The sequence below is a fragment of the Bombyx mandarina genome, chromosome 16, assembly GCF_030267445.1.
Source record: "Bombyx mandarina strain Sakado chromosome 16, ASM3026744v2".
NCBI classification, from domain to species: domain Eukaryota; kingdom Metazoa; phylum Arthropoda; class Insecta; order Lepidoptera; family Bombycidae; genus Bombyx; species Bombyx mandarina.
Window position 1 is genome coordinate 2,237,321 of NC_143222.1, and position 523,673 is coordinate 2,760,993.

The 523,673-nt window shown below is 40.2% G+C and overlaps 23 protein-coding genes, 1 long non-coding RNA gene, 1 other non-coding gene and 1 pseudogene across 44 annotated transcripts; 13 read left to right on the forward strand and 13 right to left on the reverse strand.

The window, feature by feature from the left end:
• Positions 1 to 17,926: 17,926 nt before the first annotated feature.
• Positions 17,927 to 18,093, reverse strand: LOC149501208 (U1 spliceosomal RNA). Its single transcript, XR_016324419.1, has one exon. It is a non-coding gene; the product is annotated as a U1 spliceosomal RNA (small nuclear RNA).
• Positions 18,094 to 81,373: 63,280 nt separating this feature from the next.
• On the forward strand, positions 81,374 to 90,208 carry LOC149501209 (uncharacterized). The gene is given in 8 exon segments (XM_089733933.1): positions 81,374 to 81,461; positions 86,262 to 86,301; positions 86,303 to 86,361; positions 86,364 to 86,404; positions 87,295 to 87,486; positions 88,598 to 88,777; positions 89,817 to 89,970; positions 89,973 to 90,208. Coding segments are annotated over 8 exon segments (825 nt in total). The 3' UTR covers positions 90,044 to 90,208.
• Positions 90,209 to 97,601: 7,393 nt separating this feature from the next.
• rho-4 (rhomboid-4) lies at positions 97,602 to 143,316 on the reverse strand. 4 transcript variants are annotated; one of them, XM_089733949.1, is made up of 7 exons: positions 142,976 to 143,316; positions 119,320 to 119,578; positions 118,074 to 118,115; positions 103,325 to 103,529; positions 102,407 to 102,620; positions 100,247 to 100,397; positions 97,602 to 99,729 (listed from the first exon to the last, which is right to left on the reverse strand). In XM_089733949.1, exons 1-7 carry the CDS (start codon positions 143,060 to 143,062, stop codon positions 99,581 to 99,583), a joined length of 1,107 nt encoding a protein of 368 aa, XP_089590075.1. In that variant the 5' UTR covers positions 143,063 to 143,316; the 3' UTR covers positions 97,602 to 99,580. The 4 variants fall into 4 exon arrangements, with proteins under 4 accessions (XP_089590075.1, XP_089590074.1, XP_089590077.1 ...); XM_089733948.1 differs by having other exon boundaries at positions 103,325 to 103,565; XM_089733951.1 differs by lacking the exon at positions 118,074 to 118,115.
• A 5,229-nt stretch (positions 143,317 to 148,545) lies between these two features.
• Positions 148,546 to 161,737, forward strand: LOC149501211 (tectonic-like complex member MKS1). 2 transcript variants are annotated; one of them, XM_089734012.1, is made up of 7 exons: positions 148,546 to 148,738; positions 154,038 to 154,520; positions 155,961 to 156,171; positions 157,161 to 157,316; positions 158,003 to 158,138; positions 160,083 to 160,318; positions 160,918 to 161,737. In XM_089734012.1, the coding sequence occupies exons 1-7, from the start codon at positions 148,662 to 148,664 to the stop codon at positions 161,233 to 161,235; spliced, it is 1,617 nt and encodes a 538-aa protein (XP_089590138.1). In that variant the 5' UTR covers positions 148,546 to 148,661; the 3' UTR covers positions 161,236 to 161,737. The 2 variants fall into 2 exon arrangements, with proteins under 2 accessions (XP_089590138.1, XP_089590139.1); XM_089734013.1 differs by lacking the exon at positions 148,546 to 148,738 and adding an exon at positions 151,948 to 152,130.
• Positions 161,738 to 165,221: 3,484 nt separating this feature from the next.
• Positions 165,222 to 196,495, forward strand: svr (Carboxypeptidase D svr). The gene is given in 23 exon segments (XM_089733859.1): positions 165,222 to 165,921; positions 168,211 to 168,452; positions 170,774 to 170,955; positions 171,358 to 171,554; positions 172,388 to 172,500; positions 173,808 to 173,911; positions 179,437 to 179,598; positions 180,713 to 180,907; positions 181,963 to 182,048; positions 182,635 to 182,835; positions 183,360 to 183,445; positions 184,265 to 184,421; positions 185,504 to 185,670; positions 186,407 to 186,517; positions 188,078 to 188,234; positions 188,835 to 189,501; positions 190,119 to 190,291; positions 190,956 to 191,094; positions 191,727 to 191,861; positions 191,864 to 191,928; positions 192,582 to 192,681; positions 192,953 to 193,084; positions 194,016 to 196,495. Coding segments are annotated over 23 exon segments (4,119 nt in total). The 5' UTR covers positions 165,222 to 165,474; the 3' UTR covers positions 194,117 to 196,495.
• Positions 196,496 to 199,965: 3,470 nt separating this feature from the next.
• LOC149501213 (uncharacterized protein KIAA2013 homolog) lies at positions 199,966 to 204,542 on the forward strand. Its single transcript, XM_089733705.1, has one exon. It carries the CDS (start codon positions 200,108 to 200,110, stop codon positions 201,980 to 201,982), a length of 1,875 nt encoding a protein of 624 aa, XP_089589831.1. The 5' UTR covers positions 199,966 to 200,107; the 3' UTR covers positions 201,983 to 204,542.
• Positions 204,543 to 210,826: 6,284 nt separating this feature from the next.
• Mer (ezrin/radixin/moesin family protein merlin) lies at positions 210,827 to 228,344 on the reverse strand. Of its 4 annotated transcripts, none has more exons than XM_089733709.1 (13): positions 228,025 to 228,335; positions 224,330 to 224,459; positions 223,981 to 224,186; positions 222,954 to 223,078; positions 222,412 to 222,514; positions 221,482 to 221,688; positions 220,622 to 220,726; positions 219,229 to 219,360; positions 217,987 to 218,133; positions 217,258 to 217,446; positions 216,482 to 216,675; positions 215,126 to 215,339; positions 210,827 to 210,914 (listed from the first exon to the last, which is right to left on the reverse strand). In XM_089733709.1, the coding sequence occupies exons 1-12, from the start codon at positions 228,109 to 228,111 to the stop codon at positions 215,129 to 215,131; spliced, it is 1,836 nt and encodes a 611-aa protein (XP_089589835.1). In that variant the 5' UTR covers positions 228,112 to 228,335; the 3' UTR covers positions 210,827 to 210,914; positions 215,126 to 215,128. The 4 variants fall into 4 exon arrangements, with proteins under 4 accessions (XP_089589835.1, XP_089589833.1, XP_089589836.1 ...); XM_089733707.1 differs by having other exon boundaries at positions 222,954 to 223,093; XM_089733710.1 differs by lacking the exon at positions 210,827 to 210,914 and adding an exon at positions 214,431 to 214,461 and having other exon boundaries at positions 228,025 to 228,344.
• Positions 228,345 to 228,782: 438 nt separating this feature from the next.
• LOC149501215 (RRP12-like protein) lies at positions 228,783 to 254,690 on the forward strand. The gene is made up of 21 exons (XM_089733661.1): positions 228,783 to 229,005; positions 229,214 to 229,466; positions 230,164 to 230,290; positions 230,672 to 230,971; positions 231,081 to 231,164; positions 232,548 to 232,700; positions 233,213 to 233,448; positions 234,350 to 234,464; positions 235,104 to 235,268; positions 236,242 to 236,680; positions 238,495 to 238,706; positions 240,326 to 240,599; positions 241,756 to 241,951; positions 243,697 to 243,869; positions 244,193 to 244,404; positions 246,316 to 246,572; positions 247,380 to 247,597; positions 249,055 to 249,228; positions 249,790 to 249,952; positions 252,543 to 252,683; positions 254,393 to 254,690. Exons 1-21 carry the CDS (start codon positions 228,870 to 228,872, stop codon positions 254,478 to 254,480), a joined length of 4,116 nt encoding a protein of 1,371 aa, XP_089589787.1. The 5' UTR covers positions 228,783 to 228,869; the 3' UTR covers positions 254,481 to 254,690.
• Positions 254,691 to 258,764: 4,074 nt separating this feature from the next.
• Positions 258,765 to 261,797, reverse strand: LOC149501216 (uncharacterized). The gene has a single exon (XM_089733663.1). The coding sequence runs from the start codon at positions 261,252 to 261,254 to the stop codon at positions 259,242 to 259,244; it is 2,013 nt and encodes a 670-aa protein (XP_089589789.1). The 5' UTR covers positions 261,255 to 261,797; the 3' UTR covers positions 258,765 to 259,241.
• A 2,074-nt stretch (positions 261,798 to 263,871) lies between these two features.
• On the forward strand, positions 263,872 to 264,603 carry LOC149501217 (mitochondrial inner membrane protease subunit 2). Its single transcript, XM_089733987.1, has one exon. It carries the CDS (start codon positions 263,997 to 263,999, stop codon positions 264,489 to 264,491), a length of 495 nt encoding a protein of 164 aa, XP_089590113.1. The 5' UTR covers positions 263,872 to 263,996; the 3' UTR covers positions 264,492 to 264,603.
• Positions 264,604 to 264,793: 190 nt separating this feature from the next.
• Tcs1 (Threonyl-carbamoyl synthesis 1) lies at positions 264,794 to 265,680 on the reverse strand. The gene has a single exon (XM_089733986.1). It carries the CDS (start codon positions 265,678 to 265,680, stop codon positions 264,856 to 264,858), a length of 825 nt encoding a protein of 274 aa, XP_089590112.1. The 3' UTR covers positions 264,794 to 264,855.
• On the reverse strand, positions 264,794 to 266,252 carry LOC149501219 (DNA-directed RNA polymerase III subunit RPC10-like). Its single transcript, XM_089733988.1, has 2 exons — positions 265,910 to 266,252; positions 264,794 to 265,841 (listed from the first exon to the last, which is right to left on the reverse strand). Exons 1-2 carry the CDS (start codon positions 266,048 to 266,050, stop codon positions 265,656 to 265,658), a joined length of 327 nt encoding a protein of 108 aa, XP_089590114.1. The 5' UTR covers positions 266,051 to 266,252; the 3' UTR covers positions 264,794 to 265,655.
• Positions 266,253 to 267,019: 767 nt separating this feature from the next.
• Positions 267,020 to 301,213, forward strand: LOC149501220 (ceramide synthase 6). Of its 3 annotated transcripts, XM_089733873.1 has the most exons (8): positions 267,020 to 267,399; positions 267,977 to 268,097; positions 272,994 to 273,014; positions 295,958 to 296,179; positions 297,685 to 298,025; positions 298,793 to 298,937; positions 299,501 to 299,592; positions 300,221 to 301,213. In XM_089733873.1, the coding sequence occupies exons 1-8, from the start codon at positions 267,215 to 267,217 to the stop codon at positions 300,228 to 300,230; spliced, it is 1,137 nt and encodes a 378-aa protein (XP_089589999.1). In that variant the 5' UTR covers positions 267,020 to 267,214; the 3' UTR covers positions 300,231 to 301,213. The 3 variants fall into 3 exon arrangements, with proteins under 3 accessions (XP_089589999.1, XP_089590000.1, XP_089590001.1); XM_089733874.1 differs by lacking the exon at positions 272,994 to 273,014 and having other exon boundaries at positions 267,025 to 267,399; XM_089733875.1 differs by lacking the exons at positions 272,994 to 273,014; positions 300,221 to 301,213 and having other exon boundaries at positions 267,025 to 267,399; positions 299,501 to 300,214.
• A 5,711-nt stretch (positions 301,214 to 306,924) lies between these two features.
• Positions 306,925 to 309,455, reverse strand: LOC149501221 (uncharacterized). The gene is made up of 2 exons (XR_016324390.1): positions 307,482 to 309,455; positions 306,925 to 307,372 (listed from the first exon to the last, which is right to left on the reverse strand). It is a non-coding gene; the product is annotated as an uncharacterized LOC149501221 (long non-coding RNA).
• A 6,527-nt stretch (positions 309,456 to 315,982) lies between these two features.
• LOC149501222 (ceramide synthase 5) lies at positions 315,983 to 332,718 on the forward strand. Its single transcript, XM_089733590.1, has 8 exons — positions 315,983 to 316,283; positions 325,793 to 325,907; positions 327,119 to 327,340; positions 328,053 to 328,274; positions 329,434 to 329,552; positions 330,502 to 330,646; positions 331,575 to 331,666; positions 332,295 to 332,718. The coding sequence occupies exons 1-8, from the start codon at positions 316,105 to 316,107 to the stop codon at positions 332,302 to 332,304; spliced, it is 1,104 nt and encodes a 367-aa protein (XP_089589716.1). The 5' UTR covers positions 315,983 to 316,104; the 3' UTR covers positions 332,305 to 332,718.
• Positions 332,719 to 338,939: 6,221 nt separating this feature from the next.
• On the reverse strand, positions 338,940 to 364,229 carry LOC149501223 (uncharacterized). Its single transcript, XM_089733579.1, has 3 exons — positions 363,889 to 364,229; positions 360,504 to 360,664; positions 338,940 to 341,980 (listed from the first exon to the last, which is right to left on the reverse strand). Exons 2-3 carry the CDS (start codon positions 360,644 to 360,646, stop codon positions 339,184 to 339,186), a joined length of 2,940 nt encoding a protein of 979 aa, XP_089589705.1. The 5' UTR covers positions 360,647 to 360,664; positions 363,889 to 364,229; the 3' UTR covers positions 338,940 to 339,183.
• Positions 364,230 to 365,534: 1,305 nt separating this feature from the next.
• On the forward strand, positions 365,535 to 390,763 carry Sxl (sex-lethal). Of its 4 annotated transcripts, none has more exons than XM_089733593.1 (8): positions 365,535 to 365,690; positions 366,151 to 366,338; positions 371,459 to 371,674; positions 372,059 to 372,166; positions 374,029 to 374,210; positions 375,278 to 375,365; positions 380,927 to 380,999; positions 381,244 to 381,668. In XM_089733593.1, exons 2-8 carry the CDS (start codon positions 366,258 to 366,260, stop codon positions 381,405 to 381,407), a joined length of 912 nt encoding a protein of 303 aa, XP_089589719.1. In that variant the 5' UTR covers positions 365,535 to 365,690; positions 366,151 to 366,257; the 3' UTR covers positions 381,408 to 381,668. The 4 variants fall into 4 exon arrangements, with proteins under 4 accessions (XP_089589719.1, XP_089589717.1, XP_089589720.1 ...); XM_089733591.1 differs by lacking the exon at positions 381,244 to 381,668 and adding an exon at positions 388,190 to 390,763 and having other exon boundaries at positions 365,536 to 365,690; XM_089733592.1 differs by lacking the exon at positions 381,244 to 381,668 and adding an exon at positions 388,190 to 390,763 and having other exon boundaries at positions 365,543 to 365,690; positions 366,252 to 366,338.
• A 1,627-nt stretch (positions 390,764 to 392,390) lies between these two features.
• On the reverse strand, positions 392,391 to 416,095 carry LOC149501225 (serine protease 45). The gene is made up of 9 exons (XM_089733588.1): positions 415,937 to 416,095; positions 414,201 to 414,413; positions 412,312 to 412,661; positions 397,929 to 398,022; positions 397,136 to 397,249; positions 395,810 to 395,983; positions 394,745 to 394,903; positions 393,907 to 394,063; positions 392,391 to 392,619 (listed from the first exon to the last, which is right to left on the reverse strand). The coding sequence occupies exons 1-9, from the start codon at positions 415,940 to 415,942 to the stop codon at positions 392,429 to 392,431; spliced, it is 1,458 nt and encodes a 485-aa protein (XP_089589714.1). The 5' UTR covers positions 415,943 to 416,095; the 3' UTR covers positions 392,391 to 392,428.
• Positions 404,219 to 407,233, forward strand: LOC149501226 (uncharacterized; annotated as a pseudogene). The gene has a single exon (XR_016324332.1). The product of XR_016324332.1 is annotated as an uncharacterized LOC149501226 (transcript).
• Positions 416,096 to 417,962: 1,867 nt separating the features above from the next.
• On the reverse strand, positions 417,963 to 420,807 carry LOC114252190 (uncharacterized). The gene is made up of 3 exons (XM_089733490.1): positions 420,628 to 420,807; positions 419,129 to 419,335; positions 417,963 to 418,379 (listed from the first exon to the last, which is right to left on the reverse strand). The coding sequence occupies exons 1-3, from the start codon at positions 420,643 to 420,645 to the stop codon at positions 418,047 to 418,049; spliced, it is 558 nt and encodes a 185-aa protein (XP_089589616.1). The 5' UTR covers positions 420,646 to 420,807; the 3' UTR covers positions 417,963 to 418,046.
• A 10,550-nt stretch (positions 420,808 to 431,357) lies between these two features.
• Positions 431,358 to 437,297, reverse strand: LOC149501227 (uncharacterized). Of its 2 annotated transcripts, XM_089733487.1 has the most exons (4): positions 437,176 to 437,286; positions 436,597 to 436,641; positions 433,720 to 433,926; positions 431,358 to 431,776 (listed from the first exon to the last, which is right to left on the reverse strand). In XM_089733487.1, exons 1-4 carry the CDS (start codon positions 437,203 to 437,205, stop codon positions 431,444 to 431,446), a joined length of 615 nt encoding a protein of 204 aa, XP_089589613.1. In that variant the 5' UTR covers positions 437,206 to 437,286; the 3' UTR covers positions 431,358 to 431,443. The 2 variants fall into 2 exon arrangements, with proteins under 2 accessions (XP_089589613.1, XP_089589615.1); XM_089733489.1 differs by lacking the exon at positions 436,597 to 436,641 and having other exon boundaries at positions 437,176 to 437,297.
• A 449-nt stretch (positions 437,298 to 437,746) lies between these two features.
• Positions 437,747 to 449,422, forward strand: LOC149501228 (CLIP domain-containing serine protease B4-like). Of its 2 annotated transcripts, none has more exons than XM_089733580.1 (9): positions 437,747 to 437,872; positions 441,520 to 441,735; positions 443,012 to 443,367; positions 443,723 to 443,813; positions 445,296 to 445,412; positions 447,107 to 447,277; positions 448,191 to 448,361; positions 448,607 to 448,763; positions 449,138 to 449,422. In XM_089733580.1, exons 1-9 carry the CDS (start codon positions 437,843 to 437,845, stop codon positions 449,326 to 449,328), a joined length of 1,500 nt encoding a protein of 499 aa, XP_089589706.1. In that variant the 5' UTR covers positions 437,747 to 437,842; the 3' UTR covers positions 449,329 to 449,422. The 2 variants fall into 2 exon arrangements, with proteins under 2 accessions (XP_089589706.1, XP_089589707.1); XM_089733581.1 differs by having other exon boundaries at positions 443,732 to 443,813.
• Positions 449,320 to 467,536, reverse strand: LOC114252795 (odorant receptor 70a-like). Its single transcript, XM_089733589.1, has 10 exons — positions 467,457 to 467,536; positions 466,923 to 467,091; positions 463,479 to 463,695; positions 462,525 to 462,635; positions 459,771 to 459,825; positions 457,445 to 457,588; positions 457,190 to 457,369; positions 455,805 to 455,912; positions 455,572 to 455,727; positions 449,320 to 451,520 (listed from the first exon to the last, which is right to left on the reverse strand). Exons 2-10 carry the CDS (start codon positions 467,071 to 467,073, stop codon positions 451,467 to 451,469), a joined length of 1,176 nt encoding a protein of 391 aa, XP_089589715.1. The 5' UTR covers positions 467,074 to 467,091; positions 467,457 to 467,536; the 3' UTR covers positions 449,320 to 451,466.
• A 14,922-nt stretch (positions 467,537 to 482,458) lies between these two features.
• Positions 482,459 to 496,648, reverse strand: LOC149501229 (chymotrypsin B-like). 4 transcript variants are annotated; one of them, XM_089733584.1, is made up of 9 exons: positions 496,528 to 496,648; positions 494,441 to 494,653; positions 490,828 to 491,180; positions 490,309 to 490,399; positions 487,352 to 487,468; positions 484,826 to 484,996; positions 483,985 to 484,155; positions 483,595 to 483,751; positions 482,459 to 482,681 (listed from the first exon to the last, which is right to left on the reverse strand). In XM_089733584.1, exons 1-9 carry the CDS (start codon positions 496,555 to 496,557, stop codon positions 482,491 to 482,493), a joined length of 1,494 nt encoding a protein of 497 aa, XP_089589710.1. In that variant the 5' UTR covers positions 496,558 to 496,648; the 3' UTR covers positions 482,459 to 482,490. The 4 variants fall into 4 exon arrangements, with proteins under 4 accessions (XP_089589710.1, XP_089589713.1, XP_089589711.1 ...); XM_089733587.1 differs by lacking the exon at positions 496,528 to 496,648 and adding an exon at positions 493,638 to 493,809 and having other exon boundaries at positions 494,441 to 494,581; XM_089733585.1 differs by lacking the exon at positions 487,352 to 487,468.
• A 1,343-nt stretch (positions 496,649 to 497,991) lies between these two features.
• LOC114252192 (CLIP domain-containing serine protease B4-like) lies at positions 497,992 to 519,764 on the forward strand. 2 transcript variants are annotated; one of them, XM_089733582.1, is made up of 9 exons: positions 497,992 to 498,131; positions 507,385 to 507,597; positions 509,139 to 509,494; positions 513,544 to 513,634; positions 515,768 to 515,884; positions 516,328 to 516,498; positions 517,761 to 517,931; positions 518,616 to 518,772; positions 519,540 to 519,764. In XM_089733582.1, the coding sequence occupies exons 1-9, from the start codon at positions 498,102 to 498,104 to the stop codon at positions 519,728 to 519,730; spliced, it is 1,497 nt and encodes a 498-aa protein (XP_089589708.1). In that variant the 5' UTR covers positions 497,992 to 498,101; the 3' UTR covers positions 519,731 to 519,764. The 2 variants fall into 2 exon arrangements, with proteins under 2 accessions (XP_089589708.1, XP_089589709.1); XM_089733583.1 differs by lacking the exons at positions 497,992 to 498,131; positions 507,385 to 507,597 and adding an exon at positions 507,652 to 507,964.
• On the forward strand, positions 498,771 to 503,545 carry LOC114244212 (uncharacterized). Its single transcript, XM_089733578.1, has one exon. It carries the CDS (start codon positions 499,391 to 499,393, stop codon positions 503,543 to 503,545), a length of 4,155 nt encoding a protein of 1,384 aa, XP_089589704.1. The 5' UTR covers positions 498,771 to 499,390.
• Positions 519,765 to 523,673: the final 3,909 nt, after the last annotated feature.

Here is a 523,673-nt window from a genome sequence, read left to right on the forward strand (position 1 = left end):
GCCCTCGCTTCGCTTCGGAAACATTAAAACACACATAAAACCAAAAAAAAAAAAAAAAAAGTAGCCTATGTTCATCAGGGACAATGTCGGCTTCTAATGGAAAAAGAATTTTTCAAATCGGTCCAGTAGTTTCGGAGCCTATTCGAAACAAACAAACAAACAAATCTTTCCTCTTTATAATATTATATATATATATTAGTATAGACTATCTAGACATTAATGGCATTAAGTCGATTTTAACTTTAAACACATGCAACTTTACAACAATGTATAATCTATATATTAATACGTGAAGCAAAAACTTTGTAACGCTTTTTACGAAAATGCGCGGACGGAGGAGTATGAAATTTTCCACACTTATAGAGAATATAGAGAAGAAGAGCACAATGCTAATATTTTTTTAAATAATGCATAAAAGGTACATTAAATCAATAAAGAAAACATTACACACACTACATACCATGTATTTGACGCACACACGCATGCATACTATTTATTGTCAAACTTTTGTTCTTGACGTCTGTTGTCAAATTGAGATTATATATTGTTTGTCTTTGTTAATATTTTATTTGTGATTATAGAAGTATAAAATACAATCATAATAGTGTACAAACTTACAATTCCAATTAATTATAGTCGAATTTCGACTACTGCTAGTTTAGATAAAAATTGTAATTTTCTTTATATTCAGTACAATAAGTTTGTTCATATTTTAGACATGAGTTACACAGCAATTGCTTTTAAATAACATTTTAGGTTGAGCCGATAAGAAGAACAATTCTGTAGACGAATTCTCACAAACGCCATATTTGCCAAAAGAAGATTTCTTTTTTTGATCTTTGACGATGGTGTGCTATGTTATTCATCAGAAGACGTATCTTGAAGAGGCTAGCTTATTTGACGCTTTGACTTTCGACCTCAAAAACGTTCTAAGAATGTTGTGAGGGCGATCATGTGAGACGACGAAATTATATGTCCGGTTTTTAAACGCGTCTATGTCAATAACAATGTTCCGAGCCGTAAATTAAAATACTGTAGACATTATCACTTTTAAAAAAAAAACTCGACTGCTCCAAACCCGTGGTCTGTTAGTCACGTCTACTGCTCGTCACTTTAAATTAGGGCTGCCCTGGGTCGATGTGTTAATGGCTCAGAAAAGAATATTACGGTCAGAAATGGCGGGAAAAATGACAGATATTTTTTTCAATTAAAAACTGAACTTTGTATCAGTCGTATTTGGCTTTTTGGCCGGAACGCGATGAGCGAAGTAGTGTGATTTGTTTTATTTTGTCTATTTAGTGTTTCTTCGGGTTTAAATGTGTAATAACGGTGATTTATTAACTGTTTAGTATCTGTGAAAGTGCACAAATGTGGGAAAATGAAACGAAGCCGCTGAAGCTAGCTTCTCGGGATCCACCAAAAAATCCACTGAAAAAGTCTCAGTTAATGACCACCATTATACTGAGATTATATTTCATCCCATATCATCTCATCTCATTTCATTTAATTTCATGACAATTGATTAACTTTCCTTCGTTTTTTGTTATTCATAAACTGTAAATAATTAAAACGGCGAATTAATAAATAAAAATGTTATTACTTGACAGGTGGGCGAGCAAAGGCTCAGCCAGGAGGGGTGGGATTTGCTAACAGTTGCCCGAGCGCCTCCGAAGGAGACCTAACAACTCAAGAGCAGCTGCTTCGCGAATGAATCTACTACCGGATCGGAATCGCGACCCACCGACAAGACCCGGCGAGAAAACTCAGCGGGCTGATGCATGGGTTAAGTTGTACGTCGAACTCTTTGTCGAGTTCGACGAGTACGGTTACCGGAGTCCCTACTCCTAGCGTTAGAGCTAAAGGTGTCTAATGCATGGGTTATTGGATCTGATGGATCCGATACGTCCTTAACGTATCTAGGGCATTGATGTGTTAAAAAACCTTTTTAAATATCAATGAGGGCGTCGACGGTGATCAGGATTCGGAGAGTAGTCAGCGGCGGCAACGATAAGATCTTAGAGCGATCTTAGAGCGAGACTCTAGATGGGCCGTGAGCTCGTCCACTCAACAAAGCAATAAAAAAAGGCATTTTCCAAACATTCAAACATGATTATTTGTTTTTATTGCGACACGTTTTCTTTTTTAATGGATCCGCGCCCCGTAAAATTTGTCGATGGTATTACAGCCCTATTTTAAATAAACAGCTGGACCGGGAGAATAATTACTAATTGTAGTCGATTAAACCCAATTAAATCTATCTGTTTTTGACTCGGTTACTCATGACGGGAACGCGAACATAATATTCGATGTTTCCACATATTTTATATCGGAACAGTTTGGTAATTTAAACTATTATAGTTAACGCCTAGTTCTGTTTACCGTGAGTTCGCAACGATAGATGCAACAATTTTGCCTATTTCTGCCGCGCAGGATGGTAGGTGCAAATCTTTTGCCTATTTCTGCCGCGCGAGATGCAAAAGTACAAATACAAAAACTTAAGGACGTGCAATTAAAATGAAAATTAACCCGCATTGTCAATTCATATTGATATCTTTTCTAAGCTTTAAACTTTAATTAAAGTTCCAGGAAAGTTTCAAAAAGTCGTTTAAGCCAAATAACCTTTCACTTCACAATATAATGACAAAAATATACGCGAGATCAAACCGTAAAAGCAGATTTAATAACAATAACCAGGCTTAAAAAGACAAGAGTCAAACTTAAGATTAAAAAAAAATCTTTTGACACAGTCTCCCGACATTAGAATAAAGTATCGTCATGGTTGTTAGTAGTATTGAGCAAAATATCAAGTTATCCGAATTAATTGAAATTTTCCTCATCGACTTACTTTCGTAATATCGGAAGCGCTGGCTTATCGCTTTTAGATAAAATAATACCAAAGTTTTTTTTTTATGAAGGACGGTTTACTGGTGGCCCGGGGTCCTTTCCAGTTTCACCAGGACAGGTGGACGAGCAAAGACTCCGCCAGGAGGGATCAAAGCTGAAGGCTATACGCAATACAACTTGAAACCGAAAAGCGGAAGAGGAATTGTTTGAGATGATACCATCATCTCTTTTTTACCATCGCACCGCCCACCACCAGAGTAGAGTTCATCCATACTACCTAGAGCCACTGCGTTCATCCACAGTGCGCTTCTAGAGATCTTTTTTGCCACGTCCATCCGGCTTTGGAATGAGCTCCCCTCCACGATGTTTCCCGAGCGCTATGACATATCCTTCTTCAAAAGAGGCTTGTGGAGAGTACTTAACGGTAAGCAGCGGCTGGGCTCTGCCCCTAGCATTGCTGAAGTCCATGGGACACGGTAACCACTCACCACCAGGTGGGCTATATGCTCGTCTGCCTACACGGGCAATAAAAAAATTAAAAAAACGCGGAATCTCTTTGCGATATACCCTACTCGTGTGACCTCAAAAGAATGTCACCGAAAATCATCCAGAATGTTCTTGGCTTCAAATCGTTTACCCGAACCTAGCAACGTTCTTCTGAGACACGTGCTCTTCGAAAACGATCAATAAACACTTTCCGGTGCATTATAAATAAAGTAGATATAAATTTAGTCATTTTACGACGTGCCCTTAAATATTAACGTTATTTTACGATACCCGATAACTTTAAAAGGATTGTTGGTTAATTAAAATATTATTACGTTCTATAGACACGGTGTAGGTGGAAGATTTTAATAATAGAAACATGTTTGTATTATCTCAAAAGAACCTCTCTTACCGTGGTCAACGCTAATTACATATACGATCCAGACGACGCGGCGACGGGGCAACGCAAAGCCGCCGCCGCCTGTAACACACACACACACAACACAAGACTGTCGGACCCCCGGATTCGCTCTCGGTGCTTTTAGGTTTCTCAAGCACCGACCGATCACTGTCCACCTCTTTATTAATAAGAAAACGCAATGTGTTTCATTCTTTATTTATTTTTTCTTACCCTTCCTATTCGCTGGTCAACCTGAGAACATTTATTTTGTTAACACTAGCCCCAGAAAGAGCAGTGCTTCGCAAAATTTATTTGCGAACGGATCGGGATCGCCACCCAATGAAAAGATCCGGCGAGAAACCCAGTGGGTTGTCTTAGTTGTCTATGGGTTATCATACCCGATCCTGTAGATCGAATGGTAAACAGTCGACGTCGCCCAAAACACGTCATTACGAATCCTCCCGATCCATTAACGGTGCTTTTAGGCACTCAAGCACCGGTCGCCGTCCTCGTCGACGAGCGAACTAGCCCATAGACACAGCCCACTGAGTTTCTCGCCGGATCTTCTCAATGGGTCGCGTTTCCGATCCGGTGGTAAATTCCACGAAGCTCTACCCTTGCTAGGGCTAGTATTAGCAAATTCTCTCAGGTTGAGCCCGTGAGCTCACCTACCCGTCCGGCCGTAGATGGAATAGCCTCTTAGGCTACCAGTGAATAAGTAGAAAAAGAAATTAAAATTTTAATTTCACTCATACTACTAAGTTAAGAATAAATCAAACAATTTTCTGAGCTTTTTATAATCATCATATATTAATACGTGAAGCAAAAACTTTGTACCACTTTTTACGAAAATTACGCCGTCGGGGGAGTTTTTTTTTTTTTTGGTCAGGAGGAAATCGCCGGACTTCCGCCCTCCCCTGGGGATGGAAGGCGGGGCATGTCGGAGTCGAACTGACTAAAACCTCCTGTCGCTCAACAACCCGCGTCCGAACCTCGCATGAGACAGAACCCATGAAAAGGCAAAGGGGGGAAAGTGAAGCGTTTAGTGCGGAGCACATCTCTCCCATCACCCTCCCCCTCGGGACGCCGGACCGGCGGTCGTCGGCGCCACGACCACCAGCCCTCTCGGTCGGCAGGCTATCCGGAGCCCGCCTAGATGGCGCCGGTTAGAATGGTCTATCCTACGGAATACCCCGCTGGGTCAGAACCAGCGTGGGTCGAGGATAGCCGGCCTTCCATCACCCGGATGCTCTTGCGTAAAACACGTGCAGAGCAGCTTGCACGTCGTCTTCTTAGGCCCCCTTCGCCTGTCCCCAGACCGAAATATGAAGGGGACCCGAAACACTTAGAGGGCCAGGGCTTGGGCGAGATCCGCCTCAGTGGCCCCCGCTCGACGGCGGCGGGCTTGCGTGTCTCTCACGCGCCCCGCCGCCTCCTTCTGCGAGATGGTGCACTCGCAGAAGTCGAGCATCGCCTTCCACGACTCGTCGTCGCCGAGCATCGATGCCACAACACTCGGCAACGACAAGTCGTTTCCTATTTTTGCGACGAGGACACGGCGCCACCCCTCCCATGCGGGGCAGGCGACGAGCGTGTGCTCCGCCGTGTCCAAGTCGCAACCACAATGGTGGCACTCTGCCGTCGGCTCGGCTCCGATACGGTGCAGGAACTCACCGAAGCAACCATGTCCAGTGAGCACCTGCGTGAGCCGGAAAGTGAGGCGTCCTCTGTCACGATTCACCCAATTCACAAGAACCGGGCGAATCGCGTCGACGGTCCTACGACCAGCCGAAGGATCGGCCAGCCGTCTGGACCATGCTTCCAGCACGGACCGCCGAGATTGGGCCCTCCGCGCTCTGACCACACTGGGGCTGGGACGTGCCACGCCCCGGATACGAAGGTCAGCCCGCCACTGATAGTCAGCAGCGAGCGCCTCCGCCTCCAGGACCCAAGGCGGCGTCCCAGCCAGTACACACGCCGCCTCGAAAGAGATGGTGCGATAACCACGGATGACCCTGACCGCGATGGTGCGTTGCGGCCGTTGCAGCAGCTTCGCTACCCCCACGGCCAGGGACTGGCCCCACACGGGCGCCCCGTATAGGGCCATTGATCGCACCACCCCTGTATAGAGACGGCGCGTCACCTGGTCAGGCCCCCCGACATTGGGAAGGAGCCGGCTTAACGCGCCGGCCACCCCCAACAAACGAGGGACCAGATTCTGAAAGTGAGCACGGAAGGTCCAACGACTGTCCAGAATGAGGCCGAGGTACTTCAACTGCACCCCGACCCCGATACGGACGCCTCCAACCACGATATGGGCATCGACAGGTGGCACTCTCCGGGGCCTGTGGAACCACATGGCCTCGGATTTACTGAGCGCCACGTCGAGGCCCAATCTCCTGATTTTGCCGACGACATGCGCCACCCCAGCCGTAGCAAGACGGGCAAACTCAGCAAAACTCCCCCCCCGGGCCACGACCAACGTGTCGTCTGCGTAACATATTACACTCAGGCCCGGGAGGAGGGCACCCCTCAGCACCCAGTCATACCCGATATTCCACAAAAGAGGGCCGAGCACCGACCCCTGTGGAACACCGCGCACGACCGGGAACCTGTGAACGATCCCACCGTGTCCGGTACACGTGACCGATCTGTCTTCCAAGTAGGAACCCACCAGCCGGCGAAGGTAGGGGGGCACTCCGTGTCGTTCCAGCGCCCCCCCTATCACGGACCAGGGCAGGGTGTTGAACGCATTGGCGATATCGAGTGACACCGCCAAAGCCACCCCACCCTCGGTGACGGCCTCATCCGAGAGGGCCCGCACGCGAAGGATCGCGTCTACCGTTGAGCGGCCCTCTCGGAAGCCATACTGCTCCGCCGACAGATCGGGTCCCACCATGACCAGATGCTGGATGATGCGGGCTGCCAGAATGCGTTCCAGCAGCTTGCCCACCTCATCCAGCAACACGATGGGACGGTACCCAGCGGCAGTGTCCGCCGGGCGCCCCTCCTTTCTCAACAGCACGAGTCTGCCCGTCCTCCACGATGAAGGAAACCGTCCCGACTCGAGGCAGGAGTTGTAAAGCCTCAAGAGTCGGTCCCCCAGGGCACCAAGAGCCAAGGCCCAAACCCGGCCATGGACGCCGTCCGGGCCGGGTGCAGTGTCCTTCGCGCACATTTTACGCACGGCCACATGGAGCTCCGCCCCCGTTATATGGGGCACCTCAGCAGGGACGTCGCCGTCGTATTCTGACGGGGGGTCCATAGCGGGAGCGACAAATCCCTCCCGCTCCTGCGGAAACAGCGCCGAGACGATTTCCCGCAGCTGCTGAGGCTGGAGACGCTCCGTGATTGGGGGGGGCCATGGGCGCATTTTATTGCGCACCATATGATAGGGTCGCCCCCACGGATCCCCATCGAGCGTCTCCAAGAGACCCTCCATGTGTTGATCCTTGGCTCTTCTGATGGCCAGCTGCAAAGCCCTCTGCGCGACGCGAAATGCGCCGTACAGCCGGGCCTCTACCAGCGCGAACGCAACCGGATCGTTGCGACGCGGCAGGCGACGGCGGCGATGCCTAGCGCACTCGCGCCTCGCCCGAACGCACTCCACGCGGAGTTGCGCGATTTCGGGCGACCACCAGTACGCCTGGCGATTGGGAGACCGAGGGCTGATCCGGGGCATCGATACGTCGCAGATGCGACGCATCGTGTCCCGGAACCACCCCGCTTCGCCCTCGACCTCAACCGGATGTGGACGCATGGGCGCCCACGCCGCCACCGTAGAGGCTTCCATCAGTAGCGCCTTATTCAGGCGCTTCAGTGCCCACCTGGGGAATGACCGGGGCGCACCACGTGGGTAATCCCCGTGGGCGTCCGCGACTGCGGAGCGGGCGGAGAGATCAAACCGAATATATCGGTGATCGGACAGTGTCTCCGCCCCCTCCAAAACCCTCCAGTCGCGGATACGGCGCGCGATGGCCGGGCTCGCGAACGTAACATCCACAATAGACTCGCCTTGCCACCGCACGCACGTCGCAACCGACCCTCTATTCAAAAAACAGAGGCTGGCCGCGTTCGCCCACCTCTCCAGTAGCCTACCACGAGCGTCCGAGCGGGGGGAGCCCCATGCGACAGATTTCGCATTTAGGTCCCCCGCGAGAATCACTGGACGAGGAGCGAGGCGGCGAGCAATCGCCCCGATCCCGCCCAGGAAATGCCCGAACTCGACGGTAGGCCTGTTCGGAGAGAAGTATGCCCCGATCACGACGGTCCCTTCCAGCTTCACCGCGACGAACCCTTGGCCCCTGGTCACCATCGCCAGGGGGGGGATCGCCGCGTCCCTTCTTATGACTATGGCCGCCAGGCCGCCGTCGTCCCCAAACCAGCAATCATTTGCCGGGGGAACGAAGTACGGCTCGGCGACCACAGCCACATCTATGGACCACTCCGCCATGCTCTGAGACAGCATGTCCTGAGCTCTGGCGGAGTGGTTCAGGTTTCCTTGGAGGAAGCGATAGGTGCGGTCCATTACTGTTGAACCACATCCATCGCCCCCTCCCTTTCACTGCTGCCCCCGCCCTCCGGCACCGGCGCCGCAACGGGGATTACAGCGTTGGCCAGTGCTCCTCTGGCCAACCTTCTCTTTTGCCGGCGCTTTGATATCCGGCGCCGGTTTCGTTCGGTGTTGTTACCGGACGGGAAACACGCCTTGCCTCCCGCCCGGTGGTTTGCCCTGCGCCCGGCCGCAGCGCACAGAGCGCAGTGCGGGGTGGCCGTGCAGGACGCTGGTTTGTGGCCCGGCTGGCCGCAACGGAAACAAAGACCGCTGCGGTCAACCGAGCTGGTGCACCTAGCGAGGCCGTGCCCCGTGCTAAAGCATCGGAGGCATCGCCAGGCACGTGGTTCTTGGAGACGCACGTGGGCCGCTATCCAGCCCACGCGCAGTCTCCCCGGATCCCCCGTCGATCTTCCCGGTGGAGGGGTGGCCAAGGAAGTGGCCGCCTCCACAGGGCAGCGCGCCCACGCCGATCTGGCCCCGGAGTACCCTGAGCGAAGTTCGCCCACGGTCACGCTCTCCGGAGCACATCCCCCCTAGGCGGCTATCGCGGCTGCCACCTCTTCCTTGGTGGCGCAGTCGTCCAGGCCGGTGATCCTAATCTCGGCCATCCTCACCGGCCTGTGCACGCGCACCTCTTCCTCCGGCAATGCCACGCGGAGCGTCGCCACTAGTTTGTCCGCGATGCCAGAACTATCGGCACCGGGACACTCCAGCATTTTCGCCCCATTGGCGGTCTGCCGGAAGCGTAGACCTTCCTCTGCCCCGATTTCGGTCAAGTTTACAGCTGCACGCGCCCGGGCCATCACCTCATTATAGGTGAGGCCCTTTTCGGCAGCGGCCGGCAGCAAAGTCACAACCACGGCAGCCGACCCCGCTGCGCGCGGCTTCTTCCTTTTGTTTTTCTTTTTGCCAGCGGCCGGTGCTCGACCCTCGCGGGGAGCAGTCACGGCCGCCAGCGCTGTGTTTCGGGATGTAGCGGTCGGCGCTCGACCCCCTCGGGGAGCTGCCAGAGCTGCTATCTGTCGCCGTGCTGTGGTGCCCCGCTTCACCACTTCTGTCCAGCCCTCGTCCATGCTTAACGGGGGCGGAGGAAGGGGGCGAGGCTGTGGTTGGGATCGCGGGCCGGGATTCTGGGCACAAGCATTCATTCACAGCATCTGATATTCCGGCCTCCACGTCGTGCCACCCTTGCGGATGGGGCAGGAGTGGAAGTCGGCTGGGCGGCCTGATCCCGTAAAGCGGTCGCGGCTGTTGGTGCCGGGACGCCATCTCCGGAACCAATCGAGGAGCGGAGCATCTCCTCGAGGCCGGCAAAGTGTTTGCGGACCTCAACCGCCACCGCCCGCGAGATGCAGGCCGCCATTTCCTCTCTGCTTGGCGGCTCTGCAGGCCTGGGCCGCGGCAGCGCCGGCCACTCGTCTATCATCCTCGCCAGTGGCGAACGGATGTCTTCAGCCTGCGCTGGCGCAGGCCTTAACCTTCCTCTTTGTACGGATGCAGGGGTGGCCGATATTTGGGGAACGCCGTCGGGGGAGTATGAAATTTCCCACACTTACAAGAGGAGTGCACAATGCAATTTTTTTTTAATTATGTCTAAAATATACATTAAATCAATAAAAAAAACCACACTACACTACCATGTATTTGACACACACACACGCATGCATACTATTTGTGTATTGTCCAAGTTTTCTTATTGCTTAAAGTCTGTGGTCAAATTGAGAATAGATTAATTATGGTTTGTCTTAAACATTATTTGTCTATAGTGTAGCCTTCGCGAAATCTGTTATTATAGAAGTATAGTATTTGACAATAGAACAATATTATGTTAAAATGTATAATTTCAATTGACTATAGTCAAATTTCGGCTACCGGTGGACCAATAGTACATCATTCTTTTTTTGTCAACGTTAATAAATCCATAGATCGATATGTACTATTGTATATTTTGGGCAGTTAAGATCATTGGATAAGAGATCGTAAGATTATGAAACTTAATTAATTTATTAAAAGTACTTTTATTTATTATTGAAAAAATATCTTGAAATGTGCGTTCCTCTGCGCCTGTGAAACTCTTCCGCCCCATGCTTCATATTGGACCAACCGCGACTGCCTGCGAGTAATAGAACAAGACAAGCAACGACGCGTAATAAATTAATATTGATGCCCGATCGGGAATCGAATCCGCTACATACTGAACGCATATCAATTGATTATTGGCTAATAATAATATTCATTATTATTAGTCTTCCGTGCGATTTGCGTTAAGCTTTGGTAGGCAGCGGGCCGTGTGCTCGTCTGCCTACAAGGGCAATGAAAACATAAAGCTAGCAGGTTTCTCTTGTCTATATAATTACATATGTAACGAGAACTGTTTTGTTCGTGTCATATAAAATTAGTATTTTTTTTTAATAATATTTTAAATAATACTAGAGGGCATGCAGTAGGCGAAATTCGACTATAAGTAATTGGAATTGTAAGTTTGTACACTGTTATGATTGTATTTTATACGTCTATAATCACAAATTTACAAATGAGTCGTCTATTATCAAAGCCGGCAATCTGACTTTTGGACAATTATTGGTAAATCAGAAAAACGAATTATTGACTTTGTATTCCATTGGCAGTCACAAAACTCTTCGGAACGACATCTTAGATAAATAACAGGTTAACTATTAACCTTTATTTAATGCAGGTTTTGAACCGTATTCTTTGAAGGAGACGATTATATTCAAATCAATCTGTATTGACATAGCAATAACATTTTTTTGTCCAAATGCACAGATTGCCACCTTTGATAATAGACGACTCAAATATACAAATACAAATATTAATGCTAAATTCACAGCAAAAAATTTATAAATGTTATTTATTAACTTATTAAAAACGCTATACGTGCGCACACCAAGACACGTCCGTACAGGTTGATGCCTAATACTTATTATAATCAAATTGCGCAAATAGTCGGTATTCCGACGCTCCGCACTTTGTATGCATTAATAGCGAGTCGATCTATCGACGGATCGCGTTCAAAAGGTTAAAACTACTTTTAGCGTTTAATCCCGCTTTTTTTACTGTCTTCATATTAATTCCGAACAATATAATCATACTAGTGATGTTTACAAACTATTGTTCAAAGAATCGATTGCTCACCCTATATTGAAACTGATGACGGCGCCCGCATCCCAAAGACACTCATAAAAACTATTGATCGATACTTTTTTTTAATTAAAATGAGGGGTTTGGTTAATTCAACCAAGTTTGGGAAACGATTTCTTACGAAAATATAATGTTTTAAGTTAAATCATCTATCGAATTATTTGATATAACGATTTTTTATTTGTTCCTTTCCGATTTGTTATTTTTTTTTTATTGCCCTTGTAGGCAGACGAGCATACGGCCCACCTGATGCTGAGTGGTTACCGTCGCCCATGGACTTCAGCAATGCCAGGGGCAGAGCCAAGCCGCTACCTACCGCTTAATACTCTCTACAAGCCTCGTTTGAAGAAAGGCATGTCATAGCGCTCGGGAAACACCGTGGAGGGGAAGCTCATTCCATATCCGGATGGTACGTAGAAAAAAATATTTCTGGAAACGCACTGTGGATGAACGCAGTAACTCCAGGTAGTATGGATGAACTCTACTCCGGTGGCGGGCGGTGCCATGGTAAAACGAGATGCCGGTATCATCTCGAACAATTCCTCAGAGCACTCCCCATGGAACATACGGTACAAAATACAGAGGGAACCGAAGTCCCTCCGCAGACCCAGAGGTTCCAAACGATCCGTGAGAATGGGATTAAAATCTTGTTATATCTAAGTTGCACTGTATCATTAGAAAAGTGTCCTATGGAGGGACTATTTCGATTTACTTATTTTGAAGTTTCTTTTACTGTATCCGTTTTTGGCTCTATGATTGGCATTTTATTTTAATAAAAAATTACTAAAAATTTAGATTTTGAAAAAACAATTTTTTTTAAATATATTTTTCGTTTTCCTGGTCTTTTTATTGCGTAGAGGGGTGAATGAGCTCACAGCTCTCGGGAAACAAAAACTAAATTATACTTATTAATCAGACTTGCGCACCGAAGTTTTCAGTGTTCCGTTATCTTTACCTTTCAGTTGGTTGACTAGTACATTAGACTAATAAATTCAGCACTTACCTGAAACAAAATTAGAATAAATTAGGATAAACAATATTGACGTAAATATTCACATTTCATCCACACTACAAGTGCATTACAGAAATCATTTGAAGTCGTCGTGGCCTAAAGGATAATACGTCCGGTGCATTCGTGTTGAGCGATGCACCGGTTTTCGAATCTCAGGCGGGTACCAGTTTTTCTAATGAAATACGTACTCAACAAATGTTCACGATTGACTTGCATGGTGAAGGAATAGCATCGTGTAATAAAAAATCAAACCCGCAAAATTATAATTTGCGTAATTACTGGTGGTAGAACCTCTTGCGAGTCCGCGCGGGTAGGTACCACCACCCTGTCTATTGCTGCCGTGAAGCAGTAATGCGTTTCGGTTTGAAGGGTGGGACAGCCGTTGTAATTAACTTAAGACCTTGGAACTTATATCTCAAGGTGGGTGGCGAATTTACGTTGTAGATGTCTATGAGCTCTAGTAACCACTTAACACCAGGTGGGTTGTGAATTCGTCCACCCATCTAAGAAAAATAATAATAATTTCTTTACACACAATTTAAATTGGGAAAACACAGCCATGGTAACACTCAATGCGGACCAGCGATTTGGAGGTGATAGGTATACGAGTAACCACTCACCATCAAGTGGGCCGTATGTAGGTCTGATTACAAAAACAATACGCGAATGAAAAAAAAAATTGAATTACAAATAGGTATGCGATTTAGATTGAAACACCAATAATAATAATTATTAAATTTGTTACAAAACAACATAATATCTAAGTGTTTTCGAACTCCCACGAAAATAACGTGTTCCATATAATAATAATATATTTCATAGTATAATCGATTAAACTATAAATAAAATTATCTTTCCCGGCGCGTGGATTTATGGTTTTTACCGCCATATGGGAAACAAACATGGCGCGCCCGGGATGTGGTCATTTCGGATATCCTTTTGAGATGAAACAAGATCAGCTTACGAGAATAGCGGTAACGTATAATATTTAGATATTATAGTTGTTAATATATTTTTTTCTCACGACAAATCTTCTAATCATGAATTATGCAAACCAGCTAATATTTTTTTATGTCAACAGTATTATTATTTTTATTACAAGTACGGTTAAAAACAAGGTAAAATATTAACATCATAATAATAACATTCTCAGCAAGAGTTCATACATTAAAGTGTGGTTTGTTGAAATCAAAGCGGAGTTTTACATTACAGCGCCATCTAACGGCATTTCTATGTACGAAATTTGTTTTAAGCAGATCTTAGATGCGTAAGTAACTGTAGCGTCCGCGTAAAACGCAACACATTCTACTAAAGTTTCGATAGATGTCGTTAGTATATTATAAATAAAATCTCATTTTAATACGAATTAATTTATTTTTTGTGTGTCAGTAGCAAAGTAAAAAAACACTACTAAACTATATATTACATCACGAATCAATGACATTTCTTAATACCAAATTAAGAATTAGTAGAATAAAGTATTGATGCCAACACAAAACCGGCTTTCACTCATCAACGACCTCAAAATGTAAATTTCGAAATATAAATCATTGACCTTTCTAGGTCACAGAATCAGCTGCATATTAAATTGAGGATAAAGTTATCGTATCGTTTTAATCGATTTGGAAAATCGATTTTATTCGGACGAGAATTGCTCAATAGTTTTAGTTTTGTTTGAATTAGTTTTTTTGTTTTGCTTTGTTTGAATTATCTGAGAAGTAGGTAAGTACATCGTTGTTATTCTTTTAGTTGCACACGATGATTTCGCGATTACCGGTGTGCTTAGTGCGAGTTTTGTCGTCAGGTTTGAGCCCAGTGAGCTCACCTACAAATTCAGCGAATCTAGAATAACCCCTCGAGGTTACTAGAGTAGAAAGAAAGCGAGGTTTTTAATACTACGTTTGCCGTTAAAGGCGCTGTTCCAACTCCACATACAAATTTGAGTTAACTTTAACGAGCTCGAGAAGTTAAAAAACTCGCACTAAGCACACTAATGACTGTCGCCTCTGATAGGTTACAGAAGGTAGAAGACGACGCAACTTGAATGTCGCTATTCATCTTGAAAAAAGATTGAAAGAAGTTCCACTTACGCATGCATTAAAACTGAAATCACATAATAATATCATTAGATGAGCCGTGAGCTCGTCCACCCATCTTTTTTTTTCTTTTTTTTCCTACCTATGCTGATAGCCTTGAGAGGCTATTTCAGCTTCACCCTAACGTTTGCAGGTGAGCTCACGGGGCTCAAATCGGAGTGTTGCTAACACTGACCCTAGCAAGAGCAGTGCTTAGCAGAATCTACCACCGGATCGGAAACGCGACCCATTGAGAAGATCCGGTGAGAAACTCAGTGGGCTAATCACCCATCTAAGCAAAATAAAAAAAAGTCAAAATTATCAAGTATCTTACAATACATTCTAATATCGAAATTTATTTCTATTTTTACTGCAACACAATAAGCGTTTCCCTTTAATGGGACAGCTGTACGTGGGACACTACTGAGACCGCGACCTCATGTCTCAAAGTGAATGACAGCATTCTCGTTTTTTTTTATAAATAAAACATTACTGGTGTCCCGGAGATCTTTCCAGTTTCACCGGGACATGTTGGCGAGCACAGACTCAGCCAGGAGGGATGGGATTTGCTAACAGCTGCGCGAGCGCCTCCGAAGAAGACCTAACAAGTCAAGGGCAGCTGCTTCGCGAATTAATCTACTATCGGATCGGAATCGTGACCCGCTGAGAAGATCCGGCGAGAAACTCAGCAGACTGGCTGGCATTCACGTTGCGATATCCCCGGTAACCCATTGTTACAAAACGAACAAAATTAACAAAGAAAATTATTTTTAATTTGTTTGACATGCATGACACATGTATGTCTACGGACCACATATCGTATGACATAATTGATATTTTCTGTTCCGGATCACAAAATGTGTGTGTTTTAATCAATTTAACGTAACATATAAAAGATTAAAGTATATTCCACTTTCATTAATTAAAACTAATTTTACGGGTTAATCTCGCTTTAGAATTAACTTTCATTCAGTATGTTGCCTAACTCTGCCAAAAGAACTTTCGTTATATAACATTATTAAGGCAATAAATTATATTCGATTTATGTACGAGTATGAATGGGGACGAATTATTTAGTCTATTTATTTATTTTTCCTAGTTATTCGCTGGTAGTCTAAGGAGCTATTCCAGCTTCACACGGACGGATAGGTGAGCTCACGGGCTCAGCCTGAGGAGAATATTTGCTAAGACTAGCCCTAGCAAGAGCAGTGCTTTTTTTCCTACCTATGCTGATAGCCTTGAGAGGCTATTTCAGCTTCTCCTTGACGTGTAGGGGAGCTCACGGGGCTCAAGCCGAGAGTGTTGCTAACACGAACCCTAGCAAGAGCAGTGCTTCGTAGAATCTACGGAATCGGAAACGCGACCCACTGAGAAGATCCAGTGAGAAACTCAGTGGGCTGTGTCTATAGGTAAATTCACTCGTCGAGCCCCTTTGTCGCAAGCGATGAGTTCGATGTGGACGGTGATTGGTGCTTGTGGTACCTAAAAGCATCTTTAATGGATCGGGAGGATCCGTAATGACGTGTTTAGGGTGACGTCGACTGTTTACCATTCGGTCTACAGGATCGGGTATGTAGTAGTGCTTCGCTGAATCTACTACAGTATCGGAATCGCAACCCGCTCAGAAGATCCGGCGAGAAACATAATGGGCATATTCAGTCTACTTTCGATGCGTTCACGTATTAAACAAAACAAAAAAATATAGACCCATATTCAATGAGCGAGGTTTTAATACGCGTTTAGATAAACCAACCAGTCGAAAGAATTAGAGGGAACGAAACAAAAATTCCACAATTTTATATGATACTAGCTGACCCGGCAGACTTCGTAGTGCCTCAATCGATAGATAAAAGACCGACGGGGGACACATTAAAGGAAGAAACAAAAAAATATTTAATTCCGAACATTTTACATACTTATTTACCTTTTAAACCTTCTCTGGACTTCCACAAATAATTTAAGACCAAAATTAGCCAAATCGGTCCAGCCGTTATCGAGTTTTAGCGAGACTAACGAACAGCTATTCATTTTTATATATATAGAAGATTCAATAGGCTTGAAGTAAAACGATGATGTACGACTGTCTACAAGCCTAAGGTTAAGAAGCCTCCTCGAAATATTACGGGTTAAAGTATGAAATTGCCAATTTGTACTGAAAAATTGAAATGCGTTTTTTTTTTCATTACACATATTTATTTAATCAAAATGAAATATGTAACGTAAATGCAGCCATCCATCTTTAGATATGAGTTCTAAGATCTCGGTATAGTTACAACGGCTGCCCCGCCCTTCAAACCGAAACGCATTACTGCTTCACAGCTGAAATAGGCAGGGTATCTTAACAATAATCAGCACGGTTTTGCGTATCGAGCTAGATATACAAATACATGGTGATGGATATTTTAAGGAATCCGTCTCGAAAAAAACAGAAATCCTCGTAAGTTCATCCCGCCGCCGGACCGTTCGTTGTCCCAGCTATTTTACTCGCAAACTATTGGCCCGGCATTAATAAATGAGTTAGGCAGGGGTGGTGTTAGGGGTATCAAGTAGTGGGGCCATTCAGGATAAAATAAACAATCAGTTGTTGTTTCTTAATTTTTTATACTTTTATTAGCTTCAGACGTATGTATCTGTGTTTGTAACGGAATCTTTGAACATGATTTTGAGCCCCTTCAAAACGTCGGATTAGCTCGAAATTTGGTATACTTATTAAGGACCGATGACAATACGAAATTTAAAAAAAATATTGAAAAAAAAGTTGTAAGAATTGAAATTCAACTAAAAAATGAAAAATAAATAATAGTTTAAAAAAACTAACAAAATACGCTTTTATAGAAAATCCAACTGAAAATAGAAAATAAATTTTAATAAATTTGAATTAAAAATAATGTAAGAAAAAATGATTTTATTGTAAAAAAGCGTGGGGTGCATGGTATCAGTAGTTATTCATGAGTAGTTATATTTTATGAACAGATATGAGTAGAAGGATTATTTTGATAATATCTTGAAAAGCACCCCACGCTATTTTTAATTAAAATTTATTAAAATTTATTTTCTATTTCTAGTTTGATTTTCTATAAAAGCGTATTTTGTTAGTTTTTTTAAACTATCATTTATTCCTGGTCGGTATTAAGTTCCTTATCTTATTTAAGACGGAGCAGTGTGCTTAGTGTGATTTTTTTAACGTTTTCGATAGCGTAAAAGTTAACTCAAATTGTCTGATCAAATGTCAATAAATGTCAAATTGTATTGTATCAAATACATGGTAGTGTTTTTTTTGAATTGATTTAAAGTATTTTTTATGCATCATATAATAAAAAAAGATGTGTGGTGTCGTGGGACACCGGATGAGAATGAAATTCCTATAAAAATATTAATTTTAAGTTCTATTCGAAATATAAAGAGAATAATTATTCGGGTATACATTTTTTATTTTGATTTTTTTATTGATAAAAATAAAAATAATCGCAAGGGTCAATCACTCCGCAGTGCAATGGAGCAGCCTCGCCCTGGGGGAACCGCCTGCATGATCACGGTATCCCCTACACCAGGTAAGTATGATTTAATAGGAGAAATACGAGAACGTCCATCAACTTTGTAACGTCTCCGTCACTGCGATTCAGGAATTGTTGAATTTACGTGCAGCGACATCTGTTTATAGCAAATTAAATTGAAAAAATCTTACGTTACGGACTTTTTTTCCCGGTTAGAATACCCCTCCGCATCGTCCTATAAGGAACTTCTTTCAAAAAAAAAACATTCTACAGTATTTATCCATCTATATTCTGTATAAATGTGAGACATTTCATACTTCTCCGTGCGCGCAATTTTCGTAAAAAGGGGTACAAAGTTTTTGCTTCACTTATTATTATATAGATAGCCCCCATCTCAAGTCCGCCTAAATGAGGACCTGAGCTGGACGTTTATAAGTAGACGTGCCAGCATTCCTCGTGGCTCCGTCGCGAATCGAGTTTGGTACGACGCCAAACTGTCTGCCCCACTTAACCGTTGTATTTCTGTTTGGTTCGAAACTCATTTGGAAATGAACATTTCTTTTTTTCAAATTCGCCGAATTCTCCGATACAAGCTCTACTGAAATGAAGAATAAACGACTCTTATATTGTCTAATATCCACGATAATATCTAAACGCAACAGGATATTTTTTTGAACACGAAAATCAACAAAGTTAACCTTTGTCTGCATGCCAATTTTCCTATTTTAACCCTTCGAGCGCGATCCGTCGATAGATCGACTCTATTAATGTGTATAAAGTGCGGAGCGTCGGAATATCGACTATTTGCGCAGTTTGATTATAGGTATTAGGGTACCGACCTGTATACAGACGTATCTTAGCGCGCATGTATAATGTTTATAAGTTAATGACTTTTATAAATAACCATTTAAAATTAATTTGCTGTGAATATAGCATTTTTTATTTTATTTTAAGCTTTATTTATTATAATGTACTTTTTTTTAAATCCTATAGCGATTTCTGCAAAGTATGTGAATATAAGTTCAGCACAAAAAGTGTTAATAATAAAATATCTTTTTTTCATTTCATACTAAACAATTTGTTCGTAATATTTCATTGTGACAGATATTACAACAGATTTAAGTTTAAGTGTATCTGACGATACAATTAGATCCCGTTTTGTTGTTTACGAGACCAATTTATATTTGTACAATAATTTGTTTAGAGAAGAAGTAAAGAAGCGGGAATGTTTCCCTCGCAAATTTTTGAAGCGACAGATTATGTTAAAACCACAGAGTAGTTAGCTCAAATGGATTAGTTTAGTATAGATTATACACGACACACAGAAACGGCAAAGGCGTTAACGGTTAGTTAAAATAACCACATCCATACGTGGATATAATTTCGCAGAGTATGTCTGGGCGTGGGCGGTACTACAAAGCGGTTATAATGTCAATAACGGTTTATAGATGCGCCCAGGCGCCCATTACTGGTGCGTCAGATCGAAACGCGACCGTTGAAGGAGAATCCAGCACGGCAGTGACAATCTTCAGGACTAAATCTGCCGCGAAGCCTGACACCGCTATGATTCTTTTTTTATGAATAAAGGGTTACTGGTAAAAAAATATAATTTCGGATATTGTTCTACAATACTCTTTCCTTCACTGCTTTGATCCCCGTTTAGTACGTCTACAATATGGCCGTAGATTATTTTTCTGTTACAAACAGAAGAGCTTTTATTATATCTATCAAAATCCAGGTACACAAACTTTGATTATAGTTTCAAATTTACATGTAATATTTATTTTTTCATTGTGACAGTATTTATGGACAAATAGTGTATTTAAAGAAAACTAGCGCCCCCATAATTGCTTTTTATTTATTTTATGTTTGAGAGATTACTGGTGGCCCGGAGGCCTTCCCAGCTTCACCAGGACAGGTGGGCGAGCAAAGGTTCAGCCAGGAGATGTTGAATATTATTTTTTTGATTTGATTTGAATGAATCTACTACCGGATCGGAATCGCGACCCGGTGAGAAGATCCGGCGAGAAACTCAGCGGGCTGATGCATGGGTTAGGTTACACGTTGATCTCTTTGCCGAGTTCGACGAGTACGGTTACCGGGGTCTCCAAGCCCGCTCCTAGTGTTAGAGCTGAAGGCGTCTAATGCATGCAATGTAGTGGTGGTAAAGGGTCATGTTTGCCCTCACGGGTATTTATAACCATTCTGCCGTGAACTTGCTGCAGTGCGTTCTGTCCTGAAGGGTGGAGCAGCCGTTATAATAAGGTACAATATGTGTAGAGCGCTGACGTCACTATTACAGGACGAATCTTGAATTTTCATAATTATTTATGTCCGTGGCAAAGGGTTCTGGCGCCAGCGAGAGAAGTGTTGGCAGGGTCATCGAAGCGTCATTAGCCGGAACGAATGACCGGTCATTAGAACGCCGAAATATATAATACATGCGTAATCACCATCGTAAAACACTTTAAATCCGTACTACCTATTTCATTACGCAGTGATTACAGTAACGCGCTATTGTTCGGTGATAGTCGGTCGTTACTTCGAATCCAGGCTAATGTTTACTTGTAATATGCGTTGGGCAATCGTCAAAATCTCTGGTTTGTTAATGATTTTTTTGTGGGTAGTTGTTTTTTTTTGTCCACCAATGCGCTTTTCGATACATCGTACCTGTGTGCTTAGTGCGAGTTTTCTAACGTTCTCGATAGCGTAAAAGTTAACTCAAATATGTATGCAGTTGCAATAGCGCACCTAGCGGCAAGCATGGGCAAACGTTGTACTTACTAATTGAAGTACTTACGCATTTGTTTATTATAATACAACGGCTGCCTAACCCTTCAAACCGAAACGCATCACTGCTTCACGGCAGAAATAGGCAGGGCGGTGGTACCTACCCGTGCGGACTCACTACACGTCCTACCACCGGTCCTTACTTACGCAAATTATAATTTTGCGGGTTTGATTTTTATTACACGATGTTATTCCTTCACCATGAAAGTCAATCCTAGATCCGTCCCTAGATAAGTCCTTACGGATCCATCAGGTCCAAAAACCCTTGAATTAGACGCCTTCAGCTCTAACACTAGGGCTTAGGGACCCCGGTAACCGTACTCGTCAAACGATTAAAATGTCCCACTCCTCTTGGCTGAGACTTTGCTCGCCCACCTGATGTTATGAAACTGGAACAGTCTACGGGCCACCATTAATCCCTTAAAAAATAAATTATTATAAAAAGTTTATAATTAAAATAACTTTTTTTTTTATTGCTTCACGATTCACGCCCCAACAAATATATTTTTTTTTTTATTGCTTTGATGGGTGGACGAGCTCACAGTCCACCTGGTGTTAAGTGGTTACTGGAGCCCATAGACATCTACAACGTAAATGCGCCACCCACCTCGAGATATAAGTTATAAGGTCTCTAGTTACAACGGCTGCCCCACCCTTCGAACCGAAACGCATTACCGCTTCACGGCAGAAATGGGCAGGGTGGTGGTACCCACCCGCACGGACTCACAAGAGGTTCCACCACCAGTACTTTTACGTAAAAAAATTATATACGACTCCCGTAATCTAAGGAAAACACAAAATTGTGTCTTCTGTTTGTAGAACACGGCATGTGTTTGTAGGCTATTTATTTTAGATTCGTCACTAAAGTTGAGCAGATGCACTGACGGCGTGAGGTTACAAGACTAAATTGGATTGTATTATTAGTTAAACAGACGTCACACTCTTCAAATAGAACTGTTTGGTGGCAGAAATATTCATAAGAGCGAAAGAAGCCCTAGAACTTCATTTGTAATTAATTTGTCAACACTCAGAATCTATTTTAAAATGACGCATCATTTCGTCTGAGTGGAATATAATGAGCTTCAGGAATATAAAACAGGAATGGGAAGGCCTCCGGGAGTTTATTCATCAGCCTCCACAACTCTGGGAGGCGGGACGATCAGTGTTGCTAGAGGTGAAATTTGGTTTGCCTAATTTTCTTTACGTTGTTTTTTTACTTTATGTGGACACAGAAGTTAAAGGCTCATTTGTTGTTACGTCGTCACCGAAGCTCATGGAGATCACAAGATGACGCAATCTCATAACAGTAACAAAATAGAGTGCATGATTGCTTTGCGATAGATATAAGCAAAGTGATCCTACCTAATGCGAGTTCATATTACGCACTAGCGCTGCATACTAGATTTAAGAATTCCACAAATAGAAATCAAATAGAAGTGTAAATCTAAAAAAAAATATGTAAAATAATCCTAAATAATAATAAATAACCTTAAATAATAATAAATTATGTAATATCACAATATCAAAATAAAAATCTGTGCATCAAATCTATTGGGAACGTGGCAACACTAGTTACAAGGTCTTCATAGGTGGAGGTTTATGGAGGGTGCGAGGGTGAAGCTCCAATATACCAATCTTGTTAGAATTAACCCTGACCTTTAGAGATCTGGCTGGAATAACATTTCATAAGAACAGCAATCCGTGTTGGAGGTTTAACGTCAGGGAATGTTGAAATATATAGACTGTAGTGTTGTCTCTTTATTATTTAAAAATTTTTTTCCAGTGCCTCTTCAATCCTGAAGGTTGGCCGTTAGCTTCCTGTATTCATTTCTGTCAGCAGCCAGCCGAAACAGCTGTTCGACGGAGGAAATACCGGTCCACTCCCGGATATTCCGGAACCATGACTTTTTTCTTCGCCCAGCACGTCTCTTTCCGTCCACTTTGCCCATCATTATCAGCTGCAGCAGCATGTATCAATCGTATTAATTAGTATATTCTATCTTGCGCCTTGATAGAAGGCAACATTTTCCGGGAAATATGAACGCGCTGAAGCACGGTTTCGTTCCTGATAATTTTAATTATACAGACGTTCAAATTGTTGAAACGATGATAATTAGTGATTTAGATCCAATGAGTTTGTGTACGACCACCATGTGCGTCCGGTGTCAACAAGATAATGTCTTGACGTTCGCCCCCCATGACAAACGCAATTCCATTCGGTGTTACCCGATCTTAATTAAAATTAGCATTCAATCGAATATAAAATCGTTAACCTTTATCGAAATAACAGATATTTATCAACGATTATATAAATAAAAAATAAATATAATACAACTGCCAAAATCTTCATTAACTAACTAGCTATACCCGACCGCTTCGCTGGGCATTTAAAATTAACATTATTATTTCTCACCCCCACAAAGATTCTCATTATTAACGCCCCCGCAGCTGGTGTAGGGAGTCCAACACTCAAATAAATATTAGCCTATCCATTAAGTACATGTATTTTCTTCACGGATACCAAGTTTCAAGTCAATCGGATGCACGGTTCAGTAGTTATAACGGAACATCCGTAAAAACCACTGTAGATTTATACATTAGTATAGCTAATGTATCCTCGTTAATTTTCAGGGTTACGTCACTCAGCTCGACAATACCTTTAATAATTATTTTAATATTATCCAATACCAAGAGGTGTAAAAAAAATACTTAGTATGATTTGCGTTAAATCTATATTTCTCAAAATTTTAACGTCTTAAAAGGTACATTGCCCTACTTATGCAATTGTTAGCATTTTGTAAGCGTTTCGCTAATTAGTACGTTAATGTACCAAACGGTAACAAGGTCAATGCACGCGCACAAGCTCAAGTCTCGTTGAGAGCGATTAGCGTTTTAATATACAGGTTTTTAAGGGATTAAACTAACGTGGTAACTGAGACCTTTAAGGTCAAGTCTTATTTTAATTTTAATGATACCTTTTTTTATATGAAATATGATACTATGAAATGAAATGAAGTTGATTATTATATACAACATGGCATGAAATGAAATGATATGGGATGAAGTATAATCTCAGTAAAATGGTGGTCAGTAAAATGAGACTTTTTCAATGGGCTTTTTCGAAGATCCCGAGAAGTTACGTTCAGCAACGTTTATTTCATTTTCCCGCATTTGTGCACTTTCACAGATATTAAACGGTTAATAAACCATCGTTATTACACATTTAAACCTGAAGAAACACTAATTAGACAAAATAAAACAAAATCACACAACTTCACTTCTCGCGTTCCCGCCAAAAAGTCCTTAATATACAGGTGGCGTTTTTCTTCGTATTAACCTCATTTATTTTTGTAACGTACAAGACAGACAAGCTGTACTTCAGGTTTTTTTAATAGTTAATTGATTGCTTATAATATAATTAATGATTTAATTAATAAATTTGAAGTTATCGTGGCCTACAGATTAAGACGCCCGGTGCATTTGTATCGAGCAATGAGAATGAGTCGGTGTTCGAATCCCGCGGGCAGGTAGCAGTTTTTCTGATGAAATACGCACTTAATAAATGGCCACGAAAGACTTCTACAGTGAAAGAATAACATCGTGTTTAAATATCAAAACCCCAAAGATTATAGTTTGCGTAATTACTGGTTACCACCACTTACCCACCACTCTGCCTATTTCTGCCGTGAACCAGTAATGCGTTTCGGTTTGAAGGGTGGGACATGCGTTGTACTGTAAAAACTAAGACCTTAGGACTCTTGTCTCTAGGTGAGTAGCGATGGTGATTGAAGTTTATGGGCCCCGGAGGCCACTCAACGCCAAATAGGCCACGAGCTTTTTCACCCAATCACGTAATAAAACGGCAATAAAAACATTATTTTGCAAATAGTCTATTGATATTCTCCCGTTTGTAAATACGTGATATTACCGCATATAAATTGTTTTTATCTATTATATTTCGAATTCAGTCACGTTTATAATCAGATTCGTTGATTAATACTGATGCTGCGTGTATTTATTATATTGGATGTAAAATTCTAAACTGTTAGATGTTACGATGTTTTTTTTTTTTTAGCTCACAGCGAATGTTTTTTGTGAAAAAGGCGATTGCGAAATGTGAATTCGGTCACCGGTCATTCATTCGGTCAACACTTTAGAACACTGTCAATTTTTCAGTAAATAAATAAATTTTAGTAATTAAATAAATAATATATATAAATATATGAAATGACTTCAGAATTGAGTCCTACCCCGCATTCATAAAGCATGCATAACACAGACACGTGCGTATTTACCTAACACATCACGCAATAAAATCTAATTAAGATACTTTTCGAAACCTTACGCGTATAGGATTCTACTGCTGTTAATTATTTACACAACAGTATCATAACGCGACTGCGAACTAGGCAAATGTCAGGAGAATCGACGCGATCGATATCTCGGCAGCCTTAATCGGAACGATTTGGTCGAGTATGACCTTTATGATTGGTAGGTTAAGGACTAGTTTGATTATTTTTTTTTTGCCCTTGTAGGCAGACGAGCATACGGCCCACCTGATGGTGAGTGGTTACCGTCGCCCATGGACTTCAGCAATGCCAGGGGCAGAGCCAAGCCGCTGCCTACCGCTTAATACTCTCCACAAGCCTCGTTTGAAGAAGGACATGTCATAGCGCTCGGGAAATACCGTGGCTCATTCCATAGCCGGATGGTACGTGGCAAAAAAGATCTCTGGAAACGCACTGTGGATGACCGCAGTGGCTCCAGGTAGTATGGATGAACTCTACTCCGGACTAGTTTGAATTCAGCTGTGTGGCACGAAAACTGACGTGGAATCTACAGAGGTTCATATTTGTTTGATATAGTTCTCCTTAGAATGCGATTCCAACAATACATGTTTTTTTGGATTATAATACCTAACACAATGGTGGAATCGCTGTATCGTGTTCATTTTGTCTATGTATGTATGTGGGATCGTTCATAAGTAAAAGTGGGATGAAGATAGCGAAATTCTTCATTTTACTTCACAATCACTTCGTACACGTCTTTCTAAAACTATTCCATTTTTGAACTTCCCTCTCTAACCTTAAACTACTATCTTTTTCTGAACCTAATAGAATGTTGCCATTGCAACAGGCACAAAATAAATATTAAAAAAAAAAAAGACTAACTGAAAAAACGTAATAAAAATAACACTCCCCACATGTATGTGTGAGCTATTTTGAATTCTAAAACATTGGTTGGTGGATCTAGTCTGAGAAGATAAGCTACGACAGATCCACTGCAAGCTATGTCATTGGCATTATTAACACTATTACGAAACTATTGTTTTCGTTTTTCAATTGATAGTAATTTCTTAAAACGTGCCTAGAGGAGCTTTCGTTAAATCTTTTGGGCCCGCTTAGTAGTTCCTACTACGCACTCCACCAAGTTACAGATCGGGATCGATGGAGCGGTAGGCAGCGGCTTGGCTTTGCCCCTGGCACTGCTGAAGTTCATGGGCGACGGTAACCACTCACCATCAGGTAGGCCGTATGCTCGTCTGCCTACAAGGGCAATAAAAAAAAAGACAACTAGCTAACGGAATCAAACGGAGTCACGATCCTCAGCAATGTCGGACCGATTGAAGAGAGAGTAGTTCCTAAATTCAAAAAGTGAGGTGACAATTAAGAAAACTGTGGGTAATAGGTAAGATATGCCGAGAAAGGTACAGAAGCAAGAATCCAATGCGCTAGTTTGACGAGATACACTCTACTTTCAACACCTCAGTCCACGATGCCATCCGCGCAGCCGAGGATAGTCCAGGAGAAAATTATTAAGGGAGGCCACAACCTCCCAGTATTGAGGATTATCGAAGCAAGGAGAAGTAGAACAAAAAGCTGAATAGAGGGGAACCGAAACACTTCAAAGACCAGGGTCTGGGCGAACTCCTTACTCCGGAAATATGTTACATTGCTATGAATATGCAATATTTCAATTTATATTTCGATAATACAGGAATCACCACCTATGATTTGGGCAACAGTTCTGTTACAGCTTGTCTACAATATTGGTGGCGAAGAGAAACAAGCTGTCGGGTAAGGAGTGACTCGCAAAAAGTCAATACAATTGCATCAGCTAAGCAGCAAAGCATCATCAGCGGCTTGCATAAGCGAATGGGAATGCTTGCTGATAATACTACCAATCTAAGTTGCAGTCTGTTACAGAGGCAGTGGTATCAAATGAACGTCAATATAAAAATATCAAACTCAAATGACTAGAATCCGTAATGTACATTGAACTCGACTCGTTTACAAAAACCACAAGAAACTAATTGAAAACCTAAGAATGTTATAAAAACAACAAAGGCAAAAATACCCGCTTACAGAAACACCGCTGCTCAAACCCAAAAAACCATGTCATTGATAAGTGAAGAAAGCTACCAGTAAACTCAATATAAAGTTCACACTTTCTTACTTTGATGAAGGTACTTACTTACTTTAGAAAATTTATATTAATAGAAATATTGTTAAGCTGGCTCTATGAGTCGCTTCGTAATAAACGAAATTGGGGAATTCAAGAAAGACCTTACCTATACCTCCTCCTAACGTCGTATTCCTCACTGCTGAGGGTCGTAACCGACCTTTTGTATCATCATTTTCGACGCACGAACTTTCTTCATCTATTTTTGTCAGTGGCGGTGTGGAGGGCGTTGTGAAATGTGGAATCAAGTTGTGCGGATCTGGTCGAGCCAACGTATTTGGCTTTTCCCATATACCCGAGACCTTTTCCCATCCAATTTACCGGTCACGAGCCTCTCAAAATTATTACCGTTGTGACCGAAATATTCAAGGACCTACGTTTGGAACCTCTGGGTCTGCGGAGGGACTTCGGTTCCCTCGGTATTTTGTACCATATGTTCTAGGGGGAGTGCTCTGAGGAATTGTTCGAGATGATACCGGCATCTCGTTTTTACCATCGCACCGCCCGCCACCGGAGTAGAGTTCATCCATACTACCTGGAGCCACTGCGGTCATCCACAGTGCGTTTCCAGAGATCTTTTTTGCGACGTACCATCCGGCTATGGAATGAGCTCCCCTCCACGATGTTTCCCGAGCACTATGACATGTCCTTCTTCAAACGAGGCTTGTGGAGAGTATTAAGCGGTAGGCAGCGGCTTGGCTCTGCCCCTGGCATTGCTGAAGTCCATGGGCGACGGTAACCACTCACCATCAGGTGTGCCGTATGCCCGTCTGCCTACAAAGGCAATAAAAATATATATATATACCAATAAGGGTTACTTTTATTGAAGAATTGGCTTGCTGAAGCCAACTGATTAGTAGACGAAGATCAGAGTTCATCTGGTTTAAACCACCGGATACACGTGCATTATCTTGAGACATGAGGTCCGTCGAGTGTATTTTATAATTATGGCATCCATCCAATCGAAATCCGCCTGTGATGCGCCGCAGAAATAGGCCAGATAATCCCTAACACTGTTGCCTATTCTCTGGTGAATTCCTTAGTCCTCGTTTACGAGACCCACAAGATAGCGATATGAAGCTATTCTAGACCGCCGATACCGAACCGAAATATGTTCGCGTGCTATTCAGTGCCATAACCGCTTCGAAGATAGCATGTTATATTACTAAATAGCGTGTCGTATTGCGAAGTTAATTAATGATTTCAAACCTTGATCGTAATAACTGTTGTTTACTTGTAAAACTGTTGTATAATCTTAAATCAATGTTATTGTAGATGAGAGTTACGTCGATCTAAGCTTCGTCTTGCACTTTATAGTATATTTTCTTCGATTTTCTCTAACAGCGCCATTGGTTTCCCTATCATTTCTACTTCTCCGTCGTTTAACTATTGAAAGAGTGGTCATGATCTGACGATGTCCTACCATCTCTCCCTTCTTGAGGCCATTCTATTGCACTCATTTAAGAAGCCTCCCACTGTAGGCCTAATTTGATTGATTTGGTGGATCAATTTAGTCAAATTGGAGACTTCCCGCGCGATCTTGTGCCGTCCACCCTTGCACGACGAGTCCTCCAGGTGTCTATAGCCATCACCCGATAGCTTTCTTCGGGCTAGTTTCTAGACGATACTGTAGCCGCTAGGAAGCTGTACATGTCGTGTCGTGACTCGTGAACCATGAACCCGCCCTTCAAAAGCGTTAATGCATGATGGCTCATACAGAAATATATAAAACAAATGAAGTACATATACTTTCCTCTCCTAAAAATATAATTTTGACAATCATTGATTCCATTTAATATTAATATTATGTTTATTTGTAGGAAGATTTTATTGGTATTTTAAGGCAGACCATTGTCGGAACGCCAGTAAATCCGGAATTATCAATTGCATCGCATACCAAAAGTCTCGTTCTTCAAACCGAAATATCCAATTCCTACATGGCACAAATAAGCAAAATCACCTAAGCAATAAAAGAAAATGGACATATACTTTTTAATAGATAAGCGGACTCAATAATACGCCCTACGGCCAGTAATTGGAGATTATTCTAGAAAAGTAAAAGTACTTAAAAACGCTGCTACTCATTCTCTATCAGTCTTCTACAACACGCACGGGAAAAGTTAGTGATATTATTCTACGTATCACACAGTTATAGTCCTCCTGCCTTTTGAGAGACACGCGTATTTCCAATGAGGTGGTGAGCCGCATCTAGTACAGTATATTTAAATGTGTGTGTACGCTATAATATCAGGTGAACGTTTGGCCTCGGTGTTCAGAACAAATTGTATAATGTTACTTCGTATGAGGAAATTCTACTCTATTGTGTTCATTAACTTAGATATCTACTAAAATTATTTTATTACGTAAAAGCAGAAACATATGAGGTTTTTTTCTACGTTGCCATTAAGTTTCTACTTGCAATATTTTTAGGAAAAGGAGAATTTACGTACAGTCTATATTGGAGTGGTTCTCGTAGCGATAATAATGTACTATTACCCTAGTTTATTTATATTAATACTATATAGTTCCAATAAAGATTAACAATAATTGCTGTTTATGTTCGTTCGTATTTTGTCAACGAAATATTTCTTCTGCGGCGTCTTTTAAGATCATCGGCTTCGGTGTTATTTGATTTTTGTTTCTGATACATTGCGTGGAATTCAGTAAATATTAGTGTTATATGCTAAGGAATCAGCAGCACTACCACCTTACTCTGTTTTAAGGAACGATTAGGTTGTTTGATATCATTAACATTTCGGTTTCTTTTACCCGAGTTTTTTTGTTGCTATTGCTAGTAGCCTCAAGGGACTATTGTGATTTCACGATGACTTGTAGGCGAGCTCACGGGGCTCAGCTTGGCGTATTTGCTAACATTTACCCTAGCAAGGGCAGTGCTTCGCTGAATCTACCACCGGATAGGGAACGCGACCCACTGAGAAGATTCGACGACAAACCAATTGGATTGTGTCTATGGGCTAGTTCTCTCGTCAAACTTTTGCGTCAACGTCGCGTTTGACGAGTTCGACGTGAACGGTGACCGGTGCTTGGAATGCCTAAAGTCACCTACAGTGGATCGGGAGGATCTGAAATGACGTGACGAGTTTGTGAGGATGAATGTTTGTTTGCGTGTCGCTTTGACGCAAATTTTACCGGACCGATTTTGATCGGAATCTTCACCATAATTTAAAAACATAGAATATAATAGCGCATAGATTATATAGGAAGGTCAGTTTGGAGTAATTGATAATTTTCATACAATTAGCGATAGATTAGCATCGCCGAGCTCGACCGGGTTTACTAGTATAAGTTTATATGTATATACGAGTAACAGTACTACAGGGTTATCCAAGTTATAGAAACTGAGTGCTGTGGATAGGTATCTATTATTTTTGGGTAGTCATCCAAGGGACGGGCTGTTAAACTAGCACAAACAAAAAAGTTTAACCTTTTTTTTCTATTTTACTGCTTTTTTTTTAATTATACTTCCTATAATTTCATTTCAAAAAAGGAGATGATTATAAATTCGTCAGTGTATTTTTTCTAGGTAATCAGTTTTTTAAAGCTGGTGCTTCTTATGTGGTCACATTTAATCCGACTATTATTTTTTTATTATCCTTCATAATGCATAATTTGACTGCCTTCAACTACATTGCTGATATTCGCATTTTATCTTGTCGTAGTCGGATTTCTGTTATTGCTAAAATTTTGTGTTATTGTTTAATCATTAGAGATGTAACGATAGTTTATTTATAACGTAGGTTAACTAACGGTTAAACACAACATTTAATGGATGCTTTGATTAGACGAAAACATTCATGAAAAATAAATATTAATTTAAAACGATTGTCAAATCGATGTGACCATGCCTCTGCACGGATTAACGCAATCATGTGTATACCGGCTGTTAAGCTAAAATATGACTTATCAAAAGGTTATAGGGTCGCGACGAGCCAGGAAGTGGGGCACAGCAGGATGCAGACAATTGTACCGATTTGCCCTTGCAAGATCATCCTGTGTCGGTCGCTTTGTTTAGTTTACGACGCTTGAATCAGTAAACAAGTTTTTAACGAAACTAGAGGTCCCGCAGTAGTCGAAATTCGACTATAATTAATTGGAATTGTAAGTTTGTACACTATTAAGATTGCATTTTATACTCCTATAATCACAAATTTCACCAAGACTACACTATAAAAAATATTAACAAAGACAAACAATATTTAATCTATTCTCAATTTGACAACAGACGCCAAGAACAAAAGTTTAAAACAATAAATAGTATGCATGCGTGTGTGCGTCAAATACATGGTATGTAGTGTGTGTAATGTTTTCTTTATTGGTTTAATGTATCTTTAATGCATTATTTTTAAAAAATATTAGCATTGTGCACTTCTTCTCTATATTCTCTATAAGTGTGGAAAATTTCATACTCCTCCGTCCGCGCAATTTTCGTAAAAAGGGATACAAAGTTTTTGCTTCACGTATTAATATATAGATAACAATCGCTAACAGCTATTCTATTGGTAAGAAGGTATCGCTTGTTCAATAAAATCATTTAGGCACTATAATATACCATCCCTGTGCCTTCTATTCAACTGTAATTCGATGATAGATTATAAAATATATAAACACAATTGAATCTTTCTGGCGCGAAGCGAGTGCTTATTCTGCGCCATCTATTTATTTACAAAAGCAACATTTCCGTACACGGCGTGAATAACTTGACAAGTCGACTAATATCAAATTTTAAGTTATAGCAGAAATGTCGTCCAGATTACTTGTTTTATATGGGGAATAAATGAGTAACTGGATTCTCTCACGTATTTTTGGGATATCGCACTTGTGAATTACTAAACAACTCTGTTTCCAACGAGAACATAATGACATTTAGATATGCCTAAACATATTAGTGTTATTTATTTAATTAACTCAACACGTTAAGTTATTTACGTCACATAATTAAATGAACTAACAGAATACCTTTAGATGATCAATTATTCACATAGCCCATAATTGTGTTCGCGACTATACATATCCGGTTGTCAAGTTATTATCGGCATGAAGAAGCATAATAATATTCAGAAAAAAGAAAGGATAAAGATGAAGCAAAGTGCAACTCATCCAGTCGAACATATACATATGATCTTCAGCAGTGCTTACCCACCCCCTATCTTAAAACTTCTGTTTCTTTTTATAAACGACCGCTATGGTCCTACAATCTCACAATCCATGATTTAGCAACTAATAAGGCTACATGTTACATGTAGGACGAAACCATCGGTGCTCGTCAAATCGCGTCGTGCCTGTGGCATTTTCTTCAGAATTTGCCTTCAAAAGATAAACAGGTCACATTTTATTCAGATTTTTTTTTTTTTTTTTTTTTTATTGCTTAGATGGGTGGACGAGCTCACAGCCCACCTGATGTTAAGTGGTTACTGGAGCCCATAGACATCCACAACGTAAATGCGCCACCCACCTTGAGATACAAGTTCTAAGGTCTCAATTATAGTAACGACGGCTGCCCCACCCTTCAAACCGAAACGCATTACTGCTTCACGGCAGAAATAGGCAGGGTGGTGGTACCCACCCGCGCGGACTCACAAGAGGTCCTACCACCAGTAATTACGCAAATTATAATTTTGCGGGTTTCATTTTTATTACACGATGTTATTCCTTCACCGTGGAAGTCAATCGTGAACATTTGTTGAGTACGTATTTCATTTGAAAAATTGGTACCCGCCGGCGGGATTCGAACACCGGTGCATCGCTCAACACGAATGCACCGGACGTCTTATCCGTTAGGCCACGACGACTACATATACATGTGGAGGCCAAAACAAAAATAATACGGGTGCAATGATGTTCATGTATTTACTTCATGTGTATCCAACGCTAGAAACCATTAATCGCAAGTTTCTTGGATTGTGATTCACATGATGTGTGATTCGGATAATGCCTTGATTGAGAGAACCAAACAGAAAAGGCGACTTAAAATTAACTATCTATTTTAATGACTGGGTGCAACTAATAAGATCTTGTAAGATTAATAACGCATATGCCGTTGTACCAATTGAGTGCGAAAATTTCCTAAATTAAGTTCGAAAAAGAGCCATTCACGATTTAAAAAAGACAGTTCTGAAGATAAATTCTTGCGGCAAACTGTAAAATGGCTGCAATACAAAAAAGCTATTGGAGAAATACGTTTCAAGATAGATTTGACAGTGAAAGCTCTTTTAAGGTAATCAACTTTCAGAAACAAGCGGACGGAGCAAATATAATATAGACGTAACGTATATAACGTCCAGATAGAAGTTGTCTCCAAAGACATCTTGCCAATAAGTACAGAAAAGAGAAGAATTTGGTGGATTTATTACCTTTAATAGACACAGCATTTCACGATTTTTATAAAAACATAAAGACTGACAACCCACCAAAAAATGCCACGACTTAGATACTGAAGACCCTGATTTAGAGGGAAACGGAGAAGAACAGTAAAGAATAATATAATAGTAATTCCAGAAGCAGAATAATTTCAGTTTCTTTTAATTAATAAAAAATAAAATTAAGTACAAGTTTTGGGTTTTAGTTTGAGATTGATCAATTCAAATTACTTATTATTACATCATTATTCTCCTGCCCTTCTCCCAGTCACCTGGGGTCGGCGCGACTTGTTTTCTCCTTCCATACTCCTCTATCATATAGCATTTCTTCGCTCACTCTTACACATATTGTCTTTCACGCAATCCATCCACTTCATCTTAGGTCTACCTCTTCCTCTATATCCTTCCACATTTATAGTTAACACTCTCTTACCAACCTCATTATCATTTCGTCTCAGCACATTTTTTTTATTGCGTAGATGGGTGGACGAGCTCACAGCCCACCTGGTGTTAAGTGGTTACTGGAGCCCATAGACATCTACATCGTAAATGCGCCACCCACCTTGAGATATAAGTTCTAAGGTCTCACATGTCCATACCATCCCATCACATCTCATCCCATCTCACCATCCAACCACCATCAAATGGCTATTACGTATTTATGTATTTTTTTTAAATCTCTTATGTTAACAATCTTATTACTTTTCTCGGATTAATTAATGCAGTAGTGCAACGAATTACCTAATGTGTTACAATAAATAATGATTTCGTCCTAAACAAGATTATTTCGCGCAAGTCAAATTGTCTTTTAATTCGGTACTGGGTTATTCTGTGATCCAGAAAATGGCGTCCCGATGAAGAATCAGCCGTCAAATACTGCTTATAACATCGAAGGGTGGAAGGTTATTTAAAAAATAATATTATTATAATATAAAATATGGCTAATATAAAACCTAGACATTTCATTACAAAAATTGGTACACGCCTGCCGGATTCCAACACCGAAATAGCCGCATCGCTCGATACGGACGTCTTATCTTTTAGGCCACGACGACTTCAGAAGTTTTAATGTGATTGAATATTTTTCAAGAATCTCAGTGACAATAGCCGCACCTGATACATTCCCTGCGGTTTCAGCTCTGTATAAGTCGTATATTATATTGCACAGCCGCAAAGATGCGATCAGAATACATCGGGTTGCACTGTGCGCACGAAATAGTTTGGTCGCTCTGATCACAAGCACACCAGACGACCCTGTGTCTGTCTAAACGCGAAAAGAATAAAATTACATTATTATAGTATTATACTAGCAACCCGCCCTCGCTTCGCTTCGAAAACTGTAATTTATTATTGATTTCTCCACTATTTAATGGATGTTATTATACATATAAACCTTCCTCTTCAATCACTCTATCTATTAAAAAAAACCGCATCAAATTCCGTCAGAGAAAGCGACTTTGTTTTATACTATGTAGTGATATTGAGGTACACATCGAACCAACGCATCTATCTGTATTTGCTAAGCTCACAATCAAACAAGGCCTTCCAGCATCTGTCTTAAGTGAATCCACGAATACATCAGATGCATTGCCAGACAGGGAGAAGGACATAGACAATCATGAAGAACTGGTTGTTACTGGTAAAAGCGAAGGCAAAGATCGAGGATTCGCAGCCTAATGCGATACTTTGACCAGATCCGCACCACACTTGATTCCAGTATCCACTCACAAGCACTCCGAATAGACGAAGACATGTTTGCGATGACACAATACTGGACAAAAGGCATGGATGAAAATGATCACGACCCTCATACATGACGATCATGACTTAAGAAAGAGGCGTTATTGTAGCTCCTTACGGATATGTAGTTAGCAATTGGTTTACTGGTGGTAGAGTTGATGAGCCCGCTCGGGTAGGTACCACCACCCAGCTTAGTTCTACCGTGAAGCAGTAATTTGTGAAAGATAAACAGCAGTCCTTGTAGTGTAAAACTGAGACTTAGAACTCAGCTTTCCAGCAGCATTAACGTTGTTGATGTTTTTTTTTTTATTGCCCTTTTAGGCAGACGAGCATACGGCCCACCTGATGGTGAGTGGTTACTGTCGCCCATGGACTTCAGCAATGCCAGGGGCAGAGCCAAGCCGCTGCCTACCGCTTAATACTCTCCACAAGCCTCGTTTGAAGAAGGACATGTCATAGCGCTCGGGAAACACCGTGGAGGGGAGCTCATTCCATAGCCGGATGGTACGTGGCAAAAAAGATCTCTGGAAACGCACTGTGGATGACCGCAGTGGCTCCAGGTATTATGGATGAATTCTACTCCGGTGGCGGGCGGTGCGATGGTAAAAACGAGATGCCGGTATCATCTCGAACAATTCCTCAGAGCTTTCCCCATGGAACGCACGGTACAAAATACAGAGGGTTCCGAAGTCCCTCCGCAGACCCATGTGTAAGCTTAAACGGTAGACAGCGGCTTGGCTCTGCCCCTGACATTGCTGAAGTCCATGGGCGACGATAACCACTCACCATCAGGTAGGCCGTACGCTCGTCTGCCTTAGTAGTTGCCCTAGTGGGCAATAACAAAAAATGCTTGTAAACTTATCTAAGCTTCTAAGCACAAAAACCGATTAGTTTAAATGAGTCGACTATTATCAAAGCCGGCAATGTGACTGTTGGACAATTATTGGTAAATCAGAAAAACGAATTATTTACTTTGTATTCCATTGGCAGTCACAAAACTCTTCTGATTGACATCTTAGATAAATAACATGTTAAGTATTAACCTTTATTTAATGCAGGTTTTGAACCGTATTCTTTGAAGGAGACGATTACATTCAAATCAATCTGTATTGACATATCAATAACATTTTTTTGTCCAAATGCACAGATTGCCACCTTTGATAATAGACGACTCAAATATCAGATGTACCATACTGATGTTCGTGCAGCAGTAAAATCTTAATAAAAATAATAAAAAGTATAAATAAAAAGAAAGTGAAATCACAATAATGATAACAATAAAAAATCAAATAAGGAAACAATAACATATCTACTATGTGATATCACACGTGATACGTGCCGGCGACTGTTACATCACGCATGCAAGTCCATTAAATGCTCTTACGTAAAAACTAGGTACCTATGCGGATTTTGTAAAAAAATATATATAGGTATATATCGACGCTTGAAAGGCAAACGTGACTAAGCGACAATAGCTGCTTTGTATATAAATGATAGACAATAACCATGTTCGATGCGCAAAAAAAAATATTTCTAGGTCTATTAAAATCATTTCAATTCTGCAGCTAGATTCGTTAAAATAGATTTATTTTTTTATTTTTTATTGCCCTTGTAGGCAGACGAGCATAAGGCCCACCTGATGGTGAGTGGTTACCGTTGCCCATGGACTTCAGCAATGCCAGGGGCAGAGCCAAGCTGCTGCCTACCGCTTAATACTCTCTACAAGCCTCATTTGAAGAAGGACATGTCATAGCGCTCGGGAAACACCGTGGAGGGGAGCTCATTCCATAGCCGGATGGTACGTGGCAAAAAAGATCTCTGGAAACGCACTGTGGATGACCGCAGTGGCTCCAGGTAGTATGGATGAACTCTACTCCGGTGGCGGGCGGTGCGATGGTAAAAACGAGATGCCGGTATCATCTCGAACAATTCCTCAGAGCACATTTTTTTCAGGTATTTCAACTTTAAATTAGTCTACTGTAAAGTTCACGCATTGTCCCTTAGTCACGTTTGCCTTTCAAGCGTCTATATATTCATGGGGCTCAAACCAAGAGCGTTGAGTCCAAGTCTAGCAAGAGCAGTGCTTCGCAGAATCTACCACCGGATCGGAAACGCGACCCACTGAGAAGAGCCGGATTTAAAATCGTGTTGTGGTATTGCCAGCGGCGACGACGCGACGCAACCCTGTCCGTCGACAGCCACGACTACGCTACCAAGAGTATTCCACAAAGAAGAAGATGAATATATGCTGCTTATAAATGATTTTACTAGCCTACATTAACAGAACAAGCGATACCAATCTAAAATTCAAGTTTTCCGAATTTTTCATCAGACAACGAATCAATTTATTATTACGGTAAGAGGCTATTAGCCTTCGGTACGCATAGATAAATACACAACTTCTGATCAAACAGAGTCTAGACACAACTGCAGGGAACGAAACGGCAATGAATAAAATCAACGACAAACCGTTATTTGAGAATAAGTACTACTACACTTATCGTTTTTTTAGGTAATTTGGATTTTCTGTAGCATTCACTGTGTTATCTATATATCTATATATTAAAACGTGAAGCGAAAACTTTGTATCCCCTTTTACGAAAATTGCGCGGACGGAGGAGTATGAAATTTTGCACACTTATAGAGAATATAGAGAAGAAGTGCAAAATGCTAATATTTTCTTTAAATAATGCATAAAAGATACATTAAATCAATAAAGAAAACATTACACACACTACATACCATGTATTTGACGCACACACGCATGCATACTATTTATTGTCAAACTTTTGTTCTTGGCGTCTGTTGTCAAATTGAGAATAGATTAAATATGTTTGTTAATATTGGAACGAAGTTCCTTATCGCGCGTTGTGAAAGGGGGCTAGACGGAAAAAATTCTTACGAAAAGTTGTCACGACACTTTTTGCTATAAATTCTTACGAAAAGTTGTCACGACACTTTTTGCTATAGTAAGCTATTGTAAGCTGTGCGGCGTCGCATGTTTCTCTGTCTGTCTCTCTCTCTGTCTCTCTCTCTCTCTCTTTCTTCATACCTCGAATAGAACTTTAAATTAATATTTTTATAATTGGGAACTTCGTTCCTATCCGGTGTCCCACGACACCACACATCTTTTTATTTTTTTTTATAGTGTACTCTTGGCAAAATTTGTGATTATAGAAGTATAAAATACAATCATAATAGTGTACAAACTTTCAATTAATTATAGTCGAATTTCGACTACTGCGGGACCTCTAGTGCGTACTAAAACTCAAGAGCTGGCCTGTACGAGCGCCTATGTTAACAATTCTCATGTTACGAAACGATCGTACTAATGGTACCTCTGAGAACTCTAGTACAATAATACGCGCTATGAAAAGAATCCGTATTGTTCGACTCGCGATTACAGTTAAATGAGACAGAATTAAGAGTTACGTGTTTCGTGGTAAGTATAATATAAAGACAAATGAGGCCACGAAGCAACTGGAGTCCAGTAGTTACTTTGTGAGAGCACAATATAAAACCACATTGAGAAGATCTTCAATGGAGCGGTTGAAATTGGTAGACCGACGGTCCGAAATTCCGAATGCTGTTGTTTTGAATTTATATACATAGGCAAACTTATCTTAAAAATTTCGTGAGCGAGATTCAGGCATCTGTCAAATATCTAGTGTTCGATGATAACTACCCGCTAAACCATCACAGAACTTCCGATCCAAGTTCTGCATTGATACAACGACTATCCAAAAGGGGGCTTACAATTTCCGATCAGAAAGCCAAAAATGTGAATTTTATATATTTTTTATTGCTTAGATGGGTGGACGAGCTCACAGACCACCTGATGTTAAGTAGTTACTGGAGCCCAAAGACATCTACAACGTAAATGCGCCACCCACCTTTAGATATAAGTTTCCCTTCAAACCGAAACGCACTACTGCTTCACCGCAGAACAAGGCATGCTAAATACGAATGCACCGGACGTCTTATCCTTTAAGCCACGACGACTTTTAAATATGGATAAAATTTTATATTTATTTATGGATAAAACGAGATTTCTCTTTTGTTGGCTGTAGAAGAGCACGAGAATGCCTATATTACAGTTTTAGCAACACATACGAGAAGACGTATAATACTACTTACTCTAAACCCACTGAGTTTCTGGCCGGTTCTTCTCAGTGGGTCGCGAATCCAGTGGTAGATTCTACGAAGCTCTGCTCTTGCTAGGGTAGATATTAGGAAAATCTCTCAGATTAAGGCCTTTGAGCTCGACTACCAGACAGAATGAAGCCAGAATAGCCTCTCGAGACTATAGGCAGATAGAAGAAAAAGCTACTCCAGACCCTACAAAAATGGTAATCGTAGGTGTAAACCGAAGACTCCTCACTGTTCTCTACACAACAGTGACATCAGCAGTCGTAATGTGCATCCTTTTTTTTTAAGAGATTTTATGACCTGGTAACTAAGACCTTTAAGTCATGTCTTATTTTAATTTATGTTCTTATTTTTTAGAAAAATGATAATATTGAGTGAAATGAAATGAAACGAAGACAATTAATTATTATTTGTGACATTAATCAACTGGGATGAAATTAAATGAAATGAGATGATATAGAATGAAATATAATCTTAGTAAAATGGTGGTCATTTACTAAGATGTTTTCAGTGGACTTTTTGGAGGATCCCGAGAAGTTACGTCCAGCGGCTTTGTTTCATTTTCCCACATTTGTGCACTTTCACAGATATTAAACAGTTAATAAACCACCGTTATTACACATTTAAACCTGAAGAAACACTAAATAGACAAAATAAAACAAATCACAAAACTTCACTCCTCGCCTTCCCGCCAAAAAGTCCATGTGCATCCTTATTTGTTATTTGACAACTACCTACGCCGACTCTTATTATAGTTTCTAATTAGTCATTTTATAACGGACTTATGTTCTTATTATTTGGTCGACAACAGAAACGAAATGTCGTATTTCCATTATTTCGAATTTACAAATTGACTCTTATGTGTTTAGTGATAACGGTGCGACCTTCTCCGGGATAAGATTTAGTAGTACATCTAAAACATTACAGCCGCGAGAAACCATGGAAGTGATCGGTACAAAAACGTCTTTTTTGCAACTATGAAGAATCGGAATTTATGAGTGTGGTACATATTAAGTAAGCTACATATTTGTTTTTCATTATTTTCAGTCATCAGACGTCAAAATAGAATATTATTTATCTGTATATTAATACGTGAAGCAAAAATTTTGTATCCCTTTTTACGAAAATTGCGCGGACGGAGGAGTATGAAATTTTACACACTTATAGAGAATATAGAGAAGAAGTGCACAACGTAAATTTTTTTTTAAATAATGCATAAAAGATACATTAAATCAATAAAGAAAACATTACACACACTACACACTATTTGACGCACACACGCATGCATACTATTAATTGTCAAACTTTTGTTCTTGACGTCTGTTGTCAAATTGAGAATACATTAAATATTGGTTGTCTTTATTAATATTTTTATAGTGTAGCCTAGGCGAAATTTGTGATTATAGAAGTATAAAATATAATCATAATAGTGTACAAACCTATTATACAATTCCAATTAATTATAGTCGAATTTCGACTACTGCGGGACCTCTAGTAGATATTAAACTCCCGGCTATTGCTCTTCTGACATCAACAACAATAAGAAAACATATAAATTTTAAAACTACGCTTCAAGTTATGATCAAGAATCTTCAGTTAATCTTTGGATAACCTCACATTATTAATCTTTATGTACCGAATGGCGTAAGTGTTGAACTCGCTTAGTCGAAGCAAGATAAAATACGGTTCATTTTGTGAGTTCAAATGTTACTAGTTTACTGGTTACGGTTAACGGCCGTCTGGTGTAGTGGTAAGTGACATGGTCACTACACAAGGAGGTCGCGGGTTCGAATCCCGCCAAGGGAAGATATTTGTATGATAAATATAAAAAAAAATGTCTTTTCCAGGGTTATGGATGTATATTAAAATATATGTATGTGTATAATAAAAATCTTACATTTATTTCCGTTATCTGGTACCTGTAACACAAGTTCTTGACGAACTTAGCACGGGACCAGTTATCGTGGCGTGATTGTTAGTAAATATTTATTTATTTATTATTTACTGGTATCCCATGGCTTCACACATTCATTTGGACTTAAATTCTTGGAGCATGATGACTAGCTATTGGCTCCGGTTTCCGTGGGTCGCAGACACGATCAAAACTACCTTCACTGTTTATCTTGCTGTTTTTATTGTCATTTTATCGACGGTTGAAACGTTATTTGGTTTAAGCGTCATTTTTTGCAATTTTACAGGACAGCCATTTACAGTTTAAATTTGGAAAAAACAAAAAATCATAAAAAAAACTTCTTCGCCTATTTGAATGGAGTAAACTTAATTGAAGTTCAATTAAAAACATCGAACTGTTGATGTTAGTACCAAAATAAACGGACCTTTAATTAAAAAGACCAATGTCGCGTATGAAGCGAAATGTTCCTTAAACCAAATATCCTTTCACTCCTCGATATTATTTCCGAACACCAAACATTGAAATCGGACATAAAATTTTCTGGTACCTATTTCGGCCATACGAAAAATTCACTGGAAAATAACCCTAATAGAATCCGAATCCTCAGTTTTACCGTCAACATACAGATGAGCTAGCTACCCTCGAGATATTACTGGTGGTAGGAACTCTTGTGAGTCCGCGAGGGTGGGTACCACCACCCTGCCTATTTCTGCCGTGAAGCAGTAATGCGTTTCGGTTTGAAGGGTGGGGCAGCCGTTGTAACTATACTGAGACCTTAGAACTCATATCTCAAGGTGGGTGGCGCATTTACGTTGTGGATGTCTATGGGCTTCAGTAACCACTTAACACCAGGTGGGCTGTGAGCTCGTCCACCCATCAAAGCAATAAAAAAATATATATATTAGTATGTAATATGTATAAAATTATCCTTCGATAAATGGACGTGTTTTTTTCTTAAAGCATAATTTGAATTTTTCATTAAATATTAATCAACGGTATTAATATACCATCCTATACCAATATCCTACCTAAATTTATTACATGGAATTGCATAACAATATTATTGGAAGCCGCGAACACGCGATTTAAACAATGTCCCTGATTCATATACTACACTTTTCTTGAACAAGTTTTATTGATTGGCCCAACTACATACATACACTAGTTAGAACTCATGTGTGGGTTAAGACACATTACGAGTACTACTTGTGACGGCTTACTGTGATAAGGTCAAGAATTTATCATTGGCTTGTATCAAGTCCGCTATTTAATTACTACAACTGTATTACATTAAGATTGAACTAAAAATTTCTCTTTTCACATGGCGAACAATAGCATAGCATAACGAGCGTGAATTGAAGTTAAGGTGGGTGGCGACATTCATGTCTATGCGCTGTGGTAAGCACATAACATCAGGTGGCTCGTGAGCTCGTCCACACATCGCACATCATTTCGGATCCTCCCGATCCACTATCGGTGCTTTGAAGTACTTCAAGCACCAGTCATTGTTCTCGTCGAACCCGTCGCTTGGGACAAAGGGCTCGACGAGTAAATTAACCCACAGACACAGCCTACTGAGTTTCTCGCCGGATCTTCTCAGTGGGTCGCGTTTCCGATCCGGTGGTAGAATCTGCGAAGCACGGCTCTTGCTAGGGCCAGTGTTAGCAACGTCGTCAGATTTGAGCACAGCCAGCTACACTACTAGTTAAGGTTACGCTGAAATAGCCTCAAGGCTATCAGCATAGGAAGGAACAAAAAAAAGACGCCCGATGCATTCGTATCGAGCGATGACAAGGCTAGCGGCGAGAAACGCAACAGGCTGATGCATGGGTGGGGACAATGAAACGTGCATAGCAGAATACGTCGAGCATCTATTTCAGAGCAATGTTCCTCCTCAAAGTTTTCCCTGGTTTTTATCAAAGACGTCCATTCCAAAGACGCGTTTCATGTCTCATTAATATTGATATTAAATTAATATCCATATTAATGACACATTAAACAGTTATGGGTCAAACTACTTATTGCAATTATAAATTAGATAAAGCACGCTAATTAATCAATGTTTACCCAATTGTAAAGATTTACAATATCCGCGTATTACGACGCTGTCAACTTCTAAATGCATACTTGTTTATGGAATAGTTCCAAGTCATTTCTTTTGAATCTGAACTCACTGAAAATCATAACTAGACTGTTTTATTTTCCAAACATAATCACAAGAAACCTTCGTTTCAAATCAAAATAAGTGAACTAATACAATAAAGATAAATAATACGCTAAAACACAACGATATATTAAATCATAATTTTATGATTGATTGGATTGATGTAACAAAAAAAAATATTAATAAATTTTGTTGGGTAATTAAAATATAGTATTGGCTTAATTCTCTAATCTTTGGACGAAGCCTTTACCCAATACGGAGTCTCTACATAAAAACTACCCAAGTGTATTAAATTAATTAAATGATACTTATTAATAACTGTTAAAGTATTTAGTATTTAGTAGGAAATAAAAGGCTTATTTTTGGCTTAATCAAAATTACTAGTGACTGCACTATTAAAAAAAAGTCTTTTTAGTATCGTTTTATTTAAATCAACTTCCTTTATTTAACTGGTTTGTGAATTGTACTGTTGTTGGTGTCCGGATGACCTAAAGCAGAGCTTCCCAACCTTTTTTGGGGATTAAGGGGTGAATTAAACTTTTCATTTACGAGTACCCCGCCACTAAAAACTCCATCCCTATTCCTAAAACGCATCTCGTTTCTCTGAAGGTTTATCGGTCGGACGATTTCTATTACATGACTTATGAAATTATAAGGTTCATTTTATAATTATATATTGTTGACAACACGTTATAATGATGTTTATGTAAGTTAAGTGCAGCTGTACACTCGTACCACAGTTTGGGAATCGCTGGCCTAATGTAACCGACACTAGACCATACTCAGAGTTACGTATCACAACTTTCTCATATAACGCCTCAGTCGACGGTCATTTTACTCGATTTTAATTACTCAATGTTAACGATTATGATTGGACGATTAAATGCGTGATGTGTTAATTTATTATTATATATTTTTACACTTTTAAATGAACACACTGTTTTATACAAAACGGAGTCACGAACAATGTTATTGCCCCAGACTACCTTCAGGACATTATGGCAAAGATTATATATGCACGTTTTTTTTTATATATCCATCTACGGTGACATCTATGGGCCATCAAAGGAAGCGTTTTTTTTTTTATTGCTTTGATGGGTGGACGAGCTCACAGCCCACCAGGTGTTAAGTGGTTACTGGAGCCCATAGACATCCACAACGTAAATGCGCCACCCACCTTGAGATATAAGTTCTAAGGTCTCAAGTATAGTTACAACGGCTGCCCCACCCTTCAAACCGAAACGCATTACTGCTTCACGGCAGAAATAGGCAGGGTGGTGGTACCCACCCACGCGGACTCACAAGAGGTCCTACCACCAGTAAAAAAGCGTTTCAGCAATTTTGTATTTAAAACACTCTATTTGCAAGAAACATCAAGGCGTCTCATTTCTTGAAATGACTTAGCCCCCACCTTTGAAATCAAAACACATGACCCCAAAAATATGTCGATAATTCGATACGTTTTGAATACCATTTTCCGGAATATAATTTCTAATTATTTCCGTAAAACAATCAAATATTGTACCAGAGAAACGAGAATAAAGTGGTTAGTTTACACCATGACTTGTTTACGGACGTCGGTGAGTGTGAACGGACCATACTTTAACCACCAGCCCACTGAGTTTCTCGCCGGATCTTCTCAGTGGGTCGCACTTCCAATCAAGTGGTAGATTCTGCGAAGCACTGCTCTTGCTAGGACCAGTGTTAGCAACACTCCGGTTTGAGCCCCGTGAGCTCACCTACACATGTTAGGGCGAAGCTGCTATAGCCTCTCAAGGCTATCAGCATAGGTAGAAAAAAAAAGGGCGCAAAAATATGTCGATAATTCAATACGTTTTGAATACCATTTTCTAGAATATAATTTGCAATTATTTCCGTAAAACAATCAAACCATTTAAAAAAGAAACGAGAATAAAGTGGTTTGTTTACACCATGACTTGTTTACGAACGTCGGTGATTGTGAACGGACCGGTGCATCACCACAGCGCTAGTAAAGTCAGTAACATAATATCACCGGGAGGGCTCAAATCCTGTTTTTAGCTCTTGTACAACTCTTAGAACCACGGAAAAACGGGAAGTCTATCGGATTACACAATTATATTCTTCATGTTTGCCGTTTCCTGAACAATTCCATGCACACGCGTAAATAATTGGTTTTTGACATGTATTTTACCAGAAAAAAACTCCATCAACATGTAACCAAAAATTTTATGGACTAGCGCCTAAATTATACCCGGACAGACTGTCTTACTTTGACAAAAAAACTATTAAAAATGAACATTAAGATTGAACATTAACAGTTAAATCGGAATATCGTAACAGATCCAAGATCTATTGAACACGTTTACAGTGGGTATGTTTTAATATATATTCATCTCTTTCCTACACTTAATCAAAATAAAGTTAACGCCTCGGCACGATAGTCTAGCTCCTTCTTAGCCTAACGCAAGGAAGATACGGATGAGGTATATTATTAAACCTTATTTCGCACTTAACATGAAAAGCCGCAAAGCAATTACAATAAAAATTTTGAAATGAAGAAAAGTTTGAGTACCTGCGGACATTTTCTAAAATAGTTTTTTTTTTCGCAAATCTAGGGGCGCCTATGACATTTGTGACCACGGGCGGTTACCACTAAGCATCAGTGTGCTTAGTGCGAGTTTTTTAACGTTCTCGATAGCGTAAAAGTTAGCTCATATTTGTATGGAATGGGATCGTTTGCGAACGTTTGCCGCTAGGGGCGCTGTTCCAACTGCATACAAAACTTTGACGTTGTTGAGAACGTTAAAAAACTCACACTAAGCATACAGGGCTTAGTATGCCTCCGATGTCAACAAGTAAAATACTTATAACTCACGGACACAGGCATCTGATCTGTGGTAGCGTTTCAGGTGAACGCACGGGTGTCAGGGAACCGTGTCGGCACCGGTTTGTTTGCCGGTCACCACATCCGCAGTTTTATTTATCGTTATTTTCTCAAATACGATATACATAATAGGAATTGTTTGAGATGATTTTCGTTTTTATCATCGCACCGCCCGCCACCGGAGTAGAGTTCATCCATACTACCCAGAGCTACTGCGTTTCCAGAAATCTTTTTTGCTACGTACCATCCGGCTTTGGAATGAGTTCCCCCCACGGTGTTTCCCGAGCTCTATGACTTCTTAATGTCATTTCCTATACGTAATATTTCCAAACATAGAAAAGCGCATTTTAAATTCGTTTTCAACAAAATGAAAGACTTTTTCTAGTTTAGGAAATGACCAACCTTCTTGTCGTGTTAGTAACAAATTTTTTTTTCTTCGGACAAATAAGCAATACCCGCGGTTTTTGCAGATTTTTAACTTGAACATTTTTTTATTTAATATCTCGTAATTCTAAAAATCTATGTACGCGATGTGGTGGGGTAACGACTTTATCGTCTGCACGGGTTTTAAGATAATTATACCGTTTTATAAAAAATGAAAATGCATTCATTACGACTATCACGTAACAATTGCGTTGCAACGGATCGCGCTGGATCTATCGTTGAGCAATAGTAGAAACCCCAAAGCCTTGCCACGGTCTAAAGATTAAAACTTGGTCACTCTGGTATATATGTCAGTTATTTTAGAATGGAAAGATAACTGGTGGCCCGATCGCTTTTCGAGCTTAGCCAAAACATGACCAAAGAGTCAGCACAATCTTCTTGTCAGCCTTAGGTCTAAATTAATCGGTTATGGTTCATTTAGATATAAAATCTCTTTCTAAGTTCACAGATATATAACAATAAATTACGTACAATTAAAATAGAAACGTTATTATGATCATTTAAATCCGAATAATCGAGGACACGTAAATAATCTAAGTAGTCCCAACAAATCAAACGATTTTGGAAATTAGCTTTGACACATAATATACATTTTCAGTCTTCGTCAGAAAAATACCTAATCGAAATAAATGTTATTAAAATGTATGCCTAAATGTGAAGCATCAAACAATCAAATCGTAAGGTCGACATTGCCGCGACCTCAATATTGTATTTCTGGTTTCTACCGTTTCCTTTCACGCAGTTCATTCGATGCAGTTAAATCTTGTTATAAAATTACGAGTTATACAATAAAAATTGACAAAAACTAGCACCTAACTCAATTTGTTTTGGGTGTAAAATAACATTAGCAAGTACCATTCACAATAATTGAACTTTCTTTCGCGTTTACTTTCTTTGAGTAATTAACGTGCATACTAATAACTTTTTTACACGAAACTTTTTCACCGCGTTTCCATGACAGAAGAATTTTATTAATGACACTTCCTTTCAAATCAATTTCCAATGCGTCAATTCGGTTATTCCGGGCAAGAACGCTAACAACTTCAATTACGGTAAATTCTAGTATAACATGAACACCATAATTTCAGACCGTGCGTTGAAGCGAACATACCTGTGAAAATCTATCTTCTTCAGCACTGAGAAGGTCACCGACGGATGATGCCTTCGCCTGGCTGGCGAGGTGCCTCCTATTCAGCACATAAGACAACTCATCCAGGTACCGCAACGTCAGATTCGCCATTTTAGCACAGCACAATCACTCGGAAACTATCATTTATTGTCACAAATACAATGGTTTGGCAACAATGAATAGGAAATTATTCACGTAAACACTAACGCAGCGGCGCGTCGAAAAAGACGACGTTCGATACGTTCCATAGTCTGTGACGAACTGAATGGCAGACAGCAGTAATGGCGTCAAATTCGAACCGCAGTTGCGCGAGGTTCAAAGATTAGTGATGTTGGAAAGTTAATAGAACGCTATCTGTTATCGTAGGCGATTAATATGAGGTCAGACTAAGGTGACACTATTAATTACATTAAAACTAGTTGGGTCTGCGAGACGGGGATCAAGGTATAATGTAATTTCCTTCGTTGTAATAGTAGTATCCTCAGCCATTGTTCCTAGACTTGCTCACAATCCCTCAAATTTGTCTTGATTTCGTTAACACAATACGCCGGGAAAGCGTTTATTTGTAACTTTAACATTCAAGTTTGCCTTATGATGATGTAGAATACATTTGAAAGATTCGTTTTTGCCGTGTCGGAATTATATAAATTTAATTTATTTCTAATATTACTCTAGTTTATCTGTAAAACAGACCAAAATGTCCATGACCTAATAGTTATTCATGATGCTAATATGCAGGAATTTAAACTCAATACTATAGTAGGGACTTCTTTATTTGTCTCAGACTCGTAGATACCGTTGGTATTAGAATATTGTAACTCCATATGAGCGATATAAACATCATACCTGTTTATAAAAACGTGTAGCTATGGTGCGTACCGGTACGCGATAATTTTGATTAGTAAGAACTTTAATTACTACTTAAAACAGGAATGGCATGGCCAATCTCAAAAAAAAAAACAATTTTGATATAATAATATATTCCCTATAATAGGAAGTATTACGGAAGACGCGCTCTTATTTTTATCGAGTCGGTCGTATTTTTGTCTTACGTCATTAGTCACTATTCGAAGAACCTTTAAAGGTTTTGCTATCTATCTACTAATCTATCTACTAATTTGACATTACTTTCGAAATTTTAAAGTTATTTTGGCGGTGAATCATCATACAAATATTTTGTTAAATTATTTGGCGCGTCTACGAAAATCTATGGCGGTCTTGCATCCGTCTCGGAAACATTTGTGGCAGGCAGCATCGGTTTCAGCTGTGACGCGTTGCGAGGTAAATCCAGGGATCCATTTCTGATTCAAGCATTACGTAAACGCAATACAAGGACGACCCGAATTATAAATACGAAGATACTAAAATTTTATTCACTTGAAAACGTGAAGTTTTTATGTTATATTTGATCATATAAATAGAGAATCACACAGAGGACAGCCAAATTTCATGTGTTGAATTAGTACGTACTTGATACCAAGATTTTAGTACGAGTTTAGGGTGAAAGAGCATATAGCTCTCCTAATGTTAAGTGTTTATCCTATAGACATCAAGTCGAAGTTTCAATTGTGTATGGTTCAACGGTTTTCTAATTCTTAGGACTCGAACGCATGAATGCTCCTCATCAGAAATAGGCAGGATAGTGGTAACCACACGTGCGGGCTTACATTACGTCTTACTACCAGCTATTACGCAAAATTTAATTTTTTTTGCGTCTGTACATTTTAGTGCGTTATTTTTCCTTAGAAAAATTGCCTGGCTGGGGCATTTAATACTGGCATATAGCCCACTGAGTTTCTCAGTGGGTCGCATTTCCAATCCGGTGGTAGATTCTGCAGAGCACGGCTCTTGCTAGGGTTCGTGTTAGCAACGTCGTCAGGATTGTGCCCCGTGAGCTCACCTACAAGCTCGGCGAATCTAGAATAATCCCTCGACGTTACTAGAATAGGTGTAAAAAAAAACTGGTATACTCGAGTAGCTCAACACGAGTACATTAAGTGTCTTATACATTAAGCCCTGATGGATTCGAAATACGCATACTCCGTAATGACATGCTTGATTAAATTGGAAGTTTTAAAATGTCCTAGGTCCTACGCTTTCTTTCTCTCTAGAATAGACGTAATATAGTTGTAATATATATTATGTAAGATATATTTCGGACGCTCAATGTCTATCTCATGGCTCATAGATCTCTCCATACCAATTCAGAAGTAGGAGCTATTTTTACATCTCACTTTTTCTATGCGATTGCTCCTTTTGCTATAAATCGCAGATAAGTTTGAAATATAAAATAGAAGCAATAAACAATTTTATCAGCTGCAGCTTAAATGTTTTGTACTTTAATTATTACGACTCTTAACATTCATACTTTGATATGTGTTACACACACAATGCCAAATCGATTAAGAAAGTTATATAATAGAATCGATTTTGTTTTAAGCACGTTATCATTTCATAACACTGCTACCACATCCGTATTATGTTAATTTTTTTATTGTTGCAACACTGACATATAAGAAATTAATTTAACATTGAAATTCAAAGCACAATAAAAATGAATAGTGTGATTCCCTCGACTTTCACTACATTTATAATATTATATCGTACATTAACACTTCCATATTGTGCTCGGTTGATCAAATGTAATAGAAAAAAAAACAAATAAACAAACAGCAATTTGCACTAAATAATATACAAAAGAAACATAAATTAAGTGATAAGTAACGTTAATCTTATAAAAATACTCAAATATTGTTGAATAGTTGGCCATTTTTTTTTTTAATATACCGACAACACTTAAAAACGCTACTCAGAGCTAGATCTAAAAGCTGTATGCAGAATTAATGCGTTATGTAGTGCAATGTCAAAAATTGCAAATGAGCTAGCTCTCCTTAAAACAACATGCGATAATAATAATATGAGCCGGAGTTACTATTGAGATTCTGACAATAACATTAAAACTTTACGGCTTAATCTTGCCCTTTTTATTATCATTATAAAATATAGCAGACGTTGCCGATACCTTACAGTTTTCGGTTTGAATTTTTTCTAAGTATCGTCTTTTTTATGTATGTTTTTTGTCTATCTTGACTACGTTACAAAATAGTCTTAATAACGTCTTAATAATATGATTAATGTGTTTATACGACACGGGAAAACCGTATATAATTATTGCAACATCATAAATTATTATTAGTTTATGGATTCGTTGGTCGCCTCGTTAAAGTGTCTTCTCGTTGGGGGATCTCAAAATAGGAAGTGACCGGATTAAAATGGCGACAAAAAAACCGGTCTTTATAAATGCGATGTCGGTGTTACTGCGAATGTCGGACTAAAACACCTACAGCACTGAGTTCGTTGCCCGGGTCGATGCATTTTGTCGGAACGTTTTGTTGGATTTGTTTGTTTCGCGTTTTTATTATCTTGGTATGTATATATATATATGTGTGTGTGTGTAAAGAAAAACCTTTAGTATTTAAAGCCTTTAAAACTATTTAGTTTTAATAATTGTAAATAGAAATGCTTTAACAGAAACCCACTTCAAATAGAAAAAAAAAGATATTCCAAAACAAATTAATATACATTAAAAACAATAATCATCGAAATCGGTTGGCGTGATATTGAGTTATTCATCTATTTGTCGCGCTTGTACTTAATGAAAATTTAAGACTTATATGGTTTTCTCGTGAACACCATTATCAGAACTGGACTAAATTGAAAATGATATGGCTCAAAGAATCGCTCGCATATAACTACAACAAAAAAGGGGTTTAAGAGATATATTTCTTGTACCAATTTTCTGTTTTACACAAGTGAACCGGATAAATGGTCTAGTTAGTAATGAAACAGTGTTTCACCGTTATTTTTCATGTAATGTTCTATTATCGATTATCGATCATTCGGCCACTCGAATGTTTTGTTACAAAATCAGTTTTATGATTGCAACAAAAAACGTAACGTCTCTAGATCTTGGAATTGGAACCGTTCGTTTTGCAATTACTTGGCGGTTTTGTTTACTTTGTTTAGCCGTCGATAAGCGAGAGGGAGAAAGAGAGAGAGTATGCTTTATTGTACACAAAATAAATATAAATGCAAAACATTAAATACAAAGTTAAGTAGTCGGTAAAATGACAACACCAAATAAACTTAGGCTGGGTGCAATGTGAATGAGCTCGATGCAGTGGTAGCTATCATAGAACACAAGATAATTGACGGATTCCTGAATCGCGCTAACGACATTCTCAACGATAAGTTTAGATATGTAGAAGTCTAAGATTATTTTGCGACAAAGGGCTCGACGAATAAATTAATCCATAGACACAGCCCACTGAGTTTATCGCGGGATCTTCTCAGTGGGTCGCGTTTCCGATCCGGTGGTAGATTCTGGGAAGCATTGCTCTTGCTAGGGCCAGTGTTAGCAACACTCCCGGTTTGAGCCCCGTTAGCTCACCTACCAGTTCGGTGAATCTAGAATAACCCCCGAGCTTACTAGAATAGGTAGGAATGAAAAAAAAAATAATAATTGAAATACATATAATATGCATTAACATTTGATATTAAGCTGATGCCTTACTAGGACTAAATATATTTTCACGATTATTTTACTTTTATAAAGTTCCGTACACATTTGGACCAGCTATCCACCGAGCAATTTTACCAACTCGATGGGAGATCTTCCCTTTATCGACTCCTTTCAAACGGATATTGGTTTTTCATGGCCGTGGGTATGACTTCCCGACAGCGTGGCAATAAGTTTGCCTACGACGGTAAATAAATCACATATTCGAATATTATCCTGTCCCTCACAGATAGGTATGATACGAAGCTCGATGAGCGAACTAACCCATAGACATAGATCACTGAGTTTCTCGCCGGATCCTCTCATTGGGTGGCGATGCCGATACGGTCGTAGATTCTGCGAAGCACTGCTCTTTCTGGAGCTAAGTAGTGTTAACAAATTTTCTCAGGTTGACCAGCGAATAGGAAGGGTAAGAAAAAAAAAGAAAGAATGAGACACATTTCTTATTGATAAAGAGATGCTTGTATCACTCACTCTCTGCTCCATAAAGCACATAAAGCACCTAAAGTCCTATAAAAATGGTTACCTTGTTAATTACGATTAATAGTTCTTAGAAGATTTATAAGGCTTTTAGTTCTTAGAAGGTTTTTAGTGAGCGTTTTTAGTACCGCAAAAGTAGTATTGGAAGGATTGTTTCGGAGATCTCGTGATGAGTAAGAGGTATTTCGTTTTAAAAATTGAAGGTGTTATAGATTGAAAGTCACTGGGCTTTAAAGCTAGAAGTGTTTATTAAAACAATACGCACATATCTCTCTGTGAAGTGAAATAAACAGAGTCTGCATGCACTCGTGATTTGTGCATACGAATTGGTCAAATTTCGACCAAAAGGAATTATTATTGTAGAACTAATCTGTCATTGGAATAACGGTTTTTGTTTTTTTTTTTTCTCTAGTCAGTAGGAAGTCCATTTTATGTGCCGTTACAAACAATTTAAAGTTGAGTCGACGAGTGAACGATTTTTTTTCCGACTTCTAATCTTCTTTTAAATAACCTAGTTTAATGCTGTTTCGTGTTTTCGTATTACAATGAAGATTTTTTTTTATTGCTTAGATGAGTGGACGAGCTCACAGCCCACCTGGTGTTAAGTTGTTACTGGAGCCCATAGACATCTACAACGTAAATGCGCCACCCACCTTGAGATATAAGTTCTAAGGTCTCAAGTATAGTTACAACGGCTGCCTCACCCTTCAAGCCGTAACGCATTACTGCTTCACGGCAGAAATAGGCAGGGTGGTGGTACCTACCCGCGCGGACTCTCAAGAGGTCCTACCACCAGTAATTACGCAAATTATAATTTTGCGGGTTTGATTTTTATTACACGATGTTATTCCTTCACCGTGGAAATCAATCGTGAACACTTGTTGAGTACGTATTTCATTAGAAAATTTGGTACCCGCCTGAGATTCGAACACCGGTGCATCGCTCAACATGAATGCACTGGACGTCTTATCCGTTAGGCCACGGCGACTTCAAATATTATCTAAGGGTTAAGTGTAAATAATTATGCTGTTGTTTAAGTCCTTTTCTTGAGGTGATCATTATCATACAAGTACCCAGAGTCTTTTATAGATTAGAGTCGGCTTAGCAAACGAATGGTTGGGTTTTAAATAAATGTTGATTGATGTTATAGTGACTGAGCTCACGGTTCACTGTTATAGCTCATAGATGTTCATTTGATACTCGAATCGGGTTTCGATTCAATGAAAGTTTTTAGAATTGTGAGTACGCACAGGCGGGTAGGGGTATCTTGCTTATTTTCGCCGAGACACTTAATTATACAATGTCTAATTGAGACATTTATCTCTTCTCTAAAGGTGGGTTTCAAGGCGAATGTTGAAATGTAATGAGCAAGCCCTGAGTTGCATGCCGATTACTCTGTAATTGTTTTTTTTAACCATCAGTCATTAAGTAGCCTGGACTATTCTGGCTTCACGCTAATTGGTAATTAACCTTACCGGACTTAGCCTAAAGGAGTTATCTGCCCTAGCAAGCACATTGCTTCGCTGAATCTTCAAAATCCTGCGAAAAGCTCATTGGGTTGTGTCTATGGGACTTTGGGTCATGACTGTTTGAAAGTTCATGTGAAGGTTTACTTAAATAAATAGACTTGTTCATCTGAACGTAGACAGTAACGTTCACGATGTGCTTGATGTCTATGGGCTCCGATGCCCTTAGCTACCTTCAGATTGACGTTAAGCTGGTCTTAATTGATATAATATAATTTTTAATTAAGGATAAAACGTCCGGTGCATTCGTATCGAGCGATGCACCGGTGTTCGAATCTCGCTGGCGGGTACCAATTTTTCTAATGAAATACGTACTCAACAAATGTTCACGATTGACTTCCACGGTGAAGGAATAACATCGTGCAGTAAAAATCAAACCCGCAAAATTATAATTTGCGTAATTACTGGTGGTAGGACCTCTTGTGAGTCCGCACGGGTAGGTACCACCGCCCCGCCTATTTCTGCCGTGAAGCAGTAATGCGTTTCGGTTTGAAGGGTGGGGCAGCCGTTGTGACTATACTGAGACCTTAGAACTATATCTCAAGGTGTGTGGCGCATTTACGTTGTAGATGTATATGGGCTCCAGTAACCACTTAACACCAGGTGGGCTGTGAGCTCGTCCACACATCTAAGCAATAAAAAAAAAAAAAAAAAAAAAAAAATTAATTACCTTTTTACTATGTAAATAGTATTAGACAAATAGAGAGAGATGGAGAAGTCTCTCAAAAGCCGCAACCCAGCAATAAGACATACGTAACCACGACCACTCCGTCAGGAGTGTACGACTGAGAAGAAAAACCTTTTTACTCTGGTTTCGAAATAACACCCTTTTGGCACTCAACAGAGTTGTAAATACAAAATTTGTATTCGTGTCATGTTTGACAGCTCGCTACCAACTGACCCACTGGTTGAGATAGATGACACATTGGTGACCGAATGGCGGATTTAATTAATAGACGTCCGAATATCTAATTTAAGAAAATATTCTAATTTGTTCCTCAGAAGTACTAAGTAACTACTGCTAGCTCTTTAGTTCAATGACCTGCCTTTTGCGATTCAAAGTGGAGCTCGCGAGGGTAGATATCAGTCGTATCCTTCCTTCGTATAGTTTCTAAACGAATGTAGTTAAAGGTTATAACTAAGAAGAAGAAAGAAGAAAGAAATCATTTATTCGCCAAGCATAGTGAAAATGAGTTATTACATAAATTAAAAGCAGCGTGTATGCTTTGTCATTATTTGACATGCGAATTTTAGTGCAGTGCATAGTTATAATATTATATAATTTACCATTCATTCATCCATAATTCAACTAATAATTAAAAATCCATTTATTTTCAATGTCATCCCCAAGAAAATCATTCACGTGATAATAATTTTCACTAATAAGATTACCTTTTAGGTTTTTTTTTAAATTAAAATCATCTAAGTCTCTTAATTTCTTCGGTAGTTTATTAAATATCCTAACGCTCATACCTAGTATACTATTATTCTTTAATGTAGTTTTGGTTTTTGGAAAACATAGCTTATCGTCGCGTCGATTTCTGTTTGCCACATTAGACATCTTAGTGAATCTATTGGGACAAGTTTTAACAAAAGATGCAATTTCGTATATATATAGACAAGGAAGGCTAAAAAGTTTATGCTTTGCAAAATATGGCTTGCAGCTGTCGGCTATTGCCAATCCAAACATAGACCTTAAACACCTTTTTTGTGCCTTAAAAACTTGATCTTTTTGCGTTGAGTTTCCCCAGAAAATTATTCCATATCTAAGACAGGATTCAACTACACCACGATATGCAGTTAGTAAGGCGTCTGTGTTTAAAATAGAGGATAATTTAAAGAGTGCATAGGCCGAGGAGCTGACACGTTTACACAGTCCGTCTGTATGAGATTTCCAATCTAATTTGTTGTCAATTTTTACACCGAGGAAATCTACATTTTCTGTTTCATATATATGATTGTTATTATTATAAATGGTCAAATTTATATATTTATTTCTTTGATAAAATTGCATAAATTTTGTTTTTTCTAAATTAATTATTAAATTATTTTTATCAAGCCAAGATATTATTGAATGAAGAGTACTATTAATATCGTGTTCATATAAAATGTCATTTCTACACCTAATAGTTATGGTGCTGTCGTCTGCAAAAAGGGTCATAGGGTGGTCAATTGAATTTGGAAAATCATTAATGTAAATTATAAATAAGAGAGGCCCAAGTACGCTTCCTTGCGGAACACCGTATGTGATCTTACGTTTGTTAGACTTAAATTTAAGTTCTGTTTTTTTTACAAAATCTATGTTACTAATTTCAGTGTATTGTATTCGATCTTTTAAATAAGACTCCAGTAAGTTTAATATATTTCCTCGCATCCCGCAGTATTCTAATTTACTTAACAGTATGTTAAAATCGACATGATCGAAAGCTTGAGTCATATCGCAGAAAAGAGCAGTGATGTAGTTACCCTTGTCCATATCACATGTAATAACGTTCAAAAAGTCGAAAATTGCCATATTTATATTTTTATTTTGACGAAATCCTTTTTGGTTTTCAAGCAGAACGTTATATTTTTCAAGAAAATCATATATTTCTTTGTACAAAAATTTTTCAACTATCTTAGAGAAAACAGGTAGCAAAGCCACTGGTCTATAAAACTCCATTAGCTCTCTATTTTCTTTTTTAAAAAGTGGTTTCACGACAGCCGTTTTAAGTTTTGTAGGAAATATGCCTGTACTGATACATAGGTTAGTTATATAACAGATGTGGGGACTTATCAGTTCAGCCACTGATTTTATAACTTTTGTGCTTATTTCGTCATACCCAACACTACTAGAATTTTTAAAATTTTTGATTATTATTTTAATATCTAATGGCGTACTAGGTGATATAAATATTGAGTTATTTAACTTTGGAACAAACTGTAACACATTATTTCCTAAATTCGTAGATGGTACTACTTTATCAACAAAATAATTGTTAAAATAGTTTGCTATGGCTTGTGGATTCGTCACAAGTTTGTTATTTACTTTAATCGTGCTGATAAAGTTTTTTGGCTTATAATTTTTAGACTGGTTTATTATTTGCCAAGTGGTTTTTGATTTATTAAAAGAGTTATTTATATTAAATGAATTTTGTGCTTTTTGTGTAAGTTTTATGATTTTCTTTAATCTTTTAGAGTATTGCTTTAGATAATTTTTATTTATTAAAGAAGGGTTATGCCTATACAACCAAACAAGTTTTCTTTTCTTTTTTACACATTGTTTTATACCACGTGATATCCACTTAGCCTTTTTGTGTAATCGAATAAATATTTGTTTTTCCGGAAAACAAAGGTCATAAAAGAGTTTGAAAATCTCAAGAAAATTATCATAGGCCTTATTTGGATCATCAGTACTATACATTTCAGTAAAAGAGTAGTTGATTAAGCAATCACGGAATTTTCCTAAATTTTCTTTACAGTAGTCTCTTCGTTTTATTTTCCAGCCGTTAATAATAGAAAATTGTTTAGTTGGAAACTTAATCAACTGTGCCGTGTGATCAGACATTGCGAATTCAATTATATCTGTAGTACATGAGGAAGTTGAATTATGAATGAAATTGTCAATACAAGTTAAACTACGAAGTCTAGTTGGTTGTCTTACTGCTAAGGTCATGTTAAAATTTAATAGCATACATTCAAAATTTATAGTATCGTTATTCAATTCCAAAATGTTAATATTGAAGTCACCGGCTATCAGAATACGCTTTTTTGATTTCTTTGTAATCATACAAATCAAACCTTCAAATTTATTAAAAAATACATGTATATTTTGTGGATTAGGTACTCGATATACACATATAATTATTGTATCAGAATGTGTCAAGTATACCCCGCAACACTCAAAAAGGCCTGGTATTGACATCTCAGCTATGCCTGGCATATCTTTCCATTGGTGACAATTCTTTATAAGTATGCAAACTCCCCCTCGTTTAATATTATTTCTACTAAAACAAGAAGCTAAATTGTAATTAGGTAGAACAAGATGTTTTTCATATCCCCTCATCATAAAGTGTTCCGTGATGCATAGTACGTCTACGGATACGTGTTTTCATTCAGTTCATTTAGACACACTGAAAGAATATCGGTCTTGCTAAGAAGGCTCGCTATGTTTTGGTGCATGACGTATATGTGTCTGTTATAAAAAACTCTTTATTTTGGATTTCGCAACTATCTTCTAAAGTGCTGTCTGAGGTATTAGAAGAGTTAATATACATTACCAAAGAGCAAATATCTCTCAAAATAACTTTGAAGCCAAAATTATTAACGGAACCCATTTTCTTATAAAACATACGATAGTCATAACTTAAGTTTAAATTGGAATCCACCAAATATGCATATTCGTTAGCTAGGATGTCAATGTACAATAAATGATTAAATAATTCAATTCTTCTATTAAATACATTATAGAGATATCCAATTTTAAAAGTTGGTAAACATACAATAATATTAGTGTGTTGTATTGCCATTAATTTTACTCTTAAAAAAGAAATCAAAATAGAATAATCTTGCGTATATTTAAAATCATCATCCCCAACTTGAATTACACAGTAGTCATTTAACGTGTAGGAACTTAGTTTTGCCTCAATTCCATGAAGCAGTTGAATAACACCGCGAGATGGCATTAAGTAGTGAATTACGTTGTAGTATTTTTTATCAAATACATTTTCTGAGATAGAAGATACTTTGTTGGTTTTGTTGCTACTTATTATGCAAATATTGTGCTTTGACGAAACAATGCTATCATTATTTTGTACCGTGAATACACGAGTATGTGCACTGTGATTAGAGAGTTGCATTTGTTGAGAGGTGAGGGTGGGTGTGAAATTTTTTTCCTTGCGTATTTGACCACTGCTGTTATTCACTTTAATTTGAGGGCAGTTGCTCTCGGTCTGCACTGAGCTGTTTTTAAATGTTTTTTCAGAAGACAAGTTAAAATCTGTCTGTGTTTCTTTGTTATTTGTAGCTGTTAAAATATTGGTTTGAGTTGTTTTACGTTTATGTTTACTTCTGAGTGTTACGTTTAGTTGCGATGTGGATTTTATAGGAGACTTCTCAGCTACTGGGCTCAATGATATTGTTTTTAACAGCTCATTTTTCTTCCTAAGTTCGTCATTAATACGTTTAAGTGTGGAATTTTCTTGTAATAATGTCTCTATTTCACAATTTGCACTGCTTAATTCTGTAGTAAGCCTTTGAATCTGGTCATTGGTTGTTAACGATTGATTTTCGTCATCAGAAAGTTCCGGCATACTTGAGCTTGTTAAATCTAATGTTCGATTCATAGTAGACGAATCATTTCTGTTAGTGTCTGAGTGAGCGGGGTTTCGTCGAAATGTGATGTTATCTAGGAAGTTCATTGTAACTCAGTATAAATCCGCAGTGAGATTCCCGTATCGAATTCACTTTAAACAAATGTTGCACTTTGTTTGAATTTCACTTTGAAAACACTACTGCAGCATATTTACACAATGATAAAGCACAAATTGAAGAATTTAAGACACTCAACGTAATAAGATTATTTTAACTAAATAAATTTTGTAAGATGCCAACGTACAATGCAATCGCTCGACTCCTCCTAACTAAACCTAAACATGCGTTATTGTCAATCAAGATTGATTCTAGTAATCATAAACGACAAAAGAAATTAAAACAGGAGCTGTGTTGTGTTAATATTTTATTGATTAGCATGCAATGTAAGATATATGAAAATTAACTAACGCGGACAATCTACGACGGAACGCGGGATATGACAACCTTACTAAAGTTACAGATAATAGTGACTTTTTTTCCTACCTAATCGCCGGTAGCCCTGGGGTATTCCGGCTTCGCCTAACTGGTGGGCGAGCTCACGGGGCTCAGCTTGAGAGACTTTGCCAACATGTGCCCTAGCGAGATCTAGGAATTCCTAAAAGAACCTTAAGTGGATAGGATACGAAACATGGATTCCTTTGTTGAAAAAAGGCAAGGGTATTTTCACGCGCGAAACTCGCTCCGCTTATGTTTCTCGTTCTCCTCTAAACGCACGAGTTTGGTGTAGGCACGTGCGCCCTCGTGTCCGGGAAGCACGTGTGCTTTGAATGTACCACGCGCGTTGTTAATCGTGGAACGAGAACTTGAGTTTTCGAATTTTATTGGCTTCAAAAGTTTTATTGGTAAGCACAACTTTGAGACTTACAAACGATATTATGTACGTATACTTTGGTCTCTGTCTTTGCAAAGGAAATAATCCACCGTTGCAAATGCTTACGTGGTCGTATGGACGACTAAGGCCTTATTCTTTTATGGTGAATATTGAGTTGTCATAGGTCAAGTTACGTGACAGATAATAAGTAAAGGCTACGTCATTAATATGAAGGATAATTAACTATTAATAAGAATAGAACGGGAAGGGTAATATATCTTCAGCAATGTGTTAAGGCTATTAGAATTTTCTACAAACGTGAAAATGTTGTGGTCCCATTTCGCCAAACTAAAGCATTTTCGAATCGTCATGAAGCATCTTCTACGTCAATGGTTGTTAAATTTGTGGAAAATCTTGAGGTGTTGGGACAATTTAGTGATGTTGTGAATCGAACCCGTGTATTTTGTTTGAGACCAACCGAGAATATAGTTTGATATTCACGTTTTATTTTCAACGAACCACTAAACGGCAGAGGGTAGAAATGTTTTTTTTCCTATCTAATCGTTGGTAGCCTAGGGGAGTCTTCTAACTTTGTTTAGATAGGTAGACCAGTTCAGGGGCGCAACAATTTTTTTTTTTTCGGGTAGAGGCCCGAACCTCCTACGAGGTCCCCGCGCAAAAGGGGCGCGCGGGGTATGTGAGACTCAACGATCTGCACGGTGTTGTGAGCAGACCGCAGGCCCAAAGATTTTAGGGCTCAGGGGCGCAACCATAGATTAAACTTCTTTTTTGATTTCAATTCGAATACAAGCGCGGCTTGGCTAAGCTCAGAGGACATTTTGACGTGTGGCAACATTTTGCTTTCCATTATTTTTACTTTTTAGCAGCAATCAAGCTGAAAGTACTTAAACTTGCATAATGCAGTCCGACACAAAACAACTGCTGCTGATTTCCAGTGGCCATTTTGAAATGAACATTTTAAACCCTCGTAACCGCTTAAACTTCGAGATAGTTTAAACTCTGGAGGTGAACTAAACTAAGATTGAAATTACGAGTTGATCGTCAGTGACCGCTTAAGCTTTCGATTCTAGTTTAAGCCTAATTTAAGCTAGTTTAAGTTATGGTAGGCAGCGGCTTGGCTCTGCCCCTGGCATTGCTGACGTCCATGAGCGACGGTGACCACTTACCATCAGGTGGGTCGTATGTTCGTCTGCCTACAAAGGCAATAAAAAAAAGCCTTTCTGGTTTTCTGGTGGTTTCTAGTTTTCTGGTGGTAGGACCTCTTGTGAGTCCGCACGGGCAGGCACCAACACCCTGCCTATTTCTGCCGTGAAGCAGCAATGCGTTCGGTTTGAAGGGTGGGGTAGCCGTTGTAACTATATTGAGACCTTAGAACTTATATCTCAAGGTGGGTGGTGCATTTACGGTGTAGATGTCTATGGACTCCAGTGACCACATTGGGCTTTGAGATCGTCCACCCAACTAAGCAATAAAAAAAATTACTATCGATATTACGGGCCTAATAGTCTTAGGTCGGTTTTAGGCTGGTACTTCAAAAAGCATTCAAATTACATACACGCCTCACTGTAATAATATTGTTATAAGTGTATTGTGGGTTATAGAATCGCGTTTCGGATCGACTCCGCGTCCGTGACTCGTTCGCACGATTCATTGTCGGCTTTTACTTTCACGTCGTCGCCTTCAAGGCAGGGCCGTTCTCTGAGATACACGAGGGGGGCATATTGTGAATTGATTGTCAAATAATCCTGATTTGAAAGTCATTGTATTGCATACTAATCTCTTACTGGATATGGTACTTTGAATATAAATATACTATTTGCATTAATCGATTAATGTTTAATTTGATTTTTAATTTTTATTATTATTATAAATAATAACAAATCTATTCAAACTAGTAATTTTAGATAGGTCAAACATCCATGAATAGAGGAAATAAAAAATAATACTATATACTTTTTTTTTATTGCCCGTGTAGGCAGAATAGCATACGGCCCACCTGATGGTGAGTAGTTACCGTCGTCCATGGACTTCAGCAATGCCAGGGGCAGAGCCAAGCCGCTACCTACCGTTAAGTACTCTCCACAAGCCTCGTTTGAAGAAGGATATGTCATAGCGATCGGGAAACACTGCAGAGGGGAGCTCATTCCAAAGCCGGATGGTACGTGGCAAAAAAGATCTCTGGAAGCGCACTGTGGATGAACGCAGAGGCTTCAGGTAGTATGGATGACCTCTACTCCGGTGGCGGGCGGTGCGATGGTAAAAACGAGATGATGGTATCATCTCAAACAATTCCTCAGAGCACTCCCCATGGAACATACGGTACAAAATACAGAGGGAATCGAAGTCCCTCCGCAGACCCAGAGGTTCCAAACGATCCATGAGAACGGAATGAGAAATATTTTCTATACCACACTTCTGTAAATAGTTGTTGAGAGGATGTCGGACAAGAAATTGGTGCATGTTAATTTTGATTTGATTCTCAGGTTTTTCGTTCGTTCGGGGGGCTGATACCACCCAATCGTTGTGAAAGTTTGTCTCTGTGCGTCTCGTGTCGTCGGTCGATTGCGTATTATGATATCTAATGACCAAGCGATTAATTCGTGTGACAAGAAATGCTATATGAATACGTGATCAATTAGGAAACATTTCTGGGCAACGCAGAGTTGAATTGAATCACGTTTGTGGCTGGGAGGTAGCTATAAATATATACATATATAGATAATAAACAACTAGATAAAGAACAAACAAACTTGTTCATTACCCGAATGTTTCCCCGACGTGGAAATCGAATCCACCAACCTCGCCGCAATAGTCAGGGGTTCTAACTTCTTCACCACCGAGTCAGTCAATAAGCTACGAAGCTTAACATTTATAACTTAAGACTGCTCTTATGGTTTCATTTCGCGTTTGATATTACATGTTCCCGACCTTTACAAGATTTTACGGTTGTCCAAATTGTATAGTGTTCGAGAAGTAGTATCTGAGTATCTTCTTTTCACTCTTGGTGTAGTGGCCGTGGTCGTCATTTCGGGTGGTGGTGCGCTTTTTTTTTATTGCTTAGATGGGTGGTCGAGCTCACAGCCCACCTGGTGTTAAGTGGTTACTGGAGCCCATAGACATCTACAACGTAGATGCGCCATCCACCTCGAGATATAAGTTCTAAGGTCTCAAGTATAGCGCTTCACAAGACGTCGCCATTCCTCACGTCACGCTGCCTTTCTTGTGCATTCGTGGATGGAACCACTTAGAGCTAGCTGCCTTTATTCTCTCGGTCCATCGTAACGGTGATCTGCTGCTCTGTCTCTCTCTTGACGGCAGAGTATCTTTTATTTATTTATTGCTTAGATGGGTTAACGAGCTTACAGCCCACCTGGTGTTAAGTGGTTACTGAAGCCTATAGACATCACGCAAATGCGCCACCCACCTTGAGATATAAGCTCTAAGGTCTCAAGTACAGTTACAACGGCTGCCCCACCCTTCAAACCGAAATGCATTACTGCTTCACGGCAGAAATAGGCAGGGCGGTGGTACTCACCCACGCGGACTCACAAGAGGTCCTACCACCAGTAAAGTCTGAAGTCTTCATGATCTAAAGGACAAGACGTCCAGTGCATTCGTATGTAGCGATGCACCAGTGTTCGAATCCCGCAGGCGGGTACCAATTTTTCTAATCAAATACGTACTTAAAAAACGTTCACAATTGACTTCCACGGTGAAGGAATAACATGGTGTAATAAAAATCAAACTCGCAAAATTATAATTTGAGTCCGCACGGGTAGGTACCACCGCTCGGCCTATTTCTTTTGCAGTATTGCATTTCGGTTTCAAGGGTGGGGCAGCCGTTGTAACTATATTGAGACCTTAGAACTCATATTTCAAGATGGGTGGTGGCATTTACGTTGTAGATGTCTATGGGCTCAGGTAACCACTTAACACCAGGTGGGCTGTGAGCTCGTCCTTCTATGTAAGCAATAAAAAAAATAAAAAATCTTGTACGACTCGTGAAAACCGAAGAAAATAATTTATAAGTTACTTTGTATTTTTTTACATCGATCGAATATTATTGTAGCGTATTTTTCGCATCTGAATACATCCCTGTACAGTATATTAAGCGTAAAGAGTCTAACAAGTCTCTGTGACACAACCAGTTGATGCATTAGACAATAGCTCATAATTGTGACTGAACGGATTCTAACCAGTCCTAATAAAATATAATGATAATTTTCAGTTAAAAAGGCTGTATGTTTATTTACCTATTTAGGCTATCGAGTCGACGTGGTCTATAACAAAAGCGTTCGCGGTAATCGGATCTAGCGACGTGACTATGCCGGTTTTAAAATCTTGCAGGAAGTCATTAATTTCTAATATTTCGCATATGCTCACGTATAACTTCCATGATGAAGTAATAATCTATATATCTATATATATATAAATGAATTGCTGTTCGTTAGTCTCGCTAAAACTCGAGAACGGCTGGACCGATTTGGCTAATTTTGGTCTTGAATTATTTGTGGAAGTCCAGAGAAGGTTTAAAAGGTAGATAATTAAGAAAATGCTCGGAATTATATAAAAATAACAATTTTGTTTTCCCTTTGATGTGGCCCCCGTCGGACGGATTCCTTTTGTTTGTTTTAAGTTTATTTTATACGAAAGCTTAGGTCTTTTATTTATCGATTGAAGCACTACGAAGTCTGCCGGGTCAGCGAGTATCTTTATATATATACTAGCTGTACCAATCTGCTTGGCTGGGCAATTTAAAATTATCATTATTATTTCTCACCCCCACAAAGATTCTCATCATTAACGCCCCCGCAACTGGTGTAGGGAGTGTAACACTCATATAAATATTAGCCTATCCATTAAGTACATGTATTTTCTACATGGATACCAAGTTTCAAGTCAATCGGATGCACAGTTCAGTAGTTATAACGGAACATCCGTAAATCCACTGTAGATTTATATGTATATTAGTATAGAGTATAGATTCTGTGCGTGTTTTTGTCACTGAACTCCTCCAAAACGGCTGGACCGATTTGAATGATTTTTTTGTATGCGTTTGGGTGGTACTCTGGATGGTTTAGATTTACAAATCAACCCGGCAGATGGTGCTGCAGTCGGTATCTAGGCTATTTATCTATACTACAACTAAACGGCTGGATCGACTTGAATGAATTTTTACAGGACAACGTCTGTCGGATCAAACCGCTTCCGTTTTGAATGATTGCGATAAGTATTACGACTCAACATCTTGCAGACCGTTGAGACCCACATACCCCGCGCGCCCCCTAGGCGCGTGGACCTCGTAGGAGGATGGGCACCCGGCCCGAAAAAAAAAAAGTATTACGACCATGCAATTGAGATTAACAACTTTATCACTCAAGGCGTCTCGAGGATGGGGCATTTGCATTATGGGTTCCGTTAGTCGTTTAATAACACCACAGAACGTGGACTTGGTTAATGTATGTCTTAGAATACGAAATAAATACGACGTAGTGTGCGTTAGAACAAATGATACATTTGAGGTTTTCAAGAAATAAGTGAAAAGCGATTTAGCGTGTTCATCTTGCATAAAAAAACCGGTCACCGTCTTCGTCGACGAGCGAATTAACCCACAGACACAGCTCACTGAGTTTCTCGCCGGATCTTCTCAGTGGGTCGCGTTTCCGATTCGGTGGTAGATACTGCGAAGCACTGCTCTTGCTAGGGTCAGTGTTAGCAACTCTCCGGTTTGAGCCCCGTGAGCTCACGTACAAACGTTAGGGCGTCTACTAACAACTCTCAAGGCTATCAGCATAGGTAGGAAAACAAAAATATATTCTCGATCCTTTCGTTGGCAGCCTAAGGGATTATTCCAGCTTCTCGCGGACGGGTAGGTGAGTAGGTGAGCTCACGGGCTCAACCTAAGAGTTACTGGCCCTAGCAAGAACCGTGCTTCGTAGAATCTACCACCGAATCGGAATCGCCACCTACTGAGAAGTCCTGGTGAGAAACTCACTGTGAAAAGTCAGCGAAACAAAGAAAACTGAAGGGTCTTCTTTCCACGTCACTAGCGAACGTTGACCCCGCGCAGCAATCTTCAACCGTTTTGATTTGCGCAGTGAAATATTAGTTCAAATATTCAATTACAGTATGTTTCCAGCCAAGATTGGCCGACGACATTGATATATGTTTGAACGAGCAAGCCTTGAGTTCTTTTTTTTCTATCTATTCCAGTAACCTCGAAGGGCTATTCTAGATTCACCCAACTAGTAGGTGAGCTCACGGGGCTCAAACCGGGAGTGTTGCTAACACTAGCCCTAGCAGTGCTTCGCAGAATCTACCACCGGATCGGAAACACGACCCACTGAGAAGATCCGGCGAGAAACTCAGTGGGCTGTGTCTGTGGGTTAATTTACTCGTCGAGCCCTTCGTCGCAAGCGACGGGTTCGGCGAGGACGGTGACCGATGCTTGTGGTACCTAAAAGCACCGTTAATGGATCGGAAGGATCCGAAATGACGTGTTTAAGGCGACGTCGACCGTTTACCATTCGGTCCGCCGGATCGGGTATGTGAGTTTGTTGCCATTTCTTCTCAGCGCTGGTATTGCGTTTAGAATTTGTATAAAATCATGGCGATTGAAATGCACTTGTAAAAGACCTATTACAAATGTATAAAAACCACCGTAGCACCAGTATGTAAGATATATGGGTTTATGATAATCACGGATTTAAACATTATAGGGTTAGATAATAGATGAAAGCGTACGGATTACAGAGCAATAAATACATTGCCTCGAGGTAACATATCCATATCATCATAATCATCTGACTGTTGAGATCTTGTTATCTTGTTACTACCAGGTGATTTCACTTTTTTGAACGGGTCCTCCTTCTTCTTTTCTGTCCGTTATGTCCTCTTATCGTGCTATATAGCAATTCGGCACGAGGTTTACAAACAGCCGCCTACCAGACATTACAACCCTCCTTGGATTATATCTTCAGTAGCATGTCGTGCCCTATTTATTAAACATAATACTAACAATTCTATATTTTTTTTATTGCTAGATGGGTGGACGACCTTACAGCTCTCCTGGTGTTAAATGGTTACTGGAGCCCATAGACATCTACAACGTAAACGCGCCATCCACCTCGAGATATAAGTTCTAAGGTCTCAGTATAGTTACAACGGCTACCCCACCCTTCGAACCGAACGCATTACTGCTTCACGGCGGAAATAGGCGGGGTGGTGGTACCTACCCGTGCGGACTCCCAAGAGGTCCTACCACCAGTGATTACGCAAATTATGATTTATGTCCTCTTATCGTGGTATATAGAAATTATGTATGAGTTTTACGAACAGCCGCCTACCAGACATATCAACCCTCCTTGGGTTATATCTTCAGTAGCATGTCGTGCCCTATTTATTAAACATAATACTAAAAATTCTAGTTACATTTATAAAAGCATTTCACACGCGACTTAAACTTCAGAAATCATCAGTAACAAATTAAATACCGAATACACATCTTATCGATCATTTTATGAGTCGGATCATGTATTTTTTCAATTTAGAACTATAACTACCGAAATAGCTATGCGCTTGTTTGAAGACAACAAAAAGTCGTTTTCAAATCATTGACAGATAACTTGAGTGATGTGACATCAAGCTGCAATCGATAAACATTGAAAACGTGATCATCACGCCTATTGAGTTTTAAAGTGAACTGTTTTTTTTTTGGTTGATATAAAATGGATGGCCACGACAGGCTTAGCTAGGACATTAATTCGAATGTTTTTTAATTAGTTTCACAATCTTAAGTACTTAGGTGTTCTTAATGTAGTATTTATCACAACGTAATTTTTTCGACGTCGCCCAAAACACGTCATTACGGATCCTCCTAATCCATTAACTGTGCTTTTAGGTACCACAAGCACCGGTCACACCGGTCTCGTCGAACCCGTCGCTTGCGACGAAGGGCTCGACGACCGAATTAACCTACAGACACAGCCCACAGAGCTTCTCGCCGGATCTTCTCAGTGGGTCGCGTTTCCGATCCGGTGGTAGATTCTGCGAAGCACTGCTCTTGCTAGGGTCAGTGTTAGCACCACTCCGGTTTGAGCCCCGTGAGCTCACCTACATGTTAGGGTGAAGCTGAAAGCTATCAGCATAGGTAGGAAAAAAAGAAAGTATTTTTTACTAGTAGGACGGTAGGACGGTAGGACGTCTTGTGAGTCCGCACGGGTAGGTACCCTGCTTATTTCTGCCGTAAAGCAGTAATGCGTTTCGGTTTGAAAGGCGGGGCAGCCGTTGTAACTATACTGAAACCTTAGAACTTATGTCTCAAGGTGGGTGGCGGCATTTACGTTGTAGTTGTCTATGGGCTCCGGTAACCACTTAACACCAGGTAGGCTGTGAGCTCGTCCACACATCGAAGCAAAAATAAATAAAAAACGTGGTTACAGACATTTAGGGATTGGATATACAGGGTGGCCCATAAGTCCTTTGAAAAGTAAAATTTGAATAAAACGAACAGGGCACGCGTGAGCGGTGCAGGGGAAGCGTGGGGAGTAACTTCGGTTTCTGGGAATTTAGTCGCGATGGAGCGTTTTACCGGAGCGGACCGTGCGTTTTGTGTGCGCGAGTTTTATAAAAACGACAATTCGGCAACCGTTGCGCGGCGTAAATTTCGAGAACACAAAGGTTTACACAACTTTGACGACACTCCAACTCTTCAAACGATTAAGAACTGGGTTGCTAAGTTCGAGGAGACCGGTTCGACGTTAGATAAACCGCGGTTGGGTCGCCCAAGGACGTCACGTACGGAACAAAACATAGACACAGTGACACAGTCTATTCGCGAAAATCCGACACAGTCAACTCGTAAGCGATATGTGGCTATGATCGAAGAGTTTTTCATACCAGAATTGCAAAACTTTTCAGGCTTTAATGCCAGGACGTGGTTTCAACAGGATGGGGCCACTTCTCACACCTCTAACACTGCTATGCCCGTTATCCGTCAACTTTTTCCTGGCAAAGTTATCTCTAAGAGAGAAGACATTTCCTGGCCTCCACGTAGTCCAGATCTGACCCCGATGGATTTTTTTTGTGGGGCTACCTTAAGGCTAAAGTATACGACACAAACCCGCGGTCAATTGAGGCCCTAAAAGAAAACATCCGCAGAGAAATGACAAGCATTTCAGCAGTGACGTGCCGCGCAGTCATCGACAATTTTAGACGTCGTTTGCAAGAGTGCCGTGATCGCAACGGATTACATTTAGGAGATGTTATTTTCAAAAAATAATTCCCGTTTTTTAAGCTTTTTATGTAAATAAAAATTTAATTCATAATGTAATTAGTTTTATTTTAATAATTTTTTTTCATATCAAAGGACTTATGGGCCACCCGTTATATAGAGCACTGTAACAATAAGTAAAAAAAGCGTGCTTTGGGTGCACATTGTGATTTCATCGCTACTGTTTGAGTAATAAATAATAGTTTAAAAAAACTAATAAAATACGCTTTTATAGAAAATCCAACTAAAAAATAGAAAATAAATTTTAATAAATTTGAATTAAAAATAGTGTAATAAGAAATGTTTTTATTGTAAAAAAAGCGTGGGGTGCTTTTCAGGATATTATCAAAATAACCCTTCTACTGATACCTATCTGTTCATAAAATATTCATAACTACTGATACCATGCACTATAAAATTAACTTTCTATTTTTAGTTGGATTTTCTATGAAAGCGTATTTATTATGTTAGTTTTTTTAAACTATTATTTCTTTTTCATTTTTTAGTTGAATTTCAATTTTTTCAAATTTTTTTTATGTCATCGGTCCTCAATAACTTATACCAAATTTCGAGTTAATCCGACGTTTTGAAGGGGGTCAAAATCATGTTCATGTTCAAAGATTCCGTTACAAACATACGTACATACAGTCTGAAGCTAATAAAAGCGTATTAAAATACTTTGATAGTCTAATTTTTTTATTGTGAACGAAAACACGAAACAAAAATCTGTGTTTGGTCTTCTAACACAAATAATACTGTGGAATCTTAGTCGGTCCGCTGTACATACCCGGAGGTCACAAGATCAAACGATTGACATTTCATGCACTTGGTTGCGACATTTCCTATTCTTGTTTATGTACTATACGCTGTATCTAATATATTAATACGTGAAGCAAAAACTTTGTATCCCTTTTTACGAAAATTGCGCGGACGGAGGAGTATGAAATTTTCCACACTTATAGAGAATATAGAGAAGAACTGCACAATGTTAATATTTTTTTTAAATAATGCATAAAAGATACATTAAATCAATAAAGAAAACATTACACACACTACATACCACGTATTTGACGCACACACGCATGCATACTATTTATTGTCAAACTTTTGTTCTTGACGTCTGTTGTCAAATTGAGATTAAATATTGTTTGTCTTTGTTAATATTTTATTATTATATTTTTTATAGTGTAGTATTGGCGAAATTTGTGATTATAGAAGTATAAAATACAATCATAATAGTGTACAAACTTACAATTCCAATTAATTATAGTCGAATTTCGACTACTGCGGGACCTCTAGTAGGTATAATTCCACGACCGCGCCCACAAATAGAACTGTAGCGTTGTTGTTTTTTTATTTTTATTGGACAAATGTGTTTGTTTCGTTGTAGACTAAGAATTTATAACGAACAGCCAAACTGTGAGAGTAACGTGTAATAAAATCGATTCTGCAAAAGTTAAATTTCCGTTATTACCTTTTTTTATTATCTAGGGTGGATGGGTGGACGAACTCAGTCTACCTGATGCTAAATATTCACCTGTGATCATAGGTGCATCAACAAGATCAATGCCGGCACCCACTCAGAGACATGAGTTCCAAGTGTCAGTTTTTGAGTATAGCGGCCCTTCAAGGCAGAATGGTGGTACTTACCTGTGCTGTCTCATAAGACGCCACCTGCTAGAAATAATTCGGCTATGAAAGTTTTCAGATTTAATTTTTGGGTGGGCTTTCCATTTTTATTACGAATGTCATCATTGCACGGCCGACAAAACCAAAGATAATAAATAGATGCAGCTTTGTAAGATTATATTTAGTAAGTCTAAACCAAGAGTCGTAGGGTTGGGATACGATTGCACGAAAGTATAACATTTTGTCCACGCTCGGGACAAATAATAAGTCGGTTTTGTGGAAGTAATATATACAGTAAGATATAACGTAATATAACATATATATATACATATATTTAGCCCGACAATAACACTTAGATAAAATATTGAATTTTTTTTTTAAAAAAGGCGCCAAACTCGTAATTGAGTGAAAAATGCACAGATAATATAAAAAATGATGACGCCATCCAATATTTCGGTTCAATTATTACTGTACTATATAATTCCTTCGTCGTGGAAGAAGCACGTGGAATTGTGCCAAATACGCAATAGCTTTGAAAACGTGGTCTGCGGGATTCGAACACCGTCATTATCGCGTTGCTTGACACGAATGCACCGGGCTTCTTATCATTTAGGCCACGGCGGCAAAAATTATAAGTTAACCAAGAGGATATTTAAAGTATTATACACTGCGTAAAGTTATTTTTAATGACTGGGAACAAATCACGCACGTTCATCCGACCCCAATTTAGGAACCTCTGTGTTATGGGTGTAATATTATTATAAGTTTAATTTAACTGATAAATAAACATATGAGTTTAAATATTCACATACATAGGTATTGTAGGCAGCGGTCTGCCTCTGCCCCTGGCATTGCTGAAGTCCATGGGCGACGGTAACCACTCACCATGGGCCGCACGCTTCGTCTGCCTAGAAGGGCAATAAAAAAAAACATAGATAATAAACTAATAAACACCCAGACGAAGAGCAAACAAACCTGTTCAGGGAATGTTTGCCTGATGTGGGAATCGAACCCACGACCTGTCGGCACAGCATTCAGGGCCGCTCCAGCGAGTCAGGCAGCCATTAAAGTAGGAGTTTTTTTTTCTTTTTAGTTTGCGGGAGCTTTATTTTCTTTTTTTACCTACCAATGCTGACAGCCTTGAGAGGCTATATTAGCGTTACCCTAGCGTGTATGTGAGCTCTCCGGGCTCAAACCAGGAGGTGTTGCTAACACTGGCCCCAGTAAGAGCACGGCTTCGCAGAACCTAACACCGGATCGGAAACGCGACCCACAGAAGATCCGGCGAGAAACTCAGTGGGCTGGTGGTTAAAGTATGGTCCGTTCACACTCACCGACGTCGGTAAACAAGTCATGGTGTAAACAAACCACTTTATTCTCGTTTCTCTGGTACATTATTTGATTGTTTTACGGATTTGATTTACCGGATTCCGAGAGCTCTATTCGTTGATAAATCTACTATACAGTTAAGTAGAAGTCTTAACATGCGACCACCTCAGCTCTTAAATTTGTAAACACAGTTTGGTATTTGGGTTGGGCGTTATCTCTTTATCGCGAAGCGTTCGATGAAATTTTTTATCAAGGCTGCTAGTGAATGAATACCTCTATATATTGCACCTGTATTAAATACAAAATCAAAAAGAGATTAATACAAGACATGTAACGAAATTAATAATAGATGTTTTCATAAGAGGCGAAATAAAAAGTTAGCATATATTTTTTTAATATTTGGAATAAACAATTACAATGTGTAGACAAAGCGAAGCTTCAATTTGTTTAATACAGCTACGCCGGTAAGAGTAACGCCATCTATCGCCGAATAGTTGAACGAATATCGAAGGATCCAGTAGCATCTAGAACGCTCGAGAAGTACAACGCCATCTATTGTCAGATAGCGAAAACACACAAAAGTCTAGTAACTTTTGTGGAATATTCTCGACGATTCTCGGGATTTCGTCTCGACTATAAAAGCGTTGCAGAGATGGCACGCAGTCAGAATCGAGCCAGTACACGGTAGCAGTCTTTCTCGACATGGAGAAGGCCTTCGACCGTATGTGGCACGAGGGGCTGGTTCACAAGGTCCTCCGTGCGTTCAATATCGGCTGGGGTTCCGGAGGGTAGTGTCCTGTCTCCTATTCTGTATGCCCTCTATACGAACGATATTCCCACGCTGAAGGATAACCTTCGAGCGTGGGAGGAGGACGTGATGTTGGCATTGTTCGCTGACGAGTCTCCCTACTTCGCGTCCTCCCCTTTCCCCTCTGCAGCCATATAGAGGATTCAGAGGCTTTTGAACTTACTGCCCCATTGGCTGGTCCGTTGGAGAGTCGCGGTCAACGTGGGTGAGAATGCGGCGCTCCTCCACGGTCCGGTCCGTATCCGAGTCGTCCCCAAGAAACTCAGTCTCTGAGGTGTGAATATCGAGTTTAAGCCAAAGGTCCGGTATCTGCTGGATGTGGGCTGCGTAGGAGCACTGAACCATATCTTAGCTCATGTAAGGTTTATGATTATTTATATTAACATGATTATATAAAGTCCTGTAGATATTAAGAATCATTATTAAATATGAGGTTTGTATTGCAAAACATTTCAATATTATTGTTTATTAGTTGCTCAATTGACTGCTTTTAAAGTTACGTGACTAAGCCACGTGACCAGTCAAGAGGGGATAGCCGGCTTAGACATATTTAAAAGAGAATGCAGGCGGTCAGAAGACATTAGTTGAATAAGACGCATCAATGTGAAATTGGCAGATTAAATCAGAGTGTGAATAAAGTTAGTCTGTTTAATTTAAATGTCTGACACCCAAAACTCATCTTGAATAAAAGTCGGGTCCCTCTCTCAATTTTAGACTTCTACTATGCTAATTCGGTTAAACAATGTTCTTTTAACTTTTAACAAACTTCAGAATGATCCCTTCTTGTTAGTAAATATTTTGGAGTATCGTTTCGCTCTTTCCGAATACTTATGAACGATTATCGACAGTCATCGATTATCCGTACATCACTAATTCTCGGAGAGTGAAAGGCGACGCGTTCTGCACTGAATAGCGTGCACTCTGCGTGCTGTTTCGCTTTTACTACCCGCGCTTTTGTGTCTAATGCTGCTACCTACATGTGAGTTGAAGGGACGAAACTTAATTATCAACGGTTCTATTACAGCCACGCCTGGGAAGCTAAAAGATTGCTTAGACTCACAGCCCACCTGGTGTTAAGTGGTTACTGGAGCCCATAGACATCTACAACTTAAATGCGCCACCCACCTTGAGATATCTATCCTTAATATTATACTTATTACTTATATTATTACTTATTAATATTATAAAGCTGAAGAGTTTGTTTGTTTGAACGCGCTACTGGAACTACTGGTCCGATTTGAAAAATTCTTTCAGTGTTAGATAGCCCATTTATTGAGGAAGGCTATTTAATTTTATCATATCTTTGCTGGGCTGGCTTTATAATATCACGCTAAGACTAGTATACAAGCGGAGCACTAATAAAGAATGTTTCAAATCGGGGTTTTTCCCTTTTGAAAGCTTCCGCTACGTGCGCTGCAGAAACTGTTAAAGTTTCGCTAAAATAATGTATGACAGAATTGTTCCCCTTTAAAAGATCTAAAAAAAAGTGCACGATAGCATATGTCTATATGTTAAGGTGGGCTCACTATAACTTTTTTATGCTAACCAAATTTGTTCTAAAATAAAGCATTATTTGTGAACTATTCAACGCGGACGAAGTCGCGGACAAAAGCTAGTAAGTTCTAAGGTCTAAACTCTAAAGTATTGTGACAACGGCTGTTCCACCCTTCAAACCGAAACGCATTACTGCTTTACGGCAGAAATAGGCAGGGTGTTGGTACCCACCCGCGCGGACTCACAAGAGGTCCTACCACCAGTGTTTGGTAGTGTAACGACAAAGGGAATATCTCCTACCGAGCGGGTGAAATTGCTCGGTTGACTGATACTCCGAACCTTAGCGTTCGTAACTTGTATACGAGTATATTATGTTGTAGGATTATCATGAAAATGTCACTAGCGAGATTCAGGTATCTGTCAAATGAAGACATGAATGGATGAAGGGGTCAATTACCAATTTTAATTTTTTTGTGTTTTACATTGAATGAAGGTGCTATGTGCCTATAAACCATATTAGACCTAAAAACTTCGGGTTTAAAGGCTATTTTTAGAAATCGTATGTGACGAAGGAGTACGAAGAAAAAGTACAAGTAACAAAAATTTGTTGCCCGTTTTTTCAAAATTAACAAAGTGTATCATATCCCCTTCGTCCACTCACGTCTTCAAATATCTGTGTGTTGTCTGACAGCTGCCCGCCACAAGTGTATCAGAGTCGTTGAAGACTTAGAAGGCGGTATTTTAAGCAATCCAAGAAGTTAGTGCCACAAACGGGGGATCTTTAGTCAATTCGAACTTAGCATGACAGCACTGCGGAGTGATGAAACGAAATCTAAGAAATAATAAGGAAAGTGCTTTTAATGTCAAAAATAACTTGGTATGCTTAGAACATGTCAGCAATGCTGAAACGTAGTCACCTGACCTCTGACCAGCTTGGCTCACGTGGTCGCTCGCTGGCTAATTTTTACTGCGTTCATGGTACTAAATATGTAATAAGACAGGTCAAATTCCGGTCAAAGTTGACCTGCTATAAGACTATAGTACAGCCGCTGGTAAATCGCATTAGTTCTGAAACAGGCTGATGGCGAACAATTGGCAAACATTTAGAAATCATATCCAAACACTAATTGCTGGCGTAGCCGACTTGCGAAACGAGGTGATTAGTGGAAAAGTGTCAATTGCAGTGAGCACCGCATTAAATGGGTCGTGACAATACTGAGCGAGCACGGTAAGCGATGGCCTGCTATGTGGAGTAGAAAATATGACATCGATGTCTCCTCATCGACATGGGTTAAATAGCCACGGTAAACTGTTTTACTGAATAAACAGCGTATAAGCAGTCGCACGCTAACATGGTGATTTCGCAACGTGAATAAAAGCCGTATCAATTGAGTTAGGCATAGTTGTCGTTTTAGTAAAATAGTTGGCGAGCCCGTAATGAAAAGCGTACCACTAACAGTGCTTTTAGGTACCTCAAGCACCGGTCATCGTTGCAGGCGACGGGTCCGACGAGTAAATTAACCCTCAGACACAGCCCACTGAGTTTCTCATCGGATCTTCTCAGTGGGTCGCGTTTCCGATCCGGTGGTAGATTCTGCAAAGCACGGCTCTTGCTAAGGTTCGCAACGTCGTCAGGCTTGAGCCCCGTGAGCTCACCTACTAGTTAAGGTTACGCTGTAATAGCCTCTCAAGGCTCTCAGCTTAGGTAGGGAAAAAAAGAAGGTAGGGGTCGCATCTTGCTTTTCCTTTGATCAGTAGTACCTGCCAATCTTCTAAGCTAATTCTTAATAAATTTTCACATTTGCAATCATGCGTCTAAAACGTTAATAAGTATATACATAGATACGTGCCCGCTGAGTTTCTCGCCGGTTCTTCTCAGCGGGTCGCGATTCCGATCCGGTAGTATATTGATTCGCAAAGCAGCTACTTTTGAGTCGTTAGGTCTCCTTTGGAGGCGCTAGGCGAGGTAGCTGTTAGCAAATCCCACCCCTCCTGGCCGAGCCCTTGGTCGCCCACCTGCCCTGGTAAAACTAAAAAGGCCTCCGGCCACCAGTAATCTCTCAAACATAAACAAAAAATATCGATACGTACTGTTGTATATTTTGAGCGATTTAAGTCAATGGATTAGAGATTATAAGATTATTGGAATTAATTAACTTTTTTAAAGTACTTTTATTCAAATATTTACACTTATTCTATAATTTTGTAAACATTAAATAAATACTATATTGAAAATCTGCACGTTCACTAATCGCGGAATTAACCAACAAAAACATGATTAAAAATATTTATTGAAAATTACATTACATTGCACATCGATAACGCAAGTTCCAATCGGAATGAAAAGCGTGTATGTTTTTGTTTGTCACCGCGTACGACTTAAGGAAAACTATATTTCTAAAATCATAATTTACTTTTTACCTTTTTACCCACTTTTAACACAAACTTTTAACACTTTTTTTACTGGTGTTAGGACCTCTTGTGAGTCCGCACGGGTAAGTACCACCACCCCACCTATTTCTGACGTGAGGCAGTAATGCGTTTCGGTTTGAAGGGTTTTTTTTTTTTTTGGTCAGGAGGAAATCGCCGGACTTCCGCCCTCCACTGGGGACGGCGGGTGGAGCATGTCGGAGTCGAACCGACTAAAACCTGCTGTCGCTCAACAACCAACGTCCAAACCTCACATGAGACAGAACTCATGAAAAGGCAAAGGGGGGAAAGTGAAGTGTTTAGTGCGGAGCACATCTCTCCCATCACCCTCCCCCTCGGACGCCGGACTGGCGGTCTTCGGCGCCACGACCACCAGCCCTCTCGGTCGGTTTGAAGGGTAGGGTAGCCGTTGTAACTATACTGAGACCTTAGAACTTGTATCTCAAGGTGGGTGGCGCATTTACGTTGTTGATGACTATGGGCTCCAGTAACCACTTAACACTTAACACAGGTGGGCTGTGAGCTCGTTCACCCATCTAAGCAATAAATCTAAGCAATAAAAAAAATATCCATAAGTGATATTTCGTATTTCGCGGTTCCTCAATGTAAAGCTTACAAATGTTTGGGGGTCAACAACCTGTGATTACGTGGCAACTGGCCCGTGTCTGACCCTCGATACGCGTTTGTATTATTATAGACCAAGTTTTTTTCGGACCTGGTAAAACCCCCCGAGGTCCCGCCGGACCCAGTGGCTGAAACACTGCAGACTCCAGCTGATTTCAATTTTCTCCTCGCCTTATGTCATTTCATCTTCTCGCATTAAAACTGTATAACCTCAAAACTTACGAAATTTACAAGAGAGTGTTTAAAGGTTTAACATGTGATATTTTTAATATTAATCATCTTTGCAACATTTGTTTTTATTTTTACCAGATACATTATCTGTCTTTTAAAATATGATAAAATTATGTATTACTGTACTAAAAACAATAAAACTAAAACTAAACTACGCTCTTTGACCGTATTATGAGAAAAATACTGGTGATACCAAATGATCTGCATATTAACTCAATTTCGAATATTTTTGGAAATTGTACACTTTCATGCCAAAAGATGATTTATTGATGAAGGTTGACAGTGTCTATTTTAAAAGATTTATTAGAGCTTATAACAGCTTATAGGTAATGTGGCAATACGTTATTTTAGGACTTCGTTCACGGTCTAGCAAGCACTAAGTCGTGGTCTAATCCCTTAACATTTCCACGTGATATTCGAAATGTTTTCAGCATGAATAATAGTTACTTGAAATTCAGAACGAAAGAACATTGATTATACTAATCACCCATAGTATAAAAAAAATTCGCTTTCTCTGTCCCTATATCTGTCTGTCCCTATGTATGCTTAAATCTTTAAAACTACGCAACGGATTTTGATGCGGTTTTTTAAATAGATAGAGTGATTGAAGAGGAAGGTTTATATGTATAATAACATCCATTAAATATTCCGAAGCGAAGCGAGGGCGGGTCGCTAGTATTATTATATTTGGTAATAATAATAATAAACAAATATTATTGATATTATTAATTGAACATGATTATACAAATATTATTTAGTAATAATTGGTTCTATCTCGGTTCAGCGTTTCACTGAACTTATCGTATGCGAGGAAGAGCTCGACGTGCAACCTAACCCGTGAAAACAACGTTTTTTATAAGTTTCGATATGTAGAAGTCTAAGATTAATTTTGCGACGAAGAGCTCGACGAGTAAATTAACCACAGATACAGCCCACTGAGTCTCTCGCTGGATATTTTCAGTGGATTGCGATTCCGATCCGGTGGTAGATTCAGCGAAGCACGGCTCTTGTTAAGACTAGTGTTAGCAAGTTCTCACAGGACGAACCTTGTGAGATCGCTTATTAAACCGGTGAAGCTGGCATACCCGAGTCTACTAGCGATCGAACAGGTAAAACAGTCCAGGCTCGTTTTTGAAATGTTTGTAATGTCAAGGTAACGTAAACATAATAGCCTACTGAGTTTCTCGCCGGATCTTCTCAGTGGGTCGCGTTTCCGATCCGGTGGTAGATTCTGCGTAGCACTGCTCTTGCTAGGGTCAGTGTTAGCAACACTCCGGTTTGAGCCCCGTGAGCTCACCTACACACGTTAGGGTGAAACTGAAATAGCCTCTCAAGGCTATCAGCATAGGTAGGGAAAAAAAAGTAAACATATGAAAACTGTACACATACTTGCCTTAGTCAGTTTATAAAACATTATTATCGTTGTAAACTTTGATAACACCCGACACACGAGTCTGTTTAACGTCGAAGTACTCAGGCGTTCTTTTGAAAATGTATAAAATACCACACGCTGTTGCAACCAACAACGGTTACACATCCATTGTTACGTTGAAATAGCTTTCAGTTGTTTTTTTAATTTATTTAAATGCATAGTTGGATGATATGTCTTAAGTGCGCTGCACCCTGATTGAGAAGCGCACGTAACGCGGAGGCATCAGTGCGTGAAGAATGTAAAACCTTCGGTATAACGTGCCAGTAATGTTACAAGCTAAGTACTCACATATTTCGTGGAGCTCATCCGTCTGACGCGATTGATTACCTTCTTCTGTCCTCTCCTATATTTATTAGCCTCATTTAGTCTGGTACCTTCGCTAGCCCTGTTAGCTTCAGCCGTCTTGTCCTCCAAAACGAACCAATCAGTAACTGAGCCCCGCCGATTCGTTCTCTCACCGGGCACGACACTACTTCTATCACTTAAAACTTTAGACAACTCGTTCTTAAAATCCTCACTGATTTCACTCACTTTGTTCACTTGCAAGATCCTGGGAGACGGGAGAGTGGTGAACGAGGAACTCTTTCTCTTCTCCTGTATAGTCATTTTATTCGTTTAGTGTACGGTTCACTGTCACTGAGATAAGTCTCACTGAATAGTTCCACGGCCTTGTTGAATTCGTCCAGCAGATCTGCCACCGACTCTCGTTTGAATATGGTCTCCACATACGCGCTGGATCCGGATGTCGCGGTGGATATGCTCGAATTGTTGTTCGAAGACTCGGACGGAAACTCTCTGATACTCTTCAAGAAGACTCCATCTTCGTTATCGTAGTATACGTTGGAAATGTATTCCAGGCTCTCGTTGGAAGTCCAAGCGTCTCCCATAGTGTCGCTGCTACCGAATACATACGAATTACTGTTCTTCAAGACAGACTTTTCTTTTGATTCTGATTGACTTGTCTTCTATAGCTCTGGGTAGAAATTCGAAGCTCTTACTCCTCTGATAAATAGGTGAGTCAGTTGCCTTTTTATCCATTTCCTTGTTCCTGAAGAACCAGAAACGTTTATTCGATTTAAGGTCATTATCCGTTTTTCTCTCCTCAACTCTGGTGGATCTTCCTTTGGTCTCTCATCTAAATTCCTTTCGTCTTCAACGATCGTTTCCATTTCGGTTTTTCTTTGTCTTTCCCGAAGAAACTGATTCCCGAGAGTTTGTCGCGGAAACTGAAGGACTTTTTCAATGGCGATACGCTTTCCTCGTCTGATGGCGTCAATATTTCGGGTGAATCGGCAATGACAGGGAGGCAAGCCGACAGCAGCGTCGAAGGTCTGGCGACTAGTTCATTGGAATGTCCTCGCACCGGAACTATGGGAGGTTTCAGTTTGTCCGGCAGCTCACCAAGCAAACCCTCTCGATCAAATACAGGCTCTCGTGTTTAATTTCTTCAAAACATCCGCCTTCCTAATGATTTTGGGCTTATCTTTGTCCATGGCGGCGTTCGCCATCGCCCGACGTATGATGTCGACTGCCTCTTATCGGTCCGCACATATCTTTGATAACTGCGTACCAAGAGATAAACGATAAGGTTCTCTTGTTTTGCCAGATATAGCTATTTACTAAATGTGTTCTGTAAATGACGTTTGCAAGCAATGTAACGTTACGGTAGTTTTGAATGATTATCTGAATTGAATTTCTGGTAAAAGAACTGGATGATGATTTAAGATTTAATCCAAAATACATTTAACACATGCGAGCAATCTTCTGTAAAATCGGTCTTTTCAATGGCTTACAAAGATCTCTCCGCATACTTTCTAAGTTGCATAATGTAGAGTTATATTAAAGATATTTGTCACCTTAACATAATTTTGATTCGTTTGCCCCTAGCCATTGTTGGTGAACAGATCGGATTTGTCACAAGCATTTATGTGTATATCTATACTCTATAGTCACAAGACCCCTACTGATTCCCGCTAAATAGCGATAACCTTTTGCAATTTGCAATTTTTTCAATGTTTATTACAATTTTATCTAAAGAAGCAAGAATTTAAGACTTAATTAATAATAGTCAGTAGTTAATAACGATATTTATTTCACAACACACAACGTTATTACAAGAATAATTAGAACGCCATATTCTTAGTATTCGCGTGTGTTCGGTGTATGAGATAAGATTTTTATCGGTCTTGTCAAAGTATGTTTAAATATATTGGAGGTTTCGTAACGTTAGGGCGACCTCTGTGAGGCAAAGGAAGAACTAATCTGACGTTTCCTAAAACGCAATGTTGACGTTTATAATCTAGAACTCTTGAGTAGGGGTCATCAAACTCTTTTTTAATACGCTTTTATTAGCTTCAGACATATATTATGTTAGTATGTAACGGAATCTTTGAACATGATTTGACCCCCTTCAAAACGTCGGATTAGTTCGAAATTTGGTATACTTAGTATGGAATTGAAAAAATTTAAATTCAACTAAAAAATGAAAATTAATAATAGTTTAAAAAAACTAACAAAATACGCTTTTATAAAAATCCAACTAAAAAATAGAAAATAAATTTTAATAAATTTGAATAGTGTAAGAAAAAATTATATTATCGTAAAAAAGTGTGGGGTGCATGGTATCAGTATTATAAATATTTATGAACAGATATGAGTAGAAGGGTTATTTTTATAATATCCTAAAAAGCACTCCACGCTTTATTTACAATAAAATCATTTTTTACACTCGTTTTAATTCAAATTTATTTCTATTTTTTAGTTGGATTTTCTATAAAAGCGTTTTTGTTAGTTTTTAAAACTACTATTATTCTATACAAACGAATACAGGTGATAGTGCCGGATATTTTACACGACACGCAATGCAAGACAAAATGACGATTGAGGCCGCAATGAATGTTAATTACGTTCAACGCTCTGTCAACTTATACCTACGGCTCTACAACCTGGAACGTGAGGCAATAATCCAGTTAACATCGCGGCCAGAATAAGCCATTGCGACCTTCATACGTTTCGGATTCTGTGGTTACGTGAAACGAACTAACTATAATAAAAAATATAAGGCTTTTCTTAAATAAATTAATAGAATTCTCCAGTTTAGGTGGGCAGATGAACATACGCTCATCCATAGTGTTACTTTTACGCTATCGAGAACGTAAAAAAACTCGCATTTAGCACACAGAGCACTCCAAGATGACGACGATATCTATATTCCGTAATGTATATATGAGTCGTCTATTATCAAAGCGGCCAATCTGTACATTTGGACAAAAAAATTTTATTGATATGTCAATACAGATTTATTTGAATATAACGTCTCCTTCAAAGAATACGGTTCAAAACCTGCATTAAATAAAGGTTAATACTTAACCTGTTATTTATCTAAGATGTCGTTCCGAAGAGTTTTGTGACTGCCAATGGAATACAAAGTCAATAATTCGTTTTTTCTGATTACCAATCATTGTCCAAAAGTCAGATTGCCGCCTTTGATAATAGTCGACTCATATGTACTTAATAAACAAAAACCCAACAGTTAGTTTAAACGGTATTAAATCGATAGTTTCGTTTCCATGACAACCAGTTTTTTCATCACGACGCTGTATCAGTTTTATCCTAAACGTACAGTCGTTATAATATAATTACTGTCGTCTTATAGATTGTTTAATTCTTATTTATTATGTCCTAAAAGGATTCGGCACATACGTCAAACCTATCTTATATATCCTATTAATATAGGCCGAACGTAATGTTTTCAGTTCACTTTTTCAAATGCATTTTTATTTGTAGACGTGTGTTACTTAAAATTTAGTGTTTTTTGTTTTTATTTATTCAATGTTAGTACAGCATGTTCTTGAAGTGTGATTGAGTCTATAGAAACGTGGACATTGCGTTGAAATTAGTAATTTTGTTTATACAGTATTTTGTCAGTTATTGTATTAATTTAACAGACCGTTCGGATATTTTAATTGTGCACGGAAATATAAAGAGTAATAATTTTATTTTAAATAAAAGTAACATATTATATTATTTAGTTTAAAAAAAAAAAAAAAAAAGAAATGCTTTATTAACAACCGAACTAAAATTTAAACTAATCATTCTTATATCCGAATTGGAATATTAGATCCATGTAATACTAATTTATGTGATAATTACGTTCAAAGATTCGTTACATAACATTTAGATAGGGATCAAGCTAATGAAAATACATAGACTAGAGTTGAAGATCAGCATACGGCTCACCCGATGGCGAGTGGTCACGCATATAAGATCATTGATTATGAAGTTTTTAGATCGAAAAAGACCAAATAGCAATAGCGATAATTTTAAGTTAAAAATGTAATATATCGTGGCTAATCGACATAGATTATTAGAGATCACTCTCAATAGAACTGGAAACTGAAACGCATGCTTGTTATGCCATCACTAATGTTGATTAATCTAGACTAACACGGAAGTGAAGTAAAGAGTATTATTTTGCAGCACAGACAAGCAGAAGAGAATAAACTCTTAACAAAACAATTAGTTACCGAACTTTCGAGGAACACTCGCTAACGTAACACATCGTGATTATAAAGTTCACACGCCAATTCAATTGTAACGGGTTTAATATAATGGTTTTTGTTATAAAATAATAACTGAGACGCCAAGACGGATTGGCCCTCGCCGAGAAGAGTTCTCCGGTTCGGAGAAAAATGGTGCGTTTATTCACTATTTTTATTTTTATTGCTTCAATGGTGGACGAGCTCATAGCCCAACTGGTTATAAGTGGTACTGGAGCCCATAGACATCTACAACGTAAATGCGCCACCCACTTGAGATATAAGTCTAAGGTCTCGAGTATAGTACAACGGCTGCCCTATCCTTCAAACCGAAACGCATTACTGCTTCACGGCAGAAATAGGTCCTACCACCAGTAAGAACTGACTGTACTATTTACATTTGTGTGAATGACGATATGTAAGAAAGGGGAGTGGTTATTGAGATGACGGCTGATAGAAGAGAATGGAATAGAAAAATTCGCTGTGCCGACCCATCTAGTGGATAAGGTGGAGACAAAGAAGAAGAACACAGACGTATCGTAATCTAGATAATCGCGCCGTGTCATTTCTAAAATATGATATTTTTCAGTACAAAAATAACCTACCGCACGTTATCTTCTCAAGTGCAGAATTTTTCTCAGCAAAAGATCGCGGCATTAAAAATAAAACCAATAAAACGCACTTTTACAGTTAAAGCAATGTATGTATTGTTAAATTTAAACTATGTTTTCTAATACCTAAACAATAGAAAATACCTCATTATAAAAAATTCGCCTTTATGTTTAACCTCACGGTATCATTATATCCGCTGTAGTTTCAATTCAATCGAAAAAATACACATTCACACAAACGAAATGAACAAACTGACATTTTTTTTTTATATGAAAATATACAAAGACGAGATTCGTGAATGCCTTCAAACTTTTGGGAGGCGATTTCTCCATTAGCATTTGACTGTTTCCGGGTTTCGTCGAGCATTCAAGGAAAGAAAAATAAAGTAAATAAGTCAAAGAGATTTACTATCTATACATATAAATTAAATTGGAGTGTCTGTTTGTAATATGAAATAACCGCTTTTACTACATGCATATGAATATATATACGTACATACATCAAATAACATTTTACAATTTTGTCTGTCTGTCGTTTGTTCCGGCTAATCTCTGGAACGGCTGGACCGATTTTGACGAGGCTTTGATTTGATATAAGGAGTAACTAGGCTACTTTTTTAGACTAGCTTCGTCCCGAGGCGTCACCCGCGGTACGAAAATAACCGCGAGTAACATAGCGGACTCAGCTATCAACAATAAAATTTAATGTTTCCGAAGCGAAGCGAGGGCTCGCTAGTCTTTCATATTATTATATACAAAGTCAGATCACATAACCTAACGTCTATTATCATCGTCATTTTTTTTATGCACAGGATACACGATATTTTTAAAGTCGCCAATATACCTTGCAAATGCCTATATACCAGTTTGAAAAACGATTTTTTTCCTTTCGGCTGTTACCGGACAAAGATAATTGTTAGATGTTTTATAATGTTCGCATTAATAATTTGCCTTGATACGTATTAAACGTAAGTAAACGAACAATACTACAAATAGTTTCAGCTCCTAATTTGTCGCAAGTCCTGGGCCTGTAGACTACGATAGCAGCATCTTGGACTCAATCCCGGAGAGGGAATGCTGGCTCACTGGCGAAGAAGCGAGAAGAAAACGACGAAAGAGAACGTCTTGCCGACCAGTCAGGAAGATGTGGCAGAAAGAAAAGGAAGAAAGAGAAATGGTATTTTTTTATTCGCCCTATTCTTCACGGATCGCTTGGAACTTCTGGGTCTGCGGAGGACTTCATTCCCTCTGTACTTTGTACTGTATGTTCTATGGAGAGTGCTTTAGAATGAATGATGATGATGATGAGTGAGGGTAGCCGTTGTACTATACTGAGATCTTAGAACTTATATCTCAAGGTGGGCATTTACGTTGTGGATGTCTATGGGCTCCACCACACAGGAGGCTGAGAGCTCGTCCACCCATGTAAGCAATAAAAAAAATAAAAAATATACCGTCATCTCGTTTTACCATCGCACCGCCCACCACCTAGAGTCTATCCACTACCTGGACTACTATCGCGCTTCCAGAGATCTTTTTGCCCACGTACCATCTGGCTTTGGAATGATTCCCCTCACGGTGTTTCTCGAGCGCTATGACATGTCCTTCTTCAAACGAGGCTTGAAGAGTACTTAACGGTAGGCAGCGGTTTGGCTCTGCCCCTGACATTACTGACGTCATTGCAAGAGAAAACGTTACAAAATTATTAAATTAAAAACGGAACCTGCAACTAAAAACTAAGTTTTGACTCCAATAACAATCCGGACTCAGTACAGTGCTGTCAGTACAGACAGCCGCTGCTTCAGTCGGCATCGCGAACGCGCCGCTTGGACACTGGATGCAAACAAACAACAAATAATCGAGTGTTTTCATTTTTTTATAGCTCGATGTTCGATCACGGCCTATCTGGTGTTAAGTGTTTACCGGAGCCAGCATAATGTAGGCATAACGCAGACCGTTCGGATTCACAAGTCGTTTCGCCACCAGTAAATTGCATTTATTATAATTTTATTATACTTGTTATAATTGTATTGTCCTTATTTTGTTAACCATTCAAGAATGCGACAGGTAGAAGCGGAAACATCTGAACAATACAAACGTTACATTCACGCAAAAAGACAGCACGAGCGCTCTCGGCTGGACTACTCGAGGTTCCAGAGGAGCTTGGAGCAACAGCTGAAGAGAGGACAGCTTGTAAGCTGCATCAAATTTAAGGAACGTCGTAGCGCCGACCTGCTGGCCTGGCATGATGATAAGAAGGTGACGTATTTGATCAGTTATCAGGACTATAACTTAAGTTTTGACGTAATACTGACAGACCTTAACACAAATCAAATCAATATAAAATCAAATAAAAAAATTATATACTTGTTGAACGTCAAAAAGAACTACCGCCAATTCACAAAACTAGCCTCCGTCCTAAGAAGAACTGGCAAAAAATCAGCGGGCCTGTTTTTTTTTTTTTTACAACTTATGCTTATTGAGTTACTCGCCGGGTCTTTTCAGTGGGTCACAATTCCGATCCGGTTTTAGATTCTGCGAAACACTGCTCATGCTATAGTAACTGTTAGCAAATTAGTCAGGATTGCGGCGTTGAAGTGGCAGTGGTCAGGGCACAGGGCAAATGATTTCATTAAGACCGCCTATTGTACAAACGTATCTGCTTGTTGACTGTTTTCTGATGTTAATTGCGTTCTGGTGTGCAATAATGTTCTCTCACACACACACACACACACACACACACACACACACCACGCACGCACGCACGCACGCACGCACGCACGCACGCACGCACGCACGCACGCACGCACGCACGCACGCACGCACGCAAGCACGCACGCACGCACGCACGCACGCACGCACGCACGCACGCACCCACACACACACACGTACACACACGCACACACGTACACACACACACACACACACACACACACACACACACACACACACACACACTCACCACACACACTCACACACACACACACACACACACACACACACACAAACACACACACACACACACACACACATTGCTCGTACAACGGATGGGGCCGAAAAGATCTTGAGTGGCGATCGCGTACTGGAAAACGTAGCGTGGGTAGTCCTCGCACCAGATGAACCGACGACCTATTGAGGTTCGCGGGGATCCGCTGGATGCAAACAGCGCAAGGCCGATCTTTGTGGCGAGGCTTAGGGGAGACCTATGTCCAGCAGTGGACGTCTATGGTCTGATAGAATAGAGCCCCGTGCGCACGCCTACACGTTAGGCCTTCCAGGTTACCAGCATAGGTAGAAAAATAAAACCACTCATTTTGATTTGAATGCCAAACGATTCACTATGTGCTCAGATGTTATTTATGTCTTCTAGGCTACGGAGACAATGGGCAAAGCGTTGGAAGATGAAGCGAGGGCTATTTTAGCTGCCGATAGACGGTCGCGTTATGTAGAAGCCGAACAGTGGAAGAAACAAGTCGAACTTTTGGACGTGAAGAGACGTGTCCATGATGCCAGCAAACGTAGGGAGGAGATGTTGAGAGACGCATCACAGGTAGCTATTTGACTTTTGAGTCACACAGTATGGCCCTTTTTATTTCGGGCTGGTGGCCGAGCCTCATGACAGTTTGCCCCAGGATAGTGGTCGGCAACCCGCGGCTCTATGGCTCCTCGGCTAAGACTCTTCCGCGAAATTTTTACACGCTTTAGGTTATTAGCTTCACTAGTATGTTTGTAAATGACTCCTTTAGACGCGATTGACCCACTTTAAATGACCAGATTTCATTCAAACTTTGTAGATTTATCGAGGTCCGATGACAAATCAAAATTAAAAAAAAATATTAAAAAATTGAAATTCAACTAACAAATGAAAAATAAATAATAGTTTAAAAAAACTAAAAAATACGCTTTATATAAAATTTCGGGCTTTTTTTACAATACAATATATATTTGTTTACACTATTTTTAATTTATTAAAATTTATTTTCTATTTTTTAGTTGAATTTTATATAAAGCGTGTTTTTTTGTTTTTTTAAACAATTATTTATTAGTTCAGGCACGGAATGTTATCTTGCCTTGTAAGAAACGAATAAATGTTTTTGACACGTAAGGCTATAAAAGTATAATATTTAAAAAAAAAAAGAATGGCTCTATGAATAAATTTCAATTGTGTGTTATCTATATTTGGCTCTGTTTGTTGACAAGGTTGACCGACCACTGATCTAGGACAACCATCTGCTCATGATAATCTCAAGAATCTTACATTTCTATGAAGAAAAACAGCTGCAGCTACCTTCAGTCTGTGGAACATGCGTCCTTTAATTTTACTACCTTCAATTTCAATTTTTTGTATAAAATTGGTGCACGATATTTGTAATCCGATTTTTTCGCAAAATTATTGAAACATTTTTTTTTATTGCCCTTGTAGGCAGACGAGCGTACGGCCCACCTGATGGTGAGTGGTTACCGTCGCCCATGTACTTCAGCAATGCCATGGGCAGAGCCAAGCCGCTGCCTACCGCTTAATACTCTCCACAAGCCTTTAATAAACATGAGCTTTCAATAAACAAATCTGTAATACTTATATACTTCAGCGTCTGGCGATTACGAACGCTCTTAGCATGTGGGAATCTTCGCTGCTGCGTCAGGAAATATCTGCAATGGAGACGGCCCGCAGGGCGGAGCATGCTGCGAGAGCGGCCCTTACTGATGCGAGGAGCTCCCGACTGGCCAAGGACAGGGGAGGACACTCCGGAGAGCAAGGAAGATGGCAGCCCTCACTGCCAGGATGAGGGAAGCCATTATAACGGGGAGGTCTTGAGAATTAAGCAGTCTCTTTCTTTAAATTCATTTTATTGTGTTTTTAAGTGGAAATTTAACTAATTTTTTTGTAACAATAAATGATTTGTATTCATTTAACAAATGTATTTGAAAATAGATTTGTTAAGCCACACTTATTAACAATGTATAACCCAGAAAAGAAAATATCTTTTTTTAATCAATCTGATTAAAAAAAGCATTGAAGAAATAAAGAAGATTAATAATATTGGTACCAGAATTGCAACTATTCCTGTCACAAAGCAGCGACGTATCCAGTTCGGAAGCTGGGTCAGCTGTTACACAATATAGTTGAGACTCCGACCTCATGTCTCAAGGTGGACAGCGGCGTTCATGTGTTAGGGGGTTGATGCTTCCCGCTTCCGTAGGTTTAACCCGCGATTCCCTACAAGTAACCCCTGGGTGGTGCTAAACGGGAGCCGACAACCAATCGGTGGTAGGACCTAGTCGACTGGCTGGCGACCACCTCAACTAGGTCTGCCGCCAAATGCCTAGTGTGTTCGCATGTGGGTTGGAAGCCAGTTCTATTCCTTTCTTCCTCTCCTTGTTGGGGGTGAGTCTTGTGATACTTGAACATGCGGAGCAACGTGCGCGCAGTCCGCGGGGCGTGGTTGCTGACGGGGTATAGGGAACCGTGAACGGTGCCTGCCGCCGCCGCCGGTCAGTAGGGGGATGACCTGGGTGTCACAACAAAACTCCGCCCAGAAGCTGTCCCGCCAACCGGTGCAAAATCCTGTCTGCGGGTCGTCGTGCCGGAGTCGGAGACCGGAGTGGGTCCGGCGATCGTATGCAGGGTGGACTGGGGGCCTTCCATGCCTGCGTCAGCTTCTCGCGCAACCCGGATCGAGTGTTCATTGTGCCCTGCGCTTTATTCAGGTATTGCCTTGATCTCACCTCTAGCATCCTATCCTCCAATCCTTACTCTCCAACTAAATTATCATGAAAGTCGACAAAAGAAAAAGAGTTTTTCGGCGGATCCCCATTCCACGTTTAATGTGGATTTCAGCAATGTCAGGGGCCTACACAGTAACCTTGACGCCGTACATCACCACCTTGAGACGGCGCAGCCTGCCCTCTTTTTCCTGACTGAGACGCAGATATCTGCCCCGGACGATACGTCGTACCTCGGATACCCCGGCTACGCATTGGAGCACACCTTCCTGCGTAAAGCCGGGGTGTGCGTGTTTATCCGGGAGGATGTCTGCTGTCGTCGGCTTCGGGGCCTCGAGCAACGGGACCTGTCCCTCTTGTGGCTACGCGTGACTATGGGGGCTGTACCAGAGTCTACGCTTGCCTGTACAGGTCTCACAGCAGTGATGCGGGTCAGCTCTGTTTGAGCATGTACAAGAGGGGACTGACCGCGTGCTTGAGCAGTACCCATCTGCGGAGGTGGTGGTCCTTGGTGACTTTAACGCTCATCACCAGGAGTGGTTGGGGTCCAGAACCACTGACCTCCCGGGTCGGGCTGCCTACGATTTCGCCTTGTCCTACGGCCTCTCACAACTGGTGACACAGCCCACCCGTGTCCCAGACATTGAGGGGCACGAGCCTTCTTTGTTGGACCTTCTGCTGACCACTCACCCAGCTGGATACAGTGTGGTGGTCGACGCTCCACTTGGATCGTCTGATCACTGCCTTATCCGTGCTGCCATACCACTCTCTCGTCCTAGTCGTCGAACGACGACCGGGTTCGAAGAGTTTGGCGGTACAGGTCAGCAGACTGGGATGGATTGCGTGAATTTTACGCATCCTACCCATGGGGGCGGCTCTGCTTTTCCTCCGATGATCCTGACGTCTGTGCGGACCGACTTAAAGACGTGGTGCTTCAGGGAATGGAATTATTCATTCCTCTTCTGAGGTGCCCGTTGGGGGTCGCAGCAACCCTGGTATAATAAAGCCAGTAGGGATGCTGCACGCCTCAAGCGGTCTGCATACGTCGCATTTAATGCTAGGAGATGCCGGGATCCTGATATCTCGGAGAAAAGGCGGAAATTTAACGCCGCCTCTAGGTCCTATAAGAGGGCTATTGCCAAGGCGAAGTCGGAGCACGTTGCCAGAATTGGCGAGCGACTGAATAGCTATCCCTCTGGGAGCCGTGCTTTCTGGTCGCTAGCTAAGGCTGCAGAAGGTAACTTCTGCAGGTCTAGCCTTCCACCACTGCGTAAGTCCAATGACAGTCTGGCTCATAGTGCGAAGAGAAGGCTGACCTTCTGGTCAAGCTCTTTGCCTCATGCTCGACTTTGGATGACGGAGGAGCCACGCCGCCCAACATCTCCCGGTGTGACAGCTCCATGCCTGAGATTCGCATCACACAGCGTGCGGTCAGGCAGGAGCTTCGGCTTCTTGATGTTCATAAGTCGAGTGGGCCAGATTGCATCCCCGCAGTGGTTCTAAAAACATGCGCCCCTGAATGACACCCGCGCTAACGCGTCTATATCGCCTCTCGTACAATACCAACAGGGTTCCGTCTTCATGGAAGACTGCTCATGTCCACCCTATCCCCAAGAAGGGTGACCGGTCGGACCCTCGAATTACAGACCTATCGCGATAACTTCCTTGCTTTCCAAGGTGATGGAGCGAATCATTAACATCCAACTTCTTAGTATCTTGAGGATCGCCAGCTGATCAGTGACCGACAGTACGGTTTCCGTCAGGTCGCTCAGCTGGCGATCTTCTTGTATACCTCACACATAAATGGGCTGAAGCCTTGGAAAGCAAGGGCGAGGCTCTCGCTGTGAGCCTTGACATCGCGAAGGCCTTCGACAGGGTCTGGCATAGGGCACTTCTATCGAAGCTTCCAGCATACGGATCCCTGAGGGACTCTGCAAGTGGATCGCTAGCTTTTTGGATGGGCGGAGCATCGCAGTTGTCGTCGACGGCTGCTGCTCCGATACCATGACCATCAACGCTGGTGTTCCACAAGGTTCGGTGCTCTCCCCCACGCTTTTCATACCTGCATATCAATGACATGCTATCTATTGATGGCATGCATTGCTATGCGGATGACAGCACGGGGGATGCGCGATATATCGGCCATCAGAGTCTCTCTCGAGCGTTGTACATGAGAGGCGATTAAAACTTGTGTCTGAAGTGGAGAACTCTCTGGGGCGGTCTCCAAGTGGGGTGAACTGAATTCAGTTCAGTTCAACCCATTGAAGACACAGGTTTGCGCGTTCACTGCGAAGAAGGACCCTTTGTCATGGCGCCGGAATTTCAAGGAGTATCCCTGCAGCTTTCCGCGAGTATCGGGATTCTGGGGGTCGATATTTCGAGCGATGTCCAGTTTCGGAGTCATTTGGAAGGTAAAGCCAAATTGGCCTCTAAAATGTGGGAGTTCTCAACAGAGCGAAGCGGTATTTCACGCCTGGACAGAGACTTGCGCTTTATAAAGCGCAGGTCCGACCTCGCGTGGAGTACTGCTCTCACCTCTGGGCCGGGGCTCCCAAATACCAGCTACTTCCATTTGACTCCATACAGAAACGGGCCGTTCGGATGTCGATAGTCCTGCTCTCGCGGATCGCTTGGAACCTCTGGGTCTACGGAGGGACTTCGGTTCTCTCTGTGTTTTTACCGCATGGTCCATGGGAATGCTTGAGGAATATTCGAGATGATTCCCTCATCTCCTTTTATCATCGCACCTCCCGCCATCGGAGCAAAGTTCATCCATATTATCTGGAACCGCTGCGTTCATCGACAGTGCGTTTCCAAAGATTTTTTTGCCACGTACCATCCGGCTTTGGAATGAACTCCCCTCCACGGTGTTTCCGAGCGCTATGACATGTCCTTCTTCAAACGAGGCTTGCGGAGAGTCTTTATGGTAGGCAGCGGCTTGGCTCTGCCCTGGATGCTGACGTCCATGAGCGACGGTGACCATCACCATCAGGTGGGCCGTATGCTCGTCTGCCTACAAAGGCAATAAAAAAAAAAAAAAAAAAAAATTATATCTGATCAACACCAGGAATTAGTTAGTTCCCGAAGGCATCCAGCACAGATAAAAATAAAGCACCAAATTTCCCGGAAATGAGAAAAATATCAAATCTGGCACTTCGGAAACAGACCCTCAAAGTCAAAAAAATAAACCCTACTCGACCAGTTATTTGATAAAATAAAAGACAAGAACGTGTAATAAAATGTATTTATTCAATTGAATTTAAATGAAATATTTTCACAACACAATCACTGTACGTTTACATTTTAATTATTAAATATTAAACAGGAACTAAACATTAACAGTAGGTAGTTGCCAGAGCGCACAACGGGTTGCCATTAATGAATTATTATTTTCCAACTTTAACATTAATCAATTGAAATACAGAGCAACAGTAGATTTCTTTTGTTCTTCGCTATTGATCCTTAAATTGGTCCCTTAATGATTTGAGGAATTCAAAATATCTAAGGTTCTAATAAGACGAGTATAAACATTTTGTTTATTTAATGACTAATTTAAGGCCATAATGTTTACTAGTTTGATAGATTAGATACATACGTTAATAATAAATGTTGTTATTTAACCCATGACTGTCACTTGAGTAATTAAGTCGATTTCTGTTACAAGCTCTGGATTGTCCACTTTCTTACTTTCATTTTAATTATGACTAGCTGACCCGGCAGACTTCGCAGTGCCTCAATCGATAAATAAAAGACCTAAACTTTTGTATAAATAAACATAAACAACAAAGGAATCCGTCCGACACATCAAAGGAAAACAAAATTGTTATTTTTAGAGCATTTTCATATTTATCTACCTTTTAAACCTTCTCTGGACTTTCACAAACAATCAAGACCAAAATTAGCCAAATCGGTCCAGCCGTTCTAGAGTTTTAGCGAGACTAACGAACAGCAATTAATTTTTATAATATATAGATAGATTAGTCTTTTAGATCTCTTACAAATAGATAATACTCGGTATCTCGGATTCGTCTTGCCAGAGTCTACTAGATATTCCGGCGTCTTAATAACAGTGACCTACATAGCAGTCAAAGGATTAAATAATCCATTTATATTCTCGTTCATATTCAAGTTAATCTGTGGTCCACTCGCACACACACTCCACTGTTATTGTCACTCAATGTACGACAATTTTTAAATAACAATAAATCAATAACGTAGAACATCATACATGCTCAAATTAGACAACGAAGACCCATTTCTTTATTCCGTATAAAATAATTATCACTTATCTTTAAATATTGAACACATTTATTTACAGAGTAAACTTTGAACAATTTCACACACAGGTAGAAGAGGTACTTAAATAATGAATTGTAAATTTATTTATCCTGCATTCCTTAAGAGCACACATCGTTAATGTTCAATTGATAAATAATAATTATAATATAAGTAACCAAAGGTAATTAGCTGTTTGAATAAAACATTAAAATAATTTAAAATAAAAATACTGATAATTATAATTCACAACTTATATCAGTAGCGTTTTTTTTCAACTACCTTCATTTTTAGAGTACATTCACTATTGAAAGTTCTAATTGTGGTGATTTCTTCGAAACTGCTCGGTGCAACTAAGTATTCACACAGTACAAATGATTATTGAAATCTATACTAATATATAAGAGGAAAGATTTGTTTTGTTTGTATTGAATAGGCTCCGAAACTACTGAACCGATTTGAAAATTATTGACTGTTTGGAAACTACACTATCTCCGAGTGATATAGGCTATATTCTTTTTTTTTTTTAATTTGGAATCCTTACTAAAACTTCAATAATGTAACCAAAGGTGTAAAAAAATTACCTAAAATATTCTTTCCATCACGTGCGCTGCGAAAAATATTGTTGATAGAATAAATAAAATTACCTAAAATATCTTTCCATCACGTGCGCTGCGAAAAATATTGTTGATAGAATAAAATAATGTACTATAGAACACATTATTAGTTACAAAAGCCGGAGCGGGCCGCTAGTTATTAAATAAATATACGTATTTGAGTGACACGCCATCTATGACGAAATATACTCAAGGTGGAAATATACAGGCAGCCCCGCAGCAGGCCCCTGAAACTGCTATACTTTAAGACAAATTTTTCTTCTGTTGATGCTAATCATTACATAGTATAAACAAAGTCGCTTTCTCTGTCCCTATATCCCTATATATGTTTAAATCTTTAAAACTACGCAACGGATTTTGATGCGGTTTTTTTTAATAGATAGAATGATTGAAGAGGAAGGTTATATGTATAATAGCATCCATTAAATAGTGGAGAAATCAATAATAATTACAGTTTCCGAAGCGAAGCGAGGGTGGGTCGCTAGTACCAATGCTCCCAAACTATAGCTAAACGAAAAATACACCGGTTTGTAAAAACGTCTTCTGACGTGTTCTATGACAACAATCTTCTCTAAACCTACTCACAATACTTTACGCCAATAAGGCGCAGACGACAACAGACGTAAACAAACACACATTCGTTTTTTATATTCACTCCAACATATTATCTCAAACTACCAACTTACATTTCAAAATATAATTTACATACATAAATATAAATTACACAGATTAAAAACATCTCATCCTATCACAGAGCTACAGCTGAAAGATATGGTCTGGTTTGTGTTTAATCCTATAAATGTGGAAGACTGTTCACGGTCCGAACGATGATAAGTCACCAGAATTTAAAAGTAGCCCTAACTATCATCCATCTAGCATCACTCGAAATTTTCTATAGTCAAGAAGCTACGACAAACTCATCTGTGTATACACGGAGACTTCAGTTGATTCGAATATTCACCTACGTTTACAAAGAGAGTATTATTCTATTGGAAGGTTTTTTTTTGTTTTAATTTTTTTATTATTATTTCACAACGATGTTCAGAGTAAGTAACCAATGATATTAATTTTATTGATTTTCATGTTTGTAGTCGAGGCTAAGGAATTCTCGAGGTGAGATCTTAAAATAAGTGAACTATCCGTACTTAAAATGATAGCGTCTTACATTTGTGCGTGATGATATATTTTAATCACTAATTGCAGCGATGTTTTTTTTTATTGCATAGATGGGTGTAAGAGCTCACAGCCACCTGGTGTGATGTGGTTATTGGAGGCCATAGACATCTACAACGTAAATGCCGCCACCATCTTGGGATATAAGGTATCAGTATAGTTACAACGGCTGCCCCACCCTTCAAACGCATTATTGCTTCTCGGCAGATATAGGCAGGATGGTGGTACGGACTCACAAGAAGTCCTACCACCAGTAAGACGTGTGAAAGTGTCTAACTGGTATTAAATAGTTCCCGTAGCTGTGCGGTCACCTACCTTGAGACGTGAGGTGGAATTATCGATCGTGTAACAACTACCAAACCCTTCAAACCGAAACGCATTACTGCTTCACGGTAGAAATACGCAAGGTGGTGGTACCCACCCGTGCAGACTTACAAGACGCCTTACCGCCAGTGTTTCAACAATTATAAATTACACATTAAATTAATCGTGTAAATGCATAAAAAATACTGTAATAAGGCACGAAGATACCCCAGATAAGGCACTTTATATTACTGGATACGAGAACGAGCTAAAATCTACTTAGGCATTGCGAAAATCGCATATAAAAATTTGCGGGTAGTTTTGTTTTTTTATCTCTCCTCTACATTTTTTTCCTTTTTGTAACTTTCGAAATCTTTCACTAAAATTGAACACAACTTTTGTCGTATTCTTGGGTATTTTGAAAAAATTAGGGCCTTAGTCGAAAATTTGGGTTACTTCAAATTCACCCACTATGGTACTTTAACTCAAATACTCACATACTCTTAATAAAAACGAATCAAATCCCCAATCAACACCGTCCCAGTGAGCGATTAAGATCTTGATCCCTTCTCTTACATTCCCAAGATCTCCCCACGACTCTATTACCATCCGTGACATTGGACATATCCAAATTGTGCAATTGAATATGCTATTATCCCAAACAAACTTTTAACTCACTTCATCGCTATTAAGGCACTCTTTGATCTCAAAAACATTAATACTCCATTTCAACTAACATCAAATTTGAATATGGTAATCTTTAAAACATTTTTCTATCTGGCAATACTGAATACAAACGCGAACATCGTAAGGGCACTTTCTAAATTCGAAGTTCAATATAAGAATTCATAGTTTAAATTAAAATTGCACATAAATGCGTGTGCCTTAGAAATAAAAATTATAGTACATTTCACTTATGTAATAATAATAATTATATAATACATTTTTAAAGGTTTATGGCAACAACAAAAATACCGGATTACGGCATTTTTTCATTAATATACTAGTAAATAGAAAATTAACACTGAAAATTCTAACAATAACATTATTATTATGCTCAAATAAATATTTACAAGTACATTGGTATTGTGATAAAGCTAAAATTTACAAAAAAAAAAAAAAAACTGCTACTCTATTAAAATTGTATAGTTTTTGTTAATTTTTCCTTAGGCTGACTACGGACGCAATACGCTTCTTTGTTTCAAAACAATGATTGAAACTTCTCAATACATTAAATCTCATTTAGGCTGATTTTTGAACATCAGATAAAAATCATCATTAAGTGCATATCGACGCTTGAAAGGCAAACGTGATTAAGCGACAATAACTGCTTGTACATAAATGATAGGCAATAACCATATTCGATGCGCAAAAAAAAAAAATCTAGATTTACTAAAATCATTTCAATCCTACAGCTAGATTCGTTAAAATAGTTTTTTTTTCAGGTATTTCAACTTAAAATTAGTCTACTGTAAAGTTCACGCACTATCGCTTAGTCACGTTTGCCTTTCAAGCGTCGATATGTTCTATTGAATTTCGAAGATAGGACGCACTCACGACCCAGTCGGTGATAATCGGTCACCGAAGTCCATAGATATCAACAATGTAAATTCCACTGCCCCTTTCAGATATACGATCCAATTTTCAGTTTGAACAGCCCAACGGCTGCCCATTATTTACACCGAAGCATACTGACGACAGAAATAGAGGGGTGGTGGTACCTACCCGTGCGGACTCACAAGATGTCCTAGCACCAGTATATTATACTATTCTTGTTTTATTGCAATACAACTTTGTCTTTATTTGGTATAGTTCGCTCAATCATTTTTTCCCCCGATAATTCAAAAATCAGCATCAATCAATCGTTTTGTTGGTACAGTCCGCGACAATAGCGGTGTAACTTCGGCTGCATTTTCCCCACAAGTACTCACATCGCTATGCGAGCGTTCGGTACAATCGTTGCTCTTAGTATTAACACGAGCGCAGTTAAAGACTACCCACACTTTCATAAAATAGGTGTTATATATAATGCCGAAGAAAAGTAAAACAAGAAAGTCCACTGGAAGATACCTTCGCCGCGAGCCGTGCACCGAACCAAAACCGACCTTAATTTTAAAAGGCACATGATCGAAAATCTCTTAAACGATCTCGCATTTCTCGCGCGAAACTAACATACTCAAAATTATAAAAACGAGAACATGTAACAACTATTAACATTACAAAATCGTCCTTATCGTTGTTGAATTAAAGCTTGTATTGTCTTATATCACGAACCTCTCCGTCCAGAATATGTTGGCGAGTACCCCAGCGATCATTAGCGTGAAGTACAGGAGTATGGCCGCCCACCACAGGCGCCTCTCCCACTTCCTCTTCTCCAGATTCCTTAATACACCAATGCCAACCAGCAGACCTGAAATTGTTTTATATCTCTTCAAACGTGGATTCCTTAGTCTAAGAGTCCTTACTCTTAACGAAGCCATGTTGAAATCAATGAAAAACTCAATTGAAATATCAGCGCGCAATGTACTTTGCTGATTTGTATAGGTTAGACCGGTGTTTCCCAACCTTGTCTCTATGATGGACTCTAGGTCCAGGTCGTCATGAAGGTCCAAGTTCCTCTCGTACCACGGAGTTCCGACGGCTATCTTGCAAAAACGGGATTGTATGCCAACAACTATCGATGACGCTAACTAAGCTTTTTTTTAAATGCTTAGTTGGGTGGACGAGCTCACAGCCCACCTGGTGTTAAGTGGTTACTGGAGCCCATAGACATCTACAACGTAAATGCGCCACCCATCTTGAGATAAGTTCTAAGGTCTCAGTATAGTTACAACGGCTGTCCCACCCTTCAAACCGAAACGCATTACTGCTTCACGACAGAAATAGGCAGGGTGGTACCTACCCGTGCGGACTAAGCCATGAGTTACCTGCTATAGCGCCGGCCAGATGCGCCACGTAACCGATGTTCTGGGCCACGTGCCGCCAATACCGGTCGTACACCGCGGTGCCGATGTCCACAGCCGCCAGCAGCAGAAATACCAAGAGCTGGATGATCGCGAACTCCATCTCTGACCAGTTCTGTAATGGCAGACGAAACTCAGAAATCTGTATGAGGAGATCATATTTGGTCGCGGCCCGCCGGATCTTCTCAGTGGGCCGCGTTTGCGATCCGACGGTAGATTCAGCAAAGCGAATGTTAGCAAAAGTTCCAAGGTTGAGCCCCGTGAGCACGGCTACACATCCACTGAAGCTGGCCCCTCGAAGTTAACAGCAATAAGTAGACAAATAAAATAAGCAATGCACACATTCAACCCAATGAAGCATGCCTAAGTCATTAATAATATTACGAATTGGGACTAGATATATAAAAGCTCTCCACCAAAACCCTCAATTAAATTATTGCATTAATTAAAGCTAGACTTCATTATCACATTTCATCGCTTCCCTTTAAATATAAATCTTGTCTATACCATGCTTTTTTTGCAACTTTTCGACTGTATGTACAATGTTTCAGACCATTAAAAATGTGCCCCAGTTTTTCCTATTTGACAACAGATAGCATTACTACTGATTCTTAGGCCGAAAAATATTAGCAACCTAATGTTCACTGACATAGGTTTCTTTTTGAATGTGTCAAACCTGATATACAGGGTGTTAGAAAGAAACGAGTGAGAACTATAAGGTTTAATGGGCTAATCTAATAGATTGCCGCTTGTTCCCTCTAATGGCAGTTCGGTATTTTTTAATACGCTTTTATTAGCTTCAGACGTATGTATGTTAGTGCGTAACGGAATCTGTGAACATGATTTTGACCCCATTCAAAACGTCAGATTAACTGGAAATTTTGTATACATCCTAAGAACCGATGACAATTCAATAACAAAAAAAAAAAAATTCAACAAAAAAATTAAAAATACATAATAGTTTAAAAAAAACTAACAAAATACGCTTTTATAGAAAATCTAACTAAAAAATAGAAAATAAATTTTAATAAATTTGAATTAAAAAGTTTTATTACTTTTCATAGCTTCAGACGTATGTATAGGTATGTTAGTATGTAACGGAATCTGTGAACATGATTTTGACCCCATTCAAAACGTCAGATTAACTGGTAATTTGGTATAATCATTTTTAAATTAGATTAGCGGTTTTCATTTGTCAAAGGTGTGGTATGACGTATGCATCTCGTTTTTGACGTGGTATTTATTTACGTTTGAGGACCATATTCTTTTTTGTTTATAACGTTGACGCCGTGGCGGCTATCATAGCAGCTGTTATAAAAGAATTGAGGGATACCTGAACAGGTTTTTTTTTGGTCAGGAGGAAATCGCCGGACTTCCACCCTCCACTGTGGATGGAGGGCGGGGCATTTTTTTTTTATTGCTTAGATGGGTGGACGAGCTCACAGCCCACCTGGTGTTAAGTGGTTACTGGAGCCCATAGACATCCACAACGTAAATGCGCCACCCACCTTGAGATACAAGTTCTAAGGTCTCAAGTATAGTTACAACGGCTGCCCCACTCTTCAAACCGAAACGCATTACTGCTTCACGGCAGAAATAGGCAGGGTGGTGGTACTCACCCGCGTGGCCTCCAAAAGGTCCTACCACCAGTAATTACGCAAATTATAATTTTGCGGGTTTCATTTTTATTACACGATGTTATTCCTTCACCGTGGAAGTCAATCGTGAACATTTGTTGAGTACGTATTTCATTAGAAAAATTGGTACCCGCCTGCGGGATTCGAACACCGGTGCATCGCTTCAACACGAATGCACCGGACCTCTTATCCGTTAGGCCACGACGACTACCATGTTGGAGTTGAATCCAAACCTCGCTTGAGACAGAACTCATGAAAAGGCAAAGGGGGGAAAATGAAGCGTTTAGTGCCTAGCACATCTCTCCCATCACCCTCCCCCTCAACCTGAACAGGCTAAGGACTTTTTCAATATAACTTTGCATGTATACAAGTTTCGATGTCATTCGCTCGATCGAAGATCATCCCTTGTCAAAACATCAGCACTGTGGTCTCCATAACAGTCGAGCACTAGGTAACATTTTCGAGAAAACTAAAAAATACAACAAACCATTATGATCGTGGCGATGTGAGCTGCAATCAAAGCGTAGACGCCTCCGGAAGCACCGGCCAGATAGACTTTAGGATCCGTGAGGCTCGTGGCCAGAGAGCCGGCCGCCACGCCGGCCAGGTACACCAGGACCACGCGCCACCATCGATGCACCATCTCTAGAGGAACACCGAGGAACAGCTGCACCAGGAGATTTACTAGCAGATGGACTACGCTGAAATTAAACAAATTCATTTGCTAGATACTTGGTTTGGGGGTTATTTTATGATGTTGTTGGTGGCTTGGAGGTTGTTGGTGAGGACAAGTTTTATTATATGATAAAAACAATTATGATGTTGTTAAATTGGTTCCCAGTCACTGCAATGGCCGAAAATATTAATGACCCAACGGACAAGCCTTTTTAGCGGGTAGGTATCGCCACCCAGCCTATTTTTGCCATGGAGCGGTTATCTGTACTAATATTATAAAGAGAAAAGATTTGTTTGTTTGTTTGTATTGAATAGGCTCCGAAATTACTGAACCGATATGAAAAATCTTTCACTGTTTGGAAGCTACACTATTCCCGAGTGACATAGGGTATAACCTTTTTTGAAAAAAATTTGGGATGCCCTGCGAAAATGCCCTGCGATGATAGAATAAAATAATGTACTAAGACTTTGTAGAACACGTTATTATTTATAAAAAGTGTCGCGACAGCTATGTCTTACTATTGTAGTTATGCCGCAAAAAAGTTCTTTTATTTAAAAAAATAAAACAACGTCAAACATCGTTGAAATTTTTGTTAAAGATCCGAGCTGAGCCGGAGCTGGCCGCTAGTGCTTTACAAAACAAGATTCAAAACGTAGGAGATTTTTAAATATCATAGTCACGTGAAATTAAACCGATAATGTACTTTAAGAAAATATATTATGAACTTACCCAACGTGTACCAACATATACGTCAGGAAACGCCACGCTTCCTGTCTCTTGTGAGGATTGTAGATGAATATCTGGGCGATGGGCCCGTTGGCCTGCGTGTTCCCGTGCACGGCATCGTAAACAAAGAAGATGATCTCCACCAGAGATATGAAGATCATGCAGATGGCTGGAGGCCAGCAGCTGTACTCCTCCTCGTATGTCCCGTCTGAATACGTGAAGTAAGATTTGCTACGGGTTTGGGCTGAACGAAACACAAATAGGAATCTCGAGGACAGGATTTTCGGGGTTTGTGTGGTCATGATTTATTTGTTATACGTCATCACAAGTTTATTACAGCGGCCATTTTTAATTGGACCATTAACGACGTTATGCAATACGGGACAATTTATTTAATTTTATTTTATTTTATCAAACATTCATCGTTTTCGAACAGCATTATGCAATGAATAACAAATGATTGAGTCCCGCATATGGCAAGTTTGAGAGTACAATGAGATTAACACGTGTGCGGTGCACGCGTCGTTAGTGTGACAGACGAAGTTCACAGGACGCATTAATCGATCCAATGGTTCAGATGAAAAGGCAAATTGACGTTAATTTTCACGACACAACAAGAGGAGCGAGGGATCAAAAAACAAACAAAAAAAACACAAAAAAAAGCTTGTTAGTAGTTATTTTGGCGCTTACACTAATAAATAAAAATAATGGCAATTGTCTAGTATGTTTAATGGCTATCGTTGTATAGCAGCGGTCGGGGAACCGGGGTAAATTACCCCCAAATGGGATAAAATGAAATTTTGGGGGGTAAAAATGAAACTTTTGTAAGTAAAAAATATATGTTGAAGTGAAATTTCTTTAGAATCGTTAAATTTTATTATTGTATGTTATGTTATTGTTTTCTTTTCAAAATAATCTGGGGGGCTATAATATGAAAGATGCTAAAAAGAAGCGATTTCGTTTTTTTTTTCTTCGCCATGGGGTAATATCAACTTACACAAAAATATTTTGAGGTGATAATCAAAAAAGTTTCCCGACCGCTGTTGTATAGGAATCTAGATGTACTTTGAACGGTAAATTAATTATGGTGGAATTATCTTTAGGGAAGAGTTTATTTACAATTAAACCGTTCGTGAAAGTTGCCTTCCAATACAGAACAGTGTTTCCTAGAATCTAGATTAGATATTTTAGTTCCTCTAAGTTCAATATAAATTAGGAGACCTAAACCATAAATTATTGTACATTAGGAAAATTAAAAATAAATACCAACACCATAGTGATATTCTTAAGAACTAATGGCGATAAGCAAATTTCAGCAGTTTCCAAAAAGCCATAAAGAGTACTTTTGACAATGGATAAATGAAAAATGTGGGTGGCATTAAAAAAGCGTGATTGTAATGAGCGTATGCTTCATCCGTAACGTTAATACACAATTTACAATTATAAGTATGTGTGCTTTTCTTTAATACGACACTCAAATATAATTTTTGAATATTTACAATATACGTAACTGTGGCGGGTAGCCATCATACGACGCAAGATAATTGATAGATGCCTGAATCTCGCTTACGACATTTTCAAGATAAAGCGTATATATACAAGTTCCGAATAAAACATTCGGACCGTCGGTCTACCGAGCAATATCACCGCTCGGTGGAAGATCTTCCCTTTGTCGTAAGCCCCAAATAACCTTTTATCGAACTGAATAATTGAAAAATGTGTGGAACGAAAGACGTTGCTTTAGCATAAGGCCGAATTTACATTACGAAATTAGTGGCATGAAATTAATTTCGTGACATTAGTTTTACCAACAGTTTTACGTGTAATTTAACATTTTCGTAATGCATGCATTAATTTCATGAATGCAAATAAGTTTCGTGTCCTGCGCGATTTTTTGGTGAAATTAGTGTCATGCATCTAATTTCTAGCCCACTGAGTTTCTCAGTGGGTCGCGTTTCCGATCCGGTGGTAGATTCTGCGAAGCACTGCTCTTGCTAGGGTCAGTGTTAGCATCATTCCGGTTTGAGCCCCGTGAGCTCACCTACACACGTTAGGGTGAAGCTGAAATAGCCTTTCAAGGCTATCAGCATAGGTAGGAAAAAAAAAACTAATTTCATAGTGTAGACGCGACGTGAGTCTTAAGGTGAGCTCTGGTATACAATATGTGGTGTTTACGGGCTTCACCGACCAACTGACCAGGGTCACGATGGACTTATCTCTCAGTCTACGCTGGCAATCACTTAAAAAAATCTAGATATCGGGTGCGAAAGGCTTTTAAGCGACATTTCGCTTAATACGGGGCATTTATCTTTGTAATTAAATATGCGTTTTATATGATACTAGCTGACCCAGCAGACTTCGTAGTGCCCTAATCGATAAATAAAAGACCTAATTTTTTTATAAAATAATCTTAAAAGAAACAAAAGAAATCCGTCCGACGGGGGCACATCAAAGGAAAAACAAAATTGTTATTTTTATTTAATTCCGAGTATTTTCATATTTATATACCTTTTAAACCTTCTCTGGACTCTCCTTCTCTGGTGAGACCGCCTATTGTACAAATGTATCTGCTTGTTCACTGTTTTTGAATGTAAATTGTGTTTTGGTGTACAATAAAGTGTATTCTCTCTCTCCCTCTCTCTCTTATTACCTTTATCTTCCTAGTTTAAACACACATCTAAAAGATTAGTACGAAGACAATCATGTAAATGAATGTATGTATGAGTTAATTCGTTTAAGGCGGCCACACTTCTCGTAGGACACAATAGCACACTATTATTTAACAGTAATTTGTCAACTATGAACTGGGTAATTCACCATACGTTTTGCTATTGGCCCAAATGGACGGGAAAGATGCCCACTTGATTTTTAGCTATTAAAGGTTCAAGGACGTCACAATGTACCTAAACGCCTTGCCGACTTTGTGGCGTGTTTGAGGTCTTAGCAAAACTGTCTATATATTTTTATTTATTGCATAGATGGGTGGACGAGCTCACACCTGGTGTTAAGTGGTTACTGGAGCCCATAGACATCTACGACGTAAATGCGCCACCCACCTTGAAATATCAGTTCTAAGGTATTGTTACAACGGCTGCCCCGCCCTTCAAACCGAAACGCATTACTGCTTCACGGCATAAATAGGCGGGGTGGTGGTACCTACCCGTGCGGGCTCACAAGAGGCCCTACGAACTACCACGGACATTACAATGTAAACTCAACTTTACAACGTGTTTGAAGTCTTAGTAAAACTGTTTATATATAATGATTGCTTAGTGCAGAGATTTTATCTAACGGGGTTCATAGGTACCTTGCGTTGTGAGTTTGGCGCAGTCTTATGTACCAGTATACGTTCATTAGAATCTAACTGTACTTTAACGAAGAAAGCTCGTTAAGCGCCCACCAACTAAAAGCATGCACTTTCTAATTACGTACGCGACACAAACAAACCAAAAAAAAAACACATACCAAAATACTCTTTAATTTTTTCAATCAGATCCAATATGTTCATAGACAACCACTTAAAGAATTTAACGCGTCTACTTTCATCTCTCACTTTGCATTTTAAATTTATATATTTACACATTCCACACGCACTAAAACGAACTGATCGAAAATCGTCAGTAAATACAATATAAAATTACATATCAGATTTTTTCGTAACCAAATTAGCTAGATCCGTTTGATTTGCGTTCTCAAGTCGCGTCGTTTCACGGACTACCTTCGTTCGGGTTCGTTTATCGCTGGTTGCGTTTGGTCGTGTCTCTATGCAGCGTGCAGTCAGAACGATTGCACGGTAACGTGTGTGTGTTGTAAGCTGTTAGCCAACTCGCCGTCAAATGGACTGGTCGGTGTGACGTCACCGCGAAATGATAGTGCTCCTTTGTGCCCGCATGTCGGGGTACGACCAGAATTAGACATATTTTTTTATTAATTGCCTTGAAGTATGGCTTTCGGGTACCTTGTGGTCTCTTAAACCATAGTTTAGATAGAAGCATTACAAAGAAAAAAATAACGGATTTTTTTAAACTCAGAATTTAGGAGGGTTTAAAGTTTCCGATACAAATTTCTCTCTCTCTCTCAAGTTTCTGTTGTTCTTTCAAATGTCAATTTGTTATTGATAAAAGAAATATCTCAGTGCATCAAATGACTCGTAGTCTTGGATTACGGTATCTTGATTGGTCCAACACTGACATAATAAATGAACGTCCAAACAACTGTTATAGTAATCGGCAAACTTCGTGAGCAAATGACCTTGACTGCGCAGAACCGAATTTTAGATCACTTTGGTGGTGAGGGTGAGGCGCGACGGCAGGGGAAATCGTATCGAGCGCGTTATTGGTAGATCAGTCGAACCCTGCGTCCCGCACTGCGCCCTCATTCCGCTTGCTCCCAAAAGTACGCTTGCGTACAGTGGAAAGTCTATCGTTATTAATCGTTAAGTTATTTGTTATAATTGCTTGTGGACTTTGTTGCCATTGCTATTTGTTGAGTGTTTGTTGATTTTTTATAAAACATACACTATGCCGTGACAAACTGGTGTAGTACTTAAAAGAAAGGGTAGAAAATTTGTGTACGACGTATATTGCTTCTTTATAAAACATGGGAAGAATGATATGGAAAAATTAAAACAGACTTCGGAAGCAACAAAAACATCAGTGAGTACTGTTAGGTGCATTATTAACGAAGCTAAAGGCTCTGGCTTGCTCGCCGTGTTTCGGACTCCGGGTAAGAAAAGATCAGGGAAGAAGAAAGTTACCGGAATGGATAGTTTCGTTCAATCTGTAATAAAAAGATGTAATCATAATAACTACATAACAAGCAGCGAAACTCCATACCGTAGAAAGGCTTCGAAAAATTTAAAGAAGATATAAATTTTAATGGCTCGGAATTAAGCTTACGACGGATTATGAAAGAGCTAGGCTTCAGATGGAAAAAAAGAACAGAAAATAATCGGAAGCTGGTAAATGAAAAAAGTAACATTCGATTACTACGAATCGAATATCTTCAAAAAATAATTAATTATAGACAAAAAAGAAGACCGAATCGACCGAGTTGTAAACTACGCCGATGAGCCCTATGTCGACTCATCACGATGATAGCGACTCGGGTGATGAAAACAGTGATGATGATGATGGTCAAGATTATGATAACGAAAAAAAAATTACAAATACCAGCTTCGCTTCAACTGAACCAAGACCTGGCAACAGCTCTAGTTTTGACTTAATAGAAGGAATATCTATTTTACCCCAAGATTAAATTATTACAATTATTAACCTATATGTTTTGTTGATGTTCTAATAAATATATAAATAAATACATATGTTGATTTTAATAATTTAATAGCATTATGACGCAGAGTAAGTAATGTTTTTGCACGTGAGTGTACCATGCGCAAACTTACCCCCACTACGTCGACAAATGCTCAAGAAGTTTGCCGGTTATTATACAACGGTTGTACTGTTAAAACAGAGTCCTTAGAACTCATGTCTCAAGGTGGGTGGCGGCATTTAGGTTGTAGATGTTTATGGGCCCCGGTAACCGCTTAAAACCAGGTGGGCCATGAGCTCATCCACCCATTCAAGCCATAAAAAAAAAACTTATGTTCACGAGCGACTTCCGCTGAAACTTTTTTTTTTATTGCTTAGATGGGTTAATGAGCTCACAGCCCACCTGGTGTTAACTAGTTACTGGAGCCCATAGACATCTACAACGTACATGCGCCACCCACCTTGAGATATAAGTTCTAAGATCTCAGTATAGTTACAACGGCTGTCCCACTCTTCAAACCGAAACTCATTACTGCTTCACGGCAGAAATAGGCAAGGCGGTGGAACCTACCCGCGCGGACTCACAAGAGGTCCTACCACCAGTATGACTCGCAAATGATAAACTCGCACAAACTCGCAAAAAACATACAATTGAGGCAGACCTCAAGTTTCACGGTAACGACATTCACGTCACGATACCTATGAGCTCCCGTACCGACTTAACACCATGTGGGCCATAAGCTGGTCCACCCATCTACACAATAAATTAAAAGTTAGCTGACAGTCGTTCTCCGCGTTTCATCGAGGTGGTTTAACTTTGATAATCAAAGTTTTCCTGCCCCCAAACCGAAACGCATTGCTTCTTAAGTAAATCAGGTATAACGTATGGTATCATGTACATTCATTTTCATTGATGTAATCATCATAATTCATCTTGTGTTTTCTTTAACTTCCTCAAGCAGGCATACTTAAAACACATAGCAGCAAAAACTATCGAATTATCTATATATTAATACGTGAAGCAAAAACTTTATATCCCTTTTTACGAAAATTGCGCGAACGGAGGACTATGAAATTTTCCACACTTATAGAGAATATAGAGAAGAAGCGCACAAAGCTAATATTTTTTTAAAATAATGCATAAAAGATACATTAAATCAATAAAGAAAACATTACACACACTACGTACCATGTATTTGACGCACACACGCATGCATACTATTTATTGTCAAACTTTTGTTCTTGACGTCTGTGGTCAAATTGAGAATAGATTAAATATTGTTTGTCTTTATTAATATTTTGTATAGTGTAGTCTTGGCGAAATTTGTGATTAAAGAAGTATAAAATACAATCATAATTGTGTACAAACTTACAATTCCAATTAATTATAGTTGAATTTCGACTACTGCGGGACCTCTAGTAAAAACAAATTCATGAATAACTCTTGCTCACGACTAAGCATAAAACCATCCGCTTTGTTTGTTTTCTGGTTGACAATCAAATGAATGAAGCAATTAGATATAATTAATAAAACGTTTTCCTTGACATTACTATATTAAACATTTGCCTGGAATAGATCGGAGTTTAATGACCTACAGTACACAAAAGTTACAGAAGCCTGATTATAATTTGCGTAATTACTGGTCGTAGGACCTTTTGTGAGTCCGCACGGGTAGATACCAAAACCTCTTCTCTTTCTGCCCTCAGACAGTAATGTGTTTCAGTTTGAAAGGTGGAGCAGCCGTTGTAACTATACTGAGACCTTAGAACTCATATCTCAAGGCGGGTGGCGGCATTTACGTTCTAGATGTCTATGAGCTCCGTTAATCACTTAACTCCAGGTGGGCTGTGAGCTTGTCCACATATCTAAGCTATCTAAAAAAAAAAAAATTGTAACTGAAACATTGAACTACAGATATACCCGAAATCAGATTGATAACAAACGGTTGCCACAGAACCTTGAATATTACAACGTGCCCACAAGATGGCATATAGGCAGTAAGGCAATTGCCTCAGAACATTAATCATTTTCATTTTAAGCCAGAAAACCAATTCCCTTTTTGAGACACCCATTTTTTAATCTACCAATTTGCTAGTGGTCTAAGTGTGCTATTCTAACTACACTGTGACTGGATAGTCAGATCACGGACTCAACCCGAGAGAATGTTTTTTTTTTTTCCTACCTATGCTAATAGCCTTGAGAGGCTATATTAGCGTTACCCTAGCGTGTAGGTGAGCTCTCGGGGCTCAAACTGGAGGTGTTGCTAACACTGACCCTAGCAAGAGTAGTGCTTCGCAGAATCTACAACCGGATCGGGAGGGAACCACCGAGAAACTCAGCGGGCTGTGTCTGTGGGTTAATTTACTCGCGCAGCCCTTCGTCGCAAGCGACGGGTTCGGGTGATCGGTGCTCGAGTTAAAAGCACCATTAATGATTCGAGAGGATCCGTAATGAACAACATTTGCCCTAGTAAGAGCAGTGCTTTGAAACTCTACCACAATTTTAAAATCGCGACCGGCTATAAAAATCCGACGACAAATTCAGTAGGTTAGACTCATCCAGGCAACTACTGTTAACCTCACTAGACGCGACAGATATGATAGCTTTCTGTGATAATTCGACTTCCACGAGCAGTAGTTACTAGTTGCACTGCCTAGTTTTTCCGCTAAAGAAATAAATTATCACTACATAGTACAAAACAAAGTCGCTTTCTCTGTCCTTATGTATGCTTAAATCTTTAAAACTACGCAACGGATTTTGATGCGGTTTTTTGAAGTAGTTATACTTCTTTAGGTGCGTTATGAAAAATTGATGAGAGTGAAATTTTACGATGCGCGCGCACCGTGACACAAAATTAACAGAGTGAAGTTGCCCACTAAATCGCTCATTACAATACGACCGACGTAACTTGGTGAGTCTGAATATAGCCGCAGGTGAACTTACGCGCATGTACACTCTTAAAAAAAAGTGTTATTAGCATTAATTTTTTAGTAATATAAGTGACAAAATTATTATTTAATATAATTCATACTAAATATTATTAAATTATTAACGTTAAATATTTATTACTAATTATTTCAAAAAAAAAATTAATAAAAATAAAGTATAACTTCTTACGCGCGTACATAAGTACACGCACCCTTTTTTAATAGATAGTGATTGAAGTGGAAGGTTTATATGTATAATAACATCCATTAAACAGTGGAGAAATCAATAATAAATTACAGTTTCCGAAGCGAAGCGAGGGCGGGTCGCTAGTACATTATAAATGAGACTTCAAATTCATATCTCAAGTTGGACGGCGACATTCATTGTCAGCGGAGAACACAAGTTTAATAACTGGAATACATTTGCACTGTGTGCGCCAAATCTAAATACTGTATTACGATATGCGGCTTGTACCAACGCAAATGTGGTTTCATAAAAAATACATGAAAACCTAATAATAAATTTCATAGTTGATTAGCAAATTCTGTGGTGGGATTTATTTTATTTATTTATTAGTGTGTCTGTACTGTGTTCGCGTTCCTACAGTCAAATAGGTAATTAATACAAGTTCTTTTTTCATTACCTTTGTAGGCATACGAGCATACTGCCCACCTGATCGTTAGGGGTCACCGCCGCCCATGGACGTCAGCAATGCCAAGCCACTGCCTACCGTTAAGTACCCTCTACAAGCCTCGTTTGAAGAAGGAAATGTCATAGCGCTCGCGAAACACCGTAGAAGTTAAGTTAGATATAAAACTAGGATATACTTTACTGGTGGTAGGACCTCTTGTGAGTCCGCGCGTGTAGGTACCACCACCCTGCCTATTTCTGTGAAGCAGTAATGCGTTTCGGTTTGAAGGGTGGGACAGCCGTTGTACTGTAAAAACTGAGATCTTAGAACTCAAGGTATGTGGCGGCATTTACTTTGTAGATGCCTATGAGCTCCAGAAACCACTTAACATTAACTTAACATCAGGTGGGCCGTGAGCTCGTCCACCTATCTAAGCAATAAAAAATAAATAAATAAAACTTCAAAGTGATTTGAGCAAAATTTTGAAATGACAAAATCGTAAATCAAGCTAATCTTACAAACAACGATTCAATTTTCTTAGTTTAATGAGACATATTATTTTAAAGAAACTGTATGTACCTTCACTGTTTGGTTAGAAATCGGTCATCGACCTCGCTTACGTAGAATCATGCGTGTAAACTATTTTATTTTTTCAATTTAAAGTTATACCGTCGTATCCTGCCTACATCAGATTGTGGTCTTGATAACGATATTCAAACGAGTCATTGCTCATTCACATTTAAATCTAGATTAGTTGGCAATACGCTATCAGGATTTACCGGTGACGATACGTATTAATTATCAGGTCCTTAAATATCTTTAACATTGGAACACGCGACATTATAATATTTAGATTATCGGAATTCAGATGCCAATGTGATGAAAATTCATTAATTGATGTTCGAATTATGTTTGATTTGTGTTCACGTTTGTTTTTTTATAACAAACGCTTCAAATCGGCTTAAGGCACATACTGATAATGAGTTTTTATTGTTTGTAATTTTTTTTATTGCTTAGTTGGGTAGTGTGTGTGGTTACTGGAGCCCATAGACATCTACAACGTAAATGCGCCACCAACCTTGAGATATAAGTTCTAAGGTCTCAGTATAGTTACAACGGCTGCCCTGCCCTTCAAACCGAAACGCATTACTGCTTCACGGCAGAAATAGGCAGGGTGGTGGTACCTACCCGCGCGGACTCACAAGAGGTCCTACCACCAGTAAATGTTATGATGCGCGCTGCGATACGCGGGGATTTGTTTTGTTGTCCGATATACTAGAGTGTGCGATGCTACTGAGTTTTTTAAGTTAAATTTTGATAGCGCTCCTGACATACGCACTCACAATACGTACAACAACCATATTTGTTTATCACGAATCGATGTTTCGAAAAAAAAAAGATAACCTAAAAAAGAGGCTATCAGACAACGTCGGAAATTTCTGCAACCGAATCTCCCCGATCGGCGACCCAGAGGAAGAGCCAAGACAAGGTGGAAAGTTGTAGTGCTAAAGAACAGGAGGGAATACAATGTTACTGACCAGGATGTCGAAGATAGGGCGAAATGATGGAGAAAAATAAGGAAAGCCGAACCCACCACCATGCGGGAGCTAGGACGAGAAAGAGAGAGGGAGAATTTATATTTAAATATTTCGCGGGTTTCACTTCATCAAACGCTATTATATTTTGCTCTTGAGAATTCAGCGTAATTACGCCTCATATTCACGACCAATTTTATTTTTAATAGTTACCAGAGCCTATAAACGTAAAAAGTGAATGTTATCACCCAGCTTGAGACGCGAAGCTCAAATTTCAATTGGATTGCATAATAGCTATATCCCACCCCACTACCACGTGACTACTTCACGGCGAAATAGTGGTTTTATTTTTATTTTTTATGATTGCATGTTTAGATACTGGTGGCCCGGAGGCCTTTCCAGTTTCACCAGGACAGGTGGGAGAAATAGTGGTACCAATGCGATGCCTTACCACCAATCATTAAAATTAATACTTTACTAGCATATACCGAAGACAAAAAATAAATTATAAGTAAAACAAGAGTTTTTCAATCCAAAAACCCTCACAATCAGATACTTTCAGTTGCTGTGCCGACAATAAGTATCGCCGCGCGAAATCTATAGTACAACGGAACTTTGTGTGTGTTTGTGTCAATATCAATGTTTTTTTTTTATCGTTTATCAAATAAAATACGATATAATATAAGCGGTTATGTGTTTATTATATCGTATCAAGGTTATTCGATTGATATTTTTCGTCAGTAGGTGTGGCATACTAATAAAAGAAATGCTAGGACTGCTGCGATATATTTGGTTAGAACGTGTCGTCGAATTTATTTGATAAGGTTTTGAAGTGAAAACTTCTTTAGAATCGTTGTGATTTCAAACCGGATGCAACGGAAAAAACGACAGGTAAGAGACACAAATACAAAGAATGAGACAGAAATATACATACTATTTAATACAGCGCCATCTGTGAGATTTTTTAATACTAACGTGTGTATGAAAGCTCTTGTAGTGAATTTTAATTTAGGATTATACGTGAAATTAAAATATCAATTCCCAGAGGGCGCTACCTTACAATAATTTACTAATGACAAAATTTTACATATACTTTTAAGACGTTTAGGATAATTGTATTTTAATTTTGGAAGGTTTCACTTCTACCACGTGTGAATTGCACACATTTTGTTTTTTTTATAGAGACACCGTTGCTAAGCTTCCCAGTTCGAAGGAAAATACACCTATTTGGCATTTCCGTTCGATTCACGTCCCAAGTCTGTATTGATATTATAACTTGAATGTTTGCACGTTTGGGTATCCTGTTGATTAATCGCGAAAAAATGACTTAACGAATTTGGATGTAATTTAACACAACGATTTTTATATGATAGTTTGGTACAAGGGGACATTTTTTGTCGTGGCAATATAAGGGTAATTCCAAGGATAATTGCGGGATTTTCTGGTATATAATAAAATAAACCAGTGTTTTCTATGCTTCATGAGTTCACGTACTGAAGGGTCTAGAAATCGACTGGCTATTAATCGACAAGCACCTCTTATGCCGGGTTACTTCTGATTATATCCGGGTTATTTTCCGGTTATTTCTGAATTCAAAATTTACCAACTGACCCGAACTAATATTATGTACTGTTCTCTGCAGACAAGTCTCTAATCAGGTTTCCAATGATTTTTCATACTTAATTACAAATGCACTTGACTTCCACAATTAACGAATAGCAAGCATCGAGTCATACAAATCAAACTCGCAATATTTTTTTCTCAAGATGAGTGGCCACATTCACGTTGAGATGACAATGGGCTGGTAAGGTCACAGCCCACCTGGTGTTAAGTGGTTACTGGAGCCCATAGACATCTACAACGTAAATGCGCCATCCACCTCGAGATATAAGTTCTCAGGTTTCAGTATAGTTACAACGGCTGCCGCACCCTTCGAACCGAAACGCATTGCTGCTTCACAGCGGAAATAGGCAGGGCGGTGGTACCTACCCGTGCGGACTCACAAGAGGTCCTACCACCAGTGATTACGCAAATCATAATTTACATCCATCTTCAAGAATAATTATACCGGAGTCAAAGGATTTAATAAATACGAGAAATGAACTACCCTACTACGAGGTAAAATAATGTTAACAAGCAAATATAATAATAGCTTATGCAACAGTTGGCCGTTTAAAAACATATAAAAAAAAAACATTTTGAAACTTCCAAATGTCGCATAAAAACATTATTATCTACAGTAGGTACTCATCATTATTTTAAGAAGGTCGCCACGTAATATTACAGTAACAATAAACTTTAACGATCCCATTTTATTTTTTACCTAACAAGCAGTCATTTTTGTTCGAGAAGGTAAATTTGGATGACCTAAATTTGAGGGTATGAGAATGAAAACACGAATGCACCGGACTTCTTATCCTTTTAGGCCACTTTTTAGGTGACATTTACGATGAGAACATGTCCATGTCGTCAGGGGGAGATAGAGAAATATAGATATAAAGATAGAGAAAGAGATAGAGATATCTATTATCGCATACCACCGCGTAACACGAGACGGGCAGTGAGCTCTTTCAGCTGTATATACACAATTAAAAAGAAAATTCAGGACAGGAGGTCATTTGATGTAAGCGCAAACATTCCACGCCAAGTTTCCGAAGAAACTAAAAACAATAATAAACAAATTGTACAGAGTAGGACCGCTAAGCGAAACACCTAACGGACCACGATGAAGCGAAACCATGTTAGGATGTTATTGAGGTCAAACTTTAGATTCAGTGGGTCTAGAAGTCATGTTGCCACCGTAGCGACGTATTATACAGTAGTGGTCCGGTTTAAATAAACAAAACAAAATGTGTGCAATTCACACGTGGTAGAAGTGAAACCTTCCAAAATTAAAATACAATTATCCTAAACGTCTTAAGTATATGTAAAAATTTTTCATTAGTAAATAATTGTAAGGTAGCGCCCTCTGTGAATTGATATTTTAATTTCACGTATAATCCTAAATTAAAATTCACTACAAGAGCTTTCATACACACGTTAGTATTAAAAAATCTCATAGATGGCGCTGTATTAAATAGTATGTATATTTCTGTCTCATTCTTTGTATTTGTGTCTCTTACCTGTCGTTTTTTCCGTTGCATCCGGTTTGAAATCACAACGATTCTAAAGAAGTTTTCACTTCAAAAAAATAATCTTGAAATAGTTTACATTACTTAGTCTCGTCATAAATATTGTTAAAGCATCGTTTCTTTTTTCTACTCAACTAAATATTTAATCGTACACGTTAGTTTATACATCAATACAATCATATTTTAAAAAACAGGGAAATACAAAATGTTTTTCGCCGGCTTTAATTACCTACCATCTTAAAAAGTGCTGTGGTTAGTTTTCGATTGAAATACGCATTTCGCTATGGGCGAAATTCGGCGCTGTCAATATATTGTAGAATGCTTTAAAGACATAAATTTGTCTTGGCGTTTATAAGGATTGGCGCGAAAAAGAGAAAAATTACGTATGTAACAATTTCCAAATTCAAATTATTTTCTTTTTTATTGCCACAGAATTTATGGCCAGTTTTTCGTGTTTACCGTCCACATGAAGGTTCATTAGTGCAGACAGCCAATTATCGTATTCAGATATTGTCCAGATTATAAAATCGCTCATATTATTATATAAATGCACGTGCAGCGTGCAACACTGGCACACCAAGTCGCATTCGGGAGTCATCGGCCGCGATCGGAATTCTCGAAGGCGCAGGTGTCACCTGACGTTAGTCAATAAGATTCGCGCGCGCATTTTAATTGAACATAAATCGGAATATTAATAAAATTAGTATCGTCTAGTGCAGCCTTTCCCAAAGTGGCCGATAACGCTCTCTTGTGGGCGCTGCAGGCCTAAAGGGGGGCGGTAAGAGATCCAAGAAAAAAGGGGGGCGTTGTGTAGAGGCTTGGGAGGCGATTTGTAATTTCATCTAGGAGGACTCTTCATCGACTGAGCTCTCACTATTGTGATTTTTAAGTAGGGGCGCTAACAAATAATTTATTCTCAAAGTGGGCAGTAGACAAAATTAGTTTGGGAGCCCCTGGTCTAGTGCCTAGCGTCGTTTTCTCCTTTTTTGTTGTTGTTGTTAATATTATAATTTTGTAAGCATCGAAAACATTATAAGTACTTATGAAATAGTGTATTTGACTTACGTACTTATTCTGAGTGAGAGTTTCTCGCTAGTCCGAGAAGTAACGAACCACACACGGACAAACAGATTCGGCAACAACTTTGATAGTTTCGATGGAAAATAAGCATGACTTCCGCGTTTTAGACGAAACGAATGATGAATGAATGACGTATGTATGCACATGATAAATTTAAAAAAAAATAAACAAATATATACCGCTATCCGCAGTAGAAACTGGCCGGAAGCCTGTCCGTGTTCCTATAGAAACAAAACAATCATTTTATTTACATGCCTACGTGTTTTACGTCATCGTGTGTGAATTTTTTAACGTTCTCGATAGCGTAAAAGTTAACTCAAATTTGTACGGAGTTGGAACGTTTGCCTACGTTTGCCGCTAGGGGCGCTGTTCCAACTGCATACAAATTTGAGTTAACTTTTACGCTATCGAGAACGTTAAAAAGCTCGCACTTAGCACACAGATCGCCTGCAGTTAACGCTGCTTAGAAGCTACCTGGAAAATACATAAAGTAAACAAAAAAAAATACATTTATTCACCGTTGACACTTGCTTTGTGAACCAATTGACATATACATTTCTGGGTAAGCAATTTTTTTATATAATTTTTTTTATATTAAACACCCAGACAAAGGGAAAACAGATCTGTTCATCACACAATATTTTCCCGACGTGGGAATCGAACCAACGACCCTAGACGCAACAGTAGGGGCGCGCTAACTACCCCACCACCGAGTCAGTCATTACTTCCATATTTTACTGACATAGATGAACGGTACCAGAGGATATAGCACACGGACAGTCTTCAATAACATTATCCTACCGAAATTAATTGAGTGTCTTTAAAACCACCTAAGTAAAATAGTTTGTGCGGTCTAATTTTCTTATTATTATTGCCTTTTTAATACTACTTATATATTATATATATCTATTTACATCAATGTACAGTTAAATGTATTTTTATGATACGTACATCCAAGGCAGATTAGATTAACTTGTTGCTGCTCATGTTAGAGAATAGCTAATTTTGTACATCCGTTAAACACTCAACATTGCTATTACATTGCGGCATGCAAGAGCAAATAACTCACATATTATACACATATCTATATTAGAAATACCAATTTATATTAGATTAATCTAATTTCACGGATATTTTCCCACAAATTATAAAGTTAATACAGTTCTGATCGAAACAATGAAGGAATTGATGCCTGGTCAGAAACACGCGAAACTTGCGTCAATGCATAGCTCAAAGATTGGATCTAGAGAAACTAAAATCATTTTAACAGCTTTTTCAGTATCGACTAAAGAACTTTTAAGTGTTATTCTTGTCAAAAGTATTTTTATATTTTGCTTTACAAAAATTCTTGCTTCTACCTACTGTTAAATTATCTATAGATGCAAAAGAGGAGTCATGCTAATTAGTTAACAAATCATCACATACCTGTCGTATCGACGGGGCCACGGTTAGGGATAATCGAATGGATATATCTCGCAACGAAATGCCCAAAAACCGCCTTCAAATCGGGATTGTGCATCATCGCAACGAACTCTTGGAAGTCGAGGTATCCTGAGTTATCGCTGTCCGCCAACGACATGATCTTATCCACCACGTTATCGGGTAAATCATGGTCGTATTCCCGAGATTCTATTATGTTCTTTAATTCGACGTAGGATATGCGTCCATCGTTGTCTTTGTCATACTGAAAGGACAAGAAATATTGAAATTAGTCTGTGGGCGAGATATCTGTGACTTGTTCAGAATCAGAATCACGATTGCTCAATGACTATAGCCTCAGCGAAATAAATTTCTGAATGAATGAATTTAAATGTCTATAACAAAATAAAGAATTAAGTGAAACAGAATTAATTTGACCAAAATCTGGTTTTTGTTAACAATAAATAATTCAATTTGGCCACATTTATTAGTATTTTCTTCGAACTGCCAGGACATTCCTATAAAAAAAACGTATCTATAGTTCCCAACTGACATGAGGATTACGGATAACAAATGGTAGGTAAAATATGTGTGGACAATTCAAATTGTAATCCTTTCTTGCCACAAATGGATGACTTACAGACCGGTTATCTTTGTTGAGCAGACCGGTAACTATTCAGATTTCCATATTTTTTTCTATCATTAAAACTAAAAAAAAAACGAAGGAAAGGCCCATTGAATATCCAAACATATTTCTATTCATAATACTACCGAAACGTGAATTTTGTTTACTTTAAGCATACATTTATATCAGTTCGTTTACAAGTTCATGATTCACACAAGTGTGTTAAAATAACCTCATTTTTAGGCGCGCAACACCAGCTAGTTCACGGTTATTTACATTTTTACTATAATATTTTGAGGTATTTCGTTTTTATTGTAATTATTTCGAATGGAATGAAGTTTGTAGGAAGCGGCTTGCTTGGCTCTGCTCCTGGCATTGCTGAAGTCCATGGGCGACGGTAACCACTCACCATCAGGTGGGCTGTACGCTCGTATGCCTACAAGGGCAATAAAAAAAAAAAGTTTTCTGCAATGGTGAAAAACACCGCCCGACACATTTCATTGAAAACTAAACCTATATTTCGGTTTGAAGGTTTCATTAGGGATATGACCGTTCTTTCAATAAATTAACAATTTTGGGGACTAAAATCGAGTGATATATTTCTTGGGCTAATAAGCTGAGGTCAATATACCTTTTATCGCATGAGAACATAATACATTAATTACACTTTTACTGGTGGTAGGACCTCTTGGGAGTCCGCACGGGTAGGTACCACCACCCCGCCTATTTCCGCCGTGAAGCAGTAATGCGTTTCGGTTCGAAGGGTGGGGTAGCCGTTGTAACTATACTGAGAACTTAGAACTTATATCTCATGGTGGGTGGCGCATTTACGTTGTAGATGTTTATGGGCTCCAGTAACCACCTAACACCAGGTGGGCTGTGAGCTCGTCCACCCATCTAAGCAATAAAAAAAAAAAAAAAAACATCTAGAACATTAATAATTTATCTCGATGACGATTACCAAAATAACCGGTATCGTAAAACGTGTAATTAAAAATGTCGACCTAGACTTGTTTTTTTTGTACAAATCCCGTTTCGTTCTGATCGTTCTCCAAGGTCTTCAATATTTTATAATCTAATCTATCAAACAATGTACGTTTGTTTTATCGTGTTAGCGGCATCAAGTCACAATACAAACACGGATGACTTGTTAAGCCACGTACACAATAGCCCAATATTTACTTTCAATTTATGAACGTATCGATCGACCGTACGCATCTATATACTAATACGTGAAGCAAAAACTTTGTATCCCTTTTTACGAAAATTGCGCGGACGGAGGAGTATGAAATTTTTCACACTTATAGAGAATATAGAGAAGAAGTGCACAATGCTAATTTTTTTTTTTAAATAATGCATAAAATATACATTAAGTCAATAAAGAAAACATTACACACACTACATACCATGTATTTGACGCACACACGCATGCATACTATTTATTATCAAACTTTTGTTCTTGACGTCTGTGGTCAAATTGAGAATAGATTAAATATTGTTTGTCTTTATTAATATTTTTTATAGTGTAGTCTTGGCGAAATTTGTGATTATAGAAGTATAAAATACAATCATAATAGTGTACAAGCTTACAATTCCAATTAATTATAGTCGAATTTCGACTACTGCGGGACCTCTAGTATATACTTAAGTAATTTAGACGTGAAATCGCGAATTTCAGAGGCTAACGCACTTACACATACGAGCAGTTATTATTGTATTCTAGCAACATATTTTAAATTGGTTAAGAATAGAGAAGTATTGTGTGTTTGTGTTCCCGAAGTTCCAGGTTACGTGAAAAATTATTCTGGATTAAAACTATGGAGTGTATCTTACAAACGCGAAACGGCAGAGTTATCCGAGCGGTACTTGAACAGTTAATCCACGCTTCAAGCAGATACACAGATACAAATGTTTAACGCAATGCCTCCAATGAAAACTACTTTAACTCCAAATTCGTAGGTTTACAGGAGGAGAGTTTAAACGAAAAAAGTTGATAAATATGTCTGCAATAATAAAGATTTTATGGTTTTTTCTTGTGTAACTAGCTGATTTACTCTTGCTTCGAACCCCATTAATAATGAATTTGTAATACTTTTGAAATAGTGAAGTGATTTGCGTGAAAAACGAAAATTTCAAAATTTTGAGTTAGAGTAGGTGTTCATTGGAGGCATCGAAAGAATAATAAGAGACCAAAGGAGAGATTTAACAAAAATATATACATTTGTACACGATTACGCACGCAAAAATGATGTGAATGTGTTATTTGCGTAATGCAGATCGAGAAAACTTAAAGGTTAAATAAATGGTTCAAAACTGGCGTCTGGTTAAGTTCTTGTTTTATTTTATAATAGCTTTTGCCCGCGACTCCGTCCGCGTGGACTTTGGCATAACGCTAAATTTTCCCCATTCTTCATTTACGTAGAAAGTGAAAATATTTTTGAGTTATAAAATGTTAAGGAGCTATTGAAACCCCTATTTTGAAACATTCTTTATTGGTGCTCCACCTGCATTGGTCTTAGGGTGATGTTATATAGCCGATAGCCTACCTCAATAAACGGGCTATCTAACACTGAAAGAATTTTTCAAATCGGACCAGTAGTTCCTGAGATTAGCGCGTTCAAACAAACAAACTCTTCTGCTTTATAATATTAAGTATAGATTATTAGCTTAAACAGCCAGGCGAAGTCCGTCTACTTAGCTCTTAGAGAGCGCGTTGTGACCACAATATAAATATAACTGACTTTGAAACGAAATTTGCTGCTACAATTACAAAAATATCTATATTTTGTTTACAATAAATTTTCTGGTGTACTCATAGTAGGGCATCTTGTGAGCCCACACTGGTAGGTATCACCCTGTCTATTTTCTATCGCTAAACAGTATAAGCGTTCCGGTTTGGAGGGTGTGGCAGCCGTTTTCCTATAGATCTCAGACTTATAAATCCACGTCTCAAAGAGGAATACGGCACTTATGTTGTTGCTCCAATGATCGTTTTCACCCGTCTAATCCTAATAATCTCTAATCCAAATAAAAAATCATGGGATCCGAGCTCATGCTAGAAAAAGAACTCCAAAATAGTCATACTTCATCCGAATTACTAATCATATGAGAATGTGAAAACAAGCGTTCTTGAACTGATTAGATGAACTGTGTCGCCTTTGTTTAATGTTTATGTCATTCCTCTAAAATGTGATCTCATTATTTTTTTCTATGATTACACTAATTTAGAAAACTAACTAGCCTATAGACAATGATGGGTTCTGTACATTTTAATCTTTCATTGCTTGGTTATTTGTCGGAAAAGCGGGAAATTCTATCCGTCAAACTAAACTACAACAAGATACAGTCGCCTAAAATACCGATAAAAATTATAGCATTAAAGTTATGATGATAAGAGATAATGCCCCAAATACAAGCTGAGAAAGAACTTGGAAGATAAAAGAGATTGTCATTGATGAAGGTGGACCAAAATTGCGGTAGAATATAAAATGGAACATATCAAACAAACAATTCTCCGACAGCAGCGGAATAAGTAAAAAAGATTCCTACCTTTCTAGTGAAAGATATCAGCCATTTTTTAGCAAGCAGAATTATTAATAGCTAACAAATGACCAGTTTTATTAGGGACTAATCTTGAAAGTGCCTTGTGAACTTACCCCATCAACGGACTTTATTGATAAACTTCATATAAACTGCAGTTTATTGTAGAGCATTAACAATATTCGCTGGAGACATAACCAGAATTCGTTGCACTCCTGATTATGAGCGAGTGTATGTGTCGTGAAACTTTTGATTATGTGTCACGACACTCATGGTGTACCTTAAGTTAGTTTATTGTTCCGGTGCAATAAAAACAACATATGGGCGACTAAGAATACTCCCAACCCAAAATTAGCTCATGGATGTCGTAGAAGGCGACTAAGAACCAAAGCCTGACCAAAGCCAATACAACCTAGGCCCAATGTCAACAAAAGCATTCCCAAAAAGGGTTGACTTCAGGCAGGCGGCCGGTCATAAAAAAATTGTCGGCTTGGCTCCGCCCCTGGCATTGCTGAAGTCCATGGGCGACGGTAACCACTCACCATCAGGTGGGCCGTATGCTCGTCTGCCTACAAGGGCAGTAAAAAAAAAATTGTCAAAACAAATGAGCAACATGAGAACGGGAGTATGGAAAGAGAAAACATGTTGCGCCGACCCCAGGTGACTGGGAGAAGGGCAGGAGAATGATGCTGATGGGAGGTATAGGACAAAGTCACTGATTTATTGTTATGTGTTAGCACTGTTAGCTGATGTTTTTACAATGGACCATCTTCCACCGAGCGGGTGGAATTGCTCGGTAGACCGACGGTCCAGGTTATGTTATTGTTTGGAACTTTTGTTTATATGTAAGCTTATCTTGAAAATATCGTTAACGAGATTCACACATCTCTCAAATATCTTGTATTGGATGATTAGTGGCATGCTGCTGCAGGTCTTTCAAATTACATGCCACTGAACTTAAAGGACCTTTTGTCATCGAATTTTTTTTCAGGCATTATCTAAATACTCTTTGTCTTAAGCAATCTCACTTTAATCAAGGACAAAGATGATCGAATGCTAATGATGATCAAAAACATGATGAAACTGAAAGGAGATTCAGTGTATGTTTAACATGTAACTTGTAAATCAATTCTCGATTAGTTTTCTATTCAATCTGCGTACTGCTTTAATAAAATTAACACCAGACGAATGATCAACCAAGGTTGTTCTCATTCCGTGAACGATCATTCGCTTCGTCGCATAAGTATATTTTTTCACTTCTGCGAATGGAGGGTAATAAATTTTACTTGTGTTCTAGGACGATTCAATTTATTTATTTGTTCATCTGTTTCGTCCATATTTGGAGTTACATTAAATTTATCACATAATAATGACTGATACCCTCATGTCAGTTTCGGATGTTTAAATCTTTAGTTTGTTAATACTAAATGTTTGCTTATTGATTTAGTAATAAGCCACTGAAAACCAGCTCTTTGAAAATCAATACCAAATCGTCGACATAAATCTACATTGTTAAAGTAAAAAAGAAACTTACAAAATTAAGCTTGGCTATCCTCATCAACTTCGTTCCTATTACCGAACTCCGAAATTTGACGGTACTTGAAGATACATTTACATTTAATCAAGGTTTATTCGGTCGCAAACATATTTATTACAATACATAATTCTGACCAACATTATTACTTACTACATAATATAAATTATGGAAGAATATGAAGATCAGACGACCCGACCAAGTTCGGTCAACTTTCAAAACAAGCTACATGACATCGAAGAGAAAAAGTAATCTTTCATCGTGGAATCACAACCCTCAGTAAGAAAATGCGATCAAAACAAATACTTAATAGCATTGTCATTGATATAACAAACGTTATGTAGATTTTGTAATCTCTAAAACATATTTTACACACACAAGCTTGTTGGATAATCCAAATAAAGTTTTAAAATCTATTACTAGCGCCAGACTTAACCGATTTCGTTGTGTATACTCATTCATTCATTTTATTCATCTCCGATTAAATATGTTTGGGGTAAATGATCAATCTTATTCTCTTTATAATCCTATACTGTATTCACATAATATTCTGGGTTTAAATTAACTATTTCACACTTTTACGGTACATACGAATTTTAGTGAACTCGTTTAGTCATTTTCCATAAATTCTTCATGCGTTTATTTATATCGTGTATTGAGACTTCCTCAAATAATACCAATAATGAATGACACATCATACGTATCTTTACGCTTAGTTCCTTGAATTCGTCAAACCTTATTTATGCGTCCGAATTTATTGTAGAGTACCGACATTTTTGAGATTTGGTACTGAGAGGTACCTTCAGATACTGAGTTTCTCGACGGATTTTCTGTGGGTCGCGTTTCCGATCCGGTAGTAGGTCCTGCGAAGCACTCCTTTGGCTAGGGCTAGTGTTAGCAAATTCGCTAGGTTAGAGCCCTGTGAGCTCACATAATCGTTCGTGAATCTAACATGACAACTCGAGGTCACTAGAATAGGTAGCAAAAAAAAAGAGATTTGGTGTACAGCTCATTTAATTCATGTTACTTCTTTTTTACCAATGGTTTTACTGGTGGTTGTACCCCTTGTGAGTCCGCACGGGTAGGTACCACCACCCTGCCTATTTCTGCCGTGAAACAGTAATGCGTTTCGGTTTGAAGGGTGGGGCAGTCGTTGTAACTATACTGAGACCATAGAATTTATATCTCAAGGTGGGTGACGCATTTACGTTGTAGATGTCTATGGGCTCCAGTAACCAAACTAGGTGGGCTGTGAGCTCGTCCACCCATCAAAGTAATAAAAAATAATAATACTAATATGCTATCGGCGATTTTCACAGAATATCCGACTGCATGGTAAAACGAAAACCGTTTAGAATTACGTACGTAATCCGCTACGTATAATTTCAATACGGATTCGTCGAACTGACTCACTGTCTCACTGTCAATTCTAACAATTGGTAGTGATTATTTTAGATTATATTAACTTTTATAGAGACACGTATGACATATGACTCAGGTTTTTTTTGTCAACGTATCGCGCCATGTGCAAGGAAGAAACACACACTACTATTAAAGGATCCTCAGGGTGACGACGACAATTGAGACACTACATCCACACGAAATAATATTTCTCTTTAGTACACGTTACGGCGGGTAGAATACGAATGATGACCTATTTTAATACAAACTTAGTAGGTCATATTAAACATTGTTTATCTATATATTAATACGTGAAGCAAAAACTTTGTATCCTTTTTTACGAAAATTGCGCGGACGGAGGAGTATGAAATTCTCCACGCTTATAGAGAATACAGAAAAGAAGTGCACAATGCTAATATTTTTTTAAAATAATGCATAAAAGATACATTAAATCAATAAAGAAAACATTACACACACTACATACCATGTATTTGACGCACACACGCATGCATTTATTGTCAAACTTTTTTTCTTGACGTCTGTTGTCAAATTGAGAATAGATTAAATATTGTTTTTCTTTGTTAATATTTTTTATAGTGTAGTCTTGGCGAAATTTGTGATTATAGAAGTATAAAATACAATCATAATAGTGTACAAACTTACAAATTACAATTCCAATTAATTATAGTCGAATTTCGACTACTGCGGGACCTCTAGTCTTAATTATTCTGCTGATTGTTTACGTACAATTATTATTTAATAATATCGAATTATGTTACATAAATAACATTAAGATTTATCGCGCCGGAAGCTGTCAAGCGGAAGGCGCCAGTAAAATATTATAAGTATAAAGAAATATGAATGAACTATTTACTTGATTATGAAATTACTAATTATATTATAAGACAATAATAAATTCTATATATTCCCTAATCCTATATTTCGTAGAGTGTACCTTAACTAGTTCGTTAATAATTTATTATGTGAGGCCGGAAGTGTTACTAGATAATACTACAGAAACAAGCGCCAACCTCTATGTAACTAAGGAATCGCCTTCAGTATTCATTGGGCACAATGATTTTCTTTAGAGGTATTTTGACCAAGACCAAAATGGACCGACGACCTGGTCAAAATAGTTGGTAGGGACTGTATGTGAAAGACAAAAGACGAAAAGAATAGAATGCATATAACAATAATAAGCCAATTTTCTTACAAAAAAAAGTTGAAACACCTTATTAAATAAAAGTTACAAATATGTTATTGGAACCCCATTCGGGTATAGGCCTCCTCCAGCTTACTCCACTCTTCCCTATTCTTGGCTTTATTTCTCCATTCTTTTCCAGTTGTATGGAATGGAATGCACATAAAGAAACCTATACCTCAGCATTGGGTGGACCCGGGTTGAACAAGAAGGTACATACATATAAATGCAACTGTAGACTTGACATGACCCGATAAACATTCCTCATTACACAGCTTAAAAGCTTGTCTTCGAAAGATCGTCCGAAATTGAAAAAGAAACCGACTGATATTTTTTTTTGTGATGAACACATTCCGTTAGAGATCACGTTTTAGTCTAGTCGACAAGTTAAAAATGGTGTTAATTCGACATACTACTGCTAAAATTATGTGGTTTAGCTCATTCGATTCGGAATAATGTCTAGACCATTGTGCTAAAAAATTGAATTAGCACATAAAAAATTCCAAAAGTTATTAACAATTAAACACCTTCAAAAAATAGCGTTTCGTTTATTGCTTATTGTCCGTAAACTATAAATATTTTCGAAATTTGAAAAAAAGATCCTTAAAGAGGAGGAAATTTAGTAAAAAAAAGTTCCAACTCCCGGAACTGTAGCTCCATTATTTAAAATTTTAATTTAACGCTGAAAATAGCCCGCCGCGCGCCATTGTTAGGTTGCGCGCACGGCTTCGAAAGCGAGTACGTCACTTAAAAAAATTTTTTTCAAGTACTTAAAGTTAATTGAAAAATCTAAAAAAATTATTGCATAATCTAAACACTAAAAAATTTATTCCCGTTGGAATTTTTTATGAAAACATATTTTTCAATATTCTAGACGATTGTTAATTAAGAAAAAAATTTCCAATTTCCATCATCCTTCTTAACTAAAAAAAATGTTTAAATAATTACCTTAAAATTATTTCGCTTCGTGGACCTCTTCTTATAAATATATTAAACAAGATTGCGTCGTCTAACTTATGAAATTGTTAATATTTTGTTAATAATAATTTTTTTAAGTTAACAAAAAAGAAAAGCACAATTATGTTGTAAAGAATTTTTTTTTCGTTATTTATTATTATATTTTCGTTTTTATGTCAATAAAAGACATCTTTTAATTGAAAAAAATAATTTTTTTCTAAAAATCATAATTGACAGTTCTCTATAAAATTGTAAAAAAAAATTTTTCAAAAATATATAAATAGTCCATTTGTTAACAAAATGTTTATAAACAAATGGATAAAAAAATTATTTTTTTCAATTAAAAGATGTCTTTTATTGACATAAAAACGAAAATATAATAATAAATAACGAAAAAAAAATTCTTTACAACATAATTGTGCTTTTTCTTTTTTGTTAACTTAAAAAAATTATTATTAACAAAATATTAACAATTTCATAACTTAGACGACGCAATCTTGTTTAATATATTTATAAGAAGAGGTCCACGAAGCGAAATAATTTTAAGGTAATTATTTAAACATTTTTTTTAGTTTAGAAGGATGATGGAAATTGGAAAAAATTTTCTTAATTAACAATCGTCTAGAATATTGAAAAATATGTTTTTATAAAAAATTCCAACGGGAATAAATTTTTTAAAGTGTTTAGATTATGCAATAATTTTTTTAGATTTTTCAATTAACTTTAAGTACTTGAAAAAATTTTTTGTAAGTGACGTACTCGCTTTCGAGGCCGTGCGCGCAACCTAATAATGGCGCGCGGCGGGCTATTTTCAGCGTTAAATTAAAATTATAAATAATGGAGCTACAGTTCCGGGAGTTGGAACTTTTTTTTAATAAATTTCCTGCTCTTTAAGGATCTTTTTTTCAAATTTCGAAAATATTTATAGTTTACGGACTATAAGCAATAAACGAAACGCTATTTTTTGAAGGTGTTTAATTGTTAATAACTTTTGGAATTTTTTATGTGCTAATTCAATTTTTTAGCACAATGGTCTAGACATTATTCCGAATCGAATGAGCTAAACCACATAATTTTAGCAGTAGTATGTCGAATTAACACCATTTTTAACTTGTCGACTAGACTAGTTTAAACAAATTATATTATAGAAGAATTCTCTTACTTTAATAAAATTGTTATTATATGAACTATCAAGTACCATCCTATGTCTGCCGCGATTCAACCATGCGTTCTGTTCGAAAGGGTTAGACATCGATGTCTCAATACAGTTGAGACCTCAATCTGGTGTCTCAAGGTAACGTCATTCAGGTTGTGGTATTCACGTGCCCGGTTGTTCTGCCGTGTCATGTCGTGTCATCAATCTGACATAGATAAAAAAAACCAAGGAAAATAAAACTAGTCATAAACTGGATATCGCTAAATATATTTTCGAATCTTGCGCTAAAAAAACCCATCATCACTGCGCGTGATTTAAATATTTATGTATGACCAACAAGAGAATGGTCGTTAGGATTATCCTTTGAATAAAATTATCATTCCGACAAATTTTTTTAATTTTTTATTTATTGCTTAGATGGGTGAACGAGCTCACAACCAAAGTGGTGGTGTCAAGTGGTTACTGGAGCCCACAGGCATCTACAACGTAAACGCGCTACCCACCTTGAGATATAAGTTCTAAGGTCTCAGTATAGTTACAACGGCTGCCCCACCCTTCAAACCGAAACGCATTACTGCTTCACGGCAGAAATAGGCAGGGTGGTGATACCTACCCGTGCGGACTCACAAGAGGTCCTACCAGTAAAAGATAACAGATACCTACAAATATTCCCCCATCGATAACAGATGGCTTAGTAAACATTATTTTTGTGCGTATTGTTTTTTTGCCTGCTCAAATTAAAATTAATAAAAACTTAAGCCTCATTGCTCCATAATCACTATGGTAAGCTTTTTTTTTTTTTTTTCCACAGGAGAAAATCGCCGGATCCCCACCCGCGCGGCAGGTGGGGTATGTGGGAGTTGAACCTCACTAAAAACTCCTGCCGCTCACAACCGGCGCCCTACCTCGGACCGGGCCGGAGCCCAGTCGGGGCTATTGAAACGGCGGGACAGGGTTGACGCAGAGCACATTACATCCATCCCACCGTCCCACGGACGCCGGACCGGTGGCCGCCAGCGACACGACCACCGGTTCCCTCGTTCAGCGGGCCGAGAGCCCGCTTTGATGGCGCCGCGTTACACCTTCCCCCAGAGCGGTCGGGGGAACGCGGTCTACCATCACCCGGCTTCCTATTGCGGGTGAGCGTGCAGAGCACGCCACCCCACGTCTGGGTCCCTCCCCGCACAAAACGGGTGGGACCCCTAGCTCTTAGGGGGCCAGGTCACGGATACGACCCCGGTCCCGACCCCCTGCTCGGCGGCGGCGGGTTTCGGCGTAGTGAGGAGAGCTTTCCCTCACTCGCCCCGCCGCCTCCTTCTGCGAGATGGTGCACTCGCAGAAGTCGAGCATAGCCTTCCATGACTCATCGCTGCCAAGCATCGACGCCACGACGCCAGGCAGCGACAAGTCAGGTCCTATCTTTGCGACCAGGACACGGCGCTGCACCTCCCAAGCGGGGCAGACAGCGAGCGTATGCTCCGCCGTGTCCAGGTCGTGTCCACAATGGTGACACCTCGTCGTCGGCTCAGCCCCTATCCGGCGCAGGTACTTCCCGAAGCATCCGTGCCCGGTCAGCACCTGCACCAAACGAAAGGTGAGACGTCCTTCGCCACGATTCACCCAGTCATCAAAGACCGGGTAAACCGCCTCGACGGTCCGTAGCCCCCACGTGGGGTTGGCCAATCGCCTCGACCACGACTCGAGCACGGACCGCCGAGAATGGGCCTTCCGCGCCCGCAGCTCACTTTCGGGGAGACGAACGAGCACGAAGCTCGCTGCGCCACCGATAGTCGGCAGCGAGCGACTCCGCCTCCAGCTCCCATGGCGGCGTCCCCGCCAAAACACACGCCGCCTCGAAGGAGACGGTGCGATATCCGCGAATGACCCTGATGGCAACGGTGCGCTGCGGCCGGCGCAGGAACCGAGCCATAGTGGCCCGGTTGCGCGGCTCAGCCCACACAGGTGCACCGTACAGGGCCATCGATCGCACCACCCCCGCGTAGAGGCGGCGCACAACCTGATCCGGTCCCCCAACATTCGGGAGCAGCCGGCTCAAAGAACCGGCCGTCCCCATCAATCGGGGGACCAGCTCCGCAAAGTGAGCACGAAAAGCCCACCGGCTGTCCAATACGAGGCCGAGGTACTTCAACTGCACCCCGACCCCTATCCGGACGCCTCCAACCACGATGTGGGTGTCAACTGGTGGCGCCCTCCGCGGCCCGTGAAACCACAGAGCCTCGGATTTACTGAGCGCCACGTCGAGACCCAGCCTCCTTATCCTTCCGACGACGAGGGCCACTCCCGCTGTGGCGAGACGGGCAGACTCCCTAAAATCATCCCCCGGGCCACGACCAACGTGTCGTCCGCGTAACAAATAACGCGGAGGCCCGGGAGGAGGGCGCCCCTCAGCACCCAGTCGTACCCGATATTCCACAAGAGGGGGCCGAGAACCGACCCCTGCGGAACACCACGCACGACCGGAAAACGATGAAGGGTCCCACCGTACCCGGTACATACGACCGACCTGGCCCCCAAATAGGACCCAACCAGCCGGCGGAGGTAGAGGGGCACTCCATGCCTCTCCAGTGCCCCCCCTATCACGGTCCAGGGCAGAGTGTTAAATGCGTTGGCGATGTCAAGAGACACCGCCAGCGCCACCCCACCCCGAGAAACGGCCTCGTCCGAGAGGGACCGCACGCGAAGAATTGCATCCACGGTCGAACGGCCCTCCCGGAAGCCGTACTGCTCCGCCGACAGGTCAGGCCCCACCCCGACCAGGTGCCGAACGATGCGGGCAGCCAGAATACGTTCCAGCAATTTTCCCGCCTCGTCCAGCAGCACGATAGGACGATACCCGGCGGCTGTATCCACCGGGCGCCCCTCCTTCCTCAGCAACACAAGTCTACCCGTCCGCCAGAGCGACGGAAACCGTCCCGACTCCAAGCAGCCATTATATAGCTCAAGGAGCCGGTCCCCCAGGGCACCGAGGGCCAAGGCCAATACCCGGCCGTGGACTCCGTCCGGGCCGGGGGCCGTGTCTTTCGCAGTCATCTTGACAACGGCCACCCGGAGCTCTGCCTCGGTAATACGGGGCACCTCAGCAGGAGCTTGGCCGTCGACGGTGTCAGACAGCCCGCTCATAGCGGGAGGGACAAAACCCTCCCGCTCCTGCGGGAACAACGCCGAAACGATGTCCCGCAGCTGCTGGGGCTGGAGACGCTCAGTCATAGAGGGGGCCCACGGGCGCAACTTGCCGCGTACCAATTTGTATGGGCTCCCCCACGGATCCGCTTCGAGCGCCTCCAAGAGTCTCTCCATGTTCTGCTCCTTGGCCCGCCTGATGGCCAGCCGCAGGGCGTCCTTCGCAGCGCGATATTCGCGGTGCAGCCGAGCTTCCTCCTCCGCGAACGCGACGGGCTCGTCGCGCCGCAGGCGGCGGCGACGGCGTTGTCTAGTGCACCGGCGGCTCGCCCGAATGGAGACCGCACGCAGTCTTGCAATTTCGGGCGACCACCAGGGCGACTGTCGCCGTCCAGAGTGCCGAGAGCCGACCCGGGGCATCGAGGCATCACATATGCGGTGCATCGCGCCCCGGAACCATTCGGCCTCGGTTTCCACATCGACAGGTTGTGGGCGCTTGGGCGCCCACGCCGCCACCATAGAGGCCTCCACCAGGAGCTCCCTGTTCAGGAGCTTCAGTGCCCACCTAGGGAATGACCGGGATGCACTCTGCGGGGGGTCAACCCCGCGGGCACCTGCAGCCGGCGTCGGCGCAGGGGCAGAAAGATCGTACCGGATATACCGGTGATCGGACAACGATTCCGCCCCCACCACCACTCTCCAGCCGAGGATGCGCCGTGCGACGGGCGAGCTCGCGAACGTCAAGTCCACGATAGACTCGCCCGTCCACCGCACGCAAGTCGCGATCGAGCCCCTATTAACGATACAGAGACCGACCGCGACCGCCCACTCCTCCAGCAACCTACCACGAGCGTCCGTGAATGGGGAACCCCAAGCGACAGACTTCGCATTGAAGTCCCCCGCCAGTATCACTGAACGGGGAGCGAGGTGACGAGCGATCACCTCTAGCCCGTCCAGGAACCGCTCGAACTCGACGGTAGGCCGATTCGGAGAAAAGTACACCCCGATCACGACGATATTTTCTAACTGTACCGCGACGATCCCGGGGCCCCTGGTCACCATCGCCAGGGGGGGACCATCGCGGTTCTTCTGATATGTATGGCCGCCAAGCCATCAACGTCCCCAAACCAACAGTCATCCGCTGGGGGAACGAAGTATGGCTCGGCGACCACAGCCACGTCAATTGACCACTCCGCCATGGTCTGGAGCAACATGTCCTGAGCCCCAGCGGAGTGGTTCAAGTTTCCCTGCAGGAAGCGATAGGTGTGATCCATTAAGGCTGAACCACATCCATCGCTCCCTCCCCTACTCCATTGCCCCCGCTATCGGGCACGAACGCCTCAGCGGGGGACAAAGTGCCGGCCGGTGCTCCCCCGGCCAACCGCTTCTTTTGACGCCACTTAGCTTGGCGGCGCCGATTTCGTTCTGCATTCTTGCTGGCCGGAGGGCAGGCCTTGCCCCCGGCCCGGTGGTCAGCCTTGCGCCCGGCCGCCGCACATAATAAGCAATGCGGCGCAGCCGAGCACACGGCCGCCTTGTGTCCCGGCTGACCACAGCGAAAGCACAATCCGCTGCGGTCAACCGCACTCGCGCATTTAGCGAGGCAGTGCCCAGTGCTGAAGCATCTGAGGCACCGCCAGGCGCGTGGTTCGAGAAGGCGCACGCGGGCCGCTATCCAGCCCACGCGCAACCTGCCCGGTTCCCCCGACGGTCTCCCGGGCGGAGGAGCAGCCAAGGAGGTGGCCGCCTCTACCGGGCAACGCACCCAAACAGAGCCAGCCCCGGTATAACCGAGGCGCAGCTCGCCTACAGTTATATTCTCCAGGGCGCAGTTGCCCCGGGCGGCAATAGCCGCCGCCACCTCATCCTTAGTGGTGCAGTCGTCCAGGCCGGTCACTCTCAATTCAGCCATTTTGACCGGCCTGTGCACTCGAACCTCCTCCTCAGGCAGAACCGTACGGAGCTTCGCCGCCAGACGCTCCGCGATGCCGGAACTATCGGCACCGGGACACTCTAGTAGCTTGGCCCCATTGGCCGTCAGCCTACAGCGGAGGCCCTCCCCCGCCCCGATCTCGTCTAGATCAATAGCCGCGCGCGCCCGGGAGACTACATCTCCGTATGACACGCCCTTGGCCTCGGCGGCCGGCAGCAGCGTTAAGACCACTGCCGCCGACCGCGGCGCGCGCGACGACTTCTTCTTCGTCTTCTTTTTCTTGGCGGCCACAGGCGCTCGACCCTGTTGGGGAGCAGCCTGAGACGCCGCAGTGGCCGGTGCTCCACCCACTTGGGGAGCTGTCGGTACGGCCCTCTTGGCACCCCGCCGGGCCACCACATTCCACCCTTCGTCCATGTTAGACGGGGGCGGGGGCAGCGGACGGGGTTGAGGCGCTTGCGATGTGCACTTCGCGTTAGCGCCGCCCCCCCGCTTGGCTCTGTCTCGCCCCGGGCCCGCCCTAGTGGCTGGAGCCTGTACGGGGGTGGAGCGGGTCACTGCAGCACCCGACACCGCGGCATGTGTAGACGCAGGCCGTTCAGCGTTACTAGCGACAATACGTTTCGCTTCGAGAGCCGCCAGCCCGCCACCCAGCCTTTCCATTACAGCCTGGACGGTGCGATCGATAATCTCGTCCAGGCTGTAGCAATTCGGTTCCGGCAGGCCCACGATCCGTGGCCCCGCGGATCCCTGCTGCCGCTCGACGGCCGTCGCCTCCCTAGACCGCGGCGACGGGAGACGCGAACGCCGCTGTACCGCGCGCGATGGTGGCAGCACGGGCCACGGGTCGCCAGCCGCCGCTGAGGGACAGGGACCCCGAGGGACCCCGGAGACCAGCGGCGACACCGCCGGCACAGATGCCGGAGGAGTCCGCGACCCAGCGGCACGCGGCAACGCGGGCGACGACCTCGTGGCGGCTACCCGCTTGGCAGCAGCAACCCTGCCATCGGGCCGCTGCTGCGCCTGTAGCTGTGCTCGGAGCCTCGAATTCTCCGCCATCAGCTGCACCACCTGGTCATTGGCGGAAGCAACCGAAGGCAGAACCTTCGAGACTCGCGATACGACTTCCCGCAGCCTGCGGCCAGCAGCTTTGGTTTTGGCACTGGTCGCCGCATACGACTTGACGGTCTTCATGGCCCTGCCTATGACCAAGGCAGGGTCCCGAAGACCGCCCTCCTCCTCTTCTGTCGTCCGCCCGTCCAGCGAGGCGACAGACATCGACGCCGATGACGGCGCCGGTGACGGTGCGCCCTTCCCCCGAGCGGGTCTCCCTTTAGGGGGCGGCATCTTCTCCGCGGCAGAGGCCGAATCGGAGACTACCACCACTTTCTCCGGTGGGGCATCCGTGTCAGAGGACGACGTTTGCCCCTCCCCTTCGCGGGAAGAAACTCCCCTCGACTTTCTCTTCCGCCTAACTTTCCCTTTCGGGCCAGCCGCCTCACAGTCGCTGACGAGCGCAGAGCGCGTCGAGCCAGCGCTGGCACACCTCGGTTCGACGGGTTTTCCGCTGCCCGTCGCACAGCCCCCTTCATCGTGGCATGCTTTGCCCCCCCCAGAATACGTGGGGCAGCATGCTCCCACCGAGGTGGAAGCACGGAGGGATTCTCCACCTAGAGTGGTACCCTCCTGGGGTAATTTTTTCGTTAAATCTGCCATCATTTATTTATTCCTTTATTATTTAACCAGGGGTCGGTCCCCTGGGACGGCCCTCACGACTGGACACCCTCCAGCCACTCATCCCATCACCGGGCACGTCACAGGCTTAGGATTAGGGCATTTTTTATAGAGGTTTGCATCCTCGCGGCCCCTACTAGGCAGCGGCCCCCGCCCCCCACCAAGTGGGGATTACGGTATGGGACAACCCTTGGGACTAGACTCCCTCCAGCCATTCATCCCATCGTCAGGTGTCAAAAACTTGGGATTGGGGCATTTTTTATAGAGGTTCGCATCCTCACGGCTCCTGCTAGGCAGCAGCCCCCGTCCCCTACTCGGTAGGGATTGCGGTGTGCTTCTTCGAAGCCACGCCGGTAAACCGGTACCCCCCTTTGGGGGGCCTTCCCCTGTAGCCGCCAAGAGGCAGCCGGGGACATGGCAACCAGCGACCGGAAGGGAGTGCCCTCCGGTTCACTTCTCATCCACGTGGGGTCTACCATTACCGACAGACCCACACGTCTGACCACGGTGTGGCCACGCCGGCGTACCGGTACCCTCCTCTGGAGGGCCTTCCCCTTTAGCAGCCAAAGAGCTGCCGGGGACATGGCCTAGCATCCAAGAGGGCTCCAGAAGGGAGCCCTCTCCCGCTTCACGCACCCTTTGTCCAGCAAAGGTGGGAAACGGGAACACGGTGTGCAGTCTTCTTTGTTCACGGCACCCCTGTGCAGACAACGCTGCTCCACGGTATCGGGGTGCACGCTTAAGCCCCACCGCCGCGACAAGGCGAGACCACGTTCGGTGGGGACTATGGTAAGCTTAGGCCGCTTTTGCGCTGACGGCCTCATATACACTCTAGTACACACGTTCCCTCCTCCTTCAATATTTTTATTTTGAACCGATTTTAGTCTTCGCTTTAGCGAAGTTTGGCTGTTATATCTGGCGCAGACTTGAAAAGAAGCGATTTATAATTAAGAAAAAGCGAATACGGATTTTTGTATTAATTTCCAAACCAAAATTATTTACTTTACTTTTATGAATTTTCTTAATATCACCAGTAACTCCGCACGGACGAATCAAGGCTTTGAGCGTGACTATCAAAATACTTATCAGCTTCGTCAGCCATACAAGGATAGGGATGACACTCCGAAATTTGTTGTAAATTTACCTAAATCTATACTAACATATAAATCTACAGTGGTTTTTACGGATGTTGTTCCGTTATAACTATAACTACTGAGCCATGCATCCGATTGACTTGAAACTTGGTGTCCATGTAGAAAACACATTTACTTAATGGACAGGCTAATATTTATATGAGTGTTGGACTCCCTACACCAGTTGCGGGGAGGGGAGGGGGGGGGGGTTAATGATAAGAATCTTTGTGGGAGTGACAAATAATAATGTTAGTTTTAAATGCACAGCGAAGCGGACGGCTACAGCTAGTCGTTTATATTTTTTGTTTGCAAACATAACAGGTTCCTAGGTACATTTTCAATTACGTGCTTTGAAACTATGCCAAATATCAATATTATGTTACGAAGCTCACGCTGCTCACACGCTAATCGGATTCCTCTAAATAGATTCATGCAATCCATTTTACATGTGAATCATGAATGTGATAAGACGATTTATATTATTTTCTTCGACCTTGTGCTTTTGTCTGAGATCAATTTTAAATAAGCCCCATCAACATGATAAATTCTGAAGATTATATGACAGACTATTTAATAATAAATCTGCTATATATAAAAGTTAAACGTTTCTTACGCATCACGAGATGCCCGTAAATATACTCCTCCGTTTTATCTTCAGCCCTTTCAAGCTCACTGCCGGGCATAGCTCTTTTCTTTTTATGTTATTATGTTCGATCGCCCATCATTCTCATCTACATCTGCTTCGCCATCCTAACTATGTCATCAGTCCAGTTTTTTTTTTTTTTTTTGTTTTTTTTTCTACCTATGCTGATAGCCTTGAGAGGCCTTGAGAGGCATCAGCTTCGCCCTAACATGTGGGTGAGCTCACGGGGCTCAAACCGGAGTGTTGCTAACACTGACCCTAGCAAGAGCAGTGCTTCGCAGAATCTATCACCGGATCGGAGACGCGACCCACTGAGCAGATCCGGAGAGAAACTCAGTGGGCTGTGTCTATGGGTATCCACCGTGCCATAGGTCTTTGGCACGTCTACGACCAAATCTCGGCCACCATTCGATCACTGTCCTACACCATTTATCATCATTTCGCCTTGCTAACTGTCCAACCCAGTTCCATTTCATATCTGCTACTGTCTTACCAATATCTGTAACTATTTGGCGTCTAATCTGGGTATAACAGACCCTATCTATCAGATTGATGCCCAGCATATACCGTTTCATCGCTCATTGTACAACGCCCATTCTGTATATTTTCTCACAAGAAAGGGTCCATGTTTCTGCACAGGAAAATACATTGATCGTAGTCTTGTCTTGAGAAAATGTGAGATGTGTTTTGGTTTGAAGATATATTCCATTTCAGTCCTTATACTACCAAATTACTTTAGTCGTCTTCAACTTCAAAGATGTCAAGGCAGAAAAATGTATGATACTTTGCAATAGAACGGATGTTTCCTTGAATAATATAGGACAGAACTGAATTAGTATTATCTATACATATAAATAAAATTGGAGTGTCTGTTTGTAATATTGAAATAACCGCTTTTTACTACATGCATATGAATATATAAACGGTACATACACCAAAATAACATTTTTTACAATTTTTGTCTGTCTGTCAGTCTGTCTGTCTGTTTGTTCCGGCTAATCTCTGGAACGGCTGGACCGATTTTGACGAGACTTTCACTGATAGGTAGCTGATGATATAAGGAGTAACTTAGGCTACTTGTTTTAGACTAGCTTCGCCCCGCGGCGTCACCCGCGGCAAAACAATAATCGGGACTCAGCTATCAATAATACAATCTTATGTTTCCGAAGCGAAGCAAGGGCGGGTCGCTAGTACGATATAAACGAAACGAATTCACAAGATGGTACACAAGATGTTTGACTTTATTTAAGGCACGTATCGCACGTACATTTCACATTAAGATGCCAACTGATTTTTAACAACAATTTAGGATTTCATAAGTACAGCGTGTACGTTATAAATGATCGTGAAATATTTATTACCAGAGAAAAAAATAGGATTCGCATAAATACGAGTAGGTTATTTCTCGTTTCTTTCAGTTAGTTATTTTTGTATGTTCCATGGGGAGCGCTCTGAGGAACTGTTTGAGATGATACCATCATCTCGTTTTTACCATCGCCTGCGAACGGAGTAGAGTTCATTCATACTACCTGGAGCCACTGCGTTCATCCACGGTGCGTTTCCAGAGATCTTTTTTGCCACGTACCATCCGGCTTTGGAATGAGGTCCCGTCCGCGGTGTTTCTCGAACGCTACGACATATTCTTCTTAAACGAAGCTTGTGGAGAGTATTCAACGGTAGGCAACGACTTGGCTCTGCCCCTGGCATTGCTGAAGTCCATGGGCGACGGTAACCACTCAAAACCAGGTGGTTAGGCCTTACACTCGTCTGTCTACTAGAGCAGTAAAAAAAAGGATGCGCGTACATAAGTACATAAGTACAAGTTACGTCGGTCGTATTGTAATGAGCGATTTAGTGGGCAACTTCATTCTGTTAATTTTGTGTCACGGTGCGCGCGCATCGTAAAATTTCACTCTCATCAATTTTTCATAACGCGCCTAAAGAAGTATAACTTAAAAAAAACAATAAAGTCTGTGCAGGAAAAGGATTTTGGACAGCGCCTGTGTATTGTGTTGAAAATAATATAGACAATATATCACGGCATGTGACGAACAGGTCTTAGTCTGCGGCCAGACGTACACTCACAATGTAAATTTTTTTTTAAGAGATTTTATGACCGGGTAACTAAGACCTTTAAGTCATGTCTTATTTTACTTTATGTTCTTAATTTTATGAAAAATGATAATATGGAGTGAAATGAAATGAAGATGATTAATTTAAGACATTAATCAACTAGGATGACATTTAATGAAATGAGATGATATGGGATGAAATATAATCGCAGTAAAATGGTGGTCATTTACTGAGATTTTTTCAGTGGACTTTTTGGAGGAACCCGAGAAGTTACGTCCAGCAGCTTTGTTTCATTTTCCCACATTTGTGCACTTTCACAGATATTAAACAGTTAATAAACCACCGTTATTACACATTTAAACCTGAAGAAACACTAAATAGACAAAATAAAACAAATCACACAACTTCACTGCTCGCGTTCCCGCCAAAAAGTCCCAATGTTAATAGTTTTATAATAAACATCTACCCTCCGAAAAATACTAATGCGGCGGTATTAAAAAAAAACTATTGAGTTTATTTCGACAATTCCTTTCAAGGCTGCCTGGCTTTTTTTTACAAATATATGTAGTATGTTTTGACATTTAGCAAGTACATTTTTTAATGTGCCCTTACGTGTAGGTACCATCGCCCTGCCTATTTCGGCCGAGAAACAGTAATGCGTTACGGTTTGAAAGGTGGGGCAGCCGTTGTACCACAAAAACGGAGACTTGAGTGTCAGACTATATCAAGGTGAGTGGCGGCATTTGCGTTGTTGATGTCTATGGACTACGGAAACCAGTTAGCATTAAAAAATTAAAAAAAAGTTTTTATAACATGTAAGCCAAAAGTGATTTGAGTGTTAGGATTTCTACAATTGCGACTTGTAAGTTTGAAGGATTACTGGTGGCCCGAAGGCCTTTCCAGTTTCACCAGGACAGGTGGGCGAGCAAAGGCTCAGCCAGGAGGGGTGGAATTTGCTTACAGCTGCCCGAGCGCCTCCGAAGGAGACCTAACAACTCAAGAGCAGCTGCTTCGCGAATGAATCTACTACCGGATCGGAATCGCGACCCGCCGAGAAGATCCGGCGAGAAACTCAGCGGGCTGATGCATGGGTTAGGTTGCACGTCGAACTCTTTGTCGAGTTCGACGAGTACGGTTACCGGGGTCCCTAAGCCTGCTCCTAGTGTTAGAGCTGAAGGCGTCTAATGCAAAGGTTATTGGATCTGATGGATCCGTAAGGACGTGATTATATTGCGACTACCTCACGACATAAACAGATAGGATCGCGGGTAACCAGGTGGATTGCATCGGAGTAGTTTTACATGCGCCCATCACATATAATTACGTAAAATTATAAATTCTCCAAATCTCATTTTTGTTACATAATGTGATAATGGTACATAATGTGTCCCTCCATTGTGAAAGTCATTCGTGAACATGTTATGTAAGGATATGTTTTGAAAAATTGGTATCTGCCAGCAGGATTTGGACACCCGCATAATAGCATCGGTCGATACATATACGCAGAATGTCTTATCTTTTATTTAGGGCATGACTGTTTCAATATTATCATCATCCATCACATATACTCATGGACCTATTCATAGCTTTTTTCTCTATAAATAAACAAAAGGTATACGTTATATTTAAACAGAGTCTTAGAGTTTTCAATTAATATTTCATTAATGGAAATGTAGGTTTACATTTGTTTTTGTTAAATTTTATCCTGAAAACATTTTTAGATGTATCAAGATATGATGTAGAAAGTACATTAAAGTACTTGCATATATATTAATATATTCATAATGTTTTCCTATAAAAAAAGCAGCTTTATAATTAACAGATGAATTTCTCATGTAAAATTTCAGCCTCTATTGTTTATAAACACTGATAGATTATAGACATATACATTTGTTTCTAAATGCTAATATGTATTTAAATTTTGGTAGTTCTTACTCTAAAAATTACAGATTCCCATACAAACATCCATCTCTTATTTTGCATCCTCAGAGATAGGTTTACGAAAATCCTTTCTTGGTGGGTGCTTATAACATAAGAGGCATCAAATTCAAAAATTTTAAGTCTGCAACCTAAGCGATTTGGACTTTCGTTTTAATGAATTGGCCAGTCAGAATAGCTAATTTGTGTACATTAAAATACAGGGATAGTAATCAGTCATGAAGGGTTTTGTAGTGGGCAATACCTCTCAATTTCATGTACTATGAACCTGTTTTTTTTATCATATTACACCTAGTCCAGTGATACATCTGAATCTTATTAATAAATTAGTGCAGTCTCTTAAGACTAAGAAATAAGGTCGTAAGCCCTGTTTCTGCCTAAGTCATTTGGGCCTAGGATTCCTCTGTACCTCTTCGCGAATAAAACTTACAAGGAATTTTATTATGAGCTGACAATGCTTCTGTCAGCACTCCTTGATAACACACATCGCTTTTAACAGCGTTTTTGGCCCGTATTCCTACTTTGAAAACTGTAACGAATATACGAAATACAGTTGTCACTGATAATTGATTAGTGTAGGTATATAGCAGGGTTTTTCATTCTCTAAGGAATGGATCGCGAACGCATCTCGAATTTTGAAATAAATAACTTACCTTATTAAAAATCCTACGCCAATACAAGTCCGATCGTGTAGGCGTCAAAGGAATAGAAACCGCTGTATCACGTTGTCCCGAAGGCATTTTCACCGAAATTAAATATATTGTTCAAAAAATTAAACTTGTAAACAGCTTACTTTCTCATTTACACAAAAATGCTATGAAAACGTTGCTGCGATTGCACATGATCGATAGATCCACAATAATCTAAGATAAGATAATATGGGATGGTAAAGTTCGATATTTTTGTTATAACTTTTAAAAACTTTGTTTACTGAGAGCACTTCATGCAAAATACTTCCTCACAGCAGGAGTGTCGGCAACTGACTAACCCATAGATTATACACTTAATACCCATAGATTATAGTCACATATTACACTTAATATAAAGAGACTAACCATGAGCAAAGTGCTCTTTGCTCATGCAAAGTGTTTTGTTACTTTTGTCCCGACGGCAGGCAAAGGAACATTATCTGTTGCGCTATTTACTTAATGGTTAAGTGGACTTTTTGGCGGGAACGCGAAGAGTGATGTTGTGTGATTTGTTCTATTTTGTATATTTATGATATAATTTAAAGTTCTTGGTAGCACAGAGTCCAATCTTCAAATCGCAGAGTGCAGGCAGTTACGAAATAATATACCTACTAACACACTTTTATATATTAGTATTAGTTACGTCGATGTTTTAGAATATATTATCGAAATCACAGTTTTCTTATTTTTTATTGTACTTCACGAAGTGTCAGACATTTCTTCACTTCTTCTTATTATGACAACTCTTGTCACTTCTTTCTATGTATATGTTTTTGATAAGGAGTTTCTATATCCATTAACTCCAACACTTTCCCTAAACATTTACATAGTACACAGTCCTAGTGCCTGGCGTAGAACTGCATATGACGTACGAGGTAGTGATTTGGTAAGGATGTCTGCGACTTGATCCTTTGTTCCGATCCGTACAACGTTGCAGATACCCTCAGTTACCAATTCTCTGACGTAGAAATGTCTGAGCCGGATATGCTTCGTTCTCTTGTGAAACTCGGGGTTGTGAGCAAGACGAACAGCAGCTTCATTGTCCACATGCAGAACCGGTACGTCCGCAATTGTAGTCAATGCCTGGTATAGTCTAGCAAGCCACATTAGTTCTCTGCCAGCTTCACTAGCTGCCACAATTTCGGCTTCTGTAGTGGAGATAGCGACCGATGTTTGTCGCTGACTGATCCATGAAACTGTGCCTCCAGAATAGCGACAGATCACTCCTGTTGTAGAACGTCCGGTTTCTGGATCACCTCCGTGGTCGGCGTCGCTAAATCCTTCTAGGATTCCAGGTTTGAGACCAGCTTTATATGAGATCCCATGCGAAAAGGTACCTTTGATGTAGCGCAAGATACGTTTTACCTTGAGCCAATCTGTCTTTACAGGTTTCTCCAACTTTCTTGAGACAACTCCGATGGCATAAGCAATGTCAGAGCGAGTACCAACCATTAAGTATGCCAGAGCACCGACAGCTTCTCTATATGGGAAACAGGAAGCTTCCGTTTCTTCTTTCCCTTCTTGAATAGTCTCTCTCTCAATCGGTGTGGAAACGGGATTACAGTCACTCATTTGAAAGCGGTCTAATACCTTTTTCGCGTATGCCTCTTGGTTGACGAAGATGGAGCCATCCTTTCCTCGATGGATTTGAAGACCAAGATAATATGTCGCTGGTTTCGTCGTTATGCGCAGTCTCTTCTTCAAATCTTCTAAGAAGGCGTTAGCCGTGTCTTCATCAGTGGCAGCTACTAATCCGTCATCGACGTACAACGTGATCAGTAGTTTCTTCTCGTTAACTTCTCTTGAATATAAGCAGCAATCAGCTTCGGACTGTTTGAAGTTCATATCCAATAGGATCTCTTGAAAGCAAGAGTTCCAGCACCTTGGTGCTTGTTTAAGTCCGTACAGGCTACGGTTAAGCTTGAAAACGGTAGATGTTCCTTCCGTGAGGTTGCACCCTTCTGGCGGTTGAACGTATATTTCTTCCTCGAGCTTTCCGTTCAGAAAAGCTGTGCAAACGTCGAATTGGACCAGATGTAAGTTTTCATGCGCGCTAACACTGAGTAGTGCTCGTACAGTAGTCAGGCATGCGACAGGACTGAAGGTCTGGTCATAGTCTACTCCTTTCCTTTGTCTGTACCCTTTTACGACAAGTCGAGCCTTGTATTTGTCGATCGTCGCCATCGCCATCTGGATTTCGTTTGATCCGTAAAACCCATTTGCAGGGAAGTGCTTTTCGTCCTTTTGGCAATGCACATGGCGTCCAAACGTGCAGGTCTTCGAAGGATTTCAATTCGCTATCCATTGCCCTTTGCCATTCTTCGCGATCGTCCCTTTTCATAGCGTCTGCAAAATTATTTGGGAATGTTTCAGTGATACAGACGTAATCTCTTAGTCTCTCAGGACGTCGAATCAGTGAGCGATCTCTAAGATTATAGCCGGTTGGCGGTGGTTCAGCATCATAAAATAATTCTTCTGGAACTGTCGTTTCGTCTTCCTGGTCATGGTCTTCGTAGAGGACTTGATCCGATTCTTCTCCCTCGAGAACATGATCATGGTCGTTGGAGTTTGTTTCGGTAGTTGTATCTCCCTCGTGAACGTGTGTTTGCTCTGGAATTGCAACTTCTCTTTCTGAGTTCGTGTTTGGCGTTATGGTAATCGGATATTCTCTTGTCTCAACTTCTGTTTTAGGAATTTCACTATTACAGATGGGAAGAGGTTTCTCATCGAAGATTACGTCACGAGAGCGGACGAGCGTCGAGTGTTTTCCGTCTGTGACCCAGATACGGTAGCAATCTTCGTCGTACCCGATAAGTCGACCTTTTATCGCCTTTTTGTCGAGTTTTCTACGCTTCTGCTTTGGAATATGGACATATGCGATTGAGCCTATTATTCGGAGATGTTTAATAATAGGTTTCTTTCCATACCAAAGTTCATGCGGAGATTTATCTGAACTTGTGGGACCTGTTCTGTTCAGTATGTATGCGGCGGTATTAATGAGCTCTGCCCATAGCACTTGCGGTAATGGCTCATGAGCGTACATCATTGATCTTGCTGTCTCAACTAGGGTTCTGTTCTCCCTTTCGCTTACTCCGTTTTGTTCAGGTGTATACGGGGTGACGAGTCGCTGTGCTATTCCATGTGTGTCTAAAACATTTTTTATGGACGCGTTGTCAAATTCACCGCCGTTGTCACTTAGAAGGCATTTTATGGTGTGTCCGACTGTTTTAGTTTGAGCGATCATCAAAACTAACTTGTCTTTGACCTCGGACTTCTTGCGTATGAAGTACACCATACGGTAGCCAGTAAAGTCGTCTTTGAACAGAACGTAGTACTTATAGTTTGAGAAGCTAGGTTGAAACGGTCCGCAAACGTCGGTGTGTACGATTTCTCCGGGCGCGGTAGCTCGGGTTCTTGTACCGAATTTGAGTCGATGCGCCTTTCCAAAGATGCAGCCTTCACAGGTCTCTTTATCCATCGGCAGGATTAGACCTAGTTCCCGTTGGATCGTCGCTCTTACGTGTCTTTTATTTTGGTGAGCGAGTCTCTCGTGGTACAGTTGCATCGTTGCTGTAGTTGCAAAGACTTCGGGTGGTTTTTCTGGTAGTACGGGTTTTACTTCCAGTCGATATAAGCCACCTTGTTTTTGTCTCTTCCCTATTAAGCATACTTTCCCGTTGACAATGACGTTGCATTCAGTTGTCCTGGATGAAAAGGTGCTATTCGGGACTCGATCGTGAAGTGCGAGTACGGAGAAGAGGTTCTTGCTTATGGCCGGAACGTACCAGACGTCTTGCAGGCTGATGTCGATTTGTTTCCCGTTAACATATCCTCTGAGCTGTACTGTTCCTTTGCCTTTGGCACGGACTTCATTACCAGCGGCCGTTGTAACAGTGTAGTTCTCATTGAAATGTTCGTAGGTTTGGAAAATATCAGCTCTGTTGGTGACGTGGCTTGTTGCACCATTATCTATGTACCAGTTCTCGTTGTCCCGTGAAACTGTGAAGATTTCGTTATCTTCTAAAGACATGAGTAACAAATTAGCGGTCTTTGAAGTAGAAGGCGTTGCTGTCTGGGTCGGATTTAGGCTCTTAGGAGGTCTACCGTCACGGATCCATTTTTGACAGTTGCGTACTCTGTGGCCAATACCTAGGCAGTAGTTGAATTTAAGCTTCTTGTCCTTCTTCTTTTCCGTATTCGAAACCAGGGCTTCCGAATGATGCGAAGGTACGTTGTTACCTTGCAGTGCCCTTTCAAATGCGCAGAGATGACTAGTTAGGTTTTCTACAGTACGGTTGGATTTGGGCAGTAGGAGCCAACTACTTCTGAAGCTGAAGTATGAATCATCAAGCGTGTCCAGTATCTTACAAACAAGTAGCAGTTCGGGTAGCTCTTGGTTACTGTCCTTCTTGAGTTCTTGATTCAGTTCAGTCCAGATGTTCTTTAATTTTGACATGTGAGTGGCTATGTCGTCTGCTTGATCCCTCTTAAAGCTGAAGAAACTCATACACAGGTTGTAGGTTTTGTCCGCATTTGTTCCGTCGAACAGCCTGTGGAGCTCTAACCAGACATCACGTACTTTAGTGAACCGCATAACTTTTCGAAGTGTGTCTTCTTGCATATTGGTGGTAAGTATTAGGATAGCGCTGGCATCAGCTTTATCAAAATTATCTTTTTGTTGTTGATAAGCCGCCAATTCAGCATCGCCGCATCCGGTAGGTGGACGAGTAGGCTCCTGGAACGATCCTTCAACTACTTCTAGGGCCGACGGTACGGTGCGTAGTAAGCATAAGGCTTTGTATTTCCAGGTGTCCCAATTTTTTCCATCTAGGAGGCCGATCTGAAGCTTTCCTGTGATACCTTCCATTTTCGTAGTGCGGGTCCGTAACCTGATATAATTTAAAGTTCTTGGTAGCACAGAGTCCAATCTTCAAATCGCAGAGTGCAGGCAGTTACGAAATAATATACCTACTAACACACTTTTATATATTAGTATTAGTTACGTCGATGTTTTAGAATATATTATCGAAATCACAGTTTTCTTATTTTTTATTGTACTTCACGAAGTGTCAGACATTTCTTCACTTCTTCTTATTATGACAACTCTTGTCACTTCTTTCTATGTATATGTTTTTGATAAGGAGTTTCTATATCCATTAACTCCAACAATTTAGTGTTTCTTCGGGTTTAAATGTGTAATACTGGTGGTTTATTAACTGTTTAATATCTGTGAAAGTGCACTACAGTGGGAAAATGAAACAAAGCCGCTGGACGTAACTTCTTGGGATCTTCCAAAAAGTTCACTGCAAAGATCTCAGTAAATGACTACCATAATGAGATTAACATCCCATATCATCTCATTTCATTTCATTTCTTTTAATTTCATTTTCATTTCTTTTCATGCCATGTTTCATAATACTCAACTTTATTTCATTTCATAATATCATTTTTCATTTAAATAGTTATTATTAAAATTAAAATAAGACTTGACCCAAAGGTCTTAGTTACCACGTCATAAAATCACTTAAAAAAAGCTGTTTGTTTGGGTCCTGTTGCATTTCTTTTCCTTGGTAAACTACTGCGCTGTTTTATTATAAGCCAGTTTCATTTTGATTTTGAGTACCTTCATACTTTTGAGTAATTAAAAAAGATGAGTAGTCTTCATCGCGAAGATGTAACAACTGGAGTACATTGGTTAAGACACCCTGTTGAAAGCATTAAAATTAAGTAAGAAGATCAATGTTTCCTATTCGATTTAATGGATGTGATTTTTTTTTATTTGTAGATGTCATTTCTACATATTGAGTTTTTAGGAACCTCGTAATATTTGAAAGCTGTAGGCTTGGCTGCTCATCCAGAGCAATAATAATATATCTTATATATTTAGGGCTAGCCAAACAGAAGTCCAACGCCTCGACGCGTGCTATACTTTCTTTCTTTTATCTACATTGATCTCTAAACTTCAAGAGACTAGGCACTAGGATTTGGATACCCATTGCCAAAGGTTTTGACCTTGTCCTCACTAAGGTGTCATGCCCACAAAGTATGTGATGCATAGTCAAAGATACTTCTTCCAAATAGAGTCAACAGGTTGTCAGTCAGATCCACTTTACAGAGCTAGAGAAGTTCCGAGGTCAGATTACGATGAAGCCTTTTTGGCTTTTTCTATTCTTTTTCACACTTAGAAACTTCGATCTATAGAAATCCCCAGGATTTATTACTCCATTTATATATTTAGGTATTTATAAAACTAAATATAGGTTTATTGCACAAACTCATATAAAAGTTGCCATAAGGGATTCTCTACCGTTTAGTACTGGGTTGTAATGTTGAAATATGTAGGGCTATGCAGATAGGAGCCCAAGGTTAGATGAGAAAATAGAAAAAACAAAAATTCTAATATGAAATTAAATGAATGTAATATTCACTTATCTTCTGTATAATTCCTATGGTTTAGATTTTATGAGCGGCTTGCTGAACATTATATATATAAATTAGATTGTGATTATAATAGTCTACATACTATCATCACATTTTATGAGTTCCCGATAATTCAATATTGTTTCAAGTACATACCATGATCATAGACTGAAGATAAAATGTTAGGACCAAATTGTCCTCCTTTAATCTCTCTAGCCCTTTCTGGTCTATTTTTGGATGTGTCTTCAATCTATCCATGATTGTGGCTCTTACAAAAGTATTAAAATATAAGGCATATATTAGAGGGAACTTATTCTCCTTTTTATAAAAATAATAAGTGTGGGTATCTAAAATCAGAACTGACATGTTACTCGACATGCTTAAGCTTAGTTAATTAAGCTCTTCAGCTAACTTCAGGTATTTAAATAATGAAACAATAGTGGTGACAGACTAAAATATTGTTTTGAAGCGAACAAAAAGTGCTTAAAAAAGGCTAATTTATTTTTTATTTACTATTCCTGGTGTTGAAGTATTTGAAAGGTTTCTCTAATTAGTTACACCAAAAAAGCTACAATTTAAATTTAGATGAAATTAAAAAAGTTCTAAGGAAAAATTACAGCCTGAAACCAAATGAAATTTTAATGTTGTACAAATTCTACAAATGAGATCAGGCACCAAATGCTTTGTGAGATACAATTTCATTGATTTAGAACAAATGGTTTGTGATAGACTAGTGTGTGACATGAGCGACAACAAGCGCCAACTCCACAAGTTTGAATTATTAAAGAAAAAACAACATCAGTAGGTAAATGAAGTACATTGTCATGCTATATTATCATAGAAGAGCATGGGAAAGATTAAGGAAATAAACAAGAGAAAGTATTAATGATGCAGATGATGAATTTCAAGCACAATTAAATGGTATTTACAACATTGATGCAAGAAGTTGGCACATACCAGTTCTCGAAGTAAAAGTGCTACTAGGATGGTGTACCAGTAATTGACTCGTGGCGTCGAATACGCTCCCGGATGTCCTAAAAGCCCTTTACAAATAAGTTACATCTTTGAAAAAGTCTCCAATCATAGTAGATGCTCAAGCCATATGCTATTAAAATATGAAGACTTTCAGTGTGCTCTGAAGGTTATTGTCGCTCAAAGTTGTTACGACGTAATTGGTCTGAAGTTTTGGGAAATGTTAATATTTGTGGAATGTATACGACAAAGGCAGGATCTTCCACCGAGCGGGTGAAATTGCTCGGTAGACTGACGGTCCGAGGGTTGTTTTTTTTTTTTTCCTACCTATGCTGATAGCCTTGAGAGGCTATTTCAGCTTCGCCCTAACGTTTGTAGGTGAGCTCGCGGGGCTCAACCGGAGAGTTGCTAACACTGACCCTAGCAAGAGCAGTGCTTCGCAGAATCTACCACCGGATCGGAAACGCGACCCACTGAGAAGATCCGGCGAGAAACTCAGTGGGCTGTGTCTATGGGTTAGTTCGCTCGTCGAGCCCTTCGTCGCAAGCGACGGGTTCGACGAGGACGGTGACCGGGGTCCGAGGGTTGATGTTCGGAACTATTATATATGCAAGCTTATCTTGAAAATGTCGTAAGCGAGATTCAGGCATCTGTCAAATATCTTGTGTTGTATGATGGCTACCCACCGCATACTACTAAATAATTTGATACGACTAACGTAATTTTAAATAAACAATACGAAGGTCTCAGAATAGATCTCGATAAGTACAGTAGAGATCTTCTGAATATGAATCTACAACCAGGCGCAGTTCCAAGATTTAAAGCATGCCTTGTACCGTTTTCTGACAAAGAAAAAGTCGAAAAGGAAATCGGTCGGAAGCTGAAGTGTTCTGCTCCGTATTTTTTCTGAGTGGGCTACTCCAATTACTTCCATAGTAAAAAAGAATGGAGATATACGCCTCTACGGAGATTATCGCAGTACAGTTAATCAGGCTAAAGACTATCCAATGCTCACTGCAAGGAAGAATTCCGCCACCTGAAGATCGTTTTTTACGTTAGATCTTTATGGTGCTTATACTCAGGTTGTTGTCACTCATGATATGACACATTTTCGTCAACCTTAAACACTTTTAAAGGTTCATCTCACGGTTAACCGGCTAGCTTTTGACGTCAAAATTTCACCCGGATTCTTCCAACGGCTAATGACGACAATGTTGACTGGCATAAATCCGATGTCGCAGTGTTATTCGATGACGTCATTATTACTGGTAGAACAGTGCAGAAGATTACACAACTCAATAAAGACAACTGTGAGTTTTGAAGGGAACGAGTAGAATTTTTCGGATTCATTTGATGCTGCGGGTAAACGCCCTGTACCGAGTGAAGTAGAATCAATATTGAATACACCAGAGTTTAAGATTATACAAGAGCTTTAAGCTTTTTTGGCCTTTATAATTTTTATGAGAGATTCATTCCTTGCTTGACCAGTCACCGGACTAGAACCTTACCTTGTTGCTAGACAAAGTACACAATTGGCAGCGGTCAGAACGGGAACAGAAAATGGCAAAACGTTTCTTGTCTTCGGAGTTAACCTTAGATCGTTACGATCTTGAAAACCTTGGATAATTACTTGTGATAGTTGAGAGTATGGAGGCAGCTTAGAACGAGTGACCAATTGGAATGACCTATTTCTGTGGATTCCAGGACACTTCACATTCACGAACGAGGTTATTCGCAATTTCATTAAGTTCACTATTCTATTCTAATCACTATTGTAACTGATTACAAACATTTGTTGGGTTACATTTGATCTAATAGAAACTATTCGTCATAAAATATGTTGTCACCAAGTCTTACAATAATAGAATTAGAACTTCACACAATTATGACTTATTTTAAAACTGAAAAATGCATACAGTCGTACAGATTGTTTGAGTCGTTAGCCACAACCTGTATCAGAACTACCTGAAGTATAGCTTCAGGTTATATTACTATTGACTGAAGCCCCTCGGCGAATTTCCAATAGATTTAGTCAATGGTAATTGCTACCAAACCACACTCAGTATTATCTTGTGTATGACATCATGTACTTTGGACGGTCAACCGGATGAGTCTCTACGTTCATACCAGCTTCATTAAAATGAATTTTCTTTCAACGAAAAACTGCATTTTTATAGGTAATCGTGTAATAATACCATCATTACGCCGTCAGTTTTAGATTTCTTGCAAAAAACCCATAGTTCAAACTAAAATGATAGCTCAGAGCTAAGTATAACTAATTACTAAGAACTAACTAAGCTAAGTCCAGAAATATTTGTGAAACGTTGGCAAAGAACCGTAAGCGATGTTTGGAAAATCTTCATATACCCCTTATAACGACTTATGAATGGATAAGTCCAACCCAACCTCGGCCTTGTATTTTTCTGGACCAATCTAAAATATTTCTGATTATGGTTTACGGGCTTACTAGCGATGACCAGAATTTGTTTATTGTTAAAATTAAGACTTCGCCGACTACTGTTAGAGACCCTTTATACAATTTAAGCGATATAGAGACTGTGTGAGAAGTAATGGTGTCTGAAAATTTCATACCTTTTGAATCGGGAGAAACGAAACAATTTCTACAGTCCAATATAGTTAGACACATTAGGTGCCAGACTATTCGCTTATTAATGGACAGGCATAAATAATGGCTCATACAGTCGACAAATTACGGAAGATGGGCGGTATGTCAACATAATGCTCTGAGGAATTGTTCGAGATGATACCATCATCTCGTTTTTACCATCGCACTGCCCACCACCGAAGTAGAGTTCATCCATACTACCTGGAGCCACTGGGGTCATTCACAGTGCGTTTCCAGAGATCTTCTTTGCCACGTGCCATCCGGCTTTGGAATGAGATCCCCTCCGCGGTTTTGCCCGAGCGCTATGACATGTCCTTCTTTAAACGAGACTTATGAAGAGTATTATTATTATTATTATTTTTTTATTGCTTCGATGCGTGGACGAGCTCACAGCCCACCTGGTGTTAAGTGGTTACTGGAGCCCATAGACATCTACAACGTAAATGCGCCACCCACCTTGAGATATAAGTTCTAAGGTCTCAGTATAGTTACAACGGCTACCCCACCCTTCGAACCGAAACGCATTACTGCTTCACGGCGGAAATAGGCGGGGTGGTGGTACCTACCCGTGCGGACTCCCAAGAGGTCCTACCACCAGTGGTTACGCAAATTACGCAAATTATATTAAGCGGTAGGCAGCGGCTTGGCTCTGCCCCTGGCATTATTGATTACGTCCATGGGCGACTGTAAGGATGGTGAATGGACGGCTCACCTGAGCTTAAGTAGTTACAGGAGCTCATAGACATCTACAAAGTACATCTTGCCAATCACTTCGAGTTATTAGTTCTAGGGTCTCCAATTTTACAGTACAACGGCTGCCCCACCCTTTAAATCGAAACGCATTACTGCTTCACGGCAGTAATAGGCAGGACGGTGTTATCTACCCGTGCGGTCTCACAAGACGTCCTATCACCACTAACAGTGAAAACTGAAATGCATCTGTATTACTTAAATGAATACGTTCTAGTTACGGGCATCATGAGTTATTGCGTATTTTATTAATTACAGGGTAAAATTAAAACCGACAACTATAATAACATCATTACCGAATTATAATCCGGACGATTCGAGTTTCATAAAAAAGCATCAAATTATTGAGGAATACGTCTTTAAATGGCAAGGGAAGAGCTGGGACGTATACGTTTGTAGAGAACAACCCGAAGCCGACACAAGTCTAAGGACGAAACCGGCGAAAGTGTACTGCGAAATCCTGCAGGAAGGTGTTACACCGATCAGCAGATTGTTTGCTTACAACCATGATGATCAGCACTTGGTGTTGCCATTGAGTTGTGTAAAAAAATTTACTGAGCAGATAGCCAATTTGAATTTAGGAGGTAGATGCACGAAATCGAACAATCCCATTAGGAGTCTCATAAATCGTAAACAATCTAAATCCCAGCAGAGGTTGTTTGACAGCGACGACAGCATTGACTCGTTGAGTGAGAAGTACACGACCATGCATATTATGTTTGATAACAACGATTATTTACAGTGAGTGTTTATGTATGGATCTGGATGGCTGGTTCTGCACACATGTTGTAATGTAGAAATGAAAGCACTTAGTTTGGCTTAGGTGTGTATTTAATTGGCTGTATTTAAAAAATATTTTTAAATTTTTTACCTAAATATTTTCGCTTTCAAAATGGCGTAATTATTTTCACAATCACATTGCATTAGTTAAATTTGTGTAGATAGATAGAACGATAACTTTTTTTGAAATAAGTATGCATGTATATGTGTATAAGCTTATTTATCAATTCATTAAATTAATTACAGCTTTGAGTTTCACATAATATCTTCTATAAAATCTATCTGAGTAATTCAATCATTACCTATTATTAGCTTATTATTAATTTATTGTAAAATTCTATACTATAAGATACAATATATTTTACTATTGTATTGATGTTAAGAAAAAAAATCTTATTTCTACTCTAAAAGAAGGCTTATCTATTTTCCTACCCAATCATTTCTTAGAAAGGTTTTTTTTAAATTTCGAAAAGAAAAACTTGTTTGTTTTGTCAGTTCTAATCGATGGTAAGCCGGATATTTCATTATTTGGCTTATTATCTGGCTTATTAATGTGTTGAACTTCGATCAATACTATTATTGCTCGAAGGTTCTGAAGCAAACGTGTATTCTAATTTGAACAGTACCTACACAGCTAACATTGTTTTATTAAGGTAAGGTACATGTCGACGCTTGAAAGGTAAATGTGACTAAGCGACAATAACTGCTTTGTTCATAAATGATAGGCACTAACAATATTCGATGCGCAAAAAAATATATATTTCTAGGTCTATTAAAATGTTTTCAATCCTGCAGCTAGATCCGTTAAAATAGATTTATTTATTTTATTTATTTATTTTAATTGAAAAGTATTTTAACTTTAAATTAGTCTACTGTAAAGTTCACGCATTGTCGCTTAGTCACGTTTGCCTTTCAAGCGTCGATGTGGAACCGTTCATATTTTGTTGTATCTATTGACTCTCGTGATCAGTTAATACCAGCTATAACTATCACATTTTATGACATCTGTACTTCGTGCGAGTTTTTTAACGTTCCCGATAGCGTAAAAGCTAACTCAAAGTATGTAGTTGGAACAGCGCCCCTAGCGGCAAACGTAGGCAAACCAGAACGTTAAAAACTCTCACTAAGCACACTGAACGTCTTTATAGTCGCACGTCTTATCCTTTCAGCCACGACAACTTTATTTAAAACAGTACATACATAGTCTTATTAATTTTCAAATTATGAATACAATTAAACTATCCATGTTCGATGACTGTTCGATTGCTTGCTACAGCCTTCTGGAACCTCATAGAACATTTAATTTAGTTTATCAAACGGATATGTCTAAATCTTTCTAAATCTCTAAACAGCGGTAGACATGTCTAAATCTTTCTAAATCTACAAAATAATGATTTCAAGGGATACCTATGACATCAAGGCAAGGAAGCATACTTGTCTAGTATGCCTTTGCTACAGCAAGAAGCACAAGTATTTGACGGTAACTCCGGAGATTAACGATTTGGCATTGAATCCGTACGAAGTGGCAACTGTTGAGGGGGAGCACTGGGGCTATCAGTACAGCATTAACATTGACTTTGACGATGACTGTGCTGATGGACTAGCGATTTTGGTATGTTCTAGTCTTGATTGATTTAATGCGATATTTAAGAGTTAAGTTACTTTTTTATAAAGGATAATGTCAATTTAAGTAGCAACGGTTAGATGAATATATAACCCAAGGAGGGTTGACATCAGCATACAGCTTGATAAGAGAAGTTGCGCCGGCCACACATAAGGAATTAGGACAAGAAGAATCAGAGAGTTTTCTTTTGTTATCTATGCTGATAGGCTTGAGAGGCTATATCAGCGTAACCGGGCGAGTAGGTGAGGCCACGGGGCTCAAACCGGGAGTAGGTATTGCTAACACTGGCCCTAGCAAGAGCAGTGCTTCGCAGAATCTACCACCGGATCGGAAACGCGCTCACGAGAAGATCCGGCGAGAAACTCTAATCTTAATCTAAATCTTAGTTTTGCTAACTTGTTAATTTAATTGCCTTTTTAAATTTGATTATTTCTCGTCTTACATATCAAAGTATTTGACATTTAGCTTTTATATTCAATACAATTACCCATAGTTTATACATACACATGTAGTAAATACTCAAAAATTTTCAAAATATATATATGTATTATCTTAATGTCACCCGTCCTTATTGGAAACACTCGATCCAAAAAAAATGCATCTGGAATTCAGAAAATGAAAATTTAAGCAACAAAAATTTATTATCCAAATTCTTTGATATGATTATAATGATATGATATGATATTTAATAAATATTTACTAACAATCACGCCACGTTAAGTGGTCCCGTACTAAGTTCGTAAAGAACTTGTGTTACAGGTAGGTACCAGATAACGGAAATAAATGTAAGATTTTTATTATACACATACATATATCCATATATCCATAACCCTGGAAAAGACATTTTATAATAATTATCATACAAATATCTTTCATGGGCGGGATTCGAACCCGCGACTCCCTTGTGTAGTGACCATGTCACTTACCACTACACCAGAGGGCCGTTAATCTTCCGTCTTTATTCAAAAAAATTTCAGTTGACGAGACTGCAGAAACGATGGAATAAACGTAACAAGAACCTCATCTACTTCTCCGGGCCCCCCGTTGACTTCAGAAACATCTATTTGTCTTTTGAGATTATATCTGTCGAGGACTTCCAGCTGCAATATTTGTATATTCAATATAATGTGAAGGTAAACCGAAAACTGGAAGGGAATAAACAAATTTCTTTAGTTTTTTAATTACAAAATCCGACGAAAGTTTTTTTTTTACTAGCCGTAAATGGCTTGGGTTCTTGTCCTTTAGCCAAATCTACTTTAATCCTTTTTTTATTGCTTAGAGGGTGGACGAGCTGCCCACTTGGTGTTAAGTGGTTGCTAGAGCCCATAGACATCTACAACGTAAATTCGCTACTCATCTTAAGATATAAGTTCTAAGGTCTCAGTATAGTTACAACGGCTGCCCCACCCTTCAAACCGAAACGCATTACTGCTTCACCGCAGAAATAGACGGAGTTGTGGTACCTACTCGTGCGGACTCACAAGAGGTCCTACCACCAGTAAGTTCCTAATCTATCTATCTATCTAGGTATATATATACAAATGAATTGATGTTCGTTAGTCTCGCTAAAACTCGAGAACGGCTGATCCGATTTGGCAAATTTTCGTCTTGAATTATTTGTGGAAGTCCAGAGAAGGTTTAAAAGGTAGATTTAAATATGAAAATGCGCGGAATTAAAAATAAAACTAACAATTTTGTTTTTTGTTTGATGTGTCCCCCGTCGGTCTTTTATTTATCGGTTGAGGCACTACGAAGTCTGTCGGGTCAGCTAGTTTCATTTAAAAGCATTATGAAAGGTAAGATAAAAATTTTGTTCAAGTTGGGGCAGGTGTACCAGTGCGACCGCGGCTCCTTCGGACGCACGCACAAGAAGTTCCCGGACGATAGTAAAGCGAATCATTATTGCAAAGTCGGACACGCCGTCGACTTGAAGCTGTCCTGCCTCGCTAGCATTGGTACGTTTACTCGTCATTACTTATCTTAGTGTTTGCTCACGCAGACAACCTCCAATCCCGCTTTTTCAGGTTAGCCGTCGGAGCTCCGTGGTTCGTGAGGAACGTCGACTTACACGACGACCTGGGTCACGAATCAATCCAGAAATACATGGAGCTAAATCGTGAAGTAGCTGCTCTTGAGTTGCTAGGTCTCCTTCGGAGGCGCTCGGGCAGCTGTTAGCAAATCCTACAGCGCTGTGTGCTTATTTACCTAGTCAGGTCATAAGTATTGTCACACAGTAAAAACTTTTCTTTTAGAATGCTGGCCACAAAAAAGTTTATTGAATTCGAATTTCGAATTGTTCATGAAAATAAAAATAGTATACATTTAGAATTTTACTCATTTTTAAATATGGAGTGGACGCTTAAAGAAGACCGTGTTGCAGTTATTGCGTTGCATCGTTGCGGTTACGCGCCAATTCAAATTTTTAACATACTGAAAATTTTGAATATAACCAAAAGATTCGTTTATCGTACCATCAAACGATACAATGAAGACTCTAGTGTAGATGACAGGTCAAGAAGTGGTCGCCCTCGGTCTGTTAGGACTCCAGCAGTGATAAAAGCTGTGAAGGCGCGAATTCAAAGAAATCCCAAACGTAAGCAGAAACTGTTGGCCCTTCAGATGGGGTTAAGCAGAACCACGGTGAAAAGGGTGTTAAATGAAGACTTAGGGCTTCGGGCATATCGAAGAAAAACAGGACATCGTTTGAATGCTCGTCTAATGGACCTGAGACTGAAGAGATGCCGCGCTTTGTTGAAGCGGTACGCGGGAAAAAAATATCGGGAAATTATTTTTTCGGATGAAAAAATTTTTACCGTAGAAGAGAGCTACAACAAACAAAATGATAAGGTGTACGTACACAGTAGTGAAGAAGCGAGCAACCGTATTCCGCGTGTCCAACGAGGTCATTTTCCATCCTCGCTCATGGTATGGTTGGGAGTTTCTTATTGGGGCTTAACTGAGGTACATTTTTGTGAGAAAGGTGTATAAACGAATGCAGTTGTGTATCAAAATACAGTCCTGACGAACCTTGTGGTACCTGTTTCTCATACCATGTTCAATAACAGGCACTGGGTATTCCAACAAGATTCGGCGCCAGCTCATAGAGCGAAGAGCACACAAAATTGGCTGGCGGCGCGTGAAATCGACTTCATCCGGTACGAAGACTTGCCCTCCTCCAGTCCAGATTTGAATCCGTTAGATTACAAGATATGGCAACACTTAGAGGAAAAGGCGTGCTCAAAGCCTCATCCCAATTTGGAGTCACTCAAGACATCCTTGATTAAGGCAGCCGCCGATATTGACATGGACCTCGTTCGTGCTGCGATAGACGACTGGCCGCGCAGATTGAAGGCCTGTATTCAAAATCACGGAGGTCATTTTGAATAAACTTTAGTGTCATAAGAATCTATGTTTTGTTAAGTTAATTTTGGTATATGAATGGTTACATAATGAATAAACTTGTTTCAATTATTTTACATTAAACATGTGACAGAATTTATGACCTGACTATGTATAATCATCGATAGAAGGTTCTAAGTTCGCATCATCATCCCGCCAAAAGCCTTTTTTTATTGCATAGACGAGTGGACGAGCTCAAAAACCACCTGGTGTTAAGTGGCTACCTGAGCCTATAGACATCTATAAGGTAAATGCCGCCGCCCACCTTGAGATGTGAGTTCTAAGCGCTCAGTATAGTAACAACGGCTGCCCCACCCTTCAAACCGAAACACATTATCTACCATGGTGGTACCTACCTGTGCGGACTCACAAGACGTCCTACCACCAGTAAAGCATTTTTATTAGCTATAAGAAATTGTACATATCAAACAAGGACATTTTAACGCCAAGTACATAGATTCTTGCGTGTTTAGCTGATTGGCTCACCGTCTCGCCCCCAGAGCCACCGCCGATCCAGATAGTCTTCGAGGTGCAGTCCGCGGAGTACCCAGTGATCTTTCGCACGGAGGGCTACGGCACCCTGACCGTGCCGGTGACCGCGGGGCAGTTCACCGCGACCCTCACCACCTTGATGCCGGAAGACGTGAACTACGCGGAGGGCGCCACTCGACGTTTCTTCATCGGAGGGCGTCACTTGATCAAGGACCCAGTTCTACTGGACCACTCACAGTCCACGGTGAATATTTTGTATGTTCCTTAGGGAGTGCTCTGAGGAATTGTTCGAGATGATACCATCATCTCGTATGTACCATCGCACCACCCGCCACCGGAGTAGAGTTCATCCATACTACCTGGAGCCACTGCGTTCATCCACAGTGCCTTTCCAGAGATCTTCTTTGTCACGTGCCATCTGGCTTTGGAATGAACTCCCCTCCCACGGTGTTTCCTCAGCGCTATGACATATCTTTCTTCAAACGAGACTTATGGAGAGTATTAAGCGGTAGGCAGCGGCTTGGCTGTACCCTTGGATTGCTCGCGTTTATGAGTGACAGTAAAAACTCACCATCAAATGGGCTGTAAGCTCATGTACTTACACGAATAAACAAATTAGAAATAATTATATATTATAGTGCTTACAAAAAATTCTCTATGTCAAATATAACGTCTATGAGCCGGATTGTTACAGATATTTCATGATGAATGAACAGAATTTCACTTTGATTTTATCTATAGATAAGGTATTTTTATTACCCACGTATTATATAATATTCAGTAAATCAGTACTAGTTTCTAGTATCTTCAGTATCTAGTTTTTTTTTTTTATAATTCTTTCAGGATTCTGAGTACAGCAATCAGGAGGCCGGTACAGTTCACCTTCGCTGGAGTATAAGGACGGAGGTCGGCCCTGGGCTCAGGACTGTTCCAGTGCCGGCAGTCGGGACTGCTTCCTCTGCTGTGTTACATGGGGCCGAGGTTGCTGTGATGAGATATAGACTGGCCAAAGCCAAACTTCAAGCGGCCACAAAGGAAGAAGAGCCCGCGGAGGGAAATGATTCAGCCAATAAAGAGTCTACAGAAAGCAACAACTCTGCTATAAAAAAGTCCACACAGGAAGATAATACTACTGGAAAAGAAAAAAAGAAAGAAACATAAATATTCTGGTATGTGATATGGAAATCAAACTTATCAGTATTATTCAAAGTATATTATAAACGCAATGGGATCGTTTGCCTACGTTTGCCGCTAGGGGCGCTGTTCCAACTGTATACAAATTTGGGTTAACTTTTACGCTATCGAGAACGTTAAGAAACTCGCACTAAGCGTACTGTTATAAACGTAATTGTAGTTGTAGGTAGATAGTTGAAAGAAGAATAAGTTATATGTTTTCTAGTCGTATTTATAAAATATTAATTAAGACTTTAAATGTTAAAAATAATTCATTAAGTATTCGAAATGTATTTACGAATTTTAACACGACTGACCTGGGATACGGACGTATCTTAGCCTTAACGTATGATGAAGGCCAAGCTACGTTATTTGACGGAAAATGAGGGTAGAAAGTTATTTTCGTAAACATTTAAAATGCTTATAAAATTGTCTATATATTGGTGTATTTCAAAGTGTTTAATAAATATAGTCTTCTTGACGTGTTCAATGTTTGTTTTAATTTGCTTCTATTGTGTGTTGTCGAATATATATTTTTAAGTTATTGCATAGCTTACGAATCAAGAAAAGCGAACGAATCAAGAAATTCCGTAACGAAAATAAAACCTAACACCCCTCCGCCTACCATGTAGCTCGAGTACAAGATATCCACACGTTGCGCTTGTGTAGTGTTTGTGAATAAGCGCGCGCCGTGACGTCACACTACAAGCGCATCATGAAAAGTATGCCCATGTCTCTCTCGCGCGGTCTAGCTTATGAGTGTGAAGGGGACAGCTATTGTTTTGCTTTTGTTAATGTTTATAAATATAGCGTGGTCTTATTTTATTATTATTGTTTTAATATTAAATTATTATTATCTAATTATACTTGCATAAGTTGATAAAAAATGCTATGCAATAACTTTACCGCGGCAGTCCCTGAGTGCCACACGTCTTTTTTAATTTATAAAACTAATTTCTTTTGGAATCAGAGTATATGAATAGATTTGAATTATGGTCACGTACATAATTATATTTCGATGTTTAGAACAAGTCCAAAAGAGGTAAAATACCATTCCATCCGAAGTATGTTTGTTGTGACAACATCAACATCTTTTGGTTTTCAATGTACAGACAGAATGTACAGATTCATTAAAACCGATTGTACCTATATATCTTAAATTCGCCTTCTTTAGAATTTTCTAGAAAAAAATATTGGTTGTGTGTAAAGTCGATTTACGGACAAGAGTTTTACGTGATAACATCAGCAGCAGAACTATTCGAACTGCTAGCTCTGACGTCACGCGAGAAGAGAGATAAATATGTCACAAGCCAACGCTTGAGCCGATCATGCCTCTCTATCGTTTGTTCCGCGCTCTCGCTTACACCCTCAAGCTCAGACGGAACGTGACACTTATTCGTGCTTGCATCCGGTATTTATATAAGTCGTCATCACGGTAATTATATGGTAGCACTAGATATATATGTGAACGAATAACCCCTTAGTACAGTTTTAAAAGGCAGTTGAGAAACAGCTTTGATGTCGGACGAAACTGTCTCCCATATCATTTCCAAATACAGGCGTAGTCATACAACATACACCATCAGTCGAAATTGTGCGAGGGTAGTAAAAAAATAAAAATAAAATAAATGAAATTAATACGCAAAATTTAAAACAAGTACCTGTGTACCTAATAACATATCCATGTGTTTTAATGTCAGATATCTACTCGACACCTAATTTCTTATGTTTTCTGATTTCAATTATTAAACTTAATTGTGCATTCAAACCCGGATGAACATTTTTATTATAAAAGTTCAGAGAAAACTATAAACATGGCCGTGATAAAAAAATTACCTTACTGTGAAAATTATTTCTCTAAAATATTGTTACCAACAAATGAGCGAAAATTCTACCTGAAACGGATATTATATTATTAATAATTAATAATGCAATTATTGCATTATTAATTTGGCTGTTTCAATGTTGAAGTTTGTTTAAATTCTACTGAAAAGTGATGTAGACGATCTTATTAGGTAATAATAAATTATAGAAATAAACTTTTTTGTATTTTGCTGTTGAAACGCCATTTTAATGAACGGAAATAACAATTCTCACAAAACTTTCTCGAAATGTACACGATTGCGTGCGTTATCAGCGTTTTACGCAAACTAAGCGCGATCAGGGGCCGCGATTCACGCCTTCAGTCTACGTTTTCCGTTGGTACGTTTAAATTTGTTTCTTAATGTGAAGAGTGGAAAGTTATTCCCATAGTTTGTGACAGTAAAAACTGTAAAGTATTTGAAACGTCGGTAATATTAAACGAAAATAGTAAAACCCGACAATAAACCAAGAAAGTTATTTTTATTCTGTCTATGACTCGTGACAACATATGAAAATGGTATTCGGACTCCTGTTTGTCAATGTTTATCGTTGGGTTCTTCCAAATAGACCCTTAAACTCTCGATAAATTACCTCCATTTTATTGAGGGACTATTTCATTTCATTCTATGCTATCTGCCCTCACCTCATATAATCCTATTCTTTAATCGATTTCTTCCCTATAATCTTTTATGGTTCCGAAGGAATGGATACTAAGGGCATCAGACAGAAAATGGATCGACGCTTTGGAGATGTGGTGCTGGCGTGTAGTCGACGTAATGACGTTTCCATTTGAAAACAACCCGGAATTGATAATGACCAACCCCTCTCTGCAATATGCCTCTGCCCTCTACAGGGTATTTCAGTACTTCGGTCACATAGAGCGTCGGAGTACAGATAATCTGAAAAAATGCATAATTACGGGCAATGTAGACGGTAAAAGATCTCTGGGAAAAGCATTGGTTAGACCCCAAGTACACAAGTACAGCCGAAGTACTAAAATTGCCAGTGCCTCAGACTTTCATCAGGCCGAATATCGTAGCGAATGGAATTTGCTGAAGCGTTTCCGTCGAAGCCGCGATTTTCAGCATCATGCTTCATCCTTTATTAATTTTATTATATAAGATTTGGCTGTATGAGCTAATGAATAAAAAAAAACAATTGTGCTTATTGTCATTTGCAGCCTATGTAGCAAGCTAGCGCGTCAAAACTAGCTTTTTAGTGTTGTCAGGGATAGAAATTTAAAATATGTTACATTTTTTCAGTCTTTGCAATCTTGTTGCAATTTAATTAATATGTTCAAGGAACGAATTATACCAGAAAGAGTGGTTAAGTAAAATATATATAGTAACACAATTACTTGAAAATACCTCGATTCGGATTTTTAATATTAAAATTGCTTAAGTCTCTGAATTCATTCAGTGATGACAATTTTGGAATCATTCTGTAGAACTTCATTTCACGCACCGCAACTCAACCAAACTGGTGTACTCATATGATAAGCCACTCAACGAGAAGTTTTTATCAATTCGTTTCCAGCAAACACTGTTGGGTTAGTAGTAACTTGATAGATCGACATACTTTGCACAGTTGTCAAAAATACTACGACTGAACCTGAACCAGTGTTTACTATGCAGCGAATCTGGTAGCACTGAAAATCTAGATTTTTGCAGGACTTTTTGGCGGGAACGCGAGGAGTGAGTTGTGTGACTTGTTTTATTTTGTCTATTTAGTGTTTCTTCAGGTTTAATTGTGTAATAATGGTGGTTTATTAACTGTTTAATATCTGTGAAAGTGCACAAATGTGGGAAAATGAAATAAAGCCGCTGGACGTAACTTCTCGGGATCCTCCAAAAAGTCCACTGAAAAAATCTTAGTAAATGACCACCATTTTACTGAGATTATATTTCATCCCATATCATCTCATTTCATTTCATTTAATTTCATCCCAGCTGATTAATGTCTCAAATTAATCATCTTCATTTCATTTCACTCCATAATATCATTTTTCATAAAAATATGAATATAAATTAAAATAAGACATGACTTAAAGGTCTCAGATACCAGGTCATAAAATCTCTTAAAAAAAAAAAAGATTTTTGCATACGTCAGTCAGTCACTGTCAGTCTGTCTACAGGTTTTGGGTAGGTAGGTGAAGTGTATAATCTATGGGTAGGTGTCTAGATGCAAGTTAGTCATCGTCATTGTTTATTTAATTAATAAAGTGCAATTGGACATCAGTTCTTTGTAATTTCGCTTTTACGATATGTAAAACAATCATAACATTTGCTTATGAATCGTTTACGAAGATAGTGCAAATGCAATACAGTGATCTCTGATTTCGAAAGCCCCGTTCATACGACAAAGATGTATCGCTGGATTCGCATGTTGATACTGCTGTTTTCTCTAACAATCGCCAAAGCACAAGTTTCAGCAGTCACAAATGAGGACGAATCCTTTCTAAAGACATCAAATTATACGAAATACGACCAACTTGGTATTCTATTTGACAAACTCGAAAGCACCTATCCGGATCTGGCGAAGTTATATTCGATTGGGAATTCCGTCGAAGGTAGGAAGTTGCTGGTACTACAAATAACGCAGGACGTGCAGAATGAACACCCGGAACGTCCAGCGTTTAAATACGTGGCAAATATGCACGGCGATGAATCGATTGGAAGACAAATAGTGATATATTTGGCTCAGTACTTGTTATTGAACTATGGTAAAAATGAAAGGGTCACGAAGCTGGTGAACAGCACAGATATACACTTGATGCCATCTCTGAACCCGGATGGGTTTGAGGCTAGTGAGGTGAGTACTTTTCAAACAACTTTTTCATTTAAATGAAATTTTATGAAATAAGGTTTGAGCAAGGAACTCGTATATTGGCTTTATCAAAAAACTTTAAAGGATATTTGTTCATGTTAGCAATTGTATATTCAGACTTGTCTGTATATTCATATTTTTCCTTAATTGCTTTTGTGTTACTAAAATTTTACAATATTTCAATTGAATTAAAAGTTTCTACACTAAGTGAGAAGTCAAACAATGTTTCATTTTGAACAGTCTAGCTGTTATCTGTGACTTCACCTGCTTATTCAAGGAAAATTGTTAATGCAGTTTTTAGTAGGATTGAGATATTTTTTTTGTGATAAAATGTAATCTCTCACAATCCTCACCTGTACTGTCACTTTAAAGGAACCATCTCATTATTTTGCTTTGTTTCATTATGGAATAAGGGACAAATAAACCCAGGAACACAATTTCAGATTTATAAAGTAAAGTATGGATGTTGTTTAATGTCTTTTGAGTTATGTTATGCTGTTAATTTTTTTTTAAGGAGAATCATAAAGTAATTTATCAGCTACTAGCGACCCGCCCTCGCTTCGCTTCGGAAACATTAAAACACACATGAAACCAAAAAAATAAAATAAAAAAAAGTAGCCTATGTTCATCAGGGACAATGTCAGCTTCTAATGGAAAAAGAATTTTTCAAATCGGTCCAGTAGTTTCGGAGCCTATTCGAAACAAACAAATAAACAAACAAATCTTTCCTCTTTATAATATTAGTATAGATAAATAAGTTGAAAAATCAATCTAGAATGAACAATTTGCTTAATACTTGTAGCATATAAGTTTATTAAAACTGTCATTGCAACGACAGACTTATGTGAGAATGTTATAAATATTACATATGACATAGACATGGCTTAAAGTAAAACCACCCAATTTTCTGTGGGCATAATAATAGGTGACTGGGATTTATATATCAGTGATCCATGAACAATAGTGAGTTTCTTTAAACTTGAACCCTATCTCGGTAGTTTTATTGAGCCTGGATAGTATTATTTTTCAAGTTTACCCATAGATCATTTTAGTAAAAGTAATCATAAGAATATATTTAAAATATTGCTTAATCAAATTACCAGAAATGATTATTAAAATAACCATTTTATCTTAACGTAATTGAGTTCTAAATTGCATTCTTCTGTAAATAACATACTGCTATTATTAAGATCTTTTGGCAAATTACTAAATTTCATTCATATGGATTTTACTGAAACTTAATTCAATATTCGATTATCTAAAAGTGTTCTAATCATAACTATAACTCAGAAAGACCTTAAGAGATATGAAATTGCACTGTATAAGCTATTAATCGTGTGCTTGTTCAGTGCATTGACCTGTTCTGGTGACTGCAACATTAAGGTCATTTTGCGATAAGATATAAACTGTTTTATTGCAAACCCCTTAACTATTTATACACAACAAGTCCTTTCAAGTTATTATTCTGAACATTATGGAGTTATTTTATGTCTAGTAGTTGAAATATTACCAAGATATGGACAATTAAATATTAAAGATCCTTTTTTTGTACCAGATAATTCTAAAAACTACCCGGTACAAAAATATTATATTAGTATGATGTTGATAAACATTTTTTACTACCATAGTTTTGGAGTATTTATTGTGGAGACTTCTATGCAATGGAAAAGAGAAATATACAATTTTTTATCTAAATACTTAATTACTAATTATTTCTTCATGGCTTACTGCTATTGTGGTGAACCAATTAACACTAGACTGTAAGCTCATATTATCAATGACATGAAAAAAATGAAAACAATAACAAGATTCATGAGGGTCAAGATCATTGATATGACGGGGATTTACTAAGATGATTTATTTATCTGACCGAAAAACATTTGAATAATGTTGAGCAATTAAATTACTTGGGAACATTCATGTCCTGCTTTCGGGCACTCTGTGCGGATGTCCCCAGTGAGGCCGACATAGTCCCGCTTTTGCAAACAGACCAAACGATAAATTTAGTTTTCAATTCAATATAGACATAGAAGTGTTTAAATGGGCTTATTTAACAAAAGTGCCTACATGGGAAGAGGTACAGAAAGTGCTTTAAAGTACCTCAAATATCTCACTTTGTTAAAATAAGGTCACGTTATGTATACTGTTTGGATAAAATAGTAAGGGGCCCATTTTTTATTTATTAACTGTAGACTGTTAGTTCTTACTGTAGATCTTATCGGCTAGAGGGTTTTAAAGCGTGATTAATTCACGAACCTGTATCAACCATTTCAGGAAGGAAACTGCGAATCGTTAAGAGGCTACGTCGGTCGTAGTAATGCAAACGGCGTGGACTTGAACCGCGATTTTCCCGACCAGTTCGACAAGAATCGTGCAAACGATGACGAATATTTATACAGCGGACGTCAACCGGAGACCGTGGCCCTCATTCGGTGGGTTCTGAACAAACAGTTCGTGCTGTCGGCTAACCTTCATGGAGGGGCTATTGTGGCGAGCTATCCATACGACGACGTAGGGTAAGTGTATTACTGGTGGTTGGACCTGTTGTGAGTCCGCGCGGGTAGGTACCACCGTCCTATTATTTCAGCCGTGAAGCAGTAATGTGTTTCGGTTTGAAGGGTGGGGCAGCTGTTGTAACTATACTTGAGACCTTAGAACTTATATCTCAAGGTGGGAGGCGCATTTACATCGTAGATGTCTATGGGCTCCAGTAACCACTTAACACCAGGTGGGCTGTAAGCTCGTCCACCCATCTAAGCAATAAAAAAAAAGTGTTCAAATTATTGACCATTTTATGTGACGTGTTTACAAGTACTAGGTTTTGAATACTTTCAACTCACACCCACACCAGGGCCCTGAAACTGCGAGACTTTAATTGTATGGAAACTAGCGACATCTTGTAGCGGATGCCCCTAAACTTATATGGTGTTAAAGTTATGGCATTTAGTTATTGTTTAAGTAAACACAGAAAATAAAAAAAATATATAAATCATACAAATCTTTATTTGTTATAGAAAAATTGACTAAATTTTACCAATTTGTGGTTTCTGAAAATTCACATAATCCTTCTTTAAAAATAGAATATAGAATAGGTGATATGTTACTGCCATCTACATGAGCAATGAGAAACTAATCAAAGCCACCTAGTGGCCGACGCCCGTAAACATTTTTGTTGAGTGCTTGAGTTGCTTATCTATAACTGTAAAATTATGTGTATTATCTATGACCCACACTGCGTACGTGCTGGTACCGTGTTCATGGACGTCAGCAATTGCAGGGGTAGAGTCAAGTCGCTGCCTACCGCTCAGTATCCTCTGATAAACCTCAGTTGAAGAAAGACATGTCATGTTCCTCGTTCAAAAGATAATGGTTTGACTGTACCCCTGTGTGCTTAGTGCGAGTTTTTTAACGTTCTCGATAGCGTTAAAGTTAACTCAGATTTGTATGAAGTTGGAATGTATTCCTACGTTTGCCGCTAGGGGCGCTGTTCAAACTGCATACAAGTTAGCACACTGATATTACTTGTTTTGACAAGCGCCTGACCATTCGCCGTAAGCTGTACCTATGTATGTTTTAAGTGAAATTAATTTATTAATGCTACTACATGTGGTTTACCTTTACACGAGGAATGTTCGTTACGGAAGAAAGATCGAACTGAATGACAATGACGCATTTGTTACAATTAACCTGTTTTAGTCACCGGTGAACGCTGTCTATGACCTCGGCTAATCAGACACTAGACGATTTAAATCAAGCTTAAAAAAAAACAAATATAAAAACTTATAACTTCGTTTTTATGTTTTTTTTGTACATTCACTAACAACATATAAATGAATGCCCAAAATAGTTTTTTTATTTTTTTTTATTGCTTAGATGGTTGGTCGATTTCACAGCCCGTCTATTGTTAAGTGGTTACTGAAGCCCATAGACATCTACAACTTAAATGCACCACCCACCTTGAGATATAAGTTCTAAGATCTCAGTATAGTTACTAAGGCCGTCCCACCCTTCAAACCGAAACGCATTACTGCTCCACGGCAGAAATAGGCAGGGTGGTGGTACCCGTGCGGACTCACAAGAGGTCCTACTACCAGTTATTACCGTAATACTGCCGGTTGTGCTTTTTGTGTGTAATGTTTCGCCATTGTTTTGATTTTATATTATGTCGACGATTTGCGGAAACGGTAAAAGAAAATACTAAAGTATTTACTGGCGTATAAACATGAGGACACAGTATTTGATTGGCTTTGGCTTATCGGTCAGTCCAATCTAGTATCAACCTTGAGAACAAATCCAAAGACTTTGCTTGTGCATTCACGCGTATAAATGTATATTTGTCGCTAAGTGCACTAATGTAGCACGACCACTCAGCGCCCCATAGTTGAAGTACCCTTTGCAGAAAAAAATTTAAAGTCGTCGTGACCTAAAGGATAAGACGTCCGGTGCATTCGTACGTAGCGATGCACCGGTGTTCGAATCCCGCAGGCGGGTACCAATTTTTCTAATGTAATACGTACTTAACAAATGTTCACGATTGACTTCCACGGTGAAGGAATAACATCAAACCCGCGAAGTTATAATTTGCGTAATTACTGGTGGTAGGAAGTCTTGTGGGTCCGCTCGGGTAGGTACCACCGCCGTACCTATTTCTGCCGTGAAGCAGTAATGCGCTTCGGTTTGAAAGGTGGGGCAGCCGCTGTAACTATTCTGAGATCTTAGTTATAGGTGTCTATGGGCTCCAGTAACTTCTTAACACCGGGTGGCTCACAGCTCGTCCATCCATCTAAGCCATAAACAAAAAAGCATAAATCTCAGTGAATGTTTTCGGCGAAGACAGGCACGGAAAGAACAACGGGAAGGATTGCTGCGAAGAGAGCAGGTCGCCCGACGATGCCGTGTTCAGACACCTGGCCAATTCGTACGCATCTAGGAACGCGGACATGAGGGCCGGGGACCGATGTAAGCCGGAGAACTTCACTAATGGCATCACCAATGGCGCTAACTGGTATTTCGTGCAGGGTCAGTATCGTTAGTTTTTATTGTATATCAAAAGGCTGATGGTGGTACTGTGGTCTTACTGGTGGTACGGGTTGTGAGTCCGCACGGGTAGGTACCACCACCGTGCCTATTCGCTAAAGACGCAAGAAACTGTACGTTGCGTTAAAATGTCCTTGTTTGATATGTATAATTTGTTATAGCTAATAAAAATGCTTTACTGGTGGTAGGACCTCTTGTGAGTCCGCACGGGTAGGTACCACCACCCCGCCTATTTCTGCCGTGAAGCAGTAATACGTTTCGGTTTGAGTGGTGGGGCGGCCGTGAAAGCTATACGGAGACCTTAGAACTCATGCCTCAAGCGAGGGTCTTCATTCGTATTGTGACATGAAAGGTTTCCTAGTAAAATTTCGCCTCACATCTTAGGTGGGATGCAAGACTTTAATTACATCCACTCGAACTGCTTCGAGGTGACCTTCGAGCTCTCCTGTTGCAAGTACCCGCGCGCCGAGGAACTGCCCTCGTACTGGCACATGAACAAGGAGGCGATGATCGCGTTCGTCGAGCAGGCTCACATCGGCATCAGCGGCGTGGTGCTGGACGAGGACGGTGCACCTGTGAAGGTGAGGAGACGTGATCAAATGAATATATCGAGGGGCGAAAGGCTGTTTGGTTTAAGCGAATTTTTTTAAATTTTACAATTTTAAACTTGCAAGTTTAAAATTCGAAAAAAATATCATAACAGAAAACTTCTTCAGCTGCTTGAATGGAGTATGCCTATTTCTGCCGTGAAGCAGCAATGCGTTTCGGTTTGAAGGGTGGGGCAGCCGTTGTAACTATACTGAGACCTTAGAACTTGTATCTCAAGGTGGGTGGCGCATTTACGTTGTGGATGTCTATGGGTTCCAGTAACCACTTAACACCAGGTGGGCTGTGAGCTCGTCCACCCATCTAAGCAAAAAAAAAAAAAAGTAAACATAGTTAAAGTTAAATTAAAAACATCGAATTGTTGATGCTAATACCAAATAAAACTGACCTTTAAATACAAAGATAAATGTCGCGTATTAGGCGAAACCTCGTTTAAAACAAACAGCCTTTCACCCTTCGGTATATACATAGTAGAAAAAAAAAAAAACCTTTATAAACAAGCTGAAGTAAAAAGTTGTCACAAAAATAGGTCAGAATATAATAAAATTATTTTAGGGTCATCGCTTTAAGATCATCGGACGTTAATTAGCTGATGAAAGTAATGTTAAAATTAAATGATACATAGATATATAGATATAAGTAAGGGTAATAAAAGCTTTTTAAAAATGAACGAATCTGTTGAAAAGCGGCCGCTGAATCGTTTACTTGTGTTATCAGATCCTTCAGCCATTCTCGATGTGAATAAAACAAAGGTATTTTTAGCAGTAGACTCTCGGAGTTAATAGTGACCATTGAATTCCTGCATCAGGACGCGCATATCTTAGTGGACGGCATCAACCACCCGGTCAGCACCACGCAGCACGGCCGCTACTGGCGACTCCTCACTCCCGGACAGTACAATGTCACTGTCAAAGCTTCAGGGTATGTCATTTGCATGTTTAGTTAGTTACTAGTAAATTCCGGCGACGCTATTCGTAAAATATTTGTCGAAGCGACTCCGCCGCCATCTGTCTTTGGTTGGCGGTACTAAATCGGAAACTTTTCTAGAAGTAACGACTGCACCAAGCTCCAATTAAATCTTAGACAAGACTGAACACAAACTAACATACAAACATATGTAAATATTCAATATATGTAATTGTGACAAACAGTACAAATCATTAGGCAGCAGTTTGGCTGGATTGGTGATATCCCTGGGTGACAGTGACTATCTTCCACTAGATTAGTCATATGCTGATTCGCTTAGAAGGCAATAAGTAATGTAGACGATACTCTGTATTTATTAGATAATGAGCAATAATACGATTCCTACAAAGTTTGTTCAGAAAAAAATCCTCCATGCAAAAACACTTTTGTGACGGTATTTTAAATTTTGTTTTATTGCTTAGTAGGGTGGACGAGCTCACAGCCCTTCTAGTGTTAAGTGTCTGACGGAGCCCATAGACATCCACAACGTAAATGCCGCCAGCCACCTTGAGATATGAGTTCTAGACATGAATGCTAAGGTCGTATAGTTAGAATGGCTGCCCCACACTTCAAACCGAAACTCATTACTGCTTCACGGCAGAAATAGGCGGGGCGGTGGTACCCACCCGCGCGGACTCACAAAACGTCCTACCACCAGTCATTACGCAAATTATGATTTTGCAAGTTTGGTATTTATTACACGATGTTATTTCTTCACTGTGGAAGTCAATCGTGAACATTTGGTGAGTACGTATTTCATTAGAAAAATTGGTACCCGCCGGCGGGATTCGAACACCGTTGCATCGCTAGATACGAATGCACCGGACGTCTTATCCTTTAGGCCACGACCACTTCATGTGCAAATATTCTACGGAAACAGTGCAGCATACACTGATGCCCAAAGACACTTCCGTTGCTGATGATCCAGGACTGGAGCTGTGAATAATTTAGAACTTTATTTTCCTACCTATTCTAGTTTTTTTTATTGCCCTTGTAGGCAGACGAGCATACGGCTCACCTGATAGTGAGTGGTTACTGTCGCTCATGGACCTCAGCAATGCCAGGGGCAGAGCTGCCTACCGCTTAATAATCTCCACAAGCCTCTTTTAAAGAAGGACATGTCATAGCGCTCAGGAAACACCGTGGAGGGGAGCTCATTCCATGGGGACCTCTAGTAACCTCGAGGGGTTATTCTAGATTCGTCGAACTAGAATTTTCAGCTAACATCCCGTAAAACAACTGTATTTCTCTTTGTTCCAAAGGTTCGTTTCCCCACCGCCCACAACGGTGACCGTCCCAGAAAACCAGACCGCCGCCGTCCCGCTCAATCTGACCGTCCACCGTCGGCCGCGTTCGATAGTCGACGGTAAGTCCCTAGAGGCATTAAGGCAGACCGCTTCACCGACCTTAGTGAACTACATCATAATGCTGTCTAACATATTGCTCATTCTGGTGATGGTCGCCTGAGGACAGACTTCAGGTCTAGCTCTGGTCCAGGCCTGTTGCTTGGGATACTTGTGGGTACTCTCGCGCATCTAATACACTTTCTGACTCTTCAATGTCTAATGTTGCCAGTAACAAAAAAAATAGATTTCTGGATATATAGATATTCAAACGCGGCCTCGCCATCAAATATTTTTAGTAAGCATCATATTACGGTGATCCGTCAAATGGCTTGCATTCAGCATCGTTTCTTATATAGTCTATATTTAAATTTCCTATAAAACACACACAAAAAATATGCAAAAAAAGAAATTCTTACAATATGAATCCGGTGTAAACACCACGGAAATTGTCATAATTATTTTATTTGTTTGAACGTCAAAGGGCTAAGTCGGGCATGCAGTGTACAGTTTTGATTACAACATTAATTCAAAATTTGGTTAGTAATAAAAACTGGTAAATCTGAAACAGCCAATGTCAGTTGGATCAAACGTTTGTCATAGAAAATTGACCAGATCAAGTAGGCATTATTAATGTAGTTGGTAATACACGACGTATATTCTAAAGTACGTACGATTGGTAAAGCACATAGTTAATATGTCATTTGAATTTCATTTTTATTCAGATGACACTAACGACGAATTTCTCTAAAGCACTCAGGTTAGTGAAAGTTTCTTTGATGTGTTCTGCTAATAGTGTTGTCAGTATATTGCAATAAAAACGGTACTATGTATATTAGTTCTAAACAATAATAGTCGATATGTGTAGGTGTATGATTAGTTATAGTTTTTCACATATTCAAATATGATTTAGCTCAAAGTAATTTAATTTATAATATTATTATTTGTTGATATAATGGTGGAAATTATTTATCCTCAGTGAAATGAATTTGGATTTAGTTTTAATGTAAGTTTTATAAATTATATAGGCTTAGAAATAAAGCAAAGTGCTACTTATTATAGACTTTGATATTAGTTTGATATTTTAGTTTTAGAAAAATAGAAAAGATTTACAGAAATTATTACTGATTAGAAATCAAATCGAAAGTGTTGCTGTAAACATTGCGAATGTAACTTAAAGTAATGATGATATATAATAAGTGTGATATATACATAAGAAGTATATACGTAAGTGGAATTTGGAATAGCCAATTAGCAATCCCGGCTATGAATTGTAGGCCTACTAACATTTTAAAGTGGCAGAAGATAAATTGATCAGTTTCAAGTAAAAAATATATGAGAGGACATTAATAAATAACAGAGAAAAGAACAGCTAATTATGTGTACTCTGTAATGTCTATTATTGAAATTTGTTGCCAAGTTTAATCTTAGTAAAAGCGCCAAATATATGCCAAAGCTTCTACTAAAATGTTCCAATCAAACTTCCAATCTGTCCGTCTTCCAGTGATAGTAATATAAATTATTCCTAAACGATTTTAGATTATAAAGATCTCAATAATCATTATTTCTAAAATCAATGTGATAATATTTTATTTAATGAATAATATTTAGAAAAATTAATACGTTTTCGTATAGTTGTAGTGCGCAATATTTATGTATTTATTATTGAAAAATTATAAATTTAATTTTATTAAGCAAACGACTTATTTACTTTGACAGCCAGATAAATTGTAATGCATATTGTAATTTTAATGAAATAATAATACTGCAGATTGATTTCGCCAAAAAAATTTAATACCTTAATGGAAATAATTTCAGCAAAAACTTAGAAATTTCCTATGGCAACACATATAGTCTCCATTTTTTTATCATCTGGCAATACATATAAGACTGGGTAAATTGTGTTGAGAGTCATATTATTGAAAATCATATCAAATTGTGATTCGTAATCTAAATGATCTCTATATTGTGATTAGAATTTATTTTATTAAATTTTCATTCCAAAGGCTGATCGTGCGTAAATCAAATCATCAGTTTATATATGAACTAAACTGTAATGTTTTGAATCATTTTAATTACTTTAAATCAAAATTAAGAAAATTACTAAATGCGTTGTAAATTTTTTTTACTAAATTTTTACTTTTATATTTATTATTGAATTTTGTTATCGATGATACCATCTGTTCAACGTTTGCAAATATTTTACGGTACGTAATGTACAGTCTCTTAATGATTTTGTAACGTCCATTACAAAAGTAGAATGTAACGAGGAATGTGTTAAAATTAAAAAGGGTTAAGAAATTAACGGATTTTTATTATAACCTTGTACGTTACGTGTGGTAGACGTAATATGGCGCACAAAAGTAATAACATAGGCGGTTGTGTCTCTTAAAAATAAATTGTGCTTATTAATAGTCATTTAGGAATAACTTTTCATTGATGCACTCGATGACGATACTAATAGTGATAAAGTTCAGTTTAGAACAGAATCCGGGAGGAATAAAACTTGAAAAGAAGCTTACTTTCGAAGGGTCTTGAAAGCACTCATTAATTTATGTGAGAACAGACTTGAGAGAGCTTAGGGTTCGCTCCGAAAATCAACCGTAATCACTAATAGCTCAAGGTTTAGATTCATTGTATGTTTGTTTGTGTGTTATGGAATTTTTGAGTATTATTTTCATCGACGTTAAAACCTCGGATTAAACTGAAAATTTGCACACACGTCAAGGACCGATGATAGTACATTAACTTTGCAACTTCGCTCTAAAATCCTGACCAGCGTTAACAGTGTTAAAAAAGATCAAAACAATTGTTAGTTGGTTTGCTATTTAAGCGTATTTTTGTTGTTGTTTTAAACTACTAATTTATTATTTTATGTCTATATATATATATATGTATATATATGTGGTGTCTATTATTTTATTGTTGACAATTTTGGTTGTAAAATCGAAAAAACACTGAATGTATTTTTTTAATTAAAAACACTAAAGATATTTAGGTATTTAAATATATTTATATCTAACAAAAAATAGAAGAAAATCGGTCGACAAACAGGAAAAATGGGGCTTAATTGTTGTTGTCTTAAATAAATAGACAGGTAGGAATTGGAAAAACTTAAACTTAAAAAAGTAGCACCAAATCGGTGTTGACAGTTTTTTTTTTTTCGTACACCGAACCCAAAATGTCTGCAAACAGTCCTGACAAAAAATAGCTATTCGGAGCCAACAAACAAAATGGTGTGAAGTGATCCTGATGACTCACTGATCTATAATTAAAAAAAAAAAAAACAAATAGCCAATTTTTTTATTTTTACTCTACTGTCTAAGCAAATTAATACAATCGAATTATTTTGAGAAAAGTTGGATGCCCACACGTTTGGCGTACGATTGCGGGGGTGCACGCAATTCAAAATGAATAAAACAATAACTTATTCACGTATAAATATTATTTTATATTTAGCATAGTCTTTTATTCCGGTTTCCGCTTTGGAAACGAACAAGCTTCTTAAACCGTGTATAGACATGTATAAGGATTTTTTATATAAAAAAATCCTGAATTTGCTGGCGAACGTCTGTTTAAAAACATACACAGTATACTGAGTGCTAGGAGACCGCTTCCGAAAACGAAGACAGACGATAGTACTAATTATACCTTTGTTTGTTTATTTTTTATTGCTTAGATGAGGGAACGAGCTCACAGCCCACCTGGTGCTAAGTGGTTACTGGAGCCCGTAGACATCTACAACGTAGACTCGCCACCCACCTTGAGATACAAGTCCTAAAGTCTCAGTATAGTTACAACGGCTGCCCCACCCTTCGAACCGAAACGCATTACTGCTTCACGGCAGAAATGGGCGGGGCGGTTGGTTACCTATCCGCGCGGACTCACAAGTGGTCCTACCACCAGTAATTACGCAAATTATAATTTTGCGGGTTTGATTTTTATTACACGATGTTATTCCTTCGCCGTGGAAGTCAATCGTGAACATTTGTTGAATACGTATTTCATTAGAAATTGAGTTATTTAGACAAATGTTGTAAATAAGTATTTGAGTGATCGCGCGAGTCTGCGCCGCGACGCGCCCGGGCGTTCGTTGATCCGAGCATCAGCTGTTTTTGATTTAGTGTCTCATTGCTGATTTTTTTTCTTACTTATGCTGATAGCCTTGAGAGGCTATTTCAGCTTCACCCTAACGTGTGTAGGTGAGCTCACGGGGCTCAAATCGGAGTGTTGCTACCACTGACCCTAGCAAGAGCAGTGCTTCGCAGAATTTTACTGGTGATAGGGCCTCTTATGAGTTCGCGCGGGTAGGTACCACCGCCCTGCCTATTTCTGCCGTGAAGCAGTAATGCGTTTCGGTTTGAAGGGTGGGGCAGCCGTTGTAACTATACTGAGATCTTAGAACTTATATCTCAAGGTGGGTGGCGCATTTACGTTGTAGATGTCCATGGGCTCCAGTAACCACTTAACACCAGGTGGGCTGTGAGCTCGTCCACCCATCTAAGCAATAAAAAAAAAAACTACCCCCGGATCGGAAACGCGGCCCACTGAGAAGATCCGGCGAGAAACTCAGTAGGTTGTGTCTATGGGCTAATTCGCTCGTCGAGCCCTTCGTTGCAAGCGACGGGTTCGACGAGGACGGTGACCGGATTTTTTAGTAATGTATTTTTTATGAAACTATCGTTTCATTTGGCTGCACTAACATGATGGAGCGTAAATAATGCTAATAAAACATTTAAAAAATTAGATTTTTTTCTTAATCAGGATCGTTTTTTTTTTTTCCATCCCATCATCAAATGTGTCATTAGTACAATCGTCTATCTTCGTTTTCGGGAACGGTCTCCTAGGACCTAGGATATTAAAAAAGTAACACATTTATTTCAAAGTTTTTCCGTAATATGGTAAGTGCGTTTTATTTAAAATGAGCGTGTATGTGTTTTGACTTATTGCCTCTTGCTTTTATTTTTTATTTTATTTTTGCGAATGCAAACCAGTCAACGGCTCGCCGATTCGTGTTTTTGTTGTGTGTTTTTTTCTGAATACTTTATTTTGGTGTTGTATATATTAGAGAGCCTCTTATTTTGGTGTTGGCTAATTTTCCGTTACTCCTGCTATGGTCGAACGATTTGCCCATTATAATTTAGATTACGCTTCTTCACTTGTAGTTCACGCGTTTTCACAAATAGTCTCGTGTTAATAGAAAGATTTTGTGTTTAACACGATGCAAAACGTTAATTATGAATGGCTGCATGTAATTATTTTATGGATAAACGAATTTAAAAAGTTCGTATCTTTGCGAATGCAATATCTATATTGCCACACCGCTAACAAAATTCGCACGTAACACGCATTGATAAAGTAGAAAATTAATCAAAAGACGTATGATTATCTAAATGACTTGTGAAATAAAAACGATCAATATATTGTGTCTAGCAATGACACTCAAAGACTATAGATTTAACACAAAAGATAAAAACAGTGCATCCGGGCAAATCTCCAGTCCATAGCAGGACGACGCGTCGTCACAATATCGACGGGCTTTCCGCAGAGGATTTTGTCCATCACAATTACGAGAAGATGGAGTCTTACCTCAAGGACCTCAACGCGATGTACTCCAATATCACGAAGCTGACCAGCATCGGGAAATCGGTGCAAGGAAGAGAGCTATACGTACTGGAGGTTACCAGAGATCCAGGCGTACATATTCCCGGTAAGAACATATATTAAAATTATCTAGTTGTTTAAATCTACACGAAGCTATTTATTCTTTAATGCTTCACGTTCGACGATAATTGTAGATAAGTAAACATCTCTATCTAGCCTCTCTAGTTACCGCCGCTAACCCAGTGATGTTCGATAGAACCTTCGCTAGATTAATATACGTTCCTGAGCTTATACTGAAAAAAAAAATGCTGATGAAAAATTTGATGCTCATTCGTAGGCTAAATACATTTAGAAGTCAAAAAATCTTGGTAAAGCGACACTTAGAACCCTCTTACGCGAGATCCATCCCAAAAAATCTTAATGAGGCGGCACTTAGAACCCTCCAACGCGTGATCCATCCCAAAAAATCTTGGTGAAGTGAGACTTAGAACCCTCCAACGCGTGATCCATCCCAAAATCTCCCAAATCTAGCACGGCATCGTAAACGATACCGCAGTTTTATTTTATCTAGTAAATTCACTTCGGTGTGTCCAAAGACTGGTCATAGGATTTAACTTTGTTTGGTATTTTGTATTAGAGCAAATGAATATACAAAATTATATAAAACATTGTGCTCTTGTGTTTGTCTTTGATGCGTTCGGGCACAGTTCGTCTGATAGAGTTGATAATTTCGTGTCTGATACTACTACAGTACTGCGCTGCGCTATGACCTCGAAGTGGGTCTTAGGCTCCGACAATAAACGTCACTATTCATCCCGGCGCCGCGCAACACCTTGCCAATCCGACATTTGGAGCTCACGTAAATTTCCTTCGACAGCGCTAGACCTGCGATACTTGGGCCTCCCTACGAGGCGGCTTCTCTCCTGTACACGGATGTACCGGAGTGTTTCTTACCTATTAACTTTATATATAGTTCTTGAGTGGTGATCTCATACTGGAAGACGTAGTAGGCCTCCCACAAGATGGACCGACGACCTATTGAGGTTCGCGGGGATCTGCTGGATGCAGGCAGCGTAAGACCGATTGGCGAGGTTTGGGGAGACCTATGTCCAGCAGTGGACGTCTTTGGGCTGATACAATAGAATAAACGTATAGTATCGAGTGTTAATTTAAACCATATAAACTTACAATGCCTCACACGAATCAACATTCGAACACAGGGAAACCGGAATTCAAGTACGTAGCCAATATGCATGGGAACGAAGCGGTCGGACGTGAACTTCTGCTGTTGTTGGCGAAGTACTTGTGTCAGCAGTACGTCGCCGGCGATGAACGAATACAAAACATGCTGAACAACACGAGGATCCACTTGCTGCCGAGCATGAACCCTGACGGCTACGAGACCGCCAGACCTGGTGAGCGTTACTGTTGTCTCGGCGGTTTGAGAACATTGTAACTGGTTTTAGTAGGAACATTGATGGGCAGCACTTTGGCAGTGTCCCTGGTATTGCTGACGTCAATGAGTGACGTTAACCAATCACAATCAGCTAGGCTGTGTGCTCATCTGCCTACAGTGGCAACAAAAACAAAAATAGATAAGAAAAAAAGAGGTGTTTTCTTCGCCCACTTCTAAGTACACAAATATGCTCGGTTGGCAATTATACTTGGTGTTGTTGGAATGTTTAGTCATGATTAACCTCTATGGTTAAGCGACCGTTCTGACAGACGTATTGCTGTCCACGTTGGTAATTTCTGGAGCCCGAATTGCATTAACATAAAGTCTCTAATCCGACAGCTATTCATTTACTGATTAGTTCTTATTAATTTCCGCATACACTCCTGGTGCTAAGTGATAACCAGAACTAGAACCAAAATAATCGATGAAGCAGATTTAGATTATGTACTAATACATTTCAAGATCTCGCCACATATGACGTCATACTCATATTTCCCTGAAATAGATTCAATTAAGACCACTCAAAGTTACTATTTTGATTGTTTTGTAATTTTACATATTGATAATTAGTATTTTTAAAGAGGAGAGTATGATTAAAGGAGGACTAAAGTATGATACCATTATCTCGTTTTTACCATGGCACCGCCCGCCACCGGAGTAGAGTTCATCCATACTACCTGGAGCCACTGCGTTCATCCACAGTGCGCTTCCAGAGATCTTTTCTGCCACGTACCATCCGGCTTTGGAATGAGCTCCCCTCCGCGCTGTTTCCCGAGCGCTATGACTTGTCCTTCTTCAAACGAGGCTGGTGGAGAGTACTTAACGGTAGGCAGCGGATTAGCTCTGCCTCTGGCATTGCTGAAGTCCATGGTCCATGGCGACGGTAACCACTCACCATCAGGTGGACCGTATGATCGTCCGCCTACAAGGGCAATAAAAAAAAAGAAAGAAATTTCATTCGCAGTACAGTGCCGTAAAAAATAATTCGCCCACTTAATTTACTAATTGTTCCAGGTGATTTCGATGGTTTGAAGGGTCGCACTAATGCACACAATGTTGACTTGAACAGGAATTTCCCCGATCAGTTTGGAAGTACCGAGGTACGTTTGCGAGAAACGAATTGTTAGCATTGTATGACGGTTTGTACTTACTGTTACTGGTGGTAGGACCTTTTGTGAGTCCGCACGGGTAGGTACCACCACCACCCTGCCTATTTCTGCCGCGAAGCAGTAATGCGTTTCGGTTTGAAGGGCGGGGCAGCCGTTGTAACTATACGAGACCTTAGAACTCATATCTCAAGGTGGGTGGCGCATTTACGTCGTAGATGTCTATGGGCTCCAGTAACCACTTAAGACCAGGTGGGCTGTAAGCTCGTCCACCTATATAAGCTATAAAAAAAATTACCTTGAAGATCGATTTTTGTTCTCACTTCGGTATAGAGTCTGTCAAAGTGGAAATAATTTGTACTTTGGAACTTAGGGTCTGCATACACTGGAATATTGCTTAGATGGGTGGACGAGCTTACAGCCCACCTGGTGTTAAGTGGTTACTGGAGCCCATAGACATTATGACGTAAATGCGCCACCCACCTTGAGATATCAGTTCTAAGGTCTCAGTAGAGTTATACAATTTAATATTAAACTACAAATACAAATTTTTTTTTAATTAATATGTATTTTTTATCAGGAAAATGAAGTCCAAGAGCCGGAGACGTCGGCGGTGATGAAGTGGTCGCAGTCGATCCCGTTCGTGCTGTCTGCCAACCTGCACGGCGGCGCGCTGGTCGCCAACTACCCCTACGACGACAACCCTAGCATGCGCAGCGGGAAGGAGTTCCTGTCGCCCGACAACCCTGTCTTCGTCCATCTCGCTCATGTTTACTCGGACGTAAGTAGACGCGAACGAGAGAAGAGACAGTTTCGTTCCACATACCGACAGACCGACTGACTGAGGGACGGACCGTCCGATACGGACTGAATGACTGTCTGACACGGAATGCCACGACTCTGTCCACGTACCGCCATTTTATACTGTGGCGTTACGGAGTCTACCCTACATTTTGTGATATTTATCAAAACAACATTTCACCATTTAAAATAATAGTCAAAGCAACTTCTTAATATTACTAAAAGTTGTTAACCAAGACATATATATTTTATATACAAGAGTTGCTCGTTTAAATATATAAGATTCAATATGTAAAAAAAGAATATCGAAAATAGTGAATATTCATTTAAAAAAAGAGTCCTCATATATTATGTGGCTAGTTAAAATAGTATTTAATATATAATTCTTCACTATTTTCGATGACCACGATCATTAATTCACAATTTTAAGTTATATATAAAATGTAATATTATTTAAAGAGAAAAACAACATTTGTAATGGCATGATTGTCTTGATTCAAACAGGCGCACCTCAAGATGCACTTAGGGAAGCCCTGCAAGAACTACTCCAGGGAAATGTTCCCGGACGGCACCACCAACGGAGCTAAGTGGTGAGTAGGAACGCATTACTGCTTCAGGGCAGAAACAGGCAGGGCAGTGGTACCTACCCGCGCGGACTCACAAGACGTCCTACCACCAGTAATTACGTAAATTATAACTTTGCGGGTTTGATTTTTATTAAATGACCAGCGGCCCGCTCCGGCTTTAACAAAAAATAAACACGATATATGACGTTTTTTTTTTTATAAATGAATCCTTATTGTGGCTTAATTATAATAGTCAGAGATATGCTGTCATAACACTTTTTGTAAATAATAATGTGTTCTACAAAGTCGTAGTACATTATTTTATTCTATCATCAATAGTTTCGTAGCGCACGTGATGGAAAGAATATTTTAGGTAATTTTTTTACACCTTGGGTTACATTATTGGAGTTTTAGTAAGGATCACGAATTTTTTCAAAAAAAGTTATACCCTATGTCACTCGGAAATAGTGTAGTTTCTAAACAGTGAAAAATTTTTTCAAATCGGTTCAGTAGTTTCGGAGCCTATTCAATATAAACAAACAAATCTTTCCTCTTCATAATATTAGTATAGATGTTATTCCTTCACCGTGGAAGTCAATCGTGAACATTTGTTGAGTACGTATTTCATTAGAAAAATTGGTACCCGCCTGCGGGATTCGAACACCGGTGCATCGCTAGATACGAATGCACCGGATGTCTTATCCTTTAGGCCACGACGACTTCGACGTGCGTTCATGACGTCATTATCGACGTTTTGACATTACTGGACACGTCACACACTTGTCCAGTAACGTCTGGATCTGAGAACTACTCAGTACCGGGGGGGACGCTGTCTGTCTTCAGGTACGTGCTCGCGGGCGGCATGCAAGATTGGAACTACCTGCACACAGACGACATGGAGCTCACGCTAGAGCTGGGCTGCTACAAGTTCCCTCCTGCCGCGGACCTTCCCACCTACTGGCAGGACAACAGGGAAGCTCTCTTGCAGTACATAGAACAGGTAACTCTCACTACTCCTTTTTTTTCTCTCGATAATATACCATAAACCAGGGCCATCCATACAATGGCCCGCATGCTTTAATCAGAAAATAGTTTGGATGATAGAATTCTTTGTCTGATTCTTGATTCTGTGATTGATTCTGTTACTTTTTTTATACTTTATTACGTTACTTATACTATTATTTACTATTATATTTGCAAAATTTTTTTTTTCTCCTACCTACGCCGAAAGTTCGGTTTTCGTCCCGCTGTACAGGGAAGAAAGTGTAACTTTTCCTACCTGGGCACAAGTGCGCATGCGCGTTAGTGTCCACGTCTGCTCTCACGCACCTAAAGCTCTCCGCCATCGTTGTGCTCGGGTAATTTGCAATATTGTGTTTAATGTAAAAGTGAAATAAACAACAGGCAATAAAATTTAATAGTGAAGTATTCAACAAAGATGAGTTCATCAGACAGTTCTTATTCAATTAGTAGTAATTTATGTAAAAATAAAAAAACAGTTAAATTGTTTTTTTATGAGTATGGGGGGCTCCGCCCCCCCCCCCCCACACCTGCGCCCCGCGCCACGCCTTCGCCTCTGGACCCCGGCTTGGTACTCCACGAACTTTCGGCCTGGTCGGAGAAACAATAGTATGTGCACCGCGGGAAAAAAGTTGGACATTTCCTCCCACGTGTTTGCAATTTTACAAGCGGGAAGAAATGTCCAACTTTTCTCCCTTGGTGCACAATGTACTATTTTTGCGGTCCTCAAGTTTTTCAAGTACATTTAATTAGCCCGCAAACGTATGTAGGTTGGATATCCTTGTCGTAAACCATTCTCTGAAGACTTTGAAAATATCTAAGAACAGTAATTGGTACAATGAAGAAGGCAAAAGATCTGATCTAATCTCGATCTAATGAAAGCTTTTTTTTTATTGCCCTTGTAGACAGACGAGCATACGGTCCACCTGATGGTGAGTGGTTACCGTCGCCCATGGACCTCAGCAATGCTAAGGGCACAACCAGGTCGCTGCCTACCGCAAAGCATCTGTACTCGAGTCGCCAGACTCCGACAACTGCCTAACTAAATTAATTTCCCTCCAGGTCCACACCGGAGTCCACGGCTTCGTCTATAGCCACATAGGTCACGGCTTGTCCAACGCCACGATAACTGTGTCCGGGATCAAACACGCGGTCCACACGGCCAGGGCCGGCGACTACTGGCGGCTGCTGAGGCCGGGCGTGTACAACGTCACCGCCAGCAGACAGGGGTGGGTCGCCGTCGCCTCTACTGGTGGACTACATACTGCTGCAGCTCGCGTCCTAAGGGGCCATCCATAAATTACGTCACATTAACCCTCAGACACAGCCCACTGAGTTTCGCCGGATTTTCTCAGTGGGCCGCGTTTCCGATCCGGTGGTAGATACTGCCAAGCACTGCTCTTGCTAGGGTTCGTGTTAGCAACGTCGTCAGGTTTGAGCCCCCTTTGCTCACCTACTAGTTAAGGTTACGCTGACAAAGCCTATCATGCTGTCAGATTAGGCAGGAAGATTTTTTTTTTTTATTGCTTAGTTGGGTGGACGAGCTCATAGCCCTCCGGATGTTAAGCAGTTACTGTAGCCCATAGACATCTACAACGTAAATGCGCCAACCACCTTGAGATATAAGTTCTAAGGCCTCAATACAGTTGCAAGAGTTGCGGTTCAAACCGAAACGCATTACTGCTTCACGGCAGAAACAGGCAGGGTGGTGGTACCTACCCGCGCGGACTCACAAGAGCTCCTCCCACCAGTAATAACATAAGCAACATACTATAGTGAAATATATATACATATATACACACATACTACACATACTCGTACATATACACATACATACATATATACGCAAATACACATACAATTTATACACAATGTAATATAATAATTATTATTAAAAATTACACATTTACTACCAAATACGCTAATTATATAGGATTTGAGATTAAAAAACATTCGTTATTTCAGTTATGAGAGTGTGACGGAGGAGGTGACGGTCCCTCCCGCCGGCGCGGTCAGCCTCAACTTCACGCTGATGGCGGACGACTCGCAGCACTGGTCCTCCGCCTACGACTTCCGGTGAGTCCGTGAGGGTTGTTGGCCAGATCACTCACTATGTTATGCTGAAGTAAGCTACGATATAATTAGCTCCATTTGATCAACGTACAGGATGTTTTTTTTTTTCGAAAACAAACAGGCACTGTAATTGAGAGCACAATTTGAATGAAAAGACTATTTAATTAATGTACAGGGTGTTGTTTTTTCCAAAAACAAACTGACACAGTAATTGAGAGCACCATTTAAATCATACGGACCATTTGATTAATGTACAGGGTGTTGGTTTTTTGAAAACAAGCTAGTACGGTAACTAGCTGAGAATAATGGAATCTAGATAATTATGGTGCTTTTTGAAGTGAAATTTCTTTAGGCGCGTTGATAGTAAAATTTAACTCGCGACAGATTCGTTACGGCTAGAGAGAAAAGATACAATCTAGGAAGAGCGAGAGTGAGAAAATAGACAGAGCGTCTCGCGAACCACTTGACCGTGGAGAGAGGGAGAGAACAAATCCTGCTAGGTCGTTTCACTTATACACAGCATTCCCTATTACAAGAGAAATTTTCTTTAAGGATGAAAAATGAAGTAAACCATAATACTACACACCGCAAAAGAAGTTTCATTTCTTTCACGTGCACAATGTTGCACAAATTTTGCTGTTACTGGATTGGCAATGGCAATGGCTATGGCTACCCTCGCTCGCTCGAGAAACTCATTCTGAACCTAAATTCGGTTTCTCTTTCAATGTTCGCGAAAGCTTCTAAAGCTATACAAGAAAGCATTTTTAATAATTATTGTTATATTATAATACTTTGTATTAATGGTATGTATATTTACGGAGATATGTATGTATATGTATGTGTACATATATGTATATGTATTTCACTGGAATGGTACACCGCGCGTAGTTCGTTTCCAGATGATTCTTTTTTTTTTTTATTGCCTTTGTAGGCAGACGGGCATACGGCCCACCTGATGGTGAGTGGTTACCGTCGCCCATGGACTTCAGCAATGCCAGGGGCAGAGCCAAGCCGCTGCCTACCGCTAAATCTTGTCCACCTGATGGTTGTCTGGAAGAGATCTCTCTTAGCGATAAGACCGCCTATTGTACTTTTTTGTTTTTAATGTATCGCACTGTTTATTTGTTTTGTGGTGTACAATAAAGAATACTTTCTCTCTCTCTCTCTCTCTCTCTCTCATATTTTGTCCGATAAATAAAACAATTTTTTCCTCTGCAGAATCTAGATTTGAATTGTTTTTTTTTTCACTCACTGTACCCTAATTAATAAGGTGAGTGGCGCATTTACGTTGTGGATGTCTATGGGCTCCAGTAACCACTTAACATTAGTTGGGCTGTGAGCTCGTCCACCCATCTAAGCAATAAAAAAAAAGTAATTTAGTGTAATAATCATTAGTGTAAAAATCAAGATACTTAAGTTTAAGACAACATGAAACATGAACTTTAAAAATGAAGACAACATGAAACTTTACAAACATTACGAAACTTTAGCTCCTAAAGTTTCTAAGTTAGTTTCTAAAGTTTCACAATGACAATGCCCTGAATATATCATATGTGTTTCCAGTATATTGGATAACGTTTTGAACACGATGTACCACACCCCTCTGCAAATGTACGCGGCCCTATCTGAATTGGAGAACAAGTACCCGAGCATAGCGGAGTTCCGGGCCGGGGACAGCCTGGTCACCTCCAAGTTCCATCAGCTCAAGATGACTTCGAATGTAAGTCGTTTCTTCCTTCTTCTACATCCTTCTTCGTACTGTTATGATTATTTGGTAGGCAGCGGCTTGGCTCTGCCCCTGACATTGCTGAAGTCCGCGGGCGACGGTAACCACTCACCATCAGGTGGCCGTATGCTCGTCTGCCTACAAGGGCAATAAAAAAAACCCTCTGGTTCCTAGCTTTGCTTTCATCATCACCTTTCCCGAATAGCATCAGCACTTATGATCCTTTATTAGAGAACAACTCACTTCCCTAATTAGTCAGTCCTATTCCTAATTCCACACGGCACGGTTGCCGTCACTGTCACACAAGTGGTTACTGGAGCCCGTAGACATCTACGACGTAAATGCGCCACCCACCTTGATTTATAAGTTCTAAAGTCTCAATATAGTTCCAACAGCTGACCCACCCTTCAAACCGAAACGCATTACTGCTTCACGGCAGAAATAGGCATGGTGGTGGTACCTACTCGTGCGGACCAGTGTCTTCTCGAATTCCTCCAAAAAGTCCACTGAAGTCTCGATAATTCCCCAGTAAACCAGCATTTACTACCACCTCGCACAGTCACCATCAATTCACGCTGATATCTTGCTGTTCAGGTCGGCTCTCCAGAGGAGACCAAATTCCACATTGCGATAATGAGCAGCCTGTACGCGACGCAGCCTCTGGGCCGGGAGATGCTGCTGAACTTTGCACGTCACATCGCCACCGCCTACACCATCGGCGAACCGAAACACCAACGCCTACTGAACAACACCGTCCTCCACTTCATACCGAACATCGACCCGCTCAACTCGAAGATAATCAAGCAATACGACGGCACCGACAAGTGCGACCTCACCGCCCTCGAGGAAGAGTTCGGCGATAGCCTGTACAACTACCTGACGAAGACCAACATGAACCCACTCTCGAATTACACCAGCGAAACGGCCTTCATCGAAATGCTCAAATCGGAAAAGTACGATTTGATTCTAGAACTCTCTTCCGGCACAGAAGACGTGTCTTACCCTGAAGCTTCGAAGGAACTGTACGAGAAGTACGCCCGGACGTACCAGGACCACAGGAACCCGAGCGATAAGTACGAGTGTCGGTCGATGGACAGCAGCGTCCACGGCCGGCTCGTGGACCTGCTGTGCGAGAAGCTCGACGCGCCCGTGGTGTCCGTGGGGCTGAGCTGCTGCAGGATGCCCGTCGCCGACCAGATCGGCTGGGTCTGGAGGGACAACCTGCGCGGGATCATGAAGTTTGTCGAGCAAGCCAACACCGGTGAGTTTCTCGCCGGATCTTCTCAGTTTGGTTTGAGCCCCGTGAGCTCACTTACACGTTTGGGTAACACTGTATATAGCCTCACAAGGCTATCAGCATATGTGATGAAAAAAAAAAAGCTGTAGCTCCTCCTGGATGGTGAAGGGTCGTCGTTACTCACGAACATCAGCATTCAAATGAGCATCAGTATTGAATCGGAAATCTGTCAACGGTACTTGTGTGTGAGGAACTTTGAAATATATCTCGAAGTCTTCATTGCGATACTTTACTCTACTGGTGGTAGAACTGCTTGTGAGTCCGCACGGGTAGGTACCACCGCCCTGCCTATTTCTGCCGTGAAGCAGTAATGCGTTTCGGTTTGAAGGGTGGGGCGGCCGTTGTAACTATACTGAGACCTCAGAACTTATATCTCAAGGTGGGTGACGCATTTACGTCGTAGATGTCTATGGGCTCCAGTAACCACTTAACACCAGGTCCACACATCTAAGCAATAAAAAAATTTAATGCATTAGTGCTTGAGATTTCGGTACAGACCCACGTGGGCTGACCACGTTCCATCGCTGGACAAGTATTGGACTCAAAGCTAATCAAACTAATCAGTTGCATTGTTTGAGCAGGCGTCGTGGGCTACGTAAAGAACGAGATGGGAAAGCCGGTCCGCGACGCCACCATAGCCATCACCAGCTTCTCGAAGCAGTACCGGGTGACGAGCAACATGGCGCACTACCACGTGATGCTGCCCGCGGGCGTCTACAAGGTCATCGTGCGCGCTCACAACTACAAGGATCGGGTGAGTTCTTGTTTCGACGAAGGGCGTAAAGTCGATTTTAGGTACGTCAAAGAGATTGACGGATTATTTTAGGGAAATTTGCGTTCTATTTTATAAGCAATTAGATTGATTTCGCATTGGATTATAAACGCTAGATTATAACTGTAAAAGTAGTTAGTCGATTTTGTCATTAACAAGAAATGAGGTAAGGTCCTTTTTATTTATTGCTTAGATGGATGGACGAACTCACAGCCCACCTGGTGTTAAGTGGTTACTGGAGCCCATAGACATCTACAACGTAAATGCACCATCCATCTTAAGACATAAGTTTTAAGTTCTCAAGTATAGTTACAACGGCTGCCCGGCCCTTCAAACCGAAACGCATTACTACTTCACGGCAGAAAGAGGCAGGGCGGTGGTACTTACCCGCGCGGACTCATAAGAGGTCCTACCATCAGTTTTAACTACTATTAATAGATTAGGTTTTCGTATTGTGACCTCCGTCGGGTAAAGCGATCAAAATGTTACCGTCCAGCAGTCCATGGGCTCCGCTGAGCCGTGCCATCAGCGTCTATATACAGAGAATCTGTTACAGCTCTATATTACTTAGCTCGTGTTTCGTTGCATTAAGATCTACAATCGCATGTTGCTAACTTTTTGAATGACTACCCTCTAATCGAAACAGATCCTTACTTGGAACGTCCTGGACTCCAAACTGAAGCAAATCGACATAATACTGCAAAGGACGAATGCGGAGAGGATATCTGGTGGTCAATTCGAAGATATCCAAGTTCCAGAGGATCCTAATATCGTTTATACCATGGGTCAGTATGCCCTTTACAATCTGGTTTGAGGTTACGTGGTCGCAAATTGTCCGGTCAGAAGTCCAGTGAAGGTTTCAAAGGTTTACATAATTATGAAAATCCTCGGAATTAAATAGAAATAACAATTTGTTTTCCTTTGATGTGTCCCCCGTTGGACGGATTTCTTTTGTTTGTTTTAAGTTTATTTTATACAAAAGTTATTTATCGATTGAGGCACTACGAAGTCTGCCGGGTTAGCTAGTTTTTGTATAATTTAAGGACTCGCACGGGTCAGCACCGCCACCCTGTCTTTGCAGCCAGGCAGCCAAGCGCTCCGGCTTTGAGAGCCTAATATTCGTCAAATAATACATTTTTTTATTGCTTAGATGGGTGGGCGAGCTCACAGCCCACCTGGTGTTAAGTAGTTACTGGAGCCCATAGACATCTACAACGTAAATGCGCCACCCACCTTGAAATATAAGTTCTAAGGTCTCAGTATAGTTACAAAGGCTGCCCCACCCTTCAAACCGAAACGCATAACTGCTTCACGGCAGAAATAGGCAGGGTGGTGGTACCTACTTGCGCGGACTCACAAGAGGTCCTACCACCAGTGTCGTTCGTTTCGTCGTAGTTAAGTTAGGGACGGTTTCCAGGGCTGGTCCTGTCCCGCAGCAGCGAGCCGCTGGGCGGGGCCGAGCTGGCGGTGCGCGGGGCGCGCGCGGGCGGCGTGCTGGCCCGCAACACCAGCGACGCGCACGGCCGCTTCGTGCTCGCGCTGCCCGCCGGCTACAAGGGAAGCAGGTCGCGATATCCGCCGCCTCCGACGGATACGTCACCAAGCAGATGGACGTCCTGGTGGGTCCATTAATTACGTGAGGTGTTCTAGGTGGGGAGGGGATCAAGCTAAATCTTTCCAAATCTCACTCAGGGGGAGGAAGGGTCTTGGAAACTATCACGTAATTATATTTGTCGCGGATTTTATGATTGTGTTTTTAAATTACGGTAATATTCACAAATACTAGGCTTTTTTTCTCAATAATTCAACACGTTTACCGTCCAAATAGAAGTTTTGAAGAATCTCGCGTGAGATAAGAGGAGGGGGGAGGGAGTTGACAAAAATCTTACGATATCTCACCGAGGGCGAAGAGGGGGGGGTCAAAAAATTCTCAAAAACGCCTCTGGAGGCCCCCTCATGTGTGTATAGAGGATCGTCTGCCGTCGCCTCCCCCCAACCCCCCGCTCGTCGGTGCAGATGTGAAGCTTTTATGAAACTGGTCACGTACCAATTTCATTGTTCCATGTGTCTCGATTCTTACAATCAGATACTACGTGTCTGCGCTTCGTTCATATCTCTGTCGACGGGTTGGGCATCTTGTCCCTACCGTTTGAGTTTAACGAGCAATAAAATAGTTTGTGGTCCAATGTCGCGCCCTGAAAGAGGCACAATCGTTTCGATCTATATTTCTGTATATTTTAATACTTTATTTTATGTTGATATTCGGTTGCAGATCAACAGCGTGGACAACTTAACGCCCAATTTGATATTCAAGCTGGACAGTGACGACAATGTTCTAGGGATGCCACGTCTAGTCTTCGTCATGTTGTCTGGTGAATATCTTTGTTTATTTGTATTCTCTGTTTATTGCTTAGATGCGTTTCGGTTTGAAGGGTGGGGCAACTGTTGTAACTATACTGAGACCTTAGAACTCATATCTCAAGGTGGGTGGCGGTATTTACGTTATAGATGTCTATGGGCTCCGGTAACCACTTAAAACCTGGTGGGTGGTGAGATTGTCCACCCACAGAAACAATAAAAATAAAAATCTTTACCAGTGTAATCTCACGTTCGTATTACATTACCGCTCTGCGTCGTCGCCAGGCGTGGTGGGCGTGTCGCTGGTGGTGCTGGGGGCGTGGTGCTTCAGTTGCCGCGAGCGCGCCCGCCACTCGCGCCGCGACTACCTGTTCACGCAGCTGCCCGGGGACGACAAGCGCCCGCTCTGCGAACCTGGTGAGCTGACTACCCACCACACTCTAGTTTTGTTCTGTTTTTTCCCTACTTATGTTTAGAGTCTTGAGAAGCTATTTCAGCGTTAACTAGTAGGTGAGCTCACGGGGCTCAAACCTAACGACGTTGCTAACACGAACCCTAGCAAGAGCCGTGCTTCGCAGAATCTACCACCGGATCGGAAACGCGACCCACTGAGAAGATCCGGCATGAAACTCAGTGGGCTGTGTCTGTGGGTTAATTTAACATTGACCGGTGCTTGAGGTATCTAAAAGCACAGTTAGTGGATCGAACACTTCCGCCACTCCCCTCGCTTCACTTGTATCAACCCTACGACGAGCATTACGTACCCGGGCAATGTAATTGCGGATACTTCAAATACAAGCCGAAAAGAAACTTAATAATAACTAGTGGTCCTCAAATTTCGCTAACAAACAATAAGTGTGGAAAATTTCATATTCCTCAGTCTGCGCAATTTTCATAAAAAGGGGTACAAAGTTTTTACTTCATGTATAGATATAGACTATATAGATAATAAATATTAAATAAAATATATTATTTCGAGACATCATACATCATACATACATCATCATCATAGTGTGTTAGTATTTACAAATAAATAAAGAACTATGTTAGATTTATTGTAATACTAAAATATATCTAAGTACCTATATCAAATCGGTCCTTGGCAGGCATTAACATGCAGTATTTAGAACATGCAACTAGATGAACCTACCAAGTTTCGGTCGATCCAGCCTTTCTGCAAATACCCTGTAAATAATATATACATATAAGTTATAATATAAAATAAAATAATTCATAATATATTCATTATTGGGACAACCACTGCTTGCCTCCTCTTCCTCAACAATCACTTCGATTGAGATGATGTTCCAAAAAACATGTCCACTAACGCAGTGTTCCACTAATGCAGATTTGATCCGCAAGCCGTTCTACGACGAGGAGGAGATCCCGTTGACGGAGACCGACTCAGAGGAAGATGTCGTGCTGCTGCAGACCGGACGAGAGCAATGATCTCGGGGCAGATGGGGGGGTCGGCTAGTCCTGCTGCAGGAGGGGGGGCGAGTCCTGCTGCAGGAGTGGGGGGGTGGCTCCAGGTGCGTGCACCGGCCTCTTTGTTACTCAATTACTCATCCTATTCTAGTGAACAAGGAGTCTTGAGCATATTAGGCTTCCACGTGGCAATTTTGACAAAAGTCGATATTGCTTACAAACACTATTCTATATCGACGCTTGAAAGGCAAACGTGACTAAGCGACAATAACTGCTTTGTACATAAATCATAGGCAATAACCATATTCGATGCGCAAAATAAACATATTTCTAGGTCTATTAAAATCATTTCAATCCTACAGCTAGATTCGTTAAAATACAATTTTTTTCAGGTATTCGACTTTAAATTAGTCAACTGTAAAGTTCACGCATTGTCGCTTAGTCACGTTTACCTTTCAGGCGTCGATATGTTGCCAATCGGCCTGAACTCGTTAATGTTTACCAACTAAACGTCAACGATATATTAGTGAACGAGGAGTCTTGAGGTTTAGGCTTCCATGGCAATTTTGACAAAAATCGATATTGCTTACCAACCCTATTCTTTAAGTTACCAATCGACCTAAAGTCATTGATGTTTACCGACTAAACGTGAACGAGACACTCGAGATCTCGCTATTTCAAATTCAACGTGATCACGATAACGAAAATCGATATTTTTAAACTCATAATCGATATTATCAAGTCTCATCATAGGCAACACTTTGAATGTCGGCATATCGAATTAACTCTAGACAAAATCGTAAAATTGATCGATTTTCGATCGAATGAATGTCAATTCTGAAACGCTTACACGTGATAGCAATATTTAAGGTATGTTATAGTTTTTGTAAGAGTCAGTATCACGTCTTGCCTATTTCTGCTGTAAAGCAATCTCCCGTTTTGATTCCAGTCTTAAATATCTGCGATACAAAAAGAATGGAGACTTTTATTACAATATGGCGCCATTAGCTTGTCTATGGAAAAACCTTAAAATGATAAGAAGAACTAAATACACTAGTATCATTTATAATAATATAATTTTGTCTACGTATATTTTCTGTAATGATAAGAAGGACCAATATACTATAATAATAATATAATAATTATCATCAATCTCCGTGCAAACTCTTGTGCCTTTATCTCGAATTAAAAAATAGTTTATAAGTTTTATTTTTATTTTAATCGGTAAATTCAATTCAGAATATTATTTATTTATAAGTATCATAAATTAGCTCAGTAGTAAATCATTAAAAACTCCTGAAGCGATAATCTCGGTTGGGATTCATAGATCCGTCCATACATTGATGTGACTAGCAAAAACTAATGAATTACAAAATCAAAATTATATTTAACAACAAATCGCTTCTCAAGACTATTTTCGAACAGTATTAAAAAAATGTTATGGGAATTCAATTTATCCAAATTCCCATGTTTTCTTTTAAAAAAATTTTTTTTATAAATGGACCGTTTATTTTGAAAGTGGTGTAAATCCATTTTCTTTTCTTTTTGAGAAAATTTGTTGATTATTTGTTGATTTAAAAATACAGGCAAATCATATGAGGTCTGGCTTTGCCACCTACCTTTTTTTTTTTTTTTTATTGCTTAGATGGGTGGACGAGCTCACAGCCCACCTGGTGTTAAGTGGTTACTGGAGCCCATAGACATCCACAACGTAAATGCGCCACCCACCTTGAGATACAAGTTCTAAGGTCTCAAGTATAGTTACAACGGCTGCCCCACCCTTCAAACCGAAACGCATTACTGCTTCACGGCAGAAATAGGCAGGGCGGTGGTACCCACCCGCGCGGACTCACAAGAGGTCCTACCACCAGTAATTACGCAAATTATAATTTTGCGGGTTTCATTTTTATTACACGATGTTATTCCTTCACCGTGGAAGTCAATCGTCAACATTTGTTGAGTACGTATTTCATTAGAAAAATTGGTACCCGCCTGCGGGATTCGAACACCGGTGCATCGCTTCAACACGAATACACCGGACGTCTCATCCGTTAGGCCACGACGACTACCAAGTCAATTGGACTTACACCACTTTCATAGTCGATGATTATGCAATTTCATTAACCGACCGATTTTAAGTTGTACAAAACATGGGATTTTTTTGAGAAATTAAACACGGACTAGTTATATATAAAAATTTACATTAAATTAAGCATGGATTACGTGATAGCTCATTTTTCTCCAAAATGGACTTGCAACACTTTCAAAATAAACGGTCCATATAATAGTTCCTTTTGGATAAATTAAATAAATATATTTCTATTTAATTATTATGAATTTCGTTCACAATAATAATAAATTAGGAAAGTAAGAAACGGTAAAAAAAAAAAAAAAAAAAAATTAAAGAATAATTAAAAAAAATGTGTTTTCACAGATGAAAATATGTACTATATATACATGTGTTAATTTGTTGAGTTTGCTCTGAGTTTAGGGGCGAGGCTGAAACACAATGTCGCACGCAGCCTGCGAACCAGATTTCGAAGGGAAGCAATGATTTATTACATAAAACCGTCAGACTATTTTAAGGGTCATAAAATCAGAATACACAATTTGTTACAATATTACACTACTTATATGTACAATATTGTTACCATATTGTAGGTACATCTCACAGACTGTCCACCTGTGTGTGAAATGCACATTTTTATCCATCAATGATGAATCAATTATGATTAAGATGATACGAATTAGAAATATATATTATATCGAAGGATGAAAGACCATTTGGGTTAAGTGACATTTTGCAACTTTACAGGAGAGCTATTTAAAGGATAAAATTTGGAAAAATAAAAATCGGTTGTCTGTAAAGTCGGCTTACTGACGATAGTTGAACGTGACAACGTCTCAAGAAAATACTGATGGAATGGTTTCATTTTTCAAAAGAAAATTTTAATTTTATTTGTTTGAGAGATAGATATGTTGTATGGACAATTGACACCACATTTACTTTTCACTGAACTTCATACTTGACGAAAACATGTAAATGTATTATTGTATAGCAGCTGTCCACGCGGATGCATCGCTCACTCAAGTAGGAGAGAGACAGATGTGAACGCTGTCGAACGCGGAGGCCGATTGTGCCTCTTTGTCGCTCGTTACGCACTCTCGCTTGCACTTCAAGCCTTAAATGGAACGCCGCATGAGTCATGTTTTTTCGTGCATGCAGCCGGCTCCATCGAATTATAAGACGTTGTCACGTCAAAAATGTAACAAAGTTTTCTTCAGCTATTTGAATGGAGTAAACTTAATTGAAGTTCAATTATTATAAAAACATCGAACTGTTGACATTAATACCAAATAAAACGCACCTTTAATTGCAAAGATAAATGTCGCTTACAATAGTGAAATAGCTTTTCACCTTTCGATATGATGTAATCATATAACCCATACGAATTAGAATCTTAAAATATCAATTATCGGTATTAGTAGGTGTAAACAAATTATTTTGCGCAAACTGAACTTTATTGTAATAGTAATAAGGGTATCTTTCTCAAGTCCACTTGGCTTATCACGTAAGATAAATCTCTGAAAATGTAGTAAAACTGTAATTTAGTAAAAACATAATTAGGCTCGACTACCATTTCTTCTGATTCGAATTCAATGTCAGCAAAAAATATATCTCAATGTTGATATAAAAAAAAGAAACTCGAATGAGAACTAAGTAGTTTAAGACCGTATGGTCGGTCTCATAAAATATATTGATTAGACATTCCTTCATCAAAATGTTCACGCAAAGGTCACGCATTACTATATTATCTAAGTTATTGCTTTTAATTTTTTTTATGTTTTTCTTGTTTAACTATTAAAAAATGGTTTGGTGAACTTTGGTGCCTTAGCTTTTTTTTAATTAGACACTTATACTGCCTTTACACCGTCCCCTTTAAGTCACTTATCGACCGAATTAAACTTTTGGAACTGGCAATACTAAACCGTGTTTTTTTTTAAAGCGCTCGTTGCGTGTTCTTTTATCTCAGTGCTTCGTTTAGTGAATTGGTTAAAAGTGATTTAGGCTCAAAGATAGTTTTAATAAGTTGCCTCGTGTACTGAGCTTAAGACGTCTCTTGGTTGTAAATAGCCACGTGTATGTAGACGCGGCTTTAAATGAATTTTATGTCTTAACCCTTTGACTGCCGTGTTGGGCAACGGTGCCCTACGTGGCACACTGAAGTAATTACATCAATTTCAGTAACTAAGGCGCCGGAATATCTAGTAGTCTCTGGGAAAGACGAATCCGAAGATAAATGAAGAATGAATCGTATTTCTAAGAGACCTAAAACACTAAAACATTAACAAACAAAAGGCAAAGTTAGGCAATCCAGACGCTTGATAACAGTAATCGATGTAATTACTTCAGTGCGTCGCGTAGGGCACCGGTGACCTACATGGCAGTCAAAGGATTAAGAGAAAATGGGAAAACAATTTGCACATAAATACAGAAATTAAACTACTTTTGTTAACTAAGAGCTCTACACGGGACAAAGTGAGGCGTATTGAATGTGCCCATTGTTGCGATCTCTCTATATACAGGGTGTAACAAATTATTCCAACACCAGACCAAATTATTTAAATTGCTCTTTTAAACACTGCTGTTTTATGTAAGTTCGCCCAGTGGTCGTATTTCGACCATGACCACTGACCCCTCAAAACATAAGTTTGTTTTTCTCTTTTCTTTTAATAATTTTACTTGTGCAGTGCATAAAAAAAACATTCCTAGATTTTCTTGTTGATTATAAGAAATAAATAGTAAATTTAAAGCGGACATGATATTTATAACACCAAGAATCGTCCGAAAAAGGGCATTCGCTTTTGGGGAACAGCTCTGGCTCCTCACAGAATAATTGGATTATGTTTTCTTTAAACTGTTGTAGATCTACAAAATGTATTCCGTTTGCTGGTTGATCATGGTAGATAAATTAAACAAAAAAAACTTATCGAATTTAATAATGTATTTCAAATTTTAATTTAGAATCTCTCATAGATAATAAACTTAGTTGTGACTTTGATCTTATGTTAATTAGACGATTGATAATTGATATAACGCCTCCTTTGTTAATAATATTTATATTAAATGATTACGAAATGGTGCTTGTATTAAATATCACTATTTTTAAGCCTCAATATTAATGTTTAATGTATTCGTGATAAGTTCAGTGTATAATGAACAGTGAATAAATTGTTTTAAAATATAGTTGTATTTTTTCTTTCTATAAACACCTTTACCAGTTTAGGTAGTTGCACTTAGCTTAAGAAAATTGACTCGGAAACGTGTTAATGTGAAAGCTGTTACCCACATCGAACGAAGTCTTTAAAGCTCTGAAAATATTGGTTGTCTCCCTTTATACCGTAATAGATAAGACGTTAGTATTCACCAGTTCGGGAGCATTGAATTGCCAGTGGTTAAGATGAGAATTCGGGGATGAAAATATATTTTTTTTAAATTGCTATGATGAGTGGACCAGCTCACGCGAGCTGCTACCTGGTGACCACTTAAATCTAGTTAAATGGTCACCAACGCCCATAGACTTCAACCAGATAAATGCTGCCGTCCGTCTAAGTCTAGATACATGTGCTCAAAATCTCAGTTTTTGCTGTAAAACGCCACCCGCCCTAGAAATCGAAACACGTTACACTGCATAGCAACAATAAACTCGTGCGGGCTCAGGGGTCCTATTCCAATTCGCACTGCAAAGAACAGATACGGCATCGGCCTTTCTCTCTGTAGATATAGTCTATATTTCCTTTGCATGTCTATTTAATCAAAAAAAAAGTATGACAACTTTTAAAAGATGACAAACAATGACAACTGACATATTTATTTCCTGTGAATCTTGTGATGTGATTACAACTTCAACAAGAAAATAAAGAGAACATTTTTAAATAATAAATGAACGCGTCACAAATCGCTTTACTCATGTGAAAGAAACGAGAGAACTTAAATTTGTGCTAATTGTAATGGAAGTGAGAAGTGAATACCCCGATATGAGTCGGCGAGCCGGTGAAATTTTCAGGCGTATCAATAGATTCGCCGATGGCCCTATGACTCGAAAGAAACTTGTGCTAATATTTTTAGTCGTTATCTTTTTTATGCTTTACGTCGGGCCCACGCTTATGAACTGGTTATTCGGGGATGAATACACTGAAAACGGTCAAAACGCTTGTCAGCAACACTTTTTGCAACCGTTCGAAAGAGCGTTAAGTGAATACGATGCCTATTTACGACATGAGACGTCGGCTACTTCGTCCTCATTGAGCCACAACTACGTGCCTTATGTCGGCAACGGCCTGTTTGGTTTGGCCTTAGAACACGACTCGCATTTAAACATTAAATACAGACGAACTTTATCTTTACCTGTGTATTATCACCCATTGTACATTGTAGATGATTACGAAATCAAAGAATTTACTGTTGCAGACTATAAAAATGGAATAGTAAACAGATTTCAGTGTTCAAATACTGGCATTCATATTTCTTATCAATATTACGCACACCGGACGATACCATCATTGTTTGTGCAAGAAATATTGATAAACAATCCAAGTAACAAGCCCAGAGCATTAAAAATATCAACACCAAGAGTTTCAGACTGGCCAACGGCGGTTAAGCAAACCATAAAATTGCATCAAGGCATTGACACTAAAGAATATGAAGTTGTGACAGGAATGATCCCAGTACCTGAAAGTGAAAATGTTATTGCCGTAGCTGTTGTGTGCCGAAAATTGAGTAATGTTATCCAAGTCGGATCTAAAGATAGCCTTGACCTTCTGATTTTCACAACCATTCAATACAGCAAACCGGTTAAGAAGGCCGATTATGCAACACAAAAAGACATTGTTGAGAAACTTGCTATTGAGCAGATGGAGAAAGTTATTGCTGAAACTGGAGATATAACGGCTCTTAGAAAACTACGAGAGAATCATTCAAGAGTGTGGCAAGGCCTGTGGTACACGGGCTTCTATATTTCAGACTCCAAAGCTCAAGGAATTATCAATGGTGATAGAATTAATGCAACAATCTATAGCATTCTGTCACAGGTTCGTAGTTATGAACATGAAGATAACATGAAAACATCAACGAAATCAGAGATATTAAGGTCATTGACTTATTCGGAAGGCTGTTATGAAGGCCATTCCACTTTGGATGCCTTGAATTTATGGAAACCATTGAATTCTCTTTCAAGTCTTAATGCAGTAGCGAGTGTATGGCTTTTGACATTAGAAAAACAAGGATGCCATAATCTACTAAAAGCTGGTGCCAGTGGAGTGAGCCAAGCCATGATACTGAGCTTTGGAAGTCTCCGTTTCAGTAATCAGCATCTAGAATACAATATCGAACCCTCAAAATTACACAGAGACTTCCTATTCAGAAGAATCAATTATGGAAATATGACACATGTTAATATAAGTGTCATTGTACAAGAAGATAACAAGGCAGCCATATTTGTAGCTTTAGATAGATCGGATAAGACGTACTATGCTTGCGATGCGGGCTGTTTAGATTCACCTGTGCAATTGGGGCCTTACAGAAAATATTTCCCTGTCAAATTAACAGAACCATTAACTGCTATATTATACGTAACAGCTGATAAACAGCATATGGAGGATTTGAGGCATGCCATACATGTGAAGGAGGTTGTAGAGGCACCTCCTCACGAGAACCATGTGATAGCTTTACACAAACACGGACATAGCTTGGGTGGTTTAAATCCATTATTCTGGATTTCTATAATAGTCTTAATAGTCGTCTTCCATTTGTTCCTCTGTAGAATAATAATGAATGAGTTTTGTGACAGCGGAGTTAGCTATCGTAGGTTATACAATAGGCCTTGACTTGCATATCGGAAGTTTCCCTTTGCGGTCAATTTAATTATTGCTTGTCTTCGCACAAAATACATTAAGTAAGTTAAATTTGAAAATTCTGTTTGTATAGTCAGTACTGAAAATGCCCTTAAATTATGATTCATGAGTTTTAGTTTATTGTTCCACACTGAAATGGTCTGTTTGACAATGAACATTTGAGCTTAACTTGAGTTACTATAAATTAGTCATCAATAAACAGAGTAAGTAATAAATTTAGGGATACAATTTGCCTATATTCAAGTATTGAAATACTACAAAGTATTATAATTATTTATAAAATATGATTTAAGTAAGAAAGAGATGAAAATAAAATTTCATGTTTTAATTGCAGCACAGAATCATAAGTACAGTAGATGCCCAAAAATAAATATAATTATTTAAAAAAACATAGTTTATACTCGTGTTTCATATTATGAGAATCAATTAAAATAATAGAATTATTATTGTCTCCAGAAAACCGCGGAATATTCCCAGATGTATTTCTCGTTGCAAGTACATATTTACCATGGTATACTTTAAACAATTCTCCAAGAACTGAGAAAAAAGGAGTTCATCAGTGCGCTTTTAATAAATATAATATAGATTAATACGGTAGCCCTGAGAAAAAATGGGTGATAGTGTAAAATGGAAATTTATTTTTGGGCGTCGATTAAATTTAAATAATTGACAGACATTTAAATAATTGAGAATACATAATAATGACAGTACAAGTAAAACAGCTACATATAAAATTAAAAATAATAGTTAAATTACCTTTAAAACAGCAATACTTTCGTTGATATGTAATGTAAGGTGACCAACCATTTATTTGTTCAAAAAGAGTACACTTTGCAAGTATTTCTTATGTGCAAAAAAAGAAGAAACGACAAAAAAAATATTTTTAAAAACATTTTTCAAATCACTGTCAAACTCGTGTCTGGTGTTTGCCCTGTCCTCTGACGTGCCGGAAACGGCAAGCAATTTAAGCGCGTGAAATTCAAATCACTCAAATTTTTTTAAATAAAATTGAAATAAATTAATCAAAAAAAAAGTTTAAGAAATACAAATGAGTACTTTCAGAGTACAGGATTTAAAAAGAGTACGGTTTGCGAAAAAATAGTACAAAACTCAGTAAATCAGTATAGTTGGTCACCTTAATGTAATGATTTAAAATGGACAATATTTTTTTTGTTTTTTAATGAATGCTCATAAGGCAAATATATTCCAATATTTCGGAAAAAAAGTGAGGTTTGTCCACATAGACAGTTTTAGAAGTATCATCATAGTCCATTGGCTTTTACTGTTACATTACATTTGACTGTTAAAGATTGAAATTGGACATTCTGCTTGTTCGCGATCGTGTTACAATGGGGGCTTCACATGCGGAAACACGAAAGCGCCCATGACGTTTCCTGAACATCTAATGAACGTATCTTCTCTGTCTGTATCGTGAAAGTTACGCAGATGTTAATGGCATGGCCAATGTTGTATCCTCCCATGAATTTTATTTATTGGCATTCACAGAGTTAGTAAGAAAGGCACGGTTCGGAAGTAAAACTGTCTGGCTTAAACTCATCCTCTTGTTCCTTGCAATTAAGAATATGTAGGAGATAAAGTGAGTTAGTTGTATTGACTATCCTCCTATTTGATAAAAATCGGGAATTAGAGAATATTAACCATTTCAATTGTAGGCTATATTATTATAGCGCACGTGCGACCACAATCAATCTCACATGACACGAACGTTCTTATTGAAGTTAAGAAATGCGGAAACTCAATTTAACATAATGACCAATGATTCCCAAAGTAGTTCGTATTGGTTAAATCGACAGCGCTGGCGGGAAGAATGGCGTCTAAATGTTTGAGAGTGGACGGAGTTACTGAGAAAAATAAACCGTGTAACGCCTATTGGAGTTTGTCGAAAACGATAGCAGATCATAAAATCTGATTTAAATTAATCAAATTATTCATAACAAATGTCATAATACAATTTGGTCACGAGAATGTTTCGATTTAGGCAGATGTTGAAATTTAAAAAGTAGGTATTAAAATCAAACTAAAAATTACTAAAATAATGTGAATTGTGAAATAATTAATTCTGTTTATTGTATCGCGTCTGCAGACCGAAAACAATTGAAATAAAAATTTACAGTGTATGGTAGCTGTCAAATTAAACGCGCGAATATGACTTTTCCTAGCAGCCATTTTTATTAAGTTCTTCAAATCCCAATTAAGCTGTTTGTTAGAGAAATTGCCTTTGTGTAATTTGCGTCCCACTCGTCTCACTACGTCGTAGTGTTTATTAGTCGCATTATTTATTATCTATATGTTTGTTTACGATCGAAGTGTTTAACTATTTTTACATATACGTACTCTGTCGGTGTAGTAAATGTGCAACCGTATGCCTTAACGCTTTGTTCATTTTAAATAGTTACAAGATGAATATGTTTATATATATATATAGAGAGAGAGATGATAATGATGTTTGTTACTAAGATTGTGGTGTATATTTTTTTAAATTAAAGTCAGTTGTACGTTGAGGTAATATTTATTTCATTGTTTCTTTAATTTTCAAGGATTCAGTCGTCATTACTTAGAGGATGAAAAACGCGTTGCATTTGTAAGCAATGCGACTGTGCCGGGGTTCGAATCCCTCAGACAGATATCAGTATCTGTAATGAAATACGTATTTAACACATGGACATGCATGCATTGACCCCGATGAAGAAATTACATGTATACTAATATAAAAATCTACAGTGGTTTTTACGGATGTTCCGTTATAACTACTGAACCATGCATCCGATTGACTTGAAACTTGGTATCCATGTAGAAAATACATGTACTTAATGGATAGGCTAATATTTATATTAGTGTTGGACTCCCTACACCAGTTGCGTGGGCGTTAATAATGATAATCTTTGAGGGGGTGAGAAATAATAATGTTAATTTTAAATGCCCAGCGAAGCGGACGGGTACAGCTAGTCTTATAATAAAAATCAAATCCTCAAAAATTACAATTTCATAGGTAATGGTGGAAGGGTGTCTTGTGAGCTTGTAAGGGTAGATACCCCGCCTATGCCGCAAATCAGCGACGCTTTTCGTTGTGAAGGGTGGGGCAGCCGTTGTAAAACTGAGATTTAGAACTCCTGTCTCAAGGTGGGTGGCGGAATTTTCGTTGTTGATGTCTATCGGCTACGGTAATCACTTAAAACTAGGTGTGCCATGAGCTCGCCTACCTACCTAGTCCTAGGCAATAAAACATATTGAAATATTGTGTATGCGGACAATTTCAAATAACCAGTTATTGATAACATGGTGAGTCTAATCTTGGATGAAACGTGCTGTGTCATAATTTAAAACTATTGCAGAATATCCGAAATTTTGGTTGAGAGCCACTGGTTGTTGTAACTAATGATTCGACACTAAAGTGTCAATTACTTTTTTTTTTTTTTTTTTCCTACCTATGCTGATAGCCTTGAGAGGCTATTTCAGCGTACCCTAGCTTGTGTAGGTGAGCTCGCGGGGCTCAAACCGGAGAATTGCTAACACCGCCCTAGCAAGAGCAGTGCTTCGCAGAATCTACCACCGGATCGGAAGCGCGACCCACTGAGAAGATCCGGCGAGAAACTCAGTGGGCTGTGTCTGTGGGTTAATTCGCTCGTCGAGCCCTTCGTCGCAAGCGACGGGTTCGACGAGGACGGTGACCGGTGCTTGTATTGCCTAAAAGCACCGTTAATGGATCAGGAGGATCCGTGATGACGTGCTTTGGGCGACGTCGACGGTTTACCAATCGGTCTACAGGATCGGGTATGTAATTTCTAGCGGCTACGATGAGAGGGTTCTCATGTCGTGCCGCCTTCTCAAAGTGGCGCAGCGATGCCGACTGTAGATACTTACTGACGGGGTCGAGCTCCAGGTCATCGTGGAGGTCCACGTTCCTCTGGAACCATGGTGCTCCGACGGCTATCCTGCAGAATCGGGATTGATCAATTACTATTGGGATGTGAATCGAAACACAGTAAAACATGTATTCAAGACTTTTATTAGGTTTGATAACATATAATTAAAGAAAACAGATTATGACGGCGTGTGACTAACTTAAGCAGGAATCATCAATTTCAACCAAACAACACTATGCAAGCACGGCTCATGATCTTCGCCTATTTAACAATAACAATTAGAAACGTTTCTCCCTCATTAAAGAAGTTTCGCTTCTATCACGGAGGTGCGCGATGTTCTTAACACATGTAAAAAGGGTAATGAGAAAGTTAATATTTTGCTCAAAATGAAAATTTTCCCAAATACAATTTTTCTCGGTTTTCGCGAACCGTCTTCCTCCTTGTCATCTTGTTCCTCAGTGCTGAGGGTCGTGACCTTTATGGAGCACTTTTATTCGGACTGTGTTCCGCCATTCCTGTCCTCTGCGCAGTAGATAGCGACACTGATGTTGGAGTCCAACGTCGAACTAGCGCAAGGGACTACGCCCCCTTGGCCTCTTTCCTTCCACTTTGCCGGTAATGTAGTAGTTTTTCGAGATTGTCACTCATCTTACTCGCAATTCGCAAAGATACCGGAAAACTCGACAATCCTACGTAAGCCGAAAGGATAAGACGTCCGTGCATTCGTATGTAGCAATGCAACGGTGCTCGAATCCCGCAGGCGGGTACCAATTTTTCTAATAAAATACGTACTTAACAAATGTTCACGATTGACTTCCACGCTCAAGGAACAAAATCGTGTCATAAAAATGAAACCCGTAAAATTATAATTTGCGTAGAAAATCGTGATTTGTAGAGTTGATTAAAACTACTTTTACGTCATTCAATGCCGCCTTTAGGTTTTTTTGTTTGGTAATCCCTACGTTTTGAACACTTTAACAACTATTAGTCTCGTCGTTTGCATAATGTGAACACTTACAAACAAGCAGGCTTGGGTTACCGGTGGCTCGAATTAAGTAACTCGGAGAGCTGTGGGCTTTGATTCCACAAAACGTTAAGTTATTTGACTGTTCGTTCTGAAATTAGACGAGGAAATTTTGTTCAATATGACATTAGATGGAATGTTGTCAGAATGGGTCGTTGGGAAGTTTATGATTATTTTCTTCATTCCGTTATTATTACTACGCCGGTAAGAGTAACGCCATCTATCGCCGAATAGCCGAAACGAATATAAAAGGAACTAGTAACATCGAGAACGCTCGAGAAGTACAACACCATCTATTGTTAGATAGGGGAACCACGCATCGAAGCTACTCTACTTGCCCAGAATGTTCTTCAGTAAGTGAAGACACTACTACATGGAACTAATCAATTTTATTTGCAACCAAATAAACAAAAGCCGAATGCACTCAAAATAGAGTTTTGTTTCATTTTTTTAAGTTGAATTCTTGTAAGTTGGGTTCTTGGTTTAATTTAATAATTAATTTTAATTCACAACATAAAATATTATAATTCGTTTCTCTTGTTCTGCCAACCCTAAGCAAGGGGCGTGAGCAGCAAAATAAAACCCGTATTCCTGAAGTCGAAAACAAACTAAAACACACATTCAAAATTTCTCTATAAATATATTTACAAAATACAATAAAAAATTGTATAAATTAAATAATTACATCACAACTTACATGTGTATTAGGCACTTAAATGTGTACTTTAGACAATTGTTATATAATTTATAACACATTATTAAATGATTTATTTTATTAATTTAATTATATATACAAATATATATTTCTTTAATTACGTACGAGTTGTTCTGTTTCAATTTTAAAATCATAAACACAGGAGTACGTACATAATTTTATGTACTAATTGAAATATTTATATCGTCATCAAATAAAAATCTGCTATGTGCACTTTTTGAGATTTTTACTTTTTGACCTTTTCGTATAGTTGACAGCCCTATATCTACCGTATAAAAAAACTGTTATGTGTCTATAGCTTTAATATTTATCTATAGCTTTCATTTAATATAGTTCTTAAAAATTCATCTTCATATTATATAAAATTTTATACGAAAATGTTTTCACTTGTTAATTAAAAATAGTTTTTGCAAATAGCAGATTTTGGTTTGACAGTGACGATATGTATCTTGTATTTCTGAAGCAACTTGCAGACGAAACACAATCATATGAATGATCAGAAACGCATCGGTACAGACACACATCCGAACATTGATTTTTAATTATATACATTGAGGAAAGAGAGTCGATTGGCCCTTTCAATACATGTGACGTCATTTGTGGGTAATACAAACGATCCTGGATAATATCGAGGAGTGAAAGGCTATTTGGTTTAGGCGGCATTTTGGAATCTACAGGAAGACCATTTAAAGTTTCTAATTAAAAAAAAAAAAAAAATAACAAAAAAAACTTCAGCTATTTGAAGGCAGTAAAATTAATAGAAGTTCAATTGCTATAAAACATTGAACTGTTGACGTTAATACCAAATAAAACGCTCTTTTTAATTACAAAGATAAATGTCGCGTATCACGCGAAATGTCGCTTTAACCAAAAAGCATTTCATCCCTCGATAATTATATTATGTACTGTGTATATTTTAATTTATTCACAATAATCATTCAAATTTTTAAGACGTCGTTTTTTTAAGATAATATAATATATAGTACTAGATACAGTCAAACCTGGATAAGCGAGAGTTGTTAGTGAGAGAGAGTTAGTGTCAGAGTTGTGAGAGATGTTAAATTTGTAATTTGTTTTGTCATTTGTTCCTCCTAAATAATATATAAATAAATAAAGCTCGACTGTCGCTTATAGAGGTATGGATAAGTAGCAGTCTCACTTACGGAGGTCCATGAGGGAAAAACGACTCTCTCTTACAAAGGTTTCTGTTTCTCGCTGATCGAGGTTTAGGGAGCTTAGAATGACGGGTCCTGGCTATTACTTTCACTTATAGAGTTTTCTCACTTATCCAGTTCTCACTTACCCAGGTTTGACTGTATTTCAAAAAAAAAAGAAAAAAAGATGGAAGACTATACATGTGGCATTATAGGTGGGCCCATGTTATATTTTGTCGCCGGCAAGATAATTAATTAATCATTATAATAACACTTTTATTATTCGCGCCAAAACGTACAAACTTTACGTATTTTGATCAATACATTCCCTTATTTATACCACAATTTGTTCAATAATATATTATAATTAATATATCGATGAGCGAATGGCTATACGTTTTAAGCGACATTTTTGTAACTTTTTTTTTTAGGATTGAAGGATTACTGGTGGCCCGGAGGCCTTTCCAGTTTCACCAGGACAGGTGGGCGAGCAAAGGCTCAGCCAGGAGGGGCGGGATTTGCTAACAGCTGCCCGAGCGCCTCTGAAGGAGACCTAACAACTCAAGAGCAACTGCTTCGCGAATGAATCTACTACCGGATCGGAATCGCGACCCACTGAGAAGATCCGGCGAGAAACTCAGCGGGCTGATGCATGGGTTAGGTTGCACAAAAACTTCTTCAGTTATTTGAATGGGGTAAACATAATGGAAGTTCGTTTTTTTATTGCTGCGATGGGTGGACGAGCTCACGGCCAACCTGGTGTTAAGTGGTTACCGGAGCCCATAGATATCTACAACGTAAATTCCGCCACCTACTTTGAGACATGAGTTGTAAGGTCTCACTTTTAACAGCACAAAGTTCAATTAAGTTCAATTCAATTAAAATCATTCAATTGTTGATGCTAATACCAAATAAAACGGATCTTTAATTATAAACATAAATATCGCATATTAAGCTAAATGTCACTTAAACCAAAATAGCCTATCACCCCCTCGATATGATAATTATATAAATAAAAAACTTACCCTAACAATATCATGTTACTTAAAGATCGAGTTTGACTAAAACCATAATCGCAATAAAAATAAAATATCCATGAGAAATTTACTATTTATATACCTACAAAAAGTTGGTAATGCAGAGATCACAAACATTTCATGAATTATATAATAATATATTTTTAGAAACACATTTTGATAAGCCTCTAATTTAGTGCCTTTATTCTTTTACGTAGACGACGATCGCGATGACATTAAATTTAATCTTATAATAAGGCACAGTTATTACTTTAATCACATTTAATTTAAGGCGACGCGCTCCCCGCGGCCAACAAACCGAAATTATATCAAACATACCCACTTATTGTTTTATGAAAACCCGCAATGGAAAACTGAGACGTGCGAGCTATAAGCGTAGTACATTGCGTGCTTATTTTTTATAGCTTAGATGGGTGGACGAGCTCACGGCCCATCTGATGTTAAGTGGTTACCGGAGCCCGTAGACATCTACAATGTAAATGCCACAATCCACCTAGACATATGAGTTCTAAGGTCTCAGTATAGTTACAACAGCTGCCCCGCCCTTCAAACCGAAACGCATTACTGCTTCACGGCAGAAATAGGCAGGGTGGTGGTACCTACCCGCGCGGACTCACAAGAGGTCCTACCACCAGTCATATTTTGTCGTTTTAACTATACTGAGACCTTAACCACTTAACACCAGGTGGGCTGGGAGCTCGTCCACCCATCAAAGCAATAAAAATTAAATAATGATATATTACAATTATAATGTATTTAGGAACAATTATTACTTACGAACAAGGCTGTTGGGTTCAGACCATAACTAGTATAACTATCATTAGTGTTAAAATCACTTTAAGATAAAAAAATAATGAGAAAAATAGAAACTATCTAGTTGTCGCGTTTGTGAATTGAACTATTTATGGATTATCATCGGGATGCTGTTGGTACAACTCGCGCGATCTCATCTCCCAAGAGTTCGTCAATGGCACATTTCTTCATACAAAACGTAATGTATTCGTTTTTTTTTTCAACATACGGAACCCTTTATTGGCGTCCTGGGTCCAATCAGCACTACGTCTAGACAGCAGGCGGCGTGGCAACCCTACCTGCGATTCGAAGATATTTTTTTTAGGATTTAATGATTACTGGTGGCCTGGAGGCCGTTCCAGTTTCACCAGGACAGGTGAACGAGCAGAGGCTCAGCCAGGAAGGGTGGGGTTTGCTAACAGCTGCCCGAGCTGAGAAGATCCGGCGAGAAACTCAGCGGACTGATTCATGGGTTAGGTTTTTTTTTTTTTTTTTTTTTTTTCCCCTTTCCGGGCGCTTTAGGCCCGGCCCGCGAATACTCCTCTGACATAATCAGAGCCCTTGTTTATTTATTGTAGGATTAATAACGGAACCAGGAATTTTTTATTTATTTGTATAAAGTTCTACAATACCATATAACCTAGTATAACAGTTATACCAGTAATTATATACCTATTTTAACTTTTTCTAACTTTTATATACTTATCTAATTCTAGCTAATATTTTTAACCTATTTTCATTATTATTTGATATTCTACTTATTGTATATCTTTTAGATCGTATTAATGTCTTACTATTTCCTTTCCATTACTTCTAAATTACGGTTTTATTCTTCTTCTATTTACTATTTACAGTTTTCATAATTATTGTATAGTTATTTTACATAGATGTTCTTAAAAGAAAATACATTTTGTAAACTCCAGAGGGTTTTACTTAATAACTAAATAGATTTTACATCAAAATTCTATGGTCATCAGCCATCCTATGGAGTTTACAAAACTCATCTTATTTTATTTTTATTTATATTTTTCAGCCGTGAGTAACCCCGAGGTTCAAAAGTTCGAGCCGAGTAGGGTTAACGACATTTCGGACCGCCACACTATCCGTCCGGCGGGCCACCAGCCAGAGCAGCCCTAGCCATAGGCTATTGCCGCCCTGGCCAGCGCATCCCACTTTCTCCTAACAGGGCAGCAGTCACCAAATGCCGTATGGGCAGTTTCAGTCAGCTTGGCCCTGGTGCAGTTAATACACTTCGGTGCCTGGGCGGCCGCCAGTTGCGTGCACGAACTTTTGAGATGCGGACCGCCACAGTAATTGCAGAGATCCACATCGTCCGCGCACTGCTTCCGGCCGTGGCCGTACGCCAGGCATCTGGTGCACTGCACCAGTGGTGACTGGTCCTGCACCCTCACATGCTGGAGGTCAATGTATACTCTTCCAGCCGACGTTAGCCTTTGCCATAATTCGGGCGATACCTGGAGGACGGCGTGGCACTCCTGTTGATTCCTCGCCCTCCTCCGGTACCTTACCTCCACGGCGGTTTCGTCGGCTGAAAGATCCTCCAGCAGGTGCCGGTTTTGCTCAGCGAGTGCCGTTCGGATGTCGTCATCCGTATTGTACGCCATGAGATTTTTAAGCACGACGAGTGGCTTTTTGTTCTTAGCCACCTCGGCAGTAAGGTTCTTATCGTTCTTTAGCTGCTCGGACAACTTTTCCATCTCCTCTTTACTCGCGCAGCTCAAAACCACCTTCGCATCGCGTACCCTACGGAGACGCTCTATCTTTAGACCGCTGCGCCGTGCATCTAACGCCCCTCTCAGCTTTTCTATGACATCAGCACTAGTATCGATGACGTTTTTTGAACCCACGATGACGGAGAACTTCGGCTTGTCCACTCTAGCGGCTGGTGGCCGAGACAGGACCTCCGCGTACGAGGGAATTACCCCCTGCGCCTCGTCGGTCCGTACCCGGGTCTCTTGTGTGAGTCGCTTGAGCTCACGGATTTCCGCCAGAAACTCTCCACCGCTATGTCCCCCATCTCGTTTTTCGGCGTTTTGTGCCGTGTCATCCATTTTCTCCTCGTGTCTCCTAATAACCGTGCGTAGTCGGTCCATTTCTTTCACAGTCTCTCCCAAAACCTTACTATGCTCCTCAATAATATTTTTCAGGTTGCTCGTGCCCATTTCTGTCTTGCTATTTTCGCGGTACATCTGCTTCATGACCTCCTTCTCTACCTTTGTTTTCGAGGGCATTTCCAACTTTTTCACAATTTCGAGTAACCTATCCAGCATTTTAAAGGCTTCAATTTTTAACTCCCCTTTCAAGTTGCGTGCGGCATTGAGCTGTTGTTTTGCTCTGCCCGCGCATGCTGTTGCTTCGTCCAATTTGCATGTATATGAAGCCTTCTCCCATTCCCCGATGCTCCTCCTAACCGAAATCGTTTGGGGGGCACCGAAAACTTTTTCGCGTCGCCTTGTTTCGGTTTGGGTTTAGGAGAGACTGTGGAAGCTCTGGCTGTGGTTTTTGGTCCATGACCCTCGGGATGACTCATCGCTGAAGTAAGAGGAGCCGCGGGTTATCTTAAAACTAACTCAGTGCTGTATAGAGGCACTTTAAAATATACAACTTAGGTCAAATCAATTTTCCAGTAAGCTATTTCAGATTCAGCAAGAGGAATTTTTGAGTGATATTGGAATACAATATCACGGCAAGAATCCCTAGAACCAAAATTCTATGTTGAAAGACAATTTTGCACAGATCAAATAATTTTTCATTAAAAAAGTTTTTCATCAAATAATAGTTAGTATAGTTTCTCTAGGACTACAAAATTAACTACCTATTGTGGGTGTACAGAGTCCAACAATATTATGTCAAAATAATTGCGCAGCAAAGTCAATTTTGTGTCAGTAAAAAATTTGACAAGATTGTCAATGTCAAAATATGCAAAAAATTTACTATAGAATTATACTCAGCACCACATGCCTCGCGGACTACACACAAAATGAATGGTTGTCAGTACAACCTACAATTGTCGTGCAGTATCACGCGGGGGATGCGGTCAGAATTTGTTTCAGAATAACAGATCAGATGGGAAACAGCTAAATAAATAAAATATTGCTACTGCAGAGCCCAATATGTTTTGTCAGACCCTGTAAAGGGGGGTCTGTGTCAAGAATATTTAAAAATTTAGCTTATAATATATGCAGTCCAATCATAACATTTGACTAAGTCTAAATACTAACTATCTAATCTTACTACTACTAAAATGTTTTTCATAATATCAATAAAAACGCATTTTCTACCAGGATTCTGGATATTTTCTCCTATTTTTTCTGGCACTGTATGCAGACTTCAATCCTTTATTTGGTCCCAGTCCCAAAAAGTGCCTCCCCCGGCTGGAACTGCAACCACGTGGTAGTGCCGATTCAGATTTTCCTGGTTTACTCCGTGAATATTGGTAGCAAAAATCTAAATAGTATATAAAAATGAGCCCCTTGTGAAGGTCGATCCAGGGGCACCAAGAAATAATGTGGTCGTCGTTCGTTTTCCGAATTTACATGTAAAAATATTTTTCGATTTTTACATATTCAACATTATCTTCCAAAGTTCTTAATATTTTTAACTACTTTTTTCGGCGATGTCGGTAACGTTTGGTCCTTTATCCGTACAAAGTCCTGGAAAGTGCCTCCCACAGCTGGAACCTCGACCACGTGGTAGTGCCGATTTAGATTTTCCTGATTTACTCAGTGAACATTGGTAGCAGAAATCTAAATAGTATATTAAAATGAGCCCCTCGTGAAGGTCGATCCAGAGGCACCAAGAAATAATGGGGTCGTCGTTCGTTTTCTGAATTTACATGTAAAAAAAATTCATGGGTTAGGTTGCACGTCGACTTCTTTGTCGAGTTCGACGAGTACGGTTACCGGGGTTCCTCAGCCTGCTCCTAGTGTTAGAGCTGAAGGCGACTAAGGCAATTATTGGATCTGAGGGATCCGTAAGGACGTGTGATTCAAAGATACAAATGTCCGGAGTTCAAAACGTAATATGTGTGATAGCTTATGTAAACATTTTAGGGCCTTACAAACTGTTTTTTAAATACTGTTTGTACTGTACTGTACTGTTATGTAGGATTGATGAGTTCATGTCGGGTACCAGAGGATGTTTGTTAATTTTCATTTATCCCACTATCAAAATGTAATGCCGGGGATAAATATCGCTATGGCCCAGTTTGTGGCGTATAACAGGCTGCAGTAATCATTTGCATAATTATGTCGTACGTTATACAGAAGTGCAACTTCTTTGGGAGTTACCGAATAAAGAAAGTGATTTGCAGCAATTATTACATTAATTGCCGACACCCACCTCGAGACATGAGTTCTAAGTTCTCAGCACAGTACAGCACAGAGTAAAGCACAAAAACTACTACCACCAGTAACTCGACGTCACTTTATTATTAACGAGACCAGAGAAGTTTTACTTCGATAATGTAAATCTTACTTAAACGACGTACCGTTCAGAGATCCTCGTAGAAGGCGAGGCGCTGCCCCGTGGAGCCCTGCCGCAGGCGGCGCAGCGTGGAGTACTTGTCGTCGGGGCGCGCGGCGTGCTGCCGGTCCAGCGTGCCGCGCCCCTCCCCGCGCCCCTCGCCCCGCAGCACGCTGAACTCCCCGCGCAGGGACTCCAGCTGGGCTTGGAGGTGCTTCGACTTGGCCAGGTACTCCACTCTGTGGGCACAACGCGGACCTCATGCCTCTACTGTGGATAATGGCGAGCCGCAAGCGACTTCAACTATTGCGAATGTCTTTGTGTGTCCCATATCATCTCATCTCATTTCATTTAATTTCATCTCAGTTGATTAATGTCTCAAATTAATCATTTTCATTTCATTTCATTTCACTCCATATTATCATTTTTCATAAAACTAAGAATATGGATTAAAATAAGATATGACCTAAAGGTCTTAGTTACCAGGTCATAAAATCCCATTAAAAAAAAAAAATGTGTGCAATTCACACGTGGTAGAAGTGAAACCTTCAAAAATTAAAATACAATTATCATAAACGTCTTAAGTATATGTAAAATTTTGTCATTAGTAAATAATTGTAAGGTAGCGCCCTCTGTAAATTGATATTTTAATTTCACGTATAATCCTAAATTAAAATTCACTACAAGAGCTTTCATACACACGTTAGTATTAAAAAATCTCACAGATGGCGCTGTATTAAATAGTATGTATATTTCTGTCTCATTCTTTGCTGGCTTCATCCTACACATTTTTGTATTTGTGTCTCTTACCTGTCGTTTTTTCCGTTGCATCCGGTTTGAAATCACAACGATTCTAAAGAAGTTTTCACTTCAAAATGTCTTTGTGTGTGTGTAGCCTAGAAGCATTACTTCGCATACTCGGTTCGAACCTCAAGTGACACTGATTAATTCTACTGTTATTTATATAGGGGAATGATATATGTAGGTATACTATAACAGAAAGATCTTCCACCGAGCGGGAGATATTGCTCGGTAGACCGACGATCCCAATGTTGTTGTTCGGAACTTGTATATATATATTTTTATTGCTTAGCTAGGTGATATTAAGTGATTACAGGAACCCATAGACATCTACAACGCCAGTCCCACCCTTAAAGCCGAAACGCATTACTGCTTCACGGCAGAAACAGGTAGGGTGGTGGTGCGGACTCACAACAGGTCCTACCACCAGTAAAGATATGCAAGCTTATCTTGAAAATAATAACACAAATATATATTTTTTTTATTGAGCGCTCCGATGAGGTTCCCGTAGGACAATACCACCACCATAGACAACTATAAAATAAGCTCACACTCAGAGACATATTATATAGTAACAAACCTCTCCTTTTCGATCTCTAGCGAGAGCCTGTGTATGTGTGGGTCGGAGTCGTCGGGCACGAGCTGGTAGGAGTTGAGCTCAGGCTCCGGGGCGCCGGCCGCGCCGTTCTGCAAGCCTTCGCCCCCCAGCTCGGCGGGCAGCGAGCACGTGGACGGGAACAGGCTGCACGGGACCGTCGGCGACGCCGGGAATTGCTGCGTCAATGCGGAAACACCGTTATATACCTCGACACATTTAATAAAAGTATCTATACTAATATATAAATCTACAGGGGTTTTTACGGATGTTCCGTTATAACTACTGAACCGTGCATCCGATTGACTTTAAATTTGGTATCCATGTAGAAAATACATGTACTTGATGGATAGGCTAATATTTATAAGAGTCTTGGACTCCCTACACCAGTTGGGGGGACGTTAAATGATGAGAATCTTTGTGGGGGTGAGAAATAATAATGTCAATTTTAAATGCCCAGCGAAGCGGACGGGTACAGCTAGTATTGAATAAAGACAATCTAATAATTACTCGATTGGTATTGTGATACGGTTTTCAAACTAAACTAACTTTGTCATAAAAATAAAAAATAAAACTCTTAAAGGAAGTAAATTAAGCCGATTTGCATAAGCCTAAGGAAATATTGATATAAGTTATATTTCGCTGATGTGACGGTAGTCAAAGATTTAAATTGAAAATGCGCTATTCCACGACCTACAGATTGAAAGCGCCCGTCAACCTTACACAAGGAGTCCGCGTCTGCAAACTGTAGACAAGGTTACCTGCGGCAAGGATCCGGTCGACGTCCTGCTGAGGAAGTTGAGGAGTTTCTCTTTGGCTTGTTTCTCCGCCACTCTGGCGGTCAGCAGTTCCGCCTTCAGTCTCTCGGCTTCGGCGGCTCTCTTCTCAGACTCCTCGACCAGCCGCGCCGTCAGGTACTCCGCCTCGCGGGTCTTGCGTTCCAAGTGTACCTGTTCGCAGACAACGTGCAGTAATAAGTCTTTTTTCTCCCTACCTAATCTCTGGTAGCCTAAGAAGCTACTTAACAACGTAAGAACAACGTAAATTAGACGCTCTATCAATTTTCTCGCTCTCGCCCTTCTTAAATTGTATCTTTTCTCTCTGGCCGTAACAAATCGTCGCGGGTTAAATTTTACTCTCAATGCGCCTAAAGAAGTTTAACTTCTATAATTAACTTTATTCGTTTGTAGTTTTGTTTGTCGCGGTCCTTTAGACTAATTTCTAGACAAATTTATTTAAAGCAATATTATTGTAAAATCAGTAGGATAAATGAAGAAAACCAGAATACTACACAACCGCAAAAGAAGTTTCACTTCTTTCACGTGCATCAAGTTGCATGCGCATTTATTATTACAAAATAAAGATCGGATGTTGAATTTTTTTAGATTATGACATTCGTAATACTTAGATACAATAAAACCAGATCGTCGCGAGACGAGGGATTAAAAAACAAGCCATTATGAACTTTAACTGTGTCGTAATAAACGTACCTTTTCCTCTTCAGTCTTGATGGCAGACAGCCTAAGTCTGGCGTTCTCTCGTTCAGCGTCCGCCGCCTTCTGCGCGAGTAGAGACGCTTCTTCCTCCGCCACTCTGCCTTTCTCGGCTAATAGTTCTGCCGTCTCCTCGGACCGGCGCTGGATGAGAAGGTATTACATTTTAAAACATCTTGCCTCGTGAATATATTTTTTATGGGATTTTATGACCTGGTTTAAGTCGTCGTGGCCTAATCGTGGATAAGACGTCCGGTGCATTCGTGTTGAGCGATGCACCGGTGTTCAAATCTCAGGCGGGTACCAATTTTTCTAATGAAATACGTACTCAACAAATGTTCACGATTGACTTCCACGGTGAAGGAATAACATCGTGTAATAAAAATGAAACCCGCAAAATTATAATTTGCTGATGGTAGGACCTCTTGTGAGTCCGCGCGGGTAGGTACCACCGCCCCGCCTAATTCTGCCGTGAAGCAGTAATGAGTTTCGGTTTGAAGGGTGGGGCAGCCGTTGTAACTATACTTGAGACCTTAGAACTTATATCTCAAGGTGGGTGGCGCATTTACGTTGTGGGTGTCTATGGGCTCCAGACACCATTTAACACCAGGTGGGCTGTGAGCTCGTCCACCCAACTAAGCAATAAAAAAAATGTGGTTTCTGAAATTTACATAATCTTTCATTAAACATAAACTATAGGATAGGTAATATGTTACTGCCATCTATAAGAGCAATGAGAAAATAATCGAAGCGAAGCCATCTAGTGGCCGACGCCCGTAAACATTTTTGTTGAGTGTTTGAGTTGCTTATCTATAACTAATGTATGTGTATTATCTTTTTTTTATGATTGAAGGATTACTGGTGGCCCGGAGGCCTGTCCAGTTTCACCAGGACAGGTGGGCGAGCAAAGGCTCAGCCAGGAGGGGTGGGATTTGCTAACAGCTGCCCGAGCGCCTCCGAAGGAGACCTAACAGCTCAAGAGTAGCTGCTTCGCGAATGAATCTACTACCGGATCGGAATCGCGACCCGCTGAGAAGATCCGGCGAGAAACTCAGCGAGCTGATTCATGGGTTAGGTTGCACGTTGACCTCTTTGTCGAGTTCGACGAGTACGGTTACCGGGGTCCCTAAGCCTGCTCCTAGTGTTAGAGCTGAAGGCGTCTAATGCAAAGGTTATTGGATCTGATGGATCCGTAAGGACGTGGTGTATTATCTATGGTTGTGATGTCACTATACGTACGAGCGCCTCGTTGGCGAGCCGTATCTCCTCCTGGTACTGCAGCAGCCGCTGCTCCATGGCCGCGCGCTCCCGCTCCGCCACCTCCCGGAGCTGCTTCTCCCGGGACAGCTTGTTGCGTTCTATTTGTCGACGCTGCAATCGTTACAGTTTTATCTTAACGAATGCCGTCTCAGTGAGTGGGCAGCGCCTTCCAGAAACGTCCTCGTGGTTGCGGCACTGTCGGGACATCAATTGCCGTGCCTACGTCACACGTGGGTAGCAACGTATGCATTATCTTTAAACGAGCAATTCTTGGAGCAATGTAGGATTGTTAAGAACGGAACGTATGAAAAGAGTGTGGAACGGAGCGTTAAGATGTGAGTGAGAGAAAACGGAAAGAAAGGGAGAGGAGAATGTCAGACAGAATGACAGAGAAAAGGAAGATTGATTGCGAGGACGGTTGAAAAATGAGCAAGACGTAATAAAAATGTTAATTATTAATTATTATTTGGATCAGGTGAAGTTTTATTTTATGCGCTGCGATCCCTATTCTACATATATATATATAATCTGAATCACGGAAACGGCTCCAACGATTTTCATAAAATTTAGTATACAGGGGATTTGGGGGGCGATAAATCGATCTAGCTACGATTTATTTTCAGATAATGTTATTTTTTTTTCGTGTTTTCAATAAATAACTAGTGTTTTCTTTAAATAACTAGTTCATTTTTTTTTTTTTTATTCTTTCGGTAAGATCGAAAAATATTATTCATATTTCATAATTTTATCAATATGTAGGTAATTCGTATTTAAATATAATTTCTAAAAAACACAATTTATCAACAACAACAAAATACCGGTCATTATCTAGTGATGTTCATACGACGACAGCTCAACACGAAGCGAACCGTCACCTCTTTAACTCATACATCATAACGGACTTATTGCGAGGTTTAACGTTGTGCAAATTGCTGATGTCCATAAGCGGCGGTGATTTACGCGCCCCATACGCTCAACCGGGTGCTAACAAAAAAAAAGGGTGCGTGTACTTATGTACGCGCGTAAGAAGTTATACTTTATTTTTATTAAATTTATTTCTTTTTTTTTAAATATTAAATAATTAATAATAAATATTTAACGTTAATAATTTAATAATATTTAGTATGAATTAAATTATATTATAAATTAAATAATAATTTTGTCATTTATATTACTAAAAAATGAATGCTAATAACACTTTTTTTTACGAGTGTACATGCGCAAAAGTTCACCTGCGGCTATATTCAGACTCGCCAAGCAACTTCATTCTGTTAATTTAGTGTCACGGTGCGCGCGCATCGTAAAAATTCACTCTCATCGAATTTGCATAACGCGCCTAAAGAAGTATAACTTCAAAAAATCAGGTACAAACCTGTTTTTCCTCTTTGGCCTGCGCCTTCATCTGCTGGACCTCCATGGTGTCCGGTTTCCGCCTCCTCATGTACAGATCGTGATTCCCGATGCACAGATCCAATATCTGAAAACCAATCACAACGTCTATACTGTGTAGACCGTGGACTGCATTTTGGACCGGTCGCTTCAATAAAGCTATATTCAGAGCGATGGTTATTTTTATTTTCTTTTAAGGTACAACACGTGCACGTACGACCAGAATTTTTTGTCTTTTTTTTTAAGGCATTTTATGACCTGGTAACTAAGACCTTTAGGTCAAGTCTTATTTTCATTTTAATGATACGTAACTTTTTTATATTATGAAAATGATATTATGAAATGAAATGAAGTTGATTATTATCAAATATGGCATGAAATGAAACGAAAACAAAATGAAATGAGATGAGATGATATGGGATGAAATATAATCTCAATGAAATGGTGGTCATTTACTGAGATTTTTTCAGTGGACTTTTTGGAAAATCCCGAAAAGTTACGTTCAGCGGCTTTGTTTCGCTTTCCCATATTTGTGCACTTTCACAGATACTAAACAGTTAATAAACCACCGTTAATACACATTTAAACCTGAAGAAACGCTAATTAGACAAAATAAAACAAATCACACAACTTCACTCCTCGCGTTCCCGCCAAAAAGTCGATTTTTATTGTCATACACTGACTGTGTTGCCACACTTATTATAACGTTCCCACATTCAAAAAACTGTCATACAAAACTTCATGTTTAAGATTGCCCTAAACAATTACGAGGCCATCGGAGCTATCCTCACCCGTCATTGAACACTGAAAAGTTTAGTCGAGAACGTGCTGTGGTCCACTCACCAACTTGTTCATTCCCTTCGGCGAGAAGAATATGAAGTTCGTGACGCTTCTGTCGACGAACTTTATGATGAACTTTTTATCGTCGAACGATATGTGCTTTATTTCGGACCAGGGGAAGGTGGTCTTCGGGGTGAGCTTATTGTCCTTTTCGTATATGTTCAGTCCAAGGGCTGTCACGCCAAGATACAGTTCCGTGTCTTTTTTGTTCTGAAATATATCAAGTTGTTTTTTATTACTATGGATTAGATCAGGGGTGGGCAAATATTTTGATAGTCGGGCCACATTGCAGATGAAAATTTGACCTCGGCCCAATCAGTTTTTTTTCTAATTTTAAGTATAGTTTTTGCTAAGGATATCAATTAGTGAATTTTAAAACCAACATTTTTGAATCAATATATTTATTTATCAAGTCATTTCATTCATTCATTCAAGACATCTACAACGTAAATGTCGTCACCCACCTTGAAATACGAGTTCTAAGGTCTCAGTATAGTTACAACGGCTGCTCCACCCTTCGAACCGAAACTCATTACTGCTTCACGGCCGAAGTAGGCAGGGTGGTAGCCCTGCCTACTTCTGCCTCGACCTACCCGTGCGGACCAAAGCGTGAACGAGTGCAGCTCAAAATTTTTGAATTATTACTATCTTCTTCTTCTTGCTCATAACCCATTGTTTGAGGTCAGACTGGTTCCCATGGTACAGGGACTTCTGGGACCAAATGACTGCGCGAGATTGAAGTTTGACCACTGCTTTTAGTAAAGCTAGAGTTTAATAAAGCGGAGTAAGTTGGACGGTGGCCATTCACATCATTGTCCCATTCTCTATCTCTTCAAATCGTGGCATAAGGTACTATAAACCCATTGGCATCCCCCTATACATCATCATTGGACCCTCCCACAATGGATTAATTACAATAAACTTGATTCTCACTTTGATGGCGAAATAGTTAACGCCGTACATGTCTAAGTCTTGTGCTATCTTCAGATATTCCATTTCAGCTTCGTCACGCGACATCCCTTTGTGATCTGCGTACCTGAAAAAAAAAAACTCTCATATGATCTGTGTTAGCTTTTGGCGGGAACGCGAGCGGTTTAACATCTAAGAATTGCACAGGTTTGGGAGAGTGAAAGTAAGTCGCTGGGTGTAGTTTAGATGCACTTATATTATAGATTTGAAAGTTCATACACAGTTGTTTATAAAAATTTATATACAAAGGCTTCACTGGCCCATGAGCGCCCGTGTGCAATCATTACCCTAGCGCCCTCTAATGAGCACGCGGAAAAAGATTATAGGTGCAGATGTAACAAGTTCATTGAAAGCAATGGTCACCATTCTCATCGAACTTTTAATAGTAAACAGCGGTAATACTGATAATGTCATAGCTAAATTAACACGACCAAACAATCTCAAAGAATACCTGGTGTTATCTAGCTTCCCGGATAAAGCTGTACCACCCCCCCCCCCACACTTACCAAATCTTGATCCTGTCCTCCCACATCTCCGGCGTCATCTGGTACTGATCTATGACCCTTTGAGGGAGCAGATCTTCGCTGGCCAGCATCCCGGGCTTGTAGGCGCTCTCGTCATAGTCGCCATACTGAAAAACATAGGCCTTTGGGAAATACTAGTTAGGTATTAACTTCAAAACTTATGGACAGTTAAGGCGTTCGTTAACGTTATTCTTTCCTTCAAATTTCTTTTTTGTTGCTTAGATGTGTGGAAGAGCTCACAGCTCACAGCCCTCCTGGTGGTAAGTGGTTAGTGGATCCCACAGACGTCTACAAATGCGCCACCCATCTTGAGATATAAGTTCTAAGGTCTCAGTATAGTTACAATGGCTACCCCACCCTTCAAACCGAAACGCATTAATGCTTCACGGCAGAAATAGGCGGGGTGGTGGTACCTAACCGTGCGGACTCACAAGAGATCTTACCACCAGATCGGAATTGAGGACGCACCATTATTTTCAGTTTGCGCTAGGCCCACCAGATGTTAAGCTGTTACCTGACACAATAGGCATCACAAAACGCCGCTGATTATGAGACATGAGTCTGAAAACCTTTCAAACTGGAAGGCATGGCTGCTTCGCTGCAGAATGTGGCAATTTGATGATACCTCCACCTTATTTACATAACACCACCTCTTTCCACATATCAAGGGAAACAAACACATTATTGATATGAAAAAAACTAATTCGACGAAATAAATTTGTATAGCTTTGACAAGTAGAGCTGTGGTGAAGCTGAGAATACTTCTGGGCCACCAGCAATCCCATCTTAGCCCGTCCCAACAAACCAACAACAAAGGGCTATTCAATTCAATATTTAATGGTCAAAAATCTTCTCTCGAACCTTTGAATGATTACCGGTGCTTGAGGTGCCTCAAAGCACCGTTAGTGGATCGGGAGGATCCGTAATGACGTGTTTACGGCGACGTCGACTGATTACCATTTGGTCCGCAGGATCGGGAATGATCTAATCACACAATTCTAAGACTCACTTTAGCTTGTACAGCGTAACTGGCCAGTAGGACGGAAGCCTCGGGGGGACAGTAGATGTCCATGCTTAATATCGCCTGCTTCACCTGGAGGAACAGCAGGTGCTGTGTGACCTCCTGGATCAGTTCTTCGGCCACGTCCTCGGGATACAACTTGCAGAGTAACATGAAGGGAGTACCTGGCATTTGGGAGACGCATTGGTCTTGTACTGAAAATAAAACACAGGTACATAAGTATAATACAAAACAAAAGAATATAGGACATTCTATTGGTACAATTCGGCCTGAGTAAAAGTAGTTCTTATTAGAATTATTATGTAACCGTAAATAAATAAATAAACTTTACTGTTACCTCTCTTGTCCAACTTCAGCCAGCTTATAAAATGTTTTGTGTCTTCGAATTGGAGACCGAAGAACCATGTTTCACGTAGGCCAATTGTCCTGCACACCAGGTCGAACAAATCACGACCCGTAGCTCGCCACTGGAACACAATCGATTCCTTAGCTCTGTGTGCTTAGTGAGAGTTTTTAACGTTCTCGACAGCGTAAAAGTTAACTCAAATTTGTATGGAATTGCAACGTTTGCCGCTAAGGGCGCTGTTCCAACTGCATACAAATTTGAGTTAACTTTTACGCTATCGAGAAAGTTAAAAAACTCACACTAAGGACACTGATCGCAATTTGAATACCAGAACGAAAAAACGACACCAGATAGAGACAAACATATGCATATACATGAATATGCCTGACAGAAAATCAGAATTCTTCTGAAGGTTTCACTTCTAACTTTTTACGTTAATATACCTTAACCTTTTTAAACACTATTGTTATTGAAATTTAATCTTAAAGTGTAATGGACAATTTATGCCGTTGCTAGTTTGATTAAGTACTGCATTTATAAAGTCATAGGCCTTATCTATCGCATTTATAATGTAAGATGAAGTAAGAATTATATTGCTAGTGAACTGGATTAAATGAATTGAAGTGAATCACATTAAATTGGTGCCTGTCTGCGGGATTAGAACGCCAGCACAGTCATATCAGTCGATACGACCACACCAAGCCACGACATCAAAACATTTGACATTACAAGTTCATTTCTTTTACAGTACCTACATGTTATAATTTCAATACTGTTACATCGGTAAGAGTAACGCTATGTATCGCCGATAGTTGAACGAATATCGAAGGACCTAGTAGCACCTAGAACGCTCGATAAGTACAACGCCATCTATTGTCAGATAGCAGAAACTTCTACTAGAGATGTGTGGAATATTCTCGATAATTCTAGGGATGTGGTATCAACTATAAAAGCGTTGCAGGGATGGCACGCAGTCAGTCAGTAATCGGAACTACTCGAAGCGAAATAGCGAACGGATCACCTGAAGCGAAGCGAAACAGCGAACGGATCACCTGAAGCGAACTGAGAATTTTAACGTGTTTGTGAAGTGTTTAAGTGTTGAATACAGTTTTTAAGTTGTACTTTAGTGGAATTTTATTTATCCCGAAACCCAGCGCGTATCAATATTAATAAATCAAAAAAATTAAGTTAAAATTCATGTCAAATAAATTAAATTCCATTATTAGCAGCTATTTAAAAAACAACATTCTAAATAATTGTAAGCATTTTAATTAGCAAAACTACGCATCGCCATGTTATCATACAATGGAATTTGAATGATAAGAATAACATGCTAATAGTGTTATTTTGTAAGGAATACATTATCTTCTACAGATATAAAAATGAATATTTGTAGCTTTGTTGTTGTTCGTTTTCTATGTAATGTCAAACACGATTAAACAGAATCTAACCAAACCGTAAATGTAAAGGTGGGCGGTGACAGTCACGTTTATAATAAATGGGCTTTGGTAAAGATTTAACTTTGGTGAACCGTGATTTAGTCTACTGATTATAAGGGTTAAGGGTGTGTTAAAATTTTAATATTATAAATGATAAAAATTGTAAAAGTAAGAAACAAAATCTCGATCAAGTAACATATCCCTTGTTTAATTTACGTAAAAAAAATTCAATGACAAATTATTCAGTCGATTTTATTATAGATTACAACATAGTTCTTCTGGTTCGAATTTAGATTGTCCTTTTCATTCCTATTGTCTATTCAGCAATAGCAAGGCTTATAAATCCTATTCAGTAAATTTCTTGACTACTCTTAACTATATAACAGCTGTTCCATCCTTCAAACAGGAGCACATCATTGCTAAGTAGCAGAATTAGGGAGGATCATGGTGCCTACCTGTTAGGGCCTACAATATGCTCTAATACTACTGTAAATCGTGTTATGCTGGTATAAAACTAAGGGAACTCTACTGGCTGTTTGGTCAATCTTCGAGTTGCCTTTTCTGACATCCACAGAAAGCTTTGATGTGGTGAAATTTTAGGCATGATTTAATTTATTATTACAATTTACCTCTACCATGCAATTAAGGAAATATAATTTACTAATATTAATAAACAATTCAACAATACAATAATGCTCTTATTTATCCTTAATTATAATGTATTTTGTAATTATACTCAATATTTTTACTGTTATTATTTATATACATGTAATATATATATACGCTTTTAATACATATACATTATATAAAACAAATATTTTATTCTTTCAATATTAGTGATGACTCTTAACACTAACTTAGAAAGAAAATTCATCAACACTGTCACTAATGTCAGTGATGTTTAGAATGTATTTTCGAATACAATAATGTATAATAATGTTTGTTTATTAAGTTTTTTTTTTATTGCTTAGATAGTTCGACGAGCTCACAGCCCACCTGGTGTTAAGTGGTTACTAGAGCCCCTAGACATCTACAACGTAAATGCGCCACCCACCTTGAGATATAAGTTCTAAGTTCTCAGTATAGTTACAACGGCTGCCTCTCCCTTCAAATCGAAACGCATTACTGCTTCACGGTAGAAATAGGCAGGGTGGTGGTACCTACCCGCGCGGCCCCACAAGAAGTCCTACCACCAGTAATTACATAAATTATAATTTTGCAGGTATGATTTTTATTACACAATGTTATTCCTTCACTACGGAAGTCAATCGTGAACATTTGTTAAGTATGTATTTCATTAGAAAAATTGGTACCCGCCTGTGGGATTCGAACACCAGTGCATCGCTCAACACGAATGCACTGGACGTCTTATCCTTTAGGCCACGACGACATCAAATGACAGGTCTCTTAGAGTGGAGCTGTTAGCTAGAGTTGCAATTGGCACAATGGCTGATTTTTATTGCAACATATTCTTTTATGTTGAGACTTCATTGTACTATTTCTGATAAAATTTAATCTTTGACATTCAGTTGAGTGATAACTTATGTTATAATGTCAAAGGAACTCATTAATCTTCACACAAAATACTACATTTACAATGTTACAGTAGAAACAACCTTTTTGTTTTTGTATCTTTAAATTCAATTCAAGCTTCTTTGTTAAAAAAAATTATATATATTCAAATATATGTGATATTCAAGTTTACATATTTAGCTTCCTTTTAAAAACTGTCTAAAATTACACATTCTAAAGATATTTATTAAAATTAATATAAAATAATTTTTGTTTTTGTACTCTTTAATTTTTAAAATTACATTAGTTTTTCTAATATTTAGGAAATGTAAAACACTAATCCAAACAATCTTTTTTAATTGAATTTCTGAATATTATATTTCTATGTTTTTTAATCAAATCATTTTAAAAGAAATCATCATCATGAAGAAATTTCAAAACTTAAATATTTAACGCGAGCAACCTTACATACGTGGTAAAATTTTAAAGATAATTATTATTTATAATGACATTTTTATTAAGCAATGTGGTCAAACAGATAAGAGTCATAGAAGATATGATCATTATACCCTCAACATACAAAGTACTTGCAATGTTCATTAATATCATCAATTAACAAGTGCAGGGCGCCTCCGCATTAAACATGACTCATAATACGATCGGTTGAATACTTAGTCCTACTAAATGGAAATAGTGTAAACAAAAAGGTTTACCACAACAGAAAATACAGCTTACCTCGAGGTTGAACTCCAATTCAGCATCCAATGTGCATACTTTAACTGGAAAAGATTTAGCAGCTTTCTTCCTCCGGAAGGGCGGCATTATTCTTATATCATTTCTCGTTTACAAGAATCACGAAACACCACCGAGGTTATGAATTTTCAACTAGCATTTAACTAATTACACGGCAACGTCTCCCGTTTACGTAATGAACACTCGATAAAGGAATGCGTGTAATTTCACATTGCGTACTATTTCCAGCGGTTATTATTTACAAACAAGAAAAACGTCAATGAAACAAGCAATGCGAAGGTGAATGAAAAACCTATTGAAAGGTAAACGTTCCATTCTACTTAAAAATACATCAGACTGGTCATTGAAATGAAGTTTAGGTCACGTGTAACGAAACGAAATATGGATTTGAAAAATGAAAGAAAAAAATCGGACAATGGGTTCAATGAAGTGATATTAGTTTAATAAAATGTTGCGGTTGATTCCTGAACTGAAATAGTTTATTTTAATATTATTATTTTTTAGATTTTTAATTAATCTAATATTTTTTAAGTAATGTTTTCATTCCGTAGTTTACCTAACTCCAAACTCCAGCTCTCGACCGCCGGCTGATGTGATCCACAGTATTTCTAACTACTCTTAAATCTAATTAAAACAGTTTTACTTTGCAGGATAAAACTTGCGTTCATTATCCATTTTGCCTAGAAAGAATGTGTTTGACGTTTGACAGTAATTTGAGAATAATATAATTTCATTTTGCTTGCTGTCATTATTTTCAATCAAAACACTGAACACTTTTACCCACGTGTGTTACATATTTCATTTGCTTATTGTTATCAAATACTGAAATGGGTAAATTTAGATCAAAACTTAAAGGCAAAACGAAGGGGAAACGATGGCAGAAAGGACAGTCATCAAATTCGAACCCGAAAATTCAAAAATACAGGGAGATGGCAAAATCCCGGTTTTTTCAGGAAAACTTAGGTATGTTCTCTCTAAAACTTCTCAAAATCGTTCGTTATGGAAAAACGGATTTATAAACATCACAAAAAGGTGTTGAACAGTAATTTCAAAGTAAAATTTCCTTATAAAATCATAACCTAGAACATGACTAAATTAACTAATTTCATACTTTTTACGTTAAAATTAAGATAATTTCCTTATAAGTGACTCCTCTAATTAACTTCTACAGGCAGCACTGGCTTAACACAGCAAGCGGTGTCCAAGCATGAAGCTATGATGACATATGGACATAAAACTAACAAAACAAAATCAGATGCTGAAAATGAACTGACCATAGTAAAAGAGCTTGAAAATATGTCGGTCAAGACCGGAGACGAGGGCTCAGAGTCTGAATACTCTGGTACAATAAGATCAGGAACATTCAAGACATTTCAAACATTTGCATCTGATTGGAGTCAATGTTCAAATATCAGCTTTCATAAGTAAGTTAAAGTTTAAATAGATATTTTAATTTTATTGCAGTATTTGAGACAGTACATAATATGAAAACAGGTTTCTATACTCACAACTGCTAATGTGATATTGAAAATAAAATACAAAATGTGGATAATTACTTAAGTAAGCCTTTATATGCACTTTAGTTATGACTTTAAATAGTCATGACTAGGAATTATTTGGAAAACTACTTGGAATAGAAATTATTTGGAATTCAGTGGAATACTGAATTATAATTTTAAGATGAAACTTAGGACATGTTCTTCTTAAAAAATTCTCTTTTAATCTTTTTTCATTTCATACTTTAAGTACCACTTTTTCATGAGAGACTTGCTTATTATAAATTTGGAATAAATTATACCAAGTACTAAGAATTTTTGTGAAATAATTTATGACCAAAACTCATTGCAACAAAATAAACTATGCACCAGTGAATAAGTAAGAGCTAAACAAATATACTCTCAGATATATTCAATTGATACTTGCAGAAGAGAAAGTATTTATACATATTTGGCTATAATTTTACTTTATTTTTTATATTACTTTGACTTAAATCAAAATCAATTTACCGAAATACCACATCACATCTTTTTATTTCTTCAATAGATTGAGACTCTTTAAGATGAATGCTCTTCATTCCTTTATAAGCTAAGATACACTAATTTTTGATAAAATTGTCTGTAGATTGCTAAATCGTTTTGATTCAAACAACGCACTACACAAGGAAATGCTAGCAGTGCTGGCGGCTGTGACTGAAGTTATCAAAGAACAAGGAGGTAAAGAGACTACAACGGAATACTTTGCTGCTCTTGTAAGTAACCGTCATAAATATCTTAAACTGAAAGCTGATATCTTATACTTGGATATATAGATACAGAGAAACTAATAATAAATAAATAAATGAAACTAATGTTTAAGTGATGGCAAAATTTTCAATAATACCTTCATTTTCTCCACCTAGTTGGTCGGCACAGCAAATTATTCTACTCCATTCTCTTCTCTCAGCCGTCATGTTAACACTCACTTCCCTCTCTCTCATATCGTCATTCACACACTCCATCCATGTTTTCTTCGGTCGACCACCTCTACCTTGCACTACCATTTCCATACATATCCTAATCAAATGCACCTTCTCTCTACGCATCACATGTCCAAAATTTTTAGTAATATATTACTATATATTTCTGTATAGATGGAAACTCTAAAGGCATCCGAACTGGAAGACAATTTAGTAGCCACAATAACTTTACTATCAATGGGCATCAAAGCAGTACCACAAGCAGTACTGCGTAAACAATTTTCGGACTCCTCAACAACATTTATGGAATTACTCGAGAAGCATGCTCAGTCTGAAAATGGAGCATTGCTGAGGAGCACAATTGGATGTCTGTCGGTGCTGCTGAGAGCCCAGGAGTACGCTGTCTGGGGTGATTCATCAACTATGAGAGTGTTTGAATCGGTTCTTGCCTTTGCACTGCACTCTAAACCCAAGGTCTGTTCCGAACCAGATATCTATTTTACTACTTTTTTATTTGATTTTTAAATTAGTACAACTCACAGATTTCAAATAGTAATCGTTTTTAATTTTGTAATCTGTGCAGGTTAGAAAAGCGGCACAACACGCTGTGGTATCTATACTACGCGGAAGTAGCTTCATGATACCATCAGAGGATAAAAAAATTAAGGTATTTGAACAAAAGCTAATTGTATATTATGCTTTAATAAAACACCCAATCAGTGCATTTATTAAGTTACTGTTACATAAACAAAGAACGACAAATATAGCCAATTATGAAAACAAAATAAGGTTTTTTAATATGGTCACATAGCTGAGTTACATTAGCAATACTATTGTCACAAACAAGATGGTGCTGAACCACCAATCTTCTCAAACCTCGTTTGAATTAGACCATGTTGTGCACTAAGTACTATGGAATGGATTTCAACCCTCAATTCAATTCAAACGCAGTGTCTCTAAGTGGTAAGAATCAGCTGTATTTCTGTACTGGTGGTGTGATGGGTGAAAAGAAATGGTTTGGTGAAACAATCTCATAGAGCATTTTTAAATCTCTTATGAAACAAATACTACGTTAAATACTAATTTCAATGTGCAAGTGCGCCAGACTAATTTTGTATAATGCAATAAAGCTCGTAACTCGGAAAAACGCCTCGAAGTCTTATAACCAAATATAAATAAATAGTTTATCTTCTGCAAGATTTAATTGAATATATCCGAGAGTATATTTGTTTGGCTTCAAAATCACCACATTGGTTAATAGTAGGTATCGTCAAAAGCCACCCAAAATTATGTTAAAATTCAGTCTTAGTACCCAACAATATAATATCCAAGATAATTTAATTATCGTGCAACACCAACATTGCCTTATAATCTTGCCATCAGCATTTAATTGGAATAACTTAATACATAGCAGTATATGCCAAGTCTCACGCGCCCTCCACAATACAGACAATAGCAATTCCACTTGGACATCACCGTCTTACTTTTTACCCTGTGCCTCTTCACGTTAAAGCCATAAAATACATACTCCATTTTTCTAAATTGTATTAAATAAAACATCAATAGATTTTCTTCAAGAAAACCAATTGCCCCTGTATATATATTGTGTGCGTCTTATTTGTTTTAGGTACATCAACAGCGATCCTGTCATCAAACATTCTTAGCTACTCACTTAATTACAGTCTGTGATCTTGTTCGTTCACAAAGCCCACTTTATAAAGCAGATTATTATATACACTTGACATTGGCGAAATCAATAAGGAAACGCCATTAACCCAAAGGCTCGACGAGTAAATTAACCCTCAGACACAACCCACTGAGTTTCTTGCCGGATCTTCCTAGTGGATCGCGTTTCAGACCCAGTGGAAGATTCTGCGAAGCACGGCTCTTGCTAGGGTTCGTGTTAGCAACGTCGTCAGGTTTGAGCCCCGTGAGCTCACCTACTAGTTAAGGTTACGCTGAAATAGCCTCTCAAGGCTCTCAGCTTAGGTAGGAAAAAAAAGCCAAGAGATTGAAAATCAATTGACACAAAACATTTCTCCCTTTATAGGTACCGAAGCTGCATCCAGCTTCGAACCACGTGGCCGAGTACTGTCTTTCCCAGATCAAAGCAGAGGCGCTGCTCTCCGGTCATCGACCTGTGCTGCACACCCTGACCATGTTACGAGATGTGTTACCGGTGTTCAGCAAGGACAGTATAAAGGTAAATGCTGTCAAAACTTTTAAATTCTGAATTCAAATTTTACTATTGTCATTCCATAATCATGTAAACTCTAAAATAACAAGCAAACGTTCAATATGATATAGCTCCAAAGCTATGGATACTTTTTGTGCTTACAGTCAGTTTTTTTTAATTACAAAGTTATGAACTTTGGTAGGCAGCAGTTTGGCACTGCCCCTGGGATTGCTGAAGTCGTTGGGCGACGGTAACCACTCACTACAGGTGGGCCGTATGCTTGTCTGCCTACAAGGGCACTAAAAAAGAAGAACTTTAGGTCCATCTGTTATCTATTGCCGAGGTTCATAGATATGACAACATATGACACTACTCACCTTTAAGGATGAAGCCAATGTTGCTATTACATAAATAACATTTCAGTCGCAAGTCATTAAATTTGGATCACCTTAACATTAACTCCCACAAGCTAAAACATATGTTAAATTGTAAATGTACACTATAAAGAAAGATTACGAATAATATGTTCCTACCAACAGACTATATGCGAGGCCATCTTATCTCTAATGACCCACAACAATGTCTACATCAAGACATGCTGTCTCCATACACTGCACTCTCTGTTTGCTGCACCACTGGACACTTGTAACTTGACGAGCGGGCTGGCTGTGCAGTTGACCAGAGCCTTAATGGCTTCCAGGCCTCCAGCAAACGATACAGGGCAGGTCTTGGCATGGGCAGCTGTTTTGCAGCAGGGATATGGGTGTTTAGCTAAGTGGGTATTATTTTTCTCATTTTATCATGTTGAGATACTCAGTTATAATAGAAAATAGTGCCTACCTCTACGGACTCTGGTAACTGAATGAGACCCCTTTATAGACGTATATATCTAATACTCTTCAAAAGGAGAAGAGCATAAGGCCCACTTGATGATGAGTGGTTATCGTCGTTCATGGATGTCAGCAATTCCAAGGGCACAGTTAAGAGGCTCCCTACTGTTGAGTGCCCTCGACAAATCTCTTTTGAAAGAAGACATCATTGCCCTCAGGAAATACTGAGGTGGGAAAATAATTCTCATGGAGTTTCTCAGTGGGTCACGATTCCGATCCGGTGATAGAATCAGCGAAGCACTGCTCTTGCTACGGCCATTGTTACAAATTGTCTCTGGTTGAGCCCGTGAGCTTATTTATCCGCCCGCGCGTTGCTGGAATAGTCCCTTAAGCTATGTACGTTTTGGTAGGGAAAAAAAAATCATAACTATTAGTCGTCCACAAGTATTAAGTATCTACACAAGTATCTGCTCATCCACATGCAGATTTTCAAAAAATTTTATGGTCTCAAAAACCGTCCGTTATAAGAGTTTTTTTTAAATCATATCATGCCATTTTACTAGTGGTAGGACCACTCGTGAGTCCGCGCGAGTGGGTACCACCGCCCTGCCTATTTCTGCCGTGACGCAGTAATGCGTTTCGGTTTGAAGGGCGGGGCAGCCGTTGTAACTATACTTGAGACCTTAGAACTTATATTTCAAGATGGGTGGCGCGTTTGCGTTGTGGATGTCTATGAGCTCCAGTAACCACTTAACACCAGGTAGGCTGTGAGATCGTCCACCCATCCACGCAATAAAAAAAAGTCATAAAGTCATGTCACAATATTAATAACATAATTTTTTACAGTCTAGATTTGAATCTGTGCGTGCCAAATTTGCCGTCATTTGTAAACATATGCGTATCGGAGCTATGGCTGTCCGATGTTGCCAGCATTAATTCAGCTTCTACGAATGCACTTAAGGTAACCCTGATCTCCTCGATTAAAAGTTTTTTCAGTTTGAAAAGTAAATTTAATATTAATTTGTACATTTCAAAATAGACTAATAGTCTAATTTTTGTTTTGATTGTCCAATATAAACATACACAAGTCCAGATAGGTAATAACAAAGGACTCTGCAGAGTGATTGCCGACTATAATTTTTTTTTCTCCTACCTACGCCGAAATTTTGGTTTTCGTCGTGTGTTTAGTGTAAAAGTGAAAAATAAACAAAAGGCAATAAAATTTAATAGTGAAGTATTAAACAAAGATGAGTTCATCAGACAGTTCTTATTCAATTAGTAGTAGTTTATTTAAAAATTAAAAAACAGTTAAATTGATCTTTTTTTTGAGTGGGGGGCAGAGCCCCCCCAAGCCCACGCCGGATCTCCCCCTGGACCCCGACTTGGTACTCCACGGGTGCTAAGTTTTTCACAATGTCGAACTTTCGGCCTGGTAGGAAAAAAAATAGTATGTGTATGGAAAAAAGTAGGACATCTCATCGCAATTTTACACGCGGGAGGAAATGTCCAACTTTTCTCCCTTGGTGCACAATGTACTATTACCTTAATCGCTATTCACACAATTAAATGTAATGTTTTATTTATTTGTTTCTTCGAACAGGCCATCCTGCACGACTGCGTGAAGCCGGCCATTGAATCCGAAGAAATATTCGCGAAGCATAAATCTCACATAGAGGGTGTTTTCAAAGTGATCGGAGCGGGCCTGGACAATCCCTTCAATCAAGCCATCAGACACGTCATATTGACTATCGCCGTCTGTTTCGAGGTCAGTTCGTTGTAGGAGCCTTCGGGAGTCTGAATTGTCGCTCAACGCAAAATGAATGATGCGTGTCCCCCACACCGCCGCCATCCCCCGGTGAAGGGGATCGACTTCTGTAGTTAGATCTCAAGATCACCCGTCTCTAAACTCAAATCAAAATTGTCTGGTCATCGTTTTCGTCGAACCAGTCGCTTGCGATGAAGGGATCGGCGAGTAAATTAACTCTCAAACACAGCCCACTGAGTTTCTCAGTGGGTCGCGTTTCCGATCCGGTGGAAGATTCTGCGAAGCACGACTCTTGCTAGGGCCAGTATTAGCAACGTCGTCAGGTTTGAGCCCCGTGAGCACACCTACTAGTTACAGTTACGCTGAAATGGTCTCTCAAGACCATGAACTTAGGTAGGAAATAAAGGAAGAACAGAAAATCGCATTGCAGGGCATTGTCGCTTGTCTTAATACTCAATACCGAAGGCGGAATTTGATTTTAATTTGTCTAAACTTTGATCGAACTGTACAGAGAGTTGTATAGAACATTTCTGAGGTGAAGCAGTAATGCGTTTCGGTTTGAAGTGTGGGGCAGCCGTTGTACTGAAAAAACTGAGACTTTAGAACTCATGTCTCAAGGTGGGTGGCAGCATTTACGTTGTAGATGTCTATGGGCTCCGGTAACCACTTAAAACCAGGTGGATTGTGAGTTCAGCCACCTATAATTGCAATAAAAAAAAAGGTACCACCACCCCGCCTACTTTTGCTTTAAATGTCACAATAACCTATAATATTATTTGTAGCGGTGTTTCTTTTCTATCGGCTGCCCCGCCCTTCAAACCGAAACGCATTACTGCTTCACGGCAGAAATAGTCAGGTTGGTGGTACCTATCCGTGCGGACTCACAAGAGTTCCTACCGCGTTTGATTTTTGTCACACGTCGTTATTCCTTCACTGTACAAGTGGCATTGAAATTGTTTGTATTGTACGACAGATCGCCAACGAAAAGATATCGAGCGCCCTCGAGCCTCTGCTGAGGAAACTGAACGATCGTCGGGAAAGCCACAACTTCCACAACGACAAGGAAGTCGAACACGCAACCGGATGCGCCATACGGAGCCTGGGTCCGGAGTTTGTTCTCAAAACTATTCCATTACGAGACAACCCTGATTCGATAAACCTGGAACGGAGCTGGCTGCTGCCGGTTTTGAAAGAAAAAATAACGCATTCGAATTTAAAATATTTCGCAACGGAAATTTTGGAGATGGCAACATTCTGCCGCAAGAAGTCGAGGGAGTTGTCCCAGGCCGGCGACGTGCCGGGCTCGCACACTTACGAACTGCTCTGCAATCAATTCTGGGCTTTGCTGCCCAGTTTCTGCAATAGCCCGAAGGATATCAAGGACACCTTCAAGTTCATGGCCAGAGTGTTAGGTAAGTCTATATATCAACACTATTCTAAATGGCGGGAATACTGAAAAAATCGTGTATTCGCATTAAAAGTGTACAATTTCCAAAAATATTCGAAATTGAGTTAATATGCGAGATTATTTGGTATCACCAGTATTTTTGTCATAAATACTGTCAAAAGAGCGTAGTTTACTTTTAGTTTTTTTTTTTAGGTTATCTATGTTTTGAATACTATTAACAAAATTAATACATAATTTTATCTTACTTTAAAAGACAGATAATGTAACTGGTAAAAAATAAAAAGTAAATGTTGCAAAGATGATTAATATTAAAAATATCACATCTTTAAAACACTCTCCTGTAAAATTAGTAAGTTTTGAGATTATACAGTTTGAATGCGAGAGGACGAAATGTGAAACATATTATGACGGATACGGCTGGTTCCATAGTATTTTTAAAATGATGACGTTAGCGTTGCTGACGCCATTCTTTCATCATTAGCATTGCCTTCCACAGTAACAGTTATTAAGACTCACTTTTCCAGTGAATTCCATTTATTCCATTTCAAGTGTATATCGATAACAACAGAGAGCTCCGCCTCGGTCGGCTGCTCGAGTCGTATTGTACAGTTCCGGCTTAACTTTAATAGACGGTTAAGAAAAATAACATTGGAATTATCAAATATTTTTTATAAGGTATTTTATGACCTGGTAACTAAGACCTTTAGGTCACGTCTTATTTTAATTTATATTCTTATTTTTAGGAAAAATTATAATATGGAGTGAAATGAAATGAAGATGATTAATTTGAGACAACTCTATGGTCGGAATGTTTTATGCGACAATAGTTACTCATATTTATATTTGATAGGGGGGGTAGCTTAGCCATGAATTCTCTTGAATACCGCCTTAAACAGTTGTTGGCATACGTAAAATTAAGGAAACACTTAACTTTATCTATTATATTTTTAGTTAGCTAAATAGCAGTGGACGTCTGTGGGCTGATGACAAGAAATAGTGACGTTGCGCCGACATTACATAAAGCATATATTATCATAAAGCGTCGCCACGCCAGCAATCAGTTTTACGTGCGGCTATAACTGTTTCACATTACAATGTACATAAGTTTTTTTTTTATTGCCCGTATAGGCAGATGAGCATACGACCCACCGGATGGTGAGTGGTTACCGTCGACCATGGACTTCAGCAATTCCAGGGGCAGAGTTAATCCGCCGCCTACCGTTAAAGGGGTAGTGGAGAGTAAATTTGTTTTTTTATTTATTGCTTAGATGGGTGGACGAGCTTACAGGCCACCTGGTGTTAAGTGGTTACTGGAGCCTATAGACATCTACAGCGTAAATGCGCCACCCACCTTGAGATATAAGTTCTAAGGTCTCAAGTATAGTTACAACGGCTGCCCCGCCCTTCAAACCGAAACGCATTACCGCTTCACGACAGAAATAAGCAGGGTGGTGGTACCTACCCGCGCGGACTCTCAAGAGGTCCTACCACCAGTAAATAGAAGAAGTACTCTAAGGAATTTCTCGAGGTGGATGGGATCATCCGACTACATCTATGCGAACTGGTACCGCTACATTCCTCCATAGAGCGTTGCCAGAAATCCTTTTTCCAGGCACTATACAGATTTACAGCTCCCAGACTAGCGGTCCGCGGACGGCTCATCGAGAAGCAAATCTACAACCCCGGACTCTGCCAAAGCGACGACGTCATCGTTTGAGTCTCCTCGACATTCAGTTTTAATACTAGTGACCTCTCGCGACAAATGTATTGAGAAAGAAAGAGAGGGCGATATATCTGATGTGTTTTCTCAATTTTAAGGTAACGTTCTGAAAGACAATCCGGAGTTCAGACTGTCGGTGATGCAGGCTCTGCGGAAACTCATCGCTTGCTCGTTAGAAAACGACGAGGACAAGCTAGAGATGAGCAGATACGCGAAAAACTACCTCCCGATCCTGCTGAACGTATACATGTCTCCTGCCAAGGGCAGCAGCGCGGAAGGACAGAGATTAGCCGCTCTGGAGACCATACAGGTATGCGGGACTAGATGCATTAAAGTAGACGAAGAAAATAATATAAGTGTTAAACTATCATGGGCTTTGAGCGTGGTGACCGAATCAAAAAATTCCGAAACGAAAATAAAACCTAACACCCCCACTATGCCTACCCTGTAGTTTGGGTTCAATACATTCACACGTTGCGCTTGTGTAGTGTTTGTGAATAAGCGCGCGGCGTGACGTCACACTGCATGCGCATCATGAAAAGTCTGCCCATCTCTCTCTCGCGCGGCCTAGCTTATGAGTGTGAAGGGGACAGTTAATGTTTTGCTTTTTTTAATATTTATAAATATAGCATGGTCCTATTTTATTATTGTTTTAATATTAAATTATTATTGTCTATTTATAATTGCATAAGTTGATAAAAAATGCTTTGCAATAGCTTTACCGCGGCAGTCCCGGAGTGCCACACGTGTTTTTTTATTTTTTTGTGATTGTATGATAACCTAGCATAGATCCCAACTCAATTCTTTCAGTGTGCTTCGTAGAAGAAGGATGCGTTCTCTCCAGTTTACTGTCAAACGTCATATGTATACTACTGGTAGGGCGTATTGTGAGCTCGCCCGAGTAGGCACCGCTGTCCTGCCTATTTCAGCCGCAAAGCAGTTATTTGCTTCCGATTGAACATCCCTTATACAATGTTTCAAAGTGGGTGTGGCGTTCACCTTGTTATGCCCGGGCTTCGGTAACCATTTAACACTAGATGAGCCGTGAGCTTGTTCATCGTCAATAGAATAGAATAAAAAATTGGCAGTCGTAGGGACTGCCTATATAAGTGAACACTTATAACACAGAATTTTGTTGGTGAAATTTGAAATTTTATAAAATTTTAATTTAAATAATCGTATTCAGTTCAATTTTACTTGTAAAGATATAGACAGCACTAATGTTGCACAATGCGACACCTGTATACATAGCTACAGATATCCTGCTACTACGCATGTCGGTGACGCGGACCCATAAGATTTTCCCCTACCCAAAAATAGCTCAAAGGTGCTACAGGAGTTAACACTTCAAAAATCACTGTCGTCTACTACAAGTTATGTTTTAATCTATCAAGCGTGTGAAGTGTTACACTAGGCAGTGGCTTCGCTGTGTCCCTTACAACACAAATTCGAAATTTTCAATTATGCAAATCTCAACTTTATTGAGTGTTCGTTAAACTCTAAAGTCCTTTGCTTCAGTTTAAATCAATCCCACAAGTATATGAAATTTTCAAATTCGAAATTTTCAATTTTTTTTTTATGTTTTTCTATTGCTTAGATGGCTGGACGAACTCACAGTCCACCTGGTGTTAAGTGGTTACTGGAGCCCATAGACATCTACAACGTAAATGCGCCACCCACCTTGAGATATAAGTTCTAAGATCTCAGTATAGCAAGGGCTACCCCACCCTTCAAACCGAAATGCATTATTGCTTCACGGCAGAAATAGGCAAGGCAGTGGTACCTACCCGCGCGGACTCACAAGAGGTCCTACCACCAGCAAATCAATTATGCAAATTATGCACCAGTAATCAATTATGTAAATCTCAACTTTATTCGGTGTACTTTAAGCGCTATAGTCCTGTGCTTGAATTTAAATCAATCCCACAGGTATATCTAAGTATATCGGACGAGAACCTCAACCGAGAACTGTTCGATAACGCCGTGAAGCAATTGGAAGCAGCACGAGACGACCACTTCCAGAGAGAGTCGATATTGGACGTGATAAGAGTGTTGGTACTGTACCAAGAGAGCGATCGAATCGCGAAACTGTTCGACGACTGGCTGTACCCGCTGTGCGAGACCGTGCTGGAGGACCCGAGGACCTTCAAGAAGGCCAAGAAGAAAGCCGCAGCCATGGAGGAAGACTCCGCTGATAAGAAACGTATGTACTCCTTGTAACTTGTAAGATTTTGAAGTCGTCGTGACCTAAAGGATAAGACGTCCGGTGCATTCGTATATAGCGATGCACCGGTATTCGAATCCCGCAGGCGGGTACCTCATTTTCTAATGAAATACGTACTTAACAATTGTTCACGATTGACTTCCACGGTGAAGGAATGACATCGTGCAATAAAAATCAACCCTGCAAAATTATAATTTGCGTAATTACTGGTGGTAGGACCTGTTGTGAGTCCGCGCGGGTAGGTAACACCGCCCTGCCTATTTCCGCCGTGAAGCAGTAATGCGTTTCGGTTGAAGGGTGGGGCAGTCGTTGTAACTATACTGAGACCTTAGAACTTATATCTCAAGGTGGGTGGCGCATTTGCGTTGTGGATGTCTATGGGCTCCAGTAACCACTTAACACCAGGTGGGCTGTGAGCTCGTCCACCCATCTAAGCAATAAAAAAAGTACAAGTGAAATTGTTCCCTGTGATTGTTTTTCGATCTGTATACTCATAAAATGCTCACATTTTGAGATGTGAGAAGTCTCAGTTCTATTGTCCAACGGCCGCCCCACCCTTCGAACCGGAAGCCATTACTGCTTTGTGGACAAAATGGGCAGAATCGTGGTAACCGTACGGAACACTTAGTTTAAAAAAGCTTACAAAAAAAAATTATGCGCGTGCAACTTGGTGCACGTGAAAGAAGTTAAACTTCTTTTACGGTGTGCAATGTTGTGGTTATCTTCCTACATAAAGCCGCACAAAGCAGAGAGCACACAGGAATCGAAGACATTTTATTTAAGAGCACGTCTGTTGCGAAGGCTGTTGTATCGGTTCTATTTATTTTATTTTATTACACTTCATGTAAAATTTACATTTGCGGACTTAATACCTAAGGCATTCTCTATCAGCCGACCAAAGGTAGTGCAGAGTAGGTAGTGGTAGGTGCAATGAAATTTACATTAAGTTACAAAAAGCATATACATACATAATTACATACATAAACAAATACATACATACATATAATAGTTTATACAGTATTAAAAGGTTTTGGGACCAATCAATTTAACTTTCTGATTGGCATGACCACTTTGAATAGCCCCTTCTCTGCCTGTCGGCGTGCTAGTGCGTCCCTAAATCGCGATTCCCTTACAGCCGAACTCCGCTACAAGGACAAGGCGCGCCTCCTCGAGATGGAGCACAAGAAAGCCTACAGAATACTTGAAGAGATATTCAAGAGCGAGAAGGCTCCGTGCAAGGAGTTCCTTCGCTCGAACCACAAGAAGATAAAGAAGTTGCTGATGACGTCACTGAACAAAGTCGCCGACAGCAGCAAGGCCGCCAGATTGAGGTGACGTTTGACAATTGACCTAACCAAGACCATGGTATTGTCTTTTATTTATAATATTATATATTTTAATACGCTTTTATTAGCTTTAGACGTATGTGTTTTTTTTATTGCCCTTGTAGGCAGACGAGCATACGGCCTACCTGATGGTGAGTGGTTACCGTCGCCCATAGACTTCAGCAATGCCAGGGACAGAGCCAAGCCGCTGCCTACCGTTTAATGTATGTTAGTAGGTATGTAACAGAATCGTTAGTAATTATGTAACGGAATCTTTCAACATGATTTTGAAAACGTCGGATTAACTCGAAATTTTCGTATTCTTATCAAGGACCGATGACAATTCAATATTTAAAAAAATATATTAAAAAAATTGAAATTCAACTAAAAATGAAAAATAAATTTAACAAGAAAATTTTACAATAAAATTTTTCTTACACTACTTTTAATTCAAATTTGTTAGGATTTATTTTCTATTTTTTAGTTGGATTTTCTATAAAAGCGTGTTTTTTTAGTTTTTTTAAACTACATTTATTTTATCTACATCATCATATTATCATTTTTTGATACAATTTCAGCGTAATCTTAACAAGTAGGAGAGCTCACGGCTCTAACTTGACGACGTTGCTAACACTAGTCGTAGCAAGAGCAGTGCTTGGCAGTATCTACCACCGGATCGAAAATGCGACCCACTGAGAAGATCCGGCGAGAAATTCAGTGGGCTGTGCCTGTGGGTTAATTTACTCGCCGAGCCCTCCGTCGCAAGCGACGGCTTGGACGGGAACGATGACCAGTGCTTGTGGTATCTAAAAGCACTATTAAGGGATCGGAAGGATCTGTAATGACGTGTTTTAGGCGACGTTGACTGTTTACCATTCGGTCCGCAGGATCTGGAATAGAATTTTTAAATTCTGTTATCGCCGCTCATTTGCAAGACTTATTGTTTGTAAATAAATTGACATCCAATATTTGGTCTAATCAACGATTAATTATATAGAAAATAAAATAATTGTAAATAAACATGCTTTAACAAAAACCGACTTCAAATAGAAAAAAAAAGTTATTCCATAACAAATTAATATACACTAAAAAAAAATCATCAAAATCGGTTGGCGTGATATTGAGTTATTCATCTATGTATTTGTCGCGCACGTACTCAATGCAAATTTAAGACTTACATGATTTTCTCATGGATACCATTATCAGAACTGGACTAAATTGTAATGGTTCTACACGGGAAGCGTCAGGTTTCTAATAAAAAAATTATCATCAAAATCGATTCACCCAGTCAAAAGTTATGAGGTAACAAACATAAAAAACATACAGTCGAATTGAGAACCTCCTCCTTTTTTGAAGTCGGTTAAAAGTAAAGATATATATGTAATTCGTTTCAATACGTGACCACGTAAAACATCGTATTTATATTTGAATATGCAATTTCGAAAAGGGCACAAGTCGCATATTTTGTCAAATACGTTTTTTCATATACATGTAGTTTTGAGGCTTACCTACACCCATTTTATAATAATTCCAGTAATTTTCAATTGCTAATTAACACTAAAATATATCTCAAAAGTTAATATTTTAAATTTTACACTGCTTCAAAAAACAATCAGTTTTTTTTTTCATTTCCTGAACATTTGACATTTTTAGAGATGTGCCCTTTTCGAAATTGCATATTCATTTGTATGTGTTAGGTCTCGCATGAACCCATCTCAGTGCGTCCGTTCGAAATTGATCTCTATTCACAGGTGCCTAGAGTGCTTGATCAACACGACGCCGACCCTGAACGCGGAGAGCAAGCTGCTGAGGAGTGCTATAGCCGAGTCGGTTGTCTGCACGAGAGATATTAATTCAAAATGTCGCCAGTGCGCCTTCAATCTGATCACGTGCGTCGGGAACGTGCTGAAGAAGCAAGATGGAGGTACGCGATTATTTTTATGGCTTAGACTGCTGTCGCTGAGTTTCTCGCCGGATCTTCTCAGCGGGTCGCGATTCCGATCCGGTAGTAGATTCATTCGCGAAGCAGCTGCTCTTGAGTTGTTAGGTCTCCTTCGGAGGCGCTCGGGCAACTGTTAGCAAATCCCACCCCTCCTAGCTAAGCCTTTGCTCGCCCATCTGTCCTGGTAAAACTGGAAAGGCCTCCGGGCCACCACTAATCCTTCAATCCTAAAAAAAAGTTTCCATTTAGGATTGGGCGGGCCGATGTGTCTTTTAGCCCAATACAAAAAGCGCATTACCCAACAGGGATGCAAGGCTTCCTGAGCATGGTACTGGTCGGCGTGTCGGCCCAGCCGCCGCGCGTCGTCAGCGCGACACTCCGCGCCCTCGCCTCGGTTCTATTCAACTTCTCCGAGGATATGGGCCTGGAGACGGTCCAGGGTCTGCTGGAGAAGGTCGCCGAACAGATGCTGAGCACCAACAGAGAAATAGTGGCGGCCGCGCTCAGCTTTCTCAAGGTAAATGACGTAATTTTAGTCAATTTTAAGCAGGAACCAGATACCGCTGACGAGGATTTCAAGAAATCTTACATATACAAGGTGCAATATCAAAAATCAGACAGAACTAAGCAAAAATATTTATCGATTTACTAAGTTCTTATTCTGTGAACCTTCGAACTTTCGGTAAGCAGCGGCTTAGCTCTGCCTCTTGCATTGCTGAAGTCCATGGGCGACGGTAACCATTCACCTTCAGGTGGGCCGTACGCTCGTCTGCCTACAAGAAGAAGAAGAATTGAGAAGGAGATGCGAAGTGTCGGAATTAAACTGGGCGTAGTCGTGGATTCGGCTTGAAAATCTCGACCGTTTACAATTTGCCCTTAACCCATTAACTGTCGTGTAGGTCATCGGTGCCCTACACGGCGCACTGAAGTAATTATGTCGAGTTCTGTTGCTAAGAAGTTTTACTTTCTTTTGTTTTGTTATGTACTCTTACATATGTCTTAGTCTTTTAGGTCTCCTAGAAATAGATTCATTTTCAGTGTCTTCGGATTCATCTTTCCCAGGTTTCATACTAGATATTCAACCCTCAGACACAGCCCACTGAGTTTCTCGCCGGTCGTTTCGCCTCGCCGTCTCGCCGACATAGCCTCTCAAGGCTCTCAGCTTAGGTAGGAATTAAAAAAAAACTAGATATTCCAGCGCCTTAATATGAAGATCCAAAAGAGAAATCGACACAATGACTTCAATACCGCAAATAAAGCACCGGTGACTTACGTGTTAGTCAAAGGGTTAATAATAGTAATTTGAGAATGTTTTAGTCGAAGTATGCCCCCACCTTGTCAGTTGTTTGTTATTTAGACTGACTCAGCGGTGCAATAGTTAGCGGTCTTGACTGTTGCGAGGGTCGTGGCTTCGATTCCCACATCGGGCAAACATTCGTGTGAAGGATAGGTTTGTTTGCTCTTTGTCTAGGTTCTTTTTATCTATATATGTATATATTTAAACGTATATAAGGATGTATGTCAGTCTCTGGTACCCATAAACAGGGAATCATTTTTCTTGTTTTTTTTTTCTATTTTCGCGGGTAGCCTATGCCGGGACGGGTAGGTGAGCTCACGGGCTGAATCCGAGAGATTTTTCTAAAACTTGCCCTAGCAAGAGCAGTGCTTCCCGAAATCTACCACCGGATCGGAAACACGGCCCGCTGAGAAGATCCGAGGAGAAGAAACTCAGTGGGTCGTTTCCATGGGTCAGTTCGTTCGTCCAATTCTCGACTCTCGAACGTAATCGACGAGTTCGACGAGGACGGTGACCGGTGCTTGAGAGCTTAAAAACACCGAGATTGTATTCGGGGGATCCGACAGGACATATTTGGGGGGACGGTGGCTTTGCTTTGCCCCGTCGCCTGGTTTGGGAAGGGGGGGAATCCTAATTTGGGGCGGGATGACCGGGCGAGATTTGTTCCCCGTTATCGGTTTATTATTTACTAGCGGTCCACTCCCGCTCCGCTCGGGTCTTATTGCGGCATAATTATAATACAGACACAATATGCTGTCGCGACACTTTTTGTAAATAATAATGTGTTCTATAAAGTCGTAGTACATTATATTATTCTATAATCAATAGATTTCGCAGGGCACGCGATTTAAATAATATTTTAGGTATTTTTTTACACCTTGGGTTACATTATTGGAGTTTTAGTAAGGATCCCTATTTTTTTTTCCAAAAAGGTTATAGCCTATGTCACTCGGGAATAGTGTAGCTTCCAAGCAGTGAAAGAATTTTTCAAATCGGTTCAGTAGTTTTGGAGCCTATTCAATACAAACAAACAAACAAATCTTCCCTCTTTATAATATTAGTATCGATTAGTATAGATTTAAACGCCACAGTCTTTACCACAGTGAAAATTCACCGCAAATCCTTCAACAGGTTTACACTAAAGTTATACCCGTGGACGTCTTAGCCGGGAGCCTCCCGCTGATATTCAAGACTCTATCGAACATGCCCGATGACTGCAAGCGTCATTCTCGTCTCGAGATAGGCTATTTCCTGAGCAAGATGCTGAGGAAGTACGGAGCGGACACGGTTGAGAAGCTGATACCGAAAACGGACGAGGTCATGTTGCGTAGATTCAGGAACATCAGGAAAATGGATAACAGGAAGAAGAGACTGAAGGAGCGGAACGCGTGAGTAGCAAATGGAGACTGCACTTTGAACTTTTACTTTGAATGGACAAATGCACTGGTAGAAATTTTTGTAACTTTACAGGAGAGCCATTTAAAGTTTAAAATTTGGAAAAAATTACATAACAAAAAAAAACTTCTTCAGCTATTTATTGGAATGGGGTAAACTTAATTGAAGTTCAATTAAAAATATCGAACTGTTGATGCTAATACCGCTAACGCACTTTTAATTACCAAGCTAAATGCCGCTTAAACCAAATAGTCTTTCACTCTTCGATGTATACATCTATAGGACTTAACCTGCGAGAGAGTGAGATGAAAGATTTCTATAAGTTTCACTTGCATTAGGTTATTTTTTTTTTGCTTAGATTGGTGGACGAGCTCACAACCCACCTGGTGTGAAATGGTCACTGGAGCCCATAGACATTTACAACGCAAATGCGCCACCCACCTTGAGATATAAGTTCTAAGGTCTCAGTAAAGTTACAACGGCTGCCCCACGCTTCAAGCCGAAACGCATTACTGCTTCACGGCAAAAATAGGCAGGGTGGTGGTACCTACCCGTGCGGACTCAAGTGAGGTCCTACCACCAATAATTACGCAAATTATAATCTTGTGGGTTTGATTTTTATTACACGATGTTATTCCTTCACCGTGGAAGTCAATCGTGAACATTTGTTAAGTACGTATTTCACTACAAAAATTGGTACCCGCCTGCGGGATTCGAAGACCGGTGCATCGCTAGATACGAATGCACCGGACGTCTTATCCTTTAAAGCTACGACGACTTCAAACATCAAACTCTTACAGAGACCAGGATTCCGAATCTGAAACAGAGACGCCGATCAAGGGCACGTCGAACACTCTGGAAGACATTCTGAAGGATTCGGACTCCGACATGGAGATGGTGGATGATGAAGTCGCGCCGAAACCCAAAGCGAAGAAGACGCGCAGCCAGGCGTGGATCCAGGACGACCCGGAGAACATCGTCGACCTGGCCGACGTGTCAGCCAGCAGGAAAATCACTGGTAAACTCCACCGATAGAAACGACCTCTCCTCTCTCTTACTGTAGTAGAATTATTTTGTCCGTGCAGTTTGGGTCATAAAAAATCGGAGCGGTGAAGCGAATATTTCGCTCTCTCTTCCACTCACGAGCCTTATGGACGGGCATAGTGATGCGCATTATAGTTGTCGATAAGCGTTATCGATAGTGTATTAGTTTTGTTATTTCGTGGGTTAGTTTATTTTTTATTTTTTTATTGCTTAGATGTGTAGACGAGCTCACAGCCCCACGCATTACTGCTTCACGGCAGAAATAGGCAGGGCGGTGGTACCTACCCGTGCGGACTCACAAGAGGTCCTACCACCAGTAATTACGCAAATTATAATTTTGCGGGTTTCAATTTTATTACACGATGTTATTCCTTCACCGTGGAAGCCAATAGTGAACATTTGTTGAGTACGTATTTCATTAGAAAAATTGGTACCCGCCTGAGATTCGAACACCGGCGCATCGCTCAACACGAATGCACCGGACGTCTTATCCCTTAGGCCACGACGACTTCAAATTGTTAGTGATAAAAATGAAAGAAAAAATCACTAAACGAACACTAACACCACACATCGCCGCAGCAAGTTAACGAGAACGGCAGAAATCAACACTTTGTAACTTATCGGGATCTATTTTCATTTCAGTTAAAAATTTTAACACACTGTTGATAACAACACGTGCAAATATTATTTTGAATAAATTCTACCGTTCTGATACAAAACAAAGGAGTAGCCATTGTGTCACTAAAGAAATTCAGAGAGCGAATGCATAAAAGCACATTTCTCTTCGACATATGTACTATAATTTGCAGGTAAGTACAACAAATGACTCGTAACATAACAATATCTCACCACCCTTCGTATACCGCCCCGCCGCCGTGTACCTGCCTTTGATGACTCATTTGTTTTTATCGATAATGGCGTTGCGTCCGCACAACATGCTCACCGCCCTAGCCGGGCTATGTTTTATAACCCAAACTGCACCGAGAAAATAATTATACCATAGCTATTTTTTTTTATTACACTTCATGTAAAATTTACATTGGCGGACTTAATGCTTAAGGCATTCTCTACCAGTCAACCAAAGGTAGTGCAAAGTAGATAGGGATAGGTGCAATGAAATTTATATTAAGTAACAAAAAGTATATACATACATACATACACACATATAATAGTTTATAAGTATTAAAAGGAATATATTAATAAATTTCCTTAACAAATAACTTCATCTTAATAAGTTCATGATGATTCCGAAACAAGTTGGAAAGAACAGTTATTTTAATTTTAAAAAATAAAATATATAAAACTATAAGTTTAGGTAAAATTCCAGTATTGGGGCGGATTTTTTTCCGGTGCCCAGGAGCGGCATTAAGTCTAAATCCGGCCCTGGCGGTTATTAGTTGACTCGCTCGATCAGCACGTGCTCGTTTACAGCTACGAACCCGAGGAGCGACCAGAGAACGACTGAGCTGAAGACGCAGCGGAGTAAAGACGGCGGGTTCCGGACGGCCCCAGACGGCCGACTCATCATCAGCGACCAGACCTTCGATGATGACGACGACGAACCGAAGCCCAGCGGCGACGTTGACTCGGACACCGATGACACAGGTCAGTCAGCCTCGTCCACACAATTCTAGAGCCCAGTAATCACTACATAGTATAAAACAAAGTCGCTTTCTCTGTCCCTATATGTATGCTTAAATCTTTAAAACTACGCAACGGATTTTGTTGCGGTTTTTTTTAATAGATAAAGTGATTGAAGAGGAAGATTTATATGTATAATAACATCAATTAAATAGTGGAGAAATACTGTTATTTTTGAGGTTTCTAATGTGATGTCGTAAATAATCAATAATAAAATTTCATGTTTCCAAAGCGAAGCGAGGGCGAGTCGCTAGTAATATATAACTAGTGGTCCCCCGGTAGTCAAAATTCGACTATAATTAATTGAAATTATAGTTTTGTACACTACTAGCTGTAATCGGCCGCTTCGCTGGGCATTTAAAATTAACATTATTATTTCTCACCCCCACAAAAATTCTCATCATTAATGCCCCCGCAACTGGTGTAGGGAGTCCAACACTCATATAAATATTATCCTATCCATTAAGTACATGTATTTAGTATATAGATAACATCGATTCACCGTAAAACACATGATCCCCATAGACAACGAAACCCAAGGCGGCAAGCCTTCGAAGCTTCTGAAGCCCGGAACGAAACGGCGCTACGACGACATCCTGAGCATCAGGAGCGGCAGGAGCAACCGCAGCCGGGCCTCCACCGCCACCGTGGGTTCCAAGTACAAGACCGGGGGGAAGGGAATACACAGGTAAATAACGCAGGACACTTTGGTTAAGAAAAAAAAAATTTGACGGTAGTTTTTTTTTATAGCTTATATATAGGTGGTGTTAAGTGGTTACTGGAGCCCATAGACATCTATGACGTAAATGCGCCACCCACCTTGAGATATAAGTTCTAAGGTCTCAAGTATAGTTACAACGGCTGGCCCACCCTTCAAACCGAAACATATTACTGCTTCACGGCTGAAATAGGCGGGGTGGTTGTACCTACCCGTCCGAACTCACAAGTGGTCCTACCACCAGTAAGAAGACGATTTATCACTCAAAATTTATGATCATATTTATTAGGAAAAGGTAATAAGTAGGTAAGGTAATAGTCGCAGGTAACAACTGATAAATGTTGTCACATTCGCTACGAAACGACATTCACGAAAATACAATAAGCATCTTGAAGTAATAGTTGAACACACGCTTTATAAATTCTACTGTAAACACCCTGTATATCTATATATTAATACGTGAAGCAAAAACTTTGTATCCCTTTTTACGAAAATTGCGCGGACGGAGGACTATGAAATTTTCCACACTTATAGAGAATGTAGAGAAGAAGTGCACAATGCTAATTTTTTTTTTTAAATAATCCATAAAAGATACATTAAATCAATAAAGAAAACATTACACACACTACATACCATGTATTTGACGCACACACGCATGCATACTATTTATTGTCAAACTTTTGTTCTTGACGTCTGTTGTCCAATTAAGAATAGATTAAATATTGTCTGTCTTTGTTAATATTTTATATAGTCTTGGCGAAATTTATGATTATAGAAGTATAAAATACAATCATAATAGTGTACAAACTTACAATTCCAATTAATTATAGTCGAATTTCGACTACTGCGGGACCTCTAGTATATAGTTAGTAGTATCTAGTATATAGTATCTAGTATATAGTATCTAGTATATTATATAATAATATAATAAAAAACAGTTTAAAAAAACTAACAAAATACTGTAAAAACTTGTAAAACTTTAAAAAAGCGTGGGGTGCTTTTCAGGATATTATCAAAATAACCCTTCTACTCATATCTGTTCATAAAATATTTATTTATAACTACTGATACCATGCACCCCACGCTTTTTTTTACAATGAAATCATTTTTTCTTACACTATTTTTAATTCAAATTTATTGAAATTAGTTTTCTATTTTTTAGTTGGATTTTCTATAAAAGCGTATTTTGTTAGTTTTTTTTAAACTATTATTTATTTTTAATTTTTTAGTTAAATTTCAATTTTTTCAATATTTTTTAATATTGACTTGTCATCGGTCCTTAATAAGGATACCAAATTTCGAGTTAATCCGACGTTTTGAAGGGGGTCAAAATCATGTTCAAAGATTCCGTTACATACTAACATACATACGTCTGAAGCTAATAAAAGCGTATTAAAATTAATGAATTTTATCTCGCATATAAATTCGAACGATAACCTATAAAGGGAATGGCAATAATTTAGACATTAAATAGTTTTGTGCTTGCTATCTTGGTTTACGACTGGCAGTGTCAATGCACCGGTCTAGTGGCATACTTCTAGGAATGTAATGAAAATTCAATTCGTATGCATACAATTAAATTCGGCATAAAAAATATTGAATTAAAAATATCGTTTAAATAATTTTTTTTTTTTTTTATATGTATTTTGCATTGACAATTATTAAAAATATAAACATGTCGGTGGTTCTACCGCTCGATCATGCCCATTCATTTTCTTCTTACGAAATTACCGTCATTTTTGATAAAATATTATTTAATTCAATTAAAATAATCCGAAACCGTGATAATTGTATTTTATTCTGTTAAAAGTCGCTAAATCCACAACCGGTAATGACAATGTCAACGGGAACATGATTGCCCGACAAATATAACATTATATACAAGTTCCGTATAAAAATTTGGATCGTCATTTCTCTACCCAGCTATAAGGATCGCTTCACGCAACCCTAATTCGTTAAAAAAACTAACAATTATTATATGATTCTCATACGTATTTAACCAGGTTGCCACTTTGGAAACATAAATTTCAAAAGGAAATCATAACGCAAGATTTTGGAGTCGTCGTGGCCTAAAAGATAAGACGTCCGGGGCATTCGTGTTGAAGCGATGCATCGGTGTTCGAATCCCGCAGGCGGGTACCAATTTTTCTAATGAAATACGTACTCAACAAATGTTCACGATTGACTTCCACGGTGAAGGAATAACATTGTGTAATAAAAGTGAAACCCGCAAAATTATAATTTGCGTAATTACTGGTGGTAGGACCTGTTGTGAGTCCGCGCGGGTAGGTACCACCGCCCTGCTTATTTCTGCCGTGAAGCAGTAATGCGTTTCGGTTTGAAGGGTGGGGCAGCCGTTGTAACTATACTGAGACCTTACAACTTATATCTCAAGGTGGGTGGCGCATTTACGTTGTAAATGTCTATGGGCTCCAGTAACCACTTAACACCAGGTGGGCTGTGAGCTCGTCCAACCATCTAAGCAATAAAAAATAAAAATCAAAATCAACCTATTATTATAAGCAAAAAAAAATTATAAATGACTGTACATTTTTTTCAGGAACTTAGATTCTGCGGCGTCTGTAGCGTCTACGCTGGGAGGTGATTACAGACCGAAGAAAGCCAAGGGCGATATCAAGAAGAAAGGCAAGCACGATCCTTACGCCTACCTACCCCTGTCCAGGACAAATCTCAATAAAAGGTAATAATATAAAAATATATATGTCGACGCAACGTCACTATTTAGTTAACTAAAAATAGTTAAAGTTAACTGTTACGCATGTCAAGAACTCTTTTAAGACGGTAGTCACAAGAATTCATGACTAAGCTACCCTCATTTTTCTACTATAAATACGCATGACTTGTCGCACAAAGACGAAGGGCTCGAGAGAATTAACCCATAGACACAGTCCACTGAGTTTCTCGCCGGATCTTCTCAGTGGGTCACGTTTCCGATCCAGTGGTAGATTCTGCGAAGCACGGCTCTTGCTAGGGCCAGTGTTAGCAACGTCGTCAGGTTTGAGCCCCGTGAGCTCACCTACTAGCCCGGTGACGGTGATATGGTCTCTCTAGCTAGACCATCAGATTAGGTAGGAAAAATAAAAAAAATTGCACAAAACATTCCGAACCGAGCAGCCCACTGAGGCGGAGCTCTCTGTTTTTATCGTTGTACACTTGAAATGCAATAAATGGAATTCATTTGAAAAGTGAATCTCAATTACCGTTACTATAGAAGGCAATGATAATAATGAAGAGAATGGCAACGCTGACTTCATCATTTTAAAAACACCATTGAACCAGTCTCTCTGTCATATATAATACCATTGAATTTTTGAACACCCTGTATCGTCATACGAGATTTATTTGAACCGCTACCAATAAAGAAAACAGGCGGTAGTGTCTGAAATTCCAGACACGACAGTATTAAAAAAAGAAAAATCTATAGTCTATAGTAATATATAAATCTGCAGTGGCTTTTACGGATGTTCCGTTATAACTACTGAACCATGCATCCGATTGACTTGAAACTTTGTATCCATCTACAAAATACATGTATTTAATGGATAGGCTAATATTTATATGACGGTTTGACTCCCTAATAATAATGGCAATAAATAATGTTAATTTTAAATGCCCAGCGAAGCGGGCGAGTACGGCTAGTGTGTTTATATGCATATTTCTTAGCACGCAATGTAATTATTTGCAACTACATTCATTCGCCCGGGGTGGCATGGCCGTAGTGAAAAGCGTGCGGCTGCTATCAGCTCTGTTTGTTTTACAATGCGGGTTCACGAATTGTATACTCACTAAAACGACACATTTATGCTTAATGCACAATACATAAATAATATTTTCCCTTTAATTTAGATTAGATATATGTATTTATTACTTAGATGGGTGGACGAGCTCACAGCCCAACCTGACGCCAACCTGGTGTCAAGTGGTTACTGGAGCCCATAGACATTTACGTAAATGCGCCACCCACCTTGAGATATAAGTTCTAAGGTCTCAAGTATAGTTACAACGGCTGCCCCACTCTTCAAACCGAAACACATTACTGCTTCACGGTAGAAATCGGTAGTGCGGTGGTACCCACCCGCGTGGACTCACAAGTGGTCCTACCACCAGTAATTACGCAAATTATAATTTTGCGGGTTTCATTTAGAATAGAGAACAAGTTTCATCAGGTTGTATATTCGAGGGCGCTAATTTGATCAATTACACCCAATTTCGGTGTGGTTTTCAGTACATATGATTTTGACTTAACATTTGTTGTTCGTTAGTTACAAAAAATGATTTTTCTTACAGATTAATGACTTTTTTGTTTGTTAGTTTTGCAATTAATGATATCTACCTCGTAGCATTTATTTTACTCTGGCAAGTTTACTAAAAACATTATTTTTTTTACAGGAAAAAATCTGTCAACAGCAAACAGTTCAAAGGGATAGTGAAATCAAAAACAAAAGGAGTTCGAATCAAATCAAAAAAAGGGAAATAAATAAAAATAATTTAGCTGCCTCAGTTACAGAACGTAATATGTATCACTGCTAATATTAAAATTTGTTAAAGCAAATTTTACATTTGATTGTTTTTTGACGGTAGTCTTTTGTCGAGAGATACGCTAGCTTTGAAATAAAAATGTAAGAATAATTAACAGAATAAAACGTTTATTTCGTTAACGCGACGACAATAAATTATAGGATTTAAAGTTTTTGTTTTATTTAAACTCCTTACTCCAAATTGAAGGTTCTATATATAAGCTCACGAGTCTTAGCGTTTACTGGAGCTCGGACAACGCAGTTGATACATAGGGTCCAAACCTCAATTGTATTGTTTAACGGCTGTTCCATCGCCCAAACCGGCGTTTTTATTATTTATTTTTTTATTGCTTAGATGGGTGGACGAGTTCACGGCCCACCTAATGTTAAGTGGTTACAGGAACCCATAGACATCTACAACGTAAATGCCACCACCCACCTTGAGATATGAGCTCTAAGGTCTCAGTATAGTTACAACGGCTACTGAAACGCATTACTGCTTCACGGCAGAAATAGACAGGGTGGTACCTACCCGTGCGGACTCACAAGAGATCCTACCACCAGTAAAAACTCACGACACTGCGGAGAATCAGCATGAGGCCTGGTTTTCGCTTCCCATCAGGCCTGACATCACAATATGCAGTAAAAGACGTAAAATTTTACTGTTGAAGTATCATTAAGAGGTCAGTAGAACCGTTTAAACGTGAAGGCGACTGTTGGTATATCGCCAGTGGCGTAGTGAGGGGGGGTCACGCGGGGGCACCATGCCCCGGGCGCTACTCATAGAGGCGCCAAATGGTCCGCAAAAAATAAATAACTGCTAGATAATTATTATTTTCATTATAATTGATATGTGGAAAATATATTTTAAATTTATTGCCAATGTAATATAGTTAATGGTAATCTATCTATCTAGCTTCTATACACATATAAAAATGAATTGCTGTTCGTTAGTCTCGCTAAAACTCGAGAACGGCTGGACCGATATGGCTAATTATGGTCTTGAGTTATTTGTGGAAGTCCAGAGAAGGTTTAAAAGGTAGATGAATATGAAAATGCTCGGAATGAAATAAAAATAATAATTTTGTTTTTCCTTTGATGAGTTCCCGTCGGACGGATTCCTTTTTTTGTTTAAAGTTTAGGTCTTTTATTTATCGATTGAGGCACTACGAAGTTTATCCGGTCAGCTAGTTCGTAAATAAAAAGGAAAAAGGAACATTAATAGTCTAAATACCCCTAAAAAAGGTGCTAAAAAAAGTATTGTGCCCGAGACGCGAGTTATGCTAACTACGCCACTGCGTATGGCGGCACGTATCGAATCTCGCTATCGACAATTTCAAGATAAGCTCGCATATATACAAATTCCGAACAACATTCGGAATTTCGGACCGTCGGTCTGCCGAGCAATATGCTCGGTGGAAGATCTTCCCTTTATTGTTACCCCAAAGGCATATCACACAAATCTGTCGTTACAAACTTCAAAGAGAATATTTTCGCGCGTCTTCTGGACAAACGTGTAAACCTCCTTGAAATTCTATAGTTTTCCGATAACAATCAATGCTCCAAGGAACTGTTCGTCGTCCATCAGATCCAATCCAACCTTTGCATTAGACGCCTTCAGCTCTAACACTAGGAGCAGGCTTAGAGACCCCGGTAACCGTACTCTTCGACAAAGAGTTCGACGTGCAACCTAACCCATGTATCAGCCCGCTGAGTTTCTCGCCGGATGTTCTCAGCGGGTCGCGATTTCAATCCGGTAGTAGATTCATTCGCGAAGCAGCTGCTCTTGAGTTGTTAGGTCTCCTTCGGAAGCGCTCGGGCAGCTGTCAGCAAATCCCACCCCTCCTGGCTGAGCCTTTGCTCGTCTACCTGTTCTGGTGAAACTGGAAAGGCCTCCGGACCACCAGTAATCGAGCAATCATAAAAAAAATTTGGCAATGTTCGTAATGTTGCTAACATAGCCCTGCCCGCTACCGGAGTAGACTTCATCCATACTATCTGCAGCCTCTGTGTTCATCGACAGTTTCCACAGATCTTTTCTCCCACGTAACATTCGGCTCTGGAATGGGGGTGGGGGTGAAAGGCTATTTGGTTTAAGCGACATTCCTTTTAATACGCGACATTTATCTTTGTAATTAAAGGTCCGTTTTATTTAGCCGACCCGGCAGACTTCGTAGTGCCTCAATGGATAATGTATAAAATAAACTTAAAACAAACAAAAGGAATCCGTCAACCGGACAACACATCAAAGGAAAAACAAAATTGTTATTTTTATTTAATTCCGAGCATTTTCATATTTATCTACCTTTTCAACCTTCTCTGGACTTTGACAAATAATTCAAGACCAAAATTAGCCAAATCGTTCCAGCCGTTCTCGAGTTTTAGAGAGACTAACGAATAGCAATTCATTTTTATATATAGAGATTACCCTATCAACAATTAGAGGTTCCCTATTCAAATAGCTGAAGAAGTTATTTTGTCATGATATTTCTTCCAAATTTTTTAATTTAAATGGCTCTTTTGTAATGTTGCAAAAATGTCGCTTAAACCAAATTTCTTTTCACCCCTCGATTTTTTTTTTCCTACCTATTCGCTGGTAGCCTAAGGGGCTATTGCAGCTACGCCCGGACGGGTAGGTGAGCCACGAGCTCAACCTGAGAGAATTTACTAACATCAGCAGCCCTAGCAAGAGCAGGGCTTCGCAGAATCTACCACCAGACCGGAATCGCGACCCACTGAGAAGATCCGGCGAGAAACTCAGTGGGCTGTGTCTGTGGGTAATTTACTCGACGAACCCTTGTTGATAACCGGTGCTTGTGGTACCTAAAAGCATCATTAATAGATCGGGAGGATCCGTAATGACGTGTTTTGGGCAACGTCGACTGTTTACCATTCGGTCATCGCCTTTCAGTTGCACGGCTTGTTTGTAAATAAATTAACTGAGAAGATCCGGCGAGAAACTCAGTGGGCTGTGTCTATGGGTTAGCTCGTCAAACTCTTAGTCGGCACCCCTCGATATGATGACGAGATGAACTACCTAATCTTCCCAAATCTGATTCCTTAGAACTTTTCATTAACTGAACCTGTATGTAATGTATTTTATTAACTTACAAATATTGACAGGTATCAAGCACTAATGACAATGCAATAATTTTATTTGCTATAGTCCAATATCCTAACAGCATAATAATAAGATAATGTTACATTCGTAATCCGTCTTGCTGTAGCTATACGCGCGTCGTCTTTAATTTTAAAATTTTAAACAGTATTCCGAACCGTATTGTATTTATGAATAGGTAATATGTGCCCGCACTGGCAACTAACATAACATCCTGCCAATTTCATGCGTTGAGATTTAAATGACGGGACGACCGTTTTAAAACACAGATTTTGACCTCGAAGTTTCAAATTATTGACTATACTCACGCTGTGGCGTCTGTAGACTGGTGTTCTCATTAAACCCTGCCGCATTATGGCACACATCATGCCCAAACAATACCGATGGAATACAGCAAAAATGATCTCAAAATTTATAATATCTGGATGAAAAGGTTCGAACCGGTAGGGATAAGTTCAGACTTCGACGACGGGTCTGGTGGTTATTAAAGACGTGACGGGAACATCATAATTCTGCCTCAAAACACATATTTTAAAACAGCGAAGTATTTTTTTTGTAAAAATGAGGGTACTGCTAAGTTCTGCAGAAATGGCGCAATGGAAACATTCGAACACGTAATGGAGACGTCACGATAGTTATTGCTTTTAGTTTCACTATTCCCATAACCCAAAAAACATAAAGGTTTCATAGAACACAATAAAATGCATATAAATTTATAATTGGGAAATAAAAATCTATAAAATAAATCCAGTGAAAATTACAGTTACGTAATTTCACCACATACGTATTCGTTATTGATAGATGGTAGACAAGGTCGTAGATCACCGGGTTACACTCTTAATATCCAGTGGTTACCAAATTTCATAGACAGGGAGGCATGAGATCGAAATTTCGTTGTATTGTATACAGCTATCGGAAACTTCAAATAAATAGGAACGCAAAATAATGATGTATAATGGCAAGAGAAATGAGCACTGAAATCCCTTACCACAGATCTTACGGTCATGTGAAACTTATTTCTCAACACATGAGTATCTTTACATTACGACATAAAAAAAACTGTGAAAGGTAAACCCAATGTTTTCCCAACATCTCATGTGACACAATAATTAAAACCAAACCTAAATAGTTATTGAGGTATTTTCCTTTATTTTCAAAAGGAGGCGATTTTTACTATTACGGCTATACTTATTTTTAATCGTATTTATATTATACATGGAAATCATCACATTAAACCATAATTTAAATTCTAGGCCATTTATCGGTATTCAATTCAGTACCAGGGAGTATGCAGGTAGTCATTTAAAAAAAAAAATACAACCATCCTGAATTATTAATATTACTATTTCTTAACACTTCTGAGATGCGCATCGCGGAACGACTTTTAAAAATCTTATAGATATCATCATACAAAACAATACAAACATCGAATCATTTCTCGATAAACAAAAAAATAATAATAATAATAATGAGATTTAACATTATCGTAACATTAATTCCGTTCAGGAGAAATTCGTGAATGCACTCGACGGCGGGCGGTCCTCGTCGATTTTACACAAAATAAATTATACAAGAATGAGGAGTGTACACAACCGTTGAGCGCTCAGCACTTCTCGTCGGCGAGAAGAGCCGCGTCGAGCGAGAAGCCGAGGTCCAGCACCGCGCCGGGACGCTTGTGCTTGAGCGGGGCTCGCTTCCCCACGTGTCCGTTCAGCGCGTGTCCGCCGAACAACTCGCTCAGGGTCTGTTGCACCTTGTCCTTCCCGCCCCCACTACCGCACGTCACTATTAACTTACGCACCTCCGGCTTCGTGCTTTTACCAGCGTTTATGTGCACAGTCTTAGAGAGAGACAGAGAGTTCGACCCGTAATAATAATTGTTCGCCGCGCCGGTTTTACACTGCGACCGCGTCAGGGACGACTTGATGTTGCTCCGGACGGTGGCGAATTTTTTGCCTAAGGTGATGGCGCCACCGGCGTGCGACGCGTTGAACGTGCACAGCGCGAGCGGTCGAGGAGTCGAGGAGTACCAGCATACGTCGGTCGGCACCACGGCCGGCGGTGGCTCGTCGGCCTGCACCGTGTTCAGGACGGGCACTTCCTCTTGCAGCTCGGCTTCAGGCAACAGAAACGGCTCCGGCAACTGCTGGCTGAGTAGCGACGTGAAACTGGACGTGTCCGGCAGCACCGCTTCGCCCTCCTCGACGCCGAGTAGACTTGCGTAAATATCATTGACTTGCTGCTCCGCGGTCAAGCCGTTGAAGGCGCTCAGGTCTATGTGTGAAGTGTTGTTGACTAGTAGCGGTGGGATGTTCAGCGGGGCGGCGGCGACGGGGGGCGGCGCTGGGGGTGGAGGAGCCGCAGCGGCCGCCGCCCCCGCCTCCCGGGACGCTCGGTGCTCCGCCAACAGCGTGTCGAAGGGTTTCGCTCGCCCCTCCACCGTCCTCCGTAGCGAAAGCGCGTGTGCTTTACACGTTAGTGACCTCGTACATGGTTTAAGGGTTTCAACCATTAGGACTCCACAGTGTTTGTTCGGATCGTACTCGCGTAAGCTAAATTTCGTCTTGCTAGTTTTCCGGCCGCCTGATCTGGATGATGGTGTGCTGGGAGTCGACTTCGCAGGGGAAGGCGCCGGCGGGGGAACGGGAGGGGTCAGGACTGGCATCGTACTCGTTTCCACAACCGAAGTCAGCATGGGCGACGTGTTAGAAGGGAAATGCAAATTAGACAAATCTGCATCTGTTAGGGCATACGCAGGTAACGAAGCTGTGTGCATTGGCGGGTACATTTCTTGTGATGAGATAGGGTCAGACGCCTGTGGAAAATTTATATCATGCATGTTTCCTATATCTCTAATTATATTCTTCCAGTCTGTTGAATTTGTGATATCGTCCGCACTCTGTATACCTTCAGAGTTCATTATTTCAAAAATATCATCTGTTATATTTTCTCCTAATGGCAAATCGTCAGTATCCTGTATACTGACAACAGGTAATTCTCCACCTTCTACGCACACTTGCACTTCTCCTGTGACTGCAGGATTGTTTGGTTCCTCCATATATGGTGGAGCCTCGGGGGGTGGCATTACTATTCTTGATAACGGAGGTGTGGCTGAATGTACTGGGGATGTATCCATTTTTATCTGACGTACATCTGTAGGAACAGGTGGTGGTGGGGGTGGAGGCTCTTTTTTATGCCTACTTCTACTTCTGACTGTAGGGGCAGGTGGCGGCGGGGGCAGGAGAGGTTCGTTGCCTGTGTGGGAATCGAGAAGATGTCTATACGCTGCACTACACTTCACTATCACTCCGCACATGTGACACACAGCAGCATTGAGATTGTCCATTTGTGGAAAGAGACCGTGCAAGTTCATGGTGTCTTGCTTGAGACGGTTAAGGCCCGGACGACGTTGGCGCGTACGATCGGCCGCTTTGTAGGGATGGTGGTCGTTCGAGCGCCTCATCGACGCCGAGCTTTTCACGTCTGAGCCTGGCGCGGCGTCGTCGTCCCGTCGAGGGGACAGGTGTCCTATTTCGCTCACCCACAAGTCCCATGGTTTCTCATTGCACTTCACGGGACTCACTAGTTTGGTCGCGAAAGGGTAGTCGCCAGACATTGTTGAGCTTTTAATCGTGAGCAGGTAGTAAAATTCGGGCTGTCGCCTCAGGGCAGGCCAGCCGTAGCATTACCAGTTTTCTTTCTCTGTTAGGTTATTACCCCATATCTGCCCCTAGCTCGGTGGCCGTCGTTGGCGGCTTCAGGGTCACATCGTATCGTGACTGTTTACTTCATGCTATACGCATGCCGAAACAATAGGTGTTATCGTCTCTTTACAAGTGTAGATTTAATATTTACAGGGACAGATGATCTATCTCACTGACAGCTGATTATGCAGATTGCGAGTTTTTCTCCACCACGAAACACTTCCATCAAACCACGACACTTTTTTATCAACCTCCGCGTTCCCGTTTGTGACAAACTTTAATTTATTACACTCTATTTCAGTGATAGTATACTTGTTACGCGTAAATAAAATGTCTAAAATTTCTGTTTGGTTGGTTGTAATTTACTAAAGCATCAACACTTTTTTGAGTATTTGTAAAGACCGATATCTATTCTACATTCTATAATTCATTCACAATCTCATTCATTTCCGAATGAAAGTGACATCAAACTTTTGACACTCGCAATGTCTTAATCAATTTATTTACGAACATTGGTAACTGGACCTTTTATTCTATCTTACACATCCTTAGATCACTTTTTTGTGATTCTGTGATTTCTGTTAGCGTGAAGGCTGTAACGTTTTTTTAAATAATGTTCATAATTACTTCTTGTTTAGCAATAGTTCTACAATATGAAATATAATGTGAGTATTTGGAACCTGACATGACTAACAAATTTATGGTATTGGTATGCAAAACATTTAGGTAATAAACCAGAATTCGGATAGACCGCTTGAGCTCATCCGTAAAGGGGTAGTGAGGTTCATGAAATTTGATACAAAAAGTTTTTTTTTAAATGTAAATAAATAACATAAATGCAACTAACATCATTTTAATAAATAATTGAGTAAATTTTAATATGACAAACAAGACGAAAAAATAAAATTTATTATTTATTATGTTTTTTCGTTAAAATTTACTAAACATTAATTTATCTACTACCAGTTTTAAACATAAGAACTGTATTCTAACTTTTAAAGTTCTTGTTGGGGTTCACGGCGTGTACACGTATTAGTTAGGTATGTGCAAACCGTACAGTTCTCTTATCAACAATATGACATTTAAAAAATAAAATTTTCACATTCTTGCATATTTGTGATGAATATAAATGACCATTTAAAATTGCGTTTTTAAGTTGCTAACACGAACCCTAGCAAAAGCCGTGCTTCGCAGAATCTACCACCAGATCGGAAACGCGACCCTCTGAGAAGATCCGGCAAGAAAGTCCGTGACCTGTGTCTGAGGACTATTTTACTCGTCTAGCCCTTCGCCGCAAGCGACGGGTACGACGAGAACGATGACCGGTGCTTGAGGTACTTAGAAGTACCGTTAGTGGATCGGGAGGATCCGATATGACGTGTTTGAGGTGACGTCCACTGCTTTCCATTCTGTCCGCAGGATCGGGAATGTAGTTACCGGCGGCCACGATGAGAGGGTTATCGTGTCGTGCCGCTTTATCGAAGTTTTTTATTTATTTTTTATAGCTTTCATGGGTGGACGAGCTCACAGCCCACCTGGTGTTAAGTGGTTACTGGAGCCCGTAGACATCTCCCCATCCTTCAAACCGAAACGCATTACTGCTTCACGGCAGAAATAGGCAGGGTGGTGGTACCCACCCGCGCGGACTCACAAGAGGTCCTACCACCAGTAATTACGCAAAATACAATTTTGCGGATTTCATTTTTATTACACGATGTTATTCCTTCACCGTGGAAATCAACCATGAATATTTGTTGAGTACGTATTTCATTAGAAAAATTGGTACCCGCCTGCGGGATTCGAACACCGGTGCATCGCTCAACACGAATGCATCGGACGTCTTATCCGTTAGGCCACGACGATCTTTCAAATGTGAAGTGGCGCATCGACGCCGACTGCAGATACTTACTGATGGACTCTAAGTTCAGGTCGTCATAGAGGTCGACGTTCCTGACGAACCACGGAGCTCCGACGGCTATCCTGCAACAACGGGATTGAATGATTTGGAATGATTTTAAGTTAGTGCAGGCCGCGTGAGCGAACACTACACTTGCATAGGTCATGACGGGGCGTATGCAATTTTGTAGAGTGTCACCTTATTTCTAAGAGACAATTTACTATGCCTGCATATTCGGGTTAAAATTGCTCTTCGTTTAAGAAAGAATTTGTATTAACGTAATAATCTATGCTATTGATGCAAGTCTCACAAGTTCCTGAGAACCCGAGACGTCAAGTTTTGAAAATTTAGTGATTTTGGCTTTAAACGTATAACAACTATGGTTTCTAATTATTAATGGTATCATAGTTAGGTACATACCTCAACTTATGTTTCATACAATAGAGTTCTTCTGTTTTTATTTATTTACTCCCAAATTAAGTAATATAAAATTATAAGAATTACATATTTTAGCTCAGAATTGAAAAATAAAGAAACGGTATTTTTATTTGAAGCATGTAAATTTTTTGAAATGTTGTCAATTGTGACAAAATTTATGAGCTTCGCTCCGTTTGCCTGCCCAATAGTGCCCAATGGACGAATGAAGCAAAAAAATTTCAAGCACAAAACTGCCTTAAACATTTAAAAAAAAATGAAATATCTCCAATTTTTAATATAAATACCGATATGTTGTTAGAAATAAAGTGGCGGCCTACTCATGTGGCTTAAAAGTGTATGCAAGTCTCTTGTCTTCGGCTTACCAATCGGTGTAACCATTCTAGACACTGTCGGTTATGTGGCTAGAGTTGAAGGAATTTCTATGCAACCCGTGCTGAATCCAGAATCGATGAATACGGACTATGTATTTTTATCTCGATGGGCCGTCAGAGATTATCACGTGAAACGAGGAGATGTCATTTCACTGATGTCCCCCAAAGATCCTAACCAAAAGATTATCAAACGAGTGGTAGCTTTACAAGGTGACGTTGTAAGCACATTGGGCTACAAGAACCAGTATGTGAAAATTCCAGAAGGACATTGTTGGGTAGAAGGTGATCACACAGGTCACACCCTCGACAGCAACACCTTTGGGCCTGTTTCTTTAGGTTTAGTTAATGCAAGAGCGGTGTGCATAGTTTGGCCCCCAAGTAGATGGCAGAGTCTTCAAGCTAAATTGCCACAGAACAGACAGCCTGTGAGCACTGCTATTTAATCTAGTTAAATTAGACATATGTTAGTTAAAAACATGCAAATTGTTTAAAATTGGAGTTTGTTAATTATATGAAAAAATGGGAGTAGAAACATCGTTTGAATCTGCATTTTTATCTATATATTTTATTTTCCTGATCTCTGACTAGTCTCATATTACCTCTTTTACCTTGTTCTTTATTTAGAAGTAATGTTTTATTCCATGGAAGCTAGTAAGCTGCAGTACAATAAAACTTAATGGATAAAAAATATTATCCTGTTATTGTTGTGAATGATAAAAATGTATTTATAAATAAAAATGTTAAATAAACACTATAAACCTTTTATTCATTTTTTCACTTACATAATTATTTCTTTAAAACAAAACATTATTTCTGCAGTTGTTTATTTATCTCTAATGAATTTTCAGATTCATTTTTTTTTTTCAAACCATAACGTTCAACAACTTTTATAACATAGTCATATGATATACCCTTTCTTATAATTTTATAAAGGCCATTCTTTGATAAATCTATAACCGTGGAGCCTGTTCTGTTCTGTTCCAGACCTTGACTCAGTAACCCTCCATCAAATATGGCTGCTAAATGAGGATACAGATGTTCAAATTCTTTGATGGATAATGTTGAAGGTTCATTACTAAAATTGGCACTCGTCAATGCAACTGGCATGTCAAATATTTTCGTAACTGTGTTCATAAAATCATGCTTCGGTATTCTAATACCTATTTTTGTAGTGGAAGGATTCAAAAATGGATTGTCTAGGTGTTTAGTTTTCTGTAGAACAACTGTGACTGGACCAGGAAGTAGCGAATCTAATAACTTGTCACTTATGTGAGAGGCTTCTCCCCATTTTCTCAAGTCAGCTATACTAGTGACACATATGGCCACTGGTTTCACTGCCTCTCTCCCTTTTATAGAGTAAAGTTTTTTGATAGCCTGAGGACAGTTGGCACTGCAAGCTAATCCATAGATTGTGTCTGTCGGTACAGCAATCACTTGGCCCTTTGCCAGGCATTCAGCAGCCCTCAAGCTTGCAGTGAAATCTACACATGATACGACAGGTGTCATTGCGTTTTTCATCATTAAAGATTGACATTTATTTCTTCGTATATAACTAGGATACAATCCAAGTTTGAGTAATTTCATACTCGTTAATAGTCGCAATGAGTTTAATCTCTCCAGTTGTGAGCACATTTGTGATTACAGCAACGGTAGAACGTGGTCATAGGCTCATCAGCTGATCGAGTTTGTAGTTGCATAAAGTACGCACGACCATAACCGCACTTAGGACAAACAGCATCTGTTGAATCAACGTTTTCCCATGCGGCAGCTCCTCCCATAATATAATCTAATTCCTGTAAGAAAAAAATCATGTGAGAATTTTTTAATATGTTCTACTTGTTGTGAAGGTAATGTGACCAACCTTTAATTTAGGGAATGTTCGAGATGAAACTTTCTTCTTGATATTGTAAACATATGGACACGTATTACAGGCGTACCTTAGCGCTGCTTCAGGACCTTCTTCCACCATAAGCATGTTGGCGCACGTTGGACAAAATAGCATATTGAAAAAAAAATTACTTCATCAGTTAAATTTATGTAAGTAGCTAATAGAACAGAATAGTATTATCATAAACGTTTTTAAATTGGTAGTTTGAAACAAGGCTTCATGAAAAAATCTCATATATTATTTTGTTTAATTTTATAGCGAAATTAGTAGTAGTAGTTTTATTTTTCCAAATGGAAACACAAAGGTATCACACCATACAGCCTAATCTTTTATATTTATATTTTTTATGAAATATGATATGAAATGAAATGAAGCTGATTAATTTAATATGAAACATGGCATGGCATGAAATAAAATGAAATGAGATGAGATGGGGATGAAATATAATCTCAGTAAAATGGTGGTCGTTTACTGAGATTTTTTCAGTGAACTTTTTGCAGGATCCCGAGGGGTCACGTCCAGCGGCTTGGTTTCATTTTTCCACAATTGTGTACTTTCACAAAGTCTTAGGGCATATCCGGTATAATTTTAAAATATCTGATGCTTTTTATTATGTTAAGCTACAGTAGGAAAGTGAATAGAGGCATTTTGAGTTCAAATATTATATATATATATTTTTTTCTTTTACCCTAGTGACCTCGAGGAGTCATGCTAGATTCGTCGAACGAGGGCACTTGGCATGAGTACTAGAAGCAAAGTTCTGTGAATCGTTTTATTGCATTTAATGTTTTTTCAGATTTCAACGTGTATTAATATCGTATTCTATTTCGTCGTTTTACTCTTGACAAATTGCTCGATGTCTAGCCATTTATCTCTGTTCGAGGCCAGTCTATTGCACTCATTTAATCTTAATCTTAATTCAATTAATGAATTATCGTCTATGAAATTGTACAACCTTAGGAAAATAAGACAAATACAAACAAGTACAAAACAAAAATCCCTTTGGCTAGATAGTTTGGGTTTTGTTCTCTTTGCCTGGACTCAATCAAATAAAAAGTGTCAAACTCGAAATTTAGACGTGTTGTCAAAATATAATTTGTCACATAGCAAACTGACAAAGTCAACAAAAATCTAACTATTTATTTAGTTTGTCGGCAGTAAAGCTGCAAAGTGGTCGGTTGTGTCGTTATTTATTTTGAAAATCTTCATGGCGTGATAAATAATTCATTATTAGTGCATTGCAGTGGTGGCTCCTCACCGCTGATATTTAACAACCTCATGAATACGTTACGATTATTATTAGACACGTTTTGGGATGAATCTGTTTGGTTGCCTCCTAATACTACATGGGAAGATCTGGAGCCGGGTCCTGACAAAGTCGTGATTTACAATGACTACCGGCATCTTTTTTATCCGTTGCCGCTGGCGTTGGTGCTTATAGTATTACGGCATGTACTGGAGAAGTTAGTATAAATAAATTATAGTTTTAATCATTTTTTTCTTTTTGTTTAACAGTATGTGTGTCAGTGGTGCAGTAAACCCATGGTTGAGTAAACAAGTTAATCGTGTCGTGACTAATAGTTTATCTATATCACGACTTTCAAGTTATTGTCTGAACATAGTTTAAGTTGTGGCTAAACTTAAGTTGTTCTGTTTAAAAGATTCAAGGGAAGTTCCCTGTCATAAGTTAGAGGGTTCGTAATTTCAGAAATAAAAAAAAAAATTCAAAACAAGTTTTTAAATCAAAATCATCCATAATAAGTTTTTATTAAATTGTTAGCAAGTTTTATTAAGTGTATTGGCCACAATCCACATCAATGGACAAAAAATTCCAGGACTATCTGAAAAATATAATCATGCTTAAGTTGTGACAAAGTGTAAATTCACAGAAATAATTCAAGACTTTTTCTGGTTCTATTCTTTTGAACTGTTTTTACAAGTTATGTTTGGTAAATTAAGTCAAATTGAAATTTGGTAAATTAATTGAACCTAAAAATGTTTTTAAAATGGTAACTTAATAAATAATATTAATTGTTAAAGGTACTGGTTTGCACCGTTTGGAAAATCGATAGGTATTAAAAATACCAGACCAAAGAAAGCACCAAACAATCCTAAATTAGAAAATGCATATCAATCATCGTCCAAACTGAAACATAAACAGGTGAGTGTGTTGTATAATAATAAGAAATAAAGTTTTTTAGGACCTTAGAATGACTATATAACATATCCACATTAGTGGTAATTTTCAAAAGTGATAAAAGATTTGTGAACTCACAACAATATGACTTTTGATCAAAATCTAGATCTTATTTAATAGTTTATGAAATTTATTCTAAAACCAAATAAGTAGCTTTTACTGTACGACTGAATCATGATAAATTTTCACACTATTCTTAGAATAATTACGAATTTGAACCTATTGCCAGTGATTCACATAAGTCTCACGTATGATCATTTCAAAAATACTCAGATGTAATGTAACCAATTAAAATATACACGTAAATAATACACACTTAAACAATACAATTTAATTTTCATCAATATGGATAATTGTGAATATGAAAAGAGTTTTTTTATTAATTTTTTTATGGCCTAGTTAGGTGGATGAGCCCACGGCCCACCTGATGTTAAATGGTTACTGGAGCCCATAGACAGCTACAGCGTAAATACCGCTACCCACCTTGAGATATGAGTTCTAAGGTCTCAGTATAGTTATAACGGCTGCCTTGCCCTTCAAACCGAAACACATTACTGTTTCACGGCAGAAATAGGCATTATTATATTCAGCATGAATATAAAAATAAGATTTTGATTGTTATAAAATCACTCAATTATTCACTGTGAATGTATCCAACATCTTATTAAGATGACTGCTGTGATAATGCATAATAAAACAGGATCTCGTTAATGTGGTAAATGAAATGGAGTTATATCAATAAAAATACCTTTTGATTCCATTATTATTATTGATGTTGTATGTTAATGCTTATAAGTAAATGTTTATGTTTATATATTTAATTTACATATTTAATTGTTTCATGTTATATAAAAATATAACTGTTTATGGATTTTTCATTTATTAAATATATTTTAATTCATTTTCTACCCAATTATTGTTCAGGGATTAATGTTATACCAAAAATTATTCACAATACTTATGTTAAAGATTCATAACACAATTTCAAATAATTTATTAAAAATACATTATGCCACTATGGCCTCTGGTAGAAGCTCCTTTCATAGTTACTATTATATTTAAACAATATATTTGATTGGCTTATAAGTTTTATAGAAAATTTGAATTAAATTTAAATCAAATATACCTAGTCAGGTCATAAATTCTGTCACATGTTTAATGTAAAATAATTGAAACAAGTTTATTCATTATGTAACCATTCATATACCAAAATGAACTTAACAAAACATAGATTCTTATGACACTAAAGTTTATTCAAAATGACCTCCGTGATTTTGAATACAGGCCTTCAATCTGCGCGGCCAGTCGTCTATCGCAGCACGAACGAGGTCCATGTCAATATCGGCGGCTGCCTTAATCAAGGATGTCTTGAGTGACTCCAAATTGGGATGAGGCTTTGAGCACGCCTTTTCCTCCAAGTGTTGCCATATCTTGTAATCTAACGGATTCAAATCTGGACTGGAGGAGGGCCAGTCTTCGTGCCGGATGAAGTCGATTTCACGCGCCGCCAGCCAGTCTTGTGTGCTCTTCGCTCTATGAGCTGGCGCCGAATCTTGTTGGAATACCCAGTGCCTGTTATTGAACATGGTATGAAAAACAGGTTCCACAAGGTTCGTCAGGACTGTATTTTGATACACAACTGCATTCGTTTTTACACCTTTCTCACAAAAATGTACCTCTGTTAAGCCCCAATAAGAAACTCCCAACCATACCATGAGCGAGGATGGAAAATGACCTCGTTGGACACGCGGAATACGGTTGCTCGCTTCTTCACTACTGTGTGCGTACACCTTATCATTTTGTTTGTTGTAGCTCTCTTCTACGGTAAAAATTTTTTCATCCGAAAAAAGATTTTCCCGATATTTTTTTCCCGCGTACCGCTTCAATAAAGCGCGGCATCTCTTCAGTCTCAGGTCCATTAGACGAGCATTCAAACGATGTCCTGTTTTTCTTCGATATGCCCGAAGCCCTAAGTCTTCATTTAACACCCTTTTCACCGTGGTTCTGCTTAACCCCATCTGAAGGGCCAACAGTTTCTGCTTATGTTTGGGATTTCTTTGAATTCGCGCCTTCACAGCTTTTATCACTGCTGGAGTCCTAACAGACCGAGGGCGACCACTTCTTGACCTGTCATCTACACTAGAGTCTTCATTGTATCGTTTGATGGTACGATAAACGAATCTTTTGGTTATATTCAAAATTTTCAGTACCGGTAAAATGGGGCGATTAGGGATTGACAGGCGAATCGGGAAAAAACCGGGAAAATCTTTCGACGCTCAATATAAGTTTTTTAATCTTTGCAAAATCTTCCATTTTTTGTAGTTTAATAGTAGAATGTTGAAAGTTCACAAAACAACTCTGAATATGCATGATAATAGCTGCTAACTTATAAAAAATCGCGTTTCAAATTAACTTCCTGTGGTGGTCATTATTTTAGTGCTAGAAACTTTGCTCTCTTTTATTTATTTGATAATAATAGAAGACGACTATGATTTATAAACGTTATTTAGTGTTTGAACCAGCATATATATTAAAGTTAAGTCTCAGTTGTTATTGGTTTTAATGTATTTGATTAAATAAAAATACATGTAAAAATCTGTTGTTTTTGGGGATATTGGGGACGTCTTAGGTACAAATAGCAACGAAAAAGGGGTCAATTGGGATGAAAATACGTGAAATGGAAACGACCTAAGTATAAATAGGTACAGGTTTGTAGGGTTGTCTATGTAGTTATAACAATATTTTTTAAATTTGTTGGTAAAAATCTGGTTTATTCGAAGCGAAATTGGGAATAAGTCTTTATTTGAAATAGATAAGCAATTTAATATAAGTAAGTCGATTTTGCAGAGACATGTAACAAGATCAATAAAATCTCAAGGTGGACAAAAATGTCTAAGTAATACATAATAAAATATTTAATATTTGTTCAGAGTGGGGGTATTCATCTGATTAATCCATGGAATAACCGACACACCTAATCTCTTAACCCAGATAGAAATATCAGCACTGTCGATTGCACCTATAATTGAGGTGATGTCTGCCATGTACTTTTGTCAGTTTTTCAATTTTTTTTATTGATGATCACTTTGTTGGTGCAACTAAATAAATAAATTAATTAAAACTATATATAAAAATAAAAGTAGTGCAAACCCTAGGAAATTTCTCATTTCGTCCCAATTAACCGCAATTTTCGGGTATATAAGGATTACACCTATTTTTGCATTTTTTGCTTAAACTGGAATGCTAGTTGCATAATTTTAAATTAGATAACAAAGATGCCCCCAAGACTCAATCATTTTGATCCTGATATAGCATTATATACATCAACAACTACCTTAAAATTGCTCATAAAGTTGGAATTTGTCCCTAATCGCCCCATTTTACGGTATGTTAAAAATTTGAATTGGCGCGTAACCGCAACGATGCAACGCAATAACTGCAACACGGTCTTCTTTAAGCGTCCACTCCATATTTAAAAATGAGTAAAATTCTAAAAGTATACATTTTTATTTTCATGAACAATTCGAAATTCGAATTCAATAAACTTTTTTGTGGCCAGCATTCTAAAAGAAAAGTTTTTACTCTGTGACAATACTTATGACCTGACTAGTTATATCCAGGAATAAATTTATACGTTATTATCATAAACAAACCTGATATAGGTCGAAAAAAATATTGCCAATGCTCTACTGGAACCTTTCAGAACAATGAACCAATTCTTGTCAATATTGAAAATGTACTTCGAAATGGTGTTGAAACCCCTCGAAAGTCCTAGCGCTAAAGCTGTAGCGACAAAAAAATAATGATTTTCCTCTCCTTTTATTTTGTAGGTAGATAATTATCGAAAAACTTGGTGACGTCATCGCTAATCAGTACAGATGTTCACGAGGACCAACATTCGTTATGCCTCTTTCCGTATACCTACTACAGAGTTGCGATCATTGACCTAAGAAATTTGTTTGGAATAGATTGCGGGCTTATGTAATGAAACATGTCTTGTCGGATCCTCTGGATTCACTCTCGGTGCTTTTGGGCCTCTAAAGCACCGGTCATCGTCTTCGTCGAAGAGTTCGACGAGCGAACTAACCCATAGACACTCACACACACACACTCAGCCGGATCTTCTCAGTGGGTCGCGATTCCGATCCGGTGGTAGATTCTGCGAAGCGCTGCTCTTGCTAGGGCTAGTGTTAGCAAATTCTCTCAGGTTGAGCCCGTGAGCTCACCTACCCGTCCGGCCGTAGCTGAAATAGCCTCTTAGGCTACTAGAGAACAGGTATGAAATAAAAGAAGATAAATTTGCAAACCAGTATTATATCCTGGTTTGATTAAATTTATTATATTATTTCCTATTCACTTTGAGTATCCTCCTCCTCCTCCGTGCGTCGTATTCCTCAGTTCTGAGGATCGTGACCTTTACTGAGCACTTTTGTTAGGTCTATGTTCCTCCATTCACTTCTGTCCTCCGCGCAGTGGATAGCGACACTTTGAGTATAGAGAATATAATTTATAAAGTACTAGCCGTGATCGCCCGCTTCGCTGGGCATTTAAAATTAACATTATTATTTATTGACATTATTATTAGCGAGTCCAACACTCATATAAATATTAGCTTATCTATTAAGTACATGTATTTTCTACATGGATACCAAGTCAATCGGATACATGGTTCAGTAGTTATAACGGAACATCCGTAAAAACAACTGTAGATTTATATATTAGTATAGATCATCATTCGTTTCAATATCAAGTTCAAGATATCCCTAAAAACTTTATATATTTATTAATTAAGAATCGTCATTATTTCGTAGTCTATATGGTTTAATTTTTAATTAACATACATTAAACGTATGTTTTCAGTTATTATTGCGGAAGGACGAGGTAAATTTTTATTTATTTTGATTATTTTTATATCACGTACTAATTTGTTTGCACGTAATATTGTTGGAATTTGGATAGCTGTTTTCCGTACGTAATAATTTTTTTCTCCTACCTACGCCGGAAGTTCGGTTTTCCTCCCGCTGTACAGGGAAGAAAGTCTAACTTTTCCTCCCTGGGTACTGAGAAGTGCGCATGCGCGTTAGTGTTTACGTCTGCTCTCACGCACCTAAAATTCTCCGCCATTGTTGTGCTCGGTTAATTTGCAATATTGTCTTTAGTGTAAAAGTGAAATAAACAAAAGGCAGTAAAATTTAATAGTGAAGTATTAAGCAAAGATGAATTCATCAGACAGTTCTTATTCAATTAGTAGTTTATTTAAAAATTAAAAAACAGTTAATTTTTTTTTATGAGTATGGGGGGCTCAGCCCCCCTACAACCCGCCAGGGCTTCGCCCCTGGACCCCACCGGGGCTTCGCGCCTGGTCCCCGGCTCGGTACTCCACGAACTTTCGGCCTGGTAGGAGAAAAAATGGTATGTGCACCATGGGAAAAAAATAGGACATCTCATCCAGGAAATGTCCCACTTTTCTCCCTTGGTGCACAATGATACTATATAGATGCACATTCAATCACTGTAATCTTTCTAATTTACTTATAACCAATGTCCTGCACTTAGCGGTCATTTGCTAAGCGTCAATCGAAATGTTTTTCTCAAGTAAACCTTCACGAGCTGGTCTCTTACGAAGCTGTCGTGGTCTAAAGTATCAGACGTATGATCTACTCGTATGAAATCCAGGAGATACCAACCTCTCTAATGAAATACGTACATAACTCATGTTCACGGATGCCTTGAGGAGGAGTAATAAAAGTGTGATAAAAAAAAAACCCAGAAGAAATATAATTAGTGTAGTAACTCGTTGGAGGACTTGTGAGCCCTCACGCATAAGGACCACCATCCTACCTATTTATGCCACGAAGCAGACATGCGCGTTCCAGTTTTAAGAATGAGACACCTCATATATATAGTACCATCGAGGTTTCGACTTCATGTCTGAATGCCACTTTAAAAATAATGAGGTTCAAGTAAGCAAATATTTGTGTGTTTTTAAAGATCGTTTGTGTTACTGGTGGTAGGACCTCTTGTGAGTCCGCACGGGTAGTTATCACCACCCTGCCTGTTTCTGCCGTGAAGCAGTAATGCGTTTCGGTTTGAAGGGTGGGGCAGCCGTTGTAACTATACTTGAGACCTTAGAACTTGTATCTCAAGGTGGGTGGCGCGTTTATGTTGTAGATGTCTATGGCCTCCGGTAACCACTTCAGACCAGGTGGGCTGTAAGCTCGTCCACCCAACTAAGAAATAAAAATAAAAAATCTGATAGTGCCGCGAACAATAATGCGATATACATTTAATATAAAATAATTCGATATACATTTGAGGCTTCAACCTCAAGTCTCAAAACGGATGATGGCGTTTCCGTAGTGACGCTTATGGGCTCTGATATCCTCTTAACACTAGATGATCGGTGAGTTTGTTAATCTGTTTAAAAAAATACATATACCTGATATTAAATAACTGATATTACCTGATATTTCATAGATTTTGAGACTCTCATTCTTTTATTACATTTATTATTAAGCGAATTTACAGAAGCATCAAATGTATTTAATTGTCTACATATATGGTGCCCAAAAATATATAGAACAGTACTTCAATAAAAGCAGTAATTAGATTACCCGTGAAAGGTTGTAATACCATAATATAGCTCTTAAACATCTTCTAAAGACTGCAAGGTTGCAGCTTTGTAACGAAGAGCGACCTTCGCGACGGACCGACAAATGTAAAAAACGTATTGTTGTAAAACTTTCGCAATTTAACGCAACCAAATTGAAAACAAAGTCTGAATAGGACCGTTGTTCGCTTCGTAGAATCTTTGATGCGTTCGTGAAATAATAGGTAATATACCGTTAACCGCGCGACTGCGACTCGGATATATCTGCAACAGGTAGGTAGGTACCAATAATTCCAAGTATCGTACTTAACGAGTAGAATAGAATAGGCACTTATACCGCCTATTTTCGCCGTGAAGCAGTAATGCGTTTCGGTTCGAAGGGTGGGGTATAGCCGTTGTAACTATACTGAGACGTTAGAACCTATATCTCGAGGTGGGTGGCGCATTTACGTTGTAGATGTCTATGGGCTCCAGTAACCACTTAACACCAGGTGGGCTGTGAGCTCGTCCATTCATCTAAGCAATAAATAAAAAAAAACGAATATTAGAACAACAAAAAGGTATGCCTCTAAATATGTCCTGCATTTTTTTAAATGATATTGTTTTAATGCTACTGACGGTAGGTGAACTTTTTATAATTATGGTGATCGAATGAGCACACAGTCCCCCTAATAGTACCTAAGTTTTGCTGGAGCCCATTGGCATTTTAACGTGAATCCCCTCTCTAATTTAGGCCATGATATTGAAGTCCAACCTCCATACTGGAGTCTATGACTACTTCGCTCCAAAAATAAGCATAATAATAATTTAAAATTATCTGACACCTTTTTTGACGTTTTTCTCATTTAATCGTCTTCGCCATCTTGCTTTTCTCTGTCATTCTCTTTTCCTTTTTTACCTTTTTCTCTCACTCACACCTTAATGCTCCGTTCCACACTCATTCATAGGTTCCGTTCTTACCAATCCTACATTAATACTGATACGCGCTGGGGTTCGAGATAAATAAAAGTTCCACCAAAGTACAAATTATATCTCTATCTAATTACTTGGAGCACTTACAGAGCACTTAACAATTCGTAATTCGCTTCTTCCGCTTCGCTTCAGGTGATCCGTTCACTGTTTCGCTTCGAGTAGTTCCGATTACTGACTGCCATCGTTTCATCTCTGCAACGTGTTTATAGTCGATACGACATCCCTAGAATTATTGAGAACATTCTGGACAAGTCGAGTAGTTTCGATATGCGTTTCCGCTATTTGATAATAGGTGGCGTTGTACGTTTCGAGCGTTCTCGATTCTCTATTAGTTCTTTTGATATTCGTTTCTACTATTGGACGATAGATGATGTTGCTCTTACCGGCGTAACAATACACCCATGAAGTTTATAATCTGCATCAAATAGACCTGCTACTGAATATCCCCTAGTGTTAGTTCCCTAGTGTAATGTGTTAGATAAAGGCACGTGCGATAAGGTATCTATGAAAAAATAGGTCAATAGCTCTTGCAGACTTAATAGGCAGATATTTTATATATAATTATTATTATAAGACGCTATTATTAGCTTCGTCTTTGTTATTTTTCCCTACCTATGCTGATAGCCTTGAGAGGCTATATCAGCGTTGCCCTAGCGTGTAGGTGAGCTCTCGGGGCTCAATCTGGAAGTGTTGCTAATACTGCTCCTAGCAGGAGCAGTGCTCGCAGAATCTACCACCGGATCAGAAACGCGACCCACTGAGAAGATCTGGCGAGAAACTCAGTAGGTCGTATCTATGGGTTAATGTCTTTATGTGTGTTTGTTTGTATGTAAAGGAATCTCCGAACGATTTCACTTTCACCGATTTTAAGACGTTAAAGTTAAATTAAATTTGAGAATTTGCACACGCATCAAGGACCGATGGCAGTACAATAACTTTATAACTTCGCTCAAATATCCTGACCTATATAAACCGAATAATAGAAAGAAAAAAAAACGTGAATTCTTTATGTTAATCCTCTTTGCTGATGTATGAGCATATTCTTAGATTTTAATTTACACTAGCTGACTCGGCAGACTTCGTAGTGCCTCAATCGATAAATAAAAGACCTAAAGTTTTGTATAAAATAAACCTAAAACAAACAAAATCCGCCGGACGGGGAAGACACATCAATGGAGAAACAAAATTGTAATTTTCATTTAATTCCGAGTTTTTTTTTCATATTTATCTACCTTTTAAACCTTCTCTGGACTTCCACAAACAATTCAAGACCAAATTTAACCAAATCGCTCCAGCCGTTCTCGAGTTTTAGCGAGACTAATGAACAGCAATTCATTTTTATATATATACCTAGTCAGGTCCTAAATTCTGTCACATGTTTAATGTAAAATAATTGAAACAAGTTTATTCATTATGTAACCATTTATATACCAAAATGAACTTAACAAAACATAGATTCTTATGACACTGAAGTTTATTCAAAATGACCTCCATCATTTTGAATACAGGCCTTCAATCTGCGCGGCCATTCATCTATCGCAGCACGAACGAGGTCCATGTCAATATCGGCGGCTGCCTTAATCAAGGATGTCTTGAGTGACTCCAAATTGGGATGAGGCTTTGAGCACGCCTTTTCCTCCAAGTGTTGCCATATCTTGTAATCTAACGGATTCAAATCTGGACTGGAGGAGGGCCAGTCTTCGTGCCGGATGAAGTCGATTTCACGCGCCGCCAGCCAGTCTTGTGTGCTCTTCGCTCTATGAGCTGGCGCTGAATCTTGTTGGAATACCCAGTGCCTGTTATTGAACATGGTATGAGAAACAGGTTCCACAAGGTTCGTCAGGACTGTATTTTGATACACAACTGCATTCGTTTTTACACCTTTCTCACAAAAATGTACCTCTGTTAAGCCCCAATAAGAAACTCCCAACCATACCATGAGCGAGGATGGAAAATGACCTCGTTGGACACGCGGAATACGGTTGCTCGCTTCTTCACTACTGTGTGCGTACACCTTATCATTTTGTTTGTTGTAGCTCTCTTCTACGGTAAAAATTTTTTCATCCGAGATGTTCCCGATATATTTTTCCCGCGTACCGCTTCAACAAAGCGCGGCATCTCTTCAGTCTCAGGTCCATTAGACGAGCATTCAAACGATGTCCTGTTTTTCTTCGATATGCCCGAAGCCCTAAGTCTTCATTTAACACCCTTTTCACCGTGGTTCTGCTTAACCCCATCTGAAGGGCCAACAGTTTCTGCTTACATTTGGGATTTCTTTGAATTCGCGCCTTCACAGCTTTTATCACTGCTGGAGTCAAAACAGACCGAGGGCGATCACTTCTTGACCTGTCATCTACACTAGAGTCTTCATTGTATCGTTTGATGGTACGATAAACGAATCTTTTGGTTATATTAAAATTTTTCAGTATGTTAAAAATTTGAATTGGCGCGTAACCGCAACGATGCAACGCAATAACTGCAACACGGTCTTCTTTAAGCGTCCACTCCATGTTTAAAAATGAGTAAAATTCTAAAAGTATACATTTTTATTTTCATGAACAATTCGGAATTCGAATTCAATAAACTTTTTTGTGGCCAGCATTCTAAAAGAAAAGTTTTTACTGTGTGACAATACTTATGACCTGACTAGGTATATATTACATTAGTAATATTTCATCGCCGTATCGAATTAATAATTCGATGTCACCCTGAAACATCCGTTTCAGATTCTAAAAGACACGTCTTCTATTTAAACGGAATCGCGCTATAAAGATAATTTCGTAAAAAAAAAATCTTTTGATGTGTGAAGTGGTATAAACGAAATTCGTTTGTGGCAGCGTAATAATTTCGGCCTCGATGTTCTGATGTAGGGCTGTCAAGACACTTATTCCATTATTTTGTTATATATATATTAATACGTGAAGCAAAAACTTTGTATCCCTTTTTACGAAAATTGCTGGGATGTAAAAGTATGAAATTTCCTACACTTATAGAGAATATAGAGAAGGAGTGCAGAATACTATTTTTTTTTAATAATACATTACATCAATAAAAAAAATTTACACACCCACCATGTATTTGACACACACACACACCCATTCCTATATACTCTTTGTTTATTGTCAAACTTTTGTTATTGGATACAGTCTGGTCAAATTGAGAATAGGTTAATATTGTTTATCTTTAATATTATTTGTCTATAGTGTACGTAATCTGTGATTATAGAAGTAAGTATAATAGTTTTTGACAATAGAACCTTAATAATGTTCAAACTTATAATTTAAAGTATTATACTCGAATTTCGACTATTGCGGGACCACTGGTTGTTTTTTAAAACATGTCACATTTTCATTGTATTTTTGGGAGACGCACTGTTTCCAATGTGTCGGCAGGTTCGAAGTATGTACTTTGCAGATTTTTCTAAAACTCCATTTCTTTTAGTGACTCTTCCAGCCTTGTGATAGTTTTGGTATACAGCGTGCGTTCTTCTTCTCCTTTAACGTTAAGGATCATTGTTATTTTTAAAGGCACATAATAATACTATGTTAGTTCCCTAGATTTATTAAGGGCACATTACAAAATTTACTCAACCCTGCGTTTTAAAACAAGAAGTTGGTAGTAGATTTTTCTTTCTTTTTTTCTGTCCGTACCATTGCATTTGTTTGGAAAACACCAATCGAGTCATTTAAAACAATTTTGGCCTATAATAGTGAAATAACCCTATACGTCACGTATTTTGTATCGAAGTGATAAATACATCGACACCTATCGTAAAGCTAATTGAAATTAAAAGTACGATATTTAGATTTTCTGGCTTTTGTCACTATTCAATTTTTATTTATTTATTGCTTAGATAGGTGGATGAGCTCATAGCCCACCTGGTGTTTTTTTTTTTTATTGCTTAGATGTTATATGGTTACTGGAGCCTATAGACATCTATTGCGTAAATGCGCCACCGACCTTGAGATATAAGTTCTAAAGTATATTGTAAGGTTACAACGGCTGCCCCACCCTTCAAACCGAAACCCATTACTGTTTCACGGCAGAAATAGGCAGGGTGGTGGTGCGGACCCGTGCGGACTCACAAGAGGTCCTACCACCAGTAATTACGCAAATTATAATTTTCTGGGTTTGATTTTTACTACACGATGTTATTCCTTCACCGTGGAAGTAAATCGTGAATATTTGCTAAGTATGTATTTCATTAGTAAAATTGGTAACCGCCTGCGGGATTCGAACACCGTTGCATCCCTAGATACGAATGCACCGGACATCTTATCCTTTAGGCCACGGTGACTTATCAAATTCAGCGATATATCCTATTGTAAGGAGCCTCCGAAACATCGTCATCGAATACTCGGCAAACCTATATAAGGAGGGTACTTAGATAATTCCGTACATTCTGCTCGTTACACTCGCAGTGCACGGACGACTTGCGATAATCAGTGTTGGTTGCTAGAAAGGTCACGTAAGCCATTTTGTTATTATTTTTGTAAATTGATTATAGAAGTTTGCAGTAATTGGTTTAGTAATAATCGTGTTGATTGTACTTGTATAGGTTAGATTTTATGATCTGAGTTGTAATTATACGGATCGTTTGTTAACTTAATAATTTCTTTATGACATTCCACTTCTGATGCTAAAACTATATTATATCCCTTTTGGCAACCCTAATCAAATAGTACATCACGTGAATATAGAACTACAAGGCTCTCCGTGGACGCAGTAATTGTCTTAAGTGGGCGAAGAATTTTTGCTTCATAATTACAAAAGCAATGGAGTGTTAATTGAATGTTCTTGTTTAGTGAAAGTCGCGTTAGTTCGGTTCGCTTTGAAAATGAAAACTCATGAAAAATAAAGTAAAGAAATGTAGGGATCCTTTTGTTTTTACTGATGAAATTAAAACTTCCATTTAACGTCTAAAGGTATACAGTGTGCTTAGTGCCAGTTTTAACGTTCTTGATAGCGTAAAAGTTAAATTAAATTTGTATGCATTTGGAACAGCGCCCCTAACGGCATACGTAGGCAAACGTTGCAACTCCATACAAATTTGAGTTAACTTTTACTCTATCGAGAACGTTAAAAAACTCGCACTAAGCACACTGGACCCATTTCGATCATCCAGTTCGTTTCCAGATTATTTGGTACGTCCCATTCGGCTGTCGAACTCTGCTGAAATTGCACGCGTAATTACCGGCGCTAGGGGGTATTTTGAGACCACACCCCCTCCATGCCTGGTTTAGCTGCGAAACAATAAGGCGTTTCGTATTGGATCGGTCAGACGTTTTACTATTCAATGAACACTTGCACTTGACGTCTCAAGGTGTGAAAGACGACATGTATAAGAGGGGAGAAAAGAAATGGAATATAATAGAGGAGCATGGAAGGAGAAAACATCTTACCCCGACCACAGGTGACTGGGAGAAGGGCTGAAAAATGATGATGACGTCTCAAGCTGTGTAGAGGCAGTCACATTGTGAGGCCTATAGCGATTTCGAGAAATCGATGTTCATCATACGACTAACGATAGCCATATCGGAACGCGACCGAGTTTCGCTACTCCACCTCAGTTCTGTCTATTAGTTATATGTCAGTTCTATTTCAGTCTTAACAGTGAGATAACGTGTGCGCCCTATTAACAAACGTATTAACGATTCGGCGTATGTTAACCACGCGCGGCCCTGATTGGTGACCCCCTTCTAACTTTAAATAAAGACGCGCTGACCGGTTCAAAGACTACGCTTTTTTTTTTTCATTGTTCCATAGATCGGAGAATTCATAGGCGTGACGGCACCAACCTTTGAGACATGCGCTGGAACTATTGGAAGTGCCGATTGTATAGCAAAACGGCTGCCCCACCCTTCAAACTGGAACGACCGACCTCTGTGCTACCTAAATAGCCAGGGTTGTGGTATCTACGCGTACGGGCTTATGATGTGATACAAAGGCAGTCATTTGAAATTTAAAAAAAATTGTAGATTTTATTTTTGTTACTTAATGTTGCCTCCTTCACCGTTGAAGTCCTCCGCGAACGCATGTTAAGTACGTATCGTTATAGAAAAATTGATACCTGCTTGCGAGATTTAAACTACGGCGAAATAAAAACGCTTGATACGTGTACACCCAGTCCTAACGTGCTTTTGACAAAGACCTTTTGCGTTGAGAAGATTCGGCGAGAAACCCAGTGAGCTGTTTTATGGGTTACTTCGCTCTAGGTGCTTGAAGGACCTAAAAGCACTGGGAGTGGATCCGGGGGATCCCACTAGACATGCTTAGAGATAGAGTGTTATCGTGTTGGTTGGGCCGCTTTGTTGAAGTAGCGTTCTGACGCTACCTTAAGATATTCACGTATCGATAGTATTACTAGTACAAGAGCCTTTTTGTTATGTCGGGGGAAATCGTTAAGAATGCATCCTCCCAACATAAGCAGTTTTGCGGTGAGGATAATAAAGTCGAAAGGATCTAATCTAAAATAATGACTAATATTTTTTATTGCTCTAGGCAATAGGCAAGCTAGGCAATAGGTAGGCAGACGAGCATACGGCCCACCTGATGGGAAGTGGTTACCGTAGCTCATGAACTTCAGCAACGCCAGGGGCACAGCCAAGCTGCGACGCTCCAGATCTAGTCATCGAAGCAGCCGTCTATTATTTAGGTTCGAACTTCCACCCTAAATTATCTGAAAGGTATTTCAGGACCCGAACGACCTGCTGTTGTATCAAAACACGTATGCCCAGAGATAAATCGAGTAAAGCGCGTGTGACGAGTAGCCATCATAGCACACAATATATTTGACAGACATTTTCAAGATAAACTTGCATAATCGACGCTTGAAAGGCAAACGTGACTAAGCGACAATAACTGCTTTGTACATAAATGATAGGCAATAACCATATTCGATGCACAAAAAAAATGTATTTCTAGTTCTATTAAAATCATTTGAATCCTACAGCTAGATTCGTTAAAATAGATTTATTTTTAGGTATTTCAACTTTAAATTAGTCTACTGTAAAGTTCGCGCATTGTCGCTTAGTCACGTTTGCCTTTCAAGCGTCGATTATATACAAATTACGGACAACAACATTCGATCTACCGAGCAATAATAAAATAAATAAATATAATAATAAATATTTAATAACAATCACGCCACGTTAACTGGTCCCGTGATAAGTTCGTAAAGAACTTGTGTTACAGGTACCAGATAACGGAAATAAATGTAAGATTTTTATTATACACGTACATATATTTAATATACATCCATAACCCTGGAAAATACATTTATATTTATTATACAAATATCTTCCCTTGGCGGGATTCGAACCCGCGACCCCCTTGTGTAGTGACCATGTCACTTACCACTACACCAGACGACCGTTAAAATGCAATGTCACTCGCACAATAGAAGATCTTCACTGTTTCGTTAAATCCCCGAACGGGATATGAACAAGGATCAAGAGTAACCAGACCAGACAACTAGACCAGAAATCGTGGGTCGGCTAATAAAAAAGTTCTCTCCGCTAAAGAACTCTTCGTTCGCGTGTATCACGAGCATGAAGTATCGGTGTTATTAACACGCTTCTGTTAGATCGGTGTGCATGTATGTATGTATAGCTTGTGTGTACGGAAATTTTGTACGTCATTTTCATCGACTTAAACTGTTTGAGGTCTGCTTAACTTGAATATTTACAAACGCTTCAAAGACTGATGACAACACTGTATTACGTACTTTGGCCAAAATATTTTGACTAGGATCAGCCGAGTTTACTGGTGGTAGGACCTCTTGTGAGTCCACGCGGGTAGGTACCACCACCCTGCCTATTTCTGCCGTGAAGCAGTAATGCGTTTCGGTTTGAAGGATGGGGCAGCCGTTGTAACTATACTGAGATCTTAGAACTTATATCTCAAGGCGGGTGGCGCATTTACGTTGTAGATGTCCATGGGCTCCAGTAACCACTTAACACCAGGTGGGCTGTGAGCCCGTACACCCATCTAAGCAATAAGAAAAAAATTAATAAAAAAATTATAATAAAAAGTCAAAATTAAATACTAAGTTAATATAACCAATTCCTTCTGATCCAAAAGCCGTTCTAATCTAAAATTAAATTGTATGTATTAATAAATTAGATAAAAGCAATTCTTCAAGTGCGTAAATCCCGGCGTGTGTTTCGATAGGATAGAAAAAAAAAAAAACTGTCAGTTCTGTGTGAAGTTGTCAAGAGAGTTTTAACTATGAATGTGGAAGGCTTTAGAGGAAGAGGTAGACCTAAGAAGAAATGAATGGATTGCGTGAAAGACGTTTCTTTTTGGTTGTGCGTGTAGGCAGACGAGAATACGGCCCACTTGATGTTGAGTGGTTACCATCGCACATGGACGTCAGCAATAAAAGAGCCAAGCCGCTGTCTACCGTTTAATACTCTATGTGTAAGAGAGGAGTGAGCGACGAAACGATATATGATAGAAGAGTATGGAAAGAGAAAACATGTTGCGCTGAACCCAGGTGACTTGGAGAAGGGCAGGAGAATAATGATGTCACATTTCGTCTTCTCGCATGAAAACTGTATAATCTCAAAACTTACTAAATTTTACAGGAGAGAGTTAATGGTTTAACATAATATAATCTTTTTAGTATTAATCATTTTTGCAATATTTATTTTTTAGTTTTTACCAGTTACAATATCTGTCTTTTAAAGTAAGATAAAATTATGTATCAATTTTGTTAATAGTAGTCAAAATATAGGTAAACTAAATAAATAAAAAAACTAAAACTAAACTACGCTCTTTTGCAGTATTTATGAGAAAAATACTGGTGATACCAAATGATTCCGCATATTAACTCGATTTGGAATATCTATATATTAATACGTGAAGCAAAAACTTTGTATCCCTTTTTACGAAAATTGCGCTGACGGAGGAGTATTAAATTTTCCACACTTACAGAGAATATAGAGAAGAAGTGCACAATGCTAATATTTTTTAAATAATGCATAAAAGATACATTAAATCAATAAAGAAAACATTACACACACTACATACCATGTATTTGACGCACACACGCATGCAAACTATTTATTGTCAAACTTTTGTTCTTGACGTCTGTTGTCAAATTGAGATTAAATATTGTTTGTCTTTTTTAATACTTTTTATAGTGTAGTCTTGGCGAAATTTGTGATTATAGAAGTTTAAAATACAACAATAATAGTGTACAAACTTACAATTCTAATTAATTATAGTCGAATTTCGACTACTGCGGGACCTCTAGTTTTTGGAAATTGTACACTCTTAATGCGAAAAGACGATTTGTGCGCTTTTTAAGCGCGTTTTTTTAAAAAACTACAAATACGTTTTGTTTGGGCGTCTGGACTCTGTTATTTTGCGATTCCTTTTACCACAGTAAATAAATCTATCTAAACATGCACAACTATGTTTGGCATCTCGAACACACAAACGTTCGTTGACGGAACGTGTAAATGCGTGTAGCCTGTAACTGACCTCATGTTGACCCCGATTTTTCGTTGAAACTTGCGGACGGATTTCACGAGGCGTTCCGTTTTCCCTAAGCGACGCGATGCTTCGATCAATCACGGGCTGCGCAAGGTCGCGCCTCGTGACAAATTGATTGAAATTAAAAAAAGAAAAAAAAAAGAACTTGATTTCCGATAGAATTATTTAAACTGGCCAGAGAAGCTAATGAATAAGGTTTTATGCAACAATATAAACGGTTTTAAAAAAAAAAGTAAACAAGGTTTCCGATAGAATTATTTACGCTGGCCAGAGAAGCTAATGAATAAGGTTGAGAAGGTTTTATGCAACTTTATAAAACGCTTTTTTTTCTAAACACGGTCTAACTTATTTTCTGTTATTGAATAGATGGATTATCGAGCTCACGAGCCATTAGGTTGTATGCTTGCCGCAACCTATTGATATCGCATCGTCAACGAGGTTATTTGAGACAACTTGAGACATGAGGTCTACGTCTCAATTGTAAAGCATAATGTTTATCCGAATCCATCAAACCACAACAGCTGACTGCTTTTGTGTAAGACCTGGATGATAGTTCCGTGTGAGCTTACACAATGCTCCCCACGAGTAACTTAGTCACAAATTATTTATTACCTGATTATAATCCATTAGCATCATATAAAAATCAAAGTCGAGATTTTATATTACACTTAAAAAAAGGCTAGGACTTTAAATATGTTCCGGTATTTTCCCGCGAAGTTGGTACACAAAAGTTTGGTGCATTGCGGCGGGTTCTGTTGGGATACGGTCCAAACATTTTCCGCATTGAACAAACTTTTTTTCTTATGCTCTAATAACTTGACTAAAGCTGCTTTCAGACTACGCTTTACTATAATGCTATATCATTATTATTATTTTTTATTGCTTAGATGGGTGGACGAGCTCACAGCCCACCTGGTGTTAAGTGGTTACTGGAGCCAATAGACATCTACAACGTAAATGCGCAACCCACCTTGAGATGTAAGTTCTAAGGTCTCAAGTATAGTTACAACGGCTGCCCTACCCTTCAAACCGAAACGCATTACTGCTTCACGGCAGAAATAGTTAGGTACCACCACCCTGCATAGGCAGGTACCTACCCGCGCGGACTCACAAGAGGTCCTGCTACCAGTAATAAATATACGCGTTTTAACAACAATAGCTGGTGGTGGCCTAAATCACAAGCGACAGCGATTTTATCGAAATTGTAAGGCGGTTGCCCAAGTAGCGGTATATTTGCAATGTAGTGGCGGGTAAGTGAGTCGCCACAACTTTGTTGATGTTTATGGACTACAGTCACCAATCAGCACCAGATGAGACCTGAGCTCAGTCAATCATCTAAGCAATTACTAAAAAAACCCCACCTGCCTTTTTGTACGCCTTTTAACTAATCTATACACGAACTAAGAGTAATGTTATGGTATAGTTCAGCGGTCGTGGAACTTTTTAAATTATTACCCCAAAATATTTTTGTGTAAATTGATATTACCCCATGGCGAAGAACAAAAAAAAAAATGAAATCGCTTCTTTTTAGCATCTTTCATATTATAGCCTCCATTATAATTTGATATCACAACGATTCTAAAGAAGTTTCACTTCAATATATACTTTTTACTCATCAAAGTTTCATTTTTACCCCCGTAAAATTTCATTTTACCTCATTTGGGGTAATTTACCCCGGTTCCCCCACCGCTGGTATAGTCCCAGAACACGTGTCCAAAATAGTTAAAAAAAACTAATCTTCTAATGAACTACTTTAATAGACTTATCTGATGACACGGTTGCGAAACGATAATTTCCATTCCCCTTTTTTATCAGTTTACAGACGATAAAATTTTTTTTTTTGTTAATTTGTTTCAAATGTGCACCTGTTGTATCGATTACGTTTATTGATAACGCTTTTTTTTAATGAATATATTTAACACTTTAACTACCGTGTAGGTCACCGGTGCACTACGTGGCGCACTGAAGAAATTGTGTCGATTTTTCTCTTCGATCGTCTTATGAAGGCGCCGGAATATCTAGTAGACTCTGGGAAAGACGAATCCGATGATATTAAGAATGAATACAGTCAAAACCGTTTACTGCGACATCGTTTAGAACAACATGCCGGTTATAATAACCTAAAACAAAGGTCCCGGCTGAATGCTATATGACCGCCTTATTAAAAACATTGCTTTATACGACATTGCTTATAACGACATACCCCATAAAACGACCACATTTAACTAATATTTCGGAGAATTAGATCTGTTAGAACGACCGGCTAAGCTGTATTGTAAACAATTTGAATAAGTATCCACATTTGTCTTCAATGGCTATTGAAATCAGGAAAGAAAACAATAGGATTTCGTTTAGTGTAGGGTCTTTTCTAATTCTTAGAAACAAAACACGTGCATGCAGTAGAGTCAAAGCCCGCTTCTTCATATCTCTTCAGTTAGTTTATTACTTACTTTTTTTTTTTTTTTTTTTCCTACCTATGCTGATAGCCTTGAGAGGCTATTTCAGCTTCACCCTAACGTGTGTAGGTGAGCTCACGGGGCTCAAACCGGAGAGTTGCTAACACTGACCCTAGCAAGAGCAGTGCTTCGCAGAATCTACCACCGGATCGGAAACGCGACCCACTGAGAAGATCCGGCGAGAAACTCAGTGGGCTGTGTCTAGGGGTTAATTCGCTCGTCGAGCCCTTCGTCGCAAGCGACGGGTTCGACGAGGACGGTGACCGGTGCTTGTGGTGCCTAAAAGCACCGTTAATGGATCGGGAGGATCCGTAATGACGTGCTTTGGGCGACGTCGACTGTTTACCATTCGATCTACAGGATCGGGTATGTAGTTTCCAGCGGCCACGACAAGAGGGTTCTCATGTCGTGCCGCCTTCTCGAAATGGCGCAATGATGCCGACTGTAGATACTTACTGACAGAGTCGAGCTCCAGGTCATCGTGGAGATCCACGTTCCTCAGGAACCATGGTGCTCCGACGGCTATCCTGCAGAATCGGGATTGAATAACCTGAAGGGGCTTCAAGTTGGTGCGGGCTGCGTGAGCGAACACTACGCTTGGATACGTCATAACGGGGCGTATGCAAGTTTTGTAGAGAGTTACCTTATTACGGAGGGACAGTTTGCTTCGCTTGCAAAGCATAGGGTAGAGACGTCCTAATATGAAGGCGGCACGGTCGCGTACCGTTTTAATATGGGGACGGAATGTCATCCCTCTGTCGAGGGTGACGCCTAGGTATTTGACCTGCGAGGCCCACAGTATGGGCTGGCCAAAGAGAGTAACGGGGCTAACGGCGGAGGTGTTTGCGCGCCTATTAGGGAGTGGGATTACTTACTAGCGACCCGCCCTCGCTTCGCTTCGGAAACATTAAAATACACATGAAACAAAAAAATAAAATAAAAAATAAAATAAAAAAAGTAGCCTATGTTCATCAGGGACAATGTCGGCTTCTAATGGAAAAAGAATTTTTCAAATCGCTCCAGTAGTTTCGGAGCCTATTCGAAACAAACAAACAAACAAATCTTTCCTCTTTATAATATTATAGTATAGATCTATACACAAGACGCACCAAAACTTTGTGGAGTTATTCGTGAAACTTTCAAAATGTCGCAAAGAAAAAGAAAACAAATTAATATTGAAGAAAAATTGCATATTATGTAAATATATTTTTCCAATAATTCCCTATCGATTTGTTTGTACTTGCACGATACACATTAAACGTCACCGGTTGTTACGACTATCGGTTTTTACGACTGAATATGAGCAGTCCCTTCGATGTCGTTATAACAGATTTTGACTGTATATTGTTACGCGCTGGGGTTCGGGATAAATAAAATTCTATCATAGTACAAGTTAACACTGTAAAAACACTTTAAAATTCTCAATTCACTTCTTCCGCTTCACTTCAGGTGATCCTTTCGCTTCGAGTAGTTCCGATTACTAACTGACTGCGTGCCATCTCTGCAACGCTTTTATAGCCGATACCACATTCCTAGAATTATCGAGAATATTCCACACAAGTCGAGTAATATGTTTCCGCTATCTGACAATAGATGGCGTTGTACTTCTCGAGCGTTCTAGATACTACTAGATCCTTCGATATTCGTTCGACTATTCGGCGTTACTCTTACTGGCGTAACAAATTTTCTAAGAGACCTAAAACACTAAAACATACGTTGACAAACAAAAGAAGGCAAAGTTAGGCAATCCGGGCGTATTAGTAACAGAAATAGACATGGCAGTCAACGTGTTAAATATATCATTATATGCATTAGTTTTATTACTTAAAATACTCGTTGATTGTAACATTTTTTTTCGTAGGAAACCAGACTAATTAAATTTTTGACGTAGATGTTTTCGAACGCCGAAGACTAAGTACAAATATCCTTAAAACTTAAAATAATATATTTTTTATTACGGGATTTTTTATGCTTAGGGTTTAGGTGAATTAATTCATCGTGGAAATCGTGAACATGGGCTTAGTAGGTATTTCTTCTGACATCCCTAGAATTATCGAGAATATTCCTGACAGGTCAAGTAGTTTCGATATGTGTTTCCACTATTTGATAATAGATGGCGTTGTACTTCTCAAGCTTTCTCGATTTGACTACTTCTTTCGTTTCTGCTATTCGACGATAGATGGCGTTACTCTTACCGTCTTCCTATACTTCTATCCTCAATGTATTGATTGGCTTAATTCACGAAAATATGGGTCTTACAAATAATGATATTAAAACTGTTACCTAAAAGTTCACAGTAAGAAGATAATTAGTTTTATTTGCTCCACCACTATACTAGATTAAGTTTGCAAATTTTATTCGCCCCTCGTCTTCCATGAACTGCAAGGCTTTTGACTTATTAAGGAAAAACGCGCAACAGATGTGCTATTACTATTGGCTGCGTAAAATATACAAAACTACCGAAAGCCATTTCACCAAGGGCCATACATATATCGTTTGGTTGGAATTCTATAATCGCTTATTGACCAGATTTAGGTAGCTTTATTATTGATGACAGGCAAGGTATGCCGGAGAAGGCACAGAGGCAGAAATCCAATGCGCTGGTCGGACCAAATACGCTTCACTCTCAATACCTCAGTCCACATTGCTATCCACACAGCCGAGGACAGGCAGGAATGGCGCAAGATGATGTAGGAGAAAGTTATTAGAGGAGGCCACGACCCTCAGCACTGAGGATTATCGACGCAAGGAGGAGAGATTATTGGTGTCCTGTTGTCTTAGCGAATTTCAACACAATTTTATAAGCTTGACTAATATCTATCTATGTATCATAATATTTCGACGTACCTTTCACCGGCTTTAAGACGTGCGATTAACTTGTTAATTTGTACACGTCTCAAAGACCGATGGCAATACAATTATGTTATTACTTTGGCCATATCACTTGATAATTTTTTTTTTATTACGCTGGATGGGTGGACAAGCCCACAGTCCAACAGGTGTTAAGTGGTTGCTGGAGCCCATAGATATCTAAACGTAAACGCGCCACCCACCTTTTTTCCTTTTTCTTTTTCCTACCTAAGGCCTAACACGAACCCTAGCAAGAGCCGTGCTTCGCAGAATCTGCCACCGGATCAGAAACGCGACCCACAGAAGATCCGGCAAGAAACTCAGTAGGCTGTGTCTGTGGGTTAATTTACTCGTCGAGCCCTTCGTCGGTGCTTGAGGTGCCTAAAAGCACCGTTAGTGGATCGGGAGGATCCGAAATGACCTGTTTTGGGCGACGTCGACTGTTTACCATTCTGTCCGCAGGATCGGGAATGTAGTTACCGGCGGCCACGATGAGAGGGTTCTCGTGTCGTGCCGCTTTGTCGAAGTGGCGCATCGATGCCGACTGTAGATACTTACTGATGGACTCTTAAGTCCAGGTCATCATGGAGGTCGATGTTCCTGACGAACCACGGGGCTCTGACGGCTATCCTGCAAAAACGGGATTGAATAACTTGGAGACCACCCACCTTGAGTTATAAAGTCTCAAGTATAGTTACAACGGCTGCCCCACCCTTCAAACCGAAACGCATTACTGCTTTACAGCAGAAATAGGTAGGATGATCAGGATTAAAATGAACATTGTTTTAGTATGGTATGTTCATTTTTCGTTATTTAAACATTTATATTCACTATACAATCGTATATACTCAAGTTATATATTTATCATGTCCATTAATTATTGAGAACGTCGCGCACTCCTTGTACAGGTCGAATAAATTTAAATTCAATAGAAATTTTTGCTCCAGTATAATCGATGCACAATGCTACATATTTTATTGTATCGGTTCGATAACCTTATTTTGTGTGACACGATATTAATGAGCACTTGTATGCAGTGGTATTTAAAGCTGTCAATTCATTTCGTAATATTAGATTCTGCAACCGAGGCTTATGATACGTAAAAGTAATTGCCCTCGATAAGGAGGTGTATTCATAGGAAAATACCGTATGTGATGGAACATATTGGATACTAATCGAAAAGAAGATTGTTTTTTTTAAGGGATTTTATGACCTGGTAACTGAGACCTTTAATTCATGTCTTATTTTAATTTATATTCATATTTTTATGAAAAATGATATTATGGAGTGAAATGAAATGAGGATGATTAATTTGAGACATTAATCAACTGGGATGAAATTAAATGAAATGAAATGGGATGAAATATAATCTCGGTAAAATGGTGGTCATTCACTAAGATTTTTTCAGTGGACTTTTTGGAGGATCCCGAGAAGTTACGTCCAGCGGCTTTGTTTCATTTTCCCACATTTGTCCACTTTCACAGATATTAAACAGTTAATAAACCACCATTATTACACATTTAAACCCGAAGAAACACTAAATAGACAAAATAAAACAAATCACACAACTTCACTCCTCGCGTTCCCGCCAAAAAGTCCAAGAAGATTGCTTAATTTAATCTAATGTGGCAATATTAAAACTATAAATTCACGAAATAGCTCAAAGATTAGTAAATTTTATTACAAAATTTTGAAGTAAAGCTGTGACTATCGTCCCTCATTTTACGATGCAAAAATGGGGTAGGTATATATTTGCGAAATTCTGACTGGTAGATACCAGCTTGGATTTAGTGGTAGGCAGCAGCTTGGCTCTGCCCCTGGCATTTCTGAAGTCCATGGGCGACGGTAACCACTCACCATCAAGTTTTTTGTTATTGCTTAGATGGGTGTACGAGCTCACGGCCCATCTGGTGTTAAGTGGTTACCGGAGCCCATAGACAACGTAAATACATTTCTCCTCGTGCGAACTAGTCCATAGACACAACCCACTGAGTTTCTCGCCGGATCTTCTCTGTGAATCGTGAATCCGATCCGGTAGTAGATTCATCCAAGCACTGCTCTTGCTAGGGGTAGTGTTAACAATTCACTCAGGTTGAGCCCGTGAGCTCACCTACCGGTCCGCGTGAAGTTGGAATGGCTCCTTAGGCTACCAACGATTAGGTAGGGAATAAAAATATATATGTATATCATTTCGGATTCCAAACTTCGTGGTTGCAAATGGCTTCCAACACAGCCTGTACGTCTTGAGACGCGACGGCGTGCGTGCTGTGGTCTATGGACCGTGAGTTGTGCCTATCTATGCGAGTAAAACGCACACGGATAGCAATAATTTATGTGGACGTTAATAACTTCATAGCTCTCGGTCTACTTACTTCGTCGTCACTCCCGCCTTTGGTAGTATAGTTACATGAAATCTTAATACGCGACACTTATCTTTGTATTTTAAAGGTTCGTTTTATTTGGTATTAGCATGAATAGTTCGATGTTTTCGAACTTCAATTAAGTATATCACATTCAAACAGCTGAAGTTTTTTTGTCTTTAATATTTTTTCTAAATTTTAAACTTTAAATAGATCTCCTGTGATGTTGTAAAAATGTCGCTTAAACCAAATTGCCTTTCACCCCTCGATATATACGTAAAATAAACAGTAGCAGGAATGTGGAACGCACGAACGGTGCAACTAAATGTAGCCGTGATTTGATTTCATTGTCACGGCCAGTTTAGGCAGCGGCTTGGCTCTGCCCCTGGCATTGCTGAAGTCCATGGGCGACGGTAACCATTCACCATCAGGTGGGCCGTATGCTCGTCTGCCTACAAGGGCAATAAAAAAAAAATATATTTTAGATGAAAAAAAGTATGTTTGGTACGTAATCTATAACTAACTTCTGGGTGATTTGTCGGTAGTTTAATCAGATCTCACTGGACTTATTTAAGTGGAGATCATCAATAATTTCAATTGCGTTATCATCTCCGAGCAAAATATGTTGCATATGGTTTTTAAAAGCGACCTTAAACTCTATTTGTCTTCCATTATCGTAAAATACTATATAATAGTGATCCAAAATAATAATATGCTTAATGCCGTCCACCTTGAGCCATGGAGTTGAAGTCCCTTTTATTTTAAACGAGCTGACCCGGCAGAATTCCTAGTGCCTCAATCAATAAATAAAAGACCTAAGCTTTTGTTTAAAATAAACTTGAAACAAAGGAATCCGTCCGAGGGGGGGGACATTAAACGAAAAACAAAATTGTTATTTTTATTTAATTCCGAGGATTTTCATAATATTTATCTACCTTTTAAACCTTCTCTGGACTTCCACAAATAATTCAAGACCAAAATTAGTCAAATCGGTCCAGCCGTTCTCGAGTTTTAGCGAGACTAACGAACAGCAATTCATTTTTATATACATGGATATAGATAGATGACGGCCGTTCTATCCCTCAAACTGGAGGTACTTGAAAATGACCAGTTCTGTAGTCAAATTGTGAGATATCACAATAAGCCCATTAGTTGCTAAAAAGTCATATATTCACTCGCCTTTTAAACACTATAAACCTTTTTCTTTTTACATCATCATCATCATCATCATCATCATAATCGGTTGCTCTTGACAGGGCAGTCGTGGTCATGTGGAATTCATGCTTATTAAAGCCTTAACAGCTGTTTTCCATAGTTTGCGAACCGAGGCCCGGCGCACACACTCGTTAAGTAGGGTTTTATACAGGACGCATATTAGTGATTATGTAGCTTACAATAGCCCAGTAAGTTTATTGCAATAATCTATATGAAAAGTAGATATACCTATTAAAACACTAATTACGTAGAACTAAGAGTGTTTTGGGGCAATTATAAACATAACATTGACAAACGAAGCTAAAGCGCCCAAAAACTTCGTACTTAGTATGTGTATTGTATTGTGTACCAAGAAAGGCGCCGGAATATCTAGTAGACTCAGGGAAAGACAATTCCGATGATACTGAGAATTAACCTTATTTCTAAGAGACCTAAATGACTAAAACATACCTACATTGACAAACAAAAGAAGGTAAAGTTAGGCAATCCATTCTCTTAGTAACAAAAATCGACATAATTACTTCAGTGCGCCGCGTAGGGCACCGGTGACCTACATGGCAGTCAACTTAAATACTTGTAATGAATAACGTATTTATTTGGATAAGGATTAATATCATCTATATATTAATACGTGAAGCAAAAACTTTGTATCCCTTTTAACGAAAATTGCGCGGACGGAGGAGTATGAAATTTTCCACACTTAAATAGAATATAGAGAAGAAGTGCACAATGCTAATATTTTTTTTAAATAATGCATAAAAGATACATTAAATCAAGAAAGAAAACATTACACACACTACATACCATGTATTTGGCGCACACACGCATGCATACTATTTATTGTCAAACTTTTGTTCTTGACGTCTGTTGTCAAATTGAGATTAAATATTGTTTTCTTTGTTAATGTTTTTTATAGTGTAGTCTTCGCGACGATTTTAATTTATAGAAGTATAAAATACAATCATAATAGTGTACAAGCTTACAATTCCAATTAATTATAGTCGAATTTCGACTACTGCGGGACCTCTAGTCTTTATAAAAACACCTTCGCAAATAATGCTTTATTTTAGAACAAATTTGGTTCGCATAAAAAAGGCTATAGTGAGCCAACCTTAAAATATAGACATATGCCCTATTTTTAAGAACTTTTGAAGGGGAACCATTCTGTCATACATTATTTTAGTGAAACCTTAACCATTTCCGCAGCGCACGCAGCGGATGCTCTGAAAAGGGAAAAAACCCTGATTTCGAAACATTCTTTATTGGTGCTCCGCTTGTGTTGATCTTAGCGTGATGTTATGTAGGTAGTTTTACAATTACAGAGCATAATGCGACTCAGTGACGCACAATGCCGAATTATGCTGAAGCTTAATTGGAACGTGAATTAGTTTTCAAATGCATCAGCAGAGTGCGCTAAGTTAGCACAGTTTTAATTAACATTGATTATTTCTAAGAAACTACGACGAAACGAAAGCCTTACAATTTTATTTCAACATTAAATAATATCACTAACGATAATATAAACAAAATTTCGATCAATGCCAACTTAAAGAAAAAACACTTGTCAATTTTCTGTCACTGAGTCGGTATCGATTGCGAGTATCACGCGAGAGCAGTACTTTTGAGAGTGCTCGATTGTGCGAAGTGTTGCTGTAGTTGGAACATTCAACGTTGAGCATTATGCCGCATAATGCGCTCTTGTGCTGTAATTGGAAAACTACCATAGTTCCTCAAATTAGCGCGTTCAACCAACAACAACCAACATAAACAAACAAACTCTTCAGCTTTATAATATTAGTGTAGATAGGTTACTTTTAAGGCATCGGTATTTGAAGTGCGTACCATGTTTTAAATTCACAGATATGTGCACTGGCGAAGCAAGTGGATTTATCGGAGAGACAGGTGGAAAGATGGTGGCGTTTACGTCGCAGCCAAGACAAGCCCTCCACCCTGGTCAAGTTCTGCGAGAACTGTTGGAGATGCAGCTTCTATTTGTACAACTTCTCGTACGGTATGTTCATACTATGGGAGAAAACTTGGCTGTGGGATATCGACCAGTGCTACATTGGCTATCCCCATCAGGTTAGTAACGGCAATACTTTTTAAATTTCTTTGCGACTTTATTGGCTCTAATATTGGTTTTAACAATTGTTTTTGGTTACCGATCTTCGTTCTTGCTTTCCTTTTTTTTTTCTCTACCTTATCCCATTAGGTGGAGTCGGCACAGCAAAATTTTCTCTTCCATTCTCTTCTATCAACCGTCATCTCAACACTCATTCCTTTATACGTTCTTGCTATATTTCGTTAATGACATCGGGGACGATTCAATGTTTGATTGGTTGATCTATGTTGATTAGACCTTGAGTGCGGAGAACAATCGTTTCCATGGCCGAGACCAGCCTGACCGATCATCCTGGAAATCTATCTACCTGATGGTGAGAGGTAATCATCGCCCATGGACTTCAGCAATGCTAGCTAGGGGCAGAGCCAAGCCGCTGCCTACCGTTAAGTATTCTCCACAAGCCTCGTTTGAAGAAGGACACGTCATAGCGCTCGGGAAACACCGTGGAGGGGAGCTCATTCCAAAGCCGGAAGGTACGTGCAAAAAAGATCTCTGGAAACGCACCGTGGATGAACGCAGTGGCTCTAGGTAGTGTGGATGAACTCTAACTCCGGTGGCGGGCGGTGCGATGGTAAAAACGGGATGAAATCAGATGGAATCATCTCAAACAATTCCTCAGAGCACTCCCCATGGAAAATACGGTACAAAATACAGAGAAAAGAAGACCCAGAGGTTCCAAACTTCCAATCCAGTTCCAATCCTCTTCTATATCTGTACTAAATATCTGGATACAAACATTTGCTGTAACACGACCTCATTCACAAGATTATACGGTGTTATGAGGATTACTGAGGATACAATTATTAAACAAAGGATAATAACCTAGATAATTCATTTGTGAGATTATCACATGATACCAATTTTAGATGTCGTTAAAAGATATGGATGTTAAGAAATAGTAGTTTGATTTTACGTAACGATTTTACGTTATGTGTATGTAAGTATATTAGTATGTATTGTATGTATGTATATAAATCAGTTAGCTATATATTTCATATTATATGTAAACGGTATATATCTGTTTATTGTATGTATATATACATATTTATGATTGAAAGATTACTGGTGGCCCGAAGGCCTTTCCAGTTTTACCAGGACAGGTGGGCGAGCAAAGGCTCAGCCAGGAGGGGTGGGATTTGCTAACTGCCCGAGCGCCTCGGAAGGAAAGCTAACAACTCAAGAGCAATTGCTTGAGTTGTTAGGTCTATAATAATGTATTGCCTTTAGTACACCGCAACATACCTGCAATATTTTTATATTTTCCAGAATTTCTGTAAATTAAACGGTTGTCTGGAAGAGATCGCTTTTAGCCATAAGACCGTCTATTGTACAAATGCTTTTTGACTGTTTTTTTTTAATGTAAATTGTGTTTTGGTGTGTAATAAATTGTATTCTCCCTGTCTCTCTCTTTCTCTCTCACTCTCACTCTCACTCTCTCTCTCTCTAACGTCACATACGCTTTCAGGGTGTGACCGGCGACGTGTGGTGGTACTACATGATATCGTCCGCGTTCTATTGGTCGCTGACCATCTCGCAGTTCTGGGACGTCAAGCGCAAGGACTTCTGGCAGATGTTCGTCCACCACATCGCCACCATAGCGCTGCTCTCGTTCAGCTGGGTCTGCAACCTGCACCGGATCGGGACCCTGGTTCTGCTGACGCACGACTGCGCGGACATATTCTTGGAGGCGGCCAAGGCCACGAAATACGCGAGCTACCAGAAGCTATGCGATTTCCTTTTCACGATCTTCACTCTGTTATGGATAGTAACGAGGAATGGTATTTATCCGTTCTATATTATTTGGAGGTAAGATTTTGTATATGCAATTGTTTGTGTCTTTTAGTAATACGAATAGTCTAGTGTTCTTAACAGACTTCAAGAAAGAAAACACACACACTGAACTAGTCGGGGACGCGAGACCGTGTGGAGCGCTTCGTGATTTGTCGGCGCCGCTCGGAGCCGCCTCGGCAAGCCAATCGCGACACACTTATATTTTCGTTTCGTTTCATTTCGTTTCATCGAGTTTGAAATCACACCCAACGATTCTAAAGAAGTTTCACTTCAAAAAGATGAATGTTCTCAATTCAACTTATTATATTATTTTATTATTGCTTAGATGGGTGGACGGGCTCACGGCTCACCTGGTGTTAAGGGGTTACTAATGAAATACGAACTTAACAGTTGTACACGATTGACTTCCGTCATCATTATGTGGCTAGAGTTTAGTTCTGCCGTGGAGCAGTAATGCGTTTCGTTTTTAAGTGCGGGGCAGCCGTTATGTTGTTAAAAGTGAGTCCTTAGAACTCATGTTTCAAGGTGGGTGGCGGTATTTACGTTGTGGATGTCTATGAGCTTCGGTAACCACAACTCCATGTATAGGTAACTATACTGAGACCTTAGAACTTCTATCTCAAGGTGGGTGGTGCATTTACGTTGTAGATGTCTATGGGCTTTAGAAACCACTTAACACCATGTGGGCTGTGAGCTCGTCCAACCATCTAAGCATAAAAAAGGCCCTGAGCTCGTCCACGCTTTTAAAACAATAAAAATAATACATTTTCATTTATTTTCAGCACGTCAATCCGAGCACCGATGTTGCTTCCAATGTTCCCTGCCTATTACATATTCAATTCGCTGCTCTGTTTGCTGTTGGCTCTACACATGGTTTGGACCTGGCTCATAGTTCAAGTCGCCTACAAGTCCATAAGCGCCGGGCAGGTGAGTAACGGTTCCTTGTCGACAGATGGCGTTAGTGTATCGTATCCTCCCGATCCACTAACGGTGCTTTTAGGTACCTCAAGCACTAGTCATCGTTCTCGTCGAACCCGTCGCTTGCAACGAAGGGCTCGACGAGTAAATTAACCCTCAAACACAGCCCACTGAGTTTCTCGCCGGATCTTCTCAGTGGGTCGCGTTTCCGATCCGGTGGTAGATTCTGCGAAGCACTGCTCTTGCTAGGGTCAGTGTTAGCAACGTCTCCTGCTTTGAGCCCCGAGAGCTCACCTACACGATTGGGTTACGCTGACATACCCTTTCAAGGCTATGAGTTTAGGTATGAAAAAAAAGTATCTGGTACCCTCAACACAGAGAATCCCAATTTGTTTCCAGTTATATAGTTATTTCCAGTTATAGTTGATGGTAGGCAGCGGCTTGGCTCTGCCCCTGGCATTGCTGACGTCCATGAGCGACGGTGACCACTTACCATCAGGTGGGCCGCATGCTCGTCTGCCAACAAAGACAATAAAAAAAAATTTAATTTATTTATTATTTATCATTTACAGATGGAAGGCGACATTAGAAGCTCCAGTTCGGATATCAGTGACAGCTCTCATCATTCAAACCACAGCACGCCAAATCGCGTTCGAAGTAAAAAGTGAGTTTCTAGTGAACAAAGATTTTTTTCTCTCTTATAAAACCTAAGTGAAACTCCACTATAAATATACGTGACTATAATTTACTAGTACGCGTTTAGGTTAAAAATAATAAAACTACCCTCGCTTTGACTTGTGAGGTCGTTGGCCTCTTGTGTCGTCAGATTATCGTTTTTGTCTTACATTGCGTGCCGCGGCGAACACACGTCACAATGGATATTTTTTACTGGTAGTAGGACGTCTTGTGAGTCCGCGCGGGTAGGTACCACCGCCCTGTCAATTTCTGCCGTGAAGCAGTAATGCGTTTCGGTTTGAAGGCTGGGACAGCCGTTGTACTGTTAAAACTGAGACCTTAGAACTCATATCTCAAGGTGCCGGCATTTTTGTAAGTTATAGATGTCTATGGGCTCCAGTAACCCCTTAACATCAAGTGGACTGTAAGCTCGTCCACCCATTTAAGAAATAAAAACAAAACGCAGACAGATGATAGTACTAATGACACCTTTGATGATGGGTCGATGATCTTTTTACAACGGTAAAATTAGTTTTAATTGCGCTCGACGTGTTTTCGTTACATCGACGGCCTTGCGCACGTGTGATTGAGATGGCCTGTTTTTTGTTTAATTACAGAGACGCGTAAGGTCACTTCACGTGTATTGGGGTAGATGAGGGGGGGGGGTGACTGTCCCTAGCGCCAGACTCATCACTCCAAGGGTCATGACGTCACAGTATCCTCAGGTGTTCAGAGAAAACGTCCGGATTACTCTGCACAGACAACTCTTTGCGTCCTTAATTTACGTATATAGATATCGATGGGTGAAAGACTATTTTGGCATAAGCGACATTTTTGACATTACAGGAGAGTCATTTAAAGTTTAATTTTTGTACGAAATATCATTTAAATAAAAACTTGCTTAGCTATTTGAATGGAGGAAACTTAATTGAAGTACAATTAAAAACATCGAACTGTTGATGCTAATACCAAATAAAACGCACCTTTAATTACAAAGATAAATGTGGCTTAAACCAAATTATCTTTCAGCCCTCGATATATACAAGAACGTGTTAAGGACGTAACAATCGTCTGTAATATCAGTTAGTTAGTAGCTCGTTAGATAGTATCGAAGATTGAATGTTGTAAATAATGAAAGGGAACGGTGATTTTGAAATTGTATTCATTAATTATCATAAACAGGGGTGAAAAGCTATTTGGTTTAAGCGAGATTTGGCTTTTTTTGCTACCTATGCTGATAGCCTTGAGAGATTATTTCAGCTTCACCCTAACGTGTAGGTGAGCTTACGGAGCTTAAACCGGGGTGTTGCTAACACTGGCCCTAGCAAGAGCAGTGCTTCGCAGAATCTACCACCGGATCGGAAACGCGACCTGAGAAGATCCGGCGAGAAACTCAGTGGGCTGTGTCTATGGGTTAATTCGCTCGTCGAGCCCTTCGTCGCAAGCGACGGGTTCGGCGAGGACGGCGACCGGTGCTTGAGGTACCTAAAAGCACCGTTAATGGATCGGGAGGATCCGTAATGACGTGTGCTTTGCTTAATAAAATCGACATTTATCTTTGTATCTGAAGGTGCATTCAAATAGGTGAAGAAGTTTTTGAAGCTATACTTCTTTAGGCGCGTTATGAAAAATTGATGAGAGTGAAATTTTACGATGCGCGCGCACCGTGACACAAAATTAACAGAAATGAAGTTGCCCACTAAATCGCTCATTACAATACGACCGACGTAACTTGGCGAGTCTGAATATAGCCGCAGGTGAACTTTCGCGCATGTACACTCGTAAAAAAATGTGTTATTAGCATTCATTTTTTAACGTTAAATATTTATTATTAATTATTTGATATTTAAAAAAAAAAGGAATAAATTTAATAAAAATAAAGTATAACTTCTTACGCGCGTACATAAGTACACGCACCCTCTTTTTTTCATGATATTTTTTCCAAATTTTAAACTATAAATGGCTCTCCTGTAAAGTTTGATAAAATGTCGCTCAAACCAAATATCCTTACACCCCTCAATGTTATTATATTGTTGCAAGCGAATAGCCTATGCAGGTGACATATGACATTCAATATTAACAGTTTTATATAAGTACATATATATACTAATGATAATGTAGTATATAAAATATACGCTTAATGCAAGCCTAACTAAAAGTTTGTTGGTTTTTTTTATTTATAGATTATCTGATAGTTTAGGTCAGGGGTCAGCAACCTTTGGCTCTTTAGTTCCATACGCGAATATTATTTATTTAATAATAAAAAAAACATTTAAAAAATGTTCTGAATCGACTAACGAGGATTGGGCACTATTTCTATCTCTCAGCCCATTGTTGTAAGTAAAATGTTTAATGGTTTTCATATTTTACATAAATAATAAGTGAATATCTAATAATACCATATATATAAATTATGTAATTTGTTGTAAAAAAACACTACTTACATAAGAATAAATAGATATTTTACTTATGAATAATTAGATTTATTTATTGTTGGCAAGAAATTTTTTTGTGGCTCTTTAAAAACTTTGAATTTTTGAAAATTGTAATAATAATTTTTGGCTCTTCCGACAGACTCAAAAGGTTGCCGACCCCTGGTCTATGTGAACCCGGTAGAATATACTGGATTAAATTAATTGTTTCTTCCGGGCACATAAATTTAAAATTTAATATAACGTTTATCACATGTGACATTTCAAATACTTTACATGTTAATTTTACACATTTTTTTGTTTTAAATATTACACCGACTGTGTTGAACCTCGCATGGTATTCGGCGATAATTTGTTAACGTTAGAATTGTAGTTTTTTTTTTAAAGACTCACAGAATATGAGAGCGTTAAACTTATTCCTAATAAATTAGCTAGGCTAACCAAAGTTTCGTTTTGATAATTAAGTTTTTTTTTTTTTAAATTACTTCCAAAGTATTTGGATATGTTGTGTTGCCAGTATTGGAAAATTATTATACATCAAAAGTATATATAAATATTTAGTTGTCTAATTGTATATTAGAATATACAATTATAATTAATATTGTATATTACAATTCATTATATTATATATATTAGAATATATAAACAAGAATTTTACCACCGCAAATTCGATTATGTCCCAGTAATACCTGGCAATTAAATATTTAAGTCACAACGGACGCCTTATAGCTATAAATTTTAATATTAATCCACATATTACTAATGCTTAGCGAGCCATTTTTTTAATTTACTTTTGGGACCACTAATCTTAATACAAGATTTTTATTTTTTATTGCATAGATGGGTGGACGATCTCATGGCCCACCTGGGGTTAAGCGATTATTGGAGCCCATAGACATCTACAACGTAAATGCCGCCACCTACCTTGATATATGCGTTCTAAGGTCTCAGTATAAAATTTATGTTACGTTGTCAAGTATAGTTTTGTGTTTTTTTCTATAGTCTTTTCTAAAATTTAACTAGTCCTTAATTTTTAGATCTGTAATGACGATTTTATGAATTCAGTGTTGACGAAGAAAATCCTAAAAGAAATGCCCCACGGAGGACTTTTTTTTAGATTAATACGAGGCAAAGAATTCCATGATAGGATGTTCGAACATATCAACAATATTATCATTTTTGCTTTATGCAACATTGTTTGTATTTATAAAATAAGTCCAATTAAACGGGTTTTTAATACTTACCGCCAAAGGTGCTTGAAACTGGCAGAGCATCTTTCGCCTTTTACAGCGACGGAAACATGAATTGATGCTTATGACAGCTGTCAAATTATAGCACAAAATTATGGAGGGTAGAAGTAAGAGGGACCATCTCAGTGTATTAAAAGTGTCTTATGAAAGGGAGCCAATTAAGATGGCGCCACTGTAGCAAGTGGGAAGATTTTTATAAACAGCGCCATAAGCTATTACAGTAGGATATTAAATTAAGAATTAAAGAAACGCTTCTTACGTAAATACTAATCTATATATTAATACGTGAAGCAAAAACTTTGTACCCCTTTTTACGAATATTGCGCGGACGGAGGAGTATGGAATTTCCCACACTTATAGAGAATATAGAGAAGGAGTGCAGAATAATAATATATGTTTAAAATTATGCATAAAAATTCATTAAATAATAACAAAACATTACACACACTACCATGTATTTGACACACACACGCATGCATACTATTTGTTTATTGCCAAACTTTTCTTATTATAGTCTGTTGTCAAATTGAGAATAGATTAAATATTGTTTGTCTTTAACATTATTTGTCTAAAGTGTAGTCTTGGCGAGATCTGTGATTAAAGAATTTTAATATATTAGTATTTGACAATAGAACCATAATGGTGTACAAACTTATAATTTCAATTAATTATAGTCGAATTTCGACTACCGGGGGACTACTAGTAAAAATAAATAGTTGCGATTTTAAATACATACTGCATATCTTTTAACTACACAATTTACGAAAAACATTATATTTATTCAACTCAGCACACTTCACTCTGTTTGAAAACTGCTATATTCATATCATTTCCATTTCCTACACTAGCGTTATTTCGGCGAGTTTTCCAACAATAACGTGCATATTACATGTAGACACTTTTATACCTATTCGCCTAAGGGGCTATTCCAGCTACGCCCGGACGGGGGTAGGTGAGCTCACGGGTTCAGTCTGAGAGAATTTGCTAACACTAGCCCTAGCAAGAGCAGTGCTTCGCAGAGTCTACCACCGGATCGGAATCGCGACCCACTGAGAAGATCCGGCGAGAAACTCAGTGGGCTATAAGATGTGCTCCTTACCTCTACCTTCCATACACAAAACGAACGTTCGATTCAAAGCCATCTCGTGCTCACATACTTCAAACGTTTTGAATATCATTTCTAATTGTAATCACAATTATTTGTCACAATAAATCACAATTATATTTGTAAGTGTGAACGTTGCATATCGTTTTCCGATTAGAGCATGTGCTTATAATCAGGTGCTTAGTTAAATTTACGTGAGTAATTGTAAGATAAGATTTTTGTAATTAGATTATTAATAATATTTTTTCCCGGACTGTTCCCGGAACTCACTGGTACGATCACTAGATTCGCTCACGTATGCCATTTCGGGGGCGAAATATTGAATCGTACAATAATTCTGGATAATCGTAATTCTGGATAATTTCAGTAAAATTAGCATGTAAGCGTTATTTTATCTTAAAAGCCTCTTTATTTATCATAACTGTAAGCTTTTTCACTTTTCGCTCACCCTGTATTTGGACCTAATTTCCATTGATATTCATGATAAAACCAGTGAAACACGATCAAATGGGATACGCTAAAAGCTTAATATTTTTTATATCTCATCACTAAAGTTCAGATTAAGCTCGACTAAACTCGATTATGAGTTGAGGTGACGTCATTATTAATGACGTTGCGATGTGTGCACTGCGCAATGTAATGTAAATTTCTCCGCAATCTCGGGAAAAGTGAACGCTGCTTGTCTTGTCTATTGAAGGTATAAGTTTTTGGCGGGAACACGATCAGCAAAGTTGCATGAATTGTTATTTTATCAATTCAGTGTCTCTTCAGGTTTAAACGTGTAATAACAGTGGCTCATTAACCGTTTGGTATCTGGGAAAGTTCACAAGTGCGACACAACGAAATACAACTGTTGGAAGTGACTACTCTATTTCTTCAAAAAATCCCAAGTAATACTTCTCAGTTTAGTACCACCATTAAACTGAGTACATAATATTTATGCCATCTCGTTATTAATTGAATCTTTTTGTATACTCGACACTGGCATAATGGTGTCGCAAAAAACCAATGGTCAACTTTAAAAAAAATGAACGGCCAAAATGGCGCGTAACATTGTGTTATGAATGTACTTCGGTGTGCACTTAACAGTAATTTTCCCGTGAGCACTAATAAAACAAATTTGAAATGTCTAAAATTTTATCCAAATTACTGTAAATATGTATAAGCACTTTGTTTGCATTTATTTATTATATTTATCGGGTGCAAATTAGTAATTTAGAAACTGTTAGCTTACGTTTATTTTTAGAGAGATAAAAGCTATATTTTTACACATTGAAAGTGGTCTAATTATTAAATGTAGAAAATAAATTGTGAAATGTTGCAAAGTACCCAAAAGGAACTAGAGAAGATATGCTCTATAAAAAAAACCGGTTTTTTGGCAAACCAAAGAAATCTATTATTTGTTTTATCCGCTTGAACAAGCAATGGAAATGTAGCCCGTGCAGCCCAATGAAACAAACTATTAAAAAACTGTAAATTTTAGAAAAGGTATTCATTGTCCTGTTTTGGGTATATTTTCACCAGTTTTTTGGGTAAAATATGCTAATATTTTTTCTTTTCTGATGAAGAAATACGGACGTAACGAGAATTTGGGTACATAATTGTATTTCCGGTTTCGTACATACAGCCTTTGATAGTGATTGCAAATAGATGCCTAACAATGTCCAATGATCAAAATCAATACTTTTAGCGTTGATCTCCATTTCAGAAGCATTTGAAATATGTTATTATAGTTTAAGAATAATCAACAATTGTTGGAATTCTCTTACGATATTTTTTAGTTTTTTTGACATTAAAAATATAGTCGAGGTATTTTGTTCTTAAAGGATTTTGCTTTGGTTTCAGTCAAACAAGCCTAGATACTCACTTCAAGGTTGTTTTACATTTACATTGCATTTACGGTGCGTATAGCAAATACAAAATGGTAATGTCGCACAGTGGGTCGATTCTATGATTTTAGTGACTTAGGGACCAACTTTGTTTTTTTATAATTTTTTTTATGTAGATAGATAGAGCTCGTTAATCTCAATAATAATTGTTTTGGGCAAAAATTACAAAAACTTTATAGTTTGGTCAGAAAAATGTGTTTGGTGATTTTTTTGTATGGAGCGGGTCACATTAAATTAAATTCCTGCTAAGTACCGCGAGGTCCCGCTTTGAAACTTTATTTTCCATAAACCTTGTCTAGTCTACTATCATTTGATGCTATGAACATGTGCATAAAGTTGCAACTCTGCCAAATAAATGGATCGAAAAAAATTAATAAATACAAAGAATAAAAACCTTTATATTTTTTTTCGTAAGTGCTTTTAAGTTAAATTTGATATGGATTAGTAAGTAAAAGCACGTAATGATACCCATAATTAAATAATACCTAACAACAATACATTTAGTAGGTCTCTAATTATGCAATCTCTCTAAATATTATATATTTTGTTTCACCTTTCGATCTTTGGGTCAGAAAAAGAAGATTTTGTAAAATATCCTCATTAGTCGACGTTCTACTTCTCATTATTGAATAACAACTCTCTGTATATTTCCGAAAATCTTTATTGCGAGCTTCCGCTGCCTCTTCCGAGAGTTTACCTATACGAATGGCACCAAAGTTCTTCATTATTGTATATCACTGCCATGTGCTAACAATTTATGGATACTGGAAGGGATATATAATACCAGGTATATAAATTAACATACAATACTGCAGTATATCTAAAAAATTCGGAAAAATTGGAAACGCGCTCTCCAGATGCAACAGAGTGAAGAATCACGTGAAACCTCTATTAAATCTTTACGTATTCCTTTATGCGGGCTGTTTCTTCTGCATCCCTGAAAAATCTTCTGGCAGTATTGCCATCATTGGTTGTTCTTACTCCTTGCTTGACAACATCTATAAGTAAACCGCATTCCTTTTTAAACGCTTGCTGTATAGCACTTTTTCTGGTTGTTATTTTTTCTTTGTCATCGCCCCTTGCAACTCCATTTCTTGAAGTCCAAACGTTAAGACGTAAACAAAAAAAGTGTCATTTAAAAAATTATCTCACAGGAAACTACATACGATGAAAAAATTGTGAAGTAATAAAATTATATTTACCGATATGAAGTAAGCACTCCATGCATCTTATCCAGGCATGTAAAGATGGCATTCCATACTGGAATATTTCTTCATTGTTTTCTCTTTGATAAGCAAGTCACTCCAAAAAACTGACGGTTTTGCTTTGCAAATATCACAGACAGCAGAAAATGTTTCTGACAAATATGAGGTTATTTTGCCGTCTATCATCATCATGTGCAATTGATGCTTAACTTCAACTTGTTTGATTTTTGATGGCTGAAGTCTTTCTATTTCTTCTGTTATGCTAGCTTTTATAATTGTCACTGTTGACTGCGTTTCTTTTGTAAATTTAAACATTATTGGACGGCAATAAAAAGTTGATGAGGGTAGGTCGTTTTCCCAAACAATTATTCCATCAAATTTCTGAAGCCTTATAGGAACTAGACTGACCATGAAAATAGTTGAATCATCAAACTCTGTTTCAGTTTTTTGTTTATAATTACTTTGACCTGGGGCTCTATCAAAGCCTATTTGCTTATAAGCAGTAGCTCTCTTGCAGACTCCAAATCTGAAGTAATCACATCTAAAAGCCTATATAGCGCCAATTTTAGTAATGCTTGCATTTTAATAGCAGCTCCTTCTTCAGTAATAATTACCTCGTCTTTCCCTGGATAACATTTGGTCTTTTCTTGCTTAATTTTATATTAAGAAGGGTATAAATCAGACCCATTTTCACTTGCTGCTTCTCTTAGGTTTATATACTGCCACTTCATTTAAGTGAAACTAATATTGCCTCATCGGGAGAATATGGACTACTTTTCACTTTACTTGTAATTAAATACTCCTTAACTTTTTCTAGATCTTCAGGGTGATTTGACAAGTGGTTCATAATTTCTCCTACATCTTCATTTCTAGTGTTTCTCAAACTAGCAATTGTAGTAGCTTTCATTTCATCCGGGGATAACGAAAGCGATTGGTAAATTTGTTCAATGCGTCTTCGTTTTTGCCTGGATCCCAGTTCTTCAAAAGGTTTTCGAGGTGCAAAAATAGATGTCGAGACTTCTGTAGTACATTTGAGAGTGGTACATTTTCAACATCTTCAGTATTAGAAATCTCGAGCCTTTCATGGGCAGTGTTGATAGCTTCAGGTATCATTCCTTCGGGCCAGTTTATTGCACATTCTAACCAATCATATTTTTTTCTTATAAACTGTGCTAACATGCGACTACTTCGTTTCCATATTGCACTTATATTTGAACAAAATTGCGTACAGAATTTTTGGAGCTCAACATTTTTCTCTTCGGTCACGTTTATTTGATTTTGTAGGAATTGAAAGAGTTTTTTATTATCAGACAGCGACTGTAGTTGCTCTCTTAAAATCATAATTCTAAATTGTTAACAAAATTATCAATTATAACGGAAACAGCAAGATCACAACGACAATCACGAGATGTTAGTAGTAGTACGAATAAACGAACACTAGTTAGTATATAATAAACATGGTCACTTTATACTTCCAGAGACAAACAAATGTTTACTATATTTTCTACTACCCAGTAATGGCTGCTTAACTAATTATCCTCATTAAATAATGTTAACTATCCTAATAATTAGAGAGATTGCTTAATTAGAGACCTACTAAATGTATTGTTGTTAGGTATTATGTAATTATGGGTATCATTACGTGCTTTTACTTACTAATCCATATCAAATTTAACTTAAAAGCACTTACGAAAAAAAATATAAAGGTTTTTATTCTTTGTATTTATTAATTTTTTTCGATCCATTTATTTGGCAGAGTTGCAACTTTATGCACGTGTTCATAGCATCAAATGATAGTAGACTAGACAAGGTATAAGGAAAATAAAGTTTCAAAGCGGGACCTCGCGGTACTTAGCAGGAATTTAATTTAATGTGACCCGCTCCATACAAAAAAATCACAAAACACATTTTTCTGACCAAACTATAAAGTTTTTGTAATTTTTGCCCAAAACAATTATTATTGAGATTAACGAGCTCTATCTATCTACATAAAAATTTTTATAAAAAAACAAAGTTGGTCCCTAAGTCACTAAAATCACAGTATCGACCCACTGTGTGTCGTAAACGATGTAAAATCGATTCTTAAATATACTAGCTTAATAGAAAATGTTAATCTTTTTAAATTATTTACGACATGTTGTGTTTACGTGTAAGGTTGTTAATTATTTGTAAAAAGAAAAAAGTTTAATTTATGCAAAGTTAACCCTAATATTATGACTGCATTTTCGGACACATCTAGGTAGGGTTTTGCCTTAAAAAAAAGGCTATGGATAATTTTGCATAGATATTAATATTTTATTTAATATGTGAATTTTTTAATCGCATGTGACTTATGAAAAGTACGGCTGTTATTTGCTGAATTGTTTTTTTGTAAACGAACAAAATGAATAAATGACACGTTAAAAAAAACAATGTTTTTTATTAATCCAATTTAATTTCAGATGAAAATTCAATATTCCTTTGGCTTAGCCCAAAAGTAGTAGGTATTTGATTTTGACACTGATTCAAGATATTTACACCAAAGTGATAATAACATTTATTGCCATTAATAGTATTGTCAGCGATCCTTGATACGCGTGTAAAGCTTAGAGTTAATCGGACGTCTTCAAGTTTGTGTATTGCCTTAAAGGATTGCGTTACTTTGATAGATCAACCTTTATGCATGTTAAAATCGCCATACTGTGCTCTTGTATGCATATTAAATTATCTACAAAGGTGTGAAGATAGTACGGCACGAACCTATAAAACTATCCGTAAATTGTACTAACTTTTTTTCATTTTAAATAACATAAGAAAATATGATTTATGGTTGTTACGTTTTATGCAAATTCAAATTAAGAAAAAAAATTAGTTCACATTTTTTTTCCTATTTTATCTGTGGAAAGAAGTTGGAGGATTATTTTGCGCGATCGAACGATTGTTGATTTTAAATCGATTAAGTAGGTAATAATATTCAATTGCTTTCGATAGTAAGTACCTAGGTAGTTTTATTTCACTACTAGCGACCCGCCCTCGCTTCGCTTCGGAAACATTAAAACACACATGAAACCAAAAAAATAAAATATTTTTTTTAAAAAAAAGTAGCCTATGTTCATCAGGGACAATGTCGGCTTTTAATGGAAAAAGAATTTTTCAAATCGGTCCAGTAGTTTCGGAGCCTATTCGAAACAAACAAACAAACAAATCTTTCCTCTTTATAATATTAGTATAGATATAGAAGACTTTTCGGCATCAACGTAAACAGACGATAGGATCGCGGACGATACGAGTCCAAAAAGATGTTAGGCCAGAGATCGTGGGTACAAAAAGATCGAACCATTTTGAGTCGGTCGCCCCGCCAATAGGTCACGTTTTTTTTTTTTTTTTTTTTCCTACCTAAGCTGATAGCCTTGAGAGGCTATATCAGCGTAACCCTAACTTTTGTAGGTGAGCTCACGGGGCTCAAACCTGATGACGTTGCTAACACGAACCCTAGCAAGAGTCGTGCTTCGCAGAATCTACCACCGGATCGGAAACGCGACCCACTGAGAAGATCCGGCGAGAAACTCAGTGGGCTGTGTCTGAGAGTTAATTTAGTCGTCGAGCCCTTCGTCGCAAGCGACGGGTTCGGCGAGAACGGTGACCGGTGCTTGAAGTACCTAAAAGCACCGTTAGTGGATCGGGAGGATCCGAGATGACGTGTGAGCTAGGTCACGATTAATCAACAAAGTTACCGTGCGAGAAATTCGTATTACATCATAGTCGAATGCTTAACTATGCGCGCTCATTCTAAACATTACCCGTTCATCTTTACAGTTTAAGATAAAGATAAAGAAGCCTTTATTATCAAATTAAATTCGTATTTAGGTACATACTATTGATGTAATTTTTCTAAACATTTGACACCGGCAAATATTGTTTTGCTTTCGCATAGGCCTTTTTTTTTTTCGGTCCGTGTGCTGAACCTCCTACGAGGTCCCCGCGCCTAGGGGGCGCGCGGGGTATCTGAGACTCAACGATCTGCAGGTGTTGAGAGCAGATCGCGGGCCCAAGGATTTTAGGGCCCACCCACTAAACGACTCCCCTGCACTCTTACACCCGACGTCCGATCTCCGTCCGGGGTCAGAAACCGGTCAGAGTAGGGGGGTTCCCGCGGTCAACACTACAAGCAGACACGCGGCGCCACCCCGAGGACGCCCGACCGACGTCGTCGAGGCGATAGTCGACGACCAACGACGTCGGTCTCCGCGGTACGGCGGCCCTCCCCCAAATCCTGCCGTAAGTCCCGGTCGTGGCACTTCCTCTTCCACGTAGAGCTTGCAACGGCCTTTATGTCGTCTACCCACGTCTTTGAATTATAAACGTGGATAAATATATACTTTTATTCTTTTTCCCCTACCTATTTTCTGGTAGCCTAAGAGGGTTCTAACTTCTCGCGGATGGGGAGGAGAGCTCACGGGCTCAACCTGAGAGAATTTGCTAGCACTAGTCCTAGTAAGAGCAGTGCTTCGCAGAATCTACCACCGGATTGGAATCGTGATCCACTGAGAAGATCCGGAGGGAAACTCAGTGAGTTAAATACATTTACTTAGTACTCCATTCAAACTAGTTTCGCTTGCAAAAATAAACGTATGATTAATAAATTAGTTAAAGGATATTCGAATGAGGACATTAAAACTTTAAAATCCTTTCATTAACGATTACTGTATTCGATGAGTCAATGAAATTTATAACGCAACAGCTGTTGTTAATGATGTGTTTTGGATGTGAGTATTAAGCGGTAGGCAGCGGCTTGGCTCTGCCCCTGGCATTGCTGAAGTTCATGGGCGACGGTAACGACTCACCATCAGGTGGGCCGTATGCTCGTCAGCCTACAAGGGCAATAAAAAAAGTGTGGCGATTTTTGTTTTTTTTTTTTATTGAGCTCATTGGTATACAAATATTCAAAGATTAAAATAAAAACAATACCACAATATGTAGAGTATATACAGACTGTATAATGTAAGTTTTTGACATTGTATTTTAATTTAGTACTTATTCTTATGTTTTTGTTATTGTTCATCAACGTATCGCAGTTAGTCACAGCAATAATAAAATCAACTCAGAGGTCAAATTAAATAATCATTTTAAAGTTACCGAAAGTTACGAAGTCAGCTACATTACCCTAATTAAAAAAAGTGCTTAGGAAGTTTATTAGATTATGATTTACACTAGAGACATACATGGACTAATGCTTGGGGCAACGAATTTAGGCGTATCCGTATCAAATTAACCCACACAGCCCGCGCAACCTAATGAGTTACGTTGGTAATTCTCTGAGGGATTCTGTTTACCGTTGCACCATCGTTAACGGAGCAATCTTCATTCATACAGGCAGTGTGCTTAGTACGAGTTTTTTAACGTTCTCGATATCGAAAAAGTTAACTCAAATTTAACTAGCGGCAAACGTAGCCAAACGCTTCAACTCCATACAAGTTTGAGTTAACTTTTACGCTATCGATTACGTTAAAAAACTCGCACTAAGTACACAGAACTCATGTCTCAAGGTGAGTTGCGGTATTTACGTTGTAGATGTCTATCTATCTGTCTATCTCTGGTAAACATATTATAACATCAGGAGGACCGTGACCTCGTCCACCCGTGCAATAAAAAAGGCAACCCTAAAATTAAAGCTTCATTAATGGGTAGACAGACAACGATTACAATAATTATAACGTCAACGGGTTGCAATATTAGTTGTTTTTCTACTAAAACGAGCAGTTCTCAATTCTAATGAATTTTTTTAATTATGTTATTTTTTTAACGTGATATACCTACGCACGTTTTAGGAGAAATATGGCGTTGCTGTTATTAAAATATAGTAACTTGTTTGTTATTCGGTAAATAAAGTTATTACGTTTTCTAAGCTTAGAATTTAGTTTTGTTAAGAAAATATGGATATCTATTATTCTACAGAAGTTGTTAATGCTAGTATATCATTGATGAACATTCATTACTTAAAACTACTCACGCGCCATCTATTGTATGATAATGTTCCCATAACAAACGGTCCCAGAAATGCCAACAACAACTGCACAAATTTCATTTTAATTATGGAGGGTTGAGGTAAGGAGAACCGTTTCTTATGGGAGAATCTTGAAAAAGTGTCCCACTGTCAGCACTAAATAACAGTTCAAACACAGGGTATGATATGAATTGAGCAGTTGTTAACTGATGTGACTGATGATGCTGAGTTAGGAAATTTAATATATTTCATGACTAGAGTAGTCAGTGACAGTGTAATATACAAGCTCTAACATGTTTACGTAGTCCAAACTAATTTCGTCAATATAGTTCTATAATTCAATAAAGTTCTAAGTAATTAACACCACAGTTGAAACAATAGAATATTTATTGTTGTAGCGGCATAAACAATTCTATGTTATTATAGTATATTAGTTATTATACACATTGCTTTATTTTACGTTTTAAATTTTCGGCGATATTTTTTTTTTTTAAGAGATTATATGACCTGGTAACTAAGACCTTTAAGTCATGTCTTATTTTACTTTATTTTCTTAATTTTATGAAAAATGATAATATGGAGTGAAATGAAATGAAGATGATTAATTTGAGACATTAATCAACTGGGATGAAATTTAATGAAATGAGATGATATGGGATGAAATATAATCGCAGTGAAATGGTGGTCATTTACTGAGATTTTTTCAGTGGACTTTTTGGAGGAACCCGAGAAGTTACGTCCAGCAGCTTTGTTTCATTTTCCCAGATTTGTGCACTTACACAGATATTAAACAGTTAATAAACCACCATTATTACACATTTAAACCTGAAGAAACACTAAATAGACAAAATAAAACAAATCACACAACTTCACTCCCGCGTTCCCGCCAAAAAGTCTTTTCGGCGGTAAAAAGGTCCTGTGTCACAGACTATCTTCTTTTTCCCACCTCTCATACGTTCCGGCTTACGCATCATCAAAAAGTGCGTTCTTAAACGCCACACCACCCCCCTACGGAGAAGGAGAATCCGCAGAAAAAGAGAAAAATGATTATAGGTCGAAAGGTTTGAAGAAGTGGACTCTGCGACCTGACCGGGTGGTATATTGAGGTGTATGCGTAGGAGTAGCAGTTAGAGGTGCCGAAGGCACAAGTGGACATGAAGGGACATCAGTAGCATCCAGTTGCGCTGTTTGAGGCACAGAAACCCCCGGTGCTGGTGCCGGAACCAGATCTACTAAAGAATATTCGACGAAAGCTGGCTTAATTCTGTCGACACTGACTGTCACCTGTTTCCCTTTTGCTTCAATTGATCACGTTTTTCGGTCCTCAGCTCTAGATATAACTTTATGAGGACCAGAGTAAGGTGGTTGCATTGAACGTCTAACCGAATCCTCCCTGAGCATGACATGGGAGGCGGTGGAAAGATTTTTGAATATGAAAGGCGATGGTTTAGTGTGTGAGGAACACGGAGTGGGACGCAATTTAGACATACGCTGTCTTAACTTTACGACAAAATCCGTCGAGTCCTCGAAGCCAGAAGGACCGGGAGGTACTAAGAGTTCCCCTGGAAGCGTTAATGTTTCTCCGTAAAGCAATTCCGCTACTGTTGCTTGTATGTCTTCTTTAAAAGAAGAACGAATTCCTAACAAGACCAAAGGTAATGAATTCAACCACGAATCATCGTAACACATCAGAGAGGCCTTTAACTGTCTATGCATGCGCTCCACGAGCCCATTAGCACAAGGGTGGTAACTAGTAGTGCGTATACGTTTAGTACCACATAAATTAGTAAGATGTCTGAAAAGGTCCGACTCGAACTATCGTCCCTGGTCAGTTGTGACGACAGCAGGAGCTCCGAATCGAGCAATCCAGTCGGCTACAAAGGTGCTCGCCACTTCTTCTGCTGGCCAAACTTCGGGCCATCGAGTGTAGCAATCTACAGCAGTCAGGCAGTATTCGAAGCCAGAACAAGATGGAAGAGGGCCAATGATGTCAATATGAACATGCTTGAGCCGAGACGTAGGACTGGAGATGTGTCCAAGTGGAGGTTTTATATGCCGCGTCACCTTACTTCGCTGGCAAGCAACGCAGGTTTGGCACAAATAGCGGCAATCTTTGGCAATGCCAGGCCACACGAAACGGTCTGAGATCAATCGTATGGTTGATCTAATACCAGCATGGTTAAGATTATGTAGCTAAGCAAAAATCTTCTTCCGCATAAGTTCCGATACAAATGGACGTGGTCGCCCAGTGGACATGTCGCAGACCAAAACAGTGTTTGTACCAGGAACTAAGACGTTCTCTAGTTTTAGAGAAGAATTCCCATCGTTAAGATACTTTTTCAATTCGTCGTCAAGTTTTTGGCAAGAGGAGAGAGCAGAATGGTCAGTTTCATAACTAACTTGTTATAGTCGTCGTTGTAGTCGTAACTAGTGTCACTAATATTTATTTTTAAAATATTGGTAATGATCAAGGTTTTTTCGGGGAATACTTGTGGTTCCCAAGTTGAAAAAATTGTAAAACATATGGCAACACTGACTGTCTACTTTTTGAGGCGGTCGTGGTGTTCGTTTTCCTGATTACATTTTTCATTAAAACAAACTTGAATAAAAAGTAGTGCCTGTTTAGACACATTCAAAATGCTGCGGCTAATATTAGACAAATTCTGGGACGAGGGAGTTTGGTTACCGCCCAAGACGACGTGGGAGGATATCGCACCCGGACCGGATAAGGCTGTTGAATACACCAACTACACTCACGTTTTCATCCCTATACCGTTAGCTGTGGTTTTTATGGTGATACGAAATTTCCTGGAGAAGTGAGTACAATAAATTTTCAAACATTCATAAGCAAATTAGTCCATCGATAACCTATCGGCTATCGCTTTTTCGCTAACATGGAAGAAAATTTTCCAAAATAATTAAAATATATTAGAAAAAGAAAAAAGTTCGTTCCTCAAGTAACTTGATTTAACAATCCTCGTTGCTATGAGTCGAGTAGGCGGAATCCTGTTCTTGTTCATTTACATTTCTAAGAAGTGTCGTAATAGTTTAGAATAATTTCAATAATTTCAACATTTTTAAATTTTATTTAACGATTTTTTCATTTAATCATGTATACATGTAATTTCTCTTCCATCTCATTCTTCTCATGTCAGTGACTAATTGCTTTAAAATTTTGTAGATATAAAAATATATCTTTATCAGTTCACACACTGCACACCTCTATATTAACACACCCACAACTAGTGTAATAATACTTGCGAAAAAATTTATAGATCATATCGTAGTTTATAATTAAATGTACTCAAAGATAAGATAAGAAAAAAAACTTAACCTGATGTTAAAAATCTTTGATTTTAAAGTTTTGAAATTGAGTTATGTAGAATTTTAAACTTTTCATGTGGTCTGTCATCAAACAAGAACAATGAAAAAAAGGAATCTATTTTAATTATACTAAAATAAAATAAAAGGAATACATGTGTCTACTATTAAAATTACTGGTGGTAGGACCTCTTGTGAGTCCGCGTGGGTGGGTACCACCACCCTGCCTATTTCTGCCGTGAAGCAGTAATGCGTTTCGGTTTGAAGGGTGGGGCAGCCATTGTAACTATACTTGAGACCTTATAACTTATATCTCAAGGTGGGTGGCGCATTTACGTTGTAGATGTCTATGGGCTCCAGTAACCACTTAACACCAGGTGGGCTGCGAGCTTGTCAACCCATCTAAGCAATAAATAAAAAAAAGGATAAAAATAAATTTTAAAAATTACTAAGAGAAACCAGACAGCAGGCATATCATATTGTGAACCCAAAAATTTGCAAAATACAAAATAGACCAATAATGTAAAATTACTTGAAATAAAGATCTCAATCCGACTAAGTTAATTACACAATCATCAGCTATTTAAAAAAAAAAAACTATGATGTTATTGTCAAAATACTGTTAGTGACTACAAGTTTGATGCAGCTAATAATAATATTAAAAGATTGCAAAGGCACACTGATAAGTTAAATATTTCATGATTGGAAGCTGTCGGTAATGTATGATAATGGTGAAACAGATGTTTTATGTTATCAGGCATTTATTTTGGTCAATCCCTAGTAATGTAACTGAAATGTAAATGTTTATCACAGAATTTCTAAATTTGAATCCATCCCGTATATTTTGATAACCAGGGGCCAAAGTTAAAACAAATTGAATACTGCTGATCTTGAGGCGTGTGGTCAATGTTTCAATATGATGGTTCCTAAATATCTGACCTTGCAACATGATTATGTTATCATCTGTAAAGTTGTGATGAAATTAAATTGGGAAGAGTTTATGAAGGAAACATGTAATCAAGAAAATACTGCTGCTATTGATGAGTCAAAGTAATGTAGTAATAATAGCTAGAAGTTTGTGATGGCTCATGGATCTATATCCCCTGGAATCACCATACCATTATTTAATATTAAATCCTTTGACCTTAGTTTCCTAAACTGAACAGAGGAACCAAGAGTATGCTCAAGTTCCAATAAGAATAATAACTTCATTATTAATGTTTCTGTGGCACAAAAGATATGAAACTTGTGTGTGTAATGTGGAGGTCAAAACACAAGCTATGTGCTGTATCTATTCTTCCAATTTGAACAGGACATAGAATAACCAAATTAAGGAGGAAAATATCATATTGGAAATACTTTGTCTTATATTATAATTAAGTAAATCAAAGTAACATATATAAGATATAAGTTGATTTTTACTAACAAAAAGTATATAAAATTATTATTATGTTTAAAATTGACTGAGTGTAAAATAGCACTAATATGTTAAGTTTTCCAGGATAAAAGAGTTTTGCAAAAGTTTCTTATAATATATAGTTTGATTATATAAAAATGTTATCTATTACTTTAATCTAATCTAATTGATCCATAAATAGGCATACAAAAAGGAGATTAAATAATCCCTTTTTTAAATTCAATTACTAATAAATAGAAATGAATTAAAATTTTAAGGTGTCAGTGACCATGGTTGAATTTCGATGATTCATCAAATCCTAAAAAGTGAACAACAAAATGAAAGGAAAAAAATTGTTTTAGTTTCCAAACATCTTTACAACAAATATTTAATAAATGAAATAAAACTTGGAAGAGATATACAAAAAGATTAAATGCCTCTTAACTGTGTCAAGGTGTGCTAGATATTCAAAGTTTTTCTCAATTTAACCACAACCTACTTCAATATCAGAAGATGTGTTTTAGAATATGGCAGTTTAAGTATGTTCTTTGGGAGAGCATGTAAATGTTATAAGTAATAATTTATTTCCAATCAAATTTATTATTTAAATGACCAAGGTGACAACAGAGTAATAAATCAGACCTGCAAAATCACTACAGGTAATTTATGACCATTACTCACAGCTATTGGTTGTTTACTGAATGACCTCTATGCATGCCATGTCAAATAATATCCTAGGTAAACATATCGGATAGCGTGACACAGCTGAACATCAATCAGAATCTATCTAAGGAAAAAATAGGTGACTTTTAAATTTCAAAATCCAGAAACCGATCACCAAATATAGAATATCGAAAAATACCAAAGGAATTCTGGCCCGTTTTTGATATAACAATACAATTGTGAAAGAATCCAAGCCAGGATTCTTCCCTGTTGATTTTGAGAAGAAAAGTCATATATCATATCATCCCATAGTGTCACTAAGAAGGATCAAATATAGGCAGTGAATGACGTATGGTAAACCTAAGCGGAATACCGAATTTAAATAAATTTTTTTATAATATTTTTCCATTGCACGCGATTTAACTACATAAGGACCGAGGAATGCCCAGTCGCAAGGGTAGGCGATGAGCGCTTGTCAGTTGCTTTCGTTACGTTGTACTAGAGCAGGGGTGGGCAAATACTGTGATAGTCGGGCCACATTGCAGATGAAAATTTGACCTCGGGCCAAACAGTTTTTTTCTAATTGCAAGTGTTGTTTTTGCTAAGGATATCATTAATGAATTTTTTATAACTTCTGAGAAAATTAGTTCAAACTCTTCGAATTGAAAAATATGTTAAGCAAATACATCAATTTCAGTATCATTATTTCTTTAGTGTTTTATGCATGCACCCTTAGTAGATCTATATCTGCTTTTATTTCGGTTAATTTTCCGCGAATTTATTGCGGAAAGATATTACTCCAAATTAAAATTAATATAAAATAACTTTCGTTCTACTATATCGCAGGAGAAAATGGCGGCTTTTGACTTAAGTTATTTTGTTTATTCATGCAATAATGTGATATAATAAGTATAATAACTAATAAAATTGTGCGACTATTATACATACTGTAATTGTTCAATTATCATAATTATATTTTCGAATAGGTGGCGCTGAAAAGAGCGATTGTTCGGGAGAAAATTTTGGCTCCCACTTGCATTTATGTTAGACAAAAACTAATATGTGTTTTTAATATCTATACTTCTATACTAATATTATAAAGAGGAAAGATTTGTTTGTTTGTTTGTATTGAATAGGCTCCGAAACTACTGAACCGATTTGAAAAATTCTTTCACTGTTTGGAAGCTACACTATTCCCGAGTGACATAAGCTATACCTAATATTTTTTGAAAAAAATTAGGGTACCCTACTTAAACTCCAAGGTGTAAAAAAATTACCTAAAATTTTTGTTAATGACCCGTGCGGAGCCGGAGCGGGCCGCCAGTATTATATACAATGCTTCACGGGCCAGACAAAATTCTACTGCAGGCCGGATTCAGCCCGCGGGCTGCCATTTGCCCAGGCCTGTACTAGAGGCATATGAACTCATCATAAAAGTGTTATTGCTTAGTCCATAACATATTTTAAATTACTAGAGACTGAGCAAACGGTAATGTAGGGGGTGTAATGCGGTCAAGACTACAACCAGAGTCGTAGCTCAATCCAAGGATATCAATCCAAAGCACAAGTCCGGCCTCGCGTGGAGTACTGTTCCCATCTCTGGGCCGGGGCTCCCAAATACCAGCTTCTTCCATTTGACTCCCTACAGAGGAGGGCCGTTCGGATTGTCGATAATCCCATTCTCACGGATCGTTTGGAACCTCTGGGTCTGCGGAGGGACTTCGGTTCCCTCTGTATTTTGTACCGTATGTTCCATGGGGAGTGCTCTGAGGAATTGTTCGAGATGATACCGGCATCTCGTTTTTACCATCGCACCGCCCGCCACCGGAGTAGAGTTCATCCATACTACCTGGAGCCACTGCGGTCATCCACAGTGCGTTTCCAGAGATCTTTTTTGCCACGTACCATCCGGCTATGGAATAAGCTCCCCTCCACGGTGTTTCCCGAGCGCTATGACATGTCCTTCTTCAAACGAGGCTTGTGGAGAGTATTAAGCGGTAGGCAGCAGCTTGGCTCTGCCCCTGGCATTGCTGAAGTCCATGGGCGACGGTAACCACTCACCATCAGGTGGGCCGTATGCTCGTCTGCCTACAAGGGCAATAAAAAAAAAAACTCGACTGGTGGAATTGTCGAAGCGATAGTCGATGACTACGTCCGCCGTCCTTTTTTTTACTACCTTTATAGGCAGACGTGTATACGGCCCACCTAGTCGTAAGTGGTTACCGTCGCTCATGGACGTCAGTAATGCCGGGGGCAGAGCCAAGCCGTTGCCTACTATTGAGTACTCATCGGAAGCCTCGTTTGAAGAAGGACATGTCATAGCGCTCGGGATATACCGTGGAGGGGTGCTCATTCCAAAGTCGGATGGTACGAGGCAGAAAAGATCTTTGGAAACGCACTGTCGACGAACGCAGCGGTTTCAGATAATATGAATTAACTCTGCTCTGGTGGTTAGAGGTGTAATGGTAAAAAGGAGATGAATGATTATGTCGAATAATTCCTCAGAGCACTACCGTTGCCCGTGAGGCAGATCCAAGTGGTGTTGAGTGATTCCCCTACTGTCTACTTTTCGTCTATAAAAACCACTCCCTTGATTATTGTTACATTGTTTCGAGATAATAACCTTTGGATATTTACACAGCTTATACTTACGACGCGGTCACACAGAAGTAGATTTTTATTATAGACTAATTCTGCAGGTTGAAAATACTTGCAATAAATAACCCTGACAGTTTTGGTGCAAATAAATCAATACTTGTATTGTTATATCGCATATCATGTTGCGTTTATCATTAATAGTCTCTTTTTTTTTTTTTTTTTATTGCCTTTGTAGGCAGACGGGCATACGGCCCACCTGATGGTGAGTGGTTACCGTCGCCCATGGACTTCAGCAATGCCAGGGGCAGAGCCAAGCCGCTGCCTACCGCTTAATACTCTCCACAAGCCTCGTTTGAAGAAGGACATGTCATAGCGCTCGGGAAACACCGTGGAGGGGAGCTCATTCCATAGCCGGATGGTACGTGGCAAAAAAGATCTCTGGAAACGCACTGTGGATGATCGCAGTGGCTCCAGGTAGTATGGATGAACTCTACTCCGGTGGCGGGCGGTGCGATGGTAAAAACGAGATGCTGGTATCATCTCGAACAATTCCTCAGAGCACTCCCCATGGAACATACGGTACAAAATACAGAGGGAACCGAAGTCCCTCCGCAGACCCAGAGGCTCCAAACGATTCGAGAGAATGGGATTATCGACAATCCGAGCGGCCCTCCTCTTCGATGGAGCTTGTAATCGAAAGCAGACGATTTTCTAAACGCCACCTCTACCTAATCCAGTCTACCTTAATCATCATCATCATTATTCTGCCCTTCTCCCAGTTACCTGGGGTCGGCGCAACATGTTTTCTCCTTCCATACTTTTCTATCATATACTATTTCTTCGCTCACTCCCCTCTTACCCATATCGTCTTTCACGCAATCCATCCATTTCTTCTTAGGTCTACCTCTTCCTCTATATCCTTCCACATCCATAGTTAACATTTTCTTACCGACCTCATTTTCATTTCGTCTCATCACATGTCCATACCAACCCAAACGCGCACTTCTTAGCTTCTCTGTCACAGGTGCCACTTTCAGACTTCCTCTAACATATTCATTCCGTATTTTATCCATTCTCGTCACTCCACACATCCATCGCAACATTCGCATCTCTGCTGCATGCAATCGCCTTTCAGTCTACCTTAATCCATAAGCTATAAAGTCATATTTTAATGGAATTGGAATAATAGCTCTTATACGCATTGAATGAGACCGCATTAATGCATTGCGGTCTTAGACTTTGCGGTAACGACAAGAGGCTTCATTATGCCTTACCGTGATTAAATTTTAGCGCTGCTATATTGAAACACCAGATAACTTACTCCGAAATGAATTGGGTGTGAATGGTCAGTGTTGCCAAATAATAAATAAGTTTGTTATGCTAAAACGTGGGCAGCTATTGTGCTTTAAACAATAATAACGTTTGCAGGTTTGGTCTTCCTCGTAGCATCGTGTTGAGTTTTGAGGGTCGTGACCTTTACGGAGCACTTTTGTTTGGACTTTGTTCTTCCATTCTTTCCTGTCCTGTACGCAGTGGATAGCGATATTGATGCTGGAGTTCAATGTTCTCTTAAAATGATCGGACCAACGCACGGGTTCGGTATCCTAAACTAAACATCAGCCCGCTGAGTTTAACTCAGCGGGTCGCGATTTCGATCCGTCAGTAGATTCATTCGCGAAGCAGTTACTCTTGAGTTGTTAGGTCTCCTTTTGGAGGCGCTCAGGTAGCTCGCCCACGTGTCCTGATGAAACTGAAAAGGCCTCCGGCCGCCAGTAATCCATAAATCATAAAGAAGTATAAATGTTGTTGCTTCGAAGTTGCAAAGATAATAAGTACTTAGCGGTGCGAACCATTCGTATCACTACAAATATGCCGTCTAATTTAATTACGAGCCCTGTGTGCTTCCCCGTTTTTACGGGAAATCTTATTAAGTTTGGCAATAGTAAGCATTGTAAGTGTACATAAATACTGCCGATTCGTCGATCGATCGTCCCAAAGCAAATGTTTGATTTTCACGAAATTAAATCGTTCGGCTACGTTCGCCCTATATGGCTTAGGTTTATATGTATATATAAATTACTAGGGCAGGATGATAAGTAACTAGCCTAACAATAAAACGCTTAACTTTCCTTGATAAAATTAATTTTATTTTTCCACATAGTCTCCGCCAAGTACTCCTTTACAGCGGCCATGACTTCATCATTTGTGGCAAAGTTCTGTCCGCCCAAAAATTTTTTGAGCTTAGGGAATAAGCGGAAGTCTGATGGCGCTAGATCAGGCGAATAAGGTGGGTGGGGCAGCAAATCATACTTCAATTCGTTGTTTTTTGCTATAGCTTTAACACATGTGTGAACCCTAGCGTTGCTTGGTGGAAGATGATTTTTTTTTTTGCCAATCCTCGTCGTTTTTGCTGAAAACATTGATGAAGATTATCTAGAAGATTAGCGTAGTATTCTCCATTCATTGTTTGACCTTTAGGAAGGTAATCTATCATCAAGATCCCATCTGCATCCCAAAAGACGGAAGCCAATCGTCGATCTGCTAAAACTATGTCATGTACTTTCACGACCATTTCCGAAGACGTGACGCTTTTTGGACGTCCGGGGCGGACTTCATCTTGGACACATGTACGACCGCGTTTAAACTCAGCCACCCAGTTTTTGACTATGGCATAAGAAGGTGTGCACCTTTCACCCAAAACATTCTTTAACTCGTCATATATATCTTTCCCCTTCATGCCCTTCATATGAAGAAACTTGATCAACGCTCTTTATTCAATTTTATCCATTTTGAAAATAGTTGACGAAATATATTTTCAAATGCCAAAAAATCAATAAAATCTTCACGTCACCAAATTCAAATTTAGAACACAGGTGGCCAGAGATATAAATTTAAAAATGACATAATTTTTTTTAATTTTAACATTTGAAATAGCAGTGGCTTACTTATCATCCCGCCCTCGTACTCGTATATCGGTATATTAATCACTAAATATTCCAACTAGCCGTCGACCATAATAACACCAGATACCTTGAGTTTATTGTACGAGTAGTTTTAGTAATTTAACAATGCATTGTGTTAGCTCGAGCGACAAAAACGTTTTTTTTTATCGTCCGTCACTGAACAATGCTCTCAGCCTAAGTAAGAAATCTTGACATTCAAGGTTGTCAGCTGACAATGAAAAATTAGAAACTCGAAAGTCTATAGTAAATAGTCCTAAGAGGTTATCGGTCATAGGATTTAAAAAAAAAAGTGCAATTGTTGCACATGACGTCGTGATATCGTGCGTACCTTTCACTCAAGGGAGCGGTAATTCGAGGCTGGGTTAGCGCCGTTGGTTTTCTGAGCGAGTACTAAGTACCTGGGCGGTTTTTATTTATTTATTGTTTAGATGGGTGGACGAGCTCACAACCCACCTGGTGTTAAGTGGTTATGGAACCCATAGACATCTACGACGTAAGTGCGCCACCCATCTTGAGATATAAGTTCTAAGGTCTCAAGTATAGTTACAACAGCTATCCCGCCCTTCAAACCGAAACGCGTTACTGCTTCACGGTTGAAATAAGCAGGGTGATGGTACCTACCCGCGCGGACTTACACGAGGTCCTACCACCAATAATTGCGCAAATTATAATTTTGCGGGTTTGATTTTTATTACACGAGGTTATTCCTTTACCATAGAAGTCAATCGTGAACATTTGTTGAGTACGTATTTCATTAGAAAAATTGGTGCCTACCTGAGACTCGAACACCGGTGCATCGCTCAACACGAATGCACCGGACGTCTTATCCCTTAGGCCACGACGACTTCAACGATCTTCTCAGTGGGTCGGAAATTCCGATCCGATATATTTGGCGTATCACTGCTCTTGCTGGGGCTAAGGTTTGCAAAATCTCTCAGGTTGAGGCGGTGAGCTCACCTACCCATCCGCATGTAACTGCAATAGCATCTTAAGCTACCAGAGAATAAATAGGTCGGGAAAAAAGTATTGTCGGTTTCTTTGTATCAAATAGCAGCCGAGCTAACTTGGCTTCGTGTTAATCCATTACCGCCATCAATATGGGAATGCGTTTTTATGGCACTAAATACGTCACTGAAGACCATAGTCATCACAACTTTAATGATGTAGGCAATATAGCTGTCCTACCTATAAAACTGAAATGAACGATTGCTTCGCCGCAGAAATAGACTTTTTGTTGTTGTACCCGGCTACCTGGGAGACATCGTTAAGTGATAAAGTCGCCCATTATTGCACATTTTCCTTGTTTTGAAGTCCTCAACTGTTGCTCACTATTTGTGGTTAATTTCCGTTTGGTTTTCATTGCGTGTTTTTTTTTTTTTTTCAGACACTGGTACGCACCTTTCGGGAAGTCCTTAGGCATAAAGGACACGAGGCCCCGGAAAGCGCCAAATAATCCAAAGTTGGAGGAGGCATACCGACAATGTCCGAAACCCAAGCAGGTAATATATCCGAGTACCGGATGAGGTCCGCTTGGTATTAAATACTTCACAGACCACCTACCCACACCTTGAGTTAATACGTCCTTTCAAATCGAAATGCATTGCTGATTCTCGTCAGTTATATGATAAGAGTTCGAAATATCGAGGGGTGAAAAGCTATTCAGCTTAAGCGACATTTCGCTTCCTGGTGGTAGGACCTCCAGTCAGCGCGGGTAGGTATCACCACCCTGCCTATTTCTGCTGTAAAGCAGTAAGACCTTAGAACTTATAACTCAAGGTGGGTGGCGCATTTACATTGTAGATGTCTATGGGCTCAAGTAACCACTTAACACCAGGTGGGCTGTGAGCTTGTCCACCCATCTAAGCAATAAAAAAAAACCTTACATTTATCTTTGTAATTAAAGGTGCGTTTTATTTGGTATCAGATTTAACAATTCGATGTGTTATTTGAAATTCAATTAAGTTTACTCAAGTCAAATAGGTCAATAAGGTTTTTTGGTTATGATATTTTTTTCAAATTTTAAACTTTAAATGGCTCTCCTGTAAAGTTGTAAAAATGTCGCTTAAACCAAAAGGCCATTCATTCACCCCTCAATATGCTCTACCACAAATGATTGCGCATACATTTCGCGAATCTAGAAGTTCCTTGTATACATTATATATTTTGTTTTGAATAATTGGATGGAATGGATATCAAGATAGAATAATTAATGCTTGCTTTACACGGACCTATGAGATAAAATTTATTAACTTGTTTTCAATAATAATATAGTGCAACAATCTTAGAAAAAGCTACTCAAGTCAACGACTTGCCTAAATGGTTGTTGTGATAGAAAAGTAATTTGTATTCAAGTTCACATTCTTAATTTTATTAAAAGCAGATCAATAATGAATATATTACAATACTAGCTGACCCGGCAGACTTTGTAGTGCCTCAATCGATCAATAAAAGACCTAAACATTGGCATAAAATAAACTTAAAACAAACAAAAGGAATCTGTCCGACGGGGGGGGGGGACACATCAAAGGGAATACTAAATTGTTATTTTTTATTTAATTCCTATCATTTTCATATTTAACTACCTTTTAAACCTTCTCTGGATTTCCACAAATAATTCAAGACCTAAATTAGCCAAATCGGTCCAGCCGTTCTTGAGTTTTAGCGAGACTAACGAACGGCAATTCATTTTTATATGTTACAATATTTCCAGTTCTCCACAATAGCCAAGAAGCTGGATTTGACGGAACGGCAAGTGGAACGCTGGTGGCGTCTGCGTCGCAGCCAGGAGAAACCCTCGACCCTGACCAAGTTCTGCGAGAACACGTGGAAATTCACGTTCTACCTCATCAACTTCACATTCGGAATATTCGTTCTGTGGGACAAGGAGTGGCTATGGGATATCGACCAATGCTACATCGGATATCCCCATCAGGTATCACGATCGAAGGAGACAGTACAGACACCAAACAGAGAAACACATATATACATAGATAGAATTTAACCTGCGTTAAAATGGGACAGAATACCTCTAATTTTACTTCAATTGCTTGTGAAGTGTATATATAAAGTTTTAGTAATTAATAAACAGACTATTTCACGACTCATCTTGTGTTAACTGGTGACCCTAGTCTATAGGTATGTGAATATTTGCTTAATTTACTGGTGGTAGGACCTCTTGTGAGTCCGCACGGGTAGGTACCACCACCCTGCCTATTTCTGCCGTGAAGCAGTAATGATTTTCGATTTGAAGGGTGGAGCAGCCGTTGTAACTATACTGAGACCTTAGAACTTATATCTCAAGGTGGGTGGCGCATTTGCGTTGTGAATGTCTATGGGCTCGAGTAACCAATTAACACCAGCTGAAGTATTTATGTGAATTTCTGTAATAGACTCTGGGAAAGGCGAATCCGAAGATAGAACACCAGTGGGCTGTGAGCTTGTCAACCCATTAAAGCAAAAAAAAGTGGATTATGTCTCCGTAATGGATTTCCAGCATAAAGAGACAAGACTGTATGCTAGGAATATTCGTAATTTACTTTCTAGTGTATTCCTAACATTGCAGTGGTTCAAGATGCCAAATATATTATCAATTCACTTAATGAGATAGATAAGTCGTTATAAAGATTTTGTTATGACAATTTCAGGGTGTGACCAGCGACGTGTGGTGGTACTACATGATGTCGTCCGCGTTCTATTGGTCGCTGACCATCTCGCAGTTCTGGGACGTCAAGCGCAAGGACTTCTGGCAGATGTTCGTCCACCACATCGCCACCATAGCGCTGCTCTCGTTTAGCTGGGTCTGCAACCTGCACCGGATCGGAACTCTGATGTTGCTCGTTCACGACTGCGCGGACATATTTGTTGAGGTATATAGGTGATATATTATCAAACTTACTGGTGGTAGGACGTCTTGTGAGTCCGCACGGGTAGGTACCACCACCCTGCCTATTTCTGCCGTGAAGCAGTAATGCGTTTCAGTTTGAAAGGCGGGGCAGTCGTTGTACTGTTAAAAGTGAGGCCTTACAAATCATGTCTCAAGGTGGGTGGCGGCATTTACATTGTAGATGTCTATGGGCTCCGTTAATCACTTAAGATCAGTTGGGCCGTGAGCTCGTCCACCCATCGAAGCAATAATTTTTTTTTAATTGCATTTATGTTCTTAAGTGGTGTCGGTATGATCTATGTTCGATTTCGCTTATACCATAAAATTGAGAGTTGAGTTTGTGTGTCAAGGTTGCTGCTTCATGTTGAAATGTCTGTGTGCTTAGTGCGAGTTTTTTAACGTTCTCGATATCGAAAAAGTTAACTCAAATTTGTATGCAGTTGGAACAGCGCTCCTAGCGGCAAACGTTCCAACTCCATACAGGTTTGAGTATGGAGTTGGAACATTAAAAAACTCGCATTATGCACACTGAGCTCTGAGAACCAGTCGCCAATATCAGGTCTTGATTTGCAGTGTAGGTTAAAAAGTCATACAGTAAACATTTCATAATTTAAAAAACGATTCGATTTCTTTTTTGCTCTAAATATTTCCCACACGAGCTTATTAAGAAAAAAAAAAGAGTTTTGACAGGAACGCATCACGCCAAAAACGATTGATTTTTTTATATAACCTATATTCGTATTACAGATCTATAAAAGGCAATGGGATATCGAGTATAATGCCTGCATACGAATACCAGGTGTTAAGAATACGAAAATAAAAATGTTTATCTATTTAATTTGTTTTGTAAAGAACGATGCAAATGGCAAGATTTATGCCATAAGACGTTCTCTATCAGTTAACTATTAGGTAGTTGGGCTAATCCACAAAGGAGCAACATAGAACATATATTATTTTCATAATTAATATTGTATTCAGAAACAGGCGCTATAAGCTCCAGCCGCAACAGTCCTTTTTCGATCTTTTCTATTTTAAAAAATATCAACAAATTTCTCATCACTAGTTTTTCTTCTTAGCAACAAGCTGTATGTTTGTGGGATGTTTGTGCTCGAATAAAATTGTTGTTTTCCTTTTGCTTCCAGTCCGTGAAGGCCGCAAAATACGCAGGGTACCAGCGTCTGTGCGATACCCTCTTCCTGGTGCTAATCGTGGTCTGGATCTCGACCAGAGTGGGGATTTACCCGTTCTATATCATATGGAGGTATTTATTAATTTTTTTATTTTTTGTTTGTTGCTTAGATGGACGGACGAGCTCACAGCCCACCTGGTGTCAAGTGGTTACTGGAGCCCATAGACATCTACAACGTAAATGCGCCACCCACCTAGAGATATAAGTTCTAAGGTCTCAAGTATAGTTACAATGGCTTCCCCACCTTTCAAACCGAAACGCATTACTGCTTCACGGCAGAAATAAGCAGGGTGGTGGTACCTACCCGCGCGGACTCACAAGAGTGTCCTACCACTAGTAAAAATTTGAATTTTGGCTTAAACTTTCTTAATAGCTCATGTCATATTAACCCTTTGACTTCCATGTAGATCACCGGTGCCCTACACGATGTACTGAAGTAATTATGTGGATTTCTGTAGTAGACTAGAGTAGCAGAGTAGAATCCGAAGATAGATACATTAAAAACAAAAGAAGGCAAAGTTAGGCGTTTGGTAACAGAAATCGACGTAATTACTACAATGCGCCACATAGGGCACCGGTGACCTTTCACGTCATTACGGATCCTTTCGATTTATTAACGGTGCTTTTAGGTACCACAAGCACCGGTCAGCGTACCGACCGAAGGGCTCGACGAGCGAATTAACTCATAGACACAGCCCACTGAGTTTCTCGCCGGATCTTCTCAGTGGGTCGCATTTCCGATCAGATAGTAAATTGTGCGAAGTACTGCTCTAGCTAGGGCCAGTGGTAGCAACACACCGGTTTGAGCCCCATGAGCTCACCTACACGTTAGGATGAAGCTGAAATAGCCTCTAAGGCTATCAGCTTTGGTAGGAAAAAAAAATTAAACCGATGACCATAGCGGTCAAAGGGTTAAGAAAAGATTACTCCGAGAATATCTGGCAAAGTCGCATCGCTCAACAAGAGCACACTGGGCGACTTATCAATTGAGCAAGGCAACTAAGTATGTAATTGTTCACAGCACTTCCATCCGAGCTCCGATGCTGCTGCCAATGTTCCCGGCCTACTACATATTCAATTCGCTCCTGTGTCTGTTACTATGTCTGCATATACTGTGGACTTGGTTGATCTTGCTGATTGCCTACAACACGCTGAAAGCCGGACAGGTCAGATCATTGTTACTTAATTGCACATTAGAATTCTGGAAAATAAAGATATGCTGGCTGTCCCGATGATTATTAGCATGTCAATTTTTTTGAATGAAACAGCTGTCGCAAAGGGTCATTGACCTATCTCCACTAGGGATGGCAAGTATCCAGTTTAGTTTGATGTAGTTTATTATAAACCAGCCTTTCCCAAAGTTGGCGATAACGCCCCCTTGTGGGCACTGCAGGCCTAAAGGGGGCGGTAAGAGTTCCCGAAAAAAAAGGGGGCGTTGTGTAGAGGCTTGGGAGGCGATTTGTAATTTCATCTAGGAGGACTCTTAGACACCGACTGAGCTCTCGCTATAGTGGTGTTTAAGTAGGTGAAAAATAGGGGGTCCTAAGAAATAATTTATTCTCAAAGTGGGCAGTAGAGATAATAAGTTTCGATAGCCCTTTTATACGCTTTTTAGCGCTTTCAACGATTCGTCATCTGTAATGGTTGACACTTAAAACACAACAATTTTCATCGGCTCTATAACATCTCAAATGATATTGAAACTATGTCTTGAAAAAACGATGTTGTCTTAATTTATTTGCTTTAAAATGTATATTTTGCGTTACTGCATGCCTCGGTGGGAGTTCTAGGTCTCAAGACGCAAATGCGTAATGTTTAATACGTATAGTTTTGGTGTCAATCTACAGGATAACTAATCAAACTAATTTTGATAGCATACGACATTGTCACTGTTATGTTGAAAACATAAATAAATGTTCAAATTACCTTTATGAAAATTTTCAATAATAGTTATTTACTTAGTTAGCAACTTCGAATATGTTTTTAGAAGAAAGAAACTCTGGGGATTCAGATAAATATATAAAATTAAAGAAATTAAATAAGGTTAAAATATTATCATTTCAGTAATTCATAAAGAAATGTTATACTTTTTAGATGGAGGGTGACATCAGGAGTTCTAGTTCCGAATTGAGTGACAGTCCTCACAACTCTAACCACAGCTCCCCTAGCCGAGTAAAGAGTAAAAAGTATGTATAAAGATGATTTTAATGTGTCAATAAAGAAAAAGCATCAAAAATTACTGGACCGAAACAGCTCGGCTCAAATCAACGGCAAACGCATTAATCATCTTCATTTCATTTCGTTTCACTCAATATGATCATTTTTCATAAAAATAAGGATATAAATTAAAATGACATAAAGGTCTTAGTTACAAGGTCATAAAATCCTTAAAAAAATCATCATTATCCTGCCAGTCACCTGGGGTCGGCGCAACATGTTTTCTCCTTCCATACTCCTCTATCATATACCATTTCTTCGCTTACTCCCCTCTTACACGTATCGTCTTTCACGCAACCCATCCATTTCTTTTTAGGTCTACCTCTTCCTCTATATCCTTCCACATTTATAGTTAACACTCTCTTACCAACCCCATTCTCTATGCACCACTATCTTACCTAATTTTGATGATGTACGGTTTGAAGGCTTTAAACAACAAAAATTAGATTTCAATCACGGCCATCGCTTGTGATGCCCGTGGACTCCTATAGCCAGCTAACACCAGACGGCTTGCGAACTAGCTCACACATCTAGGTCATAGATAAATAAAAATAGTTTTATCTTTACGGAGGAAATAATTATAATTTTATTTTTTAGGGTCACATAATTATTTTACTGGCGTGAAATGGCGGAACTTCGAAATATGAAATGCATGAAGATGATTAAATTAACGATTAAGATTATTGTTATGTAAGTGGAACATATTGATTTGTAAATTGTTTGAAGAAAACAAAAAAAAACGCATCAACCACCTTAAAGAGTAAGTTGTCACAATCTTGTGTTAGTTTCCAAGGGGGAGTGCACACTAGTTTTATCGATATCGATAATAGTGTTGTTTAATATCGAGTAAACGGAATACAAATCAAAGCTCCCGTCCCTAACGGACTTCACAATACGATGCCAAATATAAAATACAAAATACATCGCATTTTAATTTTAGGATTATGAATACTGCACAGGATTTTGTAATTCGTTTATTGAATGAATAAAATTCGGCGGGAAATACTCGTTTGTAGTAAGTTAACATATTTTCTTGTTATTTTTACTCTATGGAACGCTATCTATGGTTTTTTTGTTTGTTATTCCATACAAACGTTAAATAAAGCGCTGGAATGAGGTTTTATTTAATACCTTATACATATGGTACGTATCGATAAACCAATCTATGATGAGCTATGATTTTGTTGGCATCTAGATTAGTGATTGGTCTACCACACTAGAGACAGTCTAGAAAAGGATTTTCTGTTTTTTTTTTAATATTATTATTTATTTTTTGGGATTGTTTTATTTTTAACTCACCAGATATTGTCATATATAAATTAATAGGAGAGGTCAATGTATTGTAAACAGTAACAGGTGATCGGACAAAATAGCGATTGAATAGTCTATACATAACATAGCATAAAATTTAAACAATAATGTAACGATTGAAACCGTGGAGCTTACAAGTTCACAGCGGGCATGGCTCTTAAAAATAGAACGTCTGAGATATATACGTCTCTTTTCTACACTTAATCAAATTGAAGTTACGGCCTCCGCACGACAGAGAAGCTTAGTTCTTTCTTAGCCCACCGCGAGGGAGGTACGGACGAGGTGTATCTGACCTCGCTCTGCACTTAACATGCTAAACCACTGATTTAAGATGTTAAATAAAATGTAAGAACTCCAACATTCAATCGCGTCAAGCCAATCACCACGTATGACGTCATACGTGGCCTATCGTTTTGTAGATTGTGTAATCGATTTTTAGCTCGTCGTGCGTCGTTGAGTTTTGGCCCCAAATGACGTCACGAGATTCATTAAATTCACGACGCCATTCGTAAAACAATGCTGACTGACTTTGTTTTAACTTTTTCCGAAATTCGTATCACTTGCGTTTTCCATATCGTGTAGTAATAATAGTTAGACAGGACAATTCTGAAGTTTAAAAAAGTTCTTTAAAAGAGGCTTGTGGAGAGTATTATGCGGTAGGCAGCGGCTTGGCTCTGCCCCTGGCATTGCTGAAGTCCATGGGCGACGGTAACCACTCACCATCAGGTGGGCCGTATGCTCGTCTGCCTACCCTTGTAGGGGTAAGGTGCCCATGCAATAAAAAAAAAAATTAAATTAAAATGAAGTAAAATCAGTATAAGCGCGTTGAGAAATAACTTTGGAGTTAAATTAATAAGATAATAACGCATTAGTTGTGGGCGATTCCTATCGATGATAATTTCGTCGATGCAAATAGTACGCAGAATTGTTTTTTTTTTTTTTTTTTCATTTTTTTCGGAAGCTGCAGTGGTTTCTGAGATCGTTGAAATTCCTCTAACACGAAGACCAGTGTTTTTTTTTTATTGCTTAGATGGGTGGACGAGCTCACAGCCCACCTAATATTATGTGGTTACTGGAGCCCATAGACATCTACAACGTAACCATGCGCCACCCACCTTGAGATATAAGTTCTAAGCTCTCAGTATAGTTACAACAGCTGCCCCGCCCTTCAAACCGAAACGCATTACTGCTTCACGGCAGAAATAGGCGGGGCGGTGGTACCTACCCGTGCGGACCCACAAGAGGTCTTACCACCAGTTGTATGGAGTTGGTACAGCGCCCCTAGCGGCAAACGAAGGAAAGCTGTTCCAACTCCATACAGATTTGAGTTAAATTTTACGCGATCGAAAAGTAAAAAAAATTCGCACTACCCGATTAAGGTTTCGGTTTAGCGACCGGAATAAATGTTGAACTACACGATTTATCGCTTGTCGCAAATTTTATTTCACGTTTACACATTCACTTTTTGGAATTAAGTGCACAATAAACAAATTATTTTTATCTATCTATCTATCTATCTATATATATAAATGAGTTGCTGTTCGTTAGTCTCGCTAAAACTCGAGAACGGCTGGACCGATTTGGCTAATTTTGATCTTGAATTATTTGTGGAAGTCCAGAGAAGGTTTAAAAGGTTAAGATAATTATGAAAATGCTCGGAATTAAATAAAAATAACAATTTCGTTTTTCCTTTGATGTGTCCCCCGTCGGACGGATTCCTTTTGTTTGTTTTAAGTTTACTTTATACAAAAGTTTAGGTCTTTTATTTATCGATTGAGGCACTACGAAGTCTGCCGGGACAGCAAGTTCATTATATATATATAACGTGATTTGTTTAGAGCATTTATATTTGTTTATCACGCGATCCCTACGAAAGGCATTGGCTAAAATTTATCGCGCTTCGCTTGTCCGTACCGCGTCTATACGTATTCACTTGTACAGGGCGCGACGGAAATTGTATCTCCCTCCCGATTTCCTCAGGCGACGCTTTCATTTGATATTGACGAGAAGAAAGTCTATCCGTGCAAAAAAATCGTTATTGAACTTTATAAACATTTGGTTGGATAAGCGCGTCTTCGAGAACATTCAGTAGCGTCCGAACATCAGCGTCAAGGCCCCTGGGCTCTGCGTAAAAAAAATTGTTAGGACAACGACGCCTTGAAATATACGTGCAAGCAAAAAAATATCTAAACTTCTGTTGGCTCGAATATAATGATAATTTTAATATATCCAGCGGTGGCTATTTGGGTTAAGCGATATTCCGCTTAATACGCGACATTTCGTTTAATACGTGACATTCCGCTTAACACGCGACATTTATCTTTGTAATTAAAGGTGCGTTTTATTTGGTATTAGCATCAACAGTTCAATGTTTTTAATCGAACTTCAATTATGTTTACACCATTCAAATAGCTGAAGATTTTCTTTTAATGATATTTTTTCCAAATTTTAAACTTTAAATGACTCTCCTCTCCTGTAATGTTTCAAAAATGTCGCTTAAACCAAATAGCCTTTCACCCCTCGCTATGATTCTAGAAATTCTAGATTGCAATTATTTATTTAGTACCTACTGTTTAATAAATAATGTGATGTTGTTATATAATGTACAATAAACGAGATGTTTGTTAAGCTATTGCATAGCTTCTATCGCGGGCTTTGAGCGCGGCGACCGAATCAAGAAATTCCGTAACGAAAATAAAACCTAACACCCCCACTCCGCCTGCCATGTAACTCGCGTTCAATACATTCACACGTTGCGCTTGTGTAGTGTTTGTGAATAAGCGCGCGGCGTGACGGCGCACTGCCAGCGCATCATGAAAAGTCTGCCCATCTCTCTCTCTCGCGCGGTCTAGCTTATGAGTGTGAAGGGGACAGTTAATGTTTTGCTTTTGTTAATGTCTATAAATATAGCGTGGTCTTATTTTATTATTGTTTTAATATAAAATTATTATTGTCTACTTATAATTACATAAGTTGATAAAAAATGCTATGCAATAGCTTTACCGCGGCAGTCCCTGAGTGCCACACGTGTTTTTTTTTAAATATTAAATATAATACAGTTATTGTATTAAATCTATTCTTCCTGTGCGAACCACGTATAAAATATTCCAAACCGCATTATTGAGGCTAAATAATGTTTCCTCAACTATAATTACTTTATATATAATATTATTTAATAAATAGATTTATAATATTATGTACTACGATATATTTACTACCCGTAAATTATTTTTCTACACAATTATACACAGCTGTTTTGATTCGTATACATTCTATTGTGAAAAAATAATAATTATCTTGATCTCTATTGTATGCATTTTGTAACTAATCGATTTAAAAATTGTACATATATCTGTAGTCGCCAGCAAACAGCGTACAATCCCCCAGTAGTAAATCTTCAGTAACAAACCAATTAACAATCAAAGGAATGTCGATAATTTTTACCAATATCGCGCATGTGAACAATATTGGAACTTAGTTGTCACTTTAACGGCCGTCTGGTGTAGTGGTAAGTGACATGGTCACTACACAAGGGGGTCGCGGGTTGGGATCCCGCCAAGGGAAGATATATGTATGATAAAAATAAATGTCTTTTCCAGGGTTATGGATGTATATTAAATATATGTATGTGTATAATAAAAAAATTACATTTATATCTGGTACCTGTAACACAAGTCCTTTACGAACTTATCACGGGACCAGTTAACGAGGCGTGATTGTTAGTAAATATTTCTTTATTTATATTATTATTATTTATACTCAGTTTTATTTAACACGTTGAATGCTATGATACCATGTATCCACGGCATACTTTTCTCTAGATTTTTTTTCTTACCTAAGCTGATAGGCACACAGAAAACAATGATAGTCTTGATAGGCTATGTCAGCGTAATCCAGCGGTCGGGGAACCGGCGTAAATTACCCCAAATGGGGTAAAAATGAAACTTTTGTGAGTAAAAAGTATAAATATATATATATATATATAATTTTTTTTTTTTTTTTTATATTTACTAACAATCACGCCGCGTTAACTGGTCCCGTGATAAGTTCGTAAAGAACTTGTGTTACAGGTACCATATAGCGGATATAAATGTAAGATTTTTATTATACACATACATATATTTAATATACGTCCATAACCCTCGAAAAGACATTTATATTTATCATACAAAAATCTTCCCTTGGCGGGATTCGAACCCGCGACCCCCTTGTGTAGTGACCATGTCACTTACCACTAAACCGGACGGCCGTTTGAAGTGAAACTTCTTTAGGATCGTTAAATTTTTAATTATTGTTTTCTTTTCAAAATTATCACGGGGGCTATAATATGAAAGATACTAAAAAGAAGCGATTTTGTTTTTTTTTGTTCTCCGCCATGGGGTAATATCAATTACACAAAAATATATTGGGGTCATAAAATTAAAAAAGTTCCCCGACCGCTAGCGTAACCGAATGAGGTCTCTAGAGATGCACGCACCGATGTATCAAGAATCATCGAAAAATCGTTGGTGTTTTTTTTTTCGCGAACTGAAGTCCAGAAATTGTACAACTCAAAAATGATGGGCGACTCGCGGAAATAAAAATACTCATTGTTTTCTGTGTTTCTGTCTAACGTTCTCGATAGCGTAAAAGTTAGCTCATACCTGTATGGAATGGTGGTAGGACCTCTTGTGAGGCCGCGCGGGTAGGTATCTTCTTCTTCTTCTCCATCGCTCCCTCATTACTGGGGATCGTGACTCCGTTTTAGCTCGTCGACTGTCAGCCTCCATCGGTTCCGGTCAGTTGCCTGGTGTAGTGCAGCGCTAAGTGGTCCGCTGGTTTGCTCGGAGATCTGGTCGGACCAACGTTTGGGGCTCCGGCCTCTAGGACGTTTTCCTTCTACTTTCCCAGTGACCATCAGACGTTCCAAGTCTACACCTCTGCGGGCAACGTGGCCAAAGTAGCGCATTATGCGTTGCAGACAGGTGGCAGACAGGCGTTGAGCGTTCTCCATTTTAAGCTGATGTAGGACCGAGATGTTCGTGGTTATTTCTGTCGTGAAGCAGCAATGTGTTTCGGTTTGAAGGGTGGGGCAGACGTTGTAACTATACTTGAGAACTTAGAACTTATATCTCAAGGTGGGTGGCGCATTCACGTCGTAGATGTCTATGGGCTCCAGTAACCACTTAACACCAGGTGGGTTGTGAGCTCGTCCACCCATCTAAGCAATAAAAAAAGAATGGGATCGTTTGCCGCTAGGGACGCTGTTCAAATTTGATACAAAATTGGGTTAACTTTTACGCTATCGAGAACGTTAAGAAACTCGCACTAAGCACACTGAAAGATGTCAAATGGCAAAAACACGCAGTGTCCGTCGCGTTCCCCCGGATCCGACTTAGGGGGGATCAAGTATGTCCGCCGCGGCACACTGGCTTTAATATTGTTTCTAGTGTGGCCTTCAACGTGTTAAGCGTCATTTTCCAATATAGATCAAATCGTTTATTGAGATTTTTAAGTGTTAAACTATTCATACTGAAGTTATTATTTTGGGAGTTACCATTGTTTGCCGCGCGACGACAGATTTATGCTAAGATATTCCAATTCTTTTTTTTTAACTTTTAGTTTCTTCATTATCTGTAGTTAAGAGAAGTAATTATGAATTTATTTTGAAGTTTCGAACGTTATGACTTTGTCACTTGAATGTAGAAAAAAAAAACAGGTTAAATTCGATTTATTGTAATTGTAATGTATAGAGATGTTGTCGATTTTGCTTCTGTTGTGTGTTGTATTTGTGCGGCGCCTCGACTCGTATTGTATATTTTGTACTGTATCGTGCGTTACGAAGTGTGCTAGTCACCGCCAGCCGCCGCCGGCACGACGTCACGACGTCAATGAGAGATATTATACGAAAATTGTGTTGGGTTTTGAAAAATAAAATTAAAAAAAAAAACGAACATTTCAGACTTTTATTTAAAAAGAGTATTTATTCACTTCAAGCGAATAAACGAATGACGCGTCCTTAAAAATAACTATCTACATTAGCGCGTCACGAAACGCACAACGTCCGATCGTCCTTGCGGCAAAACGTCACAGCGACACAACGGGATCACTCACAAACAGGGCTAGGGTTGGGAACCGATTCGATGTCGAAGCTCGGGCCGAGGTCGTCACTGGCCTCGCCGCGGCTCCGGGGCCGCTAGAGGATGTTGAGGGTGATCCGGCGCTCGTGGATAGTGTCGAGGTGGTGCGTCTTGACGGCGCGCGTCGCGTCGAAGGGCGTCCGGAAGGCGACACGCGCGTCGCCCGTCGGCTGCCCGCGCTCGTTGTACCGCCTTATCACGTCGTCGTGCGACAACTCGAACTCCGAGAAGAACTGCAGGATCTCGTCGATGGTCGCGCGGAACGGCACGTTCTCCATGGAGACGACGCAGCCCGGCGCGCCGAAATCTTGCAGCGCCGGGTCCTGGTCGTCTTCGCGTCCGTTCTCGAAGCCGCCGCTCCCACCGCGACCGAAGCCGCGTCCTCGCCCTCTGTCAAATCCCCGTCCGCGCTCCTGAAAGCCGCCGCGGCCTCTGAACCCGCCGCGACTCTGATCGAAGCTGTTCATTGACTGATCAAAGCCACCGCGGTGACCGAACCCTCCTCGGTCGAAGCCTCCGCGTTCGAACCCCCGGTTTCCCCGAAAAGGTCCGCGTGGTGGAAATCCACCGCGCATCTGTGCGAAGAACGGAGGCGGCGGACCGTTTCCGAGCAACGAGGGCTCCGGCTGCTTAGGTCCCTCTAATGCCTCTTCGACGACACTTCGCGGGACGAGGTCTACCGTGATGCGGCAGCCTTCGAGGTCCTTTCCATGTTTTGCCGCCGCCATCCTCGCTTCTTGAGCCGAGCGGAATTCGCAGAAGCAGTCTCCGGAAGGCAATCCGTTGGTGTCGAGCATGAGATGTATCCTCGCCGGGACGGCTCCGGTGTCCGCCAGGAACGTGACGATGGTGCGATCTGTGGCGCCGCGGGGGAGACCCTTCATAAGTACGCAGTCGAGTGGCGCGTCGTCCATTTCCGTCGAGATGGCAACTTTGGGTGCCGGGATCGACGTTTCTGCTCGAGGCTGGAACTGCGGTCGTTGTGCCCAGTTCTTGGCGGCCGTGCGAGGATCTACAGAGCCCCCAGGGAATCCGCTGAACTGCGGCGATCCGAAAGCCACCGGCGGGAACGACTGCGGGGGAACAAAGGGTGGTGCGAAGAACGGTGCAGGCTGGACGGCGGGGGGCAAGTCGGCGCGGCGCTGGCGGGGGTCGCGGGGCGCGGGGGCTGTCTCTTCCGCATTATTCTCTGTGTTAACCTGTACATTGGACATTTTTTCATTTTGTGATTTTACCTTTTCGAATTCCTCAGTGGACACCGAAACGCAGGTTGCTTGCCGTCTACCGAAAATGCACTTTTCTTTCCGCTCTAGAGCGAGTCTCGCATCCTCGTTCTTTGCGAATTGAACGTAGGCGATTTTTGTGCGAGAAACGCGGCAGTCATTGATGATTATCGACGTGAGCGAGAAGTCCCCAAAAACCTTCATTATGTCGTGCTCTTTTACGAAATTAGGCAAGTCCGAAAGTTTGAGGACGTTGAAAGGCGGCTGAGAGACATCTCCGGCCGTTTCTGTAGTAGCGAGACTCTGTTCTTCATCGTCGTTGTCGTCTCGGTAAGGCAGGAACGAGTCGACGGCGGTCTCGTAAGTCTCGTCATCCAAATCCTCAACGATCACCTCGACCCCCTTCAGCTCATTGTTTTTACGTTGTAACGCGAGGAGCTTGGAGCGCGCGTCGCAGAAGCGTACGTAAATTGTACCGGTCCGACGACCCGTGTTGTCGTTGATCATTTTGATGCCGTGCTTGTCGATCATGAAAGGGAAGAAACGCCGCACGTCGCCGTAGCTGGTGTGGTTGGGCGCGTTTCTGACGACGAGACAACAGCCACGCTGCGGCTCATTATCGAACCGTGAAACGCGACCGTCTCGCCTGTAGCCACCGCGCGTGCTCCCCCCGCGTCCCGCACTCATTTTCCCCCCTCCGTTGGCCTGATCACCTTGGAACGCGTTCGGGTTCCGCTTCTTGCCAAGTTCCTGAAGCTTGTTATAAGCGTCCATAATATCGGGATCAGTGAATCGATGTGTTTGAATGGATTCGTTACCGGAACTTAGCGGTCCGTTTTGCACTGTTTGCGTCGTCCCCTGAGTTACGGGAGCGTTTATATTATTTTTTAAGCCAGGCAGTACTGGCGGCATCGTTGAATCTCCCGACGGGGTATAGTCTGACATCTTCTCTTGAGCATTGCCTGGAGACCGTCTGTCGTTGCGGCGGTCCCGTGATCGACGAGACGAGGACCGGTCTCTGGAGCGGCTCCGATCCTTCCTATCTCGCTTGCGCCCTCTTCGTTCCCGACTGCGACTTCGGTCACGGCGCCGGCGTTCCCTCGAGCGAGAACGATCCCGACGATCCCGCTTCCTTTCCTTCCGATCGCGGGATCTGGAACGCGACCGGGATCTGCGTTTGTCTTTTTCGCGGCTGCGTTTTCTATCGGTTTTTTCTTCCTCTCTTTCATCATCGAATTGATCGTCTTTATTATTGCTCGGACTGATGAGGGGCGGCGGAGGCTCAATGACGGCAGGTTGAGGAATTTCTTGAGGATTTCCTAGACCCGGAATCCCGAAATTGGTGAGCGAGTTGGTGCCGAGGGCTGCTGAGAATGGTGTCACGGTGGGTAGTATCGAACTCGATTGAACAGCCAAAGAGGAAGCAGCTAAATTGTTTTGTGGGACGTTGATCGTTGGTACCGCGGAAACAGTAGGTGCTGCAGTGGCAAGACTGAGGAGAGGAACATTCTGACGAGCGGTCTCTATGACTTTGTGCATTTCCGAACGGGAACTAAGTAAAAGTTTCACTTGGATTTCTTTGATTTTTCCACCATCGAGCATCATGGCTTGACGCGCATCTTCATCGGTACTGTAAAAAAAAGCGAACTTGTTACTATTGTGCAACAAACATGTTCCGACAGTTAATTGCAATTCGGACAATTGAGCGATCTCACTAGTCATTGAAAACGTATAACGTCTCAATAAGAATATTAGAATAAGAGAATTAGATAAAATAATATCAAAGGGAAAGGCTATTAAGTTTTAAGCGACATTTTTGCAACTTCATAGGAGAGCCATTCAAGTTTAAAATTTGGAAAAAATATCATAACAAAAAACACTTCTTCAGCTATTTGAATGGGGTAAACTTAAAGTTCAATTAAAAATGTCGAACTGTTGATGCTGCTAATACCAAATAAAAGGGACCTTTAATCACAAAGATAAATGAAGCGTATTAAACAAAATGTCGCCTAACCCGGATAGCATTTCAACCCTCGATATACCTACTGTATTTCTCTAGTTTTAATTCGACTGTAAACGCTTAATAAATACGAGGGTATAACGTTTTCTGGATTTGAACTATTTTATGTACATTCTATTGTATATTAATGCAATTTATTCATGTCATCTCGGATTCTCCCGATCCACTAACGGTGCTTCTAGGTACTTCAAGCACCGGTCACCGTTCTCGTCGAACCCGTCGCTTGCGACGAAGGGCTCGACGAGTAAATTAACTTTCAGACACAGCCCACTGAGTTTCTCGCCGGATCTTATCAGTGGGTCGCGTTTCCGATCCGGTGGTAGATTCTGCGAAGCACTGCTCTTGCTAGGGTTCGTGTTAGCAACGTCGTCAGGTTTGAGCCCCGTCAGCTCACCTACTAGTTAGGGTCACGCTGGAATAGCCTCTCTAGGCTACCAGTTTAGGTAGGAAAAAAAAAGCAATTTATTGTGTATGTATCAATAGATGTGTTTGAAATCTAGTTCATATATACCTAACTATGAATTTCTAGGTAAAACGTCGTCTAACGTTAGTATGAATTCGATAGATTTGACACGCTGTACCAAAGATCAATGATTTCAGAATTCTCGATGCTCTATTTTTATAAGTGGCCTGTAACCGTTTTCGACGTCAGAGTACCTACTACGAACCAGTCAGTTCCGCTACCACACCTTGAGAAATAAGGCTGAAGACTTACTGGCATCGTTATTACAGCCTACCCTACAAGAAACGCTAGGTTGACTCTGTAATTTAAAAGACAAGAAATAAATACACTAAATTAAACAAGTCTATGTTTTTATTTTCATTTGACTAAGGGCATTTAAAATGTCTAACTTCTTTAATTTTCATCAATACCGGCGAATTCGGCCAGCGAATTATCGACCTGAGATTTAACCGGTATTTTTAGTCATACATAAGTCGCCGTGGCCTAAAGGATAAAGACGGCCGGTGCATTTGTGTTGAGCGATGCACCGGTATTCAATCACAGGCGGGTACCAATTTTTCTAATGAAATACGTACCCAACACATGTTCACGATTGACTCCCACGGTGAAGGAATAACATCGTGTAATAAAAATCAAACCCGTTATAATTTGCGTAATTACTGGTAGTAGGACCTCTCGTGAGTCCGCGCGGGTAGGTACCCTGCCTATTTCTACCGTGAAGCAGTAATGCGTTTCGTTTGAAGGGTGGGGCAGCCGTTGTAACTATATTGAGGCCTTAAAACTGATATCTTTTTATTTATTTATTTTTTATTGCCTAGGTGTGTGGACGAGCTCACAGCCCACCTGATGTTAAGTGGTTACTGGAACCCATAGACATCTACAATGTAAATGCGCTACACACACCTTGAGATATAAGTTTAAGGTCTCAGTATAGTTACAACGGCTGCCCCACCCTTCAAACCGAAACGCATTACTGCTTCACGGCAGAAATAGGCGGGGCGGTGGTACCTACCCGTGCGGACTCACAAGAGGTCCTGCCACTAGTAACAAATATCTCAAGGTGGGTGGTGCATTTACGTGGCTCCAGTAACCACTTAACACCAGGTGGGCTGTAAACTCGTCCACACATCTAAGCATTAAAAAAAAACAAAAAACAAATATAGTCAATTTTACGTGGATCTGTAAAACATTAGCTGTGCCACTAGCTACTGCCATCAACATTAGTATAGAATACATACAGAAACTAAGGTCAACAACCTCAGTGCTGTAATTTTGGAAAACCAAATAGATAAACCCCTAATAAACGTAATTTGAACTAGGTACTGTGGCGTAAATACGAGGTGGCAAGACTGGTACAATGCCACAGTCCAGGGGCTGCGACCGCAAAGTAGCAAAAAAATTAGTAAAAATCACAGATTTTAAGCAAATAAGTAGGTACAAACATCCAATACCTATTTTGAAAATTTTATTTATCCCATTATTTAAATAAAATTAAGTGACAACGTTATTAATTTCTAATGAATTTGCTACGGGGCCTCAGATTATTTATCTATTCCGTGGCTGTCGCGCTCTTCACCTCAGAATACATGACCGCTTCGTGGCAGATGTGAATAGGGTGGTGGTGTTAGAATCGAAGTTCGTAGATTTTTCCTAGTAATCCGAGTAGTCTTTAATATCAATGATCCACTAACTAACCCCACATCGCACCAGCCCGCAAATTTTATAAAACTATAAAATTACGGTAGTAAATATGAGACCACAGAAACTGATATTCTGATGCTATTGCAATTTTACAATATTATAACTAGGTCTAGAGGATTTTAGTTTATCACCTAATTATGTTTCTTGTATTAGAGCAAAAAAAAAAACATCTACAAAATATAGAATTTCGGATACGGATACAAGGTCAGGCACTTTTTTTTTGTCCTACTTAAGCTGATGATAGCCTTGAGAGGCTATGTTAGCGTAACCCTAACGTGTAGGTGAGCTCTCGGGGCTCAAACCAGGAGGCGTTGCTGGCCCTAGCAAGAGCAGTGCTTCGCAGAATCTTCCACCGGATCGGAAACGCGACCCACTGAGAAGATCCGGCGAGAAACTCAGTGGGATAGGTCAAGTTCAATAGGTTAAAATATGATAGCCTGATCTGTTTTACTTGTTTGAGCTGTGTTGGTCGGAGACCAGCCTGAGTTTAACAATTCTAGCAGCATCAGTGTGGAGTATGAAGTTGGAACAGCGCCCCTAGCGGCAAACGAAGCATTCCATACAAATTTGAGTCAACTTTTACGCGATCGGTTAGTTAAAAAACTAGCACTAAGCACATAACCCGGAAAATGAATGTAATATGGCGGTGTTCTGCCTCCGCATCTCGTTGCCCCGCTCGAATCGTAATTAAAAGCTATGAAGTCAACGCAGCATCAAAATGGGAAGCCTAGTATACTTGTATCCAGCGATACGACAATGCCACTGTTAAAGCTAAGGAGACCAAACTTTTCCAAGATTTAAAAGAACTTACTTAGCATGCACAAAAATGTAACAAGGAAAATTTATAGATTTTCGTATTTATTGGTATCGTTTACCGGTTAGAAGCATAGTTATTTTATTATCATTAAACCCTTTAACGGTAAGCTTCTAACGGTAATATTTTTTGTTTTCTCTTTGTTGCAACAATCCATAGTTACATAGGTACTACTATAAACAAAATTGAATTTGTTTGGTGGTCAGGCTTTTACTACTCAACTACTCGGCTGAACATGAAATTTTGCAAACACGCTATCACGTGCACATTTAATGACATACTACAACTTTCATTTAGGAAAAAAAACTAATATACCCCGAGATATGTGTTTTCGTCACTGATGCAAGCGAAGTCGGGTATAAAAGCTAGTTTAATATCATTTACTGACAGTAAGTTTTATTAGAACTAAAGGGTTCTCATAATGAATTAAGTGACGCGACGAATCTAATATAACAGCTCAGATCACGTGTCATGAAGTTGAATGTCTCACTTGTATTGTGTAACAGCAGTCCTTCAAGCCCTAAACTAATGACGGAAGGTACGATACGAAAGGTTATCGGCCGACTAACGGGATCGATTCATAATTAAACAGTGAACGAAATAACGATTATGATTATCGGAATCCATATATACATCAAAACATACATGCCGTCCAGAGACAAGCAGTTAAAGTCTCAATAGTAGAGCTTTTTTTGTGTAAGGCACGAAATCAGGGAGAGGCGAGAGGGGAGATCGGGATCAGCTCTGCAACCGAAGCGCGAGATTCCCGTGGATGTCTGATCGATGGAGTCGTCGGCAGAATTAGACGTCTGCCATCTCTGGTAGGCGTCCAGCAGGTATTACTTGGGTTCTGGGATATCGCGCAGGATGAGAGCCTGCTGGATCGCAACACGATACAGCATCAACCGGTCGCTCTGTTGTTCGATGCTCGTGAGTCGATACACAGTGCCGTGCGACCTCTGCCTCTCCGATCGTCCGGGATCGCATTGCATCGGGAAACCGCTTCCTGATCAGGGAAGATCATATGTCGAGGCCTAGACCAACATTTCCTAATACAAAATCATAATAATTTATCTATAGTAAGCCGAAGAAATATATAATACTAGAGAATATATTGTAGACCATGCGGGTAGATACCAAAATTCCGACTATTTCTATAGCTAAGAAATAATGGATTCCGGTATTAAGAATTTCAAACCGAAATACATTACTGCTTTCATATTTTTACTGACTCGGTGGTGCAGTAGTTATCGCTCCTGACCTGTTGCACCGAGGGTCGCGTGTTCGATTCCCACATCGAGCAAACGTTTTGTGATGAACAAGTTTGTTTGCTCTTTGTCTGAGTGTTTAGTGTCTATGTATGTATATATTTAAACAAACATTAGTACATCTGGTACACATAGCACAGGAAACCCTAAATTATGGCTCGATGACAGTGCGTAATTTGTTCCCAAATATTGATTTTAAAAAAAGGGGGTGGATCGCCGTTATACTTACATATCTATTTGAGAATTCTACTTTGTATTTGGAGGTAGGAGGTATCATTCGCGTTGTGATGTGTACTATGAGCCCTGTTAACCGCTTTAGACTAGTGGTCCGTGAATACGTTCCCTCACAGATGTAATAACCAAAATGTATTGCACCCATATGCCACGGACCTGCTTTGTCTTCAAATTGCCTCTTTCAAGCTTAAGGCTAGCTATTATATTAGTCAAAATAGCAAACATTTGACGCATCTATCTAATCTATCATTTTCCAACAAACCAGAACGTGCGACACTCGCGTGTGTTAACAACCTTGAATCCGTATCCGAAATTCTATATTTTCTAGATTATTCTTTTCCCTCTAAATACCAGTAACGTACGTAGGTGATAAACCAAAATCCTGCTAACCAAACTAGTTTGTATTCACCAGCTAGTTGAATAGCTAATTAAAAGCCTCAAGAATTTCAATGAGTGATGAAAATACTAAAAGTCCGCCCGCATGTTGAAAGATATATCTGTCCCAAATGCTTCTGCCGCGACCTTAGCCAATTTCCAGCAGTTTGCAGGACTTATATTACAAGATGAATGCATCTTCCGGGGTCTAACGAATATTTTATATATAGCAACATCGTAACTGCAGCCAGGATCTGAGTGTTTTTTATCTAGTTTTGGCAATATCCTTAATAAACATTTCACAAAATAAAACCTAAATATGATAGTGTTTCAGTTCATACATCTAACTCAATGCAGTGTCAATGTGAAATGTTGCAGCCGCGCTGGTGACCTTCCAGTAGGCCGTCCGTTCCAAGCCCAAGCTATTGCTGTCAATGCCACTTATATTGACAGCAATAAAATAAGATTTTGACTTGGGTGTTTTTCCTCTAACCTGAGTGGTTAGTGGGAGCTATTTAACGTTCTCGATAGCGTAAAAGTTAACTCAAATTAGTATGCAGTTGGAATAGCCCCTAGTGGCAAACGTAGGTAAACGTTTCAACTCTATAAATATTTGAGTTAACTTTTACGCTATCGAGAACGTTAACTCGCACTAATGACACTGCACAAGCAAGTATCTTACACGGTAAGGTATTTTTGATTCAAGAGAAAATAAGAAATAATATTTTCTGCGCGACTCTATTGGATATTCTACAGGAGACAACAAATAACTACCATTGAAGTTTAAACTGAAAACTGGATCAATATTAATTTCAAAATAAAGTAGCCATTAATATTTTAAAGATGTAGTCTTGCTATCTCTTTCGCGCGTCTCCACATTACGTACCATATATCGAGCATAAATTTTAGAGATAGCTAGCAACCTACCAGTTGTGTAATTTAAAATTATCCTCATTATGACGCTGGAAAAGTACTTCCACGAAAATATATTATTACATATTATTCTTGCTGTTTTCAATACAAACTCTTTGATGAAGCCGTAAAGTCAATATTTCTCATTTTATACCCACTATAAACCGTCGAAAGAATTATATACAAGTTCGCAGAAGAGTGCGGCAGCTGTTAATCCAATACGATCGATACTTCCACTCCACGTCTCGAGAGTAGCGCGTCATACAAGTTGTGATGATGTTGTCTATGGACTCGGATTCCATAAAATAAATAAAAAATAATAATGTAGGCTACAATTGAATCCCTTCGGTGAAGGTCAAGGGGCGACCTAAAGAGGCTGAGGCCGAACAGCGCCCTACCAGCACTTTAGCGCGTTGCCAAGGAGTATCATTGTGATAAAAGTGCAACCGGTTGGCGGTGTATCGCGTCCCGACCCGGCAGGCTGGTTCTGGTCCAGCAGAGTAGTCCGGGACACCAGCGGCACCGTCTGGGCGGCCTGACGGGCTGCCGTACCGACACGGCGGACGTTTGAGAACCTCCGATTCGCCTCGAAGACTCCGTCGGCCGGGCGTCCTTGGGGTGAGCTGCGCCGTCTGGTTGCAGTGTTGACCGCGGTAACCCCTTACCTCATCCGGGTTCTGACCTCGGAGGGGATCGGACGCTTGGGCGAAGAGTGCATGGGAGTCGTTTAGTGGGTAGAGTCCTGAAAACATTCTTGGGCCCGCGGTCTCGCAGTCGCGGACCAGTCCCACGTACACCGCGCGCCCCCTCGGCGCGGGGACCTCGTAGGAGCTTAGGCCCAGCCCGAAAGAAAAAAAAAAGCAACAATTGAATAGGTATATAGAATGGTTAGAATTCGTTTTTCATTCATTCGATTGTCTCCACGGCTTTTTTGTTGGCTCAGATTGGCCGAATAGCTAATGACACGACTAATGCTAAGGGTTTATCAGCGCGAACTATCAGTAATAAATGCTGCAGACAGCATTTTCACGAGTTTCTTGTCTCAACTGCTTTGGATTTTTTTTTCTTCCTTTGCTGATAGCCTTCGAAAGGCTATATCAGCGTTACCCTAGCGTGTAGGTGAGCTCTCGGGACTTAAACCGGAGGTGTTGTTAACACTAACCCTAGCAAGAGCAGTGCTTCGCAGAATCTACCACCAGATCGCAAACAATGGGAGAAGATTCGGCGAGAAACTCAGTGGGCTTTGCTTTCGAATAAAATTAAATAAGCAATAGAATCCACTGTACCAATACAAACATTATGTTAAGTAAGTAAAATCATGTTTCAGTGTTCAGAGTTTTTAGACTTAAGAAGTTTTGTTTCAAGTTTGAGTTTTTGTTGCAAGCTTAAGAAGTTTAAGTGTTTTGTATTCGTTTATTGGTAGATTTTGTTTTTTATCAACCGAATTATGAAGCTTACAAAATTTATTCTCTTAAGGAGCTCTTACGTTTAATGTGTCATGATTGTGATATGAATAGTAATAATGGATAACTAAAGAGAATTGCTTATCTACTCTTTACTTATGAAATTCTATCTAAATAAGTACCTATCTGTTTATTTTACAATACATGTAGGTATAAAGAGAAGAGTGCCAAGAGTGTTAAGACAAATTTTCGAAACACACAAACTATCAAAAAGACTAAATAACCTCGTTTAAAAGCCCCAATGATAAAACTGGCTCTGAAGTCGAAGCCGCAGTATTAGGACACACAACATGGCATATTACCGCAATTCCGTTGTAACTTACTCTTAGCAATCCAAAGGAGGCATTGAGATCCTTACAACATAAACATACATTCTTGATCTTGCACACGATCTGTCGCTCGTTGTAGACTTCCAACACACGTACCCATACCCAACAGAATTAACCCCGACAACTCTTCACGCAGATTCACGTAACGTTCTGTGTGCTTAGTGTGGCCCCCCTAAGGCGCCCCTAGCGTCAAACGTTCCAACTTCATACAAATTTGAGTTAACTTTTACGCTATCGAGAACGTTAAAAAACTCGCACTAAGCACACCGATCCTTTGAATAACCAATGGAACATATATAATATCTACTATCTAAGACTAGCAGTCTCGTCTATTATTCTATTCGGTTTCTCTGGACAGCATATTGGTCGAACAAAATGTTTTTATGTTATGTTAAAAGTTTATGCAGTACATTCGACGATGATTTTAAATAAGCACAATAGTAATTATTTGCTTTGCAAAATCGCTAATCATCTATCTATTCATCGTTATTACTCGCTAACAGATAATAATATGAAAACAAATTAGAAACAGTGTTACTCTTCATGGAGAATGAGATCGTTTCAAGAATTCCTTTTGAAGAAGTTCTTTCGTGTAATATTCCTTAATGGTTCTCAAATTTTAAAACAAAATCATTTTTTATATTATGATTAATTAACATTCGCGCAATTTAGCATTTTCTTCGATTTTCACGAGTTTTACACTTAAAACTACATTTACGGTTATGTGATATGTTATCATCATTTTCAATATTAAACACAAAAATAAATTCTAAAAGTATCAATCAATATCAGAGTAATATAATAGTTATATACCTAAGTTCCTTCAATAATTTAAAGGAGACTACTGTTTTAATTTTCATTAAGTTACCCTGAGTCATTTGCCGTCTACGGTTTTACCTCATATGCTGATCCACCAGTCGCTCCTGCATGATCGCCGAAGTCTGCCATTTCGCGTGGATTAAAATATATCTACAGATTTACCGCTCTATTAAGGAAATGGACCTACGGTTTTTCCAATCTTTCTTAAGACTGCGAAAAGGACTATAATTACTGAACCGATAGTCATTTACAAATAAGGGTGTACTAATGATCTTAAGTAGTTGAATTAGAAGAAAGCTTTTCAGAGCTACAGATTTATAATCTCTGTTGATGATTTTGATGTTGTCTTCATAGATGGTGTGATTTTAAGGTACCAATACCATAAGGTATGGTTATTGGTAACCGACAACGTACCTACCTATCCTACAAATTCATCTCAAAACTTTATTAATCTTTTGGAAGAGTCATTTGACCTAAGTCCTAAGCTGCTAGACATATCAATTCTAGAGGCAAATATTAATTTCCTTCTGTGTACGAAAATTACGACAAAATGATTATTGGTCCAGTAGATAATCATTAAGATTTCTGCTATCAGTTTCCTATAGTTTTGAATACATTGTCTTATCTGAATACCAGATATTTCTTACGGATAGTTCTACAGTATCCAAATATTTTAAAGGTTAACACGTCTTTCGATGCTTATTTCATGTCACTGATGAGTTTCTCTTTCCACGCCGATACCAGTGCTTCAGTGTAAAGTAGGTAGACAAAAATTTAAATTCCATCGAATTAAAATTTTCGAATTATTGAACAATTTTCGCTACAATAGAAATACTATGGTGGGTGGGTAGAACCCTAAATAGTATGATTATTGGAACTCCATGAGGGATGACGCCACCTTTTTCAGCCACGTAGTTCTGTGGACTTCGAGCTATTAGTCGTTTTCTATTTGTTTTATTTGCGAATTTCCGTGTTCATTTGAGAAGGCTCTCCTTATCGATTTATTTTATTATCCATTAAACATGCCTGTTCGTGGAATCCGTTAAAAGATGATGAAACTTTATACCAGTCCAGTTTCTTTTTTAAAATACTTTCAAATGATATCATCAGGTTCAGACACTTCAGATTATTTATCAGTAGCTTAGTTGCTTATAAAAAAAACAGTATTTATTTTCGTTACGTTTCGTCTGATATTGGGACATTTAAAAATGAAGAACTGTTTTACATTATCAAATGCAGACCTTGATTTTCAACTAAATTCAATTGTACCTTTCCACAATGTTTGGACGTCGCTAGCCGAGTCGGGGTCGTAGGTATATAGGTACTTTCAAACGAATGTTTTAATGTCTAGATATATTGAAACGCCTCCAACGGCAAGAAGCTATCTTCGGTGATTTCTTATCAACATAAGTACCTACTCGATCGTAGCATTTTCTCTAATGTGTTGTTAATAGTACACCGCAACATACCTGCTGTACCTTTATCTGTCCAGAATTTCGGGTAATTAAACGGTTGTCTGGAAGAGATCGCTTTTAGCGATAAGACCGCCTATTGTACAAATGCTTGTTGACTGTTTTCTGATATTATGTGTTTTGGTGTGCAATAAAGTATGTTCTCTCTCTCACTCTCTCTGTCTCATCACAGAGAACAGACTGAAGGTATAAACTTCAAGTTTGGGTCGTTGGTAACCATTGACGGATAAAAGCAAGTTCAAAAATCACTTTCCTGAATGAACGACGAATTTAAGGGAACAAACTAGAAATTTCCTAAATGAATACACTAATGCTACATGAAACACTTGCAGTTTAAACACAACCACTGAACCAAAGGATCAATAATGTAAAAACCAGACCTATGAAGCCTAGAGAGCATTCTACACTGATACCTAATAGTCAGTTCAGAAATTCATTAGGGGATTAAAGTACCTTCCATTCCTTTAATTAGTCAAGTCATACCTTAGTCAATCACCTTCTCCTTTCGTCGTACGAGTTGCCATATATTTACTTGTGGTAGGTTGTCTCAACAGCCCGCAAGTGAGAATATCATAATTGTATCTATTTTTGTCGCGAAACATTTGGTGATCCAGTATGAAATTTCAGACATTCATATTGCGAAACAGAAATTTGTACCTTGTTTCATACGCATACAACATAAATAAATAATTTCCGTTGGGGGTTTACCATAAATATTTTTATTAGTTCGGATAAGAACATTGTGCTCTTCCAGTTAATAGACCTGCTAACTTGTGAGAATATCCAGCAAATTAACAGGGAATGTGAAGTCAAATTGTCTTTCAAAATGTTGGTGGTCCTCAACAGATCGAAGAAGTACTTCAGACCTATGACGGATACGTCATAGCCAGTTTCCAACTACACTAATCAAAACTGTAGTCTCACAGGGAATATAGATTACATTTCGTAGCCGGGATCCCTAAATACCAGCAATATTGCCATTTGAATCAATTCATTAGCGCGGCTCATCTGATCTAAGGTGGTTAACTTATCTCATAGGCACCACCAACGCGACAGCAATAAGTAGAATGATGGTACCCACCCATGTGGTAACGCTTCTTACCACTAGCAAATCCCGGCTCTATAGTAAGTTCGGTACGTCGGTTTAATTCTCAGAGAATGCCGCTGCTTATTCGCCGGTGTATCCCTTTGTTGCCTTTTAAGACACCTTAGCGCAAGGGTTAAGGTTAGCACAGCGAGGGAAAAAAAAAATCCCACTGTTAATAATACTACTTAAAATATTCTTTTTTTCCTACTAAATTATACCTTTTCGATTATTTGAATTTATGGATAATAATGATCCTTTGCAAGTTTCATTCCAATTCTATTGTGACTGTTCTGAACAATAGGAATGTTTATTTTATATTGTGCATATATTTAAAAAAAAATAGAAGTCCACTAATAGAAACCCTGTAGCGTAATTAGTATTGAAAATACATATAAATATAGACTAGACAATATTTTTATAACAAGGTGGACGTTAAGAACATAGATGGGAGGCTGACGTGCACAATTATCTTATTTGAAAATTATTCTTGCAATCAGATTTGAATATTTCTAACATGGTCTCCTTATGCTCTGTTTAATTTGTTATATTCGATTATCAGTACAACAACTTTTCATGTTATATTGAAAATTTCAGTCAATAACTCATCCATGATGCTATCATCTTGAAATGATGCTATCATCTTTTCAGTGTCGCACCGTCCACCATTGAAACAACACACTATACTTAGAAACACTGTCCATTTGCAGTGCGTTTTCAGAATCTATTACCACCTACCCACCCGACTCTGTAATCTGTTCCTTCCATGTTGGTTCTCGGAGTTGGAATATGGGCTATATTCAATCACTAGGTTAATAATACTAGATGGTACGTCGCGGCTTGGCTGAACTTAAAACATTGACGATGCGCATAGGTCCCGGTAACCTCTATCAGGCGGGCAATAGCCTCAATACCTACCTTTCATCAGCCAGAAAAGAAAAACGCGTTGAATTTTTGATAAATGGAAACCAGCAAAAGCAGACTTCATAGAGCCAATTATATAAAAAAAAAAATTACTCTTGTAGACAATCAAGCATTCGGCGTACTTGATGGTGAGTGGTTACCGTTGCTCCTGGACGTAAGTAATGCCACAGAGCCAGAGACAAGCCGCAGCCTGCCGCATATCCTGTGGTCTCTTTTTGTTGTTGTAGGCAGTGGCTTAAACTCCATATCTGGTACTATATAATTTCGACAATCCATAGATATCACGACGTGAATAGCCTACTCACCTTGAGAAATGAGGTGGATGACTCCATTATTGTATTGCAATAAAAGCCAGCCAATCACTCATCAAACTAGGACGCCTGCTTTCGGAAAAAACAGTATGGTTGATGGTATTTACTCGGGTAGGCTCATAATTACGTCCTTCATCAGATATTAAGCAATTACTAAGCCCTGTGTCATTAATGTTTGAAACATAAGGGTATTCTCAATTGCTATTCCTTCATGGTAGAAAACATTCGTCAGCATATGTTGGATACGTTGCTTGGAAGAATTGGCGAGCATCGAGCATAGCATATCATAAGGCATTTTATTTATGGCATATTTTTTTAGTGTCTTGTTATATATCTGGACCCTCTACCCTTTCCATAAACAGGAAAATGCATCGTACGTATGATGCACCGGTGTTCGAATCCCAGGCGGGTACCAATTTTTCTAATGAAATACGTACTCAACAAATGTTCACGATTGAGTTCCACTGTGAAGGAATAACATCGTGTAATAACCCGCAAAATTTTAATTTGCGTAATTACTGGTGGTAGGAACTCTTGAGTCCGCACGGATAGGTACCACCACCCTGACTATTTCTGCCATGAAGCAGTAATGCGTTTCGGTTTCAAGGGTGGGGCAGCCGTTGTAACTATACTTGAGACCTTAGAACTTATATCTCAAAGTGGGTGACGCATTTACGTTGTAATCGTCTATGGCCTCCAGTAACCACTTAACACCAGGTGGGCTGTGAGCTCGTCCACCCCCATCTAAGCAATAAAAAAAAGCTATACTATACTGACTTTTTATGTGGCGTAGCGTTTTCTTATAAACTAATGACGTAAATAATACAGCTCATATCAACAAAAGATTCAATTTGTAACACGTAAGGACTTTTTCTTGATTATTTTATGATACTTGCGTTTTTTTAAACACTAGTAAAACTGCTTCGCTGCAATTAATTGGAATAACTATTTACTTTAATTGTATTATGTCAAACCTAAAACATAAAACCTGTTTAGAAGTATCATTATCAAGGCTTATACGAATTTAAAGTCAATCGGGTAGTAATCTGCGAACGCATTAATTAATCACGAATGAACAATCAAATACATAGCATTGTCGTTCCTCTTTGTGAAATTCTGGTATTAAAATTAAATAGATAAACGTCGAAATATAACCGATTTAGTGTTGTACATACCCACGAATTATTACGACCGCTAATACTGATACAAACTCTGCTGAAGTTTCTTTCGCATATGATGTAATGATGAGGATTAATATGGTCACAACACCCAGCATTACCAATGATCATAAGTATTTAGAACTATCAAACTATCACAAGTAATTTAGTAGATATGGAGCAGTAGACCGTGCCGGATAAAACCAGAGCGGGGCCCGTGGAAAATGCAAGCAGTGGGACCTTAAACTGCATTCCAAGCATTGGTTGACTGTCTGGTTGGTTGATTGGCTATCTGTGATCTTGGCGGTTGGATATGCTAGATAATGGTGTTTATAATTATAGTACAGTTGCAGCAAGGTCAACCCTATGAGAATAACTATTAGGTGGTGTATTTTTATTGGTGGTTGTTTGGGTAGAGAGGTGGATCCACCTAAGGTTTGGAGCCCGTAGCATTTGCTCCTTATAGCTGTATGGCTAATCCCGCATAGACGAAACCATATAATAATCGTAGTGTAAAGGGCAAGACGTCTGTTGATTCGTAATGAGCAAAATGACTGTGGCGATGTTCAAATTCGGCAAGCAGACAGAGCTAAGTTTTGCTAAGAAATACGTAGCCGAATCCGTAATACGTAATCCGAAATCCGCAGACATATGTACAGATTTCCGCATTTAAATAATCCATGAGAAAGTGTATTGTAAGTCCACACGGGTAGGCCGGCACCTCCACTGTCTATTTCTGCTGGGAAACAATCATGTATTTCGATTTTAAGGGCCGAACATATTTTATATATACAGTACTGTAATTGTCTCAGTGATGGAGACTTCGATCTCATGACTCAGGGCAGGCGATGAAATTCACGAGGTGGTTTTTGTGCTCCGATAAGAAGTCTTGAGTCGTGAGCTCGTCAATACACACTACAAACTAGTGCAACTAGAAATAAATTTTATTTCAGAAGTAGAGGTCTAATGCTATCGACCCAATACAAACAGCAGCAACTTAGAATTAGCAAGACACTTCAAACTCTGACTGACTACACGGCTTTTTGTGAGCCAACATTGGGTTCGAAAGCCACCGTTAAGATTTGAAAAGTACAATAGTTGTAATTTCAATGCAATCGAGACTTGGACCTCATCTAAAGGTGATCTGCGATATTTACTTGGCGATATCTATGGACTCTGGTAAGCAGTTAATATCAGGCCAATTTTTTGTTGAAGGCTTGGTCTTATGGTTGAATATGCAAGGCGCATAATAGTGAGCTGCCACTTATAGTTGGCTTTTCAACCAATCACTTTGGAAGTATTTATGACTATTTAAAATCGAGATAAAATAAGTCGTGTTTTTGCTGAAACATATATAGATACAGAAACGTTCTATATATCGTAAGATACAAGTGAATAGTCTCATTGTTTTCGCGTATCTGGCTACGAGCTTCCGAATCCATAGTGCTGGCCTCGAAATCAATGCGGCTTTATTTTCGAATTTTACGTTTAAACTGGTTTATACCCTCGCCGATTCCGAAAAAAAGAACATTAATTAAATCAGAGTTGTGCTTGTTCAATGAAGTCGAAGTCTTCACCTATAAGCCCTATGCCATTGATGTCCACAAACGCGTTGCAGTTCACTGACGTTCAGCCCGCAACAGTCCGCGTTTTATAAGTTGATACATACATCTTTGCGGACCCATGTTGGGCACAAAAACATAAAATTGGCGGTAAAATAAACAGTATCACGGTATGTCCCTAGAATGCCAATGCCGTAACATTTTTTAACAATATATCAGTAGATACAGACAGAATTTCAGTTTTTCAGTTTCGATTTAGGAACTAAACCACCCTGAAGCTCGGGTCATCGTTCAAGTTAATTTACTCGTCGAGCCCTTCGTCGCAAGCGACGGGTTCGACTGGTAAATTAACCCACTGACACAGCCCACTGAGTTTATCGCCGGATCTTCTCAGTGGGTCGCGTTTCCGTTCCGGTGGTAGATTCTGCGAAGCACGGCTATTGCTAGGGTTCGTGTTAGCAACGTCGTCAGGTTTGAGTCCCGTGAGTTCACCTACTAGCTCGGCGAATCTAGAATAACCCATAGGTTACTAGAATAGGTAGAAAAAAAAACCTGAAGCAATAAATTGGTAGTTCAGACAAGTACTAATATAAAATTAAAATGCACTATAAAATGATATTTCCTCATAAAATTCAATCTTTGTGTATAAACTACTAGGTTTACTTTTCCTTAAGTGTGTGTGTGCAGGCATTTTCAGGCCTTCGTTAAAGATCACTCAGTATGGAAGGTGGTCCAGTATTTGTAGAAATAGTATATACTTGAATAATTTGCTACTCTTTGGCGTAGTTAATGTTTATAAGATTTAAAAGTATTTGAAGATGAATTCTCCATTTCAATCGGTTTGCGACCAATTAATCACGTATTTTAAAAAAATGAAGCTAAGCAAGATTGCCTTCGTCTGATTTATAAATTTAGGTTCAAAATAAAAAGTATTCAATCAGCAAGGTATCACGATTCTCTAAACAAGGAATACTCATATTTTTAAAACTAATAAAGCACGCCTTTATAGCAAGCCGAACTATATGCTAAAATTAGTATACTGGTGATCCTAATCAGTATTTTAGGTCAAAGTAATAAATTTATTATTTGTCATCGGTCCTCGATTCGTGTGCAAATTTTAAAATTAACCGGATGTTTTGCAGTTGTTGAATATTGATTTGAACAATTCCGTTACACAGTCATATACAGTGCTTTGTAATGGGATCGTGTTGGAATGTTGAAAACTAAAACACAACTCAAGTTCTCTTACGAGAAGGTCTCTTCTCGTAAGATAACGTAATTCGCGACCATCATAAATTCGGCCCAATATTGTTGGTTTCCAATATCCGCCAACTTAAGTGGTTTTTACGTATAAACAAACGTGTTATCGGTAACATCTGACCTTATCAACACTTGCGTAGCACAGTAAAACGCGAGGAAGTGTAAGGCAATAAGCGTAAAATATATTGAGCATAAAAACTTGAAAGAAGCAAGTCTTAATCGCGAAATTGTCTGAATATACACTTTTTATCCAGGTCACGAAAAGAGGCCAATTCTATCAACATTGGCCCACGATATTCACGACATAACCTAATCTAACCTTAAAAGGAGGGGGCCTGGAGATCAGTAATACATGTCTTTAAACCTAGTACGACTTCGGTTCTTTCAAAGGCTAGCAAAATAAATTATAAGGTTAATATCTACTTGTACTATACCTTTAAGAGAGAAATAAATATAAGGTATATTAGTGTATTATCACCGACCTTAGATGCGAATCAAGACATCTTGAAGTTGGTCATAATTAGGTTTAAAAATTCTGTTACATAGATGAGAGACAGGTCAACCTCATAAAAAAAACACGTAAATCTCCATGTCGTTTTTCCCAACAGTCGAGATCAGTAACAAAGTAGGTAGGTTGTCAATGTTTTTTTAAAGCAGTAAGCGCACCCAACTCTTACTTCCATCGTATTTTCATGGTACGTCGATGCAACGCGATCACAGATCGTAGGGCCAACAGAAACAATGTCCTGTTTCATTGTTACAAAAAAAATAAGTTCTCGTCCATTAAATAAGATGTTTAGTTCTAATCTTAATATGATCATAAGTTTATTTCAAATTAGATTTTTTTATCGCAAATTAGATTGCGGCCCTAGATACACGTGATGAGCCGATACTAAAATATTTTTTATGTAAAAACGACGTTAAATCAAAGCGCGAAAAGCAAATGTTTAACAATGCGTAAAACGAAAACTGGGCGGGTAATGGGATCATAACATAACAGGATTTCTCTCACTTACAGAACATCAGCATGACGTCACTGTTTATATTCTTGTTTGAAAGTTGTTACCCTACCACAACAATTGAAAGGTTCTAATTTATTAATTTCCTTTTTCTCTTAATTTCTTGTTGAATACCTAAGGCAGATTTTCCATTACAGTAAAAATAAAATTAGAAAGGTTCCTACGCGCAATGGTCAGCGTTATAGCGTTCTCCTAGGTCGATTACACAAAGAAGCAATAGTAATTTTGAACGTAACACCAAATATTCAGCAAATCACACAAATAAAAAAGAACATTAAAATTATTTTTAAATACTCACCACACAGAATAGTATGTTTTAATGTAATTTCCGGTTCATTCAAATCCTTGATGACGTTAAATAGTTACTATAAATTATCATTTAGTAAGCAATAATATATTGGATATTATTAATTACAATTAAAAAAAAAACTATACTAGTATTCTCCCTACTGCTAAATCATTTATGTTCAATACAGATCAGGTAGGTACAAAAAACATCTTAGTATATGGTTAGGTAGAAACTTTTGTCCATAATATATTTATAACTACTTATTTTCTTATATATACTATACTACATTTCTGTGTAAGTAAATAATCCCAACACGTTCCCAATGACAAAAAAAGTAAGTGTAGATTTCAATGCAGATTTTTCGTTTACAAACCATAGATCCCTTCTTACCTTTTCACTCCAGTAAATAGCATTGAAACTTTTTTTTTGTAAAATTGCCAAGAACTGTGTAGCCAAATTAAAGGTGCTTCCTGATTTAGAGATACAACGAATATTGTGAAAACAATATTTTCGGGGTTACGTATATTCATCAAGATAACGTTATAAGCTTATATTTATTTGAAAAAAAGTACATAGAAATAGTTAAATACAACTAGTGAGATCGAAATTGTCGTGTCAATATCTTAAATAATTATATAATTCCAGTCTTTTTGTAGTTGTTTTTTGTTTATAGCTACCTGAAAGCAATGAAAGCATCTCCCAGCTCGCCTCCTACGATGTGTACACCCCCCTCGGGTATCGAAAGGCCCCGAAAGAAATTCCTAATATCCAGAGCGTTTGCCGACCAAGGCAGGTTCTGTAGTCTTATGATGACACTCATGGTTGTTTCTTCTATTGCCTATAACAAAATAAAAAATACCTGTCCATATTTTTTGTATTTCTGGTTTATTGCACTTTATGGTCTACTAATGTTCCTTATCGGTTTGTTGTTAAGATCTCTTTCATTTTTTTTTACTTATAAGCATAATTTGATTTTCAGATGTGTATTAAAGGAATTTCTTAGTTCATCTGGGTGCATTATCCACACATATAAAAAAACCCACATTAATAAATTAATAATTCTCCTGAGGTAACTGATAACAAAATTATGATTCAGTTTGATTCAACTCTTGGCGTTTACTTAAACTGTTAGGTTAAATGCATGTATTTTAAATAAGAAAACATATCACATCGTTGTTCATTGCACCGCATTCTTTCTACCACAAAATTAGTAAGAGCTTGTTTATTTCAGAAAATAATAAATTTCATAGATCGGCTAGACAGGCTGCTTGTTTGTCTTCCTGCGGCAAAGCTATCAGTATCAATGCGTTCAATCATAGCTTAATGAAGTATATATAAGGTAGGCAGTTATTAGAATACACTTAAGACCATGTGCACGCATGCGGTACACAATACTTAAATACCACTATTTGAATGACGCTACCAATCCAATGCCTCCGAAGACCTAACAGCGCTCAAGAGCAGCATATTCGCGAATACATTTAATACCGGATCGCAATCGCGACCCGCTGAGCAAAAATCGGTAAGAAATTCAGCGGGCTGAGATTTGAGTTATGTATCACGTCGACGGCGAATCTCTTGAGTCTTCGAAGATTTTGGTTACCGGGGTCACTCCTATTCTTGCTCCTAGTGCTAAAGCTGCAGGCGTCTAATAACGGTGTTAGTGGATCTATTAGTCGACGGTGACGGACTTCTCAATTTTCATGATCCTTATCAAAGGTTCAGGTGTTTTATTATGAATTTGAGACCCAGATCGTTGTGAAGATCAATACTTTCCCTCTCTTCCGCCCCTACCTGTCTGGTTGCAGGTATACCTGGATTTTCAATAATTGTACAGGGCAGTAAAGAAGAGTATGATCATATTAGATCTTCCGGAGTTGATTTGGAATAATTTGGTGTAAAATTTATTCATGGATTTTATGCTTATATTTTTGTTGTCTTCCTGTTTTATGTTGTACGTATTTCATAATATTAGCTGATATAACACGTAGTATTTTTTACAATTTAACTTTACAATAAAATTTGCATGTGTATCATCATTGGCTAATGACATAATTACAGTAGTATTATTACTTTGGTCTATGTCTTGACCAGGATAACATTGTGTTGGATAACCAGGATAACCAGGTAGCATGATTGTTTTTGTTGCTATCAAAGATTTATTTTTTAATTTTGAAGTTGAGTTGTACTTTAGATTTGTGGTTGAGCTCAAGGCCTACCAGGTGGTAGGTCTTTAGTGAAATTGATAAGATTCCTTTTTTTCCTACAATTACCAGTAAACTCGCAGGGATATTCTGGTTTCACTGGAAGAATTGGTGAGTTTACAGGGATCAGCCTGAGAGATATAGTAGCACTTATCTTAACAAGAGCAGTATTTGCTGAATCTATCAGCTGATCAAAATCAGGCCTTACCAGTCAAACTATATGGGAAACAAAGTGAATAGCACATCACTTTTCACTTAAGAGATTCAATCTCTTCTTAATAATATTTGCCCCAAAAAAGGGTTTCATAAGTAAAATTAATTAAAGCTCATTTTAATATGTATTGTTCAATTTGAATTGGTGAACATTTCAATATCTCATCTTTGGGCTCCATCAGTAATCTATTTTAGTACAGTTTAACAATTAATTAAATTATAGATATAATTTACAATCTTTTAAATGTTAATGATGGTTAATGACGGTTAATGATTTTAAATTATTTTTAATGAGAGTGATGTCTAATAATGGGTTGATAGTTAATGACTCTTGTGTAGCCATAGACATTATAATATGAATGATGCAACTTTTCTTGAGGCGTTGGGTCAAAGTCACCATTGTAATGCAAACTGGTTGAACTTTTTAAGCTATACAACTAGTAGCAAAAGGAAAGGGAATGGAAAAATTAAGTCCAAGCCTTAATCATGCAAGTGGCTCTAAGTTATCAAGACACTGAAATACCAATGTTTTCTAAACATAAACTAGCACGGTATATTCATCATCTATAAATAATGAAGCTGATTGCGAGTCTTTACCTGTATGGGAAAATATAGATGATGCTTGGTATATAATTGTGGACAAATGTCTGTCACTAAAAGCCTGGACTGATTGTGACTAATGTATTGTATGTGATTGAGTGGGTCTCGGTGTGGTGGTTATCGGTTTAAATTAAGCATTGGACTCTTTAAGGTAGCACTACAATCAGGTTAGAACCTATGCTGATCCCGATGGTCACTATGTGAGACAAAAGATAGTTTCCGCTCTCTAAATTGTATTTCTTATTATAAGAAATCTTATATAGTAAAGTAGGTGTTGAAGATTTTTAAAACATTCAACCATTTTTATATGTTACTTATTTTATTTATTTTAGGAATAACATCGTGTAATAAAAATCAAACCAGCAAAATTATAATTTGCGTAATTACTGGTGGTAGGACCTCTTGTGAGTCCGCACGGGTAGGCACCACCGCCCCGCCTATTTATGCCGTGAAGCAGTAATGCGTTTCGGTTTGAAGGGTGGGGCAGCCGTTGTAACTATACTGAGACCTTAGAACTTCTATCTCAAGGTGTGTGGCGTATTTACGTTGTAGATGTCTATGGGTTCCAGTAACCACTTAACACCAGGTGGGCTGTGAGCTCGTCCACACATCTAGGCAATAAAAAAAAAATTAAAAAAAAATTATACATTGTCTTTGATCAAACTGGTCCAACAATCGTACGTTGATAAGCCACAATATATCCTGTTTTTTAAGCTGTGGTAAGAAATTAATTCACAGGTTCACTAAATTCGACCCAGTGTAAAATTATATATTTGTCACTCACCCCGAATAATTCAAAGACTTTTGACTCATGTTTAATAAGGGTTCATCATAAACACCACAATTCTGGGTCAAAGAACCTTACTTTTGCAAAGTCTCAATTCTTATTAATATCGAAACAAACAATAGAAAATTGATTTCAGAGATTGGTGATTACTTATTTGTAACATTTTAAATAATTTTTATCAGTCCCTTTTAGGTTTTAGAACGAAAAACACGCCATCATCGCCCTATTCGCCTTAGCGTCGTATCACAAGAGACTTACCTATACACTAGAACGTAGTGTCCACCATCCCGGTTACAAAATGAAAAACATTGCAAAAACACAACAGTTCACAGAAAAATATCAATAACACAGGAAGATTATGTACGTTTATCATTCAATATTTCCAGGGCGGCACGAATGCTAAAATGGCGTTAATGGCGGTATAATGGCAGTATTGGCAGTGTGACCAGATAAAATTTTACGCACTCAAAGCTGATAACTGGATTAGCTGTAAAACTAAGAACCTATTTGTTTAACGGAAATGTAACATTTTTATTGAATGATATTTAAAATGAGGCTCCTGAAAATAAATGTTTTACTTAGGTAGGTAGGTACCTACTATTTTATACTTTCCGTTATAAATATCGAACTTTTTTTTTCAGTATGGCAAATGCAAATCGGCTTTTTGTACCCATTATTGCCATCCTTGAATTTATTTATTCTTCATTGATTTTGAATAGAAATGGAGTGGAACGAAATAAAATTTGATAAGTAATCGATTAGCATGAAATTCAATGAAATCAAATTTATGGAAACAGGATGAGATGGGATGAAATATAAAAGGGTGAGAATTTACTAAGATTTTACTAAATACTTTTTTTCATTTTCACTTTTATAGATACTGAGTTTTATTGAGCCTCGATTATTACACGATTCATTATTTTTATATTTACCTATTTCATAAATTCAAGGCTAAACTATCTTCAACAAGCGAGTAGGCGAGCTCATGGGGCTCACCCTGGGAGACATTTGCCCTAAGAAGAGCAGTGCATCACTGAATCTACCGCCGGACTCGAATTGCGACCACTCAGAAGATTCGGCGAGATGTTTTTGGGCTTTCACGAGAACGGTGACCGGTGCTTGGAAAGCTTAATAAAAGCTGTGAGAGTGGATCGGGAAGATCGGAATTGACGGTGATATCCGGATAAGACATCGAATCCCGCTGGCAAGTACCAATTGTTCTAATGAAATACGTACTTAGCAAATGTTCACGATTGGCTTCCACGCTGAAGGAATAACATCGTATAATCAAAATCAAACCTACAAAATTATAATTTGTGTAATTACTGGTGGTAGCACCTCTTCGATCAACAATTTTATCGAAATAGTACCTCTTGTGAGTCCGCACGGGTAAGTACCACCACCTTGCCTATTTTAGCCGTAAAGTGGTAATGCATTTCGGTTTGAAAGGTGGGGCAGACGTTAAAACTATATTGGTACGTTGTAACTACTGGTGGTAGGACCTCTTGTGAGTCCGCACGGGTAGGTACCACCACCACACCTATTTCTTCCGTGAAGCAGTAATGCGTTTCGGTTTGAAGGGTGGGGCAGCCGTTGTAACTATACTGAGACCTTAGAACTTATATCTCAAGGTGGGTGGCGACATTTACGTTGTTGATGTTTATGAGCTTCAGTAAATACTTATCACATAGTGGGCTATGAGCTCGTCCACCCATATTCACAATACAATAAAAAGTTGTTTCTCGGATTATTTAAAAAAAATCTTTTTAGGAAGTCGATTCCCAACATTTTTGTAAGGAGTTACTTCATTGCTTAAATTACATTATCTTTCGTTCAGTTTTACTTTTCCAGAAGAGGCTTCTGCTTTTTTTACAAGAAGACTGCGGTATGAGCTGGATTCCCTTTGCCAGTCCAAATGGACGAATCAAACAAAAAAATTACCACTGTCACTCGCGTTACCTATTTAACATTTCGTGAAATTTGCAAAAAAATCTTAATTAACACAAAAGTATATTGTTTTCATTAATCATCATAAAGCTACGTAATAACTATAAAAAGACGTAAGTTTTTAAGTCTTCAATTTTACTCACTCGAAAGTCAGTGAACTAAATTTGTAACTGCTGTTAGTGTTTCCTCGTAATGTTTTATTTACATTTTATACATTTTTTAAGATATTATCAATGATTTACTAAAGTCTTTCTTTTCGTCTTATCGAATCCAACAGCCGAATTGACACCAAATTTTAAAATTCAATTAATCTTTATAAATTATTCTTCGCTTGTATGGATTCTAACAAATAACCAAGAAAAAACATTTTGCCAAGTGTATGTATCATTTGCAAATTAATAACGTGTGTTCCTAAACTTTTTGAATTACACTGCTTATAAAATTAATATCAAATTACAAATTAGTTGAATTTATTTCCTTCAATACAACTAATAATATGAATAATAAATCGTTGTAACCCAATTTTTGCCATGGCCTACTCGAACAATAAAAAAGTTTAAGTTTTCATTTCAGGTATTAAAAAGGGAAAAAAATGCTATAAATCTTTTCAAACAGCGTAGGGGTTAGTTTAGAAAGTCATAATAATTTGTGAAAAACAAATATTTTTTTAATAGTTTGGGATGTGTGAACGTTATCCGGGATACTTGTTTGGTGGCACTCCTGTCAGTAGCTGGGACAGGAGTTTCAATTCTTTGGAAAATGTGAGTAATCATAAAAGATTTAAGATGTATTAAGTAGTTTTCATAAATATATATATCTTTGCCACCTTTTTTTTGCTTGTGTTTAGTATGATTAGTTTAGATATTTTTATAAATCACTTTGCAAGCATTTTGTAGGCTTTAGTAGGTAATTTCAATCCTTTTTTTTATGGCATTATCAATGCAAATGGTTTGTTTAACAGAATTTTAAATGTGAGCATTTGTGATTTTACATGATATTACACATCCTTAACTAAAAAATATTGCATCTGTTATCCTTACTATTAAAAAAATGCACTTACTATGTGACTCATTAACAATACAAGAAAAGTAAAATATTAAAAAGCTAATAGCTATAGAAGTATTTAAAAAAAAAAAACTACAAGTTCCTAATTCAAATTTTCTGTTAACATGAGAGACCACCTAGATTTTTACATCCTAGGTCTAGATGGTCCATAGCCATAGCAATTTTTGCCACTTGTTTCAACTTTATTTTTTATTTCATTTAAAAGCTGTGTATTTTTTTCTATTTTCCATTAAATGTAACTGGTACAAATTATAACTGTTGGTAAGCTTTCAGATTTTGTTCTAAACTGAAGAAGTAATTCATGTGTGTATTAATTACGAAAGAAATAAACTTCAACAATATTATATAAGTTGAAATAAAAAATTAGACAGTGACATGATTGTGCCTTTGGCTACATATAGACTCCCATTGGCAAAAAAACCTTATTCTTGATTAATGATGGGGATTATAACATAGTATGTAGTTTTTAAAACGACACCAAAATTTTCATTGTTTTATTGATTTTTTTCACTAAATAGTATGTTATTAAGTTATTTAAATGAAATGAATAGGAATAATAATTAAAAAAAATAAGTTATATTTAAAAACATTTCATATTTTGTATGGGCTATGATTAAAAAAATGTTTTCTCTTTTAACTAGTCATAAAGTGATGTATCTATCAGTAGTATATACCATGTATAATAAATACTTTCTGTAAAATGCGGGAGGCTGATTGCCTACCTGCAAATAAATTAATGGTCATATTCTTGGATTCTATTTTAATGCAATATTGCATTATTTGCTTTTTGACACCAGGTACAAATAAGTTTTAACATAAAATAATTTTTAAATTAGCATATCCGACAGAAGTGTTATCTAAATAAACATAAAAAAGATATTTGAATTTCAAATTTCTTCAAAATATTTTTAACAGTTGAAAGACATTTTCAAAACCTGTCCCAGCTGTTTTGTAGTGAATCAGGAAATGGCATATAATTTTTAACTTTACAACAGAAGAGCTTATTATTCTATATGGAACATTTCCAATCATTGCTTATTTTTAATTAAGGAAATTAAGAATGCTTATGGGTCCCCTATGTCATAAGACTTTTTATTTTAAGATGTGGTTGATTCAAAACATATTCAGAATAATTCTGAGAAAGGAAAATAGAGAATATGATGTGTTTATTATTTTTATAGTTTGCAATTTAAAGTAATGTGAATGATACAATAGAATGTGTGTAATCGTCTAGTGTGGGTCAGTTAACAATTTTGTTTAAGTATGAGAAAAGAGATGATTGTGTGCCAATAAAAAAACGATATACGAAATTAATTTCATGAAATTAATAAGTTTTGATTTACAAATCATTTTTGTTAAGAAATATTAAAAGATTGCAATAGCAAATTATAATTTTGCTAAATAAGTTTTACAGTTAGAAAAAATCTAATCTGAAAATAACCACATTTTTACCCACTTCATTCCAAGTCATGTAATGTTAGTGTAGTAATGTTAGTGTTGTGGAAGAAATTCCTTAATATAGAAAATGGTAATATAAGATGAACGAAGAAAAATAACAAAAACCTAACGACCTTCCCATCTTCCTCCACCGACATTATAAATGGGTTCTGTAACAAACATTTTGCTAAAGTCTGAAGAGGCCAGCTCCATTTTAGATTGGAATGCTGCCAGAGCCTCTTGTCGCCACCAAACGCCAATGTAAGATGTGTATGTACTGACTCCATGATTTGGAACTTAGTTGGACAATTTGATCAGAATTGAAATAAAAAAGACAAAAATAGAAGTAAATTATGTTTAATGTTTGAAAGAAGCGTTTAAAAACTTCCTGAATCAGAACATCTCATTTGGTTTATTTTTGGTTAAATTATTTATCGTCTTGGTGATAAAAGGTTCTGAGTCAAATATTAACTTAACAGTAGCTTTCTTAGTAGTAATCTGGTAAAAATCTGAATAGTTCCAATGACAAAGGTGCGATAATTATTGTTAGGTAGGCAGCGGCTTGGCTCTGCCCCTGGCATTGCTGACGTCCATGACGACGGTGACCACTTACCATCAGGTGGGCCGTATGCTCGTCTGCCTACAATGGCAATAAAAAATAATAATAATATAAAACTTTTTTTTTTATCGCTTACATGGGTGGACGATCTCACAGTCCACGTGGTGTTAAATAGTTACTGGGGCCCATAGACATCTACAACGTAAATGCCGCCACCCACCTTGAGATATAAGTTCTAAGGTCTCAGTATAGTTACAACAACTGCCCCACCCTTTAAATCGAAACGCATTACTGCTTCACGGCGGAAATAGGCAGGGTGGTGGTACCTACCTGTGCGGACTCATAAGAGGTCTTACCACCAGTAAATATAAAACTTTCTGAACTACAACATTCGGTCCGTGGTCTACTGAGCAAAGCGACCCGCTCGGTGGAAAGCCTTTCCATGCACGCCGCCTTCCATCTTGTGCCATACGATTCAATATATAACATCATATGACCCTGTAACATGCCAAACTGTTAGCAGAATAAGAGGGGGTATAGATAAGGTTAATGATGTTCGGTGTGATTTTATTTACTGCTTATGTAAGATGCGAAGTTCTAGTCACGTACAAACCGGCCTGTGCTATTGTGAAACTAGATTCCACACTGGCTACCTACCAGCCGTTTGCCTGATCCGATAAGTCCAAATTGACGGAAAGTTCCAAGCAACACAGAGTTTAACTTGAACCCACATTAATAACAAATTCATTTCATACTGCGCGCCTGTTGTTAACGTTCTCGCTCTAGTCACTGCGACTGTGTTCTTAACGTGAATTTTGAATTGTATATCATAGTTACTGGTATTGGTGGTTATTGTAAGCCGATCCTGGAGAACGAATGTACGAAATTACGGATCCTACCGATCCACTAACGGTGCTTTTAGGTACCACAAGCACCGGTCACCGTCCTCGTCGAACCCGTCGCATGCGACGAAGGGCTCGACGAGTGAATTAACCCATAGACACATTCCACTGAGTTTCTCGCCGGATCTTCTCAGTGGGTCGCGTTTCCGATCCGGTGGTAGATTCCGCGAAGCACTGCTCTTGCTAGAGCCAGTGTTAGCAACACTCCCGGTTTGAGCCCCGTGAGCTCACCTACACGTCAAGGAGAATATAGATAGGAATAAGGTTCTATATAGGGAAAAAAACATTGCTAGTACTAATATTGTTACGAAACTCTATGGTATAAATGGTGGGACAGCCTTTATCCAAACATCTGAATTCAACCTTATGTGGGGCTATTTACGTACAAAAAAACTCGCCCCAAAAAAAATATCTCACGATGCGACTTAACAGTTTCAATACCTCGTTATGCCTCGCATAGAGCTACAAGGAAATGACGAGATTCATCCATCGAATTCCATCATAAATCATACTTGATCCACTCCCCGAATGTATTGCATTGTGAGAGATTACTTTTTCTGTTTCGCTCGTTATGTTTCATACCGTATTTTGCGTTTGTAAGGCATTAGTAAATTTGTTTTCTTGCCTTGACTCGTCACCGCGACCCTTCTGTTGACTGGATTAACATAAATTGAGTTAGTTTAAAACTAGTACTTTCTTAAGTCGAATGTTAACGCTGTGAACGAAGCATGTATTTTGAACGCAATATAATGATGATTCCTGATGATGATGAATCCTACCTCGTACTTCTGCTACTGCTCATAAAATTAGGTTTGAGTACTGTAATATCATTGGTCCCGGACGGGAGTTAAAATTTTCATGTTGTCCCGACGTTTTGAATTTGTGAAAGCTACGTTGATAGATTACCCATTATATAAATATTTGACAATAAAACTAATAAAAGCATGTTATAGAACAAGCAGGCTCCAATCCTTGCAGGTTTGATTGTTTCTCTAAGCTCAGCTAAAGGTAAACCAATTAAACTCAGTTAAACCAATTTGAAACTGTAACAAAATTAAGCTCGCCACAGTGTTCCAAACGCTGTCGGCTTTTCAAAATTCGTAATATGAATAATTCAAGCAACTTCACTAGGTCACTAAGGTAATCTATGTCAAGGTCGACGGTCCGTCCTATTTTACGGCTTTTATTGCAAAAGTTCGTTCATGTTTTAATTCCTATTATACCTAAAGTCTTGTTTAGTTTGGGTCCTGTTACCTTCGTTTTAATTTCGACCTAATGTGTTTTTGTTTTGATCGTTTTTAGCATATCGCGAACCATTTTTTTTCGGATTATGTAATTGGCTTAGTTATTATGATTATTATATATGCATGCATATGTTTTATGAATATATATATTTTGAAAACGAATGACCAGCTATCGACAAGAAACTGTCATGTCTCAACTGCTACCAACCAAGAAGTTTCACTTAACATAACATCTATTATGATCATTTCAGACACAATACTTATTCTGCTGAACGCAAGCGTTCTGAAAAAAATGTTTAAAACCGCGTACACGGGCCGTCTTTGATCTCGTATGGACGTAGCGGCCTTTGAAAACCTTAAACTGTGAAGGCTGTTTTTTTTATGACACAGATGAGTGGACGAGCTTACAGCCCGCCTGGTGTTAAGCGGTAACCGGCGCCCATAGACTGCTACAACGTAAATGCCGCCACCCACCTTGAGATGTGAGTTCTAAGGTCTCAGTATAGTTACAACGGCTGCTCCACCCTTCAAAACCGAAACGCATTACTGCTTCACGGCAGAAATAGGCGGGGTGGTGGTACCTAACCGCGCAGACTCACAAGACGTCCTAACGCCAGTAATTGTGCGATTTCTCTAGGATAGTTGTTTATCAATAATTCCGTTTTTGTCATCAGCAAATCCAACAGCAGTACCGAGGCAGAACGGGTTCGAACGCTCGATACTGGGGCAGCATGTCTGAAGGAGGGGGACTCTCGGCCGCCGGCGGGGACACCGCCAGAACTAATCTAATCGTGAACTATCTGCCTCAGAATATAACAGAGAAGGATCTGTACGCGATGTTCGTTACCATAGGACCCATCGAGAGCTGTCGAGTGATGAAGGACTTTAAGGTTAGAATTTTTATTTGAGTTTTACCAAAAGGCTTTTGTTTTTTTTTACCCTCTTCCTAGAAGTTTGAAGTTGAGGTCGGAAGAGTTACAATGTGGATGCCGCAGCATACCTTCTGATATAAGTTTTAAATCTAAATCGTGGCACCTGTGATTTTACATATTCGTGCGCTCTTAAAATACCCTATTGGCACCGATTGCGTAATTTTTTTTTTGTGAATGTAATTTTGTAATTTTAATGAGCTCTTATTAGGTTAAATAAGTTAGAAAGGTGTTTCCAGGACTAACCCTGTCATAGTCGACTTCCTGGATACCGCACGTCTTAACCGTTGTACCAAAGTTTGTGTGCGTTAACTTATGTTATTAAAGCGTTTGCTTAATTTTCAGACTGGCTACAGTTACGGATTCGGTTTCGTGAACTTCACCAGGGAAGAGGACGCGGCTCGAGCGATCGACACTTTCAATGGTTACCAGCTCCGAAATAAACGGTTAAAGGTACGAAACACTCCACTTCGATAAAGGGGCACGACACGAGAACCCTCTCATCGTGGCCGCCGGTAACTACATTGCCGATCTTGCGGACAGAATGAAAAGCACTCGACGTCACCCAAAACACGTCATTTCGGATCCTCCCGATCCACTAACGGTGCTTTTAGGTACCTCAAGCACCGGTCATCGTTCTCGTCGAACCTTGCGACGAAGGACTCGACGAGTAAATTAACCCTCAGACACAGCCCACTGAGTTTCTCGCCGGATCTTCTCAGTGGGTCGCGTTTCTGATCCGGTGGTAGATTCTGCGAAGCACGGCTCTTGCTAGGGTTCGTGTTAGCAGCCTCATCAGGTTTGAGCCCCGTGAGCTCACCTACTACTTAAGGTGGCGCTGATATAGCCTCAAGGCTATCAGCTTAGGTAGGAAAAAAAAAGAAACAGATTAGTCGATAGCTCCATTGTCTGGTGAGTTTAAAGTTTAATACAGTACCCGGCGATAAATGCTGCACTTCGATATATCGTAAGAGGCAATGGGTAAATTTCGACTTCGTAGGGTCATCTCTGTCGCACGTAACACTAACAGTCCGTAAACTACCGCACTTAACTTACTTACTACTAACTTACTAACTTAACTTATTACTGGTGGTAAGGCGTCTTGTGAGTCCGCACGGATAGATACCACCACCTTGCCCATTTCTGCCGTGAAGCAGTAATGCGTTTCGGTTTAAAAGATGGGGCAGCCGTTGTAATGTAAATATTGGGACCTTAGCACTCATGTCTTAAGGTGGGTGGCGGCTTTTACATTGGCTCCGGTAACACTAGGTGGGTCGTTAGATCGTCCGCCCATCGAAGCAATAAAAAAATATTAATGACTGCCAAATGTCACGTAGGCAGTGTGCGACAGAGATAACGCTCTATGAAGACGAATACCAAAGATTGGTATGTGGTATTTATTGCTGGGTACTGTAGTGTTTAGTATTGGTGACGGATCCGGCCACCATTGGCTGTCGTTACTCCATATTGCCTTAACTCGTTGGCATTAGCAGTATTATGTTCGAATTAATTATTGCTTTCTTCCTGTATTCTCATGTTCTAATTCTCATGACGCACAATGTGGGATTGCTTTGGAATGTCAGACACTTGAAAGACAAAAAGACCTGTCTGTCTAAGTAATAACAATTATGGTCACCCTAATGAGTCTTAGCTGGATTAAAAATGTAAAAAGCATAGCTATTTAAAAAAAATGTTTTGTAGAAATTTGCATTAAAAATAATTAATGATTTTTTATGTGTTTAGGATAATAGGTCAAATTAGTAAAACTAGTGGTCGACCCAGTAGTCGAAATTCGACTATAATAAATTGAAATTATAAGTTTTAATATTGTTATGGTTCTATTGTCAAAGACTATTATTCTTCTATAATCACAGATTTCGTAAAGACAAATAATATTAATCTATTCCCAATATGACCACAGACTTTCAACAATAACATAATTTTGACAATAAACACAGAGTATATGTGTATGTATGTATATGCGTTGTTTCAAATACATGGTAGTGTGTGTAATGTTTTCTTTATTGATTAAATGAATATTAATGCATAATTAAAAATAATATTAACATTCTGCACTCCTTCTCTATATTCTGTATAAGTGTGAGAAATTTCATGCTCCCCCATCCGCGCAATTTTTGTAAAGAGGGGTACCAAGATTCTGCTTCACGTATTAATAAATAGATATAGATAATTGTATTGTTATATTTTCTAGATGCGTGCGTAAATTTTCAAATCAATCGAAAAATACCTTCATTGAGAGACGTACAGGCTTAGTTAATAAAAGAGTGTCAAAAATGATATGATTTTTTTTCTAGGTGTCGTATGCGAGGCCTTCCGGGGATGACATTAAAGAAACGAATCTATACGTAACGAACTTACCGCGCGCCATAACTGACGATCAGCTGGAGACGATATTCGGGAAATACGGGAGGATAGTACAGAAACACATACTGAGAGATAAGAACAGCGGAACCCCGAGAGGAGTCGCCTTCGTTCGGTACGTCACTGATTCCGGCAATGACGTCATGAAACCGGTGGTTTACTAGTGGCAGGACCTCTAGAGTCCGCACGGGTAGGCACCACCGCCCTGACTATTTCTGCCGTGAAGCAGCGTTTTGGTTTGAAGGATATGGCAGCCGTTGTAACTATACTGAGACCTTAGAACTTATATCTCAAGGTCGATGGCAAATTTACGTTGTAGATGTCTATGGGCTTAAGTAACCACTTAACACCAGGTGAGCTGTGAGCTCGTACACCCATGTAAGCAATATAAAAACCTATCCAATCCGCGTGAGTTTCTATGTTGCATAGTGACGTCATTGTTCGTGTAATCACAAATACTGGTAAAATAATGGTATTTGTGTATGTATGTGAATATTGTGTACGTGTGTGTATTGATTGGTACACCGCGTGTAATTCGTTTCCAAATGATTCTTTTCCACCTGGTGGTTGTCTGGAAGAGATCGCTCTTAGTGATAAGACCGCCAATTGTACTTTTTTTTTTCGTGTACAGTAAAGAATTCTCTGTCTTTTTCTCTCTATCTACATTGTCAATGAAAATTAAACTAATATTCGTTTAGAGATGAGGAGTTTATGGGCGTTTTAACTTCATGCCGTACAGAGCGTTTTGAATAATGACGTCAATTTTCATACGCATCGTATACCATAAATACGAGAAAAGTACCGCATAATGTCTTTAATCCATAGACACAGGTTCGATCCGGTGGTAGGTTTGCGAAGCACGGCTATTGCTAGAGTCAGTGTTAGCAACGTCGTCAGGTTTGAGCCCCGTGAGCTCACCTACTAGTTAAGGTTACGCTGATATAGTCTCTCTAGGTCGGAAAAAAATATGTCTAAAATTTCATTAAAAACCATACCAGCCGATAAAGTAGTAATGATTCATTAATTTTATTGGTTTAAATAAACCACCTTATTATTGGTATGGTGAAAAATGATCAATAATAAGTATTGCTAATTAACAGAGTATCGAAAATTTTACTCTTAATGCTTCTTTTATTTTTTAAGGTTAAGGAAACCTTTTCTAAATTTTGATTGATATTATAGATACGATAAAAGGGAAGAAGCGCAAGAGGCAATAGCAGCGTTGAACAACGTGATACCCGAAGGAGGAACCGAGCCACTCAGCGTTAAAGTGAGTCTTAATATATACAAATACGGTTTATTTTTGCCTGAAATCACTTTTGTGTGTCCGATCTGTAAACATTGTTCCCTTAAAGCTTGCAATTATTTCGTCATCGAATTGTCTTGGGATAATTATCTTATTTGTGTTTTCATTATTTTAATATTGGTCACATTGCTGTTGTGTTTTTATGAATGAACTTTGCATGTGTGTGTTTTTTTTTTTAGGTAAATAGTAGGTAGAATGGTTTTTCTAAAAGTTGTTTATTTTTTATATTAATTTGTTTTCTAACTTGTAAATACTTTGGGTAGAGATACAGAAACGATAGAAGTTGAGGAAGAAGCTTAATGTGGTTTCGTAATTAATAGGAACGTTTGAATTTTTTTTTTTAAATGTTTGTAAAACAATTGTTTTTTTTTTGTCTGTAGACAAGTGTTTAAATCTAACCAGTTCCTAGTTTCGGAATGAATTTTTATTTTTACGTTTATTTATTTTATATTATTTATTTATCTATATCATGACCACAGACTCGTGGCCATACGAACTTATTATAGCCGTCGATTTTTCTCTTCTTCAACCTCTAGCCACTCAATGTTCTATTTGAATGTTCCAAGTCTCTTGTCCATGTACCTGGACCACTAAATCATTATCCACCTCATTTTTTCTTCGAGATGAAGACTCTCCTGTCGTATTTCTGGTCAGCTGTACGGTACATGTGATCTGATCAATGTAACCCAAGATTTTGGATGCTGGTTTGCTCCATACCGGATTTCCACATTTCTAATCCGATCTAATTCAAATCTTAAGGAATTTACAAGATGTCTTTCCAATAGTAAAAAAGAAATGTCGCTTCCTTTTACTGTTTGTCTGTGTTGCCTGGAAATAGCATTAGTCTTATCTCTTTACGCGAGAGCGTCGCAAAAGTCGTCGGGCTTTGAGTATTATAACGGCACACTGCTATCAGCAACTAGTTCTTTCTCGAATGTTCTTTCAATTTTGCAGACGGTTATGTCCTTAAATAACTGCGGTTCGCTATTATAGACACAATCCACTGAGTTTCTCTCTGGATGGTTGGATGGTTTCTTTCAGTGGGTCGCGATTCTGTTCCGGTAGTAGATCCTTGCTAGGGTTGGCGCTAGCAAGTCCTCCCAGGTTTGCGACCCGTGAGCTCACTTATCAAACCTTGCGTAATTGGAATAGCCTCTTAGACTATTAACGATTAATTAGGAAAACAAAATCTGATCGAAAAGTAGAACAGTTGTAATTAAAAACACATTTTGAGATTTAGATTTTATGTAGTTGCATTTGATTTCAGGTAGTCCTCTCGTTTGTCCGTATATCATAATGTATATGTTAATTCATTAATTTATACTTAGAGTATAATATATCGTAATAGCTTTAATAGTTCATTTCTTACTGTTCAAAAAAACCCCTAAAAATCATTATAACACTATAGTTTGTAAGTCTATTCGTCTCGGAGCGGACGGGGCGATATAAATAAAAAAATACGATGAAGTAGCAAATAAAAAATGTAGTTATAGGAAAATAGCAGGACAAAAAATCTGTGGAGTAGCTATTACTACCCACAAAACTGGGCTGCAGAATGTTTGTTTGTCGGCGTGATTGGCACGGGCGGGTTCTAAATTGTGTTTAAAATGTTACGGCAGCCAGTCTGGATGGACGCGGTGACGCGAGCGAACCGTCCGCGCGCCCGGCTCCGGCTGCATAGCGACACGGTGCGCTGATATATATACATATAAATATATACCGCTTGCTATACTTTATTGTGGAGATAGAACGTAATACGAGCTTTGTCTGTCGATGAACGTGTAAGGCCTAGAACGCACTAGCGTCTGGCCGATGCGGCAGGCTGTAGCGTATATGGCATGCCGTAAGGGCACGCCGTATTCCGGATAACCGTATAGTCTTGGTTCTATTGCGGTCTGCCGCAACCTTCAGTGCTTCTAGAAATATTGTAGCGTATGCGGATAACCGCGTCGTGCGTGGAGGGGATGCGGCGCGCCGCATCATTCAACCAGTGTGGGTGGCTGCAGCCCCAGAACAACCGGAGTGGTCTGGCCGCGAATCAGTGCGCTGTTACCATGCGGTTTCATGTAAAAAATGATGTGCGGCATGCTGTATCGCGGCCAGCCGCTAGTGCGTTCTAGGCCTAAGTCATTCCTCGTATAGTAGAAACAGATTGTTAAGAATTAGGATTGAGAATAGGTACAAAACGTAGCTAAAAAAAAAAATTCTTATAGTATTTTAGTTTCTGCTTGGTCTAAAGCGGTTACCGGAGTTAATATCAAAAAATCAATGCCGCCAGCCGTTTTGAAACACAAGGCCGAACTCTCATTTGTGTTGTATTAATTCAGTATAATAAATTACGCATGAACAAAGACGAAGGTGTGAAAGACTATTTGTTTTAAGCGACTTTTTGCAACTCCACGAGAGGGTCATATATAAAGCTTAAAATTTGGAAACTTCAGACCGGTCATCGTTCTCGTCGCTTGCGACGAAAGGCTCTGCGCGTAAAATTCACCCACAGACACAGCCCACTGAGTCTCTCGCCGGATCTTCTCAGTGGGTCGCGTTTCCGATCCTGTGGTAGATTCTGCGAAGCACGGCTCTTACTAGGGTTCGTGTTAGCAACATCGTCAGGTTTGAGCCCCGTGAGCTCACCTACTAGTTAAGGCGACGCTGATATAGACTCAAAGCTATCAGCTTAGGTAGGAAAAAAAAAACTTCTTCAGCTATTTAAATGGATTAAATTTAATTGAAGCTGAATTAATAACATTGAATTAGCAATATCAAATAAAACGGATCTTTGATTACAAACGTAAATGTCGCGTATTAAACTAAATGCTGCTTAAACCAAACAGTCTTTCACATCTCGATATAATTAATGTGAATTGAATCGGTCTCCTGAGTTCGTTCGCGATTTTAAAGTCTGCCAATTTCGTTCCTTACGTTTTCGTGTATAACAAAAAACACATCGAAGTCGTCGTGGCCTAATGGATAAGACGTCCGGTGCATTCGTGTGTAGCGATGCACCGGTGTTCGAATCCCGCAGGCGGGTACCATTTTTTCTATTGAAATACGTACTTAACAAATGTTCACGATTGACTTCCACGGTGAAGGAATAACATCGTGTAATAAAAATAAAATTCGCAAATCTATAATTTGCGTAATTACTGGTGGTAGGATCTCTTGTGAGTCCGCACAGGTAGGTAACACCATCCTGCCTATTTCTGCCGTGAAGCAGTAATGCGTTTCGGTTTGAATGGTAGGGCAGCCGTTGTAACTATACTGAGACCTTAGAACTTATATCTCAAGATGGGTGGCGCATTTACGTTGTAGATGTCTATGGGCTCCTGTAACCACTGAACACCAGGTGGGGTGTGCTCGTCCACCCATATAAGCAATAAATAAAAACATCGGTAAAATATTCTTTTAGGAATGTTTTTTCCTATCCTACTAGAATGCGCTAGCTATATCCATCTGTCCTTGTCTTTCGAATTACAGACTATGAATCGAAAATTCAATGTGATTTTTAATAAATTGACATTTGAAAGAATCCAGTATTGCGTTATTTATACGTAACTTTCCCTTTGACATTAAAGCTCATATTACGTTGTATTTGTTATTAACAATTCTCTTTCCAAACAGACGTACCGAAGATAAGGAGAGTAATCTAATGTAGTTACAGTAATTATTTCATAATATCGTTTTGATTGAGATGCGAAATGATGCTGTAATGGATATATTCGATGTCGTTCGCAATCAGAAAGCTCAAATTAACGTAAAATAACGTTCACAGTTATATATTTTATAGTGACTATAAAGGGTGTATTTTTTTGAAGTGAAACTTCTAATGCGACGTCCAACTAGGTTGCGTTAAACGTTTAACGCTCTTGGGGAGGGGGAATAGAAAGAGATAGAGCGAGAGTGAATGTGTGGCACTCGTGCGCATGCGCGTAGTATACCTGTTGTATACAGGCCAGCCAGAGCGTTAGCAACGAGTAGCGTAGTATATTAAAAATATATAGGTATTTTTATTGTTCTATCTATAATTTAAAATATACTCGTATATAATATAAATGTTGAAGATGTCGCATCTCTTATACACAGCATTCCCTATTACAAGAGCAATCTGATTTAAGGATGAAAAATGAAGAAAACTACAATTCAATACACATCGAAAAGAAGTTTCACTTCATTCACGTGCACTAAGTTGCACGCGCACCGTTTTTTTAAGACACTATTGGCTTATTGAACTACGTATTGATGTTTTAGTAAGTCATATATGTCGCGAATCGCTGTAACGACAGATACTAGAGCCTCTTCGGCGTCCAATGATGATGCGTCACGTCGTGTTATGACAGTGTGGCATGTCGGTCTGGAATAGTAACATCTTGTCTTGCTGTGAGCTACGACACTCTTAAGGGATTTCTTTCTTTGGATATTTATACCAGCGCACTACGATCGCAATAACCGGTAGTAAGGCGTATTGTAAGCTCGCACGGGAAAGCTACCGCATCTTGCCGCTTTCTGCCGGGAGGCTGTTATGTTTCGGTTTGAACGGTGAGACAACTGTTATACAATATATCACCGACTTCGAGCTTAAGCTTCTGTCTGAAGATGTTTGGCGGCATTGATATTGCGATATCTGTTGGCTCTTAACCACTTTCTAACAGGGGGACCGTTAACGCGTTAACTCAAGTCTCTTCTTTGTCTCCACCTTATCTCACTAGATGGGGTAGCGAATTTTTCTGTTCCATTCTCTTCTATCAGTCGTCATCTCAACACTAACTCCTCTTTCTATTATATTGTCACTCACACACCACATCCATGTCTTCTTCGGTCGACCCCTTTCCCCTCTACCTTGCACTACCGTTTCTATACTTCTCCTAGTTACATGCATCTCCTCTCTACGCATCACATGTCCGTACCACGCTAATCGTTCACCCAAGTAATAAAAAAATTAATACCAAGATCGTCGTAGGTCTTCGTGTGCGGAAACAGGTGCTTAATTTTTGTTTGTTTGTTGCCTACGTGTGCCGCTAGGGGCGCTGTTCGGACGCCATGCAAGTTTGAGTTAACTTTTACGCGATCGAGAAGTTCAAAAATCTCGCACTAAGCAAGCACATTGTACTATAAAAACTGGGGCTTAGAAGTCATGTCTCCAAGTGGTTTGCGGCGTTTCGTTGCAGATGTTTATGGGCTCCGGTAACCACTTAAAACCAGTTAGGCCGTGAGCTTTTCCGACCCATCTAAGCAATAGAAAAAAAAATGATTTTAATACGTCTAAATATTGATCAGAATGTCGGCATGAAATTCGGTGAAAAATTGCTCAGCAGTGGAAAAACTATTAATCTATGTAATTTTAATAATGATTCAGTGTTTAACTGGGTTACCAGAATATTTTATTCAAAAATCACGTGATATCGGTCTGCGAAGCTATCTATAGGATTGCCTGATCTGTAGGATTGCTAAGACTAGAATTTTTAGAAATTAAAAAATAGGCACTTAAAGCCCTCAGCGCTATTGTAATATTCTTTTCTTTATTACAGGTAGCAGAGGAACATGGCAAGCAGAAGGCGGCTTATTATGCCGGATGGAGCGCGGGCTACCAACAGAATCGAGGTATGAATCATTTAATATTGTACGTGTATAAATAAGAATCTTTGATGTCACATCTATTAAGTGATGTGAGATAGTGCTAGTAATAACGGTTTAACTATTGACATTTGACGTTTTGAGTTTCGAATGTCGCCATATTGCATAAGTGTTGCCATTTTGAAAGAACTGATCGATGGCTTCCAAAACCATAAAGCCACGTAAGACAAGTGTTAAAAATTAGAAATTGCGCACGCTGCTCGGGATTCAGCTCCGGTGATACCTCAGCGTCACCACAGCCTCGACCAGCTGGACATGCTACACAGCCGGCACGATTACACTTCTAACTACGGATTGTACCAGAGCCAGGCGAATAGATTCTTACGCCGGGACCACTACAACCAGTCGTCCTATCATCACCATCGTCCGTTTTGAAAAGGGCTTTACTGTAAAAAGTTTCGTCTATCCGACACGAGGATATAGACGATCGAGGACTTTGTTTTCATAGTGAATTTAGTGGTTTCTTGCGTTAATAGGTTAGGTTTTTTCGGGTTGCGGCCGTGGTTTTGGGTATGAAGGTCTTTCGTGATCAACTAAAATACATACATAGCTGGTCATATTTTTATTTACTAAATAATTCGTGACCTTATATTTACATTACGGTTTTCGAGTGAGTGGGTAGTCGAAACATAAATTTGTATCATATTTTGCTATTGAGTGGGTGGGCCCTAAAATCCTTGGGCCCACGGTCTGCTCACAACACCATGCAGATCGTTGAGTCTCACATACCTCGCGCGCTCCTTATGCGCGGGGACCTCGTAGGAGGTTCGGCTCCCGGTCCGAAAAAGAAAAAAACGGGCACATAAGTAATAAGTACCCAGCGATATATTATATTACATTATCGACCTTTGGAAAGAGAAAACCGGCTAATTTACTCTTCGTAGAGCGCTATCTCTGTCGCAAATTGCATATGTGACGTTCGACAATCGTTGTTCAACAGTTGGTAGTTCGCGGTCATTGTTATCGGACTGTTAGTCTTTCGGGCGGCGTTGTACGAAGATGACACTTGTTCTGTAACGAATTTAGTCGATTTTCGCTTGCCGATAGGTGGATTGGTAATATTTGTCGCTGGTTACTGTACGTCGGCTCTTTTTTTCCTACCTATTCTGGTGACCTCGAGGGGTCATACTAGATTCACCGGGCGAGAACATCGGGATTAAGTATTTCATAGTATAACACACGTGTTTCAAGAAACAGTTCCGAAACGTTTTTTTTGTGGCACCGCTCTGTGATTAAATTTCTTTAGTTTTTTCGGATTGCCAGTTATTTCACGCAATTAAACTCAAAAACATGATCGCGACTTTAAATAATTTGCCAGTCTCCCTCTCCATTGTTATTATCCTAAAAGCTTCTTATGTACAGTTAGATAATATTATAAAATATATATTGATAAAATTAGTGGTAAGGGGGGCATCGATGTTGTCGTGAGGGCTAACGATGGGTGTTGCCATTTAAAAAAATATATTTCATTATTATTGATTTGCGATATCGTTTAAAAAAACGGTGTATTTTAGATTTCACAATTTTTTTTTAATAATCATTATTGTTTTGATAATTATTTGATATAATTTTAGGGGTACAAAACATAGAATGAACTTTTCAAGGTTTCAAGGTTTTTAAAGTATAATAAAATGTCTCTTAATTTTATTATTTACGGCAAGTATAATACGGTACGAATGCCTTATCTGAAAATCACAACATCTTCCAAATGTTAAATCTGATATCGCGTAGGCGGCGACAAAACTATTTGCACGTAATTAACATCAGTGAGAGGGCGTTACCGACACATCAGTGTTACTTGTTCACAAAAAAAATCCCAATTATTAGGGAGCTGTTGTAGTTTATAATATTTACAATGTATATATTAAATATATTATATATTACAATATAAATATGCCATTTATTAAGAAACTAAAATTATGAATTATTTGAAAAAATATATAATTATTTTTTCTAATTATTAACTCGTTATTGTACTAAGTTCATAAATCAATTAAAATCAAAATTTCGTCACAATGCTACTAGTTCAATCAATATTTGTGTTCCTTATTCAGCATTTTGTAAAATACATAATCTAAAAATATATCACCTACAAAATTTAAAATCTTGAATCTTGAAAAAAAATTGAATAGGCAATTAATATTCTATCTTTCTTTATTATGATAAATTTTATATATTATTTAGTCGTTAATAATTATTTTTAATAAAATATTATTAAAGATAGCTTGTGACGGTGTTAGTTTGTACGATAAAAGGAATGATTTCTGAACGTGATGAGTGTAAATTTTTAACGAAAAATCGGTTATTAATTTGTTACAATACATAAAATAAATTATGCATTAGTTTTCGATTTGATACTTAATCAAAATAGAACTTCACTTATTTCTTTCAAATACAACGTGTTTGTTATCTCTATTTTTGATTTTCCTTGTGATATCTGCGTCTAAGATTTCGCTATTAGCGAAATAAATCACCCATTATGGTTTCGTGTTAGATATTCTTTATTATATTATTCTTGAATAATTTTTTTGTATAATTAAAATTCCTCGATCAATCAATGGTCCTGATCGATAAGAGTATGTATCGAGAAATCACAAATTACTTCGTCGCTAAACCTCTCTGGACTACGCCTTAAGAGTTCGTTGCCATGTACTTATGTTTTTTTGTTGTTGAGTATATAAATCAATTTTGTTATAACAATTTGAAACGATCTAAAAGTACATCCCTCGAATATTTCGTTCTCCGTTTTCTGTAGCTACCATATATAGTAGCTGCCTATTCGTTGGTAGCCTATGAGGTTATTCAAGCTATGTCCTGACGGGTTGGTAAGCTCAGGGGCTCAACCTGAGTGAATATGCTCACACTAGCCCTAGCAAGAGTAATGCTTCACAGAATCTACCAACGGATCGGAATTGCGACCCACTGAGAAGATCTGACGAGAAAGTCAGTGGGCTGGAAACATTTATTACACAAATTACACACCGCTCATTGGAATAAAAACAAAATCTTAATTTATTTTCAAATTCGGTATATCGACCTCCAGAGCTATAATGTCACTTATGCGATTCTTTTTAAAACTGAACTGGGTTTGAGAAAATGCATTTTTTAATACCTAGTTGTTAGTGAGATGTTTGCTTTTAATAATAACGTTTAAAGTTGTAGTTTAAATATTATCATTTTATTTCTTTAGTCGAGAAGAACTATATAATTTTGTATTAAGATGTTGAATTTTCAACGTTTCTCCTGAAAAAGTACATAATTTGCATAAGTGATGCTATAGCACCGATATGTGCGATATGTATCAGTCATAGTTACCGTCGTCATCACGAATTGTTCCAGGACGTTTGAGAGACGACGTAACATATTATTATAGTAATTAAAAAAAAAAGTTAAATCCTTCACGTCCTCACAAATTCAGCGTAAATATTAATATGTCTTAAAAAAAAATTCACATTCATCATTGTTAGATTTGATACAATTGACAATATGATTAAGTGATTCGTAAGTTTGATAGATTGTTCGGAGTTTAATCGTGTTATGAACTTGTATTTCAATAAGATTAAAATAGTAATAGATTTCGATTACTTTGATTAAATGATATATGTCGTAGGGGGCAACTGTTAGAAGAGGATTTTTTTTAGTGAATTGTCATAATATGATAAAAAATTCTAACCGGTATAGTTTATTTGAAAGAAAAAAGAAAATCTATGCTTCCATTCCTTTCTGTTCACTACAGCTTAACCGTATTTATGTTATCTACTTAATATAGGAGGCTATTTAGTCATTTATTTCACGAATATCTGAATTGTGCTCGAAGTTGTTATGTGCCTAAATAATAATTAACATGTAAATTAAACAGAGCTGAGTCTCTTAATGTTGAACAAGTATGGATGTTGTTACTGTATAATTGTTGATAATTATAGACTTAATTCTATAATATAATTATTATGGTAATGACGATAGACTAAACGAAGATGCACTAAAAAACGACAAGAAGTGAAATTGATGTCATTGATTGAGCGGATTGAATAAAAACTTAGGCTTTCATGGATAATTCATCAGTTAATCTCATTATAGTCATTTAGTGAAAACCCACAAAATCACCTATTAACATGTTTTTGTAAAAAGTAATCAACGAATATAGTGAATCAAAACATTATATAAGGTATTTCGGAAAGGATGGGAATAGTCTTTTTGTATTTTCAACGAAGAATACGGTATCTTAATGATAACTTTAAAATAGATGAAGTTTGATAATAGTGTAGTATTTGTTACTCACACAATATGTCATCTCATACTAGGACTATAATCAGTAATAGTGATCAGACAACGAAGAGTATGTGTTTAAAAATATTAAGCAAAAATAACGAAGAAATGTTAATGCGAATGAATATAAAATGAAATTCATGTTTATTGGATTTTAGTGTTTGTTTAGTTTTGATATCGCTCCATAATATTATTCGATAGATTTCTATATTAATAAATCTAGTATTATTATTATACATTATTTTATTTATTATATTATTAATTCTATTATTATAAAATATAGTAATAATAAATCTATTATTTATCTAACATATTTATTTATGTATCGTTAAAGATATCTATCTCCTTTCGAAATTCAGTTTTGTAAAGTTTACTTTAGTAAATTTATTAGTAGCATCTGTGCATTTCTAATATCGAAAAACTATTTATAAAATCGATTTTAATTTTCTTGTTGCTTCCTAAAACTCATACCGACCTATCAAAGAGAGCATTGACCTGGAAAGTGTCTGGCAAGAGGAAGAGAGGCCGTCCCAGAACAACTTGGCGTCGCTCTGTAGAGCAGGAGGGATCTTGGGCATGACGTGGGAGGAACTAGAACAGACTGCCCAAGACCGATGTAATTGGAAAAAATTGATTCGAGCCGTACACCCCAGCAGAGGGTAAAGAATGATGGTAGGAAAGAATGATGATGATGATGATGATTCCTAAAACTCTGTTTCTGCAATCAAATGGTTTTGAAACTAATATCGTCTCTATTAATCTGATATTACTTTCTAGCACAGCCGGTTGTTAACGAACGTCAATTTTGTGATTCACATCGATGCTATTGCCATTAGTAACTTTAATATTTTTTCATAATTATTTATCAAAAGGTTAATTTATTGTAGTTCTAATATTAAAATGAGTATGCATAATCGAAATTTTATGAGAATAATCGATTTTTGGCCTTATATTTAATAAAATACGTGTGTCTATGTGTTAGTTTAAAAAAAAAAAGATTCAATAATTTTAAAGAGAAAGAAAAAACAAAAAAAATCTTTTGGTCTTTTGCTAATTTCAAATAATCGTATCGTTTCCATTTCTAATAATTCATAAATAAATGTCTCGTTTTAACTGAATTACTTAGTTTATTAATTATACTTGTCATTTATAAATAAATATTTTAAAAGGATTGGTAGATTAGTATACATTTAAAATTAATAGCAATAGTTTCTAGTATTGCGTTTTAATGTTCTTTTTAATGTGCTCTTTCCCAAAGCATTTTATATCCACAGTAAATATATTGAGTTTAAAAAAAAGTGATATATATGTACATTATTATCAAAATAATTTTAATTTGTGTTATTTTTGTCATTTAAAGTAGCGATTTAATATTATGACGTCGAGTGGATTTATTATCTTTTAAGACATTTATAAACTTATTATAAACATTTAACAGAATAAACGCAATCCACTACTCTCTCCCTCTCTCTCTCTCTCTCTCTCTCTCTCTCTCTCTCTCTCTCTCTCTCTCTCTCTCTCTCTCTCGCTCGCTCTCTTCCCAGCTATTTATCCCACATGGTGGTGGTGTCAGCTTTCCTGACTTTACTCCTCCACTTCGCTCTGTCTTCGACATCCTCGTCAGCAACATTGCATTCTCTCCTGTCCTTCAGCACTACGTCCCTCCACCTTGTCTTGGTCCACGCAATCCACTACGTTTTTGATAATTTCTCCATGATGGTAAAAATATTGTTACCGGATCATATTTTCTTATCGCATATGTAAAAGCATTCTTAAAGCAGATAACAAAATAGTACAGATCTAAAAGAATGCCCGCTAAGCCTGGATAAAGGATTCCTTTGAGCTGTGAATAAATGATTTTGTAAAACTATGGTTCTCTTAATGGTCGTTTAGTAAACAAATGGATGGTACGAATAGATTCACTGGTCTCATACGTTAGGCTACATGTATATCGTTATTTCTAAAAGTTTGGTTTCGGCTATACTTCGTTTATTTCGAAATTCGGCACCGATTTCGTAACTAAGTACCGAAATTTAAAAAACATATTTTTGATCTATTTGTTTGTATGGAACGAGAGTTTACGTTATTACGTTGTTTTCTTGTAATTGTCAAAGTAATTTGATACTTTCTTTGAGCGTGAGATACTTAGAAACGGTAGCTCGCTATTATTAATGTTGATAGAACCCGGTAGGTTGTTGTTGGGATTAACAACAGAGACGTTTAAAAATGCTTACCAGTGTGAGGTCGTTTTTCAAGAGCATTTTGTTAGATTTTCCTAATTTAAAAATGCTTAAAACATTTACGAAATATTTTAGAAACGTTCGATTTTCCATATCCATTATTAATATTTTTGGGTAAGTCAAATGCAAAGAAAGATAAGCCATTAAAATAAATAAATCATCTTATTGTGTCACCACATTTTTGTTAGACATTGAAATGTAAAAGCTCATAGATGCTTGGTTTTTTGATATTTTAACATCCTTATTTGATGTCTTCTTCATCTTTGAGATCAAACTGTTTAAATACCAATGAGGTTCCATTATCCACCGGTATATAGAATTATCTTCATCCTAGCACTCAATATGATTTTTTTTTAGATCATAATTCGTCTAATATTTTCCAAACTCCAAAAAAATATTTATTTAATATTAATTGTATTATAAATTTTAATGGACTTTATATTAGATTGAAGTAACGAAATGTTTTCTCCCCGAGGCCAAAGCGTAATTTGGATGATGATGTAAAATAAATAAAATTGATTTTAATTGTACGTATTTCATTTTACCATAAATATTGTCATCGAATTTTTTATGTTTTTTTTAATGTATAATAGCTATTTGTTTTAATGTAATTTGTTGGTCGTTTTCTCAAATCGTCAATGAAAATTGCAGGTGATTATTCGTGGAACTGCAACACCTGTCCGCCGCCGGAAGCTTGGGAGGGTTTCCCTCCGCCCCCCTTATTGGAAAGTGTACCCAACACGCCTAAGAACGGCTGCCGGCCGGGCGTTTGTAACAGACCTCCGTACTCAGTGCCCGGGAAGGTAGCCAACCGAGGAGGTCGAGGTAGGAACCTGCCTTGGGCACCGGGGGTTAACACGGACGAACGCTTCAAAGGCCAAAGGTTTAGGAACGGCCCGCAGCCATATTGGTAGAATAATTTGAAATGCGCGTTCGATTTCACGTTTCAACAAAAACGGTTTTTTTTTTGGGCGCAACTTAACGTACATGTACAAGTTTTAAGTAAAAATAACTTGCAAACGTAATAGTGAAGTATGTAGATAGTTTTTTTTTTCTTTTTTTTTTTTTTCGTATCTTTGTAAATAGGTTGGAAGACCTTTAATGGCGTTCGTTCTGCACTCATTAGTCTCGATTAGCTGTAGATGATATGTTCGTTTGGATTGTGGATCAGATTTTATTCATAATAAAGATTAAAGCGTCATTGGCGTATTTCGAAAAATTCTCTCTTTTTTTTTAAATTCAACACATCGCGGTTTTGTTTCAGCGAATAACAATGTGGCTTAAAGGAACTATTCTGGAAAAAAAAATTGTTTTTCAAATGAATTTGTACTTTTTATGTACATTATAATTCTGTATAATACGCAGCTTTGTTGCACGACTTTGAAGTTTGTGAAATCGGATATATTAGTAAGGCTGTAAAAGTAATCTTGATTAAAATTACTCCCAATGGACCTTTACTGTTGTTAAGGAAGATTTTCATTCGAGTTTTGATTCACTTTGTAAGAGCATTTCCAAAATCAGCCGCTGGATGAATTGTCTTGGGCGGTGAGCTGACTATGTCATTGTAATTGGAATTTGCCGTAGTAGTTTCAGAATATATAATCATCGGTCAATTACCACTAGATAACGCCTCACAAAAAGAAAACACAAATATGACATCGACTGACGAATCTGACTACACCATCAAATGGAGAAAAACGATGTAAAGGTATAATAATTGTAACCCAAACTATGCCTTGTTCCGAAGCAATAAAGTGCAGCTTAGATTGTTTTAACATTCACTTACGACCTTACGCCATGAATGACAGAAAGAGAAAGAAATTTACAATAACTTTTGTTCCAAATTCAACCTTATGTCGTTAATTATAAAGCAGAGAAAGACACAGCGTTTTACTTACGCCATTTTAAATTTACGATATTAAGACTACTGCTTCGAACAGAGTTTTACGGAGTCGCGCTTCGTAGGTAGATAGGAAAGGTCTAGCCTGTCTTCCCTTACATCCAAGATAACATGGCTACACAACACACGGCTATACCTACAATATATGAATTACAATTCATACATACTCCCTCAGAAATAACCTCCGAAATCGTTGTGAAATTTTAAATCAAGCAATCGTATCTCAACGATGGGCGATTTTATTATAACCGGTAGGTGTATATAATAAATTGAATGTCTCCTCTCAAATGTAGGTACTCTGTTCCTACTAAGATAACGTTCGTTTGTGTGTGTGTTTGAATGGATCGATGGTGTGTTGCCAGCGCAATAAATATTGACGTTTTGTTGTTGCAAATGGTTCGGTCGAAGAATGAGCAACGCATATGTGACATGAGATGTATTTTAAATGTTTTATAAACATGAAAATGTCGCTGCCAAGCATCGGAGTTGTGATGGGCGATAGCCACAAGCGACATTATGGTTCTGGAATGTAGAACAGTCCCCCGTCCTTCCCAAGTGGCCAAGCAGAATCGGCAGTTTTACCTAGTAATTACACAAAATGACATGCAAAATTAACTTGAGATTTATTGCGCGGGCATAATCGTTTTTTTTTTCTTTTTTTTTTCTTTTTACATAGCACGTAAGTAGTTTTAACATATTTCAAGTAAATTATTTCGTTTTTTCAAATTATAATTTTTTTTTTATTATCTAGAAGTCGATGGATTTTATTTTCTTTATTAGTTTTTTTTATTTGACAAATATTTTTTCTGTAAATATATTTACGGCCTGTTTCATTGCACTGTCCTTTTGAATGAAAACCTCATTAGTCCTGATGGATTTTGATCATAATTGTTCATTATCTAAAAAGATAATATGAAATGATTTAATTATTTCATTAACATTGTAATGAAGCAGGTCTGTAGAATTACTCAATATTAAGTCATTTTCCAAGACGATGATGATTTCTTTTTAAAATTCGTATTTTTTGTCATGTCACTTTGCAAACGCAAACAACAGTGTTGCCAGTATTTTATGAATATACATTTTTAGTATGTTTCGTTTCTCCTAAGGCAGAGGTTATCTATCCGCCTTCGTTTTGTGAATTAATTGTAGTATTCATTATAGTCAGTTCACATTAAAATTTGTGAAGATAACGACATTTCTTCTTTTTTTTAAAAATAATATTCCGATGTTATGGCACTGTGGTGGGTGGATGCAATTATGTCATTGTTATTTAAGTTTCTTTTGTATTTTGACAAAAAAAATATAGAACTTAAATATCTTGATTTTTGTATTTTTATTTGATCACACATTCGAACCATCATGTTAATCAAATTAATTATGTTTTTTTACAAATTGTAGAAGTCAATTGAGTTCGTGATTATACAGACCGGATTGGAACTATTAACATGATCTAAAAAGACAATTTCTTTTTTATTAATCCGTTATTAGTTTGCGCCCAGTGTGACACGATTTACAATCGTCCGAGGAATGGTTGCGGGGCTGCCAGCCTCGTTCGTTCCCCGTTCTATCGATCCCGAATTGTAATATAAAAAAAAAATGTCAAAAAAATATGTCTATGTTGTTTAGCTTGAATTTTGGAATACATTTGATGCCGCAGTTTCTTCAACGTGTGATCATTGCATGATTTTATCAAAGGCAATGTTTTTATGAATTACGTTCGGTTCAGATTTAATAGAATAAACCTTCTCTAAAAACTTTTTTTTCGGATCGTCATAAATAAATTCAATACTATGTTTGCCCCGATTTTAACCCCTTAAGCGATCTATTCCAGTTGATCTTTTATATGGTAAGCATTTTTTTTTATATTAAGAAGGTAGTCTCCCATTTGGGACTAATCTCATACAAACGTTACTGATGGTACGGCAGTTTCGTGAGCGTGCACGGGTAGTTATCACTGTTTTGCCTATTCGTGCCGCGATGCAGTCGCTTGTGCCGATTTTGAGGGTAGGATAGCCATTATAATGAACAATCGAGAATCGGGTGTGCGGCTACCAAAGTCTGGGTGCATTGAGCTAGTGAAGAATGCACACGCAAAAGTTGTTACAGTATCCATAATATACCCGATCGCATCGTTGGCTAAGTACGGAATCGCAGTGCCCGGGTTAGTCTGTGTTGTTTTAAAAGTTTTTTTTTTTGCTTAGATGGGTGGACGAGGTTATAAGCCCAACTGGTGTTAATTGGTTACTGGAGCCCATAGACATCTACAACGTAAATGCGCCACCCACCTTGAGGTGTAAGTTCTAAAATCTCAGTATAGTTATAACGGCTGCCCTAGCCTTCAGACCGAAACGCATTACTGCTTCACGGCAGAAATAGGCAGGGCGGTGGTACCTACCCGCGCGGACACACAATTTGAGGATTTCCTAAATATTTCATCGAAAATGTTCCATTACAACATACGCACACATTACATTCAATACATATATTATGTATCTTGGACCCGGCGTCATGGGGGTTGGGTCAAAATGACCCAAGACGTTTTTGTTAGCTTACATATTCGTAAGTACGCACGCAAGCTACCGATACACATTGCTATACTTGTCAGTAGGTGAAATTTATGACTTTCACTAAGCATTGTTTACACTAATTTAGTCGTGCGGCGACCGTGTTTGGAGCTAACTGTGATCTAAAACTGGATCCTAAAATCTGAAAAAAGACACGTGTTCAATTTTTTTTATTTCAAATGTAATGCGTTTTATTTCGTCATCATTTTCATTTGTTTTGGGCTGATTTAACTGTCTATTTAAGGTAAGGTAAGTTTTTGGCTTAAAGTGTACACTTTTTGCATACGTATAAAAATCTGTAGCGTGGAAACTCGGGCTGCACGTGTAATGTCTTGATTAATGATTGTAATTACTAGTTAAATACAGAATAATGAAAAGTAATAAAGACGTTTCGAAGCTCTGCTTTATTTATACGTTTGCATGTTACACGTAGTCGTAGACGTGCTGTTTGATCCAGGGCAGGTGCTTGGTGACGTCCGTGAATAGGGCGTGACTCTGACAGGCGTGCTGCAGCTCCGGCGAGTAGTAGAACGAGAGCACGCCGCGCAGGTACCATTTGTTCTTCACTCGGACCATCATGCCGCTCCCGCTGTCGTTGTGACAGTTACTAGTGCCTGGAACACACACGTCCTCTGCTTCGTGAGTTTCCTGTGAGGTCGGGACTCGTCATGACTCGTTGAAAAAGATTCACAGCTCGAAACTAACTCATTAGACGAAAAAGTACTGTACTGTAGTAAAGATTAACGTGTATTTTGCAATGGACAATGAATTCACGATCTGATTATCGGGTAGAATGTTGTTCAGTTTTTTTTTTCCTACCTAATCTGAGAGCCTTCAGAGGCTTAACCTTAACTAGTAGGTGAGCTCACGGGGCTTAAACCTAATGACGTTGCTAACACGAACCCTAGCAAGAGCCGTGCTTCGCAAAGTCTACCACCGGAAACGCGACCCACAGAAGATCCGGCGAGAAACTCAGTGGGCTTTGATCAGAGATGAGACCTTTTAAATATGGCCGTGTTTTTTTTGGTATTTTTCCACTACTAACTTATGTCCAGAATCTGTAGTGGTAACCATAAAATACTGAGACTTTAGAAACTCGAGGGAAGCTAATATACCTCGATACTTCGGATGATAGTCGGATGACAACATCAGGGGTAAGAATTTAGATTTGCAACGCGCCGTTATTAGCGGTGGTCACATCTTTAAATATCAATACTACGTTATACTATAATTGATTCCTACCGTGTTTTCACACTAAGGTGTATTTGTAATAATAAGTCTGATTAAAAGTAAATCTGTCTGGCAAATCATAATCAATAACATAATATGAAATAATATATTATAATATTCCTAAAGATTATATAGTTGTATTGAAAGTTGTTTGTTTATTTAAGTGGTTACTGGAGCCCATAGACGAAAATGCCGCCACTTACCTTGAGATATGAGTTCTAAGGTCTTAGTTTTAATAGTACAACAACTGCCCCACCCTTCAAACCGGAACGTATTATTGTTTCACGGCAGAAATAGACAGGGTGGTGGTATCTACCCGTGCAGACTGACAAGAGGTCCTACCACCAGTAATTACGCTAATTATAATTTTGCGATTTTAATTTTTATTACACGGTGTTATTCCTTCACCGTGTACCAAGTCAATCGTGTACATTTGTTAAGTACGTATTTCATTAGAAACATTACCCCGTACGTTACCCGCCTGCGGCATTCGAACACCGATGGATGCATTGCAAGATACGAATGCACCGTGGGAGTCTTGTCCTTTAGGCCAAGACTAGTTCCAAATTTAAATGGGAAGCATAAACCGACATAATTAGTGTAACAAAGGCGACGGTTTGTAATCTGCTTGAAATTAACAAAATCGACATCGATTGTAGTTACATGCTTACCGTTGACATGCTTAGCGCAGTAAATCTTGTCCGAAAAGTACGCGCTGTATGACGGATCGTGAGACCGAAGGCAGAAGTTCTGGTCCACCTCGATCATTTCGATCGTCGTTAATTCTTTATGATGCTTTCCTGTCACATCGTAGCCCCAGCCAGCGATCTAAGAAGAAATATTATAAGTTACCCACAGCAGCGGGTAGGATGATGGCCAACTTGGGTTTTGTGCCAAGTTCCGAATTTTAACGCGTGGTGAGTCGTATGAGCCAATCAGAATTGATGATAATCTTCATTTTACTTTTCGAAAGGTTTCAAGGATAGTGATAGTTAAACTCGAACGGCCGTTTTAATATTTTCAGGATTTAGTTATTAAAACTCAAGCATTCAATATATTTAATTTAAAATTTTATTTAACTGAATGCGGTAGGCAGTGCATTGGCTGGGCTTTGCTGACGTCTAAAAGCGACTGTGACCATTCATCATCACACGTTCCTTGTCTTTTCTTTTTATTGCTCAGATGGGTGGATGAGCTCACAGCCCACCTGGTGTTGAGTGATTACTGGAGCCCATAGACATCTACAACGTAAATGCGCCACCCACCTTGAGATATAACTCCTCAGGTCTCAAGTATAGTTAGAACAGCTGCCCCACCCTTCAAATCGAAGCGCATTACTGCTTCACGGCAGAAATAGGCAGGGTAGTGGTACCTACCCACGTGGACTCACAAGAGGTCCTACCGCCAGTACAAAAGTACCTCTACCCAAAAGTAAGTCTACCCACAATTTCATTATTAAAAATAAAAAAGCGGTTCGGTGGAAAAATATTAAGCTAATCAAATTATTACCGTCCCAACTTTACTTGCTGACTCGTCTCCCGACCAGATGCAGGCGGGTTGCACCCACGTCGAGTATATCAGTCGATCCTCGGCCGCGAGGATACTCAAGTCGTTTTTGAACGTCTGGTACTCGAAATCCGGGTGAACTGTTATTTGTTTGGCACTTATCTGCGATATGAATTGTAACTTTCAATCCTTAGTTATCATTTTTGACAGCGTACTCGATAATCATCGACGAAATGTTGAAGGAAATTGCGTACTGCAATGTAGATAAGACAAAACGCGGTAGTCCCAAGAAATACTGCTGCTTTGGCGTGGTAGAGGCGAATATAGAAGAGAATAACTTCACCCAGAAGGATGCCGAAGATCTATCAAAGCGGACCTTGGCACTAGACCGGCAAAATGCTAGGAAGAAGATGAAGAAGAATGCAGAAAAAACTCAAAAAGTTTATATTGTGGGCTATCGTAATACAGATAATCTTAAACAGGGCCTGATGACCGTACGTCTTTGGCAAAAGTTGTTCGAGTTCACGAAAGCAACGAATCTTTGTCATTGTTCATCATGTTTCATCCGTAAACACAGAAAGCCATTCGGACTGCCAGTGATCTCTACTACTACTTCGAGGTCTATGGACGTAATTCTTTTCACTGTGTTCAATACCGCTATATGCAATATGAGAAGGACTTTGAGAAGTTCTGAGAGATTTGTTAGCGTCATCTACTTTAAAATCGCACCGCCGCCATCGTAGTAGAGTATATATCTGTCACCCGAAACGTTCCTGAACGTTATGACACATCTTTCTGCGGACAAAATATATGGAGAGTTATCAGCCGTGAGCAGTGGCTACGCCCTGAGACTCTGCAGCGCTGATGACCATCATTGGCCGCATTCTAAAGCAATTAATAAAAATAAAAACAGATTCAAAGCAGTGACTAGGCTCTGCTCCTAAGATTCTGCAGCAATGGCGACCTGAATTCTAAGGCAATTAACAAATTCTCTTTTATTCATCTAACTGGTCAATCGGTTTGATTATGGGTCACGTTGGACCCACAATCCGAACTGATTAAACTTACGGAGAATGTCTGCACTTCAGGCTTTTCTTGTAGATCCAGCAAGTTCCATCCAGCGCGAAGTATAAAATCGTCTATGTCAACTATTTTTCCGGCTACAGTAACACAGTGAGCTCCCGTGATGACGTGCCTCGTTGAGATCAATGTGCCGCTACACTGGTACTTTACGTTCAAGTTCTGTGCACAAAAAGAAAAGCTCCATCAAACTTACAGTTTGAATATACATAATAATATTCAATAATAGCCGTACTCGCCCGCTTCGCTAGGCATTTAAAATTAACATTATTATTTATTGTCATTATTATTAGGGAGTCCAACACTCATATAAATATTAGCCTATCCATTAAGTACATGTGTTTTCTATATGGATACCAAGTTTCAAGTCAATCGTATGCATAGGTCAGTAGTTATAACGGAACATCCGTAAAAACCACTGTAGATTTATATATTAGTATAGATTAGTTCAGTGTGCATTTTAATTTTTGACGTGACAACGTCTTATAATTCGATGGAGCCGGCTGCAGGCACGAAAAAACATGACTCATGCGGCGTTAACTCGCTCTGAGGCGTTCCATGTAAGGTTTGAAGTGCAAGCGAGAGCACGCAACGAGCGACAAAGAGGCACAATCGGCCTCCGCGTTCGGCGGCGTTCGACATCTGTCTCTCTCCTACTTGAGTGAGCGATGAGTTGTATTTATGCGTACATATAAATGGAACTTGATCAGTTCAATAGTGATTTCCATTTACCTCCTTCTCTATATCCATACAAAATATCTATCAAATAAAATTAAAAATTTCCTTTGAAAAATGAAACCATTCCATCAGTATTTTCTTATGACGTGGTCACGTTCAACTATCGTCAGTAAACCGACTTTACAGACAACCGATTTTTTTTTAAATGGCAATCAATACATTTCGCCGCAGAAATTTTTAAGAAAACAAATTCGGCGGCTTCCAAAAGTTTAAAACCTTAACATCAAACCTCGTCAAACTCGCAATGAATATTAAAAAAAGAAAATTGGTTGACAAACAGTGTAGAAAATTGTACTTATGTATATAGTTGTGTTTTTCTTATGCTGCATATTTAATAAATATTATTGTTTTCAGCTCATAAAAGGGTCTGTTTATGGTTTTGTCAATTGACATGACGAGCTTAGTTCTCGATAGCCATCCAACTAGGTGGACGGAAATTCATACTGACGTTGAGCTATGAAGAAAGAGGATTACCATAATTTGTCCTTTTAGTGTCGCTTTTTCGTTTGATCGAATTTTAAAGAAAATATGTTTTGTTTAGGATTTTAAACGAAGTTTCATTGCGTAGTTACGTACCCTTCCTAGTTTTTCTATTGTTCTCATCACCGCCACTTGCCAAGGCCACTGACCCTGCTCGGTCTTGGCTCCGATGACTAAAGGTTTTTGAGGATGCGCTTTGCCGCAACGAGTCTGGAACGATCAAATCATCGGTTTATTAATCGATCGGTCATCAGTAATCGGTAAAAGATTAGCAATATTTTTAGTCTACTAAGTTTTATTTTTCTATTGTTTGGAGGTGGACGAGCTCACAGCCCAATTGGTGTTAAGTGGTTACTGGAGCCCATAGACATCTACAACGTAAATGCCATCATCCATCTTGAGATATAAGTTCTAAGGTCTCAAGTATAGTTACAACAGCTTTCAAACATGCATTACTGCTTCACGACAGAAATAGGCAGGGTGGTGGTACCTACCCGCGCGGACTCACAAGAGGTCCTACCACCTGTATGCTATAGGTACGGCTAACCTGTTGGTTGCGAGTTCAGCCAACGTTTTGGTCGCAAGTTCGACCTCATTAGTCCTCCTAACCTTCAATGCTGAAAGTCGTGGCCTCATGAGTCTTTCTTGGGAAATACAGATGGTGGGGACCCGCGTTCTTCCACGGCAGTGCTTTAAGAAGAGATTCAGTTCTTCGAGGCCGCTGAAGCCTTATTTGGTTCCGGCTAATTAACCGCGGCCAGACATTCGGCGTTGACTGTTTTACGGTGGAAAGGTCGAACTCCAACTCAACCCTCCTCTTGGCTTGGGAACGGCATTGGCAGTTGACCTAATTAGTACACTTTGGTAAAACAAAAAGCGTTGAACTTACGTAAATGCTGTTGTTGCTGTAGTTATTTATCGATGTGGGCAAAACGAAGGAGAGTCGACCACCAGTCAAAAGATCCTCCACGATGCTGTCTGGTCTGCGGAAAGAGTATAACTTCGTTTATTTCACACAATTGTTTTCTTTTGCTATTCGCCAGTCACTGGGAACCTAAAGATGGTTTTGGGCGTTTTATTAAATCAGTCGACAATCTAAAGCTGTTATGATTAGGCAACTGAAAATGATTTCAAGCAATTCTTTCTAAATTATTTAGTACAGGTCTGAAATTGGGCAGAATTAAATACATCATGGGATGTGCGTCACGAATGCTCACGGTATTTAGCCATAGAAAACGCATAATGCCACGGAGAAAAAACTAATTAAATTTCTTTAATTATTATAGAAAATAGAAAAATCGATTATTATTTTAAATCTCCAAGGAAGTAAATTGATTAAATCATTTTGATTATTAATTTTTACCAAAAGTGCCAAATTTATAATTCACAAATAATGGATGAATTGAATTTCTTGAATTAATAACTTAAAAGAAAATTATTAATTATTAGAATTAATAATTGAGTTAATTGATTAATAAATTATATTGAGCGATCTTGAAAAGACTAAAACAAAATTTTTTACTTTCCAAATTTTGCCGTCCTAAAAAATTTGCCGCCCTGGGCACTTGCCCCAACTGCCCCTAGTGTAAATCCACCACTGGGTGTAAATGATTATATACTTCCACAACGTTTCTGGCCAAAGAGACTTTTGTAATCCAAATTAGACGATCGATAAGCTTCATCTTATATAGCGTAATAACCCAAGATTTTCGTTATAATTCTAGAAGATAATTTATTTAAAAAATCGAAGTTAAGCTATTAAAATGACAGTCAAATTTTAGCTCTTCAGACAATCCGTTCTATTATTTTTATCTCTTCAAATTATTTGATTAACAAAAATAAACCCAGTGAACCTTTAGGATACCGAAGTATTGCTCCTTCAAATTTCAAATCTTACCACTTCACTTTCTCATCCTCATATGTACCTATAATAATATATAACGCATGCTAGTAAATTTTTGTTCAAGTAATTCTCCTTCAGTCGTGATCTTTATATCCGAGGGTCGTGACCACCTCCATAAGGACTTTCGTCCTTACCATCGCATTCTGTCTTCGTCTACTCCGAGTAAAAAAAGTAATATTTACATCTACAAAGGTAAGGGACGCTCTACACTCCTTTCAAAGTATCAAATGGTGATGGGCTGGCCATGTTGGGAGATACGGTGACAATCGATGGGCAATTAACACCACTAAATGGAAGGTACAATACTTACTTTATTACGACGCTTGTACCTGAAAGTAAGTATTGTACTTTTTGACGAAGCATGTTGCTGATAAGTCTGTTTCTATAATCTGACGAACCGTGTTGCGGATAATAATATTATGTTTAAAAAAGTGTTATTTCATTAATGGGAAAAATAAAGAGATTCACCAATAATGGAATAGTAGACTAAATAGAAAGGACCAGACAAGTGGCAGGACAAGATTGTATTCAAAGCAGGAAGAGACTGGATGACCACTGCTAAAGATAGAGAAAAATGGAATCCTTTGGATGAGGCTTCTACCCTAATTAGATGGAGAATAAATCGCATGAGTAGTAGATTAATTATGGTTTCCTAGTAATATTGTTCGCGACGGACATAAATAAATGCAGCTTAATAGATATTGTTCGCGACGGACATAGATAGTGTTAAAAAATAGTTAAAATAGAGAATAAATAGTTATAAATGTCCGTAACAGATAAATGAATAGTATGTTAAAATAAGTTAAAGAATAAATAGTTATAATAAGGAAATGTCCGTAAATAGTTAAATAGAGATATGTTCGCCAAGAACAGCGAAAATAAATAGACATCCAAATAAACGGATATGTTGTGAAATAATAAATGTGAATAGAGATAGTTAAAAATAGAAAAATAGATATAAGTAAATTTGTAAATATTTGTTTGAAAATAAAGATTGGTCCTCGTGGTCTTTAATTTGGCGTGGGAACGCAGGAGCGAGTCACAATACGGGCGACTAATAGAGCGACTAGGCAAACAATAGGCGAGCGAGGCGGCCGAGAGAACAATAGACGCCCACCGTGCTCGGACTCATAATAGCGCTGGCCGAGTGCGCGTGGGCGACCATAAATAAGGGGCCTACCTCGCTGCAAATTCAAGCGGTGTGTGGTCTACCGCAGGAGGGCACGGATGATGGGGGTCACTATTCCTCCCCCCGTACCGCCAGCGACGCGTGCCGTTCAAGCCCCTACCCCCGCTCCACGTATCGCTCCACTCCCATCTCGGAAGGGCAAGGGCAAGGGAAAGACATCCCAAGCCCCTACTCTCCCTCCGGTTAACAGACAACCTGCCACTGTGGAGGCCAGCCCAACAGCGGCCACCCTAATGGCAGAGGCGAACCCACAGCGACAGGCTACAAAGCCGCGACCTGCCCCTCGTGTTAGCAATAAGGCAGTTTTTAATTTGCAACCTGCCCTAACCAAAACCCAAAAAAAAAATAAAAAGAAAAAAATTAAGGCCAAAGAAAGGAAAAAAAAGGAAATGGAAGAAGCAGCTGCCCTTAGGGAAGGCCAAGTTGCGCCAACGAATGAGCCTCCGATAACGTCTGAACCTCCATGCCCCTTGGAGACAACAGACATCGACCCGTCCCAGAACGTAAATATCACTCTGGGCGACCCACAGCCCCCACTACCACCCCGCCCGCAGAGAGAGCGGCGCAGTGGTCGACAGGACACGCAGCCTGCCGGCTTCGCTGCCTGGCTCCTCTCCCTGTGGGAGAAACTGTCCGAGGTGATCTCCGGAGTAATCCGAGAGATCGCCTCGGGAGCCAGTCCCTTCGGGGCCTTGCTCGCGGGGTTCTACCGGATGATTGCGCAGCTCAATGGCTAGCCAGGAGCTGCGCATCATCTATTGGAACCCCGACGGGATAGGGTCCCGGAGGTCGGAGCTGATCCGACTCGCCCAGGAGTATGACCCGCAGGTTATCCTCCTGGGTGAGACCAAGCTTAAACCTCGACAAGATTTTAGGATGCCCAACTACTTCGTGTACCGACGGGACGAACTGACCTCCAACGGGCGCCCGTTCAGGGGCACTGCGGCGCTCGTCAGGAGGGACGTGGTGCACGAGGAGCTTGAGCTACTGACCTTCGCCTCTACCAGAACGGTCGGGGTGAGGGTCCACGTACCGGGGGCCGAATTGCGGATTTATGCCGCGTATCGACCCCCGGGTCCTGATTTTGTCGAGGACGATATTAGACGGGCCTTGAACCATGATCGCCATCCGGCCTTGGTGGTCGGGGACCTCAATGCGAAACATGTCGCTTGGGGCTCCCGAATCATCACGGCGCCCGGAAGGCGATTGTACGAGGATGCCGAAAGGGGGGACTACTGCGTGGTCGGCCCCAACGAACCCACCCACGTTCCAACGTTGGCCCGGTACCAACCGGACGTCTTGGACGTGTGTGTTCACAAGGGGCTACGGTGCCCTCTAGCGATAGAGGCACTGTACGACCTGAGTACCCCTCACCTACCGATCTTGGTCACGGTGGGTTTGGGGCTCACTCGGGTCGCGACATCCCCTCTCAGGCCTAGGGTCGACTGGCAGTCCTTTACGGGACTGCTGGCCGACCAATCCTTGTTTCAAGACCCGTCTACCCCTGACGAGGTCGACACGGCGGCTTCCCGTCTCGTCGACACCATCAGGGGAGCCCTGGACCAAGCGACGACTCTGGTACCCAGCGGGGGGCCCAGAGCGGAACTCCCGGTGCACCTCAAGACGTTAATTCGTCGGAAGAGGGCACTGAGGAGGCTCTGGGCGACATCTAGGTGTCCCAGGATTAAGCGCGAGCTAAACCGACTTGAGGATGAGCTGGCGACTAAGATGCGGACTTACCGGGGTGACACCTGGGAGGGGAGACTGTCGGACGCGTCCGACGACCGTACGATGGCCCCCCTTCACCGCATCTGTCGCCGGCTCACAAACAAGCCTTCCCCCACTTGCCCCTTGGAGGACGAGGGGGAAGACGGTGTTTTACACCGTTGGCTCGTGCTGAAGTCCTGGCCAACTCGCTGGAGCGGCAGTTCACTCCGAATGTCTCTGCACCCTCGATGGTTGCATTCCATCGGGAGGTGTCAGAGGGCGTAATCCAACTCCTCAAACCGGAATCGCCGGGAGTCGAGCTGGGAGGTGACGATCTAGTCACTCCCAGGGAGGTGCGCCTCCTCATCAAGCTGATGAAGAGGCGCAAAGCCCCCGGCGAGGACGGTATTCCCCCCCTCGCCCTAAAAAATCTCCCTCCTTCAATTGTGTCAGCAATGACACGATTGTTTAATTCCATTCTCCGGGTAGGACACTTCCCTGGAACTTGGAAACTGGGCAAGATCATCGTCTTGCCCAAACCCGGCAAGGACAGGAGAAAGCCCTCCAGTTACCGACCGATTACCTTGCTTTCGCACGTGGGCAAGTTGTTCGAGCGGCTGCTCCTGAGGAGAATATCGCCGTATATTCTCCTCAGGCCGGAGCAATTCGGCTTTAGAAGCGGCCACTCGACGACTCTGCAACTGACCCGTGTCCTGCATCACTTGGCGGACCGGCGAAACTCAGGCCAATACACGGTCGCGGTCCTTCTCGATATCGAGAAGGCCTTCGACCGTGTGTGGCACGAGGGGCTGGTCCACAAGCTGCGGGACGCGGGCCTACCGCACGCTCACGTGCGACTGCTCGGGTCGTATCTGGAGGGCAGAACCTTCTTTGTCGCGGTCGAGGGCGCACGGTCTTCCGTGCGTCCCATTACGGCCGGGGTTCCCCAGGGTAGTGTCCTATCACCTATCCTATACGCCCTCTACACTAATGACATCCCCACACTGGAGGGTCACCTTCGGGCGTGGGAGGAGGACGTGAAGTTGGCCTTGTTCGCTGACGACTCGGCCTACTTCTCGTCCTCTCCGTTCCCCTCTGCAGCCATTATGAGGATGCAGAGGCTTTTGGATTTACTGCCCCAGTGGCTGGACCGTTGGAGAGTCGCGGTCAATGTGGGAAAGACTGCGGCCTTACTCTACGGTCCGGTCCGTATCAGAGTCGTCCCAAAGAAACTCAGCCTCCGAGGTGTGAATGTCGAGTTCAGGACCACGGTCCGGTATCTCGGATGCGACATCGACCGCTCCTTGAGCATGGTCGCGCACGTCAACCGAGTCATCGGTCAGACTCGCGCGGCCAGGTTCTTGTTGCGGCCGGTGCTTGCGTCCGGGCTTCCGACCAGGACCAGACTCGCCATTTACAAGACATACGTCCGCTCCCGCCTCACATACGCTGCTGAGGCCTGGTATCACCTGTTGTCGCCGTCCCAGCGATCTAGGTTGCAGGCCCAGCAGAGTCTTTCCCTTCGCATTATCGTCAAGGCCGGGCAGTACGTCAGAAATGACGTTATTGCCCGGGACCTAGGTGTGGAGTCGCTCGTGGAGTTTGTGACTAGGCTCGCCCGTAATATGTACGAGCGAGCCGAAAATGGGCCCCATGAGCATCTCCACAACATAGCCCCGCTGCACGCCAGACCACCGGATGGTACGGCGTTGCCGCGGGAGCTATTGGTACCCCCGACGATCATTCGGAGTTAAAGCTCCTCGCCGGCTGTGAGGCCGGGGAGGACCTATGAGCGCCCCTCTCGGAGCTGAGTTTCATCAGCCTCTAGTCCCACGCCTCTTGCCCGTTTGGCGGGTCTCCCGTATGGGGACCGCGGCTGCACCCTGTAGGTGCAGCCTCATTTCCATTAGGGGCTTTGACCCTACCCCCCACCCCCTTTTGGGATGGGGTGTTCATACCCGCTACAGTCCTCCCTCCCATCAAAATTGTAACAATGGGGAGAGGGGGGGGGAGGACTCTAGCGAGGAGTGCGGCTTGCTCTCTCCCCCATGCTAGGTTAGATTAGGTTATGTTAGGTTAAGTTAGATTAGGTTTAGGTTTAGGTGTGACGGCGCGCGCTGCCCCGGCACTCCACGGAGTGCAGGAACGGCGCGCTGCTGTAACTTAGATGTAAGTTAGATTAAGTTAGATTTAGTTTAGGTTAAAAAAACCATGGTGGAGAGAAGCGGCCGCCCCCTGCTGACGACGAAGAAGTTAGAGAAGGAAGAAAGAAGAAAAAGCGATCCCACCCAACATCACAACTCCAAGCCTGCTTCACTCAGTCCTGCAGCGCACCACCCCTGCCTCGATAGGCGGGGAGTTATATGCCCGGGCAGAGGGGTTTCCCCGAGGCCCGCTCCGTGCCCCCGCAAGGGGGTACGACGACCCCGACTGACTGCAAATTCAGTTCGAGACAGCGAGCCGACGAGTCAAGACCTCTCCGGAAGAAGAGGAGAGCGCCAACCGAACAAGAAAAGACTCGCTCCTACGCCCTGCGCCGGTCAAGCCACGAGGACCGTGTGAACGCCATACTTGAAGCCTTCGTTATTTTCCTCGAACCAATCCCAGCACCCGTTCCGCGACAGCCACTGCGGCAATACTCGAGCCACCACGTTTCAACGAGTAAGAAGTCTAAAAATCACACGTGGTGGCCGAAACCTGAGCGGTGGCCGTCCGGAATATTGGTCCTTCGAGAGCCGGATTCATTTGAGGAAGACCGAAGAAAATCGAAATTTGAAGATAGAAGAAATGGTGCTCACACGGTCCGAGAAGATGAGGTCGTCGCGCCTTGACCGGCCCGGCAACGAAGCTGTCTCGGGCTCAACATCGCAAGACGCACAGCAACGAGCTGTGACGGCCTTGCCGCGTTCGGGAGTGACGCAGGGACCGCCACCGTTGGCGGCAACCTCCTCCCAGTCAACCGCGCCGCGTTCGGGAGTGACGCAGGGACCGCCACCGATGGCGGCACCCTCCTCCCAAGTGGAAAAGTGTCCGGGAGTGCCGCGGGGCTCACAAGCGATGCCCCCCTCCCGCCATATATTGCCTACGCAATACTCGCCGGCGTCGCCAACGGGACCGAACAGCGGGGTCTGTCGTCGAGTGGTCAGACCTCCCAGCACCGCGACACCGGCAACAACTTCAGGCGACGCAGCAACGGAGAGCGTCGTATCCGCGAGCCAGAACAGAAAAGAGTCAGCGCTCACGGCCAATCCGATTGTACACGGGTCCCACATCACGGACGCCGCTGCCAAAATCTCGACGACAGAAGAAGGCTCCACACTCCGCGACGGGATGGCGCCACCAGTACGAGGATCTTCGAGAAAGTCGAGTCAACAGTCACAACGGCTGTTGCTTATGGCGCGCCTCAAAGAAGAGCATCTCCGCGCCAAGGAAGAACAAGCCCGACTCCAAGCAGAGCTCGCCGCCGCCCGCATCTCAACATTAGAAGCCGAAGCGCTCGTTGAAGAGGAGGAAGATGCGCGCACAACACTCACGGAGGACGAGAACGAGCAATCACAGCGCATCGATACATGGCTCAGTCAACAACGATCGATCGCGCTACACGGAGTCGAAGAAACAGTAATGCAGCCAACACACGGATCACCAGCCACCATCGAGCAACCGCAACTGGAACTTCCCGCACCAATAGAACAGCTGAAGCTACCGGCCCCTGCCGCGGCACCGATTGCCGTACCTGTCGCACCGAAGAGCGACATCGCCGAACTAGCAGCTGCCATCGCGACGGCCGCCCGCCAAGCCAGGCCCGGACCATCGCATCGGTACTACGGGGAGCTTCCAGTGTACAGTGGATCGCACCAAGAATGGCTCTCCTTCAAAGTCGCCTACGCCGAATCAGCGGACAGCTTCAGCGCCGCAGAGAACACTGCGAGACTTCGGCGTACGTTAAGAGGAAGAGCAAGAGAAGCGGTCGAAAACTTGTTGCTGCATTACACCGAGCCCGCTGAGATCATGCGGACTCTAGAATCGCGCTTCGGACGTCCAGAAGCAATCGCCGCAACGGAGCTGGAACGACTGCGCGCGCTGCCACGCTGCACGGACACACCGAGGGACATCTGCGTATTCGCGAATAAGGTGAACAACGTCGTCGCCGCTCTGAGGGCCCTCGATCGCGTACATTATATGTACAACCCGGAGCTCACCAACATCACATCAGAGAAGCTGCCGTCCACTCTACGCCACCGCTGGTTCGAATTCTCAGCGACTCAACCGGCGGGAGAACCGGACCTCGTCAAGCTGTCGCGCTTCTTACAGCGCGAGGCGGACCTGTGCAGCCCATACGCACAGCCGGAACCAGAGACGAGAGTGGAGAACACCAGCGGTCGGCGGAAGATGGTGAACACGCCTCAGAGGACGCACACCACGCAAGCCAAGGAAGAGAGGAAATGCGCAGCATGTCAGAAGCCGGGGCACATCCCACAAGATTGTCCCGAATTCAAGAGAGCAGCCGTCAGCGAGCGCTGGGATACGGGTGCCTACGGTTCCGGTCCCGGGGACACGTATGTAAAAAGAAGAAGTGCGGCGTCGACAGCTGTGAACGCACGCACCACGAGCTGTTGCATAAGAAACCAGCATGGCAGAAGCCGAAGGAAAAAGAAGAGGCGGTCACCTCGACGTGGGCCGCAAGAAGTGCGACAGCCTACCTGAAGATGGCGCCAATTACTGTTATCGGACCGGCGGGAGAAGCAGATACATGGGCCCTGCTGGACGACGGGTCAACGATCTCGCTGATCGACGAAGACTTCGCGAGACGAGTGGGCGCCAAAGGACCGATCGAACCCCTCTTCATCACTGCCATCGGAGACAACAAGATAGACGCAACACGCTCACGACGCGTCCCGCTGAAGCTATGCGGACGCACGGGGGAACCGCAAGACCTGAACCTACGGACAGTCAACGGCTTAAAATTAACACCACAGCGACTGAACATCGAAGTCCTCGCGTCGTGCCATCACCTCACCGACCTCCGGCATCACTTCAAAACGAGCTACGCCTCGCCGAAGATCCTGATCGGCCAAGACAACTGGCACCTGCTGGTGACGGAGGAGATGCGGACGGGACGACGCGATCAGCCAGTGGCGTCTCGTACTCCGCTCGGGTGGGTCGTGCACGGAGCACACCCAGGAGGCAAGAGACAGAGCGTCAACTTCGTGGCACACGCGACGACGGCCGACGCGAACATGGACGAAGCCCTCAGGCACTACTTCGCGATCGAGGGACTCACCGTCGCCGCCAAAACACCGAAGAATGACCCAGACGAGCGCGCGCTGAAGATCCTGCGAGAGACCACTCAACAGCGACCCGACGGCCGCTACGAGACCGCACTGCTGTGGCGTGAGGAGGGCCTGAAGATGCCCAACAATTTCGAAGCCGCGCTAAATCGCCTGACGTCCGTAGAGAAGAAACTGGAGAAGGATCCAAATTTGAAAGAGCGCTACAAGCAACAAATGGACGCACTGGTAGCGAAAGGATACGCCGAAGTAGCTCCGTCAACGGGGACGAAGGACCGAACCTGGTACCTGCCGCACTTCGGCGTAACACATCCGATGAAGCCGGACAAGATTCGCATCGTGCACGATGCCGCTGCGAAGACCAGGGGGAAGAGCCTCAACGACTTCCTGCTCACCGGCCCGGACCTGCTGCAGTCTCTGCCTGGAGTGATGATGCGCTTCAGGCAGCACGCCGTCGCCGTCTCAGCGGACATCACAGAGATGTTCATGCAAATAGGCGTCCGAAGCGAGGACCGCGACGCGCTCCGGTACTTGTGGAGGGAGGACCCTTCACAGGAGCCTACAGAGTACCGGATGAAATCTATAATCTTTGGCGCGACAAGCTCACCCGCGACCGCCATCTACGTGAAGAACGCCAACGCGGAGAAGTACCGACTGCAGTACCCGGACGCCGCCGACGCAATCGTACGCAACCACTATATGGACGATTACCTGGGAAGTTACCGGACAAGCGAAGACGCGATCAGGATCGCAAATGAGGTGAGGGCAGTACACCGGCAAGGCCATTTCGAGTTACGCAAATGGACCTCGAACAACGAGGAGGTACGGTGCCACATGACCGACGAAGCCCCACCTACAAGTGTGACGCTGTCCGATGGAACGGAAATAGAACGAGTACTTGGCCTGGTGTGGAGACCTGCTGAAGACGTCCTCGCCTTCAATCTGGACATGGCGCGAATCCCAAAAGAAGTCTTGGAGAGCAGCGCGCCTACGAAGAGACAGGCTCTGCGAATAATGATGTCCGTCTACGATCCCCAAGGCATCGCATCACCAGTCACTGTCGGAGCGAAGAAGATCCTGCAAGAGACGTGGCGCCGAGGGACGGCGTGGGACTCCCCCCTCGATGAAGACCTCTGCGCGATGTGGAGAGAGTGGATCGACCACTTAAGACGCCTGCGCGACGTCTCAGTGCCGCGCTGCTATCCCGGCTACTCAGACGCCGCCAACCTCCAGCTCCACACATACGTAGACGCCAGTGAGTCCGCCTACGCCGCCGCGTTATACTGGCGCGCCGAAATGCCCGACGGGGAGATCAGGACCTCCCTCGTACTCGCCAAAGCCCGAGTCGCGCCCTTGAAACTCACCTCGATACCGCGCGCTACAAGCTGCCGTGATGGGCAGCCGCATGGCCGCGGCTGTCACAGAGGAACACGACAGAAAACCAGACGCGAGAGTGTTCTGGACAGACAGCGCCACCGTATTGACCTGGCTACGAACGGGGTCGAGATCGTATCGACCGTTCGTCGCTCACCGCATTGCAGCGATAGAAGAGAACAGCACTGTGGAGGAATGGCGCTGGGTCCCCACGAAGGAAAATGTCGCCGACGACGCCACCAGAGAACTACCCGTCGGCTTTGAAAGAAACCACCGCTGGTTCATAGGCCCGGAATACCTAAGACGGCATCCGGATGATTGGCCCGTACAACGGACTGCAAGAAGGGCAGAAGAGACGGGTGAAGAGAAGTGCGCAACGCTCGCCGTGAGCAGAGAGAGCCTCGGCGAAGCGATCCCGGACCCAAGACGCTTCTCCAAGTGGGAGAAGTACCTGCGTGCAACGGGGCGAATACTGCAATTCGTCGACCTATGCCGCAGAAGTCGCGAGCGCACTCATTACAAGAGGACCAGACGGAACCCGCGTTCGGACCCGACGTGGGAGAAGAATAGAAAGAAGACGACTTCGAAGACCCCGCTGAACACACCGCGGACGCCAGAGCAAGCAGTCATTCAATGGAAGACTTTAGACGCCGACACGCTTCGACGCGCCGAGACGCTCATTTGGCGACAGAGCCAGCGGGCGGCCTTCGAGGAAGAAATTTTGACGCTCCAGCGAGGGAAACAAATATCCCCAGCAAGCCGACTGCGAAACTTGTCCGTAACTTACGCGGACGGGATACTGAAAATAAACGGACGCATCGGCAACATAGAGGGAGCTGACGTCATCACCTCGCCTCTCGTGCTAGACGGATCCCGACGCGAAACGAGACTGATGATAGACTTCATCCATAGAAAGATGCACCACGCCGGAACCGAAGCTACGATCGCCGAGTGCCGACAGTCGTACTGGGTCTTACGCCTACGCCCAGTGACACGGAGCGTGATCCACAATTGTCTTCCATGTCGTATCCGCAAGGACACTCCACCGCGTCCAGCCACAGGCGACCACCCACCGAGCAGACTGGCACACCATCGGCGACCATTCACATACGTGGGCCTCGATTACTTCGGACCCTATCAAGTCACCACCGGCAGAAGCACACAGAAGCACTACGTGGCCATCTTCACATGCCTCACTACGCGTGCGGTACATTTAGAACCGGCAGCGAGCCTCAGCACGGACTCAGCGGTGATGGCACTCCGGCGCATGATCGCGCGCCGGGGAGCTCCGACGGAAATATGGAGCGACAACGGCACCAATTTACGGGGTGCCGACAAGGAGCTGCGCCAAGCTATGGACAAGGCGACTGAGCATGAAGCGAGCTTAAGACTTATCCAATGGCGCTTCATCCCACCGGGCGCGCCTTTCGTGGGCGGCGCCTGGGAAAGAATGGTGCGGGCGGTAAAGGCCGCGCTCTCGGCCACGGAGCAGCCGAGGCACCCGACGCCCGAAATATTTCACACTCTGCTAGCGGAAGCAGAATTCACCGTGAACAGCCGACCTCTCACTCACGTATCGGTGAGCGCCGACGATCCCGACCCTCTAACGCCAAACCACTTCCTGCTAGGAGGCCCGGCGCGAGTCCCCGTGCCGGGCAAGTTTGACGACGCCGACCTCATAGGGCGCGCACACTGGCGCGCAGCTCAACGTCTGGCAGATATGTTCTGGAGTCGGTGGCTCCGGGAGTACCTGCCCGACCTACAGAACCGGCGGGAGCCCCACAGCCGCGGGCCCGCCTTGAAGATAGGCGACGTCGTAATAATAGCAGACGGAACGCTCCCACGGAACACCTGGCCACGTGGGATCATCCAGGAGGTTTACCCGGGGGCCGACGGCATCACTCGAGTGGTCGACGTGCGCACCGCCGGCGGTATCCTGCGACGCCCGGCAAAGAAGATCGTCGTGCTGCCCACGATGTCCGCCGCTCACCAAGGAGGATGCAGCGACGTGAACGACGCTGCACGGCGGGAGGATGTTCGCGACGGACATAAATAAATGCAGCTTAATAGATATTGTTCGCGACGGACATAGATAGTGTTAAAAAATAGTTAAAATAGAGAATAAATAGTTATAAATGTCCGTAACAGATAAATGAATAGTATGTTAAAATAAGTTAAAGAATAAATAGTTATAATAAGGAAATGTCCGTAAATAGTTAAATAGAGATATGTTCGCCAAGAACAGCGAAAATAAATAGACATCCAAATAAACGGATATGTTGTGAAATAATAAATGTGAATAGAGATAGTTAAAAATAGAAAAATAGATATAAGTAAATTTGTAAATATTTGTTTGAAAATAAAGATTGGTCCTCGTGGTCTTTAATTTGGCGTGGGAACGCAGGAGCGAGTCACAATACGGGCGACTAATAGAGTGACTAGGCAAACAATAGGCGAGCGAGGCGGCCGAGAGAACAATAGACGCCCACCGTGCTCGGACTCATAATAGCGCTGGCCGAGTGCGCGTGGGCGACCATAAATAAGGGGCCTACCTCGCTGCAAATTCCCACTTCGATAAAGCGGCACGACACGAGAACCCTCTCATCGTGGCCGCCGGTAACTACATTCCCGATCCTGCGGACAGAATGGAAAGCAGTCGACGTCGCCCAAAACACGTTATCTCGGATCCTCCCGATCCACTAACGGTGCTTTTAGGTACTTCAAGCACCGGTCACCGTTCTCGTCGAACCCGTCGCTTGCGACGAAGGGCTCGACGAGTAAATTAACTCCCAGACACAGCCCACTGAGTTTCTCGCCGGATCTTCTCAGTGGGTCGCGTTTCCGATCCGGTGGTAGATTCTGCGAAGCACGACTCTTGCTAGGGTTCGTGTTAGCAACGTCATCAGGTTTGAGCCCCGTGAGCTCACCTACAAAAGTTAGGGTTACGCTGACATAGCCTCTCAAGGCTCTCAGCTTAGGTAGGAAAAAAAAAAAAAAAAAAAACTGCAAATTCAGTTCGAGACAGCGAGCCGACGAGTCAAGACCTCTCCGGAAGAAGAGGAGAGCGCCAACCGAACAAGAAAAGACTCGCTCCTACGCCCTGCGCCGGTCAAGCCACGAGGACCGTGTGAACGCCATACTTGAAGCCTTCGTTATTTTCCTCGAACCAATCCCAGCACCCGTTCCGCGACAGCCACTGCGGCAATACTCGAGCCACCACGTTTCAACGAGTAAGAAGTCTAAAAATCACACGTGGTGGCCGAAACCTGAGCGGTGGCCGTCCGGAATAAATATAATTATTAAATATGAAATTATTATATATGAATATATGAAATATTGAAACTTTTTTTTATTGCTTAGAGTGGTGGACGAGCTCACAGTCCACCTGGTGTTAAATGGAGCCCATAGACATCTACAACGTAAATGCTCCATCCACCTTGACATATAAGTTGAGATATAAGCCCCACCCTTCACACCGAAGCGCATTACTGCTTCACGGCAGAAATAGGCAGGGTGGTGATACATACCTGCGCGGACTCACAAGTGGTCCTACCACCAGTAATTACGCAAATTATAATTTTTGTGGGTTTGATTTTTATACACGATGTTTATTCCTTCAATGTGGAAGCCAATCGTGTACATTTGTCGAGTACGTATTTCATTAGAAAAATTGGTACCCGCCTGAGATTCGAACACCGGTGCATCGCTCAACGTGAATGCACCGGAGGTCTCTTATCCTTTAGGCCACGACGACTACAACTACAACTATTTTATTATTTATTATAATTATAATACACATAAATCCGCTCACATTCTATTTGAAACTGCGCTAGTGTTGCCAGTTGGTTCTTTCACGTCGACCGTTGAATTTCCCATAGATTCCTCACTAGATTCCACAGAGCCCGGTTTATAAGGGCATCCTCGCATGTCGGTTCCGTACTTCGAATATCTTTGACAATAAGCCTTATCGAAACTAAATATTGGTTTACCGCATATAATTCGCCCATTAAATCTCATAGACGCGACCGTGGGTACGCGGTTCGCGTCTTCGTAATCAACATAAAACTGAACTTTTACGACTTCACCAGGTTTTATCACGAAGTCAGTCTTCTCAATGTTGTACTCGACTGAGTTGTATTGTGTTACGTTGCCGAGACAATTCTGGAAAGTAGTTATTATGTTTTTTTATTTTTTTTTATTACTAGCTGACCCGGCAGACTTCGTAGTGCCTCAATCGATAAATAAAAGACTCTTAAACTTTTATATAAAATAAACTTAAAACAAACAAAAGGAATCCGTCCGACGGGGGACACATCAAAGGAAAAACAAAATTGTTATTTTTATTTAATTCCGAGTATTTTCATATTTATTTACCTTTTGAACCTTCTCTGGACTTCCACAAATAATACAAAAACAAAATTAGCCAAATCGGTCCAGCCGTTCTCGAGTTTTAGCGAGACTAACGAACAGCAATTCATTTATATATATATATATATAGATTATTCTTCGTATGGATATGTAGAGATAAAGTTATTTTATGTAAATAAATAAATAACTGACAACAAATCACGCACGGTTATTCGACCCCAAATTAGGATTAGCTGTGTCATGGCTACCAGAGACAAACATACTTATATACGTTTAAATACATATATATATATATATATATAATAAATATACAGACAAAGAACAAATAAATTTATTCATCACACGTATGTTTGTCCGATGCGGGAATCGAACCCACGACCTTCGGCACAACACTCGGGGGCGCTAATTAAAGCACCACCGAGTCACCATATGTTTTTCGGTTTTTATTATCTTTATTAGTTATGATTTTTTAACATAATTCCTATATTATAAACCGCTGTTAGAATATCAAATCAAAGAATTCATTCTATGATTAAATCGCAATCGTATCAAGCATAAATATATAATATATAGCATAGAGTCATAGGACCTGTTTAGTAAAATTCTACAAACGGGCCGTGTTAATATAAAATAATATATATTAATTATAAAATCGAAAGCGCAACCTTCGGACATCGGTCGCTGATCAAGCAAGCACTAAACGTAAACTATAGTCTGATGTTTTTTTTTTTTTTTTAAGAAATAAGGAAATTTATTTAAATATCAAATTAGCGTGAGTAAAGTACTACGGTTTTTACTATTTAAAAGTTTTTAATGATTAAATTTGCGACCTGAACCTATTCACTATTAAAACGACGGTTATAATTAGACAAGACGACAACTGTTTATTACTAAATATTATTCATAAAAGGGATTCGATAAAATTTATATAACTCATCACTATTCCCGCGGAGGATATATTTCCAAAGGGTTACTATTATTATTTGAAAACTATCTATCTATATGTATAAAAATGAATTGCTGTTCGTTAGTCTCGCTAAAACTCAAGAACGGCTGGACCGATTTGGCTAAGTTTGGTCTTGAATTATTTGCGGAAGTCCAGAGAAGGTTTAAAAGGTAGATAAATATTAAAATGCTCGGAATTACATAAAAATAACAATTTTGTTTTTCCTTTGATGTGTCCCCCCCGTCGGACGGATTCCTTTTGTTTATTTTAAGTTTATGTTATACAAAGGTTTAGGTTTAGGCACTACGAAGTCTGCCGGGTCAGTTAGTACAAAAATAAAAAATATATTTAATAATTAATAAATAAAAACTTAAAAAAAAGGTAACCTTAAGTGTTTTTGAATCTTTATCCAGCTCTATATTTAGCCAAAGGGATTGGAGAGCGAATTTACTGGTTAGGTTCACTGCGCCGTACCATCGGTTTGGATGTTGGATAGTCGTGTCGTATTGGAAGACCTCAGGGCACGGTGATTGTAACGCGGTCTGCGTCCTCGTCTGAGCTGACAGTGCCAATATTACCACAACTTTACCGAACGTGTTCTGAAATGAATGACCTAAGATTAGATAATTTATTCAATTTTCGAGATTCGTAGATAGATACAAGGCTTATTTATTACTAGCGACCCGCCTTCGCTTCGCTTCGGAAACATTAAATTTTATTAATGATAGGCAAGTCCCGCCATGTTGCGCGCGGTACGACAATAACTGCGGGTGACGCCGCGGGGCGAAGCTAATCTAAAAAGTAGCCTAAGTTACTCCTTATATCATCAGCTACCTATCAGTGAAAGTCCCGTCAAAATCGGTGCAGCCGTTCCAGAGATTAGCCGGAATAAAAATCAAACCCGCAAAATTATAATTTGCGTAATCACTGGTGGTAGGACCTCTTGACCCACCACCCCGCCTATTTCTGCCGTGAAGCAGTAATGCGTTTCGGTTTGAAGGGTGGAGTAGCCGATGTAACTATACTGAGACCTCAGAACTTATATCTCAAGGTGGGTGGCATTTACGTTGTAGGTGTCTATGGGCTCCAGTAACCTAACACCAGGTGGGCTGTGAGCTCGTCCACCCATCTAAGCTATAAAAAAAAAATGAGTTTTAAGGTCTCGGTTTTTACAATACAACGGCTGCCCCACGTTTTAAACCGACACGCATTACTGCTTCACGGCAGAATATGAAGCTTATTTAGTTTATGAGTCTATTCTCAGTCAATCTGTTTGCAAGATCTGTTTCCTTGCGATACTTTATAGCGTTGTTCGGAAAATGTCACCCGAGTCCAAATATCTCAGCACGAAAGTCACCACCACTTGTATTTTACCTTGAAATTTGAGATCGAAAATTAAATTTAACAAAATAATGTTAAAAGGCTTGATACTTCGAACCGGCAAACACGATTGGGCATGAATACTTTGCGTAAATAGGCAGGATAGTTGCACCTACTCGCGCGGCCTTACAAAACGGGTAGGTGCTCCGTCGTGAAGCAGTAATTCGCTTTGGTTTGTAGGGTGGGGCAGCCTTTATGGTTAGAACTCATGTCTCGTGGTGGTTGGTGGCAATTACGTTATTGATGTTGATGCTCCGGTCACTATGTAACATCAGGTAGACCCTGAGATCTTTTTTTTCGTTTCTTCCTAAGCTGATAACCTTGAGAGGCTATATCAGCTTAACCTTAAGTTGTAGATGAGCTCTCGGGGCTCATACCAGGAGGCATTGCTAATACTGGCCCTAGCAAGAGCAGCACTTCGCAGAATCTACCACCGGATCGGAAACGCGACCCGCTGAGAAGATCCGGCGAGAAACTCAGTGGGCTGTGCCTATTGGTCACTTTACTCGCCGAACCCTTCCACGAGCCCTCTAAGCTCGTTCACCCCTCTAAATAATAATAAAAACGTGTAATTTCATGTTTCTCCTGTGTTTACGAATCTACTGAACATGTAGCTTAATGAATCAAATGAAATCTTTATTCGCGACCGGTTTGAATAAAATAATAAATGCATTTGTGTTTTGAATGTCCTTTTGGGCATTACGTTTCATTAAATATCAATCTAAAATGATTCAAGACTTACCATCATTTTAATTGTTATTTATTCAAAATCCACATAGCGCTTTGTATGAAACCGTATAATTTTCCTCAATATTTCTAATTAGTCGAGACTTATGCGCCTGTTACCGCCGTGAGAACTAGTTTGCGACTGCAAAAGACGCCTCCATTTTTTTCTTGCGTCAGTTTAAATTAATCACCGTCTATTAGTGTTCGTGCAGAACTGTGTGTGTGTGTTTTGCATATCGGTGAAAAATCCCGTAGTACCCAACTAGTCACCGCTTTTAGCGTTGCCAAGAAGGAGGGAGGAAGGTTGGGGGGGGGGGTATATTCAAATGCTAAATACATGTATTTGCTATGTGCTTTCAGAACCCAGTAAAGCGTTAAGGTCTTTAACATTATGATGCATTCCCTGTACTGCCAAGGAATCCTTGAGCAGAATACAAACCTGGTTAATAACTATTATGATCTATGCACCTATCATGTCGGCTCCATCTCGATGCTTATGTAATGGTCACTCATTGATAAACAAAAATCTACACTCAAAAATCTGGTTACAACAAGTAATGACGATAGTCTCTTAATATCACGATCCGAGATTAATTTGCAATATAGAGTTCTACTGTCGAGTCGAGAGGAGTGAACGAAAATAAGACTCAGCTTTCGGCATATCTGGGGTGAAGTGATTTGTGGAACAGAGTCCAACAGACATCAATGCTGACGGTATCTTGACTCCCAATTCTCTATACATTTGCTTCAAATCGGATCACAAAAAACTTCTGGTACTAGTCTACTCACACTGTAGGCACTTACTTAACCCATGTTCTGGTAATTACCGTTGGTAGGGCTTGTTATTTATTTATTTATTTATTATTTATTTATTTATTTAATCTACTTACAAATTAACAGTATAAACCAAAACATTTGTAAGGTATTAATAATTAGCTTAAGTAATTCCTAACAACAACAATAAATCGCTGCAAACCATCATGGAATATATCCATTTCCGGAGCATAGGCTAGCAAGCCATTGAGTAGCGAGACAGCACGATGCGTCGGGGAGTTAGCGGTGTGCTGCGTACGCGCGTGCGTGGTACTAAGAAGCTGCCGATGGCGACGCACCCCTCCACACATACATCCGCGCTTGTAGCCATCAGGCACATATAACGACACTGATTCCAGTGCAGTGGAGTTATCAATTTTGTTATGCAATAGCTGATAATAATGCACCATAAGGTAGAGATGCGAATGTTGAGATGGATGTGTGGAGTGACAAGAATGGATAAGATAAAGAATGAGTATATCAGAGGAAGTGTGAAAGTGGCCCCGGTAAACAACAAATTCAGGAGCGGATGGTTAGCGTGGTATGGACATGTGATGCGTAGAGAGAAGATGCATGTGACTAGGAGATGTATGGAATTGGTAGTGCAAGGTAGAGGGGGAAGAGGTCGACCGAAGAAGACATGGATGGAGTGTGTGAACGACGATATGAGAGAGAGAGGAGTGAGTGTTGAGATGACGGCTGATAGAAGAGAATGGAAGAGAAAAATTAGCTGTGCCGACCCCACCTAGTGGGATAAGGTGGAGAAAAAGAAGAAGAAGAGTCATCTTCCGTCTCAGCTCAAGAGTATCTAATCCGACCATACCAGTCACATAAAGTGATGGATACAAGAACGAAATGTGCGAAACGAACGTTATGTGCCCACACGGGTAGGTACCACCAGCCGCCTATTTCTGTCGCGCAGTCAGAAGTTCAGTTTGAAGGGCAGACACCCGTTGTACTATAGAACTGGGAATTCATTTTGCAAGTTTGGTGTCGCCATTGACGTTTTGGATGTCTATGGCTTCCAGTAACCATTTAACAGCAGCCCGTATAAGCATTAAAATCTCAAATAAATATACCAATCCTCCTTAAAACGCGGGTCCGTAATGGCCCGAGTACAGAAATGTAAGAGAGATTATTCTCTGCGAGAAGATAATTTGGGTACAAAATGATTTTTTTTTACAGTAAATCTCCTTTAAGGTTTTATGAAATAAAAAAAATAACCGAAATGAAGCAGCAAATTTTATTGTCTAATGCAACGTTAGTTAATAACAATAATACACAGTTCAAGTATTTAAAGTCGAAAATGCACTTTATCGCGCAACTCCAGAGGTTGAGTTTTGGAAAATTGTCAAAAACTCTGGTGTATAGCCGGTTGCATTCAATTTTGATATAAGCAGCATATTCGGAAGCTCTGGGCGTGTCGGAAAGCTTATCTCGTTTCCGACTTGTGTCGTATTATCGTCTCTGCATATTTCGCGTCCATTGACTCTTATAATCTTGACACGCGGTATCGGATGGGCATAATCGTAAGATGTAACAAACCTTATAGTTTCTTCACTCTTTCCACTATCAAAATTGAAATAATCTCTTTTCTGGAATAAGAATTCTTGAAAGTTTTCGGTCGAGGTAGATCCTCTGTTGCTCTGTAATAAAACAAAGTCGGGCTTCTAATTCGAACAGCAGCGAATGATCTATAAAACGTTCGAATGTCTGACACAACCTTTGAATAGGTGCTTAAGAACATAAAGACGCAATGACTAATTCCCTTATATTGGTGCTTACGATCTAATAAGATTCAATCATCAAGATTGCATAGTGGATTTATTTTTATTTTTTATTACTGGACGAGCCCATAGCCCACCTGGTGTTAAGTGGTTACTGGAGCCCATAGACATCTACAACGTAAATGCGCCGCCCACCTTGAGATATAAGTTCGAAGATATCATTATAGTTACAACGGCTGCCCCACCCTTGAGACCGAAACGCATTACTGCTTCACGGCAAAAATAGGCAGGGCGGTGGTGCCTACCCGCGTGGACTCACAAGAGGTCCTACCGCCAGTAAAAGAGGTCCTACCACTAGTCGCTATTGCTCGAGGTTATCAACAGCATCAGAGACCAAGCTGCTGTCTACTGCTGAGGACTCTTTTCAAGCCTCGTTTGAAGAAGGACATGTCATAGCGCTCGGGAAACACCGTGGAGGGGAGCTCATTCCAAAGCCGGATGGTACGTGGCAAAAAAGATCTCTGGAAACGCACTGTGGATGAACGCAGTGGCTCCAGGTAGTATTTAGTATTTATAGTATTTTTAGAAAAATTACCGTAACCTTCTATAAGGGTACATCATACGCTTCATCCTGCAAGCCACGACGGCTGTAGTACAAAAAGTCTTACGGCAAACACATCAGCTTTGCGATTCAATGCGACGTAAATCCATAAGTAGTCTTCAACCATTTCAGGAGGCAGCACTAATACGCCATGCCACCGATCTGGTGTCGATGGGGATGTCTCGTAAGTGAAAAGCTCAGGACACGGAGACGTCAATGCTGCTTGTACAGCTTGCGTCGCCACAGCCAAAACCAGAGAAACCACACCGAAGATCTGAAACATGAGATCTCGTTAGTTTTATTGGTAGCGGGTTTATAGGTAGTGATCTATTTCAGATTTTCTTCTTTTGTAAATGGGTCGTTTTCAATTTTGCTTTCCAAAAAAGTAACGATTTCATAAATTTAAACTTTCTCTAATTTTTCATTTTTTTTTGTAGTTAGGCGTGTTCAGAATAAAAAAATGGTTCATCACAATTAAGTCAATCACTCATTTACTGATAATATTATATAATATTCATTTTTATTTTTATTTTACGCATTTGATAACGCCAACACGGATGACAATTTGAATAGGAACTTTTTTAAAAAGCCTACAAATCGTACTTCTTTTATTTGAGAATTCGGAACGTTTGTTCAGACTATTAGTGATCCCGCAGTAGTCGGAATTCGACTATAATTAAGAAAAATTATAAGTTTGAACATTATTATGTTTCTATTGTCAAATACTCCTACACAGGGAATCACAGATTTCGCCAAGACTACACTCTAGACAGATAATATTAAAGATAAACAATATTAATCTATTCTCAATTTGACCACAGTCTTTAAGCAATAACAAAAGTTTGACAATAAACAAAGAGTATTTATCTGTGAGTGTCCGGGTGTGTCAAATACACTGTAGTGTGTGTAATGTTTTTTTTATTGATTTAATGTTTTTGCCTCACGTATTACTACTGTTTTATTTCCGAAAACAGTACACCTAAATAAAATAAGATACAAAATTGAATTGAGACCTTAACTTTTGAAGTCAAGGGATACATTCACGAGTCACTATAAGACATTTGAAGCAGTAGTATCTTCCGAGAAATCTTGAGCTGGTGCAGTCAGCGGCTTGGCTCATGAGGCAGCGGCTGGACTCTGCCCCTGGCATTGCTGACGTCCATGGGCGACGGTAACCACTCACCATCAGGTGGGCCGTATACTCGTCTGCCTACAAGGGCAATAAAAAAAAGAAGGTGGGACGATAAGACAGCGCACTCTACAAGCTCATTAAATTAACACAAAGAGTTAATTATTTCAAAACACAACATGACCTTTACATTACAAACCGGTCTTAGGTCTCGGCGTGTATTAAGTTTACAATTTTCCTCTTAAACACAAAATGAATTGAGCAAAAACCAGAAATAATAATGTTGCTTATAAAATTTCAAAGCGTCTTCGTCTTATTCCTTCCCCCTTCGCACATTAAAGTGTAAAAACATACTGTATATCTTCAATCTAAATAAAATTAACATACATACCAAAATTCGTTTAATTATTATTATATATCGAAAAATGTTGACTTACCGCTTTAAAATAAATCATGTTTGTTTCGAGTTTTGATTATAAGATTGCTTTATTTATTCTTCAAACTTTGTTGCTCAACGCGTGTCTCCGCCGCGGCTTGTATACTACAACTGCAGGAATATCGTTTGAGGGTGCGTTATACGCATAGGTTTTACGTGGTTTTAATTATCTCATTTAGGATGGTACCCTTTTTTTAAAATACATATTTAATGCTGATCCTCAGCTAAACATTTTGTGCAGGCGCATATTACCTGACCTAGGCTTTTTGGCCCGTTTTCAACTGTCTTCAACGCAGGAATTAGAAAAAGATGAGCAATCTATCAAGTTTACGAAAAGCGCGGCTTGTCTCGTAGAGTAATGTAGTGAAGTCATCGTGGCCTAACGGATAAGACGCCCGGTGCATTCGTGTTGAAGCGATGCACCGGTGTTCGAATCCCGCAGGCGGGTACCAATTTTTCTAATGAAATACGTACTCAACAAATGTTCACGATTGACTTCCACGGTGAAGGAATAACATCGTGTAATAAAAATGAAACTCGCAAAATTATAATTACCGTAATTACTGGTGGTAGGACCTCTTGTGAGTCCGCGCCGGCGGGTACCACCACCCTGCCTATTTCTGCCGTGAAGCAGTAATGCGTTTCGGTTTGAAGGGTGGGGCAGCCGTTGTAACTATACTTGAGACCTTAGAGCTTGTATCTCAAGGTGGGTGGCGCATTTACGTTGTGGATGTCTATGGGCTCCAGTAACCACTTAACACCAGGTGGGCTGTGAACTCGTCCACCCATCTAAGCAATAAAAAAAAAAAGGCTAGTAGCTTAGTGTCCCTGTCGAAGTTGTTTTGGCCTAAAGGGTAAGACCCTTGGCTCACGCACGGTTGGGTATCATCATTTCGCCTTACTGTGCCGCGAAGTAGACCTGTGTTAAGGACAACGGTTACACACTACGGTTGAGATTTTGAATTCATATCCCAACCTGTATGGCGGCATTCACGTTGTGGTTTTTGTGGGATCTTGAAACTATTTATCTTCGGTTGGGCCAAGAGCAAGTTCAGCCATCACGTAAAAAAACCAGCCATACATCAACAATGGAGGGCGACGAGGTTTTAGTTTGGACGAAGCTGTAACATTGCCTAGTCTGACACTGATTTTCAATTATACCTGGCATTTTGATCACGTGCTCAATTTCGTTTCTTTAATTAGTGATTGTGTTGTAAGCCGTGAACCATTTTCGCGACGGGTCAAGTAGCCCAGTAAACAGAATATTAAAAAAATATATATGACCAGACAAAACAGGAAAACCGCAGTTACAGTAGAATGTGAAGTTGTATGTCGAGATGAAGACATCAAATTGCAATACCGGTCCTGAGTTTGATATTATAACCTTTAAAATGAGCATTAATATATTCAAGAATTATTATGATCTACTTATGAGATATGTAGTTGAAAAAATTTCTGCCTTCTACAGGTTATTTCTTGTTCAAGCTGCAAGTTCCCTTTATTTGGTATTAGCTTCAACAGTTGTATGTTTTTCATTTAACTACAATTATTTTACCCCATTTAAATAGCTGAAGAAGTTTTTTTGTTATGGTCCTCCTGTAAAGTTGCAAAAAGCAAAAATTGCGCTTACCAAACATACCAAATAGCCATTCATCCCTCGATTAGATTTTTTCCCAACACGTGCGATTTTTCTACTCCTCTTAGGAGCTCTTGTGAGTCCGGACGGGTAGCTACCACCACCCTGCCTATTTCTGCCGTGAAGCTGTAATGCGTTTCGGTTTGAAGGGTGGGGCAGCCGTTGTAACTATATTTTTTTTTTTTTTTTTTTTTTTTTTTTCCTACCTATGCTGATAGCCTTGAGAGGCTATTTCAGCTTCGCCCTAACGTTAGTAGGTGAGCTCGCGGGGCTCAACCGGAGAGTTGCTAACACTGACCCTAGCAAGAGCAGTGCTTCGCAGAATCTACCACCGGATCGGAAACGCGACCCACTGAGAAGATCCGGCGAGAAACTCAGTGGGCTGTGTCTATGGGTTAGTTCACTCGTCGAACCCTTCGTCGCAAGCGACGGGTTCGACGAGGACGGTGACCGGTGCTTGTGGTGCCTAAAAGCACCGTTAATGGATCAGGAGGATCCGTAATGACGTGCTTTGGGCGACGTCGACGGTTTACCATTCGGTCTACTGGGTCGGGTATGTAATTTCCAGCGGCTACGATGAGAGGGTTCTCATGTCGTGCCGCCTTCTCAAAATGGCGCAGCGATGCCGACTGTAGATACTTACTAAGGGAGTCGAGCTCCAGGTCGTCGTGGAGATCCACATTCCTAAGGAACCAAGGCGCTCCGACGGCTATCCTGCAGAATCGTGATTGAATAACCTGAAGGGATTTCAAGTTGGTGCGGGCTGCGTGAGCGAACACTACGCTCGCATACGTCATGACGGGGCGTATACAAGTTTTGTAGAGAGTTACCTTATTACGGAGGGACAGTTTGCTTCGACTACAAAGCATTGGATAGAGTCGTCCTAGAATAAACGCGGCGCGGTCGCGTACCGTTTTTATATGGGGACGGAATGTCATCCCTCTGTCGAGGGTGACGCCTAGATATTTGACCTTCGAGACCCACGGAATGGGCTGGCCAAAGAGAGTGATGGGACTAACGGCGGAGGTGTTTGCGCGCCTACTACGGAGTGGGATGCTCGAAGTGATGTTCGGAGGGCGACCCCTTTTGAAGAGCACCGCTGCGCTTTTCGTGGGGTTGATGTCTATTCGCCACTTCCGGAACCACTGTCCCAGGGTGGCTACTGCGATCTGGAGTCGCCGATGAAGCAGCGACATCTTCCTACACGAGTAGTAGATAGCCGTGTCATCGGCGAAGAGCGCTAGATGGGTCTCCGGAGACCGGGGTATATCATTGATATACAAACTAAATAATAACGGGGAGAGCGCGGAGCCTTGCGGGACTCCGGCGGTCAGTTGACGGGGGCGAGAACGAGTTCCCTCTACTCGATATCGAAACGAACGGTTCGACAAGAAGTCTCGTATGATGAGCACGAGTCTGTCTGGCACTCCCATGTTGTACAGTTTATAAATTAAACCGTTGTGCCAGACTTTGTCGAACGCCTTCGCGATGTCGAAGAAGAGGGCGCCGGTCGGGATTTGTTTACGCCTATTTAGTCCTATCAGAATGTGCTCCGTGAGGCGGTGCACTTGTTGTACGCACGAGTGTTTTGAGCGGAATCCGAACTGTTCGTCAATGAGAATTTTGTTCGCGGTAACAAAATCCCAGAGGCGTTTCCTAAGGAGCCGTTCGTAAATTTTTCCTATCGTCGAGAGGAGACTAATCGGACGGTAACTAGAAGTTTCGTTTGTCGGTTTGCCCGGCTTATGTATACCGATAACGTCCGCTTCTTTCCACACCGCGGGAAAGATGCAGTGCGTCATAGCGGCATTTAAAATTGTAGCCAACATTGTTATCAGTTGGACTGGCAAAAATTTTAGCGCGCGGTTGTGGATGCCGTCGGAGCCGGGTGCCTTCCTAGGTTGTAGGTTGTGGATCGCGTCTCTAACTTCGTCAGTGGTAATGGGGGGTAACGCGTCCGAGGGCGGCAGGGAAGCTCTGCGCTCGACCTCCCTGTCGACTAACTCGGTGTGTACGGGGTCCGCGTGTTGAGTGCTGGTGGTGCACTGCTCTTGCAGTGCATCGGCCAGCAGCTCAGCCTTGTCATCGTCATCGAATGCCGGTGGTTGGCCTGAAGGGCGTACGAGGGGAGGCATAGTAGCGGTAGTTTCGGATTTGAGAGTCCTAGCTAGTCGCCAGTATGCTTGGTGGGAGGGCGCGAGTTGTTCTAAATAACTATGCCAATTATCGTTACGCGCGTCGCTTAAGCGGGAGTGGACTTCGCGTTGTAGACGACGCATCCGAATCCGGTTTGAATGCGTGGGAAGACGATCGTAGGCCCGGATTGCCGCGTTCCTAACTCTTAAGAGATTCCTAAGATCGGGGGACAGTCTGATGCGGTGGAAGCTGTCCTCCACATCGACTTCTTTAGAAGATCTAATGATCGCGGAAGATATGTGATCGGTAATGATGTTTATGGATTCGACGGTGTCCTCGGGGGATAGATTCGAATCCGGGCCGTAAGGGAGGATTGGCGGAGCGGTGTCGGCTAGGCACGTGCCCAGCTTATTCCAATCCACCATGGTCCTCGTAACAGTGACTGGGTTGTGGGGGCGACCGAGCTGCATAACGACAGGTCGGTGGTCTGAGTCGAGCTCTGACATTGCTTCGATGGAACGCAAGCGCAGAGTTACGTTCCTAAGCAATGCCAGGTCTATAGTGCTCGGACGGAGCGCGATGTTGTACGGATAACATGTTGGAGTTGGGGGACCGACTATTTCAAAGGTGAGGTCGTCTATAAACGCGTCGAGACGCCTACCGTTAACGTTAGTACGATGGCAGTTCCACCTAGTGTGGTGGCAATTTAAATCGCCTGCCAGGATGACGGAGTCTCCCATGCCGAACAGTGACTCGATGTCACTGCTCAGAAGGGGCTTGTCCGGGGGGAGATAAACGGATGCGATGACGATCGGCTGGTGTCCCGTCAGCGAGATACGGCACACTGACGCCTCGATATGTGAGAGCGAGGGAGTATCGAGAGGGACAACGTGCAGGGCCCGCCTATAGTAAATGGCAGTCCCGCCTTTGGAGGCGGTGAGTCTGTCATTCCTAACCATGACGTAATTCGCGACTTTCGGGTCGCGACGCGAGGGCTTCAGACAGGTTTCCTGCACTAATAGAATATCTACAAGATTATCGCGGAGGAATTCGAAAATTTGATCGCGTTGCCGCGCGAGTCCGTTAGCATTGTAGAATGCTAACGTAAGGGAATACGGTTTTTCTCTACCTTTTTGCGCCATTGATTACCGGTAAAGATTTTTATAAAGTGCGGGACACGGACTCGTATACGTCCATGTGATCGAACGCGGCCGCGAGTCTCTGTTCGGGGGTTACCGACCTACGTATCGCGTCTGCGAACGATCGCAGACGGTCGAAGTTAACAGCGGTGACGAAGTCGCGCACGAGCGCGAAGTCGTTGACGGCAGAGGGTTGCGGGGGGCGGAACGCGGGCGCGGGGCGAGGTGCGAGCAGGGGCTGGGGCGCGGGGCGTGTCGCGAGCGGGGGCGGGGGTGCGGTTTGCGTTCCCGCCTTCGTATACGGCAGCGGCTTTTTCCACGCTGAAACCGTGGGAACTGCAGCCGGCACGAAGGCAGGTTTCGGCACTGAGGGTGCCGAAGTCTTTGGGCCGACGGTTCGCGGAGCTGGGAGGGTTGAACGCTTGCGCGGAGCCCTAGGACATCCACGGTAGTTCGCGGGGTGCCCTTGCTTAAGGCATAGGACACAACTTGGGGGTTCGGTCGCGGTTTCCCTATCTCTAACGCAATCTAACGTAGCGTGATCGCCGAGGCACTTCACGCAGCGGGGACGCGCGTGGCAATTACGCGCCGAGTGGCCATATAGCTGGCATCTGTAGCACTGCCCGGGAGTGCCACGTTTATGGGGGGCTTCGATGGAGACCCCGGATAAGCCGCAAACTTTCGAGAGGCATGAAATTTTCTTTTTGGCCTCCGGGGTTGGCTCCAACGCGACAAGAATCATATTATAGGGCTGCTTGCCCCGCCCACTGTGCATCCGATGCACACTAACTATAGGGAGTGACTGAGCGATCAGATCCTCCTTAACGTAGTCGATGTCTAACTCCTTGGGGACTCCGCGTATTACTACGCGGAGCTCGCGGTCCTCCTGAAGAGCATAGGTGTGAAAACCTATGTTCTCCTTTCGGAGGTATGAAGAGAGGGCCCTATGGTCGCCCGGCGTTGCGACCTTTATCTGAATCCCATGCGCGACGTTACGCGCATGGGTATAATTAATTTTATTTGCCTGAAGGGCCTGGGAAACGCGGTTCCACGCAGTTTTTTCCTGGAGAATCAGCGGGGGCGGGGCAGCTACTTTAGGAGCGGGCGCGGGTTTGGGACGCGGCGGTGGGGTTACACGGCGAGCGGAGTCCGACTCCGGTGTCACGACTACCTGCGGGCGGGAGGCGGTCGCGGATTTGGTCTGCTTCGTCGTGGAGCTCCGGGACTCCACGGCGCGAGTACGCTTTTTACCGCGCGTTACGGTTTGGAACCCATCCGAAGTTCCAGGCTGAGGGCTTGACGCGGATTCGAAATCCATCTCCGATTCGGTATCGGAGCCTGAACTCGAAACGATCGAGGTCGCGACGGACGAGACGCGCGATGACGTAGTCGACGCGGGCGCGGGGGTGGGGGTAGCGCTAGGCGCTTCTTGAGTCGCATCGTCGGAACGTGCGCTCGAACTTAACGCGGCGGCGGGGGGCGCGCGGCGTGCCTCCGAGGCACGTTTGAAATACGCGGCGACGGACGCGGGGGGGAGGGATTGCCACGGGCGGCCCTATACTCTAAGTACTCGGCCCTAATTGACGGGTACCTATCCCGGAGGAACCCGACAATATCCCTAATATCTTCTTGCTCCATTTCTTCGGTCTTCTTGCCCGGGGGGGGCGGCCCCGGGACTTTTGTTGAACTCGCCGAAAGGCGAGGCCCCGGATAGGATTTGTAACCCCCCTGTGCTGCAGGACAGCAAGGAGCAGGGGGGGGGAATGCCTATGCCGTGAAAACGGCAATCGGCGGGGAAAAGGAAAGGAACCCGCTCGGGCTGTATAGTGCTACAGCAGGCAGAATCGCGAGCGGGGGTCTAGTCTTGAAAAAGACTGTTGTTTTTGGGAAGGGTTAGGAAATCGCTAGCCTGTGAGTGCCACAGGAAGCTGAACGTAGCGATTGGTTTTGCCTTGAAAAAGGCAGTTGGTAAGGGTGGGTTCGCGGTTACAAAACTTTAGCGCACAAAAATGGACCTCGATACGCAGATCGCAAGCGACCAACGGATCGGCACGTCCGCACTACTGAATTGTACGCACGATGTATTCACGGTCACTACACTGTCGAGCACAACTGTGAGTTCAGAGACGCAGCTCGCAAGCGGGCCACGGATCGGAAAGCACGTCCGCGCACGACCGAGTCGTGAGCGAGAATGAGTAACTATATTGAGACCTTAGAACTTATATCTCAACTCATTTCAAGTGGTACAACAAACTTTATTGCGACATCTACAGGCAAGACTATGGTACCAAGATACTGCACCCACACAGCGTGCCCATACTTACAACATAGCTTATCAGCAAACTTAGATAGTGACGAAAGCTTGGTGGGAAAATTGGTGATGATTATCTATCATCATGTATAAATAGAGAATTGCTAAGAAGTCAGTGTTTACCTCATATCTAGATTAAGATCGTGACCTTACCAGTATTTTTAAATTTTCCTGTAATAAATAAAGTTTAATTTTACGAGCATGATGCGTTCAGTCGCAACACCCTGTATGAATGAACTCACATGGAAATTAAGATTCTTTGGATCGTTAAAGAACACACGAGATTCTAAGAGCTATAAAGTCAGATCTAGTTGTTCTCTAGTTGTTCCTTTATCTCGACTGTCGATTTTTTTTTTATTGCTTCAATGGGTGGACGAGCTTACGGCCCACCTGGTTGTTACTGGAGCCCATAGACATCTACAACGTAAATGCCGCCACCCACCTTGAGATATGAGTTCTAAGGTCTCAGTATAGTTACAACGACTGCCACACTCTTCAAACGCATTACTGCTTCACGGCAGAAATAGGCAGGGTGGTGGTACCTACCCGCGCGGACTCACAAGACGTCCTACCACCAGTTTGATCATCTATAGCAAGGGAAGGGAAGCACTTGATGGTAGTCTGTACCATGTGGTCCATGCCGCCCATAACCGAACACTGTGGAGGAACGTCACATGTAGTCGCGATCCTCAACAGTGAGGAAACGATATAGAAGAAGAAGAAGAAGAAGATCTATAGAACTCAATTTAAATGTCACTTTCACGAATCATTTGTAGGCATGATTCAGTCGTCGTTAAAATCGTCTAGATTTGCTATAAGTACGTACCATTGAAATATTTCGCGCAGTAAACCTTATCGGTTAAGTAGTTCGCCAACGAAGCATCGTGAGCTTGAAGACAGGACTGTGTGCCCACCTCAGACATTTCGATTGTAGTTAATATTTCATTTGGTTCTCCTGACTGATCAAAACCCCAGCCCCCCACCTGCAAGAGTAAACCACCACCACCCTACCCACCATAACCCTTCATCATTCTCGGCCAAAAGTCTAATGTTCATGCCTCATTGAGGGATTTTTCTGTTAAAATATACAGGATACTGCGAACAAGGTTTGAGGAGAGTATCGAATAGTAGGCATCGTCTAGATCAGGGGTTCCCAAACTTATTTTGTCTACTGCCCACTTTGAGAATAAATTCTTTTTAAGCGCCCCCTGGTTTTTATCACCTACTTAAATATCACTATAGCGAGAGCTCAGTCGGTATCTAAAAGTCCTCCTAGATAAAATTACAAATCGCCTCCCAAGTTTCTACAGAGTGCCCCCAATATTTTCTGGGTCTCTTACCGCCCCCCTTTAGGCATGCAGCGCCCACAAGGGGACGCTATCGCCCACTTTGGTAGGAGACGCCCATTCTATCGACTTCGCCTGGCACAAGATACCCTCCCCCAGCGCAGACTTGAGGCCGGTTGGATATAGTTTTTTGTACCGGGTTCAAGTGTACATATTTTTTATTTTTATTATTATTTATTTTTTTATGAACGGAGTGGGCCTATGAATGACATATCGGAATGGAAAGTCTACATATGTTCTACCTTCCCATTAGTTTGGGTTCACGAAACGGCTCAAACGTTAGAGTGCCAAATAAATTGTATTTTTTGCCTATATGTTGTTTCATTATTTTGTCTTCTATTTTGAATGAAAAGTGTATATTATTATGAGTCAGAAATACTACTTTTCTCTGTACCCCTCACAGCGGGCATCCAAAATTGCATTATGGTTTGTTGAGTAGTTACGACGTGAAGAAGTAAGAAACAAACTCAGTCACTTTAGCATTAAAACTTATAATGTTAGGTATGGATTTCTTTATTTTTTGTTATATTGTTGCTTTCACATATAATGTTGGCATTACCACTCCAGTTTTCGCGCGGTGCTTCTCGGGTACCGGAGTCTGCGGCCAGAGACACGCCGGCTGCACCCAGGTAGAGTATTTTATTCGATACGCAGCCTCCACAATGCTCAGGTCGTTTCTGAATGTTTGGTAGTCGAATTCCGGGTGAATTTTTATATCTTCGCTTTCAATCTGTCACACAAATATGCATTTAAAACACTTAGACTTTACGACATTTATCGAAAGAGCCTCGTTGGTCTGCCGAGTATGATGAATCGAACGCGAATTTGTCTAATGGTCAAAAGATTGATGATGATTTTTTTTTTTATTTTTTTTTTTTGTTTCTTAGATGGTTGGACGAGCTCACAGCCTACCTGGTGTTAAGTGGTTACTGGAGCCCATAGACATCCACAACGTAAATGCGCCACCCACCTTGAGATATAAGTTCTAAGGTCTCAAGTATAGTTACAACATATGCACTTAAAACTTTTTAGACTTAACGAATTTTATCAGTAAAGTGTCTTTTTTTTTCTACCTATTCACTGGTAGCCTAAGAAACTATTCCAACTACGACCGGCCGGTAGGAGCTCACGGGCTCAAGCTGAATTTACTAACACTAGCCCTAGCAAGAGCAGCGGTTCGCAGGTTCTACCATCGGATCGGAATCGCGACCCACTCCGAAGATAGAGCGAGAAACTCAGAGGGCTGTGTCTATGGGTTAGTTCGCTCGTCGAACTCTTCGTCGTCATCGACCAGCTCGACGAGGACGGTATCTGGTGCTTGAGGGTCCTAAGGGAACCGAGAGTGAGTTCGGTGGATCCAACAAGACAAGTTTCGGGCCAGGGCGGCTTTGCGTTGCTCCGTCGCGGTCCAAGTGTTTGTGGGGCATTCAAGACACGCAGATTTTCTGGACAACATATACGTTGTGGGTTGAAGTTCAATTAGTTAATACGTTAGCATGTTTGTACCGGCACGAGCTGGGGTTAAGGATGAATAAAAAATGTTCACCGAAACACAAACTAAAACTAAATTCAATTATTAAGTCGATTAAGGTAGACCTAACTATCACAATCAATCGCCTTCTTGAGGTAATCCATTCGTGATGGGTGGACGAACTCACAGCCAACACCTGGTGTTAAGTAGTTACTGGAGCCCATAGACATCTACAATATCCATCAGGCGTTGAGTCGTTATTGGAGACCATACACATCACAACGTGAATGCCACCTCCAAGTCTCAACTTGAGGTCTATGTCTCATCATCTTTACCCTTAAAAACCGAAAAGCATTACTGCTTCATGGCAGAAATAGGCAGGGTGGTGGTACTTACCCGCGCGGACTCACAAGAGGTCCTAACACCAGTAATTACGCAAATTATAATTTTTGCGGGTTTTTTTATAACTTTTATTACACGATGTTATTCCTTCACCGTGGAAGTCAATCGTGATCATTTGTTGAGTGCGTATTTCATTAGGAGTATTGGTACCCGCCTGTCGAACCCCGGTGCATCGCTCAACACGTTTGCACCGGACGTCTTATCCTTTAGGCCACGACGACTTCAAATGTTTTTTTTTTTGCAGTAGCTCTCCTTTAAGGTTGTATGAAATAAAGAAAATAACAGAAATTAAGTATGTACCAAATTTTATTGTCTAATGCAACGTTAGTTAATAATAATAATACACAGTTCAAGTATTTAAAGTCGAAAATGCACTTTATCGCGCAACTCCAGAGGTTGAGTTTTGGAAAATTGTCAAAAACTCCGGTGTATAGCCGGTTGCATTCAATTTTGAAATAAGCAGCATATTCGGAAGCTCTGGGCGCGTCGGAAAGCTTATCTCGTTTCCGACTTGTGTCGTATTATCGTCTCTGCATATTTCGCGTCCATTGACTCTTATAATCTTGACGCGCGGTATCGGCCGGGCATAATCGTAAGATGTCACAAACCTTATAGTTTCTTCACTCCTTGTACTTTCATAATTGAAATAATCTCTCCTATGCATTATGAATTCTTGTAAGTTTTCGGTCGACGTAGATTCGCTGTCGCTCTGTAATAAAACAAAGTCGGGCTTCTAATTCGAACAGCAGCGAATGATCTATAAAACGTTCGAATGTCTGACACAACCTTTGAATAGGTGCTTAAGAACATAAAGACGCAATGACTAATTCCTTTATATTGTTGCTTACGATCTAATAAGATTCAATCATCAAAATTGCATAGTGGGTGCTATTTTTATTTTTTATTGCTGGACGAGCTCACAGCCCATCTGGTGTTAAGTGGTTACTGGAGCCCATAGACATCTACAACGTAAATGCGCCGCCCACCTTGAGATATAAGTTCTAAGATCTCATTATAGTTACAACGGCTGCCCCACCCTTCAGACCGAAACGCATTACTGCTTCACGGCAAAAATAGGCAGGGCGGTGGACTCACAAGAGGTCCTACCGCCAGTAAAAGAGGTCCTACCACCAGTCGCTATCGCTCGAGGATATCAACATCATCAGAGACCAAGCTGCTATCTACTGCTGAGGACTCTTCTCAAGCCTCGTTTGAAGAAGGACATGTTATAGCGCTCGGGGAACACCGTGGAGGGGAGCTCATTCTAAAGCCGGATGGTACGTGGCAAAAAAGATCTCTGGAAACGCACTGTGGATGAACGTATAAACCCGGTTAACCAAAAAATTATCCGACGAGTTACCGCCCGATTGGCCTCCTCATGTCTCTAGGCAAACTGTATGAGCGTCTGCTCTATAAATACCTCAGAGACCTCTCACGGCTGGAGTCACACAAGGCTCTGTCCTCTCACCCCTCCTATTTAACTTATTCGTCAACGATATTCCCCGGTCGCCGCCGACCCAGTTAGCTTTATTCGCCGACGATACCACTGTTTATTATTCGAGTAGAAATAAGTCCCTTATTGCGAAGAAGCTTCAGAGCGTAGCCGTAGCTCTAAGACAGTGGTTCCGAAAATAGCGCATAGACATTAAGCCAGCGAAAAGCACCGCAGTGTTATTTCAAAGGGGAAACTTACCGCTTATTTCCTTACGCATTAGGAGGAGAAATATCACACCCCCAATCACCCTCATCGGCCAACCTATACCCTGGGCCAGGAAGGTCAAGTATCTGGGAGTCCCTGGATACATCCATCACATTCCGCCCGCATATAAAAACAGTCCGCGATCGTGCTGCATTCATTCTCAGCAGACTCTATCCCATGATCTGTAAGTGGAGTAAAATGTCCCTTCGGAACAAGGTGACACTTTACAAAACTTGCATAAGGCCCGTCATGACTTACGCGAGTGTGGTGTTCGCTCACGCGGCCCGCACACACATAGACACCCTCCAATCCCTACAATCCCGCTTTTGCAGGTTAGCCGTCGGGGCTCCGTGGTTCGTGAGGAACGTTGACCTACACGACGACCTGGGCCTCGAATCAATCCGGAAATACACGAAGTCAGCGTCGGAACGGTACTTCGATAAAGCTGTGCGTCATGATAATCGCCTTACCGTTGCCGCCGCTGACTACTCACCGAATCCTGATCATGCAGGAGCCAGTCACCGTCGACGCCCTAGACACGTCCTTACGGATCCATCAGATCCAATAACCTTTGCATTAGATGCCTTCAGCTCTAATACTAGGAGCAGGCTTAGGGACCCCAGTAACCGTACTCGTCGAACTCGACAAAGAGGTCGACGTGCAACCTAGCCCATGCATCAGCCCGCTGAGTTTCTCGCCGGATCTTCTCAGCGGGTCGCGATTCCGATCCGGTAGTAGATTCATTCGCGAAGCAGCTGCTCTTGAGTTGTTAGGTCTCCTTCGGAGGCGCTCGGGCAGCTGTTAGCAAATCCCACCCCTCCTGGCTGAGCCTTTGCTCGCCCACCTGTCCTGGTGAAACTGGAAAGGCCTTCGGGCCACCAGTAATCTCGCAATCATAAAAAAAAAACGCTTCATCCGGCAAGCTACGACGGCTGTAGTACAAAAAGTCTTACGGCAAACATATGAGTTTTCCGATTCAATGCAATGTAAATCCACATGTAGTCTGCAACCATTTCAGGAGGCAGCACTAATACGCCATGCCACCGATCTGGTGTCGATGGGGATGTCTCGTAAGTGAAATACTCAGGACACGGAGACGTCAATGCTGCTTGTACAGCTTGCGTCGCCACAGCCAAAACCAGAGAGACCACACCGAAGATCTGAAACACGAGATATCGTTAGTTTTATTGGTAGATTTGGTAGTGGGTTTATAGGTAGTGATCTATTTCAGATTTTCTTCTTTTGTAAACGGGTCGTTTTCAATTTTGTTTTCCAAAAAAGTAACGATTTCGTGAATTTAAACTTTCTCCAATTTTTTATTTTTTTTTGTATTTAAGCGTGTTCAGAATAAAAAAATGCTTCATTACAATCCTTTATTGATAATCTCTAATATATAAAATTCTCGTGTCACGGTGTGCGTGATTGAACTCCTTCGAAACGGCTTGACCGATTTTCGTGAATCTTAGCGTGCATATCGGCCAGAGTAGCGAATCTGACGACATCTATTTTTCATCCCCCTAAATGTTAAGGGTGATCCACCCCTAAATTTTTTTGTTTATTTTTTATACAAAAATTTTTATTTTTGTTTTTCTACGATACAGCATACAAAAATACATACAACCCTAAATTTTCAGCCCTCTACGATTAACCCTTATTTTCTATTTTTTAATTAATTGTTTTGGCTAGATTTTCATTTTTACTTTTACTTTGTCATGAATTAAAAAAAAAATCTAATGTTACTCTCAATTTTTCATCCCTTTATGATCAACCCCTATTTTTTATTTGTTAATTATAAACTTAAATTTTTTTGGCATGTTTTTTTTATTTTGTTATGACTTAAAATAAAAAAATTAATATTACTCTCAATTTTCACTCTTATACGATCAACCCCTATTTTTCCATCCCGATTTTTTTTTATTCTATGCACAGATCCGCAATAAGGTGGCAATCAAATATTATAATTGTAGTACGATAAATTCTTATTCAGAGTTTATTATAAATTCAAGTTCCTTTAATTATGATTTTTTTTAAATTCAATTGGATCTCCCACCCTCGCCGGTCGACTACTGATCAACTATCAATCGATCAGTTATCCCCGCCAAGTGTCACCACTCATCCAGCAAACATCACGTAGTAGGGATGAGGACGAAGCCGGTCTCCTGTCTTACTCACTATACATTTTTCAGCCAAATTTTTTGGTTTTATTTGTGTATCAATCGTAGCTTGCCAGCCATGTTTTTTTGGTTTTATTTGTTAATCAATAGTATGTTCAGTAGGTCTGAGAATCGGCTACTATCTATTTTTCATATCCCTAAGTGATAAGGGTTGTTCACCCCAAACATTTATTTTTTATTTTTTGGATATATTTTTTTGGTTATAATGAAGTATTATGTGGTTGAATGTTTTTTTTTTCTACACGAGAATTTCCCTGGAAATCTTGTTTAAGGCAACACAACGTTTGCCGGGTCAGCTAGTATTATATAATATTAATTTATATTTTTATTTTACGCATTTGATAACGCCAACACGGATGACAATTTAAATAGGAACTTTTTTTATAAAGCCTACAAATCGTACTTCTTTTGTTTGAGAATTTGGAACGTTTGTTCGGACTATTAGTGGTCCCGCAGTAGTCGAAATTCGACTATAATTAATTGAAATTATAATTTTGAACATTATTATGGTTCTAATGTCAAAAACTTTACTTCTATAATCCCAGATTTCGTCCAGACTACACTGTTAATCTACACAATATTACATCTAAACAATATTAATCTAATCTCAGTTTGACCACAGATTTTAATAACAAAAGTTTGACAATAAACAAAGAGTATTTATCTGTGAGTGTATGGGTGTGGGTGTGTGAAGGGATAGTACTCTAAAAATATTGCTTATTACTAAGTACGGGAGGATATATTTGGGATAATCCAGTGATATCCTTTGATCAGTGCGCCACTCGCAATCATGCGAGGAAAGTTCATTCCTTCTTCCGTACCCGTTGTCAATACACCCTCGCCTCGGGAAGACACTGAGTATTACAACAGGTCTTTTGCAAAGGAGATTTAAAACGGGGCCATCGTGGTAGGCGCAGCTTGTCTCATAACCTGAATGTTGCTGTTCTTTTGAGACATGAGGTCACAATATTATAGTAGGTTGACGTTGTTTTACAGAAACCGGAAGGCTAATTTGTAATTTGCCCACTTTGAGTTTTTTCAGTAGACAGCGGCTTGACTCTGCCCCTGGCATTGCTGACGTCCATGAGCGACGGTAGTCACTCACCATCAGGTGGGCCGTATGCTCGTCTGCCTATACAGAATAAAAAAAAATATATATTACAGAATGCTCGTCATTTATCATGGAAGTCGTGAACATATATTGGATTACGAGATTTAGTTGTGAGAATGAAAGTTGACAAAAAGTTTGAGCACCGATATAATTTGTGCACTGTCTAAAGTTTCGAATGAATCGGTGAATAATACAAACTGAAAAAAACCCCCAACAACAAGCCCATGTAATATTGCTTATTATCTAAAAGACTAGTTTTTGCCCGCGACTTCGCCCGCGTTGAATAGTCTAGCTTATGAGTGTGAAGGGGACAGTTAATGCTTTGCTTCTATTAATGTATAGCGTGGTGTTTAATATACCCATTTAATATTTTTCATTATCTAAAAAATTAATACAACACAAACTACAATGAGATCGATACGTAGTATGTAGTATTGGAGTCGTCGTGGCCTAAAGGATAAAACGCCCGATGCATTCGTATCTAGCGATGCAACGGTGTTCGAATCCCGCTGGCGGGTACCAATTTTTTCTAATGAAATACGTACTTCACAAATGTTCACGATTGACTTCCACGGCGAAGGAATAACATCCTGTAATAAAAAGCAAACCCGCAAAATTATAATTGCGTAATTACTGGTGGTAGGACCTCTTGTGAGTCCGTACGGGTAGGTACCACCACCTCGCCTATTTCTGCCGTGAAGCAGTAATGCGTTTCGGTCTGAAGGGTGGGGCAGCCGTTGTACCGTACTGAGACCTTAGAACTTATATCTCAAGGTGAGTGGCGCATTTACGTTGTAGATTTATATGGACTCCAGTAACCACTTAACACCAGTTGGGTGTGAGCTCGTCCACCAATCTAAGCAATAAAAAAAATGTAACTTTAAAACAACAAGCCCATGTAATATTGTTTATTATCTAAAAGATGAATACGGCAATAGCTACAATGAGATCGATAGGTACGTAGTATGTAACAACTTAAAAACAGCCTTTGTATGACCTGAGACCGGATCGCGAACAGAATATCATTGTTTTCCTTATACTAAATACTGTCACTACACCGCGCACGAAACATTTTAACTGCTTATTTCCAAAGTTTGCTATTTCGAATATAAAAAAGAACTCACCGGAATTGATATAATATTTAAAAAAGTCATTATTAACTTCTCGCACTTGTTTTGTGGGGAAAACTCCGTAACACCTGCAGACAGATTTGTGGCAATTCAATGTTCGACAATCTCAGTGTTGCAATTTTAAAAATTTAAAGCATCCGTATTTTTAAGTTGGAGTAAAAGGTTTTAGGTTGTTCATTTTAGCTAAGCGCTTGGTGTAAAATTTGTCTCAAAGCATTGTAAGGTGAAGCATTCACATTGTTATGTTTAAGGTATGCAGTAACACCTTGGACTGGAATATCGTTCTCTCATCTATGCAATAGAAATAAATATTTGTTTCTTGATCTATAGAAAAGTTGCTTTGAATCGTAATTTTAAAAGTTATTGACTATTTCCGAAACTTCGATGAGGAATGAAAAATATAAAAATGAACGACTAAAATCTAATTCTAACTTGAGCTTGAGCATCCGTGACATTGGAATTATTGAGCTCGGATTGGAATACTAAGTGTTTTACAACAAATATATGCTTTGTAAAATACTGCATTTTTATTCAAACATAAAAATACAGTGGTTTTAAATTTTAAAATGGCAACCCCAAGTTTGTCGAACATTGTATTGCCATAAATTTGTCTGCAGACGTTACGGAGTTATCTCGGTGAAAGGAGTGCGTAAAGTTAATAATGACTTTTTTAAATATTATATTGATTAATGTAAGTTCCCTTTTATAATATATTTGAAACAGTGAATTTTGAAATTAAGTAGGTATTTAGTATGTGCTACGCTGACGACACGCTGGTGACGGCTCGCGGAGACGACTACCGGTCAGCAGCCGTCCTGGTTGTGGCTGCAGTGGCAACTGTGGTAAGACGAATAAAGAGACTCGGCCTCGAGGTGGCCCTCCAAAAATCCGAAGCAGTGTGCTTCCACTCAGCTCGGAAAGGGCCACCTCAAGGCGCGAATCTCGTAGTCGGGGGTGTCACCATTGCTGTCCAGCCGAAGCTCAAGTATTTGGGCCTCGTGCTGGACAGCAAATGGAGATTCGACCACCATTTTAAGGCGCTGGTTCCGAGGCTCATGGGGGCGGCAGGTGCGCTGACCCGTCTTCTTCCCAACGTCGGAGGATGCAGCGCCGGTACTCGGCGACTGTACCTTGGGGTGGTGCGCAGTATGGCCCTGTACGGTGCTCCCGTGTGGTCGCCCGCACTCTCCGCGAGAAACGCGGCTCTGCTGCATAGAGCTCAGCGGGCGCTTGCGGTGAGGGTCATCAGGGGGTACCGCACCATCTCTCAAGATGTGGCCTGCGCTCTCGCCGGATCCCTACCCTGGGACCTCGAGGCCGAAATCTTGGCTGCGGTATATCGGCGTAAGGCGCAGGCCTTGAGTCGGAGGCGGTCGCCCGGCCCGTCGGCTGTCGGTCGGTGGAAGCGTGCTGCGCGTCATGTAGCATACGCTAAGTGGAGAGAGCGATTGCTGAAAGAACTTGGCCAAACTTCGGCCACCCGCCGGCGCACCCTCGGGGCCCTGGTGCCCGTGCTGGAGGCATGGTCGCATCGGCGTCACGGCGTACTCTCCTTTCACCTTGCGCAGGTCCTCTCGGGACATGGCTGTTTCGGGAGGTACCTGTGGAAGGTCTGCAGGAGAGAGCCACACCCGGGCTGCCACCAGTGCGGGCACCCGGACGATGACGCGCAGCACGCGCTCGAAACGTGCCCGCGTTGGGAGCACTCGCGGCGAGATCTCGTCGCGGTGCTGGGGAGAAACCTCTCCCTGCGGGCTGTCGTCGCCCGCATGTTAGAGGATCAGGGCTCGTGGGAGGCCATGGCCAGGTTTTGTGACCTGGTAATGGCGTCCCGTGAGGCTGAGGAGCGTGAAAGGGAGTGGGATCCCTCTTCAGCACCTCAGCGCAGAAGGCGGGATGGCCGGCGCGGGCGTGAAGCTCCCGCTCAGCCCCCGTAGGGACTATCAGGTGGCGGGTGCGGGGGCGCCCGGTACTCGACTGTCGGTCCAGTGGTGGGGCGGTGCAAGGTGGCTCCTGTGCGCCGCCCACGGTGTATCTCCCGAAATGACGTCCTTCGGGATTATCCCGGAGATGATGAAATCCCGTCTTATCATCAGGACGGGTACCGGCGAAGGCAGACTTTCGGCGCGCACTGCGGTACCGTATGTCTGGTGTAGCCGGTGTGGTGGAGCTCGATGGGGTTTAGTCGGTAGTCGTTCTGCGGGGCAAGTGCTTCGCGCGCCTTTTTCAAGGCGTAGTCTCTTGCGAGGAATTCGGGGAGGTGGAGGATCTTCTCGTCCCCCTCTTCCTCTCAGAAGGCGCCGGAGTCCGACATAACACGGTTCGTTACCCCCCCGGACCGGGTATCCGTAAATGGATTCCCCAGCGTTAAAAAAAAAAAAAAAAAAAAAAAGGTATTTAGTATGTTCTGTGCGCGGTGTAGTGGCAAGAGTATAAGGAAAATGTTGATATTTTGTTCGCGACCGGTCTCTGGTCGTACAAGAGTGTTTTTAAGTTACACATGGTTACACACTACGTATCGATCTCATTGTAACTTGTGCTGTATTCATCTATACTAATATTATAAAGCTGAAGAGTTTGTTTGTTTGAACGCGCTAATCTCAGGAACTACTGGTCCGATTTGAAAAATTCTTTCTGTGTTAGATAGCCCATTTATCGAGGAAGGCTATAGGCTATATAAAATCAGGCTAAGACCAATGCAGGCGGAGCAGCAATAAAGAATGTTTCAAAATTGGGTTTTTTTTTCCCTTTTGAGGGCTTCCACTGCGTGCGCTGCGGAAACGGTTAAAGTTTCGCTAAAATAATGTATGAGAGAATTGTTCCCATTTAAATGACCTATAAAAAGTCCGCGAAAGCATATGTCTATATACTAAGGTTGACCCACTATACATGTTTTATGCTAACCAAGTTCTAAAATAAAGCATTATTTGTGAAAGTGTTTTTATGAAGATAATTTTAATGCCTATCCAAATAAATACGTTATTCATTACGAGGCTTAAAGAGTTATAGATTGTTCTGGATTTCTCCAGGATCCTATCATCAGTCCTTGCTGATTATTCGGGAAGTCTACCCTTTCGAACAAAAAAAGAAAAAAGAATTATCAGAATCGGTTCAAGCATTCTCGAGAAATCGGTGAACATACATAGATAAAAAAATATGGTCGAATTGATAACTTCCTCTTTTGGAGTCGGTTAAAAAGCGCGATTTTGGTACCTTAAATAGTTCCTTAACATTCTATTATTCAAAAATATTTTCACTTTCTACGAAAATGAAGAGGCGGGTATAAATTTGCGTCATGTCAAAGTAACTATTCCATGAGAACGAAGTCGCGGACAAAAACTAGTCTTTTAGATAATAAACAATATTACATGGGCTTGGGTGCTCAAACTTTTCGTCACTCAAACTTTCATTTTTACAATTAAATCTCCTAATCCAATATTATGTTCACGACTTCCGTGATAAATGACTAGCATTCTGTAATAAAACTCAAAGTAGGAAAATTACGAATTTATGTAATATAAATACTGGTTGACAGCTTCCACAACCCTTCTACTATTCTGTAAAGCAGTGTCAACGTTTTTATTTTTTATTATTTTATTGCGTCGATGGCTGGATGATCTCTCAGCCTACCTCCTGTTAAGTGTTTACCGGAGGCCATAGACATCTACAGCGTAAATGCCGCCATCCACCTTGAGATATGAGTTCTAAGGTCTGAATATAGATACAACGGCTGTCCCACCCTTCAAACCGGAACGCATCACTGCCTCACGGTCGAAACAGGCGGGGTGGTGGTACCTACCCGTGCGGACTTCCAAGATATCCTACCACCGGTAATTATACGGGTTTGATTTTTATTACAGGATGTTATTCCTTCACTGTGGAAGTCAATCGTGAACATTTGTGAAGTACCTACGTATTTCGTTAGAAAAAACATATATATTGTGACCTCAGGTTTTTTTTTAAATTTTTTTTATTCCTTGACTGGATGGACGAGCTCACAACCCACCTGCTGTTAAGTGGTTACTGGAGCCCATAGACTCTACTCTTTTCTTAATGTTTAAGATGTTCCTACGACGTAAATGCGCCACCCACCTTAAGAGACAGCAACATTCAGGTTATGATACAAACAGCGCCTACCACGTTGGTCCCATTTTAAATCTCTTTTGCAAAAGACCTGTTGTGATGCTCAGTGTCTTCCCGAGGCGAGGATGTACTGACGACGGCTACGGGAGAAGGAATGAACTTTCCACCGATTGCGAGTGGCGCACTGATCAAAGACACATCACTGGATTGTCCCTAATATATACTCCCGTACTTAGTAATAAGCAATAATTTTAGAGTTGCATCCCTTCACTGCTGCTCATACTGCTGGTGTCAGCTCAAACGAAGCCGCAGTCCGCGCTGGTGTCTCCGTGCCCTAGTGTCTTCGAATACGACACAAGCATACAGCATCCAGGTAGATGGTACGGCGTTATCAAGCTATCATGCGACTACACTATCCACTCGTTGTGGTTAAATGTACATCTGGACAACTATACTACTGAGGCGTTTAAGGTAAAATCTTCGTGTTTTGTTGGTATTGTAGAATTTATGAAAGGGGAATGCCCACTCTTCATAGTGTGATGGGCCCAAGATGGACATCAAATATTATTATAAAAATGGACTGATTTAAACTCTTAAATGTATTGGATATTTAAAAAATATATTGAAATTGACGCCACTATTATAAAAAATATAATAAAAATAAAAATTCGTTTTGAGGTTAATTTTCTATAAAAATAAGTGTCGGATTGTGAAATACGTCAAGAACTTTTCTTTTCTTAATGTTTAAGATGTTCCTAATGTATTTTTATCCAATTGTAGTTATTATGGCATAAAAAAACACACATACTTCTTTAAATAAATCTATATTTTCTTCATCTTCATACACAATTAGTAAATCATCTAAAAATAGCACAGGAGAGAGAGATAGGAGACATAGAGAGCATATACACGGTTTTAAATATCGGTCAGGTTAAAACCTTAACTCACACAATGTTTTTCAGTCTTAGTATGAAACGTTATTGATAAAAGTAAAATAAATCGAAGAAAAATCAAAACACATCCGTTTGAACGCAAGCACAAGCAGCAAGCGAAGCAATCTAAGGGTAGGCATTTTAGAGTAGCCACTATCCGAAAACAAATGAAAGCTACCATTGTATGTTCCAATGCATGTTGGGATTCTAGCTTGGCACATAGGAACATTCCGAGCTTCACAACAAATAGGCGGTTACCTCGTTTAATTGTTAGATATTAACAAGAAATTAACACAATACGTCTTCCCTCTCCGATTCATTTTTAAGGGATTTTATGACCTGGTAGCTAAGACCTTTAAGTCATGCCTTATTTTAATTTATATTCTTATTTTTATGAAAAATTATAATATGGAGTGAAATGAAATGGAGATGATTAATTTGAGACATTAATCAACTGAGATGAAATTAAATGAAATGAGATGACATGGGAAGAAATATAATCTTAGTAAAATGGTGGTCAACTAAGATTTTTTCAGTGGACTTTTTGGAGGATCCCGAGAATTTACGTCCAGCGGCTTTGTTTGATTTTCCAACATTTGTGCACTTTCACAGATATTAAACTGTTAATAAACAACCGTTATTACACATTTAAACCCGAAGAAACACTAAATAGACAAAATAAAACAAATCACACAACTTCACTCCTCGCGTTCCCGCCAAAAAGTCCTCTCCGGTTCATAAGTCGTACATTACCACAGATTAATTTAAAAAAGAATGCATTATTAATATAATATTATTAATTTTATGTTTTTTAGAACTGTCTAGGGAGCGTGACGCAGGAGAACAAATACGAATTTATGATCAACAGAACGGATTTCGTAATCCACCCCGGCGAAGTGAAGAAAGTACAGATTTATGTCGAATATAACATTACAAGCTCTCCTCCTGAAATAAGAAATATAGTATTTAATGGTCGCAGAATATGCGGGCCGCCATTCGGTCTGCTCCCGATACCCTTACAGTATCATTATCATGGGACTGATATGCGGGGATGTCCTTATCGATCAGGCGCTCTGCCACCATCCTCGGAGGAGGGAGCTTCCAGTAACCTGACAGACAACATACAAAGCACTACCGACAGCGGCGTAGTTTCTAAGCCAACCAACAAGACGTGAGTATTATCTTCAAACATCTATATACATATATATTATTATGGACACTTCATTTTGTAACTTTATGTTGGTTGTCCTAAACTATTCATCCGACAGTGTCAGTCAGAGTGGAGCGGAAGATGCTTCTTAAGCAGTTAGCCTTCACGAGTAACTAAAATTGCATCTCTTTGTGCTGTGAATGAATCATGCTTCCACTCTGGAGAGATAGCCTCAAAGTGGGTCACGGGTGGGTCGTGAGCTCGTTTACCCATTCAGCTCATTTCGTTCAACTTGGGATTCAACCCGTCTCCATTGAGTACAATAATATATCACCATAAATAATTATCCCTTGTAGCGACGTATTTATATTTGCAGTGAAAACAGGGACGTTGACGATCTAATCGGCGGGCCAGTGAACTTCGTTTTGCCGAATACAATTAATAACTTTCACAACAACAGCGAACGCGTAAGTTTCAATATAAATTATTCCTCTGAGAGTTTTCTTGAGTGAAGTTTTTTTGAAGTGAAACTTCTTTAGGCGCGTTGCGAGTAAAATTTGACTTGCGACATATTCATTACGGCAAGAGAGAAAGTATACAATTTAAGAAGAGCGAGAGTGAGAAAACAGACAGAGCGTCTCGCGAAACACTCGACCGTGGAGACAGGGAGAGGACAAAGCGAGCTAGGTCGTTTCTGTTATACACGGCATTCCCTGTCGGTGTCGTCGGTGTACGAGAGAAATTTGATTTAAGGATGAAAAATGAAGAAGACCACAATACTACACACCGCAAAAGAAGTTCCACTTTTTTCAAAAGAAGTTCCACTTCTTTCACGTGTACCAAAGTTGCACGCGCACCATTTTTTTTATCATATCGTAACAATTTTCTTAATATTTACTTATGTATATTTATTTACCTCTATGTGTGTTTAGGTATGATTTATTTGTACTTCCGGGGATTCAGTTTCTATTTCCAATTCGTTCGTGAAATGGTTAATACTAAAATTGCGACCTTCTAAAATTACGAAATTTCCTCATCTACTTCCACTATTAGAGCTGGTTCCCACTGGTCGGGTGTCAGATTCGTATAGTAATAGGATGTTCCAGTGGTAGAGAATTTTATATGAAGCTATTCACCAACCAATAATAAGTTACTCCTTATATCACCAGCTACCTATTAGTGAAAGTCTCATCAAAATCGGTCCAGCCGTTCCAGAGATTAGCCGGAACAAACAAACAGACAAAAATTGTAAAAAATGTTATTTTAGTGTATGTACCGTATATATATTCATACGCATGTAGTAAAAAGCGGTTATTTCAATATTACAAACAGACACTCTGATTTTATTTATATGTATAGATTAATTAAATATAATAATTTCGTCACTTCTCAATTCTGTTATTAAGTTCTGAAATGTTCCCAATCTAAATCTTTCCCTCGGAATTAGGTTTTTTTTCCGGCTTAGATGGATGGACGAGTTCACTCCCCAACAGTGGTTTCTGGAGCCCATAGACATCTACCGCATAAATGCCGCCACCCATCTTGAGATATGAGTTCTAAGATCTCAGTATTTACAACGGCTGCCCCATCCTTCAAACCGAAACGCATTACTGCTTCACGGCAGAAATAGGCAGGGTGGTTGTACCTACCCGTGCGGACTCACGGACGTCACGTCATCATGAAAAGTCTGGCCATCTCTCTCTCGCGCGGTCTAGCTTATGAGTGTGAAGGGGACAGTTAAGGTTTTGCTTTTATTAATGTTTAATATAGCGTGGTCTTGTTTTATTATTGTTTTAATTTAAATTATCATTGTCTAATTATAATTGCATAAGTTGATAAAAAATGCTATGCAATAGCTTTACCGCGGCTGTTCCCGAGTGCCACACGTTTGTTTTTCATTTAATTGTAGGTGCTTACGGATGCATATGGATGTGACTTATTGTTTTCAGAGCCATTGTGGTAGAATATACGCAAAATCACCTTTGGTCATAGGAGAAGAGATCGAGTCCACACATTGGCCTTGGCAAGTGTTAATATTAAGGTCGATAACCATTCAAGAATCTCAAGTAAGTTCGATATGTTTTAAATGTTTTATTGAAATGTACAGTTGAAATTTAAGGAGATGAACAAAAACGAAGATGTCAAATTTTGTTGTAAGAAGTGAACAACAAAATTGAGTTTTATTTTGCTTTGGTCGCTTCCGAAGCCCAGAGATGACAACGTGAGTGACGCCTCCCACCCGCAGGCGGGCACTGAGGTGATCATGGGACTTCAAGGGGCGTAATGTTGATGTCTCGTCAAGGTGCCGCCCGGGAGCATTCAAGTCATAGTGTCTATGGACTCCCCTGATCCTTGGACATCAGGCAATCCGCATACTCAGCCTACGGGTCAAGGCACTGTCAATAAATAGTTATTTTTCAAAACACCCATCGCTAAGCATGATGAACACCGAAAGAGAAATGATAAAGAGAGAAAGACAATTTGAAGTTTTGACTTTGTTTATTCAGCTGTCTGTGTGTTCACTCAGAACTCGTAGTCACTACTCATAGCCGATAAGCAGTAGCTCCTTCTTAGAACACGCTAATCTAACTCAATACCTTGTTTATAAGAATGTAGTTTATTTGAAAAGAAAACTGGCATTGCTGACGTCTATGAGCGGTAACCGCTTACGAACAGGTGAGCCGTATGCTCGTTCGTCTGCCTGCAAAAGCAGTAAAAAATACTTTAATGCTAAGCAATTATGTTTTATAAATAAGTAGCTGACCCGGCAGATTTCGTAGTGCCTCAATCGATAAATAAAAGCCCTAAACTTTTGTATGAAATAAACATAAAACAAACAAATGTAATCCGTCCGAAGGGGGATACATCAAAGAAAAACCAAAATTGTTATTTTTATTTAATTCCGAGCATTTTCATATTTATCTACCTTTTAAACCTTCTCTGGACTTCTACAAATAATTCAAGACAAATATTAGCCAAATCGGTTCAGCCGTTCTTGAGTTTTAGCGAGACTAACAAACAGTAATTAATATTAATATATATATATAGATAGATTATGTATTTATATCAGAATTTGTATCTTATCAGTCACACATTGATGGTATGCTACGCTCGTTCGGTCTCAACAGTGGTCTCGCGTTTTTTGGAACAACTATTGGGATGCTCCAGACTCTTACCAATACCTTTTTGTCCATCCGACACTATATTAAAGACTATGAACTTGAAAGAGGTTAGATAGATTTGTCTACTCCGAACTTCCTACCCGCAGTCAGCTTACCCATGATCATGATACTTTTAATGGCAATCCCAAAGTATCGGAAACTAGATGTAAATAATAATGGTGATAAAGGCTCGTTAAGCACTAGTGTATGCTTTGTACTTAGCTCAGTACTTACCTCAATACAATGCACAAAGATATATTTTTAAAATACCCTTTTTTTGTTGGGATTGAGGGATTACTGGTGGCCCGGAGGCCTTTTTTAGTTTCACCAGGACAGGGCGAGAATGGGCTCAGCCAGGAAGGGTGGGTTTTGGTAACAGCCACCAGCAGCATTTATAAATATAATATAAATAACTATGTAGATAGATATACGAATACTCCAAGTCTAAAGATAGGAAGACAATGCGAAAATGAAAATGTACTATGACTATAATTGATTTCTTGAATTTAAGCTGTGAGTGTTCAAAATTATCTCCGGCCAAATTTAAGAGGCTGAAATCCAAATGGTGTTTAAATGTTTGTATTTCTTTACTTCGCCAGTGGACGGGTCAAAAGTATCGGTGTAGCGGCACTCTGGTTTCGACGCGGCACGTGATCACGGCTGCTCATTGTCTCACGGCCCGGGGTCAGCTCATCGAAAGAGACTTCGAATTAATTTTTGCGGGGCGACACCAGTTGCAAGTTCATTTGGTTAATCAACAACTCATAGTTGTAAGTGCGTCTTGCTATATGGCAAAGCTGGTTATCAGCAAGAGATATTAATTGAAATGTCTGTAGGTATATCTATAGGTTCTCATCAAATCACACTCGTCTAGTGCAAAAGGAAACTTTTTTTTTTTTTTTAACGCTGGTAATCCATTTGCGGATACCCGGTCCGGGGGGGTAACGAACCGGGTTATGTCGGACTCCGGCGCCTCCTGAGAGGAAGAGGGGGACGAGAAGGTCCTCCACCTCCCCGAATTCCTCGCAAGAGACTACGCCTTGAAAAAGGCGCGCGAAGCACTTGCCCCGCAGAACGACTACCGACTAAACCCCATCGAGCTCCACCACACCGGCTACACCAGACCTAACTAGAAGTATTTGGCGTCAAAAATGTTTAAATCAGTGCCGTGGTGTTTCCTTTTCGATCGAGTCATCAATAAAACCAGCTTACTAGCCAGTTTCAAGGTTGTTGGTACAACAGCTTGCTGCTTCTTTAAAATAACTTTCTAAAATAATTCTACAATCTATTCCACGATGCAAGATAGCTTGATAACTTTGCCCGAAACACGTGTTCTAAGGTCTTAGATATGATAATCAAATACACTTTAACACAATTATTTTAAAAAAAAAATATTGCCTTTGTGGGCAGCTGAACCTACAGTCCAACTGATGGTGAGTGGTTACCGTCGACCGTGGACTTTAATTTTAACAATGGCAAGGCACAGTCAAGCGCTGCCTACTTGTGAGTAGGTACTCTCAACAAAACTCGTTTGAAGTGGGACATGTAGCGCTCAGTCAAATCTTTTGCCCAATAGACAAGTTGGCGTTAGACTCATCATACACAGCGGACCAACGAGACTCACTTTCGATAAATTTCACCAAATCTAAAGTGTTTTAAGTGCCTATTTTTATTATATGACAGGTTAGTAGCAAAAACATAAAAATTCACCCGGAATTCGACTACCAAACATTCAGAAACGACCTGAGCATTGTGGAGGCTGCGTATCGAATAACATACTCTAGCTGGGTGCAGCCGGCGTGTCTCTGGCCGCAGACTCCGGTACCCGAGAAGCACCGCGCGAAAACTGGAGTGGTAATGCCAACATTATATGCTAAAGCAACAACAATATAACAATAAAATATAAATAAATCCATACCTAACATTATAAACGCTAAAGTGACTGAGTTTGTTTCTTACTTCTTCATGTTAACTTAATGCGTAAGTAGAACATATGTACACTTGAACCCGGTACAAATGACCGTATTTTGTAATCCGACCGGTCTTGAGTCTGACGCCGAGAACGATGAAGAATTACAGTGGGTGGCGACTTCTTGCAGGTGGCGGGCTGGGGTTTCGATCAGTCAGGAGAACCAAATGAACTATTAACTACAATCGAAATGTCCGAGGTGGACACGCAGTCCTGTCTTCAAGCTCACGATGCTTCGTTGGCGAACTACTTAACCGATAAGGTTTACTGCGCGAAATATGTCAATGGTACGTACTTGTTTTAGTAGCAAATCTAGACGATATAAACGACGATTGAATCATTCCCTACAACAAGTTCGTCAAATATCTACATGTAAATTTTGAGTTCTATAGATTATCAAACTCGGTCATCTTTCAAGACTCGAAAATTATTATTCATATATTTTATAGATTTTTTTTCACAATTTGTCTGAGGTCTTAATCTCGGTGGTCTTATTCTAGAAGTGAATACTTGGAATTAGCTACTTGCAAGTTCAACAAATTTCATAAACAGCTCGTTGTCTAATGAGATAGATTCGAGCTGCGAATCTTTTTCAAATATCGAGTCACGACGAGTCCCGACCTCACAGGAAACTCACGAAGCAGAGGACTGTGTGTTCCAGGCACTAGTAACTGTCACAACGACAGCGGGGGCGGCATGATGGTCCGAGTGAGGAACAAATGGTACCTGCGCGGCGTGCTCTCGTTCTACTACTCGCCCGAGCTGCAGCACGCCTGTCAGAGTCACGCCCTATTCACGGACGTCGCCAAGCACCTGCCCTGGATCAAACAGCACGTCTACGACTTCCTGTGATGTCAACGAATAGGAATAAACGAATAACTAAACCTTTTTGTATTTATTTAAGTACATATGTACGTACGTGCACAAATAAAATAAAACTGTTCCACTGTTGCAGTTTTATTGTTCTCTTTCCAAATCTTTTAGATGTGAAACCTATATAGCCGCACGTAAAACCGATTTCTGGCGTGGCGACGCATGCAGTGGCGACGCGTCGTCACGCTATATGATGGTACAGTACAGTCTACATGCAGTAGTGTGTACGGTGTGGCGGCGCGTCGCCATGCGCAATCGACTGTGCGATTCTCTCCCACTCGATCCGGCGTTAAGCCATCTCGCTCGCTACACTGAGCTCGGATACCTGTAGTGTATACTCCGTAGTGTATACAGTGTTGTTTACTACAGTACACATAACCTGTGTTTTACTTTGAAAACAAATAATTTTTTCGTAATATTTTGTTTTATCATTATGACATAATTAGTTCCTATCACAATCTGTTCTTTTCTGCATATTACTTTTACAAAATAATGTCGATGTTTCACATCAGCCAAGCGTCCGTGACGGCTCACATTTTTTAATTATTTTCTCTATTAAAAATTTGCTGACACATTTTTTATGCCTTGTTTTCCGCCATTGTCCTCACTATCTTGCTTTTCTCTTTCATTCTTTTTTCCATTTCTCACGTTTTCTCTGTTACACCTTAACGCTCCCTTCCATACTCTTTTCATACATTCGGCTCTTACCAATCCTACAGTATTATAATACTAACTATACTATGGGAGAAAACTATTTTTTTTTGCTTAGATGAATGGACGAGCTCACAGCCCACCTGGTGTTAAGTGGTTACTGGAGCCCATAGACATCTACGACGTAAATGCCCACCTTGAGATATAAGTTCTAAGGTCTCAGTATAGTTACAACGGCTGCCCCACCCTTCAAACCGTAACGATTTACTGCTTCACGGCAGAAATAGGCAGGGTGGTGGTACCTACCCGCGCGGACTCACAAGGGGTCCTACCACCGATAATTACGTAGATTATAATTTTGCGGTTTGATTTTTATTGCACGATGTTATTCCTTCACCGTGGAAGTCAATCGTGAACATTTATTGAGTACGGTTTTGCATTAGAAAAATTGGTACCCGCCTGAGATTCGAACACCGGTGCATCGCTCAACATGAATGCACCGGACGTCTTTATCTTTTAGGCCACGACGACTTATAGTAACTAATTTATATTCTTGAATAGAATCTTCCAAAGCATTACTCATACGTTCGTAGTCTTGAATACTTGCTCAAATCGGTTCTTGAACTTCTATTATAACATTGACGGTGTCAATTACCACATAGTTTTGCTGTGGTGCAATGGGAACAGAGGTTGCTTCATAGCGCAGTCGATCAAGTAATGACTCATCTAACAATATAAGCTGCTAGATAGCCCTTACGTGATGCGACAGTCGGTTTTTTGTATTTTATTGCATAAATCGATGGACGAGCTCACAGCCCATCTGGTGTTAATGGTTACCGGAGCCCATAGACATCTACAACGTAAATTCCGCTACCCACCACTAGATATGAGTTCTAAAGTCTCAATATAGTACAACGGCTGCCCCGCTCTTCGAATCGAAATGCATTACTGCTTCACGGCGTAAATAGGCAGGGTTGTGGTACCTACCCGAGCGGACTCACAAGAGGTCCTACCACCAGTAAAAATGTCGATGTGCCGAGACGATCACAGACGGGCAATGTCTGCAACTTAGAACGCATCCTTAATTGTTAGACGCAGACGCTGGTTTTTTTCTACTTAGTAATACCAGAGTGTGTTCGTATATTATTCATTCTTATTTATATGTTTATTGCAACGCATGTGACAGCGCATTAAAGCAGCGGTAGCGGGGGCCGTGGATGGAGCATTTCGTCTCGTTGTTCCCAAAGGTGGCGATGGTGAATGATCGTGCTCTTTCGCTCGATGATGATCTTGGAAGTTCTGCTGTTTGTAGACGATTTCCATTTATTATGATTTTTTTAGTAAAATTCGTAGTCAGAAAGTGTAAGATAAGTTTTAGGTGTTGATCACACAGTTGCATAAAAATTATTTAAATTAATGTGAGAAGAAAAATCTTGAAAGGCTTGAGATAGTTAGTATGCATTTTCTTATTCGCTGACTTGTTGGAGAACCGTGAAAAAGCTGTAGGATGCTTTCATTATCTGAAATGTCAAATAAATGTTACATATATTTTTTTTTTTAATATTAAATATCGTAGAAATTGCTATTGTGAAGATGAACTAAGACATACAGCGGTCGCACAACAATATCATAGGACTATCTATGCAATTGATTTTAATTGCAATCAAATAATTATAAAATGCTTATTATTAAAATATGTATAATACTAGGTAATCTAAAGTATTTTTTTATTGCCCTTGTAGGCAGACGAAGCACACGGCCCACCTAATGGTGAGTGGTTACCGTCGCCCATGGACTTCAGCAATGCCAGGGGCAGAGCTAAACCGCTGTCTACCGCTTAATACTCTCCACAAGCCTCGTTTGAAGAAGGATATGTCATAGCGCTCGGGAAACACCGTGGAGGGGAGCTCATTTCATAGCCGGATGGTACGTGGCAAAAAAGACCTCTGGAAACGTACTGTCAATGAACGCAGTGGCTCCAGGTAGTATGGATGAACTCTACTCCGGTGGCGGGCGGTGCGATTGTAAAAACGAGATGGAGGTATCATCTCGAACAATTCCTATATTAATTTATATAAACCGAAGCCAAACAACAAAAACAATATAACTTCATGCATCGTGACTTTTCCCGAAAACGAATAATTTTGGGTTTGACTCTATTAATGTAAGTGTAAGTGACGTCTGATTATAATTCATTGTAAATAATAATAAGAACTGAAGAAAATGAAACGGTCATAATATGGTCCTAATTTAGGATTGGAATGTTATGGGTACCGGAGACAAACAATACATACTTATATACGTTTAAATATATACATATAAAGCTAATATAGATCCAGACAAAGGGCATACAAACCTGTTCATCACACGAATGGTTCCCCGACGTGGGAATCGAACCCACGACCCTCGGCCCAAGAGTCAGGAGCGCTGACTAATACACCGCCACCGAGTTAGTCAAATAAACACTAATATTACCATATATGTAAGTCCATACGTGTTTCGCGAAATAGTATTGCGAAGAAAAGGCAGTCTTTAATTTAGTATATTCCGTGCACTACTTGATTTTAAACCAAGCTAAATAAGCCTTAAGTATAATAATACTAAGCTGCACTAAAAGTATCGGGAATGGAATATTTCCATTGTTCCTGTCATATTAAAATCTTTTTAATTAAAAACTCCTTGGTTTTAAAAATCGAATACCATTTATTTATTTAAAAAAAAATCTCGGTCCTGTCACGAGGTTTTGTCAAACTTGTTTAGTCGTTGAGAAAATGGAATTGACTCGAGAAAATTCAAGAGCGATGATTTATTATGATTTTCGAAGTGGTTTAACACAAAAACAGTGTGTTGACCGGATGATTTCTGCATTTGGTGATGAAGCCCCATCCAAAACCACAATTTATCGCTGGTTTGCTGAGTTTCAACGTGGACGTGTCAAGCTCAGTGATGATCCCCGTAAAGGTCGTCCAAAAACTGCAGTCACCCAAGAAAACGCTGATGCTGTGCGTAAGCTGATTGAAGAAGATCGACATGTGACATACCGCGAAATTCAGGCAACTTTAGACATTGGCATGAGTCAAATACAAATAATCTTGCATGAACAATTAGGTGTAAAAAAGTTGTTTTCCCGATGGATACCGCATTCGCTCTGTGAAGAGCAAAAAGCGGCTCGCGTTACTCGGTGCATCAGAACTCTCGAAAGATTCCACGCAGGATCCTCAAATGCTGTATACAACATTGTATCAGGTGACGAATCCTGGATATACGCGTACGAACCCGAAACAAAAAACTAGTCACGAGTTTGGGTGTTCGAAAATGAGTTAAAGCCAACAAAAATTGTTCGTTCACGGAGTGTTGCAAAAAAATGGTGGCCACGTTTGTCTCCAAAACCGGCCATGTTACGACTATTCCTCTTGAGGGACAAAGAACGGTTAATGCAGAATGGTATGCTAGCATTTGTTCGCCACAGGTCGTTTCGGAACTCCGTAAAGAGAACTGCAACCGCCGCATCATCCTCCATCACGACAATGCGAGTTCTCACACCGCGCACAGAACAAAAGAGTTTTTAGAGCAAGAAAACATAGAATTATTAGACCATCCGCCGTACAGCCCCGACCTAAGCCCTAATGATTTCTATACTTTCCCTAAAATAAAGAATAAATTGCGTGGACAGAGATTTTCATCACCTGAAGAAGCTGTGGACGCCTACAAAACGGCCATTTTGGAGACCCTAACTTCCGAATGGAATGGTTGCTTCAATGATTGGTTCCATCGTATGGAAAAATGTGTCAAATTTCGTGGAGAATACTTCGAAAAGCAATAAATACATTTTTAAATAGTAATGTTGTGTCACTTCGTTAATTCCCGAAATTTTCAATGCCGCTCTCGCATATTGCATGCAAATATGCATTAAGTGATAATTAACCCTAAATTAGGCATGATTATTTGTTTTATAATTTTCAAAACTTATGTATTACATGTGTTTATGTACCATTTCATATCTCTAGTAAATTGCTAAAAAAAATGCGTTTTTAGTCTTCCATAAAATTCGTGTCTAGCGCACATTGCCAAATACGTTATGACTGATTTATGAGTTTTGATGTCTGGTGTGCCCAAAAATAAGGGTTGTAACTATAATAAAATAATACAGCGAGAAACTAAATACCCATGTAAGTAATAACCGTTATTTTAAACACATTTATTGACTTATGAAATGAAATAAATCTATAAGATTAGAAATGAAGAAATCAGTTTTTAGGTTTCTTGCCCCGTTAGAAAGCAGTCTAACTTGTCACTGTAACTAACAATAGTAACTAACTGTCAAAATACTGAAATATTACTCGTAAATACTGGTGGTAGGACCTCTTGTGAGTCTGCACGGGTAGGTACCACCGCCCCGCTTATTTCTGCCGTGAAGCAGTAATGCGTTTCAGTTTGAAGGGTGGGGCAGCCGTTGTAACTATACTGAGACCTTCGAACTTATATCTCAAGGTGTGTGGCGCATTTACGTTGTAGATGTCTATGGGTTCCAGTAACCACTTAACACCAGGTGGGCTGTGAGCTCGTCCACATACCTAGGCAATAAAAAAATTAAAAAAAATATTGAAAATAAAACCTGTTACAATTAACATTAATAGTTTCAATATATATTGTAATTGTTTAGGCAAGTTGTTGGCGCCATCTTTTAACAGACTGGATAATGATAATAATATATATTTTTTTATTTTATATTAGTTAGTTAAAAGTAATTTCGTTAAAATAAATTATATTTGAGTTATATAAATTCACTAAAATATTTATTTTGAATATTACGTTACATTTTATGAATTTTTTCGTAGTAATTCCATTTGTTTGTATATAAGAGATTATATATAGTTGCTATAATCAGCACAACAAATAAAATAGCTAACTGTGTAAAAAATAAGAGAGTGCTATTCATATTCACGCATTATATTAACGTTTCATAGAATTGTATTGTACGTATTTTCGTTTTAAAGCCTTTTTTTTTACGCTGGGAAATCCGTAAACGGATACCCGGTCGAGAGGGGTAACAGACCGGGTTATGTCGGACTCCGGCGCCTCCAGACAAGAAGAGGGAGAAGAGGAAGACCAAAGTCCTCATCTTCTTCCAATTCCTACCAATCATCAAGAAATGCCAAACTAATATTATTATTTATTTATATGTTAACCAAAAATGCACGAAAAACACATTTACCTTGATTAGAGCAGATGACTTCCGTCAAAATTTATGACATACTTAATCTATACTATGCTGTCGTTACATATAGAAAAGATTTTTATCTACTCAATTAAAATGCTTTTTAGATACATTACGTTTAAAAACATAAGTTTTGTAATGTAAATGTAATAGTTTCTGAATCGAACTGTTTTTGTCGTAACTTAACAACAAACAAACCTGTTACCTAACTGGATATACGTCACAGCATACGAAATTTAATTAAGAGTAAATATGTATTAGAATGATGGTACATGTTATTTTTGTGGACTTGATGTGGGAATTTTCAGAGATACTTTCATTTTGTTCTGTGTGTTATTAAAGATAAAACTTACTGCCATAAACTCTGTGATGGACAAATCAACGAAACCCCCCGCCGTGAGAATGACGGGGCTCTGTGCTCGCATCATGATTATTAAAAGGGTCTTTTTCAAAGGTTGAGTGAGGGTGTACCATGGACATTCATATGCAGCATCCGCAATTTCTTCACTCTGTTTACGAGAATTTTACGCTATTGTTTGTTTGAAATGAAATTTAACTAAACAAAGATAATTAACCAAGCACGTACCGCATTACGAAGAAATTCTCCTTGAAAGCAATATAAGAAAACTTCAAGTGACGCTGCAAGGATATACCCAACCATTGATGTTTTTTGTATATTACCAATTGATTTATTCTGGAACAAACAGCCAAATTTTTAATGCCCTTTTAGGCAGATGAACATATGGCCCACCTAATGGTGAGTTGTTACCGTCGCCCATGGACTTCAGCAATGCCAGACAGAGCCAAGCCGCTGCCTAACGTTACGCACTCTTCACAAGCCTCGTTTGAAGAAAACCTCTTGTTCCGACTTCAGTCTTTATGAGGCGACCTCTCCCCGGTGAAGGCCATGAGGCGACCTGAGGGGGCGAGACCGCAGGCGTGCTGCCTGCGCTCTAGCGCACTGAATGGCAACAGTTCCACGGAACTGTTGTGTAAAAGCAACTGGTTGGCGGTGTATCGCGTTCCGACCTGGTAGGCTGGTTCTGGTCCAACGGGGTATTCCGGAACACCAGCGGCATCGCCCGGGGCGGCCTGTCAGTCTGTCGTACCTAGACGGCCAACGTAGAATTGTTGAATATCGACGAGCGTCCTAGGCGTGGCGCCGCGAGTCTGGTTGTAGTGAGACCGCGGGAACCGCCCTACTCTTTCTGGGTTCTGACCCTGGGTGGAGATCGGACGTCGGGTGAGAGAGTGCAGGGGGAGTCGTTCGGTGGGCAGGGCCCCAAAACATCCTTGGCCCCGCGGTCCGCTCACATCATCTGCACACCGTCCCGCCCGCCACTCAGACGTAGCAACCTCGCAGGAGGCTCATTGCTCGGCCCGAAAAAAAATAAAAAATAAAACTTCCACCCTGCTTAGTTCTGCCCTGAAACATAATCCGTTGCGGTTTGAAGTCTGGGATAGCAGTTATACTGTTAAAACGGACATCTTATAATTCGTATCTCAAGGTAGGTGGCGGCTTTTACGTTGTAGATGTCTATGAGCCGCCGCTGACTACTCGACGACTCCGGCTCATGCAGGAGCCAGTCACCGTCAGACACGCTCTTACATGTCCTTACGGTTCCTTCTGATCCACTAACAATATTATTAGACGCTTCCAGCTGTAGCTCTAGGAGCAGGCTTCGGGACATTGGTAACCATACTCAGCAAAGAGTTCAACGTGCAACCCGACCTGAACATCAGCCCGCTGAGTTTCTCGCCGGATCTTCTCAGCGGGTCGCGATTTCGATTCGGTAGTAGATGCTTTCCCAAAACAGCTGCACTTGTTAAGTCTCCTTCGAAGGCGCTCGGGCAATTGTTAGCAAATCCCACTCCCCCTCTTGGCTGAGCCCGTCTTTTTCCACATGTCCTGGTGAAACTGGAATGCGTCCGGCCCACATGTAATATTTCCCAAAAGAAAAATATTCTTACCACAGCTAATTGATATGCCGTAGTGCAGATGATAACAATGGATACGGTGAGTTGCACCAAACGAAATCCGGATATACAATCTTTAATATCCTCCGCTGCGTTCAGAGCACACTTATGTTGCGAAATAGCGCAGTGAAGTCTTTCTTTAACGATTTTTTCTTCTTCTGGTGTTATATAATTCTACAAGAAAATTGATGATCATCAAAATGTCGACCTATTAATATTTAACCTATTAAAGAAATCATTGATGATTACCTTTTTGTTCACCGGTATATTGATGCAGATATTTCGTATCGACAAAGCCACTAGCTTTAGTCTACAACGGCAGCCTGCGACCACCGATGAGAAGAAGATATTGAGATTGAACACAAAAGTTCCCGTGAATACCATCATCATGCACTGAGCAAAATAAGTCTAGTAAGTTAAATATATATTTGTACCTTTGTTTGTTTGCTGTTGATACTTTTGGATAATTTGAGTCTTTAGATAACATGAGTTGCGTCGTATTTTAAAGCTCCTGACAGCTACGTCGAGGATCGTGGGTTCCGTGTAGGGAGTCCTCCTTTGAGCATGCTTTCCTGTTATGAACAGGTCTGAGGGTTGTATCACAGCCTTTAACACCAATGCAAGAAGACTTGCTTATGTTAAGCATCTATATTAGTTTCTGGTTCCCATGGTACCGGGAATCCTAGCTAGAGGTCAGATGAGCCTCTGTTTGTTATTGGCACTTCTGCGAAATCTCGAGTTCAAAGGGCACAGTTGAAATCCGCCGTAATAAAATACACAAAATTTGTCATAGGTATAATTAATAAGACCAGTGGTCCCACAGAACAGTCGAAGTTCGACTCTAATTAAATGAAATTATAAGTTTGAACATTATTTTGGTTCTATTGTCAAATACTTCAACTACTACTTCTATAATTACAGATTTCGCCAAGACTCCATTATAGACAAACAATATTAATCTATTTTCAATTTGACTACAGACTAAGAGACCACAGAATAAACAAAAGAGTATTTATTATACATGTGTGTGTGTTAAATACATGGTAGTGGGCGTAATGTCTTTTTTATTAATTTTTTGTATTTTTTATGCCTAATTAAAAATATATATTAGTATTCTGCACTCCTTCTCTATATTCTCTATAAATGTGGGAAATTTCATACTCTTCCGTTCACGCAATTTTCGTAAAAGGGGTACAAAGTTTTTGCTTCACGTATTAATATATTAATAAGATATAATACTATATAATAGTTCATAATTTGTAATAAATTAAATTTTGGTGGACGGTACGTTATCGAACTTAATGTAGATAGATCCTTCTGTTGGATCGATACTTCGAATGTTATCGTGTCTGACGTCTCTGTCTCGATAGTGTCACCATTGACAGTTGACAGTATGACTTTGATGCTTGAACGCGACCGTGGCTTCAATAAGACCATAACTTCGGTTTTAGAAGAAGTCATTCCTTACGTGACAGCTAGGTGAATATTGTGCCTTTAGGCACACCTATGTTATTCGACGTGACATGTTTCTCGTGTGCGCTTTTGTGTAAATCTGACGATCGAAACTGTAGGGTAGTATTCTTATACGTAACTGCACGGGAAATTTACGCGATCCTGCATGTTTCTGTTGGGATGCAATCATACCTCCTGATTTATAAGATGCGATAGCTATAGGAGGTCAATAAATAATAATAATAAGTCCCCCATTATCCAACCATACGTCCGAGCCGAACACCAGACTCACGTGATGGCTCAACATGGCTCTGGGAACCCTTAAAAACCCGTGAAAATACAGAAAGAAATGTACGTATAGGGCCACTGCCTGGAAGCCACCAGGGCACGTCTGGAGCTGGCACTCGACGTGGCAACATGCAGACCGCCAGTGGTAGATTAAACAGGCGGGCCACGACCGACTAATCTACTAAAGCCGAAACACAAATGACACTTACACCAGAAACTCTACAGGAATCAGCAAGAAGTGTTTTGCAGGACATACTACCTGCAACCGCCCTTGCTGGTTGAAACTGGCAGCGAATGAAGTAGATGGATGAAGTAAACAAACAACTACTTCGCTGCTATTATATTGTTTCAAATTGCGAAACTAATCTTACAACTCTACACGAAATTCATTGAAATATATCCAGACCTTCAAATAATATCAGAACAACGGTTAGTAGATCAAATGCGAGCTATACACCGCAATAATAGGACTTCAGCCGCAGAAAGGGAAATAATAACGGCCGAAGTAGAACAAAATCAACATAGTTAGACTTCAATATCTACAAATCCAACTAACTCACCTCCCATAAATCAGGCAAACATAATACACAGTACTCAGCATGGTTCACATGATACAAATAACAAAAGGACATTTAACTCAACAGAAGACATAGTACACACACCATCTGCACATAAACAAGCATCAGATACTCAAACAGACCAACCAATACTACAGAGAGAATACAATAATAATAATATATCAATAATATATCATATATACCTGATAAAACTTTGGTTTTGCAATAAGCACCCCTTATCTAGTGCAACAAAATGTTTATAAATAAGTACTGCTTACCTGATGTATAAGTGCAAACTCATAGCCGGGTGATTTCAGGTCATTAAACGGGTATCTTAAATAGAAGGAAAAATACGTCATGATGTTGCTATATGATATGATGATTGATATTATATATTACACGGTAATTATTGTAATTGATTTCGGTATTAGCAAACGACAGCCTTACCAAAGCCATGGCCAAGCCAAGCCAAGCTTTTACATAATCATTTTACTAGTTGTAGGACCTCTTGTGAGTCCGCACGGGTAGGTACCACTGCCTTGCCTATTTCTGCCGTGAAGCAGTAATGCGTTTCGGTTTGAAGGGTGGGGCAGCCGTTGTAACTGTACTGAGACCTTAGAACTTATATCTCAAGGTGAGTGGCGCATTTACGTTGTAGATGTCTATGGGCTCCAGTAACCACTAACATCAGGTGGGCTGTGAGCTCGTCCACCCATCTAAGCTAAATAAAAAGCTATTCTTTTTCCTCACCTATTCACTGGTAGCCTAAGGGACTATTCCAGCTACAAGGAGGGATAGATGAGCTCACGGACTCATCATTAGAGAATTTGCTAATACTAGCCCTTGCAAGAGTACTGCTTCTGAGAATCTACCGCCGGATCGGAATGACCGATTGAGAAGATCCGGCGAGAAACTGGGTTGTCGACGCCTATATTATAAATACGGAATTATTCCTGCTACGAAATTAAAAAAAAATGTCTTCGAACTTCGGCAACCAGGACAGGTGGGCGAGCAAATGCTCAGCCAGGAGGGGTGGGATTTGCTAACAGCTACCCGAGCGCCTCCGAAGGAGACCTAACAGCTCAAGAGTAGCTGCTTCGAGAATGAATCTACTACCGGATCGGAATCGCGCCCGCTGAGAAGATCCGGCGAGAAACTCAGCGAGCTGATTCATGGGTTAGGTTGCACGGCGAACTCTTTGTCGAGTTCGACGAGTACGGTTACCGAGGTCCCTAAGCCTGCTCCTAGTGTTAGAGCTGAAGGCGTCTAATGCAAAGGTTATTGGATCTGATGGATCCGTAAGGACGTGTCTAGGGCGTCAACGGTGACTGGCTCCTGCGTGATCAGGATTCGGGGAATAGTCAGCGGCGGCAACGATAAGGCGATTATAATGACGCATAGCCTTATCGAAGTACCGTTCCGACGCTGACTTCATGTATTTCTGGATAGATTCGAGACCCAGGTCGTCGTGTAGGTCAACGTTCCTCACGAACCACGGAGCTCCGACGGCTAACCTGCAAAAGCGGGATTGTAGAGATTGGAGGGTGTCTATGTGTGTGCGGGCCGCGTGAGCGAACACCACACTCGCGTAAGTCATGACGGGCCTTATGCAAGTTTTGTAAAGTGTCACCTTGTTCCGAAGGGACATTTTACTCCGCTTACAGATCATGGGGTAGAGTCTACCGAGAATAAACGCGGCACGGTCACGGACTGATTTTATATGCGGGCGGAATGTCATCGATGCATCCAGGGTAACGCCCAGGTACTTGACCTTCCTGGCCCAGGGTATGGGTTGTCTAAAAAGAGTAATTGGGGGTGTGAGATTCCTCCTCCTAATCCGGGAGGAAATCCGTGTGGAGCTTCCCCTCTGAAATAGCACCGCAGTACTTTTCGCTGGGTTGATGTCTATGCGCCATTTTCGGAACCACTGTCCTAAGGCTAGGGCTGCGCTCTGAAGCGTCTTTGCGATTAGGGACTTGTTTCTACTGGAATAGTAAACAGTCATGTCGTCGGCGAATAAAGCTAACTGGGTCGGCGGCGACCGGGGAATATCGTTGACGAATAAGCTAAATAGGAGGGGTGAGAGGACAGAGCCTTGCGGGACTCCAGCTGTGAGAGGTCGCGGGGAGGAGCGGGTTCCCTCGACTCGATATCGAAAAGAGCGGTTCGACAAGAAGTCCCGTATGATGAGCACGAGACTATCCGGCACGCCCATGTTGAATAGTTTGAAAATCAAACCGTTGTGCCAGACTTTGTCGAACGCTTTTGCGACGTCGAAGAAGAGAGCTCCCGTGTATAACGGTTTTGGTCGATTAAGCCCCACAAGAATGTGCTCCGTGAGGCGGTGCACCTGTTGAACGCATGAGTGATTTGTACGGAATCCGAATTGTTCATCGATGAGAATGCCCTTGGATGAGACGAAGTCTCTGAGGCATTTGTAGAGCAGACGCTCATACAGTTGCCTAGAGACATGAGGAGGCTAATCGGGCGGTAGCTCGTCGGATGATTTTTTGGTTTACCGGGTTTATGTATGCCGATAACCTCCGCTTCTTTCCACACCGCGGGAAAGATACAGTTCGCCATAGCGGCATTGAAAACAGATGCCAACATCACAATGAGTTGGACGGGTAGAATTTTAATAACGCGGTTGGATATACCGTCGGAACCGGGAGCCTTGCGAGGACGTAGGTCTTTGACAAGTCATATATTATGTATTTTGGAAATAGGTTCACTAAATATATTTTTTATTACTTTACTTTTATTACTACAAACTTCAAAGCGAGATTACGAGTCCACAACCAAACTATTTGTAAGCTGTTAAGCGAACTCAAAGTTATATATTCTAAGTCAGGTTTAGCTTTCAATTTGAGGGTAGGATGATCATTATGAAACAAAACTACGACCTCATATCTCAACTTGTATTGTATATGGACTCCAATAGCCACATGATATAGGCCTTTGAGCTATCAGCAATAATAAAAAATATACTTACACAAACAGTTTTGTACTTATAAAAAATAAATATTACTCACTTAGCTCGAATGAAAAATGTGCTGCTATGCTCACCCAAGAACCATAAAATAGTCGTAAAAACAACAAAAGCACCGCTTAACTGTAAAAACCGGGTCGTCTCTTTATTGATACTGGAAAAAATATGCTTTTAATCAACAGTAAAGTGAACATCGCTTAATAATGGAATATACTTAATTGTTAAATAGATTTAACGCCTACTCTAACGCCATGGACATCTACAACGTAAATGTGCCTCCCATCTTGAGATATAAGTTCTAAGATCTCAGTATAGTTACAACGGCTACCTCACCCTTCAAACCGAAACGCATTACTACTTCACGGCAGAAATAGGCAGGGCGGTGGTACCTACCCGCGCGGACTCACTAGAGGTCCTACCACCAGTAAAACCAGTTTTATAAGGCATACAAAGAATAAAGACGCTGAAAATGGGTTCGTGAATACGTAGCATAGAAGCATAGTCATGAACCCTGACACCGAAATGGACATCCGACATCTTAGATGGTATCCTATGCTCCCATCCATTACACAATAGAAAAAAATTTAAAATTAGTGTTTTTTATGGAGACTTGCATCTCCACGGCCCTTCCATACAGGCCATCAGTCAATGTGGAATATTGATAAGCCACAGGATGGTTTAAGCTATTCATAAACCTGCTCGTAGCGAGCACGACGAGGCCAAACTGTCGCGCCAAAAAGCGGTGATTCATGTTCTGACACATTTGAAGCAGGAGACTATAATAAAATTTTAAAAACCTATTCTTCAAAGCCTTTGCACAATTCTTTCCGTTTTCTAGTCGAATTGTGTGAATCAGCTTCTGAGCGGTAGGAATTTTTAATAACACCCTTTTTACACTCACATAAAATTGATAATGATCAGAAAATATTAGGTATAATAATAAATAAGATCGTAAAAATAGGTTGCTCTTTACATTGTAATTAGAATATAAGCATACCTTGCGATAATCATTTGGCCTTCCAATCTGTTTTCAAAATACAATATTTCTTCAGTTCCATTGATGATTTCCATGATTTTATTGTATTTCAATAACAACGTTACAATCTTAGAAATCGCTACTAATTCCATAAAGAAAAGCAAAGCTGTTTCCGCCATGAGATCAATGTCACCCCAGATGTCAATAATGTCCGCGATTTGTACGTAAGCTGCAGCAACTGGTTAGAAAATAATATGTTTACTTGTGCTACTCACGGATATGATCTTACAAAAATTGCAATCCTTACAACTGAGATAGAGATCGCAAGCCATAGACATCGTAACGTCACACATCATAACGACATTACATAGGTCATCGAGCAAATTGTAGCGGGGGACTTCCTTCACCACTTCAAATAGCACGTCGATGTTAGGAAACTCCTTAAAGCCAAGAACCCCTCGATCCGGGCTTACGATAGGTATCCTATCAAGGAAAATCGTATTCGAATGAAACGAAGTCCGAGATGCCAGGTTGTCTAATTTCTTAGAAGGACTCGTCCCCTCCCAACAATCTTACCATCGTTTAGCTTGGACGCTGAAATAGGATACGGTAGTAACTATGCCCCCCCTCGTAGGCCCCTCTGGTCGACTCGCAGCGTTCGATGATTACTAGGCTGCACTAAAAGTATCGGGAATGGAATATTTCCACTGTTCCTGTCATATTAAAATCTTTTTAATTGAAAACTCTCTGGTTTTAAAAATCGAATACCATTTATTTATTTAAAAAAAGATTCTTGGTCTTGTCACGAGGTTTTGTCAAACTTGTTTAGTCGTTGAGAAAATGGAATTGACTCGAGAAAATTCAAGAGCGATGATTTATTATGAATTTCGAAGTGGTTTAACACAAAAACAGTGTGTTGACCGGATGATTTCTGCATTTGGTGATGAAGCCCCATCCAAAACCACAATTTATCGCTGGTTTGCTGAGTTTCAACGTGGACGTGTCAAGCTCAGTCATGATCCCCGTCAAGGTCGTCCAAAAACTGCAGTCACCCAAGAAAACGTTGATGCTGTGCGTAAGCTGATTAAGGAAGATCGACATGTGACATACTGCGAAATTCAGGCAACTTTAGATATTGGCTTGAGTCAAATACAAATAATCTTGCATGAACAATTAAGTGTAAAAAAGTTGTTTTCCCGATGGATACCGCATTCGCTCTGTGAAGAGCAAAAAGCGGCTCGCGTTACTTGGTGCGTCAGAACTCTCGAAAGATTCCACGCAGGATCCTCAAATGCTGTATACAACATTGTATCAGGTGACGAATCCTGGATATACGCGTACGAATCCGAAATTAAAACACCAGTCACGAGTTTGGGTGTTCGAAAATGAGTTAAAGCCAACAAAAATTGTTCGTTCACGGAGTGTTGCAAAAAAAATGGTGGACACGTTTTTCTCCAAAACCGGCCATGTTACGACTATTCCTCTTGAGGGACAAAAAACGGTTAATGCAGAATGGTATGCTAGCATTTGTTTGCCACAGGTCGTTTCTGAACTCCGTAAAGAGAACTGCAACCGCCGCATCATCCTCCATCACGACAATGCGAGTTCTCACACCGCGCACAGAACAAAAGAGTTTTTAGAGCAAGAAAACATAGAATTATTAGACCATCCGCCGTACAGCCCCGACCTAAGCCCTAATGATTTCTATACTTTCCCTAAAATAAAGAATAAATTGCGTGGACAGAGATTTTCATCACCTGAAGAAGCTGGACGCCTACAAAACGGCCATTTTGGAGACCCCAACTTCCGAATGGAATGGTTGCTTCAATGATTGGTTCCATCGTATGGAAAAATGTGGCAAATTTCGCGGAGAATACTTCGAAAAGCAATAAATACATTTTTAAATAGTAATGTTGTGTCACTTCGTTAATTCCCGAAATTTTCAGTGCCGCCCTCGTACGAAATAGCAGAGCTGCTGGCCGATACGTTGCAAGCCCAGTGCACGCCCAGCACTCAATCCGCGGACCCCATTCGTATATGAGTAGAATTAGTAGACAGTGAGATCGAACGCAGAGCCTACGTACCACTCTCAGACGCGTTACCACTCGTTAGCCCGATGGAAGTTAAAGACCTGATCAAAGACCTACGTCCACGCAAGGCTCCTGTTTCCGACGGTATATCTAATCGCATTATGAAACTTCTACCCGCCCAACTCAATACGATGATGGCATCTATTTTCACTGGTCGCTATAACGAACTGCATCTTTCCCGTGGTGTGGAAAGATGGGGACGTTATCGGCAAACATAACTCCAATAAGCCGAAAGATTAGCTTCATGTCTCTAGGCAAACTGTACTTTGCTGACTCCGTCCTCTCTCCCTTCCTGTTTAGTTTATTTATCAACGACATTCATCAGTCGCCGCCGACCTGATACGATCGTTTATCATTTGAGTAGAAACAAGCCCCTAATCGCGAGTAAGCTCCGAAGCGCACCCGTAACCCTCGGACAGTAGTTCCGCAAACGGCGCATCGATATGAACCCAGCGAAAAGTAAAACGATGCCCTTTCAAAGAGGGGAACTCAACTCGTATCTCCTCCCACATTAGGTGTAGGAATCCCATACCCCCGATTACCCTCTTCGGCCAATCCATACCTTGGGACAGGAGGTTCAAGTACCTGGGTGTTATCCTGGATGCATCCGTGACATGCCGCCCTGACACAGTCTGTCCACGACCGTGCCGCGTTTATTCTCGGCAGGCTTTACCTCGTGATTTGTAAGCGGAGTAAAATGTCCTTTCGGAATAAGGTGACATTTTACAAAACTTGCATACGACCCGTTATGACATACACAAGTGTGGTATTCGCTCACACGTCCCGCACCCACATAGACACCCATCATGTTTTTGTAAGTTAGCCGTCGGACCACCATGGTTAGTGAAGAACGACTACACGACTATCTGGGTCTCCCGGATCGATCCGGAAATATCTGAAATTAGCGTCGGAACGGTACTTCGATAAAGCTATGCGTCATGATAATCGCCTTAACAATGCCGTCACGGATCTCATCCTCAATTCCTGCCACGTCACCGTCGATGCTCTCGACACGTCCTTACGTATCCATCAGATCCATTATCAATATTATTAGACGCCTACAATGACGACCTGATATATGAGTTAGTGAGTTAGTTAGAGTGAATTTCTCGCCGAATCTTCTCAGCGGGTCGCGATTCCAATCCGGTAGTATATACATTCGCGAACCAGCTGCTCTTCAGTTATTAGGTCTTTTTTAGTGGCGCTCGGGCAGTTGTTAGCAAATCCCACCCCTTCTTGCGGATTGCTCGCCCACCTGTCCTGATAAAACTGGTTTTCTTATATCTGAGTTGATCACTGTTGTACATGAACATACTCATGACTGACCAATATCAAAATGCATCATTTTAGAATATCATTGTAAGATGTTACGCACCAAATAAATACAGGAAAGTCATCCATCCATACACTCTGACGATTTTCCTTTGAGTCTTTGTGTAGTGATCTCGCATTATTAATCCAGCCCATGATAAAGCGTTCATAGTTATTGTTAAACCAAATATTTTGTTTTTGATAAAGAACGCCATGGTCACGTCGAAAAATGACTGAAAATAAAAATAAAATCCGTTAGTGTCTAATTTAGAGGGTACATCAGGTGACAAGATAGTATTTTAGCATATCTTAGGTAGATGATCTCTCAGCCCACCTATATAATACATGAGATTAGCAAATGGGTCGGGTTTCTGATCTCTGACTTTATAAGGTTTTAGGAACAAACAGTTTTTCCGCGTATGCCAAAGTAAATATATTTTAAATTTATTTGTTATTCATAAACTAGTTGTCAATTTTTACTGGATCCGAATAAAAACAATCGCAATATATGCGTAATGATACATATAGTATATTATATGAGTTAATTATACAATGATATTTCCTCGTATCAATAAGATTGATTTAGAAGTAATATTACCAAAACTAGCTTGTAAGTGTGTCTACAGCCTGGACTTGAAACGCAAACTGAGAGCTGGTTTAAGCCCAGAATTCCTCCTATGCAACTGGCAATTACGCGTTAAGGGTTACAGGGGCGGAAACATTGTATGGGAAACTAGCCTATGGTTATCAAAATCCAGATACGGATTGAGAGAAATAAAACCACCTTTACCTTTTGTTAAATTATCTCATATTGAATGTCACATTTCTTTGTCATTCAATTATTATCTACAACAAATGATAATGGTGTTAGCAATAATGTATCTATATCAGTTGGTCAGATAACTTTTGAGCTTTATTATTGGACACACACCAGCTATCCTAACTTAAAAAGCAAGTTTAGAATTACTACTACCAGACTTACTTGGTAATCTTTTATCTGATGGTTTCATTCGCTGGACAATTTTTTTTTTTTTTTTTTTTTTTATGATTGAAGGATTACTGGTGGCCCGGAGGCCTTTCCAGTTTCACCAGGACAGGTGGGCAAGCAAAGGCTCAGCCAGGAGGGGTGGGATTTGCTAACAGCTACCCGAGCGCCTCCAAAGGAGACCTAACAACTCAAGAGTAGCTGCTTCGCGAATGAATCTACTACCGGATCGGAATCGCGACCCGCTGAGAAGATCCGGCGAGAAACTCAGCGGGCTGATGCATGGGTTAGGTTGCACGTCGACCTCTTTGTCGAGTTCGACGAGTACGGTTACCGGGGTCCCTAAGCCTGCTCCTAGTATTAGAGCTGAAGGCATCTAATGCAAAGGTTATTGGATCTGATGGATCCGTAAGGACGTGTCTAGGGCGTCGACGGTGACTGGCTCCTGCATGATCAGGATTCGGGGAGTAGTCAGCGGCGGCTACAATAAGGCGATTATCATGACGCATAGCCTTATCGAAGTACAGTTCCGACGCTGACTTCATGTATTTCTGTATAGATTCGAGGCCCAGGTCGTCGTGTAGGTCAACGTTCCTCACGAACCACGGAGCTCCGACGGCTAACCTGCAAAAGCGGGATTGTAGAGATTGAAGGGTGTCTATGTGTGTGCGGGCCGCGTGAGCGAACACCACACTCGCGTAAGTCATGACGGGCCTTATGCAAGTTTTGTAAAGTGTCACCTTGTTCCGAAGGGACATTTTACTCCGCTTACAGATCATGGGGTAGAGTCTACCGAGAATAAACGCGGCACGGTCACGGACTGATTTTATATGCGGGCGGAATGTCATCGATGCATCCAGGGTAACGCCCAGGTACTTGACCTTCCTGGCCCAGGGTATGGATTGACTAAAGAGAGTAATCGGGGGTGTGAGATTCCTCCTCCTAATACGGGAGGAAATCCATGTGGAGCTTCTCCTCTGAAATAGCACCGCAGTACTTTTCGCTGGGTTGATGTCTATGCGCCATTTTCGGAACCACTGTCCTAGGGCTAGGGCTGCGCTCTGAAGCTTCTTCGCGATTAGGGACTTGTTTCTACTGGAATAGTAAACAGTCGTGTCGTCGGCGAATAAAGCTAAATGGGTCGGCGGCGACCGGGGAATATCGTTAACGAATAAGCTAAATAGGAGGGGTGAAAGGACAGAGCCTTGCGGGACTCCAGCTGTGAGAGGTCGTGGGGAGGAGCGGGTTCCCTCGACTCGATATCGAAAAGAGCGGTTCGACAAGAAGTCCCGTATGATGAGCACGAGACTATCCGGCACACCCATGTTGAATAGTTTGAAAATCAAACCGTTGTGCCAGACTTTGTCGAACGCTTTTGCGACGTCGAAGAAGAGAGCTCCCGTGTATAACGGTTTTGGTCGATTAAGCCCCACAAGAATGTGCTCCGTGAGGCGGTGCACCTGTTGAACGCATGAGTGATTTGTACGGAATCCGAATTGTTCATCGATGAGAATGCCCTTGGATGAGACGAAGTCTCTGAGGCGTTTGTAGAGCAGACGCTCATACAGTTTGCCTAGAGACATGAGGAGGCTAATCGGGCGGTAGCTGGTCGGATGATTTTTTGGTTTACCGGGTTTATGTATGCCGATAACGTCCGCTTCTTTCCACACCGCGGGAAAGATACAGTTCGCCATAGCGGCATTGAAAATAGATGCCAACATCACGATGAGTTGGACGGGTAGAAGTTTAATAACGCGGTTGGATATACCGTCGGAACCGGGAGCCTTGCGAGGACGTAGGTCTTTGATCAAGTCTTTAACTTCCATCGGGGTGACGGGTGGTAACGCATCCGAGGGTGGCAAGGAGACTCTGCGTTCTACCTCACTGTCTACTAATTCTACATGAACAGGGTCCACGGATTGAGTGCTGGGCGTGCACTGGGTTTGCAATGTATCGGCCAGCCACTCTGCTTTTTCGTCATCATCAAACGCCGCGAGTCGGCCTGAGGGGCCTACGAGGGGGGGCATAGTTACTACCGTATCCGATTTGAGAGTACGAGCTAAGCGGTAGTAAGACCTTTGGGAGGGCGCGAGTCCTTCTAAGAAATCAGACCATCTGGCATCTCGGACTTCGGCGATGCGAGACTTTACGTCGCGTAGTAGGGCACGCATTCGAATACGATTTTCCGCGGTAGGATACCTGTCGTAGGCGCGTATCGCTGGTTAATGAGAGGCGCCATTTCCTCTCTTAGGTTTTATTGCGGTACTAAAGTATTCACCCGAGAATTGGCAGCATCGTTCCTTGAGTATTGTTTTAACGACAAGTTGTATTTACTGTTAGGGGGCGTATTGTTGGCCTGAACTATTCGGCGAGCTAATTCAGCAGCGAAACAACCGTGCATTCCAGTTTAGCTGAGTGATGGTATTCTAGGAGAACCATTATAACGATTATACTTTCATTTCAAGTGACCAGGACTCAGAATCAGGATCAGGATGTCAGTACAACATCAAAAATATGCTAGAATATTTAAAACTACAACAAAACAGCCACACCGTGACTCAGCACCGTATTATCCCATGGAACACAGCACTGCAGCGATTCAAGTATTTGCAGTCCGGACCGCTTGCGTACTCTTCACACCAGGAATGCAATTCCATCATCACCTGGTGCTCTGTTGTCCCTAACCTGTTTGAGAGCCATTCTAATCTCGCACAGATTAACGTCGGGGATATTTTCGGTATAGTGTCGGACTATCCTAGCTCTTGGATTCTTTGCTGGAATTTCCACGGGTTGTCAAATAGATGTTTAAAAATGTGCATAGAACTTCTCGACTTCTCTTAAAAGCGGAGGTTTGGACGAAATGATCTTGCTGTCATTTGCCTTTGTCTTTTGTTTCGTTCTATAACCTCCTTAATACATGCGCATAATATATACGTTCATCCACGAGTTTGAGAGTTGGTTGTACGAATGGTTCCAAAAAACTTGGAAACTATCTTATGGACAACATTCACAAACGCATCATTGTAATCGTCCACGGAGACTCCTAACAAATCGAAACGGTTTTGAAGTTCGAGCTGAGAGTACCCATGAGTTTGGATCTGAGCTGATGCCGACGGATCGTAGACCTTATCAATCGGAATCTCTCTAGCTTTATATTGAAGTTCAGTGTGCCTCTCACTTCCAGTTTTAACCGCATTAATCACAAAGACATCATTGAATATTTGCCTTTTTGCCTTCATAGTGAAATCTATCTCATTTTTGACAACATATTTTTAAAATAACAGTACCTAATTGTATTATAATTTAAAGTTTACTGCCAGCCGCCATACATATACCACTATTTTAAAACGACAACTTTATACTATACGTAAAGACATTTAAAGACATACATATATTCATTAACAATAGAGGGGGGGCATCATGATGTTTAATATGTTCGTTATGTGGAGTTTCACTACATGAATAGAAGATGAGCTCAGAAGATCGCTTGACTTAAAGTATTACTCACATAACATACATACTTATCGTATGAAGTAAATAATAGAATTTCATAGGAATATTTTATTAAAATACTGAATTCGGTTCTGAGTCAGGAATGCAACATAATGGCAAAGTAAATATATTCTATTACTAATTCAAATCGTAAGTAAACTGGCTGTTTAATTATTCTGGGAAATTAACCAGATGTCATATTGCTGCGCTGAAGCTTTGCGTCACTGCTGTCTTGAGGCTGAGAAGGGGCATGGTGGTGAAGCCTGATCACGCCGGGTCAGGTACCTCAGTTTATATATTAATTTATGTAATTTTTGCTATATGATGTCGCGTCTTAAAAATTGGTACCTAATTGTATAAGACTTTTCAATAGGAACACTCGAACTTTGACAGCTCATAGCGGCCATCTTGGTAAAGTGACAACTGTCAAAGGACAATGCCCATTTTCTTAGGGCGTTTGGGCCCCTAAAAAAAGTTGTCGGGTCATGATGGTTTTAACTTAATTTGATAGACAAATAAATATCGTTTCATATTCTGAAAACAATTTTTATATTCTCATCCAGGTTTAAGAGAAATCTGTTTTTTTCTGCAGCTAAAATTAAGTTGTTAATTGTTTTCTTCGAAATCAATAACCGCTCTCATCATTAATTACAGTATTAAATAAGTTAATTGTGGTTAATGTTGCTAGAAATAAGCCCTTACGTACATTTTATTATTATTATATCCTCATAATAATAATAAAATGAAATGAAATCCGGAAGCCGGCAACGATATTGTTGTTGTTGTTTTTAAATTTGCCAACAAGCAGGCAAAGAGCGTAGTCTATACAGCCTAGTCTGTCGTAGTTATATTATTTTCATGTCAATAAAAAGCCGGTGTATCTCTTTTTATTGCTTTTTGGGAGTTTTGACGTCAACTCGACGAATAGCACATTGACTGAGCATGAGTTTCCGCAGACCTTTTATCTTGAAAAAAAAAAAACGATTATTGACGTTTAATAAACAACACCCAATTTATATATTATACATCACAATAAACTATTAAAAAAACATTAAAATAAAACTTCAAGTGACGCTTCACTCGGGTTGCTGCCAAAACTCTCTGATCATATATAATAAGAATAGAGTAATGGTAGGCCATTGAGATTTTTACTAATGGAATCATTAATATCTAAAAATATTAAACTGGGCGTCCTTAGGGTGAGCCGCGCCGTCTGGTTGTAGTGTTGACCGCGGTAACCCCCCTACCTCATCCGGGTTCTGACCTCGGAGGGGATCGGACGTCAGGTGTAAGAGTGCAGGGGAGTCGTTTAGTGGGTGGGCCCTAAAATCCTTGGGGCCGCGGTCTGCTCACAACACCATGCAGATCGTTGAGTCTCACATACCCCGCGCGCCCCTCTTGCGCGTGGACCTCGTAGGAGGTTCGGCCCTCTACCCGAAAAAAAAATGATATCAGTAGTTATAAATATTTATGATTATATAAAAATATTTACTTTAAACATTTTCATATTTATTCATCTTTTAAACTTTCTCTAGACTTCCACAAATCATTCAAGACCAAAATACTAGTATTATTATTGTTGTTACGTCGGTAAGAGTAAAGCCATCTGTCATCAAATAGCGGAAACGAGTATCAAAAGAACTAGTCATATCGGGAACGCTCGAGAAGTGTAACGCCATCTATTGTCAAATAGCGATACCACATATCAAAACGACCAGTTCTATCGGGAATGTTCTCGATAATTATAGACATGTCGCGTCGGCTATAAAAGCGTTGCAAAGACGACATAAAGGCGGTTAGTAATCGGTTCTACTCGAAACAAAACAGCGAACGGATCACCTGAAGCGAAGCGGAAGAAGTGAGTTGACATTTGCAAAGTGTTCCTTGAGTGTTCTAAGTGTTTAATAGAGTTTTAATTTGTATTTCGGTGAAAGTTTTATTTCTCCCGAAACCCAGCGCGTAACATTATTCTGTTTTTTTTAGTTCGCTTATGAATTTTTAAGCAAATATTGATAGTTGATTATAAAAATTATAATGTGTTGAATTTTTGTACATGGTATTGTTATGATGCCCTCTGGTTCCTAGCTTTCCTTTCATCATCACCTTTCCCGAACAGCATCAGCAGTTATGATCCTTTATTAGAGAACAATCCCCTCCCTATCCAGTCAGTCCTATTCCTAATTCCACACGGCACGGTTGCCGTCATTAATCGTCGTGAAATCTTTATATATTCATTTTCGTCAATAAAATCTTTTTTTAAAAAGATAATTTGTTAATTCCGTATAACAAATTGGTGGCAGCGTAAAGGGATCAAAACAAAAGGTCCTCGGTATCCTCCAAACCAGAAATCATCAAAACGAAAGTGCAAAATAAATACTAAAATGGAAATAAAAGTGTGAAAAGTGGAAATAAAAGTGTGAACTTTGAAAACAAGAAAACTTTTGTTTACCATAAAAAATAAAATTCAAGTTCGCCTGTTCGAGCCCGTCTACTTTTGTTCGTCTACTCAAATTGGGTGAAGCCGAGCCCCTACTATATTTCCATCCTGAGACTACACAATCCATCACACCAAGGCCAAGCAACAGAAGACACAGCATCATGCTCCTGAAATTCTTCCTATGGTTGTGTTCATCTATGTAGTAAGTGAAACAGTGCTATCTCGAGTCAAGAAATTGCAAATTTATAGACATTACACAATTAGATAATAGCATATGTTATCTCCTTATTAATAAATTAATATAATCAGCAAAGAAAATTGTTCAAAAACCGTATATCAAATTATATAAATTACATCGATATAATTTTAATAACTTAAGTTACAATTTTAGTCCTTGAGACCATCGAATAGCTTCGTCAACCATCCGGTGCTTATCTCGTCGAGACAGTAGCGTTATCGAATTACTTGTTGGTCCGACTATTACACCGTGTCGTAATTTCATTGTTGCTTAAATATTTCTCGAACTTTAACAACCATGTCCAAAAAAGAAACGCAAACCACAAAAACCGAAAAGGGAGAATGTATACAAATAGGGACATTGTTCAAATTTATAAAGCCCTTTGACGGATCACGTGACAAACTAACACCCTTTTTAACAAACTGCGAAAACGCAATCGATCTTGCTTCAGAGTCACAAAAACATATACTACTAAAATTTATTCTATCCCAACTTGAGGGAAAAGCTGAAATTGCGTGCTCTATTAAAGACTTTGACTCATGGGATCAATTAAACGACTTCCTCAAGACACAATTCGGAGAACGAAAACATTACACACACCTTTTAACCGATTTACAAGAATGTCGCCAACAATTAAACGAATCAGTTACGCAATTCGCGTTACGCTTAGAAACATGCCTTTCCAAACTATTAACGGAAATAAACCTCTATTTCTTCGAAACCACTATCACTACTAATCGACACAGGTGCATCTATTAGTCTAATATCAAAATCATCAATCGAAACGTTACCTGAAATCACTCAACATATTATTAAATTCAAAGGTATTGACTCATCAGGTACAAAATCGACCCTCGGGCATATCCCTGTTCAATTTGACGCACTAAAATACAACTTTCACATTGTCGATGGAGTGAATTTACCTTACGATGGTATAATCGGGAACGACATTTTTAATGTAATGCACGGAAAAATCGATTACACCAAACATCAATTAATATTAAATAAAATTCCATTTAAGCTACAATTTAACGAGCCTATATGCATAATTCCTCCAAGATCCGAAACCATAATTGAATGCACCGTATTAAACCCTGAAATCCATGAAGGCCTCATTTTAGATCAATGTCCAATTGAAAACCTACTCATTGCCTAATGCATCGTCAAAATCAAAGAAAATTCAAGAGTCAACATATCCGTTGTAAATACATCCGAACAACCCCTATCTTTTAGCTCCGACCTAAAACTAAAATTGACACCACTCGATAACATAGAACAGATACAAAAAATATACAATATTGATTCGGATAACCCACATAATTCTAACAACCCTAATGATCACAATGCATACCTTAGAACAAAAAGGGTTCTTGAACATCTACGAAGAAAAATCACAGCTTTTCGAAGTATGCGAACAATTCTCAGATATTTTCCATCTCCCTGGCGACCTATTGACATATACAAATGAAATAAAACATGAAATAAAAACGACAACATCAACTCCCATCCACGTTAAAACGTATCGTTTCCCAGAGTGCCACAAGAAGGAAGTCAACACACAAATCCACAAAATGTTAGAACAAGGTATCATTAAACCTTCAGCATCCCCCTGGTCGTCTCCAATCTGGGTCGTACCTAAAAAAGCTGACGCTTCTGGTGAAAAGAAGTGGAGGGTAGTCATAGACTACCGAAAGCTTAATGATATCACCATCGGAGACTCATACCCCATTCCAAACATATCTGAAATATTAGACCAACTTGGTAAGAGTAAATACTTTAGCACGTTAGATCTTGCTTCTGGATTTCATCAAATTCAAATGAACCCTGAGGATTCTGCGAAGACAGCTTTTACTGTTCCCCAAGGTCAATTCGAATTCAGTCGTATGCCTTTTGGTCTTAAAAATGCACCATCTACATTCCAAAGACTAATGAATACGGCACTTTCAGGTCTGCAAGGAATGCAATGTTTCGTCTATCTGGATGACATTGTTATCTATTCCGTTGATCTCGATGATCACATCTACAACCTATCAAATGTTTTCAAACGACTCCGCCAGTATAACCTTAAACTACAACCCGATAAATGCGAGTTTTTACGAAAAGAAGTATCTTATCTAGGACATATTATAACTGACCAAGGTGTTAAACCAAACCCCGATAAAATTGAAGCGGTAGAACGTTTCCCCACTCCGAAGACTCCAAAAGACATCAAATCTTTCTTGGGACTCGTTTCTTATTATCGTAGATTCATTTCAGACTTCTCTAAGTTAGCAAAACCCTTGACAAACCTTCTAAAAAAGGACACTCCCTTCTTATGGGAAAATGAACAACAATTCGCATTCGACGCCCTAAAACAAAAATTGATCTCAGCCCCTCTGTTAGCATACCCCGATTTCTCAAAGACATTCATTTTAACTACAGACGCATCTAATTACGGCATCGGCGCTATTCTGTCACAGGGCAAACTAGGCAAGGATAGACCTATAGCCTACGCTTCGAGAACCCTGAATAAAAGCGAGTGTAACTATAATACTACAGAAAAGGAATTACTCGCCATCTTATTCGGTTGCAAAACGTTTCGACCATACCTGTACGGCAGACACTTTCAAATAGTAACCGATCATCGACCCTTAAAATGGCTTTTTAATCACAAAGAGCCGAGTAGTAAGTTACAAAGATGGAGACTGAAACTCGAGGAATATGAGTATGAAATAATATATAGGAAAGGAAAATTTAATGCTGCAGATGCTCTTTCACGTTACCCGACTGAAAAAGCGGTACTAGTAAACCCTATAAATCCTGAACCTACTCCAGGACCCTCAGTGACCGACGACAACAGTCCCTTGTTTCCAGAGTCTGGAAATTCACCTGACTGCGATCACCTCCTAAACCCAGATGCCATACCCTCTCTAATAGGAAATCCAGGAGACCCACTTGATTTACCAGATGACCTCAGAGATCTGAACCTCGAAGGACTCAATGCTCCAGATCAACCTAATGAAAATCCAACTCCTAATCTTCCTCCGACTCCTGACCCTATAACCCTCCTAATATTTCGAATGACATAATCGATCCTCTGAATAGTCCCAACTTGAGGTCAGAAACATATTCAGAATTCCTTAAAATCATAACTGATAGGAATTACAACCCTAACACCAAAATTATAGAACACAATGGAAATTTACTAGACTCGCCGCACAAACATATAATTATTCCTACATCCATAGACTTAGACGAATCAATACCTTATACAGAAAACCTTATCGATAGCTTTGAAGACAAAGAACAATTTCTAAGAAAAGAAAGAACATTAAACTCATTTTTAACACACCCTAAACAACAAAAAACTTACTATTTCTTGTTTACGAAAGTTTATCATTTTGACCAATCTTCATACACAGACATATTCGAGAGCTTGAAAGCGCTCAGAAATGAACTTATCCTGTTATTGAGCGGAAGTGATAATGCTATCTCTATTTCCGATTTTAAGACCCCCTTTGACAAACATAATTTCATTAAAATTTACAACATGATTCTTTATCTCTTTAACAACACTAACATCGAAATGCACATTTATCATAATAATATATGCTATCCGACTCTACGCGAAATAAAACAAATTTTGAAAGATAATCACGACTTACCCATTGCTGGTCATCTAGGCGGTACTAGAATGCTTAAAAGGATTCAAGAAAAATATTATTGGAAGGGCATGCGTAGTGACGTCGAAAATTACGTCAAATCGTGTAAATTGTGCCAAGAAAACAAGGCGCTGCGCAAAATTTCACGTGCACCGATGCAAATCACAACTACGTCATCAACTCCATTTCAAAGACTAGCTCTGGACATAGTTGGTCCCTTACCAGATTCCGGCCCTGCGAGACTTAAATATATTCTAACTTTACAAGATGACCTCACTAAGTATTCTATAGCTTATCCGACCCGTTCCACTACAGCAGAGGAAACTTGTGAGTGCCTCTTACATTTTATTTCACTCTTTGGCATACCAAAGGCAATTTTAACAGACCAAGGGACTAATTTCACATCAGAACTCTTTAAGAAAACCTGCAACTTTTTAAAAATCAAACAGCTTTGGTCGAGTCCCTATCACCCACAAACTCAGGGCGCGCTAGAACGCAGCCATTCAACTTTAAAGGAGTACCTGAAATCATTTGTTAATGAAGATCAAGATAACTGGCATCGCTACGTCTACACCGCCATGCTATCTTATAACACTAGTGTTCATAGTACGACAAACTACACCCCTTACGAATTGTTATTCGGTCACAAACCTTACTTACCTGATTCCATCTATGAATCTACTCCCGATCCAACATACCCAGAGTATCTCAAAATGCTAACCCACAGACTAAAATTTTCAAGAGAGAAAGCGATCAAAAACATACAGACTTCTAAGGAAAGATCGAAAGTATATTATGATAATCACTCACGACCTATGAAATACAAAGTAGGAGATCTAGTCTATCTCAGGAACCACTTACGCCTTAGGAAAGCACACTCACCAACATGGAAAGGCCCGTATAAAATGCTACAAATACATAATAATAATACTGTAACCTTACTCATCAACAGAAGACATGTTACACACCATTTCGATCAAATTAAACCTGCAACGTCATCTAACTGAATGTAAATATAATGATAAACGTTAGTTTAATTTCTATGTTTTGGTTGCAGCGTACTTGTATACGGTGATCCCGATTTTGTGAAAAGGGTCAACTCAAGCATCGGCCTATATTTTGATCCGGTCGGTTCAATAAAAATAACTAACGAACATCTAAGTATAATGATACCTGTAGATATATCTTTTATAAAGCCTCACCTAGACAATATAAACGCGTTCCTAAGTCTGACACGTACTCTATGTAACAAGAGTCAAACATTTCTACAAAATGAATGCGAAACTGTTATTCAACCCCTTGAAGTCAGATATGCAGACATGCTCAGAGATTTCGACTCATTTTCTCATCTCCTCAATCATAAAACTAAAAGGTCCGCATGGTTTAATATTGTTGGAACCGGGTTAAAGCATTTATTCGGCACCATGGATGAAGACGACGCTATTCGTTACGACAACGCTGTTCAAACCCTACAAAAGGACCAAAAAGAACTAGCAAACCTTATGAAACAAAACATTGTCATTTCTACTTCCACTCTTAAAGTATTCAATGAAACTATCAAAAACCTTGTAGCCAACGAAAAATCTTTGAACAGCGCTGTCAACTGGTTATTGGAAACATCAAAAAACTTGACTAAAGAGTCTTCTCAATTAAATATTAGAATTAAAATAATGGAAGTTGTTTATATGTTAGAAAATAGTATAATCACTTTATCATTTAAACTAGAAGACATTGCTAACGGTTTAATGTTCAGTAAGAATAACGTGCTTTACCCTGCTATATGTTCTCCTCAACAACTATATAACGATTTAGTGGATAATTATAGATTCCTTCTCAGTTCTAGAGAACTTCCAATACATTTAAACCCAAGTAATATTCATATATTAATGGATGTATCTAGCTTAAGTACATTTTATGAGAATAAAAGAATTTGTTGTCAAAATACCTTTAGTTAACCCCTTAAAATTAAGTATGTATCGCGTATTACCTTACCCATTGTCATTTAAAAATGAATCTTATATTACTATTATCCCTACTACTAATTATATTGCGTTTTCAAGAGACAGAAGTCAATATTGTCATTTTAATGATTTAAGTAAATGTAAATCAATATCTCAAAATTATATTTGTAAAAATGTTAACATCCTGTCTAGCATAACCTACCCTATATGTGAAAGCGAAATTGTCACAAAGACACCAATATCCATGCCTGATAGTTGTTCAATTAAAACAATTAAAAGAGATATTGAAGTATGGCAGGAACTAAGCGGAAACAAATGGATATTTGTAATGTCAAAGGCTGCAAAGCTGTCAATCGATTGTCCTGATAAAAATATTTACGAAACTAATATTTGTGGCACCGGAATTGCTGAGATCCCGCACGGCTGTATAGGATATTGCAATGGTATCCAAATACCATCTAGAAAGAACGTTAAAATAAAAATAAGCCACATTACCAGCGACTTCGACATTATCAGATACCATTCAAACCTTCTAAATAATTCTAATTCAGCCGTGCCCTTACCTAGAACTCATCTCAAACATACTAGCCTCGATTCATTAATTACCTATAAAGACAACTTTGAAACCCTTAACACTAAGCTTAACAAGATCATTGAAAAACCTCAAGTACTTATAAGTGACGATAATCATTATAATTCATTATCTCTAATTGTATACACTATTGTAATAGTTTTAAGTCTAGCTTTAGTTTATAGACTTTATAAGATCAGCAACCGTTGCATCCCTTCTAGATTCAACCCTTCCCATAACTCGAACGCCTCTCCAGATCCAGAATCACCTCCTATCTCTAGTAATCCTAGAATCCGCATCCATACATAAGCTTCACCATTAAGGGTGTAAGTTTAGTCCTGGTCGGGGGGCTGTTATGATGCCCTCTGGTTCCTAGCTTTCCTTTCATCATCACCTTTCCCGAACAGCATCAGCAGTTATGATCCTTTATTAGAGAACAATCCCCTCCCTATCCAGTCAGTCCTATTCCTAATTCCACACGGCACGGTTGCCGTCATTAATCGTCGTGAAATCTTTATATATTCATTTTCGTCAATAAAATCTTTTTTTAAAAAGATAATTTGTTAATTCCGTATAACAGTATGATCGAGCAGGTCTGATGATGATGCCGTTGGACAGTACAAATCGAAATATCAAAACAGCAGAGTTTCGGTACGGAATATCCTACATTTTGACGTAACTGGAAAAAAAAAACTGGCAGTTGTAAAGATAATATTTCTTCTAAAGAGGTTCTTGACTGTTTCGTCTGTGCCCTCAAATGAAACGATAGTGAAGTTTTAATCTTTGGACCGGCAACATTTTAGTTGAGTGAAGACATAATATGTTGGGGAAAAAGTCTTTTGGCATTATAGTATGTATGAACTTGTAATAAAATCTCTTTGGCTATACTATTTGTATCTGGCTGGTTTTGCTATCATTAAAAGTTAAAAAATTTCAAGAAAATAATTCCAAATCCAAATTAGGAAAATGTGTGGTTTTTATTTATTTTTCGTACTGTCAAGGTGAGTGAATCTAATAAATTCAAAATTTTAAAATTTTACTCTAAAAAACGGAAAAATGCAATGCAAGCCGCGAAAAACAATTTGCTATGTTTATGGACCTAGTGCAGTCAGTATCTGTGAGAGTAGCACAAATTTGGTTTTAGCATTTTCAATCGGAATATTTTGGTGTCAAAGACGCACGTCGCTCTGGTCGCCCTATTACGGATAAAATGGAATCCATTTTTGAAAAGGTGGAGCAAGATCGGCATATCAGTAGTTACGACGTAGCCGAAGAACTAGGAATTGACCACAAAACAGTTTCGGCGCATTTGAAAAAACTGGGTACACAAAAAAGCTCGATATTTGGATACCTCACAAGATCACTAAAAGAAACCTAATGAACCGTGTACTCATTTGTGATTCTTTATTACGACGTAATTAAACCGAACCATTTTTGAAGAAGCTGATAACTGGTGATAAAAAGTGGATCACGTTCGATAAGAACGAGCGAATACGGTCAGGCTTCACAGATTGTGGCGAAACCCGGGTTAACGCGCAACATGGTGATGCTGTGTGTGTGGTGGGATCGGAAGGGCATTGTTCATTATCAACTATTACCACTACTGGTACCAGGCAGGACCATCGCTTCTGAACTCTTCTGCAAACAACTGATGAGACTAAAGCAAGAAGTTGAGAAAAAGCGGCCGGAATTAATCAGCAGAAGGGGTGTGGTTTTTCATCATGATAACGCTAGACCTCACACATTTTTAGCCACTCAGCAAAAATTAAGAGAGCTTGGCTGGGAGGTGTTAATGCATCCGCCGTATATTCCTGACCTTGCACCTTCAGATTTCCACCCGTTTCGGTCTCTTCAGAATTCTTTAGGCAGTGTCAGGTTAACATCACGGGAGGACTGCCAAAACGAATTGTCGCGGTATTTTGATCAGAGGCCCCCAAATAGCTATAGCAATGGGATCATGTCCCTACCTACAAAATAGCAAACAGTTATCGAACAAAATGGTACCTACATACTTTAGTTAAATGTAAATAAACTATATTAAAAAAATGTTGTGAATTTTCTTAACAAATGCGAAGAAACTTTTTCCCCAACCTACAATATGGACAGTCATAAAACGCGTCTGAAGTCACTATTTCTAAATAATGCGCTCTAAGATTTTTATGAGTTACGCTATGAGTTTCTGAAGTGGAGACAGAGGGCGGTACCTGTTCGTAAGTACGTCAAATCGAGATAACTAGAATACGACTACTTCTCTACTTAAATAAACACAAAACAATTTAGTTATTCGTTTATTGTTATTCATTGACATCACAAGAAGTCGTAGACATGCTGTTTGATCCAGGGCAAGTGCTTGGCGACGTCCGTGAATAGGGCGTGACTCTGACAGGCGTGCTGCAGCTCGGGCGAGTAGTAGAACGAGAGCACGCCGCGCAGGTACCATTTGTTCTTCACTCGGACCATCATGCCGCCCCCGCTGTCGTTGTGACAGTTACTAGTGCCTGGAACACACAGTCCTCTGCTTCGTGAGTTTGCTGTGAGGTCGGGACTCGTCGTGACTCGATATTTGAAAAAGATTGGCAGCTCGAAACTATCTCATTAGACAACGAACTGTTTATGAAACTTGTTGAACTTGCAAGTAGCTACTTCCACGTGTTCACGTGTAGAGTAAGACCACTGAGCATCAGACCACAGTCAGATGATTGTGAAAAAAATATTTATATAATTTATAAAAGATAATTTTCGAGTGTTGAAAGATCCCAGTGGGCAGGGTGGTGGTACCTATTATATAGTTATATAGTTATTACGCACATTACAATTTTGCAGGTCATATTGTTATTACACGATGTTATCCGTTTAATGGAATCAATCGTTGTTCAAGTTCGTATTTCATTGGAAAAATTGGTACAAGCCGGTGGAATTCGAACACCAATGCATCGCTACATATGAATACACCGGACGTCTTATCCTTTAGACCACGACGACTTCAAACCACGGAGTTCCGACAGCTACAATGGAGGGTGCATGCGTGTGCGGACCGCGTGAGCTTACACCACACTCGCGTATGTCGTGACGGGCCTTATACAAATTTTGAAGTGACACTGTTCCGAAGGGACATTTTACTCCGCTTACAGATCTGTAGTCCTGTAGAGTCTGCGGAGAATAAATGCCACACGGTCGCGGAATGTTTATGTATGCGGGTGGAATGTCATGGATGCATCCGAGTACTTGACTTCCAAGTGCTTGACCTTCCTGGCCCAGGTCATATTACCAGGTAATAATTGGGTGACCAGGGATGGACCTTTCGATCATCTATAGGACTCAATTTAAATATAAATATTTCACGAACTTATTGTAGGCATGATTCAATCGTCGTTTATATCGTCTAGATTTGCTACTAAAATAAGTACGTACCATTGACATATTTCGCGCAGTAAACCTTATCGGTTAAGTAGTTCGCCAACGAAGCATCGTGAGCTTGAAGACAGGACTGCGTGTCCACCTCGGACATTTCGATTGTAGTTAATAGTTCATTTGGTTCTCCTGACTTATCGAAACCCCAGCCCCCCACCTGCAAAAAGTCGTCATCTACCATACCCTTCATCATTGTCAGAATCAGACTCAAATGTGGTCGGTTTACAAAACACGATCATTTGCACCGGGTTATGTTCTCTTTACGCATTAGGTTGACGTGAAGAAGTAAGAAACAAACTCAGTCACTTTAGCGTTTATAATGTAAGGTATGGGTTTATTTATATTTTTTTGTTATATTGTTGTTGCTTTCGCATATAATGTTGGCATTACCACTCCAGTTTTCGCGCGGTGCTTCTCGGGTACCGGAGCCTGCGGCCAGAGACACGCCGGCTGCACCGAGGTAGAGTATTTTATTCGATACGCAGCCTCCACAATGCTCAGGTCGTTTCTGAATGTTTGGTAGTCGAACTCCGGGTGAATTTTTATATCTTTGATTTCAGCCTGTCATATAATAGAAATAGGCACTTAAAACACTTTATACTTGACGAAATTTATCGAAAGTAAGTGTCGTTGGTCCGCTGAGTATGATGAGTCGAACGCGAACTTGTCTATTGGTCAAAAGATTTGACTGAGCGCTACAACATGTCCAACTTCAAACGAGTTTTGTTGAGAGAACCTACACACAAGTAGGCAGCGGCTTGACTGTGCATTGCCATTGCTAAAGTCCACGGGCGACGGTAACCACTCACCATCAGTTGGACTGTATGTTCATCTGCCCACTAAGGCAATATTTTTTTTAAAAATAATTGTTATAAAGTGTATTTGATTATCATATCTAAGACCTTAGAACACGTGTTTCGGGCAAAGTTATCAAGCTATCTTGCATCGTGGAATTGATTGTAGAATTATTTTAGAAAGTTATTTTAAAGAAGCAGCAAGCTGTAGTACCAACAACCTTGAAACTGGCTAGTAAGCTGGTTTTATTGATGACTCGATCGAAAAGGGAACACCACGGCACTGATTTAAACATTTTTGACGCCAAATACTTCTAGTTAGGTTTCCTTTTGCACTAGATGAGTGTCATTTGATGAGAACCTATAGATATACCTACAGACCTTTTATTGTTCCAGTACCAAATAACCAGCTTTGCCATAAAGCAGGACGTACTTACAAATATGTGCTTTTCGTTAACTAATTGAACGTGCAAATGGTGCCGCCCTGCAACAATGAATTCGAGGTCTCTTTCGATGAGCTGACCCCGGGCCGTGAGACAATGAGCAGCCGTGATCACGTGCCGCGTCGAAACCAGAGTGCCGCTACACCGATACTTGAAGTCCGTCATCTGGGGAAGTAAAGAGATACAAACATTTAAACACCATTTGGACTTCAGCCTCTTAGATTTGGCCGTAGTTCATTATGAACACTCACAGCTTAAATTCAAGAAATCAACTATAGTCATAGTACATTTTCATTGATGCATTGTCTTCCTATCTTTAGACTTGGAGTATTCGTATCCACATAGCTTATTTATATTACGTTTATAAATTCTTCTGGTAGCTGTTTCCAAAACCCACCCTTCCTGGCTGAGCCCTTTCTCGCCCTGTCCTGGTGAAACTAGAAAGGCCTCCGGGCCACCAGTAATCCCTCAACCACAACCAAAAAAAGTGTCTTTAAAATCTTAGTGTATTGTATTGAGGTAAGTACTGAGCTAAGTACAAAACATACACTAGTGCTTAACGAGCTTTTATAACCATTATTACTTTCACCTAATTCCCGATTCTTTGGGATTGCCATTAAAAGTATCATGATTATGGGTAAGCTGACTGCGGGTAGTAAGTTAGAAGCACACAAATCTATCTAATCTCTTTCAAGTTCGTGGTCTTTAATATAGTGTCGGATGGACAAAAAGGTATTGGTAAGAGTCTGGAGCATCCCAAAAGTTGTTCCAAAAACGCGAGACCATTGTTGAGACCGAACAAGCGTAGCATACCTTCAATGTGTGACAGATAAGATACAAATTCTGATATAAATATGAAATAAAAGCTGTATTTATCACCTTCACGAAAATCTTACAGAACCTACGTTCACGGAATCATAGCTTTTCCATGGCGCTTCTCCTGGTATCTATAAAATAGACTGCAGCTGTGGCGAGCCCTACGTTGGCAAAACGAAATGTACCATGTCTAGTATGAATGAATACATCAGGGTAATTGGGAACAACGAAATCAATAAAGCTGCTATCGTTAAACATAAATTGGAGTCCGGACTTAGACACTGGATTGAGTTTCATAAACCAAAGAAACAGTCCACTGAACTACACGAAGAAACTGGTTAAAAAAGCAATTGAAATTACAAGTTATCTAGTGAATGGAATGCAATATTGGACTTATTAAATTGGGTTCTCAAAGTGTTCGAAAAAACCGTGAGCGTATATTTCCGGAGCCAGTCAAACAGTTCCAATATTAACAAAACAAAAAAAAGGGGACTAAAAAGAGGGTGGGCAGATTTGTCTCCTCCTAACATTCTACCCGCAGTCTTCAGTCTACCCGTGATCACAGCGCTTGTCACAAAATATCGGGAGCGATCGGGAGTGAAAATCGTAATAAGACCCCGTTAATATTGTCTGTAAAAAAATATATTTATTTACTATTTTATTTTATATTTTTATTGTAACTTTTATTTGTAAACCATAAAATACTAGTCTATTTCGGTTTTTGGAAATCGTAGTCCATTATTTTTATTCTACAATTCCCGACGTTTCGTAGACTTTTATTTACAGTTTGTGTGGTCAGGAACGACTAAGGCGTCATTAGTCGGAGCTTTTTTTAAGGGGTTTTATTACCTGCTAACTAAAACCTTGAGGTCAAGTCTTATTTTAATTTATATTCTTAGTTTTATGACAAACTAGCGACCCGCCCTCGCTTCGCTTCGGAAACATTAAATTTTATTTTTGATAGCCGAGTCCCGCAATGTTACCCGCGGTTATTCTCGTACCGCGGGCGACGCCACGGAGCGAAGCTAGACTAAAAAAGGAGCCTAAGTTACTCCTTATATCATCAGCTACCTATTAGTAAAAGTCTCGTCAAAATCGGTCCAGTCATTCCAGAGATTAGCCGGAACAGACAGACAGACAGACAGACAGACAGACAGACAGACAGACAGACAGACAGACAGACAGACAGACAGCAGACAGACAGACAGACAAAAATAGTAAAAAAATTTATTTTGGTGTATGTGCCGTATATAGAAGTATATTCATATGCATGTAGTTAAAAGCGGTTATTTCAATATTACAAACAGACACTCCAATTTTATTTATATGTATAGATGATAATATGGAGTGAAATGAAATGAAGATGATTAATTTGAGACATTAATCAACTGAGATGAAATTAAATGAAATGAGTTGATATGGACATGTGATGAGACGAAATGAAATTGAGATTGGTAAGAGAATGTTAACTATGAATGTGGAAGGATATAGAGGAAGAGGTAGACCTAAGAAGAAATGGATGGGTTGCGTGAAAGACGATGTGGGTAAGAGGGGAGTGAGCGAAGAAATGCTATATGATAGAAGAGTATGGAAGGAGAAAACATGTTGCGCCGACCCTAGGTGACTGGGAGAAGGGCAGGATAATAATTAATAAAATTACAACTGTTCATTTCAATGAAAATTTAAAACATGATATGAACTTACATGATATGTATGAGCGCTTATCGACCTTAATATTAACACCTGCCAAGGCCAATGTATGGTCTCGATCGCTTCTCCAATGACCAAAGGTGATTTTGCGTATATTCTACCACAACGGCTCTGAAAAAAATAAGTCGCATCCATGAATCCGTAGGCACCTACAATAAAATGAAAACGTAGAAATCTCTCAATCAAATCAAATCAAATCAAAAAAATTTTATTCAACATAAATGAAAGTACATATTTGTTGGACGTCAAAAGAACTACCGCCAATTCACAAGAACTAGCCTCCGTCCTGAGAAGAATTGGCAAGAAACTCAGCGGGCATGTCTTTTTTTTTTTTTTTTTAAATATCAATCAATCAATAATACTCGACTCGCAATGTACAGTGAAACATTAAATAAGTCAGCCGATGCTGGCGTTCCCGAGCGACGCGGTGGGACGTCTTAAGAACTGGTTGTCACTGGTCGGGTGTCAGATTTGTATATTGATCGGTGTGCTTAGTGCGAGTTTTTTAACGTTCTCGATAGCGTAAAAGTTAGCTCATACTTGTATGGAATGGGATCGTTTCCGTAGGTTTGCCGCTAGGGGCGCTGTTCCAACTGCATACAAAATTGGGTTAACTTTTACGTTATCGAGAACGTTAAGAAACTCGCACTAAGCACACTGATGACGGCGCGTTTGTTCGTACGTCACTTAATAATGCCGGCCACGGTCCAAGCTGGTGCCAATTTTTAGCACTCTACGCGAAGTGAATGCGCACGACAGACGTCGACGAAGTTCTTATTGTAATACTAGTCAGGTCATAAGTATTGTCACACAGTAAAAACTTTTCTTTTAGAATACTGGCCACAAAAAAGTTTATTGAATTCGAATTTCTAATTGTTCATGAAAATAAAAATGTATACTTTTAGAATTTTACTCATTTTTAAAAGATGTGAAGGCGCGAATTCAAAGAAATCCCAAACGTAACCAGAAACTGTTGGCCCTTCAGATGGGGTTAAGCAGAACCACGGTAAAAAGGGTGTTAAATAAAGACTTAGGGCTTCGGGCATATCGAAGAAAAACAGGACATCGTTTGAATGCTCGTCTAATGGACCTGAGACTGAAGAGATGCTGCGCTTTGTTGAAGCGGTACGCGGGAAAAAAATATCGGGAAATTCTTTTTTCGGATGAAAAAATTTTTACCGTAGAAGAGAGCTACAACAAACAAAATGATAAGGTGTACGCACACAGTAGTGAAGAAGCGAGCAACCGTATTCCGCGTGTCCAACGACGTGTATTAAAATACAACCCTGACGAACCTTGTGGAACCTGTTTCTCATACCATGTTCAATAACAGGCACTGGGTATTCCAACAAGATTCGGCGCCAGCTCATAGAGCGAAGAGCACACAAGACTGGCTGGCGGCGCGTGAAATCTACTTCATCCGGCATGAAGAATGGCCCTCTTCCAGTCCAGATTTGAATCCATTAGATTACAAGATATGGCAACACTTGGAGGAAAAGGCGTGCTCAAAGCCTCATCCCAATTTGGAGTCACTCAAGACATCCTTGATTAAGGCAGCCGCCGATATTGACATGGACCTCGTTCGTGCTGCGATAGACGACTGGCCGCGCAGATTGAAGGCCTGTATTCAAAATCACGGAGGTCATTTTGAATAAACTTTAGTGTCATAAGAATCAATGTTTTGTTAAGTTCATTTTGGTATATGAATGGTTACATAATGAATAAACTTGTTTCAATTATTTTACATTAAACATGTGACAGAATTTATGACCTGACTAGGTATATTATTATTTATGAAGAAAACTGAGAAAGACAGTAAAGGAAAGAAAATATTGGGTGCACCTAATTCCAAGTAAAAGATTTAGATTGGGAACATTTCAGAACTTAATAGCAGAATTGAGAAGTGACGAAGTTATTAGATTTAATTAATAGCCCGACACCCGACAAATAACGGGTGTCCGCCGGGAAGGTATACTACTTTGTTTTGCCGCCATTTTGGTAAACATTGGTCCGGACTTCTTTTTGTGGAGATATCATACACTGCCCATATTAAATACAACATGTATCAAGATCCATTCTGTTCCGTTTAATCAAAAATTATAAACAAACAAAGTAGTACACCTTCCCGGCGGACATCCGATATGAACAGCGTTATTCTTACTAATAGGCGAGCGAATTCCTATAAGATTTTTTCCCAGGCGTCGAAGGCTGAAAGGCACCCGACATTTACTGTCGACGCCGACACAAAATCGGTTTCCGATAAGTGTGCATACCAATCCGACACCCGACAAGTGGGAACCAGTTCTAACCAATCAACTTGGCTGAGCTTAAACCTGTAAATGATGTTCTATGGGACTAAACGACTAACCGAACCATTCTTCCAACGCCTCGCGACCGAGATGCTGATGAACTGGCTATCCACACAACCGGCGTAACGATCCAATTTGATGTTTTAATAATCAGCACTAACTAATAATTAATGCAATGAAATGAATGACTAATAGTGGAAATAGATGAGCGAATTTTGGTAATTTTAGAAGGTCGCAATTATAGTGTTAACCATTTTACGAACGAATTGAAATAGAAGCTGAATCACCAGGTACATATTAGGAAAATTCTTACGAAGTGAAACTTCTTTTGCGGTGTGTAGTATTTTGGTTTACTTCATTTTTCATCCCAAAATCAAATTTATCTCGTAACAGGAAATGTGTAACTGTGTTTAAGAGAAACGTCCTGGTTCGTTTTGTCCTTTCCCCTTCTCCACGGTCTAGTGGTTCGCTAGACGCTCTGTCTATTTTCTCATTCTCGCTCTTCTTAAATTGTATACTTTCTCTCCAGTCGTAATGAATCTGTCGCGAGCCAAATTTTTTTCTCAACGCACCTAAAGAAGTTTCACTTCAAGAAACTTCATTCAGGAAACCATCATAAGAATAGTTTATATTGGAACTTACGCGTTCGCTCTTGTTGTGAAAGTTATTAACTGTATCCGGCAAAACAAAGGATACTGGCCCGCCGAATAGATCGTCAACGTCCTTGTTTTCACTGCAAATATGAATACGTCGTTACCAGGGATAATTTTTTAAGCAGATACAATAACCGTGCTCAGTGCAGACGGTGAATCCCGAGTTAATTGAAATCTGTATATAACTCCAATGGTACTTATGTACTGCCCAATTTTTTTTTTATTGCCAGTGTAGGCAGACGAGCATTTGGCCCACCTGATAGTGAGTAGTTACCGTCGCCTGTGACCCCCTTTGAGGCCATCTCTCGAGACTGGAGGCATGATTCATTCGCAACAAAAAGACATGCAATTTTGGTTTCTCGTGAGGGATAACTGTTTCTGAAGCATCGTCACGCTCCACTCTGACTGACACTGCTGGATGAATAGTTTAGGACAAACAGCACAAACGTACAAAATGAAGTGTCCATAATAATATATATGTATATAGATGTTTGAAGATAATACTCACGTCTTGTTTGTTGGATTAGGCACTACGCCGCTGTCGGTAGTGCTTTGTATATTGTATGTTGGGTTACTGGAAGCTTCCTCCTCCGAGGAAGGCAGAGCGCTTGGTCGATAAGGACATCCCCGCATATCGGTCCCGTGATAACGATAGTCTGAATGTAATAGGGACAGAACGAATGACGGCCCGCATATTCTGCGACCATTAAATGCTATACCTATCATTTTAGGAGGAGAGCTCGTAATGTTATATTCGACATAAATCTGTACTTTCTTCACTTCGCCGGGGTTGATTACGAAATCCGTTCTGTTGATCATAAATTCGTATTTGTTCTCCTGCGTCACGCTCCCTAGACAGTTCTAAAAAACATAAAGTTAATAATATCACATTAATAATGTATTCTTTTTTTAAATTAATCTGTGGTGATGTACGACTTGTGAATCGGAGAGGGAAGACGTATTGCGTTCATTTCTTGTTAATATCTAAAAAATAATCGAGGTAACGGCCTATTTGTTGTTACGCTTGGAAAGCTTCTATGTGCCAAGCTAGAAATCCAACGTGCATTTGAAAATACCATGTTAGCTTTCATTTGTTTTCGAATAATGGCTACCCTGAAATGCTTACTCTTCGATTCTCTCCTCTCTCTGACTCTCTTCTTAGATTGATTACGTCACGATAAACATAGACGGAATGAAAATACCGCCTTTGGCTTTACGACTAATTCATTCATACCACTCTGTAGTAATCAGAATAGTGCAGTTGGTAAGCGAAACAAAGATGTAACTGCTACAGGCAGATAAAGGCAGGCATCGATATACCAGGTGGACTGTGAGCTCGTCCACCCATCTAAGCAATAAAGAAAAAGAAGGAGAATGTCTCATGTGTTTCAATTGCGTACGCAGCTCGCTGGCCAAAGGACGCGAAACCAGTGATGGCAATAATTGATTTATAGCTTAAGTGGGTCAATGAGATCATGGCCCGCCTGGTGTCAAGTAGTTACTGGTACCTATAGACAACGTAAATACCACCATCCACCATGAAATGTGAGTTCTAAGGTCTCGGTTGTAACAGTACAACGGCTGCCTCATCCTTCGAACCGAAACGCATTACTGCTTCACGGCAGAAATAGGCAGTGCGGTGGTAGCTGCCCGTGTGGACTTACAAGACGTTCTACCACCAATAATTACGCGAATTATAATTTTGCGGGTTTGTTTTCTTTTACACCACTAGGTTTTGCTCGCGACTTCGTCCGCGTGGAATACTTAGGAATACTTAGGGGTAATTGAATAATAGAATGTTAAGGAGCTATTAACAATAAAAATCACTGTTTTATTAGACTTCAAAAGAGGAGGCTATCAATTTGACCACCAATTTTTATTGATGTATATGTTCTCCGATTTCTCGAGAATGCTTGAACCGATTCTGATAACACTTTTTTTTGTTCGAAAGGGTAGACTTCCCGAATGGTCCTGTAATCATCAGGAGCAGGGTCTGATGATGAGATCCCGGGGAAGTCGAGAAAAATCTACAATTTTCAAAGCCTATCTTGAAGTGATTTGGTTGTTTCTTGTTTTCACGTGGATTTTCTTCGTGATAACAGTGTTGATAATCATAATAAAGATTAATAATTTAAGTCGTTTTTTTTGTTTTTGATCATTATTATTAACTCCGTCGTTGCCGGTCCCAAGCCCAGATGCAAAAGGAGGAGGGTTGGTTTGATAGAAGACAATGCCAACTTTGTAAAATGTCAACGCCGAGTAGTGGGCGGCGGTCAAATAACCCACTCTCCGAGTCCACATAGCGATCTCGCACCGGCTTTCAGTGGTTGTGAAGGACTAAATCCCTTCTAAAAGACTGACATGGAAGGACGTGGGAACCCACCATGATTATATCCCAAGAAAACCACCCCATGATACAAGGAATAAACGAGATTTGTCGGACGACGCGGCTAACACCCGCCGCCATCAGGTAACCGGGCCAGATGGTGTGAAATCTGCTACCGAAGTTCCCGATGAGATAGGCCACCAGGTCTCTGAAGGAAGAAATGTTACTGGTGGAACCAAACATGTACGAGATAAAATCTCAATACAACACATCATCGTATTGGTACCTGGAACACAAACGGAATACTACATCCAGGAAAACTGAGCATTGTTGGCAGTGAAAGAGAACATCACAGAATCTCTATACTGGGCATCAGTGAAACTCGTCTTCGCGGGCAAGGCCATTTTAACATCACTACCGGAAGCACTCTGTACTTCTCAGGCAGAGATGACTTGAGCAGGAACGGCGTTGCTATACTCTTGCCACCATACATGAACAAATTTGTCCTCGGATACAACCCTGTGTCTGATACAATCATCAGTCTGAAATGAAATACAAAACCATGCCTTTTGAACATTGTACAAATCTACGCTTCTACAGCACAAGCTTCAGACGAGGATATCAAAGAATTCTATGGGAATCTTGAGAAGACACTTGATGCGATACCAGACCGTCAGATCACGATCATACTTGGCGACTGGAATGCTAAGGTTCCCATTTGGAACTTTTGCATTGAAAATGCACGTATCATCAATTTATTGCTTTTGCACATTTGACTTCATGACCTTTTTTTACCAATTAATCTAGTTATTATACATTTATTTTTTATTTATTTACTACAAGGAGAATCAACAACCAAGTAACATAGAATAATAATATAACAAATAATAGAAACAAAAAGCCAATTAAAGGTTCCCACCAATATAAACGAATTAACACTAGATAATTAAATTAAATTGTTTTGTTTATTTTGAGTAATACTTGTCGTATACCATTATCTGCCCGCTATAGTAGCAGCGGAATACGTAACGTGGGACGCCCCCTGGCTAGATGGTGCGATGACCTCCGCATGGTGGCCGGCAAGAAGTGGATGAGGAGAGCCGCAGACCGGGCTCAGTGGTGTAGATTGGGAGAGGCCTATGTCCAGCAGTGGACGGCTGTGGGCTGTTGATGATGATGATGATGATGATAGTAAAATAGGTACCAGTAAGTGTTGGTATGATTAGTGTTAAAATATATTTCTAAAAAGCTGTAAAAGGACGACTAGGACTATTTACATTAGTATTTTCAGTCGGAACTATAGCCGTCCTTTTCGTGCTCGTTTCGGGGCGACTTGAGGGAGCAGAAAACAAACTTTTTTTTTTTTATAATAATTATTCTTATTGCAAAATTTTCTCAAACTCTCAAGTAATTTAACAGTCTTTATAGACTGTTCTTGGTTTCCCTGGGACTTCGATTTGTTCTGTCTGACGAGACTTTCATTTTGGGAATGAAATAGATTTTTATTCCGGGAAAAAGAAGCTGATAAAAAAAAAGATTATTTCTTAACATAAACATTATGCTTTATAACATGACAATGACACATGCAACAGCGCTGAAAAATCGCGATCTTACAAAACGAACGAAGTCATAGTTATAGCTCCTAAAATTTTTACTATATTATTAAATGGTGAAATTTAATTTCAAAATGTTCGTTCGGTATTACATGCAAGCGTAAGTTAAGCTAAAAATGTTGAAATTTTATAAATTCTACAATGCCAACAAAACACGTAGTTTTAGTAGTAGTAGTTTTCACCTTAAACGCCTCAGAATAGTTGTCCAGATGTATGTTCAACCACAACGAGTGGATAGTGTAGTCGCTTGATAGCTTGATAACGCCGTACCATCTACCCGGATGCTGTATGCTTGTGTCGTATTCGAAGACACTAGGGCACGGAGACACCAGCGCGGGCTGCGGCTTCGTTTGAGCTGACACCAGCAGTATGAGCAGCAGTGAAGGGATACAACTCTAAAATTATTGCTTATTACTAAGTACGGGAGGATATATTTGGAATAATCCAGTGGTGTGTCTTTTATCAGTGCTCCATTCGCAATCGGTGGAAAGTTCCTTCCTTCTCCCGTAGCCGTCGTCAATACATCCTCGCCTCGGGAAGACACTGAGTATTACAACAGGTCTTTCGCAAAGGAGATTTAAAGCGATGGCCTCGTGGTAGGTGCAGTTAGTATCATAACCTGAATGTTGCTGTCTCTTTGAGACATGAGGTCACAATATATGGTTTATCTAACGAAATACGTACTTGAAAAATGTTCACGATTGACTTCCACAGTGAAGGAATAACATCGTGTAATAAAAATCAAACCCGCAAAATTATAATTTGCATAATTACTGGTGGTTTTTTTTTTTTTTTTTTCCACAGGAGAAAATCGCCGGATCCCCACCCGCGCGGCAGGTGGGGTATGTGGGAGTTGAACCTCACTAAAAACTCCTGCCGCTCAAAACCGACGCCCTACCTCGGAACGGGCCGGAGCCCAGTCGGGGCTATTGAAATTATAATTTGCATAATTACTGGTGGTAAGATATCTTGGAAGGTCGCACGGGTAGGTACCACCGTCCCGTCTATTTCTGCCGCGAAACAGTAATGCGTTTCGGTTTGAAGGGTGAGGCAGCCGTTGTAACTATACTGAGACCTTAGAACTCATATCTCAAGGTGGATGGCGGCATTTACGCTGTAGATGTCTACGGGATCCGGTAAACACTTAAGACCAGGTAGGCTGTGAGATCATCCAGCAATAAAAAAAAAACAAAAAATAAAAACGTTGTCGCTGCTTTACAGAATAGTAGAAGGCTTGTGGAAGCGGTCCATCGGTAGGTACTTCATTACATAAATTCGTAATTTTCCCACTTTGAGTTTTATTACAGCATGCTAGTCATTTATCACGAAAGTCGTAAACATAGTATTGGATTAGGAGATTTAGTTGTAAGAATGAAAATTGACGAAAAGTTTGAGCACGGATATAATTTGTGCACTGTCTAAAGTTTCAACTGAAACGGTGAATAATACAAACTGGAAAAAACACCCAACAACAAGCCCATGTAATATTGTTTATTAACTAAAAGACTGGTTTTGCCCGCGACTTCGTCCGCGTGGAATAGTTACTTTGGCATGGCAATCATCAAGGACTGATGATGGGATCGTGGAGAAATCCAGAAAAATCTATAATTCTTAAAGCCTCGAAATGAATAACGTATTTATTTGGATAGGGATTAAAATCATCTTCATAAAAACACTTTCACAAATAATGCTTTATTTTAGAACTTGGTTAGCATAAAAAATGTTATAGTGGGTCAACCTTAGTATATAGACATATGCTTTCGCGGACTTTTCATAGGTTATTTAAAGGGGAACAATTCTCTCATACATTATTTTAGCGAAACTTTAACCGTTTCCGCAGCGCACGCAGTGGAAGCCCTCAAAAGGGAAAAAAACCCGATTTTGAAACATTCTTTATTGGTGCTCCGCCTGCATTGATCTTAGCGTGATGATAAATAGCCTATAGCCTTCCTCGATACAAAGGCTATCTAACATTGAAAGAATTTTTCAAATCGGACCAGTAGTTCCTGAGATTAGCGCGTTCAAACAAACAAACTCTTCAGCTTTATAATATTAGTATAGATGAATACAGCACAAGTTACAATGAGATCGATACATAGTGTGTAACCATGTGTAACTTAAAAACACTCTTGTACGACCAGAGACCGGTCGCGAACAAAATATCAACATTTTCCTTAAACTCTTACCACTACACCGCGCACAGAACATTTTAATTACTTACTTAATTTCAAAATTCACTTTTTTTAATAAATTATAAAAAGGAACTTACATTAATTGATATAATATTTATAAAAGCCATTATCAACTTTGCGCACTTCTTACACCGAGAAAACTCCGTAACGTCTGCAGACAAATTTATAACAATACAATATTCGACAAACTTGGGGTTGCCATTTTAAAATTTACTACTGTATTTTTATGTTTGAGGAAAAATGCAGTATTTTACAAAACATATACAGTCAAAACCGTTTACTGCGACATCGTTTAGAACAACATACCGGTTATAATAACCTAGAACAAAGGTCCCGGCTGAATGCTATATGACCGCCTTATTAAAAACATTGCTTTATACGACATTGCTAATAACGACATACCTGATAAAACGACCACATTTAACTAATATTTCGGAGAATTAGATCTGTTAGAACGACCGGCTAAGCTGTATTGTAAACAATTTGAATAGGTATCGACATTTGTCTTCAATGGCTATTAAAATCAGGAAAGAAAACAATAGGATTTCGTTTAGTGTAGGGTCTTTTCTAATTCTTAGAAACAAAACATGTGCATGCGGTAGAGTCAAAGCCCGCTTCTTCATATCTCTTCAGTTAGTTTGTTACTTATCTATACACAAGATGCACCAAAACTTTTATTTGTGAAACTTTCAAAATGTCGCAAAACAAAAGAAAACAAATTAATATTGTAGAATAATCGCGTATTATATCCAAGATAGAGAGCAGTATTTCAAACAAAGACAGCAAAGGAATATGGTGTATGACACTCGACAATTTCAACCATTTGGAAAGAGAGATGACGATACGTTAATCAAATTCCAACGTGAATTACAAAATATCTATGCACAACAGAAGTGTTCCAAACAGACCAAAATTACAGATTTTATGCTCACAGAAAAATAATATGCATTGTACTTATGTGTAATAAACAAAATGTACATAGTTGAATAAATATATTTTTCCAATAATTCCCTATTGATTTGTTTGTACTTGCACGATACACATTAAGCATCACCGGTTGTTACGACTATCGGTTTTTACGACTGAATATGAGCAGTCCCTTCGATGTCGTTATAACAGATTTTGACTGTATTTGTTGTAAAACACTTAGTATTCCAATCGGAGCACAGAAGTTCCAATGTCACGGATGCTCAAGCAATTAGGATTAGATCTTAGTCGTTCTTATTTATCTTTTAAAGTAATGATAAGCTTATTACACAGCATAGCATATATTTTCCATTCCTCATCGAAGTTAAGGAAATAGTCAATAACTTTTAAAATTACGATTCAAAGCATCTTTTCTATAGATCAAGGAACAAATATTTATTTCTATTGCATAGATGAGAGAACGATATTCCAGTCCAAGGTGTTACTCCATACCTTAAACGTAACAATGTGAATGCTTCACCTTAAAATGCTTGGAGATAAATTTTACAACAAGTGCTTTGCTAAAATAAACAACCTAAATAAAACCTTTTACCTTCCAACCTAATAAAACGGATGTTTTAAATTTTAAAATTGCAACACTGAGATTGTCGAACATTGAATTGCCACAAATCTGTCTGCAGGTGTTACGGAGTTTTCCCCACAAAACAAGTTCGAGAAGTTAATAATGACTTTTTTAAATGTTATATCAATTGCGGTGAGTTCTTTTTTATATTCGAAATAGCAAACTTTGGAGTTAAGCAGTTAAAATGTTTCGTGCGCGGTGTACTGGTATAAGGAAAATTTTGACATTCCGTTCACGATCGGTCTCTGGTCGTACAAAGGCTGTTTTTAAGTTGTTACATACTACGTACCTATCGATCTCATTGTAGCTTTTGCCGTATTCATCTTTTAGATAATGAAATATATTAAATGGGTTTGTTGTTGGGGGCTTTGTCCAGTTCGTATTATTTATTACATTATGGTATCCAGACTCCAGAATAAACATGAACCTCGCTGATATAGTTGTTCCGATACAAAAATCACAAAAACAATGTTTAAATCGATCGAGTAAATGATGAACTTCTAGTGCACTTTCAAACAAGCAACTTCAGAATGTTGTTTTGACAATTTATTTCTACTTTCATATCAAACTAGCGACCCGCCCTCGCTTCGCTTCGGAAACATTAAAACTGTTCGCGACGGACATGAATAAATATAAGATTAGAATAGATATTGTTCGCGACGAACATTGATAGTTTAAAATAGATAGAAAATATAGTAATAGATAAATAGTTAAATAGAGATATGTTCGCCAAGAACAGCGAAAATAAATAGACATCCAAATAAACGGATATGTTGTGAAATAATAAATGTGAATAGAGATAGTTAAAAATAGAAAAATAGATATAAGTAAATTTGTAAATATTTGTTTGAAAATAAAGATTGGTCCTCGTGGTCTTTAATTTGGCGTGGGAACGCAGGAGCGAGTCACAATACGGGCGACTAGGCAAACAATAGGCGAGCGAGGCGGCCGAGAAAACAATAGACGCCCACCGTGCTCGGACTCATAATAGCGCTGGCCGAGTGCGTGTGGGCGACCATAAATAAGGGGCCTACCTCGCTGCAAATTCAGTTCGAGACAGCGAGCCGACGAGTCAAGACCTCTCCGGAAGAAGAGGAGAGCGCCAACCGAACAAGAAAAGACTCGCTCCTACGCCCTGCGCCGGTCAAGCCACGAGGACCGTGTGAACGCCATACTTGAAGCCTTCGTTATTTTCCTCGAACCAATCCCAGCACCCGTTCCGCGACAGCCACTGCGGCAATACTCGAGCCACCACGTTTCAACGAGTAAGAAGTCTAAAAATCACACGTGGTGGCCGAAACCTGAGCGGTGGCCGTCCGGAATATTGGTCCTTCGAGAGCCGGATTCATTTGAGGAAGATCGAAGAAAATTGAAGATTGAAGATTGAAGAAATGGTGCTCACACGGTCCGAGAAGATGAGGTCGTCGCGCCTTGACCGGCCCGGCAACGAAGCTGTCTCGGGCTCAACTTCACAAGACGCACAGCAACGAGCTGTGTCGGCCGCGCCGCGTTCGGGAGTGACGCAGGGACCGCCACCGATGGCGGCAACCTCCTCCCAGTCAACCGCGCCGCGTTCGGGAGTGACGCAGGGACCGCCACCGACGGCGGCACCCTCCTCCCAAGTGGAAAAGTGTCCGGGAGTGCCGCGGGGCTCACAAGCGATGCCCCCCTCCCGCCAAATATTGCCTACGCAATACTCGCCGGCGTCGCCAACGGGACCGAACAGCGGGGTCTGTCGTCGAGTGGTCAGACCTCCCAGCACCGCGACACCGGCAACAACTTCAGGCGACGCAGCAACGGAGAGCGTCGTATCCGCGAGCCAGAACAAGAAGGAGTCAGCGCTCGCGGCCAATCAAATAGTACACGGGTCCCACATCACGGACGCCGCTGCCAAAATCTCGACGACAGAAGAAGGCTCCACACTCCGCGACGGGATGGCGCCACCAGTACGAGGATCTTCGAGAAAGTCGAGTCAACAGTCACAACGGCTGTTGCTTATGGCGCGCCTCAAAGAAGAGCATCTCCGCGCCAAGGAAGAACAAGCCCGACTCCAAGCAGAGCTCGCCGCCGCCCGCATCTCAACATTAGAAGCCGAAGCGCTCGTTGAAGAGGAGGAAGATGCGCGCACAACACTCACGGAGGACGAGAACGAGCAATCACAGCGCATCGATACATGGCTCAGTCAACAACGATCGATCGCGCTACACGGAGTCGAAGAAAGAGTAATGCAGCCAACACATGGATCACCAGCCACCATCGAGCAACCGCAACTGGAACTTCCCGCACCAATAGAACAGCTGAAGCTACCGGCCCCTGCCGCGGCACCGATTGCCGTACCTGTCGCACCGAAGAGCGACATCGCCGAACTAGCAGCTGCCATCGCGACGGCCGCCCGCCAAGCCAGGCCCGGACCATCGCATCGGTACTACGGGGAGCTTCCAGTGTACAATGGATCGCACCAAGAATGGCTCTCCTTCAAGGTCGCCTACGCCGAATCAGCGGACAGCTACAGCGCCGCAGAGAACACTGCGAGACTTCGGCGTACGTTGAGAGGAAGAGCAAGAGAAGCGGTCGAAAACTTGTTGCTGCATTACACCGAGCCCGCCGAGATCATGCGGACTCTAGAATCGCGCTTCGGACGTCCAGAAGCAATCGCCGCAACGGAGCTGGAACGACTGCGCGCGCTGCCACGCTGCACGGACACACCGAGGGACATCTGCGTATTCGCGAATAAGGTGAACAACGTCGTCGCCGCTCTGAGGGCCCTCGACCGCGTACATTATATGTACAACCCGGAGCTCACTAACATCACATCGGAGAAGCTGCCGTCCACTCTACGCCACCGCTGGTTCGAATTCTCAGCGACTCAACCGGCGGGAGAACCGGACCTCGTCAAGCTGTCGCGCTTCTTACAGCGCGAGGCGGACCTGTGCAGCCCATACGCACAGCCGGAGCCAGAGACGAGAGTGGAGAACACCAGCGGTCGGCGGAAGATGGTGAACATGCCCCAGAGGACGCACACCACGCAAGCGAAGGAAGAGAGGAAATGCGTAGCATGTCAGAAGCCGGGGCACATCCCACAAGATTGTCCCGAATTCAAGAGAGCAGCCGTCAGCGAGCGCTGGGATACGGCGAAGCGCGAAAATTTGTGTTTCCGGTGCCTACGGTTCCGGTCCCGGGGACACGTATGTAAAAAGAAGAAGTGCGGTGTCGACAGCTGTGAACGCACGCACCACGAGCTGTTGCATAAGAAGTCAGCATGGCAGAAACCAGCAGAGAAGGAAGAGGCGGTCACCTCGACGTGGGCCGCAAGCAGTGCGACAGCCTACCTGAAGATGGCGCCGATCACTGTCATCGGACCGGCGGGAGAGGCAGATACGTGGGCCCTGCTGGACGACGGGTCAACGATCTCGCTGATTGACGAAGACTTCGCGAGACGAGTGGGCGCCAAAGGACCGATCGAACCCCTCTTCATCACTGCCATCGGAGACAACAAGATAGACGCAACACGCTCACGACGCGTCCCGCTGAAGCTATGCGGACGCACGGGGGAACCGCAAGACCTGAACCTACGGACAGTCAACGGCCTAAAATTAACACCACAGCGACTGAACGTCGAAGTCCTCGCGTCGTGCCATCACCTCACCGACCTCCGCCATCACTTCAAAACGAGCTACGCCTCGCCGAAGATACTGATCGGCCAAGACAACTGGCACCTGCTGGTGACGGAGGAGATGCGGACGGGACGACGCGATCAACCAGTGGCGTCTCGTACTCCGCTCGGGTGGGTCGTGCACGGAGCACACCCGGGAGGCAAGAGACAGCGCGTCAACTTCGTGGCACACACGACGACGGTCGACACGAACATGGACGAAGCCCTCAGGCACTACTTCGCGATCGAGGGACTCACCGTCGCCGCCAAGACGCCGAAGAATGACCCAGACGAGCGCGCGCTGAAGATCCTGCGAGGGACCACTCAACAGCGACCCGACGGCCGCTACGAGACCGCACTGCTGTGGCGTGAGGAGGGCCTGAAGATGCCCAACAATTTCGAAGCCGCGCGGAATCGCCTGACGTCCGTAGAGAAGAAACTGGAGAAGGATCCAAATTTGAAAGAGCGCTACAAGCAACAAATGGACGCACTGGTAGCGAAAGGATACGCCGAAGTAGCTCCGTCAACGGGGACGAAGGACCGAACCTGGTACCTGCCGCACTTCGGCGTAACACATCCGATGAAGCCGGACAAGATTCGCATCGTGCACGATGCCGCTGCGAAGACCAGGGGGAAGAGCCTCAACGACTTCCTGCTCACCGGCCCGGACCTGCTGCAGTCTCTGCCTGGAGTGATGATGCGCTTCAGGCAGCACGCCGTCGCCGTCTCAGCGGACATCACGGAGATGTTCATGCAAATAGGCGTCCGAAGCGAGGACCGCGACGCGCTCCGGTACTTGTGGAGGGAGGACCCTTCACAGGAGCCTACAGAGTACCGGATGAAATCTATAATCTTTGGCGCGACAAGCTCACCCGCGACCGCCATCTACGTGAAGAACGCCAACGCGGAGAAGTACCGACTGCAGTACCCGGACGCCGCCGACGCAATCGTACGCAACCACTATATGGACGATTACCTGGGAAGTTACCGGACAAGCGAAGACGCGATCAGGATCGCAAATGAGGTGAGGGCAGTACACCGGCAAGGCCATTTCGAGTTACGCAAATGGACCTCGAACAACGAGGAGGTACGGTGCCACATGACCGACGAAGCCCCACCTACAAGTGTGACGCTGTCCGATGGAACGGAAATAGAACGAGTACTTGGCCTGGTGTGGAGACCTGCTGAAGACGTCCTCGCCTTCAATCTGGACATGGCGCGAATCCCAAAAGAAGTCTTGGAGAGCAGCGCGCCTACGAAGAGACAGGCTCTGCGAATAATGATGTCCGTCTACGACCCCCAAGGCATCGCATCACCAGTCACTGTCGGAGCGAAGAAGATCCTGCAAGAGACGTGGCGCCGAGGGACGGCGTGGGACTCCCCCCTCGATGAAGACCTCTGCGCGATGTGGAGAGAGTGGATCGACCACTTAAGACGCCTGCGCGGCGTCTCAGTGCCGCGCTGTTATCCCGGCTACTCAGACGCCGCCAACCTCCAGCTCCACACATACGTAGACGCCAGTGAGTCCGCCTACGCCGCCGCGTTATACTGGCGCGCCGAAATGCCCGACGGGGAGATCAGGACCTCCCTCGTACTCGCCAAAGCCCGAGTCGCGCCCTTGAAACTCACCTCGATACCGCGCCTCGAGCTACAAGCTGCCGTGATGGGCAGCCGCATGGCCGCGGCTGTCACGGAAGAACATAATAGAAAGCCAGACACGAGTGTTCTGGACCGACAGCGCCACCATAGAAGAGAACAGCACTGTGGAGGAATGGCGCTGGGTCCCCACAAAGGAAAATGTCACCGACGACGCCACAAGGGAGATACCCGTCGGCTTCGAAAGAAACCACCGCTGGTTCATAGGCCCGGAATACCTAAGACGGCATCCGGATGATTGGCCCGTACAACGGACTGCAAGAAGGGCAGAAGAGACGGGTGAAGAGAAGTGCGCAACGCTCGCCGTGAGCAGAGAGAGCCTCGGCGAAGCGATCCCGGACCCAAGACGCTTCTCCAAGTGGGAGAAGTACCTGCGTGCAACGGGGCGAATACTGCAATTCGTCGACCTATGCCGCAGAAGTCGCGAGCGCACTCATTACAAGAGGACCAGACGGAACCCGCGTTCGGACCCGACGTGGGAGAAGAATACAAAGAAGACGACTTCGAAGACCCCGCTGAACACACCGCGGACGCCAGAGCAAGCAGTCATTCAATGGAAGACTTTAGACGCCGACACGCTTCGACGCGCCGAGACGCTCATTTGGCGACAGAGCCAGCGGGCGGCCTTCGAGGAAGAAATTTTGGCGCTCCAACGAGGGAAACAAATATCCCCAGCGAGCCGACTGCGAAACTTGTCCGTAACTTACACGGACGGGATATTGAGAATAAACGGACGCATCGGCAACATTAAGGGAGCTGACGTCATCACCTCGCCTCTCGTGCTAGACGGATCCCGACGCGAAACGAGACTGATGATAGACTTCATCCATAGAAAGATGCACCACGCCGGAACCGAAGCTACGATCGCCGAGTGCCGACAGTCGTACTGGGTCTTCCGCCTACGCCCAGTGACACGGAGCGTGATCCACAATTGTCTTCCGTGTCGTATCCGCAAGGACACACCACCGCGTCCAGCCACGGGCGATCACCCACCAAGCAGACTGGCACACCATCGGCGACCATTCACATACGTGGGCCTCGATTACTTCGGACCGTATCAAGTTACCACCGGCAGAAGCACCCAGAAGCACTACGTGGCCATCTTCACATGTCTCACTACGCGTGCGGTACATTTAGAACCGGCAGCGAGCCTCAGCACGGACTCAGCAGTGATGGCACTCCGGCGCATGATCGCGCGCCGGGGAGCTCCGACGGAGATATGGAGCGACAACGGCACCAATTTACGGGGTGCCGACAAGGAGCTGCGCCAAGCTTTGGACAAGGCGACCGAGCATGAAGCGAGCTTAAGGCTTATACAATGGCGCTTCATCCCACCGGGTGCGCCTTTCATGGGCGGCGCCTGGGAGAGAATGGTGCGGGCGGTAAAGGCCGCGCTCTCGGCCACGGAACAGCCGAGGCACCCGACGCCCGAAATATTTCACACTCTGCTAGCTGAAGCAGAATTCACCGTGAACAGCCGACCTCTCACTCACGTATCGGTGAGCGCCGACGATCCCGACCCTCTGACGCCGAACCACTTCCTGCTGGGAGGCCCGGCGCGAGTCCCCGTGCCGGGCAGATTTGACGACGCCGACCTCATAGGGCGCGCACACTGGCGCGCAGCACAACGTCTGGCAGATGTGTTCTGGAGTCGCTGGCTCCGGGAGTACCTGCCCGACCTGCAGAACCGGCGGGAGCCCCACAGCCGCGGGCCCGCCCTGAAGATAGGCGACGTCGTGATAATAGCAGACGGAACGCTCCCACGGAACACCTGGCCACGTGGGATCATCCAGGAGGTTTACCCGGGGGCCGACGGCATCACTCGAGTGGTCGACGTGCGCACCGCCGGCGGTATCCTGCGACGCCCGGCGAAGAAGATTATCGTGCTGCCCACGATGACCGCCGCTCACCAGGGAGGATGCAGCGACGTGAACGACGCTGCACGGCGGGAGGATGTTCGCGACGGACATGAATAAATATAAGATTAGAATAGATATTGTTCGCGACGAACATTGATAGTTTAAAATAGATAGAAAATATAGTAATAGATAAATAGTTAAATAGAGATATGTTCGCCAAGAACAGCGAAAATAAATAGACATCCAAATAAACGGATATGTTGTGAAATAATAAATGTGAATAGAGATAGTTAAAAATAGAAAAATAGATATAAGTAAATTTGTAAATATTTGTTTGAAAATAAAGATTGGTCCTCGTGGTCTTTAATTTGGCGTGGGAACGCAGGAGCGAGTCACAATACGGGCGACTAGGCAAACAATAGGCGAGCGAGGCGGCCGAGAAAACAATAGACGCCCACCGTGCTCGGACTCATAATAGCGCTGGCCGAGTGCGTGTGGGCGACCATAAATAAGGGGCCTACCTCGCTGCAAATTCAGTTCGAGACAGCGAGCCGACGAGTCAAGACCTCTCCGGAAGAAGAGGAGAGCGCCAACCGAACAAGAAAAGACTCGCTCCTACGCCCTGCGCCGGTCAAGCCACGAGGACCGTGTGAACGCCATACTTGAAGCCTTCGTTATTTTCCTCGAACCAATCCCAGCACCCGTTCCGCGACAGCCACTGCGGCAATACTCGAGCCACCACGTTTCAACGAGTAAGAAGTCTAAAAATCACACGTGGTGGCCGAAACCTGAGCGGTGGCCGTCCGGAATAAAAACACACATGAAACCAAAAAAATAAAATAATTTTTTTTAAAAAAAAAGTAGCCTATGTTCATCAGGGACAATGTCGGCTTCTAATGGAAAAAGAATTTTTCAAATCGGTCCAGTAGTTTCGGAGCCTATTCGAAACAAACAAACAAACAAATCTTTCCTCTTTATAATATTAGTATAGATAGATGCTGCCAGTTCAAAAAATAACTATTCTCCTATACATTTTTTAAGCTATGGTTAGTAGATTTTCAGAGTTATTCATACGAATATTTCAATCCCAATTTTATCCCCATTCACCCCTCGATTCCTATTAACCCCGTTTGACGGTAATGAAAAATATTAAATGGGTTTGTTGTGGAGGCTTTGTCCAGTTTGTATTATTTACCGATTCAGTCGAAACTTTAGACAGTGCACAAATTATATCGGTGCTCAAACTTTTTGTCAAATTTCATTCTTACAACTAAATCTCGTAATCTAATATATTTTCACGACTTCCGTGATAAATGACTAGCATCACTACATACTATAAAACAAAGTCGCTTTCTCTGTCTCTATATCTGTCTGTCCCTATGTATGCTTAAATCTTTAAAACTACGCAACGGATTTTGATGCGGCTTTTTTTAATAGATAAAGTGATTGAAGAGGAAGGTTTATATGTATAATAACATCCATTAAATAGTGGAGAAATCAATAATAAATTACAGTTTCCGAAGCGACGCGAGGGCAGGTCGCTAGTTTCGTAATAAAACTCAAAGTGGGCAAATTACAAATTGTTTTTTTTTTTTTTTTGTACTGCCCCACCCTTCAAACCGAAACGCATTACTGCTTTGCGGCATAAATAAGCAGGGCGGTGGTACCTACCCACGCGGACTTACAAGTGGTCCTAACACCAGTAATTACGCAAATTATAATTTTGCGGGTTTGATTTTTATTACAGATGTTATTCCTTCACTGTGGAAGTGAATCGTGAACATTTGTTGAGTACATATTTCATTAGAAAAATTGGTACCCGCCTGCGGGATTCGAACACCGGTGCATCGCTTCAACACGAATGCACCGGACGTCTTATCCTTTAGGCCACGACGACTTCAAAGCTTCCGCTTCACGCTTTCCGATTTCTGTCAAACAGCGTCAACCTACTATAATATTGTGACCTCATGTCTCAAAAAAACAGCAGCATTCAGGTTATGAGACGAGCTGCGCCTACCACGTTGGCCCCGTTTTAAATCTCTTTTGCAAAAGACCTGTTGTAATACTCAGTATCTTCCCGAGGCGAGGGTGTATTGACGACGGCTACGGGAGAAGGAAGGAACTTTCCGCCGATTGCGAGTGGCGCACTGATCAAAGACACATCACTGGATTATCCCAAATATATCCTCCCGTACTTAGTAATAAGCAATAATTTTAGAGTTGTATCCCTTCACTGCTGCTCATACTGCTGGTGTCAGCTCAAACGAAGCCGCAGCCCGCGCTGGTGTCTCCGTGCCCCAGTGTCTTCGAATACGACACAAGCATACAGCATCCGGGTAGATGGTACGGCGTTATCAAGCTATCAAGCGACTACACTATGCACTCGTTGTGGTTGAACATACATCTGGACAACTATTCTGAGGCGTTTAAGGTGAAAACTTCGTGTTTTGTGGTTAAAGTAGAACTTATGAAATTTACACTTTTTTTGCTTGCCTTTTGTCTGCATGTACCGAGCGGAGATTTCAAATTAAATTCTAACATCAAATACAATACAATTTTTGGGGGCTATAGATACTTACGGTTTTATTTTTTATTTGTGAGATCGCGATATTTCAACGCTGTTGCATGTTTCATTATCATGTAATAAAACGTAATGTTTGAGTTATGGGATGAATCTTTGCTTTCATCGGGGTCTGAGTTCTGATTCTACTTGTATTCCAAAGAGCTACGTACAGAAACGCATGATAGACTCTATGGGAAGTTGTACCAAAAAAAAACTCTATGGGAAGCTCACCAGGGTATGTTAGAAATGTCTACCTTCACGACCCTTCAAATTTAGAACCGCTCCGTATGTATTCTAAGGTAACGTCAGAACGTTACCTTGACAAAGCGGTGCGACACGATAATCCTCTTGTCGTTATTTACTTATGCGACTCCGTCAACAGGGCAACGTGAGCTCACCTACACACGTTAGGGTGAAGCTGAAATAGCCTCTCAAGGCTATCAGCATAGGTAGGAAAAAAAAAAAAAAAAAAAAAAAAAAAAAGGGCAACGTGAAGTTGCCGTCGCCCGAAATATTGTCTAAATTTGTCAGATCCCCCAGATACACTTTCGGTGTTTTCAAACCCCTCAGGCACCGGTCACCGTCCTCGTCGAACCCATCGATTACGACGAAGAGTTCGACGAGTGAATTAACCCATAGACACAGCTCACTGAGTTTCTCGCCGGATCTTCGCAGTGGGTCTTCAGTGGGTAGTTCTTTTGACGTTCAACAAGTATGTACTTTCATTTATGTTGAATAATTTTTTTTTTATTTGATTTGATTTGGTCGCGATTCCGATCCGATGATAGATTCTACAAACCACTGCTCTTGCTAGGGCTAGTGTTAGTATTTTATTATTATTATTATTATATATATATTGCTTAGATGGTTGGACGAGCTCACAACCTACCTGGGGTAAGTGGTTACCGGAGTCCATAGAAATTTACAACGTAAATGCACCACCCACCTTGAAATATAAGTTCTAAGGTCTCAGTATAGTTACGTCGGCTGCCCTACCCTTCTAACCGAAACGCATTACTGCTTCACGGCAGAAATAGGCAGGATGGTGTTACCTACCTGTGCGGACTCACAAGAGATCCTACCACCAGTAATTACGCAAATTATAGATTTGCGGGTTTAATTTTTATTACACGATGTTATTCCTTCACTGTGGAAGTCAATCGTCAACATTTGGTAAGTACCTACGTATTTCATAAAAAAAATTGATATCCGCCTGCGGGATTCGAACACCGGTGCATCGCTAGATACGAATGCACCAGACGTCTTATCCTTTAGGCCACGACGACTTCTACCTACCGTCTGGGCGTAGTTGAAACACCCCCTTAGGCTACCAGGGAAAAAAAATGGGAGGTTTTAGCCAAAGTGCAATTTGAATTGTATTAATTAATCTTAATTTTTATGTTTTTTAGAACTGCTTAGGAAGCGTGACGCAGGAGAACATATTCGAATTTATGATCAACAGAACGGATTTCGTAATCAACCCCGGCGAAGTGAAGAAAGTACAGTTTTATGTTGAATATAAGGTTACGTTGGCTCCGCCTAAAGTAAAATATATATTGTTTAATGGACACAAAATATGCGGGCCGTCAGACCCTCTGATCCTGCGACGTTCACAGTATCGTTATCACGGGACTGATATGACTGGATGTCCTTACCGACCGGGTGCTCTGCCACCATCCTCGGAGGAGGAAGCTTCTAGAAACTCAACAAATCATATACAAAGCACTACTAAGGCCGGCGTGGAGTCTAATTCAACAAAAAAGATGTAAGTATTAACTTCATCTATACTAATATATAAATCTACAGTGGTTTTTACGAATGTTTTGTTATAACTACTGAACCATGCATCCAATTGACTTGAAACTTGGTATCCATGTAGAAAATACATGTACTTAATAGATAGGTTAATATTTATATGAGTTTTGGACTCCCTAACAATAATGACAATATATAATAATCTTAATTTTAAATGCTCAACGAAGCGGGCGAGTACGGCTAGTACATCTATAATTATGTTTGTCATTTCTGCATTCTTAACACATTAATGCGATTGTGACAAGCAGCTGAGCGTGACTTGGTTTCAGTAGCTGTTAAAAAAGCTAATATGAGTAGCCCGCTGAGTTTGTCGTGGCCTAAAGGATAAGACGTCCGGCGCATTCGTGTTGAGCGATGCACTGGTGTTCGAATCCCGCAGGCGGGTACCAATTTTTCTAATGAAATACGTACTCAACAAATGTTCACGATTGACTTCCACGGTGAAGGGATAACATCGTGTAATAAAAATCAAACCCGTAAAAATTATAATTTGCGTAATTACTGGTGGTAGGACCTCTTGTGAGTCCGCGCGGGTAGGTACCACCGCCCTGCCTATTTCAGCCGTGAAGCAGTAATGCGTTTCGGCTTGAAGGGAGGGTCTGCCGTTGTAACTATACTGAGACCTTAGAACTGATATCTCAAGGTGGATGGCGCATTTACGTCGTACATGTCTATGGGCTCCAGTAACCACTTAACACCAGGTGGGCTATGTGCTCGTCCACCCATATAAGCAATAAAAAATAAAAAATAAAAAGTTCCTCACCGGATCTTCTGGGCAAGCCGGGATTCGGATCGGATGGTAGATACACTCGAGAAGAAACTGCTGTCATCCGCATAGCAATGCATGCCATCAATAGACAGCATGTCATTGATTTACAGGATTAAAAGTATAGGGGAGAGCGTGAAACCTTGAGGAACCCCAGTGTTTATGGTGGTGATATCAGTGCAGCAGCTGTCGACGACAATGTGATGATCCATCCAAAAAGCTAGCGATCCACTTGCAAAGTTCATCGGGGACTCTGCAACTTTGCCCGTAACTTGGACAGAAGTACCCTATAGTAGACTCTGTCTTAGGCTAGCGCGATATCAAGAGTCAAAGAGCCTCGCCTTTGTTCTTGAAGGCTTCAGTCCATCGATGTGTGAGGTATATAAGAAGATTATTTAAGAATGTTAACGGCCGTCTGGTGTAGTGGTAAGTGACATGGTCACTACACAAGGGAGTCGCGGGTTCGAATCCCGCCAAGGGAAGATATTTGTATGATAACTATTTAATGACTTTTCCAAGGTTATGGATGTATATGAAATATATGTATGTGTATAATAAAAATCATACATTTATTTCCGTTATCTGGTACCTGTAACACAAGTTCTTTACGAATTTAGCACGGGACCAGTTAACGTGGCGTGATTGTTAGTAAATATTTATTTAAGAAAGAAAAAGAAAAAAAAATATATACCTAGTCAGGTCATAAATTCTGTCACATGTTTAATGTAAAATAATTGAAACAAGTTTATTCATTATGTAACCATTCATATTCCAAAATGAACTTAACAAAACATAGATTCTTATGACACTAAAGTTTATTCAAAACGACCTCCGTGATTTTGAATACAGGCCTACAATCTGCGCAGCCAGTCGTCTATCGCAGCACGAACTTTGTTTGTTATAGCTCTCTTCTACGGTAAAAATTTTTCATCCGAAAAAAGAATTTCCCGATATTTTTTTCCCGCGTACCGCTTCAACAAAGCGCGGCATCTCTTCAGTCTCAGGTCCATTAGACGAGCATTCAAACGATGTCCTGTTTTTCTTCGATATGCCCGAAGCCCTAAGTCTTCATTTAACACCCTTTTCACCGTGGTTCTGCTTAACCCCATCTGAAGGGCCAACAGTTTCTGCTTACGTTTGGGATTTCTTTGAATTCTCGCCTTCATAGCTTTTATCACTGCTGGAGTCCTAACAGACCGAGGGCGACCACTTCTTGACCTGTCATCTACACTAGAGTCTTCATTGTATCGTTTGATGGTACGATAAACGAATTTTTTGGCTATATTCAAAATTTTCAGTATGTTAAAAATTTGAATTGGCGCATAACCGCAACGATGCAACGCAATAACTGCAACACGGTCTTCTTTAAGCGTCCACTCCATATTTAAAAATGAGTAAAATTCTAAAAGTTATACATTTTTATTTTCATGAACAATTCGAAATTCGAATTCAATAAACTTTTTTGTGGCCAGCATTCTAAAAGAAAAGTTTTTACTGTGTGACAATACTTATGACCTGACTAATTATATACTTAGTCTGGCCATAAATAATTAAAAATTAACAAATAATACAATTAAAAATAACAATTAAAAATAAACAAAATATTACATTTGAATTTGGAATCTGTCATTTTTATATTATCGCTCATTGAGTTTTCTCATTTTGGCGCCAATATATTGTACAATATTTTGCGATATTAAAATGGAGTGAGGTGATAAAGAGAACCGAATCACTCTGATTGCATTACACAAAGTAGGTATGGAGCCAAATGCAGTTTTTAAAACTCTCCATACGCTTGGTATTCGTAAAATGTTTGTGTACCGGGCTATTAATAGGTGCAATGAGATCTCCTCTGTTTGTGACAGAAAAAGATCTGGCCGTCCACGTAGTGTTCGTACGAAAAAGGTGATCAAAGCAGTAAGGGAAAGAATCCGAAGAAATCCTGTTCGAAAGCAAAAGATTTTATAACGGGAGATGAAGATAGCTCTTACAACCATGTCGCGTATTTTAAAAGATGACTTAGGACTTGCAGCCTATAAGAGACGTACTGGTCATTTCTTAACTGATAATTTAAATGAGAATAGGGTGGTAAAATCGAAACAACTACTGAAGCGGTACGCAAAGGGAAGTCATAGAAAAATTTTATTTACGGATGAGATTTTTTTTACATTTGAGCAACATTTTAACAAACAAAATGACCGTATTTATGTTCAAAGCTCTAAGGAAGCTTCTCAATTAGTCGACAGAGTGCAACGTGGGCACTATCCGACTTCAGTGATGGTTTGGTGGGGTATTAGCTATCAAGGAGTGACTGAGCTATACTTTTGTGAAAAAGGTATCAAAACAGCGGCACAAGTGTATCAAGATACCATTCTTGAGAAGGTAGTGAAGCCCCTTAACAACACCATGTTTAATAATCAAGAATGGTTCTTCCAGCAAGACTCGGCGACAGGTCATAAAGCTCGGTCTACGCAGTCTTGGTTGGAAACGAACGTTTCGGACTTCATCAGAGCTGAAGACTGGCCGTCGTCTAGTCCCGATCTTAATCCGCTGGATTATGATTTATGGTCAGTTTTAGAGAGTACGACTTGCTCTAAACGCCATGATAATTTGGAGTCCCTAAAACAATCCGTAAGATTGGCAGTGAAAAATTTTCCCATGGAAAGAGTGCGTGCTTCTATTGATAACTGGCCTCAACGTTTAAAGGACTGTATTGCAGCCATCGGAGACCACTTCGAATAAGCTTTTTACATTTTAAATTGTTTTATATTTATGTATTAAACTAACACACTGTAAAAATAATAAATGTTATTTGCAATAGATTTTTTATTTATTTTAATTGTAACAGTATTTATGGCCAGACTAAGTATATAAGAAGATTTACAGCCGAGTGACAATGATAGGAACTATTGCCGTCACTGACCGGCTGGCCATCCTCAAGATACCTAAGAAGCGGGACGTATATGACTAGCTCCATTATCTTGGATAGTAAGGAAGTTATCGCTATAGGCCTGTAATCTAAAGGGGTTCGACCCGTCACCCTTTTTGGGGATAAAGTGGACATGGGAGATCTTCTACGGAAGCACCTGGTGTTGTTATACGAAAGGCAATACATACGCGATAGCGCGGGTAATTATAATGATCGGTTGTAAGGACGTATTCATATAATTTAACTGTTCTATATCTAGGTGTGCAATAAAGTATAAATTATCTCTCCCTCTCTCTATTTGCAGTGAAAACACAGACGTAGAGGATTTATTAGGAGGATCAGTGACCTTTATTTTGCCGAATACAATTAATAACTATCACAACAATAGTGAACACGTAAGTTTCATTAGAAATTATTCTTCTGATATACTTTATGCGTAAAGTTATATGTCTCATTTTGCTTCTAATTTAATTAATACTAGCTGACCCGGCAGACTTCGTAGTGCTTCAATCGATAAATAAAAGACCTAAACTTTGGTATAAAATAAACTTAAAACAACCTTTTAAACCTTCTCTGGACCTCCACAAATAATTCAAGACCAAAATTAGCCAAATCCGTCCAGCCGCTCTCGAGTTTTAGCGAGACTTAACGAACAGCAATTCATTTTTATATAATATAGAGATTATGTTGTTAAGGACAGATTCGGTATGATTACGTGCGATTTGTATTTCCCGGATTCCGCTTCCATATCGGTTCATTCATAAATTGGCAACATAAATTACGAACCTTTTACCTACCATTGGACTTTTTGGCGGGAACGCGAGGAGTGAAGTTTTGCGATTTGTTTTATTTTGTGTATTTAGTGTTTCTTCCGGTTTAAATGTGTAATAACGGTGGTTTTTTAACTGTTTAATATCTGTGAAAGAGCACAAATGAGGGAAAATGAAACAAAGCCGCTGGACGTAACTTCTCGGGATCCTCCATAAAGTTCATTGAAAAAATCTCCGTAAATGACCACTATTTTATTAAGATTATATTTCGTCCCATTACATCTCATCTGACTACATTTAATTTCGTCCCAGTTGATTAATATCTCAAATTAATCATCTTCATTTCATTTCACTCCATTTTATCATTTTTCATAAAAATAAGAAGGTAAATTAAAATAAGACATGACCTAAAGGTCTTAGTTACCGGGTCATAAAATCCCTTAAAAAAAGGAAGTTTACCTACCATCATTTAATTCATTGCAATTCTACCAACAGGTTTTTATCTATAAATAACCTGAATTGAATGGTATAAACATATTGCGTAGCATTAATTTCAACTTTAACGTATTTACAAGTGTTGAGACTTTTCCTTATTCCTTTTTTAACACACTTTCACGCCATCTGTTAACGCTCTAAGTAAAACAAAGTCAAGAAAAAAAAAGAAGAATAAACAACAATGGCAGTAAAAAAATTAGGTGTCGTTGCTTAAAATGAAAATTGTGAGAATATTGTTAATTAATCAATATGCATATAAAACTCTAGAGAGTTTAATTCAAAGGTATATCAAAGAGCTTCGGGGTGAGTTAATTAGTTTATCCTTTTCTCAGTCCCGCCAACATTAAGTGATGCAACAAATTTAATAAGTCTGCTAATAAGTTCTTCCTTTCATACACCATACTCTGCTTTCTGAGGTCACAAAAATGGATAGTCTCAACATGATAAGAAGTAAAAATTGGTAAAAAAAACACGACTTATTGGTATTGTGAAAATTATGGGAATTGTTTAGATGGGTATATGAGCTGACGGCCCACCTGGTGTTAAGTGGTTACCGGATAGACATCTACAACATAAATGCCGCCACCCACCTTGTGACATGAGTTCTAAGGTCTCACTTTTAACAGTACAACGGCTGCCCGTCTTCCAAAAGGTCGCCAGTCATTGGAAGAATAGTTCGGTGAGTCGAATTAGTCCCACAGAACATCACTGATAGGTTGAGGCTCAGTCAAGTTGATCGGTTACAAGTAAGAGCCGTCAGTGGTCCCTCAGCGTCGCTCGAGAACGCCGGCACATCGGTTGACTTATTTACTGTTTCACTGTACATTGCGTGTTGTGTATTATTGATTAAGAGACTTCTACATTTTAATTTTATTGTACGTGCATAAAGACGGTTCTTGGCACGTCCGGAAAAATAAGCATGTGGAGAGGCTTTTTGGTGAGCCAAATATTCTGGGGGAGATGAAGGCACGGAGGCTCGGATGGCTCCGGCATGTAGTACGTATGGAGCAGGACCGGGCTGTGAAACGGGTGTACCGGAGGGACGCCGCCTCGTAGGGAGGCCCAAGTACCGCTGGTCTGACGCTGTGGAAGGAAATTTACGGGAGCTCCAAGTGTCGGACTGGCAAGGTGTTGCGCAGCATCGGGATGAATGGCTAAGTTTATTGTCGGAGGCCAAGACCCACTTCGGGTAGCGCCAGCGCAGCAGTAGTAGTAGCAGTACACGTGCATACGGTTTGCATGGTTGTGACTTATTGTTTTCAGAGCCATTGTGGTAGAATATACGCAAAATCACCTTTGGTCATAGGAGAAGCGATCGAGTCTATACAATGGCCTTGGCAAGTGTCAATATCAAGGTGGACAGCCAGTCGTTTATATTATGTAAGTATAATGTTTGAAATTTCGATGAAATAGTAAATGACTGTCGGGATCAAATCACGCAACGCCATCCATTTATTTCCTAAATCTCCTAAAAATCCTAAACCTAAATTAGGTTAAGTTGACGTATGTTCATACTAACTCTTTTTTTATTATTGCTAAGATGGGTGGACGAACTCACAGCCCACCTGGTGTTAAGCGTTTACTGGAGCCCATAGACATCTATGACGTAAATGCGCCCACCCACCTTGAGATATAAGTTCTAAGGTCTCAGTATAGTTACAACGGCTGCCCCACCCTTCAAACCGAAACGCATTACTGCTTCGCGGCAGAAATAGGCAGGGTGGTGGTACCTACCCGCGCGGACTCACAAGAGGTCCTACCACCAGTAAAACTGTCTCACTGTCTCTCTAACTGCCTTTAAATACCTTTCTTTGCTTCGTCAGGACGTTGAACGGAAGTATCGGTGTAGTGGCACCTTGGTTTCGACGAGACACGTGATCACGGCTGCTCATTGTCTCACGGTTCTCGGTCAGACCGTTGAGCAAGACGTCGAATCAATTTTTGCGGGCCAGCCGCGGTTGTACGTTCAAACCGTTTATCAGCAACACACTTTGGTAAGTATTTCTCCTGTTGCTTATTATTTTTATTTCTTTGATGGGTGGACGAGCTCACAGCACACCGGTTTTAAGTGGTCACTGGAGCCCATAGACATCTACAACGTAAATGCGCCACCCATCTTGAGATATAAGTTCTATATGATCTCAGTATAGTTCCAACGGCTGTCCCACCCTTCAAACCGAAACGCGTTACTGCTTCACGGCAAAAATAGGCAGGATGGTGGTACCTACCCGCGCGGACTCACAAAAGGTCCTAACACCAGTAATTACGCAGATTATCATTTTGCGGGTATGATTTTTATTACACGATGAACATTTGTTGAGTATCTCAAGTTGGGTGGCGCATTTACGTTATAGATGTCTATGGGCTCCAGTAACTACTTAACACCAGGTTGCTGTGAATTCGTCCACCCATCACGAATGGATTACCTCAAGAAGGCGATTGATTGTGATAGTGAGGTCTACCTTAATCGACTTAATAATTGAATTTAGTTTTAGTTTGTGTTTCGGTGAACATTTTTTATTCATCCCCCAGCTCGTGCCGGTACAAACATGCTAACGCATGCATCTTTGATATACATTACCACCAACCTGTATAGACTCAACCGCTTGCTCGGGCGGTGAGTCCCCATGTAACCAAATTCGCATCGCCTTCCCCGCTCAAGATATTACCCCGGCTTATCAAGAGTGTGTCTGTCCTTCGGCGCCCGAGTCCGATAATAGCTTAAAGTATGCCTTGTTGACCAAGATATGCTTCCTTGCTTCCCTAAGTAGGAACGGACACCCACAAACAATTAACTTAATAACCATAATCCACTAGGTATATGTTGACCAGAGAATTTCGCGTGTCTTGAATGCAACAAAAAGCCGCCATCGCCCGAAGCATGTCTTGTTGGATCCACCGAATTCACTCTCGGTTCCCTTAGGACCCTCAAGCACCAGACACCGTCTTCGTCGAACTGGTCGATTACGACGAAGAGTTCGACCGGCAAACTAACCCATAGACACAGCCCACTTAGTTTCTCGCCTTATCTTCGTAGTGGGTCGCGATTCCGATCCGGTGGTAGATCCTGCGAACCGCTGCTCTTGCTAGGGCTAGTGTTAGTAAATTCAGGTTAAGCCCGTGAGCTCCTACCGGCCGGTCGTAGTTGGAATAGTTTCTTAGGCTACCAGTGAATAGGTAGGAAAAAAAAGTTCCTTTATTGATAAAATTCGTTAAGTCTAAAAAGTTTGAAGTGCATATTTTTAACATGTGACAGGTTGAAAGCAAAAATATCAAAGTTCATCCGGAGTTCGACTACCAAACATTCAGAAACGACCTGAGCATTGTGGAGTTACAACGTCGAGTAACATACTCTACCTGGGTTAGGCCGGCGTGTCTCTGGCCGCAGACGCCGGTACCCGAGAAGCACCTCGCGAAAACTGGAGTGGTAATGCCAACATTATATCTTCTTCTCGCAATAAAAACATTGCTGAAGTCCATGGGCGACGGTAACCACTAACCATCGGGTGGGCCGTATGCTCATCTGTCTACAAGGGCAATAAAAAAAAAGTAATATATTCATAAACAGTTACACTTTCATTTAAACCATTCCCCGCAAAACTGCTTACGCAGTTTGACTGCAAGTCACCAGCGCTCGCTTTGTATAAACGTAGCTTATAAATTATTATTATTAAATTAGGTTATATTAATAAAATTAATTTACGTAAATGGTTACAACGTAATTAACAAGTGTTTTTTTTAATAAACTTTTAAATTTAGCAAGTGCAGGCTCACGTCTTATGTCCTCGGGTAAACTATTGAGTAAGTATGGAGCTCATTTTTTTAACGTTCCATCTCCATAGTAATTTTGCACCATGGGTATTTCAAATTTACCTTTGGACATTGACCTTGTGCCACTTTTATGTTGCACCAAATTAGTGAAACGATACTATTTACTATGATTATTTACAAGTAGAAGATATTTATGTTTCAGGCTAGCCGGTAAAATTTGAGATATTTTATATAGTTTAGTTAAAGTAATCTCCTTTGTCTTTTTATTTACGAGTAATTTTAAAACTTTTGTTTGCAATGATTCTATTTTATCTATGTATGTTACGGCGATTTCTTGCAGGTGGCGGGCTGGGGTTTCGATCAGTCTGGAGAACAAAATGAACTATTAACTACAATCGAAATGTCCGAGGTGGACACGCAGTCCTGTCTTCAAGCTCACGATGCTTCGTTGGCGAACTACTTAACCGATAAGGTTTACTGCGCGAAATATGTCAATGGTACGTACTTGTTTTAGTAGCAAATCTAGACGATATAAACGACGATTGAATCATGCCTACAAACGATTCGTGAAATATTTACATTTAAATTGAATTCTATAGATCTTCTCCTTCTTTTTCTTTATCGTTCCCTCACTGCTGAGGATCGCGACTAGATGAGACGTTCCTCCACAGTGTTCGGTCATGGGTGGCATGGACCCCATGGTACAGACTACCACCAAGTGCTTCCCTTCCCTTGCTATAAATGATCAAACTGGTGGTAGGACGTCTTGTGAGTTCGCACGGAGGTACCACCACCCTGCCTATTTCTGCCGTGAAGCAGTAATGCGTTTCAGTTTGAAGGAAGGATAGTCGTTGTAACTATACTGAGACCTTAGAACTCATATTATCTCAAGGTAGGTTGCGGCATTTACGTTGTAGATGTCTATGGGCTCCGGTAACCAGGTGGGCTGCGAGCTCGTCCACTCATCTATGCAATAAAAATAAAAAATAAAATAAAATTCACTAGTATCTTTCAACCCTCGAAAATGATCTCTTATAAAATTTATAGACATTTTTTTCACGATCATTTGACTGAGGTGTGATTCTCAGTGGTCTTAATCTAGACGTGAATACTTGGAAGTAGCTACTTGTAAGTTCAACAAGTTTCATAAACAGTTCGTTGTCTAATGAGATAGTTTCGAGCTGCGAATCTTTTTCAAATATCGAGTCCCGATGAGTCCCGACCTCACAGGAAACTCACGAAGCAGAGGACGTGTGTGTTCCAGGCACTAGTAACTGCCACAACGACAGCGGGAGCGGCATGATGGTCCGAGTGAGGAACAAATGGTACCTGCGCGGCGTGCTCTCGTTCTACTACTCGCCCGAGCTGCAGCACGCCTGTCAGAGTCACGCCCTGTTCACGGACGTCGCCAAGCACCTGCCCTGGATCAAACAGCACGTCTACGACTTCTTGTGATGTCAACGAATAGGAATAAACGAATAACTAAGTCTTTTTGTATTTATTTAAGTACATATGAACGTACGTACACGGTTCTAGTCATCTTGAATTGAAATCCCGTACAAGCACTCTCTAGTCTCCACGGTGGCAAACCAGTCAGGATACTGTTTTGAAGGGACCGTCGTTTTACAACTCAATTGAGATTATACTCCGAAGTCTCAACATGGATGTCGTCATTCAAGTTAACTAATATCAGATGGACCATGAGCACGCTCTCGGTTTCACTAACAAAAAATTCAACATGCAAAAAAACTACTAATCTATTCACAGACTTAAAATTTCTTTAATGCGCTGTGTCTAATTTGCTCAGCTCTAATTTTCGGACCATATTGATGCCCAAACGTCAAAAGTTGAGCATCAACTGAGACAAAAGAAGTACTAAATTGAAATCCCTTTTTTTTTTATTGCCTCTGTAGGCAGACGAGCATACGGCCCACCTGATGGTAAGTGGTCACCGTCGCTCATGGACGTCACCTTCAATTCGAATACTGTTAATTTTAATCAACACAACCTACATACATCAAAACCCATTTCAAGTGGTACAACAGGCTTTATTGCTACATCTATCTATAGGCAAGACTATACCAAGTTTTTTTTTTATGATTGAAGGATTACTGGTGGCTCGGAGGCCTTTCCAGTTTCACCAGGACAAGTGGGCGAGCAGAGGCTCAGCCAGCAGGGGTGGGATTTGCTAACAGTTGCCCGAACGCTTCCGAAGGTGACCTAACAGCCCAAGAGCAGCTGCTTCGCGACTGAATCTACTACCGGATTGGAATCGCGACCCGCTGAGAAGATCCGGCGAGAAACTCAGCGGGCTGATGCATGGATTAGGTTCCACGTCGACCTCTTTGTCGAGTTCAACGAGTACGATTACCGGGGTCCCTAAGCCTGCTCCTAGTGTTAGAGCTGAAGGCGTCTAATGCAAAGGTTATTGGATCTGATGGATCCGTGGTACCAAGACACTGCACCTACACAGCGTGCCCATATTTACAACATAGCTTATCATCAAACTTAGATAGTGACGAAAGCTTGGTGGGAAAATTGGTGATGATTATCTATCATCATGTATAAATAGAGAATTGCTAAGAAGTCAGTGTTTACCTCATATCTAGATTAAGATCGTGACCTTACCAGTATTTTTAAATTTTTCTGTAATAAATAAAGCTTAATTTTACGAGCATGATGCGTTCAGTCGCAACACCCTGTATGAATGAACTCACATGGATATTAAGCTTCTTTGGATCGTTAAAGAACACACGAGATTGTAGTCAGCTATAAAGTCAGATCTAGTTGTTCTCTAGTTGTTCCTTTATCTCGACTATCGAATTTTTTTTTATTGCTTCAATTGGTAGACGAGCTCACAGCCCACCTGGTTGTTACTGGAGCCCATAGACATCTACAACGTAAATGCCGCCACCCACCTTGAGATATGAGTTCTAAGGTCTCAGTATAGTTACAACGACTGCCACACTCTTCAAACGCATTACTGCTTCACGGCAGAAATAAACGGGGCGGTGGTACCTACCCGTCCGGACTCACAAGAGCTCCTAAAAGGAGTCGAAACATCGCACGTATTCGGAAAACATCTAATCGAGGGATGAAAGGCTATTTGGTATATCTAATATGGCTGTTTGGTAAGCGCAATTTTTGCTTTTTGCAACTTTACAGGAGGACCATAACAAAAAAAAAACTTCTTCAGCTATTTGAATGGGGTAAACTTAATTGAAGTTATTTTAAATACATAGAACGCATTATAAATATTAAATTTAAAAAATTAAAAAGACTGTTTCGAATTTGGAAACGAATTTAGAAAAAATAGTAACTGCTCGGGAAGCGAACGTGGAGTCAATGCTTGCCCGCGCATACATCATTTAAATTAAAGTAATTTTTTTTCTTACCTATGCTATCATAATATATATGTACTATCAAGTTTACGGAAAGCGCGGCTTGTCTCGTAGCTTACTGTAGGCGCGCGAGTTCATGTTCATCCTGAGAAATGCGGTAGTGCTGTGACCTAGCTAACTATGGTAATGTCGATACTAACCACCGATTTAGTCAACAACTGTCGATTTGGTTTAATCAGTTTAATGTAACTTAAGGTAATTTTGCATTTTATGAAATAAAATAAATGTGATAAGTAATTACTTGTTTATTTTAATCGAGAAAAATATTTTTGAAATTCCAATTCAATCACCGTCAAATGAAAAGACAACCGACAGATCAGAGTCGGAATCAGTATATTATTATTATTATTATTTTTTATTGCTTAGATGGGTGGACGAGCTCACGGCCCACCTGGTGTTAAGTGGTTACTGGAGCCCATAGACATCCACAACGTAAATGCGCCACCCACCTTGAGATATAAGTTCTAAGGTCTCAGTATAGTTACAACGGCTACCCCGCCCTTCGAACCGAAACGCATTACTGCTTCACGGCGGAAATAGGAATAGAATAATCTGTACTTGTTGGAAGCGGAGTAGTCATGGTTAAATAACACAATAGCGTTAACGTAGATTTTCGATATCGATAAGTGCGCGTCACAACCGTCAAGGACAACACTCGACGTCAGACGAGTGCGGGCAGGCGGGTGAAGGTGGGGCGAGCTGTCCCCGCGCGTCGCCTTTGGCCCCGATGGACATAAACTCGCGCGCATACTGTAGATTGTTCGTCTTTTCTAATTGCTGCGTTTAAGACAGTCGAAAACGGGCCAAAAAGCCTAGGTCAGGTAATATGCGCCTGCATGAAATGTTAAGCTGAGGTTCAGAATAAAATATGTATTTAAAAAAACGGGTACCTATCCTAAATGAGATAATTAAAATCACCTATTCGTATAACACACCCTCAGACGATATTCCTACAGTTGTAGTATACAAGCCGCGGCGGAGACACGTGTTGAGCAACAAAGTTTGGAGAATAAATAAAGCAATTTTATAATCATAACTCGAAACAAACATGATTTATTTTAAAGCGGTAAGTCGATTTTTTTTCGATATATAATAAAAATAAACGAATTTTAGTATGTATGTTAATATTATTTAGATTGAAGATATACAGTATGTTTTTACACTTTAATGTGCGAAGGGGGAAGGAATAAGACGAAGACGCTTTGAATTTTTTTAAGAAACATTATTATTTCTGGTTTTTGCTCAATTCATTTTGTGTTTAAGAGGAAAATTGTAAACTTAATACACGCCGAGACCTAAGATCGGTTTGTAATGTGAAGGTCATGTTGTGTTTTGAAATAATTAACTCTTTGTGTTAATTTAATGAACTTGTAGAGTGCGCTGTCTTATCGTCCCACCTTCTTTTTTTATTGCCCTTGTAGGCAGACAAGTATACGGCCCACCTGATGGTGAGTGGTTACCGTCGCCCATGGACGTCAGCAATGCCAGGGGCAGAGTCCAGCCGCTGCCTACCGAGCCAGGCCAATGCCTGCACCAGCTCAAGATTTCTCGGAAGATACTACTGCTTCAAATGTCTTATAGTGAATCGTGAATGTAGTCCTTGACATCAAAAGTTAAGGTCTCAATTCAATTTTATGGTGGGCAGCGGCTTGGCTCTGCCCCTGGCATTGCTGACGTCCATGAGCGACGGTGACCACTTAGCATCAGGTGGGCCGTATGCTCGTATGCCTAGGAAGGCAATAAAAAAAAAAAAAGTGTATCTTATTTGATTTAGGTGTACTGTTTTCGGAAATGAAACAGTATTAATCTATATATGATAATTTAACTGGTGCTAGAACCTCTTGTGAGTACGCACGGGTAGGTACCACCACCCTAACTATTTCTGCCGTGAAGCAGTAATGCGTTTCGGTTTGAAGGGCGGGGCAGCCGTTGTAACTATACTGAGACCTTAGAACTCATATCTCAAGGTGGGTGGCGGCATTTATGTTGTAGATGTG

Coding starts and splice junctions, on each gene's coding strand:
- LOC149501219 (XM_089733988.1), bottom strand. CDS start 266,050: ATGCTATTTTGTCCAACGTGCGCCAACATGCTTATGGTGGAAGAAGGT. Junction 265,842..265,909: donor GAACATTCCCTAAATTAAAG/GTTGGTCACATT, acceptor TTTTTCTTACAG/GAATTAGATTATATTATGGG.
- LOC149501222 (XM_089733590.1), top strand. CDS start 316,105: ATGCTGCGGCTAATATTAGACAAATTCTGGGACGAGGGAGTTTGGTTA. Junction 325,908..327,118: donor AATGTCCGAAACCCAAGCAG/GTAATATATCCG, acceptor CAATATTTCCAG/TTCTCCACAATAGCCAAGAA. Junction 327,341..328,052: donor ACATCGGATATCCCCATCAG/GTATCACGATCG, acceptor TGACAATTTCAG/GGTGTGACCAGCGACGTGTG.
- Tcs1 (XM_089733986.1), bottom strand. CDS start 265,680: ATGTGCTCACAACTGGAGAGATTAAACTCATTGCGACTATTAACGAGT.
- LOC114244212 (XM_089733578.1), top strand. CDS start 499,391: ATGGTGCTCACACGGTCCGAGAAGATGAGGTCGTCGCGCCTTGACCGG.
- LOC149501223 (XM_089733579.1), bottom strand. CDS start 360,646: ATGAGTGTCATCATAAGACTACAGAACCTGCCTTGGTCGGCAAACGCT. Junction 341,981..360,503: donor GATGCTTTCATTGCTTTCAG/GTAGCTATAAAC, acceptor TTTTTTTTACAG/TACCGATGAAGATGCGCGTC.
- LOC149501229 (XM_089733584.1), bottom strand. CDS start 496,557: ATGGCTTTTATAAATATTATATCAATTAAT. Junction 487,469..490,308: donor TTCACAACAAGAGCGAACGC/GTAAGTTCCAAT, acceptor TATTTTTTTCAG/AGCCGTTGTGGTAGAATATA. Junction 482,682..483,594: donor CTGCGCGAAATATGTCAATG/GTACGTACTTAT, acceptor TGTGTGTTCCAG/GCACTAGTAACTGTCACAAC.
- LOC149501217 (XM_089733987.1), top strand. CDS start 263,997: ATGTGGCTTAAAAGTGTATGCAAGTCTCTTGTCTTCGGCTTACCAATC.
- LOC149501228 (XM_089733580.1), top strand. CDS start 437,843: ATGACTTTTTTAAATATTATATTGATTAAT. Junction 443,368..443,722: donor TCTAAGCCAACCAACAAGAC/GTGAGTATTATC, acceptor TTATATTTGCAG/TGAAAACAGGGACGTTGACG. Junction 447,278..448,190: donor TTAATCAACAACTCATAGTT/GTAAGTGCGTCT, acceptor ATTATATGACAG/GTTAGTAGCAAAAACATAAA.
- rho-4 (XM_089733948.1), bottom strand. CDS start 143,062: ATGCCTTCGGGACAACGTGATACAGCGGTTTCTATTCCTTTGACGCCT. Junction 100,398..102,406: donor ACATCGCCACGATCATAATG/GTTTGTTGTATT, acceptor CTGCCATTACAG/AACTGGTCAGAGATGGAGTT. Junction 99,730..100,246: donor TCTGGCCGGCGCTATAGCAG/GTAACTCATGGC, acceptor AAACAATTTCAG/GTCTGCTGGTTGGCATTGGT.
- LOC149501225 (XM_089733588.1), bottom strand. Junction 397,250..397,928: donor ACAGCAACAACAGCATTTAC/GTAAGTTCAACG, acceptor TGATCGTTCCAG/ACTCGTTGCGGCAAAGCGCA. Junction 392,620..393,906: donor CTGCGCTAAGCATGTCAACG/GTAAGCATGTAA, acceptor TGTGTGTTCCAG/GCACTAGTAACTGTCACAAC.
- LOC114252795 (XM_089733589.1), bottom strand. CDS start 467,073: ATGGCGTTCTTTATCAAAAACAAAATATTTGGTTTAACAATAACTATG. Junction 457,589..459,770: donor AGTTTGCACTTATACATCAG/GTAAGCAGTACT, acceptor TATTTTGCTCAG/TGCATGATGATGGTATTCAC. Junction 457,370..457,444: donor ATATACCGGTGAACAAAAAG/GTAATCATCAAT, acceptor ATTTTCTTGTAG/AATTATATAACACCAGAAGA.
- LOC114252192 (XM_089733582.1), top strand. CDS start 498,102: ATGACTTTTTTAAATGTTATATCAATTGCG. Junction 498,132..507,384: donor TAAATGTTATATCAATTGCG/GTGAGTTCTTTT, acceptor CAATAATTTTAG/AGTTGTATCCCTTCACTGCT. Junction 513,635..515,767: donor ATCACAACAATAGTGAACAC/GTAAGTTTCATT, acceptor TATTGTTTTCAG/AGCCATTGTGGTAGAATATA.
- LOC149501216 (XM_089733663.1), bottom strand. CDS start 261,254: ATGTCTGGCGACTACCCTTTCGCGACCAAACTAGTGAGTCCCGTGAAG.
- LOC114252190 (XM_089733490.1), bottom strand. Junction 418,380..419,128: donor GCAAAGCTGATGTGTTTGCC/GTAAGACTTTTT, acceptor GTTTTATTACAG/AGCAACAGAGGATCTACCTC.
- Mer (XM_089733707.1), bottom strand. CDS start 228,111: ATGCCGCCCTTCCGGAGGAAGAAAGCTGCTAAATCTTTTCCAGTTAAA. Junction 221,689..222,411: donor TTAACTATTTCGCCATCAAA/GTGAGAATCAAG, acceptor GATATATTTCAG/AACAAAAAAGACACGGAACT. Junction 216,676..217,257: donor CGACCGGATCCTTGCCGCAG/GTAACCTTGTCT, acceptor GCATTGACGCAG/CAATTCCCGGCGTCGCCGAC.
- LOC149501227 (XM_089733487.1), bottom strand. CDS start 437,205: ATGACTTTTTTAAATATTATATCAATTCCG. Junction 436,642..437,175: donor TAAATATTATATCAATTCCG/GTGAGTTCTTTT, acceptor TTTTTATTACAG/GATGTTATTCCTTCGCCGTG. Junction 431,777..433,719: donor GGAAAACTCATATGTTTGCC/GTAAGACTTTTT, acceptor GTTTTATTACAG/AGCGACAGCGAATCTACGTC.
- LOC149501220 (XM_089733873.1), top strand. CDS start 267,215: ATGAATACGTTACGATTATTATTAGACACGTTTTGGGATGAATCTGTT. Junction 273,015..295,957: donor TATTATTGCGGAAGGACGAG/GTAAATTTTTAT, acceptor TTAAATTCACAG/ATATGTGCACTGGCGAAGCA. Junction 296,180..297,684: donor ACATTGGCTATCCCCATCAG/GTTAGTAACGGC, acceptor ATACGCTTTCAG/GGTGTGACCGGCGACGTGTG.
- Sxl (XM_089733591.1), top strand. CDS start 366,258: ATGTGTGAACGTTATCCGGGATACTTGTTTGGTGGCACTCCTGTCAGT. Junction 374,211..375,277: donor AGAGGAGTCGCCTTCGTTCG/GTACGTCACTGA, acceptor TTGATATTATAG/ATACGATAAAAGGGAAGAAG. Junction 375,366..380,926: donor CCGAGCCACTCAGCGTTAAA/GTGAGTCTTAAT, acceptor TCTTTATTACAG/GTAGCAGAGGAACATGGCAA.
- LOC149501215 (XM_089733661.1), top strand. CDS start 228,870: ATGGGTAAATTTAGATCAAAACTTAAAGGCAAAACGAAGGGGAAACGA. Junction 241,952..243,696: donor AGCAAGGCCGCCAGATTGAG/GTGACGTTTGAC, acceptor CTCTATTCACAG/GTGCCTAGAGTGCTTGATCA. Junction 246,573..247,379: donor AGACTGAAGGAGCGGAACGC/GTGAGTAGCAAA, acceptor AAACTCTTACAG/AGACCAGGATTCCGAATCTG.
- LOC149501213 (XM_089733705.1), top strand. CDS start 200,108: ATGGAAGTGAGAAGTGAATACCCCGATATGAGTCGGCGAGCCGGTGAA.
- LOC149501211 (XM_089734012.1), top strand. CDS start 148,662: ATGAGTAGTCTTCATCGCGAAGATGTAACAACTGGAGTACATTGGTTA. Junction 148,739..154,037: donor GTTGAAAGCATTAAAATTAA/GTAAGAAGATCA, acceptor TATTAATTACAG/GGTAAAATTAAAACCGACAA. Junction 158,139..160,082: donor GTCCTGCCTCGCTAGCATTG/GTACGTTTACTC, acceptor TCTCGCCCCCAG/AGCCACCGCCGATCCAGATA.